At 35.0% G+C, this 576,716-nt stretch overlaps 2 protein-coding genes across 3 annotated transcripts; both read right to left on the reverse strand.

Annotated features, from left to right (window-relative positions):
* Positions 1-72,902: 72,902 nt before the first annotated feature.
* On the reverse strand, positions 72,903-299,955 carry LOC149565663 (long chain acyl-CoA synthetase 6, peroxisomal-like). 2 transcript variants are annotated; one of them, XM_089817216.1, is made up of 23 exons: positions 299,488-299,955; positions 278,637-278,697; positions 278,470-278,547; positions 278,121-278,192; positions 277,965-278,046; positions 277,654-277,759; positions 277,473-277,549; positions 235,023-235,067; positions 234,838-234,924; positions 208,482-208,571; positions 208,246-208,325; positions 208,030-208,123; positions 207,615-207,703; positions 207,408-207,496; positions 87,892-88,021; positions 87,647-87,765; positions 87,355-87,478; positions 87,067-87,153; positions 74,164-74,267; positions 73,975-74,060; positions 73,765-73,851; positions 73,588-73,674; positions 72,903-73,498 (listed from the first exon to the last, which is right to left on the reverse strand). In XM_089817216.1, exons 1-23 carry the CDS (start codon positions 299,633-299,635, stop codon positions 73,406-73,408), a joined length of 2,115 nt encoding a protein of 704 aa, XP_089673342.1. In that variant the 5' UTR covers positions 299,636-299,955; the 3' UTR covers positions 72,903-73,405. The 2 variants fall into 2 exon arrangements, with proteins under 2 accessions (XP_089673342.1, XP_089673343.1); XM_089817217.1 differs by lacking the exon at positions 278,637-278,697 and having other exon boundaries at positions 73,041-73,498; positions 299,488-299,908.
* A 113,264-nt stretch (positions 299,956-413,219) lies between these two features.
* On the reverse strand, positions 413,220-556,837 carry LOC149565664 (long chain acyl-CoA synthetase 6, peroxisomal-like). The gene is made up of 23 exons (XM_089819163.1): positions 556,666-556,837; positions 553,824-553,884; positions 553,644-553,721; positions 553,097-553,168; positions 552,910-552,991; positions 552,546-552,651; positions 552,355-552,431; positions 484,455-484,499; positions 484,255-484,341; positions 483,800-483,889; positions 483,573-483,652; positions 483,373-483,466; positions 420,515-420,603; positions 420,304-420,392; positions 418,085-418,214; positions 417,873-417,991; positions 417,635-417,758; positions 417,362-417,448; positions 414,603-414,706; positions 414,412-414,497; positions 414,185-414,271; positions 413,887-413,973; positions 413,220-413,751 (listed from the first exon to the last, which is right to left on the reverse strand). Exons 1-23 carry the CDS (start codon positions 556,787-556,789, stop codon positions 413,656-413,658), a joined length of 2,094 nt encoding a protein of 697 aa, XP_089675289.1. The 5' UTR covers positions 556,790-556,837; the 3' UTR covers positions 413,220-413,655.
* Positions 556,838-576,716: the final 19,879 nt, after the last annotated feature.

Genomic DNA, 576,716 nt, shown 5'->3' on the forward strand with positions numbered 1-576,716 from the left:
AAAAGATCATGTGTTTTAAATATAAAGGTTTATGTGACATTCCCACCATCACGAAATCTCGATCCCATATTCCTATCTATTGTTCCCACTATTGTGGATTCATGTTCCCGAATGCATTTTTTGATGTCCAATGCAAAAATCAAATTGAATAAAGTTTGTGTCCTAGCATCTTCTTGCACCTTCAACCTACAAAAATGTTAAGAAATACTGCAAAACACCTTAAACAACACAAAATATTAGATTAATTATTAGTCTATTAAGTAACGAAAAATGAGATTAGATAGTAAAATGAGCTTATCGCGGGGTCCCAAAATTTATGCAATGACAAATAGTAATGTAAAGAAAAAAAAGATAAATCAAGCATTCAAAAAACTAATATCAAAACAACATATTGGACTATTGGTTGTCATTTTATTATTAATTGGACTATAGTCAATTAATTATATGAATCAACTAGGAGATAACATGCATTAATCAAATATTTAAATACTTAATTAATAATATTTTAGAAGATAACTAAATATAATTATTTAATAATGTAATCATACTAAAGTGTTTATATTAGGCACCAAAAATTCAAGATCTACATGATGATGCACTACTCCCTTCCATTGCTTGTTTAGTTTAGATATATATGTATATGCTGTTAGCCCCAACTAACAATGTTGTTAATTTATGTGAAAGAGTCATACAAATTTTTATGTTGTCATTGGCATCAAGCCTTAATTGGTTAGACATTGTGCTAATCTAGTAGAGTGCCATATCATTTGATTGATGAAGATGATTTAAAGAAAGTATGATGAGAATGTAAGTGTTGATAAGTGTATGCTATTTAATGGGCACTTAAATGAGTTAGAATCTGATAGTATATTGGTTTGATTATTTTACATGATTTTATTAAGTGTTGAGATCATGTATAAGAAAAATAGTTTGGTCAGTGAATGAAGAACCACAATATTAACTGGGCTACTATAGTTGTCACTGAGCACCTAATAAAGAAATGAAAAATGTGTAGTGTCAATTGAGAATTATAATGTTAACTAAGTCTAGTGTTGCCCAAGAAAGATGTACTGTTAACTAAACATACAAAGGAAGAATAATTTAAGAAAATATTTAATCTGAGGCTTTGATGAAATTTTTTTAAGATAAGGATGAAGTTTTTTATGAGATCAATGACTGGAGAAATTCAAAGAAGATCTGATGAAGGAGATTTAAAAGTTGGAAAGAAGAAAAACGTTCAAGGTGGAACCATATTTACCAAGTGTCTAAATTCAATGAATATGAACTTGATGAAGATCTAATATTTGTGATTAAGAAAAAAAACCTGGAAGATCCTAGAGGAATGACAAAGATTTTCTATTTAAAAAATGCACACAATGTTTATTGTTTTGGATTATGCTACTATCGCTAATGATGTTGTTGATGAAGAAGTTGAAGAAGTGATAAAAAAGGAGAGCCGAGAAGAACTACATTGTGAATATCAAGAAAGGGAAATGCTAAGTTTATGTGTGAAGTGTGTGAGTTTGCTAGAAAGGGATCAAAACTTGAAAGAGTAAAGAGATTGAGAAACATAAAATATGAGCAAACAAGGTAGTGATAAAAACTAACAAATAATTTCACTATTACTTTCTAATCATTGTAGCAAAAAAGTATCTTAATTGAGTGGACCTATTAGTCTGTTGAAATCTTATATTGTAGCATTTTGTTGAATGTTTTGTAAGTCCTTTAGATCAAGCCATTCTTTAGAAGTTTTAAGGAATGAACAAGGTCTAGATGATTTTTAGTACAAATCCTCTAACAAGGTCACATTAGTAATGTGTATATAATATTTAACAAGGTTGGCTCCTAACAAAGCTCACTTTAGAAGAGTGAAAATTTTGGGTTATCAGTTCCCAAGTGGGTTTTTCCTTTATTGGCTTTCCACATTAAATACTCGTGTCAAATTATATGGATGCTCATTTCTTATTATGTTGCAATTTTATTTTATGTTCATTGTTTATTACTAAAACTCAATATAAGATTAAAAATTACTTTGATACTTGATATATTAAGTTGACTAATTATTTCAAATTTTATATCAGTTTCTATTTTGATCTTAGATCTAGTTACTGAGTTTATGATATGAAAGATTAAAGTGTTAGAGTTGGTGAAAAGTGTTTTTAAGGCATGTGGGATAACTAGTTATAATCAATTCACCCACCTCTTAGTTATCTAAAAATTGGCATTAAAGCTAAGTGCTTGAAGGAAAATTTTAAAGGGACTTAAGCTAAAGGTCCACAGATGTATAAAAGAAAGGTACCAAAGTTGAATAAGGAGAAATTCTCTTCATGAAAAAGTAGGAAAAGGCTGCATCTATCATGGATTGTAGACAATTCATTATATTATATGGATAACCAATATACCCCTCACAATCCTCCTATGAGTTGAGGATAAAAAACTAGAAGAAAGAACACAATAGCTCGATGATTGAGATCATGTCTGCATTGAATGATGCTAATTTTGATGATGTCAAAGAATGTGCTACTACTAAAGAAATGTGGGATAATATGATTCTTGTGCATGGTGGAGATTATAATGTATTGATTGTCAAAGTAGAAAGTCTAAGAGATAAATATGGTGAGATAAGGATGAAAGAAGGAGAACACATTGTTCAATATGTTAACCAAATCAAAGAAGTTGTGAGTGCCATAAAAGCTATTGGAGGAGTTCTCAATAATGAAAAAGTTGTAAGTAAAATTCTCAGGACATTATTACTTATTTATGCTATTAGTATTAGAGTATCCTCTATTTAGAAATTCAAAGCTATGTCTAATAATGATCTTACTCTTGATGGTTTGGCCAGTAGATTGATTGTATTTAAGTGGCTTTGATAATAGTGTGCCTACAATTGAGAATACTTTTAAGACATCACTAACCATTAGAAGTTCAAAGAAAGAGAAGTTAGAAAGGATGAGAGTAATTTAGATTAAAATGATAAAGCTATGGATGAGATTTAAGAACTATTGGAAAGGAGGCTACCGAGAGGTAAATGAAGATTCAAAGGTAAATTGCCATTAATATGTTTTAAATGCAATGAAGTTGGTGATATTGCTACTAGATGTCATAACAAGAATGGGAGTGAAAATAATGACAAGGAGAAAAAATATAGAAAGAACAAGGATTGCAAGGACTACAATGAAAAAAGAAAGAAGTTGTGCTATATTGCTAAGGAGGACCATGTGAGGCCTCGCCCCGACCCATTGTAGCATAGCGATACATTATCATTTTGATACTCATGATTCGATATGTTGAGACACTATCAGATGCTTGAAAATATTATATTATTTCATGTTGTGTGATGTTTACTTTCAAATATTTGAGTTCATCATTTAATGCTTTATGAATATGTATGCTGATGAAGTATGTAAATTCAGGATTAACACTTTGATTATGAAATTCTAATGATTAAGAATATGAGTAGATGAGAGAAACCCTGATTGATTTGAAAGATGCATGTTTTAATTTATGTGATTCCCTGATACGTATATACATATGTGCATGTGATTTATGGGGCTACTGATGTGTGCAATGAGTGTGCAAGATATTTTAGCCAAGAAACCCGATGGAGGAACGAAACTGAACCCTATGTGTCAGTTGTGGAAACCCCATTGTTCGTATCTTAATTGTATTCTGAGATGTATGAATGTATCTTTCCATGATCAGTAAATGTTAATATTTTGTAACCATGTTCTTTTAGTGTCATTTGACACTTGTAAATTATTTATGCATTCCAGCATGTTAGTTAGGGTTAACTATGTAACCTATGGACCTAAGTCAGACTAAGTTAGTGCCCTTTTCTCTAATCTATTTTTAATCAAGTTTAGTTACCCCTAATCCAGATTAGTGCTTAATCTACATTTTGGAGTTGTTAGATGGTCATAAATAATCTTAGCATTTGTTTGGTCCCAAATCAATTCCTAAGGCCTTAAATCTTGAAATCTTAATACCCAAGGGGTATGGGTATGGGTTGGGGGAATTTTCCAGCCCCTTAGCCCCTTTTGTTGACTTTTATGGTCAATCAAAAAGTCTATTTTTGCCTTAGTGTGAAGATTGAAAGTTGTTACCATGGGTTGAATAACCTCAACTCCACTTAGAGGTTAACCTTAGGTTTGATTGAGTTAGAAACCTCTATATTTTTAGGCAAGTGGGGGAAGTTATTGCCCTTTTTAGGTGGTTGAGTTTGGATCTTATTTAGAGGCTTTTTTTTGAGTAGTTTTGGTTGTTACCCAATCTCTACTTTTAGAGAGAAGTCTTCGAAGATTGAAGGCAAGGAAGGAAAAGATCTTCTCAAATTGTTCATTTTACCATAACCTCTTTGTGAAGGTAGGAGTTCTTCATCTCCTTTGTTCATGTTGCTCATGTTGTCTCATGCTTGGTGTTAGAATTCTTTAGAATAATTGAGAGGGGGGGTGTGTGAATTAGTTATTCAAGGTCCAAATGCTCTAATAATACTTTATCTACACTTTTAATAAATCCATACACTTTTCATCCATCCAAACTTAAATAAACCATATTAGCAAGTTACATTAAATCAACATGCAAAGATAAAACATGCAAGATCAACACATGACACAATGATTTATGTGGAAACCCAATTTGGGAAAAACCACCAGTAACATGCTACTTGATTCTCACTCTTCTGAAGTGATGCCCTGTTAAAAGCCTACCCTGTTAAAGGCTTACAACACACTGTTAAATGTGACCTTGTTAGAGGATTTCGCCAAACTATTAGTAATGGGCCTAGTTAAAGGACTTTAGAACATTCACTTGGAATGTCACCCTATTAAAGGATTTATCTCATGGCTATCAAACCAACCTAAGTCCATAGGATTTAAACTAACTGTTACAATTGCTAGAAAGTAACAATAATGGTCTTTTGATCTGATATAACTTACAACATACTTTGCAGATTTTAGATCACACTTTCAGTTCAATCCTAATGCTTGGCTTCAATCACTTCAGCTCTGACTGCTTGACTTCTTCTCAAGCTTTGTCTCCTTGAGTCTTCTAACTCATTGTACCAATGCATCCATATCAGGGGTCTTCTTACTGAAATAGAGTCACTATGCTCTCTTATCTCATTAGCACCTCCTTCAGCATTTCATGCTTTTTTTTTTCATTAACTTATGACTCCTTAAATAGAAATTTGATTTTCCTTTGCCGCTCATTTCTCCCTTTCCAATTTTAGGGTTTCGAATGGATTAGGTAGGATACAATGTATCTACCTCATATCTTGTTCTTATCTTCAAACTGCGTCAGTTGTATTCTTAAAAATGTTTTACATGGTATTCTGTGCCACCAGCTCATCATTCTTATCTTCCATTTTAATTCACAAACTTCTAGATAACAACCTTGTCGGCTTAGATCTGGTGAATCTTCGATTTTAAAAATAATGCAGCAACTCAGCATTATTGATTTACTAGTGCTCGACATCTCTGTGTTACTCAGCACTATTGGTTTTACTAGTGCTCAACATCTTTGTGTTACTTGGCACTATTGGTTTTACTAGTGCTCGGCATCTCTATGTTACTCAGCACTATTGGTTTTACTGGTGCTCGCCATCTCTGTGTTACTCGGCACTTGAACTTGCTTGAAACTTGAAGTTTACTCGTCACTTGAACTTTCTTGACACTTACTAGGAATTTTCTCGGCACATACTAGCTTGCTCGGCTCCTTCTCTCTAATGAACTTAGTTGAGCTTTACAAATGCCTTAGCTAAAACCTTACATCTTTGATATGTTTCAGTGTGCCCATTCTTTGTATCTTATAGTATGTCATCAAATACACTTTTTCATCAATGGCTTAGTTGATCCTTGTACTTCATTACAACATCATAACTTCAACCTTTCTCTAGGTGTTCTAGTTACATCTTATTGATTGCCTCCTCCTTGACAATCAACTAATTGATAGTATTTGGATCACTAAAGCAATTGTCATTCCTGCTAGTAGCAAGTTTGACATCAATGACAAAACAATGATTGAGAACATTCTTTACCTGTTCCATTTATCATTCCAACAACTTTTCTTATGATCATTTCAATCATTTCCAACACTTGGTTCATGCTTATGTTATTGTGTTGTTTATTGGTATACTTGTATGTATGTTGGGTATGCTTGGGAAGGATTGAAACCATATTTTCTTGAATGCTTTTCTTTCATGTTTTGCTTGAATTTCAAAGTTTTCTTGTATGGGTGTTTTGGCATTACTCACCCTTGGATAGGGCAGAAGTGGCCGATTTTGGGAAAGGTATTTAGTTGGACTCCAACAGTGTAGAGTCTCTTCTCAAGACGAGAAGAGGGAGAGAGAGTAGGGTGTTATGGGCCCCTACCTGTCAGCACAAACCATGTATGAGTTTTGGTATGTAAGAATGGAAGAACTGAAGTTCTTGAGTTATAGCCCTGATTGGGCACCTATTTTGGTGTTGTGTTTGACATCTCCTATTGGAAAAATCCACCTTTCTCTAGTTTTGATTCAATGTTGAATCTTGTTGTGAAAATGAATGTCTGATTTTGTCTCCTTGTTATGTTTGTTTGTCACCTGGTCAGTCTTCGTTCCCTCCACGACCTCAGCAATGTATTACAAAAAATGAAATGGGTCCCTTGTTAAGGGCCATGAAGGAAATTTGAATTTGATGGTTGAAATTTTGGGATCGAAATCCTATGTAAATTGTATTTTAAAACTTTTTTGTAATGGCAACGATGTCGATTTTCTTCCTAGTTCTTTCCTGGCAGAGCCTTTGAATCAGGTTGTCAATAAAATAGTGATTGATTAATATTGCTTCTCATGATATTTTTGTATTTTTCAGTTATATGAATGTATATAAAAAATAAGATGAAATGATGATGTTAAATTAGGCAAAATTCAATTTTCATAAATGTTGAGACAAAAATTATGTTATGATCATAAATTCATTTTCGTGATTATTGAAAACAAAAACCAATCTTGCATTGTTGTTAAAATGGATCATTCAAATTTTTGGTTTATCTAGGTTGTAACAAGTCCTATTAGATTAATTTAAAAAAAAAATATCCCCCTTGGCAAATTCTATTATTAGCAATTTTAACACTTAAAAAAAAAAAATTGCCCAAAGAGAGCAAAAACTCTCTGATTCTTGTATGGGAAACAAATTAAATTCTTCCCCCCTTGTGACAGAGAATCTTTAATTATCCTTTGAATAACTAAATTTAAAAAAAAATTTAAAAAATAATATTAAAGCATAAAGCAAATATCTATCTTACCAAATTTACTTTATGCATTAACTCCTTGTTTCCCTTCGTGCCAACTCTTGGGAGGGGCAAGTGAAAGTTTTAAACAAAGTCAAAAGAAAACACTTTTATTGGGTGACATCACCCCTATACCTTCCATAGTCCTTTTGGCAGTCTAGGCAATCGCGTGGGTGGAAGCACAAGTGTTTATTAGTTTTGGTGATTGTTGGTTTTGAATGCAATTTTCCCTCATTTTCTTTTTTCCCCCCTTTCAACGCTTTTAAGAGGCCTGTGCATGCATTGGGGAACCTGACCTGATAGCGGGTACGCTTGGTCAGTGGCCTCATCTCTCCCTAGCGCCTAAACTTTGGGCTTTTTAAACCCATCACACCTCACCTCCCATCATGTGAATTATGCTCAAGCATTTTGGAAGTGCATGGAGGTTTGGGAAGGAGATGTGATGTGTGGGAGGGGAAAAATAGGATGTAGTGGGTGTAGGGTGGGAGATGTGTTGGATGTAGGGGAAAGTTAGAAGTGAAGTGGGGGGGGGGGGGGGCTAGTAGTTAGAAGTTTTAAGTTGTTTAAGTTAGTTATAAATTATGTTTAGTTTAAAACTTATGATAGTTAAATTTAGTTAGTATTAGTATTAATGTTAGTTTAGCTTTTATTTAAAGTTTTTTTTTAAAATTTGATTAAGATTAATGTTTAAATGATTAAATTGTTATATAGTTGAATATTAATTGATAGTTAAGAGTTTTATTGAGTAAGTATATATATGTGTTTTATTTATTTATTATATTGTTAGTAATTATTATAATTTTAAAATCTTAGTAAATGCAATTGTTAGAAAGTTAATTGGTTTAAATGATAGGTATGTTACTTGGTGTAGTTTTAGTTATAAATATTATTTAGTTTTCATTTGTTAGAATGTTATGTTTTATTAAGTTTCATTAATTTCATTTTAAGTAAATCTTTTTTTGATTAGTATTATTTAATGTTAGATTTGTAGATTATGATATTTGATTTATTTTATTTCCTAGTCATATTTAATTTATATTTTATTCTAAACAATTTCAAAATATCGTTGTAAACTTAATGTAATAACGAAATCAAATGTTGATACCAATTTAATAATGAGTATTTAACTTTAGCAATGGTTTCCTTCTTATGATCATAAACTTAAGATGAATGTAGTAAACCTATTCTTACTCTTGCGAATCAACTCTTAAACCTTAGTGAACCTTATTATTATTAATTTTAAAAAAACAAAAAATTACGTGTGTTTTGCCCATGTATTTTGGGCATGACAGAGCACACCAAGTTAGATTTTGATGATGAGAATGAAGGTCAAGAAGTGGTATATGTTGTTAAAGAAAATCTAGATGAGGAAAGGTAAGAGGAAAGAAAAGTTCTTATTTCTCATGTTAGTAAAAATGACACATAGATGATTGATAGTGGATGTTCACATCACACAAGTGGCGATATTAGTAAGTTCGATAATCTAGAGTAATATGATGGTGGAACTGTTAGACTTGGAAATGATGTTCCATGTCATGTGAAAGATAGACGATCATTAATGCTAAATTATAAAATCAAATGTGATCATGCTTACTGGGTTGAAGGGAAAAAAGTACAATTTGTTGAGTGTTGCACAACTAAATAATATAGGTCACAAATTGGAATTTTAAAATAGAAAGGTAAAGATCTATGATGCTAATGGAAACTTGATTGGTACTAGAGAGAAATCATGATGTACACTCTATTTTACCTAGATCCTACTATTAGCACATGCCTATTTTCTAGATTTGAAGATGTATGGTTGTGGCATAAGTGATCATGTCATGTAAATTTTGAGAATATGGTCAAAGTACATAGAAAGAAGAAAGTGAGAGGATTCTCAAACATACACAAACTTGTTATTGCACATGCAATTGGAATAGTTGCAAGGTTTTCATCTAATCCTAATTAAGGAGACACATATGATTGTATTTAAGTGGATATTTAGATACGTAAAAGGAACATAAGACTATGGACTATGGTACAAGAAAGAAGGTGATTTTGAGCTTAGAGTGTATACTATTGCTGATTGGGCAAGAAATGCTGATGACAAAAAGGGCACTAGTGGTGGAGATTTCTTGTTAGGAGAAAGGATGATTGCATAGTTGAGAAAGAAATAAAGTTGTATATCATAGTTTACTATTGAAGTTGAGCATGTTGTTGTTGCTATTTACTGTTCAAATATTGTATGGATCAAACAACTATTGGAAGGTATATAAGATGAAGTCACCAAACCTATTACTATCTATTGTGACAACACAAGTGCTAATAACATATCAAAGACTCATGTGATGCATCTAAAAACCAAGTACTTATCTATCAAGTATCAGTACTTGAGGGAACAAGTTCAAGAGAAACAAGTAAGATTGGAGTATGTGAAGTTTAAAGAGAAAACTGAAGATATATTCATTAAGCCATTGCCTAAGGATGATTTTGAGTATCTAAGAGGTAAGTTAGGGGTCATTCCCCTATCCAAGATTTGCTAGGAGAAGATGCATATTGCATCAACTTATGGATTATTAGAATATCTTTGTGGAGTTGACACAAGAGTTCATTATTTAGGGACTATTTTATGGAGTTGCGAAAGTGATTTTAATGAAGCCAATGGAATCAACACATACAAGGTAAAAAGTATTACTACAAGGTTTTATAAGTTTCCCTCAAACTTGTAGTTACCATTTTCATTGATGTCAATGGGGGAGAGAATCTATATGGGAGAGAATGAAAGTAAAGCTAGAGAGAGAATTTGTAAGGATAAGGAGAGTTATACAAGTTATTGATATGAAGTTGATGTTGCTAAACAAAGGAGTACACCCAAAGGGGGAGTGAATTTCAAAGTGAGCTAGGGCTGAAGTGATGCTAAACCTATTGCAAAGTAACTAAATGAAGACAAAATGATGAAGATGTGTTGGCATTTGTTGTTTATTATTTCATAGTGTAATGTTATGTAATGTAATATCTTATTTATTGCCATCAATTCCAAAGGGGGATATTGTTAGCCATAATTGACAATGTTGTTAATGTATGTGAAAGAGCCATATCATTTGTTATGTTCTCATTGATGTAAGGCCTTAACTAGTTAGACATTATGCTAATTTAGTAGAGTGTCATATCATTTTATTGATGAAGAGGATTTAAAGAAAGTATGATGATGATGTAGGTGTTGATAAGTGTATGGTATTCAATGGGAACTTGAATATAATATTGGTTTGATATTCACTATATTAAGCTGATTACTCTTATACTCAGTATATAAGTTTATAACAATTTATATTTTGATGTTAGATTTGGTTATTGAGCTCATGATCTAAAAGACTAAAGTGTTTGAGTTGGTGAAAATTAATTTTAAGGCCTATAGGATTATTGGTTATAATTGTTTCACCCCTCCTCTCAATTATCTAATATATGTATATGCTCATTTTTTATGCAAGTTTATAAGTACTGGACATCGAGCTCCCTAAATTGGCGAGATGACTATGTCCCATCAGTACAATAATTCAATGGTAAGAATGGGGATATAAAGTTCAAGTTTGATCCCAGCCTAAGCCTAATTATTATCTTGAGAAGGAGGAAATGTGTCTGACTGCCTAGCCTATTTCAAACATATAAGTTTATCTTTGTGCATGTCGTTTGATATTAATTTTTGGTCAATTTTTCTTAGGTTGCATTGATGTGGTTTGATGATGTATTCTAGGTGAATGATTTAATTACAACACTTGAATAATCATACAATATTGAAATTATTAAGTATTATTGGATTAAAAGAAAATATTAAAATATAATGATCTATTAATTAGAGATTTATTAAATACATGAATTAATTTAAGAGTCTAAACATGAAAATTGGAAAAAGAGAAAATAAAATATTAAAGATCAAATATTGACTTATCATATATATTTAATTAATTATAATAAAATTAGTTTTGTACATAATTAGTGAACTTTAGTTATTATTATTAATTAAAATAATATTTATGCTTTTTAAAGTGCTTTGCACAAATAAATAAAGTGGAGAAAAGAAAAGAAAATGATATTTTATTTTAGAAAGTGCATTCAGTGTGTATGAAAATTTAATAGATAAATAAATTTAATATTTAATTAAAAAATGAGTTTCTTTTTATTATATTGGAGATTAGAAAACCATAAGTAGGGTTAGGGCTATTTATTAGAGACTTTTTAGTCCATTTAGCTCACACAACTTTTGAAAGAGCAAATTGAGAATTGAATTTAAAAAATTGTTAAAAATTAAGTGTAATTTGGTTTATAAGAATTCACCAAATCCTCTAGAATTTCAAATGTCACATTGGGATAGGATTTTAGAACACGTTTGTGAAAATTGTTTAAAAAATCTAGTGACCTTGTGATTGCCATGTTGCTAGAATTTATTTGTAGAAATTTATGGGATGAAATCTCTGGATCAATTTTGGTATGTATTTGAAAATGAAATTAAATCATGTATTGAATTGGAAACTTATGTGATATTTAACGAGTAGAAAATACGCTGCTAAAATTTCATAAAAACTTAGATATGGACAACCTATAACAAAACCACATTAAATTTAGAGGAGATTGAAAAACTATAATTTTTATATTAATCTCAAAACCCTAGAAAATAAATTTTCAACAATAAAAAAATTGGAGAAAAACAAATACTAAATCAACTAGAATTTTAACCTAAAATTTTGCCATTATAGCCAAATAATTATCTTGAATTTTTCAAATAAAAGTAAATATTCATTTTATATTTAAAATAAATTTAATTGAAACACAAAAGAATAATTAGGAAAAAAATATTTATACTAAATATATACACATGATGTAACTATATATATACACATATACACACATATATATGTATGTGTGTATATATATGTATGTATATATATACATATATAGATCTATATATATACATATACATATACATATAGATATGTATATATATATGTATATATGTATATATATATGTATATATGTATATGTATATATGTATACATACATATATATACATATATATACATATATATACATATGTATATATATGTGTATATATATGTGTATATATATATGTATATATATGTGTATATATATGTATGTATACATATATACATATGTACATGTACATATATATAGATATATGTATACATACATATATGTATATATATACATATATATATGTATATGTGTATAAATATACATATACATATATATATGTGTATAAATATATGTATACATATATATATGTATACATATATATATATATATATGTATATACATATATATATGTATACATATACATATGTATATGTATACATACATATATATATATATATTAAAATATATATATATATATATATATGTATATATATGTATATACATATATATATGTATACATTTATATACATATATATATATATATATGTATACATATATATATATATATATGTATATATATGTGTATAGATATATATACATATGTGTGTGTGTGTGTGCAAACGTGTATATTTTTTTTCGATGATTTTGGAGGTTATGTAGTTGGTCAAATAAGATTATATACCAAAGGCTATGGAATCTTATTTTCTATGTGAAATGTTGTGACAATTTTTTTGTCTCGATTAGTCCATGAATGGGTTGGAGTGCAACTCTAAGTAATCCTACTTGTTTCGATCATTTTGTCTTTTGATCAAAAGGGTAACGACCATTATTTTTGTTAAGTATGAATTATTTGGTCATTACATGTTATCATTTGTGTTGTCCTATATTCTGGATGGTTGTGTTATGGGTTATCTTACTTTATGTTCATTCTATAATCTAAATGGTGGACACTATGTGTGAGGTACTCTGTGATGGAGATTGACGTTATTGATATGGGTTTATCATTTTTCTTGTGTTATGAGACTTTGTGTATTGTTACTATGATTACAATGTAAATTATAGGATGGACGATTCTTTCAGAGGTTATATCAAGATGAACATTGAATCCTTGTGTGGGTGTGATATTCTTTCCTATGCTCCATTACTTTACTTTGGTGACTTTCATGATTATGGCTTATGAGAATATTTTTGGTATTCTTTTATGTTTGCCTATAATTTATGTTAAATATAACATCACAGTAGGTTATCTAGGTGTATTAGGGGGGAGTGGCTTGCAATGAGCATTAGGGCCTTAAGTGACTACTAGGGCAACTCATTGTAAGTAACTTAATTAAGTGATAATACTACACATTAAATGGATAATTTTAAAATAAATTAATAAGATAATTGTGTTCCTCTCTCATGAATTGAGTGCTAGTACAGGCTAGAATGGGAGTTGGAGAAGATTCTTGATTGTGATATTGCATAGTTAGTTTCCTTGTTTGTACAAAACAATTACTGATGTTGCATAGAGTCACTAGGGTACTGGGGTCTAGAGAGACTACTAAGGTAACCTTATAGTTGACTCATGTGATGAAACTTACCAATATGCATCTTAGATATTCTATATATTTATATTCATATTTTTTTATTGGTTGCCTTTGGAATCATCTTTTTGTATGAATAGTACCACTTGAGATAGATACTTTTTAGGATTCTTTGCCTAGGATTTTGTATTGTTGGTTCTATGGTTTGATATCCACATGTAGATTATACATTATTTTTCCTACATGGTGGGAGTAGTACCTAAATGGGTTGTGATGAGGTTGAGAGGTAGTGACTTATTAGCATTTGGGTTCCCCCATAGATATTGTTGTATCATTCTTGTTCTTAAATCTTGAAGACTTTCTATTTAGCAATGTATTCATGTATTCATGTATTATGTATTTGGTATTTTAAGGTCTTGCGGGATGATATATTGTATTCCTTGTACTTTTATTATTAATACATGCCCCACAACATGTTTGGATGCACTTAATGGTATCAATTGTACTCATGTATTTGTTTATTTCCTTTGTAGATACATACATTGCACTTAATATTTAACTTAATTAATAAAATTTCATATATATTATCCAATGTGAAGAAACCCTTGAGAAATGGAAACTATATTTTCATTTCTTATGTGTATGAGTTATATATCTTCTAGATTGTTAAAATGGCATTGTATAAACTTTTAAGAAAAGTAAATAGTTGAGCAAACATTGTAACTTAATAAGTTAATTTCTCTTGGGATCCCTAGCAGGGCATGCCATTTGATATCAGAACCCGAGTTTCTACATTGATAACTCTAGACATATTGTGCGTCATTAGATAACAATCAGTGAAACTTTCAACAAGATTAAACAACAAGAATTATGAAGAAGAAAACTTAGACAACACAACTTAGATAAAAATTTGGAAACAATAGTAATTTTAAATATGAAAATTGCATTTGTAACACTTATTTTTTGACTGCACATTTCATCCTTATTATCTCTTAGCTTACTTGGAGATTTTCTTGTTAAATTAAGTAGGATAGACTCTGTTGCTTATGTATTTGATAATGTAATATTGATTTCTACTTGATGCTTGGATTCATGTGTATTGATTGAATTTTATATTATTATTGCATACTTTTTTGTGGATGTTGTAAAAAAATATAAAAATTTAATTGTGAAGTTAGAAGTTAATTTATAAAATTTTCATTTACATTAAAATACATTGTGTATTTATTTGAGATAATACATTACTTGTGAGTTATGCAGTTATAGAGTTGGTTATGTGTCTTATCCTTTAGGTCAATTGGGTCAAGGACTTAAGTCTCTAATTAGATTATGTAACACTTTCATAAGAGAACCATATGAATTATGATATATTAGTAGCATTTTATGAAATTGAGTTAGAAACATTTCATTAGATGCACCATGTAGATTTTCATGTATTAACAACTCAAGGCATTATAATAAAGTATGGAATGATTGCTAGTAGGTAAGGTTCATAATTGCATGGATAATATGAAAGATAGTTGTAACAATCATTAATGACCTATCTATTCATATTGTTTAAGTGCATTCTCTAGTGCATTCTACATACTAGGCCTTTGGATGTCACGAAGTAATTACTCCCTAGAGTGTGGCTACCACTAATCACCTTGTTATGTGAAACATGTTCTTATGGAGATTTATTTTTGGTTATTGATGTTTTACCATATTGTGAGTGGGATAGTACTAAAATTTTGAACTTTCTTAAACCTAGATTAATCATCTTACTCTCTTTTCACTATCCATTTTCGATACTGGTCACATTTGATTTACTAGTGAAAATCACCAATGTTCTTTTTATTTATTGTTAGACTTGATATTCATCCACTTGGGTTTTTCCTTTTTAATTATATGATGACTATCCAAATGTTTGATATTGTTGGCCCTATTATGTCATAAATATTCTTTCTATCATGTTCATTATGGACCTCTGATAGTGCATATGAGGGAGGACATTTTGAGATAGCACTATGAATGCATGTAGAAAGAAAAATCATTTGATCCCATAGATTGCATGAGTGTCATAATAATTAATATAGTGTAAGTATTGCATTAATTATGATTATGCATGAGATTCTCGACTTATTATTCAATGTAACAATAAACTTGAATGTCTTTCATGATGCTTATTGTATACGAATCTAAGCTTATTTAAGAATTGTTACAAGATCATGATTTTTGATTTATGCTTAACTCATAACCATATTGCTCTTAGTCATTGGATGTGTATATTTAGTAAATTTGACTGTGTTAATTTCTTATATGACCCTTTATATGATTTTGTGGGTAGTATGTTTGACTTCTAGTTATCTTAGTAGTAATAACTGACTTTCGAGAGTAAGCCTATGTTAAGGGGAGGAGGATATAATACTTATGTTTTTCCATCATTTTAGAATTCATTATTAAACTCTATCAGACCCTTTGGTGAACATGTTATCTCTTAGTAATCTTTGAAATGCAATACTTAAATATGTAGAGTAACTGATTATATCTGATAATGATGATTACTTACTTGCAATGATGATACTTTACATGTGTTTATTTCATGATTATAATTACTTTTTTAATGATGATTCTTTAATTACTCTTAGTTAGTAAATATAATTACTTTCATGATGATGTTATATGATGCATCTTTAGATGATGTTTACTATTATCTTCATGATATTTCAGTGGGTAAAAATACAAAGTTGTGTCACCTTTCAAGCTGACTTATTAGAACAATAGAAATTGAGTATTTCTATCCAAAAATAAATTTTCTTCAAACATATGATCTAGGTAAATTCATTCTAAATAATTTATATATGGTGTCACCCTTTTTCAATTGAAAATATCTATTAAATGCATGCTTTATACTAGTATGTATCCAATTACTAAAGAAATAAAATTATTTCAGAAAATCGATGTTTCAATAACTCTTATAGTTTTTATGATATTTTTTAGTAACATATAAACACCATTTCAAATAGCTCTAAGTCAAGAATATTCTCATATTGAGTTTATAGTGTTTTGATTAGATATAGTATATTTTAATTCAAAATTCCTACAAGCATGTATTTTAACACTCGAAAAGATGTTGATTTTGAGAAAGAAAAAATATTAAATCATATCAAAATTATTTAAAAATCATATGACATTGTAGAGGAGAGAGTCCTTTTCAAGAATGTGTAATTTTTCTTCTGGTTAGAATAGATTTGTTTGGAAGAATGTGGTGGGAGATGAAAACTATCAATTTCAGGTGAGTTGAAATTTGAATCATTATAAAAGAGAAAATATAGGTCTAAAGTCAATTTTTATTTTCAATTTTTTTAGCTATATATATCATCTATAACATAGTCAAAGTTCAAATGGAAATAATTTTATTTCCATATGGTTTTGTGGTGGGAACTAAACCCTTAATTTTCAGCATTTTTCAGCAACAAAAAAATTAGGAAAATATATCAATTATTATTCCAAATAATTATTAAAAATTATCATCTTAAATTTTTCCCATTTCTACACATTTCATTAGTTTACTTCATTTACAAATTCTAAGTAACAATACCAGTTTTATATCATTGAAGGTGAACATTTATACTTTTGTTAGCCTTTTCCTTTACAAAAGGGTGACACAGGTTTGTGCTTTTACCTTTGAGTTTCTTATGTTAGAATATCATGTTATTTATATTTATGATTTATTAGTTACACTTACCCTATTCTTGCATGTGTATGGTGTATGTGTCTATTTTACATTGTTGTTTGACACGCCTAATGTGGTTGAGAGAGTGAGTCATAGTTGTATGCTATGAAAACTAGGGATGTAAAGACTGCAAAGATAAATCAAGCATTTAAAAAACTATTATCAAAACAAAATATAGATTAGACAAATAGATCATAAAATGAGTAATAAAACATGAAAATAAATACTCCAAAGAGCCTCCATGATGTGTAGATGTGTCCAATATGGTATATGTGTTCTCAATACGATGCTCAAACTCAAGTATAGATTAAATAATGGTGGATGAAGGGATGATTAAGGGGTAATATTGGCATATTAAGGTCATGATAGGGATATTTTGGCTCTCAAAGAGACTAGATAGAATGCAAGGAGAGGGAAGCACATGAAATGTGCTTTCTCAAATACATAGCCTAGTGAAAAGTGTCACAAGGATAATGGATGTGAGGGGATTAGGTTTAGGTTATGGAATATCACCATTTTGGGGGATGTGAGGGGACAAAGGAGTAAGGAGGGGGATGAGCATACAAGAGATGTGTAAGGGGCATTTAAGGTTGACATTAATGCATCTGCTTGGGGAGTGGGGGATGTGATATGAGAGTGGACTTATGTTTGGGTTCATATTTCTTACTCCTCAAGTTTAAAGTTGTTAAAATAATTAGGAGGTGATTTGGCTTTGATAAAGGGGTAATTATGATGCAAGTGAGCATGTTAGGAGAATGCAAGTTGAAGGCTTAAGTAACTAGGTTTAATTAGGTAATTAACATGGATTAGTATGGGTGAATGGATTGGGTTGAGTCTAAACCACTGCGTTAGGACATGGTTAAGAGTTAGGCTAGGGTTAAGGTTGGTTAATTTATTTATTTAATTAAAATGAGGAAATTAGAATAAAATTAAATAGGTTGGTGCAATTATTTAATTTAACATAATAATAAGGATTTTATTAATAAATCAAACTATTAGTTGTTATTTGATTATTAATTGGACTATAGTCAATTAATTAAATTAATCAACTACAGGATAAAATAAATTAATAAAATATTTAAATATTTAATTAATATTTCTTTAGAAGATGACTAAATAGGATTACTTAAGTGTGTAATTAGTTGTAGGGGTCTATAATAGTAACCTGCAAGCCAAGATCTACATTATATACCACTCCTCATCATTTCTTGTGTTTATATATATATATATATATATGGTTTCCTTTTATGTAGGTTTGTAGGTACTAGAGATTGACTTCCTTAAATTTTTAGAATGAGCATGCCCTATCACAATAAATCAATGGTAAGAACAAGGAGATAATGTTAAGGTTTGATTCCAACCTAGGCCTAATTATTGTCTTGAAAATGAGGACATGTAGCTGACTGCTTAGCCTTTTTGAAACCCATGAGATTATTTTTGTGTGTTGTTTGATTTTAGTTTTTGATTAGGTTTTCTTAGGTTAAATTTATGTGGTTTGGTGATGTATTTTACTTTGTAAATGATTTAATTATGACACTTAAATAATCATCCAATATTGGAATTATCTAATATTATTGAATTAAAAGGAAATATTAAAAATAAAATGATATTTAATTAATTAGAGATTTATTAAATATTTTCTTTAATTTAAAATACTTTATTAAAAAGTCTAAATATGAAAGTTGGAAAAAGAGAAACTAAAATATCAAAGATGAAATATCGATTAATCATAAATATCTAATTAATAATGTTAATGTTTCATAGCTTCAATTGGATAAACTTATAAAACTAAACTAAAGTTGTGTGTGTGTGGAAAAAAAATTATTTTTATATTAATAAAATAAAATAAATAAACATGTCTCTCCATGTATCACCATAATATAAAGATAGAGATCGATGCCCTTGAAACACATACCAAAACAAACAATTTTATTACATTTGCAGTGATCCTTCAACCTCAACATAGTGTCAGAATGGGATGCAAATGTAAGACAAGAAATAAAGAAGTCATTCTTGAAACTCGCCTATAGGAAAATTTATTTTTGAAACCACAAAGGTCAAAGGGAAAACTAAAGAATAGTACTTGCTAAAAGCAAAGATGCATCTGAGCCTTACAAAGGCACAACATGGAATTGGAAAGTACTACTAGATTAAGTGGTCTATAAAGTATTGTAGCATGGGGCATTGATGTATAATGTTTAGACATTAACCAATGAAAAAAAAATTGCCACCACAAAGAAGTGGAAGAGAGGCCATCATTTTCAAGAAAAAAAATTTAGATGTGAGATTACAAGCGATCATTCTACTCCCACAATCTCCAACTCTTGTAGACCATTATTGACTATAAAATTCTTTGCAATGGAAAAGGTTAAGAAATGAGATTATATATAGATATGAAGAACGTGTTTTTGGTGATTGGTGATGATACCTATGATGTAGCTCTATAGCCTACTAGGGAGAAAGTGCTAGAGCAGAGAGGTCTGGAAGTTGGGACTTCCTCTAAAAATCTACACTAGTGAAAGAGAAGCTCATTTAAAGCCTTGCAACATTAACTCATGCCTCACTACTATGGACAAGACAAGGAGAAAGTATGATTTGAAGGTTAATTTGAAAATCTTGCTAAAATATGACATACATCGATGCAAAATTAGAGTCACAAGACGTGATGTTAATATAATTTCCCCTTTCTATTGTGTCTATTCTGGTTGTTGCGTCTTGACCCCATCAAGTGGTATCAGAGCGGGTTTTCCTGAGTGTGTAGACAGAGCGCCGACTGTGAGGCAGTTTGCACCAGGACTGTGTGGTTGTGTGTTTGAGTTAGAAGATGCCTCCACGAAGAGAGCGTGGTGGAAGGGCCAGAGCTGTTGATCCTGAGGAGGTTAGAGCCCTCCAGAGACAAGTACAAGCATTGCAAGAGGAGCTTCGTAGAGGAGCAAATATTGCCGCAGATGACAATAGTGAGGATGACAATGAAGAGGAAGTAATGGAAGTTGACGGGGAAGTTCTGAATCCTGTAGAGGAAAGGCTTTTTAGGGCCATTTCTAGGTTTGGGAAAAGACCTACAATTGAAGTGGGTATATTTTCGGGAAATTTGAAACCAGATGAGTTGATCGACTGGATCAATGAACTGGATGAATACTTTGAGTATGAGGATATAAGGGACCCAGATAGGGTTAAGTTTGCAAAGGCCAAACTAAAAGGCCATGCCAAAATCTGGTGGCAAGAGGTTCAACTAGAAAGGCTTAGAAGAGGAAAGGAGAAGATCACAAGATGGGATCGCATGGTGGACAAATTGAAGAAGCAGTTCATTCCTGTGGACTACGAGCTTGATCTGTTTAAGAAGATGCATGGGTTAAAGCAAGCAGGAAGATCAGTCCAAGAATATACAGAGGAGTTTTACCGACTCTTGATTAGAGCGGGGCATGCAGAAGCAAATAAGGAGAAGGTTGCTCGTTATATCAGTGGGTTGCGACCTAGCATCCAGGAGGAATTAAGTCTGGTAAGAATGACCAGCATTGAAGAAGCATACCAGTTTGCCCTGCGAGTTGAAGAGAAGCTGAGTAAAAGGTTTGAAGGAAGACAAAGAGGGCGTGGTCAAGGAGGAAGGGGAAGCGATAGATCATCTGGAGGTCGCAATGAAACTTAAAAGAAAAATGAAGATGAGGGTACTAGCAGGAACCAGAGGAATGAGGGTTTCAACCGCTCCCATGATCAAGACTTTGGAAATCAAAGAGGAAGAGGTAGAGGACGTGGGCAAGGAAGAGGAGGCTTCCGTGGTACCTGTTTCCATTGCAATGAAGAAGGTCATCGTGCCTTTGAATGCCCTCAACGACAAGGAAGGACAGATAGGAGAGCTGAGGGCCAAGCTAGGGTTGCTCATGTGGATGAGGATGCACAATCATCACATTCAGAGGATGCAGAAAGAGGAGAGACCTTAGTAAATGAAAGAGTCCTACTAAGTGGTGAAAATGAACCAGGGCAACGGAGGAGTTTGTTCCGTACCAGATGCAAGTGTGAGGATAAATGTTGTGATGTGATCATTGATGGTGGTAGCACTGATAACCTGGTATCAGAAGAGATGGTCTCTAAGCTGAAGCTCAAGAGGGAGAAATATCCCTAGCCCTATCGAATTTCTTGGGTAAAAGATGATCATAAGGTCCTGGTAAGTGAACAATGTTTAGAAAAATTCAAAATTGGGAGTTACCATGATGAAGTTCTTTGTGATGTTATTTTGATGGATGTTTGCCATCTATTGTTGGGTAGACCATGGCAGTTTGATAGACATGCAATACATGATGGACATGCAAACACATACTCTCTGATAAAGGATGGAGTTCGCCACAAATTGAAGCCCATGAAAAAGGAAGGTGAAAAGGTATGTAGCAGTGCTAGGATTTGTCTTGTTGATGGAAGGAAGTTTTTAGATGGCATGAAACATCAGCGTATGTGCTATGCTTTGATTCCTAGGAAAGATAAAGAAGGTAGTAGTGAAATACCATTTGAAGTTTCAGATTTACTAGGGGAATTTGGAGATATTATCTCTGATAATGTTCCAGATGGATTGCCACCAGTAAGGCAAATCAGTCATCAGATAGATCTGATTCCAGGAGCTAGTTTGCCTAACAAGGCTGCTCATAGGATGATTCCTACTGAAATAGAGGAGCTAAATAGACAGGTTCAGGAGCTGTTGAGGAAGGGCTTGATTCGAGAGAGCCTGAGTCCATGTGCAGTACCTGCAGTACTTGCACCAAAGAAGGATGGAGAGTGGAGGATGTGTACAGATTCTCGAGCTATAAATAGGATAACCATCAAGTACCGGTTTCCTTTACCAAGGATGGATGATCTTATGGACTGCTTGAGTGGAGCTCATTACTTCACAAAGATAGATCTGAAGAGTGGCTATCATCAAATACGGATTCGTGAAGGAGATGAGTGGAAAACAGCCTTCAAGACCAAGGAGGGTCTTTATGAGTGGTTAGTCATGCCCTTTGGATTGACAAACGCCCCAAGCACCTTCATGCGGCTCATGAATGAGGTACTTAAGAAGTTCTTGGGAAAATTTGTTATTGTCTATTTGGATGATATTTTAATTTTCAGCAAGACTTTGGAAGAACATTTACTGCATATTCGTAGTGTCTTTGAAAGGCTAAGGGAAGATAAACTGTTAATTAATCTAAAGAAGTGTGTCTTTGCAAAAAGGGAGTTAGTCTATTTGGGATTTGTTATATCACCTGAAGGTCTCAAAATGGATCCAGAGAAGGTAAAAGCCATCTTGGAATGGTCTACTCCAAGGTCTGCTACTGAGGTAAGATCATTTCATGGTCTGGTTAGTTTTTACAGGAAGTTTATTAAGAATTTCAGTGGCATATGTGCACCCCTAACTGATACAATAAGAGGGGATAGAAAAGAGTTCAAATGGACTGCAGCAGCTGCGAGAAGTTTTGAATTGTTGAAGAAGAAGGTGACTGAACAGCCTGTGTTGGCACTTCCAGATTTCAAAAAAGTATTCCAGGTGGACTGTGATGCTAGTGGTAGCGCTATTGGGGCTGTATTAAGCCAAGAAGGTAAGCCTATTGCATATTTTAGTGAAAAATTGAATGATGCAAAGAAGAAGTATTCTGTTTATGATCAAGAGTTCTATGCGATAGTTCAGGCCTTAAAGAAATGGAGGCATTATTTGTTGCCAAAGGAATTTGTTTTGTATACTGATCATCAGGCATTACAGTACCTAAATAGCCAAGGTAAATTGAATCAGAGGCATATGAAGTGGGTAGAATTCTTGCAGAGTTATACATTTGTGTTAAAGCATAGAAGTGGAAAATCTAACAGGGTTGCAGATGCATTAAGTAGGAGACAGTTGTTGCTTACAACAATGCAGGTTGAAGTAGTTGGGTTTGATGAACTCAAGAATTTGTACCCTGAGGATCCTGATTTTGCTGAAGCATGGAAATCTTGTAAAGAACCTGTTGCTGTAGATAGAACCAAGTGGTTAGACTATTTGATTCAGGATGGCATGTTGTTCAAAGGTAGTCAATTGTGCATTCCAAGGAGTTCCATGAGGGAAAATCTGATTAAGGAGAAACACAGTGGAGGGATGGCAGGACATTTTGGTCGGGATAAGACCATTGCCATTCTTAGAGAACATTATTTTTGGCCTCAAATTACACAGGATGTGAAGAAGTTTGTACAGAGTTGCCAGGTTTGTCAAGTTGCCAAGGGGTTTAGTCAAAATACTGGCCTATATCAGCCATTGCCTATTCCATCAAGGCCATGGGAGGACATAAGTATGGATTTTGTTCTTGGATTGCCAAGGACACAAAGGGGTAATGACTCAGTATTCGTGGTGGTTGATAGGTTCTCCAAAATGGCACATTTCATTCCATGCCATAAAACTCATGATGCTGTCCATATTGCAGACTTGTTTTTCAAGGAGGTGGTAAGACTACATGGTCTTCCAAGAAGTATAGTTTCTGACCGAGATACTAAATTTGTGGGGTATTTCTGGAGGACATTATGGAAGAAGTTGAGAACAGACTTGAAATTCAGTTCCACGCATCACCCACAGACTGATGGCCAAACAGAAGTGGTAAATAGAAGTTTGGGCAATTTGCTGAGATGTTTAGTTGGAGATAAGCCCAAGGGATGGGATTTGATTCTACCATAGGCAGAGTTTGCTTATAATAACTATGTAAATAGGAGTACTGGAAAATCACCATTTCAAATTGTATATGGGAATAGCCCAAGGACTGCACCAGAATTGAGGAAGATAGAACAAGGGGAGAGAACAAGTGCTGAAGCTGAGGAATTTGCTGAACACATCAAGCGTCTACATGAGGAGGTTCAAGCACACATTATCAAGATGAATCAAGAGTATAAAGCTAGGGCTGATGCAAGGAGAAGACATAAGGAATTCCAAGTAGGGGATCTTGTCATGGTGCACTTACGAAAAGAAAGATTTCCAGTTGGTACCTACAACAAGCTGAAAATGAAGAAATTTGGCCCCTGCAAAATTTTGAAGAAACATAACTCAGGAAATGCATATGAGGTGGAGCTGCCAGATGGTATTCACATTTCTCCCATTTTCAACATTGCAGATTTGACAGAGTATCATGATGATGGTGCAGATGAGGAGCTGGTTTTAGAGCCGTGTCCAATTCCTGCTTCTAAGAAGGAGGAGATAGAAGACATTCTAGATCATCGTGTGGGTAGGAGTACCAGAAACAGGCAGTATGAAGAGTATTTGGTCAAATGGAAAGGACGGCCAATTGAGGACTCGACTTGGATTTCAGCAGCTGAGGTTTCCCATTTGGGATTTCCTCTACCCTCCATAAAGTGACAGGGTCACTTTTCAATCTACCCTGGGTGTCTGATGCAGGAGCATCCAGAGGTATAAGGGCAATCCTGTGTCACCCAAAAAAATCTACTTAGACTTAGTTTCTATTTTATGTCTTTGCATTTTTGGATACCCATTTGGCTCAAATAAAGGTTCCAACTCTCATAGTTCAACTATCAGTGCATTTAAAAATCCCGAAAAAATAGGAGCATGCAATTTGACCATCATTTTGGTGACCTAGAAGGTGTGACTTGGCCAGATGAATGTAATCGAGATTTAGAGCATTCCAAAAAAAGAATCAGGTCAAAAGGCCCCACGGTTTGAAAGTTATTGCAGTTTTTCGAGTTTTAGAGACCCCCTAAGAATGCTTCAAAGTCAGGTTTGGGGCATTAAATGACCTCGAAAAGGGTCAAAAAATGGGGGATGAGCGAAGCTGGTCCATAGGGCTATAGAGCGCTTCGAGAGCTTTCCGAAAATGTAAACGGTTCATCAATCGGAGTTACGGTTCAAAAGTTATGCCTCTCGAAAGTTCGGCTACCGTTTCTGGATTCTTCTAGAATTGCACCAACTTCTAACGCAGCTTCCGGAACCTTCTATTTTGTCGGTGGATGCCTACTAGCACTTTCTAGAATGTACTCCTAGTCCTTAACCCTCCGGGGTCTATTTAAGGAGATTTCTGGCATTGTAAAAGGCAGTTCGGATTGGGGCTTGAGAGGAGGTGCTAAAAGGAGAAATATTCTCCAGATTTATGCTATTGTAAGCCTGCAGGGCATGTTTTGAGTTTATTTTCTCTGCACTGTTTGTACCAGCTTATTTTCTCAGTTAATATAATTTCCCCTTTCTATTGTGTCTATTTTGGTTGTTGGGTTGTGTCCCCATCACCCATGTACTGAGAAAGTATGTGCCTTGAGAATTAAATCCACCAAGGATGTACAAATTGTTGTAAAAATAGTAAAAGTAGAAAATATATGCAATTTTTTTTTTTCGGGGGGGGGGAAAGGAATAGAGGTAAAGTTCATATGAAAGGATATAAGAGTTTGGATGAATAATATTTGATGCAGGAGCATCTTGGGTTTCCTTGCAATCCTGCACTCTTGTTCTTTCTGTCTGTTGCTATTGAGTTCTTAGTGGATGCCAAGCATTCAGTTGATGCCAAGTCATTCCTTTGATTCCCAAGTTCCTGGGGTTGCTGAGTGAACTCTTTGGATGCTGAGTCATTCTTAGTTACTACTGAGTTCCTTTGGTTGTCGAGTAAATTCCTTTGGATGTCGAGTGAATCCTTTGGTTTTCGAGTGCCTTTGGTTATCGAGTGATTTTCTTTGGCTGCAAAGCATTGGAGGATGCCAAGTTCATAGTTGCTACCGAGTGATTCCTTTGGATACTGAGCTCATGTGGGTATCGAGTGCCAATCTTCTATGTGGTCTTCGTTGCCAAGCTTTCTATGTCTAGTTCTAGTTTGGGCCAACTCTGCTTGCATTTAATTTTGGTTTATATCTATTATGGGCCAACTTGTGGCTTTCTATGTTCTAAAATATTTTGTAAGCCATTTTGGTGAGTATTTAAAGAGGTCTAGGTTTGAGTTTAGAGGTAAGTTGGGGGGAGAGATAGTAAGTCAATCAAAAATAGACAAAGTGGGAAGTAGAACTAAAGTGCAAATTTTTTGTTGGATCCTTGAATGTGAATATATTTGTAATTGGCCATAACCTAGAAGGCCTCATAGTTAGGCATGTATGCTGAATATTTTCTGAATTAATAAAGGTATTCTTGTTCTCTCTCCTTGGGGTAGTACTTTGTGTTGTGTTTTCCGCTGTATTAACTCTTGCAGGGTGGTTTGGATAGCTGGTTGAGCCTTTCGCCCTATTTATTCACCCTTTTTCCTATGTTAGTTGGTATTAGAGCTTGAGGTTCATCCTTGTGGAGATTGGATCATGTAGAACCTTGATTTGGAGTTGGTTGTAGGGTTGCAGATCTACAGATTTGACCTATAACACACAGAGGGTTATGATCTTGCAGGAACCTAATTTGTAAAGATGGTTTGTGGTAGAAGAAATGTCGGTGATGCTATATTGGATCAATTGAGACAAATTGTAGCTAGATTGGATGCTGTGGAGACAACCCAAAGGAGAGGAGCACACCTTGATGATGTAAGTGATGATGAGGTAGCAACACCAAACCACAATCTAGAACTTGAAGAAGATCAAGATGAGGAAAGATTGTTGCAAGTGTTGTCTAGGGAAAATTCAAAGCTTGTTGTGGAAGTTGTTCCTTATGTTGGAAAATTGGATACCAATGTTATATTAGATTGGATCTTTGATATGGAGAAGTTATTTGAGTATGAAAAAAATCTTGATAACAAAAGGTGAAGATTGTAGTCAATAGGTTGAAAGGTCATGCATCACTATGGTGGGAGCACTTGCAAACTAATAGAAAAAGGAGAGGAAAGGAGAATATTAGAACTTGGCCAAAGATGGTGAACAAGGTAAAGAAAAAATTCCTTCCTACTAATTAGTATGTTAGCTTGTTGAGAAAGATTAAAAATTTGAAACAAAAGGACATGAATGTGAAACAATATATTGAGAATTTTATAGATTGGACATCAGATCTGGACATGTGGATGATGATGTTGAGAAAATTCCAAGTTACATTAATGGATTGAGATCTAGAATTCAAGATGAAATAAGTTTTGTGAAGTTGGAAAGTGTAGAAGAAGCATATCAATATGCCTTGAAAGCTAAGGAGATCTTGACAAAAAAGCATGAACAAAGACAAATAGGTAGAGGTGGTAGATTCCAGAGAGACAGAGGTAGATCTTATGAAGAAAGTGGTAGATCTGATAGTTCTATGCAGGATAAAGACAAATCTAAATGGAAGAATGATGAAAAAGGCAAGACTGAATGGAAAGGTGGTAATTCTTACTGAGGAGGCACTAGTTCTTATCGAGGAAGAGGTAATTCTTATTCTAGAGGTGGATTTCATAGTAATTGTTTTAGATGTGGTAAAGAGGGACAGATCTTTTGAATGTAGATCCTTTGAAAGTAGGCAAGGTAACAGAAATGTTGTGATTCAAGGAGATGATGAGGGTCCACCAAGTGGACTTGAGGCTGGAGAAAATATGATGGTGAGAAAAACCTTATGTAATAAGGGAAGTTATGAGGAACCTGTTTTAAGGAGAAATATTTTCAAGACAAGATGTAAGATGGCTAGAAAATGCTGCAAAGTGATCATTGACAATGGAAGTTCTAAAAATCTAGCATCAGAAGAGCTAGTTACCAAGTTGCAGTTGCAGAGGTTGAAACATCCCAAAGCTTATCATATTTCATGGATCAAAGATGAACATAAGATATTGGGAAGTGAGCAATGCTTTGTGAAGTTCAAAATTGGACATTACTTTGATGAAGTTTTGTGTGATATCATGCTTATAGATTGTTGTCATATTTTGTTGGGTAGACCTTGGCAATATGATAGATATGATGTACATGATGGAAGATTGAATCAATATACTCTTTGGGTAAATGGGAAGAAATAAATATTGCTTCCTTTGATTGAAAGTCCAGATGAGGTACTACAATAAGAGTTTGTATGGTTAATGGGAAACAATTTGAAAAGGAAATGAAAAGGAACCAAGTTTGTTTTGCTATAATTCCTAGAGGACCGAGTTGTGTGCCAAAAAATAGTATTAGCCAAGTACCAGTCAATGGTGGTCGAGTGACAACAGAAACTAATGGAAGCAAAGCACCAAAAGAAATTGAAAATTTGCTGAGTGAGTATAAAGAGATTATTGTTGAGGATATTCCTAATGGTTTAGCTCCAGTAAAAAGTATAAATCATTGTATGGATCTGATTCCTAGAGCTAGTTTTCCAAACAAAGCACCATATACATTGACACCTACAGAGAATGAAGAGCTTAATAGACAAGTGCATGAGTTGGTGCAAAAAGGTTTGATCAGAGAAAGCTTGAGTCCATGTGTTGTACCTACTATATTAGCACCTAAAAAAATGGAGAATGGATCAGAATGTGTACTAATTCCAAAGTCATTAACAAGATAACAGTGAAGTATAGGTTTCCTATGCCAAGGATGGATGATATAATGGATTGTTTGAGTGGAGGAAATTATTTTACCAAGATTGATTTGAAGAGTGGTTATCATCAGATCAGAATTAGAGAAGGTGATGAATGGAAGACTGCTTTCAAGGCAAAAGATGGTTTGTATGAATGGTTGGTTATGTCTTTTGGTTTGACTAATACACCTAGTACTTTCATGAGATTGATGAATGAAGTTCTAAAAAGATTCTTGGGTAAGTTTGTGATTGTTTATTTGGATGATACTTTGATATTCAATACGACTAAAGAAGAACATCTTGAGCATATTAGACAAGTATTGTAGAGGTTGAAAGAGAAAAAGTTGTTGATTAATTTGAAAAAGTGTTCTTTTATGCAAGAGGAGATTGTGTATTTGGGATTTGTGATTTCAGCTGATGGATTGAAGATGGATTTGGAAAAGGTTAAAGAAATTTTGGGATGGCCTACACTGTAGAATGTGGGTGAGGTAAGATCATTTCATGGTTTGGCTAGTTTTTACAGGAAGTTTATAAAGAATTTCAATTTTTTTTGAAATGCTATGACTGAGACAATGAGGGGAGATAAAAAGGAATTCAATTGGACACATGGAGCTGATAAGAGTTTTGAGACTTTAAACAAAAGGTTGTTGAATTACCTATATTGGCTCTACCTGATTTCAAGAAAATATTTGAAGTTGAATGTTATGCAAGTGGTAATGAAATAGGAGCTATATTAAGTCAAGAAGGTAAACCTGTTGCTTTCTTTAATGAAAAGTTGAATGATGCCTAAAGGAAGTATTCTGTGTATGATCAAAAATTTTATGCTATTGTCCAAGCATTGAAGAAGTGGAGACATTATTTGATTCCTAAAGAGTTTGTATTGTATACTGATCAAAAAGCTTTACAATACTTGAGAAGTCAACATAAATTGAATCAGAGACATATGAAGTGGGTTGAATACTTGCAAAGTTTTACATTTGTAACTAAGCATAAGAGTGGAGTTACTAATATAGTTGTTGATGCATTGAGTAGGAGACATTCCTTGCTGACAAAAATGAAGGTTGAAGTTCTTGGTTTTGATGAAATGAAAGAGTTGTATGATGTTGATTTTGATTTTTTTGAGGTGTGGAGAGAGTGAAAAGCACCAAATTTGATAGATCACATAAGTAAGTATGATGAATATTTCATTCAAGAAGGTATGTTGTTCAAAGGTATTCAATTGTGTATTCTTAGAAGTTCTATGAGGTTGAATCTAATTAAGGAAAAGCATAGTGGTGGATTAGCTAGACATTTTGAAATTGATAAGACATTGAGTTTGTTGAAAGAGAAGTATTATTGGCAAAAAATGTATAAAGATGTTCAAAAATTTGTAAAGAGTTGTGGAGCTTGTCAAGTTGCAAAGGGAGTAAGTATAAATACTAGTTTATATACACCTATTACTATTCCTAAGAAACTTTGAACTGACATCAATATGGATTTTGTTCTTGGATTGCCTAAGACAATGAAAGGGTATGATTCCATATTTGTTGTAGTGGATAGATTTTCTAAGATGGCTTATTTCATACCATGTAAGAAGACATCAGACATTGAGAATGTTGCTGAACTTTTCTTTAAAAAGATTGTGAGATTGCATGGATTACCAAGAAGTATGATAGAGATAGTAAGTTTGTTGGCTACTTTTGGAAGACTTTGTGGAAAAAGATGGGTACTGAATTGAAGTTGAGTTCTACATTCCATCCACAGATAGATGGGTAAAAAGAGGTTGTGAATAGAAGCTAGGGTAATTTTTTGAGATGTTTAGTTGTGAATAAGCCAAGTAATTGGGAGATGGTATTGGCACAAGCTGAATTTGCATATAATAATTCTATTAATAGGAGTACATGGAAGACACCTTTTGAGATTGTTACTAGAATGCATCCTAGAGGTATATCAAATTTGAGAGATGTTGTTGGTGAAGAAAAGAGAAGTGTTGTAGGAGAAGAATTTGCTGATTTTATGGAATCTTTTCATAAGGAAGTGAATTTGAGGTTGAACAAAGTAATCAGAAGTATAAGGAGAATGCTGATCAATCTAGAAGACACCATGATTTTCAAGTTGGTGATGAAGTAATGGTTCATTCGAAGAAAGAAAAATTTCATGTTGGTACATACAATAAGCTGAAGATGAAGAAATTTGGACCTTGTAAGATCTTGAAGAAGTTTGATAGTGGTAATGCATATGAAGTTGAGTTACCTGATGACATGGATATATCTCCTATATTCAATGTTGCTGATTTATACAAGTATCATGAGTCAGATGATGAAATGGTTGTACCTGATGATTATACTAAGAAGTACTTTGAAGAAGTTGAATAGATATTGGATCAGAGAGTTGGCAAGAGTACAAGAGGACAAGATTACTATGAGTATTTGGTGAAATGAAAGAATAGACCAATTGAAGATGCTACATGGATTTTTGAATCTGAGTTGGATTTAGCTTATGTTGTAACACTTGCATGATTCAAGAGAATCATTTTCTCCAACCCTAGTTCTCTGATGCAGGAGCATCCTAGGTTTCCTTGCAATCTTGCACTCTTGTTCCTTTTGTTTGTTGCTGCCAAGTTCTTAGTGGATGTTGAGCATTCAGTTGATTCCAAGTCATTCCTTTGATTGGTGAGTTCTTGGAGTTTCCGAGTGAACTCTTTGGATGCTGAGTCATTCTTAGTTACTACTGAGTTCCATTGGTTGTTGAGTAAATTCCTTTAGATGCCAAGTGAATCCTTTGGTTGTTGAGTGCCTTTGGTTATCGAGTGATTTTCTTTGGTTGCCAAGCATTGGAGGATGCCAAGTTCGTAGTTGCTGCTGAGTGATTCTTTTGAACGCCAAGCTCGTGTGGGTACCAAGTGCCAATTTTCTGTGTGGTCTTCATTGCTGAGCTTTTTGTGTCTGGTTCTAGTTTGGGCTAACTCTACTTGCATTTAATTTTGGTTTATATCTATTATGGGCCAACTTGTGGCTTTCTATGTTCTAAAATCTTCTGTAAGCCATTTTGGTGAGTATTTAAAGAGGTCTAGGTTTGAGTTTAGAGGTAAGTTGGGGGGAAGAGATAGTAAGTCAATAAAAAATAGGTGAAGTGGGAAGTAGAACTAAAGTGCAAATTTTCTGTTGGATCCTCGAATGTGAATATATTTGTACTTGGCCATAACCTAGAAGGCCTCATAGTTGGGCATGTATGCTGAATATTTGTTGAATCAATAAAGGTATTCTTGTTCTCTCTCCTTAGGGCAGTACTTTGTGTTTTGTTTTCCACTATGTTAACTCTTGTAGGGTGGTTTGGATAGCTAGGTGAGCCTTTGGCGCTAGTTATTCACCCTTTTGCTTGCATCAATATTACATGGAAAAGACCTTACGTCATCCAACAAGAGATCCTACAAAATAATGAGGAAAAACTTTTGAGGTAAGTATGACAATGAATTAATTAGGGTTCCTTTCATATTATGAAATATATATCTTAAGTCTCTCATATTAATAATATGACATGGTTTTAGGTATCTTATTATATATTTGTTTCTATATCTATATCATATGACATGTTATAGTTGAAAATATATATGTTCAATAATATATAATGTGTTTTGCATAGAATATTGTGGAACACACACACACACACACACACACACACTCTTGTATAATGTATTTATACATATACAATAATTTAAATATGATATTTGATAATTATATATAATGCTAGTTAAACCTAAAGAGATTCATTATGAGAGTTCAAGATGAAGTATAGTTATATTTTTTCTTCTATATATCATTAAGTATTATGGTATTGAAAACATAAAATAATGAGTTATGCTATTATCATTTATGTTGTTGTTACTAATAGACATGAGTTAAATTACTAACATTATAATTAATGTTAACATTATTATTTGTAATATAACAATTATTTTCCTTGATATTTTTTGAAAATGTTCTTGTAGGAAAAGTCTGATTGATATCAGATTCAAAAGGAGTCTGAAACTTCTTTACAGATAAAAGAGCTCAAAAGATTGATGTGTAGAAGGTGTCTCACACATTTGTTCAAAGAAGTGGATAGAGGATATGTTTTAGTTGATCTTTGAAGGTCTTGATCATATTAGAATCAAAAGAAGTTTTGACTTCATGTAAACTTTTGGTATCCTACATGTGATTGCATGATCTAATAGGCATACCCCCTATGTACATCATGAGGAAGTGATGACTTCCAAATGATTACCACTTGTATTTGCTAAAGTTATTGAAAAGTAATATCTTACAATAACTTAATTTTCTATTATGATAGATATCTTATGATGTCTATGAAAATCATAATAGATTATACTTTGCATGGTATGCATTATGAGATTGCATGTACACATACCTTATAAATGCTTTGAGTACTGTTGGGTGATGTGACGCACTCCCCTACCCACAGGTGGTTAATTATGTGGTGTTCCATGTTCACTAACAGTCATGGCTTTTGGTGCAATGGCAAATGGGCCCTACAATTGGTATCTGAGTCTGGTTTTGGCCTAGTCATGGGTTCAAATCTCCCCAATGCCTTCTCGACCCGCGTAAGCACCTGGTATGAGTGTCAAGGGGGAGATATCTCCCCAGTGCCTTCCCAACCTGTGTAAGCACTTGGTATGTGCATCGAGGGGGAGATTGTTGGGTGATGCGATGTGCTCCCCTGCCCACAGGTGGTTAATTATGTGGTGTTCCATGTTCACTAACAGTCATGGATTTTGGTGCAATGGTAAATGGGCCCTACAATTGGTATCAGAGCTTGGTTTTGGCTTGGTCATGGGTTCAAATCTCCTTGGTGCCTTCCTGACCCACATAAGCACTTGGTATGCGCATCGAGGGGGAGATTGTTGGGTGATGCGACATGCTCCCCTGCCCACAGGTGGTTAATTATGTGGTGTTCCATGTTCACTAACAGTCAGGTAAGACATGTTCCAAGGCTAAGTAGAAATTTAATTTCAGTCAAGCAACTCAGTGATGAGGGTTGTGTAGTTACTTTTAATGATAAAAATTGGAAGGTTTCAAAAGGTTCCCATGTAGTAGCAAAAGGTGTGAAAGTAGGCACCTTATATCTTTGTACAGGTCATATTGTTCCTACTACTTTGATTATTTCAGAGAAAAATGAATGTTCAGGAACAATTGCTGCAGTTGAGCAGGGAGAACAAATAGTTGTTGTAGATTCTGATACAACGCTGTGGCACAACAGACTTGGGCACATGAGTGAGAAAGGTACAAAATTACCTCATTCAAAGAAAGTTTTACCAGGTCTGAAATGTGTTAATATGGATTTTTGTGAAAGTTGTGTGTATGGAAAATAAAAGAGAGTGAGTTTTGTAAAGACTGGAAAGGAAAACAAAAAGGAGAAATTAGAGCTTGTGCATACAAATGTATGGGGACTAGCTCAGGTATCTTCCTTTGGTGGCTCTCATTATTATGTTACATTTATTGATGACGCAACTAGAAAAGTATGGGTTTATTTCCTTAGAAAAAAATTTGATGTATTTCAAACTTTTAAGAAATGGAAATGCTTGGTTGAAAATGAGACTGGTAAGAAATTAAAATGTCTCAGATCTGATAATGGTGGTGAGTATTGCAGTAATGAATTTGAAGATTATTGCTCCTCTAATGGTATTCATAGACAGAAAACTATTCCAAGGACTCCACAAGAAAATGGGGTTGCTGAACGCATGAATAGGACTATAATGGAGTGCGTAGAGAGCATGAGGTTGCATGATGGGTTGCCCTTACACATGTGGGAGGATGCTGTCAATACTATAGTATATTTGATTAATAGAGGTCCCTCTACTCCTTTGGGTTGTGGTATTCTAGAGGAAGCATGGACTGGTAAGAAGGTGAGTTATTCTTTTCTCAAGACCTTCAGTTGTGAAGCTTTTGCTCATATAGACTCCAAAAATAGAACCAAGCTAGAAGCTAAATCAAAGAAATGTGTCTTTATTGGATATGGCATTAATGAATTTGGTTATAGGCTTTGAGATTTTGAAAATCTTAAAATTGTTAGAAGTCAGGATGTCATATTCAATGAGAAAGTGTTGTACAAAGATCTGTTGCAGCAACATGAGAAGAAAGAAGATGATTATGTAGTGTTGGATGATACTCCAAAAGCTGATGTTCCAACCATTCCTCATGATGTGCAACAATTGCAACAAAAAATACCACACACACCAGTGAATGTTAGACGGTCAATGAGGAAAATTAGACCTCCACAAAGATTTTCTCTCTCTTTGTATTCTATTTTACTTACTGATGCTGGTGAACCTACAAGTTATGATGAAGTTGTCCAAGGTACCCTATGATTTTGCACATGTAGTGGGAGTCGTTAGCAAGTATATGAGTCATCCAAGATTTGAGCATTGTAATACTATCAAGTGGATTCTCCGATATTTGAGAGGAACATCCAATAAGTGTTTACACTTTGGGAGCTCTACTATTGATTTACAGGGCTATGTTGACTCAGATTTGGTAGGGGATATTGATACAAATAACATTGTGAGTTTATGGCATTAGAGATTTAAGATTTGATGTCATTGTATACTCAGTTCATATTTCAGATTGGTCTCATGATGATATGGTTATCAGTGTTTAGTTTGGATATGTATGATAACTTGTTGGATCTACAAGTTGTGCAGTGTTGTAAGTGGTCTATACTTATAGGTTGCATGTATAGCTTGGTTATGGGTTGTCTTTGCCCATTGATCTTTCATTATTGATGCATATTGGGATTGGTCGCTTGGATTTGTGTTGTCTATGCCCTAAGTCACATGATTTGTTGATTTTTTCTTCATGTAGAAGGGATGAGATGTTGTTAGCAGGTACAGTCATGGGGGAGGATTGTGGTTGACTATTTTGTGCTGATAGGTTGGACACTTTGAGAGACAGATGCTCGGTTCATTGATGTGCAAGTATAGGTTTCTACATATATTCATTATCACTATGTATTATTCAACAAAAATACCATTGCCATACAACCATGGAAGCCTTCATGGCCATAGCCACAACTGAGAAAACTATGTGAACAAGCATGAATCCACACATCCCATGCCATGCTTCCAACCTTCACAAATGCTCCCTTGGCTAACCTGTCAAACCTTGTCCCACTTGACTCTTGCCTTTCTCACTCTTTCTCTCTACAACAACTACCCTTGTGGCTGCTTATATAGTAGCAAGTCTCACAAAACCACTAAGTGGTATTACATAAACCATGTGCTAAAACCATGTGCTACCTAACCCACTGACCCCATAGCTGAAATAGCACCCACAACAAGTGTCAAACCCGTCCAACTATCCATACCTCAAAGGTATAACAAGTGAATCTCATATCACCAAATTTTCCATTGTACCAAAAGCCATGACTATTAGTGAACATGGAACACCACATAATTAACCACCTATGGGCAGGGGAGCGCGTTGCATGACCCAACAAGTACATGGTGATTGTTGTGCAAATTGATATTCTGGAAGGCCATTACTAATAGTACTTGGTGAATATCTTGCATCTCAGAAGACCGTTACTCAAATAATATTTGGTGAATATCATGTGTTGAAATTCTTGAAACCAATAATCATGATATCATATATGATATTAAATCTTATTTGAGTAATTGGTGAATATCACGTGTTGATTTTTTGGAAGGCCAATATTCATGATATCAAATGTGATATCTAAATGTTACTTAGAGCATTTGGTGAATATCATGTCTTGATATTCTTGAAGACCAATAGTCATGTTATCAAATATGATGTCAAAATAGTGGATATATTCTAACCAAGATAGATCCTTAAAATTTTACATTCCTAATATTACTAATGGTGTAATATCTATCTTGTGTTTATTGTCCCTAGCTAAGAGGGAGTGTTAATATTTTGTAGCTTCTATTGGATAAACTCACAAAACTAAACTAAAGTTATATCTATACGATATGTGGGTATGTATGTGTGTGTGATTAAATAATACATTTTTATATTAATTAAATATCTCCATGTATCATTTACAATATAAAGAGAGAGATCGATGCCCTTGAAACACATATACCAAAACAAAAAATTCTATTACATTTGCAATGATCCTTCAACCTCAACAAATAATAATAAAATGAGTGTTGCACATAATTAATAGGCTCTAGTTATTATTAATAATTTAAATAATAGTTTTTCTTTTTAAAAGTGTTTTAAAAATAAATAAAGTAGAGAAAAGAAAAGAAAATAATATTTATTTTTAAAAGTACATTAATTATGCATGGAAAATTAATAAATTTATTTATTTAATATTTCATTAAAAAGTAATTTACTTTTAATATTATTGGAGATTAGAAAATCCTGAGTAGGATTAGGGCTGTTTATTAGAGACTTTTTAGTTCATTTAATTCAAAGAGGTTCTAGAAGATCAAATTGGGAATCAAAACTAAAGAATTGTTAAAAGCTTAATAGTAATTTGGATTGTAAGCATTCATCAAATTGTCTAGAATTTCAGTAGTTAGATTGAGGTAGGGATTGTTGATTTTTCAAGGATCTACTACAAATGTACTAACACTGCCATTGTACTAGGTATATGTTTTCCAAATGCATCGATCTCTTTGGATTTGTATAAGGATTTAATCGAGAAGATACATGTCCATTCATGGGATATGTCTATTCACTACTATAATTATTACAATATAAAACTTAATTAGAGTTATATATATATATATATATATATATATATATATATATATATATAAACTTCTCTCCAATCTCATGGGTTTATCCTACTAAAGCTACCAAAACATCAACACTACCTCTTAGATAGGGAGGATAAGCACATGACAATATATTAACTCAATGTAATATACAAATATATTTGATCAGAAGATATTCTACATTTTGGTATCACATTTGATATCATGATTCTTCGTCTCCTAGAATACCAACATTTGATATTCACCAAGCACTCAAAAAGTTTTGATGTCATATATGATACCATGAGTATTAGCCTCCCAGAATATCAATGATATTCACCAAATACTCTTTGAGTAATGGCCTTCTAGAATGTGCAAGATATTAACCAAATACTATGAGTAATGGCCTCCTAGAACACCAAGACCCATGATATTCAATATGTCCTCTATCAGTAATGGTCTTCTAGAACATCAAAAAGTGTGATATTCACCAAGTACTCTGTGAAATGACCTTCCAGAATATCAATAACATTCACCATGTACTAAAAAATGTTTGTAAGGTATGTGCACACACATTCTCATAATGCTTACCACATCAACATCTACTAAGCAAGGTATAATCTATCATAATAAAAAACTAAGTTATCGTAAGATCATCACCTTTCAATAACTTATGCAATTTCAAGTGATGATCATTTGGAAGTTGTCACTTCCTTATGATTTACAGAAGGGCTAGGCCAATCACATAGTCACAAGGTATATCATGAATCCTAGTCCTCTTGACTTCTATAATTTATTGATCACTGGAGAATCCATCTTAGCATGGTTTATTCCCTTTGAATCAATCTGATAAATATCAACAAAGGTTGACTAAATTATATCCTCTATTTGTTCCCTATCTTTCAAGGTTGTTGGAAATGTGAGCCTCCCTTTGAATCTCAATCTCCCTCTTCCTAGAATAACATTCTTAGAGGAATAAGATCAAGGTGTTGATCTCTAAGTCATGTTGACTATCAATGTCAAACACTTATCATTTCCTAGGTATAGTTGGTTAGTCATTATTGTGATCAAGCCACCAATGAAGGTCGAATAATGTATTTGTTAGGATAAAGCACAGACAAAAATAAAAACTACATGCAAATATAACCAATAATAGAAAATAATAGATCACACAGAAATGAACACAAGGCACCAAGATTTAACATGGTTCACCCAATCCCTGGGCTACGTCCACCAAATTGCAAGTCCAATATTATTACAAACCATTGATTACAACTTGATTACAATCCATAATCTCTTACAGCTTAATACCGCCGCAAGAAGCAATTTTGCATCACAACATCATGAAAATACCTAACCCTAAACCCTTATATACAAGTATTTTATGCCATTTTAGGGTTACAACATGTCGGCCATATGTCCTCCATATGTCAGCTACAACGTTAGCCATGGCCCAAAATTATGAAGTATGTACAATACTTTCCTGATCAGTCACCATAATCTAACAATCTTCCACTTGGGGACTGATTAGGCTCCACACTAAACAACAATCTCCCACTTGGGGACTGATTAGGCTCCACACTAAACAACAATCTCCCACTTGGAGACTGATCCTATAGCAAAACCACTACCACATCGGGCTCCCACTGGATCAAACCACCCTGGACTCTACTGTTCTTTGATTCATGTTCAGTCTAAAAGACCAACCAAAGCTGAAGATGAGTTTAGCTTCTCCCTTGTTACAACCTTTGTCAACATATCTACTGGATTGTCATTTGTATGGATCTTCTCTAGCTTTAGTTGTCCATCCTCCAAAACTGACGAATGAAATGGTACCACAACTATATGTGTTTGGTCTTAGAATGCAGAGCTGAATTCTTTGCAAGATGAATGGCACTCTGACTATCTGTGAACAAATAATTATCCTTCTAAGGATGTCCCAATTCTTCCAAGAAGAACTGAAGCCATATCATCTCCTTGGCTACCTCTGTAGCAGAAACATACTCTGCCTCTATAGTGGATAGAGCATTAATCTTTTGTAACCTAGAAACCCAGCTCATAGCTGCCCCACCAATAGTAAAGACATAACATGTAGTACTCTGCCTGGTATTAATATCCCCTACCAAATCTGAGTCAACATGGCCTTACAAATCAATAGTAGAGACCCCAAAGTGTAAACACTTATTGGATGTTCCTCTCAAATATTTGAGAATCCACTTGACAACATTCCAATGCTCAAATCCTGGATGACTCATATACCTGCTAATGACTCCCACTGCATGTGCAATATCTAGCCTAGTGCATACCATAGCATACATCAAGCTTCCTATAGTTGAAGCATAGGGTACCTTGGACATCTTATCCTCCTCTTCTTGTGTCTTAGGACACATGTCCTTAGTCAACTTCAAATGACTAGGTAAAGGTGTGTTGACATCTTTAGCATTCTCTATAGAGAATTGTTGCAACACCTTCTCAACATAATCAGCCTGAGATAGCGTTAATGTTCTGTTCATCCTATCTCTACAAATCTTCATACCAAGGATTTGTTTTGCTATCCCAAAATCCTTCATAGAAAATGCATGTGCTAACTAGTGTTTTAGCCCCTTAATATGATCCATGTTAGACCCAACTACAAGCATATCATCAACATATAAACATAAAATAATGTAGCTATCATCATCCAACCTCTTAAAATAAACACAGTATTCTGAATGACATTTATTATATCCATGCTCATGCATAAAATTGTCAAATTTCAAATACCATTGCCGAGGTGCTTGCTTCAAGCCATATAAACTTTTCTTCAATTTGCACACTAAGTTCTCCTTACCTTTGACCTCAAAACCCTATGGATGAGCCATATATATTTCTTCATCCAAATCACCATGAAGAAAGGCTATTTTAAAATCCAACTGCTCTAAATGAAAATCTTTAGTAGCCACAAGACTTAAAACAGTACAAATAGAAGTCATTTTAACAACAGGAGAAAATATCTCATCAAAATCAATTCCCTTTTTCTGTGCAAATGCTTTTACAACTAACCTGGCCTTAAATCTTTTCTGACCTCCTTCCTCTTCTTTCAATCTGTAAACCCACTTATTCTGTAAAGTCTTTTTACATGCAGGCAACTTGCATAGATCCCATGTCTTATTCTTCAACAAAAAGTCCATTTCATCTTTCATTGTAGACTCCCACTGAATCTTAGTATTCACCTACACAGCTTCATCATAACTTTCAGGTTCACCAGCATCAGTAAGTAAAATAAAATACAAAGAGGGAGAAAATATTTGTGGAGGTCTAATTTTCCTCGTTGACTATCTAACATTCACTGGTGTGTGTGGTATTTGTTGTTGTAGTTGTTGCACATCATGAGGAATAGCTGGAATATTAGCTTTTGGAGTATCATCCAGCACTACATAATCATCTTCTTTCTTCTCATGTTGCTGCAATAGGTCTTTGTACAACACTTTCTCATTGAATATGACATCCCAACTTCCAACAATTTTATGATTTTCAAAATCCCAAAGCCTATAACCAAATTCATTAATGCCATATCCAAAAAAGACACATTTCTTTAATTTAGCTTCTAGCTTGGTTCTATTTTTAGAGTCTATATGAGCAAAAGCTTCACAACCGAAGGTCTTGAGAAAAGAATAACTCACCTTCTTACCAGTCGCTGCCTCCTCTAGAATACCACAGCCCAAAGGAGTAGAGGGACCTCTATTAATCAAATATACTACAGTATTGATAGCCTCCACCCACATGTGTAAGGGCAACCCAACATGCAACCTCATGCTCCTTGCGCGCTCCATTATAGTCCTGTTCATGCGTTCAGCCACTCCATTTTCCTGTGGAGTCCTTGGAACAATTTTTTGTCTACGAATACCATTAGTGGAGCAATAATCTTCAAATTCATGACTGCAATACTCACCACCATTATCATATATAAGACATTTTAATTTCTTACCAATCTCATTTTCAACCAAGCATTTCCATTTCTTCAAAGTTTGAAATACATCAGATTTTTGTCTAAGGAAATAAACCCACACTTTTCTAGTTGCGTCATCAATAAATGTAACATAATAATGAGAGCCACCAAGGAAAGATACCTGAGCTGGTCCCCATACATCTATATGCACAAGCTCTAATTTCTCCTTTTTGTTTTCCTTCCCAGTCTTTACAAAACTCACTCTCTTTTGTTTTCCATACACACAACTTTCACAAAAATCTATATTAACACATTTCAAACCTAGTAAAACTTTCTTTGAATGAAGTACTTTCATACCTTTCTCACTCATGTGCCCAAGTCTATTGTGCCATAGTGCTGTAACAAAATTTACAGCAGCTATTTGTTCTCCCTGCTCAACTGCAACAATTGTTCTTGAACATTCATTTTTCTCTGAAACAATCAAAGTAGAAGGAACAATATGACCTATACAAAGTAAAGAAACTTGATAATAAAGAATATAACCATTTCCACATAACCCATAATAGATCTGAAAATAAACACAAAATTAAAATCCACATGCAAGAGAATGGACAACATACCCACAAAATTGTGACACAAGATATACCCTGAGAAACCCTCATTGAGGGAAAAAACCCAGCCTCCAAAAGCATCCATCACCATGTATTATTCAACAAAAATACCATTTCCATACAACCATGGAAGCCTTCATGGCCATAGCCACAACCGAACAAACTATGTGAGCAAGCATGAATCCACACATCTCATGCCATGCTTTCAACCTTTACAAATGCTCCCTTGGCTAACCTGTCAAGCCTTGTCCCGCTTGACTCTTTCCTTTCTCACTCTTACTCTACAATAACTACCCTTGTGGCTACTTATATAGTAGCAAGTCCCACAAAACCACTAAGTGGTATTACATAAACCATGTGCTACCTAACCCACTGACCCCACATTTAATATTGGGCATTTAATTCTTTTTTCCAATATTAAATAATTACATGAAATATTTTCACAATGTTACAATACAATGCATCAAGAATATTCTATGGGAATCTTTACATATTGCACGCCCATCTTGGTGGAACATTACATGATAAAATAAAATAATAAAATATAACAATATTATGCAATGTGTGCAACACCCATTATCTCAACAATCTCCTACTTGTATACATTGCATAGGGTCAATCCATAGCCACATAAATGAACAAGGGAACAATCCCTCCCAGCACATCCACCATCATGGATCAAAATACACCAAGTGCTCCATCCTGGTACCCACAACAAAATCAAAATATCCAGCATCTCAATCATGAATGATCTCACCTCCTATTATGCCACTGCCACTAGACATACATAGAAGCCATCCAAAGAGAAAGCCACCCAACTTGTCGCATTAGAAGATCATAAAATCTTGTACCAACTAAAATTCCAAGCACAAAAAGCTAATCCAAAGGTAATCACATGTATCCATAGTTGTCAAAATATCCATAGCTGAAATAGCACCCACAACAAGTGTCAAACCCATCCAACTATCCATACCTCAAAGGTATAACAAGTGAATCTCACATCATCAACATATCCAATCTACAACCTGCAATCACAAGCCTCAAGAGCAATATCTGCCACATATATACCAAGAAGCTCCCATTGCAAAAGATAATGTCAAATCTATAACCAATCCACTCACAACATCTCAAAGAAGTGAATTCATGTAGTATCAAGGATATCCACAATACATAAACTAATATTCTACAAGAACAACTCTCATAACAAGTCTCCAATGCTCTCCCAAATTCTCCACAACCAATAGAGGAAAGAGATAAAGTAATAACCATGTCATCCCTCACATGACATACATGAGCACAAACCAGTGATCACAATCTCCAACCAATCTCAAATCCAATGTAAAAAAAATTGAACATCCAAGAAGATAACCAAGACTAGAGAAACCATGCAAATCATAACCTGTATCATGTCCTTCTACACACACCTGTAGATGTAAACTGTGTAAGTATGATCTCCTCCATTAAACCCCAACAAGAAGCCTCAAGAACACCCAAATCATACCATATAACTAATCATGGATGTAAGCCTCTCATAGGAAGATCAAACTCAATAAACCATTCCGAATCTAAGAATATGCCCAATATAAAACCATCTCTCAAACTCAACCAATATAACAACATATGCACATGGAGATAACCAATGCTAAACTATCTCTCAAATGAACTCTCCAGAACTAACTCATGTACCATAGCTCGAGATCTATATACATGAAAGACAAATATAATGCACCTGAGAAAAAACAATGGGCTATACCTCTCAAGTAGCAAACTGCCAAGTAGACCAAGAGTGGGGAATGAGAATGCTCATCAAGATACCCAAGTCTCCAACCAAGACACATCTAAAAACAATCTCCTCTCAAGTCCATATCAGGTGACTGCCCCTCAAAATTCCTATTGAAACCATCAACCATCCCAATAAATACTTCTCTAATCGAAGAGAAATCAGCATCACCACCATCTCTAAGTATCCATTAGCACCTGTAACCAATCAATCCATGCCAACTCCAAATGCAACATAGCAATATCATGAAGTATCTAGCTTATGATTAGTGTACTCAATACCAAGAAACTAAACCAAGATCAATGTCAAAGTTCCAACCATGGCCTCAGGAACATAAACATGACAACATGATCTAACCATCTCAACTAAAAAGATAACATGCTCCACATGAACATAGCATAACATGTCTCAACTCTAAACGTGTATCAAGAGTATACCATGACATAATAATGAAACCATCCTCATACCAAGGATAACATGCCAAATAAAAGTATAAACCATACCTTTATCAAGAACCCTGTGAGTCCTCAAGATGCAACCATCTCCACATACCAGGAAGAACCATCTTCACATACCATGAAGATAACCAAGAACTCCATGAGTCCTCAAGATCTAACCATCTTCACACACCATGAAGATAACAAGTGCATCATGCAAATGTCAAAGATGCTTCTACAGCAACAAGATCTAAGACAAACCTCCAACATTTGCAAATACTCAATAAATATATCAATGCCAACAACTCCCAATAAATAAAATCTATCCTCTCCAAACTAAGAAGATATAAACCAAACAAGGAAGTAATCTTGCACTGTCTCCCCATCACTGTCACAAGCTCCCACTAAACCATGTATCCAAGCTATCCATGACATAATGATAAAAAAATCCATCCTCTAACCATGAGAATCAATCAAAACATCAAACCAACAAAGAACTCAAAGTGCACATTATGAGCTCCTCAAAAGAAACCAAATAACCATGATCCTCAATCAAGAAGATATACCATCATAACTAAATCAGAAATCCAAGCTAATGAACATCAAGGATGTACCTGTATAACCAATCATGGCATGTCAAAATCCATGGCACCATGATCACATCCATGAATCGAGCATTTGGCTCTCAATATGTCTAACCTGTTAGCATAAAATAGTCAACCACAATCCTCCACCATGACTATACCTGGTAACAACATCTCATCCCTTCTACATGAAAAAAAATTAGCAAATCATGTGACTTAGGGCATAGACAACCCAAATCCAAGCCACCAATCTGAATATGCATCAATAATGACAAATCAATAGATAAAGACAACCCATAACCAAGCCATAAATGCAACCTATAAGTATAGACCGCTTACAACACTACACAACTTGTAGATCCAACAAGTCATCATACATATCCAAACCAAACATTGATAACCATATCATCATGAGACCAATCTAAAATATGAATTGAGTATACAATGACTTCAAATCTTAAATCTTCAATGCCATAAACTCATAATGTTACCATAGTCAAAATATACCATAAACTATTCAGATAAATATATCAATAAATAAATCATGCCAAATCTACACCAAATCTAAACCAATGTGTAGAGCTCTCCAATAGCTTTTCGTTGACTACTCAAAGTGCAAAATCTGACTCTATATGCCCAAGTTATGCCCTAATCCGTGCTCAATATAAATAACATCTGATTTTAGGGCTCTTAAAACTTGACAAAATATCAAAATCATAGAACCAAACCTACACTATGTTGTAGTGCTCTGAATTAGCTTTCCAACGCATATAAGAACTCTAAATTCTGATATTCTGAGAGAAAGTTATGGCCATTTTACTAAGACAATCTTTTTACCATTTTCACTGCGATTTTTTATTTTTTATATATTTTTTTTGTGACGAAAATTTTGATGGGATTAAATTTGACGGCTATCATGGGCTGAAACCAAAAAAATCTTTCATTTCTTCTAAACATGTCTAAACTAAGGCATATTATATATCAAAATTATTGAAATGTCAACCCAGATCCAATGGTGAGGTCTGTTTTTACCCAGGAGGTCATTTCTGCAAGCTACCCCCCAAAACCCTCATTTTAAATGAAACATCCGAAAAATTCTTTTGTCCAAAAAATTCACATGCCCAAATCTTTTAACATCCCATCATAATAGGAAACCCAAAACACTTAGATCTGTAATAAAACTCATATATCTTGCCCTTTTCTTTTATCCTCTCATGCATTCCCATGGATTCAATCTAGGGTTACAATAATAAAACCATAGCTCTAATACCATTTTGCTACTACAAGGGAACCTTTTGAAACCTTCCAATTTTTATCATTAAAAGTAACTACACAAGCCTCATTACCGAGTTGTCCCACTGAAATTAAATTCCTACTCAGCCTTGAAACATGTCTTACCTCATGTAGTAGCCAATGATTCCCATTCTGCAACTTAATCTTAATATTTCCCTTTCCAACAATTTGACAGGGTTCATTATCCCCCAAATAAACAAGCCCAAAATCCCCTTGGACATAATCAATGAAATAACCTCTATGAGGTCTAGCATGAAATGAAGCACCAAAATCTAAAACCCATGAATCATCAACACTTTCTAAAGATAGAAGCAAAGTATCCTCTTCGGATTTGTTACTTACCACATTTGCCTCTTTGTCTCTATCTGATTTATCTTCTTCATTTTTCTTTCAATTCCAACAATCTTTTTTTTTGTGCCCTGGTTTCCCATAGTACTAGCAGTCATTTGGTTCTCTCGATTGAGACCTCTTCCCCTTTGACTTTCCTCTTGATTTCCCATGATTTCCAGAGTTACTTCCTCTCTCAGTCATTCTACCCCTGCTTTGTGCATTCAAAACACTTCCTGATGTAGATCCACCTAAGGATTTTCTATGAGTTTCCTCACTCAAAACAACACCGATCACATCATCATATTTTAGGGTACTAGATCCAGGAATAGAATTACTCACCGCCATTACCAAGCCATTCCAGCTTTCAGGCAAAGAACACAAAATCAAGAGATCCCTAATTTTTTCATCAAAATTTATACCCACAGAAGATAACTGACTAGTAATAGTATTAAACTCATTTAAATGATCTGCAGTAGATCCACCTTCTACCATTTTCATATTAAATAAATGCTTCATGAGACATATCTTGTTTGAAGCGGAGGGCTTTTCATACAGTGTCACTAGGGTTTTCATCAACTCTTCTATCATCTTTGCTTTTGTAATATTGAATGCCACCGATGGTGCCAAGCATAACCAAATGATTCTGAGTGCCTTTCTACCCAAAAGATCCCATTCAACAATTGACATAGATCCCTGAGTCTTGGCTTTGCCTTCCAATGGTTTCCATAAATCCTTCTGATACATATAGTCTTCCATTTGCATCTTTCATAACTGAAAGTTCTGCCCATTAAACCTATCAACCCTCAGTTTACCCTCATCTGCCATTACTCCCACTCAACCGTGAGACTCCCACTCAACTGTGAAACTTTCCTATAGAGGATAACTAAAAAAAACAACTAAGCTCTGATACCACTTGTTAGGATAAACCACAAATAGAAATAAAAACTACATGCAAATATAACCAATAACAGAAAATAATAGATCACACAGAAATGAACACAAGGCACCAAGATTTAACGTGGTTCACCCAATCCCTAGGCTACGTCCACCAAACTGCAAGTCCAATATTATTACAATCCAGTGATTACAACCTAATTACAATCCGTAATCCCTTACAACTCAATACCACCACAAGAAGCAATTTTGCATCACAACATCATGAAAATACCTAACCTTAAACCCTTATATACAAGTATTTTATGCCGTTTTAGGGTTACAACATGTCAACTATATGTTGGCCATATGTCGGCTACATGTCAGCTATATTTTGGCTATATGTCGGCCATATGTAGGCCATATGAAGTACTTTCCTAATTAGTCACCATAATCTAACAGTATTTAGAATTGTTTACATTTCAGTTTGAGCCAAGAAATTCTTAGGTTGTCAAGCACCCTAGTATGGACCGAGTGCCAGTTAATGATGAGTAAAGAAAGAAGATGCTAGGCTAAGTAGAGTTAGTTCATGCTAAGTCACATAATCATTTCCAAGCATACAGGAGGTGAGAGACAATATGAATATTAGTTGTGACTGAGTGTTAGGGTATTCAAGTGCCTAGTAAACTAGTTTTGGCATATGTGTTTGTGATGGCACAAACACTTATGTAAACCATTTTGGTCAACTTCTACACACAATTTAATTATTTTAGAGTCAAGTAAAGAGTTATTTACATTTTTTTTAGAGGTCATCAATCCCTATGAAGGCATTGTAACCAATTAGAAAAGTGGGGGGACTAAGCGACAAAAGGGAGAAATCTAGATCATTGATTATGATCTATAACCTTATCTAGATGTTTATTTAAGGAGACTCCAAAACCTAAATTAATGTATATGTGTGCGAGAGAGATGAAGGAGAGATTGAAGAATCAAGTGTATGTAAGAAGGAAGGCTATGTTTTGATGTGTAGAAGAAGAGATCAAACAACACAACCTAGGAGTGAAGGACATATCATAGTTTATTAGATAAGGAGATAAAATCAGAATTAGAAAGATGAGATATGTAATCTAGTATCAAAGTGCTAACCAAAGGGTCAGGCACTGATATATTCCAGCAAGTGAATCAAGGTAAATATCATAATAGAGTGGTCCTAATAGGCCTATTTAAATGTCCTAATAGAGTGATTATTTAGTTATAAGTTTAAATCCTTTAATCAAGGTAGATTGAATAAGTCTTGTAAGCTTTTAATAGAGAAGATCCCTCACAAGGTAGATCACCAGAAGTCATCAAATTATGCAACCTTTTTTGACATTAAGGTCAATTTTTCTATTAGTGACTTAACACTTAGTTGGTTACATTGCTACCAAGCTCTATAGTTGTTACCGAACTTATCATTCATCTAGCAGTGTTAACCAAGTATTTCAGTTGCTACCAAACTTCACAGTATCTACCGATCATTTGAGACAATTTATAATGTTACCTAAGCATATCAGAGTCTACCTAGCTTTCCAGTAGAAATGATGAAGATCTTAGTGTTAACCAAGCTGTGTAGTGTTAATCCATCATATGCAGTGTGTACCAAGCTTGTAGTGTTAACAAAGTGAATCCAATGTTGACCAAGCCATGTAGTGTAAACTAAGTGATTTAATATCTACCAAGTTTCTCAGTGTTCACTGAGTCATGCATTATTGACTGAGTTCCTGGTACTCAAAGTGATTAGTATGGACCGAGCTTCAACATCAACCGAGTGCTAGAATATTCTGAGTGTTGAAAGTGTTTTCCGAGTGTCAGAACATCACCAATTTTGTCTTCTAGACGCAAGTTATAGCAATGGGTTGACTTTGTGAATTATGATGATTTTGGTATTGTAGCTGACTCCAGAAGGTAATCAAGCGGATTGATATATATATATAATGTATTATATCATATCCAATGTAGTAATCAATATATATGTGAAGAAGTAAGAAGTAGATGAGTGTGAATTGAATAAGGCTACAATATTATATGGTACAACAAAGACTCATCTATCACAGTGAGGTGATCATTGGAATTCAAGAAATCTCGTTCAACAAATCAAAGTTGTAGATTAGAGATTAGCCACCAATTCATCCTAATAGATACATTAGTCAAATCTTTTAACTGGGTGGACTTAACAATCTTATTCAAAATCTCTTAACAGAGTGCATACTTCACTATATATTTGTAAATCCTTTAATCAGGTGGACCTAACAGTTCTTATTGCTCCTAGTAGGGCAGATCACTAGAAGTGGTCAATTGTAAGCCTTAATAGACCAACTTTATATTGCAATGCTAAAGCTTGTGGGTATCATTCCCACCCCAATTTTACTTTCTATTTGGAAGGTTTTTGGGTCACCTTATTTTGTGTCAAAGTTTTATGAATGTTTTATTGCTTTCATTCTTTCATGTATGCAATTAGATCAAAATAATATATAAAGGATTAATTGGTGAATTGAGTTAAAGTTACATTGGTTCCCAATTCACCCCTCCCCTCTTAGTAACCTAGCCTACCTTATATTTCTGACAATTGGTATTAGAGTGTTTGGTTCTCACATTAGAAGTTGAACAACTTGAGAAAAGATTAGAGGTAATGGAGGTATACAGGCTAGAAAAGGCTATTGAGAATGAAAAGTTGTATATGGAATTAACCATTGGACAACTCAAGAAAGAAAATGAGCAACTCTCTCAATCCTTGCAAGGAAGGAAAGATCTTGTATCACAAATGGATGACAATATCTTAATTGAAGAAAGAATTGAAGACTTATGCCCAAAAATAAATTCAGATGAAGTTGATGCACCAATCAAAGACCTACTTGAGAGGAATCTCATTCTTCAAGAAGAAGTTAGAAAGTTGAAAAGAGAACAAGAAATCCAATCAATCAAAATGTGTGAAGTCATGGAACAAAAGGACAAATCTAAAGAATAGATAGAAGAAAAGGACAATGCAATTCAAAAATTATCCCTTTAGAAAATAGACTTTATTGATCAACTTAATGATGCAAATCAAGAACTTATGAACCTAAGATTAGAGAATGAAAGATTGTAGATTAATCTTAGTATGGAAAACAAAACCAATAGAGAATGATGAAATTTCAACAAAGCATGAATTAATTGAATGAGAAAAGTCAATATAGACACAAAGGTAGGATTAAGATATACCAATGAAGGTGAATCATCTCAACAAGGAGCTCAAAAGAATAAAAGACCTACTTGCAATCATTGTGGTAAGATAGGTCATACATCAAATAAGTGTTGGAGCCATGGTAAAGAAAAATTAAATATAAAATGTTACAATTGCAATAAGCACGGGCATAGAGCAAGTGAATGCACAAAGAAACCTAAGTTTGAAAAAAAGTGTCACAAATGCAAGAAACAAGGACACAAATCTTTAGAGTGTAAGACCAAGAAGTGGAACCCAACAAAATAAATTGTGAAAGCAATATTTGGTTGAGATTACAACACATGGTGTAGATGTCACTACTATGGTGAGTTTGGGCACATTGGAGCAAATTCTGTAAAACATCACATAAGGAAAAGAGACACTGTAAAGAGATGTTTTGTTTGTACAAAACTTGGATATTTTTCCAAGAACTGTATGAATAGAGGTAGAGTTGAAGATAAAAAGAAAGCTGAAGCTAAAAATATCATAAAAAAAATGAGGAAACAATGGGTGCAGAAATCCCTAGAGAATACAAGCCAAAGTCATGAAGTTGTTGACACCCAAGTCAATGAGTTGGGTGACTCAACCATGTCAACTTAGTTTATTATGGAGATCACTAGAACTATGATTCAGAAGAAGTAATCTAACATTAGTTCCATCTAGCAAGAAAAAAAATTCATATATCAAAATTTAAGATGCACGAGGATCACCAAGTAATGATGGAAGTTCAAGACCTTACCAAGAAAGGTTGGGTCACCTGACCTTACCGAGCAAGGCTGGGTTGCAAGACCTTACTAAGCAAGGTTGGGTTGCATATCTTATTCTGAATGTAGATGCCGAGTTGATGACTCTAGCGAGTACCAAGTTTAGATCGAGTTGGTAGTTCCTATTGAGTCAGGAGACCTTACTAAGTTGAAGGTGTCTTCCGAGCATTAAAGACTAAACCAAGTGGAGGACAACATTTCACCAAGAGAATATGCATACAAATCATTAATGATGATCAAAAAGTTGAAATTTGTTAAAAGGAGGAAATTGAATGTGTTGTTTTACTGCAAATTTTTAGAGCATAGAGAAAAGAGAAAATTCAAAGCCCCTAAGAAATTTAAACAGTTGTTGTTGAAGATTTATCTCGTGTTCAAAACCCTACCAAGCGATGGCATCTTTTAGTAGCAAGACTAAAAAAGGTTCTTAGATATTGGTTCATGGAGTTGATTGCAAAGCTCCCTTGTTCAAATTGAGTCCAATAGTTGTAGAGGCACTCGACCTTGCTGGAGCACATTCTCATATTCCACCCAAGGTACTCCTTGTTCATGACATTCAATCATTTTATCACTATTATATTCAAGAGTTGGGAACCCTAGAGATGAATGAGGCATTCAATGAACTATGTGTGGATGGTGTTTTGAAACCTGAGCACAAACATCTGGAGATAAGGGGTTTGATGCATATTTTACATATGCTGAGGGACTTCCAAAGTGAAGTGGATTAGATTCATCTTCAGTTATTTTCATAACATGGAGTTATGGTTGGATCACCCTATTTTGATAACCAAGTAGATAATACACAGGATTACTAGATTGCCCATGTTGAACAAAGAAAAGACCACAAAAACCCTAGGTTGGGTTGAATTGGCAAAAATGACTCTTGCTGAATGGGATGGAAGAGGCATGAAACTAAGTGGATTAACTGACATAGAATTAAAGTTTGGCATCCATGTGATAGCATAAAAAATATATAGCTCAAGCCAGTTGAACAACGTATCATGTGAAGCAGTTGACTTGACGTATAAGGTGGTAAAGAACAATGTATCCTTTGACCTTTCTGAGCTATTGATAAATCAATTGAGCAAGAACATGGACATCATCTGGATGTCGAAGAACAATTTGTGTAAGTTTTTTTCTCTCTTGACATGTTTATTCTTCTATGTTCAAAAGTTTTTTCCTTCAAAAGGAATTGTAGTATGGAAGATAGATATTCTAGGATTGTATCAAATCAATGGATTTATAGGAGAGATGGGAGAAAATTTTGACAATATTATGGATAATTATTTTTATACATTTAAGGAGAAAATGCAAAGCAGATATAGGATGCCAAGGTAAGTAGTAGAAGATTATGAGCAGGATATCCATTTTCTGGTTGACTGTGACAAGGTCTACATTCAAGAAATCAGGCCTAGAGTGGCATGGGTTAAACATCTGGAATATGAGGTTAACATAGATGACACCAAGGATATCATTGAGGCTCTATTGAATGAGCCTATGGATCCTAAGGCAACATATTTTGGAACATATGAAGAGGCTAAGGCCAGAATTGAGCTTGAGACTAAGTTACCTAAAGTAGTGAATAGAGGAAGAAAAGGGATAGAGAAAATAATGAAGAACACTAAGAAATCATGCTCTCCTCTCATTCTTACTGAAGGTAAGGGAGATAACTTAGTTGACAATGAAGATGAAGAAGAGAGTGCAGAGGAACTTGAGGAAGAGGAACCTCCCAAGAAGAAAGGGAAGGTTACAATAACCAAGCCTACAAAGTCTTCCCTTGATGTGTTTATAAGAAGATCCATCAAATCCAAGAGGAAGCTGAAAAGATTATATTTAACAGGTTTTCCCCTACCCTTCAAAAAAAATTTAAAAAATTAGAATAGGGAATAGGTATGACATGTTTCAAGTCTCTTAAGCATGAGACTAGGAGCCAAGAGGAGAAAATGAAAATTGAGGATGCCCTTGTAACAAAATTAGGTAAGTGGAAGTACTCACATGATGAATTAACACAACAAGTTCTTGATACAATTATGAAAGTAGCCAAACCTCAATGGGATAATGCATTGAGAGTTGCTAAAGACATCAGTGAACAAACCTTGAGATAGCTTGTACCAAGTCTCAGTGATAAATAGGTGAAGGAATCATTGAAAAAGAATGAGTAGAATCTTACACCTAAATTCAATACATGTCCAATATTGCTAAAGGACATTGAATCTATGGTGAAATCCAATACTACTGCCTGGAAAAATATATATTGGCTACACAAGCCTAGTGACTATATTGTGCAAGTAGATTATAAAGATGTTGAAGAAGATGATGTGGAAGAGGAAGTAGAAATCATAGACGATGAAATAGATAATGTAGATCTTGATGATGCTAATGAGGAAGAAGAACAAGAAGCCCCTAGAGGAAGTCTTCTAGAAATTCAGAGTATTGAAGGAATCTAATGCATAAAAAGATTGTAGCACAAGTTATGACTTCCTTTCCTCATTCTTAGAGTAAAACCTTAGTGTAATCAGGCTCAGAGAATGTCTCTGCCAAGTTGGTTGTGGTTAAAACTAGATCATGTAGCACCCAACCAATCTCTAGAATTTCTCTACCAAGTGTTTCAATGATTGAAGTGTCTAACACTTCATCTAGCAAGCAACAAGTCTCTCTAGCATCAAGCTTGATCGATCAACAAGGTATTCCTATTGTTAATGTTATTTCTACTATTAGTACATTTGTTGTTGTTCCCATTGTTTCTAGTCTCAACCTTGCATTGAAGTTTTGAATAAGGGAAAATAAATGGTTTCATCTATTATTCCTAAGGATAAGGGTCAAGAGGTTGACACCTATAAGGATCAGATTGATCTAGAGGAAGATATTGTAATACCAGATTGGGATCTTTCCAATCTGACACCTAATCAAATGGACACCCTTGGTAAGATTTGGAAGAAGAGAGCAAGGAAACAAGAGGTCAAAGAGGAAAGAAAAACAAAAAATCAAGTCCTTGAGGACATCAAGAGCATATTCGTAGATTCTCTAAGCATTGAGATTGATGAGAAACAACATATTTTTGGTCAGCTAATTGAAATTGTCCAAAAATACAATGAAGAACTAAATGGAGAAGAAAAAATGTTGCAAAGAGCAGATAGAAAATTTGAAAATAAAGTTTTGGAGCAAGTAGCACAAAAGATTACTATCAATCAAGTAGAACTATCTACTATTCTTGCTACACTAGAAACATTTGTAAATAATGTTATTTCTTTATTTGTCAAGTTGAGTGACACATCTATCTTTATTAAGGAAATAAAGGATAAATTATCCAAGATAGATGAGGATATGAAAGCAAGTGCACGCCAATTATCACTTGATACTAGCTGTAGCTCTACACACTTCACAAAGATCAGATACTTCACTAATCTACAAGCAGAGTTGTTAAGGGAAGAAGCCAAAATTAGGGCTACACTTACAAAAATTTAGGGCATGATTCTTCCAAGCATGGATGCAATGCAAAAACATATTGCACATGCAAAAACTTTGGTCCACGACAATAACTTCTCTATAGCTAACCACATGATGGAAATATCAATAGAGGTACAGATAGCCTTGCATGCATCCAAGGTATTGCAAGAGAATTGGTACAAGACCATGGTAATCATTTTGAAGGTACACACTAATTTTTTGTCACATTTTGGTATTAGCTCAAGTAAATATTTTGCACCTTTGACATTTATGTCAAAAAGGGGGAGAAGATTATTTGTATAGAAAATACTACCATACTCTAGATATATGTATAGGAGAGATATACGTATGGGGGAGTAGTAATATGAAGCACATGTAAATATAGGAAAAAATATGTTCACAAAAGAAAATTTTGAAAAAATAGAAAAATAGAGTAATTTATCGAGCTACAGCAGTAGTAAGTCAAAACTAAGTTGAAGACACAAAATGTTGATAAAAGAAGGTTTTGATTTGCAATGTTGAGAATTCATATTTTTGGTATGATAAGTGTTTTTTTCATTAATGCCAAAGGGGGAGATTATTGACATTAAGGTCAATTTGTCTATTAGTGACTTAACACTTAGCCAATTGGTTACATTACTACCAAGATTTGCATATGTTACCAAGCTTATCATTCATCTAGAAGTGTTAACCAAGTGTTTCAGTTGCTACCGAGCTTCACAATATCTATTGAGCATCTGAGATAGTTTACAGTGTTACTCGAGAGTAGTAGAGTTTACCAAGCTTTCCAATAGAAATTTTGATCTTAAAGTTAATAGAGCTATGTAGCATTAACCTAGCATGCCCAGTATCTACCGAGATCATCATGTTAACAAAGTGAATCTAGTATTGATCGATTCATGTAGTATTAATCGAGTGATTTAATATCTGCCAAGTTTCTTGGTGTTCACCGAATCATATCGTGTTGACCAAGTTCCTACTACTCGAAGTGATCAATAGATCTTCAACATCAATCAAGCGCCAGAGTATGATGAGTGTTGACAATGTTTATCGAGTGTCAAAACATCACTGAGTTACAACAATGAGCCGACTTTGTGAATTATGATGAATTTGGTATTGTAGCTAACTCTAGAAGGTAATCAAGTGGATTGATATATATGTAATGTATTATATCATAGCCAATGTAGTAATCAATATGTATGTGAAGAATTAAGAAGTAGATGGGTGTGAATTGAAGAAGGATACAACAGTATATGGTACAACAAAGACTCATCTATCACAGTAAGGTGATCATTGCAATTCAAGGAATCTCATTTAGAAAATCAAAGTTGTAGATTAGAGATGAGCAACTGATTCATCCTAATAGATGCATTAGTAAAATACTTTAACCAGGTGGACTTAATAGTCTTATTCTTAATCTCCTAACAGAGTGCATACTTCACTATATGCTTGTAAATCCTTTAACAAGGTAAACCTAACAGTCCTTATTGCTCCTAATGGGGAAGATCACCAGAAGTGGTCAATTATAAGCCTTAATAGACCAACTTTATACTGTAGTACTAAAGCTTGTTGGTATCATCCCCACCCCAATTTTACTTTCTATTTAGAAGGTTTCTGGGTCACCATATCTTGTGTCAAAGTGTTAGAATATTTTATTGCTTTCATTCTTTCATCCATGCAATTAGATCAGAATAATATATGAAGGATTAATTGGTGAATTGAGTTAAAGTCTTATCGGTTCCTGATTCACCCCTCCCCTTGTAGTAATCTAGCCTACCTTATATTTTTAATAGCCTTAACATGCACACTTTATTGCTATAGTATTGAAGATTTGTGTGTATCATCCCCACCCTAGTTTTACGTTCACCTTGGAGGGTTTTTCGATAACCAATCTTTGTGCTATGTGTCCACATTTACTTTCATGTTTATGGAAGTGATGCATGGTTAGATATATTTCAGTTTATGCTTATAGGATTCATAATGTTGATATAAGATGAGTTAATGGTGAATGCATTTGATTTATTTAAAAGAGTTAAAAGTTTTATAGATCCTGATTCACCCCCCTAATATCTTACTTTCCCAATAGACTTCCAACAATTGGTATCAAAGCTTTTCTCTATTAGAAGAAGTCTAACAACTTGAGAGTTGAGATCTTGGAGATGAAGGTTTATAATTTGGGAAAGATCATTGAGAATAAGAATCTTGACATACTAATCATACCATAGTAGCAAGTAGCAAGAGAGGATTTGAAGAAATTCTTAAAGACAAGAAATGAATTGACTATCCAATAGAATGACACTCTATATCAAGAATAAGACACTACAGGACTACTTGACAATGGTAGTTCTAGTGAAAGTGGTGTAACAATAGCATACCTATTGGAAAGAAACAACACATTGAATGAAGAGGTAAGAGCGCTAAAGAGAGAACATAAAATCTAGTTAGTAAGATTGTGTGAAGTGACTAAGCAAAAAAATAAAGATGAAGAGGATAAAAAACATATATCTACAAGTCTTGATGAAAATAATAGTGAAGTATAAAGGCTTACTCAAAATCATTTTGATATGGCCAACATATTTCTCCTTACAACTCAAGAGTTTAGTAGAAAGGATTTGGAGATTGCTAATCTAAAATCTAAGAATGAGCATCTGAAGAATGAAATGAAATGTGAAAAGGAATTTATTGAAAGGTTGAACAAACCTAAAGAAGTTGTGATATATTATGAAGAGATTATGAGATCAAAAAGAAGACCCCATGACACATCTGGTCTACGCTATACCAAGCACCTATCTAAGGAAGGATAATCATCAAAGAGTAGAGTATAGAGGAATGCAAAGCCAAAACACAAAAAACCTACTTTTCATCACTGTGGGAAACTAGAACATACAACAAATATTTGTAGAAACAAGAATGGTAAGCAAAACCCTAAACCAAAGTTCAATGGATATTGTTTTAATTGTAAGAACATGAATGCAGGTCAAAGGCTAGCAGTAAACTCATTGCACCTAGATTTGAAGGCCATTGCTGAAATTGTCAAAAATATGGACATGGAACTCAAGAGTTCATATCCATGGAAAAATCCAATTGGATAACCAAAAGGAAAAAAAATGCATTTAAAAAAGGTAACTCCTATAATTATGATTACAACACATGGTATAGTTTTCATTATTATGGTGGATATAGACATATTGCAAAAAAAAACATTAGGACACATTTTAGAGGCAAATACAAGAGTTGGATGAATGAAAGTTTAATTTGTTTTAGTTGTCATAATATTGGACATGTAAGAAAGAATTGTAGAACTTGAGCACCATCACCTAGCAATGAACAATTCAAAGGAAAAGACAAAGTTGATATAGAGAAAATAAGTAATGAGATGAATCAAACTTGGAGAAAGAAGGAAACAAAAGGAAATAGTGGAACTAGTGAAGCTTCGGTCACCCAATCCAATGGATTAGGTGATCTAACTACTTCTAACTAAGAAAAGAAGGTATGTAAGAAAATGTACATTTGAATGCTAAAATTATACATTCGTTCCTAACATAAGATATGTTAGAATTCCATATCTGCATGAATTAAGATGCACAAGGATATATTTGAGGCAAGAACTAAGAAAAGAGATCATATGCACATGATGCCAAGAATCAATATTAGTGTCCATGGTGACCGAGTATCACTATGTGAACTAGGCTCCCATATAGACAAAGTTCATATGTAGACTAAGCCAAACATGGTAATGGTAATGGTGACTGAGTGGTGGTCTTGACTAAGTGATGGAAGTAAGAATTTGTGTAAAGGAAATTTTATGTTAAGACTGAGCCAGCTATATTACATCCACCAGTGTACAAAGCATTTATTGAAGACCTAATTTGACCATTTAAAACTATATAGGGAATTTTGAAGATCATTTTTCTTACCAAGTGATTAGACAACCTTCAGAGTGATTCAAAGGCAATTGAAAGAGTGAATTGTACAAAGATTTGTGTGATTCTATAGCATGTCTTTAGTAAATTATGAAGAGAAGTAAATTATATGAACCAAGTTCATTTATTTTTGTGAAGTTGTTGAATTATTTTCAAAACCCTAGTTCAAAATGGCATCACTTGCATCCTAAAGTGGAAATGAAGCTTTGATAGATAGTAATGCACAAATTGTGAGGAATGACCAATGTCCCCCACCAAAATTTAGGGAATATCTAGATTTCGTGATGACTAGAGATGCATTAGGCATGTTATCATCCATTCCTCTTAGAGTTATCATGCTATAGGATGCGTGGTCATGCTATATGTGCATGATAGGAGAGATTAGAGATTTTGAACTTAGAAGTGCCTATGAAAAACTATGTGAGAATGAAGTACTAAAAGTGAAGAATACAATTATTGTCAAGAAAGGGCTTACCCGTGGCCCTAGTTTTTCCCAAGGTTTTCAAAGTTGAGTGGATAAAGATTATTTTGAGAAGGGTACACAACATGAAAATGTGGCTAGAGAATGGGCCAGTAAAAATAAATAAGGAAATAATTTATTGAGTGACAAGGTACCCTTCCCTAGATCAAGTAAAAACCATTTGATGCTCATCTAGGAACATAATCAAAAAACATACAAAGGCCAAATGGAATAGTCGAGGAATGTCTATAGATGGTATCAGTGATCCTATTATTGAATTTTCAATCTAGGTGATTGTGCACAAATTCTATTAGTCAAACAAACTAAATAGTGTGTCATGCATCACAATAGACTTGGAAGTAAGATTGTGAAGAAGGATCACAGCTATGACCTTGCCAAGCTACAACTAATCTAGTTAGCTAAGGAGCTTGGAGCCATCAAGAAGGATAAAAAAATTTCATGTAAGTTTGGATCACTCATAATGTGTATATTCTTATATGTGTAAAATCCATTCCCTACTATTGGAGAAGTTGTGTGGGATAAGACCAAACCAGTAACCGAGCAAATCAATGATTTCATTGAAAAATTACGAGAAAATTTTGAAACTACTTTGGATGGATACTTGGATGAGTTTAAAGGTAAAATGAAGAACATAATGAGGATCCCCAAGTTAGTTATTGATGAATACTATGACCACACCTGTTTCATGGTGGACACTGACTACACTTATGCACAAGCTATATTACCAAGAGTTGCATGGATAAGGCCTATGCCATATGGGGTGAATGTTGATGAGGTATCTATAGCAGTGAAAATCTAGTTGTCTAGAGAAATTGATAAGAATGTCAAGCCATCCTGCACATGTGACACTACTAAGATCAAGATGTTGATGCAAACAAAAGTGCCCAAGATGGATAGGAAGAGAAATAAAATGATTGAAGATATTGAAGGAAAACTTGGTGAGGGGCCCATATAGATTACAAAAGGAAAAGGGGAAGATGAGGAAACTGATGAAGATGAATCAAAAGGAAAATAGTTAGTGGTTTTTGAGCCTAAGGCAAAAAATAGAAGAAGTTAGTAACTATAGATCCTAAGGTAAAGAGGAATTTGACGAAATTTGGTGTTACACCTCCGACCTCTGCATCTCAAAGAAGAGTAACAAGACAAGGATTTGAGGCATCATCTCTTAAAGTTGTCAAGCCAAAGAAAGGGACAATAAAGATAAAAAAGCCAATTAAGGGAAATTCCCCACCAAAGAGAAAACTAGTAACCAAAGGGATTGAGAAAGGTCAAAAGAAAAATTCAAGGAGGAAACTTGTAGATACACATGATGATGAAGAGGATGAAGTAGAAAGAATAAAATAAGATGATATGAGAAAGTTTCAAAAATTTCCTAGGAAACCTCCTCAAGATATTGATCATGTATGTGATAATATCATAAATTCAACAGGAATTTCAGGTTTAAACATGTTAAATACGATTCTTTAGAGAGGATAGATAAATAAAAGGTTGAGCAATCAGTACTAGATATGATGATAAAAATCAAATACATGCCTATAGAGTTAGGCAAGGAAATTCCTAAAGAATTATACAATAAAATGGGTATAAAGTGGAAATGGGAATTATCTATTGAAAGGCAAATAAGAGAAAGCACATTAGCCCAGACTATGCCAGATTTAGGGAAGATGCACATGTCTATATCCCTAAGGGATTTTTCCAAGAAGTTTGTACTCAAGACAAGGGTTGTAGTGAAAGAAAGTATATTAGTTTGGAAGAAGGCATTTGGGTTGTTAACCTTAACAACAATAGAAGAAAAGGAGGAAGAAGAAGTAGAAGTTGAACTGGACAATAAAGAAGATTATGATGAGCTAGATAATCTTGAGGAAGTAATAAGGAAGGTAAAACAAGATGTTGTCACTATTGAATACATACCTAAGGGAAAATATACAAATATTACTGTCTTGACTGAGGAAGAACTCAAAAATGAAGTATTCATCAACGCCACCTCACATACTCCTCTATCAATCATCAATTCAGTGCTAATAAAAAATTAGGGTTATCCAAGGATTGAGAATGCACCAACTATGGAGTCAACACTTGTTCATTCAATAGACACAGTTGAAGACAAGAGTCCACAAGATGTAAGTGTTGAGAAACAAAGCAAGGCAGGAATAATACTTCTACATCCAATGCCTGAGACCAATCTTGTAATTGACAAAGAAGAAGGTTAAGAACAAGAGAAAGAAGATAACTCTGCAAATGATGCCTCAGGACCTCATATTGAGGAAATAAAGGATATTTTGCAATAAAGGACTGAGGAAGCTCAAGAACCTAAAGAGCAAGTGGCAATACAAGCATTGACCTCTACACTATTTGGAACATAAACAATTGCTACGCATGATCATCATGTTATATCTACTCAAAAGGAGATTGTAACAATAAGCCAAGAGATGTCAAGGCCAAGTGTTGAAGTAACACCATTGTAGATCACATTGTCGAGCGTTGGTACACAAAAGGACAATGAAAATGAAGAAAAACATCAAGTCGCCTGGGAATCCAATAAAATTAGATGAGGTAATTGTAATTCCTAAGTATGAACCTAAGACAGTAAAACATAAAAAAATGCAAATATTGCAAGAACTATTGTAGAGGAAGACAAAGCAAGAGGAACTAAGAAGAGAACATTAACAAAGGAAGCTATTGCATGAAATTAAAAAACATTTTTGTTGATGCATTTGAGATTCATAATGTTAATGAGAAAGCACCCATCATAGATCAATTAGTTCATATTGTTGATAAGGTCAACAATGATGATATCGAGGAAAATGAAAAGCTCATAGGTGGTCTGAATAGAAATTTTAGATCAAAGTTTTGGAGAATATTTAAATATAAATTGCTATTAAACAGGTTGAACTTTCCACTTGTGTACATAATTTAGAAGACATTATACAAAATGGTTATTCTTTGTGATGTTGAGTTAAAGACACCAAGGGGAATCAACAATCTATTAATAAGCTTTTGTCAAATTTGAAGTCAACGTGACATTCTTTGAGCATGGACGCAAGTTTAAGCTCCATTCATTTCAACAAATTGACTTTTGCATAGGGTGATTAGTTAGGTTAATGGACAAAGATTACAATAGTAGAGAAAAAGAAATTTCTATCCAATCTATGTTGATACCTCATTTGGAGGTCATGTAGAAAGAACTAACAAATGAAAAGGATTTAGTCCAAAGAGATCTACATTTGTCAACTATGGACAATTTAGTAGATCTAGCTGCTCAACTAGAGATTTATATACAAGATTTGGAATCTGTCAAATCTAGTTGGGATCAAACATTGGCTATGATTTTATAGATTCATAAACCATTTTTGGATAAACATATATAATGCATTGCATGTATAGTGTATTGCATTTGAAATATGAGAGAGATAGAGATGAGATACAATGAACCAATGTGTGTATGAGATGAGAAGACAAATGAGACGATGAGACAATGAAACATATTTTTATATTTGTATTTTTCTATCTATTTTCTTGTATGTAAATGCATAGATACTTGTTTATATGAAGGTATATTTGTATGTGTATAAGTACTTTTTTTAAAAATGTTTTGTTTATTTGACAATCAATGACTAAATTAAGAAAAAGACTATAATAGATCAAATAAAATTGATATAAATTGTTAAGTATTTTTTGAGAAGAAAATATAAAACATATATCTATTATCTATACATGTATATTTACAATGCATGTTCTATTATTATACATATATGTATGCATGCATGTGCATATGATATGTATGTATATGAAGATATATATGTAGGTTTGTACATGTGCATGTGCATGTGCCTTTGTGCATACACTCCTATCTATATGCTTGTTAATCATTGTACATATAGGATGCATGCATATTTACATTATATTTGCAAGCATATATGTATATTTGTAATTATCAATATATTATCTTATATGTAAATGGATGTATATTTTTTTTTTGTGTTTTCTTTATCTGATAATCTTATGTGTTTTCTAATGTATTTTGTAATCATGTTTCATTTTGTAGAATTATTCAAAAAGGACTTTTTTGCTTTTTGTTAAAAGTCACAATATGCAAGAAAGAACCCTCAATAAGAAATTTTTGAATGTGGGTAAATCCCTCTTTCAAGCCTTCCCTTGGTCCCCTATTGGAAATGTAGAGGAGGTCTTTTCTAGAAGGCTTCACCTAATTGGGTTGAAATTAAAAACTTAAATATAGTATTTTGGCCCTTTATTCACCCGTTGTTGAAGCCTATTGGCTCTGTTTTGCAGATTGAACAATTTGAAACTACCTTTCCTCATTTGAATGCTAGGATTTTGGTTGCTCTTGAACTAGGAATTCCATTTCCAAATGTTATTTATCTTTACATTGATTATGAAGGTTTTTCATGGAATATGTCTTAACTTGGTAATTTAGGTGCTTGTTTTCATTGCAAAAGGAATAAATGTGCCAAGAAATATTGCTCGAATTTAATTAGAGCCCATACAAAAAATTTTGATGTTTCAAAAGGTAATGTTAATAAAGTTCCTATTGTTGAAAGATTTTTTTTATAGAAGCACTTTCTATTAACTCCAAGTCTAATTTTTTACTTATTAAGCCACATGGGTCTAATATAAATAAGCGTACATCTCCTCCCTTTGAAGAAGAGTTTGTTACACTTGCTAACCCATTGTATGACTCAAAGCTAATCCCTCCTCTCAATAATGCCATTTCTCTCTCTAAGGTCATCCCTATTGCTCCCAATAGATTATAATTCATTATTTTCCAAAAAGAAAATTTAACCTAGTGCCTTTGGTTGAAACCCTTGCTAAACTTAATGCCCAACAACTAGCCCTTAATACTCTAGCTGAGAGGGCAAAGATGATTCAGATTGCCAACTAGTCTTTGACTAGGAAGACTACACATTTGGATGGTTCAAAGAAGAAATATCCCCTATTTAGTCACTAATAAATGAAGTTAAAAAAGGAAAGGAAATTATAACCAGAGTTTAACTAGTTCTACTGGTTTTAAGAATAAATAGGGAGATATCTTTGATTGTTTTGAAAAATTGTATAATAATGGTAAAAACATCTTTAAAAATCATAAACATGATCAAAATCCATAGCTTGAATGTTAGAGGATTAGAGACGTTTGATAGAAAATACATTGTTAGAAGATGGTGTAATAAAGTTAAACAAAAGGATTTCCTTTTCCTTCAAGAGATTAAAGTGTTTGGCTTTCATGCTTATACCGTTTTAAAAATGATTTGGGATCAAGCTAATGCCTTCTATACTAATCATGAAAGAGGTAGAGGTCCGGGGGGGGGGTGGTGGCATTATTAATTAGACCAAATTGGGCTGATTATATTCTGAATAGAGGGGTCTCTCCTTGTCACGTAGTTCTTTGGGTTGTGATTAGTAAGAATAGACCGACTTTTGGGATCTACACTACAACTTTTATTCACCTAAAGAATATAGATATAGAGCCTCGCTATGGGAATGTGCCACAGTTAATCTACCTAACACTCACTAGATTTTTTTTGGTGACTTCAACATGGTTGAGTATAGAGAAGATAAAGTGGGAGGTAACTCCTTTAGCTGGAAAGGTAATGAATTATTCTTTTGGAATAAACTCAAGAGAAGATTTAATGTTCTAGACCCTATAGAAAGAAGGAAAGATGACTTTCAAGACATTTGGTATACATGGTTTAATAACCAAAAAGGATCTCATAGGGTATATTGTCAACTTGATAGAATCTATGCAAAATCTACCTTCTTTTTCTTTCAATCTGAACCTAGTCACTCTCCTATTGTTGTTAATCCTACTTCCCTCTCAGATCATTCCCCAATTTCAACAAAGATTTATATTCATGGCAGGGAAACAACTCCTAGGAGGTCTTCTTGTAGATCCTTTAAGTTAACTCTGTCCAAAGGATTAGGATACAATTGGTGCACTTTAGCAAGTGACCTCTTTGGTTAAAATGACTAGTTTAAACACCTCACCTAGAGAAATTTGAGATGAGTTGGTTGAATCATGGCAAAAAATATTCCAAATAATTGGAAAGAAAAGAAGAACAGATATGAATATTCAAAAAATAAGGGCTCAAGCTAATCATAACATGTTGGAAAAGGAACTCCAAGTTAGGATTGAGGACATATAGTTAGAGACTGCTCTAATTAATTAGGACCAAAAAATAATTGAGAGAGACTCAAAATTATAAGATCCAAGGACAAAAGACTAGATCCAAATTGAAATGGACTCTTGAAGGAGGTAGAAGATTTAAATATTGTTTATATCATTAAAGAAACCAATAAGAGGAAGCTTATTGAAAGTATTCATGTTAATGAAAAATATACTTCTAATCCAGGAACAATGAAATCAACCTTTTTTGAGTACTATCTCAGCTTCTTTCTTCTGAAATGACTTTTGTTAATTATGGGGCTCTTGATAAATGTCTTCATTTGATTCCTAAAAAAGTCACAGTTGATGAGTCCATTAGACTCAATAAGCCTATCACCTTGGAAGAAATTAAATCCTTAGCCAACATAGATTGGATATCTAGTGACATCTTGACATTATATGAAGACTCCTTCAATAGGGGATCTTTAGGTAGGAATATTAATAAAGGAATGATTAAGTTGATCCCAAAAGTTGGTGATAAATCTCAAATTAAAAATTGGAGACCAATTACATTATATAACATTTCCTATTAGATCATTGCAAAGTTGCTAGGTAAAAGAATTGAGGATATGCTTGATAGGTTTATATTAGTCACACAAACATGATTCATTAAGGGAAGATACATTTTGAAAATAACAAGTTGGGAAGAAATGCATTTTGCTAATAAGAGCAATCAAAATGTGGCAATGATTCTACTTGATTTTGAAAAAGCCTATGATAGGATAGAGTGGCCATTCGTTATTGGAATGCTCAAAGCATTTGGTTTTCCTGATTATTTTAGCAGTTGGATTGAGGTAATGTATAAAGATTCTTCTACAGTCATTGATGTGAATGGAAATCATACCAATCTCATCCCTCTTGGGAGATCATTAAGTAGGACTGCAAAAATAGTAACTGATGCTTTATTTTAAACCCTTAGAGACTCCTCTCTTGGTCCTCTTGTTAATAGTCTTCTCCTTCCTAATGAAGATACCCTTCTTAATTCTCAATTTGTTGATGATACTACTTTGTTTCTAGAACTTGAAGAATTTATTTTTTCTAATGACTTGGACAGATTATAATTTTTTTTAGCCTCAGGTGCTAAAGTTGCTCCACATAAATCCTCTATCTTAGGTTGTTTTGACTCTCCCCCTACTTGGATTCGGTCAATATGTTGGCAATGGAAAGACCCAAATGAGATTTTCAGATACCTTGGTATCCCCTTTTCTATTAACCCTTCAACTAAAGATATGTGGTAGTGGATATTTGATAAAATCCAGAAAAAACATACTAAATAGAAAACTCATCACCTCTATCTAGTTGGTATAATTCAAGTTGTTCAGAAGGTGTTGTCCTCTCATCATCTATATTTTACTTCTACTTGGTTGATGGAAAACTATCAAATAGATAAGACAAAATATTTTGAGAAATTTTCTGTGGTTTGATGGAATGGGTAATAAAAAAAGGAACTATGTGTATTGGAATTGGTGTTGCAAACCCAAACAATATGGAGGCTTTGGATTGAAGGATCTTAAGAAACATGTTTTTTATCTTGCTACTAAATGGATATTAAAGGATATACATGGTAACAAGCCTTGGAAAATTTTGATTAGACATAATATTCAATGCTCCACTATTTCTAAAGGTAAAAGTTGGAGGAATATCCCATTCTGGATATGTTGATGGGGGACTTTAAAATCAAGACATTTGGCTCTAATGTGTTTGCTACCATGTGGAACACTTGGAACCATGCAAAGATATTCCTTCTAGTTAGAGTTGTTGTTGAGTCTTCTCCACCTTATATTGTCTTAGATAGATCGATTTGGTGGGGTTTATATCTAAATGGAAAGCCATTGTCACTTACTCAAAGTTGTTCAGCAAAACATTGGAATGATCTTGGTATTTCATTAATCAATCATTTAATGATTGATAACCGATTGGGAACATGGGAAGAGATGAGCGCAATATTTGACATTCCATAGACTAACAAAAAAACCTATACATTGATTATCAAGGCACTTGGTAACAATAACTTTTCAAAGATTATTGACTCATATAGTTTCTTTAAAAAACTGCAATGGTGTGATGGGTCAATGCTCAATGAAGTAATTCCAAGGCAAATATACAATATGCTTGTTGCAAATCTAGATATATACCAAAGAGTGATCCAGGGTTGGGATTTTTGTTCTCCATTTTTTTATTGTTGTTTCTTTCTTCAATATTTTTGGTAGTCAAAAGCTGAACCAAAGAAGTTATGTCCTGCCAATGGTGGCATGTTGTGATGGTTAAGTTGTTGAGTTGTTATCCTTGCCATTAAGGTTCAAATCTAATGGGGATGAGGTTTCCCATTTGTGGTCTCACTAGTTCATAGCTTCAGGTCAAAAGCGTTTACCCCTCTTTAAAAAAGAAGAAGTTATGTTTTAGATGGTTGCTATTACTTAAAAAACTTGCTTTAGGTTCCAATATGGAATTGTTGGATCTTAATCTTGATCATTGTAATATTTGTGATTTAGCTGAGTCTTTTGAACATGTATTTTTTCAATGTGATTTTGCCATCATGGTCTGGTCCATCTTTTTTGGTAGTTCCATTGTGTGGAATTCTAAACCAGGTCTTGCTTGGAGTGAAGTTTTAGCAAGTTATGTTGAAGTTTTTGATTCTAAGCTTAATATGCTTTGGTCTGTACTTACTTGAGATCTTATGTTTCCTTTGAAAGGTGAGAAATGAAGAGGTCTTTCAGCAAAAAGATAGAAGGCTTAATGGGTTTACATGTAAACTCACCCATTTTCTAATTATGTCACAGGTTTCTCTTTCCTTGGAAATTTCTATGGCTTAGTTCATGATGTTGGTTCGAAATGGTATGCTCTTGATTCACAAAGAAGAGGTCAAGGATTTTCAATGTTTGGACCAGTTCAAGGATATGTTGGATCCTACTGAGTTAAACCAACTTGAGAAGAAAATGGAAGAGCTGCAAATATCCAATAGTGTGATTATATTGCTCTTACTAGTGGCAGTGAAGAGGGCAAAAAACTTGGTGACAACATTTCTAAAGAATATGTGTAGGCTAGAAAAATGAACTTTTTGACACAATTTTTTGCGGTTACTAGAGGCTAATGATGGATGGGGCCCGACTGGAGATAATTAGAAAACATTTGGATATATTGGTATCTGTGATCTTGTTTTTGAAACATGTATAGTTGCTCTGAGGTCTGTATGCTTTATATACTCCCTTTTTGGCTATATGGGATTCTTCTTAGATATGTATTTAAATCTATTGTGTTGTTGGGTCTAGATACTTAAATAAATCTTCTTAAGCTTGGTGCTCTTTATTGATTACTATCAGCTGAACTTATTGTATCCAGTCTTTAAACTATTCAAATATCAATCTATTTTGTTCAATATTGATGAGTATCATATATGCATGTGTATGTGTATAAAGAGTTAATATTTGTGTAAGTATATGTGTTAATTTAATATTTTCTATTATGTTTATTAGGTTGAATTATTCATTCTTTTCTTTGATTTTAATTTTCCTTTCATTATCTTGTTATGGATATTGTTTTTTGCATGCACTTATGTATGTGGTTGTGTATGTGCATGTACATATGTATGAATATGATGTGTATATATACTACGTTGCACAGGTACCCTCCCACCATTCATACCCAAGAAAGCTTGAACTGGTTTGAAGTTCGGGTCCAATTTGACCAGGGTGCAATTTTTGCACTACAAGTTCAAACTGGGATCGAACCTGGGCAAACCAACACCAAATTTTTGAACCCGGTTCGAACCTGCAGCGAATTGGGCCCCACGGATGGCTAGAAAAGTGTTTTTTGGGCAAGATTTAATTATTTTTTGGCATCCATAAAACCTAAAAGTTGTTATGAATTGCTTTTGTGGCCTCTCATTGTCATTTTATGTTTCTCAACAAGTTATTTTGTCTTAAGGGAGAGCACATAAGTTTTTTAGTAAGCATCCAATTGTGCAAGGAGGAGTTTAAAAATTGATTTGTTGGTGTTCTTCAAGTGTCTGTGCATCACTCATACACATTTGCAAGCTTGCAATGGCTAGAAAAGGTAAGATCTTATTCCATTTGCTATTGTTTTTGTTCTAGTTTTTTCATTTTTCCATCTTTTTCAATCTTCATATTTTTTTTCCATTTTTCCAAAACTTGTCATTTTCTTGCATATAAATTATGAACATGTATCTAATTTCTTGCCATAGGGAAAGGAATGACATCTACCTATTCATCAATAGGCAACACCGAACAAAGAATGGAACCCAACTTTGATTCTCCTCTATGAAAGTATGTAGACATTATAAAACATCTTTTAGGAGGTGGTGCATTTCGTTGGAGATGTTGTGGTTGTGGTGTAGAAAGAAATAGTTATTAATATCATGTGGTAGGTAATTTATGTGGTTACATTGGAAGAGGAGTCAAGAAATGCCCTAGTAAAAAGGTGCCCCTATACCAAATAAAACTGTGTTAAAATATATTGAAGAGCATGAGGTAGTAAAAGAGAGAGGATGTGAGGCAACATAACTCAGTAGTAATAAAAGTAAAAGTAAAAGAGCAAAGGGAATGCAACCCCCTCCCAGATGTTATAGTACAAGATGATCCCTTCTTTACTATAGTAGCAGACATTAACATTGGATCTATCCCCTTGTACACAAAAGAAAGGGGCCATTAGAAATTGCTTTTCAAAATAAGAGCTGGAAAATTGTTGACATTAAGGTGGGAAGATGCATGTATGAAAATGGGTTATCCTCTAATGTTGTTTGCTCTCCATTTTGGAAGGACATGTTGAGGGGTGTCAATGAAGCTCCAAGAGGGTACTGTGGCCCAGGTATGACAAAGTGTGCACCGCCTTGTTGGATGAAGAGGTCCAACAGATTGAAAATCAATGAAGCCCATAGGGGACTCATGAGTTGAGATAGGGATGACAATTGTTTCAGATGGCTGGAAGGATTCCAAGAACTATCCCTTGATCAATGTCCTTGTGGTGTCCCCTAAAGGGGCAATGTTTTTGAAAGTGGTGGATTGTGAGGGCAAAGTAAAAGATGGGCCATTTATTGTTGATATCCTAATTGAGGCCATTGAACAAGTGGCTGCAAGAAATGTTGCCCAAGTCATAAAGAACAACACAAAGAATTGTAAAGCAGCTGGTTTGTTGGTTGAATCATGATATCAACATATCTTTTGGACACCTTGTGCAATCCATTCACTCAATCTTATGCTACAAAAGATTGGGAACCGATTTGAGTGGATCAAAATAGTGTATGAAGAGGTTGAGGACATCTAAATGTTTGTCACTCACCACCACATGACTCAATCTCTTTTCAGAAACAACTCAAACTTGGAGCTATTGAAGGTAAATGAACTTGAACTCAAGTTAGTAATTTAATTTCTAATATTTGACAATTTTTAATTTTTCATATTTTATTTGTGCAATGTGTATACTTTTATAAAATATGTATCTAATAGTTATTTTTTCTCTAATTTATGTCATAGGTTGTTGAGACCCATTTTGCATCACATATAATCATATGAAGAAGACTTATGCAAGTGAAAGATGCACTTCAAGATATGATAATTAGCTACAATTGGGGTGTATGGAAGCAAAAGAACACTGAAAGGGCAAAAAAAATAAAGGATAGGCTATTGACTAAGTCATGGTGGGAACGTGTGAAATATCTCCTTAGGATCACCGAGCCCATTATGAGCATTCTTAGGTACACTGACATGGATAGGCCTTTCCTTGGAGAGATCTATGATGACATAGACACAATATTTGAGAAGATTAAGCAGGTTATAAATGAGAAGGAGCAAGATCCACAAGAGATCTTTTTCAAACAAGTGCAAAAAATTATTTTTGAAAGATGGAATAAAATGACCATTCCATTACCTTTGCTTGCCTATGCCTTAGACCCCAAATACTATAGCTCACAATATTGTAGTTTACTAGGAAGATTGCCACCATATAGAGATATGAAAGTATCTGACGGGTACTAGACATTTAGAAGAATATTTCCTGATGATGATATGAGAGATGTAATCATGAATGAGTTCATAGAGTCTGTCAATGCTAGAGGTCTAAGTAACGATGGTCTTCGTCATCGATTCAAGAAGGATGCTCATGGTTGGTGGTACCTCCATAGCAAAAAATTCCAAACATTGCAACCCCTTGCGATCAAAGTTATATTACAAGTAAGTTTTATTTTTAGAAAATTAGCTCACTTTATCTTCAAAAGAGTCACTACTAGAAAGTGATTTTAATTTTTTTATAAGATTGAATTAATTCTTTTTTAATTGCTTACCCTATGTTGTCTAGTTCTTCTACATCATAAAGAAATTGGATCACCTATTCTTTCATCCACTTGATGAAGCGTAATAGGTCGAAATCAAATAAAGCAAAGAACTTAGTAGTTGTGCATAACAACTTGCGCCTTCTTTCGCACAAGAGTTAAGAATACAAAGAAGGGGATACAAAGAAGTGGGATGTAGGTGTAGAGATTGTGGACTTGTATAATTCCACTACTTGGCTTACAATTGATGATTTTGATGACTTCGATGTCAATACCATTGTTGATTCTGCTGCTGATCCCATTGGCCTTAGCGCAAGTAATACCAAAGAAGAAGAAGAAGAAGAAGAAGAAGAAGAAGATGATGATGATGATTATGAAGAAGAAGATGAAGATTGAAGAGCTTAGAACTAAGAATATTAATAGATTTTCATTCCATTAGCTAAACAATGAACGTGAAACAATAATACTTGAACTTGATATGTTAAATGTTTTGAATCTTTGATGTTGAAGTTGATTGAACTATGTTACTATATGATGGTATGATCACTATGATTACAAGTTTAGCTGTTTATGGTGTGTTAAAGTTTTTGTTGTTTAAATGTGTTTATACTACTATGCTACATTCTAATTTTAACTCATACTTCATAAATATATATAAATATAATTTTTACATATTTTTGTACTAACGAACCCAAACTCCTTTCCAAAATTTTGACAAACTTACAAACCGGTTCTCAAACTTCGAATTTGGAACCGAACCCGAACCGAACTTAGTATATATACATAAACATACATTTCTCCACTTTGTTCCTCTATTTTTTTTTAGTTTTTTGTGTTTTTTTTTTAATTTTTTTAATTCTTCGTTAATGGTTTTATATACCTTCTCTATTTCTAAAACTTTGTGCAATCAGTTCACCCTCTGTCCCTTTCTTTTCTCCTACCTTTTAAATCTGTCTTGACCTGCAATTTTATTCAACCCTATTTTTAGAGCTCTCTCATCCTGATAATGGATCATAAAATGTGATTCAAAATATTTATGTAAATAAATGTTATGCAATATTATACACTTTAATCGAGAAGCATAGCATATTAATCATTATGGACTGTAAATCTAATATCTTAAGTTACATTGTTTCTATTATGTTCAATGTTTCAACTTTTTGCAATTTTAAAGTTTAAATTTGCACATCTATCAATTGATTGGTCTAAGAAGTGTTGCTGCATAGGTTGCACACACAATATCAATTGATTGGTGTAAGAAGTGTTGCTGCATAGGTTGCACACACAATATGCATAAGTTGCACACACAATTTCCAGAATTGTATATAGTTGTAAAAATAAAAGCACTATTTTCTTCAAATTTTGAAATATAACATGAAAATGTTACTCCAAGAAAATCCTTTAAACTAAACATCAAGATCATTACAAAAATCAAACCAAAAGGGGTCAGGAAAAATTATAAGAATGCCACCATCTTACAAAAGAGAGGCTTTTTCCCCCTTCTCTAAAGACATTGCTCTTTTTGAGAAGAATAAAGCAAAGAAAGCCACATTTTTTATTAATTTAACTTATTTTATTTGGCAGCAAATACCAGTATTTTATTTGAGGCAAATGCCAGAAGAATAATGAAGTGTACTGCTATTTTACATTGGTCAATCTGCCTAAGAAGGCAATTTCCTCTCTAGAAAAAAATGTTACCTTGTTGTCAACAGAAACAAAATAAATATGAGGAAGATCTCTTGGTTCGACCTTATAAATTCCTTTGAGGAAGTGTACGCTCAAGTTCAGAATACATGTCTGATATAGCCCTTGCAAAGTAGGCCTTTGCTTGTGGCCTTTTTATCTGCAATATAGAAGGAAATAAAATGCTAAGCATATCGTTAATGTCCTCTCCATCACAAATCATCAAACTAGTAAGCTTTTTATGTTCACCTTAAACGTTGGAGTAAGAAGACCATTCTCTAAACTGAATGGTTCAGCAACCAATGTGACAGCTTTTGCATATTCAAAACCCCTTAGCTGGAGAAAAACGCCCTTTAAGAATTTAAGTGTATGCAATCATAAATTTTGAAATCCAATAAAATAATGGGAAATAACCAAAAGCCAGACCTGAGCCTCACGTCCAACAGCATCCATGTCTATTAAAACAGCAGCCCTTGCTCTCGGATCATTACATAGTTCACTCAGATCTTGATACTTTGTTACATGATATAGACACACACAAATATAAACAGAAGTATCAGTACTCAGTGAACCACGAATCAAATTTCCACAATATTCAATATTCAACTCAAAGAGTCAAAAGTCCCTGTGAACTACCTTGATCCCGTGGGCTGTGGCCCATAATTTTAGAACATCTGGCTCCACAGCAACAACTGCGACTAAACACGAATTTAGGCTGTCACCTGCAATTGATCATAACTGGCAGTTACTACACAGCTGAACTTGAAAACCTTTATAAGTATTGATAATAAATACACAGATAAATGAACTGCAATATTTCTTTACCATATATGAAACACTGGCCAACGAATTTGCTTCTTGCATATACATTTTCAATCTTTTCTGGAGCAATGTACTCTCCTTGTGCCAGCTTAAAGATATTTTTTTTCCTGCACAAGAGAACAAGGGTAAATAGTAAGCACTTTAACTGAGAAAATGCAAAGCAGAATCCCTCTCTCAACATGTAGCAGAAACAATACTACCATTCAAAATAAGAACATTCCCACAATCAACCAATTAGTTGTAGTTATTGTTTTTTTCAGGTGATTGGGCTCCAAGAAATATCTAGGTGATAAACGCAAAAAATTATATGAAGCAGAAAATATCAAGTAATAATTCAAACAACGGAAAACAAACAAGTTAGAAACAAGATTTCCAATTTAGAAAACTGTAACCGATGTTTAATCTAAATGTCTTTGAGTATGATAGTGATTTGCTATCTTCCACTCTAACTTCTCTATATGTACATACCATGTGAAATAACGATGCCGCAGAAGGAGAGAAATCATTGTTGAAGACAAAATAGACATTTCCATAGATTTTCTTCATGGATTTACACGAAATCTTTTTCATTCAAGGCATTTTTGCTTGGTGATGAGTTTGCTTGCATCAAAGATGGATTTGACAAGCTGAAAATCGTTTTTGGAAGCCCAATCCTAGGGCATGTTTTTGGAGAAAATTCCAAAAATCTTCATTTTTTATCAACATTTTTGCATGAAGATGAATCGATTTGCTCTTATTAGATGATTACATTGCATATTGGTTCATATTTTGGTGTTTAAAGACCAAATCGATTTGCTTGAGATTCTTGGTGAAACATGTTTTTCCCAAAATCGTCCTATGAGTTTTCATCTTCAAAAACATTGGGATATGGAGAGTTTTTAGGGCACGTTTTGGCATCTTGCAACAATTTCTCCTTGTTTGCTGCCCTCTCCTATTCAAATTTGCAAGGTTGAAAAAGATCTCACCATTTTTGAAGAATTTTTCAAAATATTGGAGCATCTTTTTCCTTCTTATTTGGCACTTAATCTTCATGCAAGCAGATTTCTTTCTTGCAATTTAATTCATTCTTCTCTTGCTGATTTTATGAATGAAATTATTAGATGGTTGCCATTTGTGAAGATCTTTGCCATGGAAAGTGCATTTTTCTTTTAAATCTAAAGTTTTCATTCATTTTCATGTTTTTGGTTCTTTCCCACATCCAAATTTTGAATTTGAGCTTTGAAGTGCATTGCATCTTGACATGTTTGAGTTATTTTTGAAGATAGGTTGTTTCTTTTGTGTTTTGTGTTTTGCGTTTGTTTGTCGGTTTTTCTCCACTTGGAGAAGTTACAAGTTATTTCCCAAAAGCTTGTTTTTGCTTCATTTCATGCAAAAGCATCGTCATCTTTCACATTCCATTTCCATGTCACGACACTTCATCTCTTACTCAACGAAATGCAATTACATGTTTTCCATCTCATTCGCTATCCGTACATGCATGTAATCCCATTTTTCATTCCATTTTCACCCATCTCACTTTTCGCTTCCATTAGCACGACACGATTATACAAAATGCCTCATGTGTAGTTGCATCTAAAAGGTCTAATTTTGATTAAAAGTCACATTTTGGAAAGTCAAAAAAGATGTCACTTTCGCTTCCCGTGTACTTTGACTTCTCCTTTTCCTCAAAAGTGATTATAAAATTCTTTATCTCACCTCCATTTTTCATTTCCATCTCTTCATATGCATTTTCACTTACATGAGTAAATACATGTTTCCGCCTCATTCCATGCTTCACATCTTGACCTTCATTCGCACATACATGTAAAGTGTATCCTTCACTTGCATTTACATCTCATTTCACCCTCCACCTCCTGTTACATGTTGCATTTACATGTACTCATTTTTCATACAATAAAACCTTGAAAACACTAAGTCACTTTTGAAATCAGCAACTTTCATTTTGCACGCATTTCCATACGTTTCACCTTCACACATTTTCATTCCATTCCATTTCTTTCCGTTTTTCAGTTTTTCATTTTCACGCTTTCATATCATTTCATTCCACATTTCGTTCATTTCATTTCACTTTATGTTCCATTGCATATGCATATGCCTTCTCTTTGAAGTCACTTTGTTGGATTTGTGAAGTCTTCAATCCTTTTTTGAATCTTCACTGCTGATCCAGAATTCACTTGCATGGAGATTCCTTTTGATGATGTATTTATGTTTTGGGATTTTTGTGTTGCAGCGCAAACACAAGATATGTCCTCGCCATCCAAATCCAAAGGCAAAATGAAATATCAATATGTTAAAGAATCAACACATGCAGCTCCTTCTTCAGTCACATCAATTTTGGATAACGTGTTGGACACAAAGATTGGTCATGTAGACGTGGCTGATTTTCTACAAAGAATTGAAGCCTCGGCTAGTCATGAAATGAGGCACATTAAGAGAAGCAACATTCACTTGGTGTCTACTTTTCCTATGGCGGCCATAGAACCTGACTTCATTTATGGATGTGCATGACGTTTTACTCCCAAGACAAGAACTATCAAAGATGCTTACAACAAGGTTATCATTAGCCTTGATCCTGAGTTTATAGAACAAATCTTCAAAGTTCTGAATAAATCAGAATGTGCTGATTTGAATAAAGAATAATCATTGGCTTGTTAGAATGAGCAAAAGAGTAGTTATTAGAAGTATGTCAAGCTTTACTAGTTAGACAATAAAAGAAGTAATTTTTCTAGATGGCTAAAGATTGTTCATCGGTCAAATTTCAAACAAGAGTACAAGGATCTCATCATCCTTCTCAACAGGATTTGTGGCCTTAAAGATTCTTCTAATTTTTAGCTGTGGATGTACAAGTTTATGTTTCAAATTATGGAGAATAAAGAACACATCTTTTGGGGAGAACTTATCAGTACTGCACTCTGCCAGCAGATATGTAATGTGAGAACACCAGTGCCTTTCTATATGAATTCTTATCTAGTTTACATTGCTGCTGCCATGCGGTCTTTTTCTGGTCTTTCTACCAAAGGAGATCGTCTTCAAGTTCCTATTTGGGATTACTATGACCAAATCACTTTGGAAAATAGTAAATTCCACTACAAAAGAGTCCAAGATGCCTTTTTCAAACATTTTAGGTGCTTGTTTCATAAGCAGTTGTCCATCAAGAGAGTATTTGATGCAGCATGGGAGAAGGTGAACCGGTATGGCTGTATTTTTCTTCAGTTTCCTACTTTCACATCCTTGAGAGTTGGATATTTCAAGGAGAGCCATATACCTTACCTAGGTATGCTACAGATCAAATCATTCTGATGGAGTTAGCTAGACAGCCATGGATGTGCAGAGTGATCAACATGCTTCACATAGGCCCAGGATTTGGCATTACCTCAGCTAAGCCTTTGGCTATTGGCAATTATTCAGTTGTTTCTATGCCTAAAACAAAGAATATGGAAGCAGAATTGTAGTTGATTACATTGAAAAAGTTCAAGGCTAAGTTTGATTTTGACTATCAAAAAATGAATTCTCAGAGAAAAAGAGTGTATACTCATGTTCATCGCATTGAGGACATTTGGATTGATATGAGAACAAAACTTGACATCATGAAGATGGATTACTGCAGATTAACCTTACAACAAATAATTGATCTTAATATGTTGGAAATCCCTTCAGATTTTCAAGTTGAAGATGATGGCGACATCCTTGATCGAGAATTTCATCAAGCTGGCTTTGATAAGAAGTGCCCTTTTCCTATTCAATGACAACAAAATGGACGTACATCTATCATGGACAGATTTCAATCCATCTTAGTAAAAACTAACAAATGGTTGAAAAGTAAAGGCCTTAAAAGAGTAAATCCTAAGATGGGTCTGGATTGTGGAAGTTTTGGTCCTTCTGGTAGGAAATCACAACTAGAGATTACAGGGAAAGATGGTGCCTCATCTTCAAGTGCCAAGGGTTCCCTAAAATTCAAATTGAAGGGTGAAAAAGAAAGTAAATCATCTCAAGTTCCTAAGCCAATTCAAGAATCAGCAATAGAATTAGAAGAAGAATTGAAAACAGAATTTGATAAAGAAGATTTAGATGAAGAAGGGGAAATCGTGATCGCATCTCCCCCAAAGCCTACACAAGCCTGTACCTCTTTGATACATGAAGAGCCCTTTTTGCATGAGGTTGATGATGATGTGGATTCATTTTTCATTGTTCTCACTCCTTCCACTCCAGTCTTGGAGGTTAACACCATGGCTCTTCTTATTTCTTCTGCTGCTCCTCGCATCCCTGCACATGAACAGTATGATCACTTAGCAAATGTATTTGAAGATTTTTCAACTCTTACCAGTGGTCAAGTTTCCCAAATTGATACATCTTTGACAAGATTTGAACTCTTCATGACAGAGTCTTCTCAACATGTTCCTATGCCTTCAGTGGTATGGACTGAATCTTGCTCAGTTACTACGGATATACAATCTGGATCAATGCCAATGGTTTCCATTGTGCTTGCTTCTATGAATGAAAGTTTCAGCTTGCCTACATGGTTGAGTAAAATAAAAACAAAGAGAAGGAAAGTGGTTGTTTCTCCTGACAATCTTCTTGTTAAGAAGACTAAATCCAAATCTTTGAAAGATAAGATTGTTTTTAGAATTTTGGTTGATTTTGATAAAACTAAATTTGTTGAGGTTGCTAAGCCCTTGGTAGATAAACCTGTAAAGGAACTTACTTGTTCTAACTATAAGATTACTAAGGTTGAAGTTGGAAAGCAATCATGTTTGGGTTGTTTGCAAGAGGCTCAAGATGTATTGGTTAATGTATCAAAAAGAAATCATGAGCTTTGGAAAAAGAAGAATCGGCTGAAACAAGAGATCTCTCGTTTGAATGAGGTTATTCAGAAACAATCAAAGTGTTGTTGTTATGTCTCAAACATCTAAAGAAAGGAAGTTGATTGAAGCTTCTAAGTCTTGGATACAAGAAACCATTTCTGAAGGAGTTTGAGCCATCACAGAGACATTTGCAGTTCTTAGATGTGTCAAAGAGATGAATGAAATGGAACAAAACTTAATTTCTTCTTTGACTCAAGAAGCAGATAACCTGAAAGAAATCCTTGATGATTGGGATGAAATGATAAAATTTGACCTAGATGCTATGGTCTCATGTGACATTCTTCTGTCATGTGAAATGTTCTTTAGGTTTTAAGGACTCATTGATTACAAGGAGGAAACATTGAGGAAGCAGATCACAAAGTTGCAGATAGCCTTTGGAGATTGTCAAACAGTTGAAACGAGTGTTACTTGTGATTTGGAACAAATGAGATGTCATGTTACTGATGAATCTGGTAATCTTAGTGCAATAGAGATAGTAAATTCAGAATATACCAATAGGATTAATGCTGATGTAGATTCTGAAGATTTTGGTTCACATATGGTGAACAAGTTTGTTTTGTATAAATCTTTGACAAAACACTTGTTAGATACTACAGCAACAAATTTCAAAATCGTGCAATCAGCATATGCAAATGTCGTAAGGGTTGAAGTCATATCGAAGACTATGGAAATTGCTGGTCTTCCAACAGTGGGCAACATCATTGTCAAATTCAAGGCACTGAGAAACAATCTCTAAGATTGTTGTTTTGTTTCATGTTAGTAGTTGTAGAAGAACACATTACATGAAAAAACATAATTACATGTAATGCGAGTTACATGTATGTAAAAAAATGCAATGAGAGTTGCATGTAAACTTTTATTTTCTGTAGTTAGACTAGATCAAAGCTGGTTGAGTTGCTCCCATTTTTTCCTCCACCTTTTTTTCAACTTCTTTGCCTATATAAAAGAGTGCCCCCTCATTGCAAAATTATCATTATCTTTTATCCAAGAGAGCTCTAGAGAAATTGTGCTAGCAAAACTTTGTTTGTGTAAGCACCATTTTGAAAAAAAGTGAATACAAAGGAGCATTTGAGACTTAACTTTGATTAAGTAAGATTGTTATTTGTGTGAATTGTAAGCTTTGTCTATAATTCATCCAAGTTATCTTTGATTCGTATTATTTTGTGTTATTGGTAATTGTTTCATGTGAATTGAATAAAAAAGAACTAAGAAACAATTGAAGCCAAAGCTTGAACCAGAAGCAATTATATTTTCTTCTTAATTTGCAAAATAGTTAAGTCTTCATACTTTTAGGAGTCTTTGTGCCCTAATTGTAAAGCTTTTCGTATAGAAATACAACTGGACTTAGAGCCAAACCGCTACATTTTTAGCTAGCCTTTGAGTTAGTGAAAGTTTATTAGTATTATTGTTTCCATCTCTTGATAGAAGTGTAGTTAGAGATTCACCTTGCCCATTACTTGCTCCACGAGTAAATGGATTCTTTCTTGAAAGTTAAGAAGAAAGGATATTGGTAACACCCATTTTATAAAATCTTTCAACTTCTTGCTTACCTTGAGTTGATCCAAAGAACGGTGAGAAGGGGAAGCCTTCCTTTTAAGGTAGGAGAGACTCTGTCTCACACGCTATGGCTGGTCATCCTATTTTGCAACTGGATTTTTACCCAAAATTGTTGGTTGCAAAATATCCACCCAACAAGTTTTACTTATGTTCACTTGCATCCCCACCTCATGGAAAAATAGATCTAGATCTCTTTAGTATCCCTCATATCATGTGTGGTTTTTTCCATTAAAATAAGATCATCTTCATATTGAAGAAACTTAATTAAATAGCTAGTCAAGTGCGCCAATACCACCAAACTTGTCTATCCATTCCACTAATTTGTCAATGTACATCCCAAATAAAGGAGATAATGGGTAACTGTACTTGACCCCAATGTCACTTTCAAAATATCATGATACTCCTTGTTTGGCTTAAATGTTTGCTACAACTTGGTCATATAACCTATGGACAACAGCCCTATGTTGTTCTAGAATTCCTAATTCTCTCATTCTACTCCACAACTTTCTTTTAAGTACTATATCAAAATCTTTCCTCAAGTCAACAAGACAACAACAATTCTCTCCTCCCTAGTTATTCCAAAACTTCTCAATCAAGTGTTTTGAGTGTAATGCATTGGTTAATGGTATGATGTTTTGGCATAAAGCCTGCTTTCCCTTTCACTCTCTTTACCCTCCTTTTTAGTCTAATTACTAATGTTAGAATGTGAAGTTTCAAGTTGTTGTCTTTCATGATTGTCATTCATGTCAGCATATCCTATGCATATTTTGTGATTTGATTATATCTATTTTTGTGTACCGATATCCTTCTTGTATTATTAGAGGTGTTTAGCAAAGGACGTGCCTTATTATTTATCCTTATCCTTTTTGGTAGTGGCTCTATTTCATGTACAACATATGGTGGATCAATTGTTTAGGTTCGGCCCTATTTGGAGAGTGTTGATTTATGTTTTGGCCTTAGCAGTTACAATGTAATGTGTTGATCATATCCATTGGAACCAAAAGATTTGGAGATGGTGTAGTGTATTGCTATGATTGAACCATATTGGATTAACAAACATGGTTCATGTTTCATTCTTACCATTGAGGGATTGTTTTCAATGCAATCTTTTTAAAATGGTTTTGACCAACATGGTTGGTGGCATCAGACAATATAAGAAGAACAAAGATTTGAATTGTTTGAGTGTGGTTTGCATGATGCTTGTATGTGAAGTGAATGAAAATCTCACAAGAGAAGATCTATGTTGATGATCATGCAAGTGGATGGAATCAACCAGAGACTGATTTATCATTTCTGCATTGCAGAGTAATGGTGATAGTGTTCTTAGTGGTGGATTCAATCTCATTTCATTTATTATGGTAGTGAGCCTATTTATAATGGCAGTCTACAGTAAGCCAGTAAGCCACTTGTAAAAATAACCTTAGCCGGTGTTCATTTCATGAGAATTAGCTTCTCCGTGGTTTTTTCCAGTTTGGGCTTCCACATAAATTCAGGTGTTCTTTGTGTTGGGGTTTTTGTTTTTTCATGTTTACATCTGTTATGAATATTTGATGTGGTGACTAATAGATCAGAAAATTTTATCTGCTGGCACATTGTCTTAAGCTGGAGTGAAAGAAGTTTGGCATTGCAATTCCTTGGGTATGCTACAACTAATTTGAATGCCAATAATACTTAGGTTCCATATTTAATTTGGTTTATCCATGAGAATTATTTGTAATAAATTGCAAAAGTAATATTTGCATGTCTTTAGTTCTATGCTGGCATTGAACTGTCATTAAATGGATGCAAGATCTTACGATAACTGTTTATAGAAATGCCTAGTGGCTGTAGGTGCTCATTGGGATGCATGGAAAGTGTTTGCAAGTCTTTAGTTATATGCTGGCATTGAACTGTCATTAAATGGATGCAAGATTTTACTATAACTGTTTGTAGAAATGCCTAGTGGCTGTAGGTGCTCATTGGGATGCATGGAAAATGTTTGTCTTAATGTCTATTAGCTGTAATAGTTAATTTCAGTCATGTATATGTTTGTCAAAGGTTTGAAACAGCTAGCATATCATTTTTTTAGCAACCTTGCCTTGTCAGAAGCATTCAATAACTTTATTTGCAGCCTACAAACTTGAAGTGCACAATCTGAAAATAAAGTACAACAAGATAAAATTTGCATACAAAGTGTTTGATGAAATGTCAAGCATCTGAATAGTAAAGGAAATTGATGTTTGTCAAAGTTAGATCCAACAGGGGTTCTTTAAAATGCATTAAAATCAGAGACATATTTTTATGCTTCAAACAAACATTTTCTTGGTTGGAGAAGCTAAAACCATTTCTTCACCACCAACCACTATAAAAATTACTTTCCACATTTTCCACAAGCATACGGTGACAATTGTTAATTTAGGATAGTTCTCTATAGGATAAATATAGTTCTGCAAATATGATCATCTTTTGACTGTGGGAAGGTATAGAACATTTATCAATTACGATGTCTATACTCCTTTCAATGATGGTATATATATCTTGTATTCAATAGCCCAATCATGATGGGTCATGACTGTTCAAATAGAAAGTTATTTATGCATTTGTTAGTATACACTAACTAATCTGATCCAAAAGGGTTTGATTAGTTAGTGAATACTAACTAGCAAGTGATTACTCATACGATTAGCAATATGCCTTAACTGATCATTATTATAAGAAGCCCAATAAGAATATATATATATATATATACACACACACATATATACACATATATATATACATATATATATGTATATATATGTATATATTTATATATATATATGTATATATATGTGTATATATATGTGTATATATATATATATATACATATATACACATATATATACATATATATATACATATATACATATATATACATATATATATGTATATATATATATGTGTGTGTGTGTGTGTGTGTGTGTGTGTGCGCGCACCAAGTTCATATTAGTCTGATATGATTATGCTGGTTGGTATTCAAGCATATTTCTAAATTATATTATGAAAAGTACATATATGTGAATATATGTTTTACATATATTCACATATATGGGCAAATAGCGTTCAATATAATCTGACCGACACTATCATATATCAACAACAATCAGCTTAGATTTCATGTTGGATTGTAAAAGCCGACACTCTTTCAATCATTATTTTAATTCAACACATTTACGACAAGATGTATCTGTTCAATTGACAATGTCTGCTATTAAAAACAATTCATACAGTTTGGCGGGCACGCCAATTACCGATTCACAACCCTAGAATCTCAGCCTATATTTGATGAAAATCAAATAACTTCTTTTTTTCTTTATGTTTTCCAGTGGTAGAATTTTTTCATTAAGACATTGCTTCATACAATTCTTTCCAATAAATGAGGTTTCATGTATAATGGACCACTTTCATGACCTTCAGAAATATTTATCTATCGAGAGAAATTATTATAATACTATCTCCATTGAACTCAACAAAATATATTCTTCATTGAACCTGATACAAATTTAATAAGGCACTGTTTTGCAGATATATCAAACATGACATAGGAGACAAAACATTTATGCAGCAACGATACAAAGTCGAATATAAGTAAAAGTAATCTTCTGTGTCTTTGTAAGGTATCATTGCCATTGAATACCTTTTGTTTTCTGATGTTGATTTGATAACAGTGATTCTTCTAATATATATATATATATATATATAGGTTGCATAGCTACCATGGCTTCTTAAATAATTTTTAGAGTCTTCTCAAGAATATTTACCTATTGATATTTCAATTTCCGTTCAATCTTCCTGAAGGAATCTGTCATATGGATTCTAATGGCTCTCCTGTAGATGTCAAAAGGGCTCCTTGAACACTCTCCAAATTTGCATAGATGCATCATAAAGACTGAGGATATAAAAGAAACAATCTTCCATGCTTGCATCTAGGAAATATTTTAAAACTTAAAGGCTTGGTAAGGAACCTACTCTGATACAATGTAAAAGTTTGATTTTTAAATTTAGTTTCTGTTTCCTAGATGCATAATGTAATGCTTTCCACCTAAGATGGTATGAAACATATTTGATTCATCGATTGGAATCATCCAATCGAAGCTACAATCATTAACAGGGAGAACATCAGCCTATTTTATTTCAGTGCATATTTGGGATGCTGCAAGGGAATAAATAAATTAAAACTAATTTATCTAAGAATTTTAATTTAAGCCAAACTTGTATTTAATTAGTTATTTAATAAGGATTGGATGATATTATAAAATTGACTTCTTTTTTGGTCTTTAAAAAAAAATTAATTGAAAAGAAACTTTAAAAGTTACTTTTGGAGGAACATGAAAATTTGAGGGAAATACTGTTTTATTATTTCCAAAATTGTGTATAACGGAGAGTTGAGAGAAAAAAATATTGTAGGTATTTTATCAAAAGCCCTATTGGAGAGATTGATCTTGGTTCATCCTTTAGTAGAAAGACAAAAACCTTTTCAGCAATTAGTTTTGCAGACAAAAACCCATTTAACTAATCAAATGAATTTATCAATGGTTTACCATCATGCTTCATTGATTGGATCGATTGAACGAGATTAGTTTAATCAGAGTTTATGGTGAAAATCTAAGTCACAAGATTCGCCGAATTTCATCCTTTTGCTTCGAATTTCAGCGAATTTTAACTCTTTCCTAATGTCATCCGAATTTTATGAATTTTAACATAATACTGTAATTTAATATAATATTATTTAATTTTAAACTGATATTGAGTTATTTAGTTAAACTATTTAACAATGTTCAACTATTTTAACAATTTTGTCGATATATTAGTAATATTAAAAAACATATAAATATATATAACTAAATTTTAATGTCGAATTTTTTTTCCGAACTTTTACCCTTGCCGGATTTCATTCGAATTTTATGATCGACGAACTCGAACTCGAATTCGAACCTTGTGACTTAGGTGAAAATATTGAAGATTTTATTATTTTGAATGCTACAGTACTTACTATTGTTTAAAGAAGTAGTCAGCATCTTTCTAGTTATATATATCATGTTGGATGGCACTTATTGTGATTTTGGTGATTTTATAATGTGAATATAGTGTTTGACAAATATATGCTCAGTTACTGGGTTTTGCTATTTAGTTGTAGGTCCTGATCCTGGTACAGTTTTGGTACTGGTTCTTCTGGGGTACTTGACGGGTTCTCTGTGGGTCCTTCTATGAAGAACCTACAGTGAACCTAGGCACCTAGGAAGTACCCCAGGGCGATAGGTTAGTTTATGTATGTATTTCTGATTTGTTCATCAGCATGTTCTTTCTATCAGCTTTAGATACTGTCTTGCAACAGGTTGGTAATATTATTCAAGCCAAAATTGTTCTATGTAATGCCCTTAGTTTATGATAGTAGTGAACAATAATCTACTTCGATTCATTTGAAGGTCAGGGATTGATTATTTTTCATTTGTAGATCTAAGGACATGACTGTTGATAGATTTGTAAATGCTAGCCAATAGTTATGTTTGTTGATCATGGTCATATTCATGTCAATTGCTAATGCATGTAATCTGAAACTGTTTCAGTATTACAATTAATTAATTTATAACTTTATTGGCTATTATGAATTTATGAGTACCACCCTTCTTTTATATTTGTAAGTTCAATGTTATAACATACATACATGCATACATATACGGATGAACCCAAACCTGCAAGGGAGGAAAAATTGCCGTACCCATGTAAATGAACCTTGTATCCGTACCCGAATAGGAATCCGAATCGGCAACTTAGAATATATGGTGTCAAAATGAAAGATGCTTTAAAAAAATTGTTTTCTCTTGTACAATTTTTTGGTAAAACATCCACAACATTTAATGATAGACCATTGACAAACCTCTGCTTTCTCCGAGATTCAAAGTATATTATCCTTTGACTATGGCAGGTGTGCAATTCTTTTCCCTGCACTATAAAGCTTTTTACGTGATTCTTCTTCTTTTCATTAGGTCTCTTTCAATTGAATAATGATTGGAGAGCTCTTGTTAATTAAACTTATCTTGAAAACCTTTAAAATGTTCTCAATTCATCCCAACTTTGTCTAAGAGATGCAAGAAAAGAACATGTTCTTTCTTCCATAATTTAATTGACAAACAAGATGAAATACTCAATGCTCTAAAATTCTCTGAATGCTCAAATCCCTTTGAAGCCCAAATATTGAAATCGCTGAAACTATAATTACCAATTGAATTGAATGTTGACATGCAAGAAAAATTGACTACCCAGCAGGCTGGTTATTAAATATTTAAATCTCCCATTCTAAAATGCATTTTAGAATACAAGTTTGAATAACCTCCTCTCCCCATTATTTACTAGAAGTCTTAAGATGGTTCACCTAGAAAACAATAGCTACATGAATGTGGAAATATAGATTAAATTTTTTGAAAATCTTACAGTTTATAAAAGGTGTCAATCCAGTTGCAAAAAGTACCTATCAATAATCTTCAATTGCCCACAAGGCAGCCATAATCCTATGTCACCAGTGTGGAGCCATCCATCCTCATCAAGTATTTCTTGTCTGCATAGCCTTTACAAATTCATCAATGGTGCACCTAGAACTATTTTATGTATTTCACAAGTTTTAGAGAGGAAAATATAGATAGAATAGAGAAAAACAGGTAGAACATTTCAAGTCATAAAAAATACAGAGCTACTCTTAATGGCATCCGAGATAAGAAAATAATAATGACATCGAGAATAATGATCAGATTTTAATTACGTTTGTGAATCAGCCTTATAGTAGCCCTTGAAAATAATGGGTCCCCTCACACATATTTCTCCACGAGGATGTGGTTGGTCTTCAGATGTATAATTCATTTCTGGGACATCAACTAGTTTTACTTCTGCAAGATAAATTTCGATCCACTTGAACAGATTAATAAAAAAGAATCCAATATCATCAATGTGCACACTATTGGAAAATATTTTTAAAAATCTCATATAGATGATTAACTCAAAATATATAAATTTTGATGGTAAAGAAAAATCTTAGGCAGAGAAAAGAACAGTACCACATGCAGGATTAGGAGATCCAACATGACCAGACAGATTGTCACCCTCATCAGAAATGCAAATACTGCAAGAAGTCTCTGTCATCCCATATCCCTCAGAGACTCTTCCACCAAAACAACTGCAAAGGCATAAAAACAGTAATGCATAAGAGAATCTAATAAAAGAAAACCATTAAATGAGAAAAGGCATGCAAAATTTTAAATAAATGTAAATCATGTCGAGAAAAAATATTCCAGATACATACATTTTTAGGAAATCCATAACTTCAGGAGATATAGGTGATGCCCCTGAAAACAAAATGCGGACACGACCTCCAAGTCTTGCCCTTATTTTGTTAAAGACTAACTTGTCCCAAATTGGAGATGGGGTCTTCCCTGAGAATATGTAAGTACAAAATCAGATTTTCCTGTGCTAGTCGCAATCAAGTATAATGAACTAATAACTGCATCTTGAAACTACCTATGACTTAAAACCCATAACGATATAAATGTTGATTAGTAGGAGATAATTTCCACATCAAGTCAAATTGTGATATTGCTATCAAGATTTAACTGTGTAGTTTTTGAGTCAAACTCATTGACCCATGTTTCATGAGTAGTGATTCAACACGAATCCATCTCTTATTAGTATAAATGGAACATGTAGCACTCATTGGATCTAGGTGATGCTCATAGAGGTGAAGCACTGGGACTTCTCGGGAGGTCACCCATCCCAATACTACTCTAGCTTGAGCTCACTTAACTATGGAGTTTCCTCCATGGTTAAACCCACTCTGCTTACAACCTCATTTTCAAAACCTTCACCAAGTGTTGTGCCTTATGAACCATTCATTAGAAAGCCCCTTAAGCTCATCAATTGATAAGTAGGAGATAATTTCCACAACAAGTGAAGCACCGGGACTTGCTATGGAAATTATCTCCTACTTATCAATTGATGAGCTTAAGGGGCTTTCTAATGAATGGTTCACAAGGCACAACACTTCGTGAAGGTTATGCAAATGAAGTTGTAAGCAGAGTGGGTTTAACCATGGAGGAAACTCCATAGTTAAGTGCACTCAAGATGTAGTATTGGGATGGGTGACCTCTCGGGAAGTCCTGGTGCTTCACCTCTGTGAGCATCACCTAGATCCAATGAGTGCTAAGTGTTCCATTTATTTTCATGAGAGATGGATTCATGTTGAATCACTACTCATGAAACATGGGTCAATGAGTTTGACTCAAAAACTACATAGTTAAATCCTGATAGCAATATCATGATATAAATGTTGACAAGTACAATGCACAATATGCTCAAATAATTTTAAAAATATCTCAATCGCACAAATTATCCAATAAAATTTGCAATGGACACAAATGGAAACTATGGTACCCAGCCACAAGTTTCTTTTCATCACTACTATAAGAAAAATGCCTAAGATATTTGCCATAGTTTGTCTCTCCAAGAGCTAAATCTTATATGAAAAAGAAAAAGAAATTTCAACAGTAATCTGAAGTTTGTATGATGGAATTTGATATTCAAAAAAGGCAATCCTTGGATAGCAGATGCCAGAAGATTAAAAGCACAGCACAAGGATATACAACATGGGTTAGCATTAAAACTTAATTACAATCATTGACAGACTTTCTAGCTCAATCATAAAATTGTAGATTAGAACAAAATGGTTCGTCAAGTAGTTCCATTATAATCTCAGTTATACTAAATTATTGTTGATAGCCAAAACATATCTTGCAAATCTAATCCAAGTATAAATCAGTTCAATTTGGCCATGAATATGCTACTTCTACATATATTTTCATATAGGATAGCCATTTTCGTTAGAACATCCCAATCATGGTCAAGTGATGTTCAAATTGTCAAACTATTCTCAATGATCTTAACCATTGCATTTATCCTATAAGCCAGTGATAACCTTTGTTGATGTTTTGTACCATCTGTCAGATAAATCCTACGAGATTAAAATATTGAAGATATATATATATACATATATATATATGTATATATGTATATATATATATATATGTATATATATATGTATATACATATGTATATACATATGTATATACATATGTATATACATATGTATATACATATACATATGTATATACATATGTATATACATATATATATATATACATATGTATATACATATATATATACATATATATATATATATATATATATATATACATATATATATATATATATACATATATATATATGTATATATATGTATATATATATATATGGTTACATAATCAATTATTATAATATTAATCTCACCATAATGAATAGACATGTCCCAAGAAGGGAATGTCTCTCTTTGCCTCATTCCCAAATAAAAATGCAAGAGAGATTGTTGTATTTAAATAATACAGTAATCATAGGCAATATTATTAGATTTACAACAATCCTCTAATTTAACATGGTATTAGAGTAGGTTTGAACCACTAGGAATCTAAATACTTTTTTTTATTCTTGGATGAACATTGTATCAAAGCAATGAGGTTTCACAAATAACAAAAGTGTTGATCAGAATTATGTATGTAAGGTCGTGATTTTTTTTGCAACACTAACATGTGTGACTACTCTATTGTGTTTTCTAGTGAAATTAATATTGGTTTAGTAGTGGTATTTGTATGCGAGGAATGTGTCAATGAACAAAGGATTGATATGGAGTAATAAATTTATATACTTCTGAAGGGCAATTTGATAAGCTCCATAATATAATGCTCTTATATAATTCCATCTCTTTTTGATTTAGCGAATATCAAAATGGTAGAGGATTATATTACTATTGATCATTGGTGTGACTTATGAGTTCCTTGATAAAACTTGATGAAAACCAGCTATGAAGGGTCTCAACAACTTCGAGTGCGTGGTCTACCTCATTGACCTTGAGGATCACAAGAAGCTGTGGTTGCTTCCCAAATGCAACCAAGTCTTTCATCTGGAGTGCTTCAATACACCGCTCCTCACCATCACTAAGGGTCCCTTCTGTAAAATGAGCCTTCTTTTGAGCACCGATTTGATGCCACGAGCACAATTTTTGGCGTTGAACTGCAGTTGTCTCATGAGCAGCTCAGTTCTAATTTTCTCGTCATAAAATAAATAAATTATTAAAACTTTGTTATGGGCTTATTGATTTAGCTTATCTCGGATCCATTCTATTTTAATTGTTTTTGAAGGTGTTTGTCGTGCCTCCTATCGGCACTCAGTTTCTCCCTTGATGAGGAATTTATGTCTGTAAGGTTGAGTTGTTTTGGCATGTGATTTGGATTATTTTAATTGTTTTGTGAATTCCTATTGGAATTTTGTATTGTTCGCCATTTCGGAAGTGGACGATCTTCCGTACTTGGCTATTTCAATTTTAGTGGGATTTAATCCTCACCCCTATTCCGTACCCTGAACTACTTTGCTTCAAATCTAGCACATCTGGAGCACCATTCTTATCTGCATAAATATATATATTTCTTAATTTAATTGCACATATTTGTGTTGGTTTATATTTTTTATTGGCAAGTGTCTTCTTATATAATTGATTTAGCTTGCACTGGATTTGACATTGTAGAAGTCACACCCTCCATTATTCCTTGGCATAGGTCTATCTCCATCCGTACAGGCCAATAACCATACAACCCACCAACACACATAACCTTGTCATACACTAACACCCAACCTCTACCATACGCCATCATCTCACATTACTGTAAGGTCATCCCTCCATCACCCATCGTACATCACATTTTCCTAGACACCATCATACGATATACTTGCCCAGACACCACCGTACAACATGCTTGCCCAGACACCATCATACAACATACACTACATTGTACTGTCTCATTCACATCACCATACACACACTAGTTTCCATCATATGGTCAAAGGTAGGTTTCTACGAAATCTTCCTATTTGTACAGAATTGCGTAATTGGTCTCCATATGAAGTTACTAGGGGTTTCTTTACTTGGAAAAGTGCATCACAATCACCAAGAGAATTCACCTTTTTTGTTTTTCCATCATACAACAAATCTGTATGAAATTTGAAGTATGCAGCAACTCTAGTTATGAATGGCTTCAAAACATTATAGTGGTATTAGAGCTAGTGATCATGCTAGTCTGTGGACAGTGAATGAAAATTTATAGCTAAAAATGAAGGAGATCCCACTCAGTTGATAGAATGACAGATCAAGAACCCACTCCTATAGAAGTCATAGCACTACTAAGAGATCTCTCAAGGAATCAAGCACAAATCAATGACACCCAACAACTTATGGAAGAAACTCTTCAGAAACTGGTGGAAAACAAGATATCTGACGAAGAAAATGTTCACAGTGCCGATTCAGTCTTGGGAAAGGAAAATCATCATCCAACACGCCCTCGACCTTTCATGCCAACTTTCCCTCCACAGATGGGAATACCACATGGAGGAAGGAAACCAAACTTTGAGGAAGTGTAAGCATAGTTGAAAGAAAACTGGAAGAATGAAAACTTGGAAGAGGATATATCCTACAAAGATTATGTGAAATTGAGAATGCGATATTCAAGAGGCAGAAACTAAGGATATTTGAACGATGATCTCAGAAGGAAATTGAGTAAAGTGAATTTGTTTCCATTTGATGGATCTGGATCCATATCTGCCCAGGCATGGGCAATGAAGGCTAACACCTACTTCTATCTCAGTCTGATGCCAGAAGAGGAAGCAATTAAATATGTAGCACTCCATTTCGAGGGAGTGGCACATGAATGGTGGCATCATGACACCATTACACTAGGACATGACCAAGTAAATACTTATGCAGAATTCATTGAAAGACTGATAGATCAGTTTGATGGTAAAGATCCAAAACTTGATTTTAAAGAACTACCATAGTAAAGGCAAACAAGATCGGTCGACTAGTACATCACAGAATAGCAAAAAATCTTTGTATTGGTTACAAACATTTTTGAAAGGAGACAAATAGTACTATTCATCAGAACCACTAAGGGGTTGGGTAAAGAGTTTCAATCCTACCACCCTCTCAGAGGCTATCAAAAAGGTGCAAGTATAGAAACATCATTGACATCATCCTCCCGAGGTTACTCCCACCCATAACCTCCATTGGTTTTGAGAGATGAGGATAAAAAAACCCTTGCCAAAGAAGCCTTCGTTGGACGAAGCTACCAAATAGGAACTTTGAAGGAAGAAGTTGTGTTTCACCTATAAGGAGCAGTGGGAACCTGGTAATAGATGCCTTGGAAAAGGGAAAATACACTACATAGAAGTTGTATTTGACGATGAGGATGATCAGGAAAATTTACCCCCAAAGGGTGGTCACTCATAAGACTCCAAGATGGTCAGCCTAAACTGTACGGAGAAGATAGCTGCATTGGTACTATGCAGAGGAACCATGGTAGTCCACACACTCTAAACTTTATAAACTCATCTTTCATGAAATGAAGACATCTACCTATGGAGGCACATGCAAGACTCCAAGTCAAGGTCACCAGAGGAACACTCTTACCATGCATGCACCTTGTTCCCCAGCTAAGTATCACCATGGCTAATCAAATAGTAACAAAGGATTTCTTCATAGTAGACCTTTGGAACTATGTTTCAGCACAACAATAGGCATGGGTCAAATGATTGCATCTCGGGGAAAACTATTACAATACAATGTGTCACATGTCTATCAGGATGACACTCTTCAAAGCACTCTATGGGTATGTGGCCTTTTCATTTGTGGAGATGGTTTTGGGTGACACCTATGCACTTAGGGGAAAAAAATGGTTGCAGGAAGGACAAGACATTTTGAGATTTTTTGACGAAAATTAGCAAAGGGCATAGAATCAACAAAAGATCTATGCCGACAGACATCGAGTACCTAAGAGAAGTTTGGAGGTTGGTGATTTGGTCTATCATAAACTCCATTTGTATAGGCAATCATCATTATAGGCAAAGGGAAAAGAGAAACTGAGGTTGCATTTTTATGATCCCTAACATGTAACTCACGGAATCAGTGAAGTTGCCTATGAATTTTAACTACTAGAGGGAAGCCGCATCCACAATGTTTTTAATATATCCTACCTAAAAAAAGTCATGGGAGAGAATGTAACAATAACCACTAACCTTTCACCACTCAATGAAGAAGGGAAATTGGTATTGGAACCCGATGAAATCATTGATGTTCAGGAGAAGACACTGCAAAACAACACCACAAGTGAATACTTGGTACGATGGAAACACTTGCAGCTCGACGACGCCACTTGGGAAGGTGAACACATTCTCCAACACCCGGCATTGCGTTGTCTCGAAGATGACCAAAATTTGGGACGGAAGGACAGTAATGTTCCCATCATAATAAATTATTAATCCTTTGTTTATGGGCTGATTGATTTAGCTTATCTCAGACCCATTTTATTTTAATTGTTTCCATAAGTGTTTTCCATGACTCCTGTCAGCACTTTGTTTCTCCCTTGATGGTGTATTTATGTCCATGAGGTTGAGTTATTTTGGCATGTGAATTAGTTTATTTTTATTGTACTGTGAATTCCTATTGAAGTTCTATATTGTTCACCATTTCGAAAGTGGAAGATCTAAAGAGCACATCATTATACTGAGAGGGTGGTGAATCAGTATAATAATAATTTTGCCAATTTAAAACTTTTATCCACACAAGTAACTTCAAATAACTTTTAAGAACTGAAATCAACAATTTTGCACATGAACACAATGACACAAAGGTTTACGTGGAAACCCAATGTGGGAGAAAACCACAGCAGAATAATTGTTTTATATAAACTCCGTTCTTTTACAAAATGGTTTGTAGGCATCAACCTACTAGAGGCTACAACCTCTATGTTTATGAGCACTGATTTAGTGGAAGCTCCAATCTCCACACTTCACAGGCTTTGACCTACTAGAAGCACCAACCCCCACTGTTGTCTTCGTGAGCACCAATCCATTGCATACAAACTTCCTTTCCACCTTGACACTATTGCTTTACTCAACTGATGATGGATACATTTATTTCAGAAACTCTTTTCTTCAATTTAATATTTTATCTATTTTTAAATCCCCACTCATCTATAATATATTCTTCGTTATATTCTTTTTAAAGAAGCAACAATCTTCCCTATTTATTTCATCTTTTATAATTCTACCTCATAATATATACATTTATATGTACATATACGTCATAAATAAATCTGAATATAGATATATTCTATTTTTTACTTCACCAATCTGCTCTATCCTCTTTCTTCTTCAAAACACACACTTTTCTCTTTTGATTTTACTTTTTATTCCTCATTCTTCTTATCACTCACTTTTTATTTTCAAATAATAGATTCACTATTTATATTTATTTTTAATCCAAATAAGAGATACATGTCTTAAGAAAAGATACTTCCCAAAGTTTGTGTCTTTTATTAGTCCCTACCTTATAGGCAGGAGACTATAGTTTTTGCCCTGTTTATAATATTACTATTTTTTTCAAAAATCTCAAAATATTACCAAATGTTAAATGTTATCAATATTATTATTAAAATACATATTTTTCACACTTAAATGCTATTTATTTATTGGTTATTACTATTTTTGCTAGTGGTTTAAACATTTTTGAAAATCCATTGAAATTCTTTTATTGCTATGTGAAAGAAAAGTGGCTTAAATAAAGGACGACATTTAATTTGGCCTTAGTGGTTGCATTATATTCATTAAACTTCCACCATATATGCATTTTATTGTGCATTGCATTTCATGCCTAACTTGTGGTTAAAACTTATTGTTTTTATGAGTTTAAATTTATCATTTTCAAATTTAATTATAAAATGCATAATTAGATGCAAGTTTTTAAACTACATAATTTCTATTAAATACTTTTTAATGATTTGATTGGGTGAATTGTTTTGAGTCTTATATGCGCATGATTGAAGTTAAATATTTTTATTTGTGAGTAAGTTAGTTTAGATGTTTATACTTTCAATATTCTATTTTAAGAATTAATTTTTTTCATTCAACTAAAATATTTAAAAAAAAATTATCTATACTTATATTATATAATACTTTAAGAAACACTATTATATATTATTATTAAAATATTTTTATTTTCATATTATAATTTATTTATAATAGTATATATCATATATATGAATAGAATTTAAATATATAAGATTTGTGTTGATTAAAATATTTTATATACTATGATAAATTTATTATTTTAACATTAGATTTATACTAAAAACTATTAAAATTAAGGCAAGTACTAAGCCATTATACAGCACTTGTTTTATATTTTATACTTGCTTTCTGGAATACTCACAAAGCTTTGGTGTTTTTTGGGTTGGGTTGGAGATAAGTAAAACCACTGGTGTAGTTGTCTTTCTCCATTATATTCTATGGCTCATTCTACCTTGTGGCTTTCTTGTATTTTATATTATTTGGGTTTTTTTTGTTCATATGACGTCAATATTGGATTTGTATTGTATTGCAACAGCCTTGTATATTTTTATAAAGGGTTTGTATTTGGTGCAGGGATTCCATTCTCAAGAACACATCAAAATAGAGTTATACAGGGTTCATATTTTTCAAGTAATGAAAGCCCCAAGTCAAAGTGGTATGTTATGTACTCCTTGGATAAAAATGGTGTTCAACATTATACTTTAGCAGAGGATGTCTACTCTCATTATGAAATTAATAGCACATAGTTTTTGTCATTGTATGGAAGACTCCAAACATCTTTATTCTTCTTCTTTCCGTAATTTTCTATGTTCTGGGCATTTTTTATATTTGTAGTTACTAACTTTTAGTTTGTGCTACCATTTAATGTGAAGCTCCTCCTTGGCCACGTATCCATTCTCCTCCTTAGCCAGGTACATATTCTTTGACATCTATTTTTAAAGGAAATATTTTTTTAAGATAGGGCTTTGTTTTCATAGTGAATATTCTAGTGTTTGGCCCATCTGGTAATAAATTTCATAATTTCTTTCTGCTATCTGAGTAATCTTTTTTTTGCCTTCAAATTTTTAGACTGATTGTTACATGTGATATTTTGAGGGACAAATTGATGTATTCAGATATCTTTTCTCTAAAAGATCAAGACATGGTTTAGTAAGAAAAAAGGTTTGATGGATTAAGCAAGAGTTAAGTAAGAGTCATGGTCATGAATAGGAAGTTTTTCCACATACTACATCAACTTTTGTTGCATGCCCTAGGACAAAAATGCCTCAAGAATCTGGACGCAAAGATGAAGATGAGAATGGAAGTGATGGAAAGTTGATTAAAAATGAAAGCCCTTGTTCTTAAGTCTAGTTTGAACAGTTCATCTTTCCACCTAGTAATCATGAAGGCCTTCTGATTAAGAAATAAATTGAAGAAGTTATCGAAAGAAATGATGCAAAGGTTGAGAGTTCTTTAGAAAATATTTGAGTTTGGAATATGTGAAAGTAGATGATCTTGCTAGCCAAATTGGCAGTCGAGGGAAGCATTTAAATAATGGAGAAGATATTTTCAAAGGCATGAAGATTTTTTCAGTTCTTATACAATATTATGATACAAAGCTCATTTAAAACCCTCCATCAAGGTATAGAAAATGTTAGAGGCACCGATTTTTTTCGACAAAGCTAGATACATGTCTCTAAACAAATAAGCTTTTTGTAGCCATATAATCTAAGTGTTCTAACATAATGTAGAAAAATCTTTGTAGACTCCATGAAAGACATTGAGTAAACCTTTTCTAGTAACCCCAATAGAACCAAATACCTCCATAGTGTCAATCATTTTCTTGTGGATTTCAGAAATAACTTAAACACTAAAGGAGGTAAGTATTAAAAGTCTATAAAAAATCCATATTTTTAAGGCTCAAATTGTTGTCTGTGAAATGCATCTTCTTATGATGTGGCATTTTTGCACGGGAAGAAGAATTTGTGAGACCAGGAATGATGAGACTTGCATATTTATTTGCAAGTTGTGAAGAACTATAATATTGTGGATTCTAGCCATGCCAATAGTGTTGCCAGATCAGATCACTCTGATGCCTCTGTTATTAATGGTGGGGGGGCTTTTGGATTGTTAGGATTGTCTCCTGCTCTTGTAACTATATTTGATATTCCTCCTTGTCTATCTGTCACACTTTGGCTAAATCTTGCCTCACAATTTGGAAACAATTGGCCTTTACAATAGCTAGAATACAGGTATATGCAATGTACTATGCAATGATTTTCTGGAACATTTAGAATACTTGGATAAATAAATCTTCAACTCTATTATTTATATTAGATTATGATTCAAAGAACTTAGTTTGTCACACACAATATTACAATTTATTTCAATATTATCATCAATCTTCCTCAACATATACAACACTGCCCATAATAATTTTTGAAATGATTTTTTTTTAGCATTATTTAGTTCGCAATAATCATATTGCCCATCCAACTAGAATATTTCTTTTCTATGTTTAGTTCAAAAATTTGTTCATTTATGTTTAAATAATTGTTCATGGTGTTTCTCCTTTTTCTATTCTTTCCACAATGATTTTTAGGTAGATATTAATTTTTTAAAGGTTTGTAGCCTCATGTTTAGATGTTAACAATGCCTTTAGAACTATTCTAACAAAGTCCCTCATTTTATTTTTTTATCCGAGCACAAGCAACAATAATGGTCTTAACTATTTTTTGTCTAATTGTTTTGGGATTTACCAATACACAACTAAAGTAGTTTTTCTCTTCATTTTAGGAAACATATGGAGGTGTTTCAATGCATTTCTTTATTATTTTCCCTCTTGACAAATGGAGAATATTGTTGCTACTGTCATTAATATATTATGGCCTATATTGCATATTCCTTTCAATATTATTGATTTTATTTCAAATAAAAAATTCAGATTTCTTCCAAGTTCAAACATTATTACAAATGTTGTTTATTTATTGGATTCTATTTTGCAATGAAATATGTATTTTATTTAATAGACAAATATGATTATTGTTTTTTTGTGCACAACTTGCCTTTTCTATTCAACATTAATTTTCTCAACAATTTCAACTACGAATAAATATTGAAATAAGTATATACAATTATTTTATTATTGTCTATCTTAAAATAAATTTATTTACAATAACTAGTATTAATATTGTTGCTATAAAATTGTTTGCAAGAAATGCATTGGATCTTATCCACACTATATATGTATACATTATGTGTTAATTACATACTTATGGATTAATATTTTAAAATATATAAATAATTAATACAAAATTTGACAAATCAATCACTAAAACAATCATCTATTTTTTCACCAAAAGGCAGGGACTCTAGCTCTTGCAGAGCCCTTATTATTAATATAATCTCACATTAGTTTTACTTGCACCTTGATTAATGGTAGCCACTCTTTATTTCAAATCATCGTTGATATGAAGGCATCCCTTCATGTTCCATAAATTTTAATAATTTTTTTCTCTTGCTGCCGTTCATCATAGCTTTATTCCAAGTTATTGTATGATACTCTTATCGGATATGGAGTCAGTTGCAACATTTTCTTATTTTCCAAAACTGATGGCATCTCCATGAGATTATTTTTGCACTCGATTAGTGATATATTCGGCATCATATTCAGCTCTTCTTAACACTTGGGCAGATCGTATTTCCTACTCCTGTGAACGCTTATGGCTTTATTGCTACAGGAGCAAGTGCTGGGCACATGAATAAATTTTTGGTTTGCAATTGTGATGGTGTTTAAATGTTTTTTGTTATTATTAAATTTTAGGGTTTGCATTGCATTTGGGGTGGTGTTTAATTTTAGGGCTTAATTTAATATTTTGTTATAACTTTAGTAAAGGTTTAAACAAAAACTTTACGGGTCTGGTGGTTGCCATAACCAATTCTTAACTGTTTGACTTTGTTTATAAATTATCTCTGAAATCTTTTGGGAGAATATGATTTGAGATTTTTTTTTTCTGTGTGAAGGACTGAGATGAACGGATGAAATAAATAATATTGTAGTGCTTTCTTGCTACTTGGGTTTTGGTTTTATTTTATTCACACTGCAAATTGATTAGGGATGCATATCATATCTGTTGTTTTCTGAATAAAATAGTAGTAGTAGTGTTGTTTTCTTTTTGTAGAAGTTATCGTTGCAGGAAGCCAGACTCGCACTAGAATCTCTGAAAATTAAATTGGGCAGTAATGCCTCTTGCTCGCATAATCACCATGTGAAGTGGCCTGAGTGTGGTGGAGAGCGGGTAGGAGGAATGTACATTACTTTTATCATAGCCATTTGCAAGAATGGGCTATAGTTTGAAGAAACATGTGTTTGGTAAGGCAGCATCCCTATGTGCTTGCCATGAATGTACACATGTAACCTGTAAGGTGTTGTTCATATTTGGTGTTTCATTGTAGTTTTTTCTATTTCTTCTTTCCATCCAATATTGAGCCTATTATAGGCTTTGTTCTTGTTATCTCCTCATCATATTGGTATCAGAGAGAGACAAGATCTTGTTAGGAAGTGTATGTCTGTAGAAGAATCACAGGCTAAAGCTAAGGCTCACACCATGCCTCCGAAAAGTATGACTCCAGATGCCATCAAAAAGATGATGGAGGAACTTTTGGAAGAGAAGTTGAAGGAGTTCAAGGAGTCTAGTAACAAGGATAAGGAGAATGAGGTGGAAGAAGGTACCAGTGGAGATGAAGAAGAGGAACAACACCAAGATCCACCAACAGAATTAGGTGCAGATCAAAAGGCATTCGTTGATGCCTTAAAGTCAATAAAAGGAGATATTACTGATAAGCTACCTACATATGGAGGTAGTCTCAATAGTGAGGAAGTGATTGAATGGATTGAAGCAATCACAAATTACTTCGAGTTGAATGAAGTTCCAAAGAATGATAGGGTAAGGATTGCAAAAGGAAAGTTGAAAGGATCTGCTCTCTCATGGTGGAATTATATTCAAGGAGAAAGGATACAAAATAACAAAAATATGATCTCTTCATGGGAAGTGATGAAGGGAAAAATCAAGGCACAATTTTTGCCTGCAGATTATGAGGTGTAATTGTTTAAGAAGTTGCAAAGCTTGAGGCAGCGAGAGATGGACGTGAATACCTATACAGAGGAGTTCCATAGGTTAACTCTTAGGGCAAAGAAACAAGAGGAGGAACCAGAAAGAGTGGCTAGATATTTAAATGGTCTGAGAATGAACATACAAGAGGAGATCAGCCTCTTGGCCCCAGATACATTGGGGAAGTGTTTTCAACTTGCTCTTAAAGTTGAAGAGAAGTTGAAGAGGAAGAGTGATCAGCAACAAGGAGGGAGAAGTGGAAGGAACAACCAAGGTAGGGGAAACTTCAACAATAGAGGACAAGGCCAGAGGTCTCGAGGTGAGTCTAACCCTAAGGAGCAAGTGGGTGACTCAAGTAGCAGAGGAGGTTATGGTAGAAGGGGATCTAATGGAGGAAGGTCAAATGGATCAGGTAGAGGATCCAGGTTCTCAGGAATGAAGTGCTATAGTTGTGGTCAGATAGGGCACCCAAAATATAAGTGTCCACAAAGGGCATCTGCTTCTCAAAATGGTGAAAGGAGAGTCACTTATGTGCAGGAAGATAATGTGAGTATGAACTCACCAGAAGTTCAATTGATGACAGAGGCTCAGGGAGAAAGTCTCATGTTGAGGACACTTCTTAAGGAACCGCTAAAAGAAGATACTACTCAAAGGAGGGCTCTTTTTCGAGTTCAATGCAAGGTGAAAGGTAAGCTGTGCAGAGTAATAATTGATTCAGGTTCCACAGATAACATCATCTCACTTGAAGCTATAAACAAATTGAAGTTAGAGAGACTTCCACATTCTTATCCATACAAGGTTAGTTGGTTAAACAAAGGGCAATAGGAAGTTGTGAATGAGCAAGCTTGGGTAGAGTTCAGTATAGGGGAATATAAAGATAAAATATTGTGTGATGTCTTGCCCATGGATGCTTGCCACCTCTTGCTGGGAAGACCTTGGCAATTCGACAGGAAGGCACGCCATGATGGTGAGAAGAATTCTTATAGCTTCCAAAAGGATGGAGTAACATACAGATTGAATTCTGAAGGAGAAGAGAAAGGGGTCGGTCAAGTTGGACCAAGTGTGTTAATGGTGGGTGAGAAAGAGTTCATTAATACTCTTGAAGAAAATGGAATAGGCTTTGCATTGGTGCTGAAGCCTAAGGAAGATAGGAAGAAGGAGCGTAGGACAGCAGGCCCAAAAGAAGTTGAAGAGTTGTTGAACCAATACAAGGAAATCATTGCTGAGGTAATCCCTGAGTCTCTGCCACCAATAAGAGACATAAGTCACTAGATTGATCTTATTCCTGGAGCAGTGCTACCCAACAAGGCAGCATATAAGATGACACCACAACAAAATGAAGAGATTGCCAGGCAAGTACAGGAGTTGCTTGACAAGGGGTTGATAAGGAAAAGTCTTAGCCCATGTGCCGTACCCTCAATTCTTGCTCCAAAGAAGGATGGTAAGTGGCAGTTGTGTACTGATTCTAGGGCTATTAATAGGATAACTATAAGATATAGATTTTCTATTCCTAGAATAGAAGATTTGTTGGATTGTTTGGGGGGAGCTCCATATTTTTCTAAAATAGATCTCAAAAGTGGGTATCATCAAATAAGGATACGAGAAGGGGATGAATGGAAGACAGCCTTTAAAACTAATGAAGGGTTGTATGAATGGCTAGTTATGCCATTTGGTTTATCTAATGCTCCTAGTACATTTATGCGACTAATGAATGAAGTTTTGCATGACTTCATTGGGAAGTTTTTTGTTGTCTACCTTGATGACATTTTGGTGTATAGCAGGAATAAGGAAGAGCATTTGCAGCATTTGAAGATGGTTTTTCAAAGGCTACAGGAGCAAAAGTTGAAGATAAACTTGGAGAAGTGTGACTTTTTGAAACAAGAGCTGGTGTATCTTGGATTTGTGATATCCAAGGGAGAATTGAAAATGGATCCATCTAAAGTGGAGGCCATCATTAATTGGTCAACACCAAGGGCGGTTGGAGAGGTTCGAAGTTTTCATGGTTTGGCCACATTCTACAGGAAGTTCATAAGGAACTTTAGTAACATTTGTGCACAAATTTTAGACACCATCAAAGGAGGAGGTAACACAAAATTTGAATGGAATAATGCAGCAAATAAGAGTTTTGAGGAACTCAAACAAAAGGTAGCCAAATATCCTGTTCTTGTTTTACCAGATTTTAATAAAGTTTTTATAGTACAATGTGATGCTAGTGGCTTTGCAATAGGGGCTATTCTTAGTCAAGAAGGTAGACCCATTGCATTTTTCAGTGAGAAGCTGAATGAGGCCAAGAAGAAATATTCTTCTTATGATTTGGAATTGTATGCCATGGTCCAGGCATTGAAAAAATGGAGGCACTATTTTCTGCCTAAAGAGTTTATTGTGTATGCTGACAACCATGCTCTTAGTTTCTTGAATGGACAGGAAAAACTCAACCATAGGCACATGAAATGGGTTGAGAGTTTGCAGACTTATACTTTCACAATCAAACATAAGAAAGGACAAGCCAATAAGGTGGCTGATGCACTTAGTAGAAGAATGTTAATAGTGCAAGAAGTACAAATCCAAAGCATGGGTGTAGATGCATTGAAGGGAATGTATGTGGAAGATAGAGATTTCAGCGAAGCATATGAGGTTTGCACTAAATTGGAAGATAGTTTTCATTCTAATTTTTTTGAATTTATTTTGCAAGATGGATTGTTGTTTAAGGGCAGCCAACTATGTATTCTCAAATGCTCTATGCAAGAAAATGTTATTAAAGAAAAACATTGTGGAGGTCTTAGTGGTCATTTTGGACTCAACAAGACATTAGAATTGGTACAAAGATTTTATTATTGGCCTAAGATGCAAACAGACATTAGGAAGTTTGTGGAAGGTTGTCTGGTATGTCAAAGGGCAAAGGGAGTATCAACAAATGCTGGATTTTATCAGCCTTTACCCATACCGAATAGACTTTGCGAGTGTTTGAGTATGGATTTTGTAATGGGATTACCAAGGACAAAGACAGGTTATGATAGTATATTTGTGGTTGTTGATAGATTCAATAAAATGGCTCACTTTATTCCATGGAGAACCACTAATGATGCTAGTTATATTGTAGGACTATTTTTTAAGGAAATAGTTCGTATTCATGGTTTGCCATTGAGCATTGTATCTGACAGGGATAGCAAGTTTGTGGGTCACTTTTGGAGAACCCTATGGAAGAAGTTGGGCACAAATTTATCTTTTAGTTCAGCCTATCATCCTCAAACAGATGGGCAAACTGAAGTGGTTAATAGATCATTGGGAAACCTTTTGAGGTGCTTGACATGAGAACATGGAGGTAGTTGGGATGCTATCATACCTCAAGCAGAGTTTTCATATAATGACTCAGTGAATCGTAGCACAGGCATGAGTCCTTTTGAAGTTGTTTATGGGAGACATCCAAGGGGAGTTTTGGAACTCAGAAATATGGATGATTTGGAGAAAAGGAGTGGACATGCAGAAGACTTTGCTGAAGCAATGGTGGAAGTGCATGAGCATGTGAGGAAAACTCTACAACAGAATAACCTAAAGGTGAAGGCTAAAGCAGATTTGAAAAGAAGAAATGTACAGTTCCAAGTTGGAAACATGGTTATGGTTCACTTGAACAAAGATCGATTACCTCGGGGCAGCCATACAAAGTTGATGATGAAGAAGATTGGACTATGTGAAATTTTAGAAAAGTATGGAGAAAATGCTTACAAAGTGGCATTGCCTCCAGATGTAGCTATTTGACCTATATTTAATGTCTCGGATCTCACATTGTATAAAGGTTCAAACAAAGAAGTTGGTACAGAAGCAACAACAGATGAATCAAATGACTAGATTCAAGAATTGCCTTCTAAAGAGACACCCTAGATGGAAAGTATCATCAACAGTAGGGAAGCAATAAGGACAAGACACAAAGTACACATGGAGTATTTGGTTAAGTGGAAGGGCCTTCCAGATTCTGAAGCTACTTGGTTGCAGAAAACAAAAATTTTAAGGCAAGGTGGGGATATACAACAGTTGGTCTCCAAGAGGACTTGAGACAAAATTCACCCTCGGGAGTATGCTGCAGGAGCAAGTGTTGGGCACATGAATAAATTTTTGGTTTGCAATTGTGATGGTGTTTAACTGTTTTTTGTTATTATTAAATTTTAGGGTTTGCATTGCATTTGGGGTGGTGTTTAATTTTAGGGCTTAATTTAATATTTTTTTATAACTTTAGTAAAGGTTTAAACAAAACCTTTACGGGTCTGGTGGTTGCCAAAACCAATTCTTAACTGTTTGGCTTTGTTTATAAATTCTCTCTGAAATCTTTTGGGAGAATATGATTTGAGATTTTTCTTTTCTGTGTGAAGAAGGACTAAGATGAACAGATGAAATAAATAATATTGTAGCGCTTTCTTGCTACTTGGGTTTTGGTTTTATTTTATTCACACTGCAAATTGATTAGGGATGCATATCATATCTGTTGTTTTCTGAATAAAATAGTAGTAGTAGTAGCGTTGTTTTCTTTTTGTAGAAGTTATCGTTGTAGGAAGCCAGACTCACACTAGAATCTCTGGAAATTAAATTGGGCAGTAATGCCTCTTGCTCACATAATCACCATGTGAAGTGGCCTGAGTGTGGTGGAGAGCGGGTAGGAGGAATGTACATTACTTTCTTCATGGCCATTTGCAGGAATGGGCTACAGTTTGAAGAAACATGTGTTTGGTAAGGCAGCATCCCTATGTGCTTGCCATGAATGAACACATGTAACCTGTAAGGTGTTGTTCATATTTGGTGTTTCACTGTAGTTTTTTCTATTTCTTCTTTCCATCCAATATTGAGCCTATTATAGGCTTTGTTCTTGTTATCTCCTCATCATTTATCTTGCTATCTCATCATTCAACACTAAGTCACTATATTGTTTCATGAATATCCAAAACTCCTTTTCTCTGGCGTTGTTCATTGACCCATTGATTCTGTAAGTGCATATTCATTGCTGCATACAGTGATTTTTGCCTTCTCATCATTATCGCTGAAGGGACCACCGTCGGTGCATTTTGTATGTCAACTTCAACCTTTCATTGTTCGTTGCTTCTCTTCTTAATTTTCTCACACCTTGTCTCTCGTCAAGTACTCTGTACACTTTATCACAAATGCGTTTTATATTATCTTCAGAAAATACATGATGTCGTTGCTCTGAAAATACATACCATCAGAATACTGCATTCTGTGATCTGGAGTGAATGCATATATCAGTCTCCCTTTAACCATCTGATATGGAATCTTCCTTGTAAATCTCCAACGTTGTGGGAATATATATTAACATTCTATTTGACCATGTCATCTTTCATTATATGCATATATTTATATCTTTTTATAATCTTCTTATTTCTATTTGTCATTGTTCCTTTTTATACCAATCATTTCTTTCCTCATTCAATGGATACTATTAACTTATAAATTTCTGTTTTGTTTATTTGAATCTTCCATCTATGAACTTTTCTTGTTCCATCCAAAAACTTAAATATTTGACAATAGACTCAGCAATCCCATTGATTAAAATATACTTATCAAACACAAATTAATTTGTGTATCTTGTCAACCTCATTACCGGTTTTCCTAGTGCAAATATCTTTCATATATAAAATGATGTTGATATAGTTTTAGAAGAGGAAGAGATGACACGTATTATTTTATATCACTGGATGATCACCCTAGGGTTTGAAATGTCTAGCATAACATTCAGATTTCCATCGTTGTTCTTTTATAATATCAAATGTAGATTTGTCTATATATATCACTAATGAAGACTTGATGCTGATAGGGAACAACAATACTTTGAGTCTCCATGACATGATTGTTCCTTAACAAATTATATTATCCGGAAGTCTGAGAAATACCTTCATAAGTTTGGTATGTTGGTCTATACAAGGGTGAAGCTCTTTGACATTGATGATGCTTTATCTTTTCTCATACTTATGATATCCTTTTGTTAATGTTTTAGCATCAGTAGAAGTAAAACATTGTTTATTTGATATACTAATTTGTGTTTATCAGATAAATTGTTATTGGTGATTCTTATATATAATATATATTATATATGTAATATAATATATATTATATATTATGCATTATATATCTTATATATATAATATATATATGATATATGTAATATAATATGTATTATATATATTATGCATTATATATTATTATATAATAATATTATATTATATTACATATATGGTTAATATATTAATATTATATATAAGATGAGTTATGCATATAGTTACTCATAAACTAAAATGGTGATTAACTATAGAGACATGTCTCTTGAAGAGACATATCTCCTCCTCTCATATTATACATATATGAGATCGAAATTTGCATTTGGAAATCATCAATTACAATGGCAAATCGAGTACATTTGCAAAAACGATCTCAGTTACTTTAACATGGTATCAGAGCCAACTGCAAATGTTGAAAATTTGTCTTCTCCTTGAATTATACTAACCAAATTAATATTTCAACTGAATTTTTTGGCATATCCTCCAAGCATCTAAAAACTCATACAAAGATGTGGATTGTATGTGGAAGATGTCACAAAAGGACATTTCATTTGACTATAGATTGCCTCAAGTGTTACGTTAAACTATTAAAGGACATATCCCCAAGATATAAAAACACCACAGAATTATATACAATGAAGATATAAACAAATGATTATAAAAGGAAAGAGCAACAAAGCCAATAGGGAGATCATCCACTTGTAATATCTTCAAACCAACTCAAGCAGGGAAGTACGAAGAGAAGAGAATAAAATAAAAAGACCCAGTCAAAATCCATATTATATAACAGCATTGTATCATGAGTTGGTGGTCGTCATTATATTTAACGTGTTGAATCTTTACCCAGCAGTTACAAATAAAAGAATTTAATGAACTTTTAGATAGTTCGGAGAAAACCCCCTATTGTGGAACATAAATAGATCACTACCATTGTTCAACCTTGTTTGCAATATCTGTTGCAAAAATATCGTGCTCAGGGCTTTGCTATGAGATTTGTGGCATTAAAACATACTGATGAGATTTGGGTGCCCCTTGAATGTTTTGTATTGCTAATGCTATGTAGCGAGATGCTACTCGTAAATGGTTGTCTGCTTTAGATTCACATTGACAGGAGAGGATTAGGACGTGTTAATTAAAACACTGCCTGCCTTCTGCTTCTGTTAAATTGGCAAAGATTATTACAGGAGACATTAGAAAGCCATTTATACTATCTTTTAATGGGCACTTGGGATTTGATCAACATGGAGATTTATTAATTAAAATCAATCAAGTTCAACAAGGAAGACTGAGCACATAAATTATGTTGCAGATTATATTAAAATCGAAAATAATTAGAAGTTTTGGTATCTCTGCATTCTTTGACAAATCTGCAAATAAAAACTACACAAGTCGATGCTTACATGGATGGATGGAAAGTGTTAATGACACGTGAGATAAATAATATATTAAGTGAGCCCGCTAGTCGCCTTGGTTTTTCCTTACATGCTGGATCAAGCACAAACATTGAGAAGTGCCTAGTTGATCTAATTGGAGAAACATTTTTTATGCAGATGGATATAGACTTCATTTATCCACACCTGCAAGGCATCAACCAAGGAGAAAAATAATATAAAATATATGGTCCATAATACTGTTACAGACCCTTCATCGGACTAACTCATCAACTCAAAAATAGATGTGGCGAAGAATATTAGAAAAATAATAGGTTATAAATTAAATCCATTGGCAGAAAAATTTAATGTTGATTCGCAAATGGAATGTCCATCAATTAAAATAAAATTAAAAAATACAAGTTGTGCCTGCATGGATTCCATGATGCAATCATTCTAGTAGTACATGGAGGGATGAAGAAAGTCATTTTGATGGCAAGGAGTATTGAACAGTCAAGAGAAAATTAAATATATGTTGATAGGAAGGAGATCCAAATGTATTTAAAAGAAGATTTGAGAACTTGATGAGAAGTCTAAGGAATCACAAGAAACAGTAACGTTAGACAGAGTAAGGTTGTGGCTTCAGTTCCCTTAGACAAAATTATGCTTAGAAAAATCTGAACTTTTAACAAACAAGAACCCGATAGAAGTCAAAGACCATAAAAGCCATTTCCAACATCGATGGTAAAATGCACAATATTGGTGAAGGCTCGATAAGCAAGGACGGAGGCAACAATGACTTCTAGACGGCAATGAGAAACAAAACACTATCGAGAGTATTGGGTCACTATGAGAATCTTTTATGACATATGCATAGAAGTTAGATATAAAGGCTGCAAACATAAAAGAATAAGAACCATTTAAGCATGAAACAAAGGGTAGAGTTCCATATAACTGCTATCGTGGAGTGTAAGGAAGGCTTGAGAAAGACACCGTGGAAAGTCACGACAAAAGTTATGAAGTAGAGTGAAGACTCTTTACACTTATGTATGAGATTGGGTAACAGAGATTCAAACACCTGATGCTCACCATGGAATCCTTTGACATGGTCTTGCTAATCAGAAATATTGAGAAAGTACTCATTTAAGAATTGGTGGTTGTGAATAATATGGGATGTGCCTCACGATGGACTCTTTGTCACTTGGAGTATCGATTGGGAGTACAACATATGCCTTACAATATGCATGGATTCAAACACGGCGAATTGACTATAAATGTATCGCTGATCTCATATAGAGGAGGTTGTCTACTATTAATGGGTATTACACATCACAAAATATTGGTTGAAGAAGTAGCTTGAGAAAAATAATCTAGAGTATCGTTCAAACATACATTCTAGAGGATTCTATTTCCACACCAATGACATCCCTATTGGTGTGATATAGATATCTTAGTAAAGAAGTGAAACAAATATACCAAACCCCACAATTACTAATGGAGATGGAGGTAAGTATTTAAGCATCTTTTATTACTAGACTCTTATGTGAATATGAAATCTATTGTTAAATTTATCTAGTATTGATAAAGAATAGATTACTAGATATGGGTTTCTCATTATTTGAATAAGAATTCCTTAATTATATTTAGTTATTTGATTAAGAAATTAATACTAACAAATATATGAGATATAATGAAATCAAGAAATTATATAATAAGTTCTTTTATAATGACATGATGAGTAATGGTACAAATCTTACTATGTAATAAGATATTGATTGTTATTTCTACATGTTAAAATATAGATCATATTGTATATATAAATAGAAAATGGAAGATATACTTTGTGTTTAGAGTATACACATTTATCTATATTATAGTAGGATGATCTTATATAATTTTGCAGAATTATTTATTATCCTTGAATATTATCTCTTATTTCTATATGAGCTATGTGCCTTGATCTTTTCCTCTGAGAATGTTACTGCAGGAAGATGGAGATTTAGATTTCGAGGGAGCCTAACATTTCATTAGAGGCAACCTTGAAAGAGAGGGAGTAGATAGAGGATATGATCCAATCAATCCTCGGTGATCTAGATCATATTGATTCAGATGGAGTAAATCGTGTTGTGATAGAATCTTCAATGATCAATGAATTGTAATAGTAAAGAGAACTATAATTCATTCAACTATGTGATCTTAATGGACCTACCCCTTGTGTAGATGATATGGAAGTACAAGTTGGAATTTAGAAAGAAGTCGTCAAATTTGATGTGATGTAAAAGTGTTCAATGATATAAAAGTAAGAATTTTACATTGAGGGGGGGAATAATAGGAAATGTTTCATTCCCACTTGAACCATCCTTAGAAAAGGAGATATTCCATGACCCTCATGGGCAGATAAGCACTTGTATCTTTTACATTTATCTATTCATTCATTAAGAGTTATTTGCTTTGATCTTTTCCTTTATGTTTGAGGATATTCTTATAGGAAAAGAAGGTTGGTACTTCAAATATGCTACCAAATATTGTGCAGACTAAATCTAATGATAGTAGTTCCAAAGACCCTGATGATCAAGATGGATCTTGATGCAAGTATCTTTGATGATTGAGATTATGAGATTCTTCTACATTAAGAGGGAGTATAACACTTCTCCTAAGGCAATGTTGGAGCTTAGAAGATTGATACTTAGAGGGAGTCTAGAAATCCATGTGGGTGACTGCATGATGTTGATGTGACTACTCCTATGTATATCATGAGGGAGTGATGAGTTTGACAAGCATCCTTGGGAAAAGAGAGTTTTTGAGGTAGTAACAAGAGGACCTGACATCCCAAGATCAATATTCAGAGGGAGAAATCTTGAGATGCAATCCCTTATGGATGATATCTTCTCTATGAGGAGAAGTTCTACAGGGAAATGTTAAATTGAAATATTTCAAAGCTAAAAAATTGATAGGTTGATTTCAATCTATATCTGTTATATAATTATTATTTCAGATATGTAATGAAAGGTGACGATCTTTTATTGACATATATAAATAGAAGGTAATCATTATAAGGTGACGATCTTACAAATGATAGGCCTGTTATCATGAACATCTCTAGACATTGCTTAAGTGCAAGTAGAGATCATGAATGTGTTATGGGCATCTCTAGACGTTGTTTAAGTGCAAGTAGAGATCATATGTGTATCATGAACATCTCTAGACATTGCTTAAGTGCAAGTAGAGATCATGAATGTGTCATGGGCATCTCTAGACGTTGCTTAAGTGCAAGTAGAGATCATATGTGTGTCATGAACATCTCTAAACATTGCTTAAGTGCAAGTAGAGATCATGAATGTGTTATGGGCATCTCTAAACATTGCTTAAGTGCAAGTAGAGATCGTGAATGTGTCATGAACATCTCTAGACATTTCTTAAGTGCAAGTAGAGATCATGAAAATTTTAATCACTATGGATATCTCTAAACATTGCTTAAGTGCAAGTAGAGGTCATAGGAAATACTTTACGTTGCTAAGAGATTTTAATATGCATTATGTTGATTACATAATAATTCTGATTCTAACCTAATGATGTTTTACTTCTCCCTTGCTAAAGAGGGAGTGTTAATGTTTTAGCATTAGTAGAAGTAAAACATTGTTTATTTGATATACTAATTTGTGTTTATTAGATAAATTGTTATTGGTGATTCTTATATATAATATATATTATATATGTAATATAATATATATTATATATTATGCATTTTATATCTTATATATATAATATATATATGATATATGTAATATAATATGTGTTACATTTATTATGCATTATATATTATTATATAATAATATTATATTATATTACATATATGGTTAATATATTAATATTATATATAAGATGAGTTATGCATATAGTTACTTATAAACTAAAATGGTGATTAACTATAGAGACATGTCTCTTCATGTCTCTTGAAGAGACATGTCTCCTCTCATGTTATACATATATGAGATCCAAATCTGCATTTGAAAATCATCAATTACAATGGCAATGCGAGTACATTTGTAGAAACAATCTCAGTTACTTTAACACCTTTGACATCAGTGACAATATTCTCATCAAGATCTTCCCTACTTGGCTATTCCAATTTTGGTGGGATTCGACCCTCACCCTATTCCGTACCCTGGACTACTTTGCTTCGAATTTGGCATATCTAGAGCACCATTCTTATCTACACACACATATATATTTCTTGATTTAATTTCACATATTTGTGTTGGCTTATATTTGTTATACTTATTGGCTAAGTTTCCGATTTGAGTTTCGGTTGAAGTACGTATACGAGATTTGTGTATGTGGGTACGACAATTTTTCCTCCCTTGTGGGTTTGGGTTCATCTGTATATGTATGCATGGATGTAAGTTAAAACATTGAAGCTACAAATATAGAAGAAGAGTAATACTCATAAATTCATAATGGACAGTAAAGTTATAAATAAATTAATTGTAATACTAATACAGTTTCAGATTACAGGCATTGGAAATTGACATCAATATGAACATGATCAACAAACATAACTATTGGCTGGATTTTGCAAATCTATCAACAGTTATATCCTTAGATCTCCAAATGAAAAAAAATCAATCCTTGACCTTCAAATGAATCGTAGTAGATTGATGTTCACTACTGTCATAAACTATGGGCATTACATAGAACAAATTTGGCTTGAATAATATTACCAAGCTGTTGCAAGACAATATCTAAAGCTGATAGAAAGAACATGCTGATGAACAAATTAGAAATACATACATAAATTGACCTACCGCCTTGGGGTACTTCCTAGGTGCCCCGGTACACTATAGGTCCTTCATAAAAGGACCCACAAAGAAGCTGTGTAGTACCCTAGAAGAACCAGTACCAAAAATGTACTAGTACTAGGACCTAGGCCTAAATAGTAGAACCCGGTAACTGAGCTTATTGGCGAGCGTCTTATATTATTGATTTAACTTGCACTTGATTCGACATCATGGAAGTCACACCCTCCATTATTCATTGGTGCAAGTCTATCTCCATCCATATGAGCCAATAGCCATATAGCCCTCGAGCACACATAATCTTCCTATACACCAACACCCAACCTCTACCGTACACCATCATCTCACATTACCGTACAGTCATTCCTCCATCACCCACTATACATCACACTTGCCCAGACACCACTATATGATACACTTTTCTAGACACCATCGGATGACATACTTGCCTAGACACCACCGTACAATGTATGCTACACCTTATGATCTCACTCACATCATTGTACAAGCACCAGTTTCCATATGAAGTTACCAAGGGTTTCTTTACTAGAATTATGCATCACAGTCACCAACAAAATTCACCTGTTATATTCTGCCACTGTACAACAAATCTGTATGAAATTTAAAGTACACAACAACTCCAGTTACGAAGAGCTTCAGAACATTACATCTGTGCCATTGTGGACATTAGAGGTGAAGTCAGTAGAAAAGGAAATGGTTTTTTCAATGAGGAGGCAATGATTAGAATAGTTGGTAAGCATCAACCTTCCAACTCTTTGGCCCAAGGTTGCATATTCTATGTTTGGCAGTTCTATGGAGAAGAGATTGAAATTAGAAAGGTGGGGGAGCATATCTATCAATCTAGACTTGATCTTAAGGACATTTTTTATGCGGGCAGTGGCTGGAGATAGAGAGGGAGATGGGACTAAGTGCTCACAAGGTGGATTGGGGTCCTCTTGTCATACTGGTAAAAGCGGTATGTAAAATGTGATGTGTAATGTCCCATTTTTCTGGGACTTTAAAACTGATAGGCCAATCCAATATATGACCTTTGAGGACTTAATACAGGATTATTTAGTCAATTTTAATTAAAGAAGAGTGAATAGGAGATGAGTGGCATGAGGGACAGGGACAAGAATACATAAGCTGAAGAGTCATAGGTTGTCTTTAAAAGGCAGAGGAAAAGCTCATTTCTAGATGCTTGGTTTATGATTCAGATTTCAGTTTCTCTCTTGAGAGAGTTATTTGGAAAGCTTCAACTTTCATCCATCTTGAAGACGTAAACCCTCGTGCCAGTAGCCAGTGGACGCAAACCCATTGTTCATGGAGACATCACATTAGGTGTCTCACATTTGCTTACAGGTTATTTTCTTAGTATTCCAATATGACTGTAAAACTGTGTTAAAGATTGGATTTTTGAATGCTAGTTACTGTATTGCTGATGTATAATGCAATAACATATTTTAAGATATTGTATGAGAATCTACTAGTTTATATTGTTGGTTTATAATGTATCTTCATATATTTATGTTCTAAGAATTATCTTAAGATAAAATTGGGTCAATGTCCATTTGGGATATTTCAGTGGTATCAGAGATAAAAATCCTGCTAGCTGGTGAAGCTTATTCAGAAAAGCCTCCGAAAGTTTTTATTAGAGTTGTCAGCCTTTGAAATTTTAAATCAGGGATATATTTCAATAAAAATTTAGTATATTGATAGTTCTGAAGTTTTTATTAGAAAATAAAGAAGTTTTGGACATCCTTGTATCTGGATAGGCCAAAGTTTACATTATACCCAAATGTGCAACAAGCTGAAATAAAACAGCTCTTGATTTTATAAGGCACGAGGGATAATTTAAAAATATACTTTCGCAAGCGGAGCTTTGTTTGAAAAAGTCTAAATATTTGTGTGGACTATTTAATTGTTATCAGTAGAGTAACAAGTCATATTTTGTTCTAAGTCTCTGATACCAAAATTTCAAGAAATTTTGTTATCGGGGCCAGTTTTTGTTTCCCACCCTACTACTAAGTAGCCTGGCTGAGCCATTCCCTTAAGCTAGGAAAATTTGATATGGCATTAGAGATAGGGTTATCAGAGCTTCAATAAAAATTAAATCGGGGATTAAATATTTCAACTCGGTATATTTATAACACCTATGCACAAAGAGTTAAATTTTGTAATGTTCATATAATAAGCGGAGAAATTATTGTGGGCCTGATTTATCACTTGGATGCCTTGTCGTAAGTTGAGAAATCAACCTTTGGGAATTGATTTGCGGCTTATATCATTTCATTTTGAAGAATCACAAAATACATTATTTTGATTTTGTACAAACTTTGAAGCAAGAATGTATTTGTGCTGAAACTATAGTCCATGAAACAAACTTATTAACTTAAGCATGCCATTGGCTAAGCCCAAACTAGAGGAATAGCGACGGAGATTGGAGTATTGATGGGTTGTTGGAGCTCATTGTAAATAAAAAGACGAGATATTCATATTGGACGCAAAACTATTAGGGGAAAAAAGACAACTCCAGATTGTGCGATATGCTATTGTCATGTGTTGCCCAATAGTAATATTGCAGACCTAGTGTGTCAACAAGAGTTAGTAGAATTTGTAACGAGCAGGGAAAAGACAAAGGCGCTTCATCTTCATTCGATAATTAATGGGAATTGTGCAAGATAGCTTGATTTTGCAGTTACAAAGGCCTATGGTATCCAACAAGAGTTGAAGAGGATTATACAAACGATTTTGACAAAGCTTGAATATTGATTCCTTGGAGTTAAATTAAGAGGATTTTATTTTTCGTATTGAACCATCACAAGTATTTGTTTTAATATTTGCAGATGTGTCATTAGAACAGAAACTCCTTTAGTGTTACAAAGCTAGCATTTCAATGGTGGAGAAAAGAATTCTTCAATATGTAAATTTTGGCAGTCATAATAAAGAGTATGTACTTGAGTTGTTCATCTCTCTCCTGTACAAGTTATTGGCAATGGAATCTCCTTGGCAAGAAGGGTTGTGTGCTAGCACTTACACCGGGAATTGGATTTTCAAAAAGATGGAGGATAAAATTAGCTGTTTAAGTGTTGAAGATTTTATAGATCGCAATCAGAATGGTGCAAGGTCAGTGAAGAAACTAAACTGGAAGAAGAGCATCTTTTACAACTGAAGCAGTCAAATGCTAGGAAGTTAAGTCTGACAAAAGCTTCTATGGATATTCAGATGCCAGGAAATGCCCATACACTGCAGAGATTCATTGCTTAAACAAGACACTTGGGAAGCATTGGAACTTCAATTTTTTGTATAAAATACTTACAAAGTCACTAAGTGTGCTGGCAGTGTTCAAACTTTGTTGTCCTAGATATATTCTCTTTTGAGCTTTAGAAAACTTCTAGATTACAAACTGTGGAAATTAGCACATGCATGCTTGTTGGGACGAGAGTTTTACCATAGAGAGTCTTCAACTTCCAACTTCTAGGAAACATAGCTAAACATTGGTTGTAGCCAAGTAAGTTGTAGAGTACGCATAGGATGATTCATCATATCAGTTAAAAGTATTGGGCATCCTTGACGTTGGTAGCATTGATACAATTTTGGAAGAACATCATTGCCAAATTTGTCAAGTTTGAAGGTTTTCATGGTTTATGCTTTGGAATTTATATTCATTCAATATTGGCGATTTGGTTGCTTATTGCTGAAGAAGGCAGCTATTGGGGGAAATTCCAGTAGTTAGCTTTATGCCGAGGTGAACATATTAAAAGTTGATAAAGGATTGCAGATAAATAAATGCACATTTTTAGTTCCATTCCAATCCAGGTAACTTCATCAAACTCTTAAGATTTGTTGTCATAGTAAGAGCAAGTAGGACTCTCTGTTTTCTTTGTTTGAAGCTTTTGTTAATGCCTTAGCAGGATTATTTGTGAAGTTAAGGAACTGTGTGTTATGAAAAAGGGAATTGGGTTTAGTTGAAGTTGACTTGTTCACAATCTGCTACAACTCAAAAGCTACAGAAAGCCCTGAATTTTGAGTCATTGGATTATTGCCAAAACAACTGGAACTTTAGACTGCAAACTATTTGTTTAAATGCCCACTCCATGAACTCATGTTGAGTTTATTACAATTATGAGAACTTAAATCAGAATTAGTGAGTTCTCTAGCTTGAGATGTTTGGGGGGCTAAAGCTTTTAAATAAATTGAACAACCTTCAGAATCAGACCTTGACAATTGGTTTCAGTTTGAGCGAATATTTGAGGTCAAATTGTTTTGGGATATCACAGTTACATTCAAACTTGTGCAGAATTACAGTCAGATTTGAACAACACTACGGAAGGTCCTCTTCCAACATGCCATGTTTTTGAGAAAAAGATTAATAAATTCTAACAAATAGAAAAATATGAAACATAGGGTTTTCTTAAAAGAATTCAATGAAACATTTAATGGTGAACAAATAAGAGATTTTCCTAAGGAAATGGAAGTAAGAAACTGGTTATATATGGCTGGATTGCGACTAGACTCCATAAACTCATTAGATACTATTCGCCAAGAATTGGAGGTGATAGAAATATATTTGACCAGAGTTTAGTAGGCAGATTGTAGGCTCCTGAATTAGGCTTTAAAGCCTGCATTGGTAACCTTGGTCCATCTCAAGTTCATGGAACATCCACATAAAAATGTGAGGCTTGCAATTGCTTTATGTCTCAGTGAGATTATGTGAATAACAACCCCTGTAGCAGCCTATAATGATGATGTGTTGAGAAAATTTTTGGAGTTGATTGTGGGAAACTTAGAGGGATTACATGATGACCAAGATCCTACTTTTGCCAAGAAAGTCATGATTTTAGATATAATGGCAAAGAAGAGAATCATTTATATCATGATTGATCTTGAATGCAATAATTTAATTCTCCAACTGTTAGAATGCTTCTTGGTTGAAATTGGAAAGCACCACTTAGGAAATGCAAAGACTTGCATGCACACCATTAAATCCTCAATTTTTGATGTAGATGTTAAAATCTGCAAGATGTTGCAGACAACCTTGTTGACTTTTTGGAGGAGGGAACATAAATATTGTGAAGGATTGTTCAAGTTGATGCTCTCATCTGTAGCCTTTGAGCTTGTGGAGGAAGTAATTAAACATAGAATCAACAAATTTCAAGATCGCATGACAGATAGTGAGTTGATCTCCATGGGTTTACCAATTAAAGGGACTCCTACAAGACTTTATGGGAATTATAACCATGAGGAGGAAGGTATAGTAATTCAAACCAGCAATGGGAAGAATATGGGTAAGGAACATACAAGTTTCTATGTTAGTAATTTTGAGGTTAGCCTTGACAAACATGTTGATGAGGTTGGTTCTACTCGAAGTAAGAGCGTGTTGAAATCTTTGAATGAGGAATGTTTGCATAAGAATGATGTCATAGCAGCAGCTTTGCCTTTGCATTCGAATCAAAGGAGCAAGAAAATTAAGGCTTATGATTATATTCTTGAGAGTTGTGATGAACCATGTGTTTCTTATACACATGATATAAATCTAGAGGAACATTCCAAGATGACATTGCAAGAAGATGAGTTTTATCAACATGACAATAATGAGATGCATGCCTTAAAGAACCAGCTGAAAGATAGTGAAGACATGGTGGTGGCATCTTTTCTATGTTATGACAACACTCACAAGACGATTGAGGATCTCCATAGCAAGGCTCAAAGGGGAGTGGAAGAAGATTTACTTATTGCTGACTTGCAGGCAGTCGAAACAACCCTTGAAACTATGAAATCAGATTATTTATGTTTGCTTTTCGACTAGGATTATATCCTTAAAGTTGCTGGAATATATGTTGGTCAGTTGAATAAAGGAGAGAATGAGATTGTGGACCTCAGTGGGGAACTTAAGGATACTTAGGAGGCTTTGGTTGATACACAAGTTCTTCTTCATGAAGTAGAAAATCAGGTTAGGTCACAAATCACACTAGGGAACATGAGAGTAAAGAGAGGCAGGAATTTTTCCAAGAAGTAATTCATGAACTAAATGACATTCAACTGACTTATGACTTAGATAGTTGTCCCAAGAGACCAAGTACCAAATTTTCACATCACATTTAGCTAGTAGAAAACCCTTTGTTTGAAGTAGATGCTGATTGGAGAATGGCGAATCCGCTATTTGAGTCTAATGATGGCACACACATTGATGTTGGTCAGGAGTTTCGGATTGATATTTGTTGCAACCAAGAGGTTGCTGCCTTGACAGAGGGACATAACGCTGATTACAAATCAGCCTTGGATAGATATGTGGTGAGTAGTATAGCTAGAGTGCATACAGTGAGAGGAGTAGCATTGTGGCAATTGAGCAGCTGGGATATTCCACCCATTATGGGCAGAAAGCAGCAAGATATTACAGATAGTTGGGAAGGTTGATGGCCTTTTTTTTGTGGGATCTAGGAGGAACATTCTCATGGTTCGCAATGTTTCTCGGAATTGATTGGCACACAGTTGAGTTCCTACGATTATTTGACCACAGTGGTGCTTGTGATCTCAATTGGAGTGAGATTCTTAGTCGGATTAAGGATCTTTTGGTATATGATGGTAGTGCATGATAGGTTGTTTTGATTGAACATGCACATGGGATGGTTTGGGATCTTGGCTTTAGCACACTTGATGTATTGTTATTAGGGGAAGACAGTGAATGACTTTGTAGTTCTCAGTCCTTCATTCATATCACCATAGCACAATGGATTGTCAAAGCATTATTCATGATGTTGATATGGGACCCAAGTATCGTGGTCGCATGCTTGCAACTGTTTGAGGGCAAACAATCTCGAGAGGGGACGACTAAAATGTCTCCTTTTTTTGGGACTTAAAAAACTGATAGGCCAATCCAATATATGACCTTTGAGGACTTAATATAGAATTATTAAGTTAATTTTAATTAAAGGAGAGTGAATAGGAGATAAGTGGCATGAGGGACAGGGACAAGAATACAAAAGTTGAAGAGTCACAAGTTGGGTCTTTAAAAGGTGGAGGAAAAACTCATTTTTGGATGCTTAGTTTATGATTTAGATTTCAATTTCTCTCTTGAAAGAGTTATTTGGAAAGCTTCATCTTTCATCCAGCTTGAGGACATAAACCCTCGTGCCGGTAGACAGTGGATGCAAACCTATTGTCTGCGGAGACGTCACATCAGGTGTCTCACATGTGCTTACAGGTTCTTTTCTTAGTAATCCAATCTAACTGTAAAACTATGTTTAAGATTGGATTTCTAAATGCTAGTTATTGTATTGCTGATGTATAATGCAATAACATATTTTAAGGTATTTTATGAGAATCTACTGGTTTATATTGTTGGTTTATAATACATCTTCATATGTTTATGTTTTGAGTATTATCTTGAGATAAAATTGGGTCAATATTCAATTTGGGATATTTAATCATGTCACTAGGGAAAGAGGTCCTTGATAACCAAGTTTGTATAAAGCTTGTAGATTTAATACAGAAAAGTTGTGAAGATACAAAAAATTCAATACTCCTACGAACATTCATGGAGTTATTAGATAAGTACAAATTGACTCTACCAATATAAAGACTCTTTCGTTAATATTGGTGATTTCATTCTAAAAATCACAACTACAAACTTCGACCAAAAAATGCTCCTTCAATGAACTCTACTTGAGAAGGTGAGTAACCCAAAGTTTTGCCACATTAGAAGCATATCCCTGATTGCAGTGTCATGTGAGAAAATTGAAAAATATATATTGGGCCCTAGATGATGGACACAATTCGGATTATAAAGTATTGATACACAACTAGCATCATTGTGGCATGAGAATTATATGTATTTTTCATGACCATTGTCTCGACAGTTACATATAAATGTATTGTCATATTATAAACAATGAAGCAATTACTATAAATTGAATAATGAAGGAGATTGTAGTTATCATCGTGCATCATAAAGAATAAGAGTTGAATAGACACTTGTTGGCTGGTGTGTCTAATCAATGTTATCAAATTTTAAACCTTCTAAAAACCAGTGCTTACTTGGCCGAAACAAGAGATGAATATATATTCAGATAAACCATTTCTAGTAGAACCTGCGAGGTGAAGACTTTCATTCTAATCTTGGCTATGTTTCTGTACTTGGCATATCTGACCATGCCTTCTATTGGGTTTATGACAACTCTACGAATCTCATTGGATTGTTTCATTCTTTGTGTTATACCTAACCTTGATTCTCAAAAATTGATGTCATCAAATTATTCCCTATCAAATAAAAATGTTATTATGAAAATGTCAGTCATAAAATTTGGAAATGCACTCTGGCCCAAGAAAGCATATGATGGAGAAGGGCTTAATGGAAGTATGAATCCTCCAAATTTTTGGAGAGAAAGCTCAGATATCTATGGGAATATCATAAAAGGAAGAAAGAATCAATATCTAAGCTTCTTCACAGCAATGAGAATAGGAAATAACTCATCTTTAGAAGAGATCCACTCAGTCTTGAGGCACTCAACTTCCTTACAGTTGCAATATCTAAGCTTCGACCAAAGGCTAATATGATTCAATTAAATATATTCATGAGGCAGGCCTGATAATGTATTAGCCATACATTAATATCTCAACTCAATCCATAACTTTGGAATAAGTATGGTGGATCTGAAGCGCTTATTCTCATATATTATTTGTGGTGAACACAAATACTATCATGCGAAACTTAGCCTCCGATGTTCATAAAATTAGTCATCATTCACAATGATATTTAGACCACTCAGTTATATTGGGAATCATGGGCTGCGGCAGTTGTATATGTGTATGCATTGGTATAAGAAAGCATGGCATTTAACAAATTCTGACTCCTCTATTTGAATTTGACCAGAATGCAAGATATTGTCATGGGTATTTGTTTCAACTTCAACCATTGGCAGTGGACGAGATTGTCCAGAATAATTGCAGTATTAAAGCAAGAGGGATACATGAAATATTTTTCTCATGCTGAACTTTAGAAAACATTAATACTTGCATCATTAATCCTAAAAGCCAGAATAAAAGCCAACTGAAACAGAAATCATTTAATAGAGGAACAGTGCTGAGTAGACTAAATGAAAAGGTCTGATCATTCTATTAACCAAAGGCATTTTTCAGCTTCCTTGGGGCATTAAAAAATTGCATTTGCATTGAGTTCCAAGCATGAAATTTGCAGACCATGGCTTCTTCTTTATTTGTAAAAGTTTCATTATATGATTACAATCATGAGGATATGAAAATTAATAGGAACTTGAGATGGTGGGGGAGAAATACTATTTTTTTATGGGTATCAACAAGCTTGTGTGGCAGTGTAGCTCGTTTAGCTTCTTGTTTGGTCAACATTGGAATAATCTCAATAAACAGTGGAATTAGTGGGATTTTTACATGGTAGGAGGGAATAATAACAAATATTCCATTCTCATTTGAACCATCCTTAGAGGGAAGATGTTAGAAGAGAGACACTATCATAGTTCCACTTGACCCATCTTTAGTGGGGAGATTATTCAAATATGGAAAATAATCTAAGAAGGCATTTACTGTAGCAACTTGTATCAAGGATAAACAGATAAGTATTCATTATCTTAAGTATTACATTTATCTACTCACTATAGTCTCTCACTTATTTTTATTTCTACGTATACCATAAGAACTATTTACCTTGACCTTTTTTTCATTTTTCTCTGGTAGTTTACAAGACTTGGCAGTCTTGCAAGGACTCAGCGAGTCCCAAAGTGAGGCAGCCTTCCGGAGGCTAGTGGTCTCTTTCCTTGGACTCGGTTGAGTCCTAGGCGAGTTTGCATGGACTTGGTGTGTCCATGGACTCACCAAACTTGGTGAGTCCTACTGGCCGGTCTCTATTGTCAGCTAAGTATAAGTTGTATTTATTTTCTTTCTTATACTTTAAGTTATATTTATATATACTTTGTCAAGATGTTTGAGATAGGTTTCAGCTTCATAGGAGTTTACATATAGATTCTAGATGTTGGGAATTTTCAAATAATTTCAGGCTTAGCCAAATTTTAGGATTCAACATGCCTTCAAAAATGGTCGCCCACAACTTTTCTTAGCTATTTGAGGTCAAATTTAAGCTGGAAGTTGATGATCCTGTCTTCAGTGATGAAGACTTGGAGTGGGTTGATAAGGTTGACTGAGAGGCGAAGGCAATGGCGATGGTTGTGGAGGAGGCTAGAGCACATGGGGACCCAATATAGAACCTTGAGGTGGAGAGTCAATAGTGATGGATCTAACTCTGATGATATGGATTATGAGGATGAGGAGGATGTTCATGATGAGTATATCATTGAGGTTCAACCTCACACATGGAGAGAGGAAGTTTCTAGAGTGTTCCATGACCAATCTTAAGTGTACTTGTAGGAGGACATAGGCTACCATGAGCCTTTATTTTGATTTATAAATTGAACTTTTGATTCAATGGATTGCATATTCCATGAATATTATGGACATTTGACAGTGACACTATATTTCTATTGTTTTATTCAATTTGACAGTGACACTATATTTCTTTCAAAAATTTGCATTTATACTTATGTGATCTATGAAAAGTTGTGTATGTGTGCAAAGTAGCTTCTACTTATCTCAATATTGTGTATTCGATGTCAATTGGCTAAATGATGCATGAAAAAAACTTAAAATCCTTAAAATCTTTGAATTTCATGGGTTTTTTTAATTTCATGAGTCTGAGTTGGAACCTGATTTGGGCTTGCCGAGTTTGAGCCAAGTCTGTCTTGTAACATTGATCTCTAGAGACGCTTTTGTAGGAAAAGAAGGTTGTTTTACACATCCTACCAAATATTGTGCAAAACTCAATCTTATAACAGTAGCTCCAAAGAAGTTTTTATCTAGAATTCATTAATCATCTGATGATCATGCTGGATAAAGTGGGTCTCTTGAGGCGAATATCTTTGATGGTTGAGAAAATGAGTATCCTTCTATATCAAGAGGAAGTCTGATATTTTATTAGAGGCAACCTTGGAAAGAGAGGAAGCGGGTTGAGGATATGCTTCAGTTAAATTTTTGATGATCTTGGTCATATTAACTCAGAGGGAGTAGACCTTATCAAGATGGATTCTTTAGTGATCAGAAACTACAGCAGTTAAAGGACTATGATTCATGTGATAAAGCTCCATGTATGTAGGATGGAAGGTCTTACGTGGAAATCTATAGTAAAGCATTCCTAAATAGATAGATAGTCGTTGAACTAGGAAAGCATGACACAAATTGTTGTCAACAAGTTAGAAGGATGATATTAGATTTAGATGGAGTTTGACACTTCATCAGAGACAACCTTGTATTAAGAGGTCAAAAAAGTTGATATCAGATTCAGAGGGATTTTTGACACTTCATTAGAAGTAACCTTAACAAGGAGGTCAAAATATTAGTGTTTCTTCATGAAGAAGAAGTTCCAAGTGCAATCCCTCGTAATGCATTCTTCTCTATGAGAGATGAGTTTGAGGTGAAAACCTTATACTCTGATATGGTTCATGGTGGATGCCATGGCCGCATGATAGTATCTGTGGTGACTTCATGTAAACTTTTGATTTCATGTGTGTATGGGCCTACCTCCTGTGTACATCATGAGGAAGTGGAAACTTCCAAATGATTACCACTTGTATTTGCCAAAATTATTAAAAGGTGACAATCTTACAATCACTTAAATACTTCTACCATAATATACATTTTATATAATGTTTAAGCAAGTCATGATAGATTATATCTTGTAAATCAACAACTTAGTGTTAGATGTCATTCAATTGACGATCTATGAGTTTTTTTTATATATATCATAGGCACTTGGTGAGTATTTTGTGACATGATATTCAAGAGGCCATTATCATATTATTGAGTACTTGGTGAATATTATGTGTTGAGATTCAATAGGCCATTACTCGGAGTATTTGGTGAATATCATGTATTGATATTCAATAGGCCATTACTCAGAGTATTTGGTGAATATCATGTGTTGATATTCAGGAGCCAATACCCATGGTATCAAAATAGTGGAGATCTTCTGATTAAACATACACTTAAAATTTTCTAGTGCTAATATTACCAATGGCATAATATCTATCCTATGTTTATCCTCCCTAGCTAAGAGGGAATGTTGTTGTTTTGTAGCTTTTGTCGGATAAATCCTATGAGACTAAAATATTGAAGAAATATATATCTTAGTTGATATATATATGTGTGTGTGTGTGTGTGTGTGTCTAAAATACTATTAGGATAAATTAATATAATATATATATGGTTACATAATCAATTATTATTATATTTATCTCACTATAATGAATAGAGATGTCTCTCTTTGTCTCGTTCCGAAAATATAAATGCAAAAAGGACCACAAATATGAAAATACGTGCTTCTGTTCGCAAACTTTGCGAAAACTGCCGCCTAATTCGTAGACGGAAGTGCCTTGTTGTAATTTGTTATAATCCGAGGCATAAACAAAAACAGGGATAATTCCCATTATAAGGAATTATAGAATAAATAAATTTTGGCGTCATATTCATATTATTAGATTATAATCTTTCTAACTATTTGAAAGAAATAAGCCGCCCCAAGCCCTTTGCATCCCTACAATTCTATGGGGCAATTGGTTCTATAACTCTCTAGCGTATTATAGCTTAATCTAGAAAAGAGATTGCTGCATTTGAATAACATAGAAATCATAGGCAGTGTTATTACATTTGCAGCAATCCTCTAAATTTAACAACCCTTATAGAAGATTAGACACTTTTAAAAGTAGCAGCTGGTCTACAATCTCTTGAGTTCCTTGTTTCTGGAAATTATATTCGGATTTGGAATTGTTCCTAACTGAATTATTATTTTAAATGTGTTGGTTGGATATTTTGCATCCAACAGTTTTGTTAGAATCCAATTGCAAAATAAGTAGACCAGCCACAGTATATGAGATAGAGTCTTTCCTACTTTTAAGGGAAGGCTTCCCCTTCTCACCGTTCCCTGGATCAACTCAAGGTAAGCAAGAAGTTGAGAGATTTTGAAAGGGGTGTTACCAACATTTTTTTCTCTTTTCTTTTAGGAAAGAATCCACTCTATCTAATAGATGGAAACGGTGATAGCAATATTGAAATAAGACTAACTAGACTAATAATTTGTCTATGTATTATCTTGATCAATCTTCAATTCAAGTATTCTTAATATATATGTAATTCTGAACTAGAATGAATATCCTTATATGATAAAATATTTCCTTTTATCTTTGTATTGAAACAGTTTTATGTATATGTGCAGATATGAATGTTTGAGATGTAATTGCCTTTGTAATTGATTGATCTAGAAAACATAATTCATGCAATATGTGTGTGTGTGTGCGTGCGTGCATTGAGCTATGATTACATAGGGGTATGACCCTATGTAACCATACCCCAATGCATACTTAACAAATAAACAACCAAACACTGATCAAATAAACCAATTCACCTTAATATAATTTCAGCCTTAACTAAGACTAGTGACAGTTCATGTATTGGTTTATACTTAACACCCAATACATGTCTTATACAATACATATCATCTCATTCAATACATATTTCTTGATCGGTAGGTATAACAAGGTTTTAATATTTATATATCTCTATATATGTGTGTGTGAGAGAGAGAAAGAATATGAAGACATGAATATATAAATTGTATATATATATATGCATGAATGATCATAATTAATATAAATCAATTATATGTATATATAAAAATATTGCTTCAATTACCATGAAGCTAATATATTTAACACTCCCTCTTTAGCAAGAAGGGAATTGAAGGAAATATAACACAAGGTTATACACCACTTAAAAGTGGTTAATTATGGTGTTCGGCAAAATCTGGCCCAAAGAATAATGATAACACTTACTTCAACACTTTTGGTGTTAGAAGATGGATCAATTATAAATAAGGTCATCACCTTATGATAGTGATCTTACACAAGAAAGATCAACTTTCATAACATAAATTTGCAAACAATCTAATTTTATCCACGAATATATTAATTTACAAATGCATTTACAAATTTGTCATACCAAGTTTACCTTTGAAGTACACTATTTTCAACTTTGCAAGAGGCTTGGTGAAAATGTCAGCATTTTGCTCATTTGTGCTGATATAAATCAACTTGATAACATTTAAGTCAACCATGTCTCTTATGTAATGATAAGGAGTCTCAATGTACTTTGATCGATTGTGGAAAATAGGATTTGAGAAAGTTTGATGTAGCTCTAGTTATCACAATAAATCATTGTAGGACTTAGTTGTTTTTCAAAAAGTCCAAATAATAGCTTTCTTAGCCATACTGCTTCACGTGCTCCCAAGGAGGCTGTCGTTTACGATGCTTTGATGGAACTCAAGGTGACCATTGGTTGTTTTCTACTAAACTAGGATATCATTGCTGATCCAAGATTGAAGCAACAACCTGTAGTATTTTTGTGGTTTATGGAACAACCAACCCAATCAGAATCAGTATATCCTTCAAGTTTGATCTCTACATTTTTATACTTCAAACCAAGACCAATAGTGCCACGTAGATATCTCAAGATGTGTTTGGCAGCCATCAAATGGATCTTCTTTGGTTCACACATAAAATGACGTAAAACAATTGTGGCATAGCATATATCAGGTCTAATATTTACAAGATACATAAGTAATCCAATGATGTCTAGAAAGAGTGGGATCAATAGACTCTAAATTCATAGCTTCTTCTTTTAGTTTGTGTAGATTTGTTCCCATTATAGTTGTTAGAGGTTTGTTGTCCATCATTCCAAATCTAGTCAAGATGTCCTAAGTGTACTTCCCTTGATTTTGAAAAATATGATCTTTCTTTTGACAGACTTCTAGGCCCAAGAAATAGTGTAATAGACCTAGATCCTTCATTTCAAATTCAGCAATAAAATCTTGTTTGCATCTTTCAATCAAGTGATCATTACCTATTATCAATAGATCATGAACATATAAAACAAGAATTAACATGTCATCATTAGAAATTTTGAAAGTATATGTTCGGATCAACTTCATTCTTTGAGTATCCTAGTTTGGTGAGGTAGCTATCTATCCTTTCATACCAAGCTCGAGGTGCTTGTTTGAGGCCATTGAGGGCTTTCTTGAGTTTGCATACATATTTATCCTTATCTTTTATAGCAAAACCTTCAAGTTGTTCAATAAATACTTTTTCATTTATGACTTCCATTTGACGTATCTTCCATCCTTTGGATGCTGCAATTGCAATAATTGTTCTTATGGAAGTGTAGCAAGTAACTTGAGCAAAAGTTTCCTCATAATCAATACCTTCCTTTTGAGAAAAACCGCGAGCAACAAACCTTTCTTTATGCTTTTCAATACTGTCATTAGAAGCATATCTTATTTTGTATAGCCATTTTGATGAAACGACTGATTTGTCTTTTGGTCTAGGTATAATATCCCAAACATCATTTTGTAATACAGATTGATATTCCTCAACCATAGCATCTTTCCAAGCTTGACAAGTTAGGGCTTCTTCAACAACTGATGGTTTAGATTTAGTAAGCTCAGTTACTAATGCAGTGTAACAAGATTTGTTTATGGTTTTCTTGCTTTCCTTGAAAATTTCAATTGACTCAACATTATTTTCTCCAATCATTTTTCTTGCCCATAATGGCCTTTTCTTGATACTAGTGATGTCTCTATTATCTGTATTTGGTAATGATTCATTCTCTTCCAATATGTTCTCCATCTAAATTTTAGTTTGTAGAATTTCATCTACATCTGTGATGCGCTCATCTTTTGTACTTGTAGACAGTTTTAAAGTAGTCTTTTCTTCAAATATGACATCTCCTCTCACCTCAACTGATCTTTGTCCAAGTACATATACTCTACACCCTTTGGAGTTCTCACTGTATCAAACAAATATTTCTTTCTTCCTAGATGGTTCTAACTTGGTTATTTTTTCTTTAGGTATGTGAATGTAAACAGGGCAACCAAATATTCTAAAGATGACTTAAGTCAGGTTTAGTTTCTATTAAAACTTCTTCATGGGTTATGTTTTCTAGAATAGAGTGTGGGCATTTGTTTTGAATGTATACTATTGTATTGGTGGCCTCTGCCCAAAATGAGAAATGTAAATTTTGATCATGAAGCATGGCTTTTGTTGCTTCAACAATGGTTCTATTTTTCCTTTCTGCTACTCCATTCTGTTGAGGATTATAAGGTATTGTATACTCCCTCTTAATCCCAACAAAGATACAAAAAAATTTGAAATTTTCAAAGGTATATTCTCCTCCATTGTCTGATCTTAATGTTTTAATTCTTTTTGACGTTTGATTTTCCACTATTTCTTTGAACTCTTTACATTTTAGTAGGACCTCATTTGATTCTTTGACATTTAAAAAATAGATCCAGGTTTTCCTAGAGAAATTATCAATGAATATTGTGTAATAAGAGAATCCTCCTAGAGAAAGTGTTGGCATAGCTCCACATAAATCAGAGTGAACTATTTCTAGAATTGATTTAGACTTGTGTTCACTAGGAGGAAAAGGTCTTTTAATATTTTTTCCTAGAGCACATCCTTTACAAGTGCCTCTATGTTTTAAATTTAAGCTAGGTGTTCCAATGGTGATTTTTTCTATATTTAGAAGTGACTTGAATCTAATATGTCTGAGCCTTCTGATGGGGACACAACCCAAGAAAAAAATGGACACAACAGAAAATGGAAATTGTATTAACTGAAAAATAAGCTAGTACATTCAGTACAGAGAAAATAAACTTCAAAACATGCCCTAAGGGCTTACAATAGCATAAATGTGGAGATAATTTCTCCTTTCAGTACCCCCTCTCAAACTCCACTCCGAATTGCCTTTTACAATGCCAAAAATTTCTTTAAATAGACCCCGGAGGGTTAAGGACTAGGAGTACATTCTAGAAAGTGCTAGTAGGCATCCACCGACCAAATAGAAGGTTCTAGAAGCTGCGTTAGAAGTCGACGCAAATTTAGAAGAATCCAGAAACGGTAACCGAACTTCTGGGAGGCATAACTTTTGAACCGTAGCTCCGATTGACGAACTGTTTACATTTCCGGAAAGCTCTCGAAGCGCTCTATAGCCCTATGGATAGCTTAGCTCGTCCCCCATTTTTTGGTCCTTTTCGAGGTCATTTAATGCCCCTAACCTGACTTTGAAGCATTCTTAGGAGGTCTCCACAACCCAAAAAACTGCAATAACTTTCAAACCATGGGGCCTTTTGACCTGATTCTTTTTCTGGAATGTTCTAAATTACAATTACATTCATCTAGCCAATTTACACCTCCTAGTTCACCAAAATGATGGCTCAATTACATACTCCTATTTTTTCGGGATTTACACGAACACTAATAGTGGAACTATGAGAGTTGGAACCTTTATTTGACCCAAATGGGTATCCAAAAATGAAAACACATGAAACAGAAACTAAGTCTAAGTATATTTTTTTGGGTGACACAGGATTGCCCTTATACCTCTGGATGCTCCTGCATCAGACACCCAAGGTAGATTGAAAAGTGACCCTGTCACTTTATGAATGGTAGAGGAAATCCCAAATGGGAAACCTCAGCTGCTGAAATCCAAGTTGAGTCCTCGATCGGTCGTCCTTTTCATTTGACCAAATACTCTTCATACTGCCTATTTCTGGTACTCCTACCCACACGATGATCTAGAATGTCTTCTATCTCCTCCTTCTTAGAAGAAGGAATTGGACATGGCTCTAACACCAGCTCCTCATCTGCACCATCATCATGATACTCTGTTAAATCTGCAATGTTGAAAATGGGAGAAATGTGAATACCATCTGGCAACTCCACTTCATATGCATTTCCTGAGTCATGTTTCTTCAAAATTTTGCAAGGACCAAATTTCTTCATTTTCAGCTTGTTGTAAGTACCGGCTGGAAATCTTTCTTTTCGTAAGTGCACCATGACTAGATCCCCTACTTGGAATTCCTTATGTCTTCTCCTTTGATCAGCCCTAGCTTTATACTCTTGATTCATCTTGGTAATGTATGCTTGAACCTCCTCATGTAGACGCTTGATATGTTCAGCAAATTCCTCAGCTTCAGCTCTTGTCCTCTCCCCTTGCTCTATCTTCCTCAATTCTGGTGCAGTCCTTGGGCTATTCCCATATACAATTTGGAATGGTGATTTTCCAGTACTCCTATTTATAGAGTTATTGTAAGCAAAATCTACTTGTGGTAAAATCAAATCTCATCCCTTGGGCTTATCCCCAACTAAACATCTCAGCAAATTGCCTAGACTTATGTTTACCACTTCTGTTTGGCCATCAGTCTGCGGGTGATGCATGGAACTGAATTTTAAGTCTGTTCTCAACTTCTTCCACAATGTCCTCCAGAAATACCCCACAAATTTAGTATCTCTGTCAGAAACTATACTCCTTGGGAGACCATGTAGTCTCACCACCTCTCTGAAGAACAAGTCTGCAATATGGATAGCATCATTAGTTTTGTGGCATGGAATGAAATGTGCCATTTTGGAGAACCTATCAACCACCACGAATATTGAGTCATTACCCCTTTGTGTCCTTGGCAATCCAAGAACAAAATCCATACTTATGTCCTCCCATGGCCTTGATGGAACGGGCAATGGCTGATATAGGCCAGTATTGTGACTAAACCCCTTGGCAACTTGACAAACCTGGCAACTCTGTACAAACTTCTTCACATCTTGTGAAATTTGAGGCCAAAAATAATGTTCTCTAAGAATGGCAATGGTCTTATCTAGACTAAAATGTCCTGCCATCCCTCCATTGTGTTTCTCCTTAATCAAATTTTCCCTCATGGAACTCCTTGGAATGCACAATTGACTACCCTTGAACAACATGCCATCCTGAATCAAATAGTCTAACCACTTGGTTCTATCTACTGCAACAGGTTCTTTACAAGCTTTCCATGCTTCAGCAAAATCAGGATCCTCGGGGTACAAATTCTTGAGTTCATCAAACCCAACTACTTCAACCTGCATTACTGTAAGCAGCAACTGTCTCCTACTTAGTGCATCTGCAACCCTGTTAGATTTTCCACTTCTATGCTTCAACACAAACGTGTAACTCTGCAAGAACTCTACCCACTTCATATGCCTCTGATTCAATTTACCTTGGCTATTTAGGTACTGTAATGCCTGATGATCAGTATACAAAACAAATTCCTTTGGAAATAAATAATGCCTCCATTTCTTTAAGGCCTAAACTATTGCATAGAACTCTTGATCATGAACAGAATACTTCTTCTTTGCATCATTCAATTTTTCACTAAAATATGCAATAGCCTAACCTTCTTGGCTTAATACAGCCCCAATAGCGCTGCCACTGGCATCACAATCCACCTGGAAAACCTTTCTAAAATTTGGAAGTGCCAACGCAGGCTGTTCTGTCAACTTCTTCTTCAGCAATTCAAAACTTCTCGCAGCTGCTGCAGTCCATTTGAACTCTTTTCTATCCCCTCTTATTGTATCAGTTAGGGGTGCACATATGCCACTGAAATTCTTAATAAACTTCCCATAAAAACTAACCAGACCATGAAATGATCTTACCTCAGTAGCAGACATTGGAGTAAGCCATTCCAAGATGGCTTTTACCTTCTCTGGATCCATTTTGAGACCTTCAGGTGATATAACAAACCCCAAATAGACTAACTCCCTTTTTGCAAAGATACACTTCTTCAGACTAATTAACAGTTTCTCTTCCCTTAGCCTTTCAAGGACACTACGAATATGCAATAAATGTTCTTCCAAAGTTTTGCTGAAAATTAAAATATCATCCAAATAAACAATAACAAATTTTCCCAAGAACTTCTTAAGTACCTCATTCATGAGCCGCATGAAGGTGCTTGGGGCGTTCGTCAATCCAAAGGGCATGACTAACCACTCATAAAGACCCTCCTTGGTCTTGAAGGTTGTTTTCCACTCATCTCCTTCTCGAATCCGTATCTGATGATAGCCACTCTTGAGATCTATCTTTGTGAAGTACTGAGTTCCACTCAAGCAGTCCATAAGATCATCCATCCTTGGCAAAGGAAACCGGTACTTGATGGTTATCCTATTTATAGCTCGAGAATCTGTACACATCCTCCACTCTCCATCCTTCTTTGGTGTGAGTACTGCAGGTACTGCACATGGACTCAGGCTCTCTCGAATCAAGCCCTTCCTCAACAGCTCCTAAACCTATCTATTTAGCTCCTCTGTTTCAGCAGGAGTCATCCTGTGAGCAGCCTTGTTAGGCAAACTAGCTCCTAGAATCAGATCTATCTGATGACTGATTTGCCTTACTAGTGGCAATCCATCTGGAACATTATCAGAGATAATATCTCCAAACTCCCCTAGTAAATTTGAAACTTCAAGTGGTATTTCACTACTACCTTCTTTATCTTTCCTAAGAAGCAAAGCATAGCACATATGCTGATGTTTCATGCCATCTAAAAACTTTCTTTCGTCAACAAGACATATCCTAGCATTGCTACATACCTTTTCACCTTCCTTTTTCATGGGCTTCAATTTGTGGCGAACTCCATCCTTTGTCAGAGAGTATGTGTTTGCATGTCCATCATGTACTGTATGTCTATCAAACTGCCATGGTCTACCCAACAATAGATGGCAAACATCCATCGGAATAACATCACAGAGAATTTCGTCATGGTAACTCCCAATTTTGAATTTCACTAAACATTATTCACTTACCAGGACCTTATGATCATCTTTTACCCAAGCAATCCGATAGGGCTGGGGATGTTTCTCCCTCTTGAGCTTCAGCTTAGAGACCATCTCTTCTGATACCAAGTTATCAGTGCTACCACCATCAATGATCATGTCACAACATTTATCCTCACACTTGCATCTGGTACGGAACAAACTCCTCCGTTGTCCTGGTTCAATCTCACCACTTAGTAGGACTCTTTCATTTACCAAGGTCTCTCCTCTTTCTGCATCCTCTGAATGTGATGATTGTGCATCCTCATCCACATGAGCAACCCTAGCTTGACCCTCAGCTCTCCTATCTATCCTTCCTTGTTATTGAGGGCATTCAAAGGCACGATGACCTTCTTCATTGCAATGGAAACAAGTACCACAGAAGCCTTCTCTTCCTTGTCCACGTCCTCTACCTCTTCCTCTCTAATTTCCAAAGTCTTGATCATGGGAGCGGTTGAAACCCTCATTCCTCTGGTTCCTGCTAGTACCCACATCTTCATTTTTCTTTTGGGTTTCATTACGGCCTCCAGATGATCTACCGCTTCCCCTTCCTCCTTGACCGCGCCCTCTTTGTCTTCCGTCAAACCTTTTATTTAGCTTCTCTTCAACTCGTAGGGAAAACTGGTATGCCTCTTCAACGCTGGTCATTCTTACCAGACTTAATTCCTCCTGGATGCTAGGTCGCAACCCACTGATATAACGAGCAACCTTCTCCTTATTTGCTTCTGCATGCCCCGCTCTAATCAAGAGTCGGTAAAATTCCTCTATATATTCTTGGACTGATCTTCTTGCTTGCTTTAACCCATACATCTTCTTAAACAAATCAAGCTCGTAGTCCACAGGAATGAACTGCTTCTTCAATTTGTCCACCATGCGATCCCATCTTGTGATATTCTCCTTTCCTCTTCTGTTTCTTTCCAATTGGACCTCTTGCCACGAGATTTTGGCATGGCCTTTCAATTTGGCCTTTGCAAACTTAACCCTATCTGGGTCCCTGATATCCTCATACTCAAAGTATTCTTCCAGTTCGTTGATCCAATCGATCAACTCATCTAGTTTCAAATTTCCTGAAAATACACCCACTTCAATTGTAGGTCTTTTCCCAAACTTAGTAATGGCCCTAAAAAGCCTTTCCTCTGCATGATTCAGAACTTCCCCGTCAAATTCCCCTTCTGGTCCAATTTCATCTTCTTCGTTGTCATCTTCACTTTCATCACCTGCGGCCACAGTTGCTCCTCTACGGAGCTCCTCCTGCAATGCTTGTACCTGCCTTTGGAGGGCTCTAACCTCCTTAGGATTAATAGCTTTGGCCCTTCCGCCACGCTCTCTTCGTGGAGGCATCTTCTTAACTCAAACCCACAACCACACAGTCCTGGTGCAAACTGCCTCACAGTCGGCACTCTGTCTACACACTCAGGAAAACCAGCTCTGATACCACTTGATGGGGACACAACCCAAGAACAAAATGGACACAATAGAAAAGGGAAATTGTATTAACTGAAAAATAAGCTAGTACATTCAGTACAGAGAAAATAAACTTCAAAACATGCCCTAAGGGCTTACAATAGCATAAATGTGGAGATAATTTCTCCTTTCTGTACCCTCTCTCAAACTCCACTCCGAACTGCCTTTTACAATGCCAGAAATCTCCTTAAATAGACCTCAGAGGGTTAAGGACTAGGAGTACATTCTAGAAAGTGCTAGTAGGCATCCACCGACCAAATAGAAGGTTCCAAAAGCTGCATTAGAAGTCGACGCAAATCTAGAAGAATCCAGAAACGGTAACCGAACTTTTGGGAGGCATAACTTTTGAACCGTAGCTCCGATTGACGAACCGTTTACATTTTCGAAAAGCTCTCAAAGTGCTCTATAGCCCTATGGACAGCTTTTCTCGTCCCCCATTTTTCGGCCGTTTTCAAGGTCATTTAATGCCCCTAACCTGACTTTGAAGCATTCTTAGGAAGTCTCCACAACCCGAAAAACTGCAATAACTTTCAAACCGTGGGGCTTTTTGACCTGATTCTTTTTCTGGAATGCTTTAAATTACAATTACATTCATCGAGCCAATTTACACCTCCTAGTTTACCAAAATGATGGCTCAATTACATACTCCTATTTTTTCGAGATTTACATGAACACTGATAGTGGAACTGTGAGAGTTGGAACCTTTTATTTGACCCAAATGGGTATCCAAAAATGAAAACATTTGAAACAGAAACTAAGTCTAAGTATATTTTTTTGGGTGACATAGGATTGCCCTTATACCTCTGGATGCTCCTGCACCACCTTCTATGCCATACTTCATTAAAATTTGTCACTTCATGGCTTAGAGCTTGCTTTTGAATATTGCATAGTTTATATAGGGTCCTATCTCTAGTCCCTATGGTGATAGCATTCTTGAAATTAGAGTTTTTAGGCCAATACAATACTTTGTCTTCATTGAAGGTGACTTGAAACCCTTCAAGCAAGTCAAAAGATCGATACTAGATTTCTTTTTATGCTCGATACAAAAAGCTTATCTTTCAATTCTAGTGACCCCAGTTCTTAGCTATATAGAATAGGTCCCAATTCCTTTTATTGGATATGTGGAATTGTAGCCAATTGTAACTCCTGCAATGAGATAATTTCCAAAAGTTTCAAACTTATCTTTGAATCTTGTTATATGTTGGAAAGCACTACTATCTATTATCCACACATTTTCGTTGGAGAAGTCATTTCTGAAAATATGTCCGAATTTCTCACACTTATAACATTTAACTTTGGAGAAGTCATTTCTTTTGTAATTATTATTTCCATTCCATTTATCATATTTCTTTCCTTTAAATTTTCTCTTCTTTCCTTTGTTGTTGGAGACTAAGAAAAGAGCTTTATTTTCTCCCTCTTGAAATTATTCTTGATTCTTCTAATGTGCAATCATTTTCCAATCGATCAAAAGTTGGTATAGAGGGTCTACTAAGAACTTGAATAAATACTTCCCAAAATATAGGTAATCCTCTAAGTGCTATTATGGATAGCTCTTGGTCTTTTACTTTGCTCCCAATAGAAGATAGATGATTCTTTATTTCGGAAATTTTTCCAAAGTAGGATGAAATTGACTCTCCTTTATTCATATTTGTATTCATCAGTTGAATTTTTAGTATAATTAATTTGCTAGAGTTGTTGATTTCAAATGTATCCTTAATTGTCTTGAATACTTCAAATGCCTTTTTGAGATTTGAGATTGAAGGAAGAATATGATCTTTTACTGAATCAATAATAATTTTTCTGACTTTATTATTTCGTCTTTTCCAAGTGGCTTTTTCTTCCTCATCTTCAGGTATTGAAATATTTGATTCAATGAATGATTCTAGTTCTAATTCTACAAGAACTGTTATAATTCGAATTTTTCAACAGAAAACATTTGTTGCTCCTTCAAGCCAATCCTCTACTCTAACATTGTTTGACATGTTGTCACTTATTTTCAAGATCTTAATTTTAGAAATCTCTCTACCAATTAGGCTCTAATACCATGTAAAGTTTATAGAATCGTTTATTGGTGGAGACTAACTAGATTAATAATTCGTCTATGTAGTATCTTGATCAATCTTCAATTCAAGTATTGTTGGTAAATATGTGTTGGTAAACAGATTTTCCACTATAAAAATGGCCCAATGGAATTTATGTGACAAATTGTTCACAACAGTTGGATAGGCCTTTGATTTGTGGCCTTCCTCTGCGTTTAGAGGGGCAGCTCCCTCGTATGATATAATTTTGAAGTTTTCAAATAAAAATGAAATCAAACTTTAAATGATAAATAGAAAGCCATTGATGATGAATGCACAATGCGACTTCAAAGCTTTCCTAGACTAACTTAAAATCCGCTAACAACAACAATCAAGATCTACGCTTGAGAACTATTAGTAGCACAATGTTGATTAACCTCCAAAATACATAATTTTGGAGAGGTTAATTAACCTCACTAAAAATAACTTATACGAGGAAAACTCCAAAAACATAACTTAAGCTAGAATTACTAAGAATGCATACATATCCAATCACTAGTATTCTAGATATGAACTCTATCTATCTAGACATGATTGACTTATCCTGGAAAGTCCTATAAGCATCAAGGATGGTCACCATTGAATCATAATTGAGAATGAACATGTTCTCCATCCTGAGTTTGGTAGTAAAGTATTTATCCTGGATCTCTTCTAACTCTTGCTGATAAGCTGAAATGTTGCAATCTTCTAGAGTGATTGCAACTAGACTGAGCTTCATCATAGTTTTGGCATCTGACACTCGATTCTCTATTTCTGAATGAATTTGAATACTGAAGGAATCAAGAAGAAATTGGCAATCAATATATTGAAGATCATTTATTGCTGCTCCACTTGTGATAGTAGAGACTAGTTCATCCACAACTTTCATTTTCAACTATTCCAAAGAAGCTATTAGTTTTTCAAATTCAATGATCCCTTTGCTGATATTTATCATCTTCCTAATTAGTACTTTTACTCCAAATACACATCTGATACTCACTTGGATCAGCAATAATTTTCTCGAGAACTAGGGTGTTTGTATCTAACTTGAACATTTTTTGTAGTTCATCAGCTACTTTTTGCTAGGTGACTTTCTACTCCTTGCTGCTTTCTAGCTCTTTAGACATTTCTTATATCTATTTGATGGCTTTTCCATATATTTCCTTCACTCCAGTTATGAGTTTTGAAGCATCTTCTATCATTTTGTTTATCCAAGCTTCGATCATCATACTATGTGACTTGTGTTTGTTTACTTTTTCAACAACGGCATGATCAAGAATACCATCAGGGCTCGCTAAGGCTGGTGAAGTAACTATTGCCTTCACATTAGAAGAATTGCTAATCGAATTGATGTAAGACACCAGCATCTGAACTTGCTCTTTGAGTTGCTCCTTTGATCTTTTCTCTTTCTTCACTCTTTGTAACATTTGGGCTGCAGTCACTTCAAAATTCTAAAAATCGCTTTTTGCAGTACATGGAACAAGATCAACCTTATTCTGAATAAAATTCAAATCAGATGCTTCATCAATTTTCTTCTCTATTATGGGCTTTGCTATTTCTACACATAGATTGCCTGAAGTTTTATCAATGGCCAGCCTGGACGTCACTTTAGTCTTTTTCACTTTAAGAGGCTTCTGAAGGAAACTAGAGATTATATCAAATGGAGGCGAGATCATCTAAATAACTTTCTTTTTCTTTTGGAGACTGGTTTGGAGCCATGAATGTGTAGTAGCTAGAAGTGAAACATGTCACCTATTGTATTTTCAGCAATCATCATCAAATCTTCTGAATTTGATAATTGATTATCTAACTATCTGATGTCTATTAATGATATCTCAGGAGGAGAGAGGCTCGAAGGAGGAATTACTATGTCAAGAGAGGATGTAACTGGGATGTGTTGTTCAACAATTTGAGGGGTTCTTTGATCCTTCTCATTAGGTTCATTTCCTTCCTGATTCACTCTATTAGATTTACCTTTCAGTTTTGTCCTCCTTTTGACTGTAAACTTAGCTAGCTGATTTAGATCTTCATCTTGATCTAGATCACTTGTATCCAATTGTTGTATTTTCTCACTAGAAGTTGCCTCCAATGCCATTCGAGATAATTCTCCTTGGTTACTTCTCCTCTCTTTACTTTGAAATTCACCAGTCACTTTTTCTGCTCTAATTCTATTGACCCAATCCCTTGTTCTTTTAAGGACATAGGCAGTTCTTTCCTTCAGGCTTTTTAACTCCTGAATTGACCAATCCATAGGGGGGAGGTCTAGTAATTCAATTTTCTCATAGTAGAAGGGATCAACCAAGCAAGCTTCATCATCATGTATACCTATCACATTGATATCCACCTTGAAGTCTATCACTTGCCTTATAGTAAGTCACATCCAATCTCTCTTCTTGACTTCGAAATCATTTTCACAATCTTCCCAAAAATCTTCTAGAATCAGAAAGTGACCAAGGCTGGGAGTTAGCTTTAACTCATTAACTGCATAGCCTTTACTATCATAAGGGAAACACATGGTATAAGGATGCAAATTGATTGTAGCGATGGATCTCTCTATGTTTCTCGCATTTGATGTAGTATCACAACTATAATGTCCAATGCCAATAGGGAAAGGTATTTCATCTATCATCCTGTTCTTGTAAAGCTTATTAATTTGACTAATCTATCTGCACATTTCAATTAAGACCAATTTATCATCGACAAATCTAGGTAGCATAAGGGGATACCCATCATAGGCAGCTAGCCTGATATAAGTGAACTTCGAGAACTGTATGAAAACACTTCCATACTTCTGTACTTTCATTCCCACTTCTGGTGAAATTCTAAGTTCCTTGTTTCCCTGAATTTCTCTTACAGTCAACATTGTGAATGCATCATTCACTCTTCTAAAATGGTGCAGGCTACTGTCATATTGTATCTAAGGAAGATGATTGTAAATAATAGTCGTATCATCATATATACCTTGCTGGTTAAGCCTAGGCCAACTTTTGGTGCTTGCAATAGCGTAGAAAAGATAAGAATCATGTAGAAACAATCATTTGCCTGAAGTTCTATGAGTTGCCTATGCAGTGAGTCACTGATAATTTAAGCCCAATCAATGTGTTGCTTCCCTTTGCAAACCATGTTAGTAAATAGGAACATCCAACATTCAGACTCATGTGAATCCTGAAGTCCTATTATTCTTCTTAATAGAGTTACCATATTTTCTATATCTTCTTTCAACGATGATCTGTGGATGGACTTGGCTAGTTGAGATTTCCTTTTCCTTGGTTGCGAGAGGCACGATCTGGCAATAGTGTTTAAACATTGAGTTTGATTTGCCATATAGTACTCCTTGGCGGATCTTAAATTGATGTTGGCATATTGCACTCTGGTAGGTAATCGAAAAGCAATGGCGAAAGAAATAGGATCTAGACAGGCGATCACTTTATTTTTTGATGAAATGACTTCCCTGGTATTTGGATGATAGGCTTCTATAAATTTCAACACTAGATTAGGGCACTGTGCTAAGATGGGGTGTCCTCCTGCTCGAGCTAGGCCACTTTCCAATATCTTTCAAGCTAAAGGGGTCTAGTCCTTGCTCTAAAGAGATGACCAAAAATCTTGAAGGCAAACACTTCCTAAAATGGTATCACCAATGTCAGGAAGTGTACTTTTTAAAATGGGAGCATAATCTGGCCTTTGGTATTTGTATTCATGGTTCGGTTGCTAGTCTTTCAGTTGATTACTTTAAATGCTTTCAATTCCCTCAATGTACTTTGCAAATCAGAGACTTCACAATTCAATTTGAAAATTATTTGAAGACACTCACACATCTACTCCATTTGAAAACTTATCCATCAATTCTCATATTCGAACTTTGCAAAGTGCCTAAGCTAGCTTCAATATTCAGTTTCAGGATCATTGCTTTGCTACCCACATCTTACAAGTGTATCACCATTAATATTTCAACTCAACCAAAATAAACATAGATCCATTGAAATTTTCATGGTCGACCAGTGGTAGGTATTTGCAATGTTCATAGCAGATCGAAATCAATAATTTGACATACTGTACATGTTTCTAGCATCCTGCATGAGCTTTGCTGCCTTGGAAGGAGATTTCATGGCCAAACCACGTAGAAATGTTCTTAGAATTGGATGTCCATTGGCATGGGAGGTTTTGTTCGGGTTATGAGAATAATCATATATCCATTTCAGTACTTTCAATAACTCTACATATATTTGATCAATGTATTATATGAAGCGAAACATATGGAACTTTGTCGAGCAACACATATTTCCATTATTGCATGTACAAGATATATATGCTCAAGCTTTCTTCTTGTTTTTGGCACTGTGGAAAAGCAGGGTATGTTTACAATGAGGTTGTATTCAAACATATATGTTCCCCAACTTTGTATATATATCAGACATTTTTTCTAATAGTTGGGAGACCTTCATGTGCCATACTATCTTTTCAATGATTGTATACACAACCATGAACTTGTTGAAATGGAAGTAAACGTCATCAATTGAAAGTTGACTTTGTTATCTTTGGAGAGCTCCATGTCGCATGTGATAGTGTTAGTGTGAGAGCATAGCCAAAAACTTATACACAACACCATGGTTGTGTATCTTGAGAGTGCGTATGTAATCCGCACCTGAGCTATATGGATTGACCGCCTAATGCTTGAGATGACTTATTTTACACACTTCCTTTGGGTGACATTAAATCTCATCCTTGTGAGGTTAGCTGTAGACCACGGGCATGGATTATAGAAAATACCAATGATGTCTTTTGAAAACTACAAGCCGAGACGATGTCTTATCTTTGGTTTCAATTCACATGCTCATACCTTCACTAACTTATTCCTCTTTGCATGCAGGCTCAAAGTTGAGGGAAGTTGGTCAAACATTGCATGTGCACCTTATAATCCTATCTCTATTGATATCCATAAGTAACCTTAAGTCATTTTTAACACAAAAGTCCTGTTCTAAATGTGCATTACCAATCTTCTAAAGTCACCTAATGCTGCGACTTGGAGGTAATAGTTGCCATCTTAGTGGTCTTCACACTTGGTTTTCCCAATAGTCAATGAATTGCTACCTTCAAACTTGTGTGGGGTGACGAAGCTCTTCCAGAAACATATGCATTATGACTGTAAATTTCAGTTCTTTGCCACTTTCATGCTTTGGTTTGCATGAGAAATGAGAGGGTCAATTCTGTGCAATTAGCTTGTTGCTTGTAAATACATGAGTTTTCGTTAGGACTGATCATGAACCACTCATATACCCAATCCTTCACCAAGAAATTTAAGAGGTTAATAACCGTCTTAAAAATACGTGTTTTGAGCCTCTAACCTTAACCTTTTTGGATGAGAGGTTAAGGTTAATGGTTCAGAATACATGTTTTGGTAATTTATCTTAACCTCTTTTTGATGGAGAGGTTAAGATTTCAAAGTGAAACACACATTTTGGACCCCAAACCTTAACCTTTTTAAAGTTTAATGGTTAAGATTTTGATTGAAAATACGTATTTTGGTTCCTTCCATTAACCTACGACAACTTTTGATTTAGGAGCTGGACTTTAAAAATTTGAAGTGTTGGACAGAGTTGGGAATGAGCCAAAGATATTTGAAGGGCAAAATTTCTCAAAAACTTAGAGAGTAAGTGACCATTTTAGTGCTTAAAATGAGACATATTCTGAAAATTTCAATTTTTGGCGACTCTACTGGGGATTGAATGAGAAAAACTAATTACTCGCTTGTAACGAAGCATGATGGTATTGCCTTATGAGAATGTGCTTCCAGTTCTCCAACCAAACCTTGGCTTCCAAGACACCTAGGAAGATATTATTTCAGACTTGAATACTCTAGCCTGGAGGTGTAGACGAAGTGCCCAACAATATCATCAAGTAAATCAAATTCTTGAAGAAGAAGAAGAATTCAGGGAAATCTTGTGAAGAGCTCCTATTGGCCAAAATGTTGTAGTCGTTGAAAGAATAGTTGTTATCCCAAGAAGAAATAGGCAGAATCTTGGTCACATCCAAGGGCAGATAAATAATAACCAATAAATCTGACTGAAAAACCATACTCTCAGGTGGATAGGCATAGAGTTTGCTAGACAAAGATTTTGAAGCTCTTTGAAAGTTAGATTTCAAGCCGGTTACTCCTAAGAAGAAGAGGAAGGTTAAATCTGTTAGTAGGCCATCTTCACCACCCAAGGCTACCATTTCTCCTGCGGCCTTTCAAGCCTTGATCCTACTAGGTACCCTTGTACCCCTAGCCATCAATTTGCAACCTTTGAACATCATTCTCCCAGCCATGGCACAACAAGCACCGCAACCATTGGTCCCATGGGGAGCCGCTATTGGTCCCTTAGCTTTAGGGAATCAATTACATGACATGCCCGTTGGATCCCGAAAAATTCTTCCTAAGTTTTTTGGAGACAAAAAAGTCACCATTGATCAACACATCAGTGCATTTTTTACGGCAAGTGGGGTTCTTGCAATTCAACATGAAGATGTTTCTATTCATCTCTTTGTTGAAACACTCACAAAAGCTGCAGCTGAATGGTTTGGTCAACTGCTAGCTGGATTAGTCACTTCATGGGCAACCTTGATTCAAGCTTTTGAGAGGAGATTTCAAACTACTGAAGATGAACATTTTCTTCTCTCCCAGTTAACTCAAATGAAGAAGGAGATTCATGAGCCCATGCGAGAATTCATTGCTTGTTTTAACCAAACAGTAAACCAAATTCCTATCAACAAAAGACCCACTGAAGAAAATCAAATGACCACCTTCATCAGCGCTCAACCTTTTGGTGTAAGCTTTCAAATACAAATGGTGAGAGCTTCTAATCTAGCAACCATGCAAACTTTAGCCATCGAGGTGGAGGATGACTTTCTTAGTTTAGGTAAATGGAGTCATGACCTACAAAAAGGACAAGGTCAACAAGCTCCTATCACTACCACTAACCCTTTATATAAAAAATTGGCTAATGATGTGTTACAAATCAAGAAGCAGTTGCCCCACAATCCTCCACCTTTGTATCAAGATATCTCAAGGAGGAGCTATATACCATATCAGTAGAACAAACAATCTAAATGGCTACCCCAGCCAACACCAAGATTAGCCATCAAGCATCCTGCGTCATCTAGTAATCAAGCTGCTATGTGCGATTTCCACCTAACGACCGATCATGATGGTGCAAGTTGTCCCGAGATGGCCAGATTCACGCAAATGCATTTGACAATGGAGAAAATAGAAGAATATGTGGCCCCTGAAGACACAACAAAACCTACCATTGGAACCTCTTCCATAAACTTTCTAGAATATGAATCTAATGGTGAGAAAGATGAAGATATTAACAATCATTCTTGCAATGTGTCTACACCAAATTGGAGATAAAGATTAGAAGAGAAGTGGGGTAAAGAAGCAAAGGATAAAGCCTCTGATGAGCCTTCAAAGAGAATTCTATCTTGTAAGCATACTTCGAAAGAGCCTTCACAAGAAAAGGAGACAGATAAAGTCAAGTCCTCCCCTATTGTTGAAGACTCTTTTGATTTTATTGATCATTGTAAGAAAATCAAAGTGCAGATTTCTTAGTTGGACTACCTGAAAGCCAACCCACACCAGTTAGATAGGCTGAATCAACGCATTGGTAAAGGAAAAGGTTCGCCTAAAATTACTATCAATCACAAGTCAGGAATTTCTCTAGAAGAGGAAAATAATTTGGAAGGGCTCATGACCGAAGAAGAATCATTTGTTGTAGCTTCTCTATCAGATAAACCTGATCCATTCTATGTTTCTCTCTATATAGCTGGATGCAAGTTAAGCAATTATATTATTGATTCTAGAGCGTTCGATAATGTTATGCCTTCAAAGGTGGCCCATGCCCTAGGTCTCTCTCTAAATAAACCATCCGAGAAAGTGTATTATATGGAGGCAAAACAAGTTCCGTTGATTGGCCAGTTAAAAGACGCTCAAGTAGCTCTTGTAGCACATCTAGAAAAGAAGTTAAAACTGAATATCTTGGTTGTTGATATCCTAGCTAGTTATGGGATGCTATTGAGCAGAAGTTTTTGCAAAGATCTCGGTGGTGAAATCAAGATGGACATGTCTCATGCCCTCATCTCGATTGGAGATAAAAAGGTTAAACTCAATCCTGAACCTAAAGCTAAATATACAATTTTGAAATCGGATGACCCAAGGACCGAAATATTGTATGTTGATACTAGACATGGAACATATATGATGACATCTACTGAAGAAGATATAGTTGAGCCTCTTATGCCTAACATAACTAATGAATTGTGGTCCATGGAGTTTGATGGTAGTTCTTCTTCTTCTGGTTTAGGTGCTAGGATAGTTTTGATGTCACCTAAAGGAGAGAAGTTCCCAAAAACTTATAAGTTGGTTTTTGAAACCACCAATAATACCGCCAAATATGAAGCTCTTCTACTCGGCCTCAAATATGCAAGAGAAAAGGGGATCAAACAACTCAAGGTATCAGGAGATGTAGAACTAGTTGTCAATTAGGTCTAAATGTGATATCAAACAAAGAATGCAAGATTGAAGGCATATAGAAATAGAGTGTGGGATGAGATTGAGCATTTTGATGCTTTTTCTTTATCTACTATTCCTCATGAACAGAATTCCAAAGCAGATTGTCTCATAGTCTCTGCCTCTCTCCTTATTCCTCATCCTGAGTTCAATAGAGATATCTACACAGTAGAGATGGTTCATAGACCCAGTGTGCCAGATAATGATTGACACTAGCAAGTCTTTGATGATGATGGGCAACTTATTGCATTTCTTGAGGGACATCATCCATTTTCAGATTTGAATTTTTGAAGGATCACATAATCGTAATGAGACATGAGGAGATAATCCTGAGATTATTCAACATCAAGGCAATGTTATTCCTAGGGGATTAGTCACCCTTGAAAGTCTTTTTGATAAAGAAGATAAAATGAAAGAGAAAGTCGAAGATACTAAATCTTCTAATTCCTTGGGTCATGAGAAGGTAAACATTGGTTTTGAAGAAATTCCAAAGATGGTCCTAATAGGGAAAGATTTGTCATCAGACGAGAAAAGAGAATTCATGAATTTTTTGAAGGTTTACTGAGATGTTTTTGGTTGGGGTTATGAAGATTTGAAGCAATTCATGAATGGGAAATTTAAACATCGGATTCCTTTGAAACCTAGTTCAACTCCCTTTCGGCAAAAACAAACGCAATTCAATCCGAAGGTAGCCAATGCTATATTCAACGAATTTGATAAAATGCTTAAAGCAAGGATTATCTACCCTATCCACCATTCAACATGGGTAGCCAATATCGTCCCAGTCAGGAAGAAGCATGGTGAGATAAGGATATGTGTTGACTTCTGCAATCTGAATCAGGCATCAGTTAAAGGTAATTACGAGCTCCTTGTCATGGATCATATTTTGCAGTTGGTATTTGGTTTTGAGCTCATGTCAATGTTAGATGGTTTCTCCGGTTATAATCAGATCAGTGTTGCACTGGAAGATCAACATAAAATAGCTTTTACCACTCCGTGGAGTACGTTTGCCTACAATCGTATGCCTTTTGGTTTGATAAATTCTAGAGCCACCTTTCAACAAGCAATGGATCATTCATTTGCAGATCTCAAGAATAAGATCATCGTCATGTACCTTGATGATCTCATAGTATTTTCTAAACATAGAAGAGATCATGTGCATCATCTGGAATCTGTCTTGCATCAATGTCGAACCCATGACATCTCACTGAATCCTACGAAGTCTATATTTGGAGTGACAAAAGGAAAACTACTTGGACATATTGTCTCCAAAGAGGGTATTCGGATAGACCGCGAGAGGGTGAAAGTTATCCAACAGTTATCACTTCCTGTGAGTAAACCAGGGGTCAGGTCTTTCTTTGGGCAAATAAACTTCATAAGGAGGTTTGTACTAGACTTATCCGAAATTACAAAGTCGATTGTGGATATGATGAAGGGTAATACAAATTTTAAATGGACAAAAGAAGGTAAGGTTTCTTTTGAACAAATTAAGACTGCAATTGCTAATGCACCTACCCTTTCTTATCCAAATTTTTCTAAAAAAATTCATTTTATTGTTATGCATCTAAGAACACTTTATCTGCTATACTCACTCAACTTGACAAAGATAATGCTAAGGCCCCGATAGAATTCATGAGTGTCCCTCTTAAGAAACATGAATTGAAATATTCATTGATCGAAAAGAACGCATATACTCTAGTTAGAGCAGTGAAACAATTTAGGTTTTACATCCTAAACTCTCACTCCAAGGTATTTCTTCCTGATTCGGCGGTGAAGATTATTCTAACACAACAAGAAATCAGTGTGAACAAAATAGCTTCTTGGATAGCTAAAGTACAAGAATATGATCTCAATATCGCCTATTTTTTGACATATGGAGAATGCCCAACTCATCTATCTCCCAAAGAAAAGAGGACCCTAAAATTAAAATCTATGAGGTACATTATCTGGGGTGACATGCTATACAGAAAGGGAATAGATGGTACTTACCTAAGATGTGTGGATTCTAAAAAAAGAAAGGAGTTGCTTCAATTGTTTCATAATGAAGCATGTGGAGGTCATTACTCAACATCGATAACAACTTATAAAATTCTAACAAATTGTTTTTACTAGCCTGGAATGTTCAAAGATGCAGAAGAATGGTTCAAGAGGTGCGAATCTTGTCAATATTTCAAAGGAAGAGTTCAATTAGTAGCACTCCCCTTGAAACCAATAGTGATCGAAGAACCCTTTCAACAATGGGGTCTAGACTTTATTGGTCCTATCCATCCTTCATCTACTGTTGGACATACTCACATTTTGATGGTGACTGATTATTTCACGAAGTGGGTAGAGGCCATTCCGGTCAAGCAAACAACTTTAGAAGTGGTATGTAGTTTCATCAAGCAAAATATTTTCATTAGGTTTGGGGTTCCTAACAAGATTGTTGTTGACAATGCTACAAATTTCTCTTCCCAAGAAATATCAACCTTCTGCTATCAATATGGAATCATTCTCTCTCATTCCTCTAATTATTTCACACAAGGAAACGATCAAGCACAATCAAGCAATAAAAATATTATATCCATTGTGCGGAAATTGATAAATATTAATCAAAGGTCTTGGCACAAACACTTGTATGATGCGCTATGGGCAAATCGTACTACTAAGAAGAGGGCAACAGGGCTATCTCCCTTTGAGATCCTATATGGTACCAAAGTAGTTTTCCCCCTTCCTCTGGAATTATCTGTTTTGAAGTTACAGAATGCTATTGAAAACCATGAATTCAAAGATGCTCTTGAAAAGAGAATATTATATTTGACCAAATTGGAAGAGGAAAGAGATGTGGTTGTAGACTGAATACAGGAACATCAATCCTGAGTAAAAAAAGTTGTTTGATAGGAAAGCTAAACAGAGGGTGTTCCAGGAAGGTGATTTTGTCCTACTTTGGGATAAGTGTAGAGAGCCAAAGGGTTTGCATGGAAAATTTGATTCCTTATGGAGAGGCCCATTTCAAATCAAAGAGGTATGTGGGAAAAATTCTTTTATTTTATCATACCTAAGTGGTACCCAATTGCCCTTACCTTATAGTGGGCAACACTTGAAGCATTATCATCAATAGAAGGTGTAGTGCGACACTTTTTTGTATATAAGTTGTCCCATTTTTGGTGTGCCTCTGTCAGTTTGTGTTGCTTTTCGATTTTTTTTTGTTGTCCCGTTTTTGGTGTTGGTTCTCTCTATTGCAAAGTGGTTCCTCAAATGACTCTACAACCCAATGGATAAAGCACTATTCTAATTTTTCTGGATTCAAGATTCGTCCTTATAAAGTCCTTGTCCCTAGATAGAGCCAGTTGTTGCCTGGATATCAAAATTGCCTCAATTCCTACCTTTTTGAGCTATGGTTATTTTCAGAATATACTTCGTTTTAAGCATTTAAATGGTCACTTACTCTCAGAGTTTTTGAGAAATTTTGCCCTTCAAATATCTCTGGCTCGTTCCCAGCTCAATCCAGCACTTCAAATTTTTAAAATCCAGCTCCCGAATCAAAAGTTGTCACAGCTTAATGGAAAGAACCAAAATATGTATTTTCAATCAAAATCTTAACCATTAATCTTTAAAAAGGTTTAAGGTTCGGGGTCCAAAATATGTGTTTCACTTTGAAATCTTAACCTCTCCATCAAAAAGAGGTTAAGATAAATTACCAAAATACATATTTCGAACCATTAATCTTAACCTCTCATCCAAAAAGGTTAAGGTTAGAGGCTCAAAACACGTATTTTTGAGACAGTTATTAACCTTCTAAATTTCTTGGTGAAGGCTTGTGTATATGAGTGGTTCATGATCAGTCATAATGAAAACTCATGTATTTACAGGCAACAAGCTATTTGCATGGAATTGACCCTCTCATTTCTCATGCAAACCAAAGTATGAAAGCAGCAAAGAACTGAAATTTACAGTCATAATGCATATGTTTCTGGAAGAGCTTTGTCACCCCACACAAGTCTTAAGGTAGCAATTCATTGACTATCAAGAAAACCAAGTGCGAAGACCACTAAGATGGCAACGATTACCTCCAAGTCACAACATTAGGTGACTTTAGAAGATTGGTAATACACATTTGGAACAAGACTTTTGTGTTAAAAATGACTCAAGGTTACTTACGGATATCAATAGAGATAGGATTATAAGGCGCACATGCAATGTTTGACCAACTTTCCTCAGCTTTGAGTCTGCGTGCAAAGAGGAATAAGTTAGTGAACGTATGAGCATGTGAATTGAAACCAAAGATAAGGCATCATCTCAGCCTATAATTTTCAAAAGACATCACTAGTATTCTCTATAATCCATGCCCGTGGTCTGCAGCAAACCTCACAAGGATGAGATTTAATATCACCCAAAGAAAGTGTATAAAATAATTTATCTCAAGCATTAGGCATTTAATCCATATAGCTGAGGTGCGGATTACATATGCACTCTCAAGATACACAGCCATGGTGTCGGGTATAAATTTTTGGCTATGCTCTCATACTGACACTATCACATGCGACATGGAGCTCTCCAAAGATAACAAAGTCAACTTTCAAATGATGACATTTACTTCCATTTCAACAAGTTCATGGTTGTGTATACAATTATTGAAAAGATAGTATGGCACATGAAAGTCTCCCAACTATTTTACAGAATGTCTGATATATATACAAAGTTGGCGAACATATATGTTTGAATACAACCTTGTTGTAAACACACCCTGCTTTTCTACAATGCCAAAAACAAGAAGAAAGCTTGAGCATATATATCTTGTACCTACAATAATGGAAATATGTGTTGCTCGATGGAGTTCCATATGTTTTCCTTCATATAATACATTGATCAAATATATGTAGAGTTATTGAAAGTACTGAAATGGATATATGATTATTCTCATAACTTGAGAAAAACCTCCTATGCTGATGGACATCCAATTCTAAGAACATTTCTATGTGGTTTGGCCATGGAATCTCCTTCCAAGGCAGCAGAGCTCATGCAAGATGCTAGAAACATGTACAGTATGTCAAATTATTGATTTCGATCTGCTATAAACATTGCAAATACCTGTCACTGCTCGGCCATGAAGATTTCAATGGATCTACTTTTATTTTGGTTGAATTTGAAATATTAATGGTGATACAATTATAAGATGTGGCTAGTAGAGCAATGGATCTTGAAACTGAATATTGAAGCTAGCTCGGGCACTTTGCACAATTAGAAGATGAGAATTGATGGATAAGTTTTCAAATGGAGTAGATGTGTGAGTGTCTTCGAATAATTTTCAAATTGAATTGTGAAGTCTTTGATTTGCAAAGTACATTGAGGGAATTGAAAGCATTTAAAGTAATCAACAGAAAGATTAGCAGACGAACCATGAAATACAAATACCAAAGGCCGGATTATGCTCCCATTTTAAAAGGTACACTTCCTAATAGTGGCAATACCATTTGAGGAAATGTTTTCCTTCAAAAATTTTGGTCTTCTCTTTAGAGCGAGGACAGGACCCTTTAGCCAAAAAGATATTGGAAAGCAGTTTGGTCGAGCAAGACACCCCATCTCAGCACAGTGCCCTGATCTAGTGTTGGAATGCATGAAAGCCTATAATCCAAATAGTAGGGAAGTCATTTCATCAAATAATAAAGTGATCGTTCATCTGGATCCTATTTCTATCACCATTGCTTTCCAATTACCTACCAGAGTGCATTATGCCAACATCAATTTAAGATCTGCCAAGGAGTACTATATGGAAAATCAAACTCAATGTTTAAACATTGTTGCCAGATCATGGCTCTCACAACCAAGGAAAGGGAAATCTCAACTAGCCAAGTCCATCCATAGATCATCGTTGAAAGAAGATATAGCAAATATGGTAACTCTATTAAGTAGAATAATAGGACTTCAGGATTCACATGAGCTCGAAGGTTGGATGTCCCTATTTATTAACATGGTCTGCGAAGGGAACCAACACATTGATTGGGCTGAAATTATCAATGACTCATTGCATAGGCAATTCATAGAACTTCAGGCAAATGATTGTTTCTACATGACTTCTTATCTTTTCTACGCTATTGCAAGCACCAAAAGTTGGCCAAGGCTTAACTGGCAAGGTATATATGATGATATGGCTATTATTTACAGTCATCTTCCTCAGATATAGTATGACAGTAGCCTGCACCATTTTAGAAGATTGAATGATGCATTCACAATGTTGACTGTAAGAGAAATTCAGGGAAACATGGGACTCAGAATATCACCACAAGTGGCAATGAAAGTACAAAAGTATGGAACTATTTTCATATAGTTCCCAAAGTTCACTTATATCAGGTTAGCCGCCTATGATGGGTATCCCCTTATGCTACCTAGATTTGTTGATGATAAATTGGTCTTGACTCAAATGTGCAAACAAATTAGTCAAATCAATAAGCTTTGCAAGAACAGGAGGATAGATGAAATACCTTTCCCTATCGACACTGGACATTATAGTTGTGATACTGTATCAATTGCAAGGAACAAAGAGCGATCCATCGCCACAATTAATTTGCATCCTTATACCATGTGTTTCCCTTATGATAGTAAAGGCTATGCAGTTAATGAGTTAAAGCTAACCGCTAGCCTTGGTCACTTTTCGGCTCTAGAAGATTTTTGGGAAGATTGTGAAAATGATTTCAAAGTCAGGAAGAGAAATTGGATGTGGCTTATTATAGGGCAAGTGATAGACTTCAAGGTGGATATCGATGTGATAGGTATAAATGATGATGAAGCTTGCTTGGTTGATCCCTTCTACTATGAGAAAATTGAATTAGTAGACCTTCCCTCTATGGATTGGTCAGTTCAAGAGTTAAAAAGCCTGAAGGAAAGAATTTCCTATGTCCTTAAAAGAACAAGGGATTGGGTCAGTAGAATCAAAGCAGAAAAAGTGATTGGTGAATTTCAAAGTAAAGAGAGGAGAAGTAATCAAGGAGAATCATCTCGAATGGCATTGGAGGCAATTTTTGGTGAGAAATTACAGCAATTGGATACAAGTGATCTAGATCAAGATGAAGATCTAAATCAGCCGGCTAAGTTTACAGGCAAAAGGAGGACAAAACTGAAAGCTAAATCTAATAGAATGAATCAGAAAGGAAATGAACCTAATGAGAAGGATCAAAGAACCCCTCAAATTGTTAAACAACACATTCCAGTTACATCCTCTCATGACATAGTAATTCCTCCTTCAAGCCTCTCTTCTCCTGAGATATCATTAATAGACATCACACAATTAGATAATCAATTATCTAATTTAGAAGATTGGATGATGATTGCTGAAAATACAATAGGTGACATGCAAGTTTCACTTCCTGCTACTACGCATTCATGGCTCCAAACCAGTCTCCAAAAGAAAAAGAAAGTTTTTTAGATGATCTTGCCTCCATTTGATGTAAGCTCTAGATTCCTTTAGAAGCCTCCTAAAGTGAAAAAGACTAAAGTGATGTTCAGGTTGGCCGTTGATAAAACTTCAAGAAATCTATGTGTAGAAATAGCAAAGCCCATAATAGAGAAGAATGTTGATGAAGCATCTGAGTCAGATTTCATTCTAAATAAGGTTGATCTTGGTCCATCTACTGCAGAAAGCAATTTTTGGAATTTTGAAGTGACTGCTGCCCAAATGTTACAAAGAGCTAAGAATGAGAAAAGATCAAAGGAGAAACTCAAAGAGTAAGTTTAGATGTTGGTGTCTTACATCAATTCGATTAGTGATTCCTCTAATGCGAAGGCAATAGTTACTTCACCAGCCTTAGTGAGTCCTGATGGTATTCTTGATCACGTCGTTGTTGAAAGAGTAAACAAACACAAGTCACAGTATGATGATCGAAGCTTGGATAAATAGAATGATAGAAGATGCTTCAAAACTCATAACTAGAGTGAAGGAAATTTATGGAAAAGCCATCGCACAGATATAAGAAATGTCTAAAGAGCTAGAAAGCAGCAAGGAGCATAAAGTCACTTGGCAAAAAGTGGCCAATGAACTACAAGAAATGTCCAAGTTAGATATAAACACCCTAGTTCTCAAGAAAATTATTGCTGATCCAAGTGAGAATTAGACACATATCTGGAGTAAAAGTATTGATTAGGAAGATGATAAATATCAGCAAAGGGATCACTGAATTTGAAAAACTAATAGCCTCATGGGAAAAATTGAAAATGAAAGTTGTGGATCAACTAGTCTCTACTATCATAGGTGAGAACTAGTCTCTACTATCACAGGTGGAGCAGCAGTAAATGATCTTCAACATATTGATTGCCAATTTCTTCTTGATTCATTCAATATTCAAATTCATTTAGAAATAGATTATCGAGTGTCAGATGCCAAAACTATGATGAAGATCAGTCTAGTCCCAGTCACTCTGGAAGATTGCAACATTTCAGCTTATCAACAAGAATCAGGAGGGATCCAAGATAAATACTTTACTACCAAACTCAGGATGGAGAACGTGTTCATTCCCAGTTATGATTCAGTGGTGACCAGCCTCGATGCTTATAGGACTTTCCGAGATAAGTCAATCATGTCCAAATAGATAGAGTTCATAGCTAGAAGACCAATGATTAAATATGTATGCATTCTTAGTAATTCTAGCTTAAGTTATGTTTTTGGAGTTTTCTTTGTATAATTTATTTTTAGTGAGGTTAATTAGCCTCTCCAAAATTATGTATTTTAGAGGTAGTTATTGACCACGAAGAGGTAGTTCTTAACCTCTATACTTATATAAGGAGTCATTTTTGGCTTTGTAAAAAACATTTTGGACTTCAAAAAAAGGGAACACTGTGCTAAAATTTTGATCAGAAAATGATATTTGGAAAGTGTGTACAAATTTTGTCTTTGTAATCAAAAATTCCTCTCAAGTTCTTGGTGCAAGAAAATGAAGGAACGTACAATTTGAGTTCTCTTCTTCCAAATCTAAATTGTTAGAAATGTTGATTCTCTTTCTAGTGAGCATTCTCACGGTATTGTGCAGATGTTTATGAATCTTTGGATCAGCATTGCGTTAGTAATAGTTCTCAAGCGTAGATCTTGATTGTTGTTTTTAGTAGAATTTAAGTTAGTCTAGGAAAGCTTTGAAGTTGTGTGGTGCATTCGTCATCAATGGCTTTCTATTTATCTTTTAAAGTTTGATTTCATTTTTATTTAAAAACTTCAATATTATATCATAGGAGGGAGTTGCCCCTCTAAATGTAGAGGAAGGCTGCATATCAAGGGCCTATCCAACTATTGTGAATAATTTTCCACATATACTCTATTGGGCCATTTTTTACACTGACAGATCTGTTTACCAACAATATATAATTATGAACTGAAATGAATATCCTTCTATGACAAAATTTTATGTATATGTGCAAATCTGAATGTCTGAGATGCAATTTCCTTTGTAATTGATTGATCTAGAAAACATAATTCATGCAATATATATGTGTGCATTGAGATATGATTACTTAGGGGTATGACCCTACGTAACCATACCCCAATGCATATGTAACAAATAAACAACCAAACACCGATTAGATAAACTGATTCACCTTAATATAATGTCAACCTTAACTAAGACTGGTGACGGTTCATGTATTGCTTTATACTTAGCACCCGATACATGTCTTATACAATAGATATCATCTCATTCGATACATATTGCTTGATCGACAGGCAAAACAAGGTTTAAATATGTGTGTGTGTGTGTGTGTGTGTGTGTGTGTGTGTGTGTGTGTGTGTGTGTGTATGAGAGAATATGAAGACATGACTATATAAATCTGTATATTTATATATATATATATATATATATATATATGCATGAATATATATTGCTTCAATTTCCATGAAGCTAACATACTTAACACACTTTAAGTCAATGCCTACATGTCATTATTAGCTACTAAGGCGAGAATAATTAATTATCACAATTTCACCAAACAAAATTTATAAATAATTGCAAAATATCAACTTAGAATAGAACATAGCTAAGATGGATACAATGTTACACCAACAGCCCTACCTCCTGAATAGTACAAATGAGGGAAAAGAAAGGATCTCAATAGTTAGGCCTTACTAGGTACCAATAAACACTGATAGTAACCTACCCAAAGGAAAGGAGAGTAGGATCATGATGTTCCCATACATTACATAAAAGGAAATCTAGCATTAAACACATGTGACGTGTGATAAAGGTGTCAAAAACCTTGGACAGTTACAAGTAGTTAGCAAAATAGAAGCCTAGTTGTACATGGAAATTAGTAGTTTAATAGTCAAATTTTTTAATTCTTGATGGTACAATGAGTTTCATTATGGAGGACATAAAGATGATAGCCAAAGCAATAATCCAATCAAGAAAAATCCTCTTATTTATAAGACTTCACAATTCTCCATCAATCATCTTCATAAGACACCGAGTTAGGGAAAAGTAGTAAAATGGATTGCTGATATGGATTGACCATGAGACCATTGACAATTCCATACATAAATCAAGTGACCAAATAAGTCCAAATACTACTCATCCTTTCACGGTGTCAAGGTTTTGAGTTAAGTGGACCTAAGAAGACAATATTGATAGTAACAATATATTGATTGCCAAAAATATCAGTATGTATAATCACGATGTTGCAATTGAATACATGTTGGGCAGATATTTTGCAACTGACAGTTTTGAGTAAAATCCAGTCGCAAAATAAGTCGACCAGCCACAATGTGTGAGACAGAGTCTCTCTTACCTTAAAGTGAAGGTTCCCCCTTCTCACCGTTCCCTGGATCAACTCAAGGTAAGAAAGAAGTTGAGAGATTTGAAAGGGTATTACCAATATTCTTTCCTCTTAGCTTGCAGGATAGAATCCACTTACCCATGGAGCAAGTAAGGGGCAAAATGAAATCTTGAACTACACTTCTATCTGGAGTTGTAAATGGTGATACCGACAAACTAACACTAACTCAAAGGCTAGCCAAAAATGTATCAATTTGGCTCTAAGTCCGGTCTAAATCTACTCTATAAGAAAAGCCTCTACCATTGGAGTGCAAAGACATCCAGAAGTAGGGGAATTCTAACTATTTTTTGTGCATTTGAGACGGTAATACAAGCTACAGTCAAAGATTCTAGTCTATGTAACACCACAATCACTCCTAGTCAAAGCCTCAACTCTAATTGCTTCTTAATTCATTATGCTCTATAATCGAACACACAATAATAACATGAATTAAAGACAACAAGCATAAATTATTGTCAAAGCTTCTAATTTGCTCTATCACAATTGCTTCCTGTAAAAGCTTCAAATCCAATTGTTTCTTTTATTCACTTTTTTCCCAAATTTGTAGTACACAATCAAAGTTATGCTTGTACAACTTTGGCAAAGCTTTCTTGTATACAACAAAAGATGATTTTTAGAATGAGGGGGCACTCCTTTATATAGGCAAAGGAGTGGAAAAAAATATAGAGGCAAAAGCGGGAACAATTCAACCAACTTTGACCTGGTCAAACTAGGTGAGAGAAATTATTGGATTACATGTCATAAGGACATGTAAATTGTATTACTTGTAATTAGAAATTTTCATGTAATACATCCTCTTCAAGTACAAACATGAAAGAAGAAGAAGAAGAAAGAAGAAGAAGAAGAAAGATGGAAGAGAACTGAAACAATCCTAGGTATTCTTCTGAAGTGCCTTGTACTCAATGATGCAATCTTAGATGATCACAGGATCGGGAACTCTAGTATTTGGTGCCATTGCATTCACCTTGATAATCATGATGTTGCATCTTTTAATATCCTCTGATTCTCTTTGATGAGTTTTCAGTTGTGATTTGAAAACTTGATGTGATCAAGCTTTTTCTCGTGAGTTATCACGAATTCTCCTTTGTAGATTGGCACATTCTAGAGTCTTTGACACTTTGAAAACCTCCTCGATGCCTATCCAGATGCAAACTCGGAACAACTTTCCACCAACACCTTTAACTTCTTTTTTGAAGCAAAGTGCTTGGCGCATTCTCACACGAACTCAGGTTCTCGGACAACCATTGGGAAAATGGAGACCAAATGAATTACTGCTTCTTTGATTCGAAGCATGCCTTCTTTACTGGACATATTCACTCCTTATAGAAATTTTGGCATATCTTGACTTGTTGCAATATGAAAGTTTCAATGGGATTGAATCCATCATTGGAAATAATGGATTATGACTTCATGAAAATATTGGCAAAATAGATCTCTGAGAAACAATATATTTGAAGTATTGATTAGATACTCATGGAACATATGCAATGAATTGGATATGATATGGAAAGTACATGCGGAGGGCGAAAATGGGACTTAGGAAGATGGATGGCATGTAAATGTGTATAGGAAAAGGATTAGTTGTTATAAAGATGCCTTCGGTAATGAAGGCTAGGTGCATGGGAATGCGTCCAAATGATAAGTTTTGACTTCAAAAGTGTGACCTTCAGTCAAAAAAATGGGTTCTTTGGATGTCATTACACATAAAGCGAATTACATATAAAACGAACATGCATTTAGGTTTGGTAGATGAAAATGTGTGTAAATGGGAATGAACGATGAGATTGCATGTAAATGCAGATGGAGAGTGAAATTACATATAATTGCATGTGGAGAATGAGATGCAATGTGCTATGGCATGTAATGATGGAGGTGGAATGAGATGTATTTGCATGAAGATGTGGAAGGTGGAGTGAAACGTGTTCAAGTTCTTGGAAAAGAAGTTGCAATTTCTTCCAAATGAAGAAAAACAAGAAAGCAAGGAAACAAACAATGAAAACAAGCACAAAAGAAACACGTACTTTTGGTCTTAGTTTCAAATATGTCAATAAGAAAGTTACTTCTAAATGCAAATTCGAATTTGGAATTTGGGAAAAAAACAAAAAAGTATGAGAATGAGAATTTTCATCATTTTTAAAGAAAAAATGCACTTTTCATAGCATCCATATTAACAAGTGTGTAACATCAAGTTAAAACATGCATCAAAATAGCAAGATAAGCATGAATTAATTAGTAAAATGGAAAATGTCCACTCACTTGAAGATTAATGAGCCAAAAATGAAGGAGAAAGGAACCCTAACTTTAAAGAATTCTCAAATCAAACTTTAACCTCTTCAACCTTGCAATGATGAATTTGAAATGAGCAATGAAGAGCCACTTTTGATGGATATGCACAAAAACGTGGTCTTAAATCACCAATGCATGGGTTGATTTTAGCAAAATGTTCAAGGAAGACCCGTTTTTGACAAAAATGTGTTCTCTTGGAGCTTGAACATGAATCGTTTTCACCCTAGAATGCAAAAATGTGCTTCTCAAAAGAAAGAATATAGATGAAAACTCCAAAGCAACTTCTTTTTGAGAAAAAATATGAGTTTTATCATTCCAATCTGCGCATTTTTTGCTAAAACATGCCCTCAAAACACCATGAAATGAGTCATTTTTGACAAGGAATCAAACGTCCAATGCATGGGAATACATTAAGATGCAAAAATGTACTAGTTGGAGATAGCTCACACCATGGAAAGGGTAAATTTGGAGTTTTCAAGAAAAAACGTGTTCTTCGAGGTCTTGTGCATGGAGTTTTCTCTTCAGCCTTGAAAATCGAGTTCTATGAAGACATATGCATGTATTTCAAGGAAAATTGTACCTTTGGGAAGAGATTGCACGTTTTAAATACATGTAATAGAGTCTCCTTATTCAAATCAGACTTTTGGAATGCATATGCATATTTTAAAATATGTTCACAAATGACCTTTAGTGCAAAATTGCACTTTTTAAGGTCACTGCATGTTTTGAAAACACTTAAATATGCATGTCTCTCTTAGGGAGTCATTGCATATTCTAAAACACATGTATTTACATGCTTTATGTGTTTTCAAATTGCCTTTTTGTTCAAAATGGTGGTCTCTAGAGACAATTACATATTTCATGTAAATGTGCTTGTAGACATGCTATGCATAACTTAAGTGATGGATTAAGCACATGTCAATTTAATTTTTAAAGAAGTATTATTTAAATGGGTCATAAATAATATTTTCACTATACGGATAAATATATAATGTGCAAATATCATTCAAAAAGTAATATTTACTAAGATGTTTGAATTAAATTCCAAAAAAAAATCAAACTACATAGTTAATATACTCACTTAAGTGAAAAATTAAAAAGCAACTCAACTTAAAATATTACATAAAGTGCTCTATAGTTACTTTTAAGAGAAAAATTAAAATGATAAAGTAAGTTAAGAACATAACATAAAGTGAATTTATGTTATATTTTTTCAAAAAATGAATGTCAACTTAAAAATATAAGATGATATTTTAATTCGTGCAGTTGCACTTAGAGAGTCCACTTTTTGGACACTAGAATGGTCATATCTTTTGATTGCCAACTCCGATCAAGCCTTAAGATAGACTGAATCGAAGGGAAAACTAAAAGTAATGGCTTGAGCAAAACCAAAGGACCAAAAGCCAACAAACACACTCAAAAACAAGAAAAATGATGTTGAAGGCTTCAAAAATCAAGAATAGGCTCAACAAACAAAAAAACTAAAAATACTTGGTGAAAGCCTTTAGTAAAAGAATTCATTATATCAATTGGAATCGATTGGTTGATCAATACTAACCAATTAAATAATGAACTAAACTCAGAGAAATGTGAAACTAAGTTGGAAAGTTTTGTATTCTTACCAACATTTTGTGGTGACAAAATGCATGACTATAGTTGGCTCTTTTTGGGGAATGTTACTCGTTTGTTCTTGGAAACAAAGAGTGACATAGAATCTAGTTCTCTAAGTGCCTTCATCCACTCCATTTAACAATCGAGTCAAGCGACTCAAAAAAAAAAAAAAAAAAACCTATGACCTAAAAACAAGAACTTTGTACAAGAGGTACTTATCTAATAATTACTAAAAGTAATGTTTTTTGATTTTGTCCACTATAGGGTAGTGGCATTGGTGTTCCATCATGATATGCAAGCCAGAAACTAGTTTTGCCTACAATTTGATGAATTTTGAAAGGTCCTCACCAAAGAGAATCGAACTTGCCATGCATCCCTTTTGGTTCTCGTCTTTTGTCCCAGAGTAAAACAAGATCACCAATTTGAAATTCTCTATATTTGGCCTTTTTATCAAAAAGAACTTTGACTTGTTGCTGTTGAGCAACAAGTGTGTCAACCACCTCTTTCCTCAGCTACTCCAATTGTTGAAGAAACATAATCCTCTTATCCAATGCATCAGAATTATTTTTATCTTTGATGGCTCATACTAACTTGAGAGTAGGAAGCTCTAATGTTATTGGAATCTCAACATTGATCCCATATAGCAACTGAGAGGGGGAAATTTGAAATACCCATTTTGGAGTAATCTAATCTGCCCAAAAAGCATCAAACAATGCCTTGTACCAAGTTCTCTGATTTGATTCAACCAACTTTTTCATGATAGTCACTGAATTCGTGTTACTTGATTCTACTTGGCCATTATCCTATGGATAATAATTAGATGCATGTACTAGAGTTATCCCATGATTGAAACAAAACTCAGTTACTTCCTTGGAAGAGAAAGAAAATTCATTATCTGCAACAATTTTTTTCGGAACTCCAAAATGTAAACTAATATTCAGCTCCGAGAAATCACAAATTATTAATGATGTAGAACCCGTCACTGGAATTTCTCTGACCCACTTAATGAAGTAGTCTGTTGCCACTAGGATATGCGTATGACCCTTTCTCGATGACGGATTAATACTACCAATGAAATCAATTCCCCATTGCTGAAAAGGTTCATTGATCACAACTAGCTTCAATGGAAATAATTTGCATTTCTTCACCACTGATAAGCATCTTGAAAAAGTGTGGGCCAATACTATTGTGCTTTCAAAATCTTATGTGCAGTAACAAGTGCTGAGAAATGTCCACCACATGCTTGATTATGGAAGGAATCCAAAATTTGTACTTGTTGACTTTTATCAACACATCTATGGAAAGTTCCATTCATCGCATGCTTGTAGACACCATTTTCCCAAAGAATGAAACTTGAAGTTTTTAACTTGAGAGTCCTTTGTTCTTTGTATGTCAAATGCAGAGGACATTCACCATAGCATAGATAGTATACCATATCAGAGTACTAATCATCTGTAGTGCTAATGGACAAAATAGTAGGAAGAGAAGAAGAAGAATTCTGATCTTCTACTTGCAAGGGTTCATTTTCAGCCATAAGTTGACAGAGTCGTTTACCACGAACTAACTTGGTAGGTCGTGTCTCCATATCATATTCCTAAATCTTAGCAATCCAATTTCCTCTTTTAGTACCAAAATCCTATGGCCTCAAAATAGTCTTGACAGTAGAGTTTGGAACTAGAGCAATGATATGAGAATTCAAAATATAGAACCTAAAATGCTTCATTCCTTTAACAAAAACAGAAGCATGTTTCTCCATTTGACTATATTTCAATTCATGAGCCTTTAGAGGACAACTCATGAAAGAAATTGGTGAGTCAATGCCTTCATCATTTTTCTGTATTAGAATAGCAGAGAGAGTATGTTCTGAAGCATAATTATACATAATGAAGCTTTTTGTATAATTAGGGCACACTAACACAGGAGCATGTGCTATGGCATCTTTGATTTCTGCAAATTCTTTTCTTCCTTCTTGATTCCAATGAAAAGCATTCTTTCCTTCCATCATTTCATCAATTTGACAAGTCTTTTCAGCAAAATCTAGTAGAAATCTTCTCAAGAAATTCACCTTTCCAAAGAAATAATGAATTGTTGTTTTGCTTGATGGAAAAGATAAACTTTGTATTGCTTGCACCCTTTCTAGGTCAAACTTTATACCTTCTTTTGACACAATATGTCCCAACAATTTACCTTCCATCAAGCCAAAAATTATTTTTTGGTATTCAATGACATGCCATGTTGTCTACATCTTTCTAAGACTTGTCAGAGATGAAATAAATGAGATTGACGTCTTTTAGAGAAAATAGTTAGACCATTCAACTATACAACAATGCTATCATTGATAAGACCATCAAAAGCAAGGTCCACTACTTGTTGAAAAGTTGCTCCAGCATTGATAAGACCAAAAGGCATCCATTGATATGTAAAAGTCCCCAATGGAGTAGTAAGTGTTGTCTTATACTGATCATCTTCATGAACTTCAATTTGATTGTAACCTAAGAAACCATCTAACATGGATAGCATTTCTAAACCAGTAATAGTTTGTAATACTTGATCAATGACTGATAGTGGATAGTTATCCTTAAGAGACGCCTCATTAAGATTATGAAAATCCACACATATGTGAATCTCTCCATTCATCTTTCTAACAAGGACTTTATTAGCTACCTATGATGAATGATGAATAGGAAAAATAATACCTGCTTCAAGCATTTTTTGAATTTCAAGCAGAATGGTACCTAAAGTCTTGGAATTGTATTTTTTTTGCTTTTGGTGAAAATGAACCATGCCAAACTTAAGATGAATATCATGTTGTACTTACTTTAAATGGAACGACTTCAAATCTTCATAAGAACAAGCTAAAACATCTTTGTATTCACAAAGCAAGGTGATGAATTTTTCCTTCTCATCCTTCGTGAACAAAGTACCAATGTTAACTAGCTTTGGATCTTCTTCAGTTCCAATTTTGTATCTCATATTGCTCCAAATATTTTGTCCTTGTCATTTGTTGTTCCTTAGCATATCTACCATGCTTGTCAAGCAATTTTTCCATAGAAATCATGTTGTACTTCCTTCTTTCCATTCTTCTTTCTAACAAGGACTATATAAGCTACCCATGATGAATGATGCCTAGGAAAAATAATACAAAGCAAGGTGATGAAATTTTTCTTCTCATCCTTTGTGCACAAAGTACCAATGTTAACCAGCTTTGGATCTTCTTCAATTCCAATTTTGTATTTCTCATATTGCTCCAAATATTTTGTCCTTGTCATTTGTTGTTCCTTAACATATCTACCATGCTTGTCAAACAAATTTTTCAAAGAAATCATGTTGTACTTCCTTCTTTCCATTCTTTCTAACAAGGACTATATAAGCTACACATGATGAATGATGCATAGGAAAAATAATACCTTCTTCAAGCATTTTTTGAATTTCAGCCAGAATGGTACTTGAAATCTTGGGATTGTGTTGTCTTTGCTTTTGGCAAAAGGGAACTATGCCAAACTTATGAATATCATGTTGTACTTCCTTCGGATGAAACAACTGCTAAAACATCTTTGTATTCACGAAGCAAGGTGATGAACTTTTCCTTCTCATCCTTCATGCACTAATTACCAATTTTAACTAGCTTTTGATCTTCTTTAGTTCCAATGTTGTATTTCTCATATTGCTCCAAATATCTCGTCCTTATCTATTGTTGTTCCTTAACATATCTACCATTCTTGTCAAACAACTTTTTAAAATAAATTAGACCTTTGAGAATCTTATTTCCTCTTAGTTAGATAACTTGATGACTAGTTTCAAGATCTATGTTAGAAATTATTTCATTCGTAGCATTTTCACTTCCTTCAAAGTACATATCATCAAATCCCTCCTTAGTTTCAAGAAAATTGATGATTTGAATACCATCATTAAACACTTGTCAAAGCTCACAATTATCAATGATACTTGGTCGATAAACCGATTGTACTTCATATATGCTATCTTCAAAATCTTGATGAGGAAGTAACAGGATAGCTGAAACAAGTGAATCAGCCCTATCATTCAGCTCTCTAGGAATTACTAAAATATTGAAAGCATTGAACAATTTGATGTAATCCCAAGCCAAATCACAGTAATGTCTAAGTCAATGATTTTTGGCTTGATATTTACCCTTGACTTGACATACTATCAACTCAGCATCTCCGTTTACGTGCAAATTTTGGATTCCTTTGGCTTGCGCCATGTTCAATCCCAATATCAAGGCTTCATATTCAACCATGTTATTTGTATTAAGAAACTGCAATTTGTAAGTGAAAAGGAAAAATTCACCTTCAGGTGTAATCAATACAACTCTTGCACCGGATCCCATAGAAGCACAACTTCCATCGAATCCCATAATCCAAACAATAGAACTACTTGAACTTGCTCAACAATCATTAAGAACGATTTTACCTTCAAAGGAATCAGTGGAATCACTTTCGGAAAAAAAATTCTTCTTTAAGACAATCCATAAGATCATCTTCAAGAACAACTCCTTTTGCCATGACTGACATTTAATTAGAAATGATATCTTCATCTATAACGTCAACAACATCAGCAAATATTTCAGTGTCTGAAAGTAACGAAGAGTGCTCAGAATCAGTCCAATCTTTTGCAAATTCAAATACATCATCAACATGTAGGTAGTAATTAGCTAACTCAAATAGGATTTGAGCATGTGGGTCATTGGATTTGACTGCCAAATACTTTGTTTCTCTTTCAGGATACAAATTTGGCATAACACCCTTAACTGGTATCCTAGCTTCAGTCATGTCCATACTGAGTTCACCTCCCACATCTTTAGAGAAATTACGGCCAAGTAACATACTATAAGAAGCTGATACATCTGCAACCAAAATGGTCATCTTGATCCTTTTGTCTAGGAAAGACACAAAGGAAAATTAAGCATCTTTGATTTGTCCTTTCAGCGATACTTGTTTATTGTCCATAGAATAGAAATTACCAAAAGACTTCGTTAAAGTTAACCCTAAAGCATCTACAACCTTGGCCGGCATAACATTATCAGAGGCACCAAAATCTATGACACAATCGCTTAACTTGAAACCATTAATTAGTAGGGAAAAGTAGAAAGGTTCAATCTTTCCTGGAACTAAGGATGTAATGGTAACTAGGTTATTTGACATACTTTTAGATTCAAGGGCAACCAAATGAGTCTGAGTAGGCTGGGATTCTTTGACAAACCATTAATCAGTAGGGAAAAGTAGAAAGGTTCAATCTTTCTTGGAACTGAGTATGTAATGGTAACTAGGTTATTTGACATACTTTTAGATTCAAGGGCAACCAAATGAGTTTGAGTAGGCTGGGATTCTTTGACAAATTTGGTAAGTCTATCCAGTTGATCCGGATAGGCTTGTAGGTATTCTACCTCAGACCTATGAATTTTATTCTTCTTAGCATGATCTATAATATCAAAAGCCTGGAAAGAACTAGCTAAAGAAGAATTGAAATTTTCAGCCTGGGTTTTAATATTAGTATTAGGTATACTGGATTTGGAAATACTAGATGGAGGAATAGTTTGATCAGCACTTACTTGGTTTCTAGCTGAATCATTACGTAGGCTAAGTAGAGTTGTTCCCCTCTTTGCAATGGTAACAAGCATTTGAGGAGTATCCAACTTCTTTTCAACCTCTTGTTGTTGTTGAGCTAACTTGGTTTTTGAATGTGTCATAACTACATAAGCTTGTGCAAAATCAATTTCATGATCCTCATCATTGTATTGTATGTACCCAATAGTAGAGTTGCTAGCTTCTTGACAATCCTCATCGTATTGAGCAGTAGTATCCTCAAAAGGATATTCTTCTTGATTTTCATTAGTTGGATCAGCTTCAAAGTAACCGGTAGCTGAATTATTGGTGGTGCTTCAAGTGCAAGCCTCTCCAAAGGAGGAGGAATCTTATTATGCTTTTTAGTTGCATAATTATTTGCAACATTAGGATATGGTCATCTTGGAATATCCTTGTAGAAATCTACAAACGACCATTGAAATATTTTCTTTTTAAGTGCGAGAAGTTCATTTGCTAACTTCTAAAGCAGTGAATCAGACATACCCAATGAAGAAGATTCTGAAAGAGAATTGTTCTTAAATTGATTGGCATCTTTACAAAAATTTCCCGCAAGTATCAAATTCATCTTCAATCTTAGTTGCCAGAGATTGTACAAGAGCCAAAGTTGCAGAGGTGGCTCTTCTCAGAAAAAAGATGACTTCAAGAAGTTGAGTGTTGATGAAGAAAAACTTCAAATTCGTAGTAGTAGGTTGAGAAGCAACAAGAATTCAATTGGCTAGTTTATTGAATATCAATAAACTCTCACATTTCGTCATTTTGCTTCCTTTTTCATCTCTGTATGTTGTACTAGGAGAGCATGCTCATATTCCACAGGCTTGAACCTTTCAAGAAACTTGGTCTGCAAAGATGCCCATCCCATGAAGGAATTGGGTTCCAAGTTGTAGAACCAATCAGCTGCTATACCTAATTAGGTCTCAATAGAAAGCCTTACAGATATATCTTCATGTTCAATACCAAATACTCTTATAACAATGTAGAAGGCTTTATTGTATTCATCTGGATGTTTCTTTCTGTCCCCATAGAATTTGGAAAAATTCTTACAAGAACCTTGCGGTAATGCATGCAATGGTGCTGCAAGATTTAATGGACCAAAAGAAACTCCCCATTAACCAGTAGCCATATTGATAGCTTGGGTATGGGTAGTATGAGTAGCAAGATTTAACTGTGCAACAAAAACAAGGGGTTTGAGGAAAAATTGGGAATCTTAATTGGGTATAGCAACCTTCTTTTTAGGAGGGTAGCTTGTAGTACGGGAGAGAAAAGGGATTTTGGTAAGAAAATCAAAACGATCTTGTTGAGCCGAGAATAATTTAGCAGAACTTGATGAACTATACACCTTCTGTCTCCTTGAATATACATGCTCAAAACTTGCCAGTGTGATAACTTGTAATGCCAATTAGAACAAGGAACTAAACTTCAAATAAAAGCAAGAGGCTTCGAAATGTATTTGTGTCCCCAACAAAGCTGCCAAAAAATTGTTGGGTGGATATTTTGCAACCAATAGTTTTGAGTAAAATCCAATCGCAAAATAGGTAGACCAGCCACAACATGTGAGATAGAGTCTCTCCCAACTTAAAGGAAAGAATCCCCCTTCTCACTGTTCCTTGGATCAAGATAATCAAGAAGATGAGAGATTTGAAAGGGTATTACAAATATTCTTTCCTCTTAGCTTTCGGGAAAGAATCCATTTATCCATTGAGTAAGTAATGGGCAAAATGAAATCTTGAACTACACTTCTAATTAGAGTTGTAAATGGTGATGCCGATAAAATAACACTTACTCAAAGGCTAGCTGAAAAACATACTAGTTTGGAAGATATGGATTCTAACTCAGTGAGAATATTGGAAAAATAGATTGCTGAGGAACAATATATTTGGAGTATTGATTAGATACTCATGGAACATATGCAATGAATTGGATGTGATATGGAAAGTATATGCGGATGGCTAAAATGGGAGTTAGGGAGATGGATGACATGTAAATGTGTATGGGAAAAGATTGAGTTCTTATAAAGATGCCTTGAGGAATGAAGGCTAGGCACATGGGAATCTGCGCAAATGAAAACTTTTGACTTTAAAAGTGTGACCTTTAGCCAAAAATGGGTTCCTTGGATGTCATTACACATAAAGTGAATTACATGTAAAACGAACATGCATTTAGGTTTGGAAGATGAAAATGTGTGTAAATGGGAACAAAGGATGAGATTGCATGTAAATTCGGATGAGGGTGAGATTACATGTAATTGCATGTGGAGAATGAGATGCAATGTGCTATGGCATGTAATGATGGAGGTGGAATGAAATGATGCATTTGCACGAAGATGTGGAAGGTAGATTGAAACGTGCTCAAGTTCTTGGGAAAGAACTTGCAATTACTTCCAAATGAATAAAAACAAGAAAGCAAGCAAACAAACAAACAACGAAAACAAACACAAAAGAAACACATACCTTTGGTCTTAGTCTCAAACATGTCAACAAGAAAGTAACTTCAAAATGCAAATTTGAATTTGGAATTTGGAAAACAACCAAAATTATGAAAATGAGAATTTTCATCATTTTTAAAGAAAAAAATGTACTTTTCATGGTTCTATATCAACAACTATGTAATATCAGGTTAATACGTGCATTAAAGTGCTTCTTGGAAGCAAGAGTATGGCTGGAAACTCCAAAATGACCTCTCCTTGAGCAAAAATGTGAGTTTTATCACTCCAAATCTGGGCTTTTTAGCTAAAATGTACCCTCAAAACAACATCAAATGAGTCATTTTTGACAAGGAATCAAATATCCAATGCATGGAAATGCATGAAGATGCAAAAATGACCCTAGTTGGAGAGATTTCACAGCATGGAAAGGGTAAATCTGGAGTTTTCAAGAAAAAATGTGTTCTTCAAGGGCATGTGCATGGAGTTTTCTCTTCAATCTTTAAAATTGGGTTCTATGAAGACATATGCATGTATTTCAAGGCAAGTCACACCTTTGGGAAGAGATTGCATGTTTTAAATATTACGAGGTAATTGGTAATGCTTGTTATTAATAGAGACCAAAAGGTCAACTTATACAAAAGAATAAGACGATGTTTCCTTAGGAAATGATCATAAATAATAGAAACATTCTATTCTAGAGAAAGGAAAAAATGAAAGCAAACTAAAGCTTAAGATATGTACAAGATAACCATTAAATAATAATAGATGACTTATCTATTATTGTAATACCCTCCCTTAATGGTTAATCTATCGAACACACTAAGCTGTCCTCTGAATTTGACAAACTCATCAGGACCAAGAGGATTGGTAAGAATGTTTGCAATCTGATCTGTGGTAGGAACATACTGCAAATCTATAGTCTTGTCCTCAACCAACTATCGTATGTAATGACAATGAACATCCACATGCTTGGTTCGTTCATGGAAGATTGGATTCCGTGCTAACTTGATAATGCCTTCGTTATCAACAAACAGAGTAGTCGGTCCTGCTGGTGACATCTGCATATCCCCAAGCATTCGACGAAACCAAATAGCTTCACATCCTGCCTTAGTAGTCCCTCTATATTCAGCCTTTGTAGAAGAGAGAGAGAAACTACCTGCTGCTTCTTTTTGGTCCATGTGACTCCACCGGATCCCAAACTAAACACATATCCAGATGTTGACTTTTTATCATCAACACAGCCTACCCAATCTGAATCTATGAACCCACTGAGTTTAGGATTAGAACTCTGAGAGTACAGAAGTCCACAATCTTAAGTGCCCTTCACATAACGAAGCACACGCTTTGCTTCCATCCAATGATCAGCCTTAGGAGCTATCATAAAGCGTGAAATATAGCTGACTGCGAAGCTAATATCAGGCCTAGTAGCAAAGAGGTAGATGACGATGCCTACTAGTTTCCTGTATGTAGTATCATCAATGGAAGGAGAATCAGACTTTGTTGATAACTTGAGACCTTTCTCCATAGGTGTAGATGCAGGTTTGCAATCCTGCATTCAAAATTTGTCTAATAGGGCCCTAGCATATTTGGATTGAGAGATGAATATACTAGAAGATTGTTGCCAAACTTCAACACCTAGGCAATAATGCATGAGTCCAAGGTTAGTCATATCAAAAGACTAGCATAAGTTCTAGTTGATTCCCTGAATCAAAGATGTCGAACTGCCAGTGATGATCAGATCATCCACATAGATAACCAGAAGGATGATGTCACTGTTAGTAGTCTTGATGTACAAATTTAAGTCTGAAGAACTCCTCTTGAAGCCTTGATCATTGAGGTACTTATCAATCTTGATGTACCATGCCTGAGGGGCCTGCTTCAAACCATAGATAGCTTTTACCAATCTGAGAACCTAATGGTCTTTACCAACAACCTTGAAACCAAGAGGTTGCATTGTCGACCTCTTCATGGAGGTCACCATTCAGGGAAGCGCTCTTTACATCCATCTGATGGATATTTCAGCCAAATTGTGCTACCATGGCTAGGACTAATCTGATGGTGCTCATCTTTGCAGTAGGAGATAAGATCTCCTCATAATTAATGCCTTGATGCTGAGAAAAGCCCTTTGCCACTAAATGAGCTTTGTATTTATCCAAAGTACCATCTGATTTGTATTTCATTTTGTAGACCCATTTGCAACCAATGGGTTTCTTCCTTGATGGAAGATGAGAAAGGACCCAAGTGTTGTTCTTCAACAGGCTCTGGTGCTCAGATGTCATGGCCTGTTCCCACTCTGGAATTCCTTTAGCCTCGGAATATGTTTGAGGTTCAAACACACTGTGAATGTAGGCCATAAGAGAAAAGTTAATCGAATTTGTAGTTTTTCTCTTTTTGTGAGCAGTTCTCCCATCAATGAGCTCATCATCATGAAGATCAGCAAGTGTCTTAGCCCACCACTTAGGCCAGATAGGAGAATGACCAATAGTAGTATTAGGAGATGCATGATCAGTAGGATCCTCATCAGAAGAAGTTGAATCAAACTCAGGTGAAGCATCTACAAAGCGAGGTGATCCTTCAAGAGAAGCCGAAGGAGTCTGTATAGGTATCACTGGAATAACTGGAGCTGCAGGAACTATTGGAGCCCTCCCATTAGGTGGACCTAATGGAAGCTGAACTTCCAAATCATGAGCCTGCATAGGCTGGTCTATTGGATCAGGAATAGGAGAAACATGCATGAATGGTCCTTGCTGCTCATCAAAGACTACATCACGACTGTATATGAGACGAGATGTCTCAACATCAATCAGGCGGTAGGTTTTGTGAAGACTATTATATCCAGCAAGCATGAGTTTCTGACTCTTGGCATCCAACTTGGTGCGTGAAGCATCAGGGATCCAAACAAAAGTAAGAGAGCCAAAAACCTTCAGGTGACTAATTCTGGGCTTGTGACCTGACCAGGCCTCTTCCGAAGTTTTACCTTTGACCGCCACTATGGGTGACTAGTTCAACAGATAAACTGCAGTGTTAACTGCTTCTGCCCAAAATTGCTTTGGAAAATGTTTGTGTTCGAGCATGGAATGAGCCATCTCGGTGATTGTCCTATTCCGACGTTTAACTAGACTATTCTGTTGTGGCATGTGGAGTGTGGTCAACTGGTGTTTGATGCCATGTGTATCCAAGAAGCTGGAGAAAACATTAGAGAAAAATTCCCCCCCATTGTTTGATCTAAGAGTAATAATAGATTTCCTAGACTCTTTTTTAGCTAAGGGTTTAAACTTCTAAAATACAGTAAATGCATCTAATTTCTTTTTAAGGAAATACACCCACATTTGTCTACTAAAATCATCTACAAACAACAAAAAATACTTGGACCCAAGAATAGATGGAGTGGCCATAGGGCCACAAATATCGGCATGAACAAGCAGAAGTACCTGAGAAGCTCGCCAAGAATCGCCACTGGTGAAAGGTGTGCAATGTTGCTTCCCAACTTGACATGCGTCACAAACTCCAAGGTGTTGAATCTGGATCTCTGGCAAACCAAGAACAAGCTCATCCCAAGCAAGCTGTGAGAGATAATGCACATTTAAGTGCCCATATCGCTAATGCCAAATGGTGTTGACAGAAGATCGTCGAGCAACCATAGCTAAGTCCTGAGAATCACCAGAATCAATAAGTTTGAAAAGACCATCATCCTCAAAACCTACTACAATAGTAGACTTAGTTGCCCAATCAGTGATGGTGCACTGAACCAAGTGTGGAGAATGTCGCAGCAACTGACTGACTCAGAGTAGATTTAGTTCCATCCTCGAAACATAGTACACATCAAGGAATATGAGATTCCTCCCAACAAACTGAATCTGAATGTTGCCTTTACCGACAACCGTGTACTCTTCTCTACCACCACAAATAACAGAATTGAAATAAGGCTAGTAGTCAGTAAACTAGTCTCTACAGTGAGTGAAATGTCAAGAGGCACCTGAATCAATGTACCAAGTAGACGACTTCACATGATCTGCAAGTCTTTTAACCATAAAGGTGTAAAAGGTAGATTCCATCTGCTCAGTGTGCTTTGCACTGTTCGCTTAGGGTTGCAAACCTAATTGCTTAGATTGGGCAGCTAAGCATTTCTGACAGTCAACCTTCATGTGACCAAACTTGTCATAGTAGTTGCATTGAATGTTCTTCTTTCTGGTACCATCGAATGCTAGAGCAAAAAAATTCTGCTGAGATGGTTGCTAAAACTTGCCCTTACCCTTCTAAAAGGATTTTGCAGCAAAGACTTGCTCAGTGGAGGTGGAACTGGAGGCTACTATCGAACTGTTGTTTCCACTGATTTTGCTGAAGCAGTAGGGTGCAGAGATTAGTGAACTTCAGATCAACACCACTAGATGTGATGTTGAGAGTCTCGATAAAATGCTCATAGGATTTTTGTAAACTCTGAAGAGTGATAACCACAATATCCTCTTCCTCCATCTTGCGATCGATGGCAAGTAATTGATCACGGATTTCCTGAATCCGATTCAGGTGTGCCTAGAGCATGGTGCACTCATTCATGACAATAGAAAATAGAGTGCTTTTCAGAAAGAAGGCTCTACTCTTTTTGGAAGCCTCATGAAGCCCTTTCAGATGTGTCCAGATTTCAGCATTTGTCTTGCTGGATGGAATCTGAGAAAGCTGATCATCAACCACAGATAATTTGAGAAGCATTACTGCCTCTCGATTATTCAAATCCATTATATCTTGATCAGGACCCGGAGAATTCGGATGCTTCGTAACACCCATAACAAGTTGATCAGTGTTCTGATATTCAAAAATTGCGATGATGTGCTGCTTTTACGTTCCATAATTGCGACCATCGAATTTGGAATTATGCTCGAGCAGAATATTTGTTAGAGATGCCATGGCATGTTTTTCAATAAAAAACTATGAAAATCTGTGAAGGCACATTCTTCGAGGCAAAAATACGAAAGACCCAGAAGAATCAGAGAGTGACCTAGAAGAGAGCTCGAAAAACCTAGAAGGAATCTGTTGTCATTTTCTAGATCTGCTAGCTCAAAAATTGAGGCATGAAAAATGAGGCACCAAGAAAAAATGGACAGCCCAGTTGAGTTCTCGGAAAACCTACCAAGAATCTACAATCAAAAAAAAATTTGACCCCAAAAATTAGGGTTTCGAGCAAAATATCAGTCGAAGGCCATGGAGGTTAAAAACAACAAAAAATGGTGTTTTGCAGATCAAAAAATGCCCGTTTTTGTTCAGAACTGAGGCATTTTTTGCATGGATAGTACAGAGATTGAAGATTGATGCTCAGAAGTAACAAGATTAAGAAAAAAATGACATTTTTTTTTGTTCTGAAAAAAAATGACCTGCGTGTTTGTTTTCATGATTTGCAAAGCAGTGATCGAACTCATTACTGAACCTTGCAAAGATCGCATGGAGTCCTGATTTAAGCAGCCAAACATGTCAAATACCACCACTAAAGAACGCAATTTTCAGAGAAAAACCAGATGCCAAAACTAACATTTTTCAAGAATCGGACGCAAACTGCGTTTTTCAAAAAATGGATGCCAAAACTGAAACCCTAGCCATGATTGGGTGTACGAACAAAAACCCTAGCCGGGTTGTTTGTGAAAAACCAGAAGTAATTTCAAAAAAACTTAACAAATAATTTCAATGGAAATTATTATTTTTTTGAAAAAATTCAAAGTATTTGCTCTAATACCATATTACGAAGTAATTGGTAAATACTAGCTTGTTATTAACAAAAATCGAAAGGTCAATTTATACAAAAGAATGAGACGATGTTTTCTTAAGAAACGATCATAAAGAATAGAAACATTCTATTCTAGAGAAAGCAAAAAAGAAAGCAAACTAAAGCTTAAGATATATACAAGATAACCATTAACTAATAATAGATGACTTATCTATTATTGTAATATTAAAGACATGTTATAGAGTCTCCTTGTTCGAATCACACTTTTGGAATGCATATGCATATTTTAAAATATGTTCACAAATGACCTTTAGTGCAAAATTGCACTTTTTAGGGGTCACTGCATGTTTTGAAAACACTTAAATATGCATGTCTCACTCCTGGGGAGTCATTTCATATTCTAAAACACATGTATTTACATGTTTTATGTGTTTTCAAATTGTCTTTTTGTTCAAAATGGTGGTCTCTAGAGGCAATTGCATATTTCATTTAAATGTGTTTGTAGACATGCTATGTACAACTTAAGTGATGGATTAAGTACATGTCAATTTAATTTTTGAAGAAATATTATAAATGGGTCACAAATAATATTTTGACTATATGGATAAATATATAATGTGCAAATATCATTCAAAAAATAATATTTACTAAGATGTTTGAATTAAATTCCAAAAATTATATCAAACTATATAGTTAATATTGTCACTTAAGTGAAACGTTAAAAAGCAACTCAACTTAAAATGATAAAGTAACTTCAAAACATAACATAAAGTGAATTTATGTTATATTTTTCAAAAAGTGAATGTCAACTTCAAAATGTAACATGATATTTTAATCTGTGCAGTTGCACTTGGAGAGTCCACTTTTTGGACACTAAAATGGCCATATCTTTTGATTGCCAACTCTGATAAAGCCTTAAGATAGACCGGATCAAAGGGAAAACTGAAAGAAATGACTTGAGCAAAACCAAAGGACCAAAAGCCAACAAACACACTCGAAAACGAGAAAAATGATGTTGAAGGCTTCAAAAACCAAGCATATGCTCAACAAACAAAAAAACTAAAGAGACTTACATAAGCCTTTAGTAAAAGGATTCATTATATCAATTGGAATCGATTGGTTGATCAATACTAACCAATTAAATAATGAACTAAACCTAGAGAAATGCGAAACTAAGTTGAAATGTTTCATACTGTTACCTACATTTTGTGGTGACAAAATGTAGGACAACAATATAAACACACACACTCACATGTATACATATACATATGTGTGTATAATGTGTGTAATATATAAATGTTTGTTTGTATCCCCACTTGGGCCCCCAACCAACCCCACACACAAATATGGTAACCCCCTTGTAGTGTGGGAAATATTATAGTAGGGAGGTTAAATCTATTACTAGTGAAGTGGGCCCTACCACCAAATTATATGACATTTGCAAGATGTAATTGGAGGGCTAGTAATTACTCTTAAAAGAGTAGAGGGAGCTCCTATAATTATATTATTTTAGCAAATATAGTTGAAGGAGGGTGCTAGGGGTGGGTGGGAGGAGGAGGCTACAAGGTGGACTATCTTACATATGTTAATGTTACCATAAAAACCATCAATTACAACAAACAAGTATAAAGCATCCATCCTTATATATGTATGTCGAAGCTTCCATACAACTATATATAATATCGTGTATCATTGTAAGTAATACATGCTTTGATGATTACATTGAATAATTAAGGTATGCTTTCGGATCAAAGATTCCATATATTGATGTGACCTTAAGGTTACATTTAACATCACCTAATTCATAATGCTCATCAAGATCAGCAATAATCGTTGATCGAGAAGGATAAGATTCTTCTCTTTCTCTCTATCATCTTGATTATGGATCACAAAGTATGATCCGAAATGTTGATACTGAAAAATCATACACAATCAAATCCAAAAACACGCATTGATTATTGCATCAACATTGTTACCTAATTTTCACCTTGCCGGCTCAATTAGGATGGTATGCTACCAGAGACAAATTATGCTATAGGAGGTTGCATTCAATGAGAAATATATGCATGCTGCTACATGAATGCATAAAAAATTGAAAATGCATGCTGCATGAAAAAGCATAATGCAAGCTGCTCTAGGAAGTAAAGTGTGGCAACAAGAAGTAAATTGTAGCTATAGGAAGTAACAATGGAGTAACAAGAAAAGTACATGCTGTTGGGAATATGAAACTTTAAGAATGAAAATATAAGAAATAACCATTGAAGTGTACAATTTTACTAGTTTTCTGATTTTTGACATTTGCAACCACTTTGCATGCATAGTACAGACCTATATGGACACATGAGTGTGTAATATCATGCGCAAATGAAAGATATCTTAGTACAATTTCATTTAAATCAGGTTTGAATCATTTTCATGAGGAAATGGAAAAGTTATTTCCATTTTAGTGACCACACCTCGCCCAGAAGTTTCCTCCAGAATTTGCAGCAAAAAGAAAAATTTGTTACAACTACATATGGACTCATATGACCCTATAAATTGGTGAGAAGCTAAGTCACAGGGTTCGCCGGATTTCAACCATGAAGTTTGAAATTCAGCGAACTTCAAAACTCTGCTAAAAAATCGCAAAAAATCGTCGCTAAATTCGACAGGGTACTGATTATTTAAATAAAATATATTAAAAAATCATTTTCGCAGGGCCCTTTCATGTCAAGCAGCGATAAGTGCCCTTTCATGTCAAGCAGCGATAAGTGTAAATGATAACCTGCATAGAAGCTCAAACTCCATCCACGGAAATATTTCTGAAGTTTATAATCTTACTCGATAGATTAAATGATCGTCGGCTTCCTTTTTGACTCTAAATATCTAAATTAAATTCAAAGTTCAAACATTTAGATTTAATTTAAATATTCAGTTTTAATTTTTAAGTTTTGTTTTCTTTTAAATTTCTTTTAAAATAAAAATTTAGCATCTTCCTATTAAATCTTTTAATTTGTTTTGTAATATATTTTAGAATTTAATATATGACCTAAATTATAATATTTAGTATTTAAATATAAATTTATCTACCTTAATTATGTTTTAAATTATTAAAAAAAAAATTGATTTGTATTTTATTAAATATATTAAAGTTTGATATTTTAAATATTTAGATTATAATATATTTATGTTAGTATAAAAAGTTCTAATATAACTCTTACAATATATTAGTAATATTTAAATTAAGTTTTTTAAATCTATATAATATGGTTACGTTTTAAGATAACTCTTATCATATATTAGTAATATTTAAATTAAGTTTTTAAAATCTAATAATAGGAATATGTTTTAAAATGTATTCATATTATATAGAAATTTAACATAATATTTTTTATTTTTTAGATTTAATATTTATATTTTTTTTAAAAAGAAATTTATATAAGGCGAATTTTTTTCGAATTTTTTTGGCCTCACTGAACTTTTTTCGAATTTCATCGTTGTCGAACTCGAATTCGAATTCGAACCTTGTGACATAGGTGAGAAGTAAGATTTTGATATTATGAACAAAATTTGTTGTTTCCAAAAAAAATCATGGCATCATACAATTCATTTTATGAAAGTTGTCCTGTTACAACTTGCCCAGAAATTTTGTAGAACGGGCAGCCAAATGAGAAAAATTAATTATGGCTACATATGGACTCATATGACCCTATAAAAAGGCGAGGAGTGAGATACTGATATGAAAAAAGTACATTGTAATTTAATGATTATTAATTGGTAAATCTTATAAATCAATTAATAATTGTTAAACTCTTTCAAAGGAAACAATTAATAATGTTTTCCAAAGTGGATGAGGGTGACTTTATAAGTTCAAAGACTTCTTCTCAAGAGGTTGAATTAGTTTGTAGACGTAAGGAGAGCATATAAGGATGTTGGAGATTAGTTAGGGTCGAGTTTGACTTTCCCTTAAGATTTGGAAGGTGTTTATGATCAATTAGAACATTATTAGGGTAGTTTTGCTGAGTCATATGGTTCTTTATAACTTCAAAAGAAATTTTCATGCATATGACTTCATTTTTAGTGAGTGGAGAGGCCTATTTTTTGGGTTGTTTTCTTGCATTCGACCCTAGTTGGTTGAAAAGTTGTATTTAGTGAATTTTTCACTCAGTTTGTTATCAGTTCATGATTTTGGCAGAGTAAGACACTTAGAGATTTTTGTTCAATCCTAGTTCTTTACTGTTTTTAGTATTGTATCTCTCTTGCTCCAAATGCAGTTTTATATGTTGGAATCCATTATTTTGTGTTCAGACCTTCTCATGCATTAGAGGGATAGTGTATTTAGTACATAATTGATAGAATATGTTAGTGAAAAACTACTTTTCCTTTCATTTCCATCTCATAGAAGTACTTTCTTTATGGTTATTAAGTCTTCTTCTGTGGGTTAGAGAGAGTATTAGACGTGTTGGGTGGATATTTTGCAACCTAAAGTTTGTTCAAATCCAATCACAAAATAGGTAGACCAGCCATAGCGTATGCGACAGTCTCTCCTAACTTTAAGGGTAAGCTCCCCCTTCTGACCATTCCTTGGATCAAATCAAGGTAAGTAAGAAGCTGAGAGATTTTGTAAGGGGCATTACCAATATTCTTCATCTTATCTTTCAAGAAAGAATCCACTTACCTGTGGAGCGAGTGATGGGCAAGATGAAATCTCTAACTACGTTTCTATCTAATAGCTGAAAACTGTGATACCAATAACCAACACCAGCTCAAAGGCTGATTGAAAGCGTACTGGTTTAGCTCTAAGTCGTATTTTACCCTATTCTATAAGAATAACCTCTACCATTGGGGTGAAAAGACTTCTAGAAGTAGGAAATTCTAACTATTTTTGTGAATTGAGATGGTAATACAAGCTATAGTCAAAGCTTCTAGTCTATGTATCACCAAAAATTGCTCCCAGTCAAAGCTTCAGCTCCGAAGAATTATTGGATCGCGTGTCATGAGAACATGCAATTTCACCACATGCAATTCATCTTGTCTAACAACAAAGATGAGACACTAAAAACTAAAAAGAAAAAGGCAGAGAAAGTTGAATCAACCCTTGAGATTATCAAGGAAAGACTTATATTTGGCAATACAATCATGAACCATAGGAAGATCTGGGATCTCTATTGTCTTTGAAATGACTTCAATTCTGACTACATTTGCATGTGTGATTTTACAACTTTGTAATTCTCTACAAGAGAATCCCATTAGTGTTTTTCCATAGACTTGTATGTAGTAAACTTGTTCACTATTTGTAATCTGAATTCTTCATAATCAAAACCAGCATTGACTTTGTTGGTATACCCTGGGGTCATTTCTTCTTTAGTGAACAAGTTATCATGTTTAGTAACGACTTTGCATCCCATCTACTCTAGATCGTTCATGATCTCCATTTCCATCGTTTGATAGCTTTCTAAGGCTCCCTGTAACTTTGTCTAAAAATTTCCAGTACTTGTTCGTCATAACCCATGAGTCCTTGATATTTGTAGAATATATCAAGGGATGGAATGATGTCCCATGAAATCAAGACATCCATATCAATGTTTTCTATTTAATCCCACATACCCAGAAGTTGTTTCACGGTATCACTTTCTTGGTCTAAGAAAGCAATCATGTCATTAAGTATCTCCTCAACACCTCTGATACATCCAAGGACTTTGAGTGCATCTTTGATCGATTGAACTCCTTATGAGATAAGTTCTTTGAACCAATCCTTTTTTGCCTGGGCTCTCCAGTTCACTTGGGTTTTCTGAGATGTAATGACTACATGCTACAAGGGTTGTTGGTAGATAACCTCATGAAGATGAGCAATACCTTGCTTCAACTAATTCTTCTTTTCCTAGAGCTCATGATTTCTCTTTGACGAATGTGAGAGTGTATCTTGGGCATCTTATAAACACCCTAGCTATGATTGTTTACCAAGTTCAAATTTGGTGAATACGTAATTTCAATGGCTAAGCTCCTTAGCTAGTTTGTCTACCAAAAACTCTACAATCTTGGCATATTTGGTCTTTTCAAAATTAACAATGATTCTTGAAATGACCTCGGTTTTTGAGAATTTAGATTTATTCTTCTTGGAAGGGAGATTATATAGGGGTAGCATGACCTTCCTTCTCATGGTGATTTTTCCCAACCATGCAAGTAGACTAAAACCTTCATTTTCTAGGTAAGGCCACAACAATGCTTACCACTTTTCATCATGAAGAAATCAGATGAAAAGTGGGAAAATCATCTTTTAGGAGCTTCAAATGAAGCCTCTACTTTGAATGAAGCCCCCTTAGGGCTTCATGCAAAGTTGTGGCCCTAGGGGCTTCGTTCGAAGCCCCTTGTGCCAATTGCCACAAGGGCTTCGAATGAAACCTTAGGGCTTCAAGAGAAGCCTCTTGGTTCCATTGGTGGCCAAAAAGTGGGCCAAGAGGCTTCGTTCGAACCCCCTTGGGGCCAATAGGTGGCCAAAAAGTGGTCCAATGGGGTTTGTTTGAACCCCCAAGGGCCACCAAGGGGCCAAAAAGTGGGTTAGGGGGCTTCGTTCGAACCCCTTGGCGCCACCCAAATAACCCCTTAGGGGGCTCCGAATGAAGGCCCTTCGTTCGAAGCCTCTTCGAGGGCTTCATTCGAAGGCCTATTAATTTGAAAGTCCCAAAATTGGAAATTTTACAAACTTAATCAAATTTCTATCCATTTTTTTCCTTTTGAGGGCTTAAACAAGGGCTAAATAGGTCCATATTTTGAATATAAATATATAAAATTGTTGTACTCTAAATAAGCTTTCCAATGACTATATTTTTAGTATATATTGTGTTATTCGTGATGTTTAATTTTTAGTTTTATTAAATATAGATTGTTTGGCCATTTCACAAATCTAGATTCGAAGCTTTGGGAAAAATAGATAACGAGAAAATTTAAAATTTCAAAAATATATCAATCAAAGGTATGTGTGTTACCTTTCTAGAAAATCAAGAAAAAATGTATTTCGATAAATACAGCTCAAATTATATTGATAAAAATCAAGCTATGTCTAAGTTATCGTTAGCGTCACTTTGCCACTAAATAAAATCTATATTATTTAATGAAATTGAATGAACCCAACTAAACTTGCTAGATATTGATATTAATATTCTATCCTTGAAATAATTTTGTCATTATCATTTTTTTATTAAAAAAATTAATAATGATCAAATGACTCATCACTCTTTGAAAATGTTGATTTTCATATAAACCACTTCTCAAAGGAGATGGAAAAATAGACTTCAATTGAATTTTTAAAAAAATTTAAAAATACGTTTAGAAACCGGATAGAAAATTCTAAAAGTCACTAGTTTACATCATCATCAAATTCTTTACGGTTTTGTAGCAATATGCATTTGAAAATAAATTTTTTGTTAAAATATCTACTTTAGTGTCAAACTTGGCCAAAAAATGGGAACCATTACCATGGCCTTACCCTGCTAAAGATGGAACAGTGGCTACAACTGACATTGATACTTATTGTATTTTTGTTGTCATTGTGCATGCTTCAATTTTCATACTCGGAACCATGGGTGTCCTTTGAGATGACTCCGTCAAGAAAATCTCAATCCCTACAGATAAGGTATCAAGTTGGAAAACTTGACCTTCTGTGAGAGTTGAAAAATCATCAAATACATTTCTCAAGTTCTCACATTGCTCTGATGTGAGCATAGGAGATGTAGAAGAGATGGGGAGTGGCAACATGTTCACTTTTGAGATGGAAATGGTAGGCATGAATATGGTGGAGAATGAAGCCACATCATTGTCTATGACATTCAAAAGAGCTCGCTCCTGAGTAGATGGCTCCTAGTCATTTGTTGGCCATGGGGGAGATATGACCATTATTTCTCTCTCTCTTCCTCTTCATCTTCTTCATCAAATTCTTCCTCTGATTCTTGAGCTTGCATGGGTGCTTCAAAAGAATCTAATGGTGATTCTAATCCTTTTACACCTTTGAGCTTAAACTTGAGAGTTTTAGCTAGCCCTGAAGAGGATGAACTATCCTTCTTTGAAATCTCCACCTGAGATTTCCTTCTAATAGGTGCAAAGTGATTGCGATCTACCCGAGTTTTGGATGTACTCTCATGAGGCCTTTGATTTTTAGCCACTTGTTAGCATTAATAAGATAGATTGGAGTTTAACAAAGGTCCACGAAATTAAGGGCCAAGCTTGTGAAACTAAGTATTGTGATACTTTGGTTCCAAGATCATGCCATCATCTTCAATCTCAAAGCCTTCTGGGATCTCAACCATGTTGAGGTTGATGATTTGCTACAATGCGAGCTTGCAGTAGTCCATTTTTATTGTGTCCATCTCCATGCGCAAGTCAATCCAAACATCCTCCTTGGGATGAACATAGGTGAATGCCCTTTTGATCTTTGAATGCATCCCCCAGTAGTCAAAGTCAAATCCAACCCTTAAACTACTTCAAAGTAATGATCTGAAGTTTTGCTTCCATAGGTTTCACTTTATACACTGAATTGAGCATATTTAAACCAATTTGGAAGGGTTTAGTAGTGGTAGTATCGAATCTAGGCATGTGCTAATTGTGTTGGTACAATTGCACCTCCATGAACTATCTAGCTAAATCTATCACAATGATCCTATCAATATGATATCTTGGTAAGGTATACTGTTCTTCTTGAAAAGAGCCAACTCTCAAATAGGTTAAAGTTGGAAATTTCATGAAAATGTAGTCGAACTAATTTACCCTTTACCAAGGTTCATCTGATACTCTTGAAACTACTAACTCTTTGTCAAATAGATACCTAAAATGTCCAAAGAACACATCTTGGAGCCTTTTGTTAATGATACTTTCTATGTGTCAATGTAATTTGGTCATAGTAGTTCTCGATGGGAACAGAGACTGATCTCCTTTGGTGGAAAGTCTTGAGAATGTTCCCATGGCCATAACAATGTAGACCAAGTATGAATTTATAGAATGCAATTGATGTTCCTACATGAACCAACTGTTCACATAGTGTTGTGCTTATTAGCTCTCCCTAGTAGATGGGGTCCTTGTTCTCAAAGATCTTAAGGATGAACTTATACATCCAAGGATCAAAGTTACCATATTCTTTGAGGCCACAAACTTGGCTAAGGAGAGTTATCTAATCATTAACTTCAGGGTAGAAGTCAGATTTGTGTATTGTTTTCGGCCATCTAGAGGAATTTGATCTCTTATTCTCCAACTAGTTTTCATTAGTGTGCCTTTGATAATCCAATTTAATTTGATTCCACAATTACAGAGACATTTCTTTAGACAAATCCATGCATTTTGACGTCTGAGGAAGTTTGAAGATTTGCTCAATAACATCTAGATCTAGGTTGATAATGACTTTGCCATTCTCATCCTTAATTGTTTTAAACTTAGGGCTGAAACGTCGAGCACATCTCGAGACAAACTTTGGTTCTAGGGTAGCCATAGGAAAAAGTGGACACTAGATGAGTATGACTCCTTTGGATGTGTTTCAATTTCCTATTGGTACGACCTTCAATTCTCTACAAGAAATCAGCCATGTCTACATGACCAATCTATGTATCTGATACTTGATCCAAAGGAGATGATACAAGCAATGCAATTGTGTGAGCCAACTCCTTATCATACTGGTACTTCATCTTCCCTTTGGATTTTGACGTTGTGGACATATCTTGTGTTGTAACATAGAAATTTCAAAGAGTAAATACATCGTCTAAAGGGATTGGATCCATGTAGGCATTAGACTTTGATTGAAAAAGGAAGATCTATGAAGAACAAGGTGTTTAGAGTATTGATTAGATACTCATGGAACACATGTGATGGCTGGAAATGAAGCAAGAAGCATATGTATTTGGATGAAAAGGGACAAAATTGGACATAGAAGGATGGATTGCATGTGGGAAAAGATGGTCTTTCATTTGTATGGCCAAGAATGTAAGTTGGATGCATATGAATATGTGCAAAATGACAACTTTGGTATTTAAATGTGTGACCTTTTACCAAAATCAGGTTCTCTAGAGGTAATTAAATGTGGTAAAAATGAATCATCTTTACTTGAGGTAAACATTTAATCAGGTTCAAAGGATGTAATCGCATGTGTTAGAGAATAGATGAAGTATGGATTGGCATGGAAGGTGAAAGCATGTACATGCACTTGCATTCTTTCATGTGAATCCTCAGCTTTCTTTCCAAAAAGAAATTAAACAAGAACAACTAAGACCAAAAGAAAACATACCTCTGGCTATTGACTTAGACAAACAAACTTCAAAATATCTCTCTACATGCAATTTCGTTTTTGGAGTGAGGAAGAGTTTTTACATTTGCAAAGGAGAAGATTTCATAGTTATCTAAAGACAAAATGCAAAAGATATGGGCTGCATTTGAACAAATAGACAAAAATGAGCCAAAAATTGCAATATTGTAACAAAACAAGCAAGAAATACAAACAAAGTTGAATCCTTATACTTACTTGGAGCTCAAAGAGCCAAAAATGGAGGAAAGAGAAGTTTGGATGAACAAGTCTGCTCCAAAATGAGGCCCTCCAAGTGCAAATGCATGCAACAACTAAAAACCTTTGACAAATTCAAAGTTGCAAACCATGATCTCCAAGGTCAAATGCATGGGCATAAAAGACAAAAAAGTTGTTGCAATCTTCCCTTTTCTTCAATGCTTTGTGTAAAATCACACTTAGAAAGCTCCAAAAAATGGGTGTTTTTCCTTGGAAGAGGCAAATCGTGGTCTTATCATTTATTTGCATGCTTTGAATTTGTAAGAAGCTGAAACGTTTTTCCTTGGAAGGCAAAAACACACACTCAATATGCAAAGACATGTCACCTTTTTTCTTGAAAAAATGATTTACATGCAAATTATGGTCTTCAAACTCAAATGCATGGAGCATAGACACATGTATTTGTGTTTTTAACTGCAAATCACACTCTAGAGGAGTGATTACATGCAATGCCCAGCATGTAGTTGGGAAAAAATGCCTTACAATACTTTCATATGAGAGGTTTTTGCTTAAAAGAGGGAAATCACACTTTTGAAAAGCAATAACATGTAATGCTTGGCTTGCATTTGTGTTTTACATGTAAGTATAAGCGGCTTGCAAATCTAAATGCATGACAAGTTAAAGCATGTTGTTAAAACATGCAATCCCACTTCAAGAGTGCAATTTGCATGTAAAGGCAAAAGCATAATATGCAATCACTCATGGAGAGTGCGATTTTGCACTAGAAGCCAAAATGTGGACTTAGCCAAATAAAAGACATGTTTTTCAAAAATGTAATGAGCCCTCTAGGGTCTAATTTGCATGTTGAAAGCTTCTCCAAGAAAAATGTCACATGTAAAGATCCTTCAAGAGTGCGATTTGCACTACAAACTTCAGTTACATATGCATTTGTCTCCCGAGAGTGTGATTTGCCTCTTGTGTGCTTATACTTACATGTGACATTTTTCTTGGGGAAGCTTTCAACATGCAAATTAGACTCTAGAGGGCTCATTATATTTTTCAAAAACATGTCTTTTATTTGGCTAAGTCCACATTTTGGCTTCTAGTGCAAAATCGCACTCTCCATGAGTGATTGCATATTATGCTTTTGCCTTTACATGCAAATCGCACTCTTGAAGTGGGATTGCATGTTTTAACAACATGCTGTAACTTGTCGTGCATTTAGATTTGCAAGCCAAAATCACACTCTTGGAGTGCATTTGCATGTAACATGTTAGAAAAAAGACATGTTGACTTGCACAACTTAAGTTTCTAATTTAGCGCATGTCTAATTGGTTATTTGAGTAAAAATCACTTTAAATGGGTCAAAATAGAATATTTTGCACTATATAGTTTACATAGTTTAAATATTTATTTAAAAGAAACATTTTACTTAGATGTTTTAAATAAAACATTATAGTAAGTCTCAACATTAAATTAGACTATATGGTGCACTATAGTCACTTAAGTAAAAAATTAAAAAGCAACTCCACATGAAAAATATAACAAAAAGTGCACCATAGTCACTTCAATCACATAAGTGATAAAGTAACTTAAAAACATAACATAAAGTCATTTCAAGTCATATTGTTCAAAAAGTGAAACTCAACATTAGAATATAGCATTCATATCTTAAATATGTGTTTGATCTTCGAGAGTCCACATTTTGGGCACTTAAATGGTCATATCTTTTGACTAATAACTCTGAGTAAGCCCTAAGATATACCGAATCAAAAGAAAAACCAAAAGCAAGAGAGTGAACATAACAAGAAGCTTAAAGAAAACTATACAAACACTTGAAAATGCAAATAAGGACTTTGAAGGCTTCAAAAATCAAGCATAGGCTTAATAAAATGATAAATGAAAAAGGACTTGATGAAATTCTTTAGTAAAAGGATTCACTATACGAATTGGGAATGACTGGTTTATCAATGTTGGCCAATTAAATAATGAATTATCTCAGAGATATGTGAAAATTAGTTGGAAAATTTTTGTACTATTAGTTCCATTTTGTGATGACAAAATGGAGAACAACAAAAAGAATGCATTTTAATTTGTTGTAGTGAAGAGTTTATTCTTTCCTCTCTTATTTTATGAATTTGTAGGCCATTTTGTGAAATATTTATCCATGAACATGAAGTTGTGATTAGTTTCATTTCTAAATGCATGTGAGGATTATCCAAGTAATTACTAATATTTGCAACTTTAACTTTACTTGCATCACCATAGGTTTAGATTTCTTTTCTATCATCCTTCTTTCCCTTTCCCTCTGAAAGTTTGTGAGTTTCAATGAAGCATCTTACAAGAACTAGCCTAGAAATAGGATGTCTCACTTTAGTTGCATGTTGTTGAGTAACATGGATCAGTTTCTACAAATGTAATTATATTGCCATTGTTATAGATATGTTTCAAATGCAGATTTGGATCTCATATAAATATGAGAGGAGACATGTCTTTTGAAGAGACATGTCTCCAAGGTTTAATCATCATTAGTTAGTATAAAATAATATAACTAACCATATGTATAATATATACATTATTATATATATATGAAGGAATATTTATATTATCATCAATAATGAAACTTATGATCATATCAATCTGATTGTAACTACAAACTTAACACTCCCTCTTAGTTAGGAAGGATTGATACAAAACATATTATGTTCTTGAGTATATGAAGAGATATCATCTCAGTATGATATTTCTAGAATGAAATATTTAAGGATATCAACATAAATCCATCAACACAACATATTATATATGGAATTTGCTATAATTCATAATGAGACTAAATTTCTCAACACTTTTTCTTTTAGCAAGGGAAATTAAGCAAATACTATAACTTTAATATAAGTTTGAATACCACTTTAAGTGTGGTCTATAATAGATTTAAGTTATGATGTCCCGCAATATCCAACTTGAAGAACCATAACAATTTTCATGGTGTCTGGAAAAATTCGGCGTAATAACCATGATGGATATCAATGTGTCCAGCAAAATCCGGCCTAATAACAATGACACTAATAATTTTCATGGTCTCTAGCAAGATCCAGCCTAATAACTATGATGGATATCAATGTGTTCGGCAAAATCCAGCCTAATAACAACGACACCCATAATTTTCATGGTTTCGGAAAGATCCGGCCAAATAACCATGATGGATATCAATGTGTCTGGCAAAATCTGGTCTAATAACAATGACACTCATAATTTTCATGGTGTCTGGCAAGATCTGGCTTAATAACCATGACGGATATCAATGTGTCTAGCAAAATCTGGCCTAATAACAATGACACCAATAACCTTCAACACTTTTGGTGTTAGCAGGTTGGTCATCTATTGATAAGATCATCACTTTACAATAGTTACCTTTTGTTCGTTATCATAACTTCTGACACACTGGGACAACAACTTAATGTAGTATTATGATAATAGGTCCAGTTATTGATAAGATCGTCACCTTTCAATAACTCCCCTCTAAATATATACATCAATGAAAGATCGTCATCTTTCATGACATAACTACAACAGCATCATGTAGTAAATCACATGATATCCATCATGAACCATATCAGAGGGTGGACCCATCATAGCTGATACTAGAGGGTGGAACAAAGGGTTTTCACCTCATACTTCTCTCTCATAGAGAAGAGCACATTACGAAGGCTTTCTCTTAGAACTTTACTCATAGAAAAAATATCATCTACAAAGGATTGCATCTCAAACTTTCTCCCTCTGAACATCGATCCTGGGAAATCAAGTCCTCTAGTTACTTCCTCAAAAATCTCTTCACCCAAGGATACTTGTCAAACTCACTCTGAATCTAATATCAATCTTTAGATTTTCTAGTGATAAGTCAATACTTCCTCATAATATAGATAGGAGTAGGCCCATCAACATGCAGTCACCCACATGTATTTCTAGACTCCCTATGAGTATCAATCTTCTAAGCTCTTGCATTGCCTTTGAAGAAGTCTCATACTCCCTCTTAATGTAGAAGATTCTCATAATCTTAGTCATCAAACATGAGATCCTCATTTTATCCATCTTGATCATCAAGGTCTTTGGAGCTACTATCATTGGGTTGATTCTGCACAATATCTAGTAGCATGTTTAAAGTACCAACTTTCTTTTTCTATAAGAACATCCTCAACCATAAAGGAAAAGATCAAGGCAAATGACCTTTATGTGTAGAAATTACAAATAAAAGAGATAAATATAAAAAATAAGAATACTTATCTACACATGAAGCTTCATAATTTTTTGCTTAAATTATTTAAGAATGGAACATCTCCCCTCTAAAAGTGGGAATGAAACATTGACTATTATTCCCCCAAAATGTAAAATTTCCAATTATTCATATATTGTTGAATAATTTTGTATCAAATATGATAACTCCTTTCTAAGTTCTAACTTTCTCATCATCTTAATAGTGGAAGCAAGCACAAATTCGTCCACAGTATGCCAATATCTTGATTGAGTATGATTGTGCCACTGGAATGACTCTACAACTCGTACATCAAATTTCATTTATCATTTATCATAGATGATTCAACTCAAGTCACCACTTTCTTATGATGCACACAAGGGGTGGGCCCATTAAAATCACATAGTTGCATGAAATACAACCCTCTTGACTGTTACAATTTATCGATCATTGAATATTCCACCACAACATGGTTTACTCCTTCTGAATCAATATGATCAAGATCACTAGAAAACATAGTTACACCACCCTAGGGGACAGGGGGACAAAGGAATGGGGGGACAAGTTTCAGGGATGGAGGGACAAAGGGACCTTAATTTGGGGACGACGGGGGGACGGTGGCGGGCGATAGGAGGGGGTGAGTATATATATACATATGGTACTTTAAATGCTAGTTATGAAAAGATGTTTTGCAATATAAAATATAAAGATGCAAAAGAGTAAATACTTGACATTGGATAGAATTGGAACATTGAACATTGAACATAAATAGTCGAATCAACAAATAGTCAACATCGGGATGTCCCCCATCCTCGGTGAAGGTGGTGGAATTTGGTGGCACCGCTAGGGATGGGGGAATGGAGTCCCCAAGTCCTTGGTGTGTCCAAGTCTCTGAGATGTGGGGCAAAAATGGGGGGAAGCATCTCTATGTTACTATAAGAGAAAATGAATTTTACCCTCTATATGCTCCCTCTCTTTTAAGGTTGCCTTAAATGTTAGTCTCTCTTTGGATTTCAATATTTTTCTTCCTAAAATAACATTCTCGAAGAAAAAAGATCAAGGTACATTTCTCTTATAGTACTTATTGAAAATAAAAGAAAATAAGATAAGAGAGAGACTACAAAAATATTCAAAGGTAACAGATAGTTCTGCATAATAAGACTTTCATTAAAATATAAACTTTATTTTGAACATACATGCATATGTTCAAACTTCTCTATATATACATTAATCAATTTGTGATAGATATTTTTCTTTTACATTTTATATTTCTTTATTAAATTTCATTAATGAAATATAATAACATCCTTATAGATTACTATAGACATATAGTTTTACATCTATTAGAATACCTATTATGTGTTAATAACTTATTTAACACATTTTAATAATGTAAAAAATAAAACTTAAATAATAAATAATAATGACTTACCACGTATACTTACCTCAAGAGATTGGTACCCAAGTTCTTAACTTACTTGATGTACTACTACTTTTCTTAAGAGGTTATCTTCATTATTTGGTACGCCCTATTTTGTATGGCGTTTGCTCAAGGTCTTTGTCGCAATTCACATTTCTCATAACTTTAAGTATATATGTTTTATTTATTATGCCCCTCTTAATATGATGTTGACTATAGGAATGATAGATGTCGTAGGGTATTTTGACCCCATTACTACTCATGTGCTCCTTTTCATACCATTCTGTTGTGTTGTCAACAAATATGTCTTTACACATGGTGGGCCATTGTGGAATGCTTTCAACCCAACTCATGTCCACTTCAAAATTCTCGCTTTAATGTCTCAAAAGAAATTCATAGAATCAATCAACCAAAATTTAATTTCTCATCATAGAAGGAATTCATTAACCCAAGTCAATATGCTGAATAGAACTGGTAAAGTATATCGATATTCATTCAACTTCTCCCTCCAATCACTTATTTGTGCTATTCCCTCCTCTTAGTATCAGAAGTCAACTTTTAATAATACTTTGTCAATAATATGTAAATTTATAATGATAATTTGTGTGTTGCATGCCCCAATGCTGCCTTCGAGTGATGCAAATTTCTTTTGGAAGATGTTGCATACTATATATCACCGCCAAATATATATTTGTTTTTTGCATAATATATGACTTAGAAAGCCAACAAAGCCATTGACTTGGAACTCTCGATGCATATGCATGCTGTCGTTCCTTTGATTGTAATCCCTATGCGAGTCTTGGTCATACTCCTATTTAATGCATAAAATTCCATGTATTAGCTTTCCACATATTCAGTGGCACACTTATTGCTCGAATATTTATTTGCAACCTGGTCACTTCTTCATGTCATCTCCTGACACACATCCTTATATTATATGCCACAATAGACATTTTATTCATGTATGTGTTGTGTTGCGTATTGATGTGTATGTTGGATAAATAAATCATCATAGTGGAATCCTCTGACCATCTTCTATTTCTCAACTCCTCTGACTATGGGATTTCTTTGTTATCTAGCATAGTATAATGTCTTCAACAAATTATCATGCGATGCCTATAGACATTGACCGAGGTTTATGTTCATGATGAATTGATTAATTTCATCGAGATTTATTATCACTATTCTAGAGTACTTTTTATTTGCCAATACATATAGTTCAACACTTTCTTATCCATGAGTGGTTGCTCCCATGTGCCTTCATCTTCACCCAATGTGTGAAATGAAATAACACATCATAGGTAGACTCCTTCATAGTTTTCTGCTATGTCATCTGCTATTAGTCTTATCAGCATATGAAAGATGTACTCCATATTTGCCCCAGAATCTCTATTGGTTTGTTCATCATTCACTCGTCCACTAGAAGATATGCACACATGGATTTACACTAGCTTCAACCCTTAAATTATTTTTCTTGTATGTAAGCCACATTTTAGAATCTATGCGAATCACGTATCTTTGAATTCTATCTTCCCTTGTTTCTATAGATAAGTATTTCCTTTGTATCTTAATATTTATATCACACTCTTACTTTGAGTTCGAGACATTTGTGACTTAAGGAACTATATGGGATGCTGCATATACGTATTTCAATGTCATTACTATGTTTGGATCATCTCTATTTTCATACACCAGTCATAAATGTATATATCCAGGTGGTGTCGAACAACCCCTCTAGCATATTGTAGCCTCCAAATATTCTCTACATACTTGAGTGGAAATTCAGTGTTGATTTGAAAAGATATATGACATTTGCAGCCTTGCTCTGATACCATGTTGAGTAACATGGATCAGCTTCTGCAAGTGTAATTATATTACCATTGTTATAGATATGTTCCAAATGTAGATTTTGATCTCATATAAGTATGAGAGAAGGAGACATGTCTCCAAGGTTTAAACATCATTAGTTGGTATAAAATAATATAACTAACCATATGTATAATATATACATTATTATATATATAATTAGTATAATATAATATATGTAATATATATTATATATATAATATATAATATATATATGAAGGAATATTTATATTATCATCATTAATAAAACTCATGATCATATCAATTTGACTGTAACTACTGACTTAACACATGTCCCACGTCGAATTGATTCCCATGTTATGCCAAAATTACTTAACTCTCATTGTTGAGTATCAGGTGCAAATTCTATTAGTTGACAGTTTTGGCAAGCCTAGTGGGACAAGAAGTAAGAATATTTCTTAATTCTTGTAGTTTTGATATGCTGACAACAAGTTACTATCCTTAAGGAGATTATCCTAAAGCATATCTGGCGATTCTACAACAAGAATCTATTGGTTTCAAGTGGACAAGTGCAGATTTATTATGATTTCCGGTTTGTAAGATAATTTCAAAATATCATAATATCATAAGAGCATGGTGTATCACTCTCCATTTTATGAAGGTGTATTCTACACCCCTTCATGTCATCCTTATCAAGACAATCATGTTGTTTTTCCTCAAAACAACATTGTTTCAACACATTATTGTCATACCCAATAGGCCCTATATGATTACCACCCACACACCCCTGCTGAAATATATAGGCAGTATGATTATGCATGTCTTTAATTTATAGAGGAAATGAATTTCATGGAAGAGAAGCAAAGATTTTTAATGCAAAAGGAAGAGTTTGCATATCAAGCCCATATTCATGAGCAGGAAGCATTAGTGTATCAGGAGAAATGTCACATTAAGCACTTGGTTGAGTATTATAAGTAGTATGAGGTCAATCTTGTGAAAGAGCTTGAAACACAAAAGAAGATTATGAGAATGAACTTGAAGATTATAAAGAGCTAATAAGGATCATGTTTACTAAAGTTGAAACTTGCCTGGAGAATTTTTGGAAAGAATTGGTAGCTCATGAATTTCATGATAAAGAGCCGCAAGAGCACACAGAGATGATAGAGTTCCTAAGTGTTGAAGTTATGAAGTATAAAGAGGCTTGTCAAATGCAAATTGAAAAGGATCTGTACAAAGAAATGAGAAAGAGTTTTCAGAATCCCTATTTTGTTGAAGAAGATGGCATACTTGAATTGTCCCTTACGTCCGTTGTTGAACAATAGAATGAAGAATCTGTTCATAAAGCTAGTCATGTTGTTAAGAATATACCCGTGGTACTTAAAAGTGAAGAAGATTTGGAGGAGAATCAATTCTGCGATGATCTAGAACAAATTTTCTTAGAGCTAGATACAAAGATCATCATGTACGAGCATCAAAGTTTGTGAGCGGTCTGAAAAAAAATAGAGTTACTTGAACTAATTGTTTTGGACTAGCAAAAAAATATTGCAGCGACAGACCATCATCCTAGAGCACTCAATCAAAAATGTCAATCAGAAAATAGAGGTTCAAGTTTGTTCTTTCTAGAGGTTTCCCTATCAAGCATTTGGAAAATATGGAGTTCCATGAAGAAGAATCATCTCTGCAAGTACCTAAGGCTAACATCTTACTAGATGTTGTAGCTGCAAGAATGTTGCATCTGTCTGATCCATCTCATGTTGATAGTCTTTTCAGTCAACTTGACCAAGTAACTGAATTTTTTGTCAATCATGAGATATTTTAGCCAATGGTCAGGTGTATTGCATTTTCCATCTAAGGAGAATGGCAAGCTATTTTTCACAACCTGTAAACACTTCTGTTTGACCAGCTTTTGTGCTGGTTAGAGTAGACTAGTTTTGGTTTCCCTCAATGATTCTCAAACAAACAAATATAATTCTTTAAATGACAACTAACTCAGTCGCTATTACAATTTCTGGTCAAAACAGAATTAGTCAATCCATATTATATTTGATTTGTTATGATATAAGGTATGTGATATATATATAAATAGATTACATTCTAATACATATATACCAAATAACAATATAATATATTGAAATAATTATTATAATATCTTGCTCAAATATATTTCACTAATAATTTTATCCTGACTGAACTAATACATAAACACTCCCTCTTCATTTATAATGATAGAAATAGAACACCATTGGTAATATTTAAAAATCACACATCAAGGAAATCTTTGATCAGAAGACTTACATTATATAATATCATATGGGTATTGGCCTATCAAAATGTCAACACATGACATTCACCAAATACACTTTTGATATCATATTGGGTAACATGAGCATTGGTCTATTAGAAACATCAGTCAAAATGATATTCACCAAGTACTTTGAGTAATGGCCTATCAGAGCATCAACTAAATAGTATTCACCAAGTACTCAATGCGGTAATGGCCTATTAGAATATCAAGGCAAAATATTCACCAAGTACCTATTATATATCTATACAAACAACTTATAGACAATCAATTAAATGACATCTAACACTTAGTTGTTGATTTATAAGATAAAGCCTTTCATGATCTATTTCAACATTTACACAAAATGTATATCATGATTTAAGTTATTGTAAGATCATCACCTCCAATAACTTCTACAATTACAAGTGAAAATCATTTGAAAGTCGTCACTTTCTCATAATGTACACAAGTTTCATAAATTCATAACATTTATAATATATAAATGTACAACAATCAAATATTTTGAGGCATTTTCTCAGAAAATACAATCATACCAAGTTCCTTATGAAAGTGTTCCACCTTTGTCTTAGCAATTAGTTTGGTAAGAGTGTCTTCTCTGTACTAATATATCTCAACTCAACCACATTCTTCTCAACCATGTCTCGTAATAGTGATATGGTATCTCAATGTGTTTTGACCTATTATGAAACACTAGATTCAGGGATAGTTTGATACAACTTTGGTTATCACAATAGATAATGGTAGGCTTCCCAAACAATCCAAATAATAGCTTCCTCAACCATACAGCTTCCTGAACTCCCATGAATGTTGCAATAGATTCTTCTTCAATGGAGCTCGCTACTGATGATTTTTTTCTACTGAACCATGATATCATTGTTGATCCCAAGGTAAAACAATAGCCAAATGTACTCTTTTGATCTAAATAATTTCTCTCCCAATCAAAGTCTATGTATCCACTTAGACTTAGTTCAACATTTGTGTATCTTAGGCTATATTCAACTGTACCATGAAGATATCTAAGAATGTGTTTCCCTTCTACTAAGTGAACTTGTTTGGGTTCACACATGAATTGACTTAGAGCATTAACTGCATAACAAATGTCAGGTCTTGTATTTACTAAGTACATTAAGGACCCAATAATTTGTCGGCAGAGAGTAGGATCAGCACTTTTAGAATCTTTAGTTGCTTCTTTTAGTTTCTATAGATTTGTTTCTGTAGGATTCTTCATAGGTTTTCTTTCCATCGTCCCAAATCCTTTAACTATATCCAGTATATACTTCCCTTGATTTAGAATGATCTCATTAGCATGTTGCCCTGCTTCTAGTCCCAGAAAATATTGTAGTAATTCTAGATCCTTCATATCAAATTTAGATGCTAGATCTTGTTTACACTTGGTAATTAGGTGATCTTCTCCTGTAATCAATAGATCATCCACATATAGTACCAAAATCAACATATCCTCAATGGCTCATCAATACCACACCAAGAATCAGGAGACGAGTTCAATCTCTAACTCGGTTGGGCAGGATCCTAGGCAACCCTCTTAGCAAACTCAATCTCAAAATCTCGGTTGGGAAGGATTGTAGCCAAGGTCTCTACAATCTTCCCTACCGATCACCATATAGCCTGAGAGCCCCAAATGAAAATATCCTTGGATACTCTGTCTGACTCTGAACTCTCAAGAAAGTACTCCATGAATGACTTAGTACAGTAAAAATTATGTGGAAGCATCAACCTTCTACCTCACAATCCATAGTTGATCCCTCTAAAAACATGGCACAATAGGAATCATACTAGATTCCTTAATTGATGCTCTCACCTCTTCCTTACCTATTGCACCCATATCTTGAGGGGATGTGACTTCCACATCATCATGCCCCGCTTCCCCAACTATGGAAGCAAACTCACCACCAACCACAATATGCAACTGAACAGGGTCTAGGGTTGGTGTTAACTGTACCCACTCCAAGTCCATGGTAACCTCATCCAATCATGACTATGACTCCTAAGGAGCCAACTGAGTACACTAAATAGAGTCCACATTCACCACAAGCTCTTGGGTGAGCTCAGCCAAGTCCTCCTTCCCTAACAATGCCTCATAACAAGTACTACCCTACTCCTTAAGGTAATCTCTATTACCAACTAACTGTGAGTAATTATACTTCAAGATCCTGATAGACTCTCGAAGTGCATGAATCTCTGCTAGAGAAAGACTACTATTACTATGCTCATTTGACATAGGAGCACCCCAACCATATGCAACCAACATCTGACAAATAGCATCACAATGCTCAAGAGCTAAAGAGATGTCACACTATCAGCTGACTAGTCACACGATGCCTATGTAACCCTTGCTTCCTATACAAGCTCACTGCCTCACTATCTACAATGTGATTAGAAACTGAATTAGAACTACTCACCACAAGATTGCTCACTACATGTGTGCTATCGTCCTCGCACACCTCTACATCCGAGATACAACTAGTAGGTACCTCAACAACTCCTCATCCAAACAAATGGAAGCCCTCAGAGTATTAAATCTCCTCAGAGTCATCACCTAATGTTTGGCAAAGGATATCATACCCAATGCAACTCAGCATCCTCAAATAGATCATCAAATGTGTCCATACTTTCTGCAACCACATCTTCTAATAGAGCCTTAACTGTTGTTACTCAACTCTTCACACATGTCTATATGTCATGCTATGAATCAACAACACTAGAGCATGAATTCACATCTATTGACTCTTTTGTAACACCCAAAACACCAACAACACGACTGGGTGAATTCATGCATGCATCAGTCGCCCCTGATGGAGCAATTTCCTTCTGTAATGGAGCAACACTACAACTCACATAGAAATCTCCAATAACAATCCTCTCCTCGAGAGAGCCTGAAAATTAGTGGTAACTATTACAATAATAGATAAGACGTCTATTATTAGTTAATGGTTATCTTGTAAATATCTTTAGCTTTAGTTTGCTTTCTTTTTTGCTTTCTCTGGAATAGAATGTTTCTATTCTTTACGATCGTTTCCTAAGGAAACATCATCTCTTCCTTTTGTATAAATTGACCTTTCGGTCTCTGTTATTAATAAGCAAGTATTTACCAATTACCTTGTAATATGGTATCAGAGCTAAATACTTAAATTTTTTCGGAAAAATTTATAATTTCTTCTTGAAATTATTTGTTTAAATTTTTCCAAAATTATTTCAGCTAATTTCTCCAAAACCCACCTAGGGTTTTTCTGCTTGGAGAAATTCCCGAATTACGGGTCTGCAAATCGCGTGGAAATCGTGGCCATTTTTTGGAGACTCGCGTTTTTGGGGTGAAAATCTGCATGTTTCTATATCAAATCTTCATGCTTTTAGCCGTCTCAGTCTGTCATCGTGCTCTGGGAAGCAGATTCGACCATTTTTCATCAAGAAATCTGAAGTTTTTTCAAGTTTTTTTCAGCTAGGGCCGTTTTTTTTCGAAACCCTAATTTTTGGGGTCGAAAAATTTTTTTGTTTGCAAATTCTTGGTGGGATTTTCGAGAGCTCAACTGGGTTGTCGTCCGTTTTTTCTGGGTGCCTCAATTTTTGAGCCAGCGGATTCAGAAAACGACAGCAGATTCCTTTTGGGTTTTTCGAGCTCTCTTTTGGGTCATTCTCTGATTTTTCTGGGTCTTCCGTATTTTTGCCTCGAAGAACGTGCCTTCACAGATTTTCACAGTTTTTCATTGAAAAACGTGCCATGGCATCTTTGACAAATATTCTGCTCGAGCATAATTCCAAATTCAATGGTCGCAATTATGGAACCTGGAAGCAGCGCATCATCGCAATCTTCGAATATCGAAACACCGATCAACTTGTTCTGGGTGTTAAGCAGCGTCCGACTTCTCCGGGTCCTGATCAAGATACATGGGATCTGAACAATCGAGAGGCAGTAATGCTTCTCAAACTCTCCGTAGCTGATGACCAGCTTTCTCAGATTCCATCCGGCAAGACAGCGGCCGAAATCTGGACACATCTAAAAGGTCTTCATGAGACTTCCGACAAGAGCAGAGCCTTCTTTCTGAAAAACACTTTGTTTTCTATTGTCATGGATGAGCGCACCTCGCTCCAGGCACACCTGAATCGGATTCAGGAAATCCGTGATCAGTTACTTGCCATCGGTCGCAAGATGGAGGAAGAGGATATTGTGGTAATCACTCTTCGGAGTTTACCAAATTCCTATGAGCATTTTATCGAGACTCTCAACATCACATCTACTGGTGTTGATCTAAAGTTCACTGATCTCTGCACCCTGCTACTTCAGCAAGATCGGTGGAAACAACAGTTCGGTAGCAGCTCCAGTTCCACCTCCACTGAGCAAGCCTTTGCTGCGAAATCCTTTCAGAAGGATAAGGGCAAGTTTCAGCAACCATCTCAGCAGAAGTCTTCTGCTCCAGCATCCGATGGTACCAAAAAGAAGAACATTCAATGCAACTATTGCCACAAGTATGGTCACATGAAGGTTGCATGTCGGAAACGCTTAGCTGCCCAGACTAAGCAATCAGGTTCGCAACCCAAAGCGAACAATGCAGAGCACACTGAGCAGGTGGAATCTTCCTTTTATGCCTTCATGGCTAAAAGACCTGCAGATCATGTACAGTCATCTGCCTGGTACATTGATTCAGGTGCCTCTCGACATTTCACTCACCGCAGAGACTGGTTTACTGACTACCAGCCTTATTCAGATTCTGTTATCTTTAGTGGTGGAGAAGAGTACACGGTTGTTGGTAAAGGCAACATTCAAATTCAGTCTGTTGGGAGGAAGCTCATATTCCTTGATGTGTACTACGTTCCAGGGATGGAACTAAATCTACTCTCGGTCAGTCAGTTGCTGCGACATTCTCCACACTTGGCAGTCACCTTCAGTTCACATCAATGCACCATCACTGATCAGGCGACTAAGTCTACTATTGCAGTTGGTCTTGAGGATCATGGTCTTTTCAGACTTACTGATTCTGGTGATTCTCAGGACTTAGCTATGGCTGCTCGGCGATCTTCCATCAGCTCACTTTGGCATCAGCGATATGGGCACTTAGATGTGCATTATCTCTCACAACTTGCTCGGTATGAGCTTGTTCTTGGTTTGCCAGAGATTCAAACCCAACACCTTGGAGTTTGTGACGCATGTCAGGCTGGGAAGCAACATCGCACACCTTTTCCCAGTGGCAATTCTTGGCGAGCTTCTCAAGTACTTCAGCTTGTTCATGCTGATATTTGCGGCCCTATGGCCACTCCTTTTGTTCTTGGGTACAAGTATTTTCTGTTGTTTGTAGATGATTTCAATAGAAAAATGTGGGTGTATTTCCTTAAAAAGAAATCTGATGCATTTATTGTATTTCAGAAGTTTAAACCCTTAGTTGAAAAAGAGTCTGGGAAATCTATTATTACTCTTAGATCAGACAATGGGGGGGAATTTTGTTCTAATGTTTTCTCCAGCTTCTTGGATACACATGGCATCCAACGCCAGTTCACCACACCCCACACGCCACAACAGAACAGTGTAGTTGAACATCGGAACAGGACAATCACCAAGATGGCTCGTTCCATGCTCGAACACAGACATGTTCCGAAGCGTTTTTGGGCAGAAGCAGTTAACACTGCAGTTTATCTGTTGAACCGGTCACCCACAATGGCGGTCAAAGATAAAACTCCGGAAGAGGCCTGGTCAGGTCGCAAGCCCAGAATCAGTCACTTGAAAGTTTTTGGCTCTCTTGCTTTTGTTTGGATCCCTGATGCTTCACGCACCAAGTTGGATGCCAAGAGTCAGAAACTGATGCTTGCTGGATATAGCAGTCTTCACAAAGCCTACCGCCTTATTGATGTTGAGACATCTCGTCTCATATACAGCCGCGATGTAGTCTTTGATGAGCAGCGAGGACCATTCATGCCTGTTTCTCCTGTTCCTGATCCAGCAGACCAGCCTATGCAAGTTCATGATTTGGGAGTTCGGCTTCCATTAGGTCCACCTGATGGGAGGGCTCCAGTAGCTCCTACAGCTCCAGTCCTGCCAGTGATACCTATACAGCCACCTCCGGCTTCTCCTGCAGGATCACCTCGTTTTGAAGATGCTTCACCTGAGTTTGATCCAAATTCTTCTGATCAGGATCCTGCTGATCAAGCATCTCCTAGTACTACTGTTGGTCATTCTCCTCTCTGGCCTAAGTGGTGGGCTAAGACACTTGCTGATCTTCATGATGATGAGCTCATTGATGGGAGAACTACTCGAAAAAAGAGCAAAACTATAGATTCTGTTAACTTTGCTCTTATGGCCAACATTCACAGTGTGTTTGAACCTCAAACATATTCCGAGGCTAAAGGAATTCCAGAGTGGGAACAGGCCATGCAATCTGAACACCAGAGCCTGCTGAAGAACAACACTTGGGTCCTTTCTGATCTTCCCCCAGGGAAGAAACCCATTAGCTGCAAATGGGTCTACAAAATCAAATACAAATCAGATGGTACTTTGGATAAGTACAAAGCTCGTTTAGTGGCAAAGGGCTTTTCTCAGCGTCAGGGCATTGATTATGAGGAGACCTTTGCTCCTACTGCAAAGATGAGCACCATCAGATTAGTCCTAGCCATGGCAGCACAGTTTGGCTGGAAGGTCCATCAGATGGACGTAAAGAGTGCTTTCCTGAATGGTGATCTCCATGAAGAGGTCTACATGACGCAGCCTCCTGGTTTCAAGGTTGCTGGTAAAGACCATCAGGTTCTCAGATTGGTAAAAGCTCTCTATGGTTTGAAGCAGGCCCCTCGGGCATGGTACATCAAGATTGATACGTACCTCAGTGATCAAGGCTTCAAGAGGAGTTCTTCAGACTCAAATTTGTACATCAAGACTACTGACAGTGACATCATCCTTCTGATTATCTATGTGGATGATCTGATCATCACTGGCAGTTCGGCATCTTTGATTCAGGGAATCAAACAACACTTATGCCAGTCTTTTGATATGACTGACCTTGGGCTCATGCATTATTGCTTAGGTGTTGAAGTTTGGCAACAGTGTTCTGGTATATTCATCTCTCAGTCCAAATATGCTAGAGCCTTGTTAGACAAATTCCGAATGCAGGATTGCAAACCTGCATCTACACCTATGGAGAAAGGTCTCAAGTTATCAGCCAAGTCTGATTCTCCTTCCGTTGATGATACTACGTATAGGCAACTAGTAGGCAGCCTCATCTACCTATCTGCTACTAGGCCTGATATTAGCTTCGCAGTCAGCTATATTTCACGCTTTATGATAGCTCCTAAGGCTGATCATTGGATGGCAGCAAAGCGTGTGCTTCGTTATGTGAAAGGCACTTCTGATTATGGACTTCTGTATTCTCGGAGTTCTAATCCTAAACTCAGTGGGTTCACAGATTCAGATTGGGCAGGCTCTATTGACGATAAAAAGTCAACATCTGGATATGTGTTCAGTTTGGGATCCGGTGCAGTCACATGGACCAGCAAGAAGCAGCAGGCAGTTTCTCTCTCTTCTACAGAGGCTGAATATAGAGGGACTGTTAAGGCAGGATGTGAAGCTGTCTGGCTTCGTCGGATGCTTGGGGATATGCAGATGTCACCAGCAGGACCGACTACTCTGTTTGTTGATAACGAAGGCGTTATCAAGTTAGCACGGAATCCAGTCTTCCATGAACGAACCAAGCATGTGGATGTTCATTGTCATTACATACGACAGCTGGTTGAAGACGGGACTATAGATCTGCAGTATGTTCCTACCTCAGATCAGACTGCAGACATTCTCACCAAGCCTCTTGGTCCTGATAAGTTTGTCAAATTCAGAGGACAGCTTGGTGTGTTAGATAGATTAACCATTAAGGGAGGGTATTACAATAATAGATAAGACGTCTATTATTAGTTAATGGTTATCTTGTAAATATCTTTAGCTTTAGTTTGCTTTCGTGTTTTGCTTTCTCTGGAATAGAATGTTTCTATTCTTTACGATCGTTTCCTAAGGAAACATCATCTCTTCCTTTTGTATAAATTGACCTTTCGGTCTCTGTTATTAATAAGCAAGTATTTACCAATTACCTTGTAATAGTAACAACTACATCAATTGTCTTTGCACTAACTATAGCAACAACTTTGGAAGCCTCGACCTATTGGAGCTGAATGCTGCGGTCCACCAAAGGCATCAGCACATCCACATGTCTCTGTGTGGAGTGTCCATCATCAAGACTATAGATAGGACTAGCAGGTGTCATACTAAATACAGGTACATCTGCATCATGGACACTTGTCAGGGAAAACTCAAGCTTGCTTCCTTGCAACCTCGACGATAACCTTCTAAAGGCGAAAACCATATACCCCGTTTCCTTGTCAACCATCTTAGGAGCTGACAGTCTCACCGCCAATCTTTGCTGATGAAGACTAAGTATCTTTGTACTCTTTCTCAAGGTATTTATTTTCTCACTATTTTTCACGCTGCTCCACCAGCTCCTGGAACCACTAGGTCTCCTGTATCTATCCATATCTAGTAAGTGCAAGAGTGCTGGTCACTCCAAATACAACAGAAAATCTAAAATAATATTAAATTTCCTATCCCACGAGATGGCAAGAAACGACTCTAATACCATTGTAATAACTCTGTTTGGTTATGCTCTAACAATACCACTTATTCAAACATTTGACATTTCAACAAACACTTGGTAGACAACCCAATTATTATATACTACAACAATTCATCACTACTGAAAATAGAGATGTACACCAAATAGATATTGAACGTATCTGTAGCAGCCTTTAAAAAATCAGAATGCGGGACTCTAAATTCCAACATAGCTTGCTCTTATTTCATTTGCAGCCCCTATCAGGTAAAACACAAGTCTTCTGCTATGCACACTGGAAGGAAAGGGAAATTCTTCAGCTTCCAAGAAGCAATAATAGGACCAAGAAATATCAAAATGCTGCCACATAAGAAAATGGCAGCCCAACACATGCACAGCAATTTTCCAAATTCCACCAGTAACAAAGAACTCCAACTTCTCATAAATAGTACGCCACAATAGAAAAGTAAACAATTGCATTACCTTAGTTGCAATTACATAGATAATTCAAGGAGAATCAGTCTCCACACAAGATCACCAAACCCTTATACCTCAGCAAGGGTAAAGGGAAACAACTCATAAATGCTTCACAGGTAACAAAAGAAAATAATTAATTGGATGCTTTTCTCAACAAATGGGCTCATATTTAGAATCCTCCAATGGCACAAGTTTCCCAAATGAAACTCCAATTAAGAAGCTTCCACAATACAACACTATTTTATAATGTCCCATTTAATAAAATTTATTAATTTCTTTTGGCTCCCAAAAACGACCTTTTCAGCTTTATCATAATATTCTCACACACAAGGCCACTATTTCTTGCACCCAAGATTCAAAGATTTCCAACCCAGTTCCAGTGAGCTATGACACTGTGGTGGCCAATTTATAATACCAACAAAAATAGTAACCTTGGCATATTTAGATGAATAATAATAATAATTCATTTGTCTCACAAAAACAACTGAACAAGCATTAGAATCAAAATCTGACAACATTTGAGTGATCTTGATGAAGAAAAACAATGAATAAACCTAAATGGGTGACTTACTAAAAATGGATGCTCTCTCCAAGATTCTTAGATCACAAACTAGAAGCCCAAAATAAAAACTGAGACCATCACTCAACTCCTCTAATTAAATTGAGCTCTTCGGAACCAACTGTTGACTTACTAAAGTCTCTCAAAACTAAGCTAAAACTCACCATAGGCCACTAGAAAGCCTAATTAATCCACAAGTGAGACCCTCAAATCCCACTATTAGCTCAAAAGGGTTGCAGTGATGAATTGACCAAGCCAACTGCAGGAACTTGCTAAAAATGAGGACATTACAAACTCCTCCATCCAAATAAAGTGTTGCTTTGAAGCAATGAAAGACTATTCCATATAAGGGATAGAAAGTGCATCAATAGATGTCCTTTGAGTTAGAAGATAGCACTGGTCAAAGTTCTTCAGGAAATTCTCCACCATTCAGTGCTACCGAGATAGAAGGAATTTTTTCCCCATAGAAGGATAATGATGATGGTATGGTTGATATCAAGGATTCTCCTCAAGATTGACAAATTCCACCTCCTAATAAAGGCCCAAGCAAAGATGTTTACATCATCATAGCTGAATGTCTAAGAACCAACTTGGATTTAGGAGAGTGCACAACACCTAAGTAGTTATGGGACATGATTCTAGGGTTTGAAACTATTGATAAGCCTAAACCAATTGATAACATTAAAGATAGTATACAATAAGTAAAATAAGGGAATTAGCTAGTAGGGAGGGGTATCCAAGGTGATCAATGATGATTCGGGGGCCTACAAGTTTCAAATTGATATTCCTCAGGTGAACAAAGGAAGGGATAGCATTCAGCCCCAAGATTATAAGATAGTTGAACATGAATTGGGAGCCAATACAAAGAAAATAGAAAATGAGGAAGCTCAAGATACTCTTAAGGCCATGCACAATATAGTGAAGAAGGAAGTTACAAAAAAGAGCAAATACAAGGACAAAAATACGAGATTGAGGGAGTATTATATGAATTTCTACAAACCAATCTAGCAAAGAGATCCTACATTTGTACCACTTCTCACCCTTGAGAGGAAAGATATTAAAAATCTGAAAGGTTCAAGGATATCACTTTAGGAAACTCAAGCATGGATGGAAGGATTTTGCAAGAGGGATTGGTATTTCTCCCAAGATTCATGGGGTGATTCTAGACATTCATAGCACTCAAGAGCCAGATTTCATGCTTTCACTGACCTTTGGAATAAATTTCTTCCCATCAAGGAAAAATAATGCCTCAATTGTAGGCTATGGTAGAGGTTCATGAGTAGCTATTGGTAAGAATTAAGATGATCAAGGAAGGAGGAATGGAATGCATAGAGTCATAGTACTTTTCTTTAGTCCATAGACAAGATACTTTGAAGAAGACAAGGAATGATAGTGCTTGTCTTGGTGTTTCCATCCATATTATGATTGAAGAGGCTTTGTGTGCAATGAAGATCCCCTTCAACTTTGAGGAAAAAAACATGAACATAAAGATTTTGAAGGAGAAGTTGAGAGCTTTCAACATTGGGGAAACTGGTGTCATCAGAAGAGAGTATTTGGAAGGACTTTCATATCTTAAGCATCTCATGACTTTTGTAAATGACAATGCAGCTGAATGGAAAAAAAAAATTACTACAGTCAGAACTGAAATGAACTTAGCAGATTGGAAAGCTTGAAATACCCCATGCCTCCAATGAGTGAGATCAACAGTATGGTATCTAGGCTCATTAAATTGGCAAAGAAAGAAAGAGAAAGAGGAAATATTACTTCGGATGATGATTTGATGTAATCCTAAGTGGCAAACCGTTTCCTCATTGGATGGTAGTTTAGATGCTTGATTCGTATTGGCCCTTTTTGGCACCATGTGCTTGGAAGTCACTTTTATGTAATTTTTCTATTGGCTCATTTTGAGATGCTTGAATTTCATTGGCCATTGGGGTGAAAAACCTAATTAGACTTTGTAGGATTCAATCTGGGCAATTGATTCTAATCTAATCTTGCTCATTCATTGTACTTGAGATCCCTATATAAGGACTTATTTTATCATTTGTAAAGGGGAGATGTTGGAGAAGTGTTGCTAAGATAATGCCAAATTTTCTATACTTATCAATGTCGTGTCTTGCATGCTAATTTATGTTGAACAGCTTGAATTATTGCAAGGTATCTTTGTCCTCACTTTTAATAGATTTCAATTTCAAGTTGTTGAGATTGAGTAAAATTTTCTTGAAGTAATTTGTTTGAATGAAAGAAATTGTGGATGTTTACTTGCTTGACTCAACATAAACTAGGCCACTAATCTCTTACTAATTTTAGTAGTGCCTTGTATAGTGAGCTAGTAACTTCAAAGAACTTAAAATTTAATTGAAATATAATCTTTAGTTTGGATCCATTTGATGGGATTGAAGAGGAAATATTGATTTGAAGTCTATTCGAGTATTCCTTAGAAGCTTGAAATAGGTTGGTGGAGTTGGTGACAAAATTGCATCTAGTAGAGTCCAAGTTTTTCCATGCTTCCTTGCATTCATAGTTAGAAGTAGAATTATATGTTAAGTTCAAGAGTTGAAAACCCAAAAACAATACTATATTTTCATTGCACATTATGAAACCAAATCTTTAGAGATCAAATTGACAAGTCTTGAGAAACAGTGTAAGTCCCCTTAGTGATTCTAGTAAATCACAACACTTCAACTGAGCAAGTATCCATGATTGAGAAGGAAACTTGAAGTCATTTCATGATCTTACTTTCCAAGATTAGCATGAGAAGTGACCTTATTCAAGAGACAATTGGAGATTTTATATTTCATCTTGGAATACTAAGTGTTAGACTTTGTATGTCGTAGCAGAACAAAGCTCACAACAACAAGTCTATTGGTATCCTATCAAGCTATTTTGTTGGATCTCTAATATGGTTATCTAAGGAAATTCAGGTATGAAAGACACAAATTTGAATTTAGGATACTTGATTTAAATAGAAGTCACGTGTAGAATTTTTTTATATAAATGCTTTGATGCTAGTTAATATTGTTTATAAGAGATATATTTGTTTGTTTGTTTCCTAAATTGACATTACTGTTATGTAATTTTGTTATGTAGATGAACTGCATTTGTTGAAATTGTTATTTTTGAACAAAATCAGCTATGTCCCAATAGGGGACATTTCTATTGGATGTTGTTTGGATGGTTTTCCATAGCTATTATGACTTGAAAATAGTATACAATAGACCTGCAAAAGCTCTTTCATGTCGTATCACACCTGCAACACTGACTATCATCTTTATTTTCAAGGTGTACTATTTTTTCTAGGTTTTTACATGATATGTAAAAAGATAAATTCATGATATACAGCTCAAATAAAATTATATAGGATTCAGAATCAAGGAGAAAATATATTACCAGTCATGATGGCTTGCTTCTTGGAATTGAATGCAACAGTAAATAGCTTCTCTTTGAGTGTCCCAGATGTCTTCACAGCATTCAGAATCCTACTCGAAATGAAGCAAAAGAATGAAATGCAATTATTTTGTGTCATTGTGATACCAAAATAAAATTCATAATCTTTTTTGATAGACTCAGAATGACATTATTAGGAAAGAACATTACCCTGAATATATTCTATTATATAGACGAGGTACACTAGCAAGGATTGTGGGCCTTAGAGTTGCTAAGTCATCCATTAGCTTCAAGTTGTCCTGCAAATAATTATGCATGACAACAGTGTAATGCATTATCAAAACAGGCTTTATATTACTCAGTAGAGTTATGGGATGGTACTCAAATGTACATTACTGCTCACATATATTTTATATCAAAATCAATTTGCATACAAAGACACTGGAGGTATCACTAAAATATTTATGTGGTAAAAAATAGTCCCTCTACATTCTATAATCAGCCTCGATAGTACAAAGGGATTACAGATGTAAGAAAGTAGGTGAATAACATCCTCTACTTCTAGGGTGCTCAAACTATTGCTTTAATTCAAACCTATAAGTATTGGTAGGAAGAGCTTCAATACCCCTTGATAAAATCCAATAGCAACACCATTGTGTGTCATCCCAATAGTATTTGCCCTCTCATAAATGTGTGCTAAGGGAAGATATGAAATATAGCTGCAAAATACGCAGTGTTACTGATGAGTGAATACTCAGAAACTTGAATGAGAAATGAAATAAATCAGTTCATCTTTGATGCAAATGAACATCAACGAAGTTTTATGCATGTAAAAATATACACATCTGTAGGGTAGAGTTTGACGCTAAGACTAGAACCAGCAATACTCGCTATTAGATTTGCATGGGACAAGACAGCTCCCTGCACCAGAAGAAGATATATCAGATGATCTCAAAATGTTGCTTTGTATATAGTCAACTGATTAAGTACCCAAAAAAACCTTAAATGTGTCTCAGAAGGAATTCTAATCACACATAATGGTTTCATATCATTTAACAAAATTATTGCAGACAGTACCTTTGGAGTTCCAGTGGTGCCACTTGTGTAGCAAATTGTTGCAACATCTTCTGGCATTGGAGGGCAAAATGGCTGGACCTTACTGTTACCCTATAAAAACCATAAGAAGAAAAAATAATTTAGTTAAAAAAATCAACCAAGAGAGATATGATGTAATGCCCCATCCTTGAAAACCAAATTAGATGCACATTATAACATTAACACATGTTATAAAATGAATAAGGGACATTTATAAAATTCTAATTAATGATGGGTGATGGCAGATGTTATGTTTTAATAAATCCTAATTAATTATCATGGCAGTATTTAGTACTAGTTGTTTGAATAAACTGCTGCAGTTTACTTAAGCCAGCGCCTCAAAACAAGAAACAATGCAATTAATATTCGAAAAAATTACATTATTACACTTATGATTCATTTCCAAGAAAAGGACATTTGAATAGGTACATCTACTGGGAGAAAGTTTTATTTAAAGGAGGCCAGAGAAGGAGACAGGATCATCAAGTAGGAAAAATAATTATATATTTACCTATTTCTTCTTTGAGGATATAAACCATTAGACTCACATTTTGAGGACAAAACCCCTATATTTATACAATTAAGGACAACAAACCTTATTTTCCATTACCAAGTTAGGGACAAAAACCTCCTATTCAGGAAGATTTAAAAGCACTTTCAAAGTTAATATACAACAGGAAATCATCACAGTTTGAAGGAAAATTATAGCATAAAACTTTAAAATCAATATAACATATATTTTCAGAATTATGTCATAAGTTATTAATTTAAATAGCATAATAAATTCATAATTTTAGTTAAATTCAAATTCATAAATTAATGCAGTTATCATTTTGTGTAGGGATTATTGTTTTACAGAAAGAATTAAAAAGTTTCGAGGAAAGGACATTACAAAAGGTATTAGAACTGCAATCCATCTTGTGAGATAACGGTAGAATGATGAATGTATTCTAGTTAAAGAGACTTGAAGGTTGACAAAGGGAAGAAGATATGGATCCTATTTAAATTATTTTTGAAGATTCAAAAATTTGTATTCCCTTTGATGAGTCATTGGAGGAACTCAAAAACTATTATGATTCCTAATAAAAGGGGTTTCTATGAATGCATAAGAAAAAGGGATAAGGAGGAGATTAAGGAGAAAACTCCAAAAGAATGATTAATGATAAGAAAAGATAAGTCAGAACTAAAAGCAAAGACTGTTGCTATACACTTGTTATCTCTAAAAGTTGCACCCTGACTGGATCTCTCAATTTAGTCACTTCAAGTAAATGGAAACACTCCTAGGTAGTGGGCGTACAAGGATTAGGAGTGAATCTTTGGGTTCTAGGCCGGTTCCTTATGATGCTTCAACTATTTTCTCCTTAAACATAAAATTAAACTTGGGAGGGAAAGAAATAGAAGGATTGCTTGCATGAAAGTAAATGATGAAAACTAAAATTAGGTGATACACCAAACAATAAGATGGGAATATTGTTGACCTAACATGATGAAGATTTTCTGAACAGTTAGAGGGGGGCACAATATTGACCTCATAAAACTAATATATAAATATTTCACAAGAGTAAACTTTAAACAAGGTATTGAGGGGAGTGATGACACTCACAGTTAACAACCTGAGAAGAAGCATAAACCCATGACTTGTAACCTATATGAATATTCCAAACTCATTGGCAAATAAAACTGGGACATAATTTAGGGATTCAAAATAAATCACAAGAATTATATCAGACCGGTAACTTACACAGCAAAAATGAACACAATAAGGGCTTCTGAACTATTCCTTTATTTAAGATTCAAAGAATAGTTCAACAACATTCATCCAAGTAGTTACAAAGTGATCTAAAACAAATATTATGAAGAAATCCTAAGAGATCACAACAAAATGCTTTTTGCAAAAAACCAACATCCCTGATGTATATTTACAACTGCCTTTTATAGAGTTCAGGCATAACTTAGATCTAAACTATGGAGTTCAAACCCCAACCAAAGGTGGAGTCAAGTTGCAGAGAGAAACAATAAATGAATATCAGAACTAAATCTAATCTTGACATCAATCTATTGCAATGAAGTGAAGCTAGGCAAAACAAATGCACCCAGCCGTAAAAAAAATCAAATCCTATGAGATTTGATCATTACAATCCATAAAGAGACATGGAGAAGCAAAGGTGCCATGTAAAGAAGGCCAAAGAATGTCGCTCAGCATTAAAGAGCAGTCCTTGTAATGTATTATGGCTGCAACAAAAGAAATCATGCCGCTGTCAAAAGAAAATGTGAGAGGGGATAACACGCAATGTTAACCCACCGCGAATATGCGAAGTCGACCCACGTGGAATAAAACTGATTTGACCCCAATAAGATGAGTTGTTGATGTAGATCTTCATTTTGAGATAGACAGCTTAGATGCTGCAAGAAATCTCCTCAACAAGTGATTAAAACCAAACCGTAGATCAAGATCCCTTCATTCATCAATGGACGGCTGTAATACACTTCAAAATATCTAAAAATGTATACAGATCTAATGATTAGGAGTAGCCCAGCACAAGAAGGATCCACCATGTGGCATGAATCTGTTGGTCAGTACATTTCCAAATGTATGGTGGAGGAGGCAGCATGTAATTTTGCAATTTCGCGGAAGCAAGAAAAGTCACTCCCCGAAATAGGGAAAATGGTTCATGCATAATGTTAACCCGCAATTTGGCAAATGAAGGAAAATGAGCCAACTCGGTCAATGAAAGAACTGAACTAGCTTGGTCAATGAAGGAACCAAGCCAACTCGGCTCATGAAAAGATCGAGTTAACACGAAATGTTAACCCGACCAAAAGTGTGTTAACCCACATCAAAGAATTCAACCCATTGAAGATCTCTCAGATCAGTTATCAATGATGGGATGAATGAGGGGGGGGAGGAAATAGTCAACAACACTATTAATCTTTTTCCCAAAAATAAAGATAACAACAATAAACAAAATAAAGAACACTAAGACACAACAATTTATCCTAGGAAAACCCTCCAACTTGACAGAAAAACCCAGGTATACCCAAAACAAATCTCTCCTATTAAATAATAGAGGATTGAGTACGATGCTTCTAAATACAATCTTACCACACAAAGCAATCATATATGTCTTGAATTAAGAGACTCTTCATATCATAATCGAAAGTCCCTTCATTTTCCAAATACGAGTCTCTTCATATTTCCAAATGCATGTCACATTTATCTTCATATAATACAATGTCAGATTTTTAGAGTAAGACACATAGCAGACCTTGGATGTTATGTCGTGGGCGCTTGGTTCTAAGAAAGATACAAATGAATATGACAGAAATATCATCATAAATCTCTTCTCTAGCTGCTGATGCAATATAGAGGCATTATTTCAATTTCAATAGAGACCAAAATGAAGACATTGAATAAATCATATGGCAATAACAAAGGTAAAGATCTCTATCGCAGCCATAATCTTCAACACTTCATCTTAGCAAGAGAGAGAGCGATCTTTGGTATGGTAGACACGCAAAGCTGCAACCAAAAATGTCAATAACAAATTCTTATCACAAATTTTCCAATGGAACATTATTATTTCAGCATAACATTATTCACCATAGCTACTTCTAGAGGGTGAATCATAAAAGCATAAGACTGAAGTCACGGAATCACACAAATGACTTCCGCCATGCCTACTTGTAGAGGTTGGATTCAACATACCTACTCATAGAGGTGGAACAAGGGATTTCACTTCAAATTTCTTCCAAAGAAGAATGCATTTCCACCATGCCTACTTGTAGAGGGCAGATCAACCATACCAACTTGCAAAGGGTGGAACGAGGGCTTTCACCTTAGACTTCCTCCCAAAGAAGACTGCATCTTAACCATGCCTACTCCCAGAGGAACGATACACCATACCTACTTGTAGAGGTAGAATAAGGGATTTCACCTCAAACTTCTATCATAGAGAAGAACTCATCAACAACATGTATAAGAATGACTAAGATTCTCTCTCAACAGAGACTCCATCTTAGTTAGGGGAAGCATTCTCACTGATTTGATTATCAAAATAAGATTGTTTATTTCAAGTTGACCAAATATAGAGCTTTAGCAATCACATTGTCACACAAGCTTGCTAAGAACTAAAAATTCTCCCTCTGTCATGCAAACTCCCTCTGAAGCTGAATAATCTTCCTCAAAATATCATTTCTTCATTATCAAGAAAACTGGTCATAATAACAACCTATATATTGATGAGGGCACAACTCAAGACAAAATGAACACAGCAAGAAAGGAGATTTTTATTATCTAAAATGATAAGCTATTACATGTGTTATAGAAATAGCATACACAACTACATGCCTTATGGGCTATAATATGATTAGGTTCTAGAGAAAAGAACCTTCTCATAGTACCTTCTCCCAAACTCCACTAAAAACTGCCTTTACATTGCAAGAATGGGCCTTAAGTAAGCCATCTTTAGGTTTGGGGTTAGGAATAAATTTTACATTGTGTCATTTGGCGACCACCACAAAAACAAAAGGTTCTAGTATTCAAGTTAGAAGTTGGTGCAAAATTAAAAGATTCCAAAAAAGATAGTCCAACTTCTAGGAGGCATAACTTCTGATCTGAGACTCTGATTGACCAGCCATTTACATTTTCGGAAAGCTCTCTAAGTGATCTACATATCTATGGGCCAACTTTGTCTGCCCCTCACTTTTCAGGGCTGTAAAAGGCCATTTAGTGCCTCAAATTGAGCTCTAAAGCATTTTTAGGAGGTTTCAAGGAAGCTTAAAATTGCAATAACTTTCAAACCGGGAAACCTTTTGACCTGATTCTTTTTTGGGAGTGCTTTAAATTTCAATTACAACATTCCCTCCAACTTACACCATCTAAGTCTTCATATTTATGCCTCTATTACAAAATAGCCTATTTACTACACTTGTATATATCCTGAGGTGCACAAAAACGCTAACCCAAAAAAGTAATAATGGAAATTTGAGAGTTGGAATATCTATTTGGCCCAAATGGGTATTCAGAAATCAAAACACATGAAACAAAAAATAGCACCAAGCATACTTTTGGGGGATACAAGATTGCCCTTACACCACTAGATGTTCCTGCATCAGACACCTAGGGTAATTTGAAAAGTGACCCTATCTGTTCTCAGCTGGTTGAGGAAAACTGTAATGTCCCCTCTTCTATTTGAAGAAAGAACACTAGAACTTCTGGTTGCACTTTATTATTTTTCTTTTAATTCTCACTTCTTCCAAATGTTCTCTATGATCTTCTCTAAAGTTCTGACTAACGATGTAACTTATTATTATCAACTATGATTTATGACACTAATACTGGTAATGTTCCTCTTGCTTCTGATCACTTATAACACGACTTATTAAAAATGGTTGTTGCTATTTGTTTCTTTATGTTCACATTGCTTCCTTTTTATCTTCTTATCGCTGCTTGCCACAGTAATGATGTGGATGTTATTTGTAACTCTCTTTTTTTTTCAATCTTATCTTTCTTCCCTTAGCCACTGTCATGTAAGTTGTTATTATTGCTGAGTACTTTGAATCTTGATTTAATAATTCTTCTTATCCTCGATGTTCCTTGCCTGCTGCTTCTGATGTTACTATATTGCCGTTATCTCTATTCTGTCACTTCTTATTTAGAAGATTTGGTCCTTTATTCACTGTTTTATATTTCTTCTTCACTATGTTGTTGTGCATCTTTTTCATCAAACTCCCTGTTTGGTCAATGCTACCTGCCACTCCTAACTGGTGTTTGCTGTTATTTTTTTCAGGCTTCTTATTTTGTTTTTTCTACGCTGGCTCAAGTTGTCCACTACGATGTTTAAGTGCTGGACAGATGTAATTCCTTTATTTTCCCTTCTGGAATTGCTGTCAGTGGGTTTCCCAGTTTGATTGCAAGCTATGTAGAGTACCTTAATCCTTACACTGAACTAGAGAGGTTGATTCACTGATGAGTAATATGGCGCCTAGCTTAGCATTGATTCCTCTAAAAATTTCTCTACTGTGTCCATAAAGTTATGCTAATTGTGCTTGACAATAATCTAGGCCACGTCTGATATGTTCCATGTCTTATTTTCTATCCTGACTTTGGCTGATGTAAGAGGTCCAATTACTGGCTATGTATTCAGTGCTGACTGGTCCTTATCACTATGGCAGTAATACATATAGTTTATGTCTCATTATTAGACTTGAGCTTTGATTGTTCAGTCCACTAGCATTCTCAATATGTAAAGTCTTATGAATATGTGCGACTGAAATTGGAGAAGGTACCTGAAACCCTTCAAATATGATAAGTATAAGAATGACTGATTTAATATGAATACTTGGATTAATGTGAGGAGGATTTTCTGTAAAAATCTGTACTGGTCCTAAATCCAAGTATTTGATAGAGAGTTTTGTTCCCAAATTTGAATCTGTATGTAATCAGTAATATTACTCCAGCGGCTCCTTCTTGACAATATATTCCTTCGTCTTCCAATAGCATTCTCTGTTCATTGCTTGCTGGAGAATATTGCATGAATAAAATAAGATATAAAGATAGATAGATAGATAGATATGTCTGCATATTCCTTCCAATGTGTATGATACGTTCGTATCTCCCACTTTATTCTACTTATGGATGGAATAGAATATAAGGAATGCTGGATTTGTTTCTGATGTTCTTTGTATATTTTTCTGAGTATATTCCTCCTCCCCCTCGTTTATCCAGTTATTCCCAAACATATATCTCGTGGGAACAAGCGATTAAAAAGGTCATGTCCCTTTATTAAGGGTAGATATTTTCCTTTTCAATTTAATGTTAGATTTTTCATTTATTTCAATTATTGCTATTGATATTAAATATGAGATTAATAATAATATTATATTGTTATATAAATACTTTATCTATTTATTAATTATTAAATCATGTATATGTATAAAGTTTCAATTGACTTTATCAAACTAATTATATATGTATATCTATTCATTTACTTGTAATATTCTATTATATTAATTAATATATAAATTAATATAGTTAATTGAATAATTATATTATAATTTATTTATTCATTGTATTATAATTTTATTATCATATATTATTAGACTGTATTGGAGGAAAATAAGGGTTATTAAAAAAATCCAAATGGAAAATTAGATGACCAGGTTGAGTCTTCCATAGGTTGTCCTTTCCACTTCACAAGGTACTCTTCATAGTGCATGTTTCTAGTACTCCTTCCCACACGACTATCCATAATTTCTTCAATCTCCTCAGAAGTAGGAAAAGGACAAGGCTCAAGTATTAACTCCTCAATAGCATCTTCATGATACTCTGTTAAGTCTACAATATTGAAAATAGGGGAAATTTGGATTCCATGTGGAAACTCCACCTCATATACATTCTCTAAATCACGTTTCTTCAAAATCTTGTAGGGACCTAATTTCTTTATCTTCAACTTATTGTAGGTGCCCATAGGAAATCATTCTTTTCTCCAATACACCATAACCAAATCCCCAACTTGGAACTCCTTATGTCCCCTCTTTTGATCTGCCCTAGCCTTATACTACATGTTCATCCTGGAGATATGCTTATGCACTTCCTCATGTAGGTTCTTAACATGGTTAGAAAAATCCCCTATCTCAAGTCTATTTTTGCCTCCTTGCTCTATCTTCTCAACTTTGGTACAATCCTTGGACTACTCCCATACACAATTTGGAATGGTGATCTATCAGTACTCCTGTTCACAAAATTATTGTAAGCAATTTTTTCTTGTAGTAGAATCAAATCCCATCCCTTGGGCTTATCCCCTACTAAACACCTCAGTAGATTACCTAGACTTTATTCACCACTTCAGTTTGCCCATCAATTTGTGGGTGATGTGCAAAATTGAACTTCAACTATGTCTTCAACGTCTTCCACAATGTCCTCAAGAAATAACCAACAAAGTATCTCTATGTAAAACAATACTCTTTGGAAGACCATGTAACCTTACCACCTCTTTAAAAAACAAATCTACAATATGAACCACATCATGGGTCTTGTGGCAAGGAATGCAATGTGCTATCTTGGAAAACTTGTCATCTACCACAAATACTGAATCATTACCCCTCTGCATCCTTGGCAACCCAAGAACAAAATCCATACTTATGTCTTCCTAAGGCCTTGATGGAACAAGCAATGGCTGATAGAGTCTAGTATTTTTACTAACTCTAGTTGTCTGACATACTCAACAACTCTATACAAAAATATTCACATCTTCTGACAACTAAGGCCAAAAACAATGTTCACTGACAATAGCAATGGCCTTATCTCGACCAAAGTGTCCTGCCATTTCACCACTATGTTTCTCTTTGATCAAGTTCTCCCTCATGAAACTCCTTGGAATGCACAATTGACTTCCTTTGAACAACATATCATCTTGGAGCATGTAGTCTAGCCACCTTATCCTATCTAGGGTAATAGGTTCCTTGGAAGCCCTCAAAGCTTCTACAAAATCAGAACCCTCATGGTACAGAGTCTTGAGTTCATTAAACCCAACCACTTCAACCTGCATCTTTGTCAGTAAGATTTGCCTCCTACTCAATGCATCTACAACCCTATTAGATCGTCCACTTCTATGTTTCAATACAATGTATAGCTCTGCAAGAACTCTACCCATTTTAAGTTCCTTTGAATCAATTCACTATGTCTATTTAGGATTCGTAATGCCTAATGATCAGTATACAAAACAAATTATTTTGGCAACAAATAATGCCTCCATTTCTTTAAAGCATGAACTATTGAATAGAACTCTTGATCGTAAACATAATACTTCTTCTTTGCATCATTCAATTTTTGACTAATATATGCAATAGGCTTACCTTCTTGGCTCAATACAACACCAATATACCACCACTAGCATCACAATCCACCAAGAACACCTCTTTGAAATTAGAGAGTGCTAAAAAGGGTGCTCTGTCACTTTCTTCTTCAGCAACTCAAAACACCTTGTAGCTCTTGTAGTCCACTTGAACTCCTTTCTATCTCCCCTCATTGTTTTAGTTAGGGGTGCACAGATACTACTGAATTTTCTAATGAACTTTTTGTAAAAACTAATCAAACCATGGAAAGGCCTCACCTTAGTGGCAAACCTTGGGGTAGGTCATTCTTGAATGACCTTTACCTTCTTTGGGTCCATTTTGAGACCATCATATGATACAACAAACCCCAAATAAACTAACTCCCTTTTTACAAAGTTAAACTTCTTCAAATTAATCACTACTTTTTCTTCCCTTAACCTCTCAAAGACACTACGAATGTACAGAAATGTTCATCTAGGGCCTTATTGAAAATCAAAATATCATCCAAATAAACAATAACAAATTTTCCAAAAAAATTATTCAGTACCTCATTCATAAGCCTCATGAAGGTGCTCGGTGCATTGGTTGGTCCAAAGGACATGACTAACCACTCATATAGACCCTCCTTGGTCTTGAATGTAGTCTTCCATTTATCTCTGCCTTTGATACATATCTGCTGATAGTCACTCTTGAGATCTATCTTTGCAAAGTACTAAGCTCCACTCAAGTAGTCCATGAGATCATACTTGGCAGGGGAAATCGGTATTTGATGGTTATCTTGTTTATAGCCCTAGAGTCTGTACACATCTTCCACTCTCCATCCTTCTTTGGTGTTAGTACTGCACATGGACTTGGGCTCTCCCAAATCAGACCTTTCCTTAATAGTTCTTGAACTTGTTTGTTCAACTCCTCAATCTTAGTAGGAACCATTCGATGAGCAACCTTGTTTGGCAAACTGGCTTTGGGGACTAAATCTATTTGATGACTTATTTTCCTTACTAGTGGCAACCCCTCAAGGACATTATCAAATACGATATCTCTATGCTCACTGAACAGGCCTGAGACCCCCACTATAACTTTTCTACCATCTTCCTTATCCACTCTAGGAATTAAAACATAACACAAGTACTGATGTTTCATACCATCCAAAAAAATTCTTCCATCAACAAACATACCCTAGCACTACTACATGGCTTTTTGTCTTCCTTCATTAGGGATTTGAACTTGTGACAAACTCCATCTTTTGCTAGAGAATAAGTGTTTTCTCGACCATCATGTACAACACGTTTGTTGTATTGTAACAACCTTCCCAACAACATATGACATGTATTCATTGGTATGATGTCACAAAGTACCGAGTACCTCATCGTGGTAACTTCCAATATTGAACTTCACCAAGCACTGTTCACTGACCATGACCTTGTGATCATCCTGCGCTCAAGCAATCTGATATGGATGGGGGTGTTTCTCCCTCTTGAGCTTTAGCTTTGTGACCATCTCCTCTAACACCAATTTGTCAATGCTTCCACCATTAATAATCACATCATAACATTTTCCCTCACACTTGCACCTTGTTTAGAAAAAAAACTCCTCCTTTGGTTAGGCTCATTCTCACCACTCAACAAGACTTTTCTATTAACTAGGACTTCCCCTCTTTCCACATCCTTTGAATGTGATGACTTGGTATCGTAATCCACATAAGTAACCCTTGCCTAGACTTCAACTCTCCTATCTATCCTTCACTGGCATTGAGGGCACTCATAAGCTTGATGGCCTTCTTCTACATAGTGAAAACATGTACCATGAAAGCCTCCTCTTCCTAGACCTTGTCCTCTTCCTCTACCTCATCCTCTTTGGTCTCCATAATTTTGTTCAAAGGAGCAGTTGAAACCCTCATTCCTCTAGTTTCGACTGGCACCTGCATCATTTTCTTTTGGTCCTCATTTCAGCCCCTAAAAGACCTACCACCACCTCTCCCTCCATAGCCACATCCTCTTTACTTCCCATAAAACTTTTTGTCTAGCTTCTCTTCAACTCTCAAGGCAAATTGATATGCCTCTTCAATGCTGGTCATTCTAACCAAACTTAGCTCCTCCTGAATGCTTGGTCTTAACCCATTAAGCTAATGAGCGACCTTCTCCTTGGTAGCTTCTTCATGCCCTATCCTAATAAGTTGGTAATATTCCTCTGTACATTCCTAGATAGATTTTTCCACTTGCTTTAACCCTTGCATCTTCTTGAACAAATCAAGCTCATAGTCAACAAGAATGAATTGCTTCTTTTTTGTCCACCATACAATCCCACCTCGTGATTTTTTCCTTTCCTCTTCTATTCCTCTAATTGAATCTCTTGCCACCAAACTTTGGCATGAACATTCAGTCTGACCTTCACAAACTTAACCCTATCAAGGTCCTCAATGTCCTCATACTCAAAATATTCCTCCAGTTCATTGATCTAGTTGATCAACTCATTTGGGTTAAGATTTCCCAAAAACTAGGGGAAATCAAGCTTAGGTCTTTTTCCAAGCTTCCAAATGGCCTTAAAAAGCCTTTCCTCTTCTTAGTTTAGGACTCCAATTGACAAACCATTTACATTTCCAAAAATATCTTTGCGTGATCTATATGCCTATGGGCTGACTTCATCCACCCTGACTTTTGCAGCCATACGAGATTGTTTAGTGCCTCAAACTAGGCTCTAAAGCATTTTTAGGTCTTCGGGTAGCTTAAAACTGTTATAACTTTCAAATTGGGAAACCTTTTGACCTAATTCTTCTTCTGGAGTTCTTGAAATTTTAGTTACAACACTCCCTCCAACGTATACCATCTAAATCTTCATATTTATGGCTTTATTACAAAATAACCTATTTTCTACACTTGCATGTATCCCAAAGTGCACAAAAACACTAACCCAAAAAAGTAATAATGGAAATTTGAGAGTTGGAATATCTATTTGGCCCAAATGGATATCTAGAAATACAAACACATGAAACAGAAACTAGCAGTAAGCATATTTTTCGGTGATATAGGATTGCCCTTACACCACTAGATGCTCCTGCATCATATATGATCTTCCTCTTTAATGAAGATAGGTATCATCGATCCAGTCCCATGTCTACAAGTAGTATCCCCATGTTCATTTCTATGGTCTACAAGTTTTTATATAATCTCTCTTCATCCCATTGCTTCTTGATCCATCTTGTAACCAAGAGAGATTAATAATAATTCTTAAAACCAACCTATCATGAAGAGAAATATAGATATCAATGCTAAAAGCATACACTGTTCCTAGTGACATCACAAAAAAATTCATGATCAAAAGTCAAAATAGAATACTTATCTCTTTATAGTATAATCTCAACACGTACATAAATATGGATCAATACACAATGTTCTCTTTTATCCTAGGAAAAATGCTCCTCACTGAGGTAATTCCAACCCACCAAAATGTATATCCTTTATTTGAAATTGCCAAAAAAATTACAAAACTCTACATAATTTAATATCTTCTACACAAACTAGTTGAACAAAGATCAGAAGAAAATTTGAGATACTTAAAATAAAGTCATATTACATATATACAACCTTTGAATATATTATGCTACTTGCACACAATACAAAATAGGATAAGATATTTTCGTTAATACACAATGACCAGAGAGGGAAAAACATAATACAATATGAGTGATAAATAAGTTGTGGAATATGGTCAACCTCTATACACAAGCTTCTCTACTTCTCCAAACAAACAAAACTAAATACCAAGAAAAACTTTCAATAATAATCTTTCAATCAAAATAGTCTATCATCGTTGAAATGGTAATGATCTTTCGATGGACAAGTGAAAGACAATTGAGGAATGTGAACCGAAGAGACATCATTGACTACACGAAAATCGACCATGATAAACTAAAAACAAATATAATGGTAATAATATAAGTCACGATATATGTACACGGCTTTGCCAAACAAAAATTGTTCACGTAAACACTTGAACCATGAATTGAATGTGCTTGGTCATCATCAAATAACACATGTGGAAAATCTGAGTCAGCACAAGACATGAGAGCGGTGGAGAGAAGATACAACTATAGAATAATAAAAATATTCCAAGACGATACTAATATGGGAAGAGGCGATTATATAAAAATAACACCATACAATCAACTTGTGACCCAAAGAATATAAATGAGCTTCTATAACTAGAAAACTTGATCAAAATAAGAAGAAATATAGTATCCATGAGTTATGCATGAACAAAGACCAGTGAGTGTAAGGTGCACAACCAAAACTTGCAATAGTAGAAAGTGCAAGAGTAACAAGGATGAATATCTTGATCGCAACTTTAAATTCAACACATACAAAATACTCAATGCAATTTGCAACAGATACACAAACTAAAGAACAAGAGAAACTCCCTTATTTACTGTTATCTAACCTTCTCTAATACCATGCTAATATTTTGCATAGAAATAAAGATAAAAACAATAAACAAAATAAAGAACACTAAGACACAAAAAGACAATAATTTATCCTAGGAAAACCCTCCAACTTGAGGGATTGAGTACAATGCTTCTAACTCAATACAATCTCATCACACAAAGTGATCATATATATCTTGAATTGAGAGACTCTTTGTATCACAAGAAAAAGTCTCTTCATTTTCCAAATGCAAGTCTCATCATATTTCCAAATGCATGTCTCTTAGCATGTCACATGTCTCTTCATATAATGAGATGTCAAATATTTAGAGTGAGACACTCAGCATACTTTGGATGCCACATCGCATTCACTTGGTTATAAGAAAGATACAAATTAATGAGATGGAAATATCATTATAAAACTCTTCTCTAGTTGCTGATGCAATACAAAGGCATTATCTCAATTTCAAAAGAAGTCAAAATGAAGACATATTGCATAAATCATATGGCAATATCAAAGGTAAAGGTCCCTATCCCAGCTATAATCTTCAAAAATCCCAAGTAAGACAAAGAGCTAGAACTATGTATTAGAATATTATTATTACTATTTTAATGGCCAATTATGTAATAAATTTAGTTATTTGTAGATAAGAATGTGTATAAGACCTTCTTGAGTTTCTTATTAGAAATTTTCTATTTTGTACATTTGTAAATTCTTTATAATGATCTCTTCAATCATATGTTAATACATCAAATATTTTACTAGTTACTTTGTGTAATATGGTATCAAAGCATAGTCTTGTTTTTTGTAATGTCCCCGTTTTTGGTAGTCTATGCAGTTGATTGAGTTAGCTATCATAGCAACCCTCGTGAGCTGATAGGGTGTTTTGGGGGTCTCAGTTGATTACTTACTATTTTTAGTATGTTTATTATAGGCAGTTGCTATTTTTAGCAGCACAATGGATGGCTTGGCAGTCGGTTGTCACCTACAATTGATCAAGTTAATAATTACATGAGCTCTTATTTATTTATTCATTGAGTTGTGTTATTATAATAATGTTTATATTATTATAACAATGACTTAAAGAGATATTTCTAAAAAAGCAAGTTTGAAAGTTTCTAGTGTTAAGTTCTTTTGGGAAACTTCCACGTTTTCTGAAGTGAAAATTTATGGAAACTTTTGCCAACAAAAAAGCTTATAAATAAGAGCTCTTTTCATCAGGAAAGGAAACGCTTGATTATATATTTGATTTTGTGCCTTCGTGGCTTTTTCCTGGGTTTTAAATTGTGAGCCCTTGCTGAAGTATAAGGGTCTTTGAGTTTTTGATATTGAACTCACTGTTGAAGTATAGTGGTTTCACTGGTCACATCTCCTATCTGTCATTATCTATGCCTGGGAGATTGGTGTAGTAATTCTAAGAAGTGATAATTCACAGTTGAGGTATTGTGAATTAGATTTCAAAGATTTATTAATCTTCCATTTTTGTGTTGTTGTTGCTTTGGAAGAAGTCTCGATGCTGGACTAGTAGTGAATCAACTTTGAGTTTGGAAACCACTCCTAAATTGTGTGCAAATTACTGCTGCCGTATAGCTATTTGTCAAACTTCTCCAACTGTCTAAATGGTGTCTAGGAGAATTGTTTGAAGGAAGAATTTATAGACGTTGAGAGTCTGCTATCGAATTTACTGTAGCATTGAAGGGAGTCGGCCTTGAGAATTTGAGAGCTACCGACTAATATTCTAGAGCAACATTTTTAGTATTTAGAGAACCAATTGGGTGAATTTTGTACCGAGTCATTGCTCTTGGTCTGGACGGAAATCATATCGGGTTTGCATTTATTTGCCAAACACATGGAGACTAGCCTAACAACTTGTTCTCGATCTTGTGCCCTAGACATCCTTCATCCACCCGAGCTCTGTCATTAAAGATCAGCATTCATCCTGGGATATCGTGGCTCCTTTTGCAATTATGTGGTGTTCAGCATATACATGTTTGAGATCATATCTATTAAAGTGGGACTGATACAAGCAACAGACTTGGAGAACATTGTTGATTTATTTCAAGGGATTCGGTAATATTGATGGTGTAAACCAGGTTCTAGTGTTTATTAATTGGTTTCAGAATTTTATGTAATCAATCTGATTTCAATTGCAAGTGGGTACATATATCTTAACATATGACTAGCAAATGTTTCAAAATAAAGGGAAGAAGAGATTCGATATTGTCTATTATTGAGAATTTTAGTATTTCCAGTTGTGATAAACTTTAAACATTTACTTTGATAACTAAATCACTGACCAACTGTTTCACAAAATGTCAAACTCTTAATTTTTTAAGGTAATTGATGTGTTAAGATTTAATTGTTGAACTATAACCGGCTAGGGGTTATTACATTTTTCGAGAATTTTTATAATTTCATTCTGAAATTTTTTGCTCATTAAATTTTTTTAAATTTTCTTGGGATCTTGCTCTCTTCTCCAAACTTGACTATGGTTTTTCCTAATTATTGCTTCTGAAAATCACAGATCTGTAACTAGCAAAGCTTTTTTTGGAAGCATTTTGTGCTTGCATAAGATTTTTTGGGCGTCATTGTTTTCCTATAAATCACCATCTGGGTGTCATTTTTGTTTCTATTGTCTACAAATGTTTCTCGTAGCTCATTTTCTGGTCTTCTCCAACTTTAAATGTTGCTTCCTCATGACCTGATTTTTTGTCATTCTTGCTAATAATGGCCCTATTTTTTCTTTTGGTTTGCATTTTGTTTGGGTTGACAGGATTCTTGACGTATTTTTTTCTCAAAAAGGACCCGTGGTTCACAAATATATGATAAAAATGAACCTATGGTGTCATTTTTTTTGCTTCCTTGAAGATTATCTATCATTTTTTACAATGGATCTGGCATTTTTATGGAGTTTCATCAAAATGGCTAGGGTTTCATTTGAAACTCTCTTTTTCTATGCATGTTTGAAAAACTAATTGCAACTTCTTAGTGGGTTTTTACAGAGCTCAATTGGGTTGGTCTTAGAATTTTCTAGTGCCTCATTTTTTGTGCTACATTTATTTTGCGAGTGGATTGGAATTTCAACTTAGATTTTTTTGGGGTTAATTTCAAGGATTTCAAGGTTGTCTTCAATTTTTTTTGGATCAACCAAAAAAATTTCTCAATTTTTTTGTCATTCATACTTAATATTTTTTTTGAAGTTTGTACCTATATTTGTCTTTGTTTTTTGCATTGCGATTTGTGATTTTGAATCTATGATATTGCCTCTTCTTTATTTTTGGTTTTCTGTGCAAAATGGCATCATTGACCAATATAATGTTAGAGGGCAATCAAAGATTCAACAACAAGAATTATGACACCTAGGAGCAACACATGCTGGCAATCCTCAAATATCGTTGCCTTGAGACAATTGTTTTGGGCACAAAAACTTGTCCTACCACTGTACATGCAAATATAGGCAAGTTTGATCATTAGAATCAAGTAGTTGTGACCAACTTTGAGTGTTGAGCATCTGGAACCAAACATATTAACTTAAGCTTCTACCTCTTGGAATCCAAACATATAAATAACAGACAATATAAGGAGTAGCTAATTTATCACCCACACAAGGTGGAATCACATGTCCACAAAAGGTGGATCACCTTCCATTATGCAATGAAGTATGTCCAACATGTGCAGGATGATTATGTGATAAGTGCACTAAAGGTGGACATTAGAGAAAGCAAAATGCGATAACAACTATCACCACCTAAAGTGGAATTTCTCCTATGCCATGTGTAAATAAAGGTTCAAACTCCTAGGCATCTCACATGCAAACTACCATACAATGTATTATCGCAAGTAACCCCCATGCCCAAGTGCAAGTTAGGGGAATGCAATTAAACTCACAATGCAAGATGGGAACCAGCTACTAGGCCACATTGGACACCCATGTACAATGCAAATGCAATGCAAGAAATATGCCATGAAGAAGAGAAATGGAGAAAATCACATGGGACAAAACTCCCCTCCAAAACAAAGATGAAAATAAACAAGATGCATGAATGAAGGACTAATATCCTTCAAGAAATACATGCATCATGTATATACAATCAAGTATCCCTCCATAGGAAGGAAAGAAGGAAACAACATAAATCCTGCATAATGAACAATCTCTTGCAAATATGGTGAGTGCTTGAAGGAAAAACATAGCCCAATGCCTACAAATGCCAATTCTCTCCTTCAAAAGAAGAAAGACCAAGTACAAATGCAAGAATGCTTGTAGAATCAAACTAAAGTGAGTAAATGTTGTATCTAAAATGTTCTCATGTTTCGTTGTAATGTCCCCATTTTTGGAGGAGTTAATTATTTATAAAGTTATCAATTAAAAAAATATATTACAAGGTAACTTTATATTTAATTAATTTAATAAAGTGATATTTTATAAAGTCATTAAATAAAATAATCTTCTAGAGGTTGTTGGAAGAAGTGGAGAAAAAATTAAAAAGGAGGCCGACCTATCGAGGAAAAAAGAATAAATAGGCATTGAGGGCTCATTGCTTATCATCGAGATTTATTATTGATATTTGTTGATATGCGTTGTGGAGCCTAGGGTTTCTGCAAGTAGTCACAATTGGCCATTCAGAATGAAAACTCTCAATTGGTATGCAATTTTGAGGGTGTGAAAGATCACCTGAATTGTTGCAGCTGTGGGAAGGATATTTCAATCCTTTCACTGGTGCTTAATTGCTGGTTTGGAGTTTCAATTGGAGTTGCACTTTCATCATATCATCTTCAGAATTCAGTCTCCAGCATTTGATCAATCCAAGTTCTTCATTTCAGTCTGTAGTTGTAACAAGTTCTTAGTTGAATTCAGCCAGTTAGGGTTTGTCTATAATGTGCCATGTTGTAATGTTTGAGTGCTGGAAATTGCATATCATATGTAAAAACATTTGGTGATCATTGAATGAATACATTGGCACTATTTTACATCAATTATTTAAGTAGAACAATTTCTTTTATTCAGCAATATACTTTCAGCAGTGTATTAAATTTAGGGTTTTTTTTTTTAGTGGCCTGTTGGTAAGGGTCATTACAGAAGGACTAATACCCTTCAAGGAATACATGCATCATGTATATACAATCAAGTATCCCTCCATAGGAAGGAAAGAAGGAAACAACATAAACCCTGCATAATGAACAATCTCTTGCAAATATGGTGAGTGCTTGAAGGAAAAACATAGCCCAATGCCTACAAACACCAATTCTCTCCTTCAGAAGAAGAAAGACCAAAGTACAAATGCAAGAATGCTTGTAGAATCAAACTAAAGTGAGTAAATGTTGTATCTAAAATGTTCTCATGTTTCGTCATGTCCTTAGATGATGAAGATGCCACAACCCAATCAGGAACATTCCCAATCACAATAGAAGATGACAAAAAAAGACAAAGATGGAGTGACAACAATGGTGCCACAACTATCATCAAATATGAATGTCTTCGAAAATAGAACTAGAATCTCCAAACTCAAAGAATCCATTACATAACCATGATTAACCTAAACCTAGAAATATGACATATCAAGTGAAGAAAGACACTTGTGAATATCAATGTGTCTCCAAATCTAAATTTTCATCAAATAGAAGAGATGAATGTGTGACCTCGACTGCAGAAGTAGGTGGAGTCTTTAGATCATCATATCTCTTAAGAGTTGCCTAATATTCAATATTCTATAAAATATCATCATCAAAGGGAATATTATCTGCATCATCAAGTGGAAGAAGACAATCTAAAAAAGAATCATCTAGGAAAGGAGGAACAAGTAGATCTACAAAAATGTTTTTTGTCCAAAATGTGTGTAGGCACTAGGCACTCAATACCTTTGAACTATGTTGTTTATACTGGGGAGCGCTAATAGATATGAATAAAATATACATAATGAGTCTTCTTATATAGGCAAGGAAAAAAGAGACAATGATAAAAAGCAGATAAGTTATCACCCACACAAGGTGGAATCACACGTCCACCAAAGGTGGATCATCCTCCATTATGTAAAAACATATGTGCAACATATTATAATATTGTAATGTTCTTTAATGGTCATCTTAGTTAGTCTTTAGTTTATTAAATAGTTTCTATTCTTGTCTAGTTTATGATTGTTCCTTTTAGAAATATCGTCTTTGTAAATCTACAGAAGGAGGCTTTCATCTCCTTTATTTAATACAACAAAAATATCAATTTACCATAGCATGGTATCAAAGCTAATGGGGTTTTTCAGAGTTGGCAATCTTTTTAAAATAAAGTTCATAGCCTTCGGTTTTTAATAAATTTTTTAATAGAAGTTCACCTTGAGTTTTGATTTTCTGAAGATAGTGGGTTTTGGAGACCCTTTTTTCTTGTACATGCAAGGAGATTTTCTTTTTTGCTTAAGTTGCCTATATTTTTTACCCTTGCACCTATGGTCATATTTTATCACATTGGAATTTGTGGAGGTTTTCTATGCAAATCTGCGTTTTGTTCATTCTTCAACCCCTGCATCTTCTTTAGGCACCATTTTTCGTTAACAAAATCTCTTTGTACTTTGTGGCCTGCAATGGGATTTTTCTATGTATCGTGGCTCTCTTTTGAAAATCCATGATGGTATTATAAGATGCAATTCACACAAACTTCTGTCAAGGATTTTTTATCCGAATGAAGTTCTTTTGGTCCATTTTTGGAAGTTGACTAATCCATTTTGCTTTGTGCCTATATCTATGCGTAAAGAATCTACATGTTGTGACTTCTTTGCTCAAGATATGTAACCCCCATAAAGTTTTCTTTTCTTGTGTACATTTGTGTACCCATGTCTTTGGACATGTCACAACCTTCATGCAATTCTGTGTTTCACAACCTTGTGGCTTTTGTCTCTCATGATTTTTTGGCTTCTAATATCAGTGAGAGATCTTTAACACAATATTCATGATTTTGGTTCATGTCCAATTCACACAATGACTAGGGTTTTATTTATGCCCATATTTTCTTCTACTCATTTTTCTCGCAACTAGGGTTTTTGGTAGTTTTTATAACACCATCTGTGGCTGACCTTTGTGTTTCTGTGGCTGCATGCTCCCATCATGAATAGTTTTCTAGAGTTGCATCTCATATTTCAATTTTGTGGCATATTGACATGTTCACCTTTCTATGATGGATAAATATTTTTGTTGTTTCTAGGGTTTTAATAACTTTTTCTACAAAATTATTCTATTGGGTTTAGATTATTTCCTTCAAAAATATTTTGTTGGGTTATGATGATGTTTCCTCAAAATTTAAATGTTGGGTTTTACTAATTTTTCCTCAAAAACAAAGATTTGTATTCTCTAAAATCGGTGTCTCGGATTTTTTTGTCTAGTTTTGATCAATTTTTCACCTAAAAATTTTATTTTGGTTTTTCAATTTTTCTCCTTAAACATCATTTATGGGTTTGTTGAAATTTTCCACAAAATCACAGCTTCTTGCAGACAATGTGGAGTCCTAGTGCTCATCGGAAAAATTTCTTGGTGAATCATCTTGCAATATGTTTTGGGGCATAGCTACTCATCTGCAAAAAGGGTTTGGCATTATTTCTCAAAATCCTAGTTTCAGTTTATCACGCCATGTTTAGCATCAAATTGGATGGCTTCTTGGTCATTAACATTTTGTAGATCCAAGAAGAGTGTCAATAGTAGAAACATATTCTCAAGAATTTATGACCAAGAGATATCTACAGTCTTTTGCAGGGTAATTAGGCAGTGACCATTAAGGGACAGTATTAGAATATTGTAATTTTTCTTTAATGGTAATCATAGTTAGTCTTTTGTTTATTAAGTACTTTCTATTTCGTCTTCAGTTAATAATTGTTTCTTTTATTAACATCATCTTTTAAAATCTATAAGGATCTTTAATCTTCTCATTTAAATCTATATCAAGAGCTAATATATATGAATAAAATGTACATAATGAGTATGCTTATATAGGCAAGTTAATAAGAAACAATGATACAGAGTAGATGAATTATCACCCACACAAGGTGGAATTGCATGTACAATGGTGGATCATCCTCCATTATGCAATAATATATGTGCAACTTATAAAGGATGATAATGTGATAAGTGCACTTAAGGTGGATCTCATACATAAAGTGGAATGTGATAACAATTATCACCACCTAAAGTGGGGTTTCTCCTACATTGTGTAAATATCAATGCAAATTCTTGGGTGCCTCATATGCAAACTACTGTGCAATATATCATCCTAAGGAAGCTCAAGTGAAGTGTGATTTACACTAACAATATTGACAGAATATCTTTACTGAATTTCTTGGAAACCAAATATTATCCAAATAAAGGAGAAAACTTAAACATTTTCCAAGTTGCAATATTATAATCCAAAGTGCATGGCATGCAAAATTCAATATGGGATTTTAAGAAATCATTTTTCCTCACTTGTAACCCTAGAATCTAATATGTCATTTCAGGTTCAGGTTCAAAGAACTGGTTCACCGGTTCGCCAAAATTTTGAAATGGTGTTGGGTTTGTTAGTACTATAACATGTAAAAAAAATTATATATACACGAACACATACACTTACACATATACATATATATACATATACGTATGTATGCAGCTTAGAAGCATGAATTTTAGATTAGAATGCCACATTGTATCACAAAAACAACAAGAAAACTATGAACTTGTAATCATAACACCATATCTATTATCAACATCAAAATATTAAAATAATACTGAGTTCAAGTATTATTGCTTTGATTCTCAACTATTGGAACTTTATACTAAGTTTAAATCATCTAATGGATTATCTAAATCTTCTTCTTCATCATCAAAAGTATTAGTTGATTCACAAATAGTACCAACACCAATGGGATCAGTTGCACTAATAACATCCTTTCTTTCCAAGTCCTCAAATGCTTATTACCTTTTCACTTTACAAAGAGCTTGTTTGTTTGTAATGAACATCCTACTCAAAAATGTTATAATAGTAGCTTGCAACTCCCTTCACCTATTGAAGACACTATTTAATGTTCAAAATATGATTTATCACTACATAGGGCTTTCAACTAATCGAAGAAGGGTCATTGTCAGCAAGTGGGTATAAATTTTTTACTAGAAATCTCAAGGGATAGTTTAATTTGATTAATAAATATCTAAACTTCAGAAAATTTCTTTTGTAATGTTAAAGGTCTTATTCAAATTCTATAATGATTGTTTTCTGCACTAAATTATAGAATGTTTCTCAATAGAACTATACCTTGTTCGCACTTGGTTTTCCTAGGTCTGCCTTGGTTTGACCATGGTTTGACCTAGGTCTGACTTGGAGTAACCAACCAGCCTGCATTTGACCCCAAGTGGAACCCATAGGCAAACTAGGACTAGGACCAGGACCAAGACCAAGAACTGATTCAAAGTTTGTCTAGTCCAAATGACCAAAAGGAAAACTAGGTAACTTAGCTTAGAATCATTGATGGACATCGGAATCCCAAAACTAAAAATAAATTTATTTATCAAATTATATTGAAAATCGAAAACAACTCCAAGTTTGATAGCTCATAAGGGGATACTATATAAAGCATGTTGCTAAAAAGGTTAAATTCTAAAAGATAGCATAAGTAAAAGTGAAGGATCTAAGTTAACTAAAGTAGTTTTCCATTGAATTATCCTTTTCATATATTATGAACCCCATTTTCACAACCCCTCGATCCATTCATTCTTGGATTGTTTAAAAGATGCAGTGGCAAGTGCAAAGAATTAATGGTGTAATAAATCAAGGTAACTACTATAATTAGAGAGAATGAGACTAAGTGACTAAAATTCCAAAAGAAAACTGCAGAAAGGTGTGATGTTCCCTATATAGAAGAGAATATAATAAATAGTATTAAAATAAATAAATATATTAGAAGAGACAAAATTGTAAAAATGTGTACACTTTCTAAAATAGGTTTTTAATAATAAATAGTAATTTAAATTAAAATATAAAAAGAATAAATATTAGAATATAAAATAATTAAATTAAAGTATGATTGAAATATAAAAGAATTAAAAATAAGACCTAAATAAAAATATAAAACAATTACATTCTAAAATATAATTAAGTTTAATGAATGGTCAAAAGGCATGAAATGAAAAGATTTGACTCCCTCAAATATGAAATATAAAAGGGAGAATATAATTTCATTTGGAAGTGGGATAAAAGAGAAGATAAAGCAAATATTCAAAGAGAGACTAGCTTATAGATAAATATTAATTAATTATTGACAAAAAGGTGTCTCTTCCCAATAAGATACAACCATTCAATACCAAGGATATCTATTGAGGATTGAAATCATTCCCAAATGCATGAAATAGGAGAAGAATATATACTTTAATACTTTTCATGAGAGGAATAGGAACAAAAAAGGAGATTATAATGAATATATTTATAGAAAATTAGAATATATATGTGTGTGTGTGTGTGTGTGTGTGTCTGTAAATCATATATTTGACCTGTATATAATTGGATTATATAACTGGAAGATGTAATATATTTGGAATATAAGAATTAGGAGATGAATAAGGAACTAGGACTTAAGTATGTATTATAAATTAGTAATTTATTTTTAATTGAATATATATGAGTAGGGATACATATATATATATATATATATATATATATATATATATATATATATATATATATATATATATATATATATATATATATATATATATATATATATATATATATATATAGTGCCAATACATTGGATATTAATATACATGGCGTACTCTTTAATCTCTTGTTATAGCCCCTTAGAGGAAAGGTTGGTGTTGTGTAGGAAGAAGTAGAGTAAATCCACAAAGGGTAGGTGAATCCCAAGATGAGATACTGACAAGGTCTCAAAGCCTTTAAGGAAACCTATTATAGATTGATGTCTCATGCCAAGTATCATAGACATAATTACGTCGTTTACAAAAAAAAAATAGATTCTAAATAAACATTTAACTCAACACCAAAAAAAACAAACCCAACACTTAGAGATAAAATTTATCATTGGAGTCGTTATAATCTTCCTCCTTAGCTTGTCAATGCCCCTTCTACCCATTCCTTCTTTTATTGTGTTTACGCAGCCACTCATTCAATTTTGCCTCACTAAAATTGGGTCCTCCAACATCATTTTTTCACCTCTCACTTCTTTGTGTATTTGGAGCCATTTATTTATCTTTAGTTCATCCTCGATTGTCCACCCAGTTGCCCACTTGATTTCTACAATGTCTTTGTCTAACAGGTGATTCATCACAACCATTTTAATTGCTAACCAACCTTTAAGAGCCTCCCTAAATCTTTGCCTCCCATAATTTCTGCCAAACCTCCACACAAATGGAGTGTACTTGGTTCTTGCGATATTCTCAAATCCACTTTGTTTACCATCCAAATATATCCCTAAACCTAGAATTGACTTCTCAAGAATCTCATCCATGCTCCCAAGAAATTCTCCTAGAACAATGGTCTCCATTATCACTCTAATAATGTCTGTTGCATCTCCTAGTTGTAACCTACATGCCATAATCATTGAGAGCCCATATGTGTTCTCCCTGTGGTAATTCTCCACTTGATTGAACATCTCTCTAAAAATGATTATCACACTAATTGTTAATTTATTATCTTCAAAGATGAGCATCCTATCTATCTGCTTCCTTGTTATATGACCATGAAAAGGGTTTTGTTGCTTTGAGGAGGGTGAAAGTGAAAGTCATCTCCATCCTTTCAATCTCAAGCCAGAGCACACTTTCCAAAATAACCAAAAAGCATACAAGTTAAAGTACTAATTGCCATGTTTTAAAGGCTAAACATCCAGCCTACCCCTACAATAAATGTAATGTCCTTCAAGGGTAGCATGTTAGTTCATCCTTCATCCACAATGAGTTCACCATCCTCATACGCCACCGCCACAAATAAATACCTCTTTTAATGCTCCTTTTTGTTTCTTGAGGGTGATGGGAAGGTAACAATTATTAAATTCAGCCTTCCTCATCCATCAATAAGTTTCAAAAATCCTCAATTCTGGTCTCGAACATAATTTTCTTCTCTTTGTTGGCTAATCTTATCTTCTATGCACACAACTTTGTACTTGTCCTCTCACTAAAGATTACCTAATAATGTTCAAACAATCACATAAAAACTTGGAACTTAAGTTTCTGAGATCTATCAATCATGTTAAACTAGGGTTTTTTAAGAAATCAAAAGAAAAAGAGGTGAAGAACTAGAAATGTTTGTAGATGATAGTTTTGGCAAATTAAACTTGTCGAATTGTATGGCTTCCTACAAACTCATCATGATGGAAATTGAATCCAGTGGAATTTCTAACCATAGGAATATTCATCCCATATGGAACAAAACCGAAGAAATTGAAAATTCATCTACGGGGTTGAAACAGGTCTTCTTTATAACATTTCACTCTGAAGACATTTTGTTTCATCAAGTGGTCAAATCATACTCACCCTTTAGTATAAATAAACCCATTTAGGTATACTCTAGTTAATCTTTATTTTACAAGAAAGAAATGAAGGATTGGAGGGATAAAATTCATTTGAGAAAATTGCATTATTTATCATGCAAAACTTAGCGTTATTGACAAATATAGGTAGAACTCCATTGCTATGTTTCTTGAGATTTTTCAATTATATGTAATCGCTATATTTCACTAAATTATTTGAAGTGAGAGATTCATAGAGAGTGATTTACATGAAGGCCAATGAAGGAAGAAAGATTGTGCAAACTGATTTTGGTAGCAGATTCATTTGCTCAGTATTTGTTACATAAGGTTTCACTAGGTTAAATGTTTGTGTTATATTCTGTGCAAATTTAGTTTCTTTATATTATATTTGTACAAGTTGATAATGAAATATTTCCTCCTCTTTTGATGCAAGCCCTTCATGTTAATTTCAGCATTGAAGTGCAGAGAAAAAAAGTAATGAAGGTAAGATTCACATCAATGATTCATTAAATGGGACATCCATGCCAATTGTAGATAATGAATTATTACCTGGAAATAATCTCAATATACAAAAAGAATTAGAATTCTAGATGTCAAAAATACCTGATCCAATAATTCTGAATAGGAAACAATTTCAATTCCTTCTTTTGATGGGATGGATGGCATGAATTCGTTTGTCCCACCAATAATCTGAGAAGTGGATATAAGAATATATGCCACTATTAGTCAATATAAGCATATAGTTTTTCAGAAATTTGGAAGAGGAATAAGTAACATTTTCAAGTTACCACAATAAGACGTAAAGAGGGAAGCTCTGACAAAAAGCTCAGCAGCTGAAACATAAAGAGTAAGCACTGTTAAGAACAGAAAAGATACGCTCACATGCATCAAAGCACAGATGTAAATATGATCAATGTCTTCATCATACAATATGTGTGTGTTCTCTAAAGTCTAGAAATCAACTTCTTGCCAAGAAAAGACCTGACACATGAGAGCGTTGCAACTATCAAAAAACAAAAAATAGATGAGTAATTTCTACAAAAAACAATTCTATCCGCTTGCCAACAGGTAGTTAGGAAAACAAGAGTTTAACCTACTGTCTAACTCATTGAACATTATAAAATAAATGACCTGAAGTACAGACTATTTGAGCATCAAAAGCAATTATCTAAAGTACAGACTATTTGAGCATCAACGTAAATTATCTAAAGGACCGACTATGTACTTGTCTGACAGTAAATTACATCATTTCATGAATGGAGGTCAATCTTGATTGATTTTTACTATACTCTTATGCATTAGAATTAACACCTTGCTCATAACCTGAGAGATTGCTGGTAATCCATCACAGGACAATGAAAAGAGCTGACAAATTTGGCTTCCAATCAAGTTCAAAATAAACAGTTAACAATAGACAATTATTACCCCTTAAGAATTCCAAATCGCAATTCCAATCTATCTAGAGTGAAAGAAAGAGGAGAGAATGATTTTATTGTAAATGCTTTTATCAATTTTCAATCTACAAATGCTTACACTTTTATTGTTCTTTCATTCATAGCTTTAGTCAAGAAAAGAGTTAATTTCATGTGCAAAAAAGACCCAAACCAAGTCAAGGTAAATGCAATCTTTTTTGCTAATTGTGGCTATCTTAAGAACCATCATTAAAATATGTCCTTGGAGGAGGTATCCATCTCATGTGAATGCTCACCAACTTAAATATGTTAGAATTAGTGTTATTTATATATGAGAATAAAAATATTATTAATAATTGAGATATTATTATGATTCACTTCCATGTGCATGGTTTGGCTTTGATTTGTGACCTAAACTATTAATGTATGACTAAGTGTAGGTGTGAGTCAAAGATAAGGACATTGTTGAGAAGTGATCTAGCCACTTGGTAAAGAACAATAATGATGGATACCTATTTTACACACCATATTGTCTCATTTAGAGCCGCATTTTAAATAACATGGTGGTTCCACTTTCAATGATTTGACAATGTCTATATTTATCATTACTGTATTGTTTAACTTAGTTTGTAAATAAAATAAATTTCTATACCTTGCTTATATCTATTTATAAGCATATGATTTTGTTTTAAATTAGGGTACATATCATCTTTGTTATGTACATGTGTGTGTAAATATATACCAAAGTAACGAGAAACGGAATTGGATTAGAATTGTCTATGAATCAAAATCGAATCAGCCACGAATCAGCAAATTTAAAAAACCCTTGAAATTTAGAGATTTTAACAATTTAAAACTTATTTCATTCACCCTTTATTGAATATAACTTAAACACACTATAACATCATCAAATAGAAGCTAAGATGCATAAACAAGGAACATAAATGATAAATCCATTACATACGTTACACGTAAAATGTAAATTATAGCTAAAGTAAATAGAAATCACAGGATCATAATGAGTCAAATCATAGAATGTATGTAAGATAAAGATCCATGAAATGTATGTCTATCAATAACTGTATTCAAAATTAAAAAAAAGGCTCTAGTTCAAGCCTCATCATCATCCTTAAGCTCAGCCTTAGCCTTAGCCTCAACCTCTGAATATCCTATCTACCTTCTACAAAGGCGTCTAAGGTAGGTCCTAGAGGACTACTGAGCCATAGCCTCTGCATGTAACATGGGCTTAGGAACTACATCACTAGGGCTTGTGTGTCTGCCAGTGCCTAAATGTGCTCTAGCCACCTCCTCTACCACGACCATAGCCTTAGCCTCTTAATCTACCTGGTCAACCCACTCAAGGTCTATCTTAGTGAAGACCAGATCCACAACCTCAGTGAGCCACTCTGATTCTGGATCAATCTCCTATAGAATGATCGAAGAGGAGTCAGTGCCCAATATTTGTCTAATCCTAAAACAAAGGTTGTAATGAACAAAGACAAGATCATTCAACTTTTGCACAAACAACCTATTTCTCCTCTTCGAGTGGATATGATTGAACATGAACCAATTGCGCTCACATCCAAAAGTGCTACTTGGTTGACTCAACATACGGATGGCAATTTTTTGGATGAATGGCCGATTTTTTGTGATTTATGTAGGAGATTTTGGCCATTTTTTGGATGAATCGCTTAATCAGCAATTCATGGTAATGAAATCATTGATCTGGTTCAACGATTCAAAAAAAATCAAGAAGCCTGAATCGAATCACCAAATTGGTGATTCACACAATTTATGGTCAATTCTCGTTACTATGATATACACACACACAAACCCCTTTCTTATATACACACACACCTTGCTTATCCTTTAGTTTTAATTTTAGGTAAATATCATCTTTCATATATATACATACATATATATGTGTGTGTGTGTAAGTATACATAGATGATTACATATTAAAATAGTTTTGAATGATATTTGTATTACAAATGTATATATACATACCAATATGCATATACATGTGTGTGCACGCATACCACACATACATATACTATGTGATATAATGAGTTGGCTCATCCTCTAACCAATCCTATAAATGTCTGAGTTTTGATTGCTTTTATGTAGATTTTGTATTTTTCCTTTTTAGAGTATAGAGATTGGAGTTTGTAGATAATAGACAACAAATGAATTGAAATTGATAATTATTTCAATTAACCAACAAAGATTACCTTACTTTTCTATTGATAGGTAATTAGATTGCATATAACTGATTACGATTGCAGTTTTGTATTTTGGATATCTTATACTGAATACAAAAAAATTAGATTGCATATCAATGGCAACTAAAAACCTGAAATAAACTAGAAGCTATGTATTGTAGAACCTCTATTAAATTGCAATGCTTGGTTATGCACCTTGAATCCCTTCCCAAACTACAATTGATGATTTTCTAGGGTTGGTATCTACTATAGGGTGAGATAGTGGCCCCAAAATCAAAGCGATTTGGCCTTAATTCTTGATGCCAAGTTGCTCCTACTCACATGATCCTGTAATGCTTATGTGGCTGTATGTATTATTTACCAAATCATAATCATGGGATATGATTATGTTGCTTCTATTATTTTTTCAAGGATCGCTACAAACATAATAGCACCACCATAATGTTTGGTATGTACTTTCCAAATAGCAATGACCTCTTATTTACATTGAGATTATATTAAGAGGAGACATGAAGGGACATGTCTATTCATTAAAACGCTCACAAAATTATATATAATCTCATATATATAATTTATTATTTAATTAATATAATAATTGATTAATTAACTACACACAAATATATATATGTATGTATCTCATATATATATATATATATATATATATATATATATATATATATATATATATATATATATATATATATATATATATATATCACACACATATATATATCGTGCACACACACACACACACACACACACACACACACACACACACACACACATATATATCATACATGTAACTTCAGTTTAGCCTCATGGGTTTATCCAACTGAAGCTACCAAACATCAACACTCCCTCTTAGCTAGGGAGTATAAACACAAAACATATATTACACCATTGGTAATATTAGGACAGAAAAATTTTACGGACATCTTTGATCAGAAGATATCCATCGTTTTGATATCACATTTGATATCATGAGTACTGGCCTCCAGAATATTAACATATAATATTCACCAAACATTGTGAGTAATGGTCAACAAAATATCAACACATGATATCCACCCTTTTGAAATCACATGAGTATTGGCCTTCCAAAATATCAAAATATGATATTCACCAAATACTCTATGTAATGACCTACAGAATATCAACATATGATATTCACCATGTACTAAATAAGGTACAATATCACATCTGATATCCAAATATCGACACATGATATTCACCAAGTACTCAATAGATAATGGTCTACATAAGATCAACATATGATATTCACCATTTTGAAATTACATGAGTATTGGCCTTCCAAAATATCGACATATGATATTCACCAAATACTCTTTGAGTAATGGCCTCTAGAATGTTGAGCTATAAGATATTCACCAAGTACTATGAGTAATAGCCTTCAAAACATCAAGTTGCATGATGTACACAAGGGGTAGGCCCATTAAATCATGTATTCACATGCATGACACCAAAATTTTACATTAAGTCAAAACTTCCTCTATCCTCTAAAACATATCCTTTATCCACTCCTTTAGACAGATGTGTTATACTCCCTCTAAACACCAATCTTCTAAGCTCCTTTATCTTTGAAGAAATGTCAAACTCCCTCTAAATCTGATATCAATCCTCTGTTTCCTACAAGAACATTCTCGAAGGAAAAGATAAAGGCACATGTCTCTTATAGTACGTATAGAAATACAAATAAGAGAGATTTATTGTGTTAGGAATATGATATTTAGAAATTGTACTCAAAAGAGAGTACTTATCTCATGTGGTCAAGGGAAAAGCTCTGTTTTCTATTCTCCATATATTCTCTCATTTGCACTTAATTAAGAATTTAAACTGATTAAATCCCTTTTTAAATTGGTATGAAATGAGTTACTTATCACATATGTTTTCCTTTTAAATGGGTCATCATTCCTTTCAGCAACCACAATTATATTAACTAAGACTCCATTATATGTATGCATGGTTAGTAATGGGTCCAACATGTAAGTCACCTTTAATATGTGTGGGTTTAGAATGATTTTTATCTAAGGTTAAGGGTCGATGCCATTATGTAGAATACCAATTGGGTTGTTGTTACTTGGCACCCCTTTCCCGCTACACAAGTTCTATGCTATACTTGTTATGTTTATTTGGCTTGGATTTGTAGTTAGTATGCAACTCTTTTGGCCATGTAACCACTTTTTATCATATATTAGAATGTCTTTTCATATGGGTCAATCACCCTCTAAATACTTTATTTCTCGCAGTGATGGGATACCTCCATCAATATAATATCATACTTCTATCTCGTTCTCTATAATGTATTCCTCCAATATGCACAATAGAACATCTAGGCACTTTTTATAGTAGACAATTTGGTTTTTTAACTCTCTCAAATTATGAATACATATAATCTCATCATTACTCTATAGTTCTCTGCATTTATTAGCCATGCGGCTCTTGAATCTTGTAAGAGATTCGTCCTTGGGATTATTTTGGCCAAGGAGCATTAGTTGTCATCTTTTATCAAGATGTATCTATTTCAAGTAATAGGCCTCCCATAGATTATCATCAAAAGAAAAATGACACACTCTTTCATTAGTTTCATTGTCCTTGATAAAAAATTGCATAGTCTCTAATGTCAGCATTAATTACCTCGCGATTTGTGGTCGAAACCAAGTCCAGTCTTTGCAAAACCTCTCCATCCTCATAGGGAAGAAGGTCACAAAAAGTGCATTTTCTAATTTTATTTCTTCCATAACTCATTCTGATTCCTTTCTATTATATATGCTAATCAAAATTGATCAACATTTTAAAGTCTTTTCAACAAGATCCAGTTTGCATGTATCCAGTGTTGGCTGGATATTTTGCAACCGACAATTTTGGATAAAACTTAGTCACAAAATAGGTAGACCAGCCACAATGTGTGAGGAAAAATCTCTCCTACCTTAAAGGGAAGGCTCCCTCTTCTCATCGTTCCTTGGATCAACTCAAGGTAAGAAAGAAGTTAAAAGATTTGTAAAGGGTGTTACCAATATTCTTTCCTCTCAACTTTCAAGAAAGAATCCACTTGCTTGTGGAGCAAGTAATGGGCAAGATTAAATCTCTAAACTACACTTCTATCTAATAGTTGGAAACGATGATATTGATAAACAAACACCAACTCAAAGGCTGATTGAAAGTGTACCAGTTTGGCTGTAGGTCTTGTTTTAATCTATTCTATAAGAAAAGCCTCTACCATTGGGGCTCAAAGACTTCCAGAAGTAGGGGAATTCTAACAATTTTCCATGAATTTGAGATGGTAATACAAGCTACAGTCAAAGCTCCTAGTCTATGTATCACCACAATTGCTACCAGTCAAAGATTCAACCTTGATTGCTTCTTAACTCACTATGCTCTATTATTGACCATACAATATAAAATGAATCAAAGATATTAGGCACAAACTATAGTCAAAGCTTCTAATTTTCTCTATTACAATTGCTTCTAGTTGAAGGTTCGAATCCAATTGCTTCTTTTACTCATTTTTCTCCCAAATATGTACTACAGAATCAAATTTATGCTTGCACAAGTGTGATAAAGCTTTCTTGCATACAACAAAAGATGATTTTGAGAACTCCTTTATATAAGCAAAGGAATTGAAAAAGAAGAGGAGGAAAAAGTGGGAGCAACTAAAGCAACTTTGACCCAGTCAAACTGGGTGAGAGAAATTATTGGATCACATGTCATAAGGATATACAAATCAAATTACACGTAATTACACAATTTCATGCAATACATCGTCTCCAACTACAAACATGAAAAAAAATGAAGAAAGTTAAAATTGTTGATTCTAAATGAATCAATCCTGTAGATTGTCGAAAAAAGGCCTTGTACTTGATGATGCAATCCCAGATGATAATAGGATTGGGAGTTCTTGTATTTTTACCACTGCATTCACCTTGATAATCATGGTGTTGTGTCTTTTGATAGCCTCTAACTCTCTTTGATGAATTGTCTGGAATTATCATTTGAAAACTTGACGTGATCAAGATTTTTCTCGTTCAAGTTGTTGTGAATTCTCCTTTGTAGATTGGCACATTCTAGCGTCTCTAAAACTAGAATCTCTGACACTTTGAAAACCTTCTCGATGGTTTTTGGATGTAAATTTTGAACACCATTCTATTAGCACCTTTAACTCTTCTTTTTTTTGAAGCAAAGTGCTTGGCACATTCTTGCACGAACTCAAGTTCTCAAACAACCATTGGGAAAATGGAGACCAAATGAATTACCACTTCTTTGGTTCAAGGCATGCTTTCTTTACTAGATGTCTTCATGCTTTATAGAAATTTTGGCATATCTTGACTTGCTGCAATGTTAAAGTTTCAATGAGATTGAATCTATTGTTGGAAGATATGGATTTTGACTCCATGAGAATATTAGCAAAATGGATCTTTGAGGAATAGTATATTCAGAGTATTGATTAGATACTCATAGAACATATGCAATGAATTGGATGTGATATGAAAAGTACATGCGGAGGGCTAAACTAGGATTTAGGAAGATGGATGGCATGTAAATGCGTATGGGAAAATGATGAGTTCTTATAAAGATGCCTTGAGGAATGAAGGCTAGGTGCATGGGAATGCATGCAAATGATAACTTTTGACTTTTAAAGATTGACCTTTCATAAAAAATGGGTTCTCAAGATGCAATTACATGTAAAGTGATTTACATCTAATTGTGACATGGGATTGGATTTGGAGGATGGAAATGCGTGTAAATGGGAACGAAGGATGAGATTGCATGTAAATGTGGATGGAGGGTGAGATTACATATAATCACGTGTGGAGAATGATATGCAATGTATGACACACTTGGATGAAATGGGTGAAGAGATGGAATGGATGGAAAAGCTCTTAAGTTCTTAGGAAAGAACTTGTAATTTCTTCAACAAGAAGAAAAACAAACAAACAACCAACGAAAACAAGCACAAAGAAAACACATACCTTTGGCCTTAGACTCAAACATGTCAACAAGAAAGTTTCTTTCAAGTGCAATTTCGAATTTGGAGTTTGGGGAAAATCCAAATGTGTGAAAATGAAAGTTTTCTTCATATTTAAAGGAAAAATGAGCTATTCATGGCATGACTTTGGACAAGTGTGCATCATCAAGCTAAAATATGCATGGAAATAGCAAGATAAGCATGAATTGACAAGCATACTTTGAAAATGTCCACTTACTTGGAGATCAAAGAGCCAAAATAGCAAGAATTACAGACTTGAAGACCAATTCTCCTCCAAATCCAGATTTACAAACAACTATTTGACTTATTCCACACTTGCAAGTAATGAGCATTCAATGGTCGGATTTGGCATGAGAATGCCAAAAACATGATCTCCAAAGGCAATAGCATGCATTAAAACTCAAAAATGACTCCTATTGATCCAAACATAATGGCTAGAAATGTCATTTTTTGAGTATTTTTAACAAGAACGTGCTCTTTTCATGCAAAATCTGGGTCATTTTTTGCTAAAACGTGGCTCACAAATGCATATATATTGGTCGTTTTTGACTTGTGAATGCAAAAACAACTTTCCCAAATGATGAAACATGGATCCAAAAGCAAAAATGTGGATGAAAAATGCAAAAGCGTGGATGAAAAACACCAAATTCTGGGCGCTTTTACTAAACTCAAAAACGTCCCCATTGTGATGGAATTCAAGCCGTTATATGGGTAGATCTAATCATTTTTTATGGAAAACTTGTTCTTAGAAGAAGAAAACATAAGTTTTTTGCCCTTGAATCTTCAAATTCGGGTTCACCTTTTGCAAATGCAAGAAATACATGCAAAACACATTCTCTAAGAGAGATTACATGTTTTTTGCCTTGTTCATGTCAAACACACTCTTGAGGAGTGTTTGCATGTTTTAAAATATGCATTTGGTCAAAATGCACTCTTGGAGCGCTATTACACAATTTAAAAATGTCATATGGCTTGCTCATGTAAAACACACTCTTAGAGTGTCATTACACATTTCAAAAATATGTCATATATTGTCAAGGTGCAAAACACACTCATGGAGGAGTATTGCATATTTTAAGTTAAAGGCATTGGTAAGTCATTTAGTGCAAAACACACTCTAGAAGGGTAATTGCACATTTTAAAACTTGACTATGCATTGCTCACTCTAGAAGGCTCATTGCATATTTTAAGTTAAAGGCATGTAAATGCCTTTAGTTCAAAAATGCATTCTTTAGGAGCCTTTGTATATTTTACATTCAAATGGGTTAAAAGACATGTTTGCACAACTTTAAGTGACCAATTAAGCACATGTTCAATTGATTTTTGAAGAAATATTACTTAATTGGGTCATTAATAATATTTACACTATATAGTTTAATATATATGTGCAAATATTATTCAAAAAGTAATAGTTAAATGTTTTTAATTAAAACATAAAGTAACTAAAAAATAAAATCAAACTATATAGTTAATAAAGTCACTTAAGTGAAAAATTTAAAAAGCAACTCAATATGAAAATATAACATAAAGTACACTATAGTCACTTAAGTGATAAATTTAAATGATAAAGTAATTTAAAAACTTAACATAAAGTGAATTTATGTTATATTTTTAAAAAAGTGAATGTCCACTTTAAAATATAACATGATATTTTAAATTGTGGAGTTGTATCTAGAGAGTCCATCTTTTGGACACTAAAATGATCATATCTTTTGATTGCCAAATCCTATTAAGCCCTAAGATAGATCAAATCAAAGGGAAAACCAAAAGCAATGATTTAAGCAAAGCCAAAAGACCAAAAGCTAACAAATACACACTCAAAAATGAAGAAAATGACAATGAAGGCTTCAAAAAACAAGCATAGTCTCAACAAACAAAAAAATTAAAAAGACTTGACGAAAGCTTTTAGTTAAAGGATTCATTATATCAATTGGAGTCGATTGTTGATCAATTTTATCTAATTAAATAATGAACTAATGTAGAGCAATGTGAAACTAAGTTGAAAAAGTTTCATACTGTTATCTGCATTTTGTGGTGAACAAATGCAGGACAACATCCAACAACCATCAGATGCCTTGAAATGGCATCTCAATGATGCATTCTACAAATCAATATGCAATGTCGTCTACTTGTTCAAAGATTCTAGGTTTTCTTCAACTATCGAGATTTCCATGAGACTCATTTACTCATATGCATTTTAAACTTATTCTCAATATCTTGAAGAGTAATTTATGTTGAAGATTGGTGAGGGCTATCTCTACGTGTAATTCCAAATCTTCCCAAATGATAGATGACTCTATTCCATCATAGCCATTAAAAATATGAAATGTCTAGGACTATCTCTTTCTAGGATGCAAGAAGAGAGTCATGACTAGTCTTCAAGGGCTAAAAAACATATTTGCATCCATCATATTCTTGTGCATTCTGTGCTTTTATCCAGCACTTATCTCTTCTTTTTCCCACATAAAAATGCACCAAGATTCTCTAATACAAGAGGAGCCCCACCTATAAATCATAGAAAGTATTTCTAATGTCATCATGTATGAGCAATACAAGCTTCACCATGTTTGATTAGTGCACCCAACTTGGCTTTGATACCATGTTATTTTTCCAAGGATCGTTGCAAACGTAATAGCACTGTCATAATGTTTGGTATGTAATTTCCAAATAGCAATGACCTCTTATATATGTTGAGATTATATTAAAGGGGATATGTCTATTCGTTAAAATGCTAACAACATAATTATATAATATCTCATATATATAATTTATTATTTAACTAATATAATAATTGATTAATTAACTACACACACACATATATATCATATATGTAACTTCAGTTTAGTCTCATGAGTTTATCCAACTGAAGCTACCAAACATCAATAGCTTTTGGCCACCTATCAAAAATATTTTGCATTTATTCCTCAAACTCAACCAAAAAACTCTCTAAAAGTATGAACTCAAGCCCAATTGTGGCTCATGTGTGTATCTATCACAAAATGCACAATTTCAATGTATCTTTCACCATTTCAGAGTGCATTGAAGAATTATCGCCCTCCAATTATGATGCTATGCAAACCCTTGTCTCATACATCCAATTCCCAAGAACAATCTCAAACAAATTCAAAAACCTCTTTTCATATGCACCAATGAATTGATTTGAGCGTGATGCACTTTTTCTATTCTTCTCATGAAGTTTGATTCGTAAAGCTTCTCAAACAAATAACTTTAATGAATTTGATTAAATTACTAAGAATTGACTTTGTAATATCAATTTAAAACCTCTTTTGTTTAGGTGCCCAATTAATTTAACTATGTAATGCACTTTAATGATGTCGAATAGCCCCCATTTACTTTATTTCTTTCTAATTGGCTTAATAACAAATTGTTAATAAAAATCACTTTCTTAATAATTTTATGACATGATCATTGTCCCCTGGAATTTAATTCACCAAGCCGATTGAAGATTGAGGGGACCACTGCACATGCCATGAACAAGTGCCTTGCCAAAATTACCAGCTTTTTGGATCTAATTTGTTATAAATAGTTAGTCCCTGAATATCATCTCAAACAAAAGATGCCAAATCTTGACACTGCAACATAACTTGTTCAAGTGCATTACTATTAATGGAAATCCAGACTTCCTTGAAATACGAACTTATTATAAATAGTAAGTGTTTGAAACAAAAAAAAATGAACAATCTTGAACACTCGTACCCTTTAGAATAGAAATTGGCCTATTGTTTTACCAACAAAGGCCTATAACAATCTGACCTAGCCTACAAGAGCCAGTGATGGGCTAAACCAAACCACACACCAAGTGAGTTAAAATGGGGACATTACAATCTGCCCTCCCTAAAATTTATTTCCCCTAAACATTATCAACTACCAGAAGAAAACCCTCCAGAAGTTCACTTAACCTAGATCTCAACTCCTAAAATGAATTTTTCCATGCATGATATCCTCCAACTTCCTCTGCACAAATCTAATCTCATCTTCACCAATGCTAGAAGTGGTGAAGCAATCCACTAGAAGCCTATCAATAATCAATGCCAAACTTTGTTCAGATCCTAATACAAATTAACCTTACATATGTCCATCATTAAGTGATACAAATATATAAAAGTATCTACAACACAACATCTCCCTCTATCATTTACCCAGTTCTAATGTATGTGCTGACCAGCCAAGCCATCATGCCTACTCTCCCCATAATCATCTTGTAACCAAGTATCCATATGAGTGTAATGTCCCCAATTTAGCAAGTTCAAGGAGCCAAGGTTGGTCAGCTCGTCATCATGACCCTCATGAGTTGATAGTAGGATTTGAGGGTCTTAGTTGTGACTTTCTATTTATAGTGAATCTAATTTTGGCCAGATACAATTTTTGGCAATGCAGAGTTGGCACAATAGTGATGGTCATTCATTTAGTCTTCTACCTAGGATGGAGTTATTTATTGGTGGAGCTATCTTTATTGCACTAGTTATGAGGCTTTATAATTATTAATGCACTTTATAATATTAATAAACTTTGTGTTATAAAATAATGTTGTGAAGCTGAAGCCTCTATAGTGAAAGGTGTAATGTTCAAGCCAAGTTGTAGAAGAGATTATAAATATGGCTCTCATTTTGGTGAATTATCATCCATTGAATGTTATTTTCTTTTGATAATTTCTGAGAGTTTGAAGAGTAAGAATTGCTCTGAAAATTGGCTTGCAAATTACTTCTGAGGTATAGTGATTTTCCATAGCTTCTCTATTGTTTTAACTATTCCTGAGTAGTGGTTAATGTTGAAGGAGTTGCTCGGGTTTGGAGAGAATTTACTGCTGCAATGAATCAATAACATCTGCAATTTGATTTTAGGAACTATTGTGCAATTCAGAGGGCTGTAGAATTCAATAATAGCATCATTGGATCTTTATATATACCTATGAACACCTTTTTGAGGGGCTGCAACCATTATTGGTGGCCTACGATCAAGAATTTGGGGGCGGGGCTGGGGGGGCGTGTTTGAGATTACTATCTTATGTGGTGGATTTCAGACCTTCGTTGAATGTAAAATAGGCCATGTTGCAATATAAGGGATGACACTAGATTAAACAAGAGTTGCATCCAAGCCAGCAAGCCGTTGGCACTTACATTTGCCTACCGTGAGTATTGTATTGGAGACACCAAGTCGTGGAATTTGGAAATTATAGTTTAAGCAATATTTTCAATTATAAATCATCAAGGGATGCACATTTATTAGGTGCTAATTGAAACAAATTGATTCATGTTGATTGTTTCAATTTTAAATTGTGCAAATAATCTTAGATGCATTTAGCAATGAGTTATTTTTTGAGCCATTGCATTGCATTTATTTTCCATTCATCTATATATTGTTCAAAACGGAAAAAAAAAGCACATTCTCAAAAATACAAAAAAGAAGAAGTAAAAATTACAAAACACCAAAAAATCCTTTAACTTCATCATGCAATAGAAGACAACTCCAGGTCTTTACAATGAGTCTCTGTAACATAGAAGTAGAAAAATTTGTCAAATACATATAATAGCACGATAGATTAATTGATTGTTGTCCCTGCAAGTAATTCCCAACAAACAACTAAGTCATCATCATCCCCTGTGCATGTCCTCGAGAGGAAATCATCTCCTCCCGTTGAGGTTGTCTACTGACAATCTCTATAGAGTTGATGTAGAATCTAATGCTTGAATTGCCCATGACACCTATATCTTGAGTGTGAATTCTTACTATACTATCATCAACAAATTTTCCAGCTACCTTAGATGAGTGTCTTCATTGAACATGTTGTGCATCCATCCAAACTCAAATTTAAGTGAATATCATCAGTATATCTCTAAGAATCCTGATGTGTCACTTACCAAATAATACCTAGAAACCTAAAGCTCTTGAGAGAGCTTGTGCTTCCTCTTCTTTCCTCATCAAGGCATCTAAATAGATCCCAACAAGGCTAAGAAAGGTGGTTTTGTCTAGAAGGTTCATATAATTCAACTTCATTGTCCCCATACCTTCTTTGACAACAAGAAAATCATCACGAGAATACTCTTCACCAATCCCCTTTTGTCTTCTCTCTAACCAAACCACCCAAAGATAATCATTTTGTGCATCTTCTTATGATGATATCTCATCGTTCTTTTCTGTCAATTGAGTCTCCAAGCTATGAATGACTTCTGCCTCCCATGACAAAACCTGAATCTATCCATCTTTCCTAATGTTGGAAATCTTTACTAAGTCCTTCAATTGACCAAACTTTCCAACCTCATTATCATTAATACAAAGTGCAGTTTTGGATTCATCTACTCTTTGAATTAATAGTCTTCTAATGTCACCTATCCATTTTTGTCTTGCTACATTCATAGGATTGACCTTTTCTTTCACTTCTTGAAGATTTTTTCAAGCATTGGAAGCCAATAATCCACCTTGCCTCTTTGACTTTTTGCAACCATTCTTCATTCATCTTTTTGGGTTTCTTTACCTCTTTGATTCCAAAATATAAAAAATCAGTTCTCTTATGCTTAATATCTTCACAAGCTCCTATCTCATGAGAATGATGGGACTTAATGTGGTTGTCCTCAAAAAAATCAGTAATAACATCATACCTTTGTAAAACGTCTTTATCATCATATGTAGTCAAAAGACTAGTGGCTGCTCCACTAAGTAAAGTATCACCTTTCACATCCACCTTTCTAACTACGACCTCTAATAGACCTTCATATGTATGAACAACATTCATCAAACCACAATCTAATGATAGGATGAAGCAATGCTAGACTCACCCAATGAAGCATCACAAGAAACCTTACCTTCATGTAGTTGTTGTAATACCACCGTTTTATCTTCAACATTAATTTCTCTTCTCCTCTCTTGAAATCATCATGAAGTGTCTCGTGCCCAACATCCTTCTTAATGTGAGTCTAATTTTTCCTCTTCATAGGATCAGTTGTATGCTGACCACTATCTTCTGAAAATTCATTGTAAATATTTTTAGATACTTCAAGTCTTCACTTATAGAGACTTCTTGTTGCTCCTCCTTTTTGTTTTGTGATGTCAACCCCTTAAAAATGGATGCCATATACCATGCCAATTTGTCTATGATTTTTGGGTGTGAAAGCAATTCATCCATCCTCACCTAACTTTGTCTAAGCTGCTCCAATTCTTTCATCATGACATTTGACTACTTCCTAGCAATAGTAATGTTATTCAATTGAAGTTTCGACTGCAGCTGAAACTTACACAAAAGGTTGATAGAAAACCCCTCCTTAAAAAAACTAACATGCAATCACAAGTACTAACATGTAACAATTGATACCACACATGCCACCATTGAGCATTGACATGCAATCATTAAAAATGACATGCAAGTGCTAAACACTAACATGCAACCCTCAGAATCAACATGCAAACATCTTAGTAATCTCAAAACTAACATGCACATGAAAATCTCTGATAAATAGCATAAAGTCCTTGACATGGAACTGAATATTTCTGATTAACCCAACAGGATGGCAGGAAACTGCTCTAATGCTACGGTAATGAGCCTGGTTGTCTCTATCTCTAACCAATTCTATAAATGTCTAAGTTTTGAATTTTTATTTTTTTTCCGCTTATTAGAATATATAGATTGGAGTTTGCAAATAATATATAAAAAATGAATTGAAATTGAAAATGTTTGCAAGTAACCAACATAGATTGTCTTTTTTTTTTATTAATAGGTAATTACATTGCATCTCATTGGAAAATATAAAATTGAAATAAACCAGCACCTGTATTCTAGAACTTGTAGCATATTGCACCACCTGGTCATATGCCTTGAACCCCTTCCCAAAATGCACTTGATGATTCTATAGGGGTGATATAGTGGCTGCTGCTCACATGAGCCTATTATTTTATGCACTTGCCCTTATCAATCACCAAATTAGACTCAAGGATTGTGATTCTCTTGCTGCTGGCTACCTATCACAAATACACTACCTTTATTCATTAAGATCAACCAAATAACTCTCTAAAACTATGAATTCAAGCCCAATTATGGCTCTTTTATGTAGCAATCATTGAATGCACAATTTCAATGGGTCTTTCACCCATTTCAGAGTGCTTAAGCATTGAAAAATTGTTGCCCTCCAATGTTGTGTTGCTTAGAAACCCTTGTCTCATACACCAAATTACTAAGAATGGTCTCAAACAAAGTCAAAAAGCTCTTTTAATATGCAATAAGGAATCAATTTGTGCTTGATGCCCTTTTTATATTCTTCTTGTGAGGTTTGATTCATAGAGCTTCTAAAAGAGTTCATTCTAATGACTTATTAAATTGCTAAAATTTGACTTTATAATATTCATTTAACACTTCTTTGGTGTAGGTGCCCAATTAATTTAATGACTTAATACACTTTCTAATTGGTTTAATGATAAATTATTAGTAAAGTTCACTTTATCAATAATTTAATGAGATTTGTTTGTGCCATTGATTTAAATTGCTGAATTGACTAGAGGCTGGGGTGCCAATACATATGCCATGACCAGATGCCCTACCAAAATTAGCAGCTATATGAATGGCTTACTATAAATAGTAGTCCTTGAATATATGCTCAAACCAAAGATGTCAAATCTCAGCACTACAACATAACCTATTCAGGTGCCCTTCTATTAATGGAAATCAAGACTTCTCTAAAATAGACACTTAATATAAATAGTAAGTGTGCCAAACTGAGCCAAACAAAGAGAAATCTTAAACACTCGTGTCCTCTAGAATGGGAATGGCCTCTTGTTCTACCAAGATCCTCTAACCATCTGACCTAGCCTACGAGGGCCAATGATAAGCTAAACCAAACCACACACCAAGGTGAACTAAAATGGGGATATTACCTACTATGCAAATACCAAATTGTAAATTTTTTTATTGAGCTATTAGAACTTATTGAATGGAACCTCATTTATATATTTTGGAGGCTAATATGATAGTGGTTTCAGACCACACTTCTAATGCATTTCAAATTATCAAGGTCAAATTTGAGCATTCAACTATTAGCCAAGTTGCAAACATTACAAACAATTTTCCATTAACAATAACATCAGACTGTTGTGTAGTATTGCAAACCAAACTTCAAATAGCAATACGCTATTATCGAACCTTCGTGTTATGCCTCTCATAGAGGAATTTTTTATAGCAAACATAAACTTCAAAGAATAAACAATACAAAACATTACAAACACCAACCAAGTGATATGCCAAATAGAAAAGGAAAATGTAATGTCCCTTATTGGGACTTAGATAATTTATTTCAAGTTCCTTAATCTAAACTTTTTGTAGACCAAATTTTTATATATCTCATTTTCTCTTGTATATATTTTTGGGTGATTGATATTTCTTAATATATCTTGATATGTGAAAAGATGTGTCTTTTCATTATATTATTTGTTAATATTAATTTATTATTATGTTGTTATTTATTATTAATAGTTTAATTAATATTCATATTATTACAATTCACTTTCTATTGTGATTATTAATGTTTAATTATTTTATATAATAATATTATATTCTCATATTTTCATAGCAATATATTATGCAATACTATAATATAATTAATTTTATATATTAAAGTTTTATTTATTTATTATTTATCTATATTTTAGTTATATGAATTTTATTAATGTCCTTCCCTCTCAAATTTTGCTTGTCCTCAAGCAAGATGATAAATTTTCTCATACAGCCAATATACAGAGCATATAATTGGATGCATGAAAAATGAAGCATGCACAAAGTAAACATGTAGCCATGTAAACACAAAGTAACATGTGAATACAAGAAGACACGAAGTAGACAGAATGTAGACATAATAATGCATGCCTAGCTGCAATAAGCTAGGGCAAGAAAAGATTTACAAAATTTACTTCTTCAATAGAATCCTACAACTACAAGTCATCATTAGTACACATGTATATATAAATCTCAAAGAAAATGTGAGTCATGATAAATTACTTCAAGCAAATCCCATAATATGTCCAAGAGAGGAACTTTGTCCCCCTTGGCCTCAATGGCAATGTTTATGCATCCACACAAGGTCGACTATTTAGCAAGATGCTTGTTTTGTTTTTCTTTTATTATTATTCTTAGTCAAGAAGAACACTTAGGATGTAAAAAAATTGCTTAGGGACCAAACTCAATGATTTCCCTTAAGGCTTTATAGATCCAAGCCCTTAAGCCTTTTTTGGACATGTCTATGAGGCACTTAGGGACATTGATCCTATCCTTTCTTGGAATAATTGATTGACTGGATTTATACTAGCCCCTCCCTAAATACACCTTTGTTCTCTCTCTTGAGGCTACCCTTATAAGTGAGTTAGTAATAAATATATGTGAATTGAAAAGGTCATGCTATTTTGGTTATAACTCTGGCCTAGAAGGAATTCTAAGATACAATCAGCCACTTTGAGACCAAAACTCAACAGTCTCCCTCAAGGTTTTTGTGGATCCAAGCCCTTAAATCTTTCTTGGACATGTCCTCGAGGTGTTCAGGGATGCTGACCCTTACCTATCTCAAGATAACCTGTTGGTTGGATTTATACAAGCCTTTCCCATATTGTATCCCTACTTATTCCTTCTGGATTAGACTTATAATGGGTCTCTACATGGACATTATTTAAATGAATTGAAATTATTATAATAGATAATATACTTACCTCAGAGATGCATAAATTCTTACTCTAGTAATAGAATATCCTTCCTTGTGTATTTTATTCCTTATTGTACTAGACGTAGATTGCTGAACAATCCTTATTTTTCTATACCCTTCCCAGGTATTTTGTGCAATAAGATGTTTGCCACTTATGTATGTCATTTAGGCTGTATGTATCGTGTATTCTCTGTATCTTTCTCACATTTTATCTTGTCTATTTCTTATTTGTTTTTGCCAATTCATGTCATCTTTAGATTTCTATAAATATTATAAACTATTTTCTTCCAAATACATGTGTTCATTCATTGTTTTGTCTATCCTTTCATTATTCATGTAGAGATGGTGACTTGTCTTACTGCAATTTCATTCGTCCCTCCATCTTTCGAGATGTGAAAAAATATTTAAAAATATTTAAAAATTGATGAGCATTCGATTGTGTATGTCATTGTCCAAAATAACGGTCTGTCAATTTTCCTGATAGATATGACAATACCATTATTACGATTGTTGTCATTGTCTTCTTATATTATCGTCCTCCATGAGGAGTTGCAATTAATGGGATGCAACTTACGCCTATTCATAATGATTCCATTAATTGCACCATGTTAGTCTTTTGGTTTTCTGATTCCTAACATTTTATTTTTCTCGAGCCTCGAGATGACGAGTTTCCCTAAGGGTTTTAAAAAAAATGTTTCATTCTCTTTGGAGGGAGGTGATTGGATTGAAAAGAAATACTTTGATGCAACAAGAAATTTTAAATTTACAAGTGATTTATATAAATTCTTTTGAGTTCTTGAATTTAAGATTTCATATCAAAAAATAAATGACTTGGGTGAATCCCTATTTTTATTTGCTTTGTATCGGTGTTGGAGAACTTTTCTTATTACACCTCCTTATAGTCTTCCTTAAGGATTAATTGATCTATTGAAGGAAATATAACTTGATTGATTCTTGATAGTTGACTTGATGATAATCATGAGTTTTCAACCAATTAATTAATGGATTTGTATAGTGTGTCGTGTCATCTAAGTCACTATAGGAAATTTATCTATAAGATGTAAAATGATATATCGATACTTCTTAATTGTAAATGATATTTATTGGTCAAGACGCATGATTGCTTGATTTATTGATATCACTAGATCATAAAATTATTAATTTGTTACATGATGGATCAGTCTAATGATTATTATGATGAATCTCAATTCATATTCTCATTGTGTCTTATTTTTCTCATTGATTATTATTATCCTCATTGTATTCATACTGTTGTGAAAGAGTGGAGTACATAGGAGTATGCGAGGATTTTGTACCCACCATTACCATTGGGGAAAATAGAAAAGTAAATATGATGCGCATAAACACAAGAGTGTTCAAGAGAGAAAGATTGGGCTTATTTTGTCTGTCTATGAGTGTAAAGATCTAGAACGGGCATGGACATATATCAAAGAATAAAAAATAATAGTGAATTGTTGATAAAATGGTGGAAATGTTGTGGTCCAATGATTTGCTTGGACAATGGGATTTGTGTAATAGTTTGATATAAATTATCTTTGTTGTTTGTGTAAGATATACCTGTAAAAGATGCAAAGTATCTCTTAACCTTGCTTGAACATGTGATGACAAATTTGTTAATGACTTTCAAACTTTCAAGCATACGCAAGTGAGTGTTCTGCCAAATCCATAACCTTGCTAGCATTCTTCAAAATATGATGAATCGACCCATTTTTATATTTTATTTTTAATTAGAATCCCTCAATGAATGTGGTCTTGTGATATGCGTTGGTTTGCAAAAATTGAAAAATTAATTTGTTGTGTACTTTTCAATAGCCATTGCAGTCCTTTTCCATCTGTTGCACCTATCAAGGAGATCCTATGTATTGGGGTGATCTCTTGTTGTTGCCCTGCCTAAGCCTTAATCTCCATGAAAGTATCTAAAGACTTAATACTCCTCTCTATTTTGGTACTCCGAAATTTTCCTTCATAGGATGGCAGCTATGATACCAATAGTAATGTCCCTTGTCAAGACTTAATTTATTTCAAGTTCCTTAATTTGGACGTTTTGCAGACCAAATTTATATATATCTCATTTTCTCTTGTATATGTTTTTGAATGATTGATATTTTTTAATATACCTTGATACACAAAAAGATGTGCAATTTCATTATATTATTTATTAATAATAATTTATTATTATGTTTTAATTTATTATTAATAATTTTATTAATATTAATACTAATACAATTTACTTTCTATTGTGATTATTAATGTTTTATCATTTTATATAATAATATTAAAATTCTCATATTTTTATATTAATATATTATGTAATACTATTATAATATTATTATTTTATCTATTTATTATTTATCTATATTTTAATTATATGAATCTTATTTTGACAGGGATATCATAGCAAACTATGAAATGCTTTTCGTTGGACATGTTAAAGGAGTGGCAACTCATATAATGCAATCACCTCCCCAAAATCGATGATGGTTGCATTACGGAGGTCGACACCCTTGACTGTAGGACAATAAAGCCAATCAAAGACACTAGTATTGTTAGAGACATTCATTTCTTAATGCCAAGGAAGGGTTTAATACTATTACTGATCTAATGGAGAGCACTTTTATTACCATCCTTCCTCTAATTTTCAAATAAAGTTGCATCGCATATGTCATGTCCCCTCTCTAGTCTGACTAGCAGAGTCATAAGAGTTGGCCAATTAATGGAGTCTTGTAGGCTAGCAATGGTGGATAGAGACTCGTACTGAATACTCAATGACCAGAGTTGGTTCTACAATTAGTTTGAGAGCTAGTCGGGGCAGTTCCTTAATTTTAGGGATTTTCCTAAAATTTAGGAGGTTGTGGCAATGATCAAATTTGAGGCTCCTCGGGACTAGTATATGGTTTCAGTTTCAAGGTGACAAGGTATATTCCCTAGTTTCTAGAAGCATCCCTAGTTTTTAGGGATGGGACTACCAATTGGCCCACATTGCTCAACATCTATCATAGACAAGTGATAGGACCCATTCACTGATTATTTGGTTGGTTTGGTTTTCCAGTTGAATTTCGCTTTCCAATTGAATAAAAGGAAATAATATTTCCTAAGTTTGCATTTAAATAAATTAAAATAAAGCTATTTATATAGCTAATTAGAGTAATAAGGGTATTTTGGCTTCATCTGGTCAAGCAGGCCTATGTGTTATAGCTTGTTGGAAAGGTTTTGAATTATTATAACTTATTTTCATCGTTCAGAGACCTTCGGGCACCTAGAGTTATGTTATTTGAGGAAAGGGGTTTTTTTCCTATACATAAAGACCTTTTAATTCAGAAGATGCCATTTTATAATAAAGGTAAAGGAAGATTCTCCCTTTTGGGTTTGATTGGCTTTGAGAGGGAGATAAAAGGAGATGTTTGCTCATTCTTTCATCATCTTTTACATCTTCATTCTTGGTATTTGCGATTTTTCTTGAGGATTGATTCTAGAGGTCTAGGACGCAAACCCTAGAGCCTGGCTATTGGGACGCAAACCCTAATAGGTGGTCTCAATAGCATTCTACAATATTGTTTCAGTAGTTGACAAAGATTGTTAATTGTGATATGTCTATTAGGATTTAACTGTGTGATTTTGAGTCAAACTCATTGACCCATGTTTTGACCCATGTGTGATTTAATTATTCTTTCATCATGATTTAGTTGGTCTATCTCCTACTTATCAAAGATTGTTAAGTTCAGCGTTGAGGGTGCTTGTGCATTGCACATTGGGGGTCTTGTTCGGAACGTTGGGATCTTCTTGCTACCTTGGTGTGACGATAGCAGTAGTACGACTACCTTTCAACTAGCATGTGGTTTGTTGGTTGGATTACATCAGCCATCTCTACCCTTTTGGTGCGTGGCTGGTCCATTCTTGCAGCTGGTGTCATCATTTTTTGTTTGTAAACACCTTTGCTGGCATACCGATTACATATCTTGCCTAGTACAATTTGTAGCTATTCTAGTTAACTAAATATTATATTACTTTACTTAAATCTGGAAAATACAAAAAAGAAGAACCAATCTTTCTGCAACTTCTATCCAATTCTATGAAACCACAAGGAAAGCACAAGAAAATCTATTATTTTAATTAAAATTTATAGAAGTTCAGTGAAAGGATCCTTTTGGGATCTTTCAATATAGTTATGCGCATGAAATAGTATAATCTTTCTCATAGCTTTAACATGATTTGTACTCAATATGTTGTGGGAGATCGTAGCAGAAAATATCTTTCTAGAAAAATAGAAAATTGTAGTAGACCAGTTAGATAAAAAGGATTGGGAAGAGGATTGATCTAACATCATTCTAGAGTATTCACCTTAGAGTTTCAATTCTTTTCATCGTTTCCAACTAGGTTATTGCTCCTTTTTCATTTTGAAATAATTACAATTGAATGAAATTTGGAACATTCATGGTGTATTATTTTTGTTTGTATTTCTCAAAAACTTAATGCTTTTGTAAATATTTCATGTGTACACACACACACATGCATGCATAGACATATACATTTTTCAGGTACAATCTTATACATATTTGTACACAAAAATCTGAAAATGTGATTATTAGTAGAAAATTCTTAGTCTGTGACCCTAATTTTCATCTTCAGTTTTGCCTAGAAAGGAAATGAAAACTATTTTCTTTTAAACAAAGATTAAAAATTTGAATTGCTAAAATGAAAATGTATTAGAAGAATAGGTAGATTTTACAACTCTTCACTCTAAATGAAATATGTTTGTATTTTGTGAAAAAAACCATGAAATTACTATTTGTTTTACATGATTTGTTAAGAATGTTTACACATCTTATGTATAATATATATATTATGTGCATACATGTGATATATCTTCTTAATTTAATATATAGTAATCCACTAATCATTTAATCTGTTGTCATAAAAGTTTGCATTCTTATTTATCTTTGAAATTGTATTGGAAAAATATCAACTTGTGAATAATCTGGTTCATCATACATAAAAAGTCAGGTAGTTTCAGATTTGCATTTGAAATTGTCAATTACTTACATAATCATATCAACATGTCATCATAGTTGAAAACTGAATTAGCATTTACAAGAGCATGATGTAAGAAATGATTAAACTCATTAGGCATACGATGAATGTCTACATTCTTCAAAAAACAGAGTAGATTCTCCTTGTGTGTTTGAGCTATGCTTCTCAGAATGGGAAATTATGCATGAACAGAGAAGGATGATCCTCTATTTGAGAAAATCTAGTTATTTTAAGAATTTGGCCAAATCCTTGTTCATTGAAATAGTTGATTTAGCCTAGACTATTGATAGGTTTCTCTTCCATAGCCTTGAGAATAGGGCATTGCAATACTATGATTTAGATATGCATGTAGATGTATCAGGTTGCACCAAGATTTCCATCTTGATATTGCTTCCAGGTAGCTAGTCTCTTCATGCAAGGTTGAGTGTTTTTCAAAGCATGAAGATGTTTTTCAAAGCATGAAGAGCTTCAAGGAAGCGTTGGTTTGTAGTTGGGCCAAAAAGCACCTAAACCATGTTCCCATTCTTTGGTTTATGGTTGACCATGTGGGTGGGCGATGACCAAGGATATTGTTTATAAATTTGTATCAGATCATTATTGTAATTGTACTTAGATGGATTGTTGGTAATCACATACCATGATATCCAATATTGTAATATGTATTTCTAATTTATATGTACTATTACTAGGAATAAGCATTTAAATATTAAAATTGTAATTTGATATTATAAAACATATGGAGCTAATTTTTATTATTTCCTTGATGTTGTGGAAAATGAGAGTTTACTTAATTTGTAAGATAAAGAAGGTTCAGAACCTTACAAATCGCAGAGTCTCAACATCTAAGCCTCCGCTAGTTTACAACCCCCACGCCACCAGATCCCAAAATTCAAAAACCCAAAAACCACCATCTCATACAGCCAAATATTCAATCTTAAATTAAAATATTGCATTTGAGCTTTGTTTATTTAATTCTCATTCATAACATGACATTTGTGCATACCTTCATGACTTCGTCCTTCTGTCCACCCCTTATAAATATCCCAAACTATTATCTCACATAGCCCCAATGCTAGATTCCTTATACCAATTTTTACATAATCATAGAACCTCCATCCCACATACCTCCCATTATCCATTTTCCTTGATAGCACCCTAGTAGAAACCCCTAGCAATCACTTATGCTCACAATGACATTCACGAAGCACAACAATATAAAACATGATCCACCTGAAATAATTAATCAAAATAGGCTATCGTTACCTTACCATTGAAGTAAACGCTTGAATACAAAATGCTAATATATATATATATAGATAGATAGATAGATAGATAGATAGATAGATAGAGGAATCCATTGGAAAAAATCCTTCCTATTGTTCCTTCGAGAAGAACCATGTGGAAAATTTGTTTGCAAGCATTATGTGTAAATCCACTACATATGTATACCCTGTGCTTGGGGTTCAAGCTCTCCCACCCATTATCCCAATCATCCTTCACGACCATCATCATTTGTCTCATCATACCATCATATCATCTCATACATCACATTTGTGTACCTATACTCGATCCACACCTTTGATCTTGATAAATAAGTGGACAAGATCTTGAAACATGTTTCAAGGATTGATCGAAGAAGTCAAGTATAAGGATACATAAGTAAAGCATAACCAAGTGGAGCATATCATTCGTATACAATGTACTCTATGGAAAAACATTTTGTGTAAAACTCCCTATACCCATCTCAAATCTCATTCCTCCTCCCACAATCCCATTCTTCCATCAACCCAACACCTTTACCCTGGGTGCTAGAATAGGCTCTCTCCTTAAATGGTTTGAAAGTTGACCACTCCAAAGAATTCTATGTGGTAAATCTAAGCCCAAAAAATGATCCATAATCTTATAGCCCAAATCCTCAAACCTTCATAATCGGGATCCCTACCTTGTATCCAAATCCAAACCATTCTCTAAAATGCCTAATTATCCAATAACACACTAGAAACACACTAGAAACATACTAGAAAACCATAGCCATACATATCCAATCAATCCAAAACCTACCCAAAATCATTCACTAACTTCATCCTTAATATTTTTTAAATCCAAGTCTTGCTTAGTTTCAAATGCATCAACAAATCATCAAGTTATATTGTTCTGAATCCTTGCATTTATTGGGAATATATCATTCCCAATCCTTGCATTGTTCTCAAGATATATGGTTCTCGTATTCACAATTCTATCATCATCAAATTGATCAATCATCAACTTTCATCTTGATTTGGGGCAAAATCTTATTGGTCCTTTCTTTTATCATTTTGCATACTTGCTTTCTTGCTTGTGTGTGTGTGTGTGTGTTTCTTTAATAGTTTGCACTGCAAGTTGATCCTTGGGGCACCCTATGATATCCATCATGAAGGTCATCCATATCATGATGCATCGGGTCATACAGCTCCTTATATATCAGTCCTCTGTGCACTTATGACATCATCATGTTGCTCTTCATTGCTTGGTGCATAATATCAAGTTTTGGAGTAAATCTAGGTTGCTCTCATAATCATATACTCACATCTAATTTCCATTGTCTCATATCATCCTAAAATCCACTATAGCAGTCATATAGCTCCTTATATATCAGTGCACTTACCACATCATCACACTGCTCTTCATTGCTTGGTGCATAATATCAAATTTTAGAGTAAATTTAAGGTGCTCTCATAATCATATACTCCCATCAAATTTCCATTGCATCATATCATCTGATAATCCACTATCTTTCACATCGCTTCTATCATTACTTTTGTCCTCATCCTATCTATCTATTTTCCAGCACCATCTTGTCCCATCCCCTTTCAACATCTAATCATGTCCCCTCCCATCTATTCCCTCATCTCTTTGGTCATTGTTCTCTTGTCAAGAGGGCCACCCGAGTCATATCAACTTGCCTTCTCTCTCAAAAGGGAATCCCAACCCATTTCCTAACTCCCATTAATCCAGATGTTTAGAGCACTATACCACCAATTCAATCACTTTCAAAAATTGCTATATTTTATTCTTTGAAAAGACATTGGTTCTTCCAGCCACCTTGTCATTTCAAAAAGAGACAAAATGTAGACACCTATAATGGACCACATCCTAATAACACATCACACATCACCGCTTTTTCCACTATCATCAAAGTTGAAATCCTAGTTGTGGCCACATTATTTCAATCTCAAAACGAATAAATCAAATTGATTTAACCTCTAACATTATCTCTATATTTATATTAAATAAATATATTTTATTTCTTTGTTGTATTTTTTTGGGCAAATTCTGTTACAATTTTTTGCATCCTGACTAATAGTCATGTGACATCCATCATACAAAATTAAAATAAATCCAAATCACTAATCCAAAGTCAAACTAATAATTAATCCTAGATTTCACATCAAAAAGAAAAACCTAGCTACCCATCTCAAGCCAACCCCAATCCAAATTCAAGCTAATTTTTAATCCCTTCCATTCATTGTAATCTAATTAATTCTAGACCAACCACTAGCATTTATTGCCTTCTCCCTCCCAAATTCACCATCAAATGAGCTCTCAAACAAACCTATCCATCCATTTTGTCCTTGTCAAATATATAAATCAATCCAATCTGCTAAACATTCCGAGGAAGAAGATTGGATGCTAAGGTTATATTGAAGGATTGAGCACCACTCTTTTGTTCAACTATCAAGCATCACTTACAACAATCACATATGGTCACTTGAGGGTTGTAATGGTAAGGTTTCATTACTTTTATCATCATATTATTGTGTTCCTTTAGCTCTAATCCAAGGTTCATGCTAGCTTAAGCTTGAATTCATTGTGTATTTTGTTTCCTATTGTTTTGGGTCTACATTTTAGTGCTCACAATGAGAACCTATGAAGGTATAAATATGTTATATAAGTTCTTCCAATTAAAACAAATGTGGCTCATGAAGAGCGAAACTAGCCAAGACACATGAATATTCTAGTTAGCAATAAGTTACTTCTAGGATCAGATTATAATATGATAATAAATAGTTTCTATTTCTATTTAATGGTTATCTATTGTAATCTATTGTAAATATTATAATCTTTATAATATTTAGTTGTCAGTCGACTGGATGGTCCCGAAGGTGTTTCTATAGCTGACGGAATGATGGTCGTTGGTGTTTTGTATTTTGTAGCCGATGGGTAATAGTTTGTAGCGGATGTAATGTTGTGGCCAACGGACTCCTTCGGAAGGTTCGGCAGTAGTATTTATATCCCGTCGGGGATCATTGTAAATCATCTTCTACCATCATATCTGATAATGTAATGTCTGGCATATGCGAATATAATAAAAGGAGTTTGCTGTTCGTGTTCCATGGTCTTTGTGCATTACTTTATTTTACCCGTACGGTAAACATTTGGCGCCGTTGCCTTATGAATCTGGAAGGTGGGAGGAATGAAGATTAATGCCAAATCAACTTAACAAGGATCGAAATAAGGTCAAGGGAAAAGATGGAATCCGTACTGCGCAATAGAATTTAATTCTGGCACAGCAAGGTGAACGTCGACGGAGATTTCAGAAGATTGCTGACGGAAACCGGAGCGCCGAAGAATTGTTGGAGGAGTCTCGGCAGCGGGTGGAATTGGTGGAAGAAGCACGGGAGGAGTTCTTCAATTTGTGTTTGCCAAGGGAAGAAAATTCAAACGGAAGAGCATCAACTCGCACGGCTCGCAATGCCGAGGGAGCATGAGCGTGGAGTGACCTCTTCGTCCGGGATAGACTTCCGCGGTAAACAACTTCAGAAGATCCTTCTTCTTTACCAAGGTTTGCAGCTGTCGACACCTCTAGTGTGGGAGTGCAGACCGCCGATGTGGGAGTTCAGACTGCCGATGTGGGAGTGCAGACCGCCGGTGTGGGAGTGCAGACCGCCGGTGTGGGAGTGCAGACCTCTGGTGTTAGAGTAAATAGCGCCAGTGTTGCAGGACCCAATAACGCCTCTCTACCAAATTCAGTTGTGATGACGAGACCCAAAGAAAAGCTACCGAAATTTGAGGGCGATGGTACAGCCAACCCCATCCGACATTGTAAGACATGTGAGACGATCTAGCGGGCAAATGGAATCATAGATGCCAACGAATGGGTCAGGCAATTTTTGGCAACCTTACGAGGTGTGGCAATTGATTGGTTTTCGGATACGGACCCACAAAAGTTAAATAGCTGGGATAACATTAAAAAGGAGTTCCTGGCAGAATTTAAACTCTTGCGAGATGATAATGAAATCGTAGCAGAGATTTTCAATACCAAACAAGGGAAGCACGAAACTGTCTGCGTCTACGCCAGGAGATTAAAAGACTTAATAAACAAAATGGAAAGCAAGCCGGCAGACGGATTGCAGAAAAGATGGTTCATGGATGGCCTATGCTCGAAGTTGCGGAGGAAAATGAAAATTGTGCCACCATCATCATATGCGGACGCGTATAACAGAGCTGGACCTTGAAAGTGAGCAGAAGACAAAGAAGAAGAAAACTAGCTCCTCTGATTCTGATGACGACGAGCCTGCTGGAGATGATAGTAGTGACGATGAAGGTAGCAGTAAGAAGGTTCGTGCCCTACAGAAAGATATGGTTCGCATGATGAAGGAGTTTAAAAACATGCAAAAGGAGCCAAAAGGCAGTGAACTATGGTGCACGAAGTGTAAGAACTATGGTGCACGAAGTGTAAGACCAACGGTCATACTAAAGGATCGTGTCCAAAGAACCAATTTTGTGACATTTGTCAAATCATGGGCCATTCGACAAAAGAGTGCCCCTTTAACATGAAGACAAGAGGATCTCCGTAGGTGCTTCTCACATAGGAGGCTTCCCCGTCGCGTAGTAGCGGAAACACGAATACCGCTGGTGCTACATCCGGAGGATACAGGAATAATTGGCATGGACAGAACAATAACAACAACAATAACAATAACAATACGAGCAGAAGCTGGATCCAGTATGATGCAAATGGACGGCCAATTATTCAGTACCGCACATGTAACTTGTGGGGGCATTTTGCGTAGGAGTGTCCAACGGCAAATACACCTCAACTATTGTGCCGATGGTGCGGACCCGGCGATCATGATGACTCAAAGTGTCCAAAATCCGGAGCGAACTTGATCACTATCAGGGCGGATGAGGAAGAAGTTCTGGCAATTACGCGGTAACAAGCAAAAGAATACTTGGACCCCGCCAAAGAAAAGAGGAAATTTGCGGAAGCATGGGCAAAGGTTGGAAAAGTATCCCAAGCTGAAACACCTCCGAAAACTGCTCGCACTTCAGTGAGGAATTCCACAGAACAAAACATAGTACGGAAAATTTTGCAAACGGAGGTGCGAGTAAAGGTGAATGATTTTCTTCTCACCATGCCTCAACTTCGATCTACTCTTTCAAATATTGCAGGAGAATCAAGTCAAGGGAAGGAAAAGTCACTGGGAGAACCAAGTAGAGGGAAGGAAAAGGAGATCGTTGTAGGAGGAGAAGATCAAATGTTATTGGCGCTGACATCCGGACGGCATCCTGCAGTCGTCGAGATGGGGATCCTTGGACATGTTCTCACAAACACAATAGTTGACGGAGGGTCCGACGTAAATGTATTGCCGAAAGAAACCTGGAGAAAACTTGGACAGCCGACATTGTGGCCTCCGAGATTTCAGCTGGTGACAACCGATCAACATGGCATTAAATTGCTAGGTATTCTCATGGCACAGCCAGTAACCATTGGCATTCAGCCATTCCTGATGGATTTCGTGGTGATTTTGTTGAAGAGGAAAGGGTATGACGACATCCTGGGCCGTGGTGGCTTATCGAAGTAAGAGCCCGACACGACTAGAAGAAGAACACCTTATCACTAGAAAGTAAAGGCCACTGATTCGTCATTGATCTGCATACCCAAATGGTGGGGGAAGAGGCCCTGTCATCAGATTCTAAGGGAGAGGAGGATGGAAGGCAGACAATAGATGGAACTGGATCAGGAGAGCGTCCTCCGATTGGACCTGGGATCAACGGATGATGACTTGGATTCTGTCAATGGTCTCTACCACTGGCAAATGGAAGACTATGAGTTATTTCACAGCTGCAATGTTCTGTCGATTGAGAACGAATATCCGAAGGAGTTTACTGAAGTAAAGGAGGGGGAGGCACCGTTGGATGTTACACCTGCCCATGCATTCAGTGAAGGAGAGACAATCAAGTATAATGAAGCTACGCTACAAACAATGAATTTGGGGGATGAAATAGAGCCGAAGAACATACTAGTTGGAGATAACTGGGATCCAGTACTCAAGGCCGCGGCATTCAAGATATTTTTGGAATACAAGGATGTGTTTGCATGGACATACAAGGACTTCAAGGGAGTATCGCCGAAATTGTGTGTGCATTGCATCTTGTTGGTGGAGGGAGCCGTACCTGTACGAAAGAGACCTTACAGGATGAACAAGAACTATGCGGCACGGGTTACGGAGGAAATCAACCGGATGCTGGAAGCTGGCATTATCTTCAAGGTGCAGACCAGTGAATGGGTGTCGCTGATAGTCATTTCATTGAAGAAGGATACTACTCAGATCCGGATATGCGTCGATTTCAGATGCCTGAATGCAGTGACGATCAAGGATCCTTTTTCGATTCCATTCACAGAAAGTATTGTGGAGGAGGTCGCGGGACATGAAATCTACTCCTTTATGGACAGGTTCTTCGGATACAATCAAATTTCTATAGCGGAGGAGGATAAGTTGAAGACAACATTTGTCGTCGAAGATGGGGTCTATGCATACAACCGGATGCCATTTGGGTTGTGTAACGTGTCAGCCACATTCCAGCGGATTATATTGCATATCTTCGACAGGATGTCTGTGGGAAACTTGAAAGCTTTCCTGGATGATTGGTCAATATTTAGCACAGAGGACGAACACCTGGCAGCACTTGGTGAATGCATGGAGAGATGTCGCAGAGCCCGGCTAGTGTTGAATCCCAAGAAGTGCAGATTCATGGTTGCACACGGAAGACTACTCGGACACATTGTCTGTAAGGAAGGGTTGAAGACGAATCCCGACAATGTGAGAGTCATTCTTGAAATGCAGCCATCTACTAATATGACGGAGGTAAAATATTTTCTTGGGCATATAGGTTATTATAGAAGATTTATTAAAAAATTTGCCAAGGTGTCCCACCCGTTGGATAAGTTAACCTGCAAGGAAGAATCATTTAGATGGGATAAAGAGGAGGACGAGGCATTTGAAGGGCTAAAGGCACAACTAGCTACGGCACCCATTCTGGCATATTTGGACTGGAATAAAGAGTTTCATGTTCATGTGGATGTCTCCAACTATGCGATCGGCGCGACCCTGGCACAGACTGGATCACCCAATATACTTTGCCAGCCGGTTGTTATCAAAGGCCGAGCAGAACTACAACACAACTGAAAGAGAAGCATTGGGAATGGTCTATGCTGTGCAAAAATTCTGTCATTATTTGCTTGCTACACCGTTTGTGTTCTATTTTGATCACTAGGCCCTGTTATACATGATTAATAAACCTGTCATCCAAGGGAGGATCAGCAAATGGCTACTCCTGTTGCAGGAATTTACCTTCAAAATCATTGTCCGGTAGGAAAGAAACATCTCAGTGCCGACCACCTGTCGCGGATCAAAACAGGGGAACCAACAGAGGGTGTGAATGACGCGCAGCTGTTTCAGATTAGGGTACTGTCGGAATGGTACAGGAGTATTAGCGAGTACCTGTCAACAGGACAATTTGCCACTGGGATGTCACCAAATGATAGGCGCAACTTGATAATCAGGAGTCACACATTTCAATTGATCAATGGATTGTTCTACAAAATGGGGCCGAATCATATTCTTTGGCGGTGTGTGTTGGAAGAGGAGATACCGCAAGTGTTAAAAGAAGCACATGAGGGTCCTGCGGGAGGACACATGGGGCCTGACACCACTGCATAGAAGATATTGCTCGCAGGCCTTTGGTGGCCGACAGTGTAGAAAGACATGTGGGAATGGGTCATCAGATGTGACACTTGCCAACGGGCCAGGAAGCCGCTGAAGAGAGATTTCATGCCACTTAACCCCTCACATGCACAAGAACTTTTTGAGCGATGGGGATTAGATTTCATTGGACCACTGAGGGTGAGCAAGACTCGACGGTGCCGTTACATCATTGTTGCAACAGAGTACCTGACCAAGTGGGTGGAGGCACGTGCGTTACCAGATAACTCAGCTGTCAGCACTGCGAAATTTATTTATGAACAGATCATTACCAGGTATGGAATCCCATTGCAATTAACAAGTGATAGGGGAGGTCATTTTGTTAATCATGTCATCCGCTTGCTCACCACCCAGTTCAAGATTTATCATTCATTGTCAAGTCCATATTATCCAAGAGCAAACAAACAGGCCGAAGCTACCAATAAAATCTTAGTATCCATCATCTACAAATCCTGCACGATTGAAGGTGCTGATTGGGAGGAAAACTTACCCGCCGCCCTGTGGGCTTACCGCATGGCGTACAAGGTGACGACAGAGCACACACCATTCCAGTTAATGTTTGGACAGGAAGTAGTAGTTCCAGTGGAATTCATGATCCCGAGTCTACGAATAGCGTTGGAAAACAAGCTGGATGATGATGGAAGCTTACAAGAGTGGTTAAACAATCTAAATAAGCTGGAGGAGAAGCGATTGCTGGCACATTGGGCGACGAAAGTGGCACAGAACAGACGCAAGGTCTGGCATGATAAGAATCTGAGATGTAGCAGATTCCAGCCGGGACAGTTAGTATTGAAGTATGATGGTCGCAATGAAATCAAGCCGATAAAATTTAAGGTGTGGTGGGTTGGACCATACCAGATCCGGGAGGTTGGCGACAATGGAGCGATCAAACTATCGACGTTGGACGGACAGGAGGTGCCTCAGTCAGTTAACGGATCTAAATTGAAAATATACTGCGCAAGAAGGCTGTCATCGTCGCCCAGTGCTCACATGAATTCTCCGTCGTCGTCATTCAAGGACTGTGAGGTGGCGACGCCAAATGGAGGTACCTCTATAATTTAATTTTTGAAAACAAAAAACCAAAAAAACAAAGAAAAAAATTTTAAAAAGAAAAAAGAAAGAAAAAAAAATTTAAAAAGCAAAAATAAATAAATAAATAAAATAAATAAAAAAATTTTAAAAAATAAAAATAAAAATAAAAAAATTGAAAAAAAAAAAAAGGGCCCCGCGGGCAGTCTGTCCGCGGGTTTAAAAAAAAGGCCCCGCGGGCAATCTGTCCGCGGGTGTTAAAAAAAGCAAAGGCCCCCGCGGACAGTCTGTCCACGGGTAAATGAAAAAGCCACGTTGATTAGCATTCCTTTTTACCTGCATCGGAATTCGAGGATTGCCATCATCATCCATATCATCAAAGAATTGAGATATTTCTATTGATGTCGTCTGGAAGGCAACGTCCTCTAGTGGAGGAGAAGGTAGTCCATTTTCATCATCAGCAGTTGCAGGTGAAACAAAATCCGTTGAGGTTCCTGCTATTGCAACTACGGCAACATTTTCGATAGTTTTCATCCATTCATCTGCAAGCTCTTTCCAGCCACTGACAAGTTTCTTTGCCATAGAGCAAATAGTTTTCGACTTGTGCTTCCACAACCTATTAACCTTCCTACCTATGTCAGTTGCCTTTAAAATTTCAACAAACAGTTGCTTCAGCTCCAGTCTTCTCAGTGACTCGATTAGCAAACTATCGGACTCATCGCAATTCACAAGAATGTCTTTGATCCTAGAGACCTCTCTGAGAATTTTGGATTCCTCCTCAATTCCCTCTGTCAGAGCTTCAGCCTCATCATAGCTATAATTGTTGACCCTATCCCTATCTACATCATCAGCATCATCGCTACTACTGGTGACCTTAGTATTGTTGGAACCCTTATTAGTATTGTGGTGGGAGAGCAGGGCATTCAATTTGGACCTCCCAACAGCAAGAAAATTGATGAGTTCACATTCTCCTCCAGACGGGATTCTTCGCCAGATACTGCAAATACACTTTGCACATATTTCTCTTCTGCGGACGGGCTGTAGGGGATTGGACAGGCAATTTTTCGCGGCACTTCATTGGATTGTCACGGGAGTAAGCGGAACTATATAAGAAATAAGAGGCCACCTTGATATGGAATCGGCAGGCAAACGGAAGCCATGGAAGAGTCAACTGGCGGCAAATATGGACAAAAATTCAAGGGTTTTGGCATCGAGGGTTCGAGTTGTAAGTCCCTCGAGTTCTAGTAGCAAGAAGCAGAAGACCAAGGAGGAACTCACTTATCTCACCGTCCAATTCGAGAGTCTTAGTGGGAGAAAATGCCGAAGGTGGTGGCAAGAGACCCCGGAGGCAGACCAGATTAAACAGATTTTGATGTGGGCACAGGTGCATTGGGACATCCAGCTTCCCATCTTCTCCATCTGGTTGTTCGAATCAGTATTGCGCACCATGATAAAGACATATAGCGCCTAGAGCAGAACAAGTACTTTCCTATACAAGAAACAATAGATGACAGTGTCCTTTAAACCTAGAGATTTCACTAGGGTTTTCGGCATCCCTGGCCCCGAAGGGAGGAAAGTGGAAATCAAGAACCATAAACTCTCACGCAAATGGAAGGAGCATTGGATAGATCTAGTGTGTCGGGACCTTACACCCATGGAGCGGGAGGCAGCGGTTCAGGGGTCAAAGTGCAGAGGGCTTCGCAGGGACTTTATTCGGGAGGGTCACTAGCGGTGTATCATGGACGTCATCAAGAGCAGGTTGACAGGTGCCACTCGAGCTTCAAATATAGCATTGTCGCAGATTGTGGAGTGGTATATGATTGGGCCTTAGTCCTAGCTGACAGGATGGAGGAGTTTATGACCCTTCAGCAACAAACATTTTTTATGCCGCACCATGCCATTGAGCTATTTCTGGAGGTTGCAGCTAGCCAGATTCCACTGGATGATTTTGAGGCTCCTCCAAGGGGCAAGTTGGACTATGGGGAGCCTCCCATATTCTATTGGCGACACTTGGATATAGGAGGATCAGCAGCAGGCCACAAGAAAGTACTCCACGGACTGGATGCTTCCGGAGAGATAGATAGCGAATGGGAGGGCACTTTGATGAGTGACGGGGCTGAGTCCGTGGAAGAAGACGAGAGCACTTCGGTGGAAGTTGGCGGTGAGGCAGCGGGTAGTGGGCCCACATTCTTTACCCCTCCTCAGCTGTCAACTTTGGCGCACTTGTCTACCTTTCCGACAGTCATTCCGCCGTTTGGCCAACGCCATGCCCCGATCCTCATGACTCCTCCAGCGGAGGCCGATGTCCCACAGACAATGACAGAGATGGTCCCACACACAGCGACAGATGTTGTCTCGCGGATAGTTGTCGAGATATTGCTGACGGCTGTAGCGGATGTGATTCTAGTTGTACCAGCAGATGCCACCGTCGCAGTCTCACAGAGAGCACAGTTGCCACCGCTGGAGCCTGAGCCACAAGTTCGGTTGGATGTCATTGATTATGATACAGTTGTCACTGTTTCGTCATCTTTTTTAGCAGAGGCCAAATCAGCCCAGCTAGTACCGGAGGAGAACATGGACCTCGCGTAGTCAGACCAACCGGAGGTGATAAATAGAGCTATTGTGTTTCTAAAGCAGCAGTTCCGACTCACTCCTACCAAGCGGGGTCCGTCCATTCAGTCTCCTAGGCATTTAGGAACATCACCAGCAGTACCAGAGCCTCAGCTTCAGGAGGAGGGAATGCCACATGCTGTGGTTGTGCCAACAGCAGAGGAGGCGGCACCAGATGTGGGCATGGATCCCGCTGATGAGGAGGAGAAGAGTGATGCAGAATGGTCATTGGAGGACTTCGCCAAGGAGGATTATAGGTTGGATGAGGATAGGTGCCTGAGGATTACCTCAGGACTATGAAGTCTGCATTGAAGAAGGGACATGATGTGGCAATTCAGGCCCTAACTCAGCGGAGGGAGTGGCATTTGATCAGAGCCTATATCCGTGGGATCTATCCTCGACGATTTCAGACTTGTTTTGTAGACAGGGGTTGGCCGGCGGTGGAGACAACTGAGATGTTGGCAAATTGGGCTACTGAGCCGGAGTTGGGACCCAGTGACACCCCTCTGATGAAGTTCGCACATGAGATTGTGGGATTGTACAAGGATGTTTACCATGGTCGTCGGCAGGCGGAGGCGAACAGGGTTGCAGCAGAGAAATCATTGGCAGCTGAGAGTGAGACCAGAAAGAAGCTCGTCGCTGACTTGGCTGACCAACAAGCAGCATGGGCCGCAAAGCGAGCGACACTACTGGCAGATATGGCAGCAGTGGTGCAAGAGAGGGACGTGGCTAGGCAAGGTACAAAAGCGGCTGTCCGAGATAAGGATGCAGCGAAGCACGAGATGCAGTTAGCTAGGAGGCAAGCTATGGATGTTGCGCTTCTTCTAAAGGAGGCGGTCGAGGTTAATTCTCAGATTCAGACAGATCTCCACATCAGGACAGAGCAGGTGTATGAGTTACGTCTCCATCAGCACTCTTCTGGGACACCCCCTTCTCTTTAGTATTTCTTTTGTAGTCTGTAAGTTGTCTCCTAATTTTGTTAGTCGTCAGGAGATGACTTTTCTTTTTGGGGGAATGGTGTTAGCCAACTGGATGGTCCTGGCGGTGTTTCTGTAGCCGACGGAATGATGGTCGTCGGTGTTTTGTATTTTGTAGCCGACGGGTAATAGTTATGTAGCGGATGTAATGTTGTGGCCGACAGACTCCTTTGGGAAGGTTCGGCAATAGTATTTATATCTCGTCGAGGATCATTGTAAATCATCTTCTACCATCATATCTGATAATGTAATGTCTGGCATATGCAAATATAATAAAAGGAGTTTGTTGTTCGTGTTCCATGGTCTGTATGCATTACTTTATTTTACCTGTACGGTAAACATTAGTTAGCTATTAGTTATATGTTAGCTAGAATAGAATGTTTCTATTCTTGATGATTGTTTCCTAAGGAAACATCATTTATTCATTTGTATATATTGATCATTTGATCTTTGTTAATATAAAGAATGTATTTTACCAATTACTTCCCATAATATGGTATCAAAGAAAATACTTAAGAAAATCTTTTTTTTGAAAATTTTTGAATGAATTTTTTCTTGGTGTTATGAAAATAACATATTTTTTCTATGCATCATTTTTGGGCTATGATTTATTTAAAACTCGAAAAGGGTTTTTTGTGCAAGGCATTAGTTTGTATCTGCTTCGTACATCCTTCTATAGATTGTCGGTGCCCGCACTACCACATCCTCCATTTTCGTGGCTTTTTTCTACAAATTCAAATTGCAATCACATACTCAGCAAAATCACACTTGTATTGAGCCACAATTTGTAGAAGATTTCCCTTTATTCTACAAACCACATCTGGTTTTTGCTTGCATTTTTTTCACATCTTTCTATCTAGAAAATCATCGCCATTTCTAGGGCATTTCAACCCATTTTCTTGTTGTTTTTGGCATTGTCTAGGGTTTATAAAACCCTTTGAGTTAGATCCATGCCTAGCTGTTCCTATTCAAACTGCAAATTCCGTCATTTTTGAAACTTTCTTGAAGTTTTTTTTTTTTGAAACCCTAAATTTATGTACCATATCCAAGAAAATTATAGATTCTTGGTGGGTTTTATGAAAGCTCAACTATGTTGTCGTTCATTTTTTCAGGTGCCTTAATTTTTGTTCCCCAATTTTCAAGCAAGCGGATCTAGAATCCAACAACATATTACTTTTGGGTTCTTTGATCTCTCTTCTAGGTAACTCTTCATTTTTCTGTGTCTTCGGGCATTTTTCCTTAAAGTACAACACCTTAATAGATTTTCATGTTTTCACTAAAAAACGTATCATGGCATCATTGAAAAATATTCTACTTGAGGGAAATTAGAAATTCAATGGTCAAAATTATGGCACATGGAAGTAGAGGATGCTAACAATCTTTGAATGTTAGAGGACTGATCATATTGTTCTAGGAGTTACATAGTGTCTGACTATAGCTGGTACATACTCTATTTTCTATTGTCATGAAAAAGAGGCAATCACTCCAAGAACAGCTGAATGGGATTAGGAAATTCGTGATCAGTTACTTGCCATTGGACACAAGATGGAGGAAGACGACATTGTGGTAATAACCCTCACAAGTTTACCCAAGTCCTACGAGCATTTTATCCAGACTCTCAACATCACTTCTACTAGTGTTGATCTAAATTTTACAGATCTTTGCACACTTTTGATTCAACAAGATTGGTGGAAACAACAGTTCCATAGTAGTTCTGGCTCCACCTCCACAAAGAAAGCCTTTGCTACTAAATCCTTTCAAAGCGATAAAGGCAAGTCTCGATTCACAACAATCTTCTTAGCAGAAGTCCTCTGCACCAGCATCAAAAGGCTCCAAGAAAAAGAACATTAAATGTAATTACTGCCACAAGTATGGTCACATAAAGGTTGAATGCTGGAAATGCTTGGCTACCCAATCTAAGCAATCTGATTCATAACCCAAACTGAACAATGTAGAGCACATTGAGCAGATAGAATCTACCTTTTATACCTTCATGGCTTAAAGACCTACACATCATGTGAAACCCTCTACCTGGTACATTGATTCAGGTGCTTCTCATCATTTCACCCACTGCAGAGACTAGTTCAATGACTTCCACCCTTTTTTGTAAAGTTTATAGATTGTTTATTGGTGGAGACTAACTAGACTAATAATTCGTCTATGTAGTATCTTGATCAATCTTCAATTCAAGTATTGTTAATATATATGTAATTCTGAACTGGAATGAATATCCTTATAAGATAAAAATATTTCCTTTTATCTTTGTACTGAAACAGTTTATGTATATTGCAGATCTAAATGTCTGAGATGCAATTGCCTTTGTAATTGATTGATCTGGAAAACAGAATTCATGCAATCTATATATGTGTGCATTGAGATATGATTACGTAGGGATATGACCCTACGTAACCATACCCTAATGCATACTTAATAAATAAACAGCCAAACACCGATCAGATAAACCGATTCACCTTAATAGAATTTCAGCCTTTACGAAGACTGTTGACGGTTCATGTATTGGTTTATACTTAGCACCCGATACATGTTTTACACAATACTTATCATCTCATTCAATACATATTGCTTGATCGGCAGGTATAACAAGGTTTTAATATATATATGTATATGTGTGTGTGTGTGTATGAGAGAATATGAAGAAATGAATATATATATATATATATATATATATGAATGAATAATCAGAATTAATATATTGTTTCAATTACCATGAAGCTAATATACTTAACACACTTTAAGTCAGTGCCTACCCATCATTATTAGCTACTAAGGCGAGAATAATTAATTATTGCAATTTCACTAAACAAATTTATAAATAGTTGCAATATCAACTTAGAATAGAGCATAGCTAAGATGGATACAATGTTACACCAACACCCCCGCCCCCTGATTAGTAAAAATGAGGGAAATAATGGATCTCAATAGTTGGGCCTTACTAGGTACCAACAAACACTAATGGAAACCTACCAAAAAGAAGGGAGAGTAGGATCATGATGTTCCCATACATTACATAAAAGGAAATCTAGTATTAAACACATGTGACATGTGTGATAAAGGCATCGAAAACCTTGGACACTTACAAGTAATTAGCAAATAGAATCCTAATTGTACATGGAAATTAGTAGCTTAATAGTTAGATTTTTATATTCTTGATGGTGCAATGAGTTTCATTATGGAGGGTATAAAGATGATAGCCAAAGCAAAAATCTAGTCGAGAAAAATCCTCTTATTTATAAGACTTCACAATTCTCCATCAAGCATCTTCAAGAGACACTAGTGTGGGCTAAGACACTTGCTGATCTTCGAGATGATAAGCTCATCGATGGGAGAACTACTCGAAAAAAAGAGTAAACCTATAGAGCCAGTTAATTTTTTCTCATGGCCAACATTCATAGTGTGTTTGAACCTCAAACATACTCTGAAGCTAAAGGAATTCAAGAGTGGGAACATGCCATGAAGTTTGAACACCAGAGCCTGTTGAAGAATAACACCTGTGTCCTTTATGAGCTTTCACTAGGGAAGAAAAGAAACCCATTGGCTGCAAATGGGTCTACAAAATAAAATACAAGTCTAATGGTACTTTCTATAAGTACAAAGTTCATTTAATTGCAAAGGGCTTTTCTCAACATCAAGGCATAGATTAAGAGGAGACCTTTCCTCTTGTAGTAAAGATAGGCATTGTTAGATTACTCTTAACTATGGCAACACAGTTTGGTTGGAAGATCCATCAGATGGACATCAAGGGCACTTTCCTGAATTGTGACCTACAAGAAGAGGTCTAGATGGTGCAGCCTCCTAGTTTCATGGTTGCTGGTAAAGAACACTAGGTTCTTTAACTGGTGAAAGCTCTCTATGGTTTGAAGTAGGCCCCTAGGGCACGGTACATGAAAATTGATAAGTACCACAATGATCAAGGCTTCTAGAGTTCTTCACACTCAAATTTGTACATCAAGACTACTGACAATGACATCATCCTTCTAATCATTTATGTGGATGATTTTATCATCATTGGCAATTTGATGTCTTTGATTCAAGGAATCAAACCAAGTTTATACCAATCTTTTGATATAACTAACCTTGGGCTCATACATTATTTCTTAGGTTCTGAGGTTTGGCAGGCAATCTTCTAGTAAATTAATTTCTCAATCCAAATATGTCAAGGCTCTGTTAGACAAGTTTTGTATGCAAAATTGCAAGTCTGCATCTACACCCATGGAGAAAGGCATGAAGTAATTAGCCAAGTCTGATTCTCCTCTAGTTGATGATACTACATATAGGCAACTAGTAGGTAGCCTCATCTACCTCTCTACTACTAGACCTAATATCAACTTCGCAGTCAGCTACATCTCACACTTTATGACAGCTCCCAAGGTTGAACATTGGATGGCAGCAAAGTATGTGCTTTGTTATGTGAAGGGCACTACAAATTATGGACTCCTTTACTCTCAGAGTTCTAATCCTAAACTTAGTGGGCTCACAAATTTAGATTGGGTAGGTTCTATTGATCATAAAACATCAATGTCTAGATATGTGTTCAGTTTGGGATCCGATGTTGTCACATGGACCAGTAAGAAGCAGTAGGCAATTTCCCTCTACTCTACAGAGGCTGAATACAAAGTGACAACTAAGGTAGGTTGTGAAGATGTTTGGCTTCGTTAGATGTTTGGGGATATGCAGATGTCACCAATAGGAGCGACCAATTTGTTTGTTTATAACAAATGTGTTATCAAGTTAGCACGGAATCTAGTCTTCCATGAACGAACCAAGCGTGTGGATGATTTTTGTCCCTACATATAGTAGCTAGTTGAAAATTAAACAATAGACTTGCAATATGTTCCTACAATGGATCAAACTACAAATATTCTCACCAAGCCTCTTAGTCCATATAAGTTTGTCAAATTCAGAGGATAGCTTGGTGTAGTAGATAGATTAACCATTAAGGAAGGGTATTATGATAATAGATAGTTTCTATTTCTATTTAATGGTTATCTAATGTAATCTATTGTAAATATTAAAATCTTTCTAATATTTATTTAGCTTTTATTTGGCTATTATATGTTAGCTAGAATAGAATGTTTCTATTCTTGACAATCATCTCCTAAGGAAACATTGTTTATTCATTTGTATATATTGATCATTTGATCTCTTTTAATATAAAGCAAGTATTTTACCAATTACTTCCCGTAATAGATTACTTACCATTTTCAAGTTTTCTTGTAAACAAAATACAGCTGCTATGTCAGCATGATTCACAATATACTGTACAGCATCTGGACCTGTGAAAAACAATTACAAGAAATTCCAGATAAATAAAAAACGAAAAAAAATTACTTCTCGAAGCAATGAACCAGTTAAATTAAATATAAGATTTAAGATTTACCTAGAGTGTCATATAGAGGGACTGAGATGTAAGAATATGAAGAACATGCATGGTCTGTGACTATCCACTCAGGTCTGTTGATAAAGTACAGTCCAATGCAAGCTCCCTGAATCAAGGAAATAAATTAGCCTCTTATAATCTTTTTGAATGGTACTATGAAAAACAACTCATATATAGAGAAGTTCAAATATAAAATCAGGCTTACTGTTGAACATGAATTTAAAATTGCACCAAACATAAGAAATTTACCCTGCTCTATTTGAAAAGCTTAATAATAAGTATCAAGCCAACTAAAGAAAGAGTAAACTTACTTTTGGAATGCCATGATACATTAGACCAGAACCTAATGCACATCGTGCAGTGCTCACTTCTCCATATGTCATCCACTTGTACCTTCAAAAAATGGGCGTGTCAAGAAAGTTTTAATTGATATCGAATACAAACTCAGTTGAAAACCTACAACTTACTCGCCAATCGTTCCATCCACACGTACTCGTGTACCAAGATATTTTGAATGCTGATAGAATTCCACAGCATGCCTGCACCAAAAAAATCAACGTGAAAGAAAATTATTCGCAGAGAAAATCCAAACTCATGCATTGTTAGACACTTTCCAAAGATCATGTCACACATTAAAAATCTCAGCCACTGGAAACCAAGATTCACAAATTAGATATCAAAAATGTGCATGCTTAAGAAGAAGAAAAGAAACGTTAATTTGTACACTGTAAATCTTTTGAGTCTAACATAAGGCATGATATATTAATTATAAAAATTCTACCATTCTTGTTTTGTAACATGAGATAAAGCACTTACAAGAAGTTCTCATGCAGGGTTCCAATTTTAGGATGCTCTGGAAATCTATCGACAAGTTTCAAAGGGGACTTTGCTGACCTGAAATTGTCACAGAGCCAGAAATTTTTAATATGTAATCATGTAAAATTGAATAAAGAATATAATCTCAAGGGATAACATAGACTTGCCTATAGACATTCCATTTTCCTAAGTGTAACTGCTCAGGAAGAATAACACTGTACCGTTGATCTGTAAACATGAACTCATATTAATTGTTAATAGTATTCTATCAAAAAAGCAAGAGAAAAACAATTCCATTGTTATATGGAACATTTCCCAAAGTATTGCATTGACCTTTCAGCTAAGATAGATTCATTTAACGATCTTGCCCTTATATATTTTACAGAATTAATTAATTTTTTCTCATACTAATGATATATTTTCAAATGTTTCTTGTTAATTTTCAACTCTCACAAATATCTTGACTTCTCTCATGGGTGGAGAAGTCAATGACAGCAATACAAAGACACTGAATCGTCATCAACTGCTGAACTGATCTGTACTGGAGACAAAGTGATTATAAAGATTAAATGGTGAATTATTAAGTTTAAGAACCTCTGAGATAGATAAACAATATCTTTCTTGGATAGAAGCCAAGACAAAAACAGTAATTTGTAATGTCCCCTTTTCAAGCATAATTGAATTGTGAATATTTAGTCTGTTTTCCATTTTTTTCCTGTAGGCTAATTGGTGAGCAAGGGAGAACTCCAAAGTTTTTGGGCAACATAAGATTATTTATGCAATGATGTTGGTCATGGAAGCAAGTTCAGATAATCTTGTTGAGCCTTGTGGTGATTTCATAACGCAATTCCATCTTTTGAGAGCTGCTAGTTTTAGAAGATAAGCCACAAAAACTTTCTGGTGTATAAAATATAATATAAGAAAACCCTATCACTTTTTCTTTTGAATCTACACATCCATGAATAAAAAATGTTTTTTAGGTGCTATTTGACTTGATTTGATAGTTATAAAGCTTCATCATATTGATTTTCAGGTTTTGAAAATACAATTGTGTCTATCATTGCAAAGAATATACAAATCCATATACTTTTGATGAAAATAAGTCCTTGGGTAGTAAAAACCCTAATCCAAGATGCCAATATGTCATCCTTAGTGAAAATCCCTAGTTAAAAGGTGGTCTCCAAGGTATACATGGAAGTAGGTGTAAGATTAAGTGAAAATGAGTAGGAGTTTTTGACTTGTCAAGGTTGGAGAATGAACCATACTACATATTCACGTTTGATTAGGACATCAAGAATCAAAGATGGAAGGGAGCCTAGACCATTGAGGTATGTGGGATGGAGAAGCTTGAATGTGTAAACCAAAAATGATTATAGTTTTCAAAATGTCAAGGATGGGAGTTAGGAGTACCTCACTACAAGTACCAAGGTGAAGGGAAGGGGAAAAAATTAACTCTAAATAGAGAAAATGGGATCATCTAAATTTAAACAGTTCAAAGGAATAAAAAATGGATACTTGAGGAGGTAAAATCCATCAAATTAGCCATAAAGGAAAAATAAAACTTAAGTATGTGGCATGATGGGAGAGGGAAATCTAAAATTTCAATTTTAACTAAGTGATTTCAGTCATGAGTCAAATATTGGGGAGGAACCAAAAGAAAATTTGTCAGTAGAGATTGTCAAACTTCCCAGTTTGAAAGACTTAAGTAAAGTATTTACTACAAAAAACTAGGATCATGGGGCTAATATGGAAGGGGTACTTGGGGAAGAGGAAGCTCGAAAAACAAGGAGGAAAACCTTGCGGACAAGGATTTCTTTCTAGCAATGGCTCCTTATTTCTTCACATTTTCTCTACGATTATAGTTCTTCTGTTTCAGCCGGCTAGGGTATTTTCAAACCCTCTAATATTTTAGTTGGAATTGACTTTGATTGTAGATTTGTGGTGGATTTTTTGAGACCTTTTTTGGATATCTTTCAAAGAACATTGTGTATTCCAAAATTTATGTCTTGGAATATGTGTCCAAAATTTCATAGTTTAGTCTTCAAAGTTGTGCCTATTTTTTCTATATCAATTTTCACAATCTGATTTGTAGGTGTTGATTGTATTTTTCCTTGTTGTTCATGCTTCTATTTGGCAAACCAGCTTTGACCTCAGCTATCTAGAATGGCATCTCTGATAAATATTTTGCCTGACTAGAGTTGGAAATTCAACAATAGAAACTAAAATACCTGGAAGCAACATATGATGACAATTATTGAATACAAATGTCTTGAAAATTTTGTTTTGGGCTAGACTAATCATCCTAAGGAAGAAGGCATAGAGCAGGATAAATTTGATGAGCAAAATCAAGAACCTATCATGCTCACCAAAATCTTAGTCACTGATGATCATCTCCCACAAGTTCCTTCTGGCAAAACAGTTGCTAAAATTTAGATGCATCTCAAAGGTTAAATCAAACCTCTGATAAGAGTTGTTTTTTCTTCCTAAAGAACATGCTTTTCACACTCATGATGGATGAATAGGTGTCATTCTATCACATCAAGGACATTTTTTATTATTTGGAAGCTATTGGATGCAAAATGGAAGAAGACATGGTGGTGATTACTCAGAAGAGTCTTTTGTCTTCCTATGAGCCCTTTGTTGAAACCCTAAACATTGCTTCCACTCATTCTAATGTTTCATTTTTTTAATCTTTGCATAATGCTTTTTATAGAAAGATCGTTAGAAAAATAAATTTAGTAATGATACTAGCTCATCTTCACATGCACAAGCTTTCTCAACTATGTTCATAAGGACACAAGAAACTATCAATTCTCTCAGACTTCTCAACAAAATCCCTCTGATTAGTCATCATAAGGCGCGAAGAACAAAAACATTTAGTGCAACTCTTGCAATAAGTTTGGTCATATGAAGTTTGGAGTATCATAAATGCTTTATTGCTCAAGCCAATCACTCTAGTTCATGGCCTAAAGCACATGTTGTGGAGCACACTGAGAAGAGTGGGTCTTCTTTTTATGCCGTAATGGCTAAGAGACATGCAAATCATGTAAAATTCTCTACTTGGTATGATTCAAGATCCTCCACCACTTTACTCATCACTAGGATTGGTTCATAGATTTCTATCCATTCTCAGATTCGGTTTTTTTTCAAGGGAAGACTACACAATTGTCAGAAAAAGGCGATACACAAATTTAGTCTTGGGGAAGGAAATTGATTTTCCTTGATGTGTACTATGCTTTAGGAATAGAACTCAATCTTCTCTAAGTCATCCAATTCTAAGAGACTCCCTCAACTAGATGTGACATTTAGTTCACATTAGTGCACTATCATTGATCAGGAGACTTGGTCTATTCTTGTTGTGGGTCTTGAAGATCATGATCTATTCAAGCTTGTTGACTTTGGTGATTCTCAAGAACTTGATATGGAAGCCAATAGCTCCTTTGTTAGAACACTCTAGGATCATCGGTATGTGCACTTTCTTATATTATTCAGGAAGATCTTATCATTGGACTACCATAATTCAAATCTAGAAGCTTGGACTTTGTACAACATATCAACATAAAAAGCAACATTGCACTTCATTTTCAAATGGCAACTCTTGGAGAGCTTCTAAGGTAGTAAAAATAGTCCATGTTGATATATGTGGACCTATGGCTACTCCTATTATTGGGTCTAGGTATTTTCACTTTTTGGTAATGATTTTAGTCATAAAATATGGGTGTATTTTCTTCATAAAAAATTAGATGTATTTGTTCTATTTCAAAATTTCAAAGCATTTGTTGAAAAAGAGTTTGATCAACATATTGTTACATTTAAAACTAAATGGGGGAGAAATTTTTTCCTTTGTCTTCTCCCATTTCTGTGAACAACATGGCATAAAACACCAATTAACAACATCCTGCATCCTTCAACAAAATGAGGCCATTAAGTATAGAAACTATACAATTACTAAAATATTAATACTTGAACACAAGAGTGTCCCAAAGAAATTTTGGGCTAAAGCACTCCACACTGTCATCTATCTTCTCAACCACTCTTCTATAATAGGTGTCATGAAGTAGAGTCTGAAAGAGGCTTAGTCAAGTGGTACTCACAAAAACACTCATCTCAAAGTTTATGGCTCCAATTCTTTTCTCTGGATTCTTGATGCTAACTACACTAAGTTAGATACCAATAGTCAAAAAATCATGCCAATCAGCTTAAGTGATAATAAAAAATCCTATCAATTGGTTGACATTGAAACTAATCATCCCATCTTCAGTCATGATGTGGTTTTTGACAAGGAATGAGGGTTATTTCATCTCTCTCCTCCGGTTATGGATTCAAAGGATCAGTCTTTCAAAGCTTAAGACTTAAGTGTTTATCTTCCATTCAGTCCACCTAATGGGAGGCATATACTTGATCACACTCCATCCCTTCTTTATCTTGCCTCTACACTAGCTCCTTCTCCCATAGTCTCACCTAGACATGCAACTACACCACCTTATTTTCCTTAGGATTCATCTGACCTTATGTTTGATGATGGTGATCCCATTGCACCTCTTGCTTCTAATGTTGGCACACCTACTCTCTATCCTAAATAATGGGCTAAGAATATTGGCCATCTTCATGATGATGAGCTTATTGAAGGATGAACAACTCACAAAAAGGGAAAACCTTCTAATTTTGTAAATTTTTCTCTCATGGTCAATAGTCACAATCTATATGAGCCTCAAACATAGACAAAGGCATTAGGGATACTTGAGAGGGAAGAAGCTCTGAATAGATTGTTGAAAAATAACACCTACATTCTATCAAATCTTCCTTTAGGGAAGAAACCCATCGGATGCAAATCTGTCTACAATGTCAAATACAAAAATGATGGTACTTTAGACAAGTATAAATCTCATCTCATTGACGAAGGATTCTCTTTGTGTGAAGGGATTGATTATGAGGAAACCTTTTCTCAAACAGAACAGATGAGCACCAACAAATTAGTCCTATCTATGACAACTCACTGTGCTTGCAAGGTCCATCAAATGGATGTTAAAGTGCCTTCCTAAATAGTGAAAGGGATTGATTATGAGGAAACCTTTTCTCAAACAGAACAGATGAGCACCAACAAATTAGTCCTATCTATGACAACTCACTGTGCTTGCAAGGTCCATCAAATGGATGTTAAAGTGCCTTCCTAAATAGTGATCATAGGAAGAGGTGTACATGATGCAACCTCTTAGATTCAAGGTTAGTGGTATAGAACACTAGGTACTCAAGCTAGTAAAAAAACTTTATTGCCTCAAACAAGCTCCTTAGGCATGGTACATGTAAATTAATGACCACCTCATAGTTCAAGATTTCGAGAGGAGTACTTCTAAGTTGAATCTATATGTCAATATGACTAGTAGTAACATCATTCTTCTAGTTTATGTTGATCATCACTAGTAGTTTGACATCTTAGCTTCAAGAAATAAAACTAACTTTATTCCAACCTTTTTTACATGATCAACCTTGGGCTTCTCCACTATTGCCTAGGTGTCAAGGTTTTCTAGAATTCACATGGCATCTTTATGTTGTTATCATTGTTGCTATTACACCAAAAGCTCAAGCTATCAATGAATGTTACAATAGCCAAAGACAAGGATCCATGGGAGATGGTTAAGCACATGTCATAAATCCATCGGTCTATATAGAATGCTACCTTCACCTAGAGGGGACAGAGGCACCAAAATCCCAACAATCCTCCCCTCAGCATGACTCGAGGGATTTGAACCTGTAACCCAACACTTTGATACCACTTGTTGGAATCATAGCTTGGTTGAGCTATCAATGAATGTCACGATAGCCGAACACAAGGATCCACAGGAGGCAGTTAAGCGCATGTCACAAATCCTTTGGTCTATGTTGAATGGTACCTTCATCTAGAGAGGATGGAGGCACCAACCTCCCAACACTTTATCTCTCAATTCAAATATGTATGGGATCTTCTGGATAAATTTAGAATCCAAGACTGCAAACCTACATCTACAGCCATGGAGTTTGGTCTAAAGTTATTAGCTATCTAGTTATCCTATTGAGAATGAATCCACATTCAAGCAACTAGTGAGCAGTTTGATCTATCCCACCACCACTCAACCTTATCTCAGCTTTCCAATGAGTTAAATATCTTGCTTCGTGATAGCTCTGACTTCATATCACTGGATTGTAGCGAAGCACTATCATGTCCCCTTTTTAGTCTGACTAGCAAAGTTATGTGAGTTAACCTATCAAGGGGTCTCGTAGGCTAGCTGTTGTGGATAGAGACTCATACATGATATTTAGTGACCAGGCTTGGCTTTACAGGCAGTTGGGACCTAGTTGGGTGCAGTTCCTTGATTTTAGGGGTATCCTTACATTTTAGGAGGATGTGTTAGTTTCTAGATGTGAGGTTCCACAGGACCATTCCATGGGTTCAATTTTAGGATAACAGGGTTTGTCCCCTAGTTTCCAGGAGCATCCCTAGATTATAGGGAAGGGATTGTCAATTGACCCATCTAGTCTGGTATCAATCATAAACAAGTGACATGGTCAGTTTCACGATTATTTGGTTGGTTTGGGCTTTCAGAAGCAAAATGGGAAATATTTTAATATATTTAAATATTTTCTAAGTTGGCATTTAAATAATTTATAATAAGGCTATTTCTATAGCCATTTTGGAGTAATAAGGGGATTATGGCTTCATTTGGTCAAATGTGCCCTTGTGTTATAGCTCGTTAGAAAGGTCTTGAATTATTATAAAATATTTTCATTATCAGGAGACTTTTTGGCACTTTGAGTTATGACATTTTAATAAAGTAATATTTTTCCTATAAACTCGATGCCTTTATTTGGGAAAATGTTATTTTATTATAAAGTGCAAAGTGTAATTCTCATTTAGGAAATTGTGAGATTGGAAATTTCTCTAGTGGAGTGATTCAGAGGCTTGGGATGAAAACCTTAAGTCTGGAGTGTTGGGATGCAAACCTCAACAAAGATTTCTTGATTCAGTATTGGAGTTGAAAAGTACTATTCTTTGTGGCAAGGATCGACATTCCCTGTAGCACCATTTATCAAAAGGAAACATCACATTTAGCTAGGTGACCAGCCTATTCCAGCTTGGGCATTTCTTCCAAAGGCAGCTTGGGCTTGTATTGTGGGTGTCATTCCTTATTAGCAGCCACGTTTTGTAGTTTGGAGGGGTTTGTGATAGAAAGCTCTCCATATTTTGTGATTGTAAAACCCTTCCACAGCTGGCATCAAGTTCATTGTAGACGACAACAAATCCATTTGATATATTTATTTCTTTGAATGCAAAAATCTGAATATTATGCCTGGTACAATTTGAATCATTTCTAGATTGTTAAGTGTTTTCAACATATGAATGTTGCTCATCATTCTTAGTTCGAAGTTATTTGTTATTTCTCATTTACTTACATATATCTTCAAAACACCTTAAAACTTGAAAATGAGAAAAAACCAAAAAGAATTCAGAATTCTATAAAGTCTATTTAAAGGTACAAAATACTAGTCAAAGTCTCGAATTTTGAAACAAACATCAATTTCCAAGGTCACCGGGATTGGGGATCTTTCAAGCATATATTAAGATATTTCAAGGGCACACAAGAATGTTAAGGAATTATAGATCTGTAAGGTAGAATATTTTGATTCAATTTTCTAATCAGTTTACTTCAATATGTATAGAGATAATGTCAGTTTGATATGTTGAAAATTGATTCAGACTATTGCTCTATGTATACATATTATTGTCATTGACAATAACCATATTGAGATCTAAAGGAACTATGACCACTGTTATCTATGTGTAATAATGCAAAACTGAATCACATATGATAAAGTGCTTGAAATAATTTAGACCAGATCGCAGATGCTTGGATAGTAATATGTCTGTATGATATGTTCTCTCAAACGTCTACAATCCATATATATATAAATGTCAAGAGACACATCTACATAGAGACATGACTCTATGTGGCATAAGCCACATAGGGTCATGTCCCTACGTGAATGTGTCTCATCCACTAATTAACTTGTGTCTGATAACAATCAAGGCAATAACTAAACATTGTGTACTACTCATGGAGAGATGCCCAATCACAACATTGGCATATATCAGTTTGCACACTAATCATAACAGACAACGATAAGTCCACGATAATATATGGTATTGAAGGGTTGATGAGTTACGTTAAACATGATACTAAATGTCATGGATAATTATGAAGATCGGTTTTCAGATCGAAGGCATATCAAGATCTCTCTCTCTATATGTGTGTGTGAGAGAGAGAGAGAGAGATGTTTTCATATACTGATACTGCATAATCAGATCCGACTGAACTATTGCTTCAACACTCCCTCTTAGTGAGAGAGGAACTGATCAATCCACAAATAAGATCACTATCAACATTGAACTCACCAATTTTAGAGAATCTCAATAACTATATGAATTCTGACACATTCTAGGACAATAAATTAGTCTTTCAAAAAATTAACCTTGATCACACAACAATAAAATAAGTATCATGACATTCGCCTCATTCTGGGACTAATTGTCATGGTTTTCCAGCATGATCCTGGGACAATATTTTAATGTAGCCTAAACATGACAATGATTCAAGGATTTGAACACTATCTTAGAAAGTATCATAATATCTGGCACATTCTGAGACAACTATATAATAAAGTCAATTATGATACTTTTGTTATCACATGTTCTACCGAATTCTAGGACAACACTTAATGAAGTCTATGATAACTGGTCAATCTATTATTGAGGTCATCACCTTACAATAGAGACCCAACATCTCAAGAAACATCGTCATCTTTCAAAAAAAATAACATGTGCAAACTAGTAACTCTTTTAAACAACAATATATATATATATATATATATATATATATATATATGTCTTAGGAGTTATAATTTTGTCACACCAAGTTTTCCTCTAAAGTATTCCACTTTCAACTTTGCAAGAGGTTTAGTGAATATGTTGGCAGACTGCTCTTCAATGCTGATATATTCCAACTTGATGACACCCCTATCTACCATATCTCTGATGTAGTGGAAGGGTATCTCTATATGCTTTGATCTATTATGGAAGACAAGATTTACCGAGAGTTTGATACAACTTTGATTATCACAATGTATAACTATAGGTTTTAGGGGCTTCCCAAATAGCTCAACTAGTAACTTCCTTAACCATACTACTTCTCGAGCTCCCATGGATGCAGCTATGTATTCTAGTTTGGTGGAACTTAGAGCGATAGAAGATTGCTTCTTGCTAAACTAGGATATAATTGTAGAGACAAGGCTAAAACAACATCCTGTAGTGTTCTTTCAATCAATAGAAAGTCTGGCCCAATCAAAATCTAAATATCCATGAAGTTGTAACTCAACTTTGCTATATTTTAGACCAAGTCCAATAGTGCCTTGCAATTGCTTCAAAATGTGCTTTGCTTCCATGAGATGAATCTTCTTAGGTTCACACATTTACTGACTTGGTGCATTTGTAGAATAACAAATATCAGGGCGTGTGTTCACCAAGTACATCAAGGATCCAATTATTTTTCTGTAATATGTAGTATCAATGGCCTCAGACTCATGCTCCAGTTTTGAGTTTTTGAAGATTTGTCTCCATAGGTGTGGATAACCGTTTGCAATCCATCATATCAAATTTGTTCAATATGTCAATAGTATACTTTTCTTGGTTTAGGAAAATATATTCTTTCTTTTTTCCTACATCTAATCCCAAGAAGTAATGTAGAAGACCTAAGTCCATCTCAAATTCAAATTTAAGGTCTTCCTTACATTTAGCAATAAGTTGGTTGTCACCTGTTATCAGAAGATCGTCAACATAGAATTAGTATTAGCATATCTCTCTCTAACTTCATGAAGTATATATTAGGACCCACTTCATTTCTTGAATACCCTAATTTGAGAAGATAGCTATCTATTCTCTCATACCATGCCTTGGGGGCTTGTTTGAGATCATATAGAGCTTTCTTCAATTTGCACACATGTGATTTCTTGTCATGAATAAAAAACCCTTTTGGTTGTTCCAAGTATACTTCTTCATTAATGACTCCACTTAGAAATGTTGCCTTTATGTCCATCTGATGTAGCTTCCAATCTTTGGATGCTACTATTGCAATTATGGTTCTAACAGATGTGTAATGGGCAACAAGAGGAAATATTTCATCATAGTCAATTCTTTCTATCTGGCCACAAATCTAGCCTTGTATTCTTCAATGCTGTCATCAAGTACCGGCTTGATTTTGAATAACCATCTTGAGGAGACAACTGATTTGTCTTTGGGTCTTGGTACAATATCCCAAACATCATTTTTCAATATAGATTGATATTCCTCAATCGTAGCATCCTTCCAGGATTGGGATTTTAGGGCTTCTTCAACATTAGAATGTTCATAATCAGTGGACTCATTTGTGTAACATAACATGAATGATTTATTTTCTTCTTGGTTTCTCTAAGGATTTAATTGGGGGCCACATTGTTTTCTTCAATCATTTGTCTTGCCCATAAAGGCCTTTTCTTATTGAATGAGTTATCCTTAGGATTAGGTGTTGTGGGTCCATTATCTTTTGTAAAACTCTCCCTCACAATCAAAGTATTTTCATTATCCTCATGAATGGGATCATTATTAGGTTCTTCTATATCTTTAGAAGTTTTGTGTGTGACATCTTCATCAAACTTGACATCTCTAGTGATCTCAATTGTCCTTGACCCTGAAACATGCACTATGTACGCTTTGGAAGAATCACTATAGCCTACAAATATGCCTTTCTTTCCTAAGGTTCTAGTTTAGTCCTCTTCTCCTTAGGAATATGAATATATACATGACAACCTAAGATTCATAAATGACTTAGATCAAGTTTGTTCCCTAAGAAAACTTCTTTAGGTGTTATGTTTTCTAGAATTGCATGAAGGCATTAGTTTTGAATATATACAACAGTATTGGTTGCTTTGGCCCAACATATTTTGATCATGCATCATAGCCTTAGCTGCTTCAATGATGTCTCTATTCTTCCTTTCTATTACTCCATTCTATTGAGAATTATATGGTACATTATTCTCCCTCTTATCTCAAAAGATATGCATATTTCTTTAAAGTTTTTAGAGATGTATTCTTCTCCATTATCAGATCTTAGAATTTTAATCTTCTTTCCAGTTTGATTTTCAACTAAGGCTTTTAATTCTTTAAATTTGGATAGAACTTCATTTGACTCTTTTAGTTTAAGGAAATATATCCAGGTTTTCCTAGAATAATCATCCACAAAGATGATGTAGTATGAGTATCCTCCTAAGAAAGGTAGTGACATGAGTCCACATAGGTTAGTATGAATGAGTTCAAGAATGCTCTTTGATTTGTGTTCACTGTGATGAAAGGGAATTTTAAGGTACTTTCCTAAAGCACACCCTTTACATATCCCTTCATGTTTAGGTTTAAGGTAAGGTAAGCCTTTTACAATTTTCTCTATAGAAGGTAAAGCTTGGAAATTTAGATGCCCTAGTCTTCTATGCAAAATCTCTTTTGTTTTCCCAATTTCATGGTTTAGGGATAGATTTGAGGAATTAAGAAGTCTGTATAGACTCCTTTCCCTAAATCCAATAGAAATCGCATTTTTAAAGTCTGAATTTTTAGGCCAGCATAGGACTTTATTTTCTTAAAAGGCAACCCAATACCCTTGATCTACTAGACCAGATATAGAGATAAGATTTTTCTTGATTCTAGGAACAAATAGGACATTTTTTAAGTGTAAGTTAACTCTGGTATTTAGTTGCACTGAATAGCTCCCAATCGTTTTGCAAGGTAAGTGGAGTTGTGGCCTATTGTCACTTCTTCAATTGAGTATTCTTTGATAGTCTCAAACTTATCTCTAAATCCGATTATGTGTCTAGAACCTCCACTGTTGACTACCTAGGTGTTTTATTGGTGTTTAATTCACTTGATAAGGCAAGGTAGAAAAGTGAGTATTCTATTTCATTGACTTCGGTCATGTTGATAGGATTTTTCTTCCTTTCTGGATAATACATGTGAGTATGTCCAAATTTGTCACATTTGTAACATTGAACTTTTGATAGGTCTATTTTCTTATGGTTTGTATTTTTCTTTCCTCTCTTTCTTTTGAATTTACCCTTCTTATTATTTGATTTTGCATGTAGTGTTTGAATCTCTTCCTCCTTATTAGAGACAATACCTCTTGAGATTAATTGAGACTCTTCTTGAGTGCAATCATTTTTTAGTTGATCAAATTTGGGTAGAGAGGGATGACTAATGCATTGGATAAAAGATTCCAATAATAATGATAATCCTTTGAGGGCTATTAGAGATAGCTCCAAATCATCTACATTATTTCCAATAGTAAAGAGTTGGTCCCTTAACTTAGTTATTTTTGAGAAATATGATGAAATTGTATCTCCTTTATCCATTTTGATGTTTATGAGTTGTTTTAATGTGAGCAATCTGCTTGCATTGTTTATTTCAAATGTATTTTGAATAGTTTTGAACACTCCGTAAGCAGTAGTTAGTTTTTCTATTGATGGAAGAATACGATCTTTAACTCCATCAATGATTATTTTCTTAGCCTTATTGTTACGCCTTTCCATGTTGTCTTTTTTGCTTCGTCTTCGAGCATTTTCTTGTCTTCTTCTATAAATGACTCCAATTCAAGTTCTTGGAGTGTTGCTATAAATCAAACTTTCCATGACACAAAGTTAGAGGTGCCTTCCAGTATATCCTCAACTCGAATATTATTCACCATGATTGATTTGTTAAAAAACTATTTCAATGATCTTGAATTAAATATCACCATCGGTTTTAATGCTTGTTCTAACTTCTACCAACTAGACTCTGATACCATGTTAAAAAATTATAGATCTATAAGATAGAATATTCTGATTCAATTTTCTTATCAATTTACTTCAATATGTATAGAGATAATGTCAGTTTGATATCTTGAAAACTGATTCAGACTGTTGATCTATGTATGCAGATTATTGTCATTCACAATAACTATATTGAGATCTGAAGGAACTATGACCACTGTTATCTATGTGTAATAATGCAGAACTGAATCGCATATGATAAAGTGCTTGAGATAATTCGGACCAGATCATAGATGCTTGGATAGTAATATGTTTGTATGATATGTTCTCTCAAACATCTATGATATATATATATAAATAAATGTCAAGAGACACATCTATATAGAGACGTGACTCTACGTGGCATAAGCCATGTAGGGTCATGTCCCTACGTGGATGTGTCTTATCCACTAATTAACACGAGCCCAATAACAATCAGGGCAATAACTAAACATTGTGCGCTACTCATGGAGAGATGCCCAATCACAACATCAGCATATATCAATTTACACACTAATCATAATGGACAGTGATAAGTCCACAATAATATACGGTATCAAAGGGTTGATGAGTTATGGTAAACATGAGACTGAATGTCACAGATAATTATGAAGACCAGTTATCAAATTGAAGGCACATCTGGATCTCTAAATGTGTGTGTGTGTGTGTGTGTGTGTGTGTGTGTGTGTGATTCTTACATATGCTGATATTGCATAATCAGATCCGACTGAACTATTTCTTCAACAAAGAATTTGGGTCTTTTATAGACAAACCAAAGATCCCTAACTCATTAGTTTCATAGACTTGGATTGGGGAATATGAAAAAAAATTTAGTTCCTAGCATCTCTTCAGTTTGGGCACAAGTGCTATCACTTGGACCAGTAAGAAGAAACAAACAATCTCTTTCTTTAATGGAAGTTGAATATCAAGGAATAATCAAAGTAGGTTGTGAGCCATTTTGCCTTTGCAGGATGCTTTTCGACATCCATATGTCTTAGGCAATCCCATCGTCCCTCTTCTATGACAATCAAGGGGTGCTCAAACTTGCAAAAAATATGATCTTCCATGAGTGAACCAAGCATATTGACATTCATTTTCATTTCATCCATCAATTGGTTGAAGATGGATCTGTGGATTTGTAGTAAATTCCTATAGTGGACCAATATTCTCACCAAGTCACTTCTAGATAAATTTGTTAAGTTTAGGGGGTTCCTTGTTGTAGTTGATAGAATAAACATTAAGGGAGGGTATTACAATAATTCCTCCAAATATCTTATTTATTAGTTTTTAAATGGTTGATATTAGAATGTTTCTAATTTTCTTTTGTTCTTTTGTTATTAGAATATTTCTAATAACAACAACCATTTCATAATAGAAACATCATCATTGTAAACTATATATGAGTATCTTTCTCATTCATAAGTCTATCCAATAATTTACCACTTACCTGTGTAATACAAATGCACCTCAAGTATTAGGGATTAAGGATAAATATAAGAAAAAAAATTCCTCCTTCATTGGGACTCCAATACTAAAACCTCAAAAAGAGGGACTAGAAAACAATTTTGAGGCATAAGGGAAAGTGATCAAGAGAAGGTGAAGATGATATCTTTGGTGTAATTTGGTGTCAAGTGTTAGATAGTCACTTATATATTACCAAAAAATGAATGTGATTTTTTGGAATACTAAGGGTTTGGGAAACACCGCCTACTAAAACATTGTTCAAGATTCTACAAGGGATCAGAAGCTTGATATTATGTTTCTTCAAAACTAAAATTTCTATTAAAAAAATGGGTTCCCTTTCTTCTAATATTTTGAGAGGAAGTCATGTCAATGTACTCGGCCCAAGGAAAGTTGGCTTGTTTATGAGGCCCTCATAGGCTCACCCCTTCTAGTTGGAGAGTGAATAATGGCGACTTATCATGGTACATTCTTGATTTGTTTCTAGTACTTCATTTTCCTAACCAATGTTTGTTCCTACTACTTTAAGGTAAGGTCCTGTCCTAGTACCATATCAAATTTCTTGAATCAAAAACTTTTTTCCTGTAGATCTTAAAATGTGACATTATTGATATCATTAGTCAAGCTAAGAAAATTTGGGGTTCTAGCTAACAGAAACCATCATCTTCCCTATTGAGAGACCATTTGATTGTTCTTGTCATAGTCAATGTCATACCACAAAATGGGATTTTTACTTGGAATAATAGATGTGTATTAGCTTTCATGCATAAAAGATTAATAGGTTTTTAGTCTAATTTTAGTTATGTCTTATGGGGAAGGGATTAGACCATGAGCTTTATAAATGTTCTTCCTCTTTGTCTTTTGATTTTTCTCCCTAAAAATGTCCTCTTCAGTTTCAATTTTGGGGCTCGGCAATCCTCATATTCACGAATACATGGCTACATGGTGGCTGAAGGAAAAGACTTATTTGGTTACAGCTATGTATTCTTACTTCAAAAGATACCACTTTATCAATTTCAAGCTAAACAATTGGAACATAAGTTATTTTTGTATATTTTCAAGACAAATAGGTCCAAGAAAATTTGGATGATATCTCTTTCTAGATCATAAAATGTAGAATGATCAAGCAGCCCTCTTCACAAAATCCATGTGTTCCAAAAGGATTTAATGAATGGGAGTTCAAAGAAGATACATTTTGGAACAAAAAATCAAGAACTAACTAACCTTAGGGATGGGATAAAAACACCTCTTGTTTCCACAATTCCATCGAAGAAAGGAGTGGCAATATTATTCTATCTCTCTTCTCATCTAAAGAAACTAGGTTTCCTCTTTCCAAGATATCTTTAAAGTAGTATTACGTTTTTCTTCCTTGTTCACAAAAAATGGCCCTAGGTTTTCAAGGAGCATCTTATCTCAAACTACATTTGCCTTTGATTTTTGTTGACATAAATAATTTATTTACGAAATCAATATATTTAGAAGATGTTGAAAAGAATTTAATTTAGATAAAGAAAGGAAAATCACCAAGTCCCAATGGTTTTCCTACAAAAATATTTCAAGAAGATTGAGACATTTTGAGACTTGATCTTTTATAGGTGGTTCAAGAATCCCAAGCCTTATTAGGATTAAATTTATTGATTCTATCTTTCCAACTTGATTCCCAAAATTGAGAGGGCTAATTCTTCTGATTTTTTTTGCCCTGCAACCCTTAGTAATGTTTGTTATTAGATAATCATTGAGCTTACTCTTGAGTGCTTAAAGAAATTAATGATCTCCCTTATATTGTCTAAGAAAGATGGATTTAATAACGTGAATCAAATTCAAGATCATGTTATTCTATGTCCAATTCCAAGGAAAAAGCTATGTGCATTAAGCTGGACATGTCCAAGGTCTATGATAGAGTTGGGTAGTCTTTACTCAAAAATGTGTTTATCTACTTTTGGGATTTGCTTGAGGTGGCTTGATTAGGTCATGAGTTGCATGGCTTCTTCCTTGATTTTTATCAATAGTATTCCTTATCTTCTCTTTTTTCCCAAAGGAATTTGGGAAGGAGATTTCCTTTCTCCTTTCCTTCTTATTTATTGGCTAGAGGTATAGGCAAACTAATAAAGCATCAAAGTGTTAATAGTCTCATATAGGATTCAGTTTGAGCCTGAAACCTTGACTCACAATCTCATTTTAAATTTTGTGGATGATACACCCTTGATGTGGATTGCAAAGATTAGTGAGGCAACCAACTTTTAGGAAAGCCTTGCATATATGTCTACTTCAAGTCAAAAAACCAATGAGGATAAATGCAACCTCTTATTTCTTTAGTACTCATGTGCTTATCTTGGAAAAAGTTGGACAAATTCTCCACTCTAGAATAGGAACTCTCCCTTTTAATTGTTTGGGAAACCCCTTATAAATTGAAAATCTAAAAAAGAGATCAATAGAAGAGAATTTGGGAAAGATTTCAACCAAGGGTTGGTCCTTGGACTTCCAAATGGTTATCTTTGTTGACTAGTTGGCACTTTTAAAATTAGTTTTGTAGGCTTTCCCTACTTAATATTTTTAGTTTTATCACATCTCAAGATTTTTGTCAATGAGTTTGACACTATATCAAGGAAATTATTATGGGTAAGGGATTTGGAGTTCCAAAAATGGTGTTTACTTAGTTGGGACCAAGTCTATTGTCTTGAAAATTATGGTGGCCTTAGGCTTAGAAAATTTTAATTTATTTGTGAATTTTCAACTATCAAATTATACTAGAGATGGTGCAAGAACCTAAAGAAACTATAGACAATAGTCCTTAATTTCAGTATCTAGGAGTTGCTAGTGAGGATATTTCTCAAATGGTATTGATGAAGAAAGATTATATGGTTTGGAATACTACAAAGGGGCCTTCCATTGTTAAGGAAGGCTTGTTTTGGGTTATGAATAACAAGGATAGAGCTCTTTTCCAGAGTGATTCCTAGAATATAAGGTGGTCACAAGTAGTATATTTTAAGAACTCTCTACATTTAGGGAGTTCCTAGATATATCATTGGAAGTACCCTAGTAGTCCTATAAGAGAAATATCTAAAGCCTGATCTACTCTTCCATTTTTGTTGATTGACATTGCTGATCTTTGGAGAGGATAGATGCTCTTTTATGGAATTATGAACCTAAAGGGGCTTATTTGATTGATCTTGGCTATCAATGTTTAAATTGCAAGAAAGGTGCAAGTAGAGATTTTCCTAGTGGGAATCTCTTAGGAATAAATCCAACTCAATCACCCAACTATAATCTCTTTATTTGGTGGCTTGTGTGAAAAAAGGCCCCCCTACATAACATCAAAAAGAGAGAATTTCAAGATCCTTAAAAATGCATTTTGAGTGATATGAGTGAATAAAGTATTGCTCATATTTTCTTCCCATATGCCTTCTCAATGGACCTAATGGAAGGATACTAGAGTGGGTAAAATCATTCAATCATTTATACAATTTCTTCACCTAATTTTTAGCCTATCATGGGTCATCCGCCAACATTGGTTTGTTTTGCTAGTTGTTGCTAGGATTTGGGTCCTATTATTACTCTTTGGTAGGTTTGGATGGAGTATATTGATCAAGTTTTCCAAGCACACCATTGTTTCACAATGAGAATTTGGAAAAGGTTCAAGAGTTTGATGAAGGAAACTATTGAGGCCATATTATCCTTTGAAGAACTTTCCTTTTCTAGTTCTCATCTTTCGAGTCTTCTAATTTGTTTTCCATTCAGCTACTTCTCAAAATCAACCTCAATCAAGGTTGAGGTTTTCCAAGAAGGTTAAACAAGATCAAGAAGTGGTCTCCTCCCCCTATTGGCTCCTTCAAATAATACCGATGGATTTCCACATGGAAAACTAGGTACTACTAAGACAAATTGTTTTGGTAGAGAAGGTGACAATTCAGCTCACTTCACTATTGTTCCGAGTTGTTGCACTAAAAATAAGATAGAGACTTGTTCCATTCTTGAACCGCTAAAGAAATCTCACAAGCTAGATTGGAAGAAGTTAACTTGTGAAAAAGAATTGTATGATTATAGTTTCCCTTTTGAATAGAGGGAAGTTGTATGAGGTCTTTCTAGAGATCGGCTTGTCTTTCTAAGAAAAATTCTATTTCACATTTTGATTCAATTTTCTTTATCCATTTTTCAGGGAAAGGAATTAAGTTGCAAGTTGATTGCCTAAATAGGTATGTGATTCTGATTGCAATTTAAATAGATCATTGGTTCGAGATTGGGCATATCTATCTTATGGTTATCTTAACAACTTCTATGTAGACAACTTCATCTTTTGGTTATCTTCACTCCTCTTTCTTGCAGCCCTTATGGATTGTGAGTTTTCTTTGGGTCACGAACTCTTTTGTTTCTTGTGATTGTTGTAATAGTGGGAAACTTCCTTGGGTTTACTTCTTCTTGGCTTTAATAATAGCTATGGCTGCGTACAAATCCCTCTACTGTAATTTGTTTTAGTTTCTTATTAATATTATGTTCTCCTATTATCCCCAAACAATAGAGTATTTTCATAGATCATATACTGTTGATCTGTAAACATATACCACAGACTAGTGACCCAGATTTTTGACAAGAGCGACATCATGTCAATATGCCCAATGTGGAATCCTGTGAATTTCACAGAGACGGCACCTTACGTAAAGATGGGATACACACATTTTCTTCATTACCATTGAAAGGAATTACATGTTGATTCAATTTTTAAAAGCATTCATCTTTTTACAGAATAATCACACCTTGGTATTTGACCCACGATAACAAGTCATTTATTATTATTCCTGTTATGCCTAACAGAAACTTCATCTTACACCTGTCAACAGAATTTATTCCTCATATCTAGTAGATAGCTTAATCTTGCATCTTTCAAGAGAGTCTTTTTCCGGTGAAACTAACAGGAGCCTTAATCCTCCACCTCTCAAGAGAGTATATTCCCAGTGTAATCATACACCTTTCAACAGTTTATAATTCTCAAGAGAGAGTTTATTGTTTTGAATTTCAAGACAAAGCATCTGTGCTTGCTTGAAAGGTTATGATTATAGCACTAGCTCCGTACTCAACAAAATTACAACTGACTGAATTAAAAAAACATTTTATTATTATCTGCTCAAAGCTGATGAATTAGTTGCAGCAAACTATATCTAAAGACAACTGACCTGTTTTGTACGAACAGATAATGACAAGAAAAAAAACAGAAAACAAAGAGATAATTAATCATGCAGCATGTTAGCTGCTGTTGTATAAATCAAAAACTTGAAAACTTAAACAAAGCTCAATTGTGCATACATGCACTTATCATGCATTTCTTGATTTACATAACTGAAAACAAAAACTACAGTAGAAAACTGCATATGGTACATGCACTGGCCATGCATATCTTCATTTCCTAGTATTTTTTTTTTTAAGTTTGTTATTTCTGAAATCAAACTACTATCATCAAGCCATTTGGAGCTCTCAGATAGTCAGGTTCCAAACCTAGGTCTTCCAGCTCGTGATACTCTGCCTTTATTGGTCAACCTAGCCATCGGACAAGCTAATAAACTGTTTGGAGAATTTTTCACTCAGAATTTATCCCTACATCTATCGACGATGCCAATTCTCTCTAACTCGTACACTGCACTCCTATTATTTTTCATACTTCAAAGATTTATCCATTTCAACTCTTCCAGAATGTATGAGACCTGTTTCAAATTTATTTGACAGGGATTGTTCAGTCGCAATATTTATAATTTTTAATAAATTACCATATAGAACATACTAGGGACAAACCTTTTCCCTAAAGTAACGATTAAGATGAAGCTCTACGCCGGTTATCGAACATGACTTCTAAAAGTTCTAAGAGCGACAAATACACTTACAAACCACAACGAAGACGCAGAGAAACATTTGAAAGCATGTACCAACACGCTGGAAATATTTATAAAAACGCTTAAAGTACAATTGCAAGAGACAAACACTGTCAAAACGAGGCATACAATAGCGAAAATAAACATAGGTTTTCATTTGTTATCGTTCACCGCCTCTGCATGTTACATTTTAATCACTGAAACTGGACTAGAAGGACACATACATAATTTTTTTAATGAATAGTAAAATTGAAAGGATTATATTTATATTTATATATAGGAATCCCTTATGAACATTTTGCACTGTAATTTTTTCTAGAAAATAATATACCTTCTAAACATCATAACTTAATATTAAAGATTTTGGATTCTCACGATCAGAAAATATATCATGTGTCTGGATATATTACCGTAAAATGTTTTGGATTCTCACTGTCAGACATTATATCATGTGTGTGGATATATTACGGGAAAATATTTTGGATTCTCACGATCAGGCACCATATCATATATCGAGATATATTACTGTAAAATGTTTTGGATTCGAATATTTTGTTCTGCCTACTGAGTACTCTTATATTACTTTTCTTCTATCACGAGATCAAAAATCCAGTTTGAGATTGATAAGATTAAAGTAAAAATTATCTTTAGAGAAAGTGATTCCCTGATATTATTTTTCTGGCCACAAGGCAGAAATCATCCACCTTCTATCACTTGGTTACAAGAAGATTGAACTTTAAATTTTGAAAACCAACTTAACTAAATTTAGACCAGCCTCAAAAATATAACAGAAAAATCAACGCACCAATGCAAAATTCTCCTCCTGCTGTAGGCTGCTTCTCCAAATTGCACTCCACGGAAGAAGAAGAAGACGAAGACACACGTAAATGTTCCCTGATTTTCTCCATCCGCCATTGAGCAATCTCGACGCCATTATTCCTCCCATTTTCCATTTCAAACACAGTTTTAGCTGATAAAATTTTATCTTCTTCTTTTCCTTCAAAGATCGCTGAAGAGGAATCTCAGAAGAGCCCTACTAGCAATAAGATATGAGAATGACTTCACATTACAGGCGGCTCAGATAAGCATTCTCCTTAACATTCCAAATTTAGCCACTACTTTGGGCAGAAGCCGCTATTAATGGAGCCCACCACTAATCATAGAGCTCAAAGCCCTCTATACAGAGAGAATGAAAATCAGTTTACCACCTACATTTCATGCAACTCCGCTCATTTTGCGATTTAAGCGCGCTTAATATATGATCTGCAGTCTTAATTGTTTTTTGCTTTTCTCTTTTTCTTTTTCCTTTTTTTATTCCTTGATGAACGTCGTTTTAGAAGGTTTTTTTTGTAGTTCCACGTGGACAAGCTTCTCAGTTTTGTTTCTCCCGACTCCCGAGGCATTTTCTTATGAAGACCAAAGCAATTTTTTTTGAAGTGTACGACGGGATTTTGGTTTACCTGTCTCACGTGCGAAGCAAAACGAAATTATTCAGCCACCTGTCTTCTCCGAAGTTTGGTCCCTGTTAATTTAGTATTAGGTTTTTAAAATATCAAATCATGTTTTTATATCGTTTTTTTAAATCAAGTCATATTTTTTCATATAGAGGATTAATATATTATGGGGAATATATAAAGTGACTTTTTAAAATTGTTAAAATAGTATAAAACGTGTCTTTATTTTATATATTAATTATTATAATATACATTTAAAATAAAAATATTTTTAAGTAACACATCAAAATTAATAATTTTGTTTTGTTGTAAATCCGCAACCTAAGATGCCTGTAGAAAAAAACAAAATTATAAAAAAATAATTAAAAAAGAAGAATATCTCCATTTTTAATTTGATAAGTTCTAAAGAAGTATATTTATTATAAGGAAACACGATTATCGCTTTTCTTCTGCTTCAATGCCTACCAATTATCGTTTTCCTATAATTGGAAACTTTTTGAACGAACAACCTTTTTAATCGGTGGTGTTCCCAAAAAGGACTTTAAATAAGCCAGCCTTTTAGTCTTTATCAAGTAGATTCCTTTTAGTCTTTATTAGATTATAATCAGTTATTGGATAACTTCTCGGTAATCTCAATTTTAAGAAATATAAACAATTGTAGATGTTAAAATTATTCTTATCTAAATAAATTAGATTATTTATAATTTTTAATTTAAATAAGTGTCACATAATGGCATGTATTTGTTGTAAAATTTATTAAATAACATAAATAGTATATAAGTAGTAAAAGTTTGATCAATAAAATTCATTTAAATAAAATGATTATATAATTTTTAAAAAAATTTAAAAAGGGGTAAAAACTTTATTGAACTTTAGAACAAAAAATTACAAAACAGCGAAGGGCCAAAGCCCCAGGAACCACCAGAGACCACAAAAAACAAGAACTAGATCATCCCTCCCTAATTCCACTTACATCCTCAGCAAGAGTCCTCTCCAAGTCCTGACATAACTTGCAGGGCATCTACTCCCACTCATCAATCTTCCCGCTATCTATATTTTCAGATGCCCATTTTGCCAAACTATTAGCCGCCCTATTCCACTCCCTTGGAATATGGGCATAAGACATTAAATCCATCAAAGAGCTAACCTATAATATTTGTTGCACTATCGTAGACAACTACCAACTAACATCCGAGATCTTCCTCTCAAGGAGAAGATTAACCAAAACCTGAGAGTTAGATTCACAAATCACCTTACGCCACCCAAGAGCATAAGCCCACTTCAAAGCATATAGGATAGCCAAACCTTCCATCCTATTAACAGTTTGCACCCCTTTATTAGCCAAGAAAATAAAAACCACTGATCCAGAAGAATCCCTACCAATCCCGCCAATCCCAGCCGGACCTGGATTGCCCCTGGAAGAGCCATCTGTATTAATTTTCAAAAAACCAACCGGAGAGGGTAGCCATCTCCCTATCCTTTGAACTTTTTGCTTCGCACGTATGCCTCTCCTGACACAGGCTTTAATGCTGGAGATATCCCTTGTATTCCAAACCTATCAATTATCTCAGCATCACTTTTCTCAAGCTGCAACATAATCTCACTCTTAGCTTTGACAGTATCTTGGATCATTCCCATAATTCTAAGCCAAACCTATTGAATCCCCAATTTTTCACCTCGAAAGATTCTTCGATTTCTTTTCAATTAGATTTGCCATAGTAGAAAGATAGGTCCAGCATACCAAACATCCTACAAGAAGGGAGCCAAGGAGGGGGGCCTCTCCAGACTCATCCAAAACTCCGCCAAGGAGGAGGCATGAATGCATGGGCATTTCCAAACACCCCACCATAAATGCTAGAGTTGTAGGGTGAAAGAGCAATAGAAGAACAAATGTGTAGAGTCTTCCTCCCCACTACTACAGAGAACACACCTTGAAGGGCCAAAAAAGCCCCTCTTCTGGATATTGTCCCAAGTCAAGCATCTATTCCAGACCAAAGTCCAAATAAAATAGTTACACTTTGGCGAAGAAAACTTATTCCAAACTTTCTTCCACCACTGAACCTCCCCCACCCCCCCCCCCAACAAGTTGTTAGGAGAGCAACTCCTGATACCCAGAAGAAATAGTGTAACCATCGTTGGGATTGGGGAACCAGGCCAATACATCATCATCCATAAGGGCGCTACAGTTTCGGCTAGAAAGAATATAATGGAACTCAACGCGCTCCATTTCCAAACCGAAAATCAGCCATTCCTCTGGACTCTTCCATCTTGCCTCCACCATCTACCCTTGAAGCGAAAATGACTTAAAGTCGTTCACCCTTGACCAACCAGCTTTACAAAACCTCTAGGACAATATGCACAAATGAGGATATTGAACAACCATGGGAGGGTAGCCATCCCAAGCATCATGCCAGAAATGTGCCTCTAACCCATTCTTGCATATCCAGAAAAGGCCACCTTTAATGAGTGCAACCCCTTTCTTGAGGGTATTCCAAATCACCGAAGCCTTCCCAAACAAGCTATACCGAGGGATATCTTTTTGGGGGATCCCTGGAAAGTACTTCTAAGTCAAGATTTTGGCCCATACCCAGTCCTGTTCCACACACCATTGCCAATACAATTTTGCTACCAGAGCAGTACCAGTTAGCACTTATTATTGTAATCCAAGACCACCAAACTGTTTTGGGCTACATACGACCTCCCATTTAATAAGGCTCCACTTAGTTGAAGATAAACTACTAGCCCATAAAAAATGTCTTGCTAAGGAATCTCGGTCCCTAACAAAGCTCATCGGCGCCACCTAAATCATACACCTATAGAGAGGAAGAGCCTGAACCACAGATTGGAGCAATTGGACCCAACCCACAAAGGATAGCCATTGGTCAGTCCAATGAGTGACTTTGACACGAAACTTATCCAAGATGACCTACCAAAAATCCCTAGACTGTCTGCCCACTGAGCTAGGAATCCCAAGGTAGAGCAATGGAAGACTCCCAATTTGGAATCTAAGAATATGAGCAACTCTCCTTTGAATAGATGACGGAGTGTTGAAGAAAAAAATGGAAGACTTGCCCTTGCTAATTAATTGGCCTGAAGCAACAAGATAGACACCTAGCACCTTGCACATATTAGAAGCTTCCTTAATGGTAGCCATGCCCATCAAAGCCATATCATCGACAAACTATAGGTGTGATTGAACAGGAAGGCCCCCTCCCCATTGCTAGCCCTGAATGAAGCCCCCTTCTACATTCCTTTTTATCAACCGTCCCAAACCTTCGACCAGAAGAAGAAACAAGCAAGGAGAGATGGGGTCACCTTGCCATAGACCCTGAGAGGCCCCAAAAAGATTAGAATGTTCCCCACTAATCAAAACTGAGAAAGAAGTCAAAGTCACACAACTCATAACCCAACAGATCCATTTCTCCTCAAAACCAAAGGTTACCAAAACCTTTTGAAGGAATGACCAACGAACTCTGTCGTAAGCCTTAGCCATGTCCAGCTTGATGAACATAGCCTTGTCTTTAGAGTTGGCCATGGAATGAATAGTCTCAGTAGCCACCACCACCCCATCCAAGATCTAGCATCCCACCACAAAGCCACTTTGTTCTTCAGAATTAGCAGTGGAAGCCACTTTTTTAACCTATCAGCAATCAACTTAGATATAATTTTATAAATAACATTGCAAAGAGAGATAGGAAAAAAGTGACATAACCAATCAGCCCCTTCCCCCTTAGGAATGAGAGCAAGGAAGCTAGAGTTCAGGGCCTAAAGCATCTGCTTATTCTTTTGGGATTCTTGAACAACTACCAGTAAATCTATCTTGATAATGTCCCAAAATTCCTAGAAGAACTCAATCAGAAAGCCATCTGGACCACGAGCTTTTCCTTTTTTCATCTGGAAAACAGACTTCTCGAGCTCCTCCAAAGGTATGGCACTCATAAGATGCTCTTTCATTTCCAAAGAAACCAAAGAAGGAATAAAGAAAGGACAAATGATTATATAATATTAAAATAAAATGTTGAAACAATTAAATTAATATAGAAGTAATATATAATTGTATTCAAAATATTTATGTATTTTTAATATATTAATATAACAAAGTATGAAAATGGATGAATTAGTGTGTGGAATAGAATTTGTAGAAAAACAATTTAGAGTGTAAATAGGATGAAATAGTTAACAAGTGCCACATAGTGGCTTAGTACTTGCCTTACATAGTATTAGTTTTAATTTTGTATGTAAATTTAGTTATAGTTTTATTATATATTTGTTATATGTATAAAATATATTAATATTTGCTTTTATAATTTTTAATAAATATATTGAATGTTTTAAAAACATGTTTTATATATAGTTTATTTTCTACAATGATGTAGTAATGATGTAGTTGTGGATATATGGTTCAAGTGTAACAAACATATTAACTCACATAAGATTTACACATATAATCATTATAATATTAAATATTACAATTAAAACAATAATGTTTGTTATTGTATTTGCTGGCAATATAATATTGCAATCACTTCTACTTAAATAGTGATTAATCTTTCTCATTTCAACCAATCATATCTAAGTATTTTTATTTTAGATTTAGATTTTTATATTTTCTAATATATATATGGTAGATTTTTAATTCAAAAAATTCATAAAACTATTTTACTTCAATTCTATTGGCTCACACATTTGGGGTCTTATAAGGGCGGATTTCGAGGAAGCATACCCAAGGCTATTGTGCAACAATATTTTTCGAAGAATGAATATATGAAAATTTGAAAGAGATCAAATATATTTTAATAATATTTACTTTATAAATAAGATTTTTCATAAGCATGAATATATGAAAATTTGAAAGAGATCAAATATATTTTAGTAATATTTACTTTGTACTTATTGTAGGCAATATACTATTGCAATCACTTATACTTAAATAGTGATTAATCTTTCTTATTTCAACCAATCATATCTAAGTATTTTTATTTTAGATTTAGATTTTTATGTTTTCTAATGTATATATGGGGTATGTGTAGGATCATGGTGTACCAAACTATGGCCTTAAGTGGCAGTGAAAAATCAGCAAATCAGGGTTATGTCAACTTGACACATAATTTTAAAGTGGTTATGAACTTTATATCAAAAAGTTGTAAGAAAATAATCTGTAGGAAATTGAATGTAGTTTCTAAATTACTAGGCCTTACCAGGAGAAAAAAATAATTGATTGGTCAAAAGTTTGGATTTTAATGCAGTACTACGAAAATTTCAGGGCGAAAATAAAAAGTAGGTGTATGTCTGACCACCTTAATCAAAATCAAATGATAATATTTTTTAAATATAATTATAGATATAAAAAGTAGACTAATGCTTGGATGTGACACATATTTTTTGGTATTTTTATTCCAAATAAATAATTAAATATGAATTTTCTACCAAAACATTTTCAGAAAAAAAAAAAAAAACTCTCATGTCTGACCACCTTAACTAATAGAGAATTTTACCAAATTTAATTTTTATTTTATTTTTATGTGACGCAACTTTTAGATTTAAAAAATGTTATAGCGTTTGAAAGTTATAGCTATTTTTCAATTAGTATGTCAATCAACACTTTCCAATAATCTTCATTGATAATTAACTAATAAATACTTATCGAACTCAAAATTTGACAGCAATAATATCGATGGAATCTCAAGAGCGATATTAAATAACCTTTTTTGTTTCATTCAATTTTGATCAAAATAACATTGTCAGATGGCTACCCAAAGTCTTAGTGTCACTAAAACCCTCCTCAAACATGTTTTTTGAGTTAACTAGGCAGGCTTGGTAAATACCAGGCCTAATCGGATATCCAATATGGCTCGGTGACTTCCCATCCATTTTTGGAGAGAAATTTCAAAAGAAATTTTTTTTTTAATTTTAAATATGGAAGGAGACAAATTTAAAGGGAAATAAACATAAAACAATAACTTTAGACAATTTTAGAAGAAATTATATATTTCGTAAATGTGTGAACATTAATATTATAATTATTATCACATTATACTAATATATATGATTATTATTATTAAATATAATATAGTTTTAAATATAATATAGTGATATATATTATTATTACTAAATATATATAATAGTATTATATGACAAAATTATTATATATAATAATATATATTGTTATTATTATTATTAATTCTATAATTTAGTAACATATATGATTATTACTGTTATATAATCTAATAATATATTATTATAATATTAAAATATACAATATAATATAATTATTAAATATAATATTGAAATGTAATGGGTTGAAGGGGGTCATAGGTCACCCTATGACACCCTTTGACCCATAAGAATGATTCTAATATGTCCCTAGGGGTCCTAGGACCCCTAGGGACATATGTCATCATTTAATGGGTCGAAGGGGATCATAGGTCAACCTATGACCCCTTTGGACCCATTTGAAGCATTCCAATATGTCCTTAGGGATCCTAAGACCCCTAGGGACATATGTTGTCATTTAATGGGTCGAAGGGGGTTATAACTCAACCTATGACCTCCTTCAACCCATAAGAATGATTCTAATATGTCCTTAGGGGTCTTAGGACCCCTAGGGACATATGTCATCATTTAATGGGTCGAAGGGGGTCATAGGTCAACCTTTGACCCCCTTGGACCCATAAGAACGATTCTAATATGTCCCTAGGGGTCCTAGGACCCCTAGGGACATATGTCATCATGTAATGGGTCGAAGGGGGTCATAGGTCAACCTATGACCCCCTTGGACCTTAAATAACGATTCTAATATGTCCCTAGGGGTTCTAGGACCCTTAGGGACATATGTCATCATTTAATGGGTTCAAGTGGGTCATAGGTCAACCTATGAACCTCTTTGACCCATATGAACGATTCTAATATGTCCCTAGGCGTCCTACGACCCGTAGGGATATATGACCCCCTTTGACTCATATCAATGATTCTAATATGCCCCTAGGGGTCCTAAGACTCCAAGGGACATATGTCATCATTTAATGGGTCGAAGGGAGTCATAGGTCAACCTATAACCCTCTTTGATCCATATGAACAATTCTAATATGTTCCTAGGGGTCTTAGGACCCCTAGGGACATATGTCGTCATGTAATGGGTCAAAAGGGGTCATAGGGTGACCCATAAGAACGATTCTAATATATATGTCATCATGTAATGGGTCAAAGGGGGTCATAAGTCAACCTATGACCCCCTTGGACCCATGAGAACAATTCTAATATGTCCCTAGGGGTGCTAGGATCCCTAGGGACATATGTCATCATGTAATGGGTTGAAGGGGGGGTCATAGGTCAACCTATGACCCCCTTTGACCCATAAGAATGATTCTAATATGTCCCTAGGGGTCCTAGGACCCCTAGGGACATATGTCATCATTTAATGGGTCGAAAAGGGTCATAGGTCAACCTATGACCCCTTTCGACCCATATGAAGCATTCTTATATGTCCCTAGGGGCCTTAGGACCCCTAGGGACATATATTGTCATGTAATGGGTCGAAGGGGGTCATAGGTCAACCTATGACCCCCTTTGACCCATAAGAATGATTCTAATATGTTTTTAGGGGTCCTAAGACCACTAGGGACATATGTCATCATGTAATGGGTTGAAGGAGGTCATAGGTCAACCTATGACCCCCTTGGACACATAAGAACGATTCTAATATTCTCTAGTGACCTATGACCCCCTTGGACCCATAAGAATGATTCTAATATGTCTCTAGGGCTCCTAGGATTCTTAGGGACATATGTCATCATTTAATGGATCAAAGGGGGTCATAGGTCAACCTATGACCCCTTTTGACTCATATGAATGATTCTAATATGTCCCTAGGGGTCCTAGGACCCCTAGGGACATATATCATCATGTAATGGGTCGAAGGGGGTCATAGGTCACCCTATGAACCCGTTTCACCCATAAGAACGATTTTAATATGTCCCTAGGGGTCCTAGGACCCCTAGGGACATATGTCATCATGTAATGGGTCGAAGGGGACCTATGACCCCCTTTGACCCATAAGAACGATTCTAATATGTCCCTAGGACCCCTAGGGACATATGTCATCATGTAATGGGTCAAAGGGGGTCATAGGTCTACCTATGACCCTCTTGGACCCATAAGAATGATTCTATTATGTCCCTAGGAACATATGTCATCATGTAATGGGTCGAAGGGGATCATAGGTCAACCTATGACCCCCTTCGACCCATATGAAGCACTCTAATATGTCCCTAGAGATCTTAGGACCCGTAGGGACATATGTCATCATTTAATGGGTCAAAGGGGGTCATAGGTCAACCTATGACCCCCTTTGACTCATAAGAACGATTCTAATATGTCCCTAGGGGTGCTAGGACCCCTAGGGACATATGTCATCATTTAATGGGTCAAAGGGGGTCATAGGTCAACCTATGACCCCCTTTGACCCATATGAAGCATTCTAATATGTCCCTAGGGGCCTTAGGACCCCTAAGGACATATGTCATCATGTAATAGGTCGAAAGGGGTCATAGGTCACCCTATGACCCCCTTTGACCCATATGAATGATTCTAATATGTCCTTAGGGGTCTTAGGATCGCTAGGGACATATGTCGTCATGTAATGGGTCAAAGGGGGTCATAGGTCAACTTATGACCCCCTTGGACTCATAAGAACAATTCTAATATGTCCCTAGGGGTCCTAGGGCCCCTAGTGACATATGTCATTATTTAATGGGTCGAAGGGGGTCATAGGTCAACCTATGACCCCCTTTGCTCCATATGAACGATTCTAACATGTCCCTAGGGGTCCTAGGACCCCTAGGGACATATATCGTCATGTAATGGATCGAAGGGGATCATAGGTCACCCTATGACCCCCTTTGACCCATAAGAATGATTCTAATATGTCCCTAGGAGTCCTAAGACCCCTAGGGACATATGTCATCACATAATGGGTCGTAGGGGGTCATAGGTCAACCTATGACCCCCTTCGACCCATACGAATGATTCTAACATGTCCTTAGGGGTCCTAGGACCCCTAGGGACATATGTCATCATGTAATCAATCGAAAGGGGTCATAGGTCAACCTATGACCACCGTTGACCCATAAGAATGATTCTAATATGTCTCTAGGGGTCCTAGGACCCCTAGGAACATATGTTGTCATGTAATGGGTTGAAGGGGGTCATAGGTCAACTTATGACCCCCTTGGACCCATAAGAATGATTCTAATATGTCCCTAGGGGTCCTAGGACCCCTAGGGACATATGTCATCATGTAATGGATCGAAGGGGATCATAAGTCAATCTATGACCCCCTTCAACCCATATGAAGCATTCTAATATGTTCCTAGGGGTCTTAGGACCCCTAGGGACATATGTCATCATTTTATGGGTCGAAGGGACCCATAAGAACGATTCTAATATGTCCCTAGGACCCCTGGGGACATATGTCGCCATTTACTGGATCAAAAGGGGTCATAGGTCAACCTATGACCCCCTTTGACCCATATGAAACATTCTAATATGTCCCTAGGGGCCTTATGACCCTTAGGGACATATGTCGTCATGTAATGGGTCGAAGGGGGTCATAGGTCACCTTATAACCTCCTTTGACCCATAAGAATGATTCTAATATGTCCCTAGGGGTCCTAGGACCGCTAGGGACATATGTCATCATGTAATGGGTCGAAGGGGGTCATAGGTCAACCTATGACCCCCTTGGACCCATAAGAATGATTCTAATATGTCCCTAGGGGTCCTAGGACCCCTAGGGACATATGTCATCATTTAATGGGTCGAAGGGGGTCATAGGTCAACCTATGACCCAGTTTGACCCATATGACCGATTCTAGTATGTCCCTAAGGGTCCTAGGACCCCTAAGGACATATGTCATCATGTAATGTGTTGAAAGGGGTCATAGGTCATCCTATGACCCCCTTCGACCTATATAAATGATTCCAATATGTCCTTAGGGCTCCTAGGACCCCTAAGGACATATGCCATCATGGAATGTTTTGAAAGGGGTCATAGGTCATCTTATGACCCCTTTTGACCCATATAAACAATTCTAATATGTCCCTAGGGGTCCTACAACCCCTAGGGACATATGATGTCATGGAATGTGTCGAAAGAGGTCATAGATCATTCTGTGACCCCTTTCGACCCATATAAATGATTATAATATGTCTCTAGGGGTCCTAAGACCCCTAGAGACATATGTCATCATTGAATATGTTGAAAGGGGTCATAGGTCATCCTATGACCCCTTTCGATGCATATAAATAATTCTAATATGTCCCTAGGGGTCCTAAGACCTCTATGGACATTTGTCATCATGGAATGTTTTGAAAGGGGTCATAGGTCATCCTATGACCCCCTTTGACCCATATAAACAATTATAATATGTCCCTAGGGGTTGTTGGACCCCTAGAGACATATGTCATCATGGAATGTGTCAAAAGGGGTCATAGATCATCCTGTGACCCCCTTCGACCCTTATAAATTATTCTAATATGTCCCTAGGGGTCCTAGGACCCATATGGACATATGTCGTCATGGAATGTGTTGAATGACCTATGACCCCGTTCGACCCATATAAACAATTCTAATAGAAATAATATAATAATAAAAATAATAATATAGTATAATAATCATATATATATTAATATATATATTATATTTATAGAGTATAATAATAATAACATAATATATTATTATATATTAATAACATAGGTCATAATAATAATAATATATTATAGGTTATAATTTATAGATGATAATAATAATAATAATATATCAATAACACACACACACGCACACACACATATATAACGTTGTTATATTTAATAGAAATATAGTAAAAATAATAATAATATAATATAATAATATATATTATATTTATACATTATAATAATAATAATAACATAATATATTATTATATATTAATAGTTATGTTATTATATTAAATAATAATAATAATTTAATTTAATTTAATTTCATATATATATATATATATATATATATATATATATATATATATATATATATTTCATAACTCAAATTAGTCATATAACTCACAAATTCATTTTCTCTTCAAAATTTCTTTTTCCCTCCAATGTGTTTGTGCCACCAATATCGGATATCCGATCTCAGATCGAATATCCGATATGAGATTGGATATCTGATATCAAATCAGATATCTGATCTCATATCGGATATCCAATAAGACTTGAGCCTTACTTTCCAGGTTTGGTACCTGGATAGGTGAAAAAGAGTCAAAGCGGATTTTGAAGCGCTTTTAGAAGTCTTCAAACTTCTTCTTTTTCACATTGCCAGTTTTTGGCACACCATGATCCTGCACATACCCTATGGTAAATTTTTAATTAAAAAAATCCATAAAACTATTTTACTTCAATTCTATTGGCTCACACATTTGGGGTCTTATAAGGGAGGATTTCGAGGAAGCATACCCCTATTGTGTGCACCAATATTTTTCGGAGCATGAATATATAAAAATTTGAAAGAGATCAAATATATTTTAGTAATATTTACTTTATAAATAAGACTACTATTATGATAAAAATATTAACAACTTTAACATCAAATTGATTTAGAAAGATTTTTAAAATATCTCATTCTCTTATAGAATAAATTTTTTAACTACTTTGTTCAACAAAAAAGTGTGAAATTTATTTTCACTTTATGTATTTAAATATTTGAATTATCTTAATTTATTTTTATTAGAAATTTCACTTTAAAAAAACATATAATTGTGAATGCGTCTTTATTAAAGGAAGAAGTAAATGATTATGGAAGATATTTAATTAGAAAGAGACCAAAGATTACAAAGGAGTTTTGATTAGAAGAGTCTAAAATCTAAGTCAATAACATCACTAAAGCTAAAATTTATTACTTAAATTTTTTTGAGTCATACTAAATTATTTGTTTTTGGTATGATAATTTTTTTATAGTAATCAATTATTTTTTATGCCTACTACATTATTTTACTATTTAATTAATAAAATGAGGTGATATTATTTTTCACAATTTAAATCTAGATTTATTGGAATAAAATTTTAAAAGAATTCAATTTAGTAATATTTGTTTTTATTAATTTTTTATTTCAAAAAATTTGAAGTAAGTTCAATAGTTTATACTATATAGATATATTTTTAACTAGCAGTCGCATGCTTTTGTACATGCAACGAGTGTGCCAATAGTAGATGAGATTTAAGAGAATTTTTTTTTTTTTTTAATGAAAATACAAAAATAAAAAAGTTGAAGATTAAAACATAGATATAAAATTTATAATATTTAGGAAATTTGAATATTGCTTAAGAAATCTGTTCAATAATTTCAATATTTTAAGGCAAAAGACTACAACGCACTTGCAAGCCTTTCATGTGGGAGGTCTTGGGTTCGAAACTACCTTCGCTTAACATATAATAATAATTAATTCCAACAAATAATAATAATTAATCTAGGCTTCGGTTGTTTATCGATAAAAAAAAATTCAAGATTTTACAATTAAATTCAATTTATCAAATATGAAAAAAATCATTTTAAAAAAAAACCATCAAAAAATTTATTACGAAAAATTAATAAGAGAAATACAAAAAAAAAATATGAAAAATAGCAACATCTCTAACAAATATTCTATTGACTAAATAAATTATAGAAACTAATAAACAATATTTAAAGAAAAAACTAAACTAATATAGAAAAATAATTTAAAGTAATTTAAAAACTAAAACCTAAATCAATTTAAAAAATCAAAAGTCTAATAAGTAAAGATCACAACATAATCTAATGTGGAGATCACAAGTAATTATTTTTTAAATAAATAAGAAAAGAAAAAAAAATTAAAAGTGAATATTTAAAATATAATCTTATGTGAACAAATTTTTTTTTTTTTTTTTTGAAAAAAGAGGGGTAAAAACTTTATTGAAACTTAGAACAAAGCAGTACAAAACAAGATAGGGCCAAAGCCCCAAAAGAATCAAAAGCCTACATCATCTCTCTCTGACTCCATTGATATCCTCTGTCAAAATCCTCTCCAGTTCCTGACATAATTCCCCTGGTAATTGCTCCCACTCATCAATCCTCCAACCATCGAAGTTCCCAGAAGCCCATTTAGCCAAACTATCCGCCGCACTATTCCACTCCCTTGGGATATGGGAGTATGACACTGAATCCATCATAGCACTAATCTGTAAGATCTGTTGCACTATTAAAGACAATTGCCAACTAACATTCAAACTCTTCCTCTCAAGGAGAAGATTCACCAAAACCTGAGAATCAGATTCGCAAATCACCTTACGCCACCCAAGGGCATACGCCCGCTTCAAAGCATAAAGAATAGCCAAACCTTCCATACTGTTAACAGTCTGCATTCCTTTATTGACTGAGAAAATAAAAGCCACCAAACCAGAAGAATCCCTACCAATCCCACCTATTCCAGCCGGCCTCGGATTTCCCCTGGACGAACCATCAGTATTAATTTTGAGAATGCCAGCAGGAGGAGCCATCCATTTCCCCATCCTTTGCACTTTTTGCTTCGTTTTTCTACCCCTCCTAACACAGGAAGACATTGGAGATATTCCTTTTATTCCGAGCCTATCAACCATCGCAGCATCATCACACTTAAGTGGCAACATTATCTCACTCTTAGCCAAGACTGTTTCCTGAATCATTCCCAAAATTCTATTCCAAACTTGATGAATTTCCAAAGTTTCTCCCCGGAAAATTCTACGATTACGTTCCAGCCAGACTTGCCATAGCAAAAAGATAGGCCCAGCGTACCAAACCTCTTGCAGGAAGGGGGCCATAGAAGGAGGCCTCCCCAAACTCATCCAAAAATCTGCCAGGGAAGAGGCATGAATGCACGGGTGTTTCCAAACTTTCCACCAAAGATGCCATAACTGCAGGGTGAAAGAGCACCGGAAGAACAAATGAGAAGAGTCTTCCTCCTCGCTACTGCAAAGGACACATCTCGAAGGGCCTGAAAAACCCCTTTTGCGAATATTGTCCCAGGTCAGGCATCTGTTCCGGACCAGAGTCCAAATGAAACAGTTACATTTAGGCCAAGAAAACCTACTCCAAGCTTTCTTCCACCATGGAACCTCCTCCCCCACCAGCTGTTGGGAGAGCAACTCCTGATACCCGGAGGAAACAGTATAAGCACCCTTGGGATTAGGGGACCAAGCCAACACATCATCTCCCATCAGAGCACTACAACTTCTCCTAGAAAGAATGTACAGGAGCTCAGCACGCTCCACTTCAAAACAAGGAATAGGCCATTCCCTGGGGTTCTTCCAACTTGCCTCCACCAGTTGGCCATGAAGGGAAAAAGACTTAAAGTCTCGCACCCTTGACCAACCAGCATCACAAAATCTCTGAGCCAAAATGTGCAAATGAGGATATTGAGTGACAATGGGAGGATAGCCATCCCAAGCATCATACCAGAACTGTGCCTCTGAGCCGCCTTTGCAAATCCAAAATAAGCCACCCTCAATAAGAGCAGCTCCTCTCTTGAGAGTATTCCAAATCATCGAACCTTTCCCACCCAAACTATACCGTGGGATATCTTTTTGAGGGATACCAGGAAGATACTTCTGAGTCAAAATTTTGGCCCAAACCTGGTCTTGTTCCACACACCAACGCCAATATAATTTGGCAGCCAGGGCAGTACCAGTAAGCAACGATTGTCGTAAACCAAGACCACCAAATTGTTTTGGTCTACAGACAACCTCCCATCTAACAAGGCTCCATTTAGTCGAAGATAAATTACCAGCCCACAAAAATTGTCTTGCAAGGGAGTCCAAGTCCTTGACAAAGCTCATCGGTGCCACCTGAACCATACTCCTATAAAGCGGAAGAGCCTGAATCACAGATTGAAGAAGCTGGACCCGACCAGCAAAGGAAAGCCAGCGGTGGGTCCAATGAGTAACTTTGACACGGAACTTGTCCAAAATATCCTGCCAGGATTCTCGAGACTGCCTACCACTTGAGATCGGAATGCCAAGGTAGAGCAAAGGAAGACTTACGATTTGGAATCTAAGAATACGAGTGATTCGCCTTTGGATAGAAAGCGGAGTGTTGAAGAAAAAAATGGATGATTTTCCTTCATTAATCAACTGTCCTGAAGCGGCCAGATAAACATCCAAAACCTTACGAATATTAGAAGCTTCACAGATGGTAGCCATGCCCATCAAAGCTGTATCATCCACAAACTGTAGGTGAGATTGCACAGGAAGACTTCCTCCCCATTGCCATCCCTGAAGGATGCCCCTTTCAACATTCTTTTTTATCAAACGACCCAAACCTTCAGCCAAAAGAAGAAACAAATAGGGAGAAAGGGGGTCACCTTGCCGTAATCCCCGAGAAGCAACAAAAAGATCAGAGTGTTCTCCATTAATCAAGACTGAAAAAGAGGTTGAATTCACACAACTCATAACCCACTGGATCCATTCCTCTGCAAAACCAAAAGCTCTCAAAACTTTTTGGAGAAATGACCAACGGACTCTATCATATGCCTTAGCCATATCCAGCTTAATGAACATTGCCTTATCTTTAGATTTGGCCATGGAATGAATAGTCTCAGTTGCCACGACCACACCATCCAATATCTGGCGGCCCGTCACAAATCCACTTTGTTCCTCAGAAATTAACAAGGGAAGCCACTTTTTTAATCTGTCGGCGATCAGCTTAGATATGATTTTATAAACAACATTGCAAAGGGAGATAGGGCAGAATTTGTTGGAAATATTCAAGATATAACAGTTTACTGAGAGGGGAGGGGTGAATCAGTAAACATAAAATCTTAAATCAATTCATATTAACCAGTAAAATATTTAATCATCTAATCTGCAGTATGAAGACATTCATAACACATAAGCACAGAGATTTTGGTGACCCAGAAACCTTCCAAAATAGAAAGTAAAACTGGGGTGGGGATGAAACCCACAAATCTTCTTTACTGCAGTAGGAAGTTAGCCGGTTAAGGCATACAATGATCACTTCTGGTGATCTGCCCTGTTAGGAGCATAAAGGATTGTTATATCCACCTTGTTAAAGGATTTGAAACATACTTCATAAGTATGCACTCTGTTAGGAGATTTAGTACAAAGACTGTTAAGTCTACCCTGTTAAAGGATTTATAAAAACTAATTCACCTGTTAGAATGAAACAGTGGATCTGAATACAACTGATTGCTGATAAGATCCGCTATGCTCTGATTGTCCTTGATATGACAGATAAAACATTTCTGCTCCAATGCTGACCTTGCTGAAAACCTTCAAAATTCAGCTTACATGCTTTCGCACACATTCTTCACATACTTCATATACATCACACATATGTATATCCTTAGAATGATACAATACATTACATATATATACCATCCAAGTTAAAATTACATGCAATGGTCGGCTGAACAAAAGTAGACAAAATTTGACTGAGTCGGCCAAATAGCAAAACAAACTTGGTAGAACAAACTTCTTTGTTTACCGACTGAGCTCGGTTAACACTGGGTCCTATATTAACCGACCTAACTCGGTTAACACTGCATCCGTCTTTACTCGGTTAATATTGAGTTTTATGTTAACCGACCGAACTCGGTTAATGCTGAGTTTTTGGTTAACCGACTGAACTCGGTTAATACTGTGAAAAAGTGTTGTCACTAATGACAAATAACTTTATGTCAACAATCTCCCCCTTTGGCATTAGTGACAAAAACAATTATGTATCAAGGTTTATGTACATACATTTCAGAAAGTTTCCAAAATTATAGATCTTATTAGATGTATGTCTCCCCCATACAATATGCACAGTATTTACAGATCAATACATATTTCTTTGCACGGATAGCTCTGAAGTTCTGAAGTTCTGTCTCCCCCTTTTTGACAATAATGCCAAATAACATATATTTATACTGAGATTTCAAAATGAGAAAGAAATTCTGAATGTACTTTGAGAATAAGAGCCAAAGTCTTATCCCAATTTTCTTGCAAAATTTTGCTGGAGGAGAGTGCAATATGAATTTCTGCAGAAAGTTCAATCATATGATCTGCAACTGAGAAATTGTTGTCATGAATCAATGTTCTGGAATGAGCAATATGCTTTTGCATTGAAGTCATGACAGGAAGAATCATATTCTGGATATCTATGATAGTAGACCTGATTCTTGCTTCCTCTCTCAGAAATTCTGCCTGTTTCTCCGACAAAAATCTTATTTTATGATGATGGGATGAACTTGTACTGAGGTCAGATTGCAGCACTTGGGCACTGACCTTCATATCCTCATCAATTTTATTCAACTTTTCCTTTATATCCTTGGTATACTTAGTAACATCACAGAGTTTTCCAAAAAGTGAAGTTACATTATTAAAAGAATTCTCAAAATTATTCAAAATTGTAGACAATTTTACCTGATTTAATGCAATATGCTGAGCAATGTGCTCAAGCACCTTATTGTCAAATTTCTTCTCTGCCTTTTCAATCAACTTTTCTTGGCCGGAGGTATCCTCATTGAATTTGTTTACAGCCTCTTCCAACTGAATCAAAATGTGTTGAGTAGAATCTACTTCAACACCTATAGCCTCTGTTATAATATTTTTGGCACTCTCAATGATGCTATATTCCAGATCTCTTTCATGCCGTAGCTGTTTCTGCCTAGCCTTCTACTCTAATAGCTGACTGAGCATTCTCATTTCATCAACTGATGCTGTATCAAGATCTATTTTAGGAAGAATAATGTCTTTATCTAAATCAATTTCCTCATCCAGTGTCTTGCTGGAAAACATGTATCTTTTTGCTTTTCCAGCAAAGACTTCATCTTGACCCTTGTGAACTGAGACTATAGTTGATGAGGCAGGGCTGGCTGATAAGACTGGAATAGGACTATGTAAAGGAAGACTAAGAGATGTGCAAATGGTATCAAAAATTGATGTTGCTGTACAGGATGGAGTGGAAGAGCTACTAGTTGCCAAAATTTGATTAAGAGAAGTTAAAATTGTAGTATTTGTAGGTACATTTATTATACATTCTGCAGTAGAGGTTGATGTGCATGATGAACTTACTGCAGAGACTGATGGAGACTCGGTTAATGAAGGTGGCTGCAGCTCGGTTAATGAAGTGATTGGCACTTGCATAGATGGTACAGGGAGCTGAGAGGACTTACCAGTGGAAGCTATTTCCATAGTTGATGTAACTGGAGAGTGTGGAAGAGATGCAATGATTTCAGCTGCAACTGGATCTTCTTCCACCTTTGCTTGTTCATCTTCTTTCTCTTCCATTTCTTTTTCAGCTTCTTCTTCCTCTAATTCTCTCTTAGCCTCTTCTTCCACTTCTAACAAGATTGAATGAAGATCCTCTAGAATGTCTTCAATATCATCATCATCTTCATCATCATCACTGTTGTCAGTGTCCTTGATTTCAAAAGTATCATCACTGGATTTGTGTAGATGATAGATGTTTTTCCACATGTTTGTTGCATCATTTACCACATGCTCAATGTCTTTGACAAGTATCAAACAAGTGTGGAATCTAATCATCATGTTGCCTTCGTGATCTTTCAGTGATGCTTTCACTTCAGCATTAGTGAAACTCGGCAGGAGATTCTTCAGTGTCTGCTCATAGATGTCTTTTACAGTCTTGGTTGCAGCTTCCCATCTGATTTGCAACCTCTCCAATAGTTCTTTGGAGATCTGGGAGGCTATCTGGTCCGGTGAGTATTTCCATTTACCCATCTTGTTCAGTACCAGTTCCTCAATCTGCATATTTTCTTGTTCTGTTCTGGTTTCAAACTTCAATGCTTTGAAGTTTGTGAAGCTAGCACCTGCTTCTAACTGCTTCATTCTATCCTCAAATGTGAGTGGAGGCTTAACAAGTACAGGTTCTTTCTTTCCTTGTCTTGTTCTCCTGGAGAAGACTGCAGAGGTTTGTCTTTTAGGTTTGGTGATGATCACCTTGCCTTTCTTTTGTTGAGGCTCCTTTTCCTTGTCTGACTCGGTTTCCTCTTCTTCTTCTTCTTCTTCTCCTTTGCCTTCTGTTATCAGTTGGGTTATCCTTCTCTTTCCTTTGCTAATGGCCTGAGGGATTTTAATTTGGAGCTCAATTCTGGCCTTAGCTTGATCATATGTTCCAAAAATTGGTTGCCTTGGGTCTACTGGTTCATTCACCAGTGCTTCTATGATATCCTTGGCTTCGTCAATTTTTACCTCATAGGGAAGAGGTTTCACCCATGCTACTCGAGGTCTGGCTGCCTGAATGTATACCTTGTCACAATCTACCATGAAGCATATGTCTTCTTTGTATTCTTCAACCAGTTTGGGTGGAATTCGGAACCTATGATTCATCTTTTCCTTAAATTCTTCAAAATAGTTATCCAAAATAATATCAAAATTTTCACCTAGTTCTGTAATGAACTCGTTTATCTGATAAAGAATTGGTATATCTTTTCTCCATACCACTGATCCCTTTGATGGAAAAGATTTCTGAATATAGAAGAATAAACAAATCAAAAGCGAACCGAATTTGCAGGGATTGTTCTTGGAGGTTCTAATGCTTTCCATATTCTTATTGAGTTGGGATAAAAGTAATTCTGATAAATCAAATTCTAAATTCTTCTTCACTATTTTGTACGCCAGATCCACAGCTTCACAGGGTACACTGTTTGGACGGCTTGAACTATAGATTTTGTGAGCAATGACGTGAATGCCAAATTTCAATTCGACGTCAGCTACAGTATTTAGCTTAAGTCCCCTACCATCCCATTCTGCTTGGGTCAGTTTCTGCAATTCCTCCCGACCTAGGGTTTTGGTAGCCTTGGCTTTGCTCAGCATGGGGAGTCCAGTAATTTTGTTAATCATATTCTTTGTGATGAGCACTGGTTGTTCTAACCACAATTGGCCATTGTGAACTCGACTGAGTACATACCTAACCCATTTAACTTGAAATTTCCTTGGCAAGTGCGAAATGTGGGTTAACCCTTTTGTTTCAAGATGCTTATGTTCGGGTTTTAGGTTTCCATCTATGCTCATTTCACCTAGGGCATTATCAATTTCTAGGTTTCCAAGTTCTTGAATAGAGCATTTAAAATGAGATCTTATATCATTGACAAGAAGTACCTTTGAAGGAATTTGAGATTGGGCACCATTGGGGTCCAGTGATTCTGCAACAGCTGGTGCTAATTTGAAGTTCGGAGCCTTCCATTCCTCTCCTCTAATCAGCATTTCTGAGCCTTTCTTAGTCTTAGAGCTTCCACTTCCGGATGCCATTGTTACTTGGTAGGTGTAGAAAAATTCTGAATTGATTCTTTTGTTCTTTTGAAAAATTCGCTCGGAAATGTCTTAAGCTCGCTCTGAATTTGCAAAAAAAATATCTTAGCTCTTTGTTCGCAGTAAAAATTTAGATCAAATTTTGCCCCTTTTGATAACAAATTTGCCATAAATGTTTTGGTACGATGGCAGAAGAAATGACAGGTTGTCATCCACTGGCTTGGTAGATATTATCAACTCGGTGATCGAAAGAAAATATTGAAGTACCGACCTTACTCGGTTAGGTCACGAACCGACCTTACTCGGTTAGGTCATGAACCGACCTTGCTCGGTTGACACAACATGGTCAATGAAACTTAGTTGTGACCGACTGAACTCGGCAAAGTCTCTTACCGACTCAACTCGGTAACTGCTACTTGGTTAATGAAGCTTTGTTACATCCAACCAAACTTGGTAAAGTATTGAACCGTCCTGGAGTCAGAGTGTATCTATAATACTAATTTGATCCATCTTATTCTTTTGGAGCTGCATAGGATAAATCTTGGAAGATGCAGTTCCAATGTTGTTTTTCTATGAATACTAATTGGAAATGGTAGAGTCACCCACCTCTTGAGTGACACTCCTTTCTGACTTATCTTGTTCGGTAGATTTTGGAATCCATTGCTGCTTCATTTGCTTTCGAATGTTATCTGCTTTGATTTTCTTTTCATCTTCAATTCTTTTGATATTCATGCAATTTTTGGCTATATGACCAAGTTCTGTACATGTATAGCACCTTACAGTTGTGTCCTTTTTTCTTAGGTGATGTCTGGCACAATTTATGCCAGTATGTCCATACTCTCCACAATAGTGACATCTGCACCAGGTGTTGTAGTCCCATCCGAATATGGCTTTGACAAGTTGTTCAGCTGGATTGAATGATTTGGATTTGCACTGGAATGCCTTGTGACCATGCTTTTTGCATTTGTAACAATTGCCTTCAAATTTTGGTTTTTCTTTACACTCATTTGCCTTGTGACCATGCTGATTGCAGTTGAAGCACTTACCATTGAATTTTGCTTTCCCATTGCTCCAGCATTTGTTTGATGTATGACCTATCTTGCCACAATGATTACAAGTGGATCTTTTATTCCTTTGTTCACCTTGCTTGGAGGATTCACCAGTTTCCTTGTATCCAAGACCAGCTTTGCTTGTTTGTCTTTGAAGATTCTGCTCATTCAATTGATTTACGTCTACTTGAGATTTCATCATCCTTTCATTGACTTGCCTTTCAGAGATTAGGTCATTTTTCAAGCTTTCATTGATTTGTCTTTCTGACCTCAAGTCATTCTGTAGACTTTCATTGATTTTCTTTTCAATGTTCAAATCATTCCTTATTCTTTCATTTTGTGCTCTGAGAATCCTGGTTTCTTCATTTGCATTGGTGAGTTGGTCTATGAGATCTTCATACTGATGAGTTTGATTGTGAATTTCATGACTTCTATCTTCCAGTTCTTCTTGTGCTTTGTTTCTTTGATCCAAAGCTTCACATAGCCTGATTGACTGTATTTCTTGTTCTCTCTTAAGCTTTCTTACCTCTTCTTGCAGGGATCCATTCTTTTCTAGTAGTTCTTTGATTGCTTGGTCAGCTTCTTCTGAATTGCTTGATGGTAACAGGTCTTCAATCTTCACTTCAACATACTGATGATCATTCATTTGTTTTGCAAGATCCTTTCTTCTTTTTAGGGATTGAGAAAGATGTTCCTTTGCTTCTTTAAGTTGAACCATGGCCATTTCAAAATCTAACTTTTCATTTTCTATAACTTTCTCCAATCTGAATATCTCCATTGACTTTGATCTTTGCTCAAGCTGTTAAGCTGTTACCTGAGAACCAAGTTAGCTCTGATACCAATTGTTGGAAATATTCAAGATATAACAGTTTACTGAGAGGGGAGGGGTGAATCAGTAAACATAAAATCTTAAATCAATTCATATTAACCAGTAAAATATTTAATCATCTAATCTGTAGTATGAAGACATTCATAACACATAAGCACAGAGATTTTGGTGACCCAGAAACCTTCCAAAATAGAAAGTAAAACTGGGGTGGGGATGAAACCCACAAATCTTCTTTACTGCAGTAGGAAGTTAGCCGGTTAAGGCATACAATGATCACTTCTGGTGATCTGCCCTGTTAGGAGCATAAAGGATTGTTATATCCACCTTGTTAAAGGATTTGAAACATACTTCATAAGTATGCACTCTGTTAGGAGATTTAGTACAAAGACTGTTAAGTCTACCCTGTTAAAGGATTTATAAAAACTGATTCACCTGTTAGAATGAAATAGTGGATCTGAATACAACTGATTGCTGATAAGATCCGCTATGCTCTGATTGTCCTTGATATGACAGATAAAACATTTCTGCTCCAATGTTGACCTTGCTGAAAACCTTCAAAATTCAGCTTACATGCTTTCGCACACATTCTTCACATACTTCATATACATCACACATATGTATATCCTTAGAATGATACAATACATTACATATATATACCATCCAAGTTAAAATTACATGCAATGGTCGGCTGAACAAAAGTAGACAAAATTTGACTGAGTCGGCCAAATAGCAAAACAAACTTGGTAGAACAAACTTCTTTGTTTACCGACTGAGCTCGGTTAACACTGGGTCCTATATTAACCGACCTAACTCGGTTAAAACTGCATCCGTCTTTACTCGGTTAATATTGAGTTTTATGTTAACCGACCGAACTCAGTTAATGCTGAGTTTTTGGTTAACCGACTGAACTCGGTTAATACTGTGAAAAAGTGTTGTCACTAATGACAAATAACTTTATGTCAACAGAATTGACTTAACCGGTCAGCCCTTTCCCCTTTGGGAATGAGAGCAAGGAAGGTAGAGTTCAGGGCCCGAAGCATTTGCTTGTTCGTCTGAGATTCTTGAACAACTGCCAATAAATCTAACTTGATAATATCCCAAAATTCTTGGAAGAATTCAATCGGAAAGCCATCAGGACCCGGAGCTTTCCCTTTCTTCATCTGGAAAACAGTCCTCTCTAACTCCTCCAAAGATATGGCCCTCATAAGATGCTCTTTCATTTCCAAAGAGACTAGAGAAGGGATACAAGAAAGGACTTGTGCCTCCTCAACTGAGACCCCCAGCTGTTCCTCCCTAAATAAGGAAGCAAAATATTGTACAGCTTCGCTGAAAATATCTTGAGATGAAGAGAGAACCTCACCACTATCAGTCACCAAAGTAGATATGAAATTACCATGACGCCTGGCCCTCATAGAATTGAAGAAGAAAGCAGTATTCTTATCACTTGCTTGGAGCCAGTCAATCCTAGCTTTCTGTTTCCAATAGATTTCCTCTCTCAGCTCCCACTCCTCCAAGGTTTTCAGAGCACTAGCTTCTTCCCGCAATAAATACTCTGACACCCCATCCTCCCTAATCAACCTAGTAATATCATTCAACTTAGCTTGGGCCACATATTTTTCCTGAAACATATTTCCAAAGCTATACCTGTTCCATCGTTTAAGCTGATACTTGACATATTGAAGAAGTTTAGCAAAAATATACATAGCTGTACCAAAGGCAGGTCTGCCAACCCTCCACCACTCAGCCACACAACCATATAGATCTGGGTCCCTCAACCACATGAGCTGGAATTTAAAAGGAGACTTCTGAGGTGGCCGATTCGAAGAGATAGCTAACTTAATGGGCCAATGATCCGACCCTCTCCAATCTAATATCTCAGATTTGGATGACCACAATCCACCCACCCAAAAATAGGACACCATGAACCGGTCTAATCGTTCAGCAATGCAACTATCTCCTGTCCTTCTATTATTCCAGGTGAACTGGCCATTACTAGGCTTAATATCCACGAGATTGAGAGACGAGATATTATCCCGTAGAAGCACAGAAGATGGCTCAAGTCTTGCAATACCCCCCCGTTTTTCAGAGAGATCCAAAATAGCATTAAAGTCACCAGCAATAATCCATGGTAGATAAGGAAAAAGGCCACGAACAAAATGAATATTATTCCATGTAAGAGTCTTACCTTGGAATTCAACTGGAGCATAAACATTGGAAAAAAGAACCGACTCACCCGACTCATGGCATAGAGAGACCAAGGATAAGGAGGACCTAAATGAAATCCACCATAGAGGCTGGATTTTGCGTGGGTTCCATAAGCATGCCACACCCCCAGAAGATCCCTGAGCTGCAATGCACTGACATTGCCCGTTCTTCCATAATTTAGGAGCTATACTCATCATACCTTCAACCGAAACCTTGGTCTCCTGCAGAAAAAGAACATCAGGAGAATGACTTCTAACCAATTCTCGAACAGCTTTTTGTCTAGGGCCGCTGTTCAAGCCCCTTGCATTCCATGAAATAACAATCATTTTGGGGGGGCCAGGAAATGGGAGTCCAAAGTCTTGACAGATCCTGACTCCACCAAATTCTCCCCAATCATCTTAATCTTCTCTATGTCCTTCTTGCGCCCACCTTTGCCACTTTTCTCACAGACCCCCTTCTTGGCATCCTTCTGAAGAATACCCAAATGAGGAGAAGATTTACCACGCTTTTCCATTTCAGAGACAACGTTTCAGATTGGAAGGGCAGCCCCCACTTCTCCTTGACCCAAACCAGCATTTGATCCCAAAAGCACCTGAACCTCTGCCTGCCCCTCTGTGACCATAGGCATTGCGGGTTCCACCTGTGGAGCAGGTAGGGGAATGGTAGAACCAATCTCCAAGTCAGACTCTACACCAATATGGTCCATACTAGTAAGACCTGTAATGCCTTCATGCTGTCCCAATTCATCCAGGACCTCAAATCTGTTAAAGGTATCCTCCTCTTGTCTCTCCATCAGAGTTCTCTTCTGTCCTCTATTACGGTTCCTAGCCTTAACCTGAACAAAACCCTCAGCATCCTTACCCCCGCCAGAGGTTGGCTTCTTCCCCTTATCAACACTTGGAATGATGCGAGAAGGAGATGGAGGTTGCTGATCCATTGGTTTAGCCTTCGGACACCTACGCAACAGGTGGCCGTACTCATGACACAGACGACATCGAAAAGGAAGGGTCTCATAATCCAACTGCTGCACCCAAGAATGTGAACCTGCATGCATCTCTATCGCATCTGGCAATGGTCTGCTCAAATCGAGCTCCACACAAATTCGAGCAAAGGTCATCACCCGCTTTCCCAGGGTTTGAGTTGAAGGTCCCACTGGTTTCCCCAACATCGATGCGAGCATATAAAGAACATCTTCCCGAAAACACTCAATTGGAAATCTGGGAAGCCTAACCCACACTGGGACCTGATTTGGAAGCTCCTCAGAGGGGTTAAAACCTCCATGCCAAGGTTTGACGAATAGCCCAACCTGGTTGTAAAAATAGGGTCCGCCTTCAAAAACCCTATTCCGATCAGCCATGCAGGTGAATGTAACCATAAAAAAGTTATTTGCAAGCAGCGTGACCTCCATTTCCCCCTCTAGTTCCCAGACTCTTCGGGCCCAGTTCTCCAGAAATTGAAGGGATACTCTTAAGCCTAGGAATTTGCAATACAGCGAGTGCTTTGTATAATATTCGACGTCTTCCACAATCATTTCATATGGGATCAACAATTTAGGTCTTTCTTTGCATCGTTCAAGGCACCCGTTAATCTTCGTGATGCGAGATCCTCCAGACAGATTTGATTCTGTAGCCCCTGAGCTCTGAGAATATAGAACATTATCAAACATCCTTGCCCCTTGATTTGGCAGATGCATGTCCTCCACATCATGTAAAGTGGTGTCAGGTGTAACCAAAGATGGCTCACCCCGAGCCATGTCTTCGCAGACCTGGAATGGTCGTCGTTGTGGACCGCAAAACAGGCACCCCACGATTCAGTGCCCCACAGCCCGCAAGCAAATGAAAAATTCGGTCAGCCTTCCAAAGACCCCCAATCCGCAGCCAACCCTCCTCTACGCAGGCAAACAACCGCCCACCGCAGCTACACGCACAGAAAACAGAGGAACGAGCTAGGGCACGGCTGCCCTAGCTTGGCACCAAAACGCAGACGCACGCCATCCTCTCTCACTCGTATCCGAAAATTATATAATTAAGATGTTCTCACAAAAGGGTTTGTGGTAAACCTAGTGTGACTCGAACTGGAGTTGATGCGTAGCACCGAGATCATTAGCCTAACACTACGCCTCACGACTCGCCTTCACACCAACTCAGCTACTCACTCACCCTTGTGAACAAATTAGATTATTAATAATTTATTTATTTATTTATTTATTTATTTTTATCAATAAACGGCTGAAGCCTTGATTAAATTATAATTAAATCAAAGTCTTACAGAAAGTCCCCCGTTCTGACAGGCACTGGTAGGGAAGAACAGGGAAAGAAACCCTCTAGTCTTGCCCGGGACCGCAGTCCTATATTATACATTGATAAAAGGGGCATACCCTAGTTTTTACAATGATAAAAGGGGCATACCCAAGTAGATAATATCACAATTTCAAATTTTCAATACATACGGTTTCGGGGCATACCCCTATTATTTACATTTGATTTCGAGGCAAGTAAAATACAAATATCCTCTTATCTCCAACCTAAAAGAAAGATCTAAAACAAAAGAATCTGCTCGTATGCATCTTTTGGCTGTCTAAATCTTTCCTATTAAACTACAACTCTGTTTATAGGAGTACATTCCTTGCCAACCTATGCCAAATATACCTATCTTTCTAAAAACCTTTTCAAAGGATTGGTTAATCATAAACTATTTTGTCTGATAATGAAGATCTATCAACATCTTTACTACAACTTATTTTGGAAATCTATCCAAAAAATACCTCATCTTTCCTAATTTAAATTCGAAATACAAGAGAGGGAGAGAAAAATTAATTACCAAAATGGGATATCACCTGATCAATACCTGTGAAACACCAATAGCTGGGAAAGCAGTAATAAAGTATTTTCCAAGACACAAATATTGTGAAAACCTCAAGTCATAGGATTAATCACAGATGACTGCTCATAGCATATATTTTAAAAGACCAATCCAGTAGACTAAATCTCTATCCAAATAATTCCTAAGAATTATCCATTAATCCACTCTTTCACGAAGGCATACCAAGAGGATACCTTGTTTGGTCTGAGGGTTTGAGAATAAATACTCCATCAGTTTAATCAAGTGCTTCTCCAACCAAAATAGGCCTAGTTAATCTTTCTCAAGAAAGATTATCTAGATATCTCAATAGTAGCCTCATTCATACAACGGAATTTTAAAGAGCATATCCTCTAATTTTAGATCAGAGCACTGTTATTAATCTATGATAATCCCATCAACATAATAAGAAACAAACTCGGAAATCAATCATAATAGGAAGCATCAATAAGATGAAAGTTCTAATTAAGCACTTCTTCTAGAATAAACTTACAGGGGAACCATAAGAAACAGACACATACTATTCTAAAAGGAAGCAGAAGAAACCCAGAAGAAATTTAACACAGAGACAAATTAGTTCTATAATGTTCATACATCAGAGGATTACTACATGAAGTCCTAAATTTAATCAGATGATCAATTTCTCACAGCCAACCGGAGCATCTACAACATTCATACTTTTAAACTAAATACTACTGTTTAAAAGACAGAGTAATATATACACGTTTTTCATCCAAACCCAAGTTACAGGGGGGTTTTAAACTTTCAAAATTCTATCGTGTTCATATATATACCATAGAAAAGATTTTATATGGGAGGAGATTAGATTCTAGACCCTTAGTATTCCCAAAATAGAGCGCAAAATTAGGAGGTATCAATCTGTCCGATACAGATTATAACATAAAGTTTATACTACTACTAAGCTACTCCAGCTACTTAAACTAGACCTAAGACCGGATTCTTCAAGCTATATTAACACATTACATATAAAAGTCCTTACTACTGAGAGACCTACCCCATCCTTAATCTTTTCGTGTGACCATACGTACTTCGGGTTCATCTTCAATATCATCTGTTGCCATATTCATGGGCATATCGATTCGTAGTGAGACCGTGCTTGTTTTTTCAGACTTGAGGATGTCAAAATTGATAGCATTCATATCCTCGAAGGAGACTCTCGGCTCAATGTATGTATTAAACAGTTTGAGGTAGTTGTATACCCATTCGTTGTTGTCTTCTTCAATGATCCTTCTCCAACGTAAAAGAAAATTAATGTTGGCTTCCATACGAGGCCATTCCTTATAGAAGGCTAGGCCTTCCCTCATGATTAGGGCTTGTCGACGAGGGGCCGTCTTCAATTCTTCATCACCCTCCGAGAGACCCATGTATTTTTCAAGGTATGGAATTCTGCCATTATCATCTATGCTGTATATGGCCTTTTTTAGCCCCTTCCTCTACGCCAGGCTGAGAATGTCAAAACAAAGCCGTATAATGTCCTCCTTAGGGATCTTAGCCCTAACCATTATCTCAATAAAAGAGCCAATGATGGAGCTGTTTGTCCTCCAAGTTGCAGAATAATCAAAAATTTCTTCACCCAGTGCTCTGTTAACAGCAAATCTAATCATGTCATCAGTGATTCTCAACAGTCGGCTCCATCTTTCAGGCTTGATTTTGCCTATGAATGCCATAGTTCTAGTTTCGGTAGACTGAAAGACATGAATTTTGGATTCCATCTTCGATCAGAGGACTACAATACCAAAGGTTCTAAGAAAAGACTAAGAGGGGAGGAAACTATGACCAGAGATCTTCACTCTAAACCTTTCCTTCTGCTACGATTCTGGGAATGCCTTAAAGTTTTAAATGAACCAGCGGTCATGAATAATCACGAACTGGCTTGAACTCTAACATATACCTCACACAGATGTTGGAACCTAACTTCGTACCCTGTCATGATAATTTAGGTCATTCATACAAGCTTGGGAGATCCTTCCATATCTTGTGATGATGGGAGTGAGATCATGCTTAGCTTTGGCATGCTTGAATTAGACGGGTATTAACTAACTATAATTAAATATTCCACTGGGAACGATTTCAGAGAGACATACAGGGAAAAAGGAACAACACGTACTCTTTCTGAAATGAAAGAATAATGAAAATTAATATCAATACTGAATAATCATTCATATTGCTAGAAGAAGGAGGTTTTGGATAGTTTTATCTAATAATTAGATTATGAATGCTAATTACATATCATAAATAAGGCATAATTTATTAATGATTAAAATAATAGACTTAATCCTAATCCAAAAGTACTCAATAATTAAATTCTAATTATATACTTATAATACTTGTTAATGTTACTATCTAACACAGGTATGTTAATATCTCTGAATAGATTAACATATTTGATCTCTGGTTATATATATATATATATATATATAAGAAAATATTATTATATCTATATACGTGTAGTTTAAATAATATAAATGATATTATTATGTATATATATATATATATATATATATATATATATATATATATGTATATATATATATATATATATATGACTATAAATATATAAAAACTAGTATTAAGTAATTATTAATAATTTGGACCTTCAAAATAATTTTTAAATACTATAAGATAGGTGATTTATTATGAAGGATTATAAATCAGAAGGATATAGGAATTAGCATTATTTTAAAGAATATAAATATTTGACAATATGATACATTGCTTAAATTATATCTTGATTGATATGATAATATTTCGCTGAATATTAATGCTTGTGAATTGGTTGAATATAAATGCAATTCTTTTGAATAGGAACTATATCTGGGCTTGGGATTTGCCCAAAAAGGTAACTTTTGTATCAATCGGTAGTTGATTATATTGATGAGTAACTATCTTGTTATTATAAAGGAGGGGAGATATCTGACTTGAACAATAAAATTGATTCTCCATCCGCACCCTTATTGGCAAGTTCATCTGCCAATGAGTTACCTTCTCGATAAATATGACTGATATTGATCTCCTCAAAATGCTCTATTAAAATTAACACTTCTTGGAGTTTCGAATTCAAGACCCAATTTGGGGTCTTTTTTTGTCTGATAGCGTTAAGAATGACTTGAGAATCGCCTTCAATGTGGATTTTGGGGAGGCTTAATTTAAGACAGAGCTAAAGACCCTTCTCCAAGGCTTCAAGTTCTGCCATGTTATTGGAAACAGGAGGAAGGGGGGCAGCTAGCTTTGCTACCTATCTACCATTCTCATCATTTAAAATACATCCTACCCCGGCTATACCCAGGTTCCCTCTCGCTGCCCCATCAAAGTTCAATTTGTGCCAACCTGGGGGAGGAGGGACCCATTTACATTTTGCCCTTGCCTCTTTATTGCTTGCCGAATACACCAGTGGTGGATTGATAAGGTTGGACCATAATTTCTTCATAATTCCATCCCAATATGAGAAAGATCCTTCCACATGCATTGTCTTCCTTAGATTAGCATTCATTACTTCTACTATTGAAGCTTCTAGATTTAGTATAAATCTACCTAGATTCTGCTCTTGATCTTTAAAAATACGACAGTTTCTTTCTTTCCATATTTTCCATACAACTATGGATGGGAAAATATTCCAGAATTTGCTATAGACCCCATGTCCCATATTTGTGGGCCATGAACATAGGAGCCCTTTAAGAGAATTCTGTAGAGGGGTAGCCTAATTTAGTCGGGACTTGAGCCATTCCTAGCAATTTTGTGTGAAAGGATAGTTGAGAAAGAGATGATCAGCATCTTCATTGTTCTATTTACACATGACACACCAATTAGGACCATTTATACCAAATCTAGCGAGTTTGTCTGTTGTTAAAGCTTTGTTCTAAAGGGCAAGCCATAGAAAGAAACCGGCCTTAGGAAGACAAGCTGTATCCCAACACAATTTTAATGGGATCTCCACCGAGTTCCATTGCTGCGAATGAATAATAGCCTGATAACCTTGTTTCACACTGTATAATCCATCCTTTGAACCAGCCCAAATAAGACTATCTGGCCTTTCAGATTGTTTTATTTTCCTATTCGAGATGATCTTTTTGAAGGCTACAACTGATTTCGGATCAAGATCTAAATCATCTATTGATCGCCATCTCCATCGAAGTTCCCCATCAATCAACTCTTTAATTTTGTAATCTTTGACCTTACTACCCCACAATGATTTTAGCCTTATTATTAGGTTTTCTAAATTGGGAGGTGTGTTTAAAGGGGGGAGCCCATCCCAGGAGTCTTCCCAGAACAAGGCTTTATCTCCTGCAGCCACGTCCCACGTTAGGTATTTGCTGATAATACCCCTGCATTTTACCATGAAATTCCAGCATTCCGACCCTTTCGGCAAATTTCCCATTTTGAATAGCGATTCCGGCTTCGTTGGATCCAGATATTTATGATATAAAATTTTAGCCCATTTGTGCTCATGTTCTTGGTATAATCTCCATACAAGTTTGGCTCCTAGAGCCTCATTTTTCCATTGTGGTTTCCTCAATCCTAAACCTCCATATTCTTTAGGTTTGCATAAATTGTCCCATTTAATGAGAGCGAGTTTCTTATCATTTTCCTTATCCTTCCAAAGGGAATTCCTAAGTTTAGATTCGAATCGCTTGGACATCCAATTTGTGAGAGGAAGACATGCCAAAGGGAAAATTAGGATGGCTGAGAGGACAGATCGTATCTTAGTAATCTTACCAGCCTTAGAGAGCCATCTATTCTTCCAACTTCCAATCCGCTTATCCACCTTTTCAATCGTATCCTACCAAACTTTGATGTATCTCGAGTTCTTTTCTAGGGAGATACCCAAATACCTACAAGGGAACATACCCTTTCTATATCCCATAATTCCACATATCTTGTTTTCCATTTTCAGAGAGGTGTTCATAAAGAATATTTCGGATTTATCTTTATTAACTTTCTGCCCTGAAGCATCCATATAATTTTGAAGTATATTTTTAAAACCCATAGCTTCTTGGATCAAACTCTTGCCAGGTAAAATAATGTCATCTGCATACTGTTGATGGGTAATGTTAGGGAGGTTTCTAGTAACAGAAATCCCTAAAATCTTTCGAACCTGATAAGCATAGGAGACTGCTCTACCAAAGGCTTCAGCCATTAGAATGAAGAGAGAGGGAGATAGAGGGTCTCCTTGCCTAATACCCTTGGAGATTTCAAAGAAACCTTCAAGAGTCCCATTTATGAGAACAGAAATCTTCGGAGTTGAGATATACTTAAATATTAGATTTATCCATTGACGTGAAAAGCCAAATGCTTCTAGAACTTTGCATAGGAAACGCCAATCAACCATATCATAAGCCTTTTGTATATCTAATTTCATAAACATACATGGCTCTTTATCTATGGCAGCCGAGTGAATAGCTTCTTGAATAATGAGTATGCCATCCAAAATGGATCTACCTGGAACAAAACCTGTTTGTTCCTCAGAAATCAATTTTGACATAATTGCTTTGAGTCTATTGGCTATAACTTTTGAGAAAATTTTGTAAATAGTGTTGCACAGAGCTATAGGGCGGAAGTCTCCAGGATTTTTTGGACATTCCTTCTTAGGGATAAGTGTAAAGAATGAGCAATTGATTTCAGCCAGCAAGGATCCACCATTTCTTGACGCTTCAATTGCTCTCCATAGGTCTTCTCCAAGTATATCCCAACATTTTTGAAAAAAGAAAGCTTGAAACCCATCTGGTCCTGGAGATTTTTCTGGACTCATATTAAAGACCACAGTCCTTACCTCTTCCAATGTTATTGGTCTATTTAGATTTTTATTTTCTTCTGTCGTGACCAATTTTGGGATAAATTTGAGCATTCGGGCCTGTGCTTCCCTATTAGACCCTTCATAATTATTTAGTAAATTTTTTAAGTGAGAGACTATCATGTCTGCAATTTCTCTAGGGTTTTCTGAATGCAAACCCTACGGAGTCGAGATACTAGATATCTTCTGTAGAGATCGGTTCTGAATAGTAGAATTGTGAAAAAAATTTGTGTTTCAGTTTCCCTCTTCCAACCATTTCTCTCTGGATTTTTGTCTCCAGAAGGTTTCCTCTTTGGATAAAATATCTTCTTGTTTCATGAGGAGCTCTTTTTCTAAGGTATATTTCTCATAATTCATGCCATATTTTATAATTTCCTGGTTCAGGTTTTTCAGTTTATCTTCAACTTCCAACTTTTCTTTAAAAATGTTGTTGAAGTGTTCTTTGTTCCACCTCAAAATGTTTTCTTTCAACAATTTGAGTTTCAAAATGAAAATGAACATTCTGGACCCAACGAAGTCCGCTTGAGTCCACCATGTCTTAATCAGTTCTAAAAATTTTGAATCCTGAAACCACATTTTTTCACACTTAAAAGGATTTCTCTGTAGTTTAGAAGGTTCTGAAATCTCCAAACATACCGAGAAATGATCTGTTCCTACGAAGGGAAGAATGGAGGATTGGAAGTTCTTATTGTAAGAAGAGATATTTCCTACAATAAAGAATCTATCTAACTTTTTTGCAATATAATCGTTATCCTTTCTTCTATTATTCCACGTGAATATACCATTGCTTGGAGGAATTTCTAATAAACTAAATTTTTTGATCCATACTTTGAATTCTATTGATGATAGCGAGAGATGTTGAGTACCCCCTATTTTCTCATTTAAACTTAAAATCGTATTAAAATCACCTCTTAATATAATCGGACAATCTTTGTGTTCTGAAATAACCATACTTAATTCAGCCCAAACAATTTTTTTTCCTATTATATTATTAGGACCATACACATTGATTAGGATGAATTTCGTATCTAATTTTAGGCTTTGTATACTAGCACACATCCGATTATTGTTATTAACTAAATAAGTTAGACTAACTTTCTTAGGGTTCCAAACAAATCCTAAACCCCCCGAGGCACCTATTGCCTCTATGAAGATTGAACCCCACATTCCTAACATTTTGTTAAATTTGTCTCCTTCTACTTTATTTAGTTATGTTTCCTGAATTAATATTATTTCTGAATTAAAACTTTTTAAATGTTGTTTTAATAACCTTTTCTTGCTGGGGGCATTTAGACCCCTAGCATTCCATGAAGTTATCCTCATGTAGTCTTAGGAAGGCACTTCCCCTTCCCCATGTTTAGGAGTTCATCAATTTTCCTCTGTTCTCTAGCTAGGCCTTCAGCCTCACGTAAATCCTTCAGTGATCTCCTCCCCCTTTTTCCTTTTGGCTTACCATATTTTGGAGAGGTTATACCTTCCTGATTCATTTCTATACCAAGCTCTTGCTGAAATATACCTAGTTCTTGTGCTATTGGACAAACACATTCCTCTGTTCTTTCAAATTCTTCCATTTCCAATTCTTTGCAGATTTTACTCCTGAGACTGTCCTCCTCCAGTTCTTTATTCTCTCTTTCTCCCATGTTTGTTCGTTCACCTACCTGATTGTCTTTTGACTTCTTCTCACTCTGTTTGTCCTGCTTCCTTGCACTATCCTCCATCTGGATCTTTATCATATCCCTTTGGAGATCTTCAGCAGTATAATCATCTCCTCCCAGTTTGATAATTTTTTGGATCAACCTCTCTTTCTGAGAGGTAGTACTCGTATCTAAATTATCAAAGTCAAACACCTTAATAAGTTCCTCTGATAGCTGTTCAAGATTGTTAGCCTCAACCTCTGATAATCCAACCTCTGGTGTAAATTCTAGGTCCTCACTTAAAAATTGCTGAAAGTCTTTAATGATAGAGACTTCTAGTCTTTTGCCATCATTCTGAATCTGCGACTGAATCTCCTCTGGGGTGAATGGCGAGGAAGGATATCCATCTGGTGTCTGCCAAAATTTTGAAGTTCTTCTAGCACCTTCAATATGTGGGGTGGTTAACTCTGATTCAGGGATAAAATCAGTGTTCAAATGCTGAGAATCCTATTTTTCTACTCTAGAAGCTACTTTTTCCATCCACGCCTTGGGAGAAGAGAAAAGCATGACATTTTCTGCTTCACCTATATCTTGATTATCTGTTGATTCTGTAATGTTGTTTTGTATCTCTCCTTGTCCTGCAGTATCCTTGTTCCCATCAATCTCCTCCTGATATATGTATATGTTAGGCCCCTTCATTTTTTTTGATTTCCAACTGCTTTCTTCATTTTCATCCTCCTTATTACATCTTTCTTTATACTTTGCAGAAGCCTCATGCCTTACTGTGCCTTGCTCAAGATTTTGGTCTCTGTTCCAAATCCCATCTGATTTGCATGTTGTTTCATGATTTTGACCAAATTTTTCTCTATTGCCTGCCTCAATTTTGATTTTTGTTGATTCTTCCTTCTCGTTCCATTTTCTATCATCTTGGGTTTCCTTCTCTGTATGATTCACAGAATCCAATTCTGAGGGAGGGAAAACTTGATCTCCCAAATTCTCATTGTTTGTTCTATAATCCTTACTGTCTGCTCTGTCTAATAATTCATTTCGCTCTAAAGCCTTGTTTTTTTCCTTGTACTGTCTAACAGTTGGCTCTTTCATTTTTCTGGGGTGCTCTCTTCTGTCATTTGGAAACTGAATCTTAATTCCATCAGATCTCCTTTTGTTGGTCTTATGTTTGTTGTCACATTTTTTTGTTCCCTTGAGTTCCTTGTCATTTTTTCTACAAACACCATTCTTCAATACTCTTGTATCCTTTATTAAATCTACTTTTGAGATTAATAGGGTACCTTCTGTCTCATCTGGCATCATTTTTATCAATGAAACCCTCTGTTCTGCATGAGAATTTTGTCCAATCTGAATCTTTGATCGGTAGTTTCCTGAATTTTTATTCCTTCTGACTAATTTAGAACTTAGTCTTGGGAATTTGTCTCTGAAGTGCGATGTGAGGGGAAGGACCTCAGGTCTGTGGTTATTTTTAATTTCAAATTTCAGTATATCAATGATCTTCCCTTTATACTCTTGAAAGGTTATATCATATGAGGCTTTCCTGGTAATAATTTTCTTTTGGAACTCTGAAGGGTGATTAATATTAAGTTTGATGAGAATTTTAATACTGTTACAGCTAAAAAAGGAAGCATCAATAGCAATAACTACTCCTATTGCAGAGCCTATTTCATAGATAATATCAACATCACATAGCTCCGGAGGAAGAGACATGGAATACCATAATGGGATCATACAATCCACCTTATCAATATGAAAATTAGGAACCCATTCAAAAAATTTGACACATAAACCTTTAAAGAAACATTCCGAGATAGCAATAAACTCATTTTTAACAGACTCTTCTTCACATTTTAAAAACAAAACATTTTCATGATGGTGAAAGATACTTACCTGTTCCTAGCAATTGTCCGATAGCCATTCCATTAAGAGATGGATGTCTTTGGAAGGGCCAGTCCAAATTGCGAAGATCCCTCTCTTCAGACAGTCGAACCAAGAATCTTCAACATCATCAATGGTGATGTGAACTGGTTTGTCAAGGGGGTTTGGTTGCAGCGATCCAAGAGAACAATTAGGGATAGGAGAAGGGGATGGGTTGCTAAGTCGTTTATGAGGGGGTATATAGATTGGAGAGGAGACTGGTTTTAAATCAGATTTAACATCTAGAAGATTAGAGGGAATTGAAGCGCTTCCTGGAGGGGACAAAGATTTGAAAGAATTTGGAAATACATATTTAGTCATGTTAAAAACCCAGATCTGGTTATCGAGATGTTCTACCGTGAATATAGGCAACTGGGGGCACGTTCCAGATAGGTTTTTGATATCAGAGGAAGCTTCCGCATTGATTGTAAGTCTTTGAGGCCCTTCTTTTGGACAGAAGCGGGTGGCCTCGACTACTGATTTATCCAAAGCCTCGAATCTGTTGGCCGTAGGAACATCGAATCTTACATCCATTTTACCATATTTTAGGTTAAGAAATTTGCTCTGGTTCACTGGAGAGCTTCCATGTCTCGCTATTTCAATGGCACATGCATTTCTGGAGAGTCTCCGTTTGTTCCTTTGCCCTCGATTCGGGCCTGGATAATTGAGTGAAGTGTTCATTTTCGGCATTTTCGCAAGCAGAGTTATTCTCCACATATAAAATGTTTTTCTAATAACTTTTAATTTAAATAACATAATATTTACTAAAATATTTTTAAAAAATTAATAAATATTATTTATTTAAATTAAATTTATTAAATATGAAAAAATTATCATTTAAAAGAACCCATATAAAATCTATTATGAACAATTAATAAGAGAAATAAAAATAATAATGTCTAACAAATATTCTATTGACTAAATAAATTATAGAAAGTAAAAAATAATATTTAAAGAAAAAATTAAACTAATATTAAAAACTAAAATCTAAATCATTTTTAAAAATAAAAAATTAAATGAATAGATCACAACATCGACTAATGTGGAGATCACAATTAATAAATAGAAAAAGAAAACAATAGTTAAAAGTGGAAGGAGATAGAAATGTTGGTAAACAATTAACGGGAAGGATTTTCAATTTTCTGGCCATACTAATAACTTTTCGAACCAACTTGCAAATTTTCCATCAAAAATTAAATTTTCAAGAACAAAGTTCCCACAAATAGCCTATCGGCTAAGTTAGATTAATTTTTTATCATTTAAATACTTTTTTTTTTTATCGGTAACCATTTAAATACTTTAATATTAATAATAATGTAATAATAAATTATCACAATCTTCAACTCTAGAATATGTTTAAACTCTTTTAAGAATATTTTTCTAATGTTTTTTTTTTCACTTTAACTCAATATAATAATATAAATTATTATTTACATTATGCTTCATGTACCTTCCTAACCCATCCAATTATTTTTAGAGTTCCAACCAATCACATTAAATTCAAGAATATTATTGATTTTTCACTTATCTAGGTCACAAATGATAACTTTTATAAATCACAAATTGAATATTAATTTTTTTTATAATTGATTCTTTTATAATTATTAATTCTTTCATAATTATTAACTATTAAATTTAATATACTATTCTAAACTATTATAGCTCACGACAAATACAATCCATGACGCCGCACTTGTTCAATTTAGTTTTATAATATTTTATGTTAAAAAATTTGCAATATAATATTAAAAATTTCAATTAAGAAAATAGAAAGAACTATTTTAATAAATACATTTTATTAGTATTGGATGAATGAAAACAACATATTTATCAATCCCAATATTTAACAAATAAGTATATTTGGTATTAAAATTCTAATTTTAATAAATAAAAATAAAATTATTTTAATTCATTCAAACACAATTTTAATCACTAATTAAAAAATTGAATGGAATAGCACTCTTGTAATAAAGAATTAGTGTCAAATTATTGATTTTTTTATTATGATATATAGTTTTCAATTGTAGAAATTCATATAGAATGATTAAAGTGTTGAAACAAAAATTTAATCACTTTAAACAAATATATAATAAATGTGCTAAGAAATGTGTTCAAAATTAGGGATAAGAGAAACCAATTTAAATATTTTATAAAAGACCATATCTCACAAACTCACAAGTCCTCATAGAAGAATCTAATTCATTCATCTAATTAAAAGTTAGAAAATTAGTATATATGAATTACAAAGTTAAAAAATTGGCATGTATTTATTGAGAAACATAATATTGATATGAAAAATCAAATGCAATGAATTTTTATTTGTAGAATAGAGTTATTTAATAACTAGTTAATGTCTATAATTCGAAATGTGGCACAATAATACTTAGCCTACTGACAAATACTAATAATGAAACTTAGAACTAAAAGAGAGATAATTAATCTAAAAGAATTAAGTTTACATATGTTTTATATTTTAATATATTGTGCATCTTAGTATATTACCTCATAATAAGGTAGTTTTTTCTTAAAATCCGCTTCTATAACACCCAAATATATTAGCCAATCAAATTGCATTAAATTAATTTTAATGAATTAAAAAATTAAAAAACTTACATATATACATTAGAAAAATGAAAAGTAACAATAAAAAATAAAAATACTTTCACCTAATTGATTGAAATAAAAAATATTAATCACTAATTAAGTACAACTAATTGCAATAGTAACAATAACATAATATTTACTAAAATCTTTTAAATAGATTAATAAATATTATTTATTTAAATTAGGTTTATCAATATGAAAATAAATACATTAAAAAACCCCATCAACTAAGTTAATACAAAAAATAAATTAAAATAATTTAAAAACTAAAACCTAAATCACTTTTAAAAATTAAAAGCTAAATAAATAGAGATCACAATATGAGAGATCAAAGTAATTATTTTTTAAATAAATAAAAAAAGAAAAATAATAGTTAAAAGTGAACATTTAAAATATGATCTTATGTGAATAAATTAGATTATTAATAATTTTCAATTTGAATAACATAATATTTACTAAAATCTTTTAAATAGAGTAATAAATATTATTTATTTAAATTCAATTTATCAAAGAACAAAAAAATAATCATTTTAAAAAACTCATAAATTAATCTTAAAGAAATCTAAATAGTTTTATAATTCTTAGGAGAAGATTTTTGCAAATTTATAAAGATGTGTAATGAAAAATTATAAAATTTTATGATTTAAGATTTATATTATATAGGGTTAGTTACGAAAATAGTTTATTATAATAATAAATGTAGATTTTTAAATGAATTGTGAAGAATAATTTGATAAATAATTTATATTTAGAATCTTAAGTCAACTTTAAGCTAATTATCATAATACTTTTGAAACATGTGAAAACTAGAACTACCTAATTATGAATCAATTCCACTCGACTAGATTTAAACTTAATGTGTGAAAATGAACTTAATGTTTACAAATTTTAAATACCAATTATATATTGTTTATGTATCTTAACCTAGAATGAATATTTAGATAGTAATGGTAGGCAACATTTGAAAGCTTGCTAAGTGAGAAATTCCTCCTTATAATGAGTCATTGCCTTCAACTAAATAATTCTTTACAAAAATTGGAAGACATTAAACAACTCTAAAATATGAACTGAGGATGTGGATGCAAATGTAGATGTAAGCCAATAATGAAATCTAGATGAATATGCAAAAGGGTGATGGAAGGACCTAGAGTAGAACTAGGATTGTTTAAGGCAATGCAATCAAAATACATTAATGTAAAGTGGTACAATGACAAAAGAAAGAGAAATTGTGTGACTCTAGTAATAAGAAATATAAAATGAACATTGGTAATGTAAACATAGTATTTTTATAATAAAAAATTCAAAAGTTAGAGATTGGCAAGCATAGATATGATTTTTAAATAATATTATAAAATGTGAATATTGATTTAGAATATGGAAATATCAACATATTTGTGTTTGTATATACTTGAAATATACATCAATAGTCTGAAAAATTAAGTCATTTGACAAATGTGGTTGTCTTATTTCAAGAGATCCATTCCAAATACCATCTAAAGAAAAATAATCTATAAAATAAACAACTTTGTAAATTTTTCATAATTTATTCTAATCTTTAGAAAAGAATAAATATTAAATTTTATAAATTGACAATCAAAATAACAAAATTAAATAGATCATAAATTGGTGATATAAATATTTTTATATAAAAAAACTGAAGTAATATATAAAAATTCAAATTTTAAAAAGTTTGAAAACATATTTTAATGCAAAATCATATAATTTTAAAATATTATGCATATAATCATTTAAATATTAAAGTTGGTGAAAAGAAAGAAAGACTAGAAAAATTAAAAACTTGGGAGAGGAAAGAAAGATTAGACAAGCAATCTTTAAAAAAGAAAGTTTAGTTTTTATAATTTTCAAGTTGTTTTTTCTTATATCTTCATAAAATCAACTAAAATATTTTGCGAAGTCTTATAAAATTTATGTCAAAAAAATATTTTTGAGGAGCAAAGCTCACACAATAAGCCTATCAACTCAATTAATAATTTTACATGATAAGAAATGAATGTGTGAGAGACTTGTGATAATAGATTACGAATAATTGTATAGAAGTGATGTTGATTTATAGTTTAATCAAACACAAAATTTAAAATAAATTGACAATGAGTCACACATAATTACTAATTAGAAAGGGTTTTTTTTTAAGACCATTACTATATTTACTTTTTGTAATTCAAGTGCAAAATATGGGAGTGTAGAGTTGATTTGGTTCTATTTGTGGGTACATAACTGAATTGGATCAAATTTACAAGTATAGAAATGAACTTAAAAAGTAAAAAATAATTTGAGAGAGCAATTATCTAATTATGGGTTTATTTTTGTTTATCATGATCAACTAGAAAATAGGATCAATGAGAGCACCAAATTATATGTCAAGAATAATTATTTAGGAAATAATTATAAAGTGTCATACAATGAATGATAAAAGGTCATTGTACACATCTTTCATAATTATTCTCCCTTATTTGGCAATCCTTTGTAGTTGTAATGTAGGAAAATAGGGGCTAGTAGCTTATGCAGGGAAATTATGGAGATAGGCTTATGTCCACTTTAACTATGTATTAAAGGATAGTGGATCCACTTACTTCAAATGATTGAGCACAAATTGAACTAAAAACTCCTTGTTCAAGAATTGAAAAAGATATTAAAATGTATAAATTGGAGGCTAAATCTAGGACCAAAGATGGAAAATTTAAGGTTTTTTGCATACATAACAAACTACATAAATCATATGTAACACCCTACTTGGGAACTCAAGAATAAAGAAACATGTTATGCCATTAAGTTTATCGAACATTTTGTTCTTAAAGGTTTACACAATAGTAGGATGATATTAATGTGGAAGCAATATATAAAATACACATCATATACACATAAAGCAATACATTCATAGTTACCTTTCTCAAGGGTCCCTTAATGTTGAATCACATGTGAGTAAATTTTGTTTAATCAATTTCAAATGCAAATACTAAGTCCATGTCCATAAATAGATAGATACTGTATACATGATCTCATGAAAGAATATCTAAAGTACATATGATGTGACAAGGCATAACCAAAATGCATATCATCCACTGTACATGCTATAGGGTATGCAATGATAAACCAAATATAGTATGATACAATACATCATCCCCTAGATCAAGATACAAAATGTAAAAATACATGAATACATCTATTGAGGATAGGAACACGTATCTACATGTTTTGAATAGGAAAGGATCTCAATGGTAAGAGAATCACTAACTACCACCTGACCTCATGGAACCTGAATGGTTCACTCCTATTGTGTTGAGGAGATAACATCAGCTCCCACTTGAATAATAATCCATAAATCACATCAACAATATAGTGGATAGAGTCTTGATAGCTTTTGATCACATAGAACTACATGTAAAACAAGGTAAAAGATCTAATTCCATAGGTAACCAATAATACATAGAAAACCTAATATGTTTATGGGGAAGTGTCATCACATGAGTCAACTCTAAGGTTTTCCTCCTAGTCCCTATGAACCTTGACCCCCTTTTGACTCTATGTGGTATCAGTGATCTCCCATATAGATAAAGCTTACTAACTAAGAAAGATTACAACTAAACTTCTACTCCAATTCTCATCCTAGCTTGTACTAACACTCAAGGCATTAACAAGGAACACTTTATCTTATTAATTTATTTTAACCCATTTCATGTTTATGTTATCACTTATTAAGTAACTTATAACGAGCTTTCTATGGTAGCCACTTTAGGGCCCTGACCCTCATTGCAAGCCACTTCCCCCTATACACATAAATAACCTACCCTTAGATCATAAGTCAAATGTATCTCATAAAATTACAATAATCACATTTCATTCCACACACAAAAATTTGAACTCATCCATTAGTTCTTAGACCATGTCATCATAAAGAATCATTAAATATTCACATATTATGAGCTTTACATAGAAAAGTTGGGTTTCCTGATCAAGAATGCACATAACACATCATGAAAAAAAAAAAAAAAATGAAACATGACCAAGTACCCAACCCTTGGTACACAATCCTATTTGGTCACCTACATAACCCCTTAAACCATCATAAGGTAGACATAACTAAAACACCATAAAAAAATCATTAATAAACTACACCATTTTAGCCATGTAGTTAAGTTTAGTAGTTTTGCAAAGTTTAGTTGTCCATAAGAATGTGTTTAGAATAAATCAATAACATAGCATCAAGACTCTAAATATTTTATAAGTCCAATACATGTATATATCAAAAAAAATTATTTCATAATCTCAATAGTTCTCTTCTTCCAAAATATAATCATATATTATATGAAATTAAGAGTTATAACTTGATTATCAAATAAAATAAAAAATAATTTTTAAATTATGCATTAAAAAATTAAAGATACATACATATGTATTTATACATATACATATATATAATTAAAAATCTTATCCATTTTTAATATATTTAATACATATTAAATTTATTATATATGATATATATTTATTTAATTTATATATTTATATATTTATATATATATATATATATTTTAAATAAATTCTAAATTTTTTAAATACATTTTTTTAACATGGGGCATTATCCTCACGAGTGTTGTGGCAATGCAACAACCTATTGCTGTCTGTGATAGCCTCTGTTGTTGTAGCAATGTGGACACATGGTGGGGTAGGGCTTGGGACCCCCATCCCCCACAACAATAATTTTTAAATAATCCTTTTTAATTTTTCTAAAAACAAATATTGCATATAGATTTTTTTTAAACAACTAAAATTTGTTAAGCTTGATAGGCAATTTTTCTAGCAAACATAAAAAATTTCTCTATAAATGTTTTTTTCTCGATGTTGATTTCATAAAAATGGGAGACAAATCTAAAATTCTTGATGATTTGAATCTTGAAGGTCAAATCCCACTACTAAATTATGTCAATAGGCTCCAAAGCAAGTTACCCATCCTCTACCTATAATGAATTCTAATCAGGAACATGTATCACATGTTGAATATATTATCTAAGTACATAAACATGAAAAAAATCATGAATTTGAGCTAAGATGGGTAACAATGCAAGATGGTAGGTAATTGGACTTATCCTCTCGAGAATCTCAAACAATCTAAACATTAGGGTGCTAGATTCAAACCCTTTCTATAATGGATCATAATCTTCTACAGATGCACTCTCAAGAAAACCTTATCCCCAACTACAAACTACTTATTAATCCTATGACCATATGTATCTTTATTTTGTATATCTTGTGTTGTGGTAAAATAATCTCATATGCACACAACTTGTTGCTCCATATCTCAAAACATCTCAAGACCCAACATGATGCAATCATCTAATCTATCCCAACTTAGAGGTGTACAAAAAGGATGACCATACAATGCCTGAAAATGTGACATTCTAATCAAACTAAGATACTCATTATTATAGGAAAACTAAACCAAATAAAGATAGTCCTCCCAATGAGTTTGTATGTCCATGACATACATCCTCAACATATCCTCCAATACCTAACTAACCCTCTTTTTCCAATCATCAGCCTCAAGGTAAGCTCCAAGGTCACGCTACAAAGAAGTTCAAAATGTGAATGTGAATACAAGATTCTTTCATGGAATATAATGTAGTCTCACAATATCATATGGAAAGAATCTAGCTATTAAATCTACTGTATGGGATGGTCTCATTGGGGAAAAGTGTGCCACCTTAATCAATAAATAAATGGTGACCATGATAGCATTGTATCTATGAAGAGGCATAAGCAACCCCAAAATGAAATGCATAGAAATAATATCCCACTTCCACGAAGGAATGAGATTAGGTTGCAAGAGCCCTACTAGATGTTGGTGTTTTTTCTGAACTCTTTGAGAGTATAGGCATCTAGCCACAAAATTAGTAATGGCATACTTCATACTAGACTAATAATATAATTGTCATAGATCTGCATGCATCTTTTTGATACTTAAATGTGTCGAGTAAGGTGCACAATGAGCCTCATATAGGGTTAATATACAAAGGTCATCTAACGGTGGTACATATATCTAGCTTGTGTGACATAAAAGGCCACCTGAATCCAACACATATCTTGACAATCTTCCCTCCAAAGGTCTACCTAACTCAATCTCTAGACTCACTTTCTGATACCAAGTATTTGTAGAAAGTTCATTAAGTATACAACCCCTCAAATCCACACTAAGAGTCAATGTTGATATAGCATGTCTCATGTAACCCAACATGTCAGCTACTACATTCACCTTTCCCTAGATATACTTGAACTCAAAGTTATACTCACAAAGAAACTCCATCCACCACTTCTTCCTATCATTTAAATGAGGATGGGTAAAGATATACTAAAAATTGTGATGATCTCTATGAAGTTAAAAATGATTTCCCTAAAGAAAATGTCTTCATCTAACCAAGACATAAACAACTATTTATAAATCAAGATCATGCATGGGATAATTCAACTCATAATCCTTGAGCTTGTGAGACTCATAAGATATCATATGTCCTTCCTACATGAGAAATAGTCCAATCACTTCTAAGGGAGAATCTTTGCACATGATGAAATCACCCAATGGTTTTGCTATTACTAGAATAGGTGCACTAGTCAAAATCTTATTGAGATTTGGAAGGTCTCTTCATACTTCTCTATCCAAAGAAACTTATTCTACTTTCTTTGGAGGGGAGTGATAGGAAAATACATCTCTAGAGAAGTTTTGGGAAAGCCTACAATAGTATTTGGTCAATCCCATGAAACTACAAACTTCAGACACATTAGTGGGTGCTAGCTACTCCACCATAGCCTAAATATTTGAGGGATCTACTAAGACACCCTCGCACTAATATCAAATGTCCCAAATATTGTACCTTTAACTGAAAGAAGTCACACTTTTCCATATTGGAATACAATTGATTGTCTCTAAGGCACTGTAGGACTAACTATAAATGTTCCACATGCTACTCTTTGGAGTGATGAGAAATTTTAAACCATGGTGAACAAAAACACATAATATGACGATCCATTCAAAACATCTACCTTCTTGAACATTTCTTGATAGTAGTATATGCATAACATATTTCATAGAGAAGATAGGAACCCAAAAAATAAGAAAAGAGATGTCATTACAATAATGTAACAAAGCATGCAAGTGACATGTACTGAATAGTGGAATGTAGATTTCAAAGAATAGTTGCAATTCTAATTTTTTGAAAGTTGAATTTTAATGCAACAAAAAGGAAATTACCAGTAGAAAAATAACCCCTAACCAATGGAAATTCTCGAAAGTTTAGAAGACAAATAATGGTAAATAGAAATGAAGAAAGAAGGATGAATTTTGTGAGATTGTTGTTTAGGTTTTCTCCACTTTCAAGGCACATATTAATAGAGGTAGTGATGTCCAAATATTAGTTCCAACAATGGACATGAGGGATTAATAATATCATTGACTTTTGTCAAACAACTCTCATGTTTTGTAGAGCTAGGCGTGCATTATGTGTGCACCCAACTTGTACACATAGTTGAGACTAATCAAGTTCAAGTGTCTAGGATGCATTACAAGATTCAAATAAATTAAATTACAAGAAAACATAACATTACAAGATTCAAATAAATTACAAGATTACAAGAAAAAATAACATTAAAAGATTCAAATAAATTAGGAGCATTTGATTTATCGGTGATTCAACAAAAAAAAAAATTGAATTGCCTTGTTTTTTATTTAGAGCAGTTTCAAAACATAGTTATTAGTGTCACAAATATCCAATGTGTTTAATTGTTTATCAATAATAATTTGTAAAATGGTTAACATTTAAAATAATTACCAAAAAATGAGCTAGTACACTCATTTTCGATGAGAAATCTATCGAGAAAGTGTCTCACGCTTTCAAAAAATGTTTTTTTCTGAATATTTTCAACAATAAATGTTGAGATTCCAAAACATTCTTTAATACTTACGGTTTGTTTGGATGATGTAGGTCCAAAAAAAGTCAAAAGTTACTGTCCTAATTAGATAAAGTAGAATAGGACTTGAATTTGTACAAAGAAACAAAAAGTAAGATCATCAAAATAACATCTAATGAAAAATGAAAAAAAGAAAAAAATTCACAAGAAAAAAATTCAAAAAAGTGAATTCATAGAACTTTTTAAATGATAGGTTGTTGCAATTCCAAAACAATCTTTAGGGCTTACATTTTGTTTGGGCTTATTTTTTCTACATCTCCAGAACACTAACAAATGTATGCAAAAACAAATCTTCTACTAGATCCTTTCCTATGACAAACCAGTTAGACAAAATAACATTTTTTTTTTAGTTTGATACAAGGATAGGATATTTTTCTATGCCAAAAAGAAAAGGCTCATGCATGGAATTATCTAATTAAATATTTTATTCTTTAGTGCATCCATTTTCTCCTTGGCATTTCCCCTCGACATTGGTAGGCTTCAAATTTGACAATTATCCTTATTGTCATTTTTTTTAAAATGATGGTTTGGTCATTCTAATGCCTTTTAGGTTTAAGATAAATTTTGATTGTCAACTTTTTAAATATTATGAAATTATATATATATATATATATATATATATATATATATATATATATATATATATATATATATATATATATATATATATATATAATTCAAATATATTATCAATGTAATAAATATTTTATTTATTGTAAAATAGTGCAAATATCTAGTTCCTAATTTAAAAATAAAAATTTGTAAATAATTTGTAAATTTCTAAGTTCAAATGTTGTGTAAAATTATATATATATATATATATATAGAAACATGTGTGTGTGTGTGCGCACGTGCGTGTGTGTGTGTACTACTATTAAAAATTAGAATATGTATTAAAAATTTCTCATAAAAATTTATAATAAGAAGAACTTTTGATCTTAAATTCATTCCAAAATTTTTAAAAAGTTAGAAAAATCTATTTTAAAAAATTGAAGATTAATTTGATATTATGAATACTTGTACTAAGTTAGAGGAATGAAGGATTTTGTTTGTTACTAGATTTTACCTTTGAATTTATTTTTTCTACATAATGAACGTTATTTAATCTTCTAAGCATCAATGCTTCCACATAGATAGCAAAAGTTGAATAAAAAAGTGACCATGGTGCAAGGAAACCTCATAGATATATGATGGTTTTGGATGGATCATAGTGTGTCATTAGTCACTTTTTATGTAATACTTTCCTAAGGTGCAACTGAATTTTTTTTTATGATTATATGGTCACTTTTGTAAAGTCATTCACCCTTTAAGGCATCTATAAGCCTACTTTATCAAAATTGCTCAAGAAGTCACTAAGAGTGCAGGAATGTGTTGTAATGGTGTCCTATGTTGTTCTATATTATGTTGGTCAATTGGAAATATCCTTAAGTTTAGAGGATGAGAAATTTCCAAAGTTTTCATATAGAGAAAAAAGTTGTCAATGTTGGTTGACAATTTTTACAATAAGTTGTGTAAATTTTTGCAACTTGTCTACCAATGACCACTTGTGATTTTCATTTTAGTTGGGATGGTTGGAGGAAGTTTTAAAATTCCTACTTAAGCCACTAGTGATAGACATAAAGGTGTTAATGAATTTTTGGCATGGTTCAAGCATTAAAGACACTTTATATTTTCCCATAAATTTTGAGTTTTTGTTTCTTGTATGGACCAATACAAACTCAATGATTTATAAGATGCATATGGTTTGATAGAATAATACAGCTCATTTCTATTGGCATTGGTTTGGTAAATTTTATTAGTGTGTCTTAGAATATATTACCAATTTATAGTATACCAATTCAAAACCCTCAATCAACTAGGGTTTCAGAGTAAAAATGCACAAATCTTGACATACCACCATTAGGAAATCATGGCCATTGGTGGAAAGTTTTGTGTTTCCAATGTACTCGAGGATGGTCATGATTTAAAACTAGGAGATGAAGGCCTAAGTGAGTTGTGGCACAAAACATGACCATGCATCCCTATGTAACTAGTTATGACTATAATGCAACTTAGTTGGAGAGTAAGGTGTGGATGGACTATGCCCAAATTAATGGTGATTTTTTAATTTTAAAGTAATTGTAGAGATGCTACCAAAATTTTATTGAAGTGAACAAACTAATTTTATAAAGTGGGAGAAAGTATACACCAACACAAACCATAAGCACGACAACCATAGCACCAGACTGCTACTTGCTCATCACAAAGAGCTTATCCATGAAGGATGATTTCTTAAAAGGCCTAGATGAAGTCATATCCCCAAGAATAGTCTCTTACATAGCAGCCAACTAGAAACCCCCTTCTTAACCATGAATTTCCTCTCGTAGTTTCCTTTTCTTTTTTCTTTCCTCCATGTCCACCTTACATTGAATCCCTCAAATAGGCTTTTCCACTATGTCTTGGGCTTTCATTTTTTAAGTATCCAATTCCTTAATTTTCTCTCATAGATACACCTAGTACTCCTTCATGGATGCAAGAGAAATGAGAATTTTTTCTTCTCTTCCTCTGAAGGCATAAGATCTAGCTAAGCTCCAAAATATGTTCCTTCATCATCTCATAGTTGTGCATCTTCTCACCAAAATCTCTCCTCACTTCCCACGGGCCTCATCTCTCTTCCCTTTGGTGTATCCTCCACATTACACTCAGTCTCAACAAAGACTTTCAATTTATTTATCTTTCTTCTTTCTCTTTCTAGCTGGAAAAATAGTTTTCTTATAACTTCTTTAAGTTTATTGTGATAGATACAAAATCCATTAGATTGATAAATATGAGATATTTTTTCAGAGCAAGTCAATTTGTGATTTTTCTATTACGATTTAACTATGTAGTTTTTGAGTCAAACTCATAGACCCATGTATCATGAGTAGTGATTCACAAATGAATTCATATTTCATGAGAAAAAATGGAACAATTAACACTCATTGGATATAGGTGATGCTCACACAGGTGAAGCAATGAGACTTCCCAAGAGGTCACCTATCACAACACTACTCCATCTTGAGTGCACTTAACTACAAAATTCCCTCCATGGTTAAACTCACTCTACTTGCAACCAGAATTGCAAAAAGAGTGGTTTTAACCATGGAGGGAACTCCTAGTTGCAAGAAGAGTGGGTTTAACCATGGAGGTAACTCTGTAGTTAAGTGCACTCAAGTTGGATTAGTACTGGGATGGGTGACCTCTTGGGAAATTTTGGCGCTTCACCTCTATGAGCAACACCTAGATCTAATGAGTGTTAATTGTTCCATTTATTCTCATGAGAGATGGATTCATGTGTAAATCACTACTTATGATACATGGGTCAATGAGTTTTACTCAAAAACTACATAGTTAAACCTTAATACCAATATCAAAATTCATTAGATTTCAAATCCTGAGCCTCTAGATCAAAAATTCATTCAGAAACCTTAGGAAGAAGGGTGGGTGAAGTATACCTAGGAATATGGGGGTACTTGGGTTAACTAGGATGATTTTAGGGGAGGGAAAGTATAGGATGGTAGAATGTGTAATGAGGAAAAAATTAGGAGTAGAAATATCTAGGTTTGAGGCCAACTCCATGGATCAAGAAGAACCAAAGGCCAAATCATCAAGAACCACCATAGTATCTTCTTGTTTCTCCTCCTAATATGCATTTTAACCTACACTTTGTAGGCTACATTAACCCTACTACCAGAAACAAAGGGGATGTGGCATGTAGAGATAAGAGAAGGAGAAAAATGAATGTGATTGGTTTATTGTTTACCACTGATCATAAACTTGTATTGGTCTAATTTTTATGTTAACCCCCCACCAAACTATCCAAATTTGAATACGGTTGAAGTGTGTTTCTATTATGGACATGGGTAAATTAAAGGGTTAAGGTCAACCTCACCCTTGACCCATACTAAGGGATGGCCTCATCTCTTATTTTGTCAAAATATGAAGAAAAAAATCCCAATTCTACACTCAAGGATATCAAGTCTGAAATTTTCCCATTAGCATAGTTTAGGTATAGGGAAAACCTCATACCTTAACTTAAAATTTTGAATATCATAATAAATACATATATGAGTAACAATTTTCCATTTTTTCTCAGATTTATACTTAGGTCTTTGGTCTAAAACTCGAATATTGTAATAAAATATAGATATGGAAAATTATTTTACTTTTTCCCTCATACTTGATTCTCTTCTCTAAATCTTCTCTTGTACACAATAAGGAGATAAAAATTCATTGGTGATGATGAGATTTCCTTAGCCAAGCTACTATTAAGGAATAAACATTAAGCTAAAATTAAGAAAAATAAAAGAATGATAACATATGGGAGAAGGAAATATAACAATGTAGAATATCATAGCAATTTTTATGCAACTAAATTTGATAAGTAATCAAGTATGTTACAGCAATAGCCTTGACTCAACACAAAAATTAGAAGGCAGTCATGTAAGAAAAAATCTCATGTATATATAATATTAATATAACTCAATGATGAATGTACATAAGAATTTAGATATCCTAGTTGTTTGTTTAAATCAATGATAAATGTATGTAAGAATTTATATATCCTAGTTGTTTGTTCAAATCGATGATGAATCTAGATCTAGGAGGATGAGTGCAAAATGATTGTTGAAGGAATTTGATAGTTGAGTGAAGAATGTCTTGCTCAATTTCTTAAAAAATCCCTAGAAGCACTTTGATACCTTGAAAATAGATATATTACATTAAATTGTGGATGCCTAAATAGTGGATAAATCCTTATTTTATATTGATTTCAAATAAACCCCTGAAAAATGGCCAGTTGACGACAGTGGAAAAAGTAGTATGTTGCATCAAACCCCTAAATTCTTTGGGGAAACACCTAGATAAGGGGTGAACACATACCTTACCATATATACAAGAGATGATTTCATCCCTTACTCTAGGAAAGGGATGACCTTGTCCTTGACAGGAAGGTGATGGGCCCCAAAAAAGGGTTGTAGAACTAAGAAACATTATTGGAACAAAGGTAAAATGTGATGAGTACAGGGGGTGATGATAAATTTATTTAAATCATGACTTATATGTTTGGGGGGATAAATGTAATTCTATGGATAGTGAATGGAGCCAAAGAGTTTGGGGAAAGGTTGAAATAAGAAAGGACCTCAATTTAATTAAATAAACACAAGAGAAAGGTCCTAATATACCATATAACTGTAAGGGAGACTAAAATATCTCAAAATAAAAGTGTTCTATTTTATAAATGGGAAAATCTATAGAGTTTAGTTTTAAGTTATTTTTTTTATTGATTTTGAAAATTTTAGGTTAGAACTTTGTTTAGTTGCAGAATTTTAAATGGTTTGCACACACAAAAAGGAAAAATAAAGTTGAAATATTGCTTAATATTTCAATTACTTTCTACATTTCTTCAATTTCCTAGTTACAAGGATATAGATTACATGGATACAAAAGAATAACAAAAATGGAATTAATTTTTTTTTGAATTTAAGAAGCATCAAAACAAGGGGTTGACCCAAAACAAAGCAAAAAATGGACTAAAGATCAATTGAAGGTAGTCACCATGAGTTCTTTGATGATTTGATGTATTGGTTGATTCTCATGTTTAGAATATAGTTTTTCATCATGATGTCATGGATAGATTAGATACATAGTTTAGTGGGAGCTTGTGAACATGATGAGGTGGCACTATGGAGATTAGTTCTTAGTTTGATTTGTATCTTTTTGGTTTGGAGATCTTGGTTTCACTTCATACTAACATTTTGGTTGTGTGTGTAGACTTGGAGGATCTTTATGTAGGAGATAGATGTTATGATGCCATGGATAACTCGATACTATGGTTGAGTGGGAGTTTTTTTGAATTTATATATTTATTGAGTGTTTGCAGATGTTGGAAGTTTGTCTTAGATCCTATTGTTGCATAAGAATCTTTGACATTCACATGGTGCACTTGTTATCTCCATGGTGTGTGGAGATGGTTGCAGTTTATGATTTCATTTTACATGTTACCCTTGGTGTTAGGATGGTTCAATTACTATGTCATGGTATACTCTTGATATGTGTTTAGAGTTTTGACATGTTATGGTATGTTCATATCGAGCATGTTATATCTTTTGTTGAGATGGTTTAGATCATGTTGTCATGTTTATGTTCTTAAGGCCATGGTTGGAACTTTGACATTGATCTTGGTTTAGTTTCTTAGTATTAATTACATTGATCATTTGTTGGATAGTTCATGATATTGATATGTTTCATTTGGAATTGGCATGAATTTATTTGTTACAGGTGCTCATGAATAATTAGAGATGGTGATGGTGTTGATTTCTCTTGGATTAGAGAAGTATTTATTGGAACAGTTGATATTTTCAACAGGAAGTCTAAGGGGCCTTCACTTGATCTGGACTTGAGAGGAGATTGTTCTTAGATTAGTCTTGGTTGGAGACTTGGATATCTTGATGAGAATTATCATTCCCCACTCTTGATCCACTAAGTGGTTTATGTCTTTCATGATATGGATCTTGAGCTATTGTACATAAGTTAGTTATGGAGGGTTCATTTGAGAGATGTTTTAGCATTGGTTATCTCCTTGTGTATAATTTTTTATGATGGTTGAGTTTTGGAGATGGTTTGATATTGGACATATTCCTTGGATTAGGAATGGTTATTCCTTGGTTTAGGAATGGTTTATGAGTTTGATCTTCCTGTGAGAGGCTAACATCCATGATTAGTTATATGGTATGGTTTGGGTGTTGTTTTGGCTTCTTGGTTGGGGTTTTATGGAGGAGATATTACTTGGCATAGTTTACATCTAGAGGTGTGTGTAGAAGGACATAATGTAGGTTATTATTTGCATGGTTTCTTTTTTATCTTGGTTATCTTCCTGGATGTTTGGTTTCACTTACATTGGATTTGAGATTAGTTGGAGATTATGATCACTAGTTTGTGCTCATGTATGTCATGTGAGAAATGAAATGGTTATTCTTTTATCTCTTTCCTTTGTTGGTTGTGAAGAAGTTGGGAGAGCATTGGAGACTTGTTATGAGAGTTTTTCTTACAAGATATTGGTTTATGTGTTGTGGATGTCCTTGATACTCTATGGATTCACTTCTTTGAGATTGTCTGAGTGGATTGGTTATATATTTGACATTACCTTTGCAATGGGATCTTTTTGGTATATATGTGGCAGGTGTTTCTCTTGAGGCTTGTGATTGTAGGTTACAAATTGGATATGTTGATGATGCAAGATTCACTTGGTATACCTTTGGAGGTATGGATAGTTGGATGGGTTGGTAATTTGTTGTGGGTGTTATTTCAGCTATGGATTTTTTACAACTATGGATACATTTGATTGCCTTTGGATTAGGTGTTAGTGCTTGACATTTCAATTGGTAAAGGATTTTATGATCTTTTAATGTGACAAGTTGGGTGGCTTTCTCTTTGGATGGCATCTATGTATATATTGTGATAGTGGCATAATAGGAGGTGGGATCATTCATGTTTGAGATGCTGGATACTTTGATTTTGTTGTGGGTACTAGGATGGAGCACTTGGTTTACTTTGATCCATGATGGTGGATGTGTTATGAGGGATTGTTCCCTTGTTCATTATTTGGCTATGGATTGACCCTATGCAATGTATACAAGTGGGAGATTGTTGAGATTGTGTGTTACACACATTGCATAATATTGTTATATTTTATTATTTTATTTTATTATGTAATGTTGCACCTAGGAGCATCTAGATGGATGTGCAACATGTAAAGATATACTTGATGAGTTGTATTATAACATTGTGTGGTAATATATGATGTAATTATTTAATATTGGGAAAAAGAATTAAATGTAATGTCCCCCACTTAGCCAGTTTGGAGGTATGTTGTTGTTAGCCCATTCTTGTACGGTCCCGAGGGCTAACCAGGACTTCAAAAGGGATCCTGAGGTTATTTGGCCTAGTCAAATTTAATTACATGCCAAACGAAGTTCATTTGTTGGGTTTTCAGGAAGACTTACTATTTTTAGTAAGCCAATAGGGGGATGCAATGCCTTCAATTTTCAGTGACAGGATGAGATGCGTTTTGTTGGGCTCTTTCTAATGAGCTATTATATGTGGGATTTTGAGTTTATTTGGTATATTATTTCAATTTTTGAAGTTACAACAGTAAAGTGACTGTTTAAACTAAATATTATAATGTTTCATAAAGTCACTTTATAAAAAATCAAGAGTCCCCCTTTTGAGTACATACATGGACTTTGTAAAAAGAAACAAAGAAGTAATATTAAAAGTCATGTATTATCCCACATTGGCAAGATGGAAGCGTGGAGCAAGTGAGGAAGGGATTAAAAGAAAGAGGATAACTCTCATTTATTTAGGCTTGGAAATATCAAAGAAATTGAGACTTTTTTTGGAGATTATGTCTCAATAGTTTGGAGGACAAAATCCCTTCAAGCTGGAAATCTTGATGCCATTGAAAGATATGGTCTTGAGATTCAACATAGCAGCAGTTTGAAAAAGCAGAACCGAAAAAGCAGGGTGAAAAAGCAGGTACGAAAAAAGCTGTTCGAAAAAAAGAAAAACCGAAAAAGCAGGCTAAAAAAGAAGGTACAAAAAAGTAGGCCAAAAAAGCAGTTCGAAAAAAGAAAAGCAGAAGGGGCAGCATAGAAGGAAATTATTTCAGCCATCTACAACCAAGTTCTTTTGTTAGTATTGTTTTTTAGGGTGTTATGAGCTTTCAGTTGTAGTGTGCATTATACCAGCATTATCATTTTGTAATCCATGTAAATGCCAAAGTCTTGGCCATATTTCATGAGCATTGTAATTTTCATTGCAATTAAGAAGATAATAGTTGCTGGTGTCATTTAAGCAATTTAATATCATTATTTATCAACTAGTTAGTTTGCATACCAATTGTTTGTAAAAATGTCAGTTGGTTGTAGGTGTTCATTTCTCATGCTTAGATCATATATATGCACTGAATATTGTCAAAATTAGTAGCACACTCATGTTAGGTCATTGTGTAGTCCATTGTAGTCTTCTAGCACAAGATTTTCATTGATGCAAATTGTAAAAAAAGTCATTTGAAGCTAGCTAAAATACTATATCAGTCATACGTCCCTTGCATGTGAATTGTTTGATGAAATTCCTTGAGCTTTCATCAGCATTTTTTGAGGGCAGATTTGAGGAGGGTTATTACATTAAATGTCCAATATTAAATGTGGAGTTAATAGGTTAGGTAGCACATGGTTTATGTAATACCACTTGGTGGTTTTGTGGGACTTTCTACTATATAAGAAGGCACAAGGGTAGTTATAGAGGCAAGAAAAAAGGGCAAAAGGAAAGAGTTGAGCAAGAAAAGGCTTGACAAGTTAGCCAAGGGATCATTTGTGAAGGTTGGGAACATGACATGGGATGTGTGGATTCATGCTTGTTCATATCGATAGCTTGGTTGTGGCTATGGCTTTGAAGGCTTCCATGGTTGTATTGCAATGGTATTTTTGTTGAATAATACATGGTGATGAATGCTTTTAGAGCCTAAGTTTTTCCCCTCAATGAGAGTTTCCTAGGGTGTATCTCATGTCACAATTTTTGTGGGTATGATGTCTAATCTCTTGCATGTGGATTTTAATTACATATTTATTTCAGATGTATTATAGGTTATGTAATTAAAATCCACATGCAAGAGACTAGACATCATTTTATCTCATCTCATCTTCCATTCTAGCTTGCTTCCTCCATGATTTTCCTTCCATCATCAAGCTAGTAGCATTAGCTATCAGTTCTTTAGTGACCTCAAAGGAGATCCCATCAGTAGTAACCCAATGCTTCTTCCATGAGTCCAAAAACTATCATGTTATCATCTCATCATGGCCTTCCATGCTCTCCATGAATGGGATAAGCCCACCTTCCTTCAAATGTGACCACATAGGCTTGTCTTTCCTAACAATTCTTTCAATCCTAGGCAGTTTAGCTCTAGTATTCACTCCCTCCATAACTTTGTCTTCATCAAAGTCAATAATTAGATCCTTTTCCACTTCCTTAATTTCTACCACCATATCCTTCACCCACTTCAACAATATACCTAGAAAGACTAGAGTTGAGACCTCACACACAAGGCAATGCGAATTAAAATTATGAACACCACAAGCAAATAAAGGATGCTTGGGTTCAGTAGCTTTTAATTTAGAGTAAGGATTATTCTTTGGTTGCCAGCTCATAATGTTTCCATGATTTTCCTTTAAACCTTAGTCTCAAATTTTTGCAACCCTTCTTGGATGATGTAAAATATCATCCCAAATCTTGCATTGATTACTGGCTTTCCAATTCCCATCAAAAATTTTTCGCTAAAGGTAGCACCACAATTGTTTACTAACACAAATTCCTCCTCTAGGATAAGCGTCATCATGACACAACCCACCAAAAAAATAATAAATTAGTGGACTTGCCAATAAGTATCACCAAGGCCATATCAATGATACTAGCCCAGTCATACTTAAATGAGTTGTACCCCATCATTAAAATGCTTCTTGTTGAACAACTAATTTAATCATTATCAGACAATCATGCTCATTTGCCCAAAATTGAGCATTGATGACCTCATGTCCATACCCTATGAGGCTATCTACCACCTGATTTCCTTCCCTAAATACGTGTTGAATTTTAAAATCATTAAATCCACTCTAGATATATTTGGCATATTTGATAATCAACATGGAATTCCAACTCATTTTATTCTCCCCCTTAATGACCTTAATGACTAAGAGTGAATCTCTCTCCATGAGAAAATTTTGAATTCCCATGTTGTTGGCTAATTCTAGCCCCCACATGAGCCCAAGCACTTTTGCCTCATTACTCAAAACCCTTCCTCATTTTATAAAATATCCCCTAATATAGGCTCCTTCTTTATTCTAGATTATTCCTCTTACCGCAACACCCTCACATCTACTAGACCCATCAAAATTAAATTTCAACCAATTCAGGGGAAGTGGTTACCACTTAGTTTCCAGCCTCTTCTGGAGTTTATTTTAAACCACTTTCTCAATAACTTGAGAAATGTACCATAACTTTGCCCCAACTTCACTCGACATGTGTGTGTGTTTGGGCAGGGGAGGGGGAAATTTCTAATTATAGTTTAAGATACCCTCATTTATTCCTCCCATAATTTTACGTATAACCACTCCTAGTGGGGTACTTGTATCTCTAAAGATATAGTTGTTTCATTCTTTCCATATGCTCCAACAAACATAGGGGGAATGGCCTTGTATATCATTTTTATCAGAGGATGGTATGATAGGAATTGCCACCCAAGGATAAATTGGGAAAGATTCCTATTAAGAACCCACGAGATCCCAAGGTAATCAAACATAATCTTCCCAACCTGCATGGAATAGAGGAAATGGATAAAAAGGTGAGGGATAGACTCTTCATAATTGTAACATAACACACACCTATTGCACATCTAAAATCTATGCCTCTTAAGGTTATCAATGGTGAGAATATGTTGTGCATCACCGACCACCACAAGAAATTTATCTTGGGGAGAAAGTAGGAATACCAAATATTCTTCCACTCCAAAGTTCCATCCTCTCCAATTATGGTATTTTAGGCCGATTTTGCACTAAATTACCCACTTGAGTTTTTATCCCATATAATTTTATCCATCTCAGGAAAGTAGGGAATGCAAATACCTTTTAGGAGAGCACACAATTCATCATGTAAATCTTTGTCCATCTGATTAAGGTTTTCTATGTTAAAGATCCTCCACTCTTTGTGTTGCATGTAGTTCTTCACTTGTTCCCGCATCTTGATTTCCTACTGCATTTTTAATGTTGAAAACTTTGTATCGGTTAAGAAAACATCAACTATCCATTTATCCCTCCAAAAAATGACATAGTTTCCATCCCTAATGCTCCATCTAAGACCCCCTCTTAAGTGTTTCCATATATTAACTATATTATTCCATAAACTTCAACCAACTAAAAAACCTTCACTAAAGAGAGGTTGATTGAAAGGTCTACAGCCCAAATATTTGGCTTTCATAATTTTGTCACAAGGGGTCGAGACCTAGGTCAGTCTCCAACCCTCCTTCATCATGAGGGCTTTCTTTAACTCTCCAATTTTCCTCAAATTTAGAACCCCTTTGGATTTAGTCCTATACACCTTGTTCCAACTATTGTGGTTCCACAACACATGACCCATTTTCAACTACAGAAAAGGGGACCCTCCTTTATTTGGCTCACAAAATCTTATTCGTCAAAATAAGGTATCTTCCAAGGTGCCTTGAGGAGTGGAACTTTGTAGTTTGGGTTTAGGAGTTTGGTTAGTTAGCATCATTTTTAACCCCTAGCACCAGTATATTGATGTTTATCTTTTGTGTAGGTCATCATAGCATCCTCATCATCCATAGAAAAAAATATTACCATGGTATTGCATGTGCATTTTCAAAATAGGAGCCTTGGGATTTTAGATAGAAGAAGCAGAAAGAGTTCAAGTCTATGAAAATGTTGGGCTATAAAGTCAGCCTAAATCATAAAAAATTTAAAAAAATAAGTACACAAGAGTGCTCCCATACCCTATTTGAGAAAAACCCAAAAATCATTTTCAAGACTGAGAAATTTGATTTTTTGGTGAATTGAGCACCTTGCACACTTCCTTGAAGGTGCGCAATTTGAAGATTTGGTGAAGGAATTGTCTCCAGAAGGTGTGTAGGTGCACAAGTGCTAGGTGCATATGTGCGAATGTGAGAAGGTACGTAATTCTAAAAGCCTTGAAGATGCCCAAAGTTCCAAAGATGGGCATGTGCAAAGATGTGCAATTTTATAAGTTTTGAAGAGCAAAGTGCATAGGTAATAAAGGTGAAAAAGCACACCTAAGTCATCAAAAATATCAAAATAAGTACACAAGAGTGATCTAAAACCTCATTTGAGAAAAATCCAAAAACCATTTTCAAAACTAAGAACTTTGATCTTTTGGTGAATTGAGCACCTTGCACACTTCTCTGAAGGTGCTCATGTGGACAGGTGCACAACTTGAAGATTTGGTGAATGAATTGTCTCTAAAGGTGCATAATGCATGTATCTAAAACATATAGAGGCCTCCTAAGGTCCCAAACATTTCCATGGCTTCCTTTTCTTCTGCAACAATTAAGATCATAGTCAAACCCATGACTTTCAAGTTCTAGGGAATGTCCAAGAAGTCACACTTCATGATTTCCACCGAGAAGTGACGACAAAGTATGAAGCTTTAAACTTATTAGCTTTTAAAGAAATCATCTCTGTTATCCAAAAGTTCAAAGGGAAACATTCACACATCATTTTGGTATAAAGGGGAATAAAACCCATATGCTGGAAATCAAGTTTTGACACTTGAATTTTTTTTGGATTTTTGGGTCCTCTCACCAAGGTGTAAAGGTGTGAAGGCACATTTTTTGAAGGTGCACATTTTCTAAAGTGCACTTTTTCGGAGGTGCAATGATAATTTTGAAGAAGAAGAAGTACACTAACAGTTAACTATTAGTTTATATTTTACAGCATTCCATTCGTCAGAAACATATTTTGACAGTCTTTCAACTCCGAGAAGCACCTAGAGAAGGTCAAGTTTCTATTTTTAGAGCTCTCAAATATTCCTAGATCATCTTAGGGATTGTATCTTCTTATCTTCTCATTATTTTATTCTTTTATTTCATGTAAAGGCTCATGCACCCCTTAATTGATATAAACAAGTGTGGAGACCTACTTAGCATCATTTAGAGAGTCGGTTTGTATATAGTTAGCTTTGTTTTATTAGTTTTTTATCATGAGTTTGCATTAGAAGAGCTCTCACTCCTAACACAAAAGGAGGAGATGATTTATTTTAAATACATGGATTTAATATGTACTCGAGGGCGTTATATTAATGTAATAATATATGTTATTAGTGCTCACATTATGACTAGTGATTCTTGCCTAAGTGTGTTATTTTTGTGAATGCATGTTCATGAATAATAATGGAGATAATGGTTTTATTGTGTTGTTATGATTGTATGATCTTTTAGTTATAGTGTTTTCCTTATTTTAATGAATTTCGATGTTGTGATGAACTGGAGAAAGGATCATCTTTGTTCTTGGATAGTGTGTTTTCTCATGTGCGTGCACTTTCCATGGCCTCACGATTTGATGAAACATGAAATCTCTTTTGGTTATTATGAAATTTCCCATCAATGATTGCATCATTGGAATTGAGGAAGCGTTGCTCCTAATTTCATTGGTTTTGTACCAAGATCATGTTGATAATTTAAATCGCGGGAGTCTTGTTACTTTGGCTTATGTCCATTAGGAATTCCCTTTTAGTTATTTGCGTAAAATCTCTTGTTACTCTATATTTGTTATTTTCTTTTCAAATTCTTGGTTAAAATAGGAATTCATATAGTTTCATTGATAAATTGTATTAATCAAAATACAAAATACAAAATACAAAATAATCCCTTTATGGTTACATTTTAGCAACAAGTTGTGTAGATTGGTTAGAACCAACAAAGGCCTCCTCGTGAACATACACATTGGTCAGAACCAGCAAAGGCCCCCTCGTGAACATACACATTTATCTTCAATTGAGTTACCCAACAGTTTGAAAAACAACCATCTAGAACCTTGGAGTTGGTCATTGATCAACTTTTCAAGAGAGAGATTTGAAATGGTCTCTATCTTTCAACATCATATAAAATGACTGCTCAACAAAAGTGGCACTAGAAGGAGGGCCAAAACCATTTTCTTGAAAACACCCAAGTTGATGTATACAATATTCGATTATTTTTTAACGTTTAGAAAATTTCCTAAGTGTGTCACTATCAGAATGTGTGTAGTTTCTCTTTTTGAAGAGGTGCACTTTTTAGGGGTAAGCTTCTTAGAGGTGCACTTTCTAGAAGATCCTGATCCACCATCCCCATTTCAACGAACATTAAGGCCTTCACCCAGTAGACACAAGTTCCTAGAACTCAATCACTTTTGTGAACCTCATAGTGATAAGGGGATACCAAGAATCCAACCACTCTCATTTCAAATTTCATCATCTTCATTTGTTTCACACTCAAACTTATCTCTAGCTATTGTTCCACCTAACCCTCCATCCATGGCTTTCTTGAATGCCTAAAGTTCACCTTTGAACCAAACTAGTCCATTACAAGACTTGCCCAAAAATCCTTAAAAAAATTTTCCCACAATTCATCTATGGAGAATCACAAATAGTAGAATACCATTTATTAAAATTTTCAAGGAAATCTATAATCAAAAACCAAATTCAGCATATGGACATGGTCTATCGCTTTTTTCCTTGCACTTTGGGGGAAACAACATTCAATTGGTACCTCAATCTTCTACCAATGTCAATAAGAGATTGGAAATCTTTGGAGAGAAATATTTTGGCATAATTCAAGGTCTATATTGATCTATCTATCCTACATCATTAGTTAATCTCAATTAAGAGGGATCCCCACTAGACTACTTCACAGTTTAATCATCGCTTCTATAGGATGTATCAAAGAATGGAGTTTCCTTACACTATACCACAAGAGGCTATCATCTAGATCTATTTGGGAACAATGGATTCATTAACTTCTATTTTTATAAGAAGGCTCCCACCCAGAGACATTAATATCATTGAAAAGGTCTTCAAAGAGGTTGATACATTCACAAAGTAGGTAGATACCCATGGTGGAGGGAACTTTGTGTCTTCCTTTACTTTGAATAATATAGTAGCCATACCACCATTTCTAGTAGGAGCATCTAACATGCCTAATCAAATGCCCTTGTTGAATCTAGTACATTTACTAAAATAGGTTATTGCTACTTCAATGCCAACAATTGTGTATTCAAGGTATGAGCCCCACCAAACTATATTCTTTGAGAAAAAGACTTCTCCACCTGCTAAACTTGAGAACAATATGTCTAGTGAGGTTAAGGCCATGAAGAAGATGATTTCTCTTTTATCCAATGAACTCATCAAAATAAAGTTGAATTCCTCAAGAAACCAAGGCAATTATCCAAGACAATTTGTTACCCAAGACAATTATTCTCAAAATCAGAGTAGAAATTATGACCCTTATGATAACATCAACAATGAGAATAATGGTATTACAAGTATGTGTAAAAGTAAAAATAGATATGGGTACAATAATTTTTTGGATTAGCATCCCCAAATCATGGAGGAACAACCTTTGCACTTTAGTGCAATGGTGTTTGAATCATATGATAAATCTATAAGAGGACAAAATGATGAAGATGATCAAGAGGAGTTTGTGTTCACATTCAACAAAGAGAAAGAGCATGGACCCTTTGGGATACATGTTTATTACAGCAATAATATGAACACACAAAGTTTGAAAATTAGAGAAGAGTCTCTAATGGATGATGTCTCTCTATGGTTACATCCCACTCCTCCTGACATGCAGGTCTATAACACTCCAATGCATTATGAAGCTCCAACCAAAATTACCCTGATAGTTCAGAAAGAATTAAATGTAAAGAATGTGGTTTTGAAAGGTTTTATGGATAACATAACAAGAAATTTTAAGTATCTTGGAGAAGATCAGAATCCAAACATCCTTTTGCTTCCTAACTATTGTCACCTCCATCAAAGGATTCATTCAGAGTTGGAATGTGCTAGTTGCCAAGATGCAATATCTAATGTGTTAGCACAGATAGATCAACATGTTGAAATTGCTAGAAGTAATGAAATTGTTTCAAGTTTTGATGTTGCAATTTGTATGGATGTTCTAAGAAGTTTTGTGGATGCATAAAATTTTGAAGTTCTGAAACTCTGTGGAGTTGAAAAAATTCTCAAAGTTGCAAAAAATGATGAAAATGTAGAAGATCCAAAGGTTTTTGAATTTTGAATCAGGAAGTCATCAAGAAGAAGATACAAATGCTTCCTACTATGATATTGATCATCCATTAGATAATGATGAGGTACCTCTCTCGGATTGAGATATATCATCAAACGAGATCGATAGAGTGCTTAATTTGGTCTCAAGCTTGACTAAGGAAATATCATTTTGTGGGTATTCTACACATATATCAGACCATGAAATAACTGATTCATGTAGAATCCATCCATTTGGATTCCATTCAGAAGTAAGTTGTCTTAATTACTTATTAGCTTGGGAGATAGCAATGGAGGGTAAGTATGATTTTAAATATGCTTCTTTGGTATATGAGGGAGGGAACACCTTGATTAATGATATTAATGAATCTTGTAATTTACAAGGAAGGCTTATGATTGAGTTTTCTAGTCCCAAGGAGCCTAAAGGTGACAATTCATTGTTTAAGGCTAATGATGGTGATAATACTTGGATCATAAAAAACAATGTTTATCTTTTGGGTCTTTTTCTAATAGTTGTATTGCATCATCGACACAAGTGTTTCAATATGTGAATGGAGTTGTGTACCATGAGATAAGACCACTAGATGGAGAAATTACAATGTGTGAGTGTAGTCCTAAGGTGGGGGACTCGATAGATTAGGTGATATCTTTCCATTATCCCTCTCAGTTTGATGATTTTCAATTTGAATATGATAATAAAGGTAAAAGAACTTCTTTGTGGACTAATCATGGCCATAGAGAGTAACCAAGACTTTTGATTTTGTGTGATTTGTACCCAAAATTTGAACCAAGATTGCCCAAATTTTATTTTTATGAGTACAAAGACAAGTCAACATATTTTAGAGCAATATGGGGTGGTTTATTAGTATTGCACATAATGAGAAATCTATTGACAACCACCCTATGTTCTTATTATTCAAGTTTTTAGTGTATATAAGTTATTATTAATATTATCTTCTTTTTTTTAGTCTTTTTAGTTAGGTGTTAATTTTCTTTATGTCAAGTCTATTTGGTTTGGATTTTTGCATCATTTTGCCTCTTTTTCTTTTTAAGTCTTTGAGTCATGGAGTTAGTATATTTTTCGGGGTTGTTCCCAACATGTGGTCCAACCCAACTAGTCTCAATTTTTGGAAGAGTCATTTCTTTGTCAAAGCATTTGGATAACTTTGTTTCTTGTACAGATAAAATAAAAATTTAAAGAATTGGTCATCTAGGTTGCTTTCAACCTAGGTGGATAGTGACTAAGAGATAGTCCAAAACTTCCTAGTTTGGATAGAGGATTTCCCCATGGGCTTATAAACATAACTTGTTGGCATGTGAGTTTCCTAAAGTTCATTAAAATAGGAACACGTGAGTAATTAAATTGGAAAAGGTCCATATGAAAAGAACACCAACATCTTGACCACATAGTCTAATCATTATCAAGAGAAAATAAAAAATAAAAAATGGTGTCATCAAATAGGATTCCAGAACTTGGTATGAACCAAAATAAGGTGATCAATGGGAGCTAGTACAATATAATTGTTGGATCACTTCTAATCAACAAAAGTTTCAAGTAAGAATCAAGTGGAATCAGGCGAGCTCAGTGAAGTTGACAAATGGATCACCAAAAATACAATAGATAAGTAATTGATGACTCATTAAGAGCCCTCTACGTGGTTTCTCACATCTGGTCATATAGTAATTGTAAATTCATTGATGGAGATTTCTCAAACTCTTACTGGTCAGTAAAATATTGTTTTTATGTTGATGCACACTTGTAGTGGTTAGCAATTAGGATCATCAAGGGAATTAAGATACTAAACACACACTAAGCGTGAAAATTAAAAAGTTTGATCTTATTGTTTGAAGTTCTCAAAAACCATTGGTGACACCATGAATCAAGTCGCAAACTTGATATGGGTTTAAAAATTGCTTGCTGATAAAGAAATGCCTTTGTCATTTCTTCCTTTTGTTGAGGCTATTTGTTGTGGTTCCACAACACACCCCATTTTTTATTTCAGAAATGGTGACCCACCTTTTTTGGCTCATAAAATCTCATTCATCATAATAGGCTATCTTCCAAGGTGCCTCAAGGTGTGGAACTTTGTAGTTTGGGTTTAGGAGTTTGGTTAGTTAGCATCATTTTTATCCCCTAGCACCAGTATATTGATGTGTATCTTTTGTGTAGGTCATCATGGCATCCTCATCATCCATAGCACAAAATATTACCATATTATTGCATGTGCATTTTCAAAATAGGTGTCTTGGGATTTTAGATCAAAGAAGCAGAAGGAGTTCAAGTCTATGACAATGTTGGCCTATAAAGTGAGCCTAAATAATTAAAAAGATCAAAATAAGGACACTAGAGTGCACCTAGACCCCACTTGAGAAAAATCCATAAATCATTTTCAAAATTGAGAACTTTGATTTTTTGGTAAATTGAGCACCTTGCACACTTCCCTGAAGGTGCCCAAGTGTGCAATTTGAATTTTTCATGAAGTAATTGTCTCCAGAAGGGTGTAGGTGTGTAGGTGCATAAGGTGCACATGCATGAAAGTGTGTAGTTGTGCAATTCTAAAAGTCCTGAAGATACCTAAAGTCTCAAAGATGTGCATGTGTGAAAGTGTACAATTTTCTAAGTTTTTAAGAGAAAAGTTCACAGGTGTGCAAGGTGTGCAAATGGGCCTAAATGATCAAAAAGATAAAAATAAGTACACAAGAGTGATCTAAAACCCCATTTAAGTAAAACTTAGAAACTATTTTGAAAACTAAGAACTTTGATTTTTTGGTGAATTGAGCACCTTGCATACTTCTATGAAGGTACGCATGTGCGCAGGTGCACAATTTGAAGATTTGATGTATGAATTGTCTCTAAAGGTGTGTAGTGTTCACATCTAAAACATCTAGAGGCCCTTTGAGGTCCCAAATATTACGATGGCTTCCTTATCTTCTATAATAGTCAAGATCACACTCAAACCCATGACTTTCAAGTTCCAAGGAATGCCCAAGAAGTCACACTTCATGATTTCCACTAGGAAGTGAGGGTAAAATATGAAGCTTTATACTTATTAGCTCCTTAATAAATCACCTCTTCTATCCAAAAGTTCAAAGGGAAACATCCACACATCATATTGGTATAAAGAGGAAGAAAATCCAGACGTTGGAAATCAAGTTTTGACACCTAGAAGATTTTTTGGATTTTTGGGTCCTGTCACCAAGGTGTGAAGGTGTGTAGGTGCGCATGTGCACTTTTTGAAGGTTCACATTTTCTAAGGTGCACTTTTCTTAGAGGTGTGCTGACAGTTACCTATCAGTTTCTATTTTAGAGAATTCCATTCATTGGAAACATATTTTGATGGCAATTCAACTCCTATAAACACCTAGAGAAGGTCAAGTTTCCATTTTTAGAGCTCCCAGAGATTCCCAGATCATCTCACGACTTCTATCTTCTTATCTTCTCATTCTTTTACTCTTTTATGTCGTGTAAAGGCTCATGCACTCATTAATTGATATAAACAAGGGTGGACACCTACTTAGCACCACTTAGAGAGTTTGTTTGTATATAATTAGCTTTGTTTTATTAGTTTTTTAGCATGAGTTTGAATTAGAAGACCACTCACTCCTAACACAAAAGGAGGAGATGATTTCTTTTAAATACATAGATGTAATATAAACTCCAAGCCATTATTTTGATACAATAATATATGCTATTAGTTTTCTCATTCTAAGTGTAGTAATTATTGCCAGAGTGTGTTATTTTTTTGAATGCATGTTCATGAATAATAATGGAGCCAATGGTTTTATTGTGTTGTTATGATTATGCAACCTTTTAGTTCTGGTGCTTGCCTTATGTTAATGAATTTTTTTGTTGTGATAAATTGGAGAAAGGATCATCTTTTTTCTAGCATAGCATTTTGGCTCATGTGAGTATACTTTTATTGGCCTCGTGATTTGATGAAACATGAAATATATTTTTGTTATTATTAAAGTTCCCATTGATGATTCATCATTGGAGTTGAGGAAGTGTTGCTCCTAATTTTGTTGGTTTCCTACCAAGATATTGTTGATAATTTAATTTGCAGACATGTTGTTACTTTGGCTTATGTCCATTAGGAATTTCCCTTTCAATTATTTTCTTAAAATCTCTGATCACTCTATATTTTTTATTTTCTTTTCAAATACTTGGTTAAAATAGGAGATCATATAGTTTCATTGATAAGTTGCATTCATCATAAAATAAAAAATACAAAAATATCTCTTTGTGGTTACATTTCAACAATAGGTTGTGCAGATTGGTTAGAACCAACAAAGGCCTTCTCTTGAATATACACATTTATCATCAATTGAGTTACCTAGTAGTTTGAAAAATAACCATCTAGAACCTTAAATTTGGTCATTCATCAGCTCCTCAAGAGAGAGAATTGAAAGGGTCTTTGTTGTTTAGCATCATGCAAAATGACCGTTCAATGCTAACTAAGTAGGCTTAACCTTGTCTTCTCCTTTGATCATGACTATAGAAAATTTCACTGGATTTTCTCAATAATATCTCTGAATGGACTATATATGTTGAATAAAAATAAAAAGTAGATAGGGATTCCTTATAAGGAAGCCAATAATAATTGAATTTTGCCTACATTGCTCAGAACCTTACTTTTCTAACTTGCTTATTTCCTCTACATCCTTTCTACAATAGTATTCTAGAATTGGGGTTAACTTCCTTAACCATGAGGGGTAGACCCAGGTAGGTGGGAGATTCACAACTTGACATTGAAACTCTCTGGTTATTCTTTGTTGAAGAGTCATATTTGTATTATAGAAGTAAACATTTCTTCTATGATAATTAATGTGCTATCCAGACACTTCGACTTACCCATTCAAAGTCTTTTTCAAGGACTTAGCCTCTATAATGGAGGAAATACCATAAAGAAATATGTCATAAACAAATTTTTGTAGCACCTCAAGAGGGAGGGTTGAAGGTAGTTGAATGCCCATAATTTCATGTCAAGATGCCATAGCCAAGAGGTTTCTACCAATAATATCATATAACATTGTGAACAAGTAAATGGATAATGGATCTCCCTATCAAAGCCCCCCACTCTGCTAGAAAAAAGGGGCCCTAGGGACCCATTAACCAAAAGAGAGAACTAGAAAATGTTTATCATATCTTTGATTAGATCAATAAATTTTCCCCCAAAGACAAATTTCCTAAGGATTTTTAAAAAGAAATTATCTTCACACCTTTACATAAGCCTTTGAAATATTAAGCTTTAAAACCATAGTAGAGTTACCACTCCTTTCCATATAATGAAGGACCTCATGGGAGGTGATCACAACATCTAGGATTTTCCTCTCAGGGAAAAATCCATTTTGAGTAGAGCTAATAACTTTATCCAAAGTCAACTTCATTCTATTGATAGTCACCTTGGAGAGAATCTTGTAAATGGTATTTTAGAGGCTTATCGGTCCAAAGTCTTCAAGCCAAGTGAGATCATTAAATTTTGGAACCAAAACAATGAAATTCTAATTCAACTCTCTAAGGATTCTACCTATTCCAATGAAGCCCCTTACCATGTAGAAAAGATCATACTTGATAATCTCCCAAAACTCCTAGAAAAAAATTGGGAGAAAACCGTTCAAACCAGGGGCTTTGAAGGATCCCATAGAAAAGATTGACTTCTTAACTTTGTCCTTAGTCACTTTCCTCATTAGTTTCTAGTTGGTTATGCCATCAACCAACAAGTGTAAAATCTCCACAAAGTCATTCTCAGTCCTAGGGTAAATTTGGATTTATTGGGGGTTATAAATATCTTGAAAATATTAGGTAGCCCATCTCCCAATTTCCTCCTCATCATTGAGTTCAAAATTTACATTATTGACTAGCTTCCTGTGAGTTTTTATTTTCTTATGTTTTGAGGCTAACCTATGGAAAAAAATCCATGTCAATCAGTTTGAGTTCCTTCAAAATATTATCAAAAACTACCTTTGGCTAGATGGGAAAGGAGCCAATAAAACCCATGCAATTATATGGGATTGGTGCTCAAAAAGTAAAAATATTGGTGGTCTAGGGTTGAAGGAACTAAGACAACAAGGCATAATATTGGTTGTTAAATGGATTGCAAAAGAAATCCAAGGGGAGAAGCCCTGGAAAGTCCTCATTCAACTTAACTTAAGTACTAGACATCCTTGTGGAGCCAAATTCTAGTGCAAGCTTGATAGTTTTGAATTCTTGGCATTCAAACAAAAAACTCTAGTAGTAGGCTCCAATGTTTTCAAATAACTATGGAAAATTTGGGCATGTACTAGACCAAGTATTTGGAAAGATTAAGAGATTAGAAGAAGGTAACATGTGGTGGCAATTGGTCTATCTGGTAGAGCTTGAAAAATAATTATAAACCACTAGCTCTTGTCCAGGGTTGCTATGCTAAGAAATAGGCTAGGTTAAGCATTTGCACATTTAATGATATTATTTGTGATGGTAGGCTGATCCAATTGGATGATATCAAAGAAAAATTCCTTATTTTCTCTTCCCAATGGAGGACTTGTTGTGTTGTTAAGAAATTTCTCGATGATACTGGTGTTAGACCCCTTTGTTGCTCCCCTAACACATGGTGATCCCAGTTGCTCTAGCCAAACTCTACCCTTGTTCATCCTAGTAAGTCCAAGTACATTTATTCTATGCTTTTAGCCATCCCTGTCATCCTTGACCACCTTAATTTGAGTTGGAACCTATCCCTTTCCCATGTCAAATGGAGGAAAATATTATTTCATCTTTGGTCCTAGCCCATTAAACCCAAGGTCTCTTGTTTTTTATGGAGGTTATTGCTACATAAATTGCCTTTCAAAAATCCAAGGGGGGAGCCAAATATTTGTTCTATTTGCGAATAACTTGAATCTGTCTCTCATGTTTTTTTTCATTGCTTCTTTGTTAGGGAGATCTAGAATATGTTTGGTCTCAAACTTGATGGCAATATTTTTGTTAATTAAATCATTTTTGGCAAAATCAGTGGTAGCAATAAATGGTCTAACATGTTCTTGTCTATTCTCCTCTATTATTCTTTGGTTTCTATGGAACTATAGGAATAATGGCATTTTTCAAGGTAAAGATAGATGCCTTACTGAGTCTCTAAGGAGACTCGTATTTGTTGATGTTGCCTTGCAAGTTACTGTTGTCTTCAAGATAAAAGAAAATCAATTTCAACAACTACCAAAGGATGGGAAATGTGTTTTGGAAAAGAAAGATCTTGCCCATGGTTACACTACCAATAAATATGTTGATGAGTTCAATATCCCATTAGCACACTTCATATAGAAGCTTAAAGAGGAAGGAAACTAGAAAAGAAGAGTGGAGGAGGAAGATGTGCCATATTATATGCCTTCTCTAGTTCATTTCACTACTCTAGAGTCTAGTGAGAAGTAGGAAGAATAAGATACTATAGTATCCTAGTTCTTTGTTGTCATTTCATTTTTGGATATATGTCTTTGTAACTCTATAACCTTGTTGCAATATTAATGATTATTGTCTCTTTCTTATTGTGGTGATATACACTTCTTAGTAACTATCATTAAGGGATACTTTCTTCTTTGGTCCTCTTGTTTTGTAAAAACTCATTCATTATTTCCTGATATGCAATAGTAAAAAATATGTGTTCATATCTCCTTCCAAAATTCGTTGAACCCTGGATCTTTACTTCCAGAGACTTATTTTCTTCCAATCACTTGATTCCATTTCTTTGTCCAAATCCATTCCTCTTAATGGGTAGCACTTGAGAGGTCTCCCCATGGAATCTTCACTTGGAATTCATCCAACTTACTTTATTTTAAAAAAATATCCCCAAACAAAGTTTTATAGCACTTAGTAACTTCCATTCTAATACTTTCAAGCTTTCTAGCTATGTAGAACATAGCGGCCCCCTGAATTTGGGTGTTCAACTAGTTGTTAACCTGATCTCTAAAATAAGGATGTGAGTGCCACATTGTTTCATAGCAAATAGGTTTCTTCTTATATTGATTGTTGGTGAACCAAGCTAAAAGAGCATAGAGTGGTTTTAGAAAAATCTTGGAAAACCTTGGAGCAAATTATATGGCAAAATATTCTAATTCATAAAGAGGAGAACCTTATCAAGACTGACCTTTATGAGGTTGTTTACCATAAAATTATTGGACTAGGTAAATTGGATTCCCTGTAAATCAACATCGATGAGGTCATTTCCATGTAGGAATCCCTCTAGATGTTGAATACTCTCAGAGACATCATCTAGACCGCCCCTCTTTTTTGAGGGTATAAGGGGGTATTGAAATCTCCTACACACATTTCTCTAGCATCTTTCCAACTCCTTGTACACCTCAAGGTTTCACCCCATAGCTGAAGGCACCCTCCCCTCATATTAGGGGCATAGAAGTTCAACAACACCAAGTTGTTAACTTCCTCATTAAAAACCACTACCACAAAAAGAGGGTGACAATGGATCATCACACCATTGAGATGGTAAGGATTCCACAATGTAGAAATTCCTCCCAATGCACTAATGGCTTCACTATAGATGTATTTATCTCCTCTCCAAATGTAGTTAGTAGTCTTCTCAAAATTATGTTTATTCATCTTAACTTTCTGAATAAGGACTATATCAACCTTATGATCTTTGATCTTTGTAAATCTCCATAGATATGTTTAAAATTTTTAAAAAGAAAAGTTATATTAAGATTTTTTTTAATCTGTTGTTGATTCTTTTCAAAAAAATTGAAATAAAACATAACATAATTTATAATTTAAAATAATTTGCATGTAATAAAGTAACATAAAATAGTAATTTTGAATATATTACATACAATTTAAACATATCTCCATCTATATAATCCATTCACTTAATTATTTAAAATCAAAGAATACACAAGGATAGAGAATCATGTCTTATTTTTATTTTTATATTGATGATAAGATAACAATGATTAATTATTAATTTATGTAAAAATCCTAACATGATAACTATAATTAGAATCATAGCCCTAGAACTTAACTCATAATAATTATAACCTTAATTTTAATCCAAAAGATAAACTTAATTCTAACCTTAAGCCTCAAAGTTATAAAAACTCTAACACATATCATGATTCTAACTATAACCCTAAACCAATCCTAGCCATGACATTCTAACCCTCACTCTAATAGTAAGTTGTATTCAAAAACTTAGTACTAACCATTAGGTAAACCTTTTTCTCAATCCTAACTCTAAACCTTAATCATTATCCTAATAATAACTCTAACTCTAAGTGGAACTCTAACTATACACTTTAACCCTAACCTTAAATATTATGTGAACCATAATACCAACCCTAGTTCTAACTATATCCCTAGACTATAATCAAAATCATAGTTCTAACACTACCATTAATCATTACCTATATCCTTACATCAACACTTAGCCTAGCCCTAGCCCTAACTATTTTTTTAACCTAAAAGTGACTTTGAACTTACTACATCACTATCCAAAAAATAACCCTGAACCTAGCCTTAATCCAAACCCTAATCAATACCATATGTCTCCACCTAAATATCATATAAATATTAACTCACCATAATCTGAAGCATAATCATAAGCCCTTAATATAATCACAATCCTAACTTCATTCCTAATCACACACCCTAAACTCTAACCTAGATACTAATTATAATTATTTCTAGACCATAAGAATGACCTACACACAATTATATAATTAATCAAGAACATTATTTTGACCTTACAATATGTATAGCTATAATCTAGATAGGGGCCCAATTTATATCATTAACCTTTTATAAACCTTAATACTACCTATAGTTTTAATCCTAATCCTAAATATAATCCTTAGTCTAACTTTTACATAAATGTTAACCTTAACCTAATATGCTTCTTTTATCCTAGGAGTCATATAAATCTAACTTTAGCTAGCTATAAACCACGCTCAAAACCTAACCATGATGTAAATACTAATCCCAACCCTAAACTCTAACCCTCAACCTAGCTATACTACATACCTTAATCCTCACCCTATATATAGTCCAAAGCCTAAATCTAACTATATCATTAACCCAAATATCTATCCTAAGACTTACTATTATGCAAACCTAGCTATAAATTATATCCTAACCTTTACCCTAACCAAACCCCAATATAAATCCTAAGTAAGATATTTAATTTAATTTAATACCATACCATGAGAAGCTTAGAACTAATTCTTATAATAAATATTGAACATGTATCCTAGTTCTCATTAATAAGCCTAATACCAAATTATGAGAAATAATAAAAAATGTTCAACCCTAATCCTCACATATATTACTCAAACTTTAACCTAAATGGTTATCTTAATCTTCATCTCAACCGTAAATACTAAGCTTAAATTAAAGGGTCACACTAGTCATAATACCAAACCACAACCTTAATCCCAAAATTAATAATAAATCACAACCTTAACCCTTTCCATCTTCCTATGACCTTGGTGAAACTTGAAACCTCAACATACTTCTAATTATATGCATAACCACAACCCTAATCCTAAACTTAATATGAACCTTGACCCTACCAATAACCCAAACTCAAACCTAAATCTTAACCATATCTAATGTCTAGACCCTAACTAAAAGCCTCACATAAACCCTAATTTTTTGCCATAATTTAAAGCCTAAAACTTACCCTAACCAAACCCTAAGTTTAAGGATGATCTCAATTCTATTTGGGAACTTTAACAATAACCCCAATACTAATTATAACTCTAATGCCAATCCAAGCCTCAACCCTAATAATATATAAAACCCAACCCTAAACTCTAACCATAATCCTAACCCTTGTTGGAACCCTTGCCCCTACCCTAATCCCAATATTGAATATTTTTCAAATCCTAGAGTTGTCATAGTTCTCACCATAACCCAAAATTCTAACCCAAAGAAAAATTATAATAGAACAATAACCATTACCTAAATCCTGATTATTTCTTTTAACTTTTATGACTCTAAACCTATCAATATCACTAAACCAATCTCTCAGAAACTTAATAATTTAAATGTAAACCTCATTTGAGATATAGTTAAAATAATTATATATTTTGTATAAATACATCCTTTATTAGTCCCAACCTTTTGAAAGCCAAGGACTAAATTTTTTGAGCTACTTATTCAATTTAGTCCCTACTTTCGAAACAATGCAAACATAGTCAATTTAGTCCCTACTTTGGAAATAGTACAACATAAATATTGTTAAGAGGACTATAAATTTCCACTTGCAACTCACACATATGATTCACCATGCCCCAAAAAGCCCTTACTCTCCTCCATTGCCCCCCTACCGTGCTGCCCCCCCACCCCTCCCCCCCCCACCTCCAAATATAGAAAAATCTTGTCCATATGCTTTCATAGTCTTATCTACAATATCACAAACCACCCCCTTGGATGTGAGGACTTTTGTCATAAGAAACTCTTCTGAGTTGCCTATCATTACTGATGATTTGGCCTTCATGGCCCCCCCTCTCTTAGGGACCTCATGCTGCTATGGGCCCCAAGGAAGTTTTAATCCTAAAACCAAATTGGAAAGGGGTTTTCATCGGTTCTAAAGAACCTGTGGAAAATTGGGAACAACCAAAAGTGGTGTTGGGATCATAAGGCCCTATGATTTCACTTCTAAGCTCTGTGGTTGACTCTATCTCCTCTGAGCTCTCTCTAAGGCTTCTTGGTATTTTTTTGTCTTTCAGGCCTACTATAGACATGTTCAAGAAGTGGTGCTACTATAAATGGAGGCTTGTGGGATTAATGACCATCTCGTTGACGTCAAGGGTACTCTTTCTCTTTAGCTTCGTAAGTGATGTTGACAAAAACCTCATTCTGGTAGGATACTTGCACTGTGGTAAGCATCTTTTGTTGATTACAAAATGGAAGCCATGATTTAGTCCAAGTCTAGACCTGCATAGGATTTCTCTAGTTTGGATCTGACTCCTAGGGCTCCTTTTGGAGTTGTGGGATGAGAAGGTGTTTAGATGGATTGGGGATTCTTTTGGGTATTTTATTAAATTTCACACTACCACTAGAAGTAAAGCTAGGTTGGTTTATGCAATATTTTGTGTTAATGTGGTGGTGAATAAACCTCTGGAAACCTTTATGGACTTGAAATTGAAATGGGGTGCTTGGTCAAAACTTATCTTGAATGAGAATGTTGCCTCCTTCTGCCATAAATTTAAAAGATTTTGGCACTTGATTGCAGACTATAAACCCTCTATCAATAATGAGAAGTTGAAGAAAAATGTCTCCTCTCTAGGAGTGGTCAAAGTTTGTTATTCTACAGAGGTTGCAGTAAGGTATCTAGATAAGGTTGAGACACCTAAGACCCTCAAGAAGGTGTTGGATATGGGTTCAAATTCTTCTCAACCTATGACAAGTCAAGTGGGTCCTTAGATTGTGGAGGAAGGGTCAATCAAGAAAAGTTGATTGCCACATCTCCTAAAGCTCAGGTAAATAATTACCAAGAGGATAAGGGGTATCCTTTAGGAGGAATCTATTTTAAGGGTCATAACTTCTACATAGAAAGGTGGAACAAGTCTTAAGGAAGGGGAGATTCCCTCAATGGAGGTTACTACAAGAACAATCCAAGTGGTGGGTGTACCAAGTAGTTTTATTGGACTCTTGAAAGAGGTTGAGAAGACTTAGATGGACTTGGGTCCCCTAATCCACATACCCTTAGGGGTGGGAAATATCTCCCCCGAATGAGTGGTACCCTAATGGCATCCATCCTATGTATTATTGAAGTTCACTCATTGGATCCTTTCTCCTTGCGCTCACAATAGGTGGTGAGTACCCCTAACAATAATACTAGATGGATTGTACCCAAAATAAAAATGAGAAGTGCTAGAAAGGCGTATGTCGGTTCGACTATGGAAGCTGAGAGACCCTTGGCCGAGACCACTACCACAAGGAGACAGTGAGGGATATAGAGCAGGGTAAGAAAAAGACCCCAGAGGAGATAAAAAAGTATAAAAAATGAAAATATTTTCTTGGAATTTGAGGGGCCTCAATAGCCCTTGAAAGAATTATGAAGTCAAACAAAAGATATTTGAGTTGAAAGCTCATATAATTCTTATACAGGAGGTTAAAATGACTACTAAAACTTTCTCTAAAGTTGTTGAGTATGTTTGGTTAGGAGCTAAATTCTCATATAGCATCGCTACTGAGGCTTCTAGGGGCATAGCTACTCTTTTGAACCTTGATAATGTTATAGGTAAGGAGATCCACCTAAATCCCCATTGTTTTGTCATTGGTTTTGTCTCTAAAACCCATAGATGGAACTTGTTTAATTTCTATGTCCCTAATACTAGGAATAGGAGACTTGGGAATTGGGAGGAGGTGAAGGAATGAAAATATGTTGTGTATGGGGGATTTCAATACCCCCATTTACCCCTTAAGGAAGATTGGAGGTGTGGAGGACTTCTCTAAAAGTATATATGATTTGGCAGATTTCTTGGGGCAAAATGACCTCCTTGATATTAATCTCCATGGAGTCCCCTTTACCTAGTTGAACAATAGGATGGAGAATAATCTTATCCAAGTTAGGTTAGATCATGCTTTGATCTCTTCTAGTTAGGACATTCTCCCTAGTACCTCCTTGATACCCTATCCTATGACCATCTATTATCATTCCATGCTTTAATTTTCTTGGAATGAGATAAAAATGATCAAAATGAAACCTTTTAAATATGAGATAATGTGGCACTCACACCCAGATTTCAAGGATTGTATATCTTGATGGTGGAATATCCTATTTAAGGGATCAATAATGTTTTGCATTGCTAAGAATTTAGAAAGGAGGTTAGAGGGCAGAGCAAATCATCTTTGGTAACATTTTTAAGGAGGAGACTAAAAGGAAACTCAAGACCTTACAAAATAATATGGTTAGTGTCAACTTGTCATATGAAGCATAACAAGAGGAGATGACCTACCATGCCCAATGGAAGATGATAATAGGAAGGGAGGAAATATTTTGGAAATAATGTTCAACGGTTTAGTGGCTATTTGAGGGATATAAATACTACATTTTTCCATAGGAAAACATCAAAAATAAAAAAGAGGAATACTATAAAAAAGTAGTTAGATAACACTAGCCATGAGTTAACGAAGGAGGAATATATTGAAGAAGGGGCATCAAACTACTTTCAAGAAACATATAATCCTCCCTCATTCAACACGAATATCAATGTTAAGACATCAATCTTATAACCTATGAACCTAGTCATTGATGAGTAGATGAACAAGGACATGATTGGGAAGGTTACAAAAGACAAAGTTAGAAAAGCTATGTTTTCTATGGGCCTACTTAAAGCTCCAAGACCTTATGGTTTACCCCTAGCATTCTTCTAGGAGTTCCAAGAAATTGTCAAGTATGATGTAAATCATGTTGCTTGAGACTTTGTTAGAGCCAAAAAGTTTCTAAAAGAGCTCAACAAGAACTTTATTATTTTGATACCAAAATCTATGAACCAACACGACTTGGGAAATTTAGGCCTATTAGCCTATGCAATATGATTTATAAGATTCTTTTATTGTTAACTGCATTAAATTCCTTCTATAAATATTCAGTGGCCCCTATCAAAATGGGTTTGTCCCTGCCAGACAAATTCCAGATGTGGTGATTAATGCCCATGATGCGATTCATTCCATACAGAAATGTGGGAACCCAAGTATGAATCTAAAATAGGATATTTCTAAGGCTTATGATGAGGTGATGAGGAAGTTTTTAATTGAAATCCTAATGAAAATGGGATTTAAAGAAAACTTTGTAAGAATAGTTCAGGAAGCAGCTAATATGGTCTATTTTTCTATTTTGGTGAATAGCAAAATGAGGTGATTTGTCTCCTCTTGCCAAGTTCTTCAACAAGGGGACCCCCTGTCACCTTGTTTATTCATTATTTTTGTGGAGGTGTTGGGAAGAAACTTAATCGCTTTATCTTGACAGGACAAAATCAAAGGCATAAGACCTGCCTCCTCTCTCTTGTCATAGTTTTTGTGACAATTTGTTGATGATACTTTACTTTATGGTATCTCTTTGATCCATGAAGCAAAGCCCTAAAAAAAATTATTAAATCAGTATGAGGAGGTTTTGGGGCAACAAATAAATTATCAAAAAAGAAATTTTTACTTCTTCAACACCAAAAAAATCTTAGGCAAAAAGTGGTCAGAATTCTATATTTCGAGGAAGCAGATTTATCAGACACCCATCTTGGTCTCTAGATTATAGCTAAGGAGGTCACATATAATACTAGAATGGGCTAGTGGTGTGCATGTAGAGAATTCTTACAGATTGGAAAGGCAAGATCCTAAGCAATGCAAGGAAACTCCAACTCTTCTTGGCTTCTTTATAGGGAATTTTAGTGTACTTTCTATTCCTCTTCAAATTATCGAGTAGATATAATAAGGTTATTAATAAAATTAAATAGAATTTTCTCTAGTCAAGAATGGAGGAGAACACAAGATTAAATCTTGTTATCTGGGAAAAATTATGTAAGCCCAAGCCTTGAGGTAGTTTGAACATTAGATGGGTTATTGTTTTGAATAGATCTCTCTTATCTAAAGTGGGGTAGAGACTGGCTAATACCTTGAGCAACTAGTGCACTATTATTCATGCTAAATACTTAGGGGGAGATTCATTCCATCATCATCTTTATAATAGTAGCCTCCCCTAGTGTCCAAAATCTAGAACAACATATAACACACCAAAAAAAAATTGAAGAAGGGCATGAAATGGGTGTTAGGTAATAGAGCTGCCATGAATTTCTAGGAAGACCACAAGGTTAATGAAGGGCTCCGTACCTGCTCCAGGTATCAACCCACTATGGAGTATTGTTCCAGTCAATTTTAAGGTCTAGTAAAGAACTATATAACCCCCCCCCAGGACCAATGGAAGAGATCATATGTCGATGACAATCCTATGAAGACCAGACTATTCAGAGAACTAGATGAAACTATTGACAAATGTTGCATTCCCACAGCCCCCCTAGAAGATTTGTTAGTTTGGAGCCTGGTCTCATTTTGAGAATTCACTGTTAAATCTTCTTACACTTGTTTTGTTGATGGAGGTGATCTTTTGAATGATTAAAAGCATGTGCAAAACCCATGGATTCTACCTAAAATTATTTTTTTGTAGTGGACAATAGCTAGGAAATCATTATGTTCTTTACAATAATGATGAGGAATCCATCTTTGAACCTCTCATTCATGGTCCCTATGCCAAGACCATCTAGAGTGAGGCTCTCCCCCATTGGGAGATTTAATGGTGCTTCAATAGTGAACTACATGTCAGTTTGTAGATTCAAAAGGACCACCCCCCCCACCCATTCTTAAGATCCTTCTAGAAGGCTAGCCCCCCTTTCATGAGTTGGAAGATTCGGAAAGAATGCAATAACCACATCTTTTGGGACAAACATCCCCCCTCCTCTATGGTGGAGATTTAGTTGATAAACATTTTGAAGGAATGTAGTGATGTTTGGCATTGGAAACCTTCACCAAACCCCTATAAGTGATTATGATAATAATGGGCTAACTCATTAGGCCTCAAGCAGATAGTGGTAAAATTTGACAATTCCAAGATCAATGCCAGATGTAACATGGTGTGGCAACTATCCCCCACTTCATGGTTCAAGCTAAAATTTGATGGATCAACCAAGGAGGGGAGGTTTTAGCTAGTGGGGTTATTCAAGATTAAATGAGGACTTTTGTAGCCTTTGTTGGAAGCTATGGAAGGGGATCAAAAAATGAACTGGAAGCCATGGCTTTCTTGTGGGGCATGAAGATTGTGGAAGCAAGAAGAATGGATAGGTTAGATATTGAAGGACATTCTATCTTGATTATTATAGTAGTAAAAGGTGGAAGAAATATTAATTGGAATATTAGGTCAATTATTTAGGACATATGTGCCTTGATGAGTAGACTTCAAGAGGTGATTATGGACCATGTCTATCAGAAAGATAACAACATGGCAGAGGACCTAGAAAAAATAGGACACAATTTTAATGAGATGAAAAAATAGGTTGATGTCATCTAGATCCCACTATCCACCCAAGCTCACATGGATAGCAAGAGAAAATATACTAGCACAATATGAATTATTATAACGCATGGTAATTTTTTATTGCATGGGGTGGGCGGGGCACATAATGGGTTAAATTCCTTAATGATATTAATGAAAGGGATGGTATTAATATTATTATTCTTTATGGAAACCTTAACGGATGACTTTATGATGGATGTGGAAGGATGATCCAAGCGGATTTTGTCAGAGTGAAGTGGCTACAAAGGATGGGCATACTAAAAGGTAATAATTACAATTTTCATGTACATCATAAAATAGAATAGTAGTATACTTGGTATTTTTTTAGCATGAAGGGAAATTTCCCTTCATGCATGCAAAGACAAGGACCACTTCAAATCATCTTCCTCTACTTCATCTATGCCTTTCACCTTAGGAAATTTACCCACAGAATGAACTTTAATGTGGTCGTAAATAAGAAACATTAAGCCATCATGGAAAGGAGGATTAGTTAAATATTTTCTCCCTAACCCCATTGATACTAGAATTTATGGAAGGGTAAAGGTAAAATAGGATGGAGATATTAATTCCATGACTAAAATGATTCAGTAAAATAAAATGGTGTGAACAAACCCTTGAAAATCTCCATTCCAAAGTAATATGGTAAACAATTGCACGTAGGACAAAGTGCTAAACCTTTTTAATACAATCAAGGTGAAAATAGGTCTTACCTTCTTGTTTAACAAGAGCCTCACTCTCACTAGGATCCTTAGGAAACTCCTCAATTGCAACATCCAAAAAATTGCGGTCTTTATAAAAATTTCTACCAACAATCAAAATCCTCGTTACCCTAGAAATGAGCTCCTCAATAATGGTAATACTCCTCCCAGCAATGTTTAAAGTACCCTCATTCCACTTCCTCAAGAAAAGATGAGTGCCATTTGGATTACCACCATGGAGCCTCTCCATGAATGTGATAACTCCATGTGTGTGTGAAAGCATATGTTAGAATTTACCACTTACATTGATTTGCTAGTTTTGAATATGAAAATGCATATTAAAAACCCACTTAATACATTAAAATGTGTTATTGCATTGAAAAAGTTTATTTAAATTAGTGTTGGGACTTATTTTATTGGAAGTGGGTTTTCACATAGTGATTTGCATGTTGATATATGTAATGAGTAATAAAACCCCACTTTTAAGCATTTAAGTTTTCTTATACATATTAAACTTTAATATCTAACTATAGTTTTCAATAAAGTAACATGAAAAATAGACTTGAAATAGGCTAATTTCATAAAAACATTAAAAACTACATGATCAAATCAACTCAAAATGAGTTGAAATTTTTAAATGGATAAAAAAATCCACTTTTAATATTAAATACAATTTTATATCATTATTTTACCAATAATAATCCCACTTTCATGAGGGTTTTTAATTGAGATATATAGTTGCTTTGAAAACCACAACATTTCCTTTATAACTTGAGCTAGACAACTCTGATTTTGACATAAGTTAGCTTGAAATGAGTGGAATTCCAAGGGATATTAATCTAAGAAAATAATAAGACTAAAAATTGTTTACAAAACAAAGAAAAATAAAGAAAAATGTCAAATTTTTCCATAAAATGAGCTTTTGTAGTCAAAGAAAAAACTCTTAGTAGCAAAAAAATTAGGATTCAACTCAAGAGAAAACTTCAAAAGATGCACATAGATAGAGCAACGTGAATTATAATTCAAGGATAATGAACTATATTTATGATACTTTAGCAATGTGTTAAAAAAAAGAGGTTGCGCTATGAAAACATTAGAAAATCATGTAGGGTTGCCCCAATTTTGTGAAGCCAAAATTGAGGACAACAACTGGCTCTAATTGGCAAATATATTTCATTTGTTCTTAGAAATAATGAGGAATGTAGAATCCATACCTTTAAGTCACTATATCCACTCCATTGGGATATAGAGTTAGTTGACCAAAGACAAAAAGACTCAAACACGAATAATGAAAAGCAACCTAATTTAAAACAAACTTGTGCAAGGGCACTTATTAAAAATAAAGAAAAACCTACCCAATTAAAACTAGCCGATCATGCAACTTTTAGATGAAACCATTTATAGGTTCAAAAAAATAGCTACCTTTTTTTAGCAACTTGCATTACCTAGCATGTTCAAAAGAAACTTTATATAGATGGAACACGAACAATTGGAGCAATGATGTCAATATTTGGTGATAATAAAAAAATCATTTTTTTGAGATGAATCATATGTATTACTACTACGAGATAGGTTCATGAATTGAAACTACTCTTATTGAATTAAACATGCTTCCTTGACTTCTTCTTCAATGGTATCTTCATGTTCAGGTACATATGGAATTTTTATATTTTTGTTGGCCTTCAACCAAGCCAAATGTCTTATTGGACATCCCTTTATCGAAAAAATTTTGGAGTCTTCTTGCTAACTAAACTTTCTTGACTAGTTCATCACTTACTTGTACCTAAAGCTCATTTTGAAAACCTTGCATATGTGTTTCAAGTAATGACCTAATTGCACTGCATGATTCAACATATTACTCACAAGCTTCTAACTTGGCAAAGTCTTTATTATGTATGAGAAATTCCTTTTTAAACTACGGGGTAGGGAATTCATACAAAGTACACCCAAATTCATTACTTTGAGACACAAATACATCATTTTCATGTTTAAAAAGACTTGCTTGCATATTTGATTCTATAACATGATCATTTTGAACATAGGTAGAAAAACTTTCCTTCCTCAACTTTTCATCACTGGCCTTTTGAGACTATGTAAACTAGATATGAGAGTCCCTAGCTATGTCTTATTCACTTTCTTGAAAGACAATAGCAATATCACTCACTTTAGATACAAAATGTTTTGTTTCTACCTTTACTGATAATGCCTCAATTATAAGCTTTTTCTCTATTGAAACTAAATTTTGTTGATAAGTCTCACCAAAAAGATTATGGGAAACATTAGGAAGAGGTGTCCTTGGAACATATTTGTGAGGAATGAAGAACATTCCTTAAGCTATTTTCTTTTTAAGAGCAAGCAACTCATTTGCTAATCTTTGCACTTTGGTATCTATCCTTGTGATGGAAGAAAATGAATTAGAAGGAAGATAGGTTTCCTCAAACCCACTTGCCTCAATGCATATCTTCCTAACAAGAATAAGATCATCTTCAATTTCAATCACCAATGATTGTGTAATTAGAAGAGTGGTTGAGGCTACTCTTCTTAATAGAAAACCAACTTCATGAATTTGAGCATTGCAAAGAAACACTTCAAATTTGTAGTTGTGGGTTGATCAACAAATGGAATTCGTCATGTTAATTTCTTAAAAATAAGCAACAAATTAATGCATAGGCATATGAGATTCCTTCTTTAGCTGAGTGAGTTGAACCAATAATGCATAAGCATCTTCAGGACCCTTTAATATTGTTCAAACCTAGCTATGAGAGTAGTCCAACTTGTGATGCTACATGGTGGTAAATGGTAAAACCAGTTAGCAGCCACACCTTGGAGAGTTTCTACAAACAACCTTATAGATACTTCCTCATATCTAGCACCATGAACACCTCATAAAATAGATAAGGCATAAATATGTTCATCAAGATATTGTTATTCATCACCGAAGAACTTGGGAAAATGCTTTCCTGGACCATTAGGAAGAGCATGTAGAGGCAAAACTAGATTCAATGGTTCAAAATCATTTCCTCAAGGACCTTGATTCATTTATATGTCATTGGTAAAATCTTGAAACAACTACAAAAAATAAATTACAATGAATAGTTACAATGAAAAAGGACACAAATATGCACTTCAAATGAGAGCATGAGGCTTTTGAATGCACATTACTAACTACAACTTACAAAATTATGACTTTAGGAAACATTTCATGAGATTTCTCTCTCTTCTTAGCAATAGGGGAGGCTACCTTCTTACCATATGTGGCTTCAATAGGAACGTAAGTGAAATTATAAAAAATATGGTTCTCTTAATCAATTCCTCTTTTTTAAAGAATGATTTGCATACAACTATAACTTTCCAGCTTAATAAACAAGAGCCTTATTGGTAGGATAATACCGATGACCCTAAAATTGATCTAAGAACAACAACAACAGGGGCAAAAGTACAAGTAGTGAAATGGTGGCTCTCAGATGAACCTATCTTATGAAACTCTTGCAAGGTGCACCATAAAATGAGAGATTCAAAGAGTAGAGGCAATGATTTCCAATATCCAAGAATCCTCAAATGGGTATGCAATGCAAGATGAAAGCTAAACTAAATGAGATGCAAGATGTAAGCTAACAAGTATGAAAGATTAAAAAAAACCTTTTTGAACTAGGTGAGATATTCTAGAGTACAAAAGGAAATCTAAACTAAAATTCCATAATGAAAGAATGAGTAAGAAAATATGAAGTGCAAATGAAAGAGTTCTCCAAGTCCTTCAAAGCTCCAAAGTCACCAAGAAAACCTACAACATAATGTTAGCATGAGAGTCTAAAATGAGAGAATGAGGAGAGAGTCCTCCTTTTAAAGATAAATGGATGTTAGGGATTAAGAGGAAAAAGAGAACATAATCAAGGGAGGAGGATGCATCTTGAATGATCCATGTGCACAAGCATCTCCACCAATCACAATCAACAATTGACTTTTGAGAGGGAATTAATGTGTGGAGGAGAATTAAAGTCATTTTAAAAATAGAAGATTCATCTCACATAGAAAATTGTGCATTCATGTGTAGATAAAAATGTCATTTAATTTATTTTTTAAATAGGAATAATATTTTATGTGTGCACACTTAGGATAAGTGGGATGTGGGGCTTTTTATTTAAATTAAAAGGGAGCATGTTATTTGAATTAAATAAAAAAACTTAGGATAAAGTGGTCAAACCATATGTTAAAATCAAATAAATATTTTTTTTATGATTTGATCAAAGATAAGCAATGGATAAACTATGTAAAATTGCTAGAAAGGAGGCTTATAGTCTAGATGACCATTTTGGGTGATTACATATGCTCCTCTTTGACTAATGTCTGATCAATCTAGGAACACATTACCTCAACCAATGAGGTAATCCTAAATGCAAGTAGAAAAAAATGACTTTGAAGAACAAAGTGTAGAGAGATTAAAAATCCTAAATGCACAGCCTATTAGTAGCAGAAATGAACATTAGGAGAGAGATGGACAACATCAATACTCTAGATGAGCACTAATATGTCAAGCCAAGTAGCCAAAGTAAGCAAAAAGAGGAAACGAGACGACCATAGAAGAAAAGAAATTTGTAGCAATGATAGAATATTCCTGCCCCCTCAGGATCAAAATCAAAATGAGATAGAGGAGATGCAAAAATGAGCTAGATGTGATCAAATAAAGACAAAGAAAAGTCCACAAGGATAGATAAGAAATTAAGACCAAAGAGTGACCACCAAGTAGTGAATGTATGCCCTTTTTTGACTAAGTTTGACCAAGCCTAAGAATAAGGCCAAAATGAGGAGAAAAGTGAAATGAAATGAAATGGCACGAATAAGAAGAGATTGAGAGAGTAGAAATGATGAAGGAATGAAGAAATGATGAATGCCCTAGCAAGATTCAACCTCAGAAAGTTAGATAATTACATAAAAGAAAGAATAATTTTAAAACTTGATTTTGACCAGCAAGATGAACTTAGATTTCAATTTTGATCCCAAAAATAGATCCAAAAATGTCAAAATTATGTAAGGTCAAAAGGATAAATAAGACATCCAAAAGGGTAGATAGATCTGATGATAACATTAACCCCTCATGATGATAGGATAGCAAAGAGGTGAGTGAAAGCCAAGAGGAGATGACAAGGTATGATCAACAAGAAGAGAAGATAAACATGATTAGCTAAAACATCCATGAAATACAAAGAAGACTCTCTCAACATCCAAATGCAAACCTAAGCTAAAATTAGCCCTAAAGTGCAAGATAGTATGCAAAAGGTGAAATTGCAAGGGTTCTAGAGATAGGTCCTAGTTTTTATCATTGAGCCTTATTAGGAAAATCAAAAGATCATACAATCATCTCTAGAATAAAATATGAGGATATGAATATTATCTATATCAAATAGAAATGTGGGAATCCAACCTATGCATCAAAGACATAAAGGTCAAGATGATAGCACAATTAGATTCCCTAGAAGTTATATAGAAAGATTATGCTCACATCAAGACACAAAATTTAGAGATGGCCATAAGCATGCACTTGCAAAAATAGACAAGGATGATACATTGTAGATCCTAAGTTTCAAGTGGCACAAGCAAGGAGCTCAAGACACCTAAGATCGACAAGGTATACCCATAGGTAGAAAGAAAGGAAAACATGCCCCATGCTCCCAATCCTCTAATTCATGACATCCTTGAGAAAAAATTAGGGAGGGAAAACTTATTAATGAAATCATCATAGATAAAGCACAAAGAAAATAAGCCAACAAATCTCAGCCAGATCTAGTTTAAGTGGGTGTGTGAAAGTCACATAACTGTCTTTTGAGGACTCAAGTCTATCAGGGAGAAGTATCATAACATCCTAGAATATAACCAAAGTATTTGATAGGTGTCAAGGAACACTCAATGTCATGGGAAAAGTGTTGAAAAATATTGTTTAGCAATATTTTCCAAAGAAACGTCTATGCAACAAAGAGACCCATGATAAGCTATGCAGTTTGTGCCCCCTAGACCTAGATGCAAGAGTCAATTCCAAGATAGGGAAGGAAAAAAAAATATGAGATGAATGGAGCATGAGTGCAAATAGGAATGTTGATAGACATATATGTAATGGTTTCAAGTAGTGTTTATTTCTAGGTTTTCACTACTTGGTATGATTTACTAGCTCTTAAGCAAGATCACATTGTTTTGTTCTAGTGTCTAGCAAGTTGAAGGGTATGATCGATGGAGTGGCAAGATGATATATGAGATGGGTAAGAAATGGTGAATAAAGAAAGATGAATGTGATCCTCAAGGATTGACTCCTCAAGAGTAGCCAAGATAGGGAAAGATATCCATATGAAGAAAGTTTTGGACAAGCCATGAAAGTGAAGAAAGGAGATAGTATGTAGAATAAGTAATTAGAGCTAATAAGCCAAGATAGCATATAGGATAAGAAGTTAAAGCCAATAAGTTAGAGAGAATATAGGATAAGCAGTAGAAGCCAATAATCAAGAGAGCATGTGGGATAAGAAGTGGAAGCTAATAAGAAAGATATTATATGGGGTAAGTGGTGGAAGCTAATATAAGAGATAGCATGAAAGTGTGTAATCTAAAAGAGTAGAAATGTCAAGAAGCCTATGAAAGCCATGTTTTCTTTGTGTGATCAAGAACAAGGGCTTAGATAGGATATAAATAGGATAGAGAAATAAGAATGAAGTTAGATATGAAGGTTATGAATGAATGAGAAATCACACTAGGGAAGTTGATGGATAAGAGAGCTAATATGCAAGGATAGCTCAACATTATCAAGATCAAAGAGGAAAGAGGGAATAGATGGATGATGTAAGAACTATACATGAAATCTATTTTCTAGGTTTTCATCTTGGTACTTATCCAAGGTGCCACAAAAAGTTTTTTCACCATAGGAAGAATTTATTTCTCTTTACTTTTTCTACCAAGGTGCCTAGTACCAGGTTTTCACCAAGGCACATTTTCATTTTTAAAGATTTTTTTACTTTTAGAAATAGGTCAAGCTTTTAAAGTTATATGGTGCTCCTATTAAAAGGATAAGTCATGATAAGCCAAGACCATAGAGAGGTATGCTCTAAGATGTTGATAGAGTGATGGAAGGGAGATCATAGCGGAAAAAGTATATGGATGATAAGAGTTCATGCCGTGGGAGGCTAGAAGAAGTATGGATAGCATGTAAGGATTAAAAATATTGCATAAGGGTAAGTGAAAAGGTGGGAAATATCAACATCAATACACACCTTGAAGGGTGGTGGAATAATGGACAAATCATGGATAAAATAGCTTGAGGTTTTATTATATGAAATGGTAGAGTAATTTTGGAGGAAGATGGAGTGGAAGGCTTCACAATATTTTGAATAATATGTTTGTAAAAATATGGAGTGGAAGGCTTCGCAATATTTTGAAGAATATGTTTGGAAAAATATGGAGTGGAAGGCTTTAAAATATTTAAGGAAGAATTTTGGAAGGAAATGGAGTGGAAGCTTTTGGAAGCTTGGATGTCAACTTTGATTTGTTTTCAATATTCAATTATTTAAAAAGAGAATTGGGAATCCATACAACTTTTGATTTTTCTTTGGATGCTTTAGAATGTATTTCTTCAATGATGAACTTAGGAACCCATATTTGATTTAATTTTATGATTTGGTTAGTGGAACTTGGTGGTCTCTTGAATAGCTATTTTCTTTTTGTATTCACATGTCAATTAGATATGACATGGTGATCTTCATTTTTCAATGAATTCTTGTGTTTATTCTAATGTTTTACATCCAAATTGCTTCCAAAAGACTTGAGACTTGTGGATGAATAAGGTTTATATGACTAGTTCATATGGATAGATGAATAAATATTTGTCAAGGACGAGTGACTTTGTTGATCTTGAGGTATGATAGGAGAGCTAGGAGTGGAAAATGTAGAAGATGGGGGAACATAAGATCCTGATATGGATGAAAGCTTTGGAGGCTTTAGCTTTAATGGATAAGGACCAAGGTTGGATTTGGAAGATGAAAATGCATAGTGAGTAGTGATATCAACATCTTTAGAGTGAGAAACATGACCAAGGCCATCAACAAAATCATGAGTATAATTGATAGGAGCAAGACCTTTGATAGGAGAAGTTAAACAAGAAGGGATACTTTGATCTTGATAAGTTTCTTTGGATAGCATAGGCACAATGAGTTTCTCACAATTTTTAATAAGCTCAATGAAGATAGTGGAAGTAGTGTCTTCATCATACTTAGGAGGTGGATAAGATATAGGATATAAAAGAGTGACCTCTTGAAGGAGATGAAAGGGTGCTTGATCTTGATCTTTATTTATAGCTTAATCTTTTTGAGATTCCTCTTGACATGGAGCCACTTCTAAGTACAAGGGAGAATATGAGGTTTGCATGATAGAACCTTGAAGAGGTAATGAAGGACTAGTTGAAGTAAGCATAGTAGGAATATCATCACATGAAGGTTGATGGTATTTATTTTGAGTAGCATGGAAAATATTTTTAGACAAATGAAGGTTAGCTTGAGTTTCTTTTAATGATAGCCCTTGAGGGTACACATAGTCTATGTGGAAAGCAATTAGGTTCCTTGCTTGATGGAGGCATGTTGGAAAGCTTGGAAGTTTTATGGATTTTATAAGTGTTGGAAGAAGTGGAGGTGTCAAGAAGACCACCACTAGACATAGGATAATCAATATGATCTTTCTCAAGAGAAGCATCTTCATCACATGAGTCATTAGGAGTTCCAACATCAACAATCCCATCATTAATAAAATCTTAGATTCTTAGCTTTCAACTCCATGCAATCTTCAATTTTATGACCTTTTATTTCTGTGGAAATTGCAATAGTGATCATCATTCCACCAAGGAGGTTTAACCTTACGTTCATCAGGTCTAGATTTTTATGTTAAAGTGATTATCTTGTTTGCAACTAAGGCCTTAAGCACCATATCATACAAATATCCCAAAGGAGTAAAATTTCTCTCAAAAGTATGCCTAGGCTCTTTTTGTTTCTTCTCAAGTGCATAGCATGGATCCATGTCTTTTTCATAGTGGGAAAAGATAGGTCCATCGTGAAATCTTGGCATAGGCTCAAAGGAGGTATCACTTGCTTGCTCTCTAAAGAGGTCTTTGGATCTAGAAGATGACAACAATTGATGTCTTGGAGTAGAATATGTAGACCTTGAAGAAGATGATGACCCATGTGTATGTAAAGATATTAAGGAAGGTTCATGTGATGATGTCATTCTTTCTTCTATCATTTCCTCAAACTGAGAGTATGTGCTTATTTTTTGCATCAAGTATATAGGTGTAGCAATTTCTGAACAAGAGCAAGCAACTTAAGATCATGTAGAAGTGGTTGAGATTTGGTAGAAAAAGACTCAAAGCCCATAGAGGTAGATATAAAATTGAGAATGAAGGTTACTAGAAGAAGCCAATAAGGTGACACAAGATAACTTGATGTCCAAACTAGAGAAGTAAAGTGTTCACTTGCGAAGATAGTATCAATGAGAGAATGACTTTTCAAGAAAAGTATCAAAGAAACTTACAACACTAGAAACTAAAGTCAAGAACTAGGGAAGAAGCCCAATATCCCAATAGCCAAGTAGATAGAGAAAGTGAATGAAAAGTGAACAAATTTCCCAATCAAAGAGTGTCGTAAAGAGATCAAGGTAACCATTTCAAAAAAAGAGGGTCCTAGTAAGATGACATAGACCATGAAGATGGAAAAGACCAAGAGTGCTAAGACCAAAGAGCCATTTTAAACAAGTCATATGATGAAACTCCCCTAGCAAGAAATACAAGAAAAGTATTTAGACTTGATGTTTTGACTTGGAGGGAAAACAAAATTGAGTTTTTGAGTTTTTTTAAAGCTTTATGGTTTTTTTGGATTTTTGAATGAAAACACACAATGAAAGCATGCAAAAAGGAAAAATTCCTAACGCGTAATTTGATGGATGTGTTCCCTTTTTTTGTAAGTGGAGAAGGTTTTAAAAATTCAAGAACATCAAATATGCCAACAACATAATCATATTTTCTACAAGGATCTACAAGCTCAACTAGGGGATGTCCTCAATATACGCAAGGTACATGAGGCCCAAATTAGTAGATGAAAGAGAATACTGCCAAACAGTCGGGAGGAAACAATAACCCAATATCCACCTTCATTTCCCAAAGGTATAAAGTTGTTTGAGGCTTATCCAAGATTAACAATATTGTTACTTCCAAGAGACTTGGCTTTATATTCAAGCCACACTATTTATACTCTGCTGGAACACAGGTGTTGAGGTGATGGGGACACAACCCAAGAACAGAATGGACACAACAGAAGAAGGGAAATTGTATTAACTGAAAAATAAGCTAGTACATTCAGTACAGAGAAAATAAACTTCAAAACATGCCCTAAGGGCTTACAATAGCATAAATGTGGAGATAATTTCTCCTATCAATACCTCCTCTCAAACTCCACTCCGAACTCCTTTTACAATGCCAAAAATCTCCTTAAATAGACCTCGAAGGGTTAAGGACTAGGAGTACATTCTAGAAAGTGCTAGTAGGCATCCACCAACCAAATAGAAGGTTCCAGAAGCTGCGTTAGAAGTCGACGCAAATCTAGAAGAATTCAGAAACGGTAATCGAACTTTCGGGAGGCATAACTTTTGAACTGTAGCTCCGATTGACGAACCGTTTACATTTTCGAAAAGCTCTCGAAGCTCCCTATAGCCCTATGGACTAGCTTCACTTGTCCCCCATTTTTTGGCCCTTTTCAAGGTCATTTAATGCCCCTAACCTGACTTTGAAGCATTCTTAGGAGGTCTCCACAACTCAAAAAATTGCAATAACTTTCAAACCGTGGGGCCTTTTGACCTTATTCTTTTTCTGGAATGCTCTAAATTACAATTACATTCATCTAGCCAATTTACACCTCTTAGTTCACCAAAATGATGGCTCAATTACATACTCCTATTTTTTTGAGATTTACACGAACACTGATAGTGGAACTGTGAGAGTTGGAACCTTTATTTGACCCAAATGGGTATCCAAAAATGAAAACACATGAAACAGAAACTAAGTCTAAGTATTTTTTTTGGGTGACACAGGATTGCCCTTATACCTCTAGATGCTCCTGCATCATGAGGTCATCCCCTAGAGTGATCACCTCTCTAGTAAGGCCCCCTAAAAATAAAAATAAAGATCCCTTATTTATATTCCCCTCAAACTCCTTAACAAGGATGTAAGAAAAAAAAAAGAAAAACAAGCAAATCTTTGGGATTAAAATACAAAGGGGTTCATTTTAAAGCCCAACTCCAAGTGTGAATGATTCATTTTAAGGCCCTTTTTCAATGTAGGGAAGCCACACCAAAAAAGTTGACCAAAATTGAGAAATGATTTTAAAATGAAAAAGAAGATAATGATCACTTTTCACAATTCAAATAAGAAGTTTGGATTGTGTGCACCTTGATTTCATGCTTCCCAATGTTTTCCATTTTTTCTCCTTTGACCTCCTAGTTGCCTTCACAAGCTTCAATCAAGTGCATGAAATCATGAAGAAATAAGAAAATTAAAATAAAATAAATTGAACCATTCAATTTCATAAAAAATGACAACTCATTTCATGCATTGAAATATGTGCAAATAAAGTGCAAGCTAATCACCAAATGCCCTCTTTTTGTTTTTTGCCTTTTGACCTAGCCAACAAGATTGGTTTTGTATGCAAGGATTTCAACCCAAAAAAAAAAAAAAATAGAAAGAAGATACCTATAGTAAAAAATAGATGATATTTCCAAAAATTCAATAATTTTAGGGTTATCTCTTAATTTGTGCTCTAGGGACCCATTTTCTCAAAATAGACCATTTTTTTTTCAAACTAAGTTATTGAGCACTAATATGACATATAAATTCAAAACACAAAGAACCAACCCCCTATATAAGTTAGAGACCTTTCCAAAAATGTAAATGTTTGCAAAAAAATTCTGATTTGTGATAAGAAACAAATTTTCATGAAAAAAAAATTAAAAACTATAATTCGTTCAAATTAGCTCCAAAAAATTTGAATTAGGGACTAAGTCATCTATGCTCCATCATCAACTTGCAAAAACCATTGCAGATCTAAAGCTCAAGCTGTTTGTAAGATATGATCAAATATCTCAAAACCTAGGGTTTTTGCCTTCAAGGCAATTTGCACAAAGATCATCCTTAAAAACCAAAGTGATAACCCTACAAAACCACTTGATTAGAACCAATAATCCATTGGAAAAACCAAAAATGAGAAATGCAACTAAAATATAAGAAAATCAAACTACTAAACTATAACAAATGCAATAAATGAAGCTAGAAACTTAGTTCAAGCCTCACAGTGGGTGCCAAAAATGTGTGTACAAAAAGTGTCACACTTCTATAAACCATTATTCTTGGGAATACCCATGATGAAGAGTACCTCAAGAGGTGACTTATAGCTTCCTATTTATGATGTGCAAAGATGAAAATAGTGAAATGGTGGCTCTAAAATAAATCTAGCTTGTTCAACCCTTGCAAGGTGCACCATAGAATGAGAGACTCAAAGAATAGAAGCAATGAGTGCCAATATCCAAGAACCCTCAAATGGGTATGCAATGCAATATGAAAGATAAACTAAATGAGATGCAAGATGCAATATAACAAGTATGAAAGATTTCAAAACCCCTATTTAGACTAGGTGAGCTATTCTAGAGTACAAAAGGAAATCTAAACTAAAATGTCATTATGCAAGAATGAGAAAGCAAATATGAAATGCAAATGCAAGAGTGCTCCAAGTCTTTCAAAGCTCCAAAGTCACCAAGAAAACTCATAGCATAACATTAGCATGAGAGTCTAAGATGAGAGAATGAAGAGCAAGTACTCCTTTTAAAGATAAATGGATAGTAGGGATTAAGAGGAAAAAGAGGCATAATCAAGGGAGGAGAATGCATCTTGAGTAATCCATGTGCACAAGCATCTCCACGAATCACAATAAATAGTTCAATTTTGAAAGGGAAAAAAATGTGTGTAGGAGAATTAAATTTATTTTATAAATATAAGATTCCTCTCACATAGAAAATTGTGCATTCATGTGTAGAAAAATATGTTTTTTTTTTTAATTTTTAAAATAGGAATAATGCTTTAGGTGTGCACACTTAGGATAAGTGGGAAGTGGGGCTTTTATTTAATCAAAAGGAGAATCTTCTTTGAATTAAATAAAAGACATAGGATAAAGTGGTCAAACCATAGGTTATAATTGAATAAATAGATTTTTGATGATTTAATCAAAGATAAGCAATGGATAAATTATGAAAAAATTCTAGAAAGGGAGCTTATAGTATAGATGACCATTTTTGGGTGATTATACTATTTACTTAAAGCATGTGAAAAATTTAAAATCTTGAGCCTCACTAGGTGGCTAAGAAATGTGATAAGATCATTGATTTGCTCCTAAAACTCTAACCTCTACATGCCATTGGCCATCTCAAAAGATTAGACCTCCTTTGGATCAACAAGTTGTCCTTAATGAATTTGATGTAGTAAGAAATATTTTCATTCCACCACTCCAAGGCTTTTTGTCTAGTAATGCTTGTGACAAATGGACTATGAGGAACAAAATTTTGATCAATAGTCTCTAGATCAAAATTAATAATGATATTGTGTTTTGGAGGTTGTATCAAAATGTTTAGTGCATGCAAGAATGAAGTTCAGTTCATGAGCCACCACAAAAAAGGTAGATAATAAATAACTATGACTTTGTTTGATCCAAGTCATATTCTTAGTGGCTTCAACATTGACTCTTCTGAGAAAATCTTCCATATTTATGTGTACTACATTTGTATCTCGAACCTCATCACTGTGGGAGGTTACTTGTGATGATGGGATGGAGTTGTGACACTGGTCATACTAGTACTTCATCTTTTTTCTTATATTTGCCTCTTCCTGATGCAATCTCTTTTGGCATTGCAGAGTCATGTACTTGTGCAACTGTTATATGAAAGTTCTATAATGTAGAAACATCATCATATGAGGATTCTGTAGTAATATTTTTTTGGGTAAAAATACGGATTTGGTAAAAGTATGAATAGGGAAAGTGTATGGGATGATTGTGGATAGCAAATGAGCAAATGGGCTAAATTCATAATGGCTCAAAAATTAGTAGAAAAAGCAAAAATGGGTTTTCTGAATCGATAACATGTGCATACAACAAGCTTTACGTTATGCTAATGAGGGATAAATGATTAGTAATTGGGTAATTATATGAGAGACATAACACAGTTTTACAAATGTAATTCATGAAATTTTATCTAGCAAGCATGTGGGAAATACTTTCAACCATAGGGAAACCATATGGGGATTTATCAAATGTATGATGGTGGGATTTTTACTTGCATTCATATGAGGGGAAATGAAGAGCTTTCGTTTTTCCTTAGAATGGGAGTTTACCCCAATTGCACATGCAACTTAGAGAAGTAGACAGAAGAAAAGGGGTATCAAATTATCTACGAAACCAATGCAATCTAAAAATGAAAATGAAAATATTTGTAACATTACTTTTAAAAAACAAACATATATAAATTAACCCAAGAAAACCTTACCTCTCTCTACCAACCACTAAAGAACAAGTCTTTTTCAAATCTTTGAGAAACCTAAAAATAAATCCAAGAGATTTTGGATTAAGATTTGTTTTTCATCACAAGACTAATATAGATCTCGAAATGTTAACCTTAGGGATAGTCAAGGTTTGAATATGGACAATTGTAGATAGTTAGAGAGAGAAAAAGCCCAAAACTTGTAATAAACTTTGACTTAGCAATGCCATATGCAAATCTATTTTAAAATGGTGTCTAGGATATCATTTTTAGCCTGAAATTGATGAAGGAGAACATGGAAATAAAAATACATACCTTAAACTTCTTCTTGGAATGATTGGAAGTTGAGAACTACCAAGAAATGCAACATTTTTGGCAAAAAATGTGCCCTAGATGAGTTGTTTTTTACCAAATGCATGTAGCACGTGACATGCAATCACTCCCAAAATTATCAATTTTGAAAAAAGCCCAAAAATGCCTTATGTTTTGGTTAAAAATGTGACTTTTTTGAAGGATTACATATGCCAATGTGTTGCTAATACATGGATGCACTTTTTGAGAATGTTTGCATGTGAAAAAGATGAACAAAAGCCCTCCAAATCCATACTACAAGTGAAAGACGAGATTTCTTTGAGAAAATGCATGTATTAAAATGCACACAATGTGTTAGAAAATTGCCACCATCCCACTTGTATGCACATGCTATCCTTGAACGCATTTTTGGGAAGCAAAACGTGTTTTAAAAGTCATGCAATGAAGCAAAAAATCAACACTTTGTGCTTTTAACTTATGAATTTGTGTAAAATGCATTTCTTGGGGTCATTTACATGTTTGAGAGAATATGCAATCAATCCAAAAATCACCACCATGCCTTAGTGGTAATGAAAATCATGAAAAACACACATTTGATGCCCATTAACATGTTTTAAAAGATAGGTTGCAGGAATAGGAAAGGTTGGGAGGGGAGGGTGACAATGTCAAAATTGGCAAACTGGAGGCCAGGGTTTCAGAGATTGAAAAAATGGTGGAAAGGATGGAGAATATGCTTCACATCTTGGCTAATCAGAGCCTTAACATTATTAAAGAGCTAAATGATAACATCATTCAATTGCATGGGATGATGGAGGAAAATAAAAAGGGGAAGGAGGATAAGGACAAAGAGAGAATCAAGGTGATCGAGGAGGAGGTGTCTTTGCAGGGGGAAAGCCCAAGTAGAAAAAGGAGAGTGGAAAAGAGAAAGAGGGATGAGGAGGCTTCTTAGGATGATATCCACTCAAAGATCAATGAGGTCGAGGCCAAGGAAGAGATGAAGTTAAAGAAATAGGAGCTGGCTAAAGAACTTGTCCCCTGATTGCTCTTCCTAGTTTTTGCTTGTTCTCTAGCTTTTGCCCTTTTGGTTTTTTCTTCCATTTAGTGGTCAAATATAGCCTATTGTTATTTCTGATGCTTGTTTGCTAGACCTTAATTGTTAGTTTTATTATGTTGTTAAATGGTGGGTTTCAGGAACCCTATAAAAAAAACATGTTTTACTTAATCAAAAACATGTTTTAAAAGACGTGTAATTGATCCAAAAATCACCACTTTGGCTTAGGTTAAGTAGAAATGAGTCTTTTTTAATATCACATACACATACAGTTATGTCCAAAATCACCACTTATGTCTAAGTTGAATGAAAACTCACTTTAGACATGCATTTAAATGTTATAAAAATGTGATATTTGACTTTAGAAGTCCATTAAGTGATGATTTTAAAAGATGTATATGCAATGGATTAAAAAAACCCAATTTAAATGCATTAATATATATAAAATAAACTTATACATGCAAAAGCATATGTAAATGGGTCAAAATTTGCCACTTACATTGATTTAATAAGTTTTAAATGTGCAAATGCATATTAAAAACCCACTTAACACATTAAAATGTGTTATTGTATTGAAAAAATCTATTCAAATTAATGTTGGGACTTATATTTTATTGGAAGTGGGTTTTGACAAAGTGATTTGTATGTTGATATATACAATGAGTAATTAAAACACCACTTTTAAGCATTTAAGTTGTCTTATGTATTTAAATTTAATATCTAACTATAGTTTTTAATAAAGTACCATAAAAAGTAGACTTGAAATGTGATAATCTCATAAAACATTATAAATTGCACGATCAAATAAACTTAGAATGAGTTTAAATTTTAAAATGGACAAGAAAATCCATCTTAAATATCAAATATAATATTAAATCATGCTTTTACCAATAAAAAAACCTCATTTTTATGAAGTTTTTTAATCGAGATATGTAATTGTCCTGAAAACCCCCTCTTTCTCCTTTATAGCTTGAGTTAGACAACTTTGATTTTGACCTAAGTTAGCTTGAAATGAGTGCACTTCCAAGGGATATTCACCTAAGCCAAAAGTAGGAGTAAAAAGCAATTTTCAACACAAAAAAGAAGAAGCAAAAATGTGAATTTTTGCCAAAAATTAAGCATTTGCAATCAGAGATTATTTTTTACTAGCAAACAATTTGAGATTCAACTCGAAGGAAACCTTCAAAAGAAATGCACAGATAGAGCAACAAGGAGTACAATTCAAGGATTTAATAAAAAATGATGATACTTTATTAATGCATTAATACAAAGAGGATACACCTACAAATCCATAAGAAAATTGTGTAGGGTTGCACCAATTTTGTGAAGCCAAAATTGAGAACAAAAAAATTAATGTAAGGTGTATGATAATCTTTATTGTTAAATCGCATACCTATATGACTTTCCTTGTACATATCTTGGGCTCGTATAATTTACTCATAGACGATTACCAATATGTTTGGTCACTTATCAAACTTGTACAACCAACATATAGAAATAGTTATGTGGTAGTAATCGTTTATGGCCACTAAGATTGCATAAAATGAAGTAATAACTATATTGCATAAATAAATTGTTACCTTAATGCCTGAGCATTTCACAAATCTTCAACAAAGAGAATGCTAGTGAAGAGTGATTTCATCCTCCAAATCCAAGAATTTAAATTCTCCAGATAATTTTATGAATTTTATCAAGTCTATTGAAAGTCATATATTTTCAAGAATGTTAAAAGAGAGATCTTCAATTACTTTTATAACACTTTCAAAGAGCTCATCCACTCACCTTGTCAATGTGACATAACTTTAATCACCATTTTCACATTTCCTATTTTTTCAGGAATTTTACTCATTCTCCCTTATTATTTTTTGATTGCTTTTATTGTCCCTATTTTATCCCAATTACTTTTTCCTTAATATTTCTCATATACCATTTGACACGATTTTCCATCGACTTAAATCCCCAAACATTTTTTTATGCCTCCAATGTATTGTCAAATAAGGGGATCATTTAATTTTTTCCACAAACTGTAGACTGCATTAATAAAGCTAAATAGTAGGAGGACCATGAGAGGTTGGGAAGGTGGTGAGGGCTCTCCAACTTGGCCTTGTGGATCCATATTGTACCTCTCATTGATGAGCCTAAATGGCTTAAGCGTCCCCTATGCTCACTCAGGTTAAGCAATTAATTCTTGTTGCCTTTCCACCATTGAAATCTGGTGACCCGCACTTGTCTTCAGATACAACCCTTTCCCACCCTCTCTATGGTTTCATCGATCCATCTTCAAGCAGTAAAAATGGAAAACCAGAGTAAGCAAACAATGAGAAGCAAGTGGAAGGAGGGCATCCCTTGTAATATAAGTAGGCCCTACAGGGCACGAGATGTCTCCTTGTGGGTGCCAAGTCTGTCAGGAGTGTCATTTAAGGAGAAGCAGTACCAGAGAATTAAAGAAGTTGAGGTAAGGATTTAGCTTTATCGAAATTTACCATTAAACGGTATATTGTTTATCAAAAGTTCTCTGTGTAACCTTCCTGTAAAACCTATCTATATATGTTGACTCTTGTTCTTCCCAGCTTCTCTGGCCTGACTCCACTCCCCTTCATCTAGTCAAGTCCAAATTTGTGTACTCATCCCTCACCTCCATCTCTATTATCCTCAGCCATCTATCTCCAAGTGGAATCTTCAATATGAGTTTCTAATTGGAAGAAGTTCCATAGTAAGCTCCAAGCTAGACTAGGTGAATCTAAAGTAACTTGTTTCTTGTGGAGGTCCCCATTGCATAAGCTACTCTTTAAGAATCTAGGAGGAGTCCCTAATGTATATTTTGTGTGCAAATAATTTGAATCAGTTCACCGCATCCTTTTTTAATGCATCTTTGGTAGGGAAGTGTGGAATCCTTACATTACATTTGAAATCATTATTCTTGGTTCTATTGTTTATAGAAGCAAGTGGTGTAATATTTTTTGTTGGTCTATTTTATTTTCTATCTTACTTTGGATCTTTTGAAAGATAAGGAATAATGATGTTTTTAGGGTAAAATTAGACACCTTATTAAGTCTTTGCAAAGGCTCATATATGTTGATGTTTCTTTATAGGTAACAATAATCATAAAGATGAAAGAGAGAAACTTCATTAAGATCCCAAGAGAAGGTAAAGCAGCTCTAGAAAAGGAGATTTCTCATGAGCACACTACTATTAAAGACAATGATGAGTTTGGTCTTAGACTGGAAAAAATCATCTAGAAATTCAAAGAGGAAGGTAAATGGAAAGGAAAACCCCAAGTGAAAGGTAAACTAGTTGTACACTTCTTTCCACATGCACCTCCCGTTAAGGTCACCACCTTTGACTCCAATAATGATCTACCTAATTATGTAGCGGATGACTCTTATTTTGATTTCTTCTCTCAATTAATATTGTTGTGATGTATTAAGCTATAAAATGATTTTGACTAATGAGTCATTATGAATTGAATTTTGTATTGTGGGTTGGGTATATTCCTTCATGCTCAGTAGGCTGAGTCGGGTTCTGCTAAAATTATGGACTCTCTTTTGTTATAATTTCCTGATATGCAATAGAAAAATTAAGATAAATAGTTAAATTTACTTAATAAAATAACTTTATCAATGCACAATAAATCATATCAATAATAACTAGGCAAGATCCTACAACGTAATGATAAATTGTGAGCCTCTCATTGGGGAGGTCTTGGGTTCAAATCTACTTGACATTAATACATAATAATAATTAATCTTAACCATAATCATAAATGTATAATAAATAATCTAGGCTTTGGTCAATTACCTATCAAAAGAAAAAATCAGATCAATAATAAACAATACCTCTTGTTAATATTAAATAATTACCATCAACATGTCACAACCACTAGATGTCTAGTCATGCCTAGAATGATTTATTATGTATAGTAAGTATGCCCAAAAATACCTCAAAATCCCTCAAAATGATTTGCAACTAATATTGTTTGAGGCTAAATGGATTGTAAGTACCTTTAATGTCTTTGCTAGGCTATGGGACCATGGGGGAATAAACTAACAACACACCACATTATGAACTCTAGAAAGGGGACATTATATAGGATCACCAATTAAATAATAGTCAAACTTTAATGCTTAGTAATAATGTTTGTTGGAGTTCTTCTAAGTATAGTTTTCAATTTAACTTAATCGAACACAAGTAAGATAGCACTAGTTTCAATGTGCCATTAACTTAGGCATATGATGGCTTTATCATAAAATATTTATTTCATGGGTATGAAATTAGGAATCTTCCAAAATGTAGTTTGTTTAGAGATGTTTAGGATATGTTTCTTAATTTTGTGTCTTATGTATGAATTGTGACTATTTTCTCTTTCACAAAAAGCACACTCATGTGAAAGTCTTTGAACCTTGAGTAGTCATGATAACATACACACAAAAAGAGCCTAATTATAATCATCAAACAACTAAGGAATGTATAGAGATGTGAGTCCATTACAAGAAAGGATATTGCAAATTTTGTTTTCCAATTCTTAGAGTACTAGAAAATTAATTTCAAGAGCTAACATTCTAGAGGCCTTTTCTACACTTGTGTTATCATTGAAGGGATGTGGAAAACTTGCATCCTCTTGTTTAAACAATCATGCTCTAGTTCTGAGTGATATATTAACTAAGATTTCCCACTTCTATTCTAGTACATGTCTTATTATTATCACACAATAGCTATGGTGTTTTAGAATTATATTCTATGCCCCAATGGTAATTTCTAAGGATCATTATATCTAATAAGTATTGTGCATTCATTTCATTATTATTTTTTACCTTTTAGCAAGCATTAGAAATTAGAGCCACGTTAGTTGCACCTTGTCATATTAAAATAAATTATTAGATTGAGTTTTATTAACTAAGTACTTGTGGGTGTAATATGTGTATAAGATAGAGTAACAATCATGTTGAGATGACTCCTACATGATATTATTCCTTACGATAATGATTATATAGCTCAAATGAGACAGTGTCTTATTATACTTTGAATAGGACTTAAAAGATATTCTTACATTGAGATCAAAAGAAGATAAAGAGAGTTGGGTTGTGTTTAATTAGAGAGGTGGGTAAATATGTTGTTCAAACCAAACATCACCTCAAATAGATGCAAAAATTGTTATATTTTTGTCAATAAGGGGACTAGGTTCAATATATAGGCGAATTTCTTTCGGTGTTGTAAATACATCAAAGCACTACTAAGCATGACCAAAGGTCCAAACCTACACCACAATTTGTGGATCCTTTTGCAATTTGAGAATTTTCTTATGGTATTGCCCCCTATCTTATCCAAGTGAGACAATATAAGGCACAAATTTTCGTTGCAAGGGTCTAATGACTTTGATTTAATGATACCAATAGAATGATTCGTCCATGACTTTGGAGAAGATTAGAGGGATTCAAAGATTATATTCATGTTGTTTGAAAAATTGTACATCTAATTAAATCATTTTCCAAATAGAACCATGAAAGCTTACAGAATGATCATATGTGAAGGTCAAAAACATATCACAAGATACAAACTAGAAAATTCCTCAAGATAAATAAATCCACCCTACAAAAGCATCCACACTCAATGCATTATTTAATAATGAAAATATTGTTTATACACATATAGAATTCTCGTGAATATTTCTTAAAATATCAAGATCCTTCAATCAATCAAGCTCAAACATGTATTTATGCATATCGTATCATGCTTCACATATGCACTCTACCAAAAATGCTTGATATAATCATAATCAAGCCAAAACTGCCACAATTAATCTAGATCACTAAGCATGTGTTTTTTTTTACAGAATGGTCACACAAATACAACAAAGTGGTAAGGTAAAACCATGTACCTCAAACCAAAGAGTACACAACCATTGACCTCAAATTTACTTTACGGTACTAGTTTTGTCCAATATTAAAAATATTATCATGTGCAACTCCCAAATGAAATAAGACATAAGATTACATATAACTTTACAAGTGGACCAAAATAGTTTTTAAGTCACTCAATACACCATCTAGATTGCACAACAAATATTTATTTACCCAATTAAAATAATTCATGTTATGCAATGTGTAAAACACTTGTTTTTAAAACACACCTCTCTACTGTTTGAGGAAGTTTCTCGACGGTAGAACTAGCATTGCATATACTTTCTAGCATATTGTTGGACTAGATGGACCTCTCTTGATTGTCTTTTTTTAAAACCAAATCCTAATAATCTTAGTTGTTGTATGAATTATAATTTAGTGCAAATGCGCTTTGCTTGAATTTTTATATTTGAACATGAATTGATATCTCTTTTGTTACATTGAGCAACATTTTCATTATTGAACTAGGTTGAAAGTTTAAAACCATGAACATTTAAAATTATTTACGTAGAGGACAAAGAGTTCAGCAATTAAACTAGATAGACAATAACTTAAAGTAGATATGCAAACTCATTACAAAGAGTTACTTTTTAATAATGAACTACTATCATGGAATCAATATTTAACATTAATAAGATGCATGCTTTTTATATTGATCAACAATATAACAAGGGTGTTGTTTCACCCACAATGTTAACAAGAGAATGAAACTAAAGAGTGGTATTTTCTTAGTTAGTAGACAACCATTCAGATGATGCTTTCATTATAGTCCCCATCACAAGGGTAGGAGGAGGTGGTGAAACCCTCTTTGTGAGATTTACAGCACAAGGAGCAAAGTGTTGGCAATCCTAAACATCATCACTCAGATGTTGAAGCACAAAAGGAGTAGCAATTGAAGGAGGGTGCATATGGCGAAACAAAATCTCATGAGACAAGAGGTGGAGTTGGGTTCAAGGAGTCTAAGGAGGTAAAATCAATAGTAGAAGAATCACCTTGAGGGGATTCATCATCAACCTATGAAGAGTCATCAAAGGAAGAGTCAAAGGTCATGGTGCTCAAGTGATCATTAGTAGCATCCTTTCAACAAGTGGCAATGCCTTTGTAGTGTAAGAGAGTACAATTTGTAGCCAAATGACCAACGAAGACAAACAACATTGAAACAGAGCCCTCCTAATCCAACAATTGAGTCCATAACCTATACATGACCATGAGAACCGTCCCTAGAAGAAGTGTGAACATGTCAGTGTTAACCAAAATGTGAGCAAAGGAAAAGAGGGCCATAGAAGTCGTAGCCTCATCCACCTTAAATCCAACGAGGTAAAGATGGTCCCAAAACAAAAATTCTCTCAAAAATGAAGGGAAATATTGAGGAGACAAATTTAAATTAGATGCACACTAAGTGGTACAATAAGAAGGTTAAAGAGATTGTTTAGGGTGTGGCTGATAGAAAATGAGTCCCCCAAAGCCAAAACTTTCTCAACATCAAATCTCAGTCTTCACAAGAAGAAAGAACATCAATAAAAATCCTCTTTTCACATGGGAAAAGTTTTTTGTTTCAAAAAACTAAGGATCTCCAAGAATGTAATACCCAAGACGAAGATTCAGAAGAGAAGGTTAGAAACTAGCAAATCTACAAACTAACCTACAACATTGGTAGAAACTCACATTATCCACCACATCCAGGCCACACCACCACAAGGGATGCCTTGGCACAAGCAAAAAGTCAAGATTTCACATTTAAAAGAATAGCAAAATAAAATTCGCTATATGAGAAAAACTTCATAAATCAACAAATAGAGAAAAGCTTTGTGGGAAAGACCCCCTCATTTACGACCTTTGCAAACCCAGTACTAGGTCTCTAAGAAGAGTTCCAATGAGCAACACTCCAACAAAAACTCTTCCACTAGCAGTGCCAAGATTTCTTTAATCGCTTATAACGAACATTGAAGTAGGACTCAGCAAAGACCCCAACCCTTGGAGCATTGAGGCATAACGATTTGAGCTAGAGTTAAAGACAACCACCACCATTCAATGTCCCCTACTACAAACCAAAGACATTAATGTCATCATGCAAGCCTTCAAACTCAATGCCCACAACTACCAGCACTTAAGAGTTCAAAAATGCACTATAGGTGAGAGCAACCATATTGGAGTAGCTAAGTTCTAATAAGATGTATGTTTACATTGTACTTAAACTTTTTTAAGTTTTCCTTAATATGTAGTTGTGACTTAAAAGAAAGAAAATTTTGGTTATTTACTTTTGAATGCATTTTACTTTGTGGGTTGACTTGTTAGTAGCTTTAAATATTCAAAAAGGCTAATTTGGTATACAAACAACAATAAATCATTAAATTTTCAAATAGTAATTATATCATAAGAAAAATGCATATGTTTTTATAAATAGATAATGACTAACCATTTAAAATTATGTTTCTAAAAATATATAGATGCAAAATATCTTATTTCTAACAAAAACTTAAACTAATCAAAATATCTTTTAAATATAATAGCACAAGTGTATCTGACAAGTTTACAATATGATTTACTATTATATTTGAACTTATAAAAGAGCTAATTACTTTAACTTTCAATATCACCCCTCATTTCAATAGAAACATGGATGTCATAGAAATCTCATTACAATTATTGACTAGATAAATAATTCTTAACATAAAAATATATAAAAACAACTTCAAAAAAATTGGAAATAATATATGATATTTTAAAATATATGACAAATCAAAAGTAAAATGACACTTACTATTGTTTATAATTACAATTTCACAATGTATCATTTGTCACTATTACTCTCACGCATCTTGGGACAAGAAAGTACTAAAGTTATTGGACTTTGTTGATCTCTTGTTAATAACTTGGGCATAACCCTAACAAGTCCCTTTATTCAAAATAGATATCTTCCATACATACCGCATTATGTTTCAAAAAATAGTTAAACCTAAAAATATAGATTTTAGGTATTTTGAATAAAAAGTTAATAGTTTGACATCATTTTTTTTTAATGTTTTATTAATTATTTGCATTTAAACCTTTGAAAGCCTTAAACTTATCTAATAGATATTTTTCAAGGAAATTTAAAGTACATGTTAAATTAAAACTTTCTATATCCTTCACACTATTTAAAAGAGATGTAATATATCAAAGTTCTTCCAAGAATTAGAAAAGAAGGAAAAGAGATATTTATATAAAAAAATGAAGGATATGAAGAGACAGTTAAAAGAGAGAGAATGATATGCTACTATTATAAAGACAAGTAAAGGTAGAATGATAGATATTAAAAAAAGTAGTTAGTAAAACATAGTGTAAACTAAAAAACCCTTAACATTCTATAATTAGCAAAAATAAACATCAATTAAAACTAATAAATGTATTTTAAATAAGAAACATAAAACACTTAAATTCACATTGTATAATCTATATCTACAAAAAAAATATTTTTTATAAATATTTTATAAATCTCTTTAAAATATATTTATTTGATTACTATTTATTAAAAAAATATTTAAAATAAATATATGTTCACAAAGAAATAAATAAACATTTAAAAAAAATAAAAAATAATAATTTCACAATATAAATAAATATAAATACAAAATTATTATTATTATATTATGAAAGTTAGGTTTGCTATGAACTAATACACTAAATATATTATAGTAATGCTAATTATCAAAACTAACACACTAGATGTGACTCACACAATATAAGTTAAAAGAACATTTCAAAAGATATCATAGTATTTTGTAATTTTAAAGATCAAATTTCTTGGAAAAATCATAATGAACCCCAAGAAATCAACAAGGACTAAAATTGTTCAAATCAAATCAAACTTAAAATTAAAGCAAATAACTAATACAAGTTATCTATTTAAATATAGCAAAATTATAATAGGAATTGAATTATCTAACATACAACAATAAATTATAGATGTCTGACTTTACAAACTATTATCAAAAAATAGAAAACACTCATTATTCAATGCAAAGAGAGGCTTTAAAAATCAGGATTGTTATCATAAATCATAAGGTATCCTTTGATACAGGGATCATCAAATCATTCATACAAAATTTGAAGGATGCAATCTCAGGCACTTGTATCAAAACTTAAACTTTCAAGATGTCTTGTTTGTCATTTATCAAGATTTAAGAACTGGGTATGCTCATTTTAATTATGTATTCATGTATAGGACTTTGTCTCGGGCAAGACTAGAGGTTTTCTTCTCTACTCTTTCCTACCAGTGCCTGTTTGAATGGAGACTTTGTAATCATTTTTATTTAATATAATTTATAGGGCTTTGACCTTTTAGCAATAAAAAAATATATTTAAGAAAAATAAAAAATAAAAAAATCACAGTATAAATAAATATAAATGCAAAATAATAATAAAAAATTTATCTTTTTATTTTTTAAATTATTTTATCAGTAAGAGGTCGAGGCCATGTCTTATTATATGAAGGAAATTTAAAATAGAAGTTTGTCTCTATTCAAACGGATACTGATAGGAATGAACGGAGAAGAAAAGCTCAAGTCTTGCCTGAGACTTCCATCCTATACACTTTTACAAAAATAAAAGAGGCATACCCCAGTCTAAATAAGTACAAATATTGTGACAAATTGTCACATATTGAGTTCTTTAATCGATTTATTACATCAATGGCTGAATTTAGTTATATTTTCCAGAGGTGAGTGCTGGGTAGTTAGTCTCTCGATTTTCAAAATAGGATGGTAGTGGCAATGAATCATGTTTTCTGCTGCCATAAACTTCATTCTCATGGAATCGTTAGCAAAGTTAGAAATGTGTAACATATTATCTTTTTAATCTTATTTAAGAAACTTTTTAATCCTACCTTTTATTTGACCAGTTATTTTATAACTTGGTAATTTTGAGTTATCAAAATGAGGTTATTGGATGTATAGGTTCAATTTTGGTAATCTGAAAATTTTGAAGGATTCAGTAACAATTGGGTGATACAATCTTAGTCTAGGAAGGTAGCCTTAAGTATACTTATATGAGACATCTCTCTTTGGTGAGTTTCCCTTTATGTTTCTTAGGGCTATTAGATTGGGCTATTAGAAAAGAAGACCACATAATGGTTGCAATGGTTGAGTAAGGAGGATTGGGTGTGATCAGTTGGGTGGATAACATCGATTCACTCCTTGGGGAATATTTCTAGGAAAGGTTAGGTCGTACAATGGTTAGGATTCATCTGCTAAGTGCTGAGAGTCCTTATACTTGATGATAATAGAATTTGATTCTACTAACCTAGTTTTGCAGATTTCATATTAGGGAGCTAGTTGTCTTGAGCTTGAGTCAATATGATGTTAGGGTATGTTATTTTATGCTTTGTGATTGAATTTTATACAAGCTTCCTCTTGTTTGGAAGCTTGGGAAGGTTTACTAGAGAGGTTAAAATAGATGTTTCACTTATTCGGATCTAAGGAGGACTGACTCTTGAGATCTTTCTCTAGTTTTGATCTAAACTGTTGCAAAAGGGTCAATCTAAACCATTGCAAAGGGGATTGTACCCCCCTACCTTGTACTGATTGAGGGGGGAAAGAATTGGGTAAAGTGTTTTCTCCTTTATCATGGTGCTGATGTGTTTTGAGTATTTTACCTTACGTTTCTATTGTTAATGGTGTATCTTTGTTCTTTACAATTTCTAGCCTTTAAATTCCTTATTCCTCAAACTGATGAGTTCTTGTTACGAAGGTGGCTACCTTCTATTTGATTCAATTAGGATTAACATTTGAGGAATTATAATAAAAAATCAAATACCAAAAAACCTTGGAGCATCTAACAAAGAAACCATTCACATAATTACAAATAAACAACGTGTATATATTCATAAGAGTCTAGAATTTACATTTAGTTTGAAGGTTGATAAACCAACTTACTAAGATTCGTTATGTACTAAGCTATGGGCCATACCAGTTGAGCCCTTCTACAGATATATCGATAACATAGTTAAGCCTAACTAAACTAGGTATAGAGGCTAGAAATACAAAACCCACTTGCTTATACGTCATACCTCTTGATGTTATCAGGTGTATCCTTATAGATTAAAGCTAGTGAGGTTGATGGGTATCTAACCTTGATGAAAAGGATGCTTGCTTATAAGTAATGTGGTCTATAAAGTTTAAAATGATAGTACATAGTTGTGCTAATATTAATCTTGGGCAACCTAGCTAAGCGAGGTACTGGATAAAATACTTTAAGGGATTATTAATTGGAGTTTGTTAGAGAACCTTCATTAAAGTATCTGCTCCAAGGTTTGTTAGTTTATCAGCTTCTTTGTTTTCTTCTCTGTAAATGTGTTGAATTCTTACCTCTTCAAACTTGTCCAGAAGTTTAAGGATGGGTTCTAGATTTGAATTAATTCTCTAGTTTGGAGTTGATCTTGTTCTTAATGCATTCAAGATTATCTGTGAATCTCCTTCTATAATTAAGGATCTAATGTGTAGTTCTAGACTTAGTGTTAACCCTTATTTGAGGGCTTCTAGCTTCGCCAAGTTGTTAGTTAGGATGCCTAAAGGTTTTTCTCATTCAATAATCCATTCACCAGTGTCCCTTGCTATAGAACATCCTAATCCAGCCCTACCAAGGTTCCCTCTAGAAGTTCCATCAAAGTTAAGTTTCATCCAATTTTTAGGGAGAGGAGTCTATTTGCACTCTTTTCGAGCTTGTAAGTTTTTCTTTTTATAGATTAGTGGTGGATTAATGAGACTAGCCTAGTTGTTTTCATCTTTGCATCCCAGTCTGTAAATGAGCCTTCTTCTTTCTATATTTTCTTGAGATTACCATTCATGACTTCTGCTATGTAGGCTTCTACTTTATTGAGGAATGATGGGACTTCTAGTGATGAGTTTTTGAATAGTCTTTTATTTCTTTCCTTCCAAATTTCCCTTAGTAAGATGGAGGGTGATACGAACCATAGTTTATTGTAAACTTTTTCGTTTACTTTAGTCGACCAGCTTGAAAGTTGATTGGCGAGATTGGTTGGAAATGGGGCTTGCCAATTAAGTTTTTGTATCATCAATTCCCAACATTTTCTAGTATATGGACAATGATATAAAATGTGTTCAGCTTTTTAAAAATTATTTTTACAAAGAAAACATATGGATGGTCCTTCAAATCCCATTTTTGTAAATCTATCAATCGTAAGGATTCTTTTTTATAATGCAGCCCATAAGAAAATTCTTGCTTTGGGAAGGCAAGTTGAGTCCCAACACAATCTAAGGGGGAGTGTGGTTTTTTCCCAATTTTGAGAGTTGATAAGCATATTATATCCACTTTTAACTCTATATATGTTGTTATTTGATGGTTCCCCATATAAGCTTGCTTGGTCTATTCTTGTAGGTTAGAGGTCTATTAGCTAAAAATGTTTTGAACTCTTCTTTTGCATGTGGATTTAGATCTATGTTTTCTAGAGATTTACATTTATCAAGACTTCCTTCCTTCATGATTATATAATTGGAGACTAGAGGTCCCCATACTTGGGAGAGGGTGGGTTTGATGTTCTTAGATAAGTTGCAACTATCCAGGGAAGGGTGACCCTCCCATGAGTCTTCCCAAAATAATGCATTACTTTCTAACCCTACATCCCATGTTAGATTGTTGTTGATTAAGGGTCTACATGAGATCATGAAGTTCCATATATGTTTGATCCTTTCGGTGGGTTCCTAGTTCTAAAGAGTGTTAAAGGGTCGCTTTCATTTAGGTACTTGTGATATAGTACTTTTGCCCGTCTGCTATCTTTTTCTTGGAACATTCTCTGGATAAGCTTTGTTCCTAAGGTTTGGTTTTGCAACTTAGATTTTTAGTACCTAGTCCTCCTAGCTCTTTTGGTTTGCATATTGTTTCCCATTTTATTAAGGTGTGTTTCTTCTTGTCATTTGTTCATTTTCAAAATAAGTTTTCGAGTTTCTTTTCTACCTTTTTGTTGATGCGGTGAGGAAGTGGTAAGCACGATAGTTGATGTGGGGATGGCTGATAGAGCTACTTTGATTTTTGTGTGTCTCCATGCTTTAGTTAACCATTTCCCTTTCTAGTTAATTGATCTACTTGTCTATTCTTTCCAACAAAAGATCCCAATATTTTGTTTTCTTTGCATGTTTTTCTAAGTAGATCCCTAGATATTTGCAAGGGAAGGATCCTTTTCTGTACCCTATTTTGCTGCAAATGTTGTTCTCTATTTCAAGTTTGGTGTTAAGGAAGTAGATTTTTTATTTATCCGCATTTACATTTTGTCCAGAAGCTTCCATATATCCATGTATGAGAGATTTGAAGTTTTTTGCTTCTTCAAATGTGCTTATCTTCGTTAGGATGGTGTCATCTACAAATTGCTGACGAGTGATTTCAGGGAGATTGTGGGAGATTGTTATACCTTTAATATTCCTTACTGTTTGTGATAGTTTGGTAGATCTTCTAAATGCTTCAGCCATTATGAAAGTTAGGTTATTAAGAGGACAATATTATGATAAATATTAAAAACCAAAGAAGTGTATTGATTTCAATGCACAAAATCAATATATCAAATGTGAAAAAACAACATTTAAAGTATACAATGGATAAAAATTGATTTTGTTGACCTTGTAAATCCTCTCAATAATAATTTAATTAAATTGTACATGTTAAATGAAAGTTGACAATAGTGGAGACTTCATTGTAAAAAACACTCCTCTAAATTAGTGACATGTCACTTAACTATAATGGCAAATTTTCAAAAAAAAATAATAATTATAATCACGGGAAGATAAAATGATTATTAGTTTGAAAAATCTTATCAACTTCTCACAAATGTGAAAAAGATGAAGTTGTAATTAATGCATTCATTAATGCATTATAGACTTGTTGGAAAAATATTTGTATATTTGTTGAATTTTCTCCATAACAAAAATAGTTATGGTCCAATAAAATGAAAAATTAGAAAGTTCAAAGATTTAACATTTCATTTAGTCTTTGATTGGTCAATTTAATTGAAATTTTTATTTGAATAAATGCAATACCAGGAACTATTCACGAGCTGTATTTTGCTTTTATCCTAACTTTAAAAAAATTAGAGTCCAAACAGGAAATATGTCCAACAGTAAATGATTGGGACTCTTTTAATAAAATTAAGGTAGATAATTTGGAGCCATCGACATTATAATAACTATAATGAGAGTTCATATTAATACTACGTACCATTCGCCCTTCCTAACCCCTCTAATTATTGTTTATAAACTATTGTGTGGCTCCAGAGTTCTTATAAGAAATGTTATGACTCGTTGAGGAAGTAGGAGCTAGAGGAATTCTAACTTAAAAAGATATACTACCTATTTGAGCTTGAAAGAGCTACATCTACAGCAGCTTCGTTACCAAACTAGATTTGTGATCTCGTCCATGGAATTGATATAGACAATCATAAAAGAACCACGAATAGAATTCCAATAAGAAATAAGTACGAGGAAAGCTGTCCTCGTGAATAAAATATAATATGGAATGTTTATCATTGAACGTTCAACTTTAGTCAAGCAAAGGCAATGCTAAAACAACAAAAGGGAAGCATTGACACTACTTTTACATATCAAATACATTATTTGAATAGACCGTGAATGAAAAATCAGCACAAGAATGGACTCCAACTGGTAATTTACCCCAAGTTGAGTTCCCTGGAGAGAAAGCAGTGTTACACCATACATTTACAAGTGGACGACCGAATGCAACTTTATATATCATTTGAATCAAATTCTAAAGTACAGGTAGCCTTCCGTTTCATGAACATGATGCAGTTCCAAAAGGAACTTAATTGCTAACGAACTAACTTTCCCACGGTTATATAATTTACCAGAAATGGAATTTTACTACTTGTTAGTATATGAACATTTCACAAATTGCTTCGTGGAAGAGAACTCTGCTCAAGGCTAGAGTACATGTCTGATATGGCTCTTGCATACGCAGCTTTTGCTTGTGGCCTTTTAATCTGCAATGTGGAATGACATTGTTTAGAATGTCATTGCAAAAAGTCATTGGGCTATATGCTTCATCTTGAAATTTAACATCCCAAACCAAACGACCATGTTTTCAAGAAACATGTGAAAGAATATCTCTACATCACCTTTAAAGTTGGAGTAACGAGTCCATTCTCTAGGTTGAAAGGTTCTGCAACTAATGTAACCGCTTTTGCAAACTCAAATCCTCTTAGCTGCACATTCACCAACAAAAAGTTGCAATGCATCTCAAATATTTCAATCTATCACAATATATTTCTTTTCTTAGCTCTCTCATCCTGATGATGGATCATTGAGTATGATCCAAAACGTTGATGTTGATAAACTCACACACAATGTCACCCAGAAGCATAAACAGAATATCACAATATAGAAAATGATGCTTGAAAAATATCAAAAGTGTACCTGGGCATCATGCCCAATATCATCCATGTCTGCCAACACAGCTGCCTTCGCCCTGGGATCAGAGCAGAGCTGATCCAAATTCTCAAACTGTTCTCACAAAGGAATGTGGCAAACAAAATTAGAGAGAAAAACCTAGTGTATATGTATGGTAGTCAGAGAAATCCAGGGCACAACAATATTGACAATTACCAAGCTGAAAATCTAATAAATTTTCTTAAATGGACTACCTTAATGCCTTCAGATGTAGCCCATTCTTTTAAAATATCAGGCTCCACACAAACAATTGCCACTAAACTTGAGTTTAAACTGTCACCTGAACCAATCATAGCTGGTTAGCTAATAACAGAATCAACGAGCTTGTAATATTTCTAAATAACTTTGTGTGGACAGACCTGCACATGTGAGAACCAATACATACCATATACAAAACACTGCGCAATAAATTTACTCTTAGCATAAACATTTTCAATTTTTTCAGGAGCTATATACTCCCCTTGTGCCAGCTTAAAAATGTTCTTTTTCCTGCACTCAAAGATATAAGATGAATCTCAATAACCAGTAATTTCATCACTCCACCATTGAAAATCCAAACACACACACACACACATTACACATATATAACCTTCTCTCAGCTCCCATATGCATTATAGAACTATAGTTCATATGGGACGGTGTATAAATGACTTTTAGTGTCTTTTATGCATTTTTGAAGGTTGTTGTTAGGGGATAAACATTCTAATTACTCTTCATGTTTGCAACTCTGTTAAGAAGCAGGGGTAGGAAGTTCTGTTTTGCAGGCTTAAGGACTGTCGCCACTTTATTGCCAATTTGAAGTACACGAGTGAGAGTACTAAGATTTAGATGGACTTGGATTTCTCCAGTGTATATGAATTCTCTTCCACATTTTATGTGTTTTTCTTTATCTTTCATTTCCTTGCACATTAGATGCTTATTGATTTCAGTCATGTGTTCTCTCTAAATACTAAAATATATCTGCAAGTTAACTACTCGTTAGAAATATTCACCCAGCATAATGGATCAAAAAAAAACAGTTAGTTTGAGGGGAGATCAGAATGTTATAAAAACGACTTTTAGTGATAAAGCCTCTACAACAAACAACAGAAGAAGTTTGGGGAACTGTTAAAATTGTGTTGGAAATATAGAGACACAATTTGGATTTTGGACTTCTTTAATTTGACCATTCATAAAATATTGAAGTAATTTTATGATTCGTAAATTAAAAATACAAGGTTGACAGAGATATGTATAATAGCTGAAACATCAAAATTAACTTAATAGTCTTGAATTCAGACGTGAAGCAAATAATATAATATCACAACTCAAGTTTGTCTGCAAATCTTTTGGAAAGAAGCCATTTTATCAACGCAAAGAAGATAAGCATCTAAATTTCAAGAGACATGAAAAGTAATTTATGACTATGGAATGAACTATTAAGATAGGCATGAGGAACATTGGGAATAATAATAGTTGGTCGTAACCCAAAATAAATGGAAGTATAATAATGTAATCTAAAGTTTCTGGGACTGAAGGATGACAGAGGGTTGGATAGCTAATAATATTGTTTTAAAAAAATTAATATTTTGAATTTCAAAACAAGACTAGCTTAATAAGTGAGAAGAAGAGCTCCAGTTATCCATAAGATAATCATAAGCAGCCATAAACGATAATCCCAACCACAATCTACATGTGACAAAATCAAAATGACAAGATGATTTTAATAGCTTAACACAGATATTTTAATCATTTTCTTATGAATGAGGAAAATACTGTGGTCAAGTTGTTCACAAACCAAAATCGGGTGACAAACCTACCATCCTCCTCTTCAGAATCTCTGTCAACAAGGATTATTACAAATTTACAAAGGTGGAGGCAGCAAGAATAGCTCAAAATTTCATTCATGCAGAGCAGGAGGATGTTTTGATTCATGATGAATGAAAAGAAGAATTTCAAGAGGTTGAATATAAGAATAAGATATAGCTAGTGAAGCTGAGAATATATGGATGGTCTTGCTACCATGATATCTGAAAATGGAAACAGATTCTGAAAGCAGAATGAAAAAGGGACAATTCTGACATCAATTCAGAAGACAAAGAAGCAGATACAGAAATATGTGGAAGCAACATTCATCTTCTGGATTTGCAAATGCCAAAGCTCTCGCCTTCTACAAGTGACTCATCAGCGATATTCCTACCAGTATTCTACATATGTTTTCTTCAAATGCAAATTCAGCATCAAATACAGGGAATGACACGAGAGAAGTTGATTCTGCGCGTGTGGACCTAAACAGGAGGCCTGATAGAATATCCAAATGATGATATCAAATAAATAGGGACTGGATATTGGTTGTTAAAAATCAAATGTTTAGATTGGTATCCTTCTGGGCCCTGATAAAAGCATTAAGGTTTATGTTTTTTGTTTCAAACTACTTATTTTCTGTTTCATGGTTTGTGTCAGGCAGGGAATGTCAGAGGGACATCAGAGATGGCAGGCTGTCCCCAATTGGAAGTCATCAAAGTGAGATCCCACAGAAATATCCTCCAAAACATTCCAGAGACAATCCCCAGGGTACATTGGAATATATCAGCTGACAGTAATTATGATTAGAACATGAGGTAATATATTATGATGGAGTGTTACAAAAAAGCCATGCATACATATACTCATTCACCTGTTTTAGAAGATATGATCTGAGAAACGACGTAGACTAATAGAATCCTTAACATGATCAATTAGACAACAAAATCAGGGGCGTGGTTACTGAATATCACTAGAAAATAACATTTTGCAAAGCATTCAACTTATTCAGAGACAACGTCAGAAATTTAAAATAGAATGGGAATCCAACATGCACAAACCAAAGAAATTTAATATATACGTATGCAAGGGAGAGTCAATGGCAGTTTAGTTATATTCTGAAGCAGCTACGTTTATGTTGTGCAATTTAAGCACATGCATAACTCCATGAGATCTCAGAATATATAAATTCTACGCTTTGTAAGTGGACCCAGGTAAAGAATCCTCTTTTAAGGAACACTATGGGCCAAACAAAGATTGACCATGTTTTTCACCAGAAAAACAGCAACATAAACACTTTGAGCAAAGTAAGTGGGGGAATTTCATTTTAGAAGCAAATTATAATTCTGAGGAGAATTCTACCTATCAATAATCTTCAATCGCCCTCCAGGAATCCACTGCCCTATATCTCCAGTGTGCAACCATCCATTTTTATCAATTATCTCCTGACTAGCATGGGCACATTAATGTAAATGTTCAATCAGTTAAATTCACAAACTACAGAAGATACTGTTTTGCTGATTAAATTTTAGATGAAATTAGAAATGACACAAAAATCAACTACTAGAAGCTGAAATCATCTGTATTGCATGTAAAAAATAAAAATCCACCGCCAGAAAAATAAGAGATTATTACGTTTGAATATCATCTTTATGATATCCCTTAAAAACTGAAGGCCCCCTTACACAAATTTCCCCACGAGGATATGGTTTGTCATTAGAGGTGTAATTCATTTCAGGAACATCTTCAAGTTTTACCTCTGCAAAATAAATGCAAGTGGTTAGAAACTTAGAATAAAACATTGTCTATGCAAATTAAAACAATACACTGATCCATCAAAAAACAAGCATGATAGATAGCTGCTTGGACCCACCACAAGAAGGATTAGGAGGTCCCACATGACCAGATAAATTGTCACCTTCCTCAGAAAGGGAGATCAAACATGTTGTCTCTGTCATCCCATAACCCTCAGAAACTCTGCCACCAAAACAACTGCAAAGGAGCACAAATGTACTTAGAAAAGCAGCATTTTTGTAGATGACTACAACCAATATGAAAGAAAACCATCACACTAAATGAACGTACACTCTCATAAAGTCTATTACTTCAGGGGATATTGGTGATGCTCCAGAAACCATCATGCGGATGCGGCCCCCAAGTTTTGCCTTGATCTTATTAAAAACTAACTTGTCCCAAATACCTGAGGGAGCTTTTCCTGAAAAGGAATAGGCCAGCTTTCCAACTGTCAAATAATGCTCCCGTAATTTTTAATTATTGCAACAGATTTTCAAGGATAAAATCATCCAAAAAGAAACGAGTGAAGCTTGCCAATGCAAAATAAAGTTCCCTTTCCATTTAAGTCTACTAATTATACAATACATCTAATCAACTCAAACTCATTGACTTAGCTGGAAAATGATCATGTTCTGTTTCAGCACAATAGAAGTTAGAAAGCTTTGAATCATATGTATGGTGATTACCAAAACATTAATACAGGGTTAGAATTTGAATAATAATCACTTTGACAAAAAGCGTGCAAATTATTTCCCAAGAATGATTCTCTAAAAGCTCAAGCAGTCTCCCCGCGTATTTAAAATGAGCCATAAGTCACTAATGTGGTCACAGTCAGCAATCATGGATGAAAATCACTTAAAAGTTAATTTCGATAGACAAATTGGAAGCCTATAAAAAGATGGTCATTAAGGCCAAAATCTGAGAGAGAAACTACCTCCTCAATCCTCAAAAGAGCTTGAAAAATTTTGTTATCTATTTAAAGGTGTAAGATAAAAGTACTAAAGGCAAAAAGAAAGACAAGACACTAATCATATAGACAACAGTACAAACTGTTGAACAGGCCAAATAACTAAAGGTGGGATGAATCAGTTAAACAATTTCCTTAACATTTGTTAATCCGGTAAACACTTAAAATAATCAGAAATGTCTAACAAATATGAATATGAAAACACAAAACATCATTACCATTAACACCAGAATTTATGTGGACACCCAAGATGGGAAAAACCATGGAGAAACTAATTCTCATAAAAAGAACACCAGTTAAGGTGATGTTCACAAAGGCTCACTGCTGGTTGGCTCACCGTCAGTTAGGCTCCTGGCTAACTGCCCAAAAATAAGAAACGCTAATTGCCAGTACAAATGGGCACACAGTCAATACGGAATAGGCTCACAGACAGTATAAATGAAATGAAAAATGAATCCACCACTGAAGTTTCTATCATCAATAATCAGCAACACAGAAATGACATAACAATCTGCTACCGGTTGCACCAACACATATACATCAATACATAGATCTTCCTTTGTTAGAATTGCATTCACTTCGCAGATTGCTCGCATACAAGCATATCTTAACAGATAGAGTAGCCACTCTCTTATACCGTGCCATGCAAACGACTAGATTGGCCTAATGCAATTTGAAATAGGTCACATGGAAGCATTCTTGAAGTAGTAAGAAATGAAATGTGGACCACCTCGCTCAATTTAAGTCACCTCGCTTCATAACAGTGCACTACACCATCACCAAGATCTTCAGAACCAATGGATGGGATCTATACGTTACAATGCAAATACTTGGACCGAAGCACAACAACCACTTTCCAGATAGGACTGAAACCAAACAATTGAACCACAATATGTTGCAAGATAAAGGAGATCAGCAAAGACACAGTTAGAAATAAAACTTTAAGGCACATCATTGGTAGCACACTCTATCCACATCTAAGCATAGGATATGTTGACATCAAGGACAACCATTAATGACAACAACAAATGGTGAAAAGACTGCATATGCTTCTGAGGTAAACAGATCTCTTAATTCAGCCATTTTCTACCACAATAAGCCACATGGACAGAGGCTAATTCGTGAGAACAATAGTTCATGAACAGTATCAGTAAAAGCACCATAATGTGGTTGAATAATAAACATAACTATATATGCCATCAGTGCATAGTTTAAAAACTCGAGGGGTTAATAAGCATGATTACACAAGAAAATGAGGACAAAGCAACATCTTGGATTTAAGATATTTGAACATAAAGTAAAATAGTCATGGTGCTAAAAACGTAAAATAATAATCAAGCTGGCTGATTAATGGATCTCAGACCTACAATTAGCAACTCACGGCTTGATACCACAATAGGGATAGCTTCATCAGCTTTTATCTTGTAATTTAACCATCAAATGAATAGGAGACATAGGTATTCACCCTAAACATCGTATCAATAACCTGTGAATAACTATTAAATGAATATAAAACAAATCATGTTCACCAGAAATATCATACCTTTCATAATTGCCTGCTTCTTAGCATTGAATGCAACATTGAAAATTCGTTCCTTTATAGATCCAGACATCCTTACAGAATTCAAAATTCTATTACAAGAGAAATGATAAAATTAGTCACATTGATGTCCATCCCATTCCAAGTCCCAGCAGAGCTAGAATGAAACCATCCAAATCAGATGCAATAAGATTAATTAAACATTTACATTTACCCAGAATATATTTTGTTGTAAAGTCGAGGTACACTAGCAAATACTGTAGGTCTCAGGACTGCTAAATCATCCATTAGCATCAGATGGTCCTGCAATGAAACAATGCTATCATTCAGCCTGAAGAAAGAAAGAAATGTCTCATAGAATCCACTCATTTGATCAAGTCCTTAACAAGACAAAGTGAGCAATAGACCAGTCTTTTAAAGTTTTGATTTCCACCTTGAATACTTCTGTAGCATACTTCCAAGTTGAATAAGTTTCTATATTATCTTAATAAATTAGTGGGTATAAATAATATTTTATTTGATGAGTAATATATTTTTTTTAAACGTACAAAGGTTTTACAAAAGGGTCTCAACAGGATGGTAACCAGCACAACTAGAGAGTCACATGACAACAAGGACCACCAATGAATGGTACATCAGTAAACACCAAAAAAAATCTTTAACTTTCATGCCAATAAGGGCACCAATGGATCATATCAATACTCATAGACAAGAGCAGAGACGAATAAGGTGTCAGAGAAGAACCAAAAAGAATAAAAATTGTAACTCACAATAAATGGTCCTACGTAGGTTACCCAACGAACAAATGAGTGTTAAAAGAATTGATAGGTAGTTGGCAGACAGCCAAGGCTTGAGACTTGATGTCAGTTCATGGTGAGTCTGACAAAACTCAGTGAGTCCCAACAGGCAGACTCAGCTGATCCCAATGGGAAGACTCAACCAGCGAAATCAATTCATAAACATCAAAAAAGAAATAGGAAAACAAATTAAACTACATAAACCCTAATGAAAAATCACTTGATAATGACTTTAAATCCAAGTTTGTGAAGTACTTTGCATGTAGGAATAAGTCCAATAATTCATCTATCTTTGGTAAAGGATACTGATTCTTAATGGTGAACATATTGAGTGCACAGCAATGAATGCACATTCTCTAAGGGTTGTCCTTACTCGCCATAACCAATAGTTATCTGCATGGTAAAGTGTTAAGGACACATCACACACTACAAAAAGCTTTAACGTTGTCATTTCACTTGATTACTCTCCATTAAGGATTGTCTATACAACCCAAAGTTGGGTAGAGGACATTCAAGTAGTGAATCTCATACTCTACCTCTCTCTTAGATGCAGGCCCCCATGATTCTTTGAATCCCTCTTCAAATGATGCCAAAATTCTTCTATCCCTTTAATCTTATTTCCACTATGTGCTAATGAAGAAACTCTCGCTTATCCTTTCAAAGTAGAAGATAAAATGGGTTGGTATCTTGGAAGAGCTCAGGTGTTCAATTGAAAGTTGCCATGTCAACTTGTGCTTTACTTTGATGTCACTTGACAATTTGTTTTCATCCTGTAACCTAATGGTACTTGTTCGCCCTTCTCATTGATACTACATCTAGCACATATGAATACTGACAAATGCATCAAGAGAAATCACATTTTCTTCCACTTCATCTACATATTGTGCATTAACAACAAACTAAGATTTTAAGTTCTAATCCGCTTGAATTTCTACATCCTTTGCAACTCAACCTAATGATAAAATGCTGATACCTTCAAACCAAGCTTCTTAACAATATCTGCTGAAACCAAATCACACTGAAGACTGGGATCCACATGTACTCTTAACCTTGTTTCTTCACTTGGAATTTTACAAGAAAATATCAGTTCGTCACTTCTTGTTCTTCCTTACTTATAACAGTCCTTGTGAATATACAACCCAATTTTCCATCTATGTCCAAGCATGTCCTTTATTTCCACTTCAACTCAAGGGGTATCCATGGACTTCATGGACCTCCTTGGGCTTGTTCATAGGATGCAACTTTAAAAAAGCCTCCAACACTAGTCATCTTTGTGAACTGCACTTCTTTTTTTTAAAAGAATCATAGAAACCAGCACTAGTTTTTAATTATTCCACTTCTTGAATGGTTTTCCCTTGGGCCGATATTTTTTTAATCATGAATATACTGTACCAACACACAAGCCTCGTGCACATTGGTTGGCTTCGTAGTGATGACTTTCTTGCATAAATTTGTGTAACCCACACACATTATTTGTCAAGATATCTCTACAAAGCCCGTGTTCAACATTGTGGCTTGCCCTTGCAATTCCATTATGCAATCTTGTACACCATGTCTATTTGCTTGTCTAAAATAGAGCCACTTAATTTTTTGATCAATTCCTACTTGTAAATGTAGATTACATTTCTATCAGATTTGGAGTAGTGGATATCTTTTATTGTTCAGAATTGAATGATTACTAATCTCTGATTTGTTCTATGCAGATTAAATCAGAAAATATGGATCCTGATCTTATACTAAATATAGAAGTGACGCAAGTTCAATATTTACAAATACTGAATTTTTTCAAGTCTGATATGATTCTGATAATGCTCAATCTGCTCTAGGTAAACATTTATGAATTTTGATTTTGTCTAGGCAGATTGTTCAAGTATGTATATATTATCTTGAATGGGCATGTCCTTGAACGGACATGTCTCCATACAGTGAAGACAGGTCCATTCAGGATGTGTCCTCTAATATGCTTTGGTTCATTGCAAAGGAGAGACCCGATCATAGGATTAGTCAAGACTTCATTCTTAACTATATAATATGTGTGTGTGTGTGTGTGTGTGTGAGAACTCCAAATATCGAGAGATAATCAGACTTAATCTGATTCAATATTATCTACAACCAATCATAAAGATAAAACATGAATACTCATGGTTAATCTGTATGAACAGATTTGACAATATACTCGGAATTTCAATTATGATCTGGTATGTGAATGATGAATAATTTTTCAATCTATGTATATGTATGTGTGTGTGTGTGTGTGTGTATAGGTCAGAATCTACAGTATATACTGATATATATAGGTATGCATATCAATATCGTTCATATATCTGACCATAGCTACCATAGTTTAACACTCCCTCTTAGCTAGGGAAGATATAGTTCTAACCAAATATATATATCACAATAGGCTTATCCATTGTGAACAAAGATATCACCTAACTCGTGATCTCTGAGGATATGACATGCTCAAGAATATCAAGTCACATGACATTCTTCTTATATATATATCCATGTCATGGTATGTACACTAACATCAAGTCTCATGACGTCTACCACAACAAATCATGGCATCTCACAAAGAACATAGTGATCTGCAACTGATATCAAGTCTCATGATATCTATCAAAATGTTCAAGAGATACTAACTATCATGACATGTCCACAAATATCAAGTCACATGATATTCATCACGATACAGAACTAATCATTGTAAAGTCATCACCTTACAATGTTAGATACAAGTGCACATTATCTAAAAGATCGTCACCTTTTAATAATGTACAAAGGGGGGCCCATAAAGTCATAGGGTCACACATATGACAAAAGGAGTTTACACACACACACACACATATTAGTACAAATAAACAACTAGAGACTCAATCTCAATAACTTACATTTCAATCATACCAAGTTTCTTCTAGTGTTCAACTTCAACTCTGGAGAGAGGATTGGTGAGAATGTCTGATGTTTGATTGCTTGTACTAATATATTCCAACTGGATCACATTCCTTTCCACCATGTCTCTCACATAGTGGTAAGGAATCTCTATATGCTTGGACCAATCATGGAAAAATGGATTCACTAAAAGCTTAATACAACTCTGATTATTGCAGTGGACAGTAGTAGGTTTCACCGGCTCACCAAACAATTCCACAATCAGTTTTTGAAGCCATACTGCACACTTGCTCCCATAGAGGCTACAATGTATTTGGCTTCAATTGAACTTTATGCCACTAAAGACTATTTCTTGCTTATCCAAGAGACTGATCCCAAACTAAAGCAAAATCCAAATGTGCTCTTCTGATTAGTTACACTTCCAGCCCAATCTAAATTAGAGTATCCATGTAGATCTAAGTCAACATTTCCACATGTAAGACCATATACAATAGTACCTTGAAGGTACCTCGATATATGCTTTACAGCAAGGTGTATCTCTCATGGTTCGCACATAAACTGGCTCAAGGCATTCACTGCATAACAAATATCCGGTATAATATTAACCAAGTACATTAGTGATCCAATTATCTATCTATAAACAGTAGGATTTGCAAATCTAGAATCTGTTGTTGCTTCTTTCAACTTGTGTAGATTGGTTTCCACGGGTGTAGACATCAGTCTACAATTTAGCATCCCAAATCTCTTCATAATATCAATAGTATGTTTTCCTTGATTCAAAAGAATACCATCATATTTTTGCCAAACTTCCAATCCAAGAAGTGATGTAAAGTGCTCAAGTCCTTCATATCAAATTCCAAGGCCAGGTCCTTACATTGGACAATAAAGTGATCTTCCCATGTAATTAGTAGATCATCAACATATAGGATTAGTATTAACATATCACCTTTAATAACTTTAAAATAGAGATTTGGGTCTACGTCATTCTTTGAAAACCCTAGTCCCATAAGATAGTTGTCAATCCTTTAATACTGGTCCTGGGAAGCCTGTTTAAGTCCGTATAGGGCTTTCTTCAATTTGCACTCATGTGAAACTAAATTATGAATCACAAAACCTTCGGGTTTTTCTAGATAGACTTCTTCTTCAATAGTTTTCACTTTCATTTAGTGGATCTTCCACCCTTTAGCTGCTGCAATAGCAATGACTAATCTAACAGAAGTATATCGGGCAACATGTGCAAATGTCTCTTCATAATCAATACCTTCCTTTTGTGAGAACCCTCTGGCAACAAAATGTGCTTAGTGTTTCTCTATACTGTCATTTATAGCATGTGTGATTTTGAAGAGCCATTTGAAAGAGAACATATTTCTCTTTAGGTATAGGTACCACATCCCATACAACATTTTTAAAATGGATTGATACTCCTCTGTCATAGCATCTTTCCATACTTGATGCTTGAGAGCCTCTATTACACTAGTAGGTTTTGAGTTAATGATTTTTCTCATTAAGGCAACATGAGTTGAGAATTAGTTGGGCCTCTTACTTTCTCTGAAGGTTCCATTGGGTGCTACATAATTTTCAGATTCCTAAATCATCCTTCTAGCCCAAAGTGGTCTCTTTTTGTTGTTGTTATTGGGGTTCTCTTCTTGATACTCCCTCTAAATTTCAGAAGCAATTTGGTTTTCATTAAAGGTTTCTTCTGGCTACTCCCTCTGAAACTCAAACGTAGGATCCTCCTCCATATTCTTAGGTAAATCTTGAATTTCTACATTTGTAGAGCTCTTTGCCCTACAGAAAACAATGCCCTCCTCAAAGATGACAACACTACTCAATTCTATTTGTCTCTATCCAGGTATATATATTTTGTAGGCCTTTGAGGACTCACTATAGCCTACAAAAATTCATTTCTTTCCAAAAGGCTCTAGTTTTGACCTCTTCTCTTTAGGCACATGGATGTAAATAGAGCAACCAAATATCCTTAGGTGACTTATGTCAAGTCTAGTAATAGTCTCTACAAGAGTTTTATTATCAAGGTGTGAATGGGGACATCTTTTTTGAATGTGAACTATTGTTCTAGATGCTTCCGAAATGAGGTTTCTATGTTTTGGTCATACAACATTGCTCTGACAGCCTCTACAATAGTTCTATTTTCCTCTCAACAACACCATTTTGTTGTGGAGTATAGGGTATCGTAAATTCCTTCTTAATCCCAGCACCAACACAAAATTCCTTAAAAGATTTTAAGGTGTATTCCTTCCCATTGTCTATTCTCAGTATTTTAATTTTCTTTCCAAAGGACTTTTTTGTTAGGGCTTTAAACTCCTTGAACCTTTTAAGCATTTCTTTTGACTTTTTACACTAACGGAAATATATCCACGTCTTTCTAGAGAAGCCATCCACAAAAATTACATAATATAGGAATCCTCTAGGGTACATGGGTGTAAACAGGGCAACCAAATATTCTTAAGTGACTTATATCAGGTTTTACATCAGCAAAAGCTTCTTCAAGTGTTTCGTTATATAGGTGTGAATGTGGGCTTTGAATGTAGACAGTTGTCTTAGATGCTTTGCCCAAAATGAGGTTTCTAAGTTTTGGTCATATAATATTGTTCTAGCAGCTTCTACAATAGTTCTATTTTTCCTCTAACCAACACCATTTTGTTGAGGATTATAGGGTACAATAAACTCCCTATTAATCCCGACATTTACACCAACATTTACACAAAATTCTTTAAAAGTTTCTGAGATGTATTTTTTTCCATTGTTTGTTCTCAGTAGTTTAACTTTCTTTCGGGAAGAGTTTTTTGTAAGAGCTTTGAATTTCTTAAACCTTTTAAGGATTTCCTCCCACTCTTTACACTTGACAAAGTATATCCAAGTCTTTCTAGATAAGTCATCCACAAAAATTACATAATATAGAAATCCTCCCATTGAGAGTACAAACATGGGTCCGTATAAGTCAGAGTGGATTAATTCTAATATATTTTTAGTTCTACTCAGACTATTTTGAAAAGTTCCCTTTCTGTTTCTCCCTAACGCATACCCTTTGGATGCCCCAGTGTAAGTTTGAATAAGTTTGCATAGTCCAGTTACCAATTTTTCTATTGAAACTAGGGCATGAAAGTGAATATGTCCTAATCTTCGATGCCAAATCTCATTTAAGTTAGAAGATTCATGGATGAGGACTTGATTTGTCTCAGTACAAAGTTTCAATATATATCCTTGTCTTATACCTATGGTTTGAGCTTTGTTTATGGTGGAGTTCTTGGGTCGTGTCAGAACTTTCCCATCCATAAACATAGCCCTATATCTATTATCTTCAAGGGCAATATAGATACTAAGTTTCTCTAAATTCCTAGTACATAAAGTACCCTAGAGAGTTGGATAGAGATGCCTAATTTCAATTTGATGGTGCAAATTCCAATCCCTTTCACTGGATGTGCAGAATCATCCCCAATTATTACTTCTTCATTCGTTTTTTCTATCATAGTATCTAGGTGTCTCTATATCTTGTGATGTGCCTTGATGAGCCACTATCAATCACCCAAGTGTTAAGTTTGCTTGACATTTGATTTGATAATGCTGAGTAGAAAACAAATTTCTCAGAATCTTGTCCTATATTAGTTTTTCAAACCTTAGCAAATGATGCTTGTTTCTTTGTTCTGTCAAGACATTTTACAGCATAGTGTCCATATTGATCACATTGGAAACATTGAGTTTGGGAAACATCTTTCCTCTGCTTGGATGAACCCTTTCCAAATAAATCTCTCTTTCTTTGGAAATTCTTCTTGTTTTTCTTATGAGAATTTGTGTTATGAGGTTTCTATTTGTTTCCTTTTGTCATTTGTCTTATTTCTTCTTGTAGACAGCCAAGTCTCACTCTTTTCAAATTTTGGGAGTTTTTATCTTGCACTTATTCCTTGAACAAATGACTCCAATGAATTTGGTAGGCCACCTAGCGTTATTAGTGTTAACTCTGCTATCAATTTCATATCCAGCTATTGACAATTGATCCCTTAGCTCAGTGATTCTGACGAAGTGTGCATTGATGGATTTTCCTCTGTTCGTGCTTATATGGTTAATTTTCCTTTTTAGAGCAAGGGTTATGTCTGTGTTATTTATTCCAAATGTACTTTCAAGGGATTTGAACATGAGGTATGTAATTTCCTGTTTTGCCAATATAGGTACTATATGATCCCTAACTGCATCTACTATAAGTTTCATGGCTTTTTCATTGTTATCAATCCATTGAGTTTCCTCTGGTTCATTCTCAGGTTCTGTCGTCTTTTCTTTTATAAATGAGTCTAACTTGTTTTCTTTTAGTATCATCATAATTCTGAGTTACCATGATGTGAAGTTGTTTGCACCTTCAAGACGATCCTCAAATCTAATTACAGTTGACATTATGAAGAGTGAAATGTGACTGTAAAATGAGGAGATGGGAATCTGATATCTCAAATACAATTGGATCTTCCTAGCAAGGCTCTGATACCATGTAAATGTAGATTAAATTTCTATCAGATTTAGAGTAATGGATATCTTTTATATTTCAGAATTGAATGATTACTAATATCTGATTTGTATACGCAGATTTAAATCAGAAAATATGGATCTTGAACTTATACCAAATGTAGGAGTGAAGCAAATTTAATATTTATAAATACTGAATATTTTCAAGTCTGATGTGATTCTGATTATGCTCGATTTGCTCTAGATAAACATTTATGAATTTCGATGTTGTCTAGGCAGATCATTTCAAGCACACACACACACACACACACACACACATATATATTATGTTGAATGGGCATGTCCTTGAATGGACATGTCTCCACGTGGTGGAGACAAATCCATTCAAGACATGTCCTCTAATATGTATCAGTTCATTACAAAGGAGAGATGGGATCATTTAATCAGGATTAGTCAAGACTTCATTCTTAACTAAATAATATATATATGAGATCGTCAAACATGGAGAGATAATCAGACTTAATCTGATTCAATATTATCTGCAACCTAACATAAAGATAGAACATGAAATACTCATAGTTAATCTGTACGAACAGATTTGACAATATACTAGGAATTTCAATTATGATCTGGCATGTGAATAATGAATAGTTTTTCAATCTATGTATGTATATGTGTGTGTGTGTGTGTGTTAGTATATACTGGTATATCTATGTATGCATATTTCATATATCTGACCATAGCTATCATACTTTAACAATACTCAATTGATTAAAAATTCTTTTTAAAAAAAAATCCTTGAAGTCTGCCCAACTATACATTGTTTATGTCTTCTTTTCAAATGAAAATAAGTAGCTTTCCAACTATAATTTTCTAGCAAGGAAAAGAAACCCTTTGTGCTTCACTTACATTGTGGATGCTCAAACACATCCCATTTGTTTGATGAGCCCAAAATCTCAACATCTCAATCCTATACACAACATTGAATAATTTATTTCCAACTTTTTCTTTGGGTTCATTTCCTTCCCAAAAGCTGTTTGCAGCACTTATTTATCTGTCATCATCATCTCGTATCCCAAACTTCTTTGCCGAAGCTCAAACCAAGTGATTTGCAGAAGATTATCCATTGCTCTTCTTGTTGAGTTACACATTGCTGATGGTCCATAACTTGCTCCAAATAATTCTCCAAAGCTGAAATCCTATTGTTCAAATCCATGTCCCAAATTCCTTACTCCAACAATAAGCTGTAATCTATAAGCTGCTCCAAATAGTTCTGAAAAGCTGAAACTCTACAGTTCAAAATTCAAATTGTCCATTCCAATTTCCTCATTCTGAAAATAAGTTGTTATCTCTTAAATTCCAAAGACAATTTGTAATGGTGTAATGCTGCTTTACTATCGAAATTGATTTGGTGATACAAGACAAGTTTTGTGATTATGAAACAATTCAAATTTGCAATGCAGTTCAATCAATTTGAATCCACTTTTATGACACAATTCATATGCTACCTAGTCTACTAGAAATGAAATCAAACAAACGCCATGAAAGATCTACAAAATATTTTCATCTAGGAACCCCCAATTTAAAAGGATAGATCCACATTGATTGGTGCTACAGAAATCCTATCTAAGTGTGTTAACAATGTGCAAATACAAAGAGTGGGGATAATGCTTAGACCATCTGGTTTTCCTTGTTCTACCCATAGGTTGAATTGTTCATACAGTGTTTGTAACTTCCAGATATTCCTACTGCTGTCAGAATTTTTTTTTAAAAATCTCTTGGTTTTCTAGCCTTGCATATTAAATTTATGGATTTATGATTTTATGTTTCTTATGGGTTTTCTGCAACTCAATGTGTAAACTTGCATTTTCATTTCTGCTCAGCAAAGCTCATTCACTTCCAAAGACTGGAACTCAATGTATTGTGAACATCATCTTTTTCTTCATGTTCTTTACTTCAACAGATCTACAACACCATTTATTTCCACACTAGGGTTCTGCAGTTCAATACAGATGCAATCTGCAGACACACTACAAAAGCAAAATAAGGCTTTTCTTCGACACAAACGACGGTTTCTTTCCGCACCTAATCACGATTTTTGTTGCATGTGTCTTCCAGCTCTGCTTGTGCTGCAACAGCATTTGTTTGTTTCTCTTACCTGTTTCTGCTAGCGACACAGTTAACAAAAAAATTGTAAGATTCTGAGGCATAGGTGTCTAATCCCATGTTCTTCTGCCCACAAAACTAATCTCTGCATTTTACCTAGGATTTCTGCATTTTTGGAGTTTGAAATTTGGGATTTTCCTAACCTAGGGTGTCTAGGTCTCTGTAGCTGCAGCCAAGCCTTTTTTCCTGCATTGGGAATTGTGCCAGCAGACTATTGTCTCAGAATTTGTGCTTGCAAACATGACTTTGTTTTATGTGCATTGGGATCCACTCCTTGAGTTTTGTGCAATCAAGATTTCGGCCTCTTCTATGTGCCTTGGTTTTAGTGCCTCAAAAAGTGTGAAAGATGGCTTCTCCAGCCAGCATATTGTTGGAAGGCAATCAGAAATTCAACAGTCGCAACTACACAAACAGATGATGACAATTTTCAATATCAATGTCATGAACAGATTATTTTGGGCAAGACTACTCGTCCTATAGCGTTGGGTCTGGACCAGAAGAACAATCAGCTGTCTCAAATGACCTCAGGCAAGATAGCTGCTGAAATATGGGAATATTTGAAGGGCCTACATGAAACATCCTACAAGGGTCATGCATTTTTTCCCTAATGAACATGTTTTGCTCGATCATAATGGATGAAAGAATGTCCATGTACAAACATCCCACTAAAATCAATGACATTCACGATCAGTTGGAGGCAATTAGTCGGACAATGGAGGAAGAACCCATGGTAGTAATCACTCTAAAAAGTCTGTTGAAGTCTTGCGAGCATTGTATTGAGATAACAGCATTACCTCAAATTCACTAATGTTGACTTGAAGTTTCCAAATCTTGGCACCAAACTCATGCAATAGGATCGATGTAGACAGCAGTTTGGTAGTGATGCTAGTTTGTCCTCCACATCATAGGCCTTCACAACAAATTCATTTGCTCGAGACAAAAGGAGTGGTCAATTCTCTCATCAAAGATCCAGGACAACTCCAAGAAGAACATTTAGTGCAATTATTGGCACAAATATGGTCACATGAAGAAAGATTGTTGGCATCGCTTGGCTTCTTAATAAAAGAAGCAGCAAGGGTCTCAGCAGAAGGTCGATGTCATTGAGTACAATGAGCAGGCGTTTACCTTTATGCCTTCATGGCCAAATGCCCAACAAATCACATCAAATCGTCTTCCTGTTGCATCAACTTCAGTGCTTCTAGAATCTCGACACAATACTCATTGTCTAGATTGATTTACAACTACACCATTTATTGATTCAGTTATTTTTGGAGGAAATTAGTATATTGTTGTCTCAAAGGGCAGACGTACAGATTCAATCTAGAGGGATGAATTTAATTTTCCTCACTGTATGCTATGTTCTAGGCATGGAACTCAACCTTCTATCTGTCAAATTACGAGACACTCTCCTCCACAGTTTTCATAAATGTGATATTCTTAATGGGAAACATACACTATAGTTGTTGTGGATATCAAGGATCATGGTCTTTACAAACTCCTTGACATTAGTGATGCTCAGGAGCATGCCCTGGCAGCCTAAATTTCTTCCATCAACAATCTCTAGCATCAACAATATCGGCACCTGAACATACATCTCTCTCAGCTAGTTCAAGAGGATCTGGTTGTTGGCTTACCTGAGATCAGACTCAGAGTCATGGAGTTTCCAAAGATTGCTGGGTTGGATAGCAGCCATGGTAGCCAAAATTTCTTCCATCAGCAATTTTTAGCATCAAAAATATGGGTATTTAAATATACAGTCTCTCAAGTTAGTTCAAGAGAATCTGGTTGTTGGCTTACCTAACATTCAATCTTGGAGTCATGGAGTTTTTCAAGCTTATCAGGCTAGGAAGCAACATCAGACTTCATTCTAAGTTGACAATTCTTGGCAAGCTTCTATGGTATCACAATTGGTTTATGCTTTAGTTACCGGATTTGCATGTTGGAAATTGGATCCGAACTTAGGTCCGATCCGGGTCCAGATCCGCACGTGGATCCATGAGGATCCGGGCAGGATTTGCAATCCTACCTGGATCCTCGAGGATCCACACGAATCTGCGTGAAAGGGAGCAAAAAAACATTTAAAAGTGGGCCCAATGAAGTTTTTTAATATTTTTTTTGTTCAAACCCTAAAAACAACCCATTAAGTCATTATGCAAGTTCATTTACACTCACATTTTCTCTCTCGTAGTTGCTAGTTTGAAGTAAAGTGCTTGGATTCAAAGGAGATTGGTTGTAGAGCTCCAAATACCTTGCAAGAAGTGTTTAAGGTATACAGTTCAACCATATTCTTGAGTTCTTTCATTAGTTTATTGATTCATTTCTCATTTTCCAAATTTTCAAGTTTTTGTGCAAGTGTGAAACATGGTTTTCTTTCATTTTTTTTCTAGATTGCAATAATAGAACAATGAGTAGTCAAGGCTCAGTTGGTGGGGCTGGATCACCAAGCTTCAAAATTGATAAGCGGTCTCCTTTATGGAAACACACAACAAGAATCACACAATGTCCTGGGGGTAGGGCATATATATAGAAATGTAACTATTGCAATGTACAACACAGAAGCTCCTATTCCTGAGTGAAACTACCTTTTTTGGCATTGCGGGTGAAGGAATTAAGATGCGTAAGAGTAGTGGGGCAGATAAGAAGGGATTACCAGCTGCACAAATAGCAATGTTAGCAAAAGAGCAAGAAGATGCTAATAGAGCAGTTGCAAAAGCAAAACGTGGTGCTTCCAAAAGAACAAATACACCAGCACCAGCACCAGCACCACCATTGTAATGTCCCCTCTTTAGTTCGACATGACATTGATCATGGATTTTGCCTATTCCAGACTCTCGTAGGCAAATGGTGTGGAGAGAGAGTCAATTCTACGGATCAGATGGTCATATCTTGCTCTTGAAGAAGTGTTAAGAGGTTATATTTTATTATTATGTGTTATTGGGGCCTACATGTTATAATTTTAAGTTGAGTTGCACTTTTTATTTTATAAAATTACTTTATTATAAAAAGTGCATTATAATGAGATTTTATAAAGGATGTTTCTAGAAGTTCTAGAAAAAGTGCATTATAATGAGATTTTATAAAGGATGTTTCTAGAAGTTCTAGCAACTTCTTAGAAAAGTGAATAAATAGAGGGCTGGGCCTCTCATTTTGGACATGCTTGGATTTGAGATTTCTTCTACTTCTTCCATTATGGAGCAAATTTGTAGTCTCTTGGGTCTGCAAATTATTTGATCTTTGGGAACGAATCACTCCCTTGGATTGGCGACTTTGAGGGTGTGAAATATCACCTGAATTGTTGCATTTGAGGAGTTGGTAATTCAGCCATCTCATTTGGACTTCATTGAGATTCAGTTATAAGGGTTTACTTTGGTTGGAATAAGGGTTTTAGTTGTGCCCTAGCATTTGTGGATTGATTAACAGGGTTTGTAGACACAGTTGTGCATTATTTTCAGACTGCCAGTCCAGGGTTTGGACCCACGTTTTTGCTCATAACTCCTAATTGGCTTGACTGATGAATTTCATATTTTAGGGGGTTATTCAGCAACCCTAAGCGCCCAGATTTATTGCTTTTGGAGTGACAAAAAACGCTGCAATATTTTTATCTAGCAGCCGTACCAGGCCGTACCTGTACGGCCCTGTCAGTTAGGCAGCAACAGCAATTTTGTGAGTTGGTTTGGGGCAGATTGTGAGGTCTTCGTGTGGCATTAATTCAGCATTCATATTCGGCAAAATTGGAGCTATTCCAGGTGCACAAACTGAAGTTTTGATTGCCAAAATATTGCATGTTCTGGATTAGAACAGTCAGCACTGTCATTGCATAAATAGTTATTTCCAGTCATTAATAACTGTTGTAAAAGTTTCGTCATTTGCATTCCAAATCTGAACTGGGTTATTGTTCATGTCATAACATTGCATTGTCAAGAGCTTGATGTGTTAGAAGTGCATAGTTGTGACAGTCTCTCATTGTAATCAGTTCTATTTGCTATCATAAAATCAGAATTGCATTGGACTTCATATTTGAGTTTCATATTGTCATCTATCTCTTAGATTGGTAGTGTTATAATCTAGAATTGTTGTTCATACATTATTGGCATCATATATTGAGGTTTTGTTGTACAACAATTAGTAATATTGCAGCCTTATTCGGTTACATGCCAACTGTTTGACAAAATTCCTAAGTCCAGTTTGAGGGTTTCAGTGCCCTTTATAGTAACGGTCATTATAGTGGTATCAGAGCTATAAATCCTGCCATCCTGTGGAGGTCTTATAGGGAATTTGGAACAGCTGGATAGGAGGGAAAGTGTTTGACGAAATGTCAAAACACTAAAATCAGAACATTAATGAGCATGCGACAGAGGCTTTATAATTTCCGCAATACCAAAGCAAGACAAGATAGGATTTCAGACCTGCAGAGCGAACAGTCTAGCTCATCTATACAGGTGGATATAGAATCCAGTCATACAGACACAGGAGAGGTATTCTTTGATCAAGACTACGACTACAATATGGATAGAGGCAGGAATGCCGGTCCAGATCAGCAAGAGGAAAGATTTTTACAGTTATTAGACACCTTGGCACAGGGACAGCGATTAGCCGAACAAAGTGCACAGGAACAGAATCAGAGAATGGAGCTTATGATGCAGATGATGGCTCGTCAAATGGGGTTGAACGCTAACATAGGTGGAGGAAATAATCAGAATGGTAACAATCAGAATGGGAATAATCAGGATGGGATACATAATGGAGGCGAACAAATTGGGAACAATTTCGGTCATGCACCCCAGCAAGCTAGGACAGTGAGTTCGAGACCTATGATTCCCACGTTCCTTCCTAGAGCTCCAGAGCAGCCAGTACCAGAACCCCAGATCAGCTGAGGAGAGATTGGGAAGCAGGAGGTCCAGATTTTACAGCTGCAATCACCTTTAGAGAGTATATGGATGTGCGGATGAAGAATATGCCCCGTGGACATGACAAGACTCAGAGCTATGAGTTACGAAAGAAAGTAGGGAAACTTCAGTTACCATATTATGATGGCTCGAGGAAGTCTACAGCAAGAGCTTGGGTTCAAAAACTTGACACATACTTTCAATTGAACCCTATGTCTGAGGAAGAAGCTATTAAGTATGTAGCAATTCACCTGGATGGGTTAGCACACGAGTGGTGGCATCATGGTATGATCACTATGGGTCATGCACACATTACCTCATATGTGGAGTTTACGGAGAGACTGATTGAAAGTTTTGATAAGAAGGATCCAGAACTCCATTTCAAGGAGTTAGCTCAGCTTAAACAATGGGGATCATTGGAAACATACATTTCAGAGTTTCAGAAACTTGCAGTGTTAGTAACAGATGTATCTGAACAGAGGCTATTGGTTTTATTTATGGATGGGCTAGTTGATCCGTTGAGAGGGTGGATTAAAGCTCTCAACCCTCCTACTTTGCAGGAAGCCATTAAGAAAGCTCGTGACATGGATTCCTCTTCAGCTTCTAAAAATAAATTCCAGGCAAAGAGTTTCCCTTCAGGAAAAGATAGGGACAGGAAACCCTTTCATAGAGAGACACAGCTACCTAAGGAGGAAAGTAAGAGGTTGGACAACGAGACACTTAATGACTTGCGTAGGAAGAAGCTATGCTTCTATTGCAAAGGCCCGTATGAGTATGGCCATGACTGTCCTATGAGGCCAAAAGGGAAGACCAACCGAGCAATGTGGGCTTATTACGAAGGTTCAGATTTAGATAGTTCAGAACATCATGATGAGGATCCTGATGAAGCAGAGGGAGAGCAGGAGATAGACAGTGTAGGGCAACAGCAGGGAACAAAGCTACATTTACAGGAAGCATGACTGTCTAGTATCCAGAGAGAGGGATCTTTCAGACTTCGGGGAGTTTTGGCTGGACAGAAGGTTATTACATTATTGGACACAGGTGCCACACATAATTTCATTGATGCACGATTCGTGGAGAAGCGTGGACTCATTACTGAGGAGTTCGTGGGACTAAGAGTCAAGGTAGCTGATGGATACACTCTTCGTTGTGACAGGATGGTACGAGACCTACCTTTGCGCCTGAACAACTATGAGTTTAACGTGGACTATCATGTGGTCAACATGGGTGACATGGATATAGTACTTGGAATGCAGTGGCTACATTCATTGAAGGTGGTTACCCTGAGACTAGAGGATATGGAGATACAATTAGAAGTGAATGGTAGGACTCATGTGCTTAAGGCTATCCGTAATGGAGACATCAGGACTATCTCATTTAGGTAGCTGGAGAGATTAACTAGGCATAATGATATAGAGTGGGCAGCAGTTTGTACTTTGACACCTACACAGGAGGAGCAACATAAGACGGAATATCATCCTGATATTCAGAAATTGAGGATTAAGTACGAAAAGGTATTCAGTGAGATTCCACCAGGCAAGCCACCGGACAGAGGCATTGAGCATGTTATTGAGCTGGAGGAAGGCGCTAAGCCTATCATGATCACACCATATCAACACCCAAAGCGACTCAAGGATGAGATCGAAAGGACCATCGAGGAGTTGCTAGCTATGGGGCACATCCGACCAAGTAAGTCACCTTTTGCATCTTCTGTTGTTTTGGTAAAAAAGAAGGATGGAACTCTTCGGATGTGTGTTGATTACAGGGAATTAAATAAGAGAACCATTAAGAACAGGTATCCCATTCCTCGCATTGATGAGTTGATAGATGAATTGCATGGGGCTTGTTATTTCACGAAAATTGATTAGAAAACAGGATATCACCAGATCAAAGTCCGTGAACAGGATATTGAGAAAACTGCTTTCAGATGTCATTGTGGGCACTTTGAGTTTGTAGTCATGCCTTTTGGTCTGACCAATGCACCTGCCACTTTCCAGTCCACTATGAACAGAGTTTTCCACCATCAGTTGAGGAAATTCGTGCTGGTGTTTTTTGATGACATTTTGATCTATAGCCGATCATGGCAGGAGCATCTAGAGCATTTGGAGACAGTGTTGAGCATTTTACAGAAGGAGTCCTTGTATGCAAAAGAGTCCAAATGTGACTTAGGGATGACCGAGCTGTTATATTTGGGACACATTATTAGTGCAGATGGAGTGCGGATGGATCCTGAAAAGATTCGCGCTATTGTTGATTGGCCTCCACCAGAGAACCTTACACAGTTGAGGGGGTTCCTTGGTTTATGTGGTTTCTATCGCAGGTTTGTCAGTGGCTACTCACGACATGCAGCTCCCATGACAGATCTACTGAAAAAAGGGGAATTTGTGTGGACTCAGAAGGCACAGGACTGTTTTATGAGATTTAAGGAGATAATGACTACGTGCCCAATTCTAGCATTACCTGATTTCACGAAGCCATTTGAGCTTCAATGTGATGCATCTGGAGAGGGAGTAGGTGTTGTACTTATGCAGAATAAGCACCCCATAGCTTATGAGAGCAGGAAGCTCAGAGGCCCCGAGCGTTCATTCAGTATATATGATAAGGAGATGTTGACCATTATGCATGCTTTGGCCAAATTCAGACAATATCTTGTGGGTAGCAAGTTTTGTATTAAAACTGATCATAACAGTTTGAGGCATTTCTTGGGACAGCGGGACCTGAATGATCGCCAACAAAAGTGGGTAAGTAAGTTGCAGGCATATGATTTTGACATCTCATATGTCAAGGGAACTCAGAATGTTGTTGCAGATGCTCTTTCTCGAAGGCCACACCTCACTCTTATGGTTCAGATATCAGAGGATTGGCGACACTTGATTATAGCAGAGTATGCCAGGAATACATGGGCCTCCGATATAGTGGAGGGAACAGTGATTGATACCAGATACACACTTGTAGATGATTTAATCATTTACAAGAACAGGATTTACCTAGTCCCAGGATCGAAGGTTAAGCAACTGATTTTGAGAGCATTTCACGACTCACCGACAGCAGGCCATCCCGGGTACTTCAAGACTTACAGGTCAGTTCGAGAGCGGTTCACTTGGAAGGGGCTGAAAGCTGATGTTTTGCAGTACGTTCGAGAGTGTCTTGTTTGCCAACAAAACAAACAAGAACACACCTATCCGGCTGGGTTCCTACAGCCACTTCCGATCCCTGACAGGAAGTGGGAGTGCATCTCCATGGACTTTATCACAGGTTTGCCCAAGGTACAAGGACGGGATTGTATTTATGTGGTGGTAGATAGATTAACAAAATATGCTCATTTCTTTCCTATCACTACTACCCACTCAGCAGCTCAGGTGGCAGAGGTTTTCTTTCAGGAGGTTTTCAGATTGCACGGATTGCCTCGGAACATTGTGAGTGACAGGGATAGCCGTTTCATGAGTCATTTTTGGCAGGAGGTATTCCGGTTATGTGGCACGGAGCTTACACTTAGCACTAGCTATCACCCACAAACCGATGGTCAGACGGAGATTGTGAACAAATGGGTGGAAGGGTATTTAAGGAATTATGTGGCAGCTCAGCAACGAGCTTGGGTCAGATGGATATATCTCTGCGAGTATTGTTACAATGCTACATATCACATCACTATACAGATGACACCCTTCATGGCACTTTACGGTTATGAAGCACCTAGTTTCTTGGATTTGTTGTTGGGCGACAGCCGGGTACCCAGTGCAGGAGAATTATTACAGGAGAGTAAGGATATAGTTGCTACTCTCAAAGATAATATTGCGAGAGCTCAGAACCAGCAGAAGCAGTATGCTGACCAAAAGAGGACTGAGCGTAGTTTTGAGGTGGATGATATGGTTTACCTCATGTTGCAGCCATACAGGCAATCTACTCTTAAGAAGAGTGGTGCAGAGAAACTCAAGCCACGCTATTACGGACCATTCAGGGTTATCAAGCGAGTTGGTGAGGTGGCTTATGAGTTGGAGCTTCCGGCAGACAGCAGGGTGCACAATGTGTTTCATGTGTCCCGCCTCAAGAAGGCGTTGGGTCAGAATGTGGTACCTTCCGCAGTATTACCTCCTTTAGACGATGAGGGAAAATTGATTTTAGTGCCAGAATCCATCCTGGAGAGCAGAGAAAAGCAGCTTCGCAGAAGAGTGATCAGAGAATACTTGGTTAAGTGGAAAGATCTACCTGATGAGGATGCTACTTGGGAGGGGGAAGCTATTTTGCAGCACCCGGCGTTGAGATTGCTTAAGGCCAAGCAATTTCAGGAGGGGCGGATTGTAATGTCCCCTCTTTAGTTCGACATGACATTGATCATGGATTTTGCCTATTCCAAACTCTCGTAGGCAAATGGTGTGGAGAGAGAGTCAATTCTGCGGATCAGATGGTCATATCTTGCTCTTGAAGAAGTGTTAAGGGGTTATATTTTATTATTATGTGTTATTGGGGCCTACATGTTATAATTTTAAGTTGAGTTGTACTTTTTATTTTATAAAATTACTTTATTATAAAAAGTGCATTATAATGAGATTTTATAAAGGATGTTTCTAGAAGTTCTAGCAACTTCTTAGAAAAGTGAATAAATAGAGGGTTGGGCCTCTCATTTTGGACATGCTTGGATTTGAGATTTCTTCTACTTCTTCCATTGTGGAGCAAATTTGTAGTCTCTTGGGTCTGCAAATTATTTGATCTTTGGGAACGAATCACTCCCTTGGATTGGCGACTTTGAGGGTGTGAAATATCACCTGAATTGTTGCATTTGAGGAGTTGGTAATTCAGCCATCTCATTTGGACTTCATTGAGATTCAGTTATAAGGGTTTACTTTGGTTGGAATAAGGGTTTCAGTTGTGCCCTAGCATTTGTGGATTGATTAACAAGGTTTGTAGACACGGTTGTGCATTATTTTCAGACTGCCAGTCCAGAGTTTGGACCCACGTTTTTGCTCATAACTCCTAATTGGCTTGACGGATGAATTTCATATTTTAGGGGGTTATTCAGCAACCCTAAGCGCCCAGATTTATTGCTTTTGGAGTGACAAAAAACACTGCAATATTTTTATCTAGCAGCCGTACCAGGCCGTACCTGTACGGCCCTGTCAGTTAGGCAGCAACAGCAATTTTGTGAGTTGGTTTGGGGCAGATTGTGAGGTCTTCGTGTGGCATTAATTCAGCATTCATATCCGGCAAAATTGGAGCTATTCCAGGTGCACAAACTGAAGTTTTGATTGCCAAAATATTGCATGTTCTGGATTAGAACAGTCAGCACTGTCATTGCATAAATAGTTATTTCCAATCATTAATAACTGTTGTAAAAGTTTCGTCATTTGCATTCCAAATCTTAACTGGGTGATTGTTCATGTCATAACATTGCATTGTCAAGAGCTTGATGTGTTAGAAGTGCATAGTTGTGACAGTCTCTCATTGTAATCAGTTCTATTTGCTGTCATAAAATCAGAATTGCATTGGACTTCATATTTGAGTTTCATATTGTCATCTATCTCTTAGATTGGTAGTGTTATAATTTGGAATTGTTGTTCATACATTATTGGCATCATATATTGAAGTTTTGTTGTACAACAATTAGTAATATTGCAGCCTTATTCGGTTACATGCCAACTGTTTGACAAAATTCCTAAGTCTAGTTTGAGGGTTTCAGTGGCCTTTATAGTAAGGGTCATTACAACCATCCAATCAAAAAAGCACAAGAACACATCCTTTTTTGCCTATGCCAACTGCAAATGATGAAGATGTAGACCCATCTCCACTCACCCGCAAGAGAGGCCCACCAGATAGGGCATTCCAAATTGAATTGAGAGACATTGTTGATCACAAAATTGGACATTGTTTAATTGCAAATGGTGTTTCATTTAATTTTGTGAGATCACCTTATTTTAGGGAGATGGTGCAAGCAATAAATGAAGCAACTCGTGGTTATAGACCGCTTGGTTATGATAAATTGCGCACTACCGTATTACATGATGAGAGGAAATCTATGGAGGTTGAACTTCAACCAATAAGAGATTCTTGGGTTCAATCGGGTGTGTATTATTTCAGATGGGTGGAAAGATTGTAGAAACCGTCCATTGATCAATGTTATTGTTGTATGCCCTAAGAGGGCAATGTTTTTTAAGGCAATTGATTGTGAAGGGCAAGTGAAAGATTCAGAATTTATTTCACGCATTCTCATTGATGCCATAGTGTCAGTGGGTCCTAATAATGTTGTCCAAGTGGTCACGAACAATGCAAAAGTTTGCAGGGCTGCAAGGATACATGCGGAATAAATTGGCACCAAAATAGATTGGGTGAAAAAGATACATGCGGAATTTCAAGAGATTCAAATGTTTGTGACAAATAACCACGTCACAAGCAATTTTTAGGAGTTTCTCGGACTTGGAATTATTGAAGGTAAATTTGTAAATTTAATATTCAATTATATATTATTGGATTCATAATATTTTTCTTTTTTGTTGTTTACATTAACATGTTTTAATTTTTAAATGTATTACTAACTTGAATTTAGCATGTTCTTAGGTTGTTGAAACCCGCTTTGCCTCTCACACAATCGTCTTGAGATGGCTAGTGAAGGTAAAGGAAGCATTGAAACAGATGGTCGTTAGCCCCCAATGGGGCGTTTGGAAGAATTCCAATACAGCAAGGGCCTTAAATGTGAGAAGTGTTGGGTGGATATTTTGTACCTGACAGTTTTGGGGAAAAATCCAATCGCAAAATAGGATGACCAGCCACAGCATATGAAACAGCGTCTCTCCTACCTTAAAGGGAAGGCTCCACCTTTTCACCATTCCTTGGATCAACTCAATATAAGCAAGAAGTCCAAAGATTTTATAAAATGGGTGTTACAAATATTCTTTCTTCTTATCTTTCAAGAAAGAATCCACTTACTCGTAGAGTGAGTAATGGGCAAGGTGAATCTCTAACTACACTTCTATCAAAAGCTGAAAACAATGATACCGATAAACCTTCACTAACTCAAAGGCTAGCTGAAAATGTATCAATTTGGCTCTAAGTCCGGTCATACTTTTATATGGAAAGCGTTACAACTAGGACACAAATACTCCTAAAAGTAAAGGTAACTTGACTATTTTGTGAATTAAGAAGAGAACATAAGCGACAAACAAAGCTTCTAGCTATATATTCCCACAATTGCTCCTAGTCAAAGCTCTAGCTCCAATTTCTTCTTAACTCTTTTCTATTCAATTTACGCGATACAATTACCAATAACACAAGATAACATGAATCAAAAATAACTTAAAAATTATAAACAAAGCTTATAACTCATGCAAGTAACAATCTCACTTAATCAAAGTTAAGTCTCAAATGCTCCTTTGTATTCAGTTTCTCTCAAAATAGTGCTTACACAAAATTTTGCTAGCACAATTTCTCCAAAGCTCTCTTGCATAAAGATAATGATGATTTTACAAAGAAGGGGCACTCTTTTATATAAGCACAGGAGTTGAAAAAAAGGTGGAGGAAAAAGTGGGAGCAACTCAACCAACTTTGACCTAGCGTAACTACAGAAGAAAATAAAGGGTTACATTCAACTGCACATGCAACTCGCATTACATCTTTTTACATACATGTAACTCGCATTACATGTAATTACACTTTTTCATGTAATGCTTCTTTTACAACTAGTAACATGAAATAAAAACGAAAACAACAATCTTAAAGATTGTTTCTCAGTTAAATTTGACAATGATGTCACGCACTGTGGGAAGATCAGCAATTTCCATAGTCTTCGATATGGCTTCTACTCTCACTGCATTTTCATATGTTGATTACACAACTTTGGAATTTGTTGTTGTAGTAGTTAACAAGTGTTTTGTCAAGGATTTATACAAGACAAACTTGTTCATCGTGTGCAAACCAAAATCTTCAGAATCTCTATCAACATTGATCCTGATTGTATACTCTGATTTTACTCTCTCTACTGCAATAAGATTACCAGATTCATCAGTAACATGGCATCCCATCTACTCCAAATCACAAGTAACACTTGTTTCAACTACTTGGCAATCTCCAAAGGCCATCTGCAACTTTGTGATCAACTTCCTCAATGTTTCATCCTTGTAACCAATGAGTCCTTGAAATTTAAAGAACATTTCACATGATGAAAGAATGTCACATGAGACTAAGGCATCCAGATCGAATTTCATCATTTCATCCCAATCATCGAGGATTTCCTTCAAGTTCTCTGCTTCTTGAGTCAAAGAAGAGATTAAGTTTCGCTCCATTTCATTCATCTCTTTGACACGCCTAAGAACTGCAAATGTCTCTGTGATGGCTCGAACTCCTTTAGAAATAATTTACTATATCCAAGACTTAGCGGCCTCAATTAGCTTTCTCTCCTTAAATGTTTGAGACATAACAACATTCTGAGAAGATTTTTTCTAGATGACCTCATTCAGATAACAAACCTCTTGTTTCAGTTGATTTTTCTTTTCCCAAAGCTCATGATTACTCTTTGTACATTAGTCAATGCATCTTGAGCATCTTGAAAACAACTCAAATGTGATTGCTTTCTAATTTCAACCTTAGTAAAGTTGTAGTTAGAACGACTAAGTTCCTCAACAAGTTTATCTACCAAGAGCTCAACAACCTCAACAAATTTGATTTTATCAGAAACAACCAAAATTCTGAAAACGATCTTGTCTTTCAAAGATTTAGATTTGGTCTTCTTAACAGGAAGATTGTCTAGAGGAACAACCACTTTCCTCCTCTTTGTTGTTATTTTGCTCAACCATGCAGGCAAGCTGAAATTTTCATCCACAGAAGTAGGTATAGTGGAAACCATTGGCATTGATTCAGATTGTATTTCTGTAATGACCGAGCAAGATTCACTCTGTACAAGTGAGGCATAGGAACATGTTGAGAAGACTCCGTCATGAAAAGCTCAAATCCCGTTAAAGATGTATCAAGTTGGGAAACTTGACCACTAGTAAGAGTTGGAAAATCTTCAAACACATTTGCTAAATGATCATATTGTTCGTGTGCAGGGATGCGAGGAGCAGCAAAGGAAATAGGAAAAGCCATGACATTAACCTCTGAAATTGGAATGGAAGAAGTGAAAACAATGGAGAATGAATCCACATCATCATCAACCTCATGCAAAAAAGGCTCTTCAAGTATAGAAGATGTACAAGCTTGTGCAGGCTTTGGAGGAGATATGATCATAATTTCCCCTTCTTCATCTGAATCTCCTTTATCAGATTCTATTTCCAATTCCTCTTCTAATTCTTCCACTGATTCTTGAATTGGTTCAGGAACTTGAGATGAATTATCTCCTTTTCTGCCCTTCAATTTGAATTTGAGGGAACTCTTAGCATCAGAGGATGAGGCACCATCTTTCGCAGTGATTTCCAATTGTAACTTCCTACCAGAAGGACCAAAACTTCCACGATCCAATCCCATCTTAGGATTTACTATTTGAAGGCCTTTACTTTTCAACCATTTGTTGGTGTTTACCAAGATGGATTGAAATCTATCCATGATAGACGTACCTTCCTTTTGTTGTCATTGAATAGGAAAAGGGTACTTCTTATCAAAGCCGACTTGATGAAACTCTGGATCAAGGATGTTGCCATCATCTTCAACTTAGGAATCTGAAGGAATTTCCAACATATTAAAATCAATTATCTGCTGCAGGGTTAACCTGCAGTAGTCCATCTTCATGATGTCAAATTTGTCCTCATATCTATCAAGATGTCTTTGATGCGATGAACATGAGTGTAGGCTCTTTTCATTTGAGAGTTCATCTTTAGGTAGTCAAAATCAATCCTAGCCTTGAACTTCTTCAAGGTGATCAATTGCAACTCTGCTTCCACGTTCTTTGCTTTAGGAATAGAAATGATTGAATAATTGCCAATACTCAAAGGTTTAGCTGAGGTAATGCCAAAACCAAGCCTATGCAAAGCATGTTGCTCATTTGCATGTCTATGAGCTGTCTAGCTAGCTCCATCAAGATGATTCGGTCTGTAGCATACCTAGGTAAGGTATACGGCTCAGAAATATCCAACTCTCAAGTATATGAAAATGAGAAGCTGAATAAACATACAACCATATTGATTCACCTTTCTCCCATGCTACATCAAATACTTTTTTGACAGATAACTATTTATTGAACAAGCACCGGAAATGCCCAAAGAAGGCATCTTGAACTCTTCTATAATGGAATTTACTATTTACCAAAGTGATCTAGTCATAGTAATCCCAAATAGAAACCTGAAGATGATCTCCCTTGGTAGAAAGACTACAGAAAGATCCCATGGCAGCAGCAATGTAAACAAGATAAGAATTCATGTAGAAGGGCACTGATATTACCACATTGCATATCTACTAGCAAAATGCAGTACTGATGAGTTCTCCCCAAAAGATGTGTTCTTTATTCTCCATGATTTGAAACATGAACTCATACATCCATGGCTCAAAATCAGTAGAGTCTTTAAGGCCACAAATCCTGCTGAGAAGGATGATAAGATCCATCAAAATGATTCAATCTGTAGCATACCTAGGTAAGGTATATGGCTCACCTTTGAAATATTCAACTCTTAAGTATATGAAAATGGGAAACTGAATAAAAATACAACTGTATTGATTCACTTTTCTCCCATGCTGCATCAGATACTTTTTTGACAGATAACTATTTATTGAACAAGTACCAGAAATGCCCAAAGAAGACATCTTGAACTCTTTTATAATGGAATTTACTATTTACCAAAGTGATCTAGTCATAGTAATCTCAAATAAGAACCTGAAGACGATCTCCCTTGGTAGAAAGACTAGGGAAAGATCTCATGGCATATCTACTGGCAAAATGCAATACTGATGAGTTCTCCCCAAAAGATGTGTTCTTTATTCTCCATGATTTGAAACATGAACTTATACATCCATGGCTCAAAATTAGTAGTCTTTAAGGCCACAAATCCTACTGAGAAGGATGATGAGATCCTTATATTCTTGTTTAAAATTAGACCGATAAATAGTCTTTGGCCATCTGAAGAAATTGTTTCTTTTATTGTCTAACTAGTAAAGGTTGACATACTTTTGATAATCGCCCTTTTGCCCATTCCAACATGCCAATGATGATTCTTTGGTCAAATCAACACATTCTGCTTTATGTGAAACCTTGAAGATTTGCTCAATGACCTCAGGATCAAGGCTAATGATAACCTTGCCGTCAACGTCTTTGATAGTCTTCGTCTTGGGAGTAAACCACCGTGCACATCCTAGAATGAAATTAGGTTCTATAGCCGCCAAAGGAAATGTAAACACCAGGTGAATGTTGCTTCTCTTAATACGCTTCATTTCATAACTAGCTGGAGCTTCAAGTCTTTGTAGAAAATCAGCCACATCCACATGACCAATCTTTGTGTCTATTACATTATCCAGAATAGATATGATTGACAAAGGGGCTACATGAGCCAATTCTTTATCATACTGATATTTCATTTTGCCTTTGGATTTTGATGGCGAGGACATGTCTTGTGCTTGCGTTGCAACACAAAAATCTCAAAACACAAATACATCATCAAAAGGAATCTCCATACAAGTGGATTTTGGATCAGCAGTGAAGATTTGAAAATGGATTGGAGACTTCACAAATCCGACAAAGTGACTTTGAAGAGAAAACATATGCATATGCAGTGGAGTGCGGAATGAAATGAATGGAATGCGGAATGAAATGGTATGAAAGTGAAAATATGGAAGATGGAATGAAACGAAATGAGAATGAGTGATGGTGAAATGCATGGGAATGTGTGTAAATGAAAATTGTTGATTTCAAAAACTTAGTGTTTTCAAGACATTATTGCATCAAAAATGAATACATGTAAATGCAACATGTAACAGGAGATGAAAGGTGAGATGAGATGCGAATGCAAGTGGAGGATGCACCTCACATGTAAGTGCAAATGAAGGATGAGATGGAAAACATGGAAAGACGTGGAAATATGTATTTGCTCATGGAGGCACAAATGCATATGGAGGGATGAAAATGAAAAATGGAAGTGAGATAATGAGTTTTATAGTCACTTTTGGTGAAAAGGGGAAGTCAAAGTACATGGGAGATGAAAATGACATCTTTTTAACTTTTCAAAATATGGCTTTTAATCAAAATCGGACCTTTTGGATGCAATTACACATAAGGCATTTCATGTAATCGTGTCGTGCGAATGGATGCAAAAAGTGAGTTAAGCGAAAATAGAAACAAAAAATGAGATTACATGCATGTGCGGATGGCAAATGAGATGGAAAACATATAATCGCATTTGTTGAGTGAGAGATAAGGTGTTGTGACATGTAAACTGAATGTGGAATGTGATGATGCTTTTGCATGTAATGAAGCAAAAAAAAGTTCTTGGGAAAGAACTTGCAATTTCTCCAAGTGGAGAAAAACCGGCAAGCAAACACAAAGCACAAAACACAAAAGAAACAACGTATCTTTGGAAAGTGACTCAAACATACCAAGATGCAATGCACTTCAACACACAAATTCGAAATTGGGACTTAGGAAAGAACCAAAAACATGAAAATGAACAAAAACTTTAAAAGAAAAATGCATTTTCCATGGCAAAGATTTTAACAAGTGGAAACCATCAAGAAATTACATGCATAAAATCAATAACATAAGCATGAATTAAAAGCAAGAAAGGAAGAGTCCGCTTACATGTGCCAAAAATGAAGGGAAAAGATGCTTCAATGTTTGAATAATTCTTCAAAAATGTTTGAAACTTTCAATCTCTCACAAATTCGAATGAGAGAAGGCAGAAAACAAGGAGAAGTTGGTAGAAGATACAAAAACATGCCCTAAAAACACTCCAAGATCCAATGTTTTGGAAGAACACATGCTTGGGACGTTTTTCTCCATGATGCAAGATCAAAACGTTTTGATCATTAAACAGCCAAACATGAACCAAAATGCAATGCAATCCCAAAAAGAAGCCAAATCGATTTGCTTTGGAGCTAAAACATGTAGTAAAAATGGATTTATTTGTTGATTTCTCCAAAAACGTGCCCTAGAATGAAGCTTTTAAAAACGTTTTTCAGCTTATTGAATCCATTTTAAATGCAAGATAAATCATTGCCAACCAAAAATGCCTCCAATAGAAGAAATCTCATGCAAATCCATTGAGAAAATTTCAACTTATGATCAAAATCGGGTTCTTAGAGGGCAAAAACATGTTCTTCAAAAACGAACTTTTTGAGTGTCATTGCATATATTAAAACGTGTTTTTAAATCAAAAACAAACCTTTTTAGGTCACTTACATATTTTAAAATGTGCATCTCATCAAAATTGCACTTTTTGGGTGTCATTACATGTTTTAAAATATGCTTATAGGAAAAATCGGACCTTTTAGGGGAGGAAGCATGTTTTAAAATGCATCTCACCTTTTAGATGTTAAAGCATGAAAACTTCACTTTTGATGCAATAGCATCAAAAAGGTCCACTTATGATAGACTTTTGATGTAATGACATCAAAAAGGGCCACCAAAGTAGACTTTATATGCAGTGACATGTAAAACGCCCACTTTTGATGGATTTTACATGTAATTGCATATAAAATGTCCACTTTTGAAAACTTTAAGTCATTTAATTCACTTAAAATTATAAAAATGTTACAAAATGGGCCATAAACAATATTTATTTATCATATTTAGAAATATAACATATAAGCATCATTTAAAAAGTAACATTTAAATAAACATTTGATTTTTAAAACCAAAAATTAAACTGAAACTATATAGTTATATAGTTACTTTAAGTGAAAAATCAAAAAGTAACTCAACTTAAAATTATAACATAAAGCGCACTATAGTCACTTTAAGTTAAAAATTTAAAGTTAAAGTAACTTAAAAACATAACAAAAAGTAAATATAAATAATATTTATCAAAAAGTGAAAGTCAAATTGAAAATATAACATCATATTTTTAATTCGTGTTGTTGCACCCAAAAGGTCCACTTTTGAAGCACTAAAATGGTCATAACTCTTGACTCACAACTCCGATTGACCTCTAGGTTAGACCAAATCAAAGGGGAGACCGAAAGGCATGACATGAGCAAAACCAAAGCACTAAAAACAAACAAACACAAACTCGAAAACAAAGAACGGGCGATGAAGGCTTCAAAAATCAAGCAAAGGCTCGACAGAAAGCAAAACGAAAAGACTTGACGAAGGTCTTAAGTAAAATGATTTGATATATGAATTGAAATAGATCGATCAATCAACATTAAACAATTGAATATCAAATTCAAGCTTAAAGAAACACGAAACTAACTTAAAAAAGTTTCGTGCTGTTACCAACATTTTGTGGTGACAAAAAGGAGGACAACAAGAAGTATGATACTAGATGAGGATTGGCGGGATCTTGTGACTTATGTGTTGGAAGTCACCGATCCCTTAATGGCAATACTTCACTTTGCAGACAGTACTGAGCCATGCCTTGGGGATATTTATGATTCCATGGACACTATGTTAGAAAAAATTAAAATGGTAAGTTCTAGGCTCTTTTACAACAATTGTTTATTTGAGAGATATCTAGATTCTAAAGTTTAAATTGACATAATCACTAGTTATAATTATTATTCATATCTCATATCCTAGGTCATACAAAGGAGGGAGAATGATCCTCAGGTTACCTTTTACAACAAGGTCGAAGCAATTGTTCATCATTGATGGAACAAGATGACCACACCTTTGCACCTCCTTACATATGCTCAATCCCTGAGGTACTGTAGTGCTTATCAAATGCTTGTGCTTATGTTATCCAATTTTTGTGCTATTGATATTTGATAGTGTTCAATTGTCTTTCGTTATCCCCAGGTACTTTAGTGCAAATGTACTTCGCCTACTAGGTAGAGTGCCACCATTTAGACATACAAAGGTTGCGAATGGGTATAAGAGGGCACTAGCTAAAATATTCCAAGATCCAAAAGTTGGGGCAATGGTGAGGAGTGAATTTGCTGCCTTCATCTCAGGTGAGAATTTCCACCCTATTGCTATAACAGACCAAAACAGGATGGATGCCATTAAATAGTGGTACCTTCATGGGCAAGCCTTCACGTACCTCCAATCTCTTGCCATAAAGGTCCTATCCCAAGTAAGTTTGTAAAATATAGCACCTAAAGTTGACTTCTTAAGCTTAAAGTTAATACTCTAAATTCCTTCAATTTATCTTGATTGTTGTATTGATATTTTTTAATTTCTCTTTAGGTTGCCAGCTCTTATGTAGCTTAGCGGAATTGGAGTACTTACTCCTTTATCCACTCAGTCAAACGCAAATGGTTGGTTGCAAAAAAAAAATAGAAAACCTTGTGTTTGTTTACAACAATTTGCGCTTGTTGTCACGGAAGGATCCTAAGTACAAGAAGGGGCTCAGAAAGCTTTGGGATGTAGCACCTGAGACTCCTAATTTAGATATGACCATCCGGGATCTTGCTAGATCCACTTTGATTGATGTGGACGATGAGGAGGAGGATTATGAGTTCACAATCCCCTCTACTACTAGTGGTTTGAGTTCCTCTAGTGTTACAGATATAGCACATGCAGCTCATCAATACCCCTCTGATGCAAATTTTCTTGAAAATCCATTTGATGATTAAATCAAAAACTTTAGTCTTGACTTTTGACTCTTTTATGAGTAAATCATGTTCCAAACTTTAAGTTTAATGATCTATATTTTGAATGTTACAAATTTTCACTTTCAGTAATTCAACGTGAATGTGTTGATTTTCTTTATAATCGTGAAAATAGATCAATTTATGAGTAAATCATGTTACAAACTTTAAGTTTAATAATCTATATTTTGAATGTTACAAATTTTCACTTTCAGTAATTCAATGTGAATGTGTTGATTTTCTTTATAATCGTGAAAATAGATCAATTATCAAGTATACTAAATACATAGATGCCTACGAGAATCATAGATTCATACTATGAAATGATTTAGTATTAGAATAATATATATTTCTCTTATTTTTTAGTATATATAATGCATATATATATGCACGAATCCTCCACGAATCATAATTGGGAAAAGAAAAAATCCCAAATAGCACTTGCAGCTCATCAGTACCCCTCTGATGCAGATTTTCTTGAAAATCCATTTGATGATTAAATCAAAAACTTTAGCCTTGACTCTTGACTGTTTTATGAGTCAATGACGTTACAAACTTTTAAGTTTAATGATCTATATTTTGAATGTTACAAATTTTCACTTTCAATAATTCAATGTGAATATGTTGATTTTCTTTATAATCGTGAAAATAGATCAATTATCAAGTATGCTAAATTCATAGATTCATACTATGAAATGATTTAGTTTTAGAATTATGTATATTTCTCTTATTTTTTAGTATATATATATGTGTGTGTGTGTGTGTCTATATATATATGCATGAATCCTCCATGAATTATAATAGGAAAATAAAAATCCCGAAACCACGGATCCAATTCACATGACCAAATCGGATTTGTGTCACAAATCGGCAACTAAGGTTTATGCTAAGGTATGTGGACCGATGAACACTCCTTCAGATGCTAGGTATAGGCATTTTTTGTTATTTGTTTATGATTTTAGTCATAAAATCTAGGTGTATTTTCTTAAACAAAAATTAGAGGTGTTTAGTTGTTTCAAAAGTTTAAGGCACTGGAAAAAAATGTCAGGTCAACAAATAATAACTCTTGGGACAAACAATGGGGGAAATTTTGTTCTTTAGATTTCTCCAAATTCTATGCACATCATAGCATCAAGTATCACCTTACTACACCTTACACCCCTTGGTAGAACAATGTGGTTGAGTGGAGAAACTGCACAGTCACCAAGATGGCTCGATCTATGTTAGAACATAGAAATGTTCCAAAGAAGTTTTGGATAGAAGTAATCTACATTTTTGTCTATCTTATGAACAGATCTCCTACACAGGTCATTAAGAGGAAGCCTAGAAAGGAAGCCTAGTCTGACAAGAAGTCTAAAATCACTAATTTGAAAGTCTTTGGCTCTTCTACTTATGTTTGGATTCTAGATGCCAAGTGCTTAAAACTGGATTCCAAGAGCAAGAAGCTCATGTTCACAAGATAAAATGAAAACGACATAGCATATCAATTGATTGATGTAGACATTGGTCATCTCATATTCAGTCAAAATGTTCTCTTTGATGAAGAACAAGGGCCTTTTCAGCTCTCTTCTCCTATTTTGAGTTTGAAGGATCTGCCTTTGCAACCTAAGGACTTGGGTGTTAGTCATTCATTAGATTTGTTTCCTATATTTGTCACCACAAAATGCAGGTAATACTACGAAACTTTTTCAAAATAGTTTCACATCTCTAAGTTGAATTTGATATTCAATTGCTTAATGTTGATTGATCAATCAACTCTAATTTGTATATCAAATTGTTCTACTGAAGGCTTTTGTCAAGTCTTTTTCGTTTTTGTCTGTCGAGCCTATGCTTGATTTTTTAGGCCTTCATCGTTCTTTTCTTTTCTTTTGAGTGTACGTTTGTTGGCTTTTAGTCCTTTTCTCTTGCTCAAGTAATGGCTTTCGGTTTTCCCTTCAATTTGATCTAACCTAGAGCGTAATCAAAGTTGTCAGTCAAGAGATATAACCGTTTTAGTGCCCAAAAAGTGGACCTTTTTTATGCAACAACACGAATTAAAAATATCATGTTATATTTTTAATGTGACATTCACTTTTTTAAAAATATAACTTAAATTCACTTTATGTTATGTTTCTAAGTTACGTTATTAGTTAAATTTTCACTTAAAGTAACCATAGTGCACTTTATGTTATATTTTTAAGTGGAGTTTGACTATATTACAATTTAATTTTTAGCATTTAAATCAAATGCTCTAGTAAATATTACTTTTAAAATCATATTTACATATTATATTATGAATATGATATGTAAATATAATTTATGTCTCACTTAAGTAATATTTTAATGAATTTACATTGACATGTGCTTATTAAATCACTTAAAAGTCATTAAAAGTGGACATTTTATATGTCATTACATGTAAAATCCATCAAAACTGAACCTTTTACGTGTCATTGCATATAAAATTCAACTTAGAAACATAAATCCATCAAAAGTGGACCTTTTTGATGTCATTGCATATAACTCAGTTGAAATGTGCAATGACATCAAAAAGGTGAGTTGTATAACTTAAATATGCTATTGCACCCAAAATGTGAGCTTTCACTTAAAATATGCAATCACCCCAAAAAGGTGAGTTTTTAAGCTAAATGCATATTTTAAAACATGCAATGCCTCCTAAAAGGTGTGATATGCATCTTAGCATGTTTTTAATATATGCTATGGACACCAAAATGTGCGTTTTGCACTAAAGTTCATGTGTTTGCTCTTGAGAAACAGATTTTTGGAAGAACACATTCAAAGAGCCTCCAAGAACCTGCTTTTGAAGATTGTGGGAGATTTTCTTCATGGTTTTTCACGAAATCTTCTCCAATAGGGTTGTTTTTGCTAAGCCATGGGTTTTCAAACAATGAAAATTGATTTATCTTGCTAAAAAACATTTTTCCAAACTCCTCTCAAGGGCACATTTTTGGAAAAATCTTCAAATAACACCATTTTTGGCTCACGTTTTTGCCCAAAGAGGAATTGATTTGGCATTCTTTAGTGTTTACATTGCATTGTGATACACATTTTGGCTATTGGAAGCCAAAACGTTTTGATTGCTCACCTTAAGAAACATGTTTTTGGTCAAAAATGTCCCAAGAACATGTGCAACCAAAAACGTTGGGATTTAGAGCAAAGATAAGGCACATTTTTGACATCTACCATTAAAAACGCCTCATTTGTTGTCTTCTCTAATTAAAAATTGCAAGGTTTGAAATAGTCCAAGTGTTTTTGAAAAAAATTTCAACTTTGGAGCTTCTTTTTCCATCATTTTTGGCACTTAATCCTTATGTAAGTGGACATTTTCTTTCTTGCTATTTAATTTGTGCTTATCTTGCTGATTTTATGCACATTATTGCTTAATGATTGCCACTTGTTAAAATTGATGCCATGGAAAGTGCATTTTTCCTTTAAAAATGATGAAATTGTTCATTTTCATGATTTTGGTTTTTCCCCAAACTCCAAATTCAAAATTGCATGTTGAAGTGTTTTGCTTGTTGACATGTTTGAGTCATTTGCCAAAGGTACATTTTTCTTTTGAAGTTTTGTGTTTTTTGTGCTTGCTTTCTAGTTTTCTCCACTTTGGAGAAGTTACAAGTTCATTTGTTTCATTTCATGCGAAAGCATCATCACATTTCATTTCCATCTTCCATGTCACAACACTTTGCATCTCATCCGACAAATGCAATTACATGTTTTCCATCTCATTCACCATCCACACATGTATGTAATCTCATTTTCCGCTTCCATTTTCACTCATCTCACTTTCCATATCCACTCACACAACACAATTACATGAAAAAGCTTTACATATAACTGCATCTCCAAAACCTTTTTTGACTTAAAGGTCACTTTTTGAAAAGTCAAAAATGTCATTTTCATTTTCCATGCACTTTGAGTTCACCTTTTCACCAAAGATGACTATAAAGTTCACTTCGCCTCAAGTTACATTGCATACATTCCTTCCATATGCACTTATATCTCCATAAGCAAATACATGTTATTCCACTTCCCTTGTCATTACGCATTTCATCTCACCCATCATCCACGCTTACATGTAAGCTCATTCTCCATCTGCATCCACATGTCATCTCATTTTCCATTCCTCGTTACATGTTGCATTTACATATAATTCACTTTACGTGTAGTGACATGCAGAGAACCCATTTTTAACTAAAAGTCACACTTTTAAAACCAAAAGTTCTCATTTGCATGCATCCCCATGCACCAAATTCTTTACTTAAAAAAAAGAGTTAAAGGTACTTATAGAAAGTTATTCTGAGTTTACATCCGGACATTGTCAAGAAGATTTTCAAAGTGTCAAAGAATCCAAAATGCGCCAATCTACAAAGGAGAATTCACGACAACTTGAACAAGAAAAGCTTGATCACATCAAGATTTTAAATGACAGCGAACAATTCATCAGAGTTAGAGGTTATCAATAGACGCAAAACCATGGTTATCAAGCAGTAACACAAAATACAAGAACTCCTGATCTTGTTATCATTCGGGATTGCATTGCCAAGTACAAAGCCTTTTGGGACAATCCATTGGATTGTTTCAGTTCTCTTTCATCTTTCTTCTTCTTCATCATCTTATCTTATCTTATCTTCTTTCATGTTTGTAATTGAAGAGAATGTATGACATGAAAATGTATAATTACATGTAATATGACTTACATGTATAATTACACGTAATGCGAATTGCATGTGCAGTTGCATGTAACCCAATAATTTCTCTCATTAATTAGATCGAGTCAAAGTTGGTTGAGTTGCTCCCACTTTTTCCTCCATCTTTTTCTCAACTCCTATGCCTATATAAAGGAGTGCCCCCTCATTGTAAAAATCATCTTTTGTTCGATGCAAGAAAGCTCTGCCACATTTGTGCAAGCATGACTTTGATTGTGTAGTATGAATTTGGGAGAAAAGTGAATAAAAGAAGCAATTGAACTCGAATCTTTGACTGGAAGCAATTGTGATAGAGCAAATTAAAAGATTTGACTGTAATTAGTGCCTATTGTCTTTGATTCATGTTATTATTGTGTGTTCAATAATAGAGCATAATTATTTAAGAAGCAATCGGAGACGAAGCTTTGACTGGGAGCAGTTGTGGCAATACACAGACTAGGAGCTTTGACTATAGCTTGTATTACCATCTCAAATTGACGAAAAATAGTTAGAATTCCCTACTTCTGGAAGTCTTTGTGCCCCAATGGTAGAGGTTATTCTTACAGAATAGGTTAAAACAGGAGTTAGAGCCAAACTGGTACAATTTCAGCTAACCTTTGAGTTAATGTTAGTTTTTGGTATCACCGTTTCCAACTTTAGATAGAAGTGTAGTTAGAGATTCACTCTGCCCATTACTCACTCCATGAGTAAGTGGATTGTTTCTAGAAAGTTAAGAAGAAAGGATATTGGTAACACCCCCTTTACAAAATCTCTCGACTTCTTACTTACCTTGAGTTGATCCAAGAAATGGTGAGAAGGGGGAGCCTTCCCTTTAAGTAGGAGAGACTTTGTCTCACACGTGGTTGGTCATCCTATTTTGTGATTGAATTTTTACTCAAAATTGTTGGTTGCAAAATATCCACCCAACAATATCCACCTAATGCAAGGGATTCAAACTACTCTAACTCTTAAGTTTTGCACTCTCCTAGGCATGATATTGCACCATCGAACTTTCCTCACGAACCTATTGACTTACATCTTGATGAACTCATTCCAACCAATCAATGTCCAATTGTTCCTCATGAATCAAATGTTGGTACTTCTATTCTCTGACCAAAATGTTGGGCCAAGACCATAGGTGATCTTCAATTTGATGATGTCATTAAGGGTCTAAAGGTATACTTGAGAGGAAATAGGCTATAGAAACAAAAAATATAGTCTTCTAAAGAACAACACTTGGATGCTTTCTAATCCTCCGTTTGGGAAGAAGCCCATCGGCTGCAAATGAACGTATCGAGTAAGTACAAAGCTAATGGAATCCATGATAAATACAAGGCATCATTTGGCTTGTCCTCCTCATTTCAGCCCCGTTTGGATGAAAAAAACCATCAAATGGACATCAAGAGTGTGTTCCTAAATGGTGACTCACAAGAATATTATATGATGCAGCCTCTTGGTTTGAAGGTTGCTGATAAAGAACACTAGGTATACAGACTGGTGAAAGCACTCTATGGCAAGAAATATACTCATTGGTTAGTACATAAAGATCAATATATACCTTAGTGATCAAGGCTTTTAGAGGAAACCTTCTCATTCCAATTTGTATGTCAAAACTACTTGTCATTTATATTGATGACCTGATTATTACAGGCAGTTCAGTCCCTTTGATTGAGCAAATCAAACAAAGTTTGTGCCAGTTCTTTGACATAATGGATTTGGGACTTCTCCATTATTATTCAAGTGTTGAGGTTTGGCAGACAAATGAAAGTATTTTTACGTCTCAATCAAAGTATGCCAAGAGTCTACAAAACAAATTTTGGATGCAAAGTTGTAAACTTACATCCACATCTATAGAGAAAGGGATGAAATTTTCTGCCAAATTAGATTCATCTCCGATGGATGAATCCATGTTCAAGCAACTAGTGGGCAGTCTCGTCTATTGCACTACCTAGACCTGATCTCAATTTTTTGTGAATTACATCTCTTGCTTCATGGCAGCCCCCAAATCTAAACACTGGATTGCAGCAAAGCATGTACTGTGAATGTGAAGGGCACTTCCAATTTTGGCATTCTATATGTGAACACACAGATCCTAGGCTTATTGGTTTCACATACTCAGATTGGGCAGCTTCTATTGATGACAGGAAGTCCACATCTGGGTATGTCTTTTTTACATGGACTAGAAAGAAACAAGAAGCAATCTCTCTTTCCTCAACTGAAGCAGAATAATAGGAAACTGTTAAAGCAGCTTGTGAGGCAGTTTGGCTTTAAAGGATGCTTTCTGATATGCACGTGACTTGATGTGCACATGACTCAATTAGGCTCTTCACCTCTCTTTTGTGACAATCAAGGGACGCTCAAATTTGGCAATTATTGTGTCTCCAATGAGCAGACCAAGCCTGTTGAGCTTCATTGTCATTGCATCTGCATGCTCACAGAAGATGGATAAATATGGTTGCAATATGTTCCAACTGAGTATCAGACTACAAACATTCTCACCAAGTCTCCGAGTCTAGGCAAGTTTATCAAATTTTGGGGCAACTTCATGTAGTTGACAAGCTGACCATTAAGGGAGGGTATCAGAATGATATTTATATATCTAGTTAGTTAATGGTCAATAATGTAATATTAGTCTGTTTAGATAGTTTCTAAATTAGGCTTCAGTTATCAATTGTTTCTTTTGATAGCATCATCAATGTAATTGTCTATATGTGCACATTTCATCCTTTGAATAAAATCAAGCAAAACCTGTAACATCAAATATGTTCCTTATCCCTTTTATTGTTTTAACCTTTGTGTCATACAACAACTAAGTTGATTACAGTTTGACCTCTGCGAAATTCCTTATGTTCATAAGACCACACCAGTAGTTAAGTAAACACACCAACAAAAACATTTCCAACCTCCATTGACTATCAAGTCATCCCTTCCTATAACTGGCTGTTTAGGCAATGTGAAAATAGTATTTCCTGTAGTCCAATTTGCCAACACCGACTTTTCTGGAATCCTGAGACTTTCCTGATCCTTTTGGGTCAGCAATATTCTTTTAAAAAAATTTATTTAAGTCAACGAATAAGATGGTTGCTAGTAGTTGTTATTAGTTAATATATTTATTGAAAGAAACCAGAACTAAGAGTAAAACAGGCAATGAAAAGAAGGTGATTGTGCCCAAAAGTAGGTAAGAAGCCCAGTAAAGCCCATTATGAGATGAAGGTGGAGTCAATACAAGCAAAAGAGGAAAGTGCATCAACTATGCTTGTTATAGCAGTCAGAAAAGCAATGGAAATTTTTCATAAAGAAATCATATGCACTTGAGGCAATGTGAAAATAGATTGCGAGCTCCATTTTTATGTTAAACATGTTGGGAGCATTCCATTTGATATTGTGATTGACAATTAGTTGTAAGGTGTATGACCCTTCATAATTACTTATGTGGTGCTGAAAATATGTAACAGGAGAATGATGTAAGTGAGAGCAAACCACATTTAAAAATATAACGACATATACATGGCAGAATGCCAAATTTGGCAATATTTACTGTATATAGCATTTCATATCCCCCATTTGAAACAGTAGTTATGATGTCCCCCTTCTGAAGTAATATTTAATAATAAACAATGATATTAAAATTAGAATTTAAAAAATACATAAAAAGCTAAAATTAAAACAAAAAATATTATGCAATTTATGTTGATGTTTCGTAGCTTCAGTAGGATAAACCTAAATATAATTATATATGAGATATAATTTATAGATATGTGATCATCATATGTGAGATATAAGTTTATTATTTTATGAAAGAAATTAATATAATATTATATATATAACTCTGATTAAGTTTTATTATATTAATTATCTAATTAATGAATAGACATGTCCCATGAAGGGACATATCTCTTCATCGCTTATTATTAATTTAAATAAGCAGTCACTGCAAATTGGAAAACACATACCAACCATAACATTAAAGAAATAAAAAAAATTGTCAATGAAAAAATTTCGCAATATTCTGTGGACAAGACACATAGGGCGGAAAAAATCTTATTACATTAAAGAATTTAATCCCACTTCTAGTCATGATGAAAAGGCCTATATAAGGGCACCTATTAACTGGAAAGCAAAAATGTTGATGGCACAAATTAGAACTAGTTCACATTAGCTGCGATGTGAAACTGGTCGATGGCAAGTTCCAAAGGAAGAGTGGGCAAACAGAACATGTTTATTCTGCAATATGGGAACAGTGGAGACAGAGCAACACTTTGTCATGGAATGCTTGGCTTACAACGACATCAGATCTGATTATACAAAAATTCTGCAGAACAAGGACTTCAACTATTTATTTGAGGAAGATCAAGTGAAGAGAACAGCGGATTTGATTATCAAAATTCAGAGAAGAAGAGACAAGTTAACCAAAACTTTGCAACTGACTAGTTTGGCTCCTGACTCGGGAGGGCGATTACATGGGTCCCATAGACTACTTTAGTCTCGTGGACGTCATTAAAATCTATCATATCATATCATATCACAATGTCGGTGCTATTACATTTGCGGCAATCTTCGGAAATTCAACATGGTATCAGAGCATGTTGGTCTTAGGGATCTTTGGGAAACTAAATCTGAACAAAAGATTATGCTAGAATGGAAGTATGCTATCATTACACTTCCATAAATAACCCCAGCCTTTGTCTTAAGAGATAGCATTTCGGAATAGCGTGTTTGCAGATTTGTTGTTGGATGGCAAAGCATAGCAGGCAGCGACATCAACCAAAATGTAGTCGTCATATATATTACAGACTTGTAATTCTCCCAACAAAGTTTTGAGATGGGGGATCCTAGGGTTAAAAATCAATTTTCCTCTGCAAAGTGATTTCAAATCCAGTCAAATCGTAGTTGTTTTGGTCCAATCGGAACAGTTGAGGAAGTCTTAGATTTACACATATTTGAGGACATAGGAAAAAGCAATCATCTCCTTTCAGTGATAACACATGAGCAGACGACAACATCCAATCAACATTGAAGATAGATTGAAAACTGGCGATCACACCACGAGGTAATAATACAGAGGAAGATTATGACGATATTTGTGATATTTGTCTAACAACAAAGTAAAACCGATGGTCAAAGGATTGAAGACGAAGTGACAAAATTACAACCAGCGAATAGCCCACGATCAAAGGAAATCGATCTGGAAAAATTATTGACCAATATATACAAAATAAAGTGAAGTACACACCGGAAGCCACGGGAGAGCGACGTGGAGATAGCGGCCACATAATTCTCACCGATTTTGATCTTTCGTTGTGCCTCATATCGAGGAGGGGCGAGATGGCGAGTGGAAGTCTCGTTCATTTGTGGGTACAGAAGAGTACATTATACCAGAACTTCCATGGGGCAAACTGCATTCATATGTCGTGATTGGTGGTCATTGGGTGTCTTTCTGTACGAAGTGAATCACGAGCGGATGCCTTTCACGAGGTCTAGCAGAAAGGACAGTTTTGTCAATATATTGAGCAAGGACCCTTCCTTCTCCTTCCCATCCTTATCTCCTCTCCACAACCTTACTTGGAAGCTCCTTGTTATAGAGCCCACAAAGAAGCTGAACAGAAAGCAAGAGAAAAGCCACCCATTCTTCCAAGGCATGAGATGGGATCAGCTGTAGTTTGTTTCTAGGCCTTCGTTTGTGTCGCTGCTCTCCACTGAATTTGCGCTCAGTTTTCACGGTTGAGAAGAAGACAATGAAGGAGGCAGCGACATGAGAATTACATCTGATGGCAACAACTGCACAAATTATAATGGATCGGGTGATGTCAGATGTGCACTCTATCGACCGAATGGATGGGAAAGTCTCTCTAATTGTCTCGAGCGTGATGTTATCAGTACGTTGAACCTTTAAGTACTCAGAATGTTGTTATTTGAATCTTCTCTAGACTGGAAACTCGCCTTTAAATCTGCAGATCAACAACTTTTGGATCAAGTCTTCTACACTCAAATTAACATCTGAGAAAGATTGTCAATAACATTAGACCTTAATAATTTATAGTGAGAATTCTGAAATTCTTGAACAATAAATTTGAGCGTTAGCTCTGTATCCATCATATCATATAATAGCATTTAAGCACATGGAAACATCTACTCAATTATGATGCAAGAAGAGCCAATGATGTTCTAAAGAAAATGTTTTCTTGATTTTCGCAAGCCTGTTAAGAATATTAAAAAAAAGGAAGGCTTGTGATCATTGTTGCTACTCCAATACTCCTCAATCAATGTTTTTATCTATGGAGTGTAAGTTTTTTGCCCAAAAGAGTGGTCAGGTCCCTTTGATCACTATCTTTGCAGCTTCATATGCATCATAGCTCGTAGAAGTTGGGCGTCCATCAAAAATCCCATAAAGAACCATTGCAAAGGACAAGACATCGACTTTTGCATCATATTTCCTATGATTGACTACATCTGGGACCATGTGATCAGGCATGATAAGATGGAAGATGGAATTTACACAAGTTCCAAGAATAGTAACCATGGGCCCTCACATTCACTAAGGTTTGAGAAAACATCAAACTTGAATTGGGACTTTGTCCATATAATACATTCTAAAGGAGAGATAAGTATTTCCAGAATTATTTTTATTTATTTTTGTGATCACTTTAGGTTACGTATGAAATTAATAAGGAAATAATGTTTTAAAATATAGATCAATCAATATATATATATAGAAGATTGAATATATGTATACATGTTCAAAATATATATTTATCTATATTTTCTTGGAATGATATTTATAATTATGTAGACTTATTCTTATTTCTAATTTACATACATATTATAAGAGCTATGTGCCTTGATCTTTTCCTCTGAGAATGCTAATGCAAGAAGAGAGAGATTGAGATTCAGAGGCAGCCTGACATTTCATTAGAGGGAACCTTAAAAGAGATGGAGCAGATAGAGGATATGATTCAGGCAACCTTCGGTGATCTCAATCATATTGATTCAAAGGGAGTAAACCATGTTAAGATGAATTCTCTAGTGATCATGTAACATATCATTTTTCATGTCATAGAAAATAAAGACCAAATTCTAGAGATAATCTATCCTTCATAACAGAATGACACAAGGCAATTATATTCATTACTTCATTTAGAAAGAAAACTAACAACTGAGTTCAATGTACAAGAATATGTAAACAACAATTAAGAAACAATCTTTTTCCTGGTTACATGAAATGAAACTACTATAACTTCCATAACTAACTTCTACCATAATCATTTGATACTATGCTGAACATTATTATATAATTATACATTTCAAGGACTAACATTAAAATAAGATGAGGGAACATACATAAGATCAAGAGTCATACAAGTATCGATAACTGTTAATGTGTTGTGCAAGCCTCTGCATCTGGTGAAGAGGACAAGCATTGGCATAAGCTTAACCTCCCAACTGCGGACCTTAACTTATCCCCACACAATCTCTTACGAGAAAGGCACTCTCTACCCCAGGGTTAGGCTTGGGGCACCATGGTCCTGCCATCTGAGCATTTTGTTAAGAGTGTCAGAGAAGCTGCAAACAAGGCAATAGATATCCTCCATCAAACTCCCCTCTGTCAGCTAGCACTCTGACCTCTAGTGATCAATTGCAACAAGCACGTCTCTAACCTACCTTGGCCAAGGATTTGGATGGGCAACGTATAAGCCCAATCACCCACCACTCAAATTGACAATCAAAAAATACATATATTTGGACAATCATGAGCTGACCTAGCATATGTCGTTTAAATTAGTCATTTATTCCCGTTATTGACATTTTAAGTTATTCTTGCAAAGACACTTCTCCTCCCCACCCATTCATGCTTGACCTTCCTCGTCTAGGGTGTATCTTGGGAGATTTCTATGTGTACAATGCATTTCAAAATATCAATCATAATTACATACTCAAGTCTAATTCTTGTCTCAATGGCATATGGATTATACCATTATACAAGTCAGATTGATGTCTCATGAGTTATATTAGAACTAGCTATATGTGTGTGTGTGTGTGTGTGTGTGTGTGTGTGTGTGTGTGTGTATGTGTGTGTTGTACATGATATGCATCTTGGGTTGTGATTGCTAAGAAATCATGAGGTAAAAAGAATGTCAACTAATCATGACTGTGTGGGTCTGTATGATATCCACCACTTGATGTAGATGAAAAGAAAAAAATATATGAATGGAATAAAAAGGTTTTTTTTTATGCTCTTTGAATCATTATACAAATCCTTTGGATAAAGCCAATATTGCTTATCCATGTATCATGGATGCAAGATAACATTACGATCATTTACTAACATCGAATATAACCATCTTGGAAATAAACAAAAAAAGACAAAGTACATGTGAAAGTAAAAATTGGGCATATGGTAGCATGACTTGAGAATTGATATTCGTGTTCAATGATCGTGACACATCACCACAAGCTTCAATCACACGATTTGTTCACAGCTTGGGGATGTTGTATGTGCCACAAGAATGGTGATATAACAACAGCAATATGATGGATTATATGCTAAGAACTCAAAGTCTTTTACTTATGAAAAGAGGAGCGTGAGAGAGTCCTGCATTGGCAGCGGAAATGTTCAAATATATCTCCACATGCTCCTTCAGTTACAAGAAAGGGAGTGATATAGCGTGATCATCCATTGGTCACTACGAACTCCTCAAAATTCTTTAAAAGAATTTCAAAAAAAGATTAAGGCCAATATGAAGGTGGGAATTTGCTCAACATCATGGAGCCAACAAAAGACATAAAACTATGCTTACTCAAGGTTGATATATATATCAAATATGATATATATTGGCATCATGTTATTTGATGTTACCTATAATTGTACCTACACCTATGCCTATATATACATACATGTGCATATGTAATTTAAATTATGTGATTCTTTTTCTTTCAATATATTATTTTATACATACATATGTACATATATATGTCCATACATGTAGGTGCAATTATAGGTGTTGAAATATCATGGTGTCAATATATATAGATTTACATTATGTCGACAACTTAATGCCACAAAAATAAAGAGAAGGTAACATCTCCTTTTTCAATAATTGTTTAAATGTTTTCTTGCTTTAAGAACCAACCGGATAGCTCATGATTGTCCAAGGTATATTCTATGTTGCCTGGCCATTAAATACTTTATCAAAGTGGTTAGAGCTCATACCTGATAGTTTGTTAATGGACCTTTTGTTTTGGTGTCCCATTCCTTAAATCTCATTTCGCAATGCTTCCCCCCTTCATTTGCTCCTGCATCCAAAAGGAAATTTCCACGAGAATAGCATATTCCTCCATTTTAAATCAGGATAGCTAAAACCAAAAATAACTCATAATTGTCACAACAGCTAACCACCATTACCATTAACATTTAACTTAAAATATAAGCATTCGTTTTCAATTGTAATAGCAACGAACAACTAACAAGTCATTTTCACGTATATCAAAATGGTTAACCATAATTTCCATTTCACAAGATCATAACATCTGATTGTTTTACCTAACCAATTGTCATTCACATGAAAATAATACAACAGCTACACAGTTATTTTAAAAGAGTAAGAATTTGGGATGTAACATAACCTCCCCTTTGTGTTTCATCATCCCCGATGAACTTTATATAAGGATAGGATCAATACCCTACCTAAATAAACAATGCATAACTTTTAAATAATAGTCAACAAAATTTATGGTTCAAATTCTTGTGAACAGGTGGGAAAATTTCTGGAAGATCTCATGATAATCTTCCCAAGTAGCATTTTCCTCGATATACTAGTCCCACTAGACCTTGCACTGGGTTATGTCCCTATTTCGTAAGTAAAGCTTACACACCTCGAGTATTTTGAGCAGCTCGGTTTCATACGTGCAAAAGGTTCTAATCAATTATATGCTCATGATCAGTGATATACTTCTTAAAATATGATACATGGAATACATGATGCATCCTAGCATGAAAGATCCCTGATGGATCTCTTCTACTGATCTGCTGTAATTTTATATTTTTTAAATCTGTTTTCCTGTTTATTTATGTTTTCTTGCAGAACTAGACAAAAGTGCAGAAAAGTTTGTTTGTTTTTTATGGTTTTATAACATAGAAAAGAATAGGGAACAACAACCATGAAACAAGACTGAAATAAATAAGGTATTCAGTAAAAATCAGAATTATTGCAAACCGTACTAGGCAGATTTGTCTAAATTATAGAGCCAAGCAATAAATCCAATGCATTTCCCAAAGCTCACATACAATTTGATGTCAAACTAGAAGGTGAAGATTGTTCTTGAATTCAGCATACATTTGGAGGTGAATACAAGCAATACTCTATACACCACATGGTGTATCTGCTGCAAATGGCGTCCCATAGGCTGCAATGAACCATGTCCCAACTGGAAAGATGATATGCCATGCTGAAACCCCAATGAGAATTGATGCCTCTATCCTTAATCACCATGCACAATGTCTAAGCGATTCGGTGCCAAAGATTGCTAAGGGATACGTCCCAGCCAATCACTAACCTGGGGTTTGCGTCCCAGACTAGAAATCGCCCATTCAAAGCAAATTGATAAACAAGTTGTCAAATATGCAAAAGATGATCTTAGAATGAAGCTTCTATCTCCTTATAACCCCTCTCAATTGCAAATAAAACCCTAAGTGTCTCCAAGTGGCGTTGGGTAGTGAAAGTGTTATAATTTCTTATTTTAAAGTGGTCATGTTACTAGAAAATGACCTTTTTCCTCATAGACAGAATCTATTCAGTGAATTGCCCTAAGACCAAAGAGAAAGATTTAGAGAATTTTGAAACCTTTCCAACGAGCTATCACACCATAGGATCTGCATCCAGATGAGGCCAAAAACCCCTTATTACTCCAAAATGGCTAATAACTTAGCCTTATTTAATTATTAAACGCTAGCTTAGGAAATATTAAAACTATAGCCCAAATAGCCACAAAATGCCCAACTGACATCACAAACCATAAAATCATCATGTCACCTGTCTGTAACTGAAGTCGAAAATCAAGGATCCACTGGCAGTCTCATCCCTAAAATCTAGGGATGCTCCTAAAATTTAGGAAACAAGCCCTATCCCTCTGAAACTAAACCCAAAGAGTAATCTCATGGAGACCCAACCCTAGGCAAGATCATACCTCCTAAAAAGTAGGAACTACCTCCTAAAAACAAGGAATGTCTCTCAACTGATCAATAACTGCCAGAACATCAAGTCCCCAACATTGAATAACCATATTGGGTCTCTATCCAACCCTATCAGCCTACAAGACCCCATAATAAGCTGACTCACATGTCTCTGCTACATTGAGCTAAAAGAGGGGACATGACATAGCAAGAGCAGGAGGTAGTGCAATCCTGCAAGCTATCGGATTTACAATTTCTAACACCTTAAAGGGTCCCACATATCTTGGGGCCAGCTTGGTGTTCTTACCAAACTTGATAGTACTCTTGTGATTTTACCTTCAAAAGAACCTTTTCTCTCACTACAAATTCCTAGGGTGTTCTTTTTGCATCTTAACAAGTTTTATGTCCATCATTTGCCTCTTTCAATCTCTATCACATTTGAACTACTTGTTCTTCCATTTCCACTAACATCTCTAGCCCAATCATCATTATGTCTTCAATTTGTTTCCACCTTACAAGAGTTCTGCATTTATGGCCATATAGCACCTCAAAAGGTGTCATCTTGATAGCAGATTAATAAGAATTGTTATAAGAAAATTCTACTAAGGGAAGGCCCATTACCCATTGGTATTGTCGATACGTACACTATACTTGTAGGAGATCCTCTAATACCTCGTTTACCCTTTCTATCTAACCATCGGTTAAAACTGTAAATTGGCCTTGTGGATCAAATACTCTTAAGTATCAGAGCAGTAGCTAATTTCTCCTTCTGATATTTAAAAGATGCTTCACATTTTTCAATCCAAATGAACTTCTTCCCTTTCCTTTGGAGTAAAGTGTTGGGGTAAGCTATCCTAAAGAAATCCCTAGCAAATTTTCTATAAAATCCTGCTAGGCCCATGAAACTTCTAACCACTATAACATTCTAGGTATAGGCCAATCTCTGATTGCCTTGATCTTAGTGGGGTCTCCGGCTGTTCCTTGGGCTGATATAATGTGTGCTAAGTACTAAATATCCGTTTGATAGAATGAACATCTGCATAGTTTTTCGCACAATCAATGATCCTATAGCCTCTATAAGACTCTCTCCAAGTGCTTTTGATGTTCCTCCTCATTTTGAGAGTATATGAGAATGTCATCAATAAAAACTAACACAAATTTATCCAGACAATCCTAAAAAATACTATTCATAAGATTCATGAAAGTTGTTAGAGTGTTGGTTAATCCAAAAGGTTTTTCAGTAAATTCATAACAGCCATATCGACTTCTGAAAGTAGTCTTATGAATCTCTTCATCTTTCATGCAAAGCTGATGATAACCAAACCTTAGATCGATCTTAGAAAATACAGTTGCACCTCTCATTTGATCAAATAAATCATCAATTCTAGGAAGCGGATACCTATTCTTGATAGTAAATTTGTTAAGCATTATATAATCTATGCACAACCTCACTGTCCCATCCTTCTTCCTGACGAACAATACTGGGACTCCCCAAGGAAAAACATTGGGTCAAATAATTTTCTTATCTAATAGTTCCTGGAGTTGTATTTGACGTTCCATTAATTCGATAGCAGTCATTTTGTAAGGTGTTCTTGATATAGGCTCTACCCCATGTACCAGATCTATAGTGAAATCAAATACCCTAGACAATGGTAGAGCAGGGAGCTCTTCTGGAAACACATCCTGAAATTTCTAAAGATATGGATACTTGTTTTCAAAGAGTTCGTTCAAGTTCCCTCCAATTTCTCCATCTTCTAGAGTGTGGTCATTCTAATAGGTATTTTTTATGATTCCTTTAAATTTTCTATCATGATTTGACAAGATTTGATCACATGCAAAATTTCTTTAATATTTACGGGGTTTCCCTAGTCATCTAGGCATTCTACTACCTTGGCAAGACAGTCCACCTTAGCCTTATGTTCACTACTAAGCCAATTTATACCCATGATGATGTCGTAGGACCCTAGAGGTGCTACATACAAATTCACATCTGTAGATAAGTTTGGAAAGTCAACCCGAGCTTGGTTTGCATACTCAATGGTCCATGGGTGAAAGATCCCTGATAGATGCCCTTGTTGATCTGCTGTAGTTTTTAAATTAATAAACTATATTTTCCTGTGATTTCTTTGATGGTCTTTGAGAATAGACAGAAGTTGCAGAAGGTTTTGTTTTTGTTTTGTGTTTTTTGATAGTTTTCACAATAGTAATGAATAATGAACAATAAACATGAGAGGAGATTGAAAATAAATAAGAACATAGAACCAAATCAGAATTGCTATAAATCGTACCAGGCAGATTTTTTGATTTATAAAGCCAAATAATAAATCCAATGCAGTTCCAAGGAGCTTACATCCAACAATGATGCCAAATTGCTGCAAATGGCAGCCGTAAGACTGCAAGGAATCACGTCCCAGCTAAAAGAATCAATCTGTAATGCTAAAACCATAAATCTGCAACCTGAATCCACAATAAAGAATGGTGTGCTCTATCCCTGATAGCAACGCACACTGTCTGAAGAATCCAATGCCAATAACTGCTGAGGGCTACGTCCCAGCCAATCCAGAAGCTGGGGTTTGCGTCCCAAATGAAGAATTGCTCTCTCAGAGCCAATTCACAAAAACAAGTTTTTCAATATGCCAAAGATAATAAGAAATTAGGTCTCCATCTCCTTATATCCCCTTCCAATTGTAAATTGAACCCTAAAAGGAAATTACACTTTGCCCTTTAAATAAAATATAATAAAATAACATTTTCCCAATTAAAGTTGTCCATGCTATAGGAAAAACATTACTTTATTAAAATTCCATAGCTGAAGGCACCAAAAAGTCTACAGATGGTAAAAATCATGTATAATAATTCGAGACCTTTCCAACGAGCTATAACACATAGGTGTACTTGATCAACTGAAGCCAAAATCCCCTTATTACTCCAAAATGGTTATACTATTAACCTTATTTTAATTTATTTAATCACCAACTTAGAAAATATTTAAATATATTAAAATATTTTCCAAATGGTCCCAAAATGACCAATCAAACATGAATTTGACCTTGTCACCTGTCTGTGACTGATGCCGGACAAGATGTGTCAACTGGTAGTCCATCCCTAAAATCTAGGAATGCTCCTAAAAAGTAGGAGACAGCCCCAATCAACCAAAATTGAGTCCCAATGACTCCCTTGCTGTGTGCTCCTCTGAGAGAACTGTCACTGAACTGGGAGTTCTTCCTATAAAATAGGAATGCCTCCTAAAAAATAGATGCACTCTAAGTCTTCAAAACGTTCGCCGAGGTCTCCAAACACCTCCTAGATCACTCCTAGTCAATCCCTACAAACTAGGAATCCCTCTTCAATTGTAGGAAACTGTTGTCTACTGCTCCAAACTACTTGGGAAGCTCATGCATGACTCTCAAAGTCCCTGGGTTGGTTCCCTCTACGCTCTACTGGCCTATGGGAACCAGATAATAAACCAACCCTACTAGAAATGTTGTCACTAAGGAAGGGCAGAAATTGGGGACATGACAGTCCTTCCTTCCCAAAGATTGCTTGTCCTCAAGCAATGTCAATCCAACTCCACAAACATCAGGCAAGTCCATACTGTAACCAAGAATGATCCCAGGGTCCCAAGCCATCCTGGAAGGTTTGTAGTTCCATCTTCTAGAAACATTGTCCTGCACTACACCCAAACAAGTAACCTCCTGAAAACCCCCTGAAGGAAGAGCAATCAAATACTCTACCAACTCTGTCAACTCCTCAATGAACTGCTCTCCGAAAGAACCAAACTGAAACACTAAAGGCGGAAACTCTAGTAAGCCTACATTCGCTTCCACATCCTCAACTATTGAACTGCAAATCCAAGTGATTCCAGGATTCCAAATCTGCCTCAAAAGGGAACCACCATGCTAACGCTTCGTCACTCTGATATAAATATTAGTGAACCACAAGTTGTGAAGCAATTCATTAGGACCCTAAAGCACCAATGTATCAATGAGACCAGGGCCCAGATCCCAAACCAAAATACCAAATGTACTGAATGAGATGAAGTATCTCAACCGCACTCCATGAAACATACATACAATGAAGCAGACCAGCAAGGTGTGAAAGTGAACTCCCATAAACCAGTATTCCAACCCACATGACCACCTAACAATGCTGCTATAATTCTGACCAGCAACTCGAATGATATCATAGACATCATCATACCAATGCCAAACAACAAATGTCCCAAAGAAACACTCCTCAATGCCCTCATACTGAATCATGGATGTAGTCAATGCCAAGTCAAGTAGTAAATGATTCCAGCTTGGATAGCCACTAGTCCATAAGGAATCGAAGACTATGGAATCACCAATCAACAAGGATACCACTGCCATATCAATGGATGTAGATGACAAACTTGAAGATGAAGTATGTATGCCATCATGAGAAAAACCAAAGCATGTGTCATTTGTACCTAACATTGTAAGATTACCAATTCCTAAATCCCATATCAATCTGAGAAATGTTGCTCCACCCAACCACTGTGCTACTTTGATGTAAACATCTGTATACCAAAATTGAAGCAACTCAGCATGAATACACTGAAGAAATGCCAAACACATGTTGATGCCAAGATCCCAAATCTTTGCACTGACACATCCCTCCAGCATGTTGATACTCATTATGTTGCTGTTGTGAAACTGTACCTCATCTAACCAACTAAGAACTTCACTCCAAATGAAGCCACAATTACTACCAACAACCAATGCTGTTAGGAATTCACAAATGAGCCAATCATCGGCAAGGAAAGTTTGTTGAATACTTTTCCAAGTCCTCCAAACAGCTACTGCAACTTTACCTATATTTCCACAAATTAGTGTGCCTTCATTAAAGGTTGTTAAGTAAATGTTTTGTTTAACCATGTAACCAACGAAGTCCCTTATATTCTGATCTTGAAGGCCCAATGTAATATTTAAAAAGTCTGAATCTTCAATCAAAAGATACATCGCTGCCCTATCATATGGAAGAGGTGATAAACCCATTGATGAATGAGAGATGTTTCTAATTCTCAACAAAGACAAGCTCTTTGTGGCTGGTCCACTAAGTATGCAACTTAATATATCATCAACTCTTAGTAGGGAAGGATCAACTTCACATTTGAACACCCCAACTTGAATGTAACCAACCCAAGGTTCAAAGTTTGACTCATGAGATGAAAGAGAATTGCTGTTCAAAGTCAAAAAATCAGAAGTATGTTCATACTTTTCCACAATGTTTTTGCGGTCTTCTCTTGCCTCTCCTTCCAAAGTAGGTGACTCCTCTAAAGGTGTTGGTCCATGGGGTGTGTTCAAACGAATATAACATGTCCCATTAACTGCCTTAGCTGCCCAAAATCTGATCCATACCTCTATCTCCATAACTGATATGTTTTTCATTACTAACAAACTCCAAGGTGTAGTATGCCAAACAAACCAAACATTATCAAAATGCAATATCTTCTTAGTAAGTAGCCTCTTAGTCTCCCTAATCATCTCTTTAAGACAACATGCTTCATATGATCTTAACAATTGTCCTTCCATTGTAGATGATGCATGAGTAACCAAATCAGAATCAATAATGTTCCATTCCACAGAAATGAAAATAACACTTGTGGCTGGTCCATCAATTGTGAAACTAAAATCATCATTGTTTGGAGCCTTTAAGGGGCTCTTTAAAAGAGGAACGTCATAAACTTCATGATGCAAACTAGACCAAACTGAGTTTTCTATATCATAACTCTTTTCCTCTTCACACATCTCAACATGCTCTTCTTGTGGCCTTACCTCAAGAAGCTCTTCCCTTGTATGCTCAACATCCTCACTTTCTTCCCTTGGAAGAAATAAGGATCTAATGTATGACTCTCTTTGTCTTCTTGCATTATCAAGTTGATTGCATCTTTCCTTGACCTCTTGTAAGTGTTGTCTTGCTTGGGCAGCAAGCATCTTGGCCTTCTTAGCTCTATGTGACCATTCATTGCACGTCTCTTGAGCCTTTTTCACATCTTCCAAGGTGGGTAAACACAATCAAAACCTTTGTGGTTTGAATCCACAATATAAATCTCATGTGCAACACACTTAACCTAAGTACCATCATAGGAAGATTCAACAACCTCATTACCTTCATGTGAAATGGATAATACCACATGACAAGAGCTACTGTTGCAAAAATTAGAATAGGTATCAAACCTTGGAGACATGCTTTCAGCATCCCTAATGGACTGATCCATGATTGTAATCTCTTCCATTTTGTGATCGACTTGATGAATCAATGGTGTGCTATGTGTCTCCTCCTGATCTAGAGTTATTTCTTCTTTAGGAATCCCACATGATGACTGATTTTTGTTTTTGATAGGCTACAACTCAAATGATAACACAGCCTCATGCCTTTCTTCTGCATACCCTGCAAGTGACTGATCCATTATGGTGTTTTAATCATGAACATGGATAGGTTGACACAAATCTTCTTTCTCACATGAAAACATATCATCAACTATGGCATGGTATTCCTTTTTTGCAAGCTTAACCTTATGACAAATTTTTGGATGCATGTCACTGTAATCTTTGAAATGAAAGTTCTCCCTAACATATTGAGGAAGAGTATTATACTCCTCAAGTATGTTAATTACTGCCGTTTTCCTGTCTAGTAGCAATGGATCCTTTCTAGAAGAAGATGATGATCCACTAGCATGTCCAAATTTCCTTGACATAGAATCATTGAACTGCTGCAATTGAAGCTTGAATTTTTGTTGTGACTGTTCCCATTCTTTCCACAGGGTTATGTCTCTTAACAATTTTGCCATAATGAATTACCACGCTGACCAACTGAAACTAACATGCCAGAGCAAAAATTGACCCTGTACTGCTAATATGAATTATCAAAACTTTTGATCTAGTACCCAGATGCCAAAATGAATTATCAAAAAATTTTAGCCAGTACCCAAATGCTAAAATAAATTATCAAAACCTTTTATCCAATACCCAAATGCCAAAATGAATTATCAAAACTTTTTAGCTAGTAACCAGATGCTGAAATGAATTATCAAAACTTTTTATTCAATACCCAAATGCCAAAATCTGTTGTGACAATTTCTCACAAACCCTACAGGCTGGCAGGATGTAGGCTCTGATACCACTGAAAGATCCCCGATAGATGCCCTTGCTGATCTGCTGTAGTTTTTAAATTAATAAACTATATTTTCCTGTGATTTCTTTGATGGTCTTTGAGAATAGACAGAAGTTGCAGAAGGTTTTGTTTTTGTTTTGTGTTTTTTGATAGTTTTCACAATAGTAATGAATAATGAACAATAAACATGAGAGGAGATTGAAAATAAATAAGAACATAGAACCAAATCAGAATTGCTATAAATCGTACCAGGCAGATTTTTTGATTTATAAAGTCAAATAATAAATCCAATGCAATTCCAAGGAGCTTACTTCCAACAATGATGCCAAATTGCTGCAAATGGCAGCCGTAAGACTGCAAGGAATCACGTCCCAGCTGAAAGAATCAATCTGTAATGCTAAAACCATAAATCTGCAACCTGAATCCATAATAAAGAATGGTGTACTCTATCCCTGATAGCAATGCACACTGTCTGAAGAATCCAATGCCAATAACTGCTGAGGGCTACGTCCCAGCCAATCCAGAACCTGGGGTTTGCGTCCCAGATGAAGAATTGCTCTCTCAGAGCCAATTCACAAAAACAAGTTTTTCAATATGCCAAAGATAATAAGATATTAGGTCTCCATCTCCTTATATCCCCTTCCAATTGTAAATTGAACCCTAAAGGGAAATTACACTTTGCCCTTTAAATAAAATATAATAAAATAACATTTTCCCAATTAAAGTCGTCCATGCTATAGGAAAAACATTACTTTATTAAAATTCCATAGTTGAAGGCACGAAAAAGTCTACAGATGGTAAAAATCAAAGTAACAAGAATCGGAATCGGATCGAAATCGGCAAGGCCAAATCAAATCGTGAATCGGCCATGAATCGGAATCGAATCGGCCATGAATCGGAAAATTTAAAAAACCCTTGAAATTTAGTAACTTATTTCATAAACCCTTTATCGCTGATTCGATTCACCGATTCACAAAAAATCGTTTGGCTTGAATCGAATCGCCAAATCGCGTGAATCGCGCGAATCGCCGTGATGCTTGGAACTATGGTAAAAATCATGTATAATAATTCGAGACCTTTCCAACGAGCTATAACACATAGGTGTACCTGATCAACTGAAGCCAAAATCCCCTTATTACTCCAAAATGGTTATACTATTAACCTTATTTTAATTTATTTAATCACCAACTTAGAAAATATTTAAATTTATTAAAATATTTTCCAAATGGTCCTAAAAGGCCCAAAATGACCAATCAAACATGAATCTGACCTTGTCACCTGTCTGTGAGTGATGTCGGACAAGATGTGTCAACTGGTAGTCCATCCCTAAAATCTAGGAATGCTCCTAAAAAGTAGGAGACAGCCCCAATCAACCAAAATTGAGTCCCAATGACTCCCCTGCTGTGTGCTCCTCTGAGAGAACTGTCACTGAACTGGGAGTTCCTCCTATAAAATAGGAATGCCTCCTAAAAAATAGGAGATGCACTCTAAGTCTTCAAAACGTTCGCCGAGGTCTCCAAATGCCTCCTAGATCACTCCTAGTCAATCCCTACAAATTAGGAATCCCTCCTAAATTGTAGGAAACTGTTGTTTACTGCTCCAAACTACTTGGGAAGCTCATGCATGACTCTCAAAGTCCCTGGGTTGGTTCTCTCTACGCTCTGCTGGCCTGTGGGAACCAGATAATAGACCTACCCTGCTAGAAATGTTGTCACTAAGGAAGGGCAGAAATTGTGGACATAACAATGGGTGTGCCATAAAACTAGTTCTCTTAGGAAATCTACTCAACAGCTTTGGGGATATAAAACATTTCGTCACCCCTGTATCAATTAATATAGAAATAGGGTTTTCATAGATCTTCCCCGAAGTTTCTATTGAGCCCTCCAGCCTTGCATGAATCCTCTGCTAATAGGCAGTCTGTTGTGATGGTAATAGGGATCAAGGTGGCTAGTTGGTATTGGACTTGTTAGGGCATTTGTTGGCATAATGATCCCCACCACATGTAAAACATCCTAAAGGTGGTCCTTTTCTTTTCATTTCCTTTATTACCCCCATTAAAGTTGGTATTACTCTTGAATTCTTTGCCCCCATTTCCCTTGGGTTCTAGTTTATGGTGCTTGAATTTTTTAAAATGCATTTTGTGTGGCCTTGAATCTAATCCTTCTGTGTTCCAGCTACTTTTCCTCTATTATCCCAGATAGAATCATCCCTTTTTATTTTGTGTTCCTAACGGATAGCTTTCTTCGTAGTTTGTGGAGCAAGGACATCCACTGCTCCCCCGATCCTATTGTTCAATCCCATAATGAACTTTCTAACTTTTAAGTTCTTGTCTTGCTAGTATGGGGGTACATACTCAGTAGTCAAGTGAACTTTTCCCAATACTTGTGTATAATCATATCCCCTTGCTTAAGGTTTTGAAAGTCTAATAGTTTTTGATCGTAGAAGGTCTGGGTAACAATCAGTTCTTAAAGATGGACACAAACTAGTCCCTTGTAACTTCAGTTGTCTTAATGTTGAATTCTATCTTAGTGTTTTCTCACCAAGTAGCTTCTTCACCTAAAAGGTGGTATATTCACCATACTGCCTAGGAAGTTTTGGAAAAGCTCCTGATTTCAAAGTATTGTTCCATTTCGGTTAGCCAAGCCATTGCATCCTCCCTAGATTCAGAGCCCAAGAACCTAGGTGGTTTGATCTTGTTAATATCAGAGGACAAGTCGCTAACAATCTCTAGTTTCTTTTGTTTCTTGGTTTGGGTGGGTGAAGCTTGAGTACCCCTTTCGCTGTGGTCAGAATTTTCAGGTTCAGTTCTAGGTGGAAGTGAGGAATGTGTCTCCTCTTGACCTCACCCGATCTGGGTTGCCATATCATTCATTTACTTTTCCATGTTTTCCAACTTCGTTTGTGTGTCTTGCAAAACCTGATGAAATAGATCCGAGGGAATCTGCGGGTTGACTTCATTGGTCGCTTCATTATCTATGGTGTTCTCGTTACTATTCAAGTTTCCTAATTTTTTTTTAAGTCTCCAGTAATGTAAATAAATTTCTTAAATCAATATCATGTTTGCACTTAGAGGTATATATGATTGTTCAAAAAAGTACAAAGACAATAGAGATATTTGCTAATTGCTTATTTTATTGAATTTATCAAATTTGCTAGTTACATCTATAATAAAATTTATTTACAAAAATCTCCTCTTCTAAGGACACTACAAAAGGGAATATTAATTAAAATTCAGATACCCTATTCTCAGGAATTTTGTTCAGTTTCAATCTTGGACTTATCCTCCCTTTTACATGTTTTATCATAAATCATGAGAGGGTCAATTTGTCGGGCATTCCATGCCTCAATAATTTTATTTCTCAGAATTGCCTTCCTGGCAGGATTCTATCTGACCCTTTCCTTCTTTATTCGCCACAAAGCACGTACTAGGGTTTCATCATCCTAGGGTATGGAACAATAGGAATAATCATGCTTAGGCATGTCCTTAAATAAATAAAAGAATATGGGGTGTTGAGTTTTCTTGTGAGGAGTGTTCTAGATATACATTTTGCTAACATATAGATCTAAGCTTCAATTTTATTTTTCTAGTGATATCGTGATGAGCCCAAGGTTCATAGTTGAACCCAATGCTCTAAATACCATACGTAACATATCATTTTTCATGTGTTGGAAAATAAAGATCAAATTTTAGAGATATTCTATCCTTCATAACAGAATGACATAAGGCAATTATATTCATTACTTCATTTAGAAAGAAAACTAACAATTGAGTTCAATGTACAAGAATATGTAAACAGCAGTTAAGAAAAAATCCTTTTCCTAGTTACATGAAATGAAACTAATATAACTTCCATAACAAACTTCTACCATAATCATTTGATACTATGATGAACACAATGATATAAATATACATTTCAAGGAATAACATTAAAATCAAATGAGGGAACGTACATAAGATCAAGAGTCATACAAGTATCGATAATTGTTAATGTGTTGTGCAAGCCTTGGCATCTGGTAAAGAGGACAAACATTGGTATAGGCTTAACCTCTATGTGATTTTAATGTTCTAGAAGGCCATTACTCATAGTACTTTGTGAATATTTTGCATCTCAACATTCTGGAAGGCCATTACTCAGAGTATTTGGTGAATATTGTGTTGATATTCTGGGAGACCAATACTCATGATATCAAGTGTGATATATAATCTTCTGAGTACTTGGTGAATATCGAATTTTGATATTCTAGGAGACCAATACTCGTGATATCAGATGTGATATCAAAACTTTTGAGTACTTGGTGAATATCATATGTTGATATTCTGGAAGACCAATATATACAAGTATCGATAATTGTTAATGTGTTGTGCAAGCCTCGGCATCTGGTGAAGAGGACAAGCATTGGCATAGGCTTAACCTCTATGTGATTTTAATGTTCTAGAAGGCCATTACTCAGAGTATTTGGTGAATATTATGCGTTGATATTCTGGGAGACCAATACTCCTGATATCAAGTGTGATATATAATCTTCTGAGTACTTGGTGAATATCGAATCTCGATATTCTAGGAGACCAATACTCATGATATCAGATGTGATATCAAAACTCTTGAGTACTTGGTGAATATCATATGTTGATATTCTGGAAGACCAATACTCATGATATCAAAATGTTACTTAGAGTATTTGGTAAATATCATGTGTTGATATTCTGGGAGACTAATACTCAAAATGGTGGATATCTTTTGATCAAAGACATCTTTAAAATTTGTCATTCCTAATAGTACCAATGGTGTAATATTTGTCTTGTGTTTATCCTCCCTAGCTAAGAGGTAGTGTTGATGTTTGGTAGCTTCAGTAGGATAAACCTATATATAATTATATATGAGATATAATTTATATATATGAGATAATCATATATGAGATAAAAGTTTATTATTATATGAGAGAAATTATTATTATAGTATATATAACTATGATTAAGTTTTATTATATTAATTATCTAATTAATGAATAGACGGGACATGTCTCTTCATCACTTATTCTCAATTTAAATAAGAGGTTGCTGCAAATCAGAAAACACATACCAAACATAATGGCGCTGCTGTTATGTTTACAGCGATCTTCGGAAATTCAACAATTTAATTACAAAGTAATGAAAGCCAAAAGTTTGTTACTCGGATTAGAAACTATCTCACAAGCAGACAATTGATGATTGCAAGAAGCATCAAAACAAGGGAGAAAAACCATCAAATATAAATACAAAATTAAGATCGATGATCATCACTAATGACAACTACTATGTATGCTCTAAATAAAATCTTGATTAATACCGAGTAACAATTATCGATGGGATAACAGTAGCACATCTAGAGGATAATTGGCAGCGATTACCTCCAATCATTTGCTATAATAAGTGAACATTGCTGATAATAGCAATTGATTATCAAAGGCATTTAAAAGAAAGTCTTAAAGATATACGAGTTCATATGAGAACAGTAATCTATAACATAGATGGAACACTAGCAGAGTACTCAACTAGTTACAAAAGCTCACCTTGTGTGCCAAGTTTTTGGCGCCTCATGAGTTTTTATCATTTTTATTCGCACCAAAAACTCGGTCACAGCCTAAAATCAGTATTCAAAGGCAAAAAATATCAAACATTACATGCAAATATAACTAATAAAGCAGAGAAATAAAACACACAAAAATAGAACAAGAAGACACAAAGATTTAACGTGGTTCACTCGCGTGCAAATTTTTTGGCGCCTCATGAGTTTTTATCATTTTTATTCGCACCAAAAACTCGGTCACAGCCTAAAATCAGTATTCAAAGGCGAAAAATATCAAACAATTACATGCAAATATAACTAATAAAGCAAAGAAATAAAACACACAGAAATAGAACAAGAAGACACAAAGATATAACGTGGTTCACTCAATCTCGCTCTTTGTCTACCAAACAAAGAGTCCAATATTATTATCTAGTAATCAATTTTATCACAATCTGCAATCCATTGCAACTCAATACTGTTGCAAGAACTACCAAATTTTCATATGAAAAACCCTAACCCTAACTCTAAGCATTGTCCTTTGACCCCATCTTTGGGGCACTGCCCCCAAACCCCCCATTGAAAAATATTGGGGGAAACTATGCCAATAAAAGTGGGGAAAATTAACCTCCAAGTTGGATTTAGTTTCACACTAGATGACATTGAGGAGAATAAGTTGGATGAAGAGTCATTGCTAGTGACAAGAGAAGCTAGAGACAAGGCTACATCTAGGATGGAGGACAAGCCACAGCCTAAGTCAAACATGCCAAGCAAGGAAGCACAATCAAGCCCAATGTAGACTTCTACGAATAGATGTTCCATCTCTACCTCTCCCTTAGTTTTTACTAGAACTAGGAAGAGGAAAATGTAATTGTAATGATGTATTTACTTTTTTATTTTTAGAGAAACTACTTAAAGGGAGTTGAATTGACTGTTTCAACCAAACAATGAATCTGTCAGGAAACTGCTACTATCGTAGTTAAGGATCTCATAGGAGTCTGCTAGACCATGTCACTAATCCTAAGGGGATATGTTGGACACTTAACAACAATCTTCCCCTCAGCTTTACTTGAGGGAGTTCAAGCCTACGACCCCACTCTAATACCACTTGAAGAGAGTTGAGCTGGTTATTTCTCCAAAAGATGCATCTGTCAGGAAACCACTAACGTCCTAGTTAAGGACCTCACAAAAAGAGTACCTAAATTGTCTATTTCTAGTATATCCCGATAATTGGAGGCGATGTCATTGTATGCTGGCATTCCATGAGAAAGTGTCACTTAGTCTCCACCACTCCCGTGTTGCAATAGAGACATTTTCTCCTCCCATACTTCCTTGGGTAGCGTCCATCTACCCGTTTTGCATTGCAAATGATGAGAGCTCGTCCTAAGTTGTGCTATGAGCATTTTAGTTCTCCATATGATATTTGCTCCTATTTTTGTTTTCTCCTCATGGGCCCATGTTTGGTTAAATTCTTTGATATAATAGTCTTTTTGGCACCCATTTTGTTTTTAACCATATGCAACTCCTGAATTTTTCCTTCATTGTTATTCCAGCATTGTTATTCAAACATTTAGCATACTAACATTCCATTTTTTCATCCATTTAACATTTTGCTTCATCCACGTGTTCTTTCTTCTGTCCAACCTCTCTTCCATGATCAGCTTAGGCCAACTATGATTTTTTATACTTTGGGCTTTCTTTAAATAGCATAATAACCGAATCTGATTTTGTACCCACTTTACATTTAAATATACCTAGACTCAGCTTGCTTCTTTTGTGTTCTCATTTATTGACTCATTGGATATATCTTCTCATTGAATTTAGGTTCCTGAGCTCTTTTCCAAGACTCTGCCAAGAACTGGCCAAGTTTTTGCCATAAAACATTCAGGCCTTAGCGAGTTTTCTATCTATGATCTATAAATACTAAGCAATATACAACATGTGTCCATTGACTTTCTGTGCAAAGCAGCAGTAATTAGTAACTAAGATGCATACAGATGGTGATGTCAGCTACATGATGATCAAGCCAACTAAACAAGTTGGCGACTGATTGAAGACATTATATGCAGCAACAATGTTGCACATCGATTCCTCTTATTTCTTGTTGAAGACACAAACTGGGTGGCAGGCTTCTTACATAGTCGATTCTACTAAACACATGATGAGTCAGTATGTCTGAGTCAGCAGTAAGACGAATAAGTCCTCTGCATCAGCCATTATGGATGAAGTGATTATTTTCAAAGACAGCTCTTATGCTTGTAATACACTAAGACAAATCAGAAAATAGTAATTAAAGTTTGTTAAGTCTAAAGCACCGTTAAAGAACAAAGAATGCAATTTGTTAAGAAGTGAATATGGATAACAGGAAATGTCTGTTAGTGAAGAATTTTTCATTCCAAACATACGGTATAAGGAAGCAGTCTCCACCAACCATTCAGGATGTGATAGATATAGATTATTAAATATATATTGGATACTGATCAGATTAAAGGATCAATAAGGAATTAGATCATGGATTGAGATGATCGAAAGAATCAGAAAATTATTATTTATTTCTGGTGGAAGAATCGGAGATTGTAAAACATTCTGATACTGATTACCAAAAAGGGATCATTATATTAAGTAGTGGCAAATTCGTCTGCTGAGGATTACTTATGAACCAAGTACTGTTTGACAAAATATAATATCTGAATCTATTAGGGATAAGGAACCTTATATGGTCTTGTGTGTGTGATATTAATAATGAAACCAGAAATATATATATACACACACACACTACATTGTGTTCATAATACATGAGACATTGATATATACCTAACCTATTCCTTGATCACTCACTATAGGTCCTTTCGAGGATAGGTCGGTCGTAAGGAACAGCTGGAGTAATTTCTCACAAGGTGAGTGAATTCCGAGATAGGGTAAGGGCATGTACTTCAGAAGCCTTGCAGTAGTAGTCCCGCAATGGGCATTAATGTGTTGCGGAAACCTACTTGTAGATTGGTTTACAAGCACCCTATGACAAGTATTCCCTGTCCTCCTCAGAGTTGACATGTCTAGGAGATAAGTAAGGAATTGGGCCAAGGAATGTCAGCTGTCAAATGTATTATGAATCATTAATTGTTTCTTAATTAAATCTGATTTAAATGCATAGTGATGTATTGCCAACTCTTGGTAGGGAACATTACAGAGACCATGTGAATTGCCATTTCCAGGTGAAAACACAACCCTAGTTGGGCATTTTAGGGTAAATCAAATAAAATTGCAGCTGGGGATGTTACATAGTATTTAATTATTTTCTTTCTGGCATTCTCCTTTATTTTCTGTATAAGCAAACTTTCTAACACAACAAGATATATTAGCTAATAGAGTAAACAGATTCATTATCTGTGGTGTTTATTTAATCATTAATGTAATGTTTGATTAAAAATTAGCTTGTTCGGTGTATCCAATAATCCATGACACTAAATTGTTAATATATAAAGTAACAGCATTCAGTTCTAAGTACATTGTATGCAGGAGCTGAAATATCAATATACATTGTGCTCAGCATTTAATCTGATGCCTATCATTTAGCTTTTTTCTGTACAAATGGAACACGCGCCAATTAAAAGATTGCAGATGCTACAAAACACTAGAGAATTTAAAATTAAAGCAATATAGAAATTTTCATACCCCTTGGTAAAATCCAATTGCAGCTCCACTGAAAGTCATACCAAGGGTGTTTACCCTTTCATAAATGTGTGCCAATGGAAGATAAGAGATATATCTGAAAATCCAACAAGATTATCAGTTACAAGACTAAGAACTCAAGGCAAATTGTACTCCCTCTGTTCTTGACCAATACTGGAACAAATAAAGACTCGAGAACATACACATCCACAGGAGAGAGTTTAATTGAAAGCAATGAAGCAGCAAGACTTGCAATAAGGTTTCCATGTGTTAATATTGCTCCCTGCATCAAACAGAACAGGGGGATATATAATATTTGAATAGCACTGCAACGCCAAAAAAAAGCTGCAGACATGAAGTCAGGATACTTTTCCTGAAGGTAAAATCAGAGGAAAAAAAAGTATTCTATGTAAAGTCAAAATTGTACTACCTTAGGAGTTCCAGTTGTGCCACTCGTGTAACAAATTGTACCAACATCTTCTGGCAATGGGGGACGAAATGATTGAGGATTGCAGTGACCCTAGAAAACAAACAGCATGTTCCAAAATGTTCACTTAACATATGAAAATTTCGAAACATCGTCCACTTACTCTAGCATTTACCAATTATCCACCAAAACTAGCATCTCCCAATTTCTCTTAAATTGCTAGCAACTACTTTGGATGTATGTCCACTACTCAAAATTTAGATCAATCGTCTATATATTATTCCTTAATACTTTTTGTCCTAAAATATTTTTGTTACAGAAACTGATTTATTTTCTTCTATATTTATGCTACTAAATTTTATTAAGTACAAAAGAAGACGCTTGAAAACATGACAACTTTCAATAAAACAAAGAAGTTTGTAACATTAAAACCAACATAAGTCAAAATGTATTGCTACCTGATCTTGTAAACTGGAATAGGAGACAACCTCTACTCCACCTTTGTATTGAACAGGAGCCATATGTTGTTCTGTTCCACCAATCACCTGTAAAACAGATAACACTAAAGTCTATCTAGAGGCATGAAGTTGTTCAGACATATAAGAGATCAATTTACTTGCCAATATGAAGCGGAGAGGACAAGACATTCAAAGATTACCACAATAAGCCGAAGTGACGGAAGATCTGATAAAAAGCTCATAAGCTGCATCAGACAAAGTGAAACAATGCTGTAAACGTGAGAGTAAAACCTTCAACTGGCCACATAATAAGCTAATAATAATGTATTAGTTCATTTTATGAGATGTATCAAAGAAGACATATATGCAATGTTAATAGACACTCCTTGCTTTCCTCAAAATAATAACCTCAACATTATGAATCAAACAAATACTTGATCGAAAATCAAAGGATATTTGATGTGGCTGCTCCCTTGATGAAAAAGGAGACCCCTATACCTAGTTAAATCAAAAATATTCATTTCAGGGATTAAATGAAGAGATATAGTGGCTCTTATGAAAGGATGTTGTTACTAGAGCCAGAATAATTGGAAACATAATTTAGAGATGAAGAGCCCTCTATCAGTCAAAAAACTGCCCATTATGACAGAGAATAAATTGCAGAAGGGCTTTCTCATTAAAAAATACTGCCGAACAAAGATCTGCAAGAGGGAAAAAAACACCTAGCAGTGTGTTGTACAAGGAGAAAATGCGCCAATAATCTCTCAGAGAAAAATGATAGGGAATCTATTTAGAACTCAAGGTTTGGGAACGTAAATACATGTAAAACACAATTCAAGATCATGAGAAAAGTGGTGTGAAGGATGTTGCGGATGCAGACCAATGTAGGCAAAGAAAATTTGCAAAATATTGGAATTCAAGGATTCACCAAGATCGCAATTTTTTAAGATTTATAAAGTTGAATAATAATGAGCCAAATTTGTTTATGCATTAAAGATGTAAAACTAAAATTTGTGTAACATCCAGTCCATCATGGAAATTCTAACTTTCACCCACTGTGATGGCATCCTTTAGTGACAAATGCTGTTACCCTTCTGCGAATTGGGAGTTTTCTCTTCGTCGTGTTATACAGTAGGAAGTCATCCACAGTTTAATTTCCTTCAACTTTCAAACCAAAGTGCTTCTGCTAGTAAGGGTGAGAATGTGTGGATAACTTCTGTTTACAAGTAAGGGTCTCTCTGGGCTGTGGAGGTGGTGTTGTCAAACGGGGTGTAACCTCATTCTCTTGAGCTCTCTTTTGGTCAGCTTTTTAGTAGCTGTAGTTTGTTGACCTGCAAGGAGGATGCCAGTTTTGATGGTAGGGCTTCAACCCTTTTTGGTTATTGCTCTATATATTTGTAGCTTCTCTTTTCCCACAGCTTTGAGTTGTGCCTGCTTTCTCCATCTATGTTTTCCTATTGTTTAAGACTTCTATGTATTCTGCTATTGGATAGTGAGAGCCCTAATCAAATCCCTCTATAAACTATATTTATGTGCCAGTGGGGCAATAAAAATAAAATAACCCTTCCTTTGTTCATTGTTTGGGAAAATCAACTATATTTGCAAGTTTTTTATTTTCTGTTTAAGAATAGCACAAATCAGATAACATTCATATGCTATTGGATTCCTTATAGTACTGATAGAGAAGCTTTTCTTCATATCATCTGGGATACAGATGTAATGGGTAATCCAGCGGACAATGCACTAAACTGCAGAGCCTTAATGCATTATGATACCAATGAACCAGGGCCAAGGAAATGATACCAACAAATGCAGATGTGCAATGTAAATAAATGCTTCATTACTACAGATTAGAAGAGAGAAAATTTGAGAGGGGATGTGAAGCTACAACACCTGATTTATATATTTGCATGGTACTTCCTCTAGAGTAATATTTAGCAAGAAATGAAAAGTCCAGAAATAGAAAGTGAAACTATTCGCCCTGGAATCTGAAAATATTGTCTGAGATACAATCGCCCAAGAAGTTGAGAGGATGATCTATCATGATATGTGACTTGTTAACACACACAGAATATTAGTTTTCTCAAAATCTTGACTTTCAAGAATTTTGTGGTTTTGGGTCTGTCAATGTGAACTTCAGGGATCAAACTTTTTACCAAACTGAATTCAGCACTCCTCCATCATGTTCTATGTATCCCAAGGGTTGACATGTTAAAACGATCTGAATTTCTTTTTAATGGTAAAAGCGTTGTAAAAGGATTAGATCCTTGACAGGGTGATCTACCAGTTTTCTGAATTTTAAATTTTTCCATTATTTTCTCCCAAACTACCACTTAGATCAGCAAATCCCTCATTGGGATGTACTGCCCCAATTCCTTCTATATCTAATTTCTAATGAACAAGCTTCCTAGTGCAAATTGATTCTCTTCCACTTGCGTGGAATAATCCATTGAAATTCATCTTTACTGATTGTGAAGATTGCTAAGCAGAAATGCTAACCAACCAAGATGCATTCAGGTCAAAAAGAATCCCCATACTACCCCACACTGAAATCTTAACCAATGTGTCTCATTTTCTTCAACAACTCAAAGCCAATTTGCTTCATATATGTTATGAAACTACCAAGTGTATTTAATGGATAATCAAAGTAATGGAAATAGAAAGGATTACCCTTCTCCCCTCTAATTTATTTTATTTTGGTCATCTAATTTTGATATTTTATTTTCCTCAACTCTTTGATTCTTTCTTCATTAACAGCCAGTTTTTCATTAAGCATGTGCATATCTTGGTTGGGTCTTTCTTTTTCTCAGTACAATCCTTACAACAAAATGTCCAGAATGGCAAATATTCTTCTAGAATTCTATGACATGTTATAGGATGAAACTAGTGAAGAGCAAGCACTAATACTGAGAGCAGGGAACAAATCATTTAGATGAAATATTTTAACACTTAATTCAAATCTGTAAATATAATTTCAAAAACATCAGGCTAACAACACATGTGAAAACACAGAAATTATGTGGAAAAACCCTACGGGAAAAAATCCATATGAAAATAATGTCTTTCTTAACTTCTTACACACTGTACACAACAACTCAAATAAGACACCATTCTTACAAACATGGTCTCCAATTCACTAGAAGTATCAGCTCCCTCTGAACAACAACTTGGTACTAGGCACCAACCTCCAATAAATTCTGCATGAAATATTTCTCTGTACTCTGATCATCTTTATAGATCTTTACCTTTTCTTTGCTCTTCATCCTCTACTTATTTCTCAGCTGAACAGAATTGGAATACATACTCTTTTATTCATGCAATTAAACACAACCAATTGGGTGCCAAGAAAGATAAAGATTTTGTATTTGTGCACATCAACTTGCTTCTCTTTTCACACAACTTGTCATTAAAGCAATGAGGTGACATGTAATTTAACACTGAAGGGTGCTGACTATGCATCATGCCCTCACCATATCACTACAAAATGCAGCACACATAGCTGCCAATTGAAATATTCACCCAAGTCAAAGAAGGCAATTCACTAAAGATCATGAACCGATTACAAGGAAAGAAATATAAGTGGTGCCAAAACTAATTATGTAATTGGGTTAAGAAATAATTGATTAAAAATTTAATAAAAATTTACCAACAGCCATTTGTGTCGCACAAAACAATAAGATATAAAAGGGAGATCATTTCCTTGAAGAGAGAACATCAATTGAACAATCAAGTAATCAGTTTTTACAATAAAGCAAGTGACTTGCAAATAAGCAATTGCAGCCAAACAGGGCACAAACACTCCAATATTCATATGTTTTAAGAAAGAAAAAAATTATTTCTCATCGTCAAGTTTTGGACAAAAGGCCTTAATTTTGCCATTGCTGAGTTAGGAAGAAAATCTCTTGATTCAGGCAGGCCTCAAATTACTTTTTTAAGGAGAATAAAAGCAGGAAATCAGGATACGATTTATTATCAGAATCATGTCATAAATTATTAATCAATATTATAATGAAGTCATAATTTCAGACAGGGCCATTAACATTTTGAGTAGGAATATTGTTTTAGGGCAAAAATTAGGAATGTTTTACAAAAGGCCATTACACTTAGATGTCACTGTTGCATAGCTTGCCCAAGTCTCTGTTGACAAGGCAGCTTCTACATGTAATGTGTGTAGTGGGAGTGAAAGTGCAATTAATCATGATTCAAAGGAACTCGAACAAAATGCTTACTACCATACTCGTAGTTGAAACATTGAGAAGTCATACGAAGATTATTGAATATTGATTGTGATTTTCATTTAGTCTTGGCATTTGAGTTTGTTGGATTTGAGAAAAGCTCAACCCACAGCTCCCAAGAATCACTTGCACGCAAACATTTGTCACAGAAAGAAAGAAGCAGAGCTATGGAGGCTTGAATTCACAGCGCCCCAAAAGAGGAAACATTCTTTGTGTGCAAAAGATAAATTGCAATTGTATTGAATAAATGAGTAAATTACAAAGAGGGATCAATCCTTATAAAAGGAGATCAACACCCTAAAAGGTAACTAACCTAGGTTGCATGATAACTAAATAAAGAATGAATTATTATATGCCTAAAGTTTAGCAAAAGTAAACTAGAGATAATAAGTGATTTAATAATTAAATCAAAATGATTTAATTAATAAGGAAATACGTTATTACTCTAACAGAGTTTTTGACAAATCATTAAATTTTTATTGATTGGTATTTTCTTTGTTGCAAGTCATGAGGCGTTATTATTTTAATTATTGGCAAGTATAAACATTAAGTTTGAGTATTTTAATGTCCCCTTTTTGGATATTACTAATTTTTTATTTCAAACAATAATATTTACTCCAAATGGGTAATAGTTTTATCAAAGACAAAGAACCTATAATATTATTCAGATCAATAAATCATAAGCACAAAACACAAAGTTGATCAAATCATGAATTCTCTAGAAACAGTTTGCAGATCTGCTGAACTAGAGGATTTTGTCACAAACTCAACAGTGACAATACCAAGTGTCATGTCCACATCATGATAGATAAATAAGATATCTAATATACTAGAAAATAGTCTGATCAAATATGTCTTCAAAATTTTCTGCTATCATTTCCCATGGTTGATATGGCCCGCGTAAATTCAATGCCCGATAGACCCAGAAGTAAATAACCGATCTGTATAAATTCAGAACTGTTGTCAATTAGGATTGCGCCTATAGCAAGATGTAGAATCTAGCCATCCTGTTGAAACATAGAAACTCTCTCGGGTGGTGGGATGTCCTAAAACGAGAGATGAATCTCCGGAAGCTAGGTTGGTTCTTAAATAGTGATCACCTAATCCTAAATTATACGCGAGATAAGGGTTGAGAAGTGAATAATGAATAATGAATACTAACCTAAATGAGGTGATACACCGATGGTTTTGAATGTAACTTTAATCAAATCAACACGAATTATGAAAGACACGATTGATTCACAATACTCAGACAAACATGCAACCACAAAAGTGTTTCTATGCAACGACCGAGATCTTCTGCTTTGAAAGGGAGACCTAGGTTTCACCAATTTTCTGCAAAAAGAACAATGATCACAAACAAAGACCTATAATCACAAGTATCAAGATTCAAATCTGCAATAAGGAATGTAACTTAAATGAAGGTGAACACAACATTAAAGTAAAAAAATTCACACTACTGCACGAGAATCAATGAGAAGGAACAGCTGAATCTCTATAACCAATGCTGAAAAATTTCTGCTACAAATTTGCACTTAAAATCAACTCAAAATCTACAATGTGCAAAAAATCTAAATCCAAAAGAAGATCTCTCATAATGAGGTGAATGTACAATATATAGAAATCATAACCCTAATTCGGATTCCAAGATCATGCCTAAAAAAAATCAGTCAAAAATGATAAAGACTATGAAGAAGCCTCTGAAAACTGCCATCAACCACCTGCCCAACTGATAGATAACTCGAAAACTACCTCTAGCTCCTCAATATCATGCACAAAACCCAAACTCGGATTCATCAAATAACCCAAAAATATAGCATGTAAATCTCCTCATAATTATGAAAAATATGCATAAAATAGGCTCTCATCACAAACTGCATGCATAACTGCCCTTAACTGCTCCATAAATCACTAAAAATGGCATTATAGTACCCCATCAATGCATGAGAAAACCAACCTGTCCTTAGCCTCGAAAAATACCTCCTTATGAAAGCATTAACTGAATGTCCTTTTTGGAGTTCAAAAATAGATACTCAGCTTCCCCTCCTTGCACTTAGGCATTAAAATATTTTGAAACTCCTCCAAATTCCCTTTATTTAATTAATAAAATCAATGATTTTATAATTACAACCACTTGATATATTAATTTTACAATGATATTTTCTTTTTATTATATTTATTAATATTAATGTGTTTTATCATTATATTTTATTAATTTTAAACACGTTAGTATTAATAAATCTAATAAAAGGGAATATTTAAATATTTTTTACAAGTATTGTATATATTAAATGATTAATAATATTTAACTCATTTAACATATATAATATTTATAAAATATATTTATTAATTTAAGTTTTATATGCATTTTATAATATTTTTATAATGTTTAATGCATATAAGACTTAAAATAAAGAATGGACTTTTCAAATGATAAAAGTGTCCAACTCCTATGTGATAAAAATAGAGTATCAAATAAATAATGCTCAACTCTAAACTCTCATTGCATGGACCTGAAATTTTTATTAAATGTGGCAAAGGGCGACCAAAAAGGGAGGCATAAGGTTATTTGCTAAGTTTTTTTGTTTCATTTTGATTGTTTTGGGCGTTCACGCAAGGAAGAAGAGAAGGGTTTCAGAACACTAGGCGCCATGATTTTGGACTGCTTCTTCCATGGCCGTGAGCTAATTCTGCTATTGCATGCCATTGATGATCTTTGACTACAGGTTTTATATGTTGGTTATGCACGTTTGGACGCCATTTTCATCTTTGGCAGCAGATTTCTTTGAGAGCTCATGAGTTGTTTGGTAGCCATTTTTGGTTGGACAGCAGCTTTCTTGGAGAGTTTCTCCTGCTATTTCATGTCTCTAGACTTGGACACCATATATTCTTGCTGGTATTGTTTTGTGTTTTGCATTGGACGACATACTTCGAAGTCTTCTCCTTTGGCTACGGGTTTCATTTGCCTCTCTAGCCGCAGATTTTCTTGGTAATGGTCATCATTAGAGCTGTAAGTTATAAATAACTTGGAAGATTTTTTGGAAATTCTTGTTGTTTCTTGGCTAAATAATCTGGTCCATTTTAATATGATCTCTCCTTTCTTCTATACATGGCTTTCATTCCTTTGCTTTCTAGGCTATCTTGCCATGAATTTGGACATGATTTTTGTGTTAATCATGCTGATATTGCAGATATTTGTGGTGAAAGTTCAAAAAAAATCACTATGAACTACATATTGTCTACTTTCTTTCATCCAAATCCACTTCTGTTCATGGCTACTTGAAAGCAATGACAAGCCCTTTTCTATGAAGTATCCCTCATAATGACGGCTAGCTGTGTATCAGTACTTCGATTGTTAATGGAAACATATTTTCTCAAATTCTAATTTGATAAAACTTGTGTGCCCAAGTGCACTGGTTAGCATGGTCCAAGCCTTCATGGCACTTTCAGCTGTTGCAAACATTCCTTTCATTTCCTCTTGTTTTACATTTGCTCGCTTTATGGCCTGCCAATTGAACTGTGCTACTTTCATTATATATTAATTTAGTGTTTCCAATACCTTGGTCCAGCAACAAGTTATCATGCTGATCAGCTGAATCTTCTATTTTTCCACACACAATGCCAATGTCTAAAGGTGTTATTGAATTGTTTGTTTTCTGATCAATAAAAACTTCAAATTTCAAGGTCCCTCTGAACAATCATCTGAAGTTCTTTGTGCGGCATGACAAGTTTCTTGGGCTGAATTAATCCGTTAAGAATCTCCCATAGGTTCGTCATGATTTATAGATTTGCATACTTTTCCAATATGCTGATCACTTTTTCCTGACTCATTTCACAAGATTCATGGTCAATTCGTGCTCTCATCTTAAAATTTTCTATAGATTCCTATCATTTAGTTGTGATTAACCATGGCCTTGTTTCTTGTAACTTCTTGATGTGTACTTATATTGTAGACATGGTAGCTTGATTCTATGCCATCCATATGCTGGTTGCATATTATATATCTGATTGTGTTTGATTTCTTTTCTATTGTCTAAACCGTATAACTCATGAGCTGCTACAATGTTGATGGTAAAAAAAACATTTTTTCATTGTGCTTATTTGCTTCCTTCTATAGCAAATTATATACTTGCACCTTGTTCTTGATGACATAATGCACTGACTTTGCATAGCATGTATGCTGAAAATCTGAACTATTAGTTTAACGTTATAACAGGTGCATTATTATTTTTATTTCAGAAGTTCTTCATGTTTAAAATTAATTGCTCTTGTTGATCTGACATTATGTTCAAGAACACTATATGGCTCTCTTAACATGTGCTTTCATTATGAGTGATTAGTAGTTGATTGCATCTTTTATTTTCCAGATTCTTTTGCTGTGACCTTATGTTATGATGTTGACGGCATGAGTTATGATGAAAGTTATTTTGCTATAGATGAATGTTTACTGCTTATTTGCTGATTGGAACTTCTTTATGAAAAATACCTGTTGTATACCTTGTTGCCTTGAAATTCCTTCAGCTTGTAGACTCAAAATTCTATATGTCCTCCATGATTTGACTGAAAAGTTTCATACATGTAACACATGTACATCCCTTTAACAATCTCCTCTTGTCTTCAATCTCCTGCTATGGTTCAACTAGAAGGTCTCATACTTGTAATTCACGTATGCCCCCTCGACAGCCTCCCCATGTCTTTAGTCTTTGCCGCAACATGATTTAGCCAAAAGGTTTCATGCTTGTAAGTTATGTGTGTCCCTTCAATAGCCTCCTCAGTCCTTCGGTCTTGGCCCCTACATGATTCGGTCGAAAAGCTTCAAGCGTGTAATTTATGCAAGATCCTTCAACAACCTCAAACTTCATATTTGTATCTGCACATGGAACAAACTCATTAGCATAAACATATTTTATTTTTCAAATTTCTCTCTTACCTTCTTGTCTTTTAATATAGTTATTTGAATAACCATGTGTAGGAACAGTAGAGTATAGATGATTGGAAAGACTTCCATTGCTCAGTTCTCATGAACTGACCCATCTCTTCTTTCATTTTTTGCAGATTTATTCCCAGACGAAGATGCAAGCTCAACCCTTCAACATTCAGCACAACAAATCTCACGTTCAAGCAATGGATGCCTTTCCTCTTATCTCTTTTCAATACATTTCTATTTATACAATGTGTTTGATTCAAATATTATGTTAGGAGCTGAGAATGCTTGTAATATCTAAATGCATTGTATTTAAAAACTTGAACACTTTGTACCTCATCAAAACAGTTTTTGGATATTTCAATAAAAAATATATTGTTTTGGTACTTGTATTCTGAATAAAAGTGATCAATTTTCTTGTTTACTGATTCTTGTACTTTACTTTGTGCATTTTTTTCATTCTGTAATATGTATTCTTAGCAACTAAAACACACTTAGTTCAGCATATAACATAGCAATTTAGGAGGTATGTTAAATTGGTAACATTTTTGGCGACGTCTCAGGGTTGTTTGCCTGCTAAACAATAATAGACCAACTACCTTGTAAGTCCATTGGGTACAGAGTCATCTTCAGCATTTAGAAAACCAAACCTTCTCAAAAATTAGAAAATTACCAAGCTGAAAACATTGTTGAAATAAACAAACCTCACCACACCAAACTGAAACTGAAACTGAAAACTGAAAACAAATCTGTTAGTTGCCATAGGATCCCGTAGCTGTTCACTTTGATAACCAGGATGGAATTGTATGACAGCAAAGAGATAAACATGGTTTCTTTTCTGATCTCTTTTCTCTGACAAAACAATTTTATCATGGTTGTGAGGACTAATAGCTACTAGCTGTTATGACACCTTGCAGATTTGGCTGAAAATCTATTGAAAAACAACTACAAAACTTCAACTGCTAAGCTTGAATGTGTACCTTACGTCATAACAGCAATATGGTGCGTTATTTATGATTGTACTAGGGTGGTATACCAGCTGTTTTGGAGTGACCATTCCTCCTATTTTTTAGTATTTTCATGTTGTATATAGTGGTATATTAGTCTAGTATGATGGTGGATAACACATCATATTACTATTGTGGGGCAAGATACTTATTCAAGTCAACCATAATTCAAAACCAGAATTTATGCTTATTGTTTTTCTGAAAAAATTCCAAAAGGATCTGTACCAGCAATATGCCTAAATGTTCTCTAATTTCTTTATAGCTGAATGGCTGAAAACTACGCCATGTCATCATGAACCTGTTATGAACCCATGCGGGATGTATGATTCAGGGCATCGGAATTCATTCCATGCTTTGTGTGATATGTACCTCATGTGTTGATGGCAGATTAATAATGATGTGTTGTAGTTTCCAGCTTTATTACTAACAACTAACATGATGAAACTTAAATCTAAATGTGCTGAAACAGCACTTATTGAAATTTGAAAACTAAATCACACCTCTACTCTACTGTGCCAAAGCACTTATTGTAATCTGAAAAATACCTCAAAAGCACCGCTTGAGGTGAATCCCATTAATCAGGATTTTTAACTCCTCTCCTTCAAGTGCAGGCAGATGAAAAGCATTATGTTGTGTGCTACTTGTTATGATATATGGACCAGCCCACATGGCATCAAATTTTGTATGTTTTTCAAGTCTACTTTTCAATTCATCCCATTTTAATACCACATCTCTTGGCTGAAAATTTTTGGGAGATGCTTTCTTATCAAATGTCCTCTTCATTTGAGCTTGACGATGCTCAATTGTTTGTAAAGCATCTCTTATTTTCTCCTCTAATTCAGTGAGTTGAGCCAACCTTACAGTCATACACTCTTCATCAATCATATCTAATTGATGCATAAAATCTAATGCTGGAAACTCAACTGAGATAGGTAATCTAGCTTCTTTACCATAAACTAGCATACACGGAGACATATCGGTTGATCTTTTAGGAGTTATTCTATCAGCCCATAGCCCTGATTTCAATTTTTCGTGCTAAGAACGCTGATTCCCTTCTAATGTCCTCTTTATAATACGAATCAGATTCTTATTAGTAGATTCAGCTTGCCCATTACCCTGTGGGTAGTAATTTGATGAAGTATTCAGATACACGCCCTTCTTAATAGCCCATTTTACAATCTTGTTTACTGTGAATGCAAGTGCGTTATCTAAAATAATTGAATCTAGTACACCAAATCTGCAAACTAAATCTTCATAAAAATTTAAAACAGCGGTTTCATTTGCATCTTTAAGAGCTACCGCTCTAGTCCACTTGGTAAAATAATCAGTGGGTGTCAATACTCACTTATGTCCTGCACTTGATGGTGGGTTAATGGCGCCAATAAAGTTTAGACCCCATTTCATAAATGGCTAGTCCACTTGAATAGGCTATAAAGGCAGCGCTACTAACTTTTTTTTTCCTGCAAAAATTGAACATTGCTTGCATTTTCTTACCCAAAGATGTGCGTCCTTAAACACACTTTGCCAATAATAGTCTGCCTTCCTCACCTTAAGAGTTGTAGCTCTTGGTGAGAAGTGACCTCCAACTGGCCCTTCATGAAATTGATGCAAAATATGTTCAATCTGATCTGGTTTAATACATCTCAACAATACACTTAGCAGATCTTTCTTGAACAAAATATCATTCATTAAATAGTAAGGAATGGCCTACAATCTATAATACCTTCGTTTTGACCTTTCCAAACCTTTTGCAAGAATTTTATCATATCCTCCACCCAATCATCCTAAATATTGTGAACAGCAGGTTGTTCCTCATCTAATAGGGTCAAAACAGCATTATCATCATGATTTAAATCATTATTTCCATTTCCAGCAAGCTCTTCGCATAATCCCTTACCTCTAACTAGCTTGGTTACATTGATTTCAATGTCATATTCCATGGCCTTTGTGATCCAACCTGCTCTTTTAGTATTCAGATTTTTGTTGAGCAAGAAATCCTTAACAGAATGATGAGCAGCCGTTAGTTTGATTTTGTTATTTGAAAGCATGTGCCTGAATTTTTTTTAACTTATAATAATAGCAAGAATATGCTTCTCAACAAAAGAATAATGCAGTTCGTAATCTTTAAGCCCTTGGCTGAAAAATGCTAATGGTTGTTCAAAACCTTCATCATTCTGTTGTACTAACATGGCAGCAATAGAATCAATGTTTCCATAGGCATATAATATGAAATCTTTTGAAAAATCTAGATTTAACAATGTAGGAGCAGCAGCTAATGCTTCTTTTATCAGCTCAAAACTACGTTTACCTTCTTTTGTCCAACTGAAAACCATTCTTTTTCTTAGCATAGTTGTTAATGGGATCAATAATTCAGCAATATTTGGAATAAATCTCCTCACAAAGTTGATTCTACCTAGGAAACTTTGCAGCCCTTTCTTATGTGCTGGAAGTGGTAGGGCGAGAATTACACTTACTCTTTCAGGTTCAATAGTAATACCTTCTTTAGAAACAATGACTCCCAACAATTTTCTTTCATGAACAGAAAAAACACTCTTCTTTGGATTCAAAGATATACCATATTCCCTGCATCTCTCGAATATTACTCTTAAGTGTTGAAAATGATCTGTTGCATTCTTTGAAAAAACAGTAATGTCATCAAGATACACCAGTACAAACCTATACATTGAGTTCAAGAAAGCTTTATCCATTGCTTTCTGAAAAGTTGCACCTGCATTTGACAAACCAAATGACATTTTTTGATAAGCCATAGTGCCCCATTTGGTAGTAAACGTTGTTTTAAATCTGTCCTCTTCTTTGACCAAAATTTGATTGTAACCAAAGAAACCATCTAGCAATGAGGAACGTTCTGAACCTGAAACAACTTGTAAGATTTGTTCCATTTAAGGCAAAGGATGTTTATCCTTCAATGAAGCTCTGTTTAAATCACGGAAATCAACACACAATCTGATTTCTCCATTTTTCTTCCTAACTCAGACCAAATTTGAAAACTAAGAGGTATGCTTAATAGGAAATATAATATTGCTCTCAATTAACTTATTCAGCTCTTTGATCATAAGAGGTTTTAATTTAGGACTTATTGGCCTCTGTTTTTGCCTAACTAGTTTTGCACCAGGTTCCAATTCAATGGTGTGTTGAGCAATATTAGGATCAAACCCCTTCAAATCTGAATAACTCCATGCAATAATATCTTGGAATTCATTACACAAATTAACAAAAGTTTGACGCTCTTCAGGGTTACATACCTTTTCAAATTTGAGCTTTTTGTCCTTTGCAACTTCAATCTCTTCATAGTGTTCTTCCTTGATCTGCAAGCTGGATTTATCCTTTTTAAACTGATCATCAGTATTAAAAATAGATTCCAAAGTCACCAAACCTTTAGGCATCTTGTTTGTCCTTAATTGAATAATCTGGTCCTCGTGTTGTTCCTATAATTTCTGTTGGTTAGGCTGAGAAAACTCAGCTCCTCTTTAAAAACGAACAATATGCTGATCAGATTCAAAAACTTGCCGACTTTCATCGTTATTTGGTACAGTAAGTCTAACAACAACTTTTACATGATTATTTCTTTTATTTTTGCTGATTTCAAAAGGTATGTCATATTGTGCACCAATTGTAGCAAGTCTATCAGCATGTTTATTCTGATTTCTAGGTACAAATTGCAAATTAAATGCTTCAAAGTCTTCAATCAAACCCCATACAACATGTTTATAACTTTTCAGCAGATCATTTTTAGTAGTATGGACGCCTCTAACTTGGTTAACAATCAATTCGGAATCACCATAAACTTGCAAACAGCTGATACCTCACTTTATGGCCCATTTTAACCCGTTCACACGCACTTCATACTCAGCAACATTATTGGTACAGCTGAAAGTAAATTTGAAAGAAGCATAATACCTTTCATTTGCTGGTGAAATCAGCATACAACCTCCTCCCGCACCTGTTTTACTACGTGAACCATCAAAAAATAATTTTCACACTTCATTGCTTTGTTGTTCTAAATTTAAATCTCCACTTTTCATGACATTTAGCAGAAAATCAGTAGTTTCATGAATAACATAATTGCCCAGACTCGGTTCTTCAACCTGTTCTTCCATAATGTCAACATTTTCAATAGCCCATTCCTCTAATAGTATATCAAGAACATTGTCTATGGGCATTTTAGACTCATAAACAACATTAATTTCCTCTTGGTCAAATAAAACGGCCCCTGTCTCATTTTCAGCAGCAACAACATTATGTTCAAGGCAATCTTTAGCAATAGGTTCAAAAGAAATTGTCACCTTAGTACCATACCTAGTGCGGCAAAGCATGTGAGACCAATCTGTTGATACATAACCTCCTATTTTGGCAGTGAAATCACATAATAGACATATGAAAAAATAGAGAGGTAATTCAATGATGTATATATCCATAGGGACCGAAACACTAGGACAAGCATGCAAGGTCAAATCCATTTTCCTTATGACTCCAATTGTCTCAATAGCTGTCCCATTTAGCTGAACTACGACCTTTTCAATTGGTTCATATTTAAGACCTAGCTAGTCAACAATCTTCTTTGGCATAACTGAACTAGTGGCACCTGAATCTATCATGCAATTATGAACAAAGTACTTGCCTATTATGACTAACGTAAAAAGGTGGTGGTTTCACTATCTTGGATGGTTGTTGTGACTTATTAGCATTTGCCGCTATTAGAACTATAGGAGTTTGTTGTGTCAAAGCGTTATCAGATAAGGTAAGTGACTATAATGCTTCCTATAGCATATATTTTTGACCTGGGAGTGCTAAAACGTCCCACATGGAAACAGGAACATGAGTCTTCTTCGGATGTTCAACAATATTAAAATTTTGCGTCCTAACCTTAGACTGGTTTTTTGATACAACAAGCTCCTTTTGTTGTTGTGATGGTTGTAAACTCGTTTTTTGTGCTTGAACTTGCTGTCCTTTTGGCACATATTGCATTTTTTGTGCATTTGATGGTCCTGGTTGAGTATTATCAGTATTGACCTGCTGCTGTTTTGCCTTATCAACTTGCTGTTGTAAACTTGCAGCTTGGGTCTTTGACCTTGTTCCCACTGATACAAGCCTCCAAACCTAGTTTTGATCAAAATTTGCTGCTATAACAGCCTCATCTTCAATAAAATTCATTAGAGTCGCATCCGGGTTACCTTGTTGCTGCATTTGATCATGCTGAACTTCTCCTTGGTTCGTTATTTGCTGCCCTTTAAGAACATCTCGTTTCCTTGCCTCAAGTGCATGCGCACAATCCAACCAATAATGACTAGCATTACAAGTATTGCACCACTCTTCATCATGTGCATAGTTGTTTAGAAGAACAACTACCAATTCTTTGAAATTACTAGGAGTTGCATAATTGTAAGGCTGGTTAGTTCTTTGACCATAATTTCTTTGTTGTCCTTAAGGTTCTCTTTGGTAATTTGATCCTGAAGTTTGATTGAACTGCCTATTTTCCTGATAGGAAACGTGATTAGGCCTATTGTATTGACTTTGTTGTCTTTCCAAATTCGTTATTTCATTCCCATAGGTCTGCAATGTTCTCATCACACTTTCACTTTTCTCAATTAAGTCTTGATTCTACTCTTTTAGCTCTCTGATAGGAGCTGTAGCAGCGTGTTCATCTGTTGCAACTGGCACATTAAATGCTGGTAACGCTGGCATAGGTAGAATTATAGCTAACGGTAGTACAAAAACCAATACAATCTGCTGTATTTCTGCAGAATAAGGCATTGAAGGCCTAGAAGGTAGCTTGTTGGCTTGTATTAAGCTATTTTCAGCTCTTACAACAATATCAAATGCATCCGGCAAAGTACGTCCTCCCATAGATTGTATCATAAGTGAAATATCACTGTTAAAAGCCTTTAAATAAAATAAGAATGCATAATCATTAGAAGGCTTAATAGATGCTGGAATTCTATCTCAAGTTCGTTGAAAACGAAAGTTAAAATCCGAAATATGCTCATTAGGATGCCTTTTGATGGTAGTCAACTGTTCAACCAAGGAAAGATTATCAGACTTATCTTCAAACTTGCTGATTAACAAACTTCCCAATGCATCCCATGAGGCAATTGAATTCATCGCTAAAGTTCTGAATCAAATTAATGCTTTTCCTCTGAAAGAAGCTGCTAATAACTCCAAGGCCACATCTTCATGTTGAACTTGGTGTAATCCGCAAAGGGTAGTTATATCCTTGATATGTTCCACTGTTGAAACATGATTTTCACCAATAAAATATGCTACACTTTTCAATGCTGCTAGTGGAAATCATGATGAGCAGCAATTTGTAAAGGGTTGTCAGCATTAAAAGCTACAAATGAAAAATTTTGAGTCATTTGATGAACTGGTGGTATTTGTTGTTGCACTATAAACGGCAATAAAGGTTGGATAAGTTGATTTACCTTCCGATGATATGTTTTCAAACTCTTAACAACAACTGTGGTACCACTTGTAGATGCTGAAAAAACAAATTGATCTTTTGGTAATTCTTCAAAAATGGGCACTTCAAATTCAAAATGATCACGAACACTTAAATCTTCAAGAAAACCAATATCTTCAATTACTATCTCAGATTGTTTAGAATTTGTTGGCTGATCTTCAATTGTAGAATATTCAAACGCTGAAAAATCTAATCCAAATGGTGAAACAGACCTTCCTCTTGTAACAAGTGGTGTTCTTCTTCCTCTTATTGACCTTCTGGGAGTTCTTCTCATTAAAAATCACCAAAACTGCAACTGTATCTGCTATAAACCTTCAAAACAGAGTCACCAGGTGTTAATAAAATACCTTCAAAAAGGCTGAAATATTGTTGTTCACACCAAAATAGTAGTAAGATCTTGTAATTCAGAGAACTGTGGAGCAGTTCGTGGTCCCACCGGGCATGCCAGAAAACTGTTGTCAATCAGGATTGCGTCTATAGCAAGATGTAGAATCTAGCCATCCTATTGAAACATGAAAACTCTCTCAAGTGGTGGGTTGTCCTAAAACGAGAGATGAATCTCCGGAAGCTAGGCCAGTTCCTAAATAGTGATCACCTAATCCTAAATTATACAAGAGATAGGGGTTGAGAAGTGAATAATGAATACTAACCTAAATGAGATGATACACCAATGGTTTTGAATGTAACTTTAATCAAATCAACACGAATTATGAAAGACACGATTGATTCACAATACTCAGACAAACATGCAACCACAAAAGTGTTTCTATGCAACGACCGAGATCTTCTGCTTTGAAAGGGAGACCTAGGTTTCACCAATTTTCTGAAAAAAGAACAATGCTCACAAACAAAGACTTGTAATCACAAGTATAAAGATTCAAATCTGCAATAAGGAATGTAACTTAAATGAAGACGAACACAACATTAACATAAAAAAATTCACAATACTGCACGAAAATCAATGAGAAGGAACCGTTGAATCTCTATAACCAATGCTAAAAAATCTCTGCTACAAATTTGCTCTTACAATCAACTCAAAATCTACAATGTGCAAAAAATCTGAATTCAAAAGATGATCTCTCATAATGAGGTGAATGTACAATATATAGAAATCATAACCCTATTTCGGATTCCAAGATCATGCCTAGAAAAAATCAGTCAAAAATGATAAAAACTATGAAGAAGCCTCTGAGAACTGCCATCAACCACCTGCCCAACTGATAGATAACTCGAAAACTGCCTCTAACTCCTCAAAATCATGCACAAATCCCAAACTCGGATTCATCAAATAACTCAAAAATATAGCATGTAGAACTCCTCATAATTATGCAAAGTATGCATAAAACAGGCTCTCATCACGAACTGCATGCATAACTTCCCTTAACTACTCCATAAATCACTAAAAATGGCATTAAACTACCCCATCAATGCATGAGAAAACCAACTTGTCCTTAGCCTCCAAAAATACCTCCTTATGAAAGTGTTAATTGGATGTCCTTTTTGCAGTTCCAAAATAGACACTCAGCTTCCCTCCTTGCATTTAGGCATTAAAATATTTTGAAACTCCTCCAAATTCCCTTTATTTAATTAACAACATCAATGGTTTTATAATTACAACCACTTGATATATTAATTTTACAATGATATTTTCTTTTTATTATATTTATTAATATTAATGTGTTTTATCATTATATTTTATTAATTTTAAACATGTTAGTATTAATAAGTATAATAAAAGGGAATATTTAAATATTTTTTACAAGTATTGTATATATTAAATGATTAATAATATTTAACTCATTTAACATATATAATATTTATAAAATATATTTATTAATTTAAGTTTTATATGCATTTTATAATATTTTTATAATGTTTAATGCATATAAGACTTCAAATAAAGAATGGACTTCTCAAATGATAAAAGTGTCCAACTCCTATTTGATAAAAATAGAGTTTCCAATAAATAATGCTCAACTCTAAACTCTCATTGCATGGACCCAAAAATTTTATTAAATATGGCAAAGGGCAACCAAAAAGGGAGGCATAAGGTTATTTGCTTAGTTTTTTTGTTTCATTTTGATTGTTTTGGGCATTCACGCAAGGAAGAAGAGAAGGGTTTCAGAACCCTAGCCGCCATGATTTTGAACTGCTTCTTCCATGGTCGTGAGCTATCTGTTGTTGCACACCATTGATGATCTTTGACTGCGGGTTTTATATGTTGGTTATGCACGTTTGGACGCCATTTTCATCTTTGGCAACAAATTTCTTTTAGAGCTCACGAGTTGTTTGGTAGCCATTTTTGGTTGGACGGCAACTTTCTTGGAGAGTTTCTCCTGCTATTTCATGGCTCTAGACTTGGACGCCATATATTCTTGTTGGTACTGTTTCGTTTTTTGCATTGGACGCCATACTTTGAAGTCTTCTCCTTTGGCTGCGGGTTTCATTTGCCTCTCTAGCTGCGGATTTTCTTGGTAATGGTCATCATTGGAGCTGTAAGTTATAAATAACTTGGAAGATTTTTTGGAAATTCTTGTTGTTTCTTGGCTAAATAATCTGGTCCATTTTAATATGATCTCTCCTTTCTTCTATACATGGCTTTCATTCCTTTGCTTTCGAAGTTATCTTGCCATGAATTTGGACATGATTTTTGTGTTAATCATGTTGATATTGCAAATATTTGTGGTGAAAGTTCAGAAAAAATCACTGTGAACTGTATATTGTCTACTTTCTTTCATCCAAATCCGCTCCTATAGAAATGGGTTTACATTTTGCTGTTCATGGCTACTTGAAAGCAATGACAAGCCCTTTTCTGTGAAGTATCCCTCATAATGACGGCTACCTATGTATCAATTCTTCGATTGTTAATGGAAACATATTTTCTCAAATTCTAATTTGATAAAACTTGTGTGCCCAAGTGCACTGGTTAGCATGGTCCAAGCCTTCATGGCACTTTCAGCTGTTGCAAACATTCCTTTCATTTCCTCTTGTTTTACATTTGCTCCCTTAATGGCCTACCAATTGAACTGTGCTACTTTCATTATATATTTCTTTAGTGTTTCGAATACCTTGTTCCAGTAACAAGTTATCATGCTGATCATCTGAATCTTCTATTTTTCCACACACAATGCCAATGTCTAAAGGTGTTATTGAATTGTTTGTTTTCTAATCAATAAAAACTTCAAATTCCAAGATCCCTCTAAACAATCATCTTAAGTTCTTTATGCGGCATGACAATTTTCTTGGGCTGAATTGATCTGTTAAGAATCTCCCATTGGCTCGTCATGATTTATAGATTTGCATACTTTTCCAATATGATGATCACTTTTCCCAGACTCATTTGACAAGATTCATGGTCAATTTGTGCTCTCATCTTAAAATTTTCTATAGATTCCTATCATTTAGTTGTGATTAACCATGGCCTTGTTTCTTGTAACTTCTTGATGTGTACTTATATTGTAGACATGGTAGCTTGATTCTATGCCATCCATATGCTGGTTGCATATTATATATTTGATTGTGTTTGATTTCTTTTCTATTGTCTGAACCGTATAACTCATGAGCTGCTACAATGTTGATGGTAAAAAAAACATTTTTTCATTGTGCTTATTTGCTTCCTTCTATAGCAAATTATATACTTGCACCTTTTTCTTGATGACATAATGCACTGACTTTGCATAGCATGTATGCTGAAAATCTGAACTGGTAGTTTAATGTTATAACAGGTGCACTATTATTTTTATTTCAGAAGTCCTTCATGTTTAAAATTAATTGCTCTTGTTGATCTGACATTATGTTCAAGAACACTATATAGCTCTCTTAACATGTGCTTTCATTATGAGTGATCTGTAGTTGATTGCATCTTTTATTTTCTAGATTCTTTTGCTATGACCTTATGTTATGCTGTTGATGGCATGAGTTGTGATGAAAGTTATTTTGCTGTAGAGGAATGTTTACTGCTTATTTGTTGATTGGAACTTCTTTATGAAAAATATATGTTGTATACCTTGCTGCCTTGAAATTCCTTCAGCTTGTAGACTCAAAATTCTATATGTCCTCCATGATTTGACTGAAAGGTTTCATACCTGTAACACATGTACGTCCCTTTAACAATCTCCCCGTCTTCAATCTTCTGCTATGGTTCAACTAGAAGGTCTCATAATTGTAATTCACGTATGCCCCTCGACAATCTCCCCATGTCTTTAGTCTTTGCCACTAAATGATTTAGCCAAAAGGTTTCACACTTGTAAGTTATTCATGTCCCTTCGATAGCCTACTCAATCCTTCGGTCTTGGCCCCTACATGATTCAGTCAAAAGGCTTCAAGCGTGTAATTTATGCAAGATCCTTCAACAACCTCAAACTCCATATTTGTATCTGCATATGGAACAAACTCATTAGCATAAACATGTTTTATTTTTCAAATTTCTCTCTTGCCTTCTGGTCTTTTAATATAGTTATTTGAATAACCATGTTGTAGGAACAGTAGAGTATAGATGATTGGAAAGACTTCCATTGCTCAATTCTCATGGACTGAACCATCTCTTCTTTCATTTTTTGCAGATTTATTCCCAGACGAAGATGCAAGCTCAACCCTTCAACATTCAGCACAACAAATCTCCTGTTCAAGCAATGGATGCCTTTCCTCTTATCTCTTTTCAATACATTTCTGTTTATACAATGTGTTTAATTCAAATATTATGTTAGGAGCTGAGAATGCTTGTGATATCTGAATGCATTGTATTTAAGTACTGTGTAAAACTTGAACACTTTGTACCTCATCAAAACAGTTTTTGGATATTTCAATAAAAATATATTGTTTTGGTACTTGTATTCTGAATAAAAGTGATCAATTTTCTTGTTTACTGATTCTTGTACTTTACTTTTTGCATTTTTTTCATTTTGTAATATGTATTCTTAGCAACTAAAACACACTTAGTTCAGCATATAGCAATTTAGGAGGTATGTTAAATTGGTAACAAGAACTTAAGCAGCAATGCCCAGAAAAATAGTAGTGATCTCATTAAAGAAAGATAATCCTCTGTTAAGGGGCAATTTCATTATACACCAACCATTGGTTACAACATTGATAAAACTAATTAATAACAACTTATAATGACAATAGTTAATTAAAAAAGGGGAGCAATCTAGCCAAGGCCCAAAGGGTTCACTGACAAAAGATGTAATTGTTATCTCCAAAATCTGCACCCTAATTGCTCTAAGTCCTGAAACCCTCAGCAATTTTGGAGAAACATTGGATCAACCAGAGGTTGTGGGTAACCTATGACCTGATTGAACCTCCAAATTCTAGGACGGTTCCTATCTAATATATCTGATATCTCGCCTATGCTAATGAAGACGTGAAATTTGTATAGAAAAGAGTAAAGAGGTAAACTTGAAAATGGAAAACCTAATGGATAAAAACTAAGGTGATACACCAGAATTGATAATGTGAATTGCTGTTATAACACAATGAAAGATTTCAATGGATAATCACGAAAACACAGCTTGGAAGCATTGTCAATCGGATCCACATAAATATTTTAAGAGAAGGTTAAAATATGAACATACGAAAGGAAATCAATCACAATCGAATATATCACCAAGGAAACACAACTCAAAACCTATGAATAACAAATAACAAACATGGAATATGCAAAACGACACATTACCCAAAAGGTTCATCAATAAACACAACTAGATAACATCAATCACCACATTGCATGCAACCAAATCCTTTATTCCAAAAGCTAAATCCAATGAAAACCGTATTATGATCAAAGGCCCAAATAACAATATCTTTGCATAATAGCTCACAAAACTCGAGAAAAAGATGCCAAGGACAAATATCACATGCATATTACAATAATAGATAAGTCGTCTATTATTAGTTAATGGTTATCTATTGTAAATATCTAGTTAGCTTTAGTTAGCTTTCACTTTTTTAGCTTTATCTGTTAGAATAGAATATTTCTATCCTTTTTGATAGTTTCCTAAGGAAATATCGCTTTATTCTTTTGTATAAATTGACCTCTTGGTCTCTATTAATAGCAAGCAAGTATTTTACCAATTACTTTCGTAATATGGTATCAGAGCTAATACTTGAAGTTTTTTCAAAAATTCTATAAATTCTTTTTTGAAATTATTTGCTTCAAAATTTTCAGAATTTTTTCTGCGATTTCTCAAAAACACCTCTAGGGTTTTCCATTTTTTGAAGAATTCGTGTGTTCACTGTCATTTTTCAGCTGCTGAAAATCACAGATCTGGAGGTTGTTTTTCTGCAACTTGGATCCTCATCATATCTGAAAATCGCAAGCTAGGGTTTTAGTTTTGGCATCTATTTTTCTGCAGTCAAGGAACAGCGTTTTTGAGGGTGAAATCACAATTTTTTATGCTAAAATCTCTTTGCCTATGCTGTCTCAAGCAAAAACGCCCCTGTTCTGATCAAAATCGTCTTTTTCGAACCTGCAAACACCATTGTCTGTTGCTTTGACCTTCAAATCCACCGACTATTTTTTTGGCTCGAAACCCTAATTTTTGGGGTCATAAAATTCTTTTTGTTTATAGATTCTTGATGGGTTTTTCGAGAGCTCAATTGGGTTGTCGTTCGTTTTGTCTAGGTGCCTTGTTTTTCGTGCCTCATTTTTGAGCTAGCGGATTCAGAAAATGACAGCATAGTTCTTCTGGGTTTTTCGAGCTCTCTTCTAGGTCACTCTTTGATTCTTTTAGGTCTTCCATATTTTTGCCTCGAACAACGTACCTTCACAGATTTTCACAGATTTTCATTGAAAGACGTACCATGGCATCTCTGACAAATATTCTGCTTGAGCATAACTCCAAATTCAGTAGTCGCAATTATGGAACTTGGAAGCAACGCATCATCGCAATCTTTGAATATCGGAACACCGATCAACTTGTTCTGGGTGTTACGAAGCGTCCGACTTCTCCGGGTCCTGATCAAGATACATGGGATCTGAATAACCGAGAGGCAGTAATGCTTCTCAAGTTATCCCTGGCTAATGATCAACTTTCTCAGATTCCATCTGGCAAGACAGTTGCCAAAATCTGGACACACCTCAAAGGTCTTCATGAGACTTCTGACAAGAGCAAAGCCTTCTTTCTGTAAAACACTCTATTTTCTATTGTCATGGATGAGCGGACCACACTCCAGGCACACCTGAATCGGATTCAGGAAATTTGTGATCAGCTACTTGCCATCAATCGCAAGATGGAGGAAGAGGATACTGTGGTAATCACTCTTCGGATTTTACCAAAATCCTATGAGCATTTTATCGAGACTCTCAACATCACATCTACTAGTATTCATCTAAAGTTCATTGAGTTTTGCACCCTGCTACTTCAGCAAGTTCGGTGAAAACAACAGTTCAGTAGCAGCTCCAATTCCACCTCCACTGAGCAAGCCTTTGCTGCGAAATCCTTTCAGAAGGATAAGGGCAAGTTTCAGCAACCATCTCAGCAAAAGTCTTTTGCTCGAGCATCCGATGGTACCAAAAGAACATTCAATGCAACTACTGTCACAAGTTTGGTCACACGAAGGTTGAATGTCGGAAACACTTAGCTACCCAGTCTAAGCAATCCGGTTCGCAACCCAAAGCGAATAGTGCAGAGCACACTGAGCAGGCAAAATTTGTCTTTTACGCCTTTATGGCTAAGAGACCTACAGATCATGTGAAGTTGTCTGCCTGGTACATTGATTCAGGTGGCTCTCGACATTTCACTCACCGCAGAGACTGGTTTACTGACTACCAGCCTTATTCAGATTTTGTTATTTTTGGTGGTGGAGAAGAGTACACGGTTGTCGGTAAACGCAACATTCAGATTCAGTCTGTTGGGAGGAATCTCATATTCCTTGATGTGTACTACGTTCCAAGGATGGAACTAAATCTACTCTCAGTCAGTCAGTTGCTACAACATTCTCCACACTTGGCAGTCACCTTCAGTTCAAATCAGTGCACCATCACTGATCAGGCGACTAAGTCTACTATTGCAATTGGTCTTGAGGATCATGGTCTTTTCAAACTTATTGATTCTGGTGATTCTCAAGACTTGGCTATGGCTGCTCCGCAATCTTCCATCAGCACACTTTGGCATCAGCGATATGGCACTTAAATGTGCATTATCTCTCACAACTTGCTCGGGATGAGCTTGTTCTTGGTTTGCCAAAGATTCAAACTCAACACCTTGGAGTTTGTGATACATGTCAAGCTGGGAAGCAACATCGTACACCTTTCCCCAGTGACAATTCTTGGCGAGCTTCTCAGGTCCTTCAGCTTGTTCATGCTGATATCTGCGGCCCTATGGCCACTCTTGTTCTTGGGTACAGGTATTTTCTGTTGTTTGTAGATGATTTCAATAGAAAAATGTGGATGTATTTCCTTAAAAAGAAATCCGATGCATTTACTGTATTTCAGAAGTTTAAACCCTTAGTTGAAAAAGAGTCTGGGAAATCTATTATTACTCTTAGATCAGACAATGGGGGGGAATTTTGTTCTAATGTTTTCTCTAGCTTCTTGGATACACATGGCATCCAACGCCAGTTCATCACACCCCACATGCCACAACAGAACAGTGTAGTTGAACGTTGGAACAAGACAATCACCGAGATGGCTCGTTCCATGCTCGAACACAGACATGTTCCGAAGCAGTTTTGGGCAGAAGCAATTAACAACGCAATTTATTTGTTGAACCGATCACCCACAGTGGCGGTCAAAGGTAAAACTCCAAAAGAGGCCTAGTCAGGTCGCAAGCCCAGAATTAGTCACCTAAAGGTTTTTGGCTCTCTTGCTTTTGTTTGGATCCCTGATGCTTCACGCACCAAGTTGGATGCCAAGAGTTAGAAACTGATGCTTGCTGGATATAGCAATCTTCACAAAGCCTACTGCCTGATTGATATTGAGACATCTCATCTTATATATAGCCGTGATGTAGTCTTTGATGAGCAGTGAGGACCATTCATGCCTATTTCTCCTGTTCCAGATCCAGCAGACCAACCTATGCAGGCTCATGATTTGGAAGTTCGGCTTCCATTAGGTCCACCTAATGAGAGGGCTCCAATAGCTCTTGCAGCTCCAGTTATTCCAGTGGTACCTGTACAGACTCCTCCGGCTTCTCCTACAGGATCACCTCGTTTTGAAGATGCTTCACCTAAGTTTGATCCAGCTTCTTTTGATGCGGATCCTGCTGATCAAGCATCTCCTAGTACTATTGTTGGTCCTTCTCCTATCTGGCCTAAGTGGTGGGCTAAGACACTTGCTGATCTTCATGATGATGAGCTCGTAGATGGGAGAACTGCTCGAAAAAAGAGCAATACTACAGATTCTGTTAACTTTGCTCTTATGGCCAACATTCATAGTGTGTTTGAACCTCAAACATATTCTGAGGCTAAAGGAATTCCAGAGTGGGAATAGACCATGACATCTGAACACCAGAGCCTGCTAAAGAACAACACTTGGGTCCTTTCTGATCTTCCACCAAGGAAGAAACCCATTGGCTACAAATGGGTCTACAAAATCAAATACAAATCAGATGGTACTTTGGATAAGTACAAAGCTCGTTTAGTGGCAAAGGGCTTTTCTCAGCATCAAGGCATTGATTATGAGGAGACCTTTGCTCCTACTCCAAAGATGAGCACCATCAGATTAGTCCTAGCCATGGCAGCACAATTTGGCTAGAAGGTCCATCAAATGGACGTAAAAAATGCTTTCCTGAATGGTGATCTCCATGAAGAGGTCTGCATGACGCAGCCTCCTGGTTTCAAGATTGCTGGGAAAGACCATTAGGTTCTCAAATTAGTAAAAGCTCTCTATGGTTTGAAGTAGGCCCCTCGGGCATGGTACATCAAGATTGATAAGCACCTCAGTGATCAAGGCTTCAAGAGGAGTTCTTCAGACTCAAATTTGTACATCAAGACTACTGACAGTGACATCATGCTTCTAGTTATCCATGTGGATGATTTGATCATCACTGACAGTTCGGCATCTTTGATTCAAGGAATCAAACAAAACTTATGCCAGTCTTTTGATATGACTGACCTTGGGCTCATGCATTATTGCGTAGGTGTTGAAGTTTGGCAACAATCTTCTGGTATATTCATCTCTCAGTCCAAATATGCCAGGGCCCTGTTAGACAAATTCCGAATGCAGGATTGCAAACCTACATCTACACCTATGGAGAAAGGTCTCAAGTTATCGGCAAAGTCTGATTCTCCTTCCATTGATGATACTACATACAAGCAACTAATAGGTAGCCTCATCTACCTCTCTGCTACTAGGCCTAATATTAGCTTCGCAGTCAACTATATTTCACACTTTATGACAGCTCCTAAGGCTGATCATTGGATGGCAGCAAAGTATGTGCTTCGTTATGTGAAGGGCGCTTCAGATTATGGACTTTTGTACTCTCGAAATTCTAATCCTAAACTCAGTGGGTTCACAGATTCAGATTGGGCAGGCTCTGTTGATGATAAAAAGTCAACATCTGGATATGTGTTCAGTTTGGGATCCAGTGCAGTCAAATGGACCAGCAAGAAGCAGCAAGCAGTTTCTCTCTCTTCTACAGAGGCTGAATACAGAGGAACTATTAAGGCAGGATGTGAAGCTGTTTGGCTTCGTCGGATGCTTGGGGATATGCAGATGTCACTAGCAGGACCAACTACTTTGTTTGTTGATAACGAAGGTGTTATCAAGTTAGCACGGAATCCAATCTTCCATGAACGAACCAAGCATGTGGATGTTCATTGTCATTACATACGACAGCTGGTTGAAGATGGGACTATTGATCTGCAGTATATTCTAGTTAGCTTTAGTTAGCTTTCACTTTTTTAGCTTTATCTGTTAGAATAGAATATTTCTATTCTTTTTGATAGTTTCCTAAGGAAACATCGCTTTATTCTTTTGTATAAATTGACCTCTTGGTCTCTGTTAATAACAAGCAACTATTTTACCAATTACTTCCATAATAATGCACACCTCTCTCCTCTCAAAATCTTAACCCTTTCTCTATAAACAAGAAGAGTATATAACAATAATGAAACAACACCACCTTCCCACAAAATCAGGAAGTGAGGGTCGAAATCTAGAGAAAACAATTTATAAAAATAGCCTAACAACTTCAAAAACATGTCACATGCACTCCAAATTGTGCCTTGACCAAACACGCATGTAGACAAGTCCAAGAAAACTCTATAAATGCAAAAACTAATCAATAATTGACTCCAAAATCATGAGTCTGATCTGTGAGTCTAAAAATAGCAACTTGACTCCTTACCCTCGAATTTAGGCATTTTATGAATGCAACTCTCTTAGTCTAAAAATAGCCTAGTCAACAAGGACTCCCTCTTATTTTTATTTGTGCATTTTAAAATTTATTATTACAATTTGATTTATAAAACATCAACTTATAATAATAATCACAATATATATCATGCAACAAATAATAAACAACCCATATACTTTTTAGTATATATATTTATTAAATAAATAATATGCAACTATAAACCGAATCACATATCATTTGATAATAAATATTAAAAAGAAAACTTTCCAGCATAAGATCCAAAATCTTCTCAAATTCAACATAACTTGGCATCCATAACAAAGAAAAGGTTGGATATTTCTATCATTTGCACTTTGTCAATTCATGAAAAGAGGAAAAGTAGGGTTTGAAGAAACCCTAGCCGAAATGCATGAAATTATGGTTTTCTCTTTGCGATTTCATGGCCTTGCGTGCTCCCATGACTCATTTTCTATTGAGCTGGTTAACGTTAGTGCTGGTTATGATCTGGGTTTTTGGAGTTCTTCGCTAGATATTTCATAGCCGTGGGTGCTAGTTGATTTCAGCAATGTTATCTTCTTGCTCTACTTGCTGTGAGCCATTGGTGAGGACTTCCATGCTTTGGACTTTCTCCTTGCTGCTTATGACTGGATCCTTGTGTTAGTAAACGATTTGCCCCTCACCTTGATTTGATTTTACATTGACTCCTTATGCCCAAGGTGATGAGAAACAAGCTATCTCTAAAAGATTGGATTAGTGCACTCCTATGTCACTAATCCCGGAATTGAAGGGTACAGTTCCCCTATGTATAAGATATACTTGGAATTATGTCTTTATGTGATCAAAAGGGTAACTAGGGCTATGCTCTTAACCTGAGAGCAGAAGAGGTTAACCAGGATGCTTATATGCTCATAGACATAAGCAACCTAGGCAAGGTTTTAGGTCTAACACTAACTTTACTCCTACTCCTAAATGCATCTAAGACTCTGGGATGCAAGGGGATGTAATGGAAGAAGAACATCCATGGCCCTAAGTGGCTCTCTAACCAGTCAAGGTTACCCTAGCAAACTCCTAGCACACTTTAATCCTAACTTCACATTACAGATGCAAAATCTTATGCAGCTCTAGAAAAGAGCAAAAATACCTATGAAAGATAGCATTGTGGCTACCCATACTACTAACACTACACTAACACTCTAGTAGCCCAAATACTAGTAGCTTCACAAGCACTTGTCTTACAATTCCAAAAAGACTAACCTACATGCATGTTAGCTCGACAAACAAGAGACAATGATAGGAAAAACAGTAACCAAACATCATCAAATCCCTCCCTACAACCCTTTGAGTATCACTCAATAGTCTCTACTATGGGGGAAGAATACCAAGATAAATTGGCGATCTTTCTATTGATTTTCAAAAGAATACATATAGAAATTAGAGATGGAGCGTTACAGAAAACAACCAAATTGATTCATCTTCTTTTTTAGAACGACCCATAGCAAGAAGTCATTTATCGGTTACAAAAGGCAGCAGCAATGATTGGGTTGAGCTCTGTGTCTATTAATATGGACCTTTGTGTATCTAATGAGCTATCGAAATAAACTCTGGCAATGTTCTTGGCTGTATCTATCAGTTACTACAACTCTTTGACACCTCAGAATGTCATTCGTTGAGCTCTGCCACCCTTTTATAATTTATATCAATTCATCTCTATGCTCAAATGCTGAACACCGATCTTGTACAATGTGGCAGCAAATCTCAAGGGTTTGTGGAGGGTCTTCATTGTTCTTGCTCGAAAATTTCCGTAATGAAAATAGTGTCTTGCTGGTTTATCACTATAACACATAGCGATGTCTCATTTTCAACGCTCATCGCCATAACGTCCTACTACTCAATCCGGCCACCGATATGATCATCACTATAGGATATAGCAATACCCTCTCTTTTGTGTAGCGTGAGCTCGATCTCCACATCGCTATGACCTATGGCAATAACTTCATCGTCCATCGATATAACTAAGTTTTGCTCATTTGACTTGCCGATGATCACTATGGTTGAGGCAATGGACATTTCTCATCGCTCGTCACTGTAACTGAGTTTTGTCTCCTACGCTTGGCGATGATCACTAAAGGTTGTGGCGATGGACATTTCTCCTCGCTCATCACTGTAACCGAGTTTCGTCTCCTGCACTTAGCAATAAGTCTGATCACTATGACCTATGGCAATATTTATTTCGCATTGTGAATAGCCTCCTTGCCGTCACTGTAGGACACGTCAAAGTAACAACCTTCATCGCTGCAGCTATAGCGATAAGAAGAAAAACTTAAGGTCATTCATGATTGACCAATTTCTAGAGTCGCCAAGTGTATTTGCAGCTTAGTGGACATTGCTTGATGCAAGAAACTATAATGACAACACCTTGCATATTTCTATTGTTACATCTTGCTACACATGAAGTCTGCCCTATGTTGTTTGTCGTGACAACTTCATCTCCATGCCATGGCTTCTTCTCTGCTGGGAAATGGTTGATATTCAGCCACCATTAGCTGCGGCTTGCTGAGTCTGATGATTTCGTGGCTCCTTTGTTGTGCGTGAGCCATTGGTGTTTTATTATCATCAGTATTTGTTGGATATGCTCCATGCTATGAGGGTATGTTTGCTGGCTACGGCTTGCTGCTTGCGGATTTTGTTATTGCAGTTTTGCTTAGGTGTATTACCAGTAACAAGTTCTGAAGATGATTGTAGCCGTGATTGCTTCATTTCTTTGCTATACTCAAGTTGGTATGCAGTCTTTTACTTCTCTTTTCTCTGCATTTTAAGATATCATTATCAAGTTCTCTATGAATTGGACATGGGTATTGCATATTTCTGGTGTTATATTCGTGTTCCAAAAGTTTACTGTTGTTTTCTCTATGGCTATGTCTTCTTAAAGCCAACTTGTTCAAATCTGGGTTGTTGTTCATTCAAACTCGCTACAGCTTGGCATTGAAAGACATGAATTTCTCCATCTTTGAAATGTTTTGTATCTATGTGATGATTTGCATCCATTAGCATCTGATGTTTTTATCTTTGAACTCATAGTTGAAACAAAATATTGCTCCATATTTGTATTTCCATAATCCATTCTTCCTTGGCATGTTTTACTTGAAGCAATCTTATTGCATTATAACTAGAGACATTAACATCTTTTACTACCTGAAGACCACTCTGACAATAACTTTTGAAAATATCTACCTTCAAATCCTTTCTTTTTTAATAAACATAGCTTCATTCTCTATATTTCTACCATGATATTGAATTTTTCCTACAGTTGTTCTTGTATTAATGTTCATGGTGTGAACTTCTGAGAGTTGTTTTGATTTGGCTGTGACTTTTTCAGTCTGATCTGTATCATTAGTATGTTGTAAGAACGCACAATTTATTGGTCACTGAACAGCAAAGTAATCTTTCTTACTGGTGCTCTCTCTTTTTCAGTCTGGAAATTATTTTCAATAGCCAGAAAAATTTTATATATCAGATATGCATTCTTTTCAATGATAACAATAACATGAACTTATATTGAAAATAGGTCTTAAGAATGCATTTGTATCTTTCTTTCTTCTGATATTTTGCTGAAAACAACCCTTTTTGTATTCTTATCTGAAGTACACCAGCTCTTTCATTAATATTCACTTATCTCCCTGCCAATAGCATTTATTTTGATTGATGCATTCTGTTGAACTCACTAATTCTCTGCTACTAATGCCACACCAAACTTCCATCTTTTCAGTTATACAATCAGTTTGTTGACTTTTAAATCTGCAAGTGTCTTTAAGCAATGTTACATTCTCTTTTGCTGTTGCTTCTTTTTTCAGCTTTGTTTTCTCTATTTGAAACAAAAGGTTTCAAGCCTATTCGACTTGTCCCTTTAATGTTTGACTTTTTCTGATATTAAAACAAAAAGTTTCAAATCAAAATGACTTGTCCCTTTAATGCTTTTGCTTTTCTGTTATGAATCAGTCATCAATATTAATTCAATCTGTTATGATCTGTTGTACATAAAACAAACATGTTAATACTAAAGCATTTATCGTAATTATCCTCTCTCTGCTAATGTATGTCTTTATTTTACTAAGATGAGTAGCATGTTAGGATTGTGAATGTGAGATGAAGTGAGGTACTAGCATTGCTTAGATCCATTGGATCTAACCTATCTTTTGGGATTGGATGCATGGAAGGGACACGGTTCAAGGCAGCGAATGGATAGACGGAGATGGATGCAACTCGACCAATCATTACAGGCAATGACTGGTGCCCATGACCTTTCCTCTCTTTATACTCCTTTTATGTTATTCATTTTGGTATAATAGGAGCATATATCAGTAGATAGGGACTACTCTTACAGTCACATGTGTAAGAGAAATTCACTTTCAGCATCTTTATTTCACACTTGTAAATATCAATTGTACCATCATAGTGAATAATACAAAAACATTGTATATTATTTCAATATGAATAAAGAATGCTTCTTTTTTTTAATTTTGAGTATAACTTGAAAGGGATAAACATGTATGCTTTACTCCATTTGAACATGTATGAAAATTGAGTAACAGTAATTGTTATCTCCAAAATCTGGACCCTAATTTGTTTTAAGTCCTAAAACCCTCAGCGATTTTGGAGAAACATTGGATCAACCAGAAGTTGTGGGTAACCTATGACCTGGTTAAACCTCTGGATTCTAAGCCGGTTCCTATCTAATATATTTGATACCTTACTTATGCTAATGGAGACATGAAAACTTGCATGGAAAAGGATAAAAAGACAAACTTGAACATGAAAAGCTAATAGATAAAATAAGGTGATACACCAGAATTGATAACACAAAATCCCGTTATACTCGAGACACAATGAAAATTTTGACAGATAATCACAAAACCTTAGCTTGGGATAACTACTATTTCATATCAATAATTTAAGAGAAGGTTAGGATTTGAAAATATACGAAAGGAAACTAATCACAATTGAATATATCAATAATGAAAACACAACTCAAAACCTATGAAAAGCACTTGTTCTGGACTTTGCTTAGATTTCATGGCTGCTCTATGAATCTATATGTATTCCCATGGTCAAATGTACAATGTTAATGCTGTCTGCAGGGTTTTCTTTGTTTGAATCCGCCATGGGTTTTGCTGGAAGTTGTCTTTGTGATGAGATTTTCTCTATCTCCTCTGCTTGTATTTGTTACAACAATTTCATTTGGAAAATTGGCGAATCTACATACCTTGAACTGTCAATTATGGTTATAGCACAATCTGTGTGCTGAAAAAGCTCATTCACAGCTGATAGAAAATGTTTGATCTGCTTTCAAAGTATTTAAATCCACATAAGTATCTGCAACTTGCCCCATCTAAACCCCTTTCTCTGATTTAGACTCTATAGCATATTTTCTGGTCTTTGAGTAGTTGTTTCAAGTTCTGAACAGCATCAGCAAGCATTTCCAGCATTTAAAATTGCTATATCAGCCATGTTTTCCCTATGTATTTGCTGATATGGTTTCCATGGTTCCGTTGGAACCAATGATGCTGATTCATTTTTCTCTTGAGTTTGTCTTCTAATGCCGCCATGCTGTTCGGAAATCATATCTATCATTTATTCTTTCACGCTGTATCTATGACTTTTGAATGCATTGCCATCTGTTGCTAAATATTCCACTCTTCCTTTTGAAGTTTCAGTCTGACTGATATAAATTTTCATGATTGCATTTGAGAGTATCCTGTTGTCCTTAGAACATGAGATATGAAAACCATTTCTTTTTATTTTCTCAATCTGCTGTAGCTTGCATCACAAATGACATGATTAAGGTAGTAGAAATTATTTCTTATCTAGCCGCCTTTGTAAGTTGAGTGCTTACTCTTATCTTTGAATATGTTGGCTGGTAATCTTTTGTCTAATCTTTTGTAATGCAAATAAAAAATGACTCCTCTCATTACTTAGCAAATCTATCTTCATTATGACCCTCGGCATAAATCCTTTGAGTGCAATATGGCCATGCATTGTTACACTCAAGGCCAGGATGAAAGAACTTATGTCCTCATATGCAGATACATGTTATGTTTGAATGATGGGTTCCACTGTAGCTCTTATGAATTCAACAGAAACTCTTATTAATGTGTGCTAAGGCCTCTCAACAACAATCCTATTATAAATGATGTCACTATTCAAACGGGCAGCATTCTTCATAATGATCTCACAAACACCATCTGCAAATAAAGGAGACTCCAGTTTAGACCATTGATTCACATGGGCACACATCTGCTTTGCTGCTATTTTATGTTTAATTCGTTTGTGAAAGCTTCCATGTTACTTGACTGATTGTTTTGCTATAGCTTCCATGCAGCAATTTATGTGCCAAAAGTTCTCCAACTTGTAACTGATTGATGTTTTACTTGTTGCTAAACTTTGCTGGAGCTTTATATGTTGTTTGGGATTTCTTGAAATGATTCATTTGCTGGAAACCTTTACCAAGTTACAATACCCTTGTTATTTACTGCACTTTTGTCCTTCTAACTTGGAGCTGTACTTACATCATCAAACCGCATATCAGTGCCATGTTTTGATTGATAGTTTCCCTCCATATTTCTTTTGTTGAATTAAAATCCGGAACTCGGATTCCCATTTGCATGTTGCACATGTTCATAAATAACTTCATAATACAGATTTGTTAGTCTGTTCATCTTTTCTATTCTGTTGCATATCTTATGAGGTTCGAGCACGGGCTCGTGACACTCACAAATGGTTTTTACTTCTTTCAGCACTAAATGCCAATATCACTGCTTGTTTTCTTTCATGACGGAATGCATGACAGATAGAATATGTAGTCGTAGAGATAGGTAGTCATCACTTAGATCCCTCGGGATCTAACATCAGTCGCTTTTATGTTTTGCAGATGCTGGAGATCATGGAGCTTGGAGCTGGACGGGTGCGACGGGGATCTCGGGAACACATATCCAGTTTATAACCAATCAAAGCAACAGGCAATGACTGGTTATCTCTATCACTATTTCTTTTGTGCATATGTATTTCTGTTTATGTATTTCCTTATAAAAGAAACCTAGCTAATAGACTCACGGCTTGTGTGAGATCTTCTCTAGTCAGCATGTTAATTCATTTCATACTTTGTAAAAAATGAAAATTGTACGTGATGATCTATACAATGAACATTGTATCTCTTTTGCTCAGGGTTTCATATATGATTGCAAAAATGATGGAATAGGTTTCCATAGAAAATGTACGTTTTTCCTTTTGCAATATTACTTTCTGTGATGTTACTTCCTAGTAAAATTCAGCATGTGTGAAAATTGTTTGGTAACATCTGGTACTTTGAGTATTGGGGCGGTAGTTAATTTTTCCTTCAGATATTTGAAGGCTACTTGATATTTTCTAATCCAGATAAACTTATTTCCCTTCCTTTGAAGTGAGGTGATGGGATATGCTATATTCTGGAGAAATTTCTGACAATTTTTCTATAAAATCTGTTGTCTTGCATTTTCTCATGACAAAATGTAGGTAACAGTATGAAACTTTTCCAAACTAGCTTCGTATTTCTCTAAGCTTATTTCATTATTTAATTGGTTTGTATTGATCAATCAAACGACACCAATTGATATAATGAATCATTTCACTAAAGGCTTTCATCAAATATTTTTCATTTTTTTGTTTGTTGAGCCTATGCTTGATTTTTAAGGCCTTCAATGTCTTTTTCTTCGTTTTTTAGTGTATTTGTTGGTTTTTAGTCTTTTGGTTTTATTCAAATCATTGCTTTCAATTTTTCCTTTGATTTAGTATATCTTAGGGCTTAACAGGAGTTGTCACTCAAAAGATATGACCATTTTAGTGCCCAAAACATGGAACTTTTTAATGCAACTACAGGAATTAAAAATATCATGTTATATTTTTAATTTGATATTCACTTTTTGAAAAATATAACTTAAATTCACTTTATGTTATGTTTTTAAGTTACTTTATCATTTAAGTTTTCACTTAAAGTAACTATAGTGCACTTTATGTTATATTTTTAAGTTGAGTTTTGCTTTTTAATTTTTCACTTAAATGACTATATTAACTATATAGTTCAATTTAATTTTTGATAAATCAAATGCTCTAGTAAATATTACTTATTAAATGATATTTACACATTATATTGTTAATATGATAATGTAAATATAATTAATGTCCCACTTAAGTAATATTTTATCAAAATTGAATTGACATGTGCTTAATTGATTACTTAAGTTGTCTGCAATATGCAAATGAGAAAATTATGCAATAGCGCCAAAAAGGTGCATTTTTTATGCAAATGCATATAAACTCAACTTAAATGTGCAATGACATCAAAAAGTTGAGTTACATATGTTATATGCATATGCAAGTAACTAAAACATGTAATTGCATCTAAAAGGTGCGTTTTACACCAAAGACATGCAAACACATCTCTAAAACCCGTTTTTGGGAAGAAAAGCATTTTTTAAAATATGCATATGCACCAAAAAGGTGCATTTTTGCCTTGGGAGAGCCCATTACATATTTTTAAAATATGTAATGGTCTCTAAAAGGTGTGTTTGGGTCTATGTTACATATTTAAAACATGTAATCACTCAAGAAAGGTCCATTTTGCATTCAACTTCATGCATTTGCCCTTCCAAAACCCGTTTTTGAAGAATTTCATGACATTGGCCTCCAAGAACCCGTTTTTTGGTGATTTCTCCTAGTTTTCTCCATGGAATGACTTGAAATCTTTCCCTCAAGAGACATTTTTGCATCCTCATGCATTCCCATGCATTTGATAACCTCATTGATGCTAAAAACATTTTGTTTCGGCCTCATTTGGAGCCACGTTTTGGACAAAAACAGCCAGATTTGGGTCTTTAAAACTCAGTTTTTGCCAAAGGAGGGGTCGTTTTGGAGTTTTGCTCATTATAGATGACATTGGAGCGCGCATTTTTGCATTCTAAAGTGAAAATCGATCCATGTAATGCCCTTTTAGAACCACGTTTTTGACAAAAACGGGTTTCCTTTCATGCATATTGCCAAAAACGTTTTGTGTTTTGGTTTTTATTGGTCATGTTTTTGGGCAAATACATGAAAAACATCTCATTGGATGCTCACTTCAAATTCCTCTTAACAAGGTTGAAGAAATCCAAGTTTGTTTGAGCATTTTTCAAAGTTGGAGTTTCTTTCTCCTTCATTTTTGGCACACAATCATCATGTAAGTGGACATTTTCCTTCTTGCTAATTAATTTGTGTTTATCTTGCTGATTTTGTGCATGTTTTAGCTTGATAATTTACACTTGTTGATTTTGATGCTATGAAAAGTGTATTTTTTGCTTTAAAAATAATGAAATGGTTCATTTTCATGTTTTTGATTTTTTCCAAAACTCCAAATTCGAATTTGCATGTTGAAGTGGCTTGCTTGTTGATATATTTAATTCTTTTGCCAAAGGTACATATTTCTTTTGTGGTCGTTTTTGTGTGTTTTGCTTGTTTGCATTTCGGTTTTTCTTCATTTTGAAGAAGTTGCAAGTTCTTTCCCAAGAACTTGAGCACGTTTCATTTCCATTTCATGCAAGAGCATCATTTCATTCCATTTCCATTTTCACACATCTCACTCTCTGCACCCAATCGCATGTCATGATTATATGAAAATTCTTACATGTAATTGCATCTCTAAAACCCATTTTTGACTAAAAGTCATTTTTTAAAGGTCAAAAAATGTCATGTGCATGTATTCCCATATACTTGGATTTCACCTTTCCTCAAAGACAGACATCTATAAAAGCTCACTTCACCTCAAGGCACATAGCATTCATTCCTTCCATATGCACTTACAATTCTTGAGCAAAATACATGTAATTCCATCATTCCATGTCATAAAGCATTTCATCTCATCCTTTACACACACTTACATGTAAGCTCATCCTCCATCCACATTCACATCATCTCACTTTCTTTTTCTCATTACATGTTGCATATACATATAATCCACTTTCCGTGCAATGACATCTTGAAAGCCCAAGTCACTTTTTAAAAGTCAAGAAGTTTTCATTTACAAGCTTTCCCATGCATTTCACTTTCATGTCCCAAAGCACATTCATCACCCACTTCATGTTTTCTCTCTCTCCACCTACCGTTTGCCATCCTCTACATATGCTTTCGGGTTCATTTACCGCCATCACATGTGTTTCATAAGTATTTAATCCATACTTCGAATACCCACTCCTCATGGATTTGTCATTGTAACTCAAATCTCAAAGCTTTCATGGATTCAACCCCATTGAAACTTTCATGTTACAGCAAGTCAAGATATGCCAGAGTTTCTATAAATAATGAAGACATCCAGTAAAGAATGTGTGCTTCAAAAAAGTGGTAATTCATTTGTATTTCATTTTCTCAATGGTTGTCTGAGAACCTGAGTTCATGTGGGAATGCACCAAGCACTTCACTTCAAAATAAAAGAATAAAAAAATAAAAATTAAAGGTGTTGATGGAAAGTTATTCCGAGTTTACATACGGACACCGTCAAGAAGGTTTTCAAACTGTCAAATACTTCAAAATGTGTCAATCTACAGAGGAGAATTCACCATAACTCAAGCCAGAAAAGCTTGATCACATCAAGTTTTCAAATGACAACGAACAATTCGTCAAAGAAAGTCAGAGGCTATCAAAAAATGCAACACCATGGTTATCAAGGCCATTTCAATGGCACAAAATACAAGAACTCTTGATCCCGTTATCATTTGCGATTGCATCGCCAAGTACAAGCCCCTTCAGAACAATCCCTAGGATTGTTTCAATTCTCCTTTGTCTTTCTTCTTCTTCTTTCAAGTTTGTAATTGAAGAGGATGTATTACATTAAAATGTGTAATTACATGTAATATCACTTACATGTGCAGTTGCATGTAACCCAATAATTTCTTTTTTAATTAGAATGGGTCAAGGTTGAGTTGCTCCCACTTTTTCCTCCATCTTTTTCTCCACTCCTTTGTCTATATAAAGCAGTGCCCCCTCAATGTAAAAATCATCTTTTATTGTATGCAAGAAAGATTTGCCACATTTGTGCAAGCATAACTTTGATTGTGTAGTACGAATTCGGGAGAAAAGTGAATAAAAGAAGCAATTGGATTTGAAGCTTTGACTGGAAGCAATTGTGATAGAGCAAATTAGAAGCTTTGATTGCAATTTGTGCCTATTCTCTTTGATTCATTTTATTATTGTGTGTTCAATAATGGAGCATAGTGAGTTAAGAAGCAATCGAAGCCGAAGCTTTGACTAGGAGTGGTTGTGGTAATACATAGACTAGAAGCTTTGACTATAGCTTGTGTTACCACCTCAAATACACGAAAAATAGTTAGAATTTCCCTACATTTGGAAGTTTTTGTGCCCCAATGGTAGAAGTTTTTCTTATAGAATAGAGATTATCTACTTTTGGATGTCTTTGTGCCCCAATGGTAGTGATTTTTCTCATAAATTACACAAATAGGACTTAGAGCCAAACTAATACATTTTTAATCAGCCTTTGAGTTGGTGTGAGTTTATCGGTATCACCATTTCCAGCTATTAGATATTAGTGTAGTTAGAGATTTCATCTTGCCTATTACTCCCTCCATGGGTAAGTGGATTCTTTCATAAAAGTTAAAAGGAAAGAATATTGGTAACACCCCTTACAAAATCTCTCAACTTCTTGCTTACCTTGAGTTGATCCGAGAAACAGTGAGAAAGGGGAGTCTTCCCTTTAATGTAAAAGAGACTTTGTCTCACACGTTGTGGCTGGTCATCCTATTTTGCAACTAGATTTTACCCAAAACTGTCGGTTGCAAAATAACCACCCAACAAAATCCAACTAAACCCATGAAGCTCCTGACCTAAGACACATTCTTAGGCACCAACCAATCTCTAATCACCTTGATCTTGGCGAGGTCTATGGCTATCCCACAACCTCATAGTCTCATCCTTCTTCCTGACAAATAACACTGGAGCTCCCCAAGGTGAGACATTGGCTCAAATAAGTTTCTTCTCTAATGTCTTGCAGCTACACTTGTAGCACCATTAATTCGGTAGTGGTCATTCTGTAAGGTGCTCTTGATATAGGTTCTGCCCCACGTACCAAATCTATAGTGAAATCAAATACTCTTCACGAAGGTAAACCAAGGAGTTCTTCGGGAAACACATCCTAAAACTTCTTAAGATATGGATACTTTTCCCCAAAGAATTCCTTCAATTTTTCTCTAATTTCTCCATCTTCGAAGATGTAGTCATCTTGATAAGTAGTTTCTACAAGTTCCCCCAAGTTTTCTATCTTTAACGCGAAGATTTCACACCCCTTCCTTCTGCATCTTTTAAGCTGCATGGTTGAGATCTGACTAAGTTTTATCTCATAAACAATTCCTTGAATGTTTACGAGGTTTCCCTGATCATCTAGACACTCTATTGTCTTAGCAAGACAATCTGCTTTTGCCTTATGCTCACTAAGCCAGTTTATACCCATTATGATGTCATAGGACCCTACAAGTGCTACATACAAATTTAATTCTGTAAAAAAGTTTGGGAAGTCAACTCAAGCCTCAAACAGGCACTGCTCTACCCTTGTCTGATTTGCATATTCAATGGTCCATGGTTTTGCCATAAATCCAGATCTCTTAGGGAACCTACTTAACAATTTTGGGGAGATAAAGCATTTAGTTTCTCCTGTATCAATTTATATAGAAATAGGGTCTCTGTACATCTTACCTGGAGTCTCTACTGGACCCAATTGTTGTTCGGCTTGTCAGTCATCTAGTGTTGCATGTATTCTTTGTTGATAGACGACTTGTTGTGGTGGTAATGGGGGTCGAGGTGGCTGGATGGTATTTGGCTTGCTAGGGCACTTGTTGGCATAGCGATCCCCACCACATGTAAAACATCCTGACGGCGGTCCTTTCTTTTAATTTTCTTTATTATCCCCATTAAAGTTGGTGTTATTCTTCAATTTTATGCCCCCATTTCCCTTGGGTTCTGGTTTATTAGGCTTGAAGTTCTTATAATGCTTTTTGTGTGGCCCTAAATCTAATCCTTTTGTGTTCCAACTAGTTTTCTTCTTATTAGCCCAGATAGAGTCATCCCTTTTTATTTTGTGTTCCTAATTGATGGCTTTCTCTAGAGCTTTCTCCATAGTTCATGGAGCGAGGACATCCACTACTCCCCCAATCCTATTCTTCAATTGCATAATAAACTTTCTAACATTTAGGTTCTTGTCTTGTTGGTACGGGGGTACATACTTCAGCAGTTGAGTGAACTTTTTCCAGTACTTTTTTGTACAATCATATCCCCTTGCTTAAGTTTTTGAAAGTCTAACAGTTTCTGACCGTAGAAGGTTTGGGGTAATCATTGTTTCTTAAAAATGGAGACGAACTAGTCCCATGTAACTTCAATTATCTTAATGTTGAGTTCTATCTTAGTGTTTTGCCACCAGATGATGGTCCTTTCTTTTAATTCCCTTTATTGCCCCCACTAAAATTGGAGTCACTTTTGAACTCCTTGCCACTATTTCCTTTGGATTCCAGTTTATTGGTTTTGAAGTTCTTAAAATGCTTTTTGTGTGACCCTGTATCTAAGCTATCTATGTTCCAATCGGTTTTCCTATTATTTTCTCAGATAGAATCATCCCTTTTAATTTATGTTCATGTCTGATGGTTCTCTCGAGAGCTTCCTCCATAGTTCGTGGTGCAAGGACATCCACTGCTCCCCCAATTCTATTGTTCAAGCCCATAACAAACTTTCTAACCTTCAGGTTGTTGTCTTGTTGATACGGGGGAACATACTTCAGCAATCGAGGGAACTTTTCATAGTATTTGTGCACAGTCAAATCCCCTTAAGGTTCTAGAAGTTTAATAGTTTCTGGTCAAAAAAAGGTCTGGGGCAGCCATCGGTTTTTAAAGATGGAGACAAACTTGTCCCATATGATTTCAGTTGTCTTAATGTTGAGTTCTATCTTGGTGTTTCCCCACCAAGTAGCTGCTTCACCAGAGAGATGGTATATTCCCTTTACTACCTTAGAAGTGTTAACTCTTGATTTCAAAATATTGTTCCATCTCAATTAACCAAGCCTCTGCACCCTCTCTAGATTCGGAGCCCGAGAACCTAGGTGGTTTGATCTTTTTAATATCTGTAAACAAGTCATTAACTATCAAGAGCTTCCTTCATAGTTCGTGGTGTGAGGACATCCACCACTCCCCCAATTTTATTATTCAAGCCCATAACAAACTTTCTAACCTTCAAGTTCTTGTCTTGATGATACGGGGGAGCGTACTTTTGCAATCGAGGGAATCTTTCCCAGTGTTTGTGCACGGTCAAATCCCCTTGCTTAAGGTTCTAGAAGTCTAACAGTTTCTGGTAATAAAAGGTCTGGGGCAGCCATCGGTTTTTAAAGATGGAGACGAACTTGTGCCATGTGATTTCAGTTGTCTTAATGTTGAGTTTTATCTTGGTGTTTCCCCACCAAGTAGCCGCTTCACCGAAGAGAGAGTATATTCCTCATACTGCCTTAGAAGTCTGAGAGAAACTCCTAATTTCAAAATATTGTTTCATCTCAGTTAACCAAGCCTCTGCATCCTCTCTAGATTCGGAGCCCGAGAACCTAGGTGGTTTGATCTTTTTAATATCTGTAAACAAGTCACTATCTCTTGTTTCTTCTATTTTTTAATATCTATATATAATGATATAGATGTGTGTGTGTGTGTTTATTTGTGTCATAGATATATATATATATATATATATATATATATATATATATATATATATATATATATATATATATATAATTCTGTTGATCCAAATAAATATCAATATTAAAGTTAATGATGAGATTCTATTATTACTATAATTGATATTCATGGGACTGACAATATATATATATATATATATATATATATATATATATCAGTGTTCTGGGACTCTGCGAGTCCGAGGCGAAGGCAGCCTTTCCGAGGCAAATGGCCTCTAGACTCGGACTTGGCCGAGTCCTGGCAAAGTCCAAGGACTCGCCGAATCCCAAGCCCAAGACTCTCCCAAAAAAAAAAAAATTCTTTAAATTTTTTTTTCTACTTTTTTTTTTAAAGATAGAGATTTCTAGAATGTGGTTTTTTCCAATGTATATTAATTCTGAAAATGATGTTGTGGGGTTCACTACCAATATTGGTTACTATCTGGGTTTCATTATGAAGAAGTCGCTTTCAGCATTGCAGAGTTCAGTTATGTTGTACAAATATTTTCAGATTTACATATATTTGTGCTAGAATTCTATGATGATATATATGAGTTTTTCTTTGTTTTTTTAGACTTGCGTGTTCATGAATGTTAGAACTCTCTAGTGTTGTACATAAACTTTCATACTTATGTGTATATGTGTTGTTGGCTATGTCCTTGATCATTTTCTTGGCAAAAATTTCTAAGCCAACTATAATTGTTATTAAAAGACTTTTACCGTTAAAGGTTGTGTTTCACCAAGCAAATTGATAGACATACTTGAGAGCCCTATTGTTGTCTACAATGTGCACATAAGCTGTAGCAAACATATTTCTCAATATCTGAGTCTTCCATGACTTGTCTTAGGCATATTCGTAGGAGGGCATAAGCTACTATGAACCTTAGTCTTCTACACTCTAGCTGATATTTTGATATATGTTTTCAACTTTTGATTCCATGGATTTCATATATTGTAGACATTTGACAGTGACACTATGTTTAACTTTATATTATGTTATTCAGTTTTTTTCCTTCAGAAATTCATTGTTATACTTACGTGATCTATGCAAAATTGTGTGTGAGTGTTAAGTAACTTTTATTTATTTCAATTATTGTGTATTTGATTTTAATTGACTAAATGATGCATGAAAAAATCTTTGAATTTCGTGGATTTTTCAATTTTCCGAGTCCTTGCCGAGTCCTAGCCAAGTCCGAGTCCAAGTCAGATTTTGACTTTTCAAGTCAGCGATGAGTCCGAGTCTCGTAACTATGAAGAGTGTGTGTGTGTGTGTGTGTGCGCGCGTGCGTGCGTGTGTGTCCAAACAAAAATCAATATTAAAGTTAATGATGAGATTCTCAATATCCATCTAAATATGATCTACTGGATTTGAGATGGAAACTGATTATATATCTATATATATGATCAAACATATATATGTTTGAACATGATTCACTGTTCGAACATATATATGTTCGATCATATTTAACTACCATATATATTTCAATAATTCTGATCGACCATATTGCAGATCGCCAATATTCTGAATGAATTTACTGATCGTATATATTCTTATGCATATTCCAAACTGCATCTCAATATCATTACCTGCATCTTAGCCGTTTCATTAGTGACTGTTAAGAAACAGCACTATGAAGATAAGGACAGGTCTCAACATAGAGACATGTCTCTACATTGAGACATTGCCTCTAGAGGATGATATATATATTGATATTGTGTTCTTGGAAATCACATACAATTCATATTGAGTGCCAATACAAGATACACAATATCAAAATCAGATTTATATATATAATTTCAGATCTGGATAATATGTTCTTGGATATCCCTGCAAAGAAAGAAAGAATTACATTAGATCAAAAGATGCTATATCAGTGATACTTCGCATGTATTACATTGAAAAGTTAAAATTTCTCAATCTACAATCTGATCTATTATTTTAACAAGAACCAGCTCCACGTCAAGGGAATCATCGGCAGCAAAAAGAAGTATATGTATACTTAGCAATAGCAGTGAACAAGGGAGCAGAGAAAAAAAAAAGCAGCATGGATAATCATCAAATTGTGCATACTTCAATAGATGTGAATGTCTATATACTTTGCAAACTCTATCTCTAAAAAATCTGTATATTTTGCAAACTTTATCTCTGATATATCTATATACTTATAATATACATATGGAATGTAAATTTTTATTTATATCCATTTGATTGGCAATATCATACACCTCTAATAATCAACCATATTAGGAAGGAAAGAAAGTGCAAGGACAGGGATCAGTGAGGTCTCACCGTGCATACAACCTCATGAGATCTGTTAAGGACTGCATGAGGGCTAGGGGGACAGAGATTTCACTTTTGGGCTTAGGTTGAGTTGAGGGCACCCTATTGCAATCTTCTTCCAAGCCTATATGGGTAAGCTACCGTAGTAACTAATAAAGGGATCCTCTATTATAAGAGGAGCAAAGGATAACATGATGAAGGGGAATAATGTACAATCTCTGCTAGCACCATGAGCAAGGAAAAGAGCATGAGGCCAAGAGGGACAGAGTTTACACTCTTGTGTCTAGGGTCGGGGATAATCAGAGCGCCTCGTCATGTCCTTCCAATATCAACCGTCATTATGGTTGAGACCATAATAATTATATGCTATATGTATTTTTCTCTTAACCTTTAAATGGATTTATTACATGTATTATGACTATCATTATCTATGTTGGTCGGTAGGTTACAAGACACGTTTTCTCATCTTATTCCTAGGTTACTGTTATACCTCTAGCTATATTGTGTTCCTTAATTTATTTTGATTTTGTGAATTTAGGGCCTATTACAAGGCAATCAAGGAAGGAGACATTAAACTTAGCTTGCCAAAGAGCATGAAAAAATTGTCATCCTTCCAACTCTTAGCTCACCTTGGAGGCTTTCATCCTCCTCAACCAAGATTTGGATCCAAACTCACTAAGAGCGTGCAAGTCTTTTCATCCTTCCAATTATCATGAGCCTAGAAAGGATTTCATCCTTCCAATTTGCAAATACTACCTAGAATTCAAAATCAATAACTTGATGTGTTTTGAAGACAATTGCTGATATTTCTTTGCTATTTAATATTTGTTGATGGGTTGACAAGTCAAACCTTGAATAATAATTCAATGCTTTAATAAATGAGTGCTGCTTAAATTTATTTTCTCAAATAATACGGAACTCATACTTGAAATATAAATTTCTGAGTGGATTTATTGTTGAATGAATTTCAGATTAGATATATTGATGCTTGAATGATTGATAGATTGTTCAATTTCTTTCATGGAGGAATGATTTGCCCTTTTACAAATTTCTTGTAGGCACCACCCTTCATTATTGAATGGTAATCATTTATTTCCAAATCGATTGATGTTTTTCTTTCACTCAATGATTGTGGATGCCCTTCTCAAATGAAATGATCTCCCTTTTATATCTCGTGTTTGAGGGAGCCACAACTCTTCATTTCATGCTTTTTGACCATTTATTAAACTTGAATAAATTTTGATTATATTATTTTTTATATATACTAATTTGTTATTATTAATTATTTCCAAAAAGGGGCATTAGAATATTACTTACTACTGGTTTTAAAATTTTGATTACATGTTATTTAGAATTTTATATTTATATACAAACCCATACTCTTGCCTGAGGAAAAAAAATTCCCATGCCGCACTACCTAAATCTTGAACAGATAATTATAAGTATAAATGTATCGAGACCAATCAATTAGATTATCCCTCAAATGGGTTAATATACACATGGGGTCTAAGAATATCAAATTACAAGGGAGAGCTTTGGGAGTCAAGCTAGCATGGAGAATGCTAAAGTTCCCAAACCTAAAATGGGTTAGGATCCTCTACCACAAATACCTTGCCTCTCTGGTTCCCTCTAATCTATTTAGAGAAGCCAACCCCCCTAAAAGCTCAAGAATTTGGAATTTCTTGCTTAAATGTAGATCTTGTTAAGGTTGTAGCTTCTATCTAATTGATTTTAACATGAGATACCTTGTTGATGGTAAATCATCTTTAAGATAAATATATTATATGTATCATTATATAATAATATAAAAATATATATTATATATTATGTAATAATATATTACATATATGATTATTTATATTGATATTATATTGTTAACTAGTGATGATTAACCGTAGAGACATATCTCTTCATGAGACATGTCTCCTCCTCTCTTATTTATAAGCCTTCATTTGCATTTGGAACACAATCAATACAATGTCAATTGTTAGTACATTTGCAATGATCCTAAAAATAGCATGGTATCAGAGCCTAGTTGCAAATGTACTACAAGAAATAAAGACCAATAATTTTGCATAAGGAGAACGCCAAGTTCGAATGGTTTAGAGGAGGATAAACTTTCAAAATACTCAACTTGCAAGTTGGTCGTGCTTTGCAGTGGAAACGTTGGGAAGTTTGGTCATCCGACAGAGGATCCAACCCATCCATAAAGGAAGAAGCATGGGGATGATATCTGAGAGTGTCAAGGAACAATAAAATGGTTGGCGACATCACCAATAATTGTTTGGCAAATGATAGATATGAAGTTATTCACCAGGCACTGTGAATACACTTTCCATAGAATAGAGACATTCAACTAAGCTAACAGGGGGTAGGAAGTGTCTACAAACTCAGACCGATGGGAATCATATTAAAAGATCCTACAGTTGAGCCACACTAGAATATCATTGCGACATGAAACCTTACCTCTTCTACTTGATTCAATAAGGCATCAAGCATAGATCTGTACGACATATGAAGAAATGGATATTTCAATTCGTGACTTTTAGTTTCCTTAACAGATTTACAAATGAAAAGGATTTGTTACTGGCAACTTACTTGAATGATAATGAAGATGTATAGATATGCTTAAATAGACCAAAGACCCTGATTGACAGATGAAGATGGGACAAATTTATATTAACTGATTCACTCAGAAATCACGTGTTATCTTGGTCTAAAGTGCTCTTCACTATCGTCTCTAATGGCTATACTGCGCTTTTGAACAACTTCAGCACTTCACAGACGACAAGCATATTCATCCACGATTTCTCGGTCAATCGCTAACTTCTTGCCTGACGAGAAATTGGGATCAGGTTACGCATTTGTAAATGGAATTGAGGTTGGCCCCATGCCTGATATGAATTCGAACTTGCATCTGGTCTAAATTGCGGGACAATATACAATCCGTGCTTCCACATTTCTTCAAATGATGAACATGCTCAACATAAGAGGGCAGTATATTCCGCCAAGGATCTATGCAAACATCAAGAGTACGTTACAAATGAATATATAAAAACTACAAGCCATCACAATTACTTTTATCTATGAAACAATGATCTACGAATAGATCAGTCATCACAATGAAAGATCTAAACCATCAAGGATGATAGCATGATTCAACACCTTGATGACAAAAGAAAAATGATATACTTCACGAGGACATCCATATAACCTATGAGCCCCTCTAAATCTTTGCAACTACAATATATTGAATGTGGAAACACCTCATTAAGCACGTGCCTCTGAGATTCTCTATGATTTTATGTTTATCAAGTTGGAAGTATATTGTGGGTCTAAATAACCATTAAGAGCCATTCAAAAGGTACAAAGCATCTTTGCTAAATCATTTGGCCTACTTAGGGCATAAGGATTCAAGGGTGGAAAAGCCCCGATTCCCTTAAGGTAAGTACATGTGATATATGTATCATTTTCAAAGTTTATTTTTATATCATTATGAAATATGTTACATAAGTTGCTTATATTAATAATAACATTAAGTTTATGGTAGGTATTTGAATATATAGTGATTATATAATGTGTATATATATATATATATATATAGATGGAATATATGCTCAAAATATAGACATTTATCTATATTATTAAAATGATTTTATATCATTATGCAAAATTCTTGATTCTCTCTCTCTCTCTCTCTCTCTCTCTCTCTCTCTCTCTCTCACACACACACACACACACACACACACACACACACACACACACACATTTACACACACACACACACACACACACACACACACATTTTTATCCTCAATACATACTATAAAAGTTATGTGCTTGATCTTTTCTACCAAGAATGTTACTGCAGGAAGACGGGGATTGAGATTCATAGGGAGCTTGACAATCCATTAGAGGCAACCTTAGACAAAGAGGACAAGATGTTGATACTACGTATACTTGACGCTTTAGAAGGGAAGCATATTATCTTCTATTATTTTCACTTATGTTACTATGAAATCAAACAAGTACATTTGCATAAGAGAGTCATTCATGTACAAATACAAGCTTTTCAAGCATTAATATACACAAGATACTGTATCAACAATATCATTCACAATAATGCTTTGATCATTGAGATCACCAAGTCATACATTGTGTAATGTCCCCAATTTTGTCAATATCTGAGTTTTAGGGATTAGCCTATTATTATGATCCTCATAGGCTGATTATTGTGGATTGAGGGTGTTCTGTGGTAGAGGCTTGGCTTGGGAGGGTCTTATCTTCTCCACATTTCAGTAAGCTACAGGTTGGCCTTCGTTTGGCTCAGATCGGACTTTGTTTGGGCTTAGTTTTGTGTACTTACTATTTGTGGTAAGTTGGAGTTGATCGAGACGGACCCCTTGGTCACATGGGGAAATAATAGGTATGACTCCTATTTCTGACAGCATATTTAAATGATGAGTATTTTGGGAGTTATTATATTTTTAGTGGCCAAATTATTATTAATTATTAAATGGCTTATTATAAAGTTATAATTTAACTTTATAATTTCACTTAAGTTGGGAGTTGAGTTATCATTGGAAAGGCCATGTATTAATTAGCTAAGCCAAGTCAAGTGAGAGAATTTAGAGGAAGCTTCTACTTAATGTTGTGTGATGAAGCTTCTTGAGTAAAGTTACATTTTGGCAACAAAAGGGAATTTAGAGGTTATTAATACAAGCCCATTTGTTGAGAAAAGCATGCTTGAATATATATTTGCTTTTGTTGCCTTTGTGGCTTTTTCTAAGTTTTGATTTTCATGCCCTTGCTGAAGTATAAGGATCTAAATTATGGGTTGTTTCATTGGATCTACAACTGAAGTATTGTAGACTCAAAACTAAGATTTAATTCTGGGATTGCTTTGCAAATAATTGCTGAGGTAAAACTATTTGCTAATTTCTCCTACTGTTTTACTGTAGCTATGGAGAAGATTAATTGTTGGAGCTGATTATTTTCGAACCTACTGCTGAGGTATAGTAGTTTTGGGATTTCAATCTTGTGAATTAATTTGGGAGTCTTCCATTTTTGCTCCTGTTGTAGCTTGAAAGACAACTACTGCGCTAGAAGTTTGTGATGATTCTTATTTGCATTTGGGAGTTTGATCTCATTGAAGTTTGGCATCCATCATCCTTGGATCAGTGTGAATGTTATCTGCAATTACAAACGCCTAATATCCTTTCTGATTGGCGTATTTCTGTCGTATGTTTGGCAATCAAATCCCTGCCACTACATGTCAAATTGCTGCACATTTGGGCAAGCTTTCAGTGTGATTCGATCTGCATGTATTATTACAATAATAGATAAGACGTCTATTATTAGTTAATGGTTATCTTGTAAATATCTTTAGCTTTCGTTTGCTTTCGTTTTTTGCTTTCTCTGGAATAGAATGTTTCTATTCTTTACGATCGTTTCCTAAGGAAACATCGTCTCTTCCTTTTGTATAAATTGACCTTTCGGTCTCTGTTATTAATAAGCAAGTATTTACCAATTACCTTGTAATATGGTATCAGAGCTAAATACTTAAATTTTTTTGGAAAAATTTATAATTTCTTCTTGAAATTATTTGTTTAAATTTTTCCAAAATTATTTCAGCTAATTTCTCCAAAACCCACCTAGGGTTTTTCTGCTTGGAGAAATTCCCGAATTACGGGTCTGCAAATCGCATGGAAATCGTGGCCATTTTTTGGAGACTCGCGTTTTTGGGGTGAAAATCTGCATGTTTCTATATCAAATCTTCATGCTCTTAGCCGTCTCAGTCTGTCATCGTGCTCTGGGAAGCAGATTCGACCATTTTTCATCAAGAAATCTGAAGTTTTTTCAAGCTTTTTTCAGCTAGGGCCATTTTTTTTCGAAACCCTAATTTTTGGGGTCGAAAAAAATTTTTGTTTGCAAATTCTTGGTGGGTTTTTTGAGAGCTCAACTGGGTTGTCGTCCGTTTTTCTGGGCACCTCGATTTTTGTGCCTCGATTTTCGAGCCAGCGGATTCAGAAAACGACAGCAAATTCTTTTTGGGTTTTTCGAGCTCTCTTTTGGGTCATTCTCTGATTCTTCTGGGTCTTCTGTATTTTTGCCTCGAAGAACGTGCCTTCACAAATTTTCACAGTTTTTCATTGAAAAACGTGCCATGGCATCTCTGACAAATATTCTGCTCGAGCATAATTCCAAATTCAATGGTCGCAATTATGGAACCTGGAAGCAACGCATCATTGCAATCTTCGAATATCGAAACACTGATCAACTTGTTCTGGGTGTTACGCAGCGTCCGACTTCTCCGGGTCCTGATCAAGATACATGGGATCTGAATAATCAAGAGGCAGTAATGCTTCTCAAACTATCCGTAGCTGATGACCAGCTTTCTCAGATTCCATCCGGCAAGACAGCGGCCGAAATCTGGACACATTTAAAAGGTCTTCATGAGACTTCCAACAAGAGCAAAGCCTTCTTTCTGAAAAACACTCTGTTTTCTATTGTCATGGATGAGCGCACCTCGCTCCAGGCACACCTGAATCGGATTCAGGAAATCCGTGATCAGTTACTTGCCATCGGTCGCAAGATGGAGGAAGAGGATATTGTGGTAATCACTCTTCGGAGTTTACCAAATTCCTATGAGCATTTTATCGAGACTCTCAACATCACATCTACTGGTGTTGATCTAAAGTTCACTGATCTCTGCACCCTGCTACTTCAGCAAGATCGGTGGAAACAACAGTTCGGTAGCAGCTCCAGTTCCACCTCCACTGAGCAAGCCTTTGCTGCGAAATCCTTTCAGAAGGATAAGGGCAAGTTTCAGCAACCATCTCAGCAGAAGTCTTCTGCTCCAGCATCCGATGGTACCAAAAAGAAGAACATTCAATGCAACTATTGCCACAAGTATGGTCACATGAAGGTTGCATGTCGGAAACGCTTAGCTGCCCAGTCTAAGCAATTAGGTTCGCAACCCAAAGCGAACAGTGCAGAGCACACTAAGCAGGTGGAATCTGCCTTTTATGCCTTCATGGCTAAAAGACCCGCAGATCATGTATAGTCATCTGCCTGGTACATTGATTCAAGTGCCTCTCGACATTTCACTCACCGCAGAGACTGGTTTACTGACTACCAGCCTTATTCAGATTCTGTTATCTTTGGTGGTGGAGAAGAGTACACGGTTGTTGGTAAAGGCAACATTCAAATTCAGTCTATTGGGAGGAAGCTCATATTCCTTGATGTGTACTACGTTCCAGGGATGGAACTAAATCTACTCTCGGTCAGTCAGTTGCTGCGACATTCTCCACACTTGGCAGTCACCTTCAGTTCACATCAGTGCACCATCACTGATCGGGCGACTAAGTCTACTATTGCAGTTGGTCTTGAGGATCATGGTCTTTTCAGACTTACTGATTCTGGTGATTCTCAGGACTTAGCTATGGCTACTCGGCGATCTTCCATCAGCTCACTTTGGCATCAACGATATGGGCACTTAAATGTGCATTATCTCTCACAACTTGCTCGGGATGAGCTTGTTCTTGGTTTGCCAGAGATTCAAACCCAACACCTTGGAGTTTGTGACGCATGTCAGGCTGGGAAGCAACATCGCACACCTTTCCCCAGTGGCGATTCTTGGCAAGCTTCTCAAGTACTTCAGCTTGTTCATGCTGATATCTGCGGCCCTATGGCCACTCCTTCTGTTCTTGGGTACAGGTATTTTCTGTTGTTTGTAGATGATTTCAGTAGAAAAATGTGGGTGTATTTCCTTAAAAAGAAATCCGATGCATTTATTGTATTTCAGAAGTTTAAACCCTTAGTTGAAAAAGAGTCTGGGAAATCTATTATTACTCTTAGATCAGACAATGGGGGGGAATTTTGTTCTAATGTTTTCTCCAGCTTCTTGGATACACATGGCATCCAACGCCAGTTCACCACACCCCACACGCCACAACAGAACAGTGTAGTTGAACGTCGGAACAGGACAATCACCGAGATGGCTCGTTCCATGCTCGAACACAGACATGTTCCGAAACGTTTTTGGGCAGAAGCAGTTAACACTGCAGTTTATCTGTTGAACCGGTCACCCACAGTGGCGGTCAAAGGTAAAACTCCGGAAGAGGCCTGGTCAGGTCGCAAGCCCAGAATCAGTCACCTGAAGGTTTTTGGCTCTCTTGCTTTTGTTTGGATCCCTGATGCTTCACGCACCAAGTTGGATGCCAAGAGTCAGAAACTGATGCTTGCTGGATATAGCAATCTTCACAAAGCCTACCGCCTTATTGATGTTGAGACATCTCGTCTCATATACAGCCGCGATGTAGTCTTTGATGAGCAGCGAGGACCATTCATGCCTGTTTCTCCTGTTCCTGATCCAGCAGACCAGCCTATGCAGGTTCATGATTTGGGAGTTCGGCTTCCATTAGGTCCACCTGATGGGAGGGCTCCAGTAGCTCCTACAGCTCCAGTCCTGCCAGTGATACCTGTACAGCCACCTCCGGCTTCTCCTGCAGGATCACCTCGTTTTGAAGATGCTTCACCTGAGTTTGATCCAGATTCTTCTTATCAGGATCCTGCTGATCAAGCATCTCCTAGTACTACTGTTGGTCATTCTCCTCTCCGGCCTAAGTGGTGGGCTAAGACACTTGCTGATCTTCATGATGATGAGCTCATTGATGGGAGAACTACTCGGAAAAAGAGCAAAACTATAGATTCTGTTAACTTTGCTCTTATGGCCAACATTCACAGTGTGTTTGAACCTCAAACATATTCCGAGGCTAAAGGAATTCCAGAGTGGGAACAGGCCATGCAATCTGAACACTAGAGCCTGCTGAAGAACAACACTTGGGTCCTTTCTGATCTTCCCCCAGGGAAGAAACCCATTAGCTGCAAATGGGTCTACAAAATCAAATACAAATCAGATGGCACTTTGGATAAGTACAAAGCTCGTTTAGTGGCAAAGGGCTTTTCTCAGCGTCAGGGCATTGATTATGAGGAGACCTTTGCTCCTACTGCAAAGATGAGCACCATCAGATTAGTCCTAGCCATGGCAGCACAGTTTTGCTGGAAGGTCCATCAGATGGACGTAAAGAGTGCTTTCCTGAATGGTGATCTCCATGAAGAGGTCTACATGACGCAGCCTCCTGGTTTCAAGGTTGTTGGTAAAGACCATCAGGTTCTCAGATTGGTAAAAGCTCTCTATGGTTTGAAACAGGCCCCTCGGGCATGGTACATCAAGATTGATACGTACCTCAGTGATCAAGGCTTCAAGAGGAGTTCTTCAGACTCAAATCTGTACATCAAGACTACTGACAGTGACATCATCCTTCTGATTATCTATGTGGATGATCTGATCATCACTGGCAGTTCGGCATCTTTGATTCAGGGAATCAAACAACACTTATGCCAGTCTTTTGATATGACTGAGCTGGGGCTCATGCATTATTGCTTAGGTGTTGAAGTTTGGCAACAGTCTTCTGGTATATTCATCTCTCAGTCCAAATATGCCAGAGCCTTGTTAGAAAAATTCCGAATACAGGATTGCAAACCTGCATCTACACCTATGGAGAAAGGTTTCAAGTTATCAGCCAAGTCTGATTCTCCTTCCGTTGATGATACTACGTATAGGCAACTAGTAGGCAGCCTCATCTACCTATCTGCTACTAGGCCTGATATCAGCTTCGCAGTCAGCTATATTTCACGCTTTATGACAGCTCCTAAGGCTGATCATTGGATGGCAGCAAAGCGTGTGCTTTGTTATGTGAAAGGCACTTCTAATTATGGAATTCTGTATTCTCGGAGTTCTAATCCTAAACTCAGTGGGTTCACAGATTCAGATTAGGCAGGCTCTGTTGATGATAAAAAGTCAACATCTGGATATGTGTTCAGTTTGGGATCCGATGCAATCACATGGACCAGCAAGAAGCAGCAGGCAGTTTCTCTCTCTTCTACAGAGGCTGAATATAGAGGGACTGTTAAGGCAGGATGTGAAGCTGTCTGGCTCAGTTTCTCTCTCTTCTACAGAGGCTGAATATAGAGGGACTGTTAAGGCAGGATGTGAAGCTGTCTGGCTTCGTCGGATGCTTGGGGATATGCAGATGTCACCAGCAGGACCGACTACTCTGTTTGTTGATAACGAAGGCGTTATCAAGTTAGCACGGAATCCAATCTTCCATGAACGAACCAAGCATGTGGATGTTCATTGTCATTACATACGACAGCTGGTTGAAGACGGGACTATAGATCTGCAGTATGTTCCTACCTCAGATCAGACTGCAGACATTCTCACCAAGCCTCTTGGTCCTGATAAGTTTGTCAAATTCAGAGGACAGCTTGGTGTGTTAGATAGATTAACCATTAAGGGAGGGTATTACAATAATAGATAAGACGTCTATTATTAGTTAATGGTTATCTTGTAAATATCTTTAGCTTTAGATTGCTTTCGTTTTTTGCTTTCTCTGGAATAGAATGTTTCTATTCTTTACGATCGTTTCCTAAGGAAACATCATCTCTTCCTTTTGTATAAATTGACCTTTCGGTCTCTATTATTAATAAGCAAGTATTTACCAATTACCTTGTAATATGTATAAGGTGAACAAGATTACCCTATCGGGTTGTACACATTTCCTTTGTCTGGGCAGTATTCGGATCTGAATTTGGGCGTGGTATTTCAGCCCTATTAGACGCTTCAATGGCCTGCTATAAGGAGTGACTTTGACCTGCTTCAATGCTATGTTAAATCTGCATCTAGTGAACACTTTATCTTCTGTTATTTGGCATCATTTTGGGACTGCTGTAGCATTACATCTTAGGCTGCGATTGGTGGAGAAGTTTGATACTTTGCCAGGTTCACAATTACATTTTACATCTCAATCTATGGGTGTTCAATAAGTACTATTTATGCAATGAATAAAGAGGATATGTTCATTTAATTGTGTATCATTATTTTTATATCAATTGAAGTTGTGTATGCAAAGCTTATTTTTGAATAAGTTGAAAAACTTGGTGTTTGTCAAAGTTATAACCGGTTGGAGTTTCTACAATGGTATTAGAGTGGTTTCTTGCCAACCTGCAAGAATTGGGCTCGGTTATTATTTTGGTTGGTGCTTACTTCTAAGATTACCAAATTAATTCTATGATTTGTATATGGACATGGATGGTGAGAGGAGATTCATTCCAGGTAGATATTATACTCGCAGAGGAAGTACTTTTCTTCCTAGGGATGGAGAATCTGAGATACAGGGTATTGTGAACAGTTGGATGTGTTAGTGAATGAGCTGAATCAAAATCACAAACAGATGACCCTGATTTCAAATCTAAGATTTGACCAAAGCCTGATATCACTTTTTGGAAGAGCGAAATGTGATGATATAGTTGCAGCTACAGATGTGCGAGACATTTCTTATGAGACAGCACATGAGTGGCGCACAATTGTGGTGGAATATGATGAGAATTCATGCCAAGTTGAGTCAGATGATGCAGTTGTTGGCATGAGTTCCCAAGATCATGCATTTGATGGCGATGCAATGGTAGTGGAAAGAGGAGCATGCAAGGATACTGTCATATCAGCAACCACTTCTGTGTCGGTTGAGCCATCTAGCAAGGAGTTTAGCAGTATGCATGCAGTGGATGTAGATGTGTGCCCTGATGATAGTACACATGTCAATGATGATGAGGTATACTTTGTGGACAATCCAATATTTGAAATGGATGCAACATTGTCTTATCACAATCTGTTGTTTGAGATTGATGTTGATCACCCACTAGAGAGGAGTTGGACTTAGTTTTCACCATCTGTAGACACGGATCAGTTTTCTATAGCCACAGTTTCTGATGAGGATGTAGTTACAGGTATAGTTGGCATGACTACATATGGTTCTCTTGTGGCTACGTCTTTTTCTGGGATTGTTGGTGATGATCATGATTCCAGTCCAATATATATTATATGGGTGGCTACAGCGAAGAAGACTATGCTGAGATCTCCTGTAGAGTTATCTTTTGGTGATGCCTTGACTTTCACATCATCAGCACAGGTGTTGGGTGCTATATTGCAAGTGATGTTGATAGACCTGATGATATTGGAATGCAGTTGGTTCACTGTTGTTAGGGATGCCATGTACTTCTTCATTTGGGATCCAGGTGGAGATTGGAGTTCATTGTATTGTCGGATTTCTTGAGGACAAGCAATCTCGGGGAGGGAGGACTATAATGTCCCCAATTTTGTCGGCATCTGAGTTTTAGGGATTAGCCTATCATTGTGATCCTCCTAGGCTAATTATTGTGGATAGAGGGTCGTTTGTGGCAGAGGCTTGGCTTGAGAGGGTCTTATCTTCTCCACATTTCAGTAAACTACAGGTTGGCCTTCATTTGGCTCAGATCGGACTTCGTTTGGGCTTAATTTTGTGTACTTAGTATTTGTGGTAAGTTGGTGTTGATCGAGATGGACCCTTTCTATTTTTGGAAAGTGCATTTGGTCACATGGAGAAATAATAAGTATGACTCTTATTTCAGACGGCATATTTAAATGATGAGCATTTTGGGAGTTATTATATTTTTAGTGGCCAAATTATTATTAATCATTAAATGGATTATTATAAAGTTATAATTTCACTTAAGTTGGGAGTTAAGTTATCATTGGAAAGTGTCAAATATTAATTAGTTGAGCCAAGTTAACTGAGAGAATTTAGAGGAAGCTTCTAATTAATGTTGTGTGGTGAAGCTTTTTGAGTGAAGTTAAATTTTTGCAACAAAAGGGAATTTGGAGGTTACAAGTACAAGCCCATTTGTTGAGAAAAGCATGCTTGAATATATATTTTCTTCTGTTGCCTTTGTGGCTTTTTCTGAGTTCTAATTTTCATGCCCTTGCTAAAGTATAAGGGTCTGAATTCTAGGTTGTTTCATTGGATCTACAACTGAAGTATTGTAGACTCAAAACCAAGATTTAATTCTAGGATTGCTTTGTAAATAGTTGTTGAGGTAAAACTATTTGCTAATTTCTTCTACTGTTTTACTGTGGCTAAGGAGAAGATTAATTGTTGGAGCTGATTATTTTCCAACCTACTGCTGAGGTATAGTAGTTTTGGAATTTGAGTCTTGTGAATTAATTTGGGAGTCTTCCATTTCTGCTCTTGTTGTAGCTTGAAAGACAACTACTGCGCTAGAAGTTTGTGATGATTCTTATTTGCATTTGGGAGTTTGATCTCATTGAAGTTTGGCATCCATCATCCTTGGATCAGCATGAACGTTATCTGCAATTACAAATGCCTAATATCCTTTCTAATTGGCGTGATTTCTATCTTATGTTTGGCAATCAAATCCCTGCCACTAAATGTCAAATTGCTGCACATTTGGGCAAGCTCTCAGTGTAGTTTGATCTGCATATATAAGGTGAACAGGATTACCCTATCAGGCTGTACACATTTCCTTGGTCTGGACGGTATTTGGATCTGAATTTGGGCATGGTATTTCAGCCCTGTTAGATGCTTCAGTGGCCTACTATAAGAAGTGGCTTTGATCTGCTTCAATGGTATGTTAAATCTGCATCTAGTGAACACTTAATCTTCTATTATTGGGCATCATTTTGGGACTACTGTAGCATTACATCTTAGGCTGCAATTGGTGGAGAAGTTTGATACTTTGCCAGCTTCACTGTTACATTTTACATCTCATTGTATGGGTGTTTAATAAGTATTATTTATGCAATGAATAAAGAACATATGTTCATTTAATTGTGTATCATTATTCTGAAATCAATTGAAGTTGTGTATGCAAAGCTTATTTTTGAATAAGTTTAAGATTTGGTGTTTGTCAAAGTTATAACCGGTTGGGGTTTCTACACATTGGGTATTATAGAAAGCCAAGACTTCTGTGTAGACCTTGAATATAATGCAAAAATTGTTTGACGACATAAGAGTGGGAATATCACATTGTAGGGGGGGAATATAATAAACAATGTTTCATTCACACTTTAACCATCTTTAGAAAGGAGATGTGCAAAGGAAAAGAAGGTTGGTACTTTACATATGCTACCAAATATTGTGCAGACTCAATCTAATGATAGAAGCTCCAAAAACCCTAATGATCAAGATGGATAAAGAGAGGGAGTATGACACTTCTTTGAAGGCAATGATGATTGATATTATGAATATCCTTCTACATTAAGACGGAGTATAACACTTCTTCAAATGTAATGCGAGATCTTAGAAGATTAATACTCAGAGGGAATCTAGAAATACATATGTGTTTCTACAGGATTTTGATGGGCCTACTCTTGAGTGCATTATGAGGAAGTACCGACTTATCACTAGAAAATCAGAAGATTGATATCAGACTCAGAGTGAGCGTGACAAGAATCCTTGGAGGAAGAGAGCCTCTAAGGGAGTAACTACTAGACCTGACTTCCCAAGATCATTGTTTAGAGGGAGAAAAAAAATTTTGGAGGTGCAATCTTTTGTAAATGATATCCTCTATGAGGAGAAGTTCTAAGTGAAACTCCTTGTAATTGCATTCTTCTCTATAAGAGAAAATTAAGGGGAAAACCTTTGTACCACCCTCTAACTAGGTTCATGGTGGTTAATGTTTCACATATGATATGTAATGAAAGGTGACGATCTTTCATTGACATTTATACATTGAATGTAACCATTATAAGACGATGATCTTATAAATGGTAGACCCATTATCATGACAGACTTCATTAAATTGTTGTCACGGAGTGTTGAAAATCATGATAACAAACAAACAAAAGGTAACCATTGTAACGTGGAGATCTTATAAATGGTAGACCTATTACCGTGGTTCTTTGGGCTGGATTTTGCCGAACACCATGATAACCAACTTGCTATGGTTCTTTGGGCCGGATCTTGTCAGACACCGTTACATCCCAATATTTGACCTAATTTAAAATATAGCCGTTGAGGTTCACATGAAGCCAGTTGACAGTTAAATTGCTTATAATCTTGCGAAATGTTAAGATGAAGTCGCTATAATTTCAAGTGAAGATAACATGTTAGTTGATCATTTATCACAAATTCATAGAATTGAAAAGATGGTTAACCATTATGATTATTTATAATTAAATAATTTATTATGATAATATAATTTAACTGCAGAGAATTTCCTTACAAGAAACACGTCAAAAGGATGGAAGCATTGTCAGAAAAAAATTAGGCACCGAAGCATCACCATCACTGGGCAGATGGGTTGAGGACCTAACGACTTGAAACAGGATACATCTGTGGGACCCGCATGAGCTATTTAAATAACTAATTTGAGAAACATAAATAATTGAGTTAACATATAAAACGTACAAGGATTTAATTTGATCTTTCACCTTATTATTATAATAGATATATTTATATACGTGCATATAAATATAAAAATGATATGGCACCATTTTATTATAATAATTTAATAAAGTACATGTACATATATAAATATAAGATTATATTCAAAATATAATAACATTTGAATTATAATATTCGAATTATAATCTTCCAACTGTATTCTTTCTATTTTAATATTCTTGCTTTTAACCGATTAAGGCTTGGCATGATAAATCGATTTAATACTTGGTATTTGAATTAAAACATTTGGAAATGGTTTATAATCTTGAAAACCGGCGGAAGTCAAGAAGTCACGTCTTTTCATATTTTATTGGAAGTCGTGAGTGAGAGGGGATATCTTTTGAAGCATCCAACCACCTTATTCAAGAGCGGCTTCCTTTTCCATTTCCAACTTTTCCATCTTTCTGCACTTCCTCTACCCATAGTTCCGGCTTCACACGCATTCAAACCTTTGCAATCTCACATTTGTGGATTGTCTATCGGTATATATGATCATTGTTTTCTTAACTTTATTTGGTATTTGATATCCCAACTTGATGGTGATTGCTGCTTATATAAATGTTATTATGTAATTGTTGTTTGATGAAATCGACCAGTACTCATATGTTGAACCATTGCACTAGGCACTGACCACTTTGGTTTGAATGATCTCTTAATTAAATCTGTCACATAACAGTCTCTAGTTGTCATCTTTGTCTTCCAAAAGTTACCATTCTTATCCATTGTTGTGGCTGGAGACTTCAAACATTCATAAGTCAATCAATATTATGTGCTATCGTATTCTGATTGTATTATTCCTTTGACAGGCCTGAGATGCATATTTCTGCAGATAATTCCTTATCACTGATTAACCGATGATATTTGATTCACGGCTTTGTATATTATAATTTTCATCGGCATATGAAGGAAGATGTAAGTGTCACGCTGGTTTCTATTTACTAGGTCTTTGTCAAACATATATATTAATTCTTTTTCAAATTAAACATAGGTGCAAATTCTTCCTTATTCACTTCATGCATTACACAGATTATTGTAATATTGTATTGTTGTTGTGGAAGTTGTTGCTATAAATCAAAGCGAGTGTCCAAGATATGGAAACATAAATTATTTGCCAATGGAAATCAGTATTCAAATGACTTTTTTTTTCCCTGAATCATAGATTGTGAAATGCTGGAAGTATTTAATCAATCATACTCCAAGCATTGTTGTATATTTCTTATCAATTGCTACTAGGTTCCATTTTCCATAACAGCTAAATTGTAGATGTATTCATCGGATAGAACCTCTTGAGAAAGAGTTATTTAAGATGCAATAAAAATCATGATTTAAATATATGGAAATCAGAATTAATGATATTTCTGCTAGTTTTAAAGAATATATTCTTTCAAGTCACAGTTTGTGATAAGCCAGAAACTTATAATATTCTTCTACCAGTTATGGATCAATAGAAAGAGCGGGACTACTCCGAGAATTCCAACACCTGGGACTCACCCGGCTGTTTAGCCTAGGAAAAGGGGTGAAGAGGTGAGAGAAAGGAATCTGCATTAGCATGAAAACAGAATCAGATGTGATATAACAATGTTTAACATTTAATAGCTCATGCATGGTCATTTTTATTGTATTTCCTTACTGGCAAGTCGAGTGATGTACCAGGATGCTCAGTGGATGACAAGATGTTCCCTGTCTATTCCGAGTAGGGAGGGTCTTCCTCGTAGAGATTGTGTGGAGATAAAGTTATGGTCTAAGGTTGGGTGGTTAAGCCCCTGACAATGTTTCACCTCTCCCCAAGTTGTCGGACGTACAACAAACACAGATAAGCTATACATTCAATTGGTTACTGGAAACAGGTATTTTTATTTTTATGATGTATATGCAAGATGAAGGTAAGATTAATTGAGTTATATCATCGTTACAGTTATTTTTATCAGATGGATTGTTATATCAATCTTTCATTTATATGAATGATAAATATGAGCATATCTTCTAATCTTGAGCTATTGCCATAGTCAAGCTATCGGAAGGAAAGGAAGGATACAGTGGTATCTGAAGCCCTAAATGATACGATGGTATCTGAAGCCCTAAGTGAATTCCGTGGTATCCGAAGCTCTAATTGATACAATGGTATTTGAAGCCCTAAATGATGCAATGGTAATCGATGCCCTAATTGATACAGTGGTATGTGATGCCCTAATTTTACATAGTGGTATTTAATAGTAATCGTCATCTAATTTTGATATAGCAGTATTGAATGGTAGTCGTTATATGATTTTGTTATAGTGGTATTTGTGGACTAATCTGGGTGATTGCAGAAGCCTTCTTGCAATGATTTATCGGTTCAAATTTTCAGTGGTATGTGGATTTTATTTTCTATATTAAATTCATTGATGGTGTTCTAAGTTCTTAGTTAAGAAATTTTGTTTAACTGATTTTAACCATCAATTCCTTTCACATGAACATGACTAATATAATTGTCTTCCTATGAAATTAATGAAGTAATTGTATTCCTTTGAGTATGTTAGTTGTTAATTTAGACCTGGGAAAACTGGATGTTATAGACACCATGACATAGTTACTATTGTAGACCACACTTAAGGTGGTGTTTTAAAGTTATGGAAATTGCTTAAATTATGTGTTATGAAAGATGAGAAATTTAGCCTCATGGTGAATTGAATATCACACTAAGATGATATCTCTTCATATTCTTGAGAGCATAATGTGTTCTATAAATCTTCCCTCGCTAAGAGGGAGTGTTAAGGTTGTAGCTTCTGTCGGATTGATTTTAACATGAGATACCTTGTTGATGGTAAATCATCTTTACGATAATTATATTATATATATAATATATTATATATGTAATATAATATAATATATATTATATATTTTATTATCTTACATATATTATTACATAATAATATAATAATATATTACATATATGGTTATTTATATTGCTATTATATTGTTAACTAGTAATGATTAACCGTAGAGACATGTCTCTTCATGAGACATGTCTCCTTTTGTCTTATTTATAAGTTTTCATTTGCATTTGGAACACAATCAATACAATGTCAATTGTTAGTACATTTGTATTGATCCTAAAAATAACAGATTTGTCATTTAGAATAAGTTAACTTGGGATTTAGGGAATGGAGAGGATGCACTTTTTTGGCATGGCTCTTGGGTTGGTTACAAAGCCTTAGATAAATCTCCTTCTCTCCTCCATCCAATGGGTCATTTAGAGTCCAAGTGGGGTTCTAGAGTTGAGAATTATGTGGCTTTTGAACAAGGAAGTCTTAGATGGCATTGGGAAAGCTTGGATGAGGACATTCCTTTAAGTGAGGACTTTCTAAAGAATATGCTATCCTCTAGGAAAATTTTGTTTCGAGGAGGTAAAGATTTCCTTATTTGGGATGGATGCAAGAGTGGTGTTTATAGTTCTAGTATGGATTATAAGCTTCTAGAATCCTCTCTAGGGTTCTCTAAGAGTACTCTTCCCACTAATCTCTGCTGGGAAAAAATATGTCTTCCCAAGGCAAGGGTGTTCTCCACAATAGAGGCCTTACAGAAAATAGGTTTAGAAGAATGGGCTACCAAGGTCTTAGTAGATGCCCCCTTTGTGAATAAGAAGAGGAATTGGCAAATCACATTTTTCTTAATTGTCCTTTCTCAAACTACTGTTGGTAGTGGTTGTGTTCTAAGTTAGGTTGGAGTTCAGCCTTCCCCATCATAAGTGTGCTTTCAGCTTGGCCCTTGCTGAAATCAGATAGCATTTACAAGACCCTTTGGATTTACTCTCCTTACATAGTTCTTTGGGAACTTTGGAAGGAGAGAAATAGAAGAATATTTCAAGGCAAGAAGATGGAGGTTGATCATCTTGCAATAACCTTAAAGCCTCAATCATTGAATTAACAAACAATCAATTGATGTCTATGATCCCCAAAGGGGCAAACATGTCTCATTGGGATGAGAAGATGCGTAGTAAGTGGATTGAATTGAAAATCCACCCCGCTTCCTAGGGAAGGGGAACCTTCAAAGTAACATAAGCAGGCAACTATGTGTTTGGAAGGCCCCTAAGAGAGGATGGCATAAGTTCAATTTCGAACGGAGCATCTAGGGGGAATCTTGGTAAGGCTGGTATAGGATGTAGCGTTCGTAATGATGAAGGGATAGAGATTACATGTATAGCCAAAGCAATTGGGGAAGCTACCAACAATTAGGTAGAAATTTCAGCTTTAGTTGAGGGTCTGGATCTTTGTAAGGAATTGGGACTCAAGAAACTAGAAATAGAAGGTGATTCATCCATAGTAATCAATGCCCTTAGGAAAGGCTCCCACACTAACTGGAGATTGGATGCCCAATTATTCAAAGCCCTGGTGCTTTGTAATTATTTTGACAAAGTGTTAATCAACCATATATATCGTGAAGAGAACAAGAGGACAGATGAGTTAACTAATTGGGGAATCCATCTTTCAGTAAGCTAAGGTAGAGAATCTTTATATATTAATGAAGATGGGACATCATTGAAGGGATAAAAATGCTTACGAATATGGTATTAATGCAAATGTGATCTTGCTCAAAAGGCAATTTATTTTGGTAATGATGTTTGGATACCTCAGCAACAAAGGATGAAGGGATCTCAGAGGAGGAAGAACCTTCGTCCCCTTCTTTTATGCCTTTTGATTGACTTTTCATCTGGGCTATGTACTTTGAATTCATTTTTTAATAAACAAATGCTTCTTATGTTCATCTGTATTTTTTGTACCTCTTTTGTTTCGTTAATGATAGTGATTAGTCCTCAACAAATTCCAGATTTGTGGTTTTATTATATTACGAAATAACAGATTAACAAAGTAGACCAGGAGTTGTTTGGTGGTTTGACTGTGTTATTTCAGGACTGAACTAGATGAAGGGAATTTGAATGAGCAATAAAATGCAGGAAGAAAATTCTGATTCACATATTGTATCTCTCTTTTGTAGCTTTCAAATGACAGGCAAAACTGAAGGACTTCTACCCAACTCCATCCTCTCAGTGCCTCTCGAGTTGGGTTGTAATTTTTTACTATTTTAATAAATGGCTTTGGCCTCTTGCTTATCCAAAAAAAAATATATACACATGGAATCTCATTTATTAAAACTCAAGGGCCTAGCATTCAGTCAAAACAATTCAGGAAGAGATGATAAGAGTACAAGCTCAAGAGTCAAGATTGATAGAAACCGAGTACATTTAAATATCAAACTCTTCTAGAGTAACCATATCATAGAGCACTTCAGCACAAAAAGTATATTAATATAAGGGTGGCAACATCTCATTTAACATCTATAGCCTGATTCACCCAACCAAATTGTATATGGTTGAGCATGAGTGTTGTTGAAAGATTCAACCTTCAAAATGACAAACATCAGGTTCTTGTGCCGCACATTTACCACAGTGGAAGTGCTGGATGATCCCTATTTGCTGACATAATTCCATAATTATGTCCCAAATTACAACATAGATCAATATCAGGGATGCAAATTATAGACAAACACAATAATACAGAAGAATGGGATTTGGATTAATTGCCAAATGCATAATGACTGAAATCCAACAATGGAGATTACCTATGATAAGTAAGAGAAACAAACATGAAAAGTAAAGAAAATTAAAGCATAAGCCACATATCTCAACAATGTATTAGACAAGCTAAATTCAAGCAAAATTTGCATAAATAATTGGAATCTCCTTGATAGTTTGAAATAGTAAAGAGAATCAATATCTATATGATGCTCACAAACGAGTACATTATAAATTGTGAAATCTGAGTATGATCCTTGTCTTTTCACAATCATGTATGATGATATTTGCTAGATGTGGTTTCGAAGCATTTATCAATTCAAAAAATAAAATTCACTTGCAAAAATTTAAAAAACACGAATAGGATAAATAAAAATGAGCTATGCCAGTAAACCATCATTTCAGCTTAAAAGACAACGCCACATATGAATACCAGCTAAAAAAGACTTGCAAATACAAGGCTTAAATTGGATAGTGTTGGTGTTAACTGGTTAAAGAAGAAATTTTACTTCAAATAAATTGTAATTAAAGAGATTAAACAATTAGGGTTCACCACTTAAATTGTTGATCAGGTGGTGGTGGTGGTGGTGGTGTTCCCACACACGTTCAAAACTTTGTTGGACCATTGTGATTGCGGGCTTGTGCCTTCACTGATCCAATGTGCTTGTGGGTTTGGGCCTCAGCTCTGTAATTAGGGGATGAGATCCCTCATTTTTGGCCTCACTGGTTCATAGCTACAAGTCAAAAGCATTTCACATAGAGCTGGAGGGCATGCTATGCAGTGTCACCAGTCACATTAATAATTTTATCATGCACTTCTTTTAAAAAATGTGAGAGAGAGAGAGAGAGGGAGAGATTATAAAAATGACTACAATGTTTTCTTTAATGACTATAAAAATGAGAGAGAGAGAGATTATAAAAATGACTACAATGTTTTCTTTAATGGGTGTCAACTATTTGATTTCACAGCATTGCATTCTTTAATAAATAATTTGTTTTCCATATTGGGCATTGCGAAAATGAATTGATAGCTCATTGTATGTTCCAAGTAAATATTGGGAATGAGTACTAAAAGTAATCCACACCAAAAATGTACACATTTAATCGTGATGCAAGTCATGTAGTAGGCCTACTCGTCCTATTCACCTCTTGCCCAGACTGTTTATTATATCTCCTTCTGTGGTTCAGAACAATCATATTCCTGCACTATGGTGATTAAATTTCCCTGAATTAATGTAAAGACTCTAGTATTTAGTAGCCAACTATGCTTTGTCTTTTATGCAGGTGACATAAAAATTATAATGAACAAGGGAAGACAAAATGAAACTTGATGATTACATTTATTTACATAAATCTTTTGGCTTAAATACACGAGCAATGCAAGTTATCTTGACTGTTCATCTCATACATGTCCTTCAATTATTTAGAATAACAGGATTTCTGTGAAATGTCTATTACATGTCTATGAATTGAAGTAAAGTTTCCAGCATTGAGTAGCAAACCATATGCTTTGTGTGTTATGTAGGTGATATGTTAAAAGAATAAGGGAAGACAAAAAGCATTTTCATGGCTAGCTAAGTCTACAGAAATCTTTTAGATTGTATAGGCTAGATATGCAATCTAATTATACTTTAGTTAACTAATAATTTCCTCAGATCATTCATGTTGTGTCAATTTACATTAACAATTTTCATTGCCAGAGCTATATGTATGTTCTCATTGATATTTTAGTAGTTATTTCACTAGGTCTGTGGCCCTTATTTATTGAGTCACATATAATATAAAAATTTCAAATGGTAATTTGGATCCTGCAAGTTACATTCAGTGTGCTGTACTGAACCTTCAGATTATATATTTGGGGATTCAAAGGTCTAGGCATAATGCAAATCTCCACTATTAAGATTTATTTTTTCAAGTTATTGATTGTTTCCAATAATCAAAATTGTGTTCATGAGACCCTTTGCGCTCACATTTGCTCTAAAGTCTGCAATAATTATACCATATTTGTGCCTTTCCAATAAGAATTATGCTATTACTGACACTTGAAATTAACTTACAGAGAGTAACCAAAAACACAAAAAACTAAATATGTTGTTCGAGCATGGCTTTATATGTCACCATTAAAATGTTTTGAGAAAACCTATAAGTTGCAGCCATGACATATAATTACAATATATTGGCTGCTTCATCTTTTGGACGAAGAATTGACTTACATTATTCAAGTTCTCAGGTACACAAAATACAGCTTGAATATCAGCATGGTTTACAATATATTTCACTGCATCTGGACCTGCAGAAAGTAGTTATTGTACAGCTCAGCGGTTGCTATGCCAAACAAAATGACGGTTTAAAGTATAAATTCAAAGCAGAAGATGAACTCGATGAGATGAAAATATAATTTTACCCAATGTATCATATAAAGGGACCGAAATGTAAGAATATGAATAGCATGCATTTTCGATGACCAGCCACTCTGGCCTGTTGATAAAATAGATTCCAATGCAAGCCCCCTAAACAGAGGAAAGAGGACAATGTGAGAAAAAAAACACCATTTAATTTCAATCAACAAAAATATATTTGGTTTGTTATTTTTCAAAAAGTCAATATTAAGTTTCAAAAGTTTAAAGAACTTCTGGTTTTGACTCTTATATAATGCTACCAAAATTTCATAATCCATCTTATTTTGACACAGAAACATTTACAATAGCCTCCATGATAAACTTTAACCAAGAAAATGACAACACAAGCTTATGAGAATAAGCCTTTACTTTTGGAATTCCATGATAAACAAGCCCAGAACCTATTGCAGTCCGTGCTGTCCCTGCCTCTCCATATGTCATCCACTTATATCTACGAAGAAAAAGAAAATAAATGAATCATAATGACTCCAGGTTTGGTTTCTTGGCTCATAATTTTCCACATACAGATTCAATCTTCTACACAAAATGAACTTACTCTCCAACAGTTCCATCCATACGAATGCGTGTTCCCAGAAACTTAAAATCATGGTAAGAATTCACAGCATTCCTGCATTCCAAAGCTTCATTAAAAGATATATATCTATAGTGCACTCTATAAGACCTTCCACTCCAAGTCCAATCAACAAAAAGAATGTCTTCATGCATGCATCAATAATCATGATCTGTGATTAAGCATGGTTTCGGACCCATTATATGACTAAGGTGCCAATTTTCAGATGTTTTCTGTTTCTTCATGACTACACTTGATCTGCACAGAACTGTCACAAGCCATCTCAATTGATTTCATATTTCCTTTAGTTTCAATTGGTTGAATGGGTCTTTCACATAAAGTAAGCATATACTATATTCACAGATAAGCCACAATGGGAACATACATATTTCTAAAAGTAAAACAATCCCTTACATTCCTGGTGGTTAATTAGTGTTAAAAAGAATAAGTCAAATCATAGGCATGTACTAATAAATATTGGCAACAGTTGATAACTGTAGGCACTTAGATAAACAGTTTAATGTTCACTTACACAAAACTGTCATGCAGAGTTCTAATCTCAGGATGATGTTGAAATCTATCCACAAGCTTCAATGGGGAACGTATTGATCTGCTACCATCAAGGCAACCATTGTTTTATATCCAACATCTAAAATATAATCTGATTAATTAATAGCTCCATGGTTGAAACAAAATTAGAGATGAATCTCACCTGTAAACATTCCATTTTCCTGTTTGCAACTCCTCTGGAAGAATGACACTGTAACCTTCATCTGTGCACAAGAGTCGCAGATTTTTAAACAATTTACACAAATGCACTAGAATAACCACATCTGAGATTCAGTCTAAAATACATGCAAATAAAATATTCAGAATAGCCAAATCGAAATATGATTATTTTTTCCCACCTAAGCCATTATAAAAAGCACTATTTGAAATTAAAATAGAATAAGCATCTCTTGAGAATAAATTGATTTCCACAAACAGGCTAAATAGGCCAATGGGACTCGAAAAATACATCAGTAACAATGGGAAGTAGTAGGGTAAAGAACCCACAATCTAAATAAGCAATTAATCACTCAAATAATGTTTAAAACTTTAGCATATACAATCACATAGTTGTATCCAGACATAATATATGTTCAACTGTGAAAATCTCAAAACCTTTCATAACTAGAGAAACAAAACAAAGAGCATACGATCACAGTAAAAGTATACCACAGCTAGATACCAAGGCTGCCAGTATAAGCATAGTGTGATGGTTAAATTGTGGTGGTGTGGTTCGTGCCAGCAAGGCTCAAACCCCACTGGAGTGAATTTGTTGAGTTCTCATGTTGGAGATGAGGTCCCTAATTTGCGACCTCACCGATTCATAGCTCCAAATCAAAATCATTTACCCTTTAAAAAAAAGGCTGGAATTTGACGCCGTCACTTAAAATTCAACACCATCACTCGAAAATCAAATAGAAAAAATTAAAGCGAAGGAACTCAAAATGATCATCAATACATAGAATATAATGATTAAACCTTTTCTTCTACATGTCCCGAATGTGACCAGATTTTTCTGAAAACCATGAACATGTTCCTGAAAAGAGCGTCAGTAACAATGGGATGTAGTAGGGTAAAATGAACTCAAGATCTGGAAAAAGCAGCTAAAGACTAAAATAATGATAAATATTTATTATGTGATAGTTGTATCAAGGCATACTATTCTGCTAGCCTGTGAAAATATCAATACCATTAATAAATAGAATGAATAATCACAGAACATATGATAAAGATTCAACTATAAATAACCATGTGAAGGGAATAACATCAAACAAAACCAGTGTTACAGAGGGACTCGCACCCCCCTCCCAAACCTCGGAGTACTCATCCTCACACCAGGTACTCGCATACCCAAGTACCCCCACCTCCGCCATTCCGCAAACATGCTGCTGCTGGAATGGGGACTTGGATTTCTATTTTATTTTTTATTTTTGAATGTTACTATTGGGCATGTAATATGTTACTATGTTGAATGTTCAATGGTTCTAGTTCGTGTTGCAATATTGCTATGTTTAAGTTTTTTAATTTGGTATGTTCTACTAAAACATCATTTCAGAACAAGCATATCAAGTTCTATATGTATATTATACAACACCCCTCCCTGCCCCTTCCTTTGCCGCCGTCCCGAAAATGAGGCCCATTTTCCCATCCCAGAAACTCGCCCCGACTTCCCGCCATCCCAACGAACCCCAGTATTGGTGTTACATTGAACAAAACAAGGAGGTCAAGAATACCAAAGCTACAAACCAAGGCTGGAGTTGAGCTTTATCACCTATTGGACAACTAGATTGAGAAAATACAGCAAAGGAACTTCAAATGACCATCAACATACACTTTATGTAGCATACAATGATTGTACCTTTTTTTCTCATGTCACGATTATTAGCAGATTCCTCTAGAAAGCATAAGCACGATCCAGTTTAACTATGTTGTTTTACTCTGTTCAAATTCACCTCATAAACAGATTTGCTACAAACATAAGATGAGCTGAATTTTAAAAAATTTGTTAAGGACTGCACGTCATAGATCTTTTATAGGACCTGAGAGGTTGATAAATCTACTGTTAAGGGAAACGGAATGCAAGCCCGCTGTACATATTCGCAAAATCTCTCAGATGACGTTCTTATTTTGCATCCTCTGGAGATATATTCTGTTCAAGTTCACCTCAAAACAGATTTGCCCCAAACATAAAATTAGCTGAATTTGGAAAAACGTGTTAAGGACTGCTGGTCGTAGATCTTCTATAGGACCTGAGACGTTGATAATTCTATTGGTAACGGAAACGGAATGCGAGCCCGCTGCATATGTTCGCAGAATTTCTCAGATGATGTTCTTATTTTGCATCCTCTCTTTACACTCGTAGGTTGATTCTGCAGGCATCATCGAAGGATGATTCCAGGCAATTAATATTCCGGATTAGTCCTCGGAGAAAATCCCATTTTCTTAAAATAAGAAATCAAAAAAGCACACATATGATCCTTATGTGCGCTAGAAACTTCTCAGGAACTGTCAATTCCAATTGATAAATCATATCAACGTAATTAATATCCATATTCCATCTCAGGCAGTCAAAGTGCACATAAATCTCTCTCTCCAATACTGCTGAACATGGCTGGAAAACACGACATGATTCCATCCTTTTCAACCATTTACCTTCATTAACAGTTTATCATAGGAAGAACACAAAATGCTAAGATGCCATTGGCCACATTAATGTCGTCTAAAAAGCGATAATCTTCAAATAAAGATCACACGCCTTTCAGAATCCATTTTTAATGAGTCATGGACCGCGGAAGCCTCAAAACTCATAAATTTATTTGTTAAAAACATCATTGAATGCGTTTTTCATCAACACAGGGTAACAAGTCGGATAAAACGGTGAATTTCAAGCTGTAAATCTTTATCTAAAGATCAAAGATTATTCAACATCACGCCTCTAAACAGCAAAAACAAGCTCCAAAAAAATACAGAATCTGGCAAAGATTGAGGAAGATGTAGAAAATTACCGATGTAATATTCTCCCGCTGTAGAATTAGTTCTTAGGCGTCCATTCAAATTGGATTCATTTGACAAAACGTCCAAATGTGCGCTGATCCTCTGCAAGCGTCGTCCAGCAGCTTCATTTTCCATCGCTCCGATCTTTGCGAATCTCAGAACCCTTCAATCTGTTGTAACAATCGTGTCTGCCCTGTAAACGATCTGGTTTTATGCTCTTATTTTTTTTGCACGTATCGAGGTTGTTGATAATTGATAATTATTATGAAAATCAGATGCTGGTGGTCAAAAAGCTGAGTATCACACGCCACTGTCCTGAAAACACATAACTGGCACTGCCCTTGGTCTGAATCGTTATTTTTCCTTTATTATTATTATTATTACTATAATTGGAATACGTATCTAAAATGCTTCTCTAAAAACATTTAATTAGAAATATACATTGAAGTTCTAATATTTAGATAGTAAATAACAATAATAATAATTTAAATAAAAATATATAATATTAAATTATTATAATAATATAATAAATAAATGAAAAATTTTATAAATCAAAATGAGATTTTATTTTTACGAGTATAGGGGAAGAGATCCACTAGTCACCCAACTTTGCATACTTAGAACTCTTAATTTGTACATCAAAATTTGTCAATTTAAAGCTAAGGTTTAGGTGTTTCTACATTTACAAAGTTCTATGTAGAAGTATAAAGTGAAGTTCTATGTAGAAGTGTAAAGTGTGAAATGGTCGAAAAGTGTCATTTCAAAACCTTTGCTCAAAACCGTTATATTCACCCCCTAATAGCCACCTACCAAAAAAAGTACTTTTTGCACAAATACACCAATCAACATCCAAGAAAGCTAAAAACTGATCAAATATTAGTACGTGTGGTCAGCTATTAATACATGTGTTATCAACTATTACTACACTTGTTATCATTTTTTAGAGCTTTTTAAAGCGGTAATTGAGGGGTATCTCTTCCCCTAATCAAAACAAAAATTAAAATCATATAAATATATTAATCATAAAAATATAAATCTTATATCATAGTTTTTTTTAAGGACATTTTTAAATGTATGAAATTTTATTTTTACAGGAAAAATAAAAATTAAGATCTTAAAGGAGAAATAGATCTTAAGATGTAATACATGAAATGCAATCTCTCATAAAGTGGAGAAAGAGGAAAACCTCACAAGAAAAACCCCTCTCTAGAAAAGAGAGATGAAAATACATGAGATGTTGTAACATGAGATGAAAATACACGAGATGATGAAAATTCATATGTACTGCATGTTGTAACAGACTCCTAACAGGGTCTATCCTCTAACAAGGAATATTTATTTAGTACACCATCTTGTGGGTACCATCCCCACTGGAGTTTTCCCTCTGATCAAGGGTTTCCCTAATTAACATATCTGGTGTTATTGTTTATGAGTATCTTGTAGTGGTTTCAATTTACATTACCCATATGGTTAAGATTGTTTAAAGCTATTATATGTGATATTAGTTGGATAACTAATTCACCCATCCAACCCCCAAGTTATATTTGTGGACTATATATTCTAACAATTGGTATTAGAAAATCATGCCCTTGAAGGATAAGCTTAACAACTTTGGGAGATCGATGATGAATCTTTTCAGAAAGGATAGTCCTAGATTTGATTTGATGGGGTCAACTATGACAGTTGGAAGGAGAAGATGAAGACTCATCTATTGTGCATGGGTCTGGGGTATTGGATCTTGACAAAGGGAAAAAAGAAAATCGTTGAAGAATCAAAGCTAGAAGATTGTAGTGAGGAAGAAAGAGATTTTTTCATGTGTAACATGAGAGCAAGAGAGGCTCTATTATCAACCCCTTCCAGAGAATGAATACAATTAGTTAAAGTCACTTGAAACATCTCATGAAATTTGGAAATCATTAGAATCTACTTTTGAAGGTGGTGATCATGCTAAAAGAATGAGGTTAGAGAGTTGGACATGTGCATATCAAGATGCTAAAATGATGGAAGATGAATCTATAAGAAGTTATATTGGTAGAATATAAGAAATGATTGCAAGTATTCGGTCTCATGGTGGAACCAAATATGATGATGAAGACATATGGAAGATCTTGAAAAATTTGTCACCACCTTTCAATCCAATTAAGCATATGATTCAGCTAGTGATGCCATGCACTAAGGATTTCACCAAGGAAACTTTGCTTAGTAGATTGGAATCAGCAGAAGTAGATCTAAGACAGCCTAGTGAACTTGCAATAGTTGAAACAGCCTTTAGTGCCCTAAAGATTTAACCTAATTTAACAAGGAGTGCAAGCACCCATGGAGATTTTGCTAGCAGTAGCAAAGCTTATGAGGACAAGAAGATAGAGGAAAGAATAGCCCTTCTAGTAAGAAGAGAAAAAGATGGTAAGAAAATATTTAAATGTTGGACTTGTAATGAATTTGGTCATTATGCATCTAAATATCCTAAGAGAGAGAAAAAGTATAAAGGATAGTTTAATCCTAGAAGAGACAGAGATAGAAATTGTTTATATGCGAATGAGGATGAAGAATCTAATGAAAAAGGTGAAAGTGAAAGTGATGATGAATTAGGATTTGTAGCTATCAAGGAAGATGATCTTGAATAAGAAATTAGAGAAGAAAGAGCTCTAGTTACCCAAGTGGAAAAGAAATTTGATTGGATAATTTGCAGTGGTTGTTCACATCACATCACTGGTGATATGAATAAGTTTGTTAAGTTTAAGAATCATGATGGAGGAATTGTTAGAGTTGGTAACAATGCAACCTATCATATTACAAAAATTGGATCCATTACTCTTGATGGTAAAACTAACACTGATGATGTTTTTTTTTTTTTTTTATGGATTGAAGCATAATTTGTTGAGTATTGGACAGTTGGTGGACAAAGCTTATCAGTTGTGATTTACTGAAAAGACCTACACTATCAAAGACAAAGATGGTAAGATGATTGGAACTAGCACTAGATCCAGAGATAATGTATTTTAGTTGAATCGTACTGAGCTGACATGTTTTGTAGCAAAACTTTATAATAGTTGGTTATGACATAGAAGATTTTGTCATATAAACTTTGATAAAATTGTGAAGGTTAGTAGTATACTTGCAGTGAGAGATCTACCTAAGATTGTTAAGCCCACTAATGTTGTCTGCAAAGAATGTATTTTGGCTAAGTAGAGGAAAGTGTCTTTTCCTAGCAAGAAGTTCACTACCATAGAGAAGTTGGAGATTGTTCACACGGATCTAGGTGGTCCTACAAAAACTAGAGGATTCTATGGTGAAAGGTATTTTATGATTTTTGTTAATGATTTCACTAGAATGATGTGGGTGGCATTTCTTAGAGAGAAATCAGAAACTTTTGAGAAGTTCAAGATATTTAAGAATAAAGTTGGAAGACTAAATGTTTGAGATCTGATAGAGAAGGATAATTTACCTCTAGAGAATTTAACATATTCTGTGAAGGAAATGGAATCAAAAGACAGTTATCTGCACCTAGAACACCTGAGCAAAATGGGATTGTTGAGAGAAGAAATAAATCAATAGAAGAGGTAGCTAGAGCGATGTTATTTGAGACTGATGTTTCAAAGACATTCTGGAGAGAAGCAGTGAATACAACAATGTATACTCTGAACCAAGTACAGATGAAAAAAGGTATGGACAAGACACCTTATGAACTATGGTTTGGACATTCACCGTCAATCAAATATTCAAAATATTTGGGAGCAAATGTTATATTAAGAGAGACGATGGCATTGGTAAGTTTGATCCAAGAAGAGATGAAGGTATGTTTCTTGGCTACTCTTTGGAAAAAAAGGCTTACATATGCTTTAACTATAGAACTAAGACAATAGTTGAGAGTGCAAATGTAAGGATTGATGAGAAGTTTGGAACCAAAGAAAAGATAATAGATTATTGTTGGTGTAAATAAGTATATACTTATTGCACTTACTTAAGTTTAAATAAGTATTTACTTATTACACTTACTTTAGTTTAAATAAGTATTTACTTATTACACTTACTTAAGTTTACTTAGGTGAATGCATTATTTAATTATTTTGCATTATTTAATTATTATTTTAGGTGAGACACTTAGGAGTTTGTGTACTCCCATTGAGTTATGCAACTCTAATTATGCACATGGTATCTAGAACACAGGAGTATGCATTATTCACTAAGTTGTCATGTTGACAACATAGTTATCCACACTCCTCATTTAGCACATGTTGTCTACACCATTGATTTGCATGCTACACCATTGTAGGCTTATCCTCACATCATCGCACTTAATCTTGTGCTCAATGGAGGATAACCCATATCTAGTGGACATGTGCCTGGTTGTATGACATATCATGATGCTAACTTCTATACATTCTAGAAGCTCTCATGAGGCCTTTATATACAGGCACTCCTAGTGTACTCTCAAGTTGGTTAAGCTGGCATATTGAATGAATATCGTCATTCTGATCATACTCTGTCTATGTTGGTCTACTGTGTGCTTGTGTTGAGTTCTTTAGCTCTTGGATGAATTCTGGCCTAAGCCAAATTCTTACAATTATAATTCAGATGAAGAATTGGATAACTTTGGAATTTTTAGATAGAATGTTTAAGTTTTCCTTAAGACTAACAATGACTTTTAGAATGATGTGAAAATTACTGAACAAGGAGAAGAGCAGAGATAGATAAGAGTTGAGATGTCAACTTCTACCCCTAGTAGAAATCTGACAAGGAATCACCCTCCCAAGCATATAATTGGAAGTAAGGACAAAGGAGTAGTGACAAGGAATAGAGTAAATGAGGACCTATATGTTTGATATCACAAGTTGAACCAAAGTGCACAAATGAAGCAGTTAAGGATAATTACTAGATCCAAGAAATGAATGAAGAATTGGATTAGATAGTTAAGAATAACACATGGGAATTAGTTCCTAGACTAGAGGACAAGAATAAGATGAACGGCCAAGGAAAAGTTGTGAGAAACAAGGCCAAACTTGTTTGTAAAGGTTATTAACAATAAGAGGACATTGATTATGAGGAAACATATGCATCTGTAGCAAGAATGGAAGTAGTAAGGATGTTCATGGCTTGTGCAGTGAACAAGAAATTCAAGGTTTATCAGATGGATGTCAAGTCCACATTTCTGAATGGAGAACTAGAAGAAGTCTATATTGAGCAGCCTGAAGGTTTTCTTTTATTAGAAGACAAAGACATGGTATGCAGATTGAGGAAATCTCTTTATGGTCTAAAGCAAGCACCAAGAACCTAGTATGTGAGGTTGGATAGTTACTTGGCAAAGCTTAGATTTGTTAAAGGTACGGTAGACAACAATTTGCATCTAAAAGAAATTGAAGATGGTTTATTAATCATTGTAATATTTGTTGATGGCATCATTTTTTGAGGCAATGATGAATTTAGTGACAAATTTATTGAAGATGTGAAGAATGAATTTGAAATGAGCATGATAGGAGAAATGAAGTTTTTCCTAGGATTACAAATTGCACATAATAATGATGGTATATTCATCTCAAACTAAGTACCTAAAAGACTTGTTGAAAAGGTTTGGTTTGGAAAGTTGTAAACCTATTGGTACACCCATGATAACTGGTCATGAGTTAGCTAGCAAAAATGAGACACCTGTAGTAGAACAAAAGAAGTATAGATCAATGATTAAAGGTTTGCAGTATTTGACTCACACAAGACTAGATATAGAAAATGCAGTTGGGATAGTAGCTAGATTTCAAGCTGATCTTAAAGAATATCATTTTGTAGCAATAAAGAGAATATTTAGATATTTGAAAGAGACATCTGACTATGGAATTTGGTATGATAGATCAAATGATTTCACACTTTGTGCATATGCTAATGCTAATTGGGCAGGCAATATGGATGACATAAAGAGCACTAGTGGTGAAGCATTATTTCTTGGAGGAAGATTGATTCCTTGGTTAAGCAAGAAGCAAGATTGTATTTCACAAGTACAAGTGAGGCAAAGTATGTTGCATAAGCAAATAATTGTAATCAAGTTATGTGGATGAAGCAAATGTTGAAGGCTATCACAATTGAGATTGAAGAACCTGTTATCATTTACTGTGATAACACAAGTACAATGAGTATGTCTAAAAATCTTGTATTTCATTCTAAGACTAAACATATATCAATTAAGTATCATGTGTTGAGAGAGAAAGCAACAAAAAAGGAGATCAAATTAGATTTTGTAAGTACCAAAGATCAGATTGCAGATATCTTTACGAAGCCTTTGCATAAAGATACTTTTCAGTACTTAAGAGGTATGACTAGGGTGATGCCCTTGCCTGATTTTGAATAGTTGATGCAAAGAACTATTATTTGACTAGATTGTATGATGATGCTTCCTATATGGAAAAGTATCTAGTATGTATTAAGTCATTGAGGACTCTTGGTATTTGACCTTTGGTATCGAACAGTGTCTTTGGACACTCAAGTTGGTTAATGAATTGGAGTAGCATGTTAGCAATTGGTATTGTAATTGACACCTTTGGCATTAATTTCAATTGGAGAGAGATAGGCATGAAAAAAATCTCCTAAGGAATAGAGGAGAGTGTGCATGAGAAGTACTCCTAAGCAATGGGGGACACATATCTTTTTAGATATGCAACAACAAAAGTTTGTCTGGTATTTTTGGAACTTAGATAGTTTTTCATCTATGTTGCCATCAATGCCAAAGGGGGAGATTGTTAGCATGAATGCTAGTGATACTACTTTGGGGGAGTATCCTAAGTTTTGGAGAACGTTGATATATTGCATTCATGACTATGTTTATAATTGATGACAACATAGTATGGTTTCTATAGAGACTGGAAGAATAGCAATCATAGATCTTATGTTGCGTAGTAACTGAGTAAGGGTTAAGTGATGCACAGTTAAGGTCATGTTCCTAAGAGCGTCCTGATGATGTGGTTAAGAGGACGAAGTCAGAATCAAAGATGTATGATAGTTGTGTTTGATTTACTATGATTAGCGCAAAAATAGAGCATCTGTTTAGCTATTTCTAGTGTTTGAATTGTATCTTTTAGCCAAGATATAATGAGATGATGCATAGTCAGCCAATGACAAAGGACAGTCAGGTGATGACATCAGCGAGTGCGCAAGACCTAGAGTCACACGTGTAAAGTTTTGTGTAGACTATGAGCTGACAGTGCTATTGTAATTGTAATTAATTATATATCTTATTTTAATTAATTGAGAAAGCCTTAAGGCTGACTCAAGGAATTATCATGAAAGTATGGTATAAAGGAAAGATGTTTTCCTTAATTGTAAGTGTATCAAGAATCTATTGTGCATTATATTTGCAAAGTGTGAAAAGAAGCATAGTGTTGATTGAATGTGTATAAGCGATCCAAGGGATTATTGGATGCATAATTCATGATCCGGTTACAAGATCAAAAGGAGCAGAAGTCTAGTTGACAGGACAGAGATAGAGGAAGGAAGTACAATTCAATTATATTATTATGCAAGGAATAATATAGAGATCATATGGATAGTGGGTCCTTTGGTCTTACCCTAGAAGCTATTTGGGAAGTGGGTCCAGTTATCTTCTGCAACTCCTAATAGGGTTGGCACAACTCCTAACAGGGTTGGAATCTCTTAACAGGGATTCAAAGTCTCCTAACAGGGACTCATATGTACTAAAACTATCCTCTAACAAGGAATGTTTATATTAGTACATCATCTTATGGGTACCATCCCCACTAGGGTTTTTTCCTCTAAGCAAGGGTTTCCCTAGTTAAAATATTTGACGTTATTATGTATGAGTATCTTTCTGTGGTTTTAGTTTACATTACTCGTATGGTTAAGATTGTTTTAAGTTATTATCTGTGATATTAGTTGGATAATTGATCCCCCCCCCCCCCCTTCTCACTTATATTTGTGGACCATATAATCTAATAGATGTAGATGTAGAAGATGTCATATGTGTAGAAGGAAGAGTAGACACTGGTGAAGGCAACATAATATTGTTCTTTTGAAGAATGTGAGTGAGATTATTAATCTTCTTGTGAAAACATTTATGCTCTTCATGTCTTATTTTTTTATAATATGGATAATTTATCTCTCCTTCTTCTAGATGATTCCTCTCTTGAAGATGACTTGGATTTAGTGGTGTGTTGTGAAGGAGAACCATCACCTTTGTCATGTTGTTTAAGATCCTTGTGTTGTTTATTTCACTTGTCATTAAAATTCTTTGAAGTGGAGTCATTTACAACCAATGCTTGATGCTTTGAACAATTCAATTGACCCATGTGTGCTAACTTTGTTTATTCCCTTGTGAGTTTATGTGAGAATTCATCAAGAAAAGGCATTTTACATGCACTACCAAGAGCATTCATACTAGCACAGAGTGTAGAAACAAAGATTGAATACTCAAGACCTAGCTTTGTAAGAATAAATGATATTAATTGTTCATCATCTTTAGCAATGCCATAATTAGAAAGATACAATCTAATAAAATTGAGCTTAGAGAACATTTCTTGAATATTTTCAAAATCACAAGGATTCAGATACTTATAATCCAATTTGAATTATCATTCTATCAGGTCAAAGATTCCCTCCAAGGTTTTCCAAGCATCATGAGGATGCTTGCAAGATGTTGTTGGAAATCTAATGGGAAAGTGAAGTGTTGAGAGGGTGGGGAAGGGGAGATAAGGGAGGTGAATCAAAATCTCCACAATACTTTTACCACTTCATGCATTAACCATACTAAACATAATTCACCATACACATCATTCATGCAATATCATGTAATAACTTGTAATAATAGATCTAACATCTACTAGCATGAACAATAAACATAGAAAAGTAAATAACTCATGACACAAGATACAGTAAAACATAAACCCTCCAAGGTAAAGGTACAATTGCAGTGGGATGACACCCACAAAATCTTCACTACTATAGTAACAAAGTTCTTGTTAGGGCTACAATTTGATCACTTTTGATGATCTACCCTATGAGAGGTATTATCTTCTAAAAGCATACAAGACTATTAAGTCTACCTTTAGAAAGTGACGTAAACTTCACAATTAAATGATTACTATGTTAGGAGATTTATAATAGGCCTTTTAGGACCACTATGTTTAGAGATTCACCTTATACACTAATTAGAATGTAACAATACCTTGATCCTTTGGTTTGCACTGATTGTTGATAATGGATCTTCTCTTTCCAATATTTGATCACCTCACTATGACTAATCTACAATAACTTCTCACTGCACTACTTGGTTGACTTTTGTCCTTCAACACTTTATTTATACTCATTGATTCACCTTTAGCTTTGCATGCACAAATTCCTCCAACTCGCAACAACATATTTAACCTAGAAACACTACTTAAATAACCATCTAAAGAAACTCCTAGATCAAAATCAATGATTGTCATTCATGTTTTTTGCCACTTAAGCTTTCTAATTTTATGATTGGTCCTTCATACTTCATAGGGATTAGTGATATAGAATTACAGGCGTAATTACCTCCTTGATCTTTACCTCGATCGTAGAAACACATTTCATGCTCAGCAAATGATTTACATAATATTTTGTGCCATTCAAAACTCATATACTCAAGTTTCATAACTTGACACATATTACCTCTGATGCTCGTTCATACTTGATTCTTCCTATTGATCCTTGACATATAATTCACTTGGCTTAAACGGTTTCCTCTCTTAATTACTTGGGTCATATAGCACTAGGATTATATCATATGTTGCCTTCTAGATAGTTCAAAAACCACTAAATGCTCAGCAACTATTTGTTGCTTGACACATATTGAACTTGTGCACTTCTACTCTTTGTAGCCCAACCTTCATTGTGGCTCAGTTATAGTATTGATCACCAACTCTACCTTGTAAATGCCTTACTTTTTTCCACTAATAGACAATACCAAGATTGCCTTTAGGGTCAACAGATGCACTGTGCGTAGAAAATCATGAGATATAGTTGATCTAAGAGAGCCAATTTACCCTTTCGATCAAACCATTTTCTCCTTTCTATAACTCTCATAGATTGTTCTAGATCTTGTACAATAATCATTCAAACCAATCCAATTCTCAACAACTAATTAGAAAAAAATTATTTTCACTCATGATGATTATAAGAAGTGAGCATTGGGATTTTTAAAAAGTCTATCATGAAACCAAACAATAACTAAAAACAACCAATATCTCCTTTAAATTGTTGATGTAAATGAGAAAATTGAGTTCCAAGGATTAATGTAATGCAAATATAGACCCAAAATGACCCATTTTTGAAAGTGATATGTCAACTCCAAATCACTAAAATATGATTGCAGATTTGTAATAGACATAAATTATATAATTTCAAAAAATATTGCACCTAAAAGTGTAACCATATGTGCCAAAATAAAGTTATGTGTGTAGACACCTAAATTTGATTACATTGCTTTGGTAATCCTATTTAGTTATCTCTAAAGGCATCATTAATTAAATTCTTATTTTAATTAATCCTTTGCCATCCCCTAGCTGATTAATTTAATTAATCATCTATAGTCCTAATTGATAAATCAAATAACCTATTTTTTATCAATTAAATCCTATTCTTCTATCTAATTCCAAAATCCCCATTTATTAAATAAACCTATTTGATAAATGAAACCCTCAAATCTAATAACCCTTAACTTATTCCTAAACCCTCTTTTTAGCCTAATCCACCCCATCCACGCATACTAACTAAGCTTAGACACTAACTCACCCACCCTCATGAATGTCATCCACTTGCAAATCTCTAACATCCCTAATCTAATCCTAAACCCAAGCCTAATCCACCTCCTAATGTTGTCACATTCCCTAAGCAAGCTTAAGACTTTCTTAAGTCAAGGAAAGTCAACAATCTCAACTCCCTCCAAAATATCCCAACCACCCAACAATGAATGCTCTTACAAAAGCCATAAAGACTCTTACAAGCTCTTACAAGCCATAATGAAGGGTCTTTATGAAGATATTATCCTTTGAGCCTCCTTTGTTGACTCATCCTTCCCCTTTCCTCCATCCACTCACCTTGTGACATGTGTCACTCCCTGATTGGTGCTAAACAAGCACAATCCATGTGCTCCCTTTTGAGTGCATCCTAGCCCTCCCTAAGCTTTCATCTTTCCTTCCATCTTATCCCTCCATCCCTCAAGCCCTTAGCCTATAAATTGAATCCCCTCCCAAGCCTTTTCAATCACAATCCATCAAGTAAAGTTATAATGCCATTTTGAAGCCAAATCCATACTTTTGCATGCATCCACACCAAAAATCCCAAAAATCTCCATTGAAGCTAGTTTGAAGCTTGAGCATACATCCCAAATCCTATAAAATAGACTCATCCCTAAATCAAGTGACTATCCTCATTGGGAGAGCCATTCCATGGCTCATATTCTCATTTGAGGGTTTCACTTTGTCTCTCATATATGTTATGTCTTTTATGCTAGTTAATGCTTTGTTCTTTTGATAGATTAGTATTACTTGCTAACATATTTCTCATATACATTTTTAAACATGAACAATCATGAGAATCTATAAAATTATGATTCATTTGGCCACCATTATCCAAAACTAATACCACTACTAGAAAGTTCAGGAATATCTATTCCAAATCAAAAAACTTAGTCAAAAAACATATATTAGAAATGAGAAAGATACAAGGGTTTTAAACCCTGGCTATAAAATAAAAAAATTTGATGGTGAAGGTAGAATGTGAAGCCTCCTAATGATGTCAAAAAATTCTATGATTAAAATTGATGATCGTATCATTGATGCAGTAAAATAGCTAGGGACCCAGGATGACATGTTAATAATTGCCAATGTTAGGACAATAAAATTGTACTTGTGGCAAAAGAAAACTTCCTGACTATGCACCAATTGGATATGATGTGGAAAATGACATATCTAGATGATGATGTGGAAAACATATCACACACATTGTATGTTATAAACATGAGTGTCTTCAAGCATTAGATATAAAACTTTAAAGATTCAATTTGGAGTGAACAAGCATGTTTGGGCAGTGGAATCTTCTTGCATACATTTGTAAGTTGTAGTAACAACTCCTAACATGGTTGAGGCTTCTAACAAGGATTGCAACACAATACAGATGTAACTGACTCCTAACATGGTCGATATCTTTCACAAGATACATTTGATTAGTGGATCATTTTGTGGGTACCATCCTCACTGGGGTTTTATCATTTGTGGGTACAATCCTCACTGGGGTATTCCCTTGGCCAAGGTTTCCCTAGTTAACAAAATATGGTGTTATGAGTTACTTTACCTTATGGTTGTGTTTACTATTCATCATAGTTAGTTTACTTTCTTATGCAAGTTATAAGTTTGTTACAGATGTCCATTTTTGGACAAAAGTTTGTGAAATATTGATTCACTCTCCCACCCCCAATATTTCATATTTCTAACAGATGGTTATTATAAAGAAGATCTTTAGATTCCTAAAGGATACTAAAGAATACTGTTAATGGTATCCTCACAAAGGAACCATTGAACTCAGTGACTTCATAGATGCTAGCTAGCCAGGAAATATAGATAACAAGAAGATAACAACTAAAGGAGGATTATTTCTTGGAGGAAGACTAGTAGCATGGGCCAACAAGAAGAAAAATCATATCTCTCAAACAAAAACAGAAGATGAATATGTAGCTACAAAAGTAAACTGCAAATAAATAGTATGGATTAAATAGCTACAAGAAGGTATTTAGGAAAAGGTGATGGAGCCAATGGTAATAAACTGTGACAATACAAGTGCTATCAACATGTCAAAGAGCTTGACGATGCACCCAAAGATGAAACACGTCTCCATCAATCATTTTTTGAGAGAGAAAATGCAAGAAAAAGAGGCTAGCTTGGAATATACCCCAACCAATAAGCAACTAGTTGATATATTCACTAAACCTCTTCAAAAGGATAATTTTGAGTATCTTGGAGGAAATTTGTGGGTGCTACCACTATCATGCATGAAGTAGAGTAGAAATATTAGGTGTCAATCTATGATCTTCAATTATTAGAGCTACATAGGATTGATGGCCAAGTGGAACTACTCCATAGGGGGAGTAGTCTCAAAGATAGAAGTGGTAGATATGCACATTTTGAAATTGTTATCAAAGGGGGAGAAGTAAAAAGAGCACCATGAGTTGAAAAAGGGAAGAGTAAGAAGTGACCAGAGTAAGGGGGAAAAGTAAGAAGAAGCAGAGAAAGGTAGAACAATATGGAGAGAAACAAATTGAAGAAGAAGTGGGAAGGGCTTCAGACCAAAGGAATCAACTATCTCAGGGGGAGATGTTAAACAAGGATGAAAGAAAGGTAAATAAAACACAGTAATTATTTTCTATGCATGACATAATCAATGTATTGCATTTAGATATTGTAAAACATGAGCTAAAAATGGGCTAAATCATGCGATAATGTATTTAGTGTTAAGGGTTACCATAAATATCAAAGGGGGACATTGTTGACATAACTATAAAAATGAGCCAAGTTATAAGATTGGTGGAGCTTACCAGTAAGAGAAGTTAAAACAATGTTTTAATTGATATCAAGGAAGAATTAAAGTGTCATTTGGTATGGGAAAGGAACTGGTGAGACAAGACAGAGCACAAATGTATCCTAGTCAAAGGAGGACAAGACTAGAGTACGATGATAATAGACAAGTGAAGATGAGTGGTCTTCACAAGCATAATTAGACAAATTGGGCCAAGTACTATTCACATCAAGAAAAGAGCCATGATAGTAAATAGATTGCAATGATCGGTAGTCATACATGCAAGTTGAGAAGGAGTCATCAAGGTCAAGGAAGGAAACCCATAACTGGACATGTCACAAAGGTAGGTGAAATATATCTAACACCTTGAAGAAAGAAGAGAGAGATCTCACACCACGCCCCCAACAAGAAAATAGATGGGAAAATTTAATTTTGAATTCATCCTAGTGAGAAGATAGGAGTCACAAGAAACTTGTGACCTTCCATGTTAAGAAAGTACACTTAGCACATGCAACCTATAGTAATTGCGCATGACCAAGATATGAGTACACACAAGAAAAGGGCAAGAGAATTCAAATTTTGAATTCTTGGATTAGGGTTTGATGGAGCGTAGGAAAGAATTATTTATAGTTGTACATTTTTTAATGAACAAGTTGGATTACACATTTGAGAATCTAGAACACCGTAGAGCTAGGATGGTTGTGATCACAAGAGAACAAGGTGAAAGAGATGTATGCTAAGTGAAGCTAGAGAGATAAACACATGAGTAAAGTGGAGTTTTGAAGCTGAGGATAAGCAAGCATAGAAGTGCTCAAGTCTAAGTTGCAGAGTTGAGAAGAGTTAAGCAAATTGCGAAGTGCTTGATGAGCATAAAGGTGATCTATGTCAAGCTAATTTGAGAATCTTTCTTTCATGAATCAATCAATCATTATTCACTTATAATTACAAAAAAAAAATCCATTATGGGTGGACTTTATCAAGTCCTTCACATAAAATCCCTTGACTAGGAAACACATTCACTTTTGTTCTAAGTACTTTAACAAAGATCCCTTTAACTGGGTAAAGACTTTAACAGGTCTTTCAAATCCCTTGATCAAGAGACACTTGACAATATCTTTGTTATCTTTTAATAGGAACAAGACATTGACTAGGAAAACTCTAGAAGGGTGCAAGCTTCATGAGCATTGTCTCACAACTATGGTTTTCATGTAATCAAGTTTCCACAAGATAAATTTGTGTTATGTGTGCATACCTATTTGTATTGCATATATATTTTTAATCTATTAAATGGTTAGAATTCAAGAAGCTAAATTAGCAAATAGGTAAATGGTAAAAGTTTGAATTCTCTAGTATTATATTGTTTCACCACCTTCAATATAACTAATATTGTGTGGACCAACACCTTATACTTCCTTTTTGGCTAAATGGTGAAAGATGATATATGCCCTTTTTTATGTGAAATATTCATTTAAATCTTTTATGTAGTTATATAAATAATAATTCTAAAGTAAAATAGATATGCCAACTATGTTATGTACACATTTTTGTCTAATGAAAGCATAAATAACAACAATAAAAAAAATCCAATTAAGAAGTTCATAATAGCTAACCAATCAAAGACAAAGCATTGAGATTAACCTTGAAAGAGTCATCAATTGACCACCTACAATTCATAAAGTACAATACTGTGACTTTAGTGCTCATTCTTAAGGTAGAGTATATATAGGGAGATCAACTATGCAATACTTCCTTTACAACATGAATAGTTTGAATATTTTGTATTTGAAGTGTAACTCCCTTTCCTTGTTTCATGTTGTAATAAGTAGCATCCTTGTATTGTGTTGGAAGTAGACTTGGTGTTAGTTGGGATTTTTTAGGAGATTCTTTGATCTAAATCATTTTTGGATACTCTTTGTTAAGAGCTTAGAGCTACAAATGCATATAATTAAAATTTACAAGCCTTCACAAGTTTATTAATAGTAGTTGTTTATAATAGATTGTGTAGGGCATTCACAGTACTCTTTACTAATAATGTATTATTACATTCAACATATATTCCTTAGTGCCAACCTAATGCAATAGAACCACACATTGATTTACCACACTAAAGGTATATTTATATTATGGTTTCTACAACCATAAGGGATAATTTCCCAATGTATCTACCCCAAAATACTTTAAAATGTCCAAATATCACAACTATAAATTACATCTAGATTGATTTCCAATGGCATTTTCTAGCCATTGTTTTCCACAACAAAACTAAAAACATTGTTCTAAATGACTTATTATACCCCATCCATAAAAAAATCCCATTATCCCATCAAAATGTTTACTTATACTATTTGATAGCCAAAATTCCAAAAAGAAATCAAACTAACGTTTTCACCTATTCTTCGTAGAAATCCTATAATAAAATTGACTCTACAAAGTCATCTAACTGTTTGAAGTTGGATTCCAGATCTATATGTTTCATTATTTTGTAGGATTCCCTTCCTATATAAGTCAAGTCTTTCAAAAGGTTCCTCATAAAGGTTCATGATAAATGATTAGTAAAATTTGGAAAGATCACATGTCTCAGGAATTTAAACCCCCAACTCAACAAACACCACCAAATTTTTATCATCTAAAAAGAAGTATTCCTTAAATATTTCTTTCACCAATTTTATAAACCAACCTTCTTTCCTTCCAAATACAAAATGGAAGTCAAGAACCTATAAGTAATGCTAGTATTGGTAAGGTAGTGGTTTGAGGATACCAAAATCTCTTTACCTAAAACCATTGTGATTGATTTTAGTCCAATATCCTAGAAAATGGAATACAATCACATATTTTGAGATGAACTCCAAAAAGGCCTTTTGCCTCTTTTTGCTTCTCAGGTGTATGAGATACACCACACCTACAAAGTTTACTCTAGAATGAAAATACGTAGATAAAAGTGAAGAGAGTTGAAATCTAGAGTCAATTAGATAGAAAGACCATCACTACTATAAAAAAAAAAATCCTTGCTTAATAATCCAATTTCATTAATGCACTATTTGTTACAAGTGCGATTGTTATTACACCAAAATATTGACTTGTTAATTGTTGATAGAAACCACCAAACATATAGAATCCACAAGAGGCACAATTAGTCCCTTTTCACAAATCTAAAAGGGAGTGCTACCAATTTTTCCAATAATAACCCCATTAGTGTTACTTGAGGGGATTAAAAAATGTAATTAAGCTCTGACACTTCTTGTTACAAGTGTGGTAATTTTTGCACCAAAAAATAAACATGTTAATGCTTGAGATAACCAATAGACATATGAATCCATAGAAGGTGGTTAGTCCTTGTCATGAATGTTTAGGGGAGCGCTAGACATTTTTCCAAGACTATCTTAAATTTCTATGAAGGGGAACCATATCCCTGAAAGAAAGTTCTCAAATCCATTAGGATTTACCAATTTTAGGAAAAATGTTTCCCCAAAGATGAAAGTAATTATATTGGTTGTAGAGCCATTTCCACTTTTTTTAATATCCTTTTTAGTTAATGATGTCAACCAAATTTTGTTTGGGATGAAAGCATTAACCTCTCTCATGCCATCCTACATTTGGGACTTTGAGCTATGTTATTCATCCCATCAACTCCATGATTATCAAGTGAATCAACATTTACATTCCATTCTTGGTAAATGTGGTTGATAATCATTAAATGAAATAAGGTTAGTAGCTTTAAAGGTTTCTCCAAAATAACTAGGAATGCCACCCTTCCTAAGAGCATTTAATATAAAAGTGAAATCACCTTTGATTTATAATTATTTTCTTATTTTCTGTCACACTTGAGGCTCATATAGAAAAATCAATAAATATGTTGCATTATTATATTTGTTTAATATAGTTCTATTGAATTATAATAAGATATCGACTTGGAAATATACTAAAATACCATCTTCTCTAGAAACCTAGGGATATATGATCAATCAAAGTTGAACTTACACCAACCCATTTCTTAGGTAGACCATTTAAATTTGGCCCTTCTTGAACTTTTCTCTTTACTATTGGTTCCTACCCAATAAGGAATCTTGAATCCACACCATTCTATCTAAACTTGAGCATCCCAATCTTTGAATGATATATTTTTATGTCTCATTGACTAGATTGTAGATTTCATTAGCTCCATAATTGAGGCATCAATCTTATTCTAGAAGGAGGAAATATCCTTTGTTGGAATTTAGGGAAAGGCAAGGTGCTAGGGGGGTGAATCATTACCTTCTAAAACTCTTAACCTTTAACAGTTTATTGCCCTCCTTATGATTGATTAACATTTGCATGCTTATCATAATCTCATAAAATAAAATGAAAGCAAACATGTATAATCTAATTCATCTTAACACATCATCAAATCAACACAATTGACACACAATGATTTGGTAACATAGAAACCCTTGGTTAGAGGGAAAAGTGTGGTGGGGATGACACCCAAATCCTTTACCATTGTAGCATAAAGGTTGCCTATTAGGGCATACAAAATGTCACTTCTTCTGACTTACTCGATTAGGAACTCAATACAGATAGACCTGCTAGAGTCTACCTTTTACAAGGATTTTATATCACTCTTCAAGCATACTCTTTGTTAGGAGATTTACAATAAACAACTATCAAGTCCACTCTTGTTAAGAGATTTTTCTTCTATAATGGTAAGAAAGTAACAATAGTGACCTGATTCAAATGCAACTTACTTTTCTTATTCATATATCCTTTATGCTTAGTATTAATATATCATCTTTTGTGATTGATATCACCAATTCATTATTTGGTGTTCCTCAATAACTCTACTCTGTAGTAGATTCTTCACTTTGTCATTCCATCAACATAACCCTCTTAACATCTCAACAATAACTCTTTATATGTTGTAGATATGTCCTTATATAGAAATATTTTGCCTTTACAATTATAACCGAGTTAGGGTTTTAAAAGCTTCTAGATATCACATCTGATCAGGATCTACAATCTACATTCATCCTTATCATTATTTTTTCATCTTTTTAATTCATTGGTTTACATTCTGCATTGGGATCATGAATAATCAAATCTCTCTTCCCAATATATCTCTTCAGACCTTCTCCTTAATATTGAAAATAAGTTTTCCTACTTGGTAGAACTGAAATACATTAATTTGAGTAAATTCAAAAATATTTATGTCCATCTTTTGTATCTTGGTAATATTTCTCATTATTTCTTGTTCATGATGCTATCCTTTGGTAATAACATTGTTTGGTTACCATACTTGTCTCTCTCGGTTTAAATTTCACTTTGTCAATATGCATTTTCTTGATATCTATATCACTCGGTAACAATTGGCATGGTAATAATTATATTTAGTATTCATACTTAGCTTGTGTTGTACTTAATAACTGTACTCTAGCTTGGTAACTATGTTCACTAACCAATCTCTCCAACATTCACCAACCATACTTTTTGCACTAATGACAACACTTGAATTCTTATAGGAGTAACACTCTCCCCCTTTGACATTAGTGGCATATATATATATATATATATATATATATATATATATATATATATATATATAGACACTCACACACACACATGTATGTACGTACATACGTATGTATGTATATTCCCCTTTTTTGATAATGATGGCAAAAACTAATCTCAAAAAATGAAACTTGTGTACATAATATACTCATAACTTATGAAATAAGTGCATGTAAGAGTTCTTCGTGTTGTCCATAATGGATTTCAAGGCATCCTTAAGAGCTTGCAAGGTGAGCTCCTTGGCATATAGCTTTTCAAAAAGATCTAACATATGTTCAAGGATTGATGAATTAGAGGTAGAAATTAGATGTTTGACATTCTTGACATATTTTTGCATAACCTGAATGTGAGGTAGTAGGAAAGCTTGAATTTCTTCTAATTTGGCTCTCCTCATATCTTGTTCTTTCCTCAACTCATGTTGAGCACCTAGAAAGTATTTATCCCTTGAGTAATGAACTTGAAAAGAACTCAGGTTAGGAACTAAATGATTTGTATTGTTCTTAAGATCTTCATCAATCTTCCTTAGCTTTTCCTTTATATGCTTAGTAAAGTGTGAAACATTACACAACTTTTGAATTAAGGTAATCACTACCTTTGTAAGATGCTCTGACTTGGTAACTAATGATGAAAGTTTCAATTTTTAGATAGCAATGGAGTGTCCAACCCTCTCCATTACCTTGTTCTCTAGTTTCTTTTCTACTTCATTAACTTCTCTTGTGCATCAATATCTAGTGCATTCACCTTCTCCAAAAAAAGTGTCAATTGATCTAGCACTAGTGATTTTTCATCCAAATGTGTATCAGACACAATTTTCAGTAGAATATCCTTAATATCAATTAACACTTGTTTGTTCTTTAAGTCCTTCCAAATTTTATCTCGTTCAACTTACCTTGTACATAATTCACCATATTCCTTCACCGTTTCAGGATCTAGCTTGCAGGGGTCGCATTCAAGAATTACTATTACTTCATCCATAGTTAGAGGATCTCTT

The sequence above is a fragment of the Cupressus sempervirens genome, chromosome 3 (assembly GCF_028749045.1).
Source record: "Cupressus sempervirens isolate cs-2001-9-10 chromosome 3, ASM2874904v1, whole genome shotgun sequence".
In the NCBI taxonomy this organism is placed as follows: Eukaryota; Viridiplantae; Streptophyta; class Pinopsida; order Cupressales; family Cupressaceae; genus Cupressus; species Cupressus sempervirens.

Coding starts and splice junctions, on each gene's coding strand:
- LOC149565663 (XM_089817216.1), bottom strand. CDS start 299,635: ATGGAAAATGGGAGGAATAATGGCGTCGAGATTGCTCAATGGCGGATG. Junction 88,022..207,407: donor GAAGCAAGCCATCATGACTG/GTAATATATTTT, acceptor ACATATTCTCAG/GGAAGACCCCATCTCCAATT. Junction 74,061..74,163: donor TGGCCAGTGTTTCATATATG/GTAAAGAAATAT, acceptor GATCAATTGCAG/GTGACAGCCTAAATTCGTGT.
- LOC149565664 (XM_089819163.1), bottom strand. CDS start 556,789: ATGGAAAATGAAGCTGCTGGACGACGCTTGCAGAGGATCAGCGCACAT. Junction 553,885..556,665: donor AGCGGGAGAATATTACATCG/GTAATTTTCTAC, acceptor TCTTGTGCACAG/ATGAAGGTTACAGTGTCATT. Junction 552,432..552,545: donor CCCTTTATATGATACATTGG/GTAAAATTATAT, acceptor TACTTTCTGCAG/GTCCAGATGCAGTGAAATAT.